Source organism: Girardinichthys multiradiatus, chromosome 13 (genome assembly GCF_021462225.1).
Source record: "Girardinichthys multiradiatus isolate DD_20200921_A chromosome 13, DD_fGirMul_XY1, whole genome shotgun sequence".
NCBI lineage: Eukaryota > Metazoa > Chordata > Actinopteri > Cyprinodontiformes > Goodeidae > Girardinichthys > Girardinichthys multiradiatus.
The window spans coordinates 19,574,905-20,102,510 of record NC_061806.1 but is presented as its reverse complement, the minus strand read 5'-3'; the positions used below and the strand labels follow the sequence as shown (position 1 = coordinate 20,102,510).

General features: G+C 39.9%; 13 protein-coding genes and 4 long non-coding RNA genes across 49 annotated transcripts; 9 read left to right on the top strand and 8 right to left on the bottom strand.

The window, feature by feature from the left end:
• Nucleotides 1-6,887: 6,887 nt before the first annotated feature.
• Nucleotides 6,888-8,876, bottom strand: LOC124879730. The gene is made up of 2 exons (XR_007041100.1): nt 8,509-8,876; nt 6,888-7,791 (listed from the first exon to the last, which is right to left on the bottom strand). It is a non-coding gene; the product is annotated as an uncharacterized LOC124879730 (long non-coding RNA).
• A 15,535-nt stretch (nt 8,877-24,411) lies between these two features.
• On the bottom strand, nt 24,412-145,036 carry calcr (calcitonin receptor). 3 transcript variants are annotated; one of them, XM_047384533.1, is made up of 22 exons: nt 144,596-145,036; nt 93,186-93,253; nt 85,319-85,469; nt 83,841-83,948; nt 75,968-76,050; nt 75,722-75,857; nt 75,524-75,634; nt 75,336-75,448; nt 74,383-74,455; nt 74,180-74,290; nt 73,930-74,042; nt 69,613-69,778; nt 69,416-69,526; nt 69,221-69,333; nt 65,573-65,664; nt 61,648-61,774; nt 44,473-44,626; nt 42,070-42,130; nt 41,824-41,890; nt 41,502-41,720; nt 40,625-40,666; nt 24,412-25,595 (listed from the first exon to the last, which is right to left on the bottom strand). In XM_047384533.1, exons 2-22 carry the CDS (start codon nt 93,228-93,230, stop codon nt 25,374-25,376), a joined length of 2,418 nt encoding a protein of 805 aa, XP_047240489.1. In that variant the 5' UTR covers nt 93,231-93,253; nt 144,596-145,036; the 3' UTR covers nt 24,412-25,373. The 3 variants fall into 3 exon arrangements, with proteins under 3 accessions (XP_047240489.1, XP_047240491.1, XP_047240490.1); XM_047384535.1 differs by lacking the exon at nt 144,596-145,036 and adding an exon at nt 132,326-132,373; XM_047384534.1 differs by lacking the exon at nt 144,596-145,036 and adding an exon at nt 103,768-103,797.
• Nucleotides 113,985-115,153, top strand: LOC124879389 (E3 SUMO-protein ligase ZBED1-like). The gene is made up of 2 exons (XM_047383934.1): nt 113,985-114,081; nt 114,359-115,153. The coding sequence occupies exon 2, from the start codon at nt 114,392-114,394 to the stop codon at nt 115,151-115,153; it is 762 nt and encodes a 253-aa protein (XP_047239890.1). The 5' UTR covers nt 113,985-114,081; nt 114,359-114,391.
• Nucleotides 145,037-167,273: 22,237 nt separating the features above from the next.
• Nucleotides 167,274-169,855, bottom strand: tfpi2 (tissue factor pathway inhibitor 2). Its single transcript, XM_047382929.1, has 5 exons — nt 169,696-169,855; nt 169,384-169,554; nt 168,684-168,863; nt 168,421-168,594; nt 167,274-168,050 (listed from the first exon to the last, which is right to left on the bottom strand). The coding sequence occupies exons 1-5, from the start codon at nt 169,769-169,771 to the stop codon at nt 167,968-167,970; spliced, it is 684 nt and encodes a 227-aa protein (XP_047238885.1). The 5' UTR covers nt 169,772-169,855; the 3' UTR covers nt 167,274-167,967.
• Nucleotides 169,856-172,166: 2,311 nt separating this feature from the next.
• On the top strand, nt 172,167-173,113 carry gngt1 (guanine nucleotide binding protein (G protein), gamma transducing activity polypeptide 1). The gene is made up of 3 exons (XM_047384425.1): nt 172,167-172,297; nt 172,420-172,518; nt 172,633-173,113. Exons 2-3 carry the CDS (start codon nt 172,423-172,425, stop codon nt 172,756-172,758), a joined length of 222 nt encoding a protein of 73 aa, XP_047240381.1. The 5' UTR covers nt 172,167-172,297; nt 172,420-172,422; the 3' UTR covers nt 172,759-173,113.
• Nucleotides 173,114-173,759: 646 nt separating this feature from the next.
• On the top strand, nt 173,760-213,987 carry zgc:85777 (uncharacterized protein LOC405871 homolog). The gene is made up of 9 exons (XM_047384399.1): nt 173,760-173,997; nt 179,284-179,404; nt 193,347-193,476; nt 194,740-194,846; nt 199,699-199,866; nt 200,086-200,259; nt 211,299-211,460; nt 212,651-212,801; nt 213,402-213,987. Exons 1-9 carry the CDS (start codon nt 173,797-173,799, stop codon nt 213,490-213,492), a joined length of 1,305 nt encoding a protein of 434 aa, XP_047240355.1. The 5' UTR covers nt 173,760-173,796; the 3' UTR covers nt 213,493-213,987.
• bet1 (Bet1 golgi vesicular membrane trafficking protein) lies at nt 213,815-217,117 on the bottom strand. Its single transcript, XM_047384400.1, has 4 exons — nt 216,817-217,117; nt 216,548-216,654; nt 216,379-216,435; nt 213,815-214,447 (listed from the first exon to the last, which is right to left on the bottom strand). The coding sequence occupies exons 1-4, from the start codon at nt 216,833-216,835 to the stop codon at nt 214,292-214,294; spliced, it is 339 nt and encodes a 112-aa protein (XP_047240356.1). The 5' UTR covers nt 216,836-217,117; the 3' UTR covers nt 213,815-214,291.
• A 31,750-nt stretch (nt 217,118-248,867) lies between these two features.
• LOC124879837 lies at nt 248,868-266,845 on the top strand. Its single transcript, XR_007041132.1, has 3 exons — nt 248,868-248,940; nt 265,420-265,495; nt 265,665-266,845. It is a non-coding gene; the product is annotated as an uncharacterized LOC124879837 (long non-coding RNA).
• An 8,110-nt stretch (nt 266,846-274,955) lies between these two features.
• Nucleotides 274,956-287,729, bottom strand: LOC124879893. 2 transcript variants are annotated; one of them, XR_007041153.1, is made up of 4 exons: nt 286,658-287,729; nt 285,681-285,815; nt 275,857-275,934; nt 274,956-275,690 (listed from the first exon to the last, which is right to left on the bottom strand). It is a non-coding gene; the product is annotated as an uncharacterized LOC124879893 (long non-coding RNA). The 2 variants fall into 2 exon arrangements; XR_007041152.1 differs by having other exon boundaries at nt 274,956-275,934.
• On the top strand, nt 284,772-303,886 carry col1a2 (collagen, type I, alpha 2). 2 transcript variants are annotated; one of them, XM_047384713.1, is made up of 50 exons: nt 284,772-284,970; nt 286,577-286,581; nt 287,737-287,772; nt 288,180-288,263; nt 288,656-288,712; nt 288,856-288,900; nt 289,082-289,135; nt 289,225-289,278; nt 289,390-289,443; nt 289,530-289,583; nt 290,029-290,082; nt 290,219-290,263; nt 290,392-290,490; nt 290,582-290,635; nt 290,889-290,987; nt 291,595-291,639; nt 292,180-292,278; nt 292,619-292,672; nt 292,761-292,868; nt 292,952-293,005; nt 293,093-293,191; nt 293,320-293,373; nt 293,480-293,578; nt 293,674-293,727; nt 293,822-293,875; nt 293,994-294,047; nt 294,428-294,481; nt 294,577-294,621; nt 294,703-294,801; nt 294,908-295,015; nt 295,098-295,151; nt 295,249-295,302; nt 295,953-296,006; nt 296,117-296,170; nt 296,299-296,406; nt 296,505-296,558; nt 296,937-296,990; nt 297,085-297,246; nt 297,340-297,447; nt 297,598-297,705; nt 300,259-300,312; nt 300,406-300,513; nt 300,610-300,663; nt 300,754-300,861; nt 301,006-301,059; nt 301,629-301,736; nt 301,868-302,111; nt 302,217-302,401; nt 302,499-302,741; nt 302,832-303,886. In XM_047384713.1, exons 1-50 carry the CDS (start codon nt 284,901-284,903, stop codon nt 302,976-302,978), a joined length of 4,059 nt encoding a protein of 1,352 aa, XP_047240669.1. In that variant the 5' UTR covers nt 284,772-284,900; the 3' UTR covers nt 302,979-303,886. The 2 variants fall into 2 exon arrangements, with proteins under 2 accessions (XP_047240669.1, XP_047240670.1); XM_047384714.1 differs by lacking the exon at nt 294,703-294,801.
• Nucleotides 303,887-315,596: 11,710 nt separating this feature from the next.
• casd1 (CAS1 domain containing 1) lies at nt 315,597-332,206 on the top strand. 3 transcript variants are annotated; one of them, XM_047383531.1, is made up of 18 exons: nt 315,597-316,158; nt 317,495-317,591; nt 318,564-318,684; nt 319,160-319,204; nt 319,305-319,367; nt 320,406-320,450; nt 320,562-320,685; nt 321,822-322,036; nt 322,110-322,529; nt 323,895-323,984; nt 324,085-324,204; nt 324,333-324,489; nt 325,721-325,800; nt 325,974-326,075; nt 326,159-326,299; nt 326,510-326,587; nt 328,373-328,465; nt 330,056-332,206. In XM_047383531.1, exons 1-18 carry the CDS (start codon nt 315,918-315,920, stop codon nt 330,323-330,325), a joined length of 2,502 nt encoding a protein of 833 aa, XP_047239487.1. In that variant the 5' UTR covers nt 315,597-315,917; the 3' UTR covers nt 330,326-332,206. The 3 variants fall into 3 exon arrangements, with proteins under 3 accessions (XP_047239487.1, XP_047239489.1, XP_047239488.1); XM_047383533.1 differs by lacking the exon at nt 315,597-316,158 and adding an exon at nt 316,201-316,317; XM_047383532.1 differs by lacking the exon at nt 315,597-316,158 and adding an exon at nt 317,265-317,401.
• On the bottom strand, nt 332,128-353,837 carry sgce (sarcoglycan, epsilon). 11 transcript variants are annotated; one of them, XM_047383539.1, is made up of 13 exons: nt 353,615-353,835; nt 350,867-350,977; nt 347,551-347,673; nt 341,305-341,474; nt 340,063-340,135; nt 337,125-337,323; nt 336,572-336,734; nt 335,906-336,120; nt 335,437-335,463; nt 334,889-335,077; nt 333,867-333,910; nt 333,275-333,312; nt 332,128-332,871 (listed from the first exon to the last, which is right to left on the bottom strand). In XM_047383539.1, the coding sequence occupies exons 1-13, from the start codon at nt 353,649-353,651 to the stop codon at nt 332,821-332,823; spliced, it is 1,440 nt and encodes a 479-aa protein (XP_047239495.1). In that variant the 5' UTR covers nt 353,652-353,835; the 3' UTR covers nt 332,128-332,820. The 11 variants fall into 11 exon arrangements, with proteins under 11 accessions (XP_047239495.1, XP_047239496.1, XP_047239497.1 ...); XM_047383540.1 differs by having other exon boundaries at nt 350,867-350,974; XM_047383541.1 differs by having other exon boundaries at nt 341,305-341,462; nt 353,615-353,827.
• Nucleotides 350,394-413,882, top strand: ppp1r9a (protein phosphatase 1, regulatory subunit 9A). Of its 6 annotated transcripts, XM_047383526.1 has the most exons (21): nt 350,394-350,543; nt 352,034-352,092; nt 360,945-362,437; nt 371,677-371,760; nt 380,394-380,526; nt 381,155-381,275; nt 385,635-385,739; nt 391,797-391,932; nt 395,291-395,440; nt 396,585-396,638; nt 399,395-399,624; nt 401,015-401,111; nt 402,124-402,259; nt 404,443-404,522; nt 405,155-405,248; nt 405,364-405,433; nt 406,761-406,806; nt 408,818-408,940; nt 409,478-409,501; nt 409,804-409,986; nt 410,632-413,882. In XM_047383526.1, exons 3-21 carry the CDS (start codon nt 361,046-361,048, stop codon nt 410,815-410,817), a joined length of 3,444 nt encoding a protein of 1,147 aa, XP_047239482.1. In that variant the 5' UTR covers nt 350,394-350,543; nt 352,034-352,092; nt 360,945-361,045; the 3' UTR covers nt 410,818-413,882. The 6 variants fall into 6 exon arrangements, with proteins under 6 accessions (XP_047239482.1, XP_047239483.1, XP_047239481.1 ...); XM_047383527.1 differs by lacking the exon at nt 352,034-352,092 and having other exon boundaries at nt 350,482-350,543; XM_047383525.1 differs by lacking the exons at nt 350,394-350,543; nt 352,034-352,092 and adding an exon at nt 358,001-358,825.
• Nucleotides 413,883-414,023: 141 nt separating this feature from the next.
• asb4 (ankyrin repeat and SOCS box containing 4) lies at nt 414,024-417,870 on the top strand. 4 transcript variants are annotated; one of them, XM_047383536.1, is made up of 6 exons: nt 414,024-415,005; nt 415,287-415,586; nt 415,670-415,912; nt 416,004-416,251; nt 416,570-416,683; nt 416,857-417,870. In XM_047383536.1, exons 1-6 carry the CDS (start codon nt 414,504-414,506, stop codon nt 417,046-417,048), a joined length of 1,599 nt encoding a protein of 532 aa, XP_047239492.1. In that variant the 5' UTR covers nt 414,024-414,503; the 3' UTR covers nt 417,049-417,870. The 4 variants fall into 4 exon arrangements, with proteins under 4 accessions (XP_047239492.1, XP_047239490.1, XP_047239494.1 ...); XM_047383534.1 differs by having other exon boundaries at nt 416,570-416,698; XM_047383538.1 differs by lacking the exon at nt 416,570-416,683 and having other exon boundaries at nt 416,004-416,142.
• A 3,394-nt stretch (nt 417,871-421,264) lies between these two features.
• pdk4 (pyruvate dehydrogenase kinase, isozyme 4) lies at nt 421,265-434,242 on the bottom strand. 2 transcript variants are annotated; one of them, XM_047384148.1, is made up of 11 exons: nt 433,813-434,193; nt 433,393-433,534; nt 432,356-432,427; nt 431,133-431,317; nt 428,930-429,019; nt 428,544-428,621; nt 427,173-427,249; nt 426,984-427,082; nt 426,765-426,878; nt 426,285-426,398; nt 421,265-424,908 (listed from the first exon to the last, which is right to left on the bottom strand). In XM_047384148.1, the coding sequence occupies exons 1-11, from the start codon at nt 433,928-433,930 to the stop codon at nt 424,765-424,767; spliced, it is 1,233 nt and encodes a 410-aa protein (XP_047240104.1). In that variant the 5' UTR covers nt 433,931-434,193; the 3' UTR covers nt 421,265-424,764. The 2 variants fall into 2 exon arrangements, 1 of the variants encoding a protein (XP_047240104.1); XR_007041046.1 differs by lacking the exons at nt 421,265-424,908; nt 426,285-426,398; nt 426,765-426,878; nt 426,984-427,082; nt 427,173-427,249 and having other exon boundaries at nt 428,577-428,621; nt 431,108-431,317; nt 433,813-434,242.
• A 1,627-nt stretch (nt 434,243-435,869) lies between these two features.
• On the top strand, nt 435,870-517,319 carry LOC124879170 (cytoplasmic dynein 1 intermediate chain 1). Of its 8 annotated transcripts, none has more exons than XM_047383562.1 (19): nt 435,870-436,242; nt 436,921-437,042; nt 437,224-437,341; nt 437,852-437,939; nt 438,205-438,210; nt 440,491-440,532; nt 442,448-442,507; nt 442,639-442,754; nt 466,732-466,821; nt 472,976-473,147; nt 475,053-475,152; nt 476,321-476,446; nt 493,577-493,723; nt 495,043-495,156; nt 495,397-495,530; nt 498,001-498,145; nt 505,163-505,303; nt 510,395-510,520; nt 516,614-517,319. In XM_047383562.1, the coding sequence occupies exons 2-19, from the start codon at nt 436,935-436,937 to the stop codon at nt 516,722-516,724; spliced, it is 1,944 nt and encodes a 647-aa protein (XP_047239518.1). In that variant the 5' UTR covers nt 435,870-436,242; nt 436,921-436,934; the 3' UTR covers nt 516,725-517,319. The 8 variants fall into 8 exon arrangements, with proteins under 8 accessions (XP_047239518.1, XP_047239519.1, XP_047239524.1 ...); XM_047383563.1 differs by having other exon boundaries at nt 435,871-436,242; nt 437,227-437,341; nt 466,729-466,821; XM_047383561.1 differs by having other exon boundaries at nt 435,873-436,242; nt 466,729-466,821.
• A 9,450-nt stretch (nt 517,320-526,769) lies between these two features.
• LOC124879937 lies at nt 526,770-527,377 on the bottom strand. The gene is made up of 3 exons (XR_007041176.1): nt 527,317-527,377; nt 526,924-527,241; nt 526,770-526,826 (listed from the first exon to the last, which is right to left on the bottom strand). It is a non-coding gene; the product is annotated as an uncharacterized LOC124879937 (long non-coding RNA).
• Between the last annotated feature and the right edge of the window lie 229 nt (nt 527,378-527,606).

Sequence of the window (527,606 nt, the reverse complement as noted above, 5' to 3'; positions counted from 1 at the left end):
TTTTACATTAACATTACATTAACATTTACATTAACATTATTTATTAACACTTTTTTTTACCATTCTTCTTTTAGTTGCGAATGGTGTTTTGTCTGTGTTGTGTGATGGGGAGTTTTCTTATTGCATTTTATTAGGCAACGACAACAAATTATTGTGATTCTGATGAGATGGCAGCTAGATAAGTGGAGATATTTTCATGCTAGGTTTCACATAAGTAATAAAATCTCTTAAATGACACTTGTGCTTAAACAATAATCCTAATAAGATTGATTGATGTTCCTTAATGACTTCACACCCTTTCTTTTATTCCTATCAGTAGAAGATGGTTGTTTGTTCTCTGTAGTTCATGGTTGTATTTATGTTAGTTCAGTTTATTACTCATATTTCTAATCAGTGGATACATGTAAATATATTTTAATTTGTTAATAACTTTACACTTAATTTGTAGTTCATTGTTATTTGTCCACTTGACTTTCCATGATGTGTTGTTATCTCTGGTTAATCAGAATCAGCTTTATTGCCAAGTTTGTACAGGATTTCATGACCACAGAGGTTGGTGACACAGGCTTGTAATAATTTAATCCTGTGATGGTGGGTTTCAACACCTGGTTTTAGACCACAATAATTTATTAGTATGGTGTAGGGCCTCCTTTTGCGGCCAATACAGCGTCAATTCGTCTTGGGAATGACATACAAGTCCTGCACACTGGTCAGAGGGATTTTAAGCCATTCTTCTTGCAGGATAGTGGCTTCTCCACACCGTAACTCTCCCGGATGTGGGGAAAACTGTAAAGGTGGACTCATTAGAGAACAATACATGTTTCACATTATCCACAGCCCAAGATTTGCGCTCCTTGCACCATTGAGACCGACGTTTGGCATTCGCATGAGTGACCAAAGGTTTGGCTATAGCAGCCCGGCCGTGTATATTGACCCAGTGGAGCTCCCGACGGACAGTTCTGGTGGAAACAGGAGAGTTGAGGTGATACGTGATACTGGTGGAGGAAAACGTTTCCTGACTCGCTCCTCCAAAACACCCCAAAGTGGCTCAATAATATTTAGATCTGGTGACTGTGCAGGCCATGGGAGATGTTCAACTTCACTTTCATTTGCACTACAAAATTTTACTGAGACATTAATAAGGTAACCAAGACATCTATATCTATCTATCTATAAAAAATTATTTTGGTTACAAAAAATTATTTCATGGCTTTTGCCTCACATATTTATTATTACTAAAGGTGCAAACAGAGTGATAACTTTGTAACAAGAAAGAAACAGGCCATCACAAATTAATTCTGTTATTCATAACACACAAATGTTTTAATGAGCATCTTTAGGTGAAGCAAAATATATTGCAGGCTCCGACATTAATCAAAAATCTGTGAAGCCAACGTCCAAATATGTATAATTTTATTATCACAGTCCTTTTACATCGGTTAAACCAGACTTTACAGCAATGGGTGAAAAAAAACCAAAAACTGAACACTCACTCTCAAAATAAGATAAACATTTGTACCAAACTGTGCTGAACTCAGCTCAGGATAAAAGAAATTAAAATGTTAAACGGTGCATATTAGAGTCATATTTTAACCTTCACCATTTCAGACAGGATCCAGCTCAGCATAATTCCTCCAAAGGTAAATTTCATGGTGTACTCATTCTTTTTCTAAAATAATCATGTGATTTTAATGGTGAGATGGCTGGAATAAAATCCTAACCTTCATGGTATTTATCAAACATTAAATTACTGAAGAAAAAGAACAGGAACACTTTATCCTCATTGATACAAAAACAAGCAGCAAATGTTATGTTTATTTCATTGAAAAATATTATGAAATGAAACTGTGTATCTTTTGACTGGAGGATATTCATAAAGCAATACCTTTCTTGGGAAAGGAGACATTACCTAAAGTATAAGCACCAAACTGAAATTTATCTTATTGAGTTAAATCTATGATTTAATGTTTGGTTTATTTGTCATTATTCGCTACAAAAAATGTATTTAAACATTGGTCAGAAAGTTCATTTTGTAATGGTTAAAAATAAATCAAACAAATGGTATTTGTCATCAATGTATTTTATGTACAGTGTTATATTGTATATATATAGTGTTATTTAGTGTCATATATCTATGACACAGCTACATTCTCACGTAAACAATTGTTAATTTTGTTTTACAAAAAGCCTATATATACAACTTTAATCACAGCTTTTCTGTCTCCTCCACCATTGCTACTTCCGTTTGAACGATCCGCTTCGACCCGCAATGAATCATGTCATTGGCCTACAAATGCGGCCTGCGATGGATGCAGCCCTTGAGTCTCCCTAGTCCTCAACATGGCAGTGTTTGCATTTCCGGTTGGCACATACCTACTGAGTCTGGAGGAGGCAGCGCCCTCTGGTGTACGGCCATACAAATTATCACCAAGTCACAGACTGTGCACTTGTACTTACGAAACTGGAGATGTGTAACTCTTGTCTTGTATTTGTGAAAAAAGAAAACATTCTTCAATTACAAAACTCATAGCATTTCTCTCAGTGACTTCAAATTCACAGTTACAATGCACCAATAGTTTTGGAACAACTGGAACAAAACTGTGAATGTAAGAGGTTTTCGATGTGTAACTCAAAGAATACAATTTGTGCACTTGTACTTAAGAAACTGAATTTGTGTTACTCCTGTTTTGTACTTGTGAAAGACAGAAAGCATTCTACAATAACAAACTCCACAGGTACATTGCACAAATAGTTTTGTTCCAATCGTTCTGAAACAATTGGAGCAAAACTGTGAATGTGTGAGGTTTTGATGTGTAGCTCAAAGAATACAATTTGTGCACCTGTACTTAAGAAACTGAAGAGGTGTAACTCTTGTTTTGTATTAGGAAAAAACTGAAAATAATTCTTCAATTACAAAACTCCTATAGCTTTCGCTCTGACTTCAAATTCACAGTTACAATGCACAAACAGTTTTGCCCCAAAATTACCTTCATATAAATTCATCGCCCTGTGATGGACTGGCGACCTGTCCAGGGTGTACTCTGCCTTTCGCCCATAGACTGCTGGAGATAGGCACCAGCTCCCCCGTGACCCACTATGGAATAAGCGGTAGAAAATGACTGACTGACTGACTGACTAAATTAAAACTTACTGCATTGCGTTGAGATAGGTATAGTTTCAGCTGCAAAGCAGAGACACCCACCCCTATTTAAGACTAACAGAGGAATGATTGAGTGTTTTTAAATACTAAAAAACATAACAATATAGCAAGGGAATAAGTGCAGGTCTGTTTTTAGTGTTATGCTGAAAAGGCAGAAGACATACTCACGATTACCTAACAGAGCAACATTTCACACACAGACCTTTGAAATGACACGGTGATCTCCTCTTGACTTTGAGTGTTTCTCATTACTCAGAGCAAAATAGTCTTCTGATTGGGAATGGTGTTAACTGAGTCTCTGTGAGGGTGAAGCTAAATAAAGGTTTAACAGGACCTGTGTGAAACTCAAACTGTGGCAGCTTTCCTTTTGATGCCAATTAAACATTGTCCCATGTGTGTCACAGTGGAAGGAATGCAAATGTGTTAAATAAAGGTACTGTATTAAATAATAGTGTGGGCAATATGATGAGAATAACAATGTATCAAATCTCTGGGCCCACCTACCTAGTTTTCAGAGGTTAACATTAACATGTCATTTATATTAATAACAGTTCAGCCTCAATTTTTTTGAGTGGTTTAATTAAATTTATAGAATCTGGAAATTATGCACTTTAGCTGCAAGAGATCCAGCTCAATCTCATGCCTAAACATGAAACTGACTCAAATTAAGAAGCTTATTTATTTAGGCAGATGAGTTAATTTAGTTTTTTTTTTTTTTTTTTTACTTACAACACAGCATAATAAAGTAGTATGTTAATGCATGTGTGTTACCTGTGTGAAATATTGTTTGTGTATTAAGAGGGAGTCACAGATAATCTGAAGGTAAACGAAGGTAAATAAAAATACCCTGACTAGGCTTTTTTTTTTTTTGCTTTGCTTGAAACAGCAACTAAGCTGTGGTTCAAAGGGCAAGGAGCCAAAATATTTTTAATGAAGAACACCTCAGTTTAAATAATGATTCAAATGCATTTATTCTGACAGTCATGAGTAGAGCCACCATTCGAACACTGCAACATTTAAAAAGGCTATATAAAGCCTGCCACATGTAAGAGTCAGGGCAAGAAACTGCACAGAGGTTTGATCTCTTAAGTCACCTTTAGTGCAGACATTTCATCTTGGCATATACAGTGCCTTGTGAAAGTATTCGGCCCCCTTGAACTTTTCAACCTCTTGCCACATTTCAGGCTTCAAACATTAAGATATAAAATTCAAATTTTTTGTGAAGAATCAACAAGTGGGACACAATCGTGAAGTGGAATGAAATTTATTGGATGTGTCAAACCTTTTTAACAAATTAATAACTGAAAAGTGGGGCGTGCAATATTATGCGGTCCCTTTAATTTCAGTGCAGCAAACTCACTCCAGAAGTTCAGTGAGGATCTCTGAATGATCCAATGTTGTCCCAAATGACTGATGATGATAAATAGAATTCACCTGTGTGTAATCAAGTCTCCGTATAAATGCATCTGTCTGTGATAGTCTCAGGGTTTTATTCAAAGCGCAGAGAGCAGCATGAAGACCAAGGAACACACCAGGCAGGTCCGAGATACTGTTGTGGAGACGTTTAAAGCCGGATTTGGATACAAAAAGATTTCCCAAGTTTTAAACATCCCAAGGAGCACTGTGCAAGCAATCATATTGAAATGGAAGGAGTATCAGACCACTGCAAATGTTTGGCGTAAAAGCAACACAGCTCATCACCCTGAACACACCATCCCCACTGTCAAACATGGTGGTGGCAGCATCATGGTTTGGGCCTGCTTTTTGTCAGCAGAGACAGGGAAGATGGTCAAAATTGATGGGAAGATGGATGGGGCCAAATACAGGACCATTCTGGAAGAAAACCTGTTGGAGTCTGCAAGAGACCTGAGACTGGGACGGAGATTTATCTTCCAACAAGACAATGATCCAAAACATAAAGCCAAATCTACAATGGAATGGTTCACAAATAAACGTATCCAGGTGTTGGAATGGCCAAGTCAAAGTCCAGACCTGAATCCAATCAAGAATCTGTGGAAAGAGCTGAAGACTGCTGTTCATGAACGCTCTCCATCCAACCTCACTGAGCTCGAGCTGTTTTGCAAGGAAGAAGAAGAATGGGCAAGAATTTCAGTCTCTCGATGTGCAAAACTGATAGAGACATACCCCAAGCGACTTGCAGCTGTAATTGCAGCAAAGGGTGGCGCTACAAAGTATTAACGCAAGGGGGCCGAATAATATTGCACGCCCCACTTTTCAGTTTTTTATTTGTTAAAAACGTTTGACACATCCAATAAATTTCATTCCACTTCACGATTGTGTCCCGCTTGTTGTTGATTCTTCACAAAAAATTTGAATTTTATATCTTTATGTTTGAAGCCTGAAATGTGGCAAGAGGTTGACCAGTTCAAGGGGGCCGAATACTTTCCCAAGGCACTGTACCTGAGCTCCAGAAATCCTACAGCCAGTAGCTTCTGTTCTGATTTCCAGATCATCATTGAGTGTACCAGGAGGCAGTCACAAGCGTACAAAGAGTAGATCCCATGTGGTTTTTTACTTTATGCATATACTATATCTTTTAATATGCTTCTACTAAGACTGTAGTTAAATATTTTGATATGTAAGGTAAGTTTATTTATATAGCGCTTTTCAGTAACGAGACACTCAAAGCGCTGTACATACAATTACAATACAATCACAAAGAAAATAAACACAGATATAGACACAGATCAAATGATACTACAATCCTTCTAAGAAATCTAAAAATCTATGAATCCTTCTGAGAAATCTAGTAGTTTCATCATCCACTGAGTTCTAACTAGGGAAGCTGAGTCACTGGTACAAAACAGCTTTAATCCACATTTTCAGGTGCTAATAATATATTGCTTTTACGGATACTGAAGTTGAACTAAGTGATAACAGTCCATTGTAGTCTAATTAAGACCTTCATTCTCACTGACAAAGAAAATGGTGTCCGATCAGCTTAATAACTCCAAAATCCAACTCCAAAAGTGAGGTTTGAATATTCATAAGGTGGACAAGCTGTATACAGTCACACAAATCCATAAAAAGCTGCAAAGATGTGCGTTATTGTGGGACGATGGCAGCTTTGGCACAGCAGGAGGACATCACCGATGGAAGAAGTAGGACGGGGCGTTTTTTTTTCAGATATCTGAGATACTGATCTGCTGGTGCACGTTGATGCATGGCTTATTAGCCGGTTTAGTTGCCCAGGGCAATTATTTTGGAGCTCTGCACTGAGCTGGCCCTAGTGTTACAGAGGGAAACCAGGAGGAACCGTGCGTCCCAGTTCAAATTCTCATACGCTGTGGTGTTTTCAACCGGAGCTTTTCAGAGGAAGCTGACTGACAGGTTGGGTATTTAAAAGTCATCCCTGAACCATGCCATGCCAGCCATATGGGACGGCCTCATCCGTATGTTGCTCAGATATGTAAAGTTCCCCTAAACCAATTTACAGAGAGGAGCCGATTTCCGAATGTAATCAGAGCTATGGACTACACTTATACTGCTATAAGGGCCCCATTTGCAAGTGAATATGCTTTTGTGAATAGAAAGCATTTTCATTCAGATATTTGCAACCTATTTGTGATGCGCAATGTTTCTCACTAATGCAATGGCCCGTTGGCCTCCCCAATTAATGATTCCTTTATACTATAATAATTATGATTATTCCAATTATAATAGTTGTGTTAGGAACAAGCCTCAAGCAGGCTCTGTGCACAATGGCTGGTTGGTAATTTTCTACTTTTATTTATGTGACATCCTGAATGAATGAATTCTAAAATAGTGCAGCTCAAGGTGGCAGCAGGTTGGAGTAGACCTGGGATGAAGGGTCTCCATGACTTCTTCACTCAAGCAGCTGATGGGAAACTTGTTTTGCCCATACAGAACAATACTGCTCAGGTTCCAAGGTAGCCCCAGCCCCAGCCACTTCCACAAAAACCAGCTGGCCCTTCCCTCAAAGCCTTCCACCGTAGAGATGGGAACTACATAAACCAAGAGGGGCCAGAGGATCCATGGTAGAGTCCCGTGTTAGTAAATCCAAGCCTTGATTTTACCAGGACGGCTGGACGTGTCCATTGCAGCTAACCAGGGTTCTTGGTTAGTTACTTGTGTGGAGGCAGCATCCTTCAGACTGCAGTGGAATAACTTTTCCAAGCTCTTCACACATTTCTCTGTACGTGATGGTATCTTGGCATTGCTAATTAAGAAACTGAACTTGTCAATAACCTTCCTTCTCTTCAGCAACATGGTCCCTGACTTTTCAGGCTGAAATCTCATATGAGCCTAAGAGATAAGCTTCTAGAGGCTGCTCAGGATCCATCTGCAACCTGGGGCAGATGTAGTAGTCACCGTCAGGTCACCAATAAAGGCTCGGATGGCGGCTGTCGGACTTGATGAGGGGCCCTCTGCACTGCCACTGAGCAGACTATTGGCATGTTCATGGCATCTTCTTCAGAATGCGATACCGGATCAGTGCCTCTTCCACCAGCGTCTGAGGTATGGAACCATAGGTGTTTGGGAAGTCTAGCCTCAATACAGCCAAGTTGCTCTTGTTGTCCCTAGCTTCCTCACAGATCTGGGTGACCAGAGCTGTATGTTCTAGATATCCCGATAGTGTACATCCAGAACTACAATGGAATAGTTAGATCAAAACATGTGTGTTAGAGTAGTTCAGGCCATGTCCAGAGCTTTAATCCAAATGATAACATGTGGCAGGAGTTGAAAATTAATTGGATAAAGAGTTGACAGTTTTCATCCAATTTGACTAAGCTTGAGATATTTTGCAAAGAGGAATGGGCAAAAAGGTCAATGTTGGATATATGTAGCTAAGAGAAAAATCCCAAAAAACTTGCAGCAAAAGGTAGTTCTAAAAGAATATTACCTCAATGAAGCTGAATGCAAAATCATGACAGTTTTGATTTTTGTCTGTGACGGTAAAAACAGAATGTGTCATTTTCCATCTACTTACAATTATGTACTGCTTTGTGTTGGTGTGTCATATAAAAAACATTCAAGATTTTGGCTTTAATGAGAAAAAAATATTTATAAAAAGAAATAGCGATGAATAATCTTGCAATGCATTGTAATTGGACAAAGGATTAACATCTACATTTAAATCCTGTCATGGTTTGGTTTAGTTTCCTGACTCACATGAGAACCACTCAAATGGCACGCAATATTTAAAGGATTTATTTACAAAGTTCTTCAGATATTTAATGTGACAATATATACAAGGTGGACCTCTGCTGCTTTGTCTTGCTAGAGTCTGGAAGGGGAGAGGAGTAATTAGAAAAGAAGGTGAAAGAATATTGTTGGGAGATATAACAAAAATAGAAACGGCTTACTTCTGGTGGACGGCTGGAGAAACGGAGAGGGGCAACGAGTGATCCTGGTGGTGGATTTGAATTGGAGATCCTTTTGAATTGTGGGTGTTCCACAAAGGCGTAAGCAAGGCTGAACAGAGACTGATGCTGAGAGGAGCAACCAGTGGAGAGCAGGCAGGCAGGTGAGATCTGGAGAAGCGGTGGAGCTTGCTGCAGCAAGTGGTTGGGAGGAGGTTCTGAAGGAAATCTATTATAGAATGGATTGCAGAGGAAGTCCCTGTTTGGCAAGGGCACCAACACAATGAAAAAACCTTGAGACACAAGGAGCGCAGAGGTAAGTGGCTGGAAAACCAAGACTTCAAAGACTTGAAGAGAACTTCACCACATGGGTTGACCATCAGGCAAAGAATAGTTGTCCTGTGTCTCCTTAAATCTCCAGCAATCTGATCAGGGAAATTTGGAGCAGGTGTGTAACCTGCCATAGCTCAGCCACGCCTACCAGCAGAGATCTTCTGTTCAGAACAGCACTCACAACAGACAGGATCACAACACACATCAAGACAAATCCTAATGTAAAATGATTCAATTTATGACTGTTTGCTTATTCTGATATCCTCACTGGTCTCACGAATTATGACATCATATCAGACAAAAGGCAGCTGTTGTTGATAGATGCCACTTAACTGAGCAGCTCCATTTAAATAAACATCAGGTGCAAGATACCTAAAATAATGGCTGTGAGCCATTACATTGAATCTGTATTGATTCAGAACTGAATGGGAATCGATCAGTGTGGCTAGGGATGTTATACATTTACTGATAAAATAAGACTGTTTTATATCAAAGCTCCTCTCATTAAATTGTTTTAACTTTATAATTTACATAAATTTAATTGATTTTTTGTTTCTTCACGTTTTTAAAATCTAAACATTTCTATTTGCTAATTTCTTTTAACTCTTGATTTTTTTTTTTTTTACCAGCTTCGTATTCTGTTGTGCAACAGTGCATTCACAGCTTCACCTTCACCCAGAGGAGCCTTTTCAGTCAGAAAATAACTTTGCCAGCTACTTGGTATATATTACAGATTTCTAAATGATACTGCACAAGCCTTAAAAAATAAGTTAATGAACGTTTATATGATTTTGTTAAGCAGTCTGTTGAAAAAAACTTCCTGCCAGAGTTGGACACTTTTGAAGGTTCCACTTTGTCCTTATTTCATTCTTTCTTTTCCTCGTTGCTCCTCACTTAGAGGAAGATAATTGTCATACCTTTTAAAAATACCCTTTTTCTTCTAACATTCAGGATTTGCTTGATTTTGATCTTGATGTTTTTAATCAGTAGGATTTAAGAGTGCACCTTGGGAATCAGGTTTATATTCTGACTGCTGGATGAGCTCATTGTTGCCTAACATAAAGCCAACAGGTTTTTATAGGATTCCCCTTGAGAAACTGCAGACGGAGGACTCACAGACTTGCTTCAGAGAAATCCTCCGTTGCAGTCATATTTGGATGTAAGCCAGAATTATTTACATATTTTAATTATCCCCAGAATTGACTTGTTAGGAAGTAGTGCAGTACATATCTGTCTTGTGCAGGTGGCTGTGTGCTGAATCTTTAAATGTAAATTGCAAAAACTGTGGCCACATTTATCCTTTGGCCAAAGAAAAACAAAAACATTTAAAAAAAACAATTTTTTCTTACATTTTTAGGATTTTTTCTTCATGCCATGAAAACATACCTGGTGTGCAAATAATTTTAAAATAATTCAAGTAAAATACAGAGAAAGATTTGAATACATAGATTATGTCCAACCCTAAAATGGTTTCAGGATGCCTTGGTCCCTCCTCTTTACCACTCACCTTTTATGGTTGAGTACGTTCGTGCATGGTTGTTGCTGATGTTAATCTTCCACATCAGCAGATACACTCAAGTGTTTATAGTGACACAGGCTATTCCTTGCTGGGACTTGATTGAAGCTTGATAGGCTGACATTGGTTCTTGTGTGCCACAAACAGATTTGACTGACAGTAAACATTTCCTCCTCTTGTGCTCAACATGGTTTTCTGTTTGTTCCTTCTAACCTCAGGCGACATGCTGGGTCGAACTGTTTTTAAGAACGAGACTGTCTGCCAGAATAAGTGAAGTGCCTGGAGTGTGTGGGTTTATTTTGATGTGATACAGCACACTCAGACCCACATATAAAATAAATACTGAGAAAACACAGTTATTAGCTGTGGAGCAGACAACACATTCAGAAGGCCTGGGTTGGAGTTAATATTTTAATCCATGTTGGTTAGGTGTCTAATTCTTATCAAACAGCTACTGAAGAAGTGAGAACTGTCCAAATAAAAATTGGTTGAGAAGTCAAGCTAACAGCTACTGAACGCCGGAAGCGGAACTTGGAGTGAACCCAAATGCAGTCAGGCAGGAGCAAATCGGTGAAACTAAAAAGGTTTAATAAATAAAGAAAAACCTACAGACAGGCAGGTGGAAACTGACACCAAACCCAAAACCAAAACCTAAACACCCTCAAACTATGACAAATAGCCCTTTACTGTATCACCTAATAGGAGTTTGGAATCAGATAGAAGCTACCAATTTTGCTGTTAGTTTGTTATGGTGCCTATATTGTGCACAATGCATGGGGGGCCACTCATTAGAACAACATAAGCAAAACTTGCTGAGGATGCTACTGACAGATAACTCCATTGTTCCCCTGTGCACTCCTGCCACTCATTGACAAGGTTGTGCCCTGGTCAAAGAGCCACATCACCCATATGAAGTCACTATTGTATGAGACGTTCACCACCATGCTTGACACAAATGCTCAGCAGCCATGGTTTGTTCAAAACTTATTCAGAGATGGCCATAAAAACTTGGCGTGGCGCTGATGGTGTAGGGGTTAAGCACGCGACCATATGCAGAGGCTGCAGTCCTTGAAGTGGCTGTCCTGGGTTCGAGTCCTGGACCCGGTGACATTTGCTGAATGTCTCCCCCTCTTTCCTGTTGCCTACTGTCAAAAAAATATATAAATAATTAAGGGCCACTAGTGCTAAAAAAATATCTTAAAAACTCTAACATGCTTTTATTTTTGCCACCAATTAAATAAATTATGTTCTTAAACATTACTTTGTGAATTACGTTTTATAAACTGTCAAGAGACTTTATGGGTCAAATAATATACAACCTTTACGACAAAGGCAGTCACAAGTCACTTATTTGCAGACATTTATAAAAGCAGTAAAACCTGCTCCTTGTAACCATGCTCTGCAGGGGTAGTAAAACAGAAATAAGTTAGTGCTGTTCCCGCTGTGCTGGGAACCCTCATAAAACGTGCTGAGTACCATGAAAAACCCAAAAGTGTAGCCTGCTCTTGGAAATGGACGGTTGGCTGCTGAAACTGCGTTTAACGAGGCTCTGCGGTCCCTTAACTTTAAGCACTTCTTATTGTTTGGCTGGTTTTGTGTCAGAGATTTACAACAAAGGAGTATATCTGTATTTACATGCTGCAGATGTTGAAATAGGTGACTCAGATTTTAGTTTTGTTGAGTGGGATTAGGCAAGCTTAAAGAAAGAACCGAAAGAAGGCTTCATCCATACACCTGCATGAAGACCTGTGAATTATTTGAGGCTGTTGAAGCCTGTTTCATTTAGCCGTAATATGACTGAATCTAGATGACAACATGGCCTGAAGGAATAAATGACCTTCCTGGATGAACCCAGCAGGAGGGGAGATCAAAGCCAACAATGTCCTTCACTACATGTCTGCATCAAACCTATTTTTATGGCTCTACTTATGTTCTCCTTTTAAAAAATATCCTAAAATGTTCTGTTTTTGTGTAATTTCACACTGGATGTTCAGACTGGCCAGACATTCCACATGACTGAGTAACAACCCCTGCATTTTAAGACCATTTGAGGGTGGAGTGAAATATTTGTACAAATCAGTCCCTTAGAGATGTCAGCACAGAATAAATTCATTTGTGCAACACTTTCCAGAACACAAGGATACAAGGGAAACAGTTCCTTCGCTGAAGGAGAGTTGCATTATATGAATATTTTTAATAATTTTGACATAGAATTAACAAGTTACTTTTTTGCTATGAAGAACTGTAAAATACTGTGCCTTGCTAACACATCCCCGCCCCTTAAACCTATTTACATTTTGTCATGTTACTACTATAAAGGGAAATGCTGAATTATTCTCATAAAGAAAAACATAAAACTATGTATAGTGTGGCGTTTAAATGCATTCAGCCCCCTTTACTCAGATAGCCCTAATTAAATTCCAGTGCAACAAATTGCCTTCACAAGTCACGTATTTTCGTAACTGAGTCCACCGGTGTGTAATTTAATATCAAAAACAGCTGTTCTGTGAATTGAAAGCTGTGTTCTGTGAATAACTCAGAAGATTGTTAGGGATAAAGCTGTGGAGAAGTTTAAAGCAGGGTTAGGTTGAGCACTGATCAATCCATCAACTGGAAACATGTGAAACATCTAAAGATATTTTTGAAACATCTAAATATCATGGTGCACCTAAACTGACAGGATGGACAAGTAGAGCATTGATATGAGGTGTGTCCCATGGCAAGCTGTATATCTCCGCAGCTTATGTTCGAGAATCTAATTAGAAGTCAACTATTAGTCTCCAAATGTGGCTTTTATGAAATCATGGCAAAAATTAAGCCATTGTTGAAAGAATGTCTTAACCTTCAGGCCTGATTTTTTTCTGCTGAGCAAAATGTTTTATTTAACAAATTTTTTACTATACTCTTCAGCATATAAATAAAGTGGAAAAAAAGATATTTTTGCTAACTCATGTTTTTATTTGTGTTTTTTTTTATGTCCATTGCAATTGACACTGTGACTAAATGAGCATACAATGCCATGAAAACTTAGGTACAAAAGGTCATATTTTTACATAGATTTGATAACCAATAATAATAATAGTAATAACCAAATAGGCATGACCTCAACATTTATAACTGGATTTTTGCATATTTGTGTATCTGTGTACAGGTCTGAAAAAATATATATATGACATGAAACTGTATGATTGTGGTTAATGTAATTTAAAAGTATCTGGTCCCCTTAAGTAATGTATCATGTAACCAAATGCATTGTCTTGCTTTTGATTATAGCTGAACCTAAAAACTGTGGCATGTTTCTAAACAAACTCATCTGATCATCAACAGCCACCAGAGATCAGAAAAAGGGACATTGAAGGAGCAGGGGGGCTTTTCCAGGTTTTATGATTAAATCTTTTATCTTTAGCTTTAATTATTTTTATCTTTTTAAACCTTTTAAAAAATGACAATATTTCTTCTTTGTTTCTTTACTTGTTAATATTATTACCTTCAACTCCATGTCTTCGAACTTCATTTTCTTATACGTCCACTCTGCCATCCCGAACTGTCCATATCACAGCCAGTAGCGGACGCAAAATTCTCATTCAAATAGGCACCACTTTTACACCTGTAATCCATTGCGCACGCAATCTTTGTAGATTACCCGCCACGCAACCACTTATTGTAATCTATGTGTGGTTAAACACTGAAACTGCACATTACCCTGAACACAGTTTCTCATTGGGAAACATGGTGGAGGCAAAATCAGGCCGTGGGAATGCGTTCCTTGAAAATTAGGATGCAAAATATACGTATGCAGTTTTAAGTACAGTACAACATACAGTATTTGCCCTATAAAATACAGTATGGCAGCCATTGTAGAACTAGTGAATGGGGCAGAAGTTCACCTTCCAGCAGGACAAAACCCTAAACATGGACCTAGAGCTATGAAATATCAAGAGTGTTCCACTCCAGTCCTCAAGAGCCACGGTCCTGCAGCTGTAATTGCAGCAAAACCTGTGGGTGGCTCAATACAAATGCACACCACACTTTTCACATTTTTAATTATAATACGTGATTTTGAAAACCATGTAACATTTTGTTTTAAGATAGAATAACAGTAAGATATATTAAAGCTTGTGGTTGTGACGTGGCAAAATGTGGAACAGTTCAAGGGGTATGAATACTTATGCAAGGCACCGCATCTGCAAATACACATCAGCAGAAAACAAATGTTCAGTTAAAAACCTTTCCAGTGTTACAGCTTGTGCTCTGTCAGGTGCCCTGATAATTAATGATTTGCCTCACAAATCTCATCAGTGCATAATGAGGTAACAAGTGCTATTAGAAAGATGTAACTGAGATGCTTATCTTTGAAGATGCATTGGGAGGCACAGGCACACTGGCAGGCTCAACCTTGCTTTTAGGACAGCCAAGATGCAAGCGGAAATCATTGTTTTATCATGTTGAATGGAGCCAGGAGGAGATATTAGCTCCACTTCATGATGTTTTTGGCTTTTGTGACAGAACACATATCCGCTGGTTCCTTCTAAACTTCGTTTGGAGGCATCATGACTCAGTTTTTGGGTAAAGTCAGAAGCAAATATGAGCAGCAGCGATGAGCAAGCACCTGTGTACCCTCCTTTAGCTTTGCAAGAATAGACAAATATATTTAAGCAGATCCCTCTCTTTCTCTCTCTGTTTCATTTTTCTGCAACTCTACCAATTTCAGCCACAACACTGCCTGTGGCCTCTCAATCTGACAAAAATAATATAATAAGATGGATGCATACGAGTGGATCAGCGAGCAGCTGCAGGGGAAGACTTTGGCACTTGTGCTCTCAATATCGGGTTTAAATCGAGAGATAATTGCAGTATTACACGGCAAGCATTGTCTCCCCATAATACATCATAGGATCTGAAAACACAGAGCTAATTTAAGACTAGAATTTCTAAGTGCTGCAGTGTTATCTTGAAGGAGAAGTTATTTCATTAGCAAGTCTCAGCTCCCCTCTCTGAGGACATCTGGGGGATGCTTATTTCCCAAGAAGGCAAACTTCATCAAGTGGAATTTAGAAATCCAATAAAAATCCTGATTGTTCTCTGCTTTGTAAAGAAATTGAGTTGCCCTTAAAGAACTTGTAACAATTCTGTAAACACATTATGCTGAGGAATAAAAAAATAGTTAGATGATTAAAATGAAATTAAAATTAGATGATTCTTCTTCGAGGGATCTGTCAATCATTAACTAATTCTTTGAAAACATACATTTACCTCCTGAAAAATTAGCATGAATTTTGCAGTGAGTACAACATACAGTGTCAGTCATAGGGGTAAATCTCATATTGGTTTTGGGTTTTTAATTTTTTATTTAAAGGGTTCCTTTTACAATGGTGGAATGATCTTACAACAAGCAACTTCAATGAGTTTTAAAAACAAGCACACGTTTGAATTTATTACGGCTTTTTTTTCAATCCTCACATGATTAAAATTATACAAACAGGCTCAATATTTACATACATACACTCTAATATCTATTTGAGGTCCTTAACTAGTTGCACCTCTGTCACACCTTCTGTAGCCACCAAGAAACTCCTGGCATAATTCTGCCAAAACATTTGATCACTTTTCATTTCAAGTGGCAGAGTTCATTTGTATCGTTTCTTTACTTGGGACGGACCCAGCTTTTTAGCAGAGTCCATACATTTATTTCTAAAAATGCTTAATGTTACTTTCCTTTGGCTATTCTAAAACCAGTTTTTATGTGTTATGACCTGCACCTATTTGTTTCTGTTAAATGCACACTTTTCAGTGTGGAATTTGTTACCTAGGGAAGAAGATTGAAAGTTTACTACTTTCAGTATCAGTGAGGTGATAAAAAATAAAGTCAGAAGAAGCACAAAGCTTTTTTATCCACTTGAGCTTTTAAGAGGCTGTATGTTGAAATGTGGCTTGGCAGAACTTTACATTCTCTAGGGAATAAACATAAATACTAACGCTTATCGTGCCACTTTCTTAGTAGTTTGTTTTTATTTTAATATAGTAGTAAAATCTTGTTCTACAGTACCTCCCCTCTCTAAATAATTAATGACCACTCACAGCAAGAGGGCTAAAAAGTATTTTAAATGTTGTTTATAATATTTTATAATATATATTTCATCTCATTTATTTTTATCATTACTGAAAGGTCCAGGCTTTACTAAAATCGAAGCTCTAAAATCAGCCACATAACTGATCGGCGTATCAGAACAAGCTTGAAACAATGCTGCATGGCTGTGATATTTACATCCAAACAGTTTTGCATCTTCCAGCATAAAGAGGAAAAAAAAGCCTTTCAGTCGATAAGCAGACCATTAAAACTCCAGCATCTGTGATGGTGTGAGGAAACATTAATACACAAACCAAGGGTAATTTTGCATTAACATTGTTACCATCGATACCAAGTGTTTACGAGCAGACTTGTTTTCTCATTGTGTGTTTTCCATTTTGAAGAAAAAATGTGGACAGTGATCTCAGTGATCTTTGCACTCTGTGGGCTCCAGACATGACTGCTCATGGACTGTGACCGCGAGTTTGGTTGATGCTCACAGCAGGGGCGGGAGCTGATGAAAATCATGGGGAAAAAAAGTCCTTTATTGCGTTGTAAAATGGCAAGATTAATGTTAATAATCTACCCCTATAGCTCCATCATACTATGCATTACTATACATAGGATGATGTTTAGATTAGATTTTTATAGCTTTTGTTTATTTTAACATATTTAGTTGTATTTGATCATCGTTTACTCTTCCTTATTTCACTTTAACAGACTTTGTGCTTTATAACTTTGTTCTCCAAAGCAACATACAATGATTTTTATGCGATTAAGAATTGTTGACCACAAAGCTGAAAACAGGCAAATATTTTGACATGAAACTCTGCCATATTTCAACACCGCTGACCTCAAATTGCACACACTGTCACCTTCACAGGCAATTTCCAAGCTCTCAAGGCAAGGAGTGATTTGGGTTCGGTCCAGTGTGCTGTGACATCGGTGCTGTTAGGAGGCCTTCTGAAATGCCAAAAATAGACAGCAGATTTTTTTTTAAAGGCACTTCCTAGACCAACATGCTTCCAAGATGGAAACTTTTCAAAGTGTTTTACAGCTTCTTTTTCTTCTAGTTGCATTTTTCCACTGATCTCTGCAGAAAAATCCACGCTAATAGGTTTCAATTCAACTTCTTCCCGGCATAACATTTCTATTTCTTATCATATATGCACTATGGTTTGCATATAAGTTCAGGAATCTGCATTGAGCACATTGAGGCATTCAGTTCTTTTGATTAAGTGAGTGTTGAGCTGATGAAGGAACAGTATTCATTGAGGTGAGGACAGTACGTCTTCTTCTCATCGCTGTCCCAGATTCAGCAGAGCCTGAAATGATCAACTATGGAGCAGGTGGTTGCATAAAAGTTGAAATATACCCCAATGAAAAGGAGAACTTTTCCTTTTTAAAATAATGGCTTTTATCCATCAGTCAGCGAGCATACATCCATCTCATCTCCAGGATGATCTGCATCAGTCGATTTTGTCCTGTTGCAAACATTTTGATGCAGAATCTTTTTGAAAAAAAAAGCATGGCTGTAAATCACTGCCAAGTTTATGGGATCACACAACAAGACACCACATGGTGTAGGCTGTCTTTGTTTTTCCCGCTCACTCATTATACAAAATCTGTCAACCCTGAAATATTGACAAGAATAGTGTTGGCCGGGAACAGGCAGCTAAATAATCAGAGAATGTTGCTGGAGAGCTGGAACAAAGTTTGTGCCTTATTTCATAATGAGATTAAAAAGAATTGAACAAACCTTTTAATTAGGGTTTAATGAAGTGCATGTTTTATTTTTAACTTACTTCTGTAATAGTATGTGTTTTAAGCTTCCCTTCGAGCACCAGTATCTGCTCGACTCAGACTGCTGCTGCCTCATGCGTCAGTTCCTGAGGTCTCAGATGAGGGTCCCCAGGTAGAGCCACCTTGTGTTCCTGTCCCTGAGGTCTCCAACGACAGTGTCCGGGTGAACCCGTCTTGTGTTTCGGTCCCTAAGTTCTCAGATGGGGGTGTCCAGGTGGACCTGCCCCAAGTTCCAAACTTCAGAGCTCCTCTGTGTGTCCCAGACTTCCTAGTTCCTTAGTGGGTCCCAGCCAGCCTCCAAGTTTCCAGCATTGCTGCCGCTGGCCTCCAGAACTCTGAGCCTCTGAGGGACAACCTCCAGGTTATCCCCCTGAACTTTAGGTTTTGTTTTGTTTTCTTGCCCTCCCTCCTAGGTCCCCTCCTACGACTCAATGCGGGTTGTTTTTTTGTTTTCTTTTTCATGGACTCATGAAGGCAACTGGTATCTGCCCTTGAGGGAGACGTATATCATGATCCACACCTGTTTGTGTTCTGTTAATTGCACCCACTTGTTTTCCATGTAGTTCATTTCAACCCAGTTGTATTTAAGTTCCTGTTTTCTGTCCCTTCATTGTTGGGTTCTCTGTTGCTATCTCGTTGGTTCATGCGTTTCCTTCATGTCATTATTCCTTTCAGTGAAATATATCCATCTACCATGCGTCCGCAGAAGGCCTGTTGTCACTTTGGTCCTCAACCAACACAAAACGTGACATAACTCTGAGATCACTAAAAGGTTCCATAACAGACAGAGGTTAAAAGACCAAAACAGTACAACAGCCCAACCTTTCTGCACTTCTTTTAGCCTTCATGTTATGTGCTGGAACTCTCACTCACTGTCAGCTTAAATAACCTATAGACATGCCTTGACATGTCACAGGAAATATAGTTTCCTTATTGAAACCTTTACAAATCTCTATGATGCCTTTGACTTTATTCACACCATAATAGTCTCTGTAATAGCATGCAATACCTAGTTATGGGTCGCTCACTGATCAGAAAAAAATTTGATTCTTGAGTTTCGAGCAATCAGGGCTAATCAGGCTGATAATCTGCTGACTTAACAACTGATTTCCCTTTGCTTCTTTAGCAGAATAATTTTATGGTTTATTTTCCTCAAAGAATAAAGAACAACCTCAGGATCTTTTGGTGAATATGCGCATTCTTGTGCTTAAGGGAATTATAAACAAAAAATAGTCTTTCTGACAAACTGGAGTTATCATATTTTTAAGATGACTAAAATTTTTGCTCAAAGGGATAAAGAACACTTGTGCAGAAAAAGTGGAAAGGTAAAAAAAATTGCATTTCACAGAACAACAAAATCCACTGTGTGCCCAGTCAGGCTGAGTTTATAATAGTATTTCAACCTGTAAAGACTCACATAACGGAGAAACAACCAGAAGACGGTTAAAAAATTTATTAATGAAAGATTATTTATTTGGCGCTCGGACCCCTGAGGAAGACGTAAACGCTGAGGATGAAGTAGAATTGAATAAACATCTTATGATTATGATTAGGTACGTCTTCCCCCCTGGGATCTGATCCTGGTGGTGGCGTAGGCTCAGCAGAAGAGCGGTGTTTACCATGCAGAGGGTCTTTAAAAGTGATGCCCTGGGAGATGATTGGCTGAGGAAGAGTGCGGACCTGCCGTTGAATGGAGCAGCCAGTGAGGAGTGATTGGACAAGGCGGAGTGGTGAGTCTTTCATGTTGAATTTTTGTTTAAACTCCATGACCACACACATTGTAATAGACCCCAGAAACTCTCAGATGTCTTTCAAGCATGCACCAGATGAAAGACAGATATCAGACAGTGAAGAGGAGGATGAATTTAATATTAAAATAGAACATGTACATTTTTTAGGATGTGAGACATTTATTGTAAAACCAGTTCTCTGTCATGATTGTCACTCTCCTTATCTCATTGGCAAAGGGCTGATAAAAAACTCACTGACATACAGGTCCTTCTCAAAATATTAGCATATTGTGATAAAGTTCATTATTTTCCATAATGTAATGATGAAAATTTAACATTCATATATTTTAGATTCATTGCATACTAACTGAAATATTTCAGGTCTTTTATTGTCTTAATACGGATGATTTTGGCATACAGCTCATGAAAACCCAAAATTCCTATCTCACAAAATTAGCATATTTCATCCGACCAATAAAAGAAAAGTGTTTTTAATACAAAAAACGTCAACCTTCAAATAATCATGTACAGTTATGCACTCAATACTTGGTCGGGAATCCTTTTGCAGAAATGACTGCTTCAATGCGGCGTGGCATGGAGGCAATCAGCCTGTGGCACTGCTGAGGTCTTATGGAGGCCCAGGATGCTTCGATAGCAGCCTTTAACTCATCCAGTGTGTTGGGTCTTGAGTCTCTCAATGTTCTCATCACAATATCCCACAGATTCTCTATGAGGTTCAGGTCAGGAGAGTTGGCAGGCCAATTGAGCACAGTGATACCATGGTCAGTAAACCATTTACCAGTGGTTTTGGCACTGTGAGCAGGTGCCAGGTCGTGCTGAAAAATGAAATCTTCATCTCCATAAAGCTTTTTAGCAGATGGAAGCATGAAGTGCTCCAAAATCTCCTGATATCTAGCTGCATTGACCCTGCCCTTGATAAAACACAGTGGACCAACACCAGCAGCTGACACGGCACCCCAGACCATCACTGACTATGGGTACTTGACACTGGACTTCTGGCATTTTGGCATTTCCTTCTCCCCAGTCTTCCTCCAGACTCTGGCACCTTGATTTCCGAATGACATGCAGAATTTGCTTTCATACGAAAAAAGTACTTTGGACCACTGAGCAACAGTCCAGTGCTGCTTCTCTGTAGCCCAGGTCAGGCGCTTCTGCCGCTGTTTCTGGTTCAAAAGTGGCTTGACCTGGGGAATGGGGCACCTGTAGCCCATTTCCTGCACACGCCTGTGCACGGTGGCTCTGGATGTTTCTACTCCAGACTCAGTCCACTGCTTCCGCAGGTCCCCCAAGGTCTGGAATTGGCCCTTCTCCACAATCTTCCTCAGGGTCCGGTCACCTCTTCTCGTTGTGCAGCGTTTTCTGCCACACTTTTTCCTTCCCAGACTTCCCACTGAGGTGCCTTGATACAGCACTCTGGGAACAGCCTATTCGTTCAGAAATGTCTTTCTGTGTCTTACCCTCTTGCTTGAGGGTGTCAATAGTGGCCTTCTGGACAGCAGTCAGGTCGGCAGTCTTACCCATGATATGGGTTTTGAGTGATGAACCAGGCTGGGAGTTTTAAAGGCCTCAGGAATCTTTTGCAGGTGTTTAGAGTTAACTTGTTGATTCAGATGATTAGGTTCATAGCTCGTTTAGAGACCTTTTTAATGATATGCTAATTTTGTGAGATAGGAATTTTGGGTTTTCATGAGCTGTATGCCAAAATCATCCGTATTAAGACAATAAAAGACCTGAAATATTTCAGTTAGTGTGCAATGAATCTAAAATATATGAATGTTAAATTTTCATCATGACATTATGGAAAATAATGAACTTCATCACAATGTGCTAATATTTTGAGAAGGACCTGTATAGTACTTACCGGTACATTATTTTTAGGTTATCCAAAGAAGCCTGAATTTCTTGGAATCTTTTAATGTGATTTTGAGCAATAGCTCTCCAGGCTTTCTGACGGTTATTTAAAATTTTACAGAAACCATTTTATTCTTTTTAGGTCAAGTTCTGATTACCATTTAGAGTCATTTTGGTGTTATTTTTGTTAAGTCATGTAAGCTAAGTAGAACCATCCAAAGACACTGACCTATGATCAGGCAGTCCTGATTATTAAACAAAAAACCCTTTTCTGGCATACCCTCTGATGGTTCCTTAAACATTGCTTGCTGCCTTTGTGCAAGAGTCCAAGGGTGTTATGTAGCAATTACAGTGATTTCATGCTCTTCAGTTCTTGCCATTGACATACAATGAATGCATCCAGATACAGCATGGATCCCAGGACTTCAGCCATAGAAAGTTTATTCCTTAGCAGTGAGGCTTGAAGAGAATCAAACTGAGAAGGGTACTTTGTTGTGGAGAGATGCTCGAAATTGTTATAATTAAATATCAAGGAGGCAGGTTTTTGACAAGCAGCACATTGTTTTATCCTTTAAAACAGGAGACGTCTGACACACATTTTATACATAACACTCTACATTGATCCAACCAAGTTCCTTTCCATGTCTTCTGTGGTTTAATGAGTCCATCTCTATTTATGAGAGGTCACATGGCTGTCTTAATGAGGCAGTGTAACAAAGGGTTTATCAGGGTGGGAAGGTGAATAGCTTCTGAAAGAGGTAAATTAAGTTGCCCTTGAGGGTGGAGACCACGGAGAAGCCACCAGGCAGTCAGTCCAAAATAAATACCAACAAACGGTAATAAAGGTTAGCATCAAAGCCACCGTACTGGGTCCTCACACTCACTATTGCATATTTTTATGGAGAAGCCTTGTATGCACATGCACGCTCACACCCAGACTCACAGGTGTTTAGATTCGGGTGTTAACAGATACACAAATGTTCTGTATTGAGAGGCATTTACCACTAAATACAACGTGCACCTTTCGGTAAAATGGCTGGTAATACGAACATTTCTGCAGGTGTAGAAGCAAGCAGGGTGTTCTCTTCATCCTTCTTTCTTTCCTCCATTCTATTCTCCTTCTCTCCCCTTTTCATTTTTGCCCCCCTTTCTCTCTTTCGTGCTCCTTTTTTTTTCCTTTCCATTTCTGTCTCCGTGTCTGTAACAACTGAAATATTCCCAATGCAGTTTCTAATAAAGTTTCTTTTTATGAATATCAAGCAGAGCTTTAAAGCGTTAGCTGTAATGCTCCACTTGTGTAAATCTGTTGGGCTTTTTCTTGGCACTCAGACAACGATTCTGAGTGCTTTCCCGCCGGACAGGACACGGGAAAAAAAAGAAAAAGCCACCGTACTGAATGAAACAGCAGAGATTTTGGAGGACATCAATGCGATGGCCCCTGATCGTGGACTGCTAAGTGAATGTCTCTGGAGACAAAAATCCAAGAAGAAGAGGACAACTAGGATCCGATATGAAAGGTTGAGCATTTATCACATGCTGTCTAAATGGCTAAATGGCGTATTTAGAAATCCAACCAATAAGGAGATAAGGCTGGATTGAAGGATAGTATGAGGTTCTACTCACATCAGCACTTAGCAGAATAGCAAGAAAGCCGGGGTCAACCACATCAGAAAGTCCCAAGATGCAGGCAAGGCAAATATGCCCCTTGAGACAGTTCAGCACTTAATGGGAGGTATAAGATGCAGGTAGGCAAAACATGCACCAAATTCCATAGTGAAATTGCTAGAGTGGTGCGTAGAAACATCTTTACTAACTTTGGGTTGGACATCCAACAATCATAGTGGGATCCACATCAGGGTTGATGAAGAACGAGAGGGTTAGGTTTCTGTAACCAACGCAAAGAGAGGGGCAGTAAAGAGTAAAGACCCAACTTTAAAATAGGAAAGATCTTATACTTTAAAACATTACCTGAAACCCTTTTTACTTTTTAAATTTATCTGTATGTATATGTTGGCAACAATTCTACACATAGAAAATTTTTTGAAAATACATACCTGACTTAGTGTGTATAATCTAGAAACAGGAATATAAAGAAAAGCAGCAACCTTATCAGCTGTTTCTTGAAAAGATTTGATTTTAAATTGAAGCTCTTAAGCTGTTGATGCCAATATAAAAGCATACATTTTCAATTTTGGAGTCAAAACAATTTATGATTACATAAGCAGCTAGAAAAATGTCTTACTACAGGAAACATGAAAAGATAGTTGGCCAAAAAGACCACACTAGAGTCAATAATCAATGTTTGTGCCCTCTTTTGTAAAAGATGCAACTTCAGTAGGTTCTCTTCTGTGTCTGCATTGTGAATTGCACCCACCCAGATTTTATCCTTTCTTTCCCTCTTGGTCAGTCTCACAAAGGGTTATGAAAAGAATCTTTATATATGAACAGAGGATGGAGAATTACTGTTGTGATGACTGAGGACGAATCATAAAGCGGTGCAAGAATGACTGATAAAATCTTTATCAGGTCTCTTGGCTAAGCTGATGGTGCACTCTACTTAACTAAGCAATAGGAACTCTAGTGACTTATAAAACCTTAATATATTTTTATTTTTCTGTCTACAATATGCATCTTTGCCTCTCAGCCCTGTGATATTCAGCATCAGCACAGATACAGCAACTTTGAAACAACAAAGCCGTCAGGAATGCAGCATCACAGGACACACAGGTAGCAGAGTTAGGAATTAACAAGTAAAACACAAACAGAAAATGAGAAAAAGTCATTTGAAAACATTTAAACACTTTTTTTCAAATCAAACAAATTGAACATACATTATGTACACAATTCCAGAGTTGTAAGCACAAAAGAGTGTCTAGAAATTTTACTTCTGTCATTTCATATTAACTTAATGTATGTGGGAGAGCTTAATTTCTGCTTCTGTGCTCCAAGAGACACACTGTATGCTCCTCATAGCTGTGATGGACAAACAGTGCCCTTTGGTATAGGTGAGGCCAGGAATGATTCAGACCCCCTGCTTGATAGTAATAATAATAATGATCCTCATCATTCCATCATTGTAGGTCAACATCATGTAGTTAGAACTGCTACTCTCAATACTGTCACATTCATCACCATCATCACCATCTTCGAGAACAGAAAGCACCCCAGTTGCAGTCATTTATTTCCTCTCCGTCTCCATGAGCTGGCTCTCACACAGAATAGCAGCTTTAGGAAGTCGGCAGACATCATGAGCAGTTCTTCTCTCATGCTGTAGATTCTCGACATCAAAGTTCTTAAAAAAGAGAAAGCAGCTGCTGTTGCCGCTGCCGCAGCAGCAACGTAAGAGTAAAGTGTAAATAAAATGTTTCAGTCTCGTAGCTAATCCTCTGTCCTGATGAGCTCTCTGTCTCCAGACCCGTATATTCACCCCATGCTGAACAAACCAGCCTCTGAGATTTATTCGCTGAGATGAGACAGCTAGACCAGAATAGTTTTCTTTTTCTGACTTGGTGTGTGTCTGGTGTTATGTTCCGGATTGAAGTGTAATCTAAGCGTACGTGTCACCCGATTTTAGCGCCACCAGCTCTGAGTCCTTCGTGTGGCACCCGTTCAGGTGCTCAGCTTGGCACTCGTGGTGGTACATAAAGGCCGGCACCTCGGTGATGGAGGTGGCAGTGTAGGACGTGGAGCGCATTGAGCAGTGATCCTTCCGACGCTGACCCCACTGGGTTTTGTACTGCATCCACTGTCTCTTTAGAGCTGCCTGCACCTGAACCATACAGAAAGAAGAAAAAAAATAAAAAGATTTATACCTTTGCATCAAAAATCCCCCAAATTCAACATCTTTAATATTTTTCATCCGGTCTGCTGTGCTTGAACCAAATTATTCCACCAGACTTCCAGCTTTAATACACAAACCATCATGTGGTTTTAGAGTGAGTTTAGAGAGCAGACACTACATAACCAACATTATGTGAGAATATTAATCAAACGGACACTGATCCTAACTGATGCTGCACATACAGAGCCTTGCAAACATATTCAAACCACTTTTCTAAACTTTTGCCACGTTACAACCACAGATGTCAGTGTATTTTATTGAGATTTTATGCAACCAACAGATTGTGTGATTGTGAAGGGGAAGGGAAAGAATAAATGTTTTTTTACCAATAATCTACCCCGAGTCAGTGCTTTGACAAACCCTCTGCAGTTGCAGTATTTTAAGCAACAAGTCTTCTGGTTTTGTCTCTACTAGCACTGCACATCTAGAGACTGAAAATGCCCCAAAGTATTTGCAAAACAGCTCAAGTTCAGTCACACTGGATGCATAGTTTCAGTTGACAGCAAGTTTCAAGTCTTGAAACTGATTTTCAACTTGATGTATGACATGGCTTTGACTGGGCCATTTTAATACATAAATATGAACAGATTTTTTTGTAGCTCTGCCTGAACCTTTAGGGTGTCTGTTCTGCTGAAATGACAGAGACCAGGCTAAAACCAGGATTGTTCTGTTCTTAACTACATCTTCCTAAACATTCTGACCAGCTTCCCTGTCCTTGCTAAACAACCATTGTCACAGCATGATGCTGCCACCACTATGTTTCATTGTAGGTACAGTGGGTTCAGGGTGATGTGCAGAGTTTTTTTTGCTTCACTCAACATCTTGCACGTAAGCCGAAAAGTAATATTTTGGTCAAACCTAACCTGTCACGCCTTGTGTAGTGGAGGACCCCGGAATGCAGCATGACTGTAAGTACAAGGTTTTAATCATAAGAAAAACACAAACTCACTTGTAAGAGGAGACAGGCATAGCATGATCTAGAGACAAAAACCAAAATACAAAGTTCAGGTTGGCGACCAGGACGTCTCCCCGCGCAGGCACAAAGGTCAGGCGGGCGCCAGGACCTGCAACACAGAGCCCTGGGCGGTTGGCAGCGAAGGCATGGAGGCCGACAGAGGCGTAGGTCGGCCGAGCAGAGGACCCTCGGTCTGGGGGACCCTCCAGAAACTCGGTGGAACTCCGGAGGCTTGACCTTTGCGGTGCCTGGCGAACCTTCAGAGGCTGAAGCAGAGCCTGGCGAACCCTCAGAGGCTGAAGAAGAGCCTGGCGAACCCTCAAAGGCTGAAGCAGAGCCTGGTGAACCCTCAGAGGCTGAAGCAGAGCCTGGGGGACCCTCAGAGGCCAGAACGAGGACAAGCTGCTCCTTGAACCCCTCAGAGACAGGATCTGGCGGTGCTTCCTTCTCGAACCCCTCGTCTCTGGGTTCAGAGGCCAAGACGAGGATGAGTTCCTTCTAGAACCGCTCAGGAACACGCTCAGGCAGCGGTTCGTCTTCGAACCCTTCATTGCAGGGTTCAGGAACAGGACGAGGACCAGTCTCCCAATGACTTGAGCCAGGGCTGAGGCGTCGCCGGGACCCCCGATGACTTGAGCCGGGGCTGCGGCGTCGCCGGGACCCCCGATGAATTGAGCCGGGGCTGAGGCGTCGCCGGGAACCCCGATGACTTGAGCCGGGGCTGAGGCGTCGCCGGGATCCCCGATGGCTTGAGCCGGGGCTGAGGCGTCGCCGGGAACCCCAATGATTTGGGCCGAGGCATCCCACTTCCGACATCCTCTGCGGCATGTGGAGGAGGTGGAGGCAGACTGTACAATGGCGGCGCTCTGGAGACATGATGTGGACTGAGCTGCAGCGGCGCTCGGACGACCTGCGTGGTCAGCTCAGTAGGAGCTTCCTGGAGACCTGGCGTGGACTGCTCAGTAACCGCTTCCTGGAGACCTGGCGTGGGCTGCTTGGCAGCACCTCTCTGGAGACCTGGCTTGGACTCAGCTGCAGCACTGCTCTGAAGAGTTGATGAAGATGGAGGTGGGCGGCAGTAAAACTGCCTTACTGCTGTCTCGTAATCCTCCTCCATCTGCCTGATTCTCTCCCTAAGCTGAGGAGAGGAATACAGGAGACTGGTCCTCCTGAAGCTCTTGATTTGGCGAGCAAAAAACCTTAACTGCTCCTCCAGCTCGTCTGGTGTTCCCTTAGAACACCGGGCAGGAGTGAGCGAAGACGGCATATGCGGACCTGCAGCGAGCCTGGGAGACGGTGCTGTGGCAAACGAAGACGCGGGATTACTCGCTGCAGCCTTTACGTCAGCTGGCAGGGAAACCACCGCTCCGACGCAGCAGCGGCCATAGAGTCCTCCTCGCCGGCTGAAAGGCAGGGAAAGGCTCCACGTCGGCGTTTTCTGCGGCGGGTGGAAGACCAGCAGCCATATTAGGGTGCGCAACCAGGGACGCAGGCGGAGAACGGCACTGAACCGCCTCATGCTCCATCTGCTCCAGCAGTAGTGGAACGGGCAGAACCTCCAGATTGGCTGGCAGATGTCTCATTTCCTCCTCCATCTGCTGCTGAACCCAGCAATCCCTGGCGCTTTCCTGCCTACCGTCCGCGAGGTCCATGTTTGGCGGAAACATTCTGTCAAGTGCGGTGTAACGGAGGACCCCGGAATGCAGACGAGCAGGCAGCATGGTAAGTGAAAGGATTTAATAACTGAACCCAAAAACACCTACAAATCATGACATAACCAAAGCTGCTTATTCCACAGAAGAGTTAAGATGAGCCTTGTGGCTGCTTTGCTAATGCTCTATTGGACCGTCAGTTTAGGTGAATGGCTTAAAGTTATCAGTAAATGTGCTTCCAGCTGTTGTCTAACAGTCTAAAACAATCAGTAGATACACAACAACATATCTTCAGTCATTTCAGTGTCAGAGAAGAACTTGAGATTCTAGTTCATTAATGTCATCTTGCTGTGAGAATATGACACAGAAACCACTTTAGTAAGCAAATGAATCCAATTTATTTTGTACCACCTAAAAATCCATAAGTATCAATGTATCTCTTAGGTTTTTAATGTGATAATAATCTCACAAAAAAGATTCAGCAGGAATAGTAAACAAAAAGATTCAAGGCTTTGTTGGATAGATGGACCAATAAAACCAGAGACGGATTCTTGTGGATTCACCATGCTAAACAGAAAACATGCACTGCCTTATGGAAAATTACTGTAGTGATTAAAATACTTAAGGATGCAACAAATTATTTAAACCTAATTAGGGCACTCAGCAGCTTCTGACTGGTCATGAGTTAACAAGAGACAGAGTGCAAATGTTAGTCTGTCAAAACAAGAACAATATCTCACTGAATCAGATTTAAATGTAAGGAAATTTAAGAATGGTATTTCTGAATCCATAATGTATAGCAAAATATTTATTCTTTTTTGGTCATTCACATGTAATGAGAAGAACTGGTTACAGATGAAAATAGATGTGCAGATAACTCGGATGATTTTCAGCTTAATCAGCACTGAGTCTTGACAAGCTGGTTGTAAAGTTAAAAAGTAACTCTTTTTCTCAGTAAATGCACAATGCATGAATGCTACCAGGTCTGCTGACAACAACACTCTTCAACGTTGAAGTTATTGCTTAGTGAATAAGACCCAGTGTTAGCTTTTTCCAATATCAGTAAGGTGAGCTGAAGCGTGAAAATATAAGTAGCTATTTTATAGAAAGCTGAATTTCTAGGATTTTAAGACATCTCTGCAGTTCATTCAGGCTCTGAGAGAATGAGAGAGAGAAAGACTTAAAGCAGGAAACAGGAAGGCAGAACGTTGCTCTGTTTTAACATTTTGAGCGTTTCGCATCTGACACATGCTGAATTTAAAGATGTTGGCAGCCTTTTAGAAACCTGTGAGTTAAACTAAGGGACCAACCTCATGTTTTAGCACATAAATTAACAAACTTTTTTAATATTGATAGTGATTTTATTTCTTGGCTAAGTGAATGGTGGTTTATCTTAGCCCCTGTTTTCTTCTAATGGGTCCCCCCAGGGCTGTGTCCTCTCACCTCTTTTATTTGTTGTATACACTAATGACTGCCAGAGTCATCAGAGTGGATTAGAACAAAAGAAATGTGCATAGACTTTGGGAAAATCTCCACACCGATCTCAGTTGTGATCAATGACCAAACAGTGGAGCTGGTGCCGCAGTATAAATACCTGGGAGTAGTGATGAAGACCTGAGCTTTGAGACGAAGGTAGAATGTGTTGTAAAGAAAGCACACGAGCGTATGCACTTTTATCGTAAGCTTTGTATTTTTAATGTCAGCTATGTTTTTATGAAGATGTTTTATTCTCGTTTTATTGAATCTGTTCTTACCTTTACTTTTGTCACTTTCCATGAAAAATAAGGTTTTCAATAAAATCGCTGGCATATTTTTTTAATGATCTGATTGACCATCATTCCAGGTCCTTAAAGAAATCTAGGATTCTCCCTTTTACCATCAGATCAGGGATACAAAATGCCATATTGTAAGACAAAGAGACTGAAAAAATCCTGTATCACCCTGATACTAGCCTGATCAATTCCAGGTCAACATTGTAAAAACTGAGAAAAAAGAAACCAATTGTGGTTTCTTCACCAACATTGCTTATTTTCACTTAGTGGTGCTTGCTGCTTATTCTTTCCCATCTACAGAGAGGAACTGGCAATTGGGTCAGACTGTACACAGTGCGTGAAATATAAGGGTTCAGGATGTGTGGTCTGAAACAGACCTGAGCCCTGGAGAGTTTAATGCACGGACTTGAGAATTTAAACAAATGACAAAACTAGGTCACCCGACCTAAACAGACCTTTGCAAAGAGGCAGAGGCAGGGAGGATGAAGTGAGTGTTAGCCCTATGTTGGGACAATCTGTCAAGTTATATTCATGACCCATATGGTCCACTTAGCGATGATCCATGCTATCCAGCATTAGCAGTAACATTTATTTTTACCTCCTAGAAAGGGATTCCACGGACTCATCCATGGCATAAACTTTTTTTAAAATACTAGATAAATAAATTGGTAATTCCTTTTATAAACACATTGCATCCTTGTAATTTATGTAATAACCAAACCAGTTGGGCAATTCAAATTGATATGTTGCACTAAAATCTGCCTGTATTCAACAAGTGGTAGCAAAAGAAGCATCTGGAGGAAGTACAATCTTCATGTACAAGTTATACTTTTTGGCATTTTTAGGTTTATATAACATTTTGCTATAAATATTCCTTCTGTCATTATATTCAGTCGTGCATATACATATACTATTTGCCACAGGGTCTATACTGCAGTGTTCGTAACTAAAAGCTGTTTGTTGGGACAACAGCGAAAAAAATCAAACATTAACCTTCTGAGTTGGCAATGGAGGTGATTAAAGAGATGGGTTGGAGAGTAGGTGTGAAAGGAGAGGCAGCATGAGGAGAGCGATGAATGTTTTGTTCGGTAAATGCTCATGGTACATTCCATTAACCTCGGAATAAAGACCTGGGAAGTTGGAGTTTATGTCATCTCCCATTTATAGTGCTCCAGTTTCCTGCTTTTTTTTATGTGTGTTGCTAGTATGTTGCAATGACAATAACACTGTACTACACAGTATTTCATGCATATAAACAGTGTTGAAACATCTTATCTTGTAAATACTGAAAAGTAGTACGTCCGACTAAATGTTACATAAATAATAAAGAACGTTTCACTACAGGTGATGTGAGTGGCAGCCATCTTGAATGTGGACGCCTAGATGGTAGTGTTGCGCCGACTCCTATTCATAATTCTGACTTTCAGTGGAGTCCCAGTTGAAATTTCCTACTCTGAGGTTGGAAATTTCAACTTCCAAGTACAAATGGAATGCACCAACATTATAATGGTAAGTAGAGGATTGGATTATGGGATTTAAGGGCGACTCATCTTTGAGGTCTATATTATAGAACCATTTAGCTGCATTTTTCAACCTGTAAAACAGCCAGTTGTTTAGGAAAAAACACACATTGACTTGACACTAATTGTTCAACACCAATACTATGATCCCAGTTTGAATTGTATGGTTTGGAAGAATGGTAATGTTATATTTGACTCTCCGTGTATGACTAGCAGTTTTTGGCACATGATTATGACTAAAAAACAAAACCATTGTGCTACTGTAGTAAAACAAATATTCCTAGTTCTTGGTATTTTTTTTATACCAGAACAATTTTATGTTGCCTCAAAAGTCTTAGCCCTGCTACGTTTGCAGGGCTGCACTTTTAGTGTGGAACAGACACGTCCCTTTGTAAAGATGTGTTTAATGAAAGGCATCTGTGCAAATATGTCATTCACGCTCATGTCATGTTTTGTGGGGACATGTTCACACTAATTAGACTCCATACCAGAGCAGAATCATACCAGAAGCTCAATGGTAACCAATTTGTTCTGAACCACACACCAATACTAGTATGATTACTGTGGGTACATTACCACACAGCGATGTAATGATATTAATGGAGTTACTAATTGTCATAATGAGACAAAAGAACAGCTGAGGCTTAAAGCTTCCATGTAGGACGTCTTGGTTGATGACACAAACACAACTTTGGAGCTGTTTGTCTCATTGCCCTTACTTCACAATGGAGCCATTGATGAAACAAGGCAGGTCTGTGTAGTTTGGCCTTGAATTAAAAAAAACTGAATTGAACCCAGCCCCAGAAATCCTTGTCCTGATTAAGGGAGCATGAATTGGTCATTATGCGGGTGAAAAAAAAAACAAACCCTGCTGGTTCCCTTGTGACAGTTTGTGTGCTTGCCCTTTAATCATATGCACCACACATTGTTTTTACTCGACAAATCATTAACGTTGTTTCAGATGACTCTCCTGGCTGCTCATGTATGAGCTATTAGCTCATACATGTTGATTTAGCTATTAGCTATGTTACAGAATGAAGGCACAACACCTTCCTATTGAGTGCTTAACTGTTTTAGCTTTTCTTTTTATGCACTTGTGCCCTCTGCTTCGCAAGCAGCTAAATATCTACAAACAATATATCACCATCAGTTTGATAGACAAACTGTCAACAGGACATCTTTTTATTCCACAAAAAAAAAAAATCACAGAGACAGCTGAGCTCAGTTCACATTGCAGTATTCCTACCTTTTGAACAACCACATCATTTACTGCATAATTGTAAAAGGGTTAAGAAAAGGCAACATGATTTTCAATTTCTCTTTTGTATTATAAATAAAAAATCCAATGGATGACTGTATAAACAAACATGCTTTTGTCAGCTGATCAAAAATTGTCACTGCCAGGACCACCTGATGGCAAAGCCAAAAAGCTTGCTGTCTTTGATTCTTGATTACAATAAGCAAGGCCTCCCACAACGTGTCAACACTGCTGAGGTTGGACACAGTAAGAAACTCATTTTGAATTTCTTAAAAGATTCTGAGGGTTATAGAACAAAACAATCTAGTGAAAGCCCCAAAAATCGTCAGGATTCGATTGGCTGTCTTTCAAAACACGGGACGATCCTCGACCCAAATTAAGGCCACTGGTAGTTCTGCAGCCCAATAACTATCAGACAGAATCTTTGAGGGAAGGGTTTCCAAAACAAAAAACATCTTCAAAGGCCACTTCTCCTTTAATGCCACAAAAGTGCCCATTTGGACTTTGTAAGGGAGCACAAAACATGGGACATAATATGGTGGAAGAAAGTTTTATTCTCTGATGAGAAAAAATTTAACCTTGATGGAGCTGATGGCATGACAGTGAGCATGACTGAGGGCTCTAATCTGTGTGGTGATGACTGGCTTTTTCAACAGAAATGCTGCCGTTTACAATGACCACCTGACAAGAGACTTCTTCCAGGAGAATTACATCACTCTTTCGGACCATCCTGCGTGTTCCCCTGATCTCAAGACAATTGAGAACATTTGGGGATGGATGGCAAGGAAAGTTTAGAAAAATTGAAATCAGTTCCCGACAGTGAATGCCCTTCGTAAAGCCATGTTCAACGCACTGTTCCCACTGGACTCCTGGAAACACTTGCATCAAGCATGCTTAAATGACAGTTTGAAGTGATAAACAAGAATGATGAAGCTACTAATTACTTATTCCTTTTCTGACACTTTGATTTCTGTTTTGAGGGAGTTTTCAGGTTTTTTTGAGCTATGGTCTTCAACTTTTGATCAGCTGATGAACAGCCTATTTAAGTAATTTTTTTTATTTTCAATAAACTGCCTGCTCAAAATTTTTTGTCTCTTGTTTCCATGTCTTCATTTAGCATTGTGACATTGCGACATTCGATGTTGAGATCAGCGCTCTGTGGGGTCCATACCATCACTTCCAGTAAGTCTTGTTCTTCTTTACGCTGAAGATAGTTCTAAATAAGCAATTTGTAAATTGATAAAAATAAACAATAATCATTTATATTTTTGAAAGCATTCTTTTTTACAGCATTGTTTCACACCTGCCTAAAACTTTGCACAGTATTACAGGGGTTGGACAATGAAACTGAAACACCTGGTTTTAGACCACACTAATTTATTAGTATGGTGTAGGGCCTCCATTTGCGGCCAATACAGCATCAATTTGTCTTGGGAATGACATATACAAGTCCTGCACAGTGGTCTGAGGGATTTCAAGCCATTCTTCTTGCAGGATAGTGGCCAGGTCACTACGTGATACTGGTGGAGGAACGCGTTTCCTGACTCGCTCCTCCAAAACACCCCAAAGTGGCTCAATAATATTTAGATCTGGTGACTGTGCAGGCCATGGGAGATGTTCAACTTCACTTTCATGTTCATCAAACCAATCTTTCACCAGTCTTGCTGTGTGTATTGGTGCATTGTCATCCTGATATACGGCACCGCCTTCAGGATACAATGTTTAAACCATTGGATGCACATGGTCCTCAAGAATGGTTCGGTAGTCCTTGGCAGTGACGCACCCATCTAGCACAAGTATTGGGCCAAGGGAATGCCATGATATGGCAGCTCAAACCATCACTGATTCACCCCCATGCTTTACTCTGGGCATGCAACAGTCTGGGTGGTACGCTTCTTTGGGGCTTCTCCACACCGTAACTCTCCCGGATGTGGGGAAAACATTAAAGGTGGACTCATCAGAGAACAATACATGTTTCACATTGTCCACAGCCCAAAATTTGCGCTTCTTGCACCATTGAAACCGACGTTTGGCATTGACATGAGTGACCAAAGGTTTGGCTATAGCAGTCCGGCCGTGTATATTGACCCTGTGGAGCTCACGATGGACAGTTCTGGTGGAAACAGGAGAGTTGAGGTGCACATTTAATTCTGCCGTGATTTGGGCAACTGTGGTTTTATGTTTTTTGGATACAATCCAGGTTAGCACCCGAACATCCCTTTCAGACAGCTTCCTCTTGCGTCCACAGTTAATCCTGTTGGATGTGGTTCGTCCTTCTTGGTGGTATGCTGACATTACCTTGGATACCGTGGCTCTTGATACATCACAATGACTTGCTGTCTTGGTCACAGATGCGCCAGCAAGACGTGCACCAACAATTTGTCCTCTTTTGAACTCTGGTATGTTACCATAATGTTGTGTACATTTCAATATTTTGAGCTAAACTGTGCTCTTACCCTGCTAATTGAACCTTCACACTCTGCTATTACCGGTGCAATGAGCAATCAATGAAGACTGGCTACCAGGCTGGTCCAATTTAGCCATGAAACCTCCCACACTAAAATGACAGGTGTTTCAGTTTCATTGTCCAACTCCTATATATATATATATATATATATATATATATATATATATATATATATGCTTTTGAATGTTTTGAATGATGGGACCCCAGCCATGTGTTAGAACATAGATGAACATGGACTCTGAACTTTACAATAAAAGGCCGGCATGAACTTTTCTGGAACTTTCAAAATAAATCACATTAACCTACTTCCAGTTCAGGCCAGGAAGAGGAGTCAGAGGTGAATCTCTGGACAAAAACACCAACATGTCGTCCTATACCACATGGATCTCCAGAAAAACAAGATGGAGAGACATAACGTGTGAACGTCTCCTTGCGGCTGAAGGTCTTAAACTTCTGGCCACGTATAAGACTACTACCTTCAAGAAATCTTTGGACCCAACGTGACTATGATCCGGCGGCCAAGTCCCCGCCGATCCTGTACAACAATGGTGAGTAATGATCTGCTGTTCGAGTACCCAGCATTCATTCATAAAAAGGGGGTAATTAAGACAAGTGTGACTTCTTTCTTAAGTCACAGAAGCAACCAAAATGCCCCAGCAGCTCTAATTGAAGTGGTTTTCCCCACGACCTGGAGCAAAGGTATCGGGACCGCAGTTCGGCTGGTTGAATACAACCACCCTTCCACAGCTACGAAGAGTAGCTGCAACGCTAGTCCCTTGTTAATGACCACATGAGGCTGGATGACTGGGATGACTTCGCTCCTCAACTCATCGCCCCAGGAAACCTTTTCTTTAGCAAGGTTGTGTTTTGGGCAGAGAAATAAGTTTAGGGTGAAATAATATGAATAATGTTAATGAAGTTTGTTTTTTGTTTGTTTTGAGAAACTCAGTTATCTAACTGCTAGCTGACTAGCTGCTCAGCTAATCTGGACAGTTCATTGAAGCTAATTATGTATTCTGTGTTGCGTTTTTAAAGTTAAGACAAACTTAATTTAACACTAGAACTCCCAGAATTCAAATTCTACTAGAACTCCCAAGCCCGTCAATTTGACGGCGAGCATTCTGGATGTGAGGCGGTGATGACGTCAGAATGCTACAGGTTTTCTTACACGCTATAAAATTATGGTTTTGACAAGAATTAATAATAGTATTTGATCAAAACCTTTTATGTTTTATTATTATTTATAAATTGTACTGAAAAATAATACAGAGTAGTGGGTACATTTTTAAAAAAAAGCTTTACTAATCTGACCAAAAGCTGGACAGCTCCATGTTACGCCCCCCTTTCACTTCGCGGACATAAACTAGTGCTAAAAATGCCTTCAGCTCATCCACACTCATGTCCGAGGAGGAATCATCTCCTAAAACTCTGCGGGCCTCAGCCACCTGTAGCCCTGAACATGGATGAGCAATTCGGGGTCCTCCAAGCAGGTCTGGGCATCTTGGATGTGGAGCTCTGTCAACGCGTTCTGGCTCTGACGCCTCCCTCTACTTTCTTCCTCCCCTACCACTTTCCATACAGTCCCATCCTTTCCTACCTCCTCCTCCTTCCCAGGTATGCGCTCGTCTTGTGATGAAAACGCTGTAAAGCGCAGAATAGATTGTTGTTACTGGGCAACTATATCTATGACCTAACTTATTGTTTATTTCTTTTTCCATTATTAGTACCTTGTTTTTTAGTTTCCCTCCTGCCAGTGAGCTGGTTTGCTGTGTTTATAGCTGGGCATTGGGCACCTGGCTCGTCTCCCTGTCTCTGAACCTGCGCTGATGGTGGCATTGTTGCTGTAGTTCATATACTATTAGTTTACTAATCTATAAACTATAGCCTAAAATGCTAGTCTTTTACTTCCTTGAAATAATGCGCCACAACCTCCTGCTAATGGGACGACTCGTGTTTTTTAGCCGGGGGAGGCTCACTCTCTGACCCGAATTGAATGCTGACCAAGAACCGTCAGAATCCCTCTTGACCCCAGAATCACAGTCATGTAATTTTTTAAGCATTTCCAATGCCTCTTGAGCAGAAAATATCCTTCTGGAAGCCATTTGTAGGATGCCAACAATCTCCTTCTCAGACTGCGTTCTAGAGTGGCGGTTGCTAGGCAACACTCGCGCGTATACTCAGCCGCGGGAAAAAAATATCAATGTTAATAATAGGGTCGTCAAAATAGCGGCTGTGGTAGTTAGAGGTACTTTATTAACTTTGTTGTTTTTTAAAAATAGAGACATAGGAATACACAAGACAGGTTTAGAAAAAGTCAGGATGCCAGGAAGATAAGAGTTTTAATAAACCAGAGTTATGGCATGTCAAACTTTCAAAACCGTCAAATTGACGGCCCTGGGAGTTCTAGTGTTAAAGGGTGGTTTTTTTAAAAACAGATCAGCCATATTGTGCCATCAACGCTCATGCATTTTAATCCTGTTATTAATGGTATTTCAAAGGTACGTGTTTGACTTTAAAGGAGTGGTAACAAGCTATAAGTTTCCTTTGTTAGCTCCAACTGCTAACGGCAAATATTGCCTTAAATATTATTTTAATATTGCCTTGATAATGGTTCCTTAAATATTACTGTATTAAATAAAGAAAGGTAATTAAACACCATTGGGAATTAGTCATCAAGAAAGTTAGTTTTATTCAGCAAATCATATTTTGAAACAATATTTTACTAAAATAATGTTTTATCTGATGTTGCCATGATTGGTGATTTGAAGGTATACCAATTATTGTCTAAGTTAGTTCTAAGACAAACTTAACTTCATTTCCAGATTCTTTAAGATAATCCATGGTTCTCAAACATAAATAACATTGAATGGTAATGTTGCATCACTCTTTTGGTCATGGTTTTCAACCATCTTTGATTCACTTATATTCATATTGTACATAGTCCTTGGTCCTCCTTATTCTTTCATGTTGCTTGGTAGTTTAGTGAGATTGTTCCAGTATAGTAAAGAGTTTGTTGATTGAAATATGTTTGACTTTGAGTGGAGTTATTTTTGTTAATACATTCTTGTATTTTAAGAAATTGTGTGAATTATATATGTATAATTAATATTCCATGTGTGTGCAGAGTTTTGCTGTTCAGTAATACCAAGGCTCGTTTAACCCTTTTCTCCATGCCACTCTGATACCTCTGATACCACCTCCATATTGGGCTGGTATTCACAGCACCAAATTATTATTTAATGAAATATTAAATAATATGATCATAATAATTATAATTATTTAAAAAAATAAAGTGACTGGTAAAAATAGATTATGACAGTAATTTTTTGACCCTGTCAGTCAACATATATATACCCTGTTAGTCAAAACATAAAAAATTGGTTGTCTGACTTATGTGTCTCTCTATATATATATTCACACATTCAAGAGCTGTGACCCAAAAAAAAATCTGAACATGTCTCAGTTGATTAAGCCAGATGTCCCAAAGAATGCCACAAGCCCTGAGCAGCTTTATAGCTCAATGACTGAGCAGGCCTTAGGATAATACGTTGATGTTGACCTTTACAAAAGGGCAATTGCTCCGTTCAAAAAGACAGCAATGTCACGTCAAACATGGCACCAGATTACAAGAATTGTAAGGAAAAAGCTTGACATTTTGTCCATTGAAAACGTATGTATCTTTTAATTTTATACATATACATATATATATATATATATATATATATATATATATATATATATATATATATATATATATATATATATATATATATACCCCGTCATCAAAGCTGAGTTTAATGCCAAGTAAGCTTCAAATGCTATTTTGAAGCTCAGTGTCAGTTTAGTGTCACAAAATGAAATAGAAAAATAAGTAAGAAATTTGTATTTGTCCCGCTATGTCACAATCTTTTCAAATAAGATTTTAAAATCTTTTAGAACTACAGAAATTGTCCATCATACAGCTGAAAGTTTATGTTTCAGAGAAAGCTGAGTTTTGCCAGTTGTATGGAGGGGTCTCAATCTGATGTTGCCCCTGCCTCATCTGTTTCAGTGCACTACTATGACATGTGGCTTTTGTTCACAATAAAGATAATTAGCTGTTTGGAATTTCATTGTGTGAAAACTGAAGGACCTCTGTCCATTACTTCTATTAAGATAATTCTTTTTTTAAAAGTAAAGTTGGGATGCTTGTTAAGCTGTAGAGTGCAGGCTAGTGATTCAAGTCAATTGGCATGCTTGTTAGCCAGCTAATATTAGCATGTTAGTCTCAGTGTTACCTCGTAGGGAAAAAAGAGACAGTATTCTGCAAAAAAGGAACGATTTGCTTGCTTTTCAATTTAATGGATGTTTAGTCTTTCACCACCACCAAATTTCTTTAAAAGGACCTACTATTTAAAGGTAGAGATTTTCATCTTTATCTTATCATTTAAGTAAAATGTAATTGCTGTTTTTTGTCTAAATATCTTTAATTAAAAATATTTTTTCTAAATCATTGTCATGAGTATATGAAATAGCTAATATGTTTTAAACAGGAAGACAGTCAGAAGTCAGAATACTGGCCAGTGTCCTCTCACTCCCCATATATGTCTGTGTAATAAAGTCAAATGACCACAAATAAATTATTATAGTAGTAATACTCAACATATTATTTTAGCAAGGGCAATAACAACTCTGCCTTTCAGCTTTAGATGAAAGTGATAACATTATTTCACAGATTTTGGTTTTAGATTTTGGTGTAAATCCCAGATATGGTGGTATTTTTTCTCAGGCTTATTAGAATGTGAGAATCTCAAACCACTTATTTGCCTATTTGCCCCCCATGCAGATAGATGTCTTCTATTTTTGCTGTTTCTTTCAATTAAATGTTAAATGAGTGAAGGGAAATCTGTCAACTTTCAAATCTTTTTCAGAGTGATGCATAAAATTTCCTCAAAAGGTGTACTTTTCCCCATTTGTCAAAGTTTCCTTACATGTTTGCCCCAGGACATAAATAAATAAAAAGGTTTTTGTCATTTTTTTGTTGTTGTTTATTGAGCCTTTTTTCCTTGAGCATTACCCTTTTTTTCTTGCTATTTTTAGACTCTTTTATCTCCCTGCAATTTCAAATACAATTAGTAACTTTCTGTTTTAGTTTTTCTTTCAGGCACATGAAGACTTGCCTTTTAAACCCCCATCTGCCTTTCTGTCTGTGGTTGTGTTTTGCATTTGGGTCCTCCCCCTGAATTTCCCTTACATCTATCTACATTTTTAGATGATAGCCATGGGAAAAGCACGAGCATTTACATTTAAAGTCTTTTTAACACTGTATGTCTGAAAGTAGAAGCATTCCTCACCTCTCCATTGAAGAAGCAGAATATTGTTGCCACCAGCAAACCCTTAAGGAAAAGGGAAAAACAATTATTAAATTGATTTTTTTCATGCAAGTAGGCCCTGTGCTAAAATTGACACATTCAGGCTTAATTTAAATTCCAACAGGGATAAGCCAAATGCATTCTGTAGAGGTTTTCACCTAAAGAGGTGCCAGTGTTTAGGGGTAGAGCTAGTTCCAAACTGGTTCAATAAAAGACCCGATTTGGGTTTCTACAACCAGAGAACTAGCTTAAAAACATGTCACTAATTTTCTACAAATTTCCCATCCAGTAAATATTTGACCTTGATTAAAAGTTTTGTGGAGGAATTGTAGAGTAGAGACAGCTGATTAATGCTGTGCTTAAACATAATGCAGTATAGTACAGTAGCGGCAGCATCATGCTGTGAGGTTACTTTGAAGTTGTATATTACCATCATTTCACTTTGAAAAAAGAACCGATATAAATCCTGAAAAAGCCCCGAACCTATTAGACACACACGTGTATGTAAACATCTGACCCCAAAGGCAACAACAAAAATACTATGTGAAAAGCGAGTATGCTGCGTTTTCTATTCAAAATTTCTACAACAACAACGAAGAGAATGGTTTTACTCTGAATGCATACTGAGGATGTGGCTCCATATTAAAAGTAATATTTTATTATTACAAGCACACTGCATTGTTTTGAGTATTTTTCACTACCAAGATATTTTATGAGACCTGACTGAAATGATCTTGCTTCATAGAGCAATATAGCAGTTCTATTGTGATTCATCATGCTCTGCTGAAATACCTATGGGCTGAGATACTATCCGGTACTTTACTGGGAATTTAGATTAATGTTGTAGCTCAATACCCACCTGGTAGTGCATGAGTATGTGCATGATGTACTCATAGACCTCCCCGGCCAGGCGGTTCTCTGGCCTCCAAGGAAAAATTACGAACTGTATTCCAAGAAGAGGCACCAGGATCAGGGTGGCTCTCACTGCCTTCATGTACATGTTGGACTCTGCCCGGTGAGTGTCTCTCAACTTTGTCACCAACACTCTTATAATGTTCAGCAGGAAGAAGAGATTAACCTGAGGAAAACTTTAGAATCAAGTATCCTGTATTCAAACTTATCTCACTCTATGTCAAAAGCTGTGAATAATGACAAAGATTAAATACAAGCAGCAGACTTACAAGAAGGGCTGCCACTATAGGTCCATGTACTGCATAGAGCAGATGGGTCTCAACGCTCATCCAACAGCTACAGAAAGTAAAACATCTCAGTCAGTACTGTTTGCAGCCCAAGGTACACACGAACACACACATTATGAAAACACATATGTGTACAGATCAGCACACTCTCACTTCTCCACGCACAGCGCTGCACATGTGTAAACCTCTCTTTGTTTATTTGCACAGGTTTTATGGAACATTACTTACTTGTCATCAAAATACTTTTTCCTCGCTACAGCGTGGATGGACACCGGGACCAGAGGAAAGCCTGGAAGGGAAAAAGACAACCATATGAGGCAACATTCCTTCATCATCATGCTTCAATTAGCTTCATTAAGCTTATTTAGAAGATAAGGTGTTGCTTTATAAATATCTCTGAAACTTTTGCTTAGTTCCACTGGTAACAAATGCTAACCACAGAGTGTAAATCTGTCTAACTTGAAAATGTTCCAGTGGAGACTGGGCTCAGATTTGTTAAACTTTTTTTCTGAACACAAACACAAAAATCCATGCACAGTTTATTTTCACACACCAACTGTGCTCTGCAACAGATCAGCTACAGATGGACATGACGAAATGACTTTCCTTTACCCACACTCACAAAGACACACATGCAGGGGCTTGAAAAAGTATTGAAATCCCTTGAATTCTTTCCCATTGTGTTGCACTGAAACCACAAACCTTAATGTATTTTTTGTGATGGACCAATGCAAAGTAGTGCATAATTGTGAAGTGGAAAAAAGTATGAAATAAAGATCTGTATAGGGACTATCAAGTCAATACTACTATAATTAGAGCTGCAACTCTTATGGCCTATTTCTCTACCAGCTTTCCACATCTAGAGACACATTTTTGCCATTCACATTGCCAACACATCTAGATATTTTGATGTAACCATTTCATCCTAGCCCCGGCTGTATGTTTAAAGTTGTTGTCCTGCTGGAAGGTAAATCTTCACCCCTTTTGCAGCCTTTAACAGTTTCTCCTCTAGAATTCTTATGTATTTAAGTTGATCCATTTTCCAGTCACCCTGCCTCCCACCCAAAGACTGCTGGAGATAGCCATTAGCTTCCCAAAGACCCACTATGGAAGAAGTGGTAGAAAAGGACTGACTGACTGACATTTTCCAGTTAACTCCAACAAGCTTCCCTGTTCATGCTGAAGAAAAACCTCCCCGCAGCATGTTGCTGCCATCACTATGTTTCACCAGAACAACCACTTTCACACATTAGTTGTGCACGTGGCTTGTAGCACAATGGACTCATTTTCTTCAGTTTATTTACTAACCAGGTGACTTTGAAAGGAAGGTGTTTGCACTGGAGTGTATTTAGGGTTATCAGAGTAAATAGATCATGATTGAGAAGAGAATATGCATTCACTCCACAATGTTCAGATTTTTATTTGGTAGGAAGTTTGAAAACCATGCATGGACACTTTTGTAAGGCACCGTACGCACATTTGAGAAAAACTGGCCTCAAGGCTTTGAATATTTGAAAATGGTGACAATTGTTTGCTCCTTTCACACATTGCGCCTAACATTTCTGGTTCAAAAAAGGGAAGGAAAAACAACTTGAGTCAAATTAACCTAAAGAAGGGCTTATAAAGCTATCAGCATGTCCGCATTGTGACAAAACCTAGTAGCTGAAGTTATATTTCTAGATCCTGTCCATTTTATATTCATTATATATTTCCATCCGTCGATTTTCTATACCCGCTTCTTCCATACTGGGTTGCAGGGGAGCCGGTGCCTATCTCCAGTGGTCTACGGGTGAGAGGGGGGGTACACCCTGGAAAGGTTGCCAGTCCATGAGAGAATCTACACATGCATAGGGAGAACATGCAAACTCTCTACAGAAAGACCCCTAGCTGGGAGTTGAACCAAGGACCTTCTTGCTGCAAGGCAACAGTGCTACCAACTGCACCAACGTGCAGCCTATATGTATATTTCCATCATGGGAGAAGATGTGGAGGTGGTGGAGGAATATAAATACCTCTGTGTTCACCTGGACAACAGACTAGAGTGAAAATGTAACAGTGAAGCCATCTACAAGAAGGGAGAGACCAGACTGTACTTCTTGACAAAGCTTAGATCCTTCTGTGTTTCTAGCAAGATGCTGAATGAGTGTGGTCTCTTCTGCCATCATCTGCAGGGGAAGCAGCATCAGAGCCAGGGACTTAAAAAAGCTCAACAAGCTGATGAAGAAGGCTGGCTCTGTTCTGGGGACTCCTCTGGAACCTCTGGAGATCATTGTACAAAGAAGAATTCTTCATAAAACAAAGAAAATTATGGAGAACCTTGAGCATCCTCTTCATCACTGTTGTACAACAACAGAGTGTCTTCAGTCAGAGGCTTCTTCAGATCTGCTGTAAGACAGACCGCCACAGGAGATCCTTCCTGCCCATAGGCATCAGCATCTACAACAGCTCTTTGAGGAAACCTGCTAAACCTAATATGAGCTACAACAACATTTAATCTCCCTTTGGGATGAATAAAGTATTTTTGAATTGATTTGAATTGAATTTTCCTTAAACAGCATTATGGCAGTTTGTAGTCTGGTTTTAGCTTAACACAACAATAAACTTTATACAACATAATAAAAGATAACTCACCCCAGCCCAGCAGGTAGTACCAGTGCAGGTGCTGCTCCTCTGCAAACACAGCCACCACGATGAGTGTGTGCAGGTAGATGCCCTCACAGAGCATCCAGAAATAGTTGCAGCCCAACATGTACATGTGGAAGAAGTGCAAAACCTTACAGCTAACCTGCAGGGAAGGTATACAAATATGAGAACTGATTATTTGCTGTGTTGGTGTTGCACTCCTGCCTTGCAAAAGTATCAACACCCACTGAACATTTTCACATTTTGTCATTTTACACCCTCAAACTTAGAAGTATTTTATAGGGATTTCTCCTGAAAGACAAACACAAAGTATCATTGTGAAGTGGAAGGAAAATAATAAATGGCTTTCACAATTTTTTTGCAGATATGCAATTTTATTTGGCCTTCTTTACTCTGACACCCCTAAGTAAAACTCTGACTTAGTAAATAGAGTCCAGCTGTGTGTAATTTAATCTCAGTAAAAACACAGCTGTTCTTTGAAGTCCTGAGAGGCTTCTTAGAGAACATCAATTATCAAAAAGCATCATGAAGTCTAAGAAACACAGCAGACAGGTCAGGGATAAATTCTATGAAGAGGTTTAAAGGATTCGTTATAAAACAATATCCCAAGCTTTGAACATCCTGCCTGTGTAATGTTCATCAAAATCATAAAAAAAAAAAAAATAAGAGCATGGCACAACTGCAAACTTAAACTTACAGGCTGACCTAGGAGAGCATCATTCAGCTAAGTAGCCAAGTGACCGATAGCAACTCTGGAGGAGCTACAGAGATCCACAGCTCAGGTGAGATAATCTACAACTATTTGTTGTGAACTCCACAAATCTTGACTTTGCAGAAGAGTAAAAAAAAAGAAAGCAATTGCTGAAACCAAGCCAAAAAACTTTAGATTTGCACTGGACCTGTAAACATGTGGAAGAAGGTGCTCTGGTCAGACAGGACCAAACCTTAACTGTTTGGCCTACATGTGAAACATTATGTGGCAGCATCATAGTGGGGAGATGTTTTCTTAAGCAGGGACAAGGCAGCTGTCAGAGTTGTTCAGAAGAACCTTCCAGCAGAACTGCAACTCTAAACATACAGCTACAATGGAAACATTTAGATCAAGGCATATTCATTTGTCAGAATGGCTCGGTCAAAGTCCAGGCTAAATCAGACCAAGTCTGTGACACTAAAAAACTTATGTTTACACACTCTTCATTCGATGTGAATGGGTTTGAGCTATTTTGCACAGTCTGTCATTGTGGTATACACATACCCCAAGAGACTTGGACCTTTAATTGATGCGAAAGGCAGTTTTCCAGATTTCCAACTTGGGGGGGACTTTTTCTTTTTTTCATTTTCTATTACTTCATTATGCAATACTTTGTGTTCATCTGTCACATAAAAAGTACATTTCATTTTAGCTTGACACAGACCCGTTGCCTTGGGACAGGCCTGGGGTGCCGGGCCCCCACATTCAGGTATCTGGGCCCAGCCAAGACAGATTACAACAAGTGTAAATTAAGTCTCAAATATGCTATGTATTCACCCAAGACAACAAGTAGAGGGCGCTGTAGGCTATTAAATGGGACTTAGGAAGCGGTAAAGAAGACACTTAGACACGATTGTATGCCTAAATGGGCTTTGGGTTAGGGGGCTGCATCCTTCGAAGACAGCAGTTTACGCCGATTATGTTATAGTAAGGCGGCACATGCATTCCAAATTTCAAGGCTCCACCAAATGCATCTTGCTTTTTCCCAGATTTGAAGGATGGATCTGGTGTATCCTTTATGGCCCACTCTATCCCATGCAGGTCGTACTGGATTGTTCAAACGGAAGTAGTAATGGCAGAGGAGAGAGAAGCTGTAAAAGAAGTTGGATATACAGTGCTTTGCGAAAGTATTCGGCCTCCTTGAACTGGTCAACCTCTTGCCACATTTCAGGCTTCAAACATAACTATATAAAATTCAAATTTTTTGTGAAGAATCAACAAGTGGGACACAATCGTGAAGTGGAATGAAATTTATTGAATGTGTCAAACCTTTTTAACAAATAAAAAACTGAAAAGTGAGGCATGCAATATTATTCGGCCCCCTTGCGTTAATACTTTGTAGCGCCACCCTTTACTGCAATTACAGCTGCAAGTCACTTGGGGTATGTCTCTATCAGTTTTGCACATTGAGAGACTGAAATTCTTGCCCATTCTTCCTTGCAAAACAGCTCGAGCTCAGTGAGGTTGGATGGAGAGCGTTTGTGAACAGCAGTCTTCAGCTCTTTCCACAGATTCTCGAGTGGATTCAGGTCTGGACTTTGACTTGGCCATTACAACACCTGGATACGTTTATTTGTGAACCATTCCATTGTAGATTTGGCTTTATGTTTTGGATCATTGTCTTGTTGGAAGATAAATCTCCATCCTAGTCTCAGGTCTCTTGCAGACTCCAACAGGTTTTATTCCAGAATGGTCCTGTATTTGGCGCCTGCCATCTCCCCATCATTTTACATTGTGGCCAAACAGTTCGATTTTGGTTTCATTTGACCAGAGCACCTTCTTCCACATGTTTGGTGTGTCTCCCAGGTGGCTTGTGGCAAACTTTAAATGAAACTTTTTATGGATATCTTTGAGAAATGGCTTTCTTCTTGCCAATCTTCCATAAAGGCCAGATTTGTGCAGTGTACGACTGATAGTTGTCCTATGGACAGACTCTCCCACCTCAGCTGTAGATCTCTGCAGTTCATCCAGAGTGATCATGGGCCTCTTGGCTGCATCTCTGATCAGTCTTCTCCTTGTTTGAGAGGAAGGTTTAGAGGGACTGCCGGGTCTTGGTAGATTTGCAGTGGTCTGATACTCTTTCCATTTCAATATGATCGCTTGCACAGTGCTCCTGCTTAGGAAATCTTTTTGTATCCAAATCCGGCTTTAAACTTCTCCACAACAGTATCTCAGACCTGCCTGGTGTGTTCCTTGGTCTTCATGATGCTCTCTGCACTTTGAACAGAACCGTGAGACTATCACAGAGCAGGTGCATTTATACGGAGACTTGATTACACACAGGTGGATTCTATTTATCATCATCAGTCATTTGGGACAACATTGGATTATTCAGAGATCCTCACTGAACTTTTGGAGTGAGTTTGCTGCACTGAAAGTAAAGGGGCCAAATAATATTGCACGCCCCACTTTTCAGTTTTATATTTGTTAAAAAGGTTTGACACGTCCAATAAATTTCATTCGACTTCACGATTGTGTCCCACTTGTTGATTCTTCACAAAAAATTAGAATTTTATATCTTTATGTTTGAAGCCTGAAATGTGGCAAGAGGTTGAAAAGTTCAAGGGGGCCGAATACTGTAGCAAGGCACTGTATTAACTATTACAATGTTTTTTGACATGAATGTAGCGGAGTTAAACTGAAATATCTGTTCAGTTTACCAAAATATCACTAAATTGCAAAAGTGCTTGACAGGTTCGGAGATGTCCGCTCCCACTGCGCTAACAGCCGCATCGCCTCGCCAGCTGTCAGCAGAGTAGGCAGTCGAGGCTTGGTAGACGCCTGTCTCCCGGCCCATCGTTTTCATACTCCCGCTGGTTTTCACAGATGGGTAGAAGTTAAACACAGATATAATTCAGTTTGATTATATCTGATGTTGATGTTTGGCTTATTTGTTATTAAGCTCTACAAATACAAATACGATTTAAACTTGGTTCAGAAATTATGTTAGTGTTAAAAGTTGTTTTACCAATAAATTAAGTGGTATTTGTCATATTTGTCATACTTTTTTTAGTAGTATGTTTTTCAATGTATGAACATAAAAGTTATTTCAACCTGGAAAGACTCACATAATGGAGAAACAACAAGATGACGGTGTTGGTATTATGATTATTGATTAATTAATATTTATCAATAATTATAATTAAAAATCATAATTTGAGAAAATGTCTTAACCAAAAATCCTCATTTATGAATCGAAACCAGAGATGTTTTCTGGTGTTGTAATTGTGGCTCAATGCCTTTGATAATTACAACCGTTAAATACTCAGTAATAATTGATAACTACTACCAGAGATGTCACTGTTTAATCAACCATTTCTGCCGAAACGTGGGGAACTTTAACCTTATTTTGACTGACAAATCACTCTTGCACAAAATAAACACAACGATTTCTCTTTATCTACGTGAATCTTTATTGAATCAACCGCCTGATCCACCTCGCTATTCAATAATCTTCACCTAATCAAACATGCAAAGTTCTACACAGAAGGGTAAAATATCTAACTAAACAAAATAAAGCAAAACAGCAGTGGGTGTGTATGGAATCAACCAGCAGTTATGGCAAAAGTGATAATGTGACAATGGAATATGGTGTTGAACGAAGCTTTGGGAGCGTAGCCCGCCTGAAAGTGTAGCTCAGTTAGATGCAGGCAGTCATAAACCTTCCCCCCAGCAAGGTTGTAAACCCAGAGGACAAAGGATAATAAAACTTTTGGTGGCAAACCAGTAAGCAGGAAAGTTGAAGACAAAGAAAATGGTTGATTTTCACCATAAGGTTATTATAGCAGTCCAGTTTCACAGGACACCTGCTCTCAGGTGTTCGCACAGTAAAAGCACAATCTTGCGAGACTCGGCGGCCTCAGAAAACAACAGTAATCACGTTTCAAAAGAACAATGGCATGCACATACAATTCAGAACACATTACACTCTAAGGGGCGATTCTACATCGCACTAAAACCTCATCTATCCTGCCCAAGCTATTCCTAATAAAGAAATAAAAATAAAAGGTGGATTTTACTTGTTGTTGTTTCCTCTGAGCGGTGGGGGGGGGGTTGAAGCAGTCCGTTTTCTTCCTTGGTGGCCTCCATGGCAGAAAGGTAGAAAAAGTATGATGGACCGTCACTAGTCGACTGGTACAAAACAAGGAGGGAAAGTTGCGTCTCCTTGAAACTCTGCGGTTTTTTGGTTACGTGTTAAACTCACGTCTTCGATCGGCAAAGTTAAATTTCTGGCCTTCTTATTCCAGAAACCTCTTTCATGAATTTTTCGTTAGCCAACGAAGGAGAATAATTGAAGAATCCATGTGGGACCTCTTCTTCTCCAGAGAGATGCTTCAGTTGCGTGGTAACCATGTCGAGGTCCCAAGCTGAAGGCAATGGATTAAAGCGTTCACCTTCTTATATTACCTTCTGTGACGTCAGACTTGGGACGGCCAAAAAGAAATTTATGCCGGCTAATAAACTCTTGATGTATGGGAGTTTGAAATGCCAGACATAGAAGCAATAAGAAATAAATGCTAAGATGGTAGGAATGCGGGCGGGGTAAAGAGGAGTATTATGAGCAAGGCAAAATTTTAAAAACGTTTGCCAAGAAAAGGGATAATACCTGAGAGTGGGGGGAGCTAAGCCTGAATTACAATAATAATTGGCTGATTGGAGTAAAGGAATGAGGGATGAGTTTAGTCGAGTATCAAGTCTTTGAGAGGTGGTATCTGTGTTGGATGAACATTAGCTGAAGGGCATAGACGACGGAAGACCTAAAATTTTGAACGAGAAAGAGCATCAGTAAGTAAGTTATGATGACCGGAAATAAGGCGGGCAGTAATGATAAAATTGTGAGTTACGGCTTGCCAGGTGATGCGGCGCATGAAGGGCATGGTGGACTTAGAAGAGGAGCGGCCTTTATAAATTACTTCGACTATGCGACATTGTCGCATAAAGCGGCAATGCGTTTTCTTTTCCATGGGTTGCCCCAGACGCAGCAAGCAATAGTGATGGGGATTATTTCGTAAAAGGCTGATGATTTGGATTGGGGAAAAGAAGGTGGCCAGATGCCAGCGAACTATGCACCCTGAAGAAATCCCCAAAATCCGCGAACGGAGCTGCGACGTCATCGTAAAAGAAAGAGATACCATTCCAGTTCTGCAGGAGAGAGGATCAGAAAGACAGGTCAGAGGGGCAACCTTCATCTAAAGAAACTGAATCGAGCAGAGAGGGGACGGAATTAGCTAGATCCAGAAGCCAAGAAATAAAGGAGCGACCTTTGGGGAATTATGCGCATTGCGAAATTCAGATGACCCAGTAGGGACAGGAGTGGATGCTTGGAGATGACTGGGGAGGAGAGAAAGGACTGAGAAACTTTGCGAATGCGGGACAGCTTATCTTCTGGCAGAGAAGCAACCATGGCGTCTGAATCTAGGGAGCCTAGGAACTTGATTTTCTTGGCTGGACCTGCTGTTTTCTCTTCAGACAGGGGAACACCGACTTGCTGAAATAACTGGATCAGCTTAGGGAGACAGGGGCTGGGGTGAGGGGAGGGGGATCGATAAGAAGAAAGTCATCTAGCAGATGGAGAACGAAAGGGAGTTTGCAAACATTTTGGAGAATCCAACAGAGAGCCTCAGACAGCTTGTTGAAGAGGCAGGGGCTATTCCTGCAGCCGAAATTGAGCCTGACTGGAAAAAAGAAACGGCGGTCCAATTGACGCCGAGGAGGTGCCATTGAGAAGGGTGCACCGGCATGATTTTAAACGCGTCGGTAATGTCTGCTTTAGCAAGCCAGGCTCCATGCCCCGCAGTTTTAATAAGCAATATGGCGCGATCTACCGTAGAATAATACAAGGAAAATGGGGGCTTGGGAATAATGGAATTAATACTGAAATGAGGACCGGAGAGAGGAGCTGAAAGATCGATAATAAGGCGCTTTTTTCCTGAATACTTTCTGGTAGCTACTCCTAAGGGGCTAATGCAGAAAAAAGGGAAAGGAGGGGATTTAAAAGGACCTATGATATAGCCTTTGGAAATCTCCTTTTTAAGAAGCTGAGCTACAAATTCTGGCTCACAGAGAGCTGACTGCAGGTTTGCGCAAATGAACGAGGAAGTGGGGAGGAGAGGAACGCCAATGAAAAAGCCTTGAGTGAGACCAGTGATGAGGAAATTGACAAAAGGACGGTCTGGGCAGGACTGAGGGAGAGCAGCTAGTTCGGGAATAATGACAGGAGTGGAAAGGTAACGTAAAATTAACGCCTGGAACCATGACGAGTTCTGCTGAGGGATGAACGGCAGGGGCAAATGGACTTCGGGTGGGCGTCTTTGCAGAAGCTGCAAATGTGAAGAAAAGAGCATGATTGGAACGAACAAACACCTTCATTGAAGTTATTGCAAATAGGATAATTATTGAAAACCTAGATTTTTCCCCCTTTGCAATCATGGTCTTGAAAGGATGAGGAAGGGGGAGGAAGAGGATGAGTAACTGAGCCGGAGGAGAACAGGAGTGTAGGGCAGAGGGAGCTTTGATGGCCGATTGCGCCGCAGGAGAAGCATGAGGAAGCTTGTGTGAGCATGATTAGGATGTCCGTGTCGAGCACGGACCAGTCTAGACGAGTTCCTCACTGAGCCAGGATGGAAGCGGGTTTAGCAGAAAAGGTTTTATGGTACTGATAGAAGAGAGAACGTCCGTATTTAAGGTGCAGATCTGTGATGAGGGCCAAGTATGTGTCCAGCTCGATTTTTCTATCTGGGAATACAGAACAAATAAAGCGGGGACAGCTGTAGTTGAAGAGGATGAGGCAGCAGGAGTTTCAGAGAGAGAGGCGAGTGCGGCTGAAGATGGGCCGGGAAGAGACATAGCCGAAGCTAGAGTGGATGAGGAACAGCCTCGGCGTTTCTTGGCAGGGGGGTCGGGAGTCTTGCTGCGGCGTTTTCCCGAGGAAGGAGGCGGAGGAGGTGGAAGCAGAGGGGAGTTGTGGGATAGAAAATCAGCGAGCTGAGAAGCGTCTTGGTCGGACCCGGGATTTATTCCACTCGCCCTGAGCGAGGAAGGAGAGGGACCCGATCTTGACCCGGTCTTGCGAGGAACCAGCAGGATCGTCAGATTCATAATCAGACATGCTGATCGAAGCTCAGCAGAAGAGCGGTGTCTTCCATGCAGAGGTTCTTTAAAAGTGATGCCCTGGGAGATAATTGGCCGAGGAGAAGGGCTTGCCTGCTGTTGATTGGAGCAGCCAGTGAGGAGTGATTGGACGTGGCGAGGTGGTGAGTCTTCCATGTTGAATTTTCGTTTAAACTCCATTTTACACTTTAAATGGCTGATTATTAAGCGAGACTAAAATTAAAAGACAATAAAACAAGAATATTTTGAAGAAAGCAAGCTTATAAGCCATCCGGAATATATAAAGAAGTAAATACCATGTGCCGTTATTTACAGTGGAGATGTTAAGCTTTGGGCTTAATTTTTAGAACTTCAAAGCTCTGTGCTTCATGCTGTCATGGTTGTTAGGCGACAGAAGGTATGCTGAGGTAAGGGCGGGAACAGCTGGGTCAGGCTAGACTGTCCAAATTCACAGCCGATCACTATCGGCCTACGTAGACCAGTACCTCAAAGGATGCAGCCCCTGAATTTGGACACCACACTCAAACACTCGACCAATGGATGGCATTTAAGGTTTGTACAAAAAAGAAGAATGCAAGTGTTTAACATGTTCAGTATTTTTTTATAAACATTTCCACGTGTCTTCAGGAGACATTCTTGTACAGTTGCCTTCAGGTTTCTGGAGTTAATGTTATTATAATGCAGTTCCTAAGATTTCCGCAACAAATGAACTAAAGTTTATGCAAACCTGATCATAATTACTCGCTATTTTCTGGTGACTGAGGCACACTTACATGTCACTGTTTAAGTCATTATCCTTTATTTTGTATTAAAAATCAACATGGTTATTTCATTTGAAAGGCTACATTAATGTTTATATACATATTTATATTAAATAAAAATACTGTTTACTGCCCCCCAAAAAATTTGCCACAGCCTCCCAGCTGGAATGGTCTGGCTTGACAAAACATCAAGAGATATGAATGTTTTTGCAGTATCTACAAAATTGATTCAGTTTAAACACCCCTAACATCATCTCAGCATGATATCAAAAAAAAAAACGATCTAACGGGATGTTTCGATGCTTTTGGCAGACAATGATTAGGAGCCGGTATGCTTCCCAGGCTGAAAAGATGTTTAATCATTTACCCCCTTTGGAGGTGAGTTGAGCTGAGTTGAAATCAGTGATTTTTGTTAAAACATCAGAGGCCTTTGTGATTGTGTTTGTCAAACAACACAAAAAGAAGTGAGAAAGTAGTTTATAGGAACTATGTGGTTATATAGTTATAAAACCGCTGCAATGCAACAAGATGACGGCATATCTCATTATGGTTTCTGTTCCCTGATTAAGTCATTACAATAAGAAGTGATGACTTTAATGATATATTATTATCATGTCAATCTCATCAAACCACAGTCTGCTAATGTTATAATTATCAACACATTTGTGGATGTGCTACAAGTCTTCTACTGACTGTCAAAAACAGCAAAATTACTGAATGTGCTGAAAATCTAACTCACTCTTTCATTTTCTGAAATCACCTAATCCTGCTCAGGGTTGTGGGGGACTGGAGCTGATCTCAGCTGATCTCAGTCGAGAGGCGAAGTGCACGCAGAACAGCTCACCAGTCTATGTCACGGCCATCACACAAAATAAGCAACCATGCACACTGTCACTTACTCCTAAGAGCACATTTGAATCAACAGTCAGTCTAACTTGCATGTTTTTTGGACAAAAAGCTGCAAAAAACACACCAGTTTCCAGGAAAAACTTTCGTTATTGAAAATCTTCTATTTAAAAGTAGAGAACCCTTAAAAATGTATTTATATTAATCATATTTTTGCCTTAAACTTGCTGATGATATAAGGTCTCATAAAGGCAGATTGCACAAGTTTATACATCCTAAGGACTAGATCACACCAATTAAAACGGAATTCATCCATGTTCACTGGCCACTGCTGGAAAATTGTGAGCTAAATTCAATCACTTATCATTTATTTGCAGTTCTGTTACATGCTGGTAATTAATACCATACAACCTTTAGCAATTTAGCTTTTTTACATATTATTTTTATGTTTATCTGGTTTTCTATGGCCTCTAATATACATATAATTGCCCTCGACAATTATTGGCATTATTGATAAAGATTTGTAAACAACCTCAAAACAGATTCATTTTTGCAATAGCATAATCTCACACTGAAAAATGTCAGTAGTGCTAGAAATACTGGCTCCCATCAGCTTTTTAAAAATATATTTTAGTCATTTAATCAATTAATTAATGTGCCACAGAGGCCTGTTTTGTCTTAGCCACTCTTAAAATTGGAAAGACAAGAGAACATGTCGTTAAAGACACTTATGTGTTGAGTTGCGTGGCACAGTATAGCACACGTGTGATCAACGAAAGGACTTCTCACAGTTGACTTAAATGTCTTTCTAAAACTGGTGTAGTTTCAAAGTTTGTCATTGCCTGTACATTTTAGAATTTATTTTAAGATTGTAATTTTGGCTCTGAAGCGTTTAAACAGTCAGGGACCTCATTACCTAACAGAGCTTCTGCACAAGGACGTTCCAATGAGAAGTTTGAGGTCAGAACCTCTGTTGCTTTTAGATGTTCCTGGGACTCGTTTTGTGACCCGAGGAGCAGGAGCCTTCTCTGTTGTTGCTCTCAAACACTGGAACAATCTTCCTCTTGCCTTAAATACCTTAAAGGATTTAAGTCCCCTTTAAAAAATCTTTTTTTTTTTACTTAGTTTTTAATTCCAGTTGAGCAGAAATATCAGGCTGTTTTAATGATTAGTCTTTTTTTTAATTATTATTTACTGTTTTTATTATATTTAGTTGTTCTTTCTTTTTGGTTATTAGTGGTATTGTTGGTGTTTATGTCTTTTGGTCGTTTTTTATTTTTATTTTTGGACCTGTGCAGCGCTTTGGTCACTTGGGTGTATAAAGCACTCAATAAATAAAGATTGATTGATTGATTGATTGATTGATTGATTGATTGATTGACTGATTGATTGATTGATCGATTGATCGATCGGTTGGTTGATGATAATAATGTACTCTGTCCCCTTCATAGAAATTATTGATGTCCATCTAGTACACTACAGTTGATCATCATACTGCACTTCATTAAGCTAATGATAGAAGAGGAAAATTAAAAAGAACTGCTTGAATAAATCCCATTCACCTATGATTTTCCTTTTTAAAGTTTTCATCAAAAACAGATAAGGGCTTGATTCATCATCTTATCTTTATCTAAGGGTTAAAACTCCAACCCCTTTTGGAGGACAGCTGCATACCAAGGTCTGCAAGGTTCTGGTTAAACAAAACCCAGCTATAGATTTTCTAGATGACTTATGTATTCAATCTCCTCCCTGGGTTTAACAGAAGCTTTGGGGCTCAAGTTCCCCACACCGCTGGCAGGCCAAACCAGACTCTGCATCACCACACCACAGAGAATAGTAACAGCCTGTTTTCTTGGTAACAGCAAATCTTTCCTACAATCCCTGTTCCTAAATCACAATCCCCGAAAGCAAGGTCATGTGCCTCACACTGGTAGCGATTAATTTCAAAATGTTTCCCCAAAAGGCGCATTTGACTGCAAACTGTTGTTGCTCCTGATTTCTTTTTGGGATGATTTAGAGCAGCAAAGCCACGGTGACTAATTTCATTTTTGACATGCAGCAGCAACCAAGCAAAACTTGACCATCCTACATCGGAGAGTAACAGACTCAACGCAAACCTATTTTGACAAATGGCGACAGCAAGGGATTTAAAAAGCGGTTCCACTACACACAGTACCTATCATTATCATGAAGAAACACTGATGATGAGGGTTGTCAGTTTTTTCTGTCTGTTGGATCCATTTATGAAGTGTATTATCTAGGGAGATTTGGTGAAAGCAAGCAGCAGCAGGCTTCAGAAACCTACTCAGTTCCAGCTGCAGCCTCTGCAGTCTCCACAGTGTTTCCAATTGTGGAAGCTTTAGCTGAAAGCAGGAAGGAGCTGATGGGATTGGGAGGAATGTGAGCCAAATTCTATGTTTCTTTCTTTTGTTTGCGAATCACTTTGCTCGTCTGAACTACCTTTTTGAATACATTAAAGTTTACATCCATATTGGAAGGGCACATGTTTGTTTTTGGTCTTTACCAAGGGTTTTTATAACATATTTTGTCAGCTTTCATTAACTTGGAGAGTCTGATTGCATTCAGTTTTATTTGGGCCAACAAGCAAAGTCGATGTAGTTCTTTTTTGTATTTGGAGAAAATCTGCAACACCTTTTGAGAAGCAGACACAGAAGGCACTTGGCTAAAGGGGCTTCTGTTGTTTTGATTTCCAAAGACGAACAGACAAATTTATGATCAACCCTGATAGCGAGACATTCCTACATGACAGATTTATTGCCTCTGCCTAAGCAGACCTTGGTTCCAAAGACTTCATGTCAGCTTTCAGTGAAGCTGCGGAACTCCAAGAGGAGAATGAGAGGAATGTAAAAAACATATTGGTGTACAACTGCTGAGGGATTATATTTAGCTTGTTAGTGTGGCACATTAAATACATAAATACTGTTATGTATAATTTTGAAAGGTTGCATTTCATTTAGCATGGTATAATTATGTTTTAATTCAGGAAAGTGTTAGAGATCCCAATTTAAATGCTGCCCTGTCTCATGGGAAGGATTCAGTATTTTTACAAGCTGAATGGACATTTAGGCCACTAATGTGTTATAAAAGCAAATCCTTTAGGGAAAACCATCTAATAGCATTTTTTAAATATAGAAAATCTATAATATGTTGTTTAAAAATATTAGTTTAGATTAGGTAAATTTACATTTATTTATATTTCAGTCTGAGCTGAAACCTGATGATCATGTGTAAAAACACACATTGTTTCCTCACTGTCTGACATGAAATCAGACTAAATCTTTTCATGTTTTAGTGAGTTAGGATTACCAAAATTACTCCAGTTTGCTAAATGCCAGAATAATGACAAAGAAAATATTTTAGAGATGTTTTAGACTTTCATAAAATTCAGAAGTTTGCATACATTTTTGTAGTACTTGGTAGAAATTCCCTTTAAACTTTACATGTTTTAAAGGCCAACATGTTGGTTATCCTTCAAAAAGCTCCTCACAACAGTTTGTGCAAATTTTGGCCCTTTCCTCCTGACAGAACTGGTGAAATTGACCCAGGGTTATAGGCCACCTTGCTCACACACACACTGTTTCAGCTCTGAAGAAGACTCTTCTATGGGATTGAGATCAAGGCTTTGTGATGACCCCTACAGAACATGAGCCACTTTGTAACCAATCTGACAGTATGCTTAGGCTCATTGCCCATATGGAAGACCTATGTTGTGTTAAATTTCAACTTCCTGGCTAATGTTTTGAGATGTTGCTTCAATATTTCCACATTATGCTCTTTACTCATGATACCATCTATTTTGTTAAGTGCACCAGGACCTCCTGTAGCAAATCAGTAATACAACATGATTCTAAGCAGGTAAATTCTAAATACAGCTTCATTACAACAACAAAAATTAGGTTAAAGCCAAGCATTAGGTCTACCAAAGATAGGGTTGAAAAGAATAACCAATCACCTGGTTTAATAAATACGCAATCTAATCCAATCTTTCTAATAGAGGTAATTAATTAATTAAGTCCTCTGTGGTAAGGAATTCATCCTGTGCTAGAAGAAAAATTATAATATTAATCCTTGAGGTTGCTGGTATGAGGCAGCTGTGGTCCCATCATTCAAATAGTAGCAGTCATGGGCACTCACTGAAGTCCAATTAGAGGAGCTGGGTCACTGGTAGCTCCAAACTTTTTAAATATTAATAACGTTTGGCTTTCACTGGTATGAAATTGTTGTAATACAACCCTTCTAAGAAATCTAAAAATCTCTGGTCATTGGTGTACAGGTCCTTCTCAAAATATTAGCATATTGTGATAAAGTTCATTATTTTCCATAATGTAATGATGAAAATTTAACATTCATATATTTTAGATTCATTGCACACTAACTGAAATATTTCAGGTCTTTTATTGTCTTATTACGGAGGATTTTGGCATACAGCTCATGAAAACCCAAAATTCCTATCTCACAAAATTAGCATATCATTAAAAGGGTCTCTAAACGAGCTATGAACCTAATCATCTGAATCAACAAGTTAACTCTAAACACCTGCAAAAGATTCCTGAGGCCTTTAAAACTCCCAGCCTGGTTCATCACTCAAAACCCCAATCATGGGTAAGACTGCCGACCTGACTGCTGTCCAGAAGGCCACTATTGACACCCTCAAGCAAGAGGTTAAGACACAGAAATAAATTTCTGAACGAATAGGCTGTTCCCAGAGTGCTGTATCAAGGCACCTCAGTGGGAAGTCTGTGGGAAGGAAAAAGTGTGGCAGAAAACGCTGCACAACGAGAAGAGGTGACCGGACCCTGAGGAAGATTGTGGAGAAGGGCCGATTCCAGACCTTGGGGGACCTGCGGAAGCAGTGGACTGAGTCTGGAGTAGAAACATCCAGAGCCACCGTGCACAGGTGTGTGCAGGAAATGGGCTACAGGTGCCGCATTCCCCAGGTCAAGCCACTTTTGAACCAGAAACAGCGGCAGAAGCGCCTGACCTGGGCTACAGAGAAGCAGCACTGGACTGTTGCTCAGTGGTCCAAAGTACTTTTTTCGGATGAAAGCAAATTCTGCATGTCATTCGGAAATCAAGGTCCCAGAGTCTGGAGGAAGACTGGGGAGAAGGAAATGCCAAAATGCCAGAAGTCCAGTGTCAAGTACCCACAGTCAGTGATGGTCTGGGGTGCCGTGTCAGCTGCTGGTGTTGGTCCACTGTGTTTTATCAAGGGCAGGGTCAATGCAGCTAGCTATCAGGAGATTTTGGAGCACTTCATGCTTCCATCTGCTGGAAAGCTTTATGGAGATGAAGATTTCATTTTTTCAGCACGACCTGGCACCTGCTCACAGTGCCAAAACCACTGGTAAATGGTTTACTGACCATGGTATCACTGTGCTCAATTGGCCTGCCAACTCTCCTGACCGGAACCCCATAGAGAATCTGTGGGATATTGTGAAGAGAACGTTGAGAGACTCAAGACCCAACACTCTGGATGAGCTAAAGGCCGCTATCGAAGCATCCTGGGCCTCCATAAGACCTCAGCAGTGCCACAGGCTGATTGCCTCCATGCCACGCCGCATTGAAGCAGTCATTTCTGCCAAAGGATTCCCGACCAAGTATTGAGTGCATAACTGTACATGATTATTTGAAGGTTGACGTTTTTTGTATTAAAAACAGTTTTCTTTTATTGGTCGGATGAAATATGCTAATTTTGTGAGATAGGAATTTTGGGTTTTCATGAGCTGTATGCCACAATCATCCGTATTAAGACAATAAAAGACCTGAAATATTTCAGTTAGTGTGCAATGAATCTAAAATATATGAATGTTAAATTTTCATCATGACATTATGGAAAATAATGAACTTTATCACAATATGCTAATATTTTGAGAAGGACCTGTAGTAAGCCGTTCAAACTGTTACTTCTTGTTTATTCCGCATTATAGTTCTTGTATTCACCAGTTCTCTTCCCCCTCTTTTCATACAGTTGTACCGTTCACGTTCCAGTTTCACTTCTTGTAAATACAACACCTTTTACTGATTCAGTTGTTGTTCTGAGTGTTCTTCTGTATGTGGGTCAGATCTATCTTGAAGAAAATGCCAGAACACTGGCCAACAAGACCCAGCAGAAGCACTCCGAAGAACATTATCTGAACGCTAAGCAGATTCATTTTCATGACACCTCTCTTCGTTCCCTCTCAGAGCAACAGCGCCATACACATCAACAGTTAGAACAGATTACTTTCATGCTTCAGCAGACCTTGAGTTCTCAGTTCTCCGCTCATGCAGATGGCGCTGCTGCACCACCATCATCCCAACAACTTCCTCATTCATGTGACGTCACCTCACCTAACCCAGAGAAATTCTCTGGCGAGCTTAGTAACTGTAGAGGATTTTTGCTTCAATGTACTTTAGTTTTCAACCATTCTCCACGTTCCACGATGTCATGGGGGGGGGGTTTGGTGGACCACTTACAGAATTTCAAAGCCCCCAGATTCAGCCTACCAGCTACTATCATATTTAATCAACATACTTTGACTTTGTCTGCCATGTTGGATTCAGGCAGCGAACCGAACTTAATAGATTCTGAGTTAGTCATCAGTGCAGGCATTGAGGTGGAAGAGCTTGCATCTCCTCGTTCCGTTAAAGCCTTGGATGGAAAGAGATTGCCGCAGATAACCCAATGAGCTAAACCTCTAGAACTCTTACTGTCAGGTAACCATAGGGAAGAAATATCTTTCTTCGTGTTTCCAGTGTCTCAGGGTTCCATAGTTCTAGGCTTCCCTTGGTTACACAAACATAACCCTCATTTAGATTGGTCTGAGTGTGGCATTGAGTCCTGGTCCACTAGTTGTCATTCATCTTGTCTACAGTCAGCTTTCTCCCCGAGTTTCCCCGAGCAGGTTAACAGGGAGGACGAGGTTATTGATTTGTCTCATGTGCCCACTGAATACCATGATTTGAAAAGAGTCTTTACAAAAGAGAGGGCCCTGTCTTGGGGAAGAGCGTTGTGTTAATATAACATCCAGGAGATGACTAATGTACACATGGTAATTAATATGCACTGTACTTTTATTAAATAAACATAAACATATGTATATAAAAGAAATCTTTGTTGTGCACCTGTTCATCTACCTATCTAAAAACAAACTTCACAAATTACCAAACCTATGAGTAAAAATCAAATCCAGTCATCCAATATATATAGTAATTTACTCCCTCTGCTCTTTTTCATGTACAATGTTCTTCCCTCTGTTTAAAAAACAACTACAAATTAAGTTACCTTTTGTTTAATTTGGCCATTCAGTTGTCTACCTACAGTCATATTAAGTAAATTACACTATTATTAAAAAGTTTTAACACATTATATAGATTAATTACACGGGGACTGTGTTTAAGCCTTTGCTTCTGCTAATTATGATAATTTTTTTCACTTAGAGCTAATGACATTTAAGACTAAATATTACATCAGACCAATAAGAGAACTATTTTTAATACAGAAATGTGGGCTTAATGAAAAGTATGTTTAATACCTGCTTAAAGATGATTTTTAAAAGGTACTTTTAATCCAACAAATGAGCCTCATCAGAATGCCAATTCAAATTTATTGCATATGATCGTATATGAGGATGTTTGACAATACAACCAGTGTATTCTGATAAAAACAGAGCCCATACGTAAATATCTACTCACTGGGTTACTTGCCACCACTTTGGGATTGTTGACCACAGTGACAAGGTAGATGATGGTGAGGGCAGAGTTCAGCACATAGGAGCAGAAGAGGTTCTTGTGGAGGGTGATCCTTTGACAGCTCAGACTCCTGCAACATGCATTAAAATGTTTGATGTAAAGTTATTATAATAATAATATAAAAATAACACAATATCAAACAAGAAAACAGTAACAGTTTTGCTCATTTAAAAATAAATTTCTTGCATTAATTGAAAAACTCCTTGTCCCTGATCTTAAAAGGTTTGCGTGTACAAAACCACATGCAAACTTGTTTGCGTCCGCAAAGCTGATCTACAAACAAGGTGCTAATTCAATTGCATGTGTAAAACCAGAAGAACAGCGGGTGCAAACCTTTTAGCGTGTTTGCCTTCATGAATGTGCAAAACACGTGATAACGTCCCAACCGTGCAAATTAATGGGAGGGGGACATGCAAATGTAATCCCTTACCACCCGCAATGCGATTCGTCAGACCCGAAACAGATTGCAGGTGCTGTTTTTGCCTCTAGATTTAGCACGTTTGAAATGTAGGTACTAACTGGGACGCAAAAATGTCTGCTGTCACTTTGACGAGAAGGAGGTATAGACAGATTACAGATGATGGAGAGAAATAATCTTCTGTACATATGTTAACAGATTTGGATTGTCAAAATAAATATATTAAAATAGACAATCAAGTATTCTATGTCTAAGGTCTGATTTGGAGCCAATCACAAAAAAAGCCATTACATATCTCCTATGATAAAACTCCTTGCAACACCTTTTTGTCTTGTGTCTTGATAGTGAGTCAAGCGCCCACAAACCTGATCATGGTGAAGTGCACACATAACTGATCACATAAAAAATATTTTAAAATAAGCCAAGCTATTACATACAGATATCCAACTCCTACAACAAACTGTTTTTATATTTCTAATCTTACATTCAGGCTTAAATATTGCAGCTGTTTATGTTAAACTCCAAACTCGTCACACAAATACTCTCAAAAAAAAAAGAACAAGGTGCATCACCGGGAAAAAAGAAAAGTTCAAGTGAGGAAAACCTCTATTAAATTATTTGACAGACATGTTTGTCTTTTTTATTGTTGATATTAATTGTCCAGTTTGTTGCAAGTTACGTCGAGCAACACAGTTAACATGTTGTGCACGCTCCTGTGTTGCAGACGCAGCCCTGACTAGCTGCCCTGTGTGCGCACCGATGGGTGAGGCGCGCGGCACGCTGAACACAGCTCTGCCCTCCTGCGCAATAGACTGTAATCCAATATTTTGAGTAAAGGCGAAGCAGAATGGTGTCCTTGCTTCAATAAGGCCAACGGAACCCCAAACATAAAGCATCTGCTTGCAGAACAATTTCAAAATCAGCCTTTTGCATGCGCAATTATGCACTCAGAAGCGCCCTGCACGAATGAACAGACACAGGAAGTAACCTCGTCAGGGCAGAGGCTGAGATGACAAACCTGCTGCTGTGAATAACAATGACAAAAGTTAGCAAACTGTAACAGTCCAGAAAAGCAGGAGCAGAAACGAACAGTAGGGAAAAAATCGGCAACAGGATCATTTATAATGATACGACACAACAACCCCTGTATGTTTCAACTAACACAGCAGACAGGATCTGTTTGCTTTTCCTCTAGTTCCGCTGGAGGCAGTAGCAGCCAGCCAGTAGCACACACAGTTTCCTCATTTAAATAAGGCGGTCTACACCTCTTTTGTACCTGTCATCCACACAGCATGCGCAATGTTGAAAATCGCATGCAACATGTCCATCTATCGCACATGCAATTTTTTTTTTTTTGGCACAAGCAATTTAGTGCTCCCTATTTTGGATCTTTGAAGATCAAGTCCCATGTGTACTATTGAGCTGGATCATCCAAGTATTTTCTGCAGCAAATAGAAGTGAATTATAACTTAGCGAAAGCATCTATGAAAATGCACCAAAATGTTTTGTAAATATTGTTGCCAACGATTATGTGTGTTAATTGAAAAAAACAACTAAAATGCTGCAGAGAAAAGTTAAACCTGAATGTAAACCAGTCAGAATATGGAGTCTTATAAATATAGTCCTTGTGGTCGATGTGTTTGGAAACATTTATATCCTTTACATGGCTAGTTTAATGCTCTTTAAATAAATAAAAGCACAACATTTCTCTGATGAGGTTACAATAACAGAAGCCTCCACTATATTTTTGTTTTGTCATACTAAATTATAATAGCTTTTTCTAGGTGAAACCAAATTTTCTGGTTTCTGACATTTTCTGGAGTATTCAGCGCCAAGCTGCTGCAGTTTTTAACATATTACAATATTTTATTCCAACCCATTAATCCAGAAAGAACATTCTTCAGTGAATGAAAGTGGAGGCTGTTAGTTAAAAATAGGAATTTTTTAATTTATGCATTTACTAAAAACAAAAAAATGCCTATTTTTCAGTATTTGTTGAGGCACATATGAGAGCAAATCAAGAACAATTTAGAAGATGTCCTTCTCTTAGCCATTGATTCCTGCATCTCTGCAAAAAGTTACAAATGCAGATACACCAGCATATGTATGTTTCTTTATCTAGGGAGTAAAAACCTTTTTGACACAGCTCTGTCACCTGTCTTGAAGTGTTAGGATCTCACTCCCAACTAACCTGTGTCTCCACAGCAAACCTGAATACCTTTATCTGAGAAATGTGACAGCCATGTCTTAAAAGTTGTAAATAACCGAGCTGTGCAGTGATACACCATCACATACCACACTGTAGACTTAACATCTGGATCTTATAAGACAAGATGAAGACTTCTGGATTTGAAGGGCTTTGGCAGCAAATGTACAGTTTTGGGTTAAAAGAAACACTTTTCTTAGGGACTTTGATGTTTGTTGCAGATTTTTGAGTTTTTCAATTAGACACCATCTTTAAATGAAGCCTACTGATTTGTGCTGTGTATAAACTGGAGCTGGCTCCAATATTGAATGGTCTCTTGCAAGACCGGATGACTGTATGGCTGTATTTAGTGGAACTGAATTTATAGCTCCAGAGATCACCAATTACACAGCGAAAAAAAAAAAAAAGAATTCAAAATAGTATAGAAAAAACTGAGGTAACTGAGGTTTTCTCCTTATTCAGATTTTATTATACATTTCTCTTTCAAACTAAAAGTTTTAAAGTGCCTTTGGATAAATTCAGATAATTTCCTAATAGAATAAAGTGCAGACAAAAAACTAAATCCTAAACCTACTTTCTTTAACATTATATATGTCTTCCAGGAATCTGATTTGTTATTCTGAACTACAAATATGGAATAATCTAAATTAATTGCAGACGTTTCCCCTCTGGGAAAAAAAAAAGCTGTTCATGTCTGTGAACATTTATAATGAGGAATGTGTTCAGGTGCATATGTTTCAAATAAGAGGCGATCCACCAATTTATTCAGTAGACATCGCAACTCCTTTACAGCTGTAGATTTATACACAAGCACTAATTAAATCTGCTGCATGAGAAAATCCACCAATTTCAGACCAATGAACACCTATAGACTTTTCCTAAAGCATTTGCATATGAAATGCTTGCTCCAGTTTAAAAAAAAGATATTTATTGAAATAGTTATCTTAATCATAATCAAAAACACACAGAACTGTAAAACCTTCTGCATATGGCTCTGAGGTGAGCATTTAAATTCACAATGCTACTTTGGTCAGAAGCACAGAAGACATTATGCTGATTGCATAAACCAGAATATTGCTTTCGCTGACTAAGTCACAACACCACCTGTGTACCACTTGTGTATCTGTCAGATCTACTTTCGATGATGAAAACAATTGACCTTTAGGAGGTGGAACCATTGGTAATTAATCCTAATTGACTCATATATACCGGACAGGAACACAAAATTGATTTGAATCAATTACCTGAAGTAGAAGAAGATGGCCAGAGAGATAAGCAGGGAGGCTATGGATAAAGCATGGCCCACAATTGCCATGTAAAACAGGATGTACGCAGACTGTAAGGACAAAACACAAACATTTTGTCAGATAATGGAACGGCTAGAGAAGTAAATACAGTAAAACCATTTTATAACGTTATGTCTTTCATTGCAAAGAGGTAGTGTAAGCAAAAATCAAATGTCTGTATTTGCCACTAAAACATTTGTTTGTTGCCCTGTGATGGACTGGCATCTTGTCCAGGGTGTACCCCGCCTCTGCTGGAGATAGGCACCAGCTTCCCCGTGACCCACTATAGAAGAAGCAGTATAGAAAATGACCAACTGACATTTGTTTGTGAGGAATTTTACATTATCACGTTTTTATATCCTCAAAAGGATGAAAAATCTATATAATTTGAAAGTATTTTATTGCAAATGGTTGTAATTTTGGCACATGATGTAAATAGATAATAAAACAACCAAAGAATAAATGTGAACACGTTGCTAAACATTGTAATGGGGACATTTTTCCTGACTTTTTCTTTCATCGCGGTGTCCTAATCAATTTTTATGAGCTTTAGGGTCACAGCCACTGCAAAATAACATACAGATTTGGCATTGAGGACATTAAAAACCCATCCAAAATGTCAGATATATTATTGGCTTAATAGCATTTGTACATATAGCATTTGGTAATTATTGTATCCAAGCAGTCCTCTGTGATTGTGACAGTGCAAAGGCTGATATTGTAATGATGATTACAACTACTTTTTAACTCTAGTGAGCAATGCTAAACAAAAATACAGGGGTCGGACAATGAATGTGAAACACCTGGTTTTAGACCACAATAATTTATTAGTATGGTGTAGGGCCTCTTTTTGCGGCCAATACAGCGTCAATTCGTCTTGCGAATGACATATACAAGTCCTGCACAGTGGTCAGAGGGATTTTAAGCCATTCTTCTTGCAGGATAGTGGCCAGGTCACTAAGTGATACTGGTGGAGGAAAACGTTTCCTGACTCGCTCCTCCAAAATACCCCAAAGTGGCTCAATAATATTTAGATCTGGTGACTGTGCAGGCCATGGGAGATGTTCAACTTCACTTTCATGTTCATCAAACCAATCTTTCACCAGTCTTGCTGTGTGTATTGGTGCATTGTCATCCTGATACATGGCACCGCCTTCAGGATACATTGTTTGAACCATTGGATGCACATGGTCCTCAAGAATGGTTCGGTAGTCCTTGGCAGTGACGACCCCATTTAGCACACGTATTGGGCCAAGGGAATACCATGATATGGCAGCCCAAACCATCACGGATCCACCCCCATGCTTCACTCTGGGCATGCAACAGTCTGGGTGGTACGCTTCTTTGGGGCTTCTCCACACCATAATGCTCCCAGATGTGGGGAAAACAGTAAAGGTGGACTCATCAGAGAACAATACATGTTTCACATTGTCCACAGCCCAAGATTTGCGCTCCTTGCACCATTGAAACCGACGTTTGGCATTGGCATAAGTGACCAAAGGTTTGGCTATAGCAGCCCGGCCGTGTATATTGACCCTGTGGAGCTCCCGACAGACAGTTCTGGTGGAAACAGGAGAGTTGAGGTGCACATTTAATTTTGCCGTGATTTGGGCAGCCGTGGTTGTAGGTTTTTTGGATACAATCCGGGTTAGCACCCGAACATCCCTTTCAGACAGCTTCCTCTTGCGTCCACAGTTAATCCTGTTGGATGTGGTTCGTCCTTCTTGGTGGTATGCTGACATTACCCTGGATACTGTGGCTCTTGATACATCACAAAGACTTGCTGTCTTGGTCACAGATGCGCCAGCAAGATGTGCACCAACAATTTGTCCTCTTTTGAACTCTGGTATGTCACCCATAATGTTGTGTGCATTTCGATATTTTAAGCAAAACTGTGCTCTTACCCTGCTAATTGAACCTTCACACTCTGCTCTTACTGGTGCAATGTGCAATCAATGAAGACTGGCTACCAGGCTGGTTCAATTTAGCCATGAAACCTCCCACACTAAAATGACAGGTGTGTCAAGTTCATTGTCCAACCCCTGAACATACAAAGAAATTGATTGGACCATTGCTATCACTAGTTTTCATCTTTTTTTCCTCAATAGGTACTCATGGACCAGTGCTTCTGTGTTTAGATGTCTCCTTCCTATCCTCTCCAACCCCAGCTGGTTTCAGCAAATGGACCCTATGGACCCAAGCCTGGTTCTGCTGTAGCTTTCCTCCCGTTGAAAGAGTACTTCCTCTCTACTGTCACCACATGCTTGCCCAGGATGACGAATTCCTGCAAAGTCACCGTCTCAACAAAATCGGATATCTTCATTGGATAGAAAACTCTTTTCTTATTGTATGGTATTGACTGAACTTGACTGTTATTAATTTATTATTAGAATAGACCTCAGTTATATGCAGTTTGATCTGAATTTGAAATGTTGGTTGCAATAAACTGAATAAATCAGCTGAATCTGGACAGATCTGTATTGGACGTAACTGGAAACTAATTGAACCTGTTTGATTTCAGCATGAGCATGTCTTTCATTTGATTTATAGAATATAACAATTATTTGAAAGTTAAAACTAATGAAACACCTTCCCTGTAAAATACAAAGCTTAGTTTTGTACCATAAGACCCATTTTATGCATATTTAATAATGTTTTCTTATTTTCTTTTTTGTTATTTCAGGTCACCTCCTGTTTGATGTCAGACTAACCTGATTTGTCAGACACATTGGTACCTGTTTTTTCATGTCTCCAGCTGTCCTGATTACCTGTCTTACCTTAATATGTTTCAACTGTACTGGTCTGCTATGTACAATCATCTGTAACTTGTGTTGTCCTAACCCAATTATTATGTGGACATTTCAGTTGTACCTGTTTTCTGAACAACAATTTGTGTAATATGCTTTTTCTCAACCATAAAAGGCAAATTTAGTCTTTTATTCCAACTTAGAAATATGTATGTGAATACTGTGTCTGTTTGAGCTTGGTCTCCAAATGTACATGTTTGGAAAAAAACACTAGAAGTATGGTTATGTAAAAGACATCTGGCAATGTATTGTACAGAGCTATGTGGCATCTGGGTCCAGTTTTTTGAGAGATATGGTGTTTGCAGTATGTGGCTGCAGCCAGGTGCTGCTCCTGATAAAAAACACTCAACTGTCTTTTTTTTCATGGCAGTGCCTACACTGGGGTGTTAGCTAGGAGCTTCTGTCTTTACAGCCAGAGAGGAAGAAAGCTGTGAAAAATTGGGATTGCTTTGTTGCAATAAAGGCAAAGTTTGTTTGCCCAGACAAACAGAACCTGCCTCACCTAATTGCCTGTCTATGAGATAAGGAGAGAGTTGAATACAAACAGGCAATCAGGAGCATTTAAACAATTTGTATTTTAATATTTGTTCTCCTGTAAACGGTGCTGTAACAGTGTCACATTAATTTAACAGAGCGATGCATCTCAGCAACTATGTGTGCCATAAAAATTTTATTTCTTCCAAACTACCCACATTCATATTTCCCACAGAACAAAAAAACAGACAAAAACAAAACAATTAATTCCTGCTTCCTGGTTGCTTCCATGCAGTAAATTAATAACAGTGATCTCATAATTTACCTTTAGCTTTGCCTTAGTGTTTTCATTGCAGAGTGTGTAGTTGGACCAGGTTCTATTGGTATCTGGGTGGCGAAACCATTGCCGATCCTCCCCACAGTACTTAGTTGCCTTCTCTGAAAACAAGCAGTTGAGCAAATAAATCGGTTTGATCAAATCAGCAGATCTTTAAAAACAGATCCTAGTCTCGTGCCACACCTGTAGGGTCAAAGTCGTCAAAATAGTTGGGACAGTTTTGGGATGTGTATGTTCCAACTGGAGTATCTTCCCAGCACAACCAGCCATCCCAGTTCCGACTGCAGTACAATCCTGTTGCATCAACCAAACAACAGCTCTCAGGATTCACAGAGAAAAACCAGAAGAAGATACAACTAGTGTCAGGTGTTGCTCTCTACCTGATTTGTTGTACAGTGGATCTCTGTTCATTTTCTCAAAGCATTTGTATTGGTTGTCAAGGATCTTTTTCCGTACAATTTCCTGATCCTTTTGTTGGACCTCTGAACTCTCTGTGGCCTCACTAAAGAGCTCCACCTCAGCGTCTCTTGAAAACTGTGCAGTTGCCTAAATATGAGAATTCACATCATTAATACGTCACAAAAAAAGAGTCATGATCAACCAAATTTAACAACATGGTATGTGGTTATTAAACAGTACAATTTCACATTGTGAAAATAACTTTCTAAAACAATATTGTAATAAAATAAGTAACAGGTCAACACGCGTCAGTTACAGCTATCAGGGTATAACAAGGTTTGTTATACCACTTATGACTTATTTTTGATACGGGAGATATGGCTTACTGCCCAGGGCTGCTTTTTGTCATGGGGTGGCATTATTACTCCGAATAAAGAAATAAAAAAGAAAAAGGTTCAGTCAGTTGATCCCCAAATGTTCATTTACTTATCTTTTGGAAGCCCATTCAACAGAGATTAGGTGCCTTCTGTATTGTGCACAGTTTACAGACAGCAAGAAAATGCGAAGGATGCAGGATAGTTGGTTGATAGAGTTAAAGATAATGGCTGCTAAAGTAAATGGCCATTTTTTTTTTTTCAAGGAATATTGAATCTATGATCATCTACAGTTCAAAGTCTCATAAACCTAAACCAGTCTAACTTGAACAGCATTGTTCTACACTGGATGAAGATGATTTGAAATGCAGTTTGAGCTTCATGAAACCTGCATTTGTGAAAAAACTAAATGGGAGAATTTTTTGCTCTTTGGAAATGGGGACAACCTTAGAATGAGATAAACATGAAAATCACAAAATTTACACAGGTCAAACCAGAAAAGAAATATTCTACATTGAGTACAGATTCTTTAAAACACAGCCTTCATATCATATAGTGTTGTTGAGGAGCAGGGCCCAGGCGCTGACTGGAACATTGGATGAACATGATAATTTATTGAATGATGATGAGAAAACTTGCAAGGAACACAAGGTAACAGGATGAGAAAAAACGGCAGAGTCACAGGCAAATACAAAGGCACAGCAATAGGAAAACTAGGCGTGAAACCAGGTAGAGTAACGGGTGGATCCATTGAAGGACGAGGTGAATAAAGGAACTTGTATACTGTGAGAGATATAGGGGAAGACATGGTAAGCAGGTGTGTGGCAACCAAGAGATGTGTGATACAGCTGAGGAATCAATAAAACTCTAGAAAAAACAAACAGAGAAAATCAAAATGTACAAAAAACACAAGAATAAGCTAAGAAATTAATAAACAAAGGTATGAACTAAAATGGCAACAACTAGAGAACATGAACAACAGAGAAATGGAGATAACATAGATAAAAAAGAAACCCAAAACTCAAGCACCTAAGGATGACACTGCAATTGTGAAATGTATGTTTGAAAGACAAAATAAACCACAAAATGGGGTTCTCAGCTTCTGAAAAATATAGTAAAAATCTCTTATCTTATATTTTAATATTGAAATCACTTGGTACATAGTGATCACCCACTTCAAATCCTCATTTCACTAAGATTTTCTCCTGAAACGTCTTACCTGAAGAGTGGACTCCTAGTATTCATTCTCCTAGAACTTTTCCACATTTTGTCATATTTCAACCACAAACATAAAACTAATTTTATTGGTGAAATGTTATGTGAAAGACCAACACAAAGTGGTATAAAATTGTGAAGTGTACAGAAAATTATACACGATTTAAAACATTTTTTACAAATAAAAAACTGAAAGGGGAGGTGTGCAAAAGTACTGTAAACCTACCAAGACAAGGCGGTCCACCTAAACTTACAGGCTGAACAAGGAGAGCACTAAACACAGATGCAGCCAAGAGGCCCATGGTGACTCTGGATGAACTGCAGAGATCCACAGCTCAGGTGGGGTAATCTGTCCACCGGACAACTATTAGTTGTGCAATGCACAAATGTGGTCTTTATGGAAGAGTGGCAAGAAGAAAGCCATTGCTAAAAGAAAACCATAAGAAGTCCTGTTTGCAGTTTGCCAGAAGCCATGTTGGGACACAGCACATGTGGAAGAAGGTGCCTTGGTCAGACTAGAGCAAAATTTAACTTTTTGGCCAAAATGAAATGTGTTAGAATGGCCCAGTCAAAGTCCAGTCCTAAACCCAATCGAGAATCTGTAGCAAGATCTAAAAACTGCTGTTCACAAACGCTCTCCATCTAATCTGATTGAGCTTGAGCTGTTTTGCAAAGAAGAATCGGTAAAAATTTCAGTCACTAGATGTACAAAGCTGGTAGAGACATACTTTAAAAGACTTGCAGCTGTAATTGCAGCAAAAGGGGGTTCCACAAAGTATTGACTCAGGGGGGCTGAATACTATCGCACACTGCCCTTTTCATCATGAAATCATTGTGAAATTATGTATAATTTTCTTTCCACTTCACAATTGTATAACACTTTGTGTTGGTCTTTTACATAAAATTCCAATAAAATATATTTATGTTTGTGGATGTAATGTGACAATATGTGGTAAAGTTGAAGGGGTATGAATACTTTTACAAGCCACTGTATATGTTACAGTGATGCTTCTTTCAAGAGGCGTTTCTTAGACAATAAGAGGCGCTCCACTTCCTTACTTTGGATTCTTATTTAGAAATCCAACAACTAATTTAATGATAGGTGGCTGATGGGTACTCTTCTTGTTTAATGAAAGAGAAAACCAGCAGAAGTTTGTTTTCACAAATTTGCTTGGTAACTTGAAAACTGTTAGTAATTTTCTAAAAGGCTTACAGAAACGCAATTTCCAAATTAATCTGCCTTTAATAAATTTCTTCCTCCTAATTAACAAGTCTAGATTTTAGCAATATGATCGCTGAGAGAGCTCGGTCATTATGACACTACATTTCTAAAAATGTAACACAGGACTGCTAGAGTGCATTGCATGTCCTTTTTACATCATTAATAAATGAAAAGAGTGAAAATAAATGATTTTATGAACACATCCATAGTTATCCAGGGTTTACATTTAAGAGATTCTTCTGCGCTCAGTGGTGGCCATGGCACATTGTAAGACACTTTATAGTTTATATAACTCAGATCAAGCAAAGTAGCAAACTTACGCAATTCTACTAATTCCCTTAAAGGCATAGTCTAAGTCCATCCTCACACCAGAAAACATCAAAATGTGCCCAATGACTTTATTTCCTGCAACCAGCCATGGTTCTGTATTGTTTTGTCTTGTTAAAAACACATTTCACTACCACAGGGAGATGGAGACTAAAAAAAATACAATTACATTACAACAGTCATGTATAAGTTAACTATCTGGCAGTAAAGTTGGAGAATGTGAATGTATGTGTGTGATATATGCTGGTCTTTCAGTCTTTTTTACCATGTCCCGGTTTTTGCAATTTGGACACGATCCACACCTTATTTTTAGCTGAGCTAAGATGAAACCGACAGCAGTGTGGGAGGGACCTTACTGTAGTGTCACATGTGACTTCAACACTAAACATTTAATATTGAATGTTCAAACCAAATGTCTTAGTTTGTGAAGCAGAAGAAATCTCCTTCTGTAAGTTCTGGCCAAGTATGAATTCCAGCCAAATCAAATTAACAAGTTATATCAAAACGGAGAGAAGCGAGCCAACTTTAGCCTAGCATCGCCACGAGCATCTCCCTGTGCGAAGATCCACAGTGTGAGGTGGGCATCTATGTGTGCTGAGTCTGATAGTCCGTTAGAAATAAATAATCAAGTACCAACGCTAAGGTGAAGTGGTGTTACGACATTATAGCAGCTTTATAACATCAATACTAGCGAGAACATTAGGTAGTGCACAATCGCAACACCAGGTAATATTGAAGCAGTATGCATTTTAAGTTTATATCTGGAGAGTTTCTTTTCATTTGATATTAAATATAAGTGCTGCTTTTTTATTGCAAAAACACGCAACTGACTGGTAAAGTTTAAGAGCTTTACAAAATCATTAAATTAGTTTTAAAAATAAAAAAAACATTCTATTTAATTACTGAACTGACATTTTATACATTAGGTATCTGACTACATGCTTCTTTAGGCTAAGTGCAAATAATGTAAAAAAAAAAAAAATTCTGAAATTTCTGAAAATTTTAAATGAAAAAAATCGGAATTTGAGAAAAAAATAATTTCACAGCTCTTTAAGTGGATATCTGGGTAAATTTTACATCAGTTTGGAATTTCAGCTTTTTTATTTTGCTTAATCTAGGGTTTAAAGAAAGTCGCTCTAAAAATTAAAAGAGGAACTTACCGTCAATATCTCCCGGTTGTTACCAACACACAGTGTATAATTAGTCCAAGTCATGTTGCTCTCTGGATGGTGAAACCACTGTCCATCTTCTGCACAGTACTTTGTAGCCATTTCTAGGAATTACATAACAAATATACCACTTTGTTATTATGCAGCACATCTATATGGTTTCTAGCTGTAGAATATAATTCTCTGTAATGACTGATAGGGTATGAACAGATTTTAGGTGAGTAAAATGAATTTCCCTTACCTGTGGGGTTGAGGTCAGAAAAATAATCGGGGCAGCTCTGAGAGGCATAGGTACCTGCTGGCGTGTCATCCCAGCACAGCCAACCATCCCAGTTGCGACCACAGTATGGACCTTGAACAAACAAACAATAACATTAAAGAAAGATCTTAAAAGGATGCCTGCTGATACAGTTGAACGCTTTTTGAGAATGAGACTAAATATACCTGCTTTGTCAAATGCTGCGTTTTGTTTCATTTTTCGGTAGCATTTCTGTTTGTTTTCATGTATTTTGAGTTTCTGTGGGGAAAACACATTTTAACATGACTTGATAAATTGTAGACAAATATGTTGACTATTACTAGAAGAATAAACAAATAAATATAAGAGATGCACTGTGAAATCGTCTGCTGACCAAAATAATCAGATTTTCAGCTCAACTGGTGACCAGCTGGTCTGAGAGTACCTTTCTCAAACCAGTGAACGGGAACAAAACTCGAAGTTAGCTATTTGTAGAATCAGTGAGGTATTTAAAATGAAGTCAAATAATGCAGAGATGTAAGACCTTATTTAAAAGGAAATATTTTCACCTACATGTCAAAACATGTCTAAAATTCATTCCAGCTGCAAAAAAGCGAGAGAAAGAAAGGCTTTCAGCGAGTAACAGGAAGCTGCAATGTTGCTGGTTTAGTCTTTTGAGCTTTCAACATCTGCTATACAACATGATGGATTTAGAAATGTTGGCAGCTTTTTGGAAATTTAATGGTTAAGGTAAATATCTCCTGTACTATCTGTGGGAAAACACAGAGCTTTTTTCTAATGCTAGCCAGACATGCTAATCGCATTAATTGCCTTAACTGCTAATATAACATTCTAAAGACAATAAAACTTAAATTTGACAACTCCATATTCTTTAATCTCTTTTTTTAAATAATTGGAAAACCACATTTTACAGGGACTGCTGTACCATCCCTTGGGCTTGATGTTGCCCCTGGTCTTAACATAAATAATGATTGCTCATGGCAAGCAGGCAGCAAAAAACATTTTGAACAGTGTTTTATGTCTTCTAACATGAAACATCTTAAAGCAAATCAGTCAAATCCAGCATCAGCAGGTCAAAGCTCTACAAAAATCGGCCACAAAATCAGTGATCAGTGCATCTCTTATAAATAGACATTACCCTCAGCTTCTTGTCATCGGTAGTCAAGCAGAGTGTGTAGTTGGTCCACATTTTATTGCTCTCTGGATGATGAAACCAGTGTCCATCTGCTCCACAGTACTTTGTTGCCTTTTCTATAAAGTAGATTGAAGTAATTTTAAGCTATTTCTTTTAAATACTAGTAAAACCTCTTGAGCTTTGCCTCTTACCTGCGTGCTCAAAATTTACAAAGTAATCAGGACAGTTTTGTGAGGCGTAGTTTCCTGCTGGAGTATCATCCCAGCACAGCCAACCATCCCAGTTCCTACTGCAATGCAGTCCTTCCACACCACCGTCACAAAAATGATAAAAATATATTTAAACCTATTGAAAATGTAAGATTAAAAAAATAATAGTAAAGTCAGTACCTGATTTATTATAAGGAGGGTCATTCTTCATTTTCTCCAGACATTTATTTTCATTTTCAAGAATACTTTTTTCTGTTCTGACCCATATGGCTTCCATGGTTGGCTCTCCTGCCGCATCCTCTAAAAAATCAATTTCCTTTTGGAAGCAAAAATGACAAACAGCTGGTTTGTTTACATGTAAAGTGACACAAGCTGCCTCATCTTTATATTACTGTTCTTGTAGGCAAAAATTCAATACACAATTACCTTTTTGCCTTTTAAAGCTGGTTGACAAGTTGAGCCTATCTGGACCCAGTTACCTGATTTGTCACAATATTTGGTCACTTTTTCTGCACAGGGGGAAACAACAAAGAAGTGGCATCACAGTATAACCAACCAGTAACTGTCTCAAACGATTTATTTGGAGGCACTTTTTTTGTGTTTTAGCGAGACATTTAATGGAGAATGTTTGTATGCTTTGGATGTCCCTTCTGCTATATTTCACCAGTAGCATCTTGGCAAGACCCTAACACAGTGAATCTTGGCACTACCAGATAACTATGATTAATTCACCTTGGCGTGCAGAATCAAACAGAATATTTTCCACCTTTGGAGTAATTTTCTGGCAAATTCTCAAATGTCAGACTTAAAAACAGACATGTACCAGAGATCCATGACGGGCCTACAAGAATGAGATCACATTGTTCCTGACAGCGGCAGCAACACAACAGCCTAGTTCTAGCTGACAGCTCATCAACTGTTCATAAAATACATCGAAATGTTCAACCACAATCCCTCTCTTAGGCATCAGATCAACAGTATGAACTTTAAAAGAGCCATTGGGGAACTCTTAGAGTCACAGGCATTTCAGGACATTCCCTCATGAGCCAGCTCGGACAAAAACAACCAATCGAGCCGACTCAAGGAGCTTCTCATTCATATTCTGTCTCCCCATCCATCTCTCTGGCTCCAGCTTTCCTGCATTTATTCCTCTTCTCTTTTTCCCTCCACCTACTCCTCATTCATCTCTCTGTCCTCTACCTCACCTCCCCTCTCTTTTTCAAATTGCATCTCCTAAATCATGACATGACCTGACTCTGGATCCCTTCAAGCTAGACACTATTGAGTCTTGAATTATCCACAATGTAAAAATGGCACATTCTGTGGAAACCGACCGTCCCGCAAATCAAACATTAACCTTCCTTACATAATCAAAGCACACGGTCTATTTCAGCTTAAATGAATGCCCATCTTTATTCAGCCTGACTGATCTGATAATGATTTACTTTTTATCTGATGTACAAATCTTTTATACTGGCTGTCATTTAAATTGTCTGTTGGGAAAATGTAACACAAAGACGTACCTGTGATATTATTTTTTTTGCTTTTGATGCCAAGCCAAGCTTTTTGCAGAAGTGCTAAAGTTTTATTTGAATTACAGTAATTTTGTCTGGAATACTTGTAAAAATACATATTTATTCATTTATCAATAAGAAATACTTGTTTATACAAAATCACTAGTCGCAATTATAGGCACCCCTTAAAATGCCTTTAAAATCATTGTGAACTGAAAGATTTTTCTAATCAATAACTTACTTTCTTAAAGTTTGTATAGGTGCATCTCAGTAAATTGGAATATGTGTTCCAACAAGGCAGACAGAATGAAGTTGTGCAAAGGCAGCTCATGCCTAATAAGGTGGAGTAAGGAGGAGGATGAATGATTCTGGGGGCCTGTTATGCTTCCAAAATTACTGAGAACCCTTCATATCTCCATGAACTGTTTGAAATATGATATTTTTAATAATAATCTACTGGACTCTGTTTTAAATTGGTTGTTTGATATGATAATGATTCAAAACATATGGCCAAATCAACACAGAAATGGTTCACCAGTCATAAAATCAACCTTCTTCTAAAAATGGTTCACCAGTCATAAAATAAATCTTCTTCTAAGTAATTGTTGTTGTGACTATGAATCTGAAAATATTATTTAATATTTAATTTTAATAATTTAATATTTTATCAAATAATATTTCGGTCTGTTAAGGGTTGTCCTGTGAATACCAGCCCAGTAAGGTGATCGTATTAGGACAAAATCAAAAGGATGAGCCAAGCTCTGACATTATTGAACAGCAAAACTCTGTACACACATGGAATGAATTCACACAATTTCTTAAAATACAAGAATTTATTAACAAAAATAAGTGAACTCAAAGTCAAACATATTTCAATCAACAAACTCTACCATGCTAAAACAATCCAACTAAACTACTAATCAGAATTAAAGAATAACGAAGACTAATGGGCTATGTACAATATAAACAAATTGATTAAAGATGTTTGAAAATCATGACCGAAAGAGTGATGTAACATTACCATGCAATGTTTATGTTTGAGAACCAAGGATTATCTTGAAGAATCTGGAAGTGAAGTTAAGTTAGTCTTGGAACTAACTTAGACAATAATCAGCAAACGTTTAGGCAACCACTCACAATGCAAGATCAGATAAAATATTATTTTAATAAAATACTGTTTTAAAGAATGATCTGCTGAATAAAACCAACCTTCTGGATGACTAATTCTCAACGGTGTCTCATTAGCTGCCTTTATTTTTTTAAAATAATATTTAAAGAAATATTATTAAGGAAATATTTTGGAAAAGAGCCAAATCTTTCTGGAGAAATGGAGCTTAATGATGTTTCATTAGCTGTTAGCACTTAAAGCTAACAAAAGAAGCTGATAGCTTAGCACCAGAATCAAACACACACCTTTAAAATACCGTTAATAAAAAAGGGTTAAAATGCATAAGCGCGGATGGCACATTATGATCAATCTTCTGTGTTTAAAATCACCCTTCAAGTAAAGTTTGTCTTAACTTTAAAAACACACAAACGCAGAACAGAAACTGAGCACGTGTGCTGCAGATAAGTCTGCTAGCACTAAGGTAGCTGAGTTCACCACAAACAAAACCAAACTTTATAAAATGAAAAACGTTCAGATCACTTCACCCTAAATCTTTCTCTGCCCACACCCTAGCCTCATGAACCGTGGTGAGGAAACGTTGTCCGGGGTGTCGAGGTTTGAAGAACATCCACTGTGAACAAACTGTTAGCTTCGGCTAACCTCCGTAGCTGTGGATGAAAGACGGCTCATTCTGTCCGCCAATCAACTGCACAGTTACTGTAACCATGGTGATGCGGTCTCGGTTGTCGTCCTTTCAGACCGGGAAAAACTGCTCCACTCGGCTTCGTAGAGACCACGTCTCTGCAGGGAATTCTCTGGAACAAAGTTTGCTTCTGCAGGCCTCAGAGAGAATGTAAAGCAATGCTTACACCTTAGTTTCCCCTTTTTATGAATGAATAGCGGGTACACAAACAGTAATTCATCCGTACTTAACTCAGTGCATATGATCGATGATCGTATCACACCCTTGGATCCAGTGTGAAGAGTTTATGTCTGCTTGCCAGCAAAGAAACATTAGCGCGCTGCCTCTCTGGCCAGCCTCGCACGGATTCCGGGTGGAAGAGAAAGGACCATTGGAAAGGGGGTGCTTTTATACAGCCAGTGGCATCATGCACACCCCCTCCCCCCCCATGTTGGAAGTAGGTTAAATGCAATTTATTTTGAAAGTTCCAGAAAAGTTTGTACCACATCTTTCATGTCGTTTCCATGGATGTGTGTCCCAAAATTGTGCTCCCTTAATCAAAATGTTGTAGAGAGTCTGTAGAGCAAGCTGAAGAGAAGAAAACATAAACCACAACCCAGAACTCTGGATGACCTAGAGAGATTGTTCAAATGGATAAACATTCCTATATAACTTGTGAAATGTGGTGATAGAAGACTAAATTATGTTGAATTGGCAAACAAGGGGTTGTTATTGTTAGCAATGGTTTCAATAAATAAAGTAAAAGGTGAGATTATGCTACTACAATAAAATAAACATTCATTCTAAGGTTTTTACATCTCTTGACCAAAGATGCCATTAATTGTGGAAGGTTTGTAACGTTAGCTCGAGGCTTAAGCACTAGATGTGAATGCTCTGAACTATACCACTTTGTCCGGTTTTCTGTGAGTTTTTCATCTCTGCAGTTAGTTATGGCGCAACAGGCTAGGGTAAGTTCATTTTCTCCTCCTTTTTGACGAGCAAAGTGAGACACGCAAACAGAACGTTACACTATTTATACAAGTACACTGCTCAAAAAAATAAAGGGAACACTCAAATAACACATCCTAGATCTGAATGAATGATATATTCTCATGAAACACTTTGTTCTGTAAAAAGTTGAATGTACTGACAACAAAATCACACAAAAATCATCAACGGAAATCAAATTTATTAACCAGTGGAGGCCTGGATTTGGAGTCACACACAAAATTAAAGTGGAAAAACACACTACAGGCTGATCCAACTTTGATGTAATGTCCTTAAAACAAATCAAAATGAGGCTCAGTATTGTGTGTGGGTTGTAGAGTCCGTCTCATGCTACCACGAGTGTGAAAGTACCACCAACATTCAAAAGTGACCAAAACATCAGCCAGAAAGCATAGGTACTGAGAAGTGGTCTGTGGTCCCCACCTGCAGAACCACTCCTTTATTGAGTGTGTCTTGCTAATCGCCAAAGATTTCCCTCTGCTATTCCATTTGCACAACAGCTGTGAAATTGATTGTCAATCAGTGTTGCTTCCTAAGTGGACAGTTTGATTTCACAGAAGTTTGATTTACTTGGAGTTATATTGTGTTGTTTAAGTGTTCCCTTTATTTTTTTGAGCAGTGTACAAAACAAGAATGTAGTCTATCCCATAAATCTCAATAAAATACAGGTCCTTCTCAAAATATTAGCATATTGTGATAAAATTCATTATTTTCCATAATGTCATGATGAAAATTTAACATTCATATATTTTAGATTCATTGCACACTAACTGAAATATTTCAGGTCTTTTATTGTCTTAATACGGATGATTTTGGCATACAGCTCATGAAAACCCAAAATTCCTATCTCACAAAATTAGCATATCATTAAAAGGGTCTCTAAACGAGCTATGAACCTAATCATCTGAATCAACGAGTTAACTCTAAACACCTGCAAAAGATTCCTGAGGCCTTTAAAACTCCCAACCTGGTTCATCACTCAAAACCCCAATCATGGGTAAGACTGCCAACCTGACTGCTGTCCAGAAGGCCACTATTGACACCCTCAAGCAAGAGGGTAAGACACAGAAAGAAATTTCTGAACGAATAGGCTGTTCCCAGAGTGCTGTATCAAGGCACCTCAGTGGGAAGTCTGTGGGAAGGAAAAAGTGTGGCAGAAAACGCTGCACAACGAGAAGAGGTGACCGGACCCTGAGGAAGATTTTGGAGAAGGGCTGATTCCAGACCTTGGGGGACCTGCGGAAGCAGTGGACTGAGTCTGGAGTAGAAACATCCAGAGCCACCGTGCACAGGCGTGTGCAGGAAATGGGCTACAGGTTCCGCATTCCCCAGACCTGGGCTACAGAGAAGCAGCACTGGACAGTTGCTCAGTGGTCCAAAGTACTTTTTTCGGATGAAAGCAAATTCTGCATGTCATTCGGAAATCAAGGTGCCAGAGTCTGGAGGAAGACTGGGGAGAAGGAAATGCCAAAATGCCAGAAGTCCAGTGTCAAGTACCCACAGTCAGTGATGGTCTGGGGTGCCGTGTCAGCTGCTGGTGTTGGTCCACTGTGTTTTATCAAGGGCAGGGTCAATGCAGCTAGCTATCAGGAGATTTTGGAGCACTTCATGCTTCCATCTGCTGAAAAGCTTTATGGAGATGAAGATTTCATTTTTCAGCACGACCTGGCACCTGCTCACAGTGCCAAAACCACTGGTAAATGGTTTACTGACCATGGTATCACTGTGCTCAATTGGCCTGCCAACTCTCCTGACCTGAACCCCATGGAGAATCTGTGGGATATTGTGAAGAGAACGTTGAGAGACTCAAGACCCAACACTCTGGATGAGCTAAAGGCCGCTATCGAAGCATCCTGGGCCTCCATAAGACCTCAGCAGTGCCACAGGCTGATTGCCTCCATGCCACGCCGCATTGAAGCAGTCATTTCTGCCAAAGGATTTCCGACCAAGTATTGAGTGCATAACTGTACATGATTATTTGAAGGTTGACGTTTTTTGTATTAAAAACACTTTTCTTTTATTGGTCGGATGAAATATGCTAATTTTGTGAGATAGGAATTTTGGGTTTTCATGAGCTGTATGCCAAAATCATCCGTATTAAGACAATAAAAGACCTGAAATATTTCAGTTAGTGTGCAATGAATCTAAAATATATGAATGTTAAATTTTCATCATGACATTATGGAAAATAATGAACTTTATCATAATATGCTAATATTTTGAGAAGGACCTGTACATTGAAATTGGTGGTTGTAACATGACAAAATGTGAAAAAGTGGAATGAATAATTTTTTTGAGCAGTGTATTATGGCATTGATATAAGATTATAGTACAAATGAATGATCTGGCTAACATTTATGTACACCACCTGCTTTGCTAGGCTTTCTTAAATACAGCCACCTGCTATACAGAAAGCAGAGACAGAATGCTATCAGGGTTGCCTAACATGATAGCAAAAATTGAGGCGAATCTTGTTTTTTACACGTCTGCAACCGGCTTCTGTGATTCTATTTATTATATGTCTTTATTCTGACAAAGCCTTGTCTGACAATAAAATGTTATGAAGTACCAGCTAAACAGCTCCCGCTTTGGTTCAAACTAACTGCTATGCTCAGTCGTGAATGCAGTTGTTTCCTAATAGACACCAGCAGCAAAGAAACGTTACTGAGCTCATTAAGAACAGCAGCAGGAGGAAAGCTGCTGCATCAATCTTCCTCTGTAGAGAAGGACATGAGAAGGTTTTACATAAATATCATCTACTGAGTTTTCAATTGTGACCTTTCTGTAAAAACCTTAAACAGTGGGCTCATATGTCATGACTTTGTCAAGAGATTGTTGACTAGCAGTCCCTTCACCACAATCAAGACAATCCAGACTGTTTTCATGTGTTATTCCACAATTGTAAAATGACTTACCGAGCGCTACCAGAAGAGGTGCCTATCTTCAAAAAACTCTTGAAGAGCCATCCTAGCACCTACCCTGTACTTCCCTACCTACTTTACTGCACTGTCTCCTTCTGCCCTTCCCTCTATGCCTGCACTCTATTGCCACCACTGTCACCTTTGGCAGAACCTGAGTAGTGGCCATTCATCTAAGTAGCCTATTGTGAGCTTTGATAGCAGTTGCATTGTTATATCCTCAATTGTACGTCACTTTGAATGAGAATGTCTGCCAAATGCATAAACATATAAGAAAACGATTATAAAGGCCATTTATTAATTTAGTTTTTTTCCTCAGGGCCTAGGTGTGTCACTAAACAAATTACATCTTGCTGGAGCTGCTTGTAAGATGAACTATGACCAGTGAACTTTAAGGAATAAACCTCTAAAAAGATACAAAACAGTGGAAAAATCCCTGATGGTGTAGAAAAGCAGATGGGGTGTAAACCTAAAAGAAGAAGAATTTCCTTCCTAGAATATGAGATGGTATAATCAGTATTTAGACACATGAAAGCACAATGGCCTAGACACAATATTAGTGTTCAACATCATGGAATGTGTAGAAAATAGCTGTAAAATTAGATCTGATAGTCTACAAGCATGATGAGGAAAGAAATAAGGTGAACAACAATGCTCACATTACAAACTCTAAATCAGAAAACAACCATCTTTTAATAGCAACTGAAGTGGTGGAGGATTTCTGTTTATCTCTGCGTCACTCACACACATTCACACTTACAAACCCACAAAGCGCGCACACACACACACACACACACACACACACACACACACACACACCGTCTTGTCTTACTAAATACTGTAAAGACCTTGCATTGACTTCCATTGATTTCCATTAATTTTCAACCGTTTCTATGGCCTAACCGTGACACTACCACTAAGCCAAACCATTACAGTACATATCTCACCCTAAACTAAACTAAATTCACACCAATAATATAAATAGTTCAACAGGAACCAATTTCCAGTTGGTCTCAGTTTAGCCAGCTGGTTGTTCTACTCTATTGAGAAAAGCAAAAAACTGCCTTACCAGTTGCACTAAGGTCAGGGTGATCTGGACACGTTTGCGTTACGGATTCCCCAGCTGGCGTCTTGTTCCAGCACATAAAACCATCCCACATTGGGCTGCAGAACAGACCTCAAGAGCGAAGAAATGCGTATAATTACAATCACATACATAATGCCTGTGTTTTCGGCTGTGTGTGCTGACAACTATCATAAATTCTGAAAAACATACCAACCCAAAAAGACTTTTCAGATCATTTGTGCTTAAACTGTTGACATCACCACCCACATTCTTATAAAACCGTATACTCTCACTACGTTCACAGTACCTTGCACATTTTTTTCACATTAAAACCAAAAACATCTATATATTTCACTGGATTTTATGTGACTCAGCAATAGTAAATGATGAATAACTATGAAATAGAAAACAAATGCACCTTAGAGGTTTGTTAGAGAACATTAGGGAACAAACTGCATCATGAAGATCAAGGGACACACCAGATGGGTCAGGGGTAAAGTTGTGGAAAACTTTAAAGCAGGGTTTGATCCTGGGCATTAATCAGAGAAAGAAACAAGAGGCCAATAGTAACTCTAGAGGAGCCCCAGAGATTCACAACTCATGTGATGGAATTTGTAGACATGAGGATTGTTAGTATGCTCGACAAATCTAACCTTATCGGAGAAGTGGCAAGAAGAAATCCATTTTTGAAAGAAAGGCAACAATAATAAGTCTTGCTTGCTGCATTTGACATCAAAGGGGGGGGGGGGGGGGGGGGGGGGTGACACTGTAATTATCCTAAACAAACCAACCCATAGTGGAGCATGGTGGTGGCAGCATCATCCTGTGGGTGTACATTTCTTAGCAGGGACAGAGGGCTGGATGGTGATGCAGTTCATATCACTGTTATCTTGCAGCAGAGAGATCCTGGGTTTAATTTTATTGCATGGAGCTGGTATGTGTAGGTTTTTCAAGGTAATCCTGCTTCCTCCAAATGTCCCAAAGTTAGCTCAACTGGCAACTCTAAAGAGTCCTCAGGTGTGAGTTAGCGAGTGTATGGTTGTCTATCCTGTTTGCCTCTGTGCTGCCTTGTGATGAATTGGTGACCTGCCCAGGATGAACCCTGGCTTTCGCCCCTTGACTGTTGGAGATAGGTATCCGCCTCCCTTTGACCAAAGCTAAAGAGGAAAGGTGTGGATCAAAGTTAATTTCTTAGAATGCCCTATTCAAAGTCTAGACCTAAACTTATTCAAGAATCTATGGCAGACCTAACAGACATTTTTCGTCCAATCTTATTGAGCTTGAGATATTTTTGCAGGGAAGAATGTCAAAAAATGTATTCTGTAGGTGGTCAAAGCTGGTAGGTAAAACCCCAGTGAAATACATTGAAGTTTGTGGTTGTAATGCGCCAAATTTAGAAAAAAATCCAAGGAGTATAAATAATTTTGCAAAGCACTGTATATCTGTCACAGTCTCTGAGTGGTTTGATTTTTGCCTCTCACCGGTTCTGTTTTCTTGGGCATCTCTTCTGGATGGCTCGACACATCTGTATTGACCTTGGCTCAGCGCCTTCTCACTCTGTCCCGTCACAGTGCTGAGTCCAGGACTGAGTGATGTTTCTGAGATTGTTTCAGCGCCTGCCACCTCCTTGAGCTGTGGAGAAACGAAATCAGATGTGTTTTCATTTACGTTCCCTTCACAGGCAGGAATACGGTAAAGGATAAATATCAGCTTTAATGATAATGAGATCTTAAAACATTTCATTTCTCAGTAAAACAAGCTGGGATAAAGATGCACATCTTTCCATATAATAATGACATATTAAATGGAGGAATGAACATGAAAAGTTCTTGAACATCTTCAAAGCTGTTCTGATAGCAATTTCTCTCTGATTTAAAATTTTAGTCTCTCTCCAAGTGTGTGACTCATTAAAATGTGTTTCAGATCACAAAAGAAGTTAAGCAGCCGATTTTCTTCCAAATGAATCATATCTCATATGCCCTATTGTTTGTATCTTGAGGTAGCAGTAAAATGAAAAGGCTTGCTGTGTGAAATGCTGATTCGATCGTGTTGCTCACTGAAGGATAAAGAACTTATATTGGTGTGACTTATCTTAGTCTCACTTTTCTTGGGGTTGAATCTAAGCCTCTGCGAGTAACAGGCTTATGCATTTGCATTTCATGAATTATTTGAAGCATTTAAATACTTTGCCAGGATTGTGTCCAGCTCTTATCACAACTGTGGAGCTTAGCTTCATTAGCCCGGTTCTTTTCATAGGATCCGAGTGATGTTCTTACCTCTCCTGTCTCATAAAAGCTTGCAAAAGACAAAAAAACAAGACACAAGTAACACAACATTTGTCAAAAAAACGATGTCCCATGTAGCAGTTTAGCAGCCGTACATATGATGTCACTCCAAGCATTGAAGTAAATGACGTCATACATACGACCACCAGGCCACCACCAATATCAGAAAAAACATTGTCTTTTGTTCCCAAAAATATCATGCCAGGCATTTGTTCATTTATTACAGCATCTTAATCTTTCTGAATTAAAGGACGGCAACATTTAGAACAATATAAAATTCCAGTGGATCAGCCATAAAACACTTGAAATGTCCCAATATTTTTTTTCCCCTTATGTTAAACCACAAAGATAATCAAAACATAAAAATAAAAAAAAAATAAAATAAAACATGTGCCCCGTCAGTCTCTTTACAGTTCAAGCAGCCCTAGACCTCCTCAAATCCTCTCTGTTTAATGAATAAAATGAAAGGTTTCCAGATATTTTCAAAAATGTGCCCTTTGCTCTTCTGCATGTATGTAATTCTTTCCAGTGGAAGAGCTGATGTCATTTGCCGTAGCCACTGATCCAATGTTGGTCTGTGCGACTCCAAGATAAAGATATACATCGTTTAGCATTGAGCAAACCTAGATCCATAAGTGTCCGTTCATAATTAGTATAGTTATGCCCCTTTGTGTAAAGGCCAAAAAGAAACAACTTGGGTCTGTTTTTACACTTTTGGAAATCATCTTTTCAAAGACATTGTTAATCTCTTCCAAAACTTGCATTATTTTCTTGCAGTATCACATACAATGTATCAAAGTACCTTTTTGATCTATGCATTTTGGACACACATCAGGTATATCACCATTATATCTATTTAATTTTACCGGTGTTACATACACTCGCATTAACCATTTAAACTGTATCATTGTAAGGTGCGCGTTTATAGATCTGGTATGAGCCAGAGTACATGCTCTATGCTTTTTTTTGGTTTTGTTTGTGGGTTTTTTTTATGTGTTATTTCATTATCCTGCATGTAACTCCGTTTTTTTGTGTATTCTATATTGGACAAGTAAAATAAAAACAATTATGGAAAATTATAAATTAATAAATCAGATTAAAATCTCATTTATAGAGATGGAGATACATCCAGATGTACATCTCATGTAATATAATTGACAACTAAATTTATTTCAGTCATTAAATTTAAAAAAGGAAAATTTCATTACACACAGAGGTATATATTTCAAAATTTTCTTTCTCTTCATTTGGATTATTGTTCCTTATAGCCAATGGAAATCCAATACTCAGTTTCACAGAAAGTTGCAGTGTGACAGTTGTAGCCCATGTCCTGGGTATGTGTGTGGTGACTCTTAAAACACTGACTCTAGCTGTTTTTCTACAACACTTTTTCCTTCCACTCAACTTTCCATTCATAAGCATGGAAAAAGCACACTGTTAACACATTATCTTTGTCAATGACCGTTTGTGGCTAACCCTCCCTGTGAAGGGTGTCAATGACTGTCAGCTGGACAACTGTGAATTCAGCAATACGCCCTATTAATTAGTAAGCCATAGCACAACATGTCTTTCTTTGTTACAAAGCATATTTTCTAACTTTCTGAGAAACTTCATTTTTGGTTTTCACTAGGTGCCAGCTGTAATCATTAAAATTACCAGAAAACACTTAAAATATATTACTGTGTGTATGATGTTTTCCAAATGAAGTTTTTCATCTATATCATAATCTTTTGGGATGCATTTGTATTTTTTTCTGTGAAAGCTCAAAATTCAAGACAGGTTTTAACAAAGATAATAATTCAGCTTTTAAAAGCTGAACATTATTTTCTCTGTATAAAACAACCTTCCGCATCTGATTGTTTAACCAGTAAAGATACCCTAACAACGTTTGATTGTATTACACCAATCAAGTAAATTGTTACATTTTTTAATGACAAAGCACAGCAGAGTCAACCCTACATGATTTGCAGTTCTTCTGTGTGTTATGCTGGGATGTTTGACTGATGATTAGAAAAAGGTCCATTAAGCTAATTAATGCCATTTTTCAAAGTGAGCACATTGTGACTCATTCCCATAGCTGCGATGAAGGCTGAGCTAATAGATCTCAAGATCTGAGTACTTATTTAGAAAAGAACTCTTAAACCAAAAAAAAAAAACAGCTTCATTTATTAATTATATTTTATTTAGATTTTAACAAAAATTGAAATATCAAAAGATATAAAAATATTCATTTCTCAATAATCATTGGAAAAGCCTTTATTTCTATGGCAGCAATCAAACCCTGCTATTAACTGCTGACAAGCTTTTTGCATGTTTCCACTGGCTAATTTGACGGTGAGCTTCAAGGCTTAGACTGTTAAAGGCCTACTTACCATCAGCATAATTTTTAGCCCCCTCAGATTTTCTATCAGATTCAAGTTAGAATTCAAAAAATATTACTACCGATTATAAGAAATATGCTGGTCAAATTAAAAATATACCTTAAACCTAAATCTTCCAGAGAGATACATAATTTTGGTATTCATTAAAACCTTGTGTTGTTTTGAAAAGAATAACAGTATTATCCTTATTTTCCTGTTTTCTTTTTATTGCACATTATTAACACACAGTCAAATTTTCAATTTTACCCAATAAATGTGTCTGGTCAATTATAGGTCTTAGAAAAAAAGGGCAGTCTTTGACATGAATAACATGGCTCACAGTCCTGAGCAGCATGACCTGGGAGGGATGCCATGTGTATTCAGGGAAAGAGAAAAAAGTCAGTAATTTGCACCCATGCTTTTTTGCATATCTATTTGAAACAAAATTGTCAACCCTCTGCATTTTCCACAGTGTAAGCTAATGAGGTTGAAGTTGGTTAATAAGATTTTGTGCTAAACTGAGGGGTTATTTCATAATATTTTTAAGGAACTCAGATTGCATTTAATAATCTCTGGACTGGTTCAAAATCTTTGATACTTATTTGATTATTTGACACAAAATACAGAATCTTTTAAGTTTGAGATTTATGAAAACATTGTTCATTTGTAAAAACATTAAAAAAGAGCATTTCCAATGCATAATGTAAGACACAAAATAAAATTAGAATCTTCCAGTGTAAGAGTTGGCAGGTCTTAGGTTTATAGAAATCATAATTGGTCCAGAAATCTGTGATTGGTGCATCTCTTTTTTTTTAATTCACAATAATAAAGGTTGAAAATCACCCAAACACTGGCAACAGTAATACACTGCACATTTCTTAAAATGTTCATGAGATAAAATGAACAAATGGAAATAAATTAGTATTCTGCTGCATCTTATAGGTCAGTGTGTTTTCATGAGAACATTTGGGCATGCATCCCCCAGTGGGCCCACCACCTGCAGGGGGAACCGTGAGGGACCAGTGCAAAGAGGATTGGGTGGCGGACGAAGGTGGAGACCTCAGCGGCCCGATCCCCGGATGCTTAGGCTGGCTCTAGGGACGTGGAATGTCACCTCGCTGGGGAGGAAGGAGCCTGAGCTTGTGCGAGAGGTCGAGAGATATCGACTAGAAATAGTCGGGCTCGCCTCCACGCACAGCGTGGGCTCTGGAACCCATCTCCTTGAGAGGGGTTGGACTCTCTTCTACTCTGGAGTGGCCCACGGGGAGAGGCGGCGGGCTGGTGTGGGTTTGCTTGTTGCCCCCCAGCTCAGCCGTCTCGTGTTGGGGTTTACCCCAGTGGATGAGAGGGTCGTATCCCTACGCCTTCGGGTTGGGGAGAGGTCTCTGACTATCATTTCAGCCTACGGGCCGAGTGGTAGTGCAGAGTACCCGGCCTTCTTAGCGTCCCTGTCGGGGGTGCTGGATAGTGCCCCTCCCGAGGACTCCATTATTCTGCTGGGGGACTTCAACGCCCATGTGGGGAACGGCAGTGACACCTGGAGAGGCGTGATCGGGAGGAATGGCCGCCCCGATCTGAATCCGAGTGGTGTTTTGTTTTTGGACTTCTCTGCTAGTCACGGATTGTCCATAACGAACACCATGTTCAGACATAAGGGTGTCCATCAGTGCACTTGGCACCAGGACACCCTAGGCAGGAGGTCGATGATCGACTTTGTTGTTGTATCATCAGACCTTCGGCCGCATGTTTTGGACACTCGGGTGAAGAGAGGGGCTGAGCTGTCCACTGATCACCACCTGGTGGTGAGTTGGATCCGCTGGAGGAGGAGAAAGCCGGACAGACTTGGCAGGCCCAAGCGCATAGTGAGGGTCTGCTGGGAACGCCTGGCGGAGCCCTCGGCCAGGGATGTATTCAACTCCCACCTCCGGGAGAGCTTCGACCAGATCCCGGGGGATGTTGGAGACATAGAGTCCGAGTGGACCATATTCTCCGCATCTATTGTCGATGCTGCTGCCCGTAGCTGCGGCCGTAAGGTCTGCGGTGCCTGTCGCGGCGGCAATCCCAGAACCCGGTGGTGGACACCGGCAGTAAGGGATGCTGTCAAGCTGCAGAAGGAGTCCTATCGGCTGTGGTTGGCTTGTGGGACTCCTGAGGCGGCTGACGGGTACCGTGAGGCCAAGCGTGCTGCGGCCCGGGCTGTGGCACAGGCAAAAACTCGGGCCTGGGAGGAGTTCAGTGAGGCCATGGAGAAGGACTACCAGTTGACCTCGTAGCGATTCAGGCAAACCGTCCGGCGCCTCAGGAGGGGGAAGCAGTGCTTCGCCAACACTGTTTATAGTGGGGGCGGGAGACTGCTGACCTCGACTGAGGACATTATCGGGCGGTGGAAGGAGTACTTCGAGGATCTCCTCAATCCTGCCATCACGCATTCTGTGGTGGAAACAGAGGCTGGGGACTCGGGGTTGGACTCTTTCATCACCCAGGCTGAAGTCACCGAGGTGGTTAAAAAGCTCCGCGGTGGCAAGGCTTCGGGGGTGGATGAGATCCGCCCTGAGTACCTCAAGTCTCTGGATGTTGTAGGGCTGTCATGGTTGACACGCCTCTTCAACATTGCGTGGCGGTTGGGGACAGTGCCTCTGGACTGGCAGACTGGGGTGGTGGTCCCCCTTCATAAGAAGGGGGACCGAAGGGTGTGTTCCAACTACAGGGGGATCACACTCCTCAGCCTCCCTGGTAAGGCCTACGCCAGGGTATTGGAGAGGAGAGTCCGACCGATAGTCAAACCTCGGCTTCAGGAGGAGCAGTGTGGTTTTCGTCCCGGCCGTGGAACACTGGACCAGCTCTATACCCTCTACAGGGTGCTCGAGGGTTCATGGGAGTTTGCCCAACCGGTTCACATGTGTTTTGTGGACCTGGAGAAGGCATTCGACTGTGACCCTCGTGATGCCCTGTAGGGGGTGCTCCAGGAGTATGGAATCGGGGGCCCTTTATTAGGGGCCATCCGGTCCCTGTACGAGCGGAGCAGGAGTTTGGTCCGCATTGCCGGCACTAAGTCGGACCTGTTCCCGGTGCATGTTGGACTCCGGCAGAGCTGCCCTTTGTCACCGGTCCTGTTCATAACTTTTATGGACAGGATTTCTAGACGCAGCCAATGGCCGGAGGGGGTCTGGTTTGGGGACCAGTGGATTTCGTCTCTTCTTTTTGCGGATGAAGTGGTCCTGCTGGCCCCCTCTAGCCAAGACCTACAGCATGCGCTGTGGCAGTTCGCAGCCGAGTGTGAAGCAGCTGGGATGAGGATCAACTCCTCCATGGTACTCGACCGGAAAAGGGTGGCTTGTCCTCTTCAGGTTGGAGGGGAGTTCCTGCCTCAAGTGGAGGAGTTTAAGTATCTCGGGGTCTTGTTCACGAGTGAGGGAAGAATGGAGCGGGAGATCGACAGACGGATCGGTGCGGCTGCCACAGTAATGGGGGCGCTGTGCCGGTCCGTTGTGGTGAAGAGAGAGCTGAGCCGAAAAGCAAAGCTCTCAATTTACCGGACGGTCTACGTTCCTACCCTCACCTATGGCCATGAACTTTGGGTCATGACCGAAAGAACGAGATCCCGGATACAAGCGGCTGAAATGAGCTTCCTCCGTAGGGTGGCCGGGCACTCCCTTAGAGATAGGGTGAGGAGCTCGGCCATCTGGGAGGGGCTCGGAGTAGAGCCGCTGCTCCTCCACATCGAGAGGAGCCAGTTGAGGTGGCTCGGGCATCTATACTGGATGCCTCCTGGGCGCCTTCCTCGGGAGGTGTTCCAGGCACGTCCCACCGGGAGGAGGCCCAGGGGACGGCCCAGGACACGCTGGAGGGACTATGTCTCTCGGCTGGCCTGGGAACGCCTTGGGCTCCCCCTGGAGGAACTGGAGGAGGTGTCTAGAGAGAGGGACGTCTGGGGGTCTCTGCTGAGTCTGCTGCCCCGCAACCCGGTCCCGGATAAGCGGAAGACGACGAGTACGAGTACGAGCACGAGTACATTTGGGCATGCAGATAAATGATAAGGTGTTTCAAATCCCCCCCATGCCTACTAATTAAATAAATAGATCAGCATTAAATTAATAATTATGTAGGTCTCATTTACTTAAAAGGTGATACTATTATCCATTTTTTGTCATTTTAAAGCAAAGCATCTTATGCAACAAAACATATTATTATAGATTTTACAAAAAAGAAATCAAACATTTAATTAAAAGTATAGAAAAAACCTTACTTATGGTTTCTCTTTGGTAACTGTAGGATTCTATGGTAACGATGACTTGGCTGCAATTACGTGTTCCAAAATGTAACATTTGTCCACAATGTGAAAACAACTGAACTCACTGCAACAGCACAATGACATCAGAGGACTTTCTTTTCATTCTGTGTCATTATCAGAACCTTTACACCCTGGCGCCACTCCCACAAAGAAACAAATGCACACATGCGTCATTCATCTTTTAGTTTCTCCAGCCAAGCTGAGCTAATTAAATAGCCCAAATCATAACGGTTAGTGGAAAGCAATCATGAGATTTTGAGATTCTTGCTGATAAATGAAACCACTCGACCAAAACATATTACATGTCCCTTTAATAGAAATTGAATCCTTAGCACATGTGTACGGGATATAAAATAAGAAGGGCTTTGATCACTTTGCAAAGTTAAACTGTGAAAGCCAAATGAGAGCTTACCATCAGAAGAGACCAAACAGTCCACAAGGAGCCTGCAAACCTCATATCTTCCACACACAGGTAAATCTCTGGAGAGGGACAAAGAAGAACAACACGTTAAACCTATTAGAGAAATAATTTGTCTACCATGAAGGTGACTGACAGTACAAACAGTTATTGTTTTTTTTTTATTATTCATTTCAGATCAAGTTTTGAACAGCCCAGGAGAAAACAACCGCAGCAATCAATCATCAGAAATGCGAAACTCTGCAGCAGAAGCAATGCATATTGGGACATTTAACACTTCTCCGTGTGTGTCTATAAAGCAGATACACACATATGACATGTCAATCCATACTTGAAAAGATAGCATGAAAAAGTAAATTGTGGCTTTGGAAGAATGAAGAAAAACAGAGATGGAGTCAGACTAGAATAGTTAAGGCCCATTAATCAGCATGTGCAGAACAGCAAAGGCATGTGGGCTGAGAATTCACCTCAGGGCTTTTACTTTGGCTTACAGACAACCTGCTGGAAGCCCTGCACTCCACAATCTGAACTCTAAGAATTGCCCACTCTCTCCATACACCCTCACAGCGACTCGGGGCGCAGACTGTTCAGCAGACAGACATGGATGAGCAAGTCACAGAGTTATTGATAGTACTTCTTTTGGCAGCAGTGGCACAGTGCTGGTAGGTTACTTAGCTTTAAAATGACAAATAAACCTGGAACGGTATCTGCCAAGAATTCAAGGCTGAGGGTTTTCATCTGCAGCCAACGTTTCTGTAAATCTTACAATTCTTTCCATATTGTGGATGTTGATGTAAAAATTGTATCTAATATGTATGAGATGTTTTACCTCTCAGGAAAAACTGAATAAAATGTCCCACATCCGTTGTCTTGTTTATCTCTCCTAGATATAATTTTAATTATTATTTACATTAACAAAATAGCATTTTGGCAATTTAAATCCTTTCAACCCAGTATTGCTTTTGCAAATTACATGGTAGGTAAAATAATCAGTAATATTCTGGGTAAAAAGAAAAAAAACAAGTAAAAAATTTGGAAATCTGTCTTTCAAAGATACCAACAGTGAAATCTGTATTTGCGCACCATAATGATCTTAAAATGACACAATAACAAAGCTTGTTTTCATCAAATAATGATTATCATCTTGACAAAGCTACAGACCAATTTCTTCAGGTAACTACATAAAAATAGCATGGTTATTTTGAGATTACAGATGAATGAATTAATGATCTGAGAAAATCACATAAAAATTAATGACTGTAGAACCATTTTCTGGTTCTACAGATATCGATGACAGAATGTAAAATGTTAATATAAAAGATTAATACTAAGATTTCTGGAAGAACGGGTGTGGTGGGTGGCGTAGTGGCTAAGTCTGATCAATAGCATAGCGCCCTCTGTATTTTTGGCATCCTTGGTGAAAATTTATAAAACAAAAAACAAAAATTTAATCTCACACTGAAACAATTAGAAATATCCAAGTTTAAATACAGTATCAGTACATTTATTTGACATTTTTATGTTGATCAGAGTTATGTGACACCTTTATTAAATTTTTTGTGAGTCAGTGTTTGCCAAGACAATCAATATGAATTAACTCAGAAGGCCAATTCTCTTAGTCACTCTTCAAAATGGGAAAGACATGAAAACATGCCACATAGGCTGAGAGACTATAGAAAGTAGCTATTCACTGTAACAAGCCCACGTCTGCAATCAGAGCAGCTATTAGAACTGAAAATGTGACAAACAAGTCTGGAAAAGACTCAAGTCTATCTTTGTACCATGCAGAGTGAGCTGAACAGTTAGGAAGGTAAAAGAAAGAGAAGTCTCCAAAGCTCACTATTAGACAACTGCAGATATTTTCTTCAGTGATTATGACCCAGCAATAAAAAAATAATTATGTTAGTAATTTATTTATGTTTAGTAGTGGTGCCAATAAATCTATAAATTGTTTGCCATTTGTTTCTTACATATGACTGGACCCGGTTTGGCCCAAATTCTAAGGCACTAGCATTGCATATTTGTTAACAAGTTCCACTAAGTTCTTAAAAAGACTAATAGCAATTTAAGCCACAATCAGGTTTTAAGAATGGATTTAAACTAATCTCTATCCATTCCAACATTGCACACAACTTTTAATCTGCTACACAGAAATTGCAAACAGGCAGGGTTCCTTCTGGCTGTGATGGACTGGTGTTAGTGATGAATCAGAGAGGGATACATAATAGGCTTGTTTACATGAGTATTATCGCCACATAACCAATAAATAGGGCTCCCAGCAAAACAAATGATGCTTAAATTTGTGTTGGACTTTTTCTGGAGTTACGCAGATGTCTTTGAAGACTAAGTTATCATGAGTTCATAACAGAGAGCTGCAGGACGTGCTCTGTTTGGCTTAGTGCATGATGGGAAACGTGTCCTTTAACCTGATCAAGCAGCTTTTTGCTGCCTGTCTTCACCAGCATTTACACCAAGAACTGCTTTATGGGAGGCATTTTAAAAATATCAATGGACCTCTCCCTATAGTAACTGTGGGAACTATGAAATTGTTTCTAGTTTGTATTCAGGGTCATTTTTATGCCTGTGACTATACACCTAAACCATAAGACCTAAAACCAAATAGTGAGTTGGTGTATTTAAAAGCTTAGAGAAAGTCACAGAGAAGAAATGCTTTACACAGATAAGTTATCACCAACAATATATTGCTTTAGCTTTTTTTATATTTTGTATTCAGGAGAATGCTAGCCAAGCTAACCTCATTCCTGGACAATCTCTCATTCAGATGAGAGTAGAAAGCCTCTTCAGTGAAAGGTTTCTGCACACTAAATGCACCAAAGACTATTATTACTCCTTCCTCCTTGCAGCTGGCACTTCTCCCAGCACGCTTTTCAGTTGCAGCCATCAGGAAATGATATCAGTACCTCCTCTATCTGCGTGCAGTCACCTTTAACGTTAATTTGCTGTTTGGACTCAATGCAATAAATATTTGTTTATATTTATAGATGTTCTCCATCAATTGACTTAAATATATCTCTGGTTTTGTCACCTTTTTTGTCCTCTGTGTTTATTCTTATATTTTTGCTGCATTCATGCAAATTTTCCCACAGGGGAGCAAACAATATGTTCTACTGTAGAAGGCAGGGAAGATGAAAGAATCATTAAAACTGATGAGGGATAAAAGATTTCCTAAAAAATATTTTTTTAAATTCACCTCACATTAGTTTTATTAGTCAATCGTTAGCTCTGGCTAGGCATATGAGTAAAATATTTTGTGTAAAAGTGAGTTACTTGGCCTTTTCAGATACAGATATATGCTAGAAACCTCATATAGTCCATATAACTGAATGCAAGTGACAAATTTTGTTCAGTTTGGTCTCAGAGAAAGATCAAAATTATCATACGGTTCAATTATAGAGCTAAGTGTAATAATGGGTTGCCATTATAATAATGTACATGCAAGAGGTGAAAAGTCCTGCACTTGGCAACAGTGAAAACTATGCCTTCTTCATACTTTGAGTAACAAGTTATTATCTAAAGGTGTCCTTTTAAATCTCATCTTTTATTTATTGGAGTTACAGGGGTTGGACAATGAAACTGAAACACCTGGTTTTAGACCACAATAATTTATTATATGGTGTAGGGCCTCCTTTTGCGGCCAATACAGCGTCAATTCATCTTGGGAATGACATATACAAGTCCTGCACAGTGGTCAGAGAGATTTTAAGCCATTCTTCTTGCAGGATAGTGGCCAGGTCACTACGTGATACTGGTGGAGGAAACGTTTCCTGACTCGCTCCTCCAAAACACCCCAAAGTGGCTCAATAATATTTAGATCTGGTGACTGTGCAGGCCATGGGAGATGTTCAACTTCACTTTCATGTTCATCAAACCAATCTTTCACCAGTCTTGTTGTGTATATTGTCATCCTGATACATAGCTCCGCCTTCAGGATACAATGTTTGAACCATTGGATGCACATGGTCCTCAAGAATGGTTCGGTAGTCCTTGGCAATGACACGCCTGTTGGATGTGGTTCGTCCTTCTTGGTGGTATGCTGACATTACCCTGGATACCGTGGCTCTTTAAACATCACAAAGACTTGCTGTCTTGGTCACAGATGCGCCACCAAGACGTGCACCAACAATTTGTCCTTTTTTGAACTCTGGTATGTCACCTATAATGTTGTGTGCATTTCAGTATTTTGAGCAAAATTGTGCTCTTACCCTGCTAATTGAACCTTCACACTCTGCTCTTACTGGTGCAATGTGCAATCAATGAAGACTGGCTACCAGGCTGGTCCAATTTAGCCATGAAACCTCCCACACTAAAATGACAGGTGTTTCAGTTTCATTGTCCAACCCCTGTACATTTTCTTAATTTATTGGTTTTTATTGTACTGATTATAAATATTGAAAACTTGTTTTAATCTTTTTAATAAGGTTGCTGCTAATTACAACTATATTGACATCACCCCCCATCCTTAAAATGTCTGTTATTCAGCCATAAGATAACAACAAAGGCTTCTAACTCAACAAGGGGAACATTTGGTATTAAAAAAATGGTTGCGGTGGCAACCAGAGCACCCACTGGTGAAAGCAGCTGACAGCTATTTGGTTTTAGGTCTCAAGGCGGGCCAGAAGGACTGGGGCGTCTGTGGTTGCAAAAGCAAAAACTTCACTGGGGGGAATTCAGAGAGGCAATGGAGAGAAACCTTTGGTTGGCCTCAAGTAAATTCTGGAAAACCGTTCACCGACTCATAAACGGGAAACAGGAACCTTCCCAAACTGTGTACACGTTGGGGGAGAGGACTCCAGATTAAAGACATTGTTTGCCGTCGGAGGAGCACTTTGAGGATCTCCTCAATCCAGTCACAATGTCCTCCGTGGAGGAAGACGTGGGAGAATGTGATTCCATGACTATGGCAGAGGTCACTGAGGTAGTTAAAAATCTCCCCAGCGGCAGGCCACCAGGTGTGCCTAAGACTGGGCCTGAGATTCTGAAGGCTCTGGACATTGTGGGGATATCATGGTTAACATGCTTCTGGTCTACATGTGTTTTGTGGGTCTGGAGAAGGGCTGTCCGAAGGGGTGCTGCTGGAGTATGGGGTATCTGGTGGCTTTTAAAGGCTATCCAATCCTTGTATGCCCAAAGCAGGAGCTTTGTCCTCATTCTTGGCACAAAATCGAGCCTGTCAGGTTGGATGGGCTGTCCTTTGTCTGCAATTCAGTATGTGGTATTCATGGATAGGATCTCAAGGCATAGCCAATTACCTAAATGTTCCAGTTAATTCCCACAATTTCTCATTAATTCCAATAATTACCATGGAAAGTTTTTCAAATGGAACATTTCAGAAAATTGGCCTCCTAATTTGCTATGGAACGTATTTGGAAATTTACCAGAACATTCTCAGCACTGTGCAACTCTATGTTAAGAAATACATATCTTTCAGTATCATTGGGCAAAAACATGAAATAACAAAGAGGCCTATTATCCTTTTCACTCTTCAAAACAGGTAATAGAGCAGAACATGGCAATGAATTAAGGCTTCTGTGTGTTAATCTGCATAAATCAGGAAATGGCATTATAACATATACTTGCCAAACATTGTCCAATCTGCACTCAGAGCAATAATTACAAATTTCAAACAACTACAACTGTACCAAACAAGGGTGGTGAAAGAAAAACATTAACTTGGCAGTATTGTTGTAGAACAAAAGCAAAGAGTGGCATCTTGAGGTCAACATGTCCCCCATAATAACTATGTATTATAAGGATTTTTAACAAACTACGGCTTGACCTTTTCATAAAGCCATATTTTGCATTTGGCCCATAATTTTTAGCTTTTGACTTTATCTATTTCTTTCATCCACCAATACTTCTATAGTATGTAGACATCAGACAGCTGCTTGTCTGCCTTTTATCATTTAGATATTGGTCACATGTGCCAGAGACACAACAAATTGTGCTGACATCACATCAGTGATGGAGGATGTGTCAGCTCAATCTGATTTTCTGTGGATTTCCCACTGATTCAACACACACTAGCTCCGGCTCAGCAGACATAGATTTGGTGTCCCATTCCCTCACAGCCACAAATGAGTTGCACTACCATTCCCAGATCATGGGGATTAGTTTGACAAATGGACACATTTTGGATGTTAACCACAGAAAGCTGGTATATAAATCTTGCCTAAAGAGCAACACATTTGCACTATTCTCCAAACTACATGACAAAGCAACACACTGAAGCAACTCATGGGCCTATGTTCTTATTAAATGATATTTCATGTCCAACCTATTGAAGCCTCTTGACACTGCTACAGAGTATTGATATTTGATATTGCCCAAAATTCTTATATCAAAACTCACATTGAACAAATGCAAAGAGAGCAAAAAAAAAGCAATCTACAGCACAGAAATACAATTTTTATTTATACAACCTATTTATTAACTTCTCATTTTTTAAAACTTAAGGTGCTACTATGCATAATCCACATGAACAAATCTTTTGTTTTGTGCATTGAATTATAGATAACAAACCAATATCAGTAGAGGCGGGACTAAGTCATTGTTTTACAAGTCACTAGTCTAGTCTCAAGTAAAGGCAAGGAAGGCTAAAGTCGAGTCCAAAGTCCTAAACGTTTAATTTCAAGTCTTAAGTCATTTGACTAATTAAGTAATTTAATAATTTTGAGACTTATAAATTTCAAAATGTGGTTTTATCCACCAGAACAACCGGTAAGAGGAAGTGAAGTTCTGAGAATCAGTGCTGACGTTGCTTTTTACAGGAAATACTAAACATCATGATCCAAACATCCGGTAAATTTAGAAAATGAGCAAAAAGGTATCCATAATGCAATAATTTCTATTAAAAACCTTTTACAATACTACATGGGTGTAACGGGTTGTTCGAAAGACCCAAAATGTTTGTCGGACACAAGTGGTACGTTTTAGAAGATTTATTGATCTTTCTGGAAGGCGTTTGGCAGGAAACCACCAGCGGTAGGCACAGAACCTCTGGAGACTGACAGACTGGTTAGTGGCTGAGCGAAGAACTGAGAATATAGCAAAACTGAGAAATAAAGCCACCAACCTTTTCAGAATCCGTGAGAGGATAAGGAAACTAAATTTTGTCTCCTCAGGGTGATCATCAGGAGGCAGCAGCGCAGTGTCACACTGGCTGTCAGGTTTGCAAACCCAGTGACTGAGCATGAGGCGGTGGTCAGGGGACAGAAACAGAGTCAAAGCCGGGTGGACAGAATCAGGCGACAGGATCCGAGGGAGAGGCTTGAAGCCTGCTCTTTCTCCTAAGCTCCCTGCTTGCTTGCATTCTTTTACTCCTAACTTTTTATCTCTTAGCCAAAATTACGGAAATTTTGGACTAAAACTATTTTTTACCAGCGACTCAAGGATTATTATTATTATTTTTTTTTTAAAGGATTTTGACGTTTTTATAATCGAACTCGAAAGAAGGACAAGTTGACGCCAGCTAATCAGCACAAAATGCCTCCATTCACTACAGAGGACTTCGACAAACCTTTACAGAAATTGTCTCTTTTGGAGATGAAAATCCATCGACTAGAAGTGAATGTGGAGGTGAATATGGGGTACATCGATGATTCAACTCTGCCTTTGATCCCAAACAGTGACAGCCAGCTCAACGACTCAGCAGCATTTTGAATCAGCTGAAGGCTTTTAACTGCATTTTGTGGACATCCTGATAGTAAAGAATTACAATAGTCCAGCCTTGAAGTAACAAATGCATGGACTAGTTTTTCAGCGTCACTCCTGGACAAGATATTTCTAATTTTGGCAATGTTCCGGAGGTGAAAGAAGGAAGTCCTAGAAACCTGTTTAATATGGGATTTAAATTACAGGTCCTGGTCAAAAATAACACCAAGGTTTTTTACTTTATTACCGGAGGTCAATTTATTGCCATCCAGGTTAAGTGATTGACTAAGCAGTTTCTTTTTTAAAGACTCCGGTCCAAAGACGACAACTTCTGTCTTGTCTGAATTTAGAAGCAAAACATTTAAATTCATCCAAGTTTTTATATCTTCAAGACATGCTTGTAGTCTATCTAACTGGTTGGGCTCATCAGGATTTATGGATAAGTAAAGCTGAGTATCATCAGCGTAACAGTGAAAATGTATGCTATGCTGCCTGATAATTTGACCTATTGGATGTGTAGCACAATTTAATGTACTAAGGGACTAGATAGCATATGATATCAGAAGACTACATTCATATACTGGAGCTGTTGTCAGTAATCAATAAAAACAATGCAAAAGAATAACTGCTCTCAATACCATGTATTTTATAGAAGGGAAAATTAAAGTAAACACCACAAGACACAAAACATACATAGAACTAAACAATAAATACAATATGTATATACACAGTACTGCAGTAGATCTTCCATATGAATGTGCACAAAAATCCTAAATTTCCCCTCCGGTCAGCACAATGTCTGACACACATTTAAATAGTTTATGGTCTGATTATCCAGATATTTAAGATGAAAATGTCCAAGCGCAATTTGTTCCCAATGAAGAAGAGATGAATAATGGATTGTGTGTCGGTATAGTGAGAAGGAGGGGGAAATACTACGGACCATCAGCCTCCTACCAGACCAGCATGGAGTGAATTTCAAGTTCTCCTGGCCCAGCCAGTTGTCAGAAGCTCGCCATCCTTTAACCCTAAAAAGGGTCACCTGGCCTGTATTGAAATAAACAGGACCAGTAAATTACCAGCCTGCTAGTTAGCTAGACGTTTTTCAAATTATATACAGAAATAAATGCAATTATATCCACAATCAAATCTTTAAGACAAAATAGACAAATCAGCATTTATCTCATTATCTTAAATACATATATTGAATTTAAGAAGTTACATCATGTAACAATTTATGATCAAACAATTAGCATTGGCTACCACCACCAACATGCTAAACAAACAGAACAACATTTTGTTCACTACTCACCAATTCCATATATAGTTCAGCGCATGACAGCTTCATGGCTCCAAGCTCACTGGGTATTCAGATTGTTGGGGCCATCCATTTTGGTCGCACATTTTGAGATGCGCAGCTCAACAGACGTCGCAGCTCTGACGTCACTGGGAGCATAAACCAGCTGAGATGCCGAGTTTCGTTGCCATTTCCTGCATGTCTCACAGGACAGCGCATCGGAGGCACATATTTGGAGAGACAAAAACTCACAGGCGAACTTTTGCTCCACAAGGCCAGGAAGAGCTTGAAAGCTGGAAATCTGTCTGATACGAGAAGATCAGAGAATTTATTCACCGATCGAAGACCGCGCCGACACCCGGCGCAGGTGGAAACCAACACAGGTTCTATGTCCAAGGAGATGAGTTTTCCTCCTTGTGTAATGCAGTCGACTAACGGTTCATCTTTTCCCCTCCTGGACGGATGAGAAATTACCGTTTTTTTTTCTTTAATTTGATCACGGATCTTCAGACCTGATCCCTCCTTGGCCGGTGGGGAGCAGAAATCAACGTCGAAGTAATTTAGTTCTTTTCAAATTAAACCGGATACGTGCATTTAGAGGTCTGTGCAGGATGAGGCAGTTAAGGTGATGTAGAATCACCAGTAGTTAATCTCAGGTATTAACTTGTTGCATGCAATACTGATTGAATTATGTTATGCTGAGCTGTGTTTTGATTTGCTGCGCAAGAGCTGCTGAATTGTGCGTGGTTAATGTTTTGTCCGGCTGATCCCAAATCAGCCAGGAGTTAGAAGTTGGACTTTTAAAAGTTTTTCATTCAAAGCAACTGCGGTCTAGGCCTCGCCCGACCACTCTTTGTTCCAGTTTTATAGCCAGAGATTTTCCACTGAGTTCCTGCCTCAGAGTTTATGACCCTTTGTCAAGATTTGGAGCGATCAGCTGGTTGTGGCTAAAGGGGCGTGGCCCCATCATTATATCAGCTGATTGCTGCGATCGAGACATCAGCACCAGGAGGATCTCTTTCCATGTAACCCAAATTACACATTTTGTCCATAAAACTACTGGTTTGATCTTCATAGACACCAAATGCGCATATATGTTTTTCTTTTATTATTATTGTTAGGTAGTCATTTTTATTTCCTTTGTGTAGAATAGTGCTTGTTAGTTAGGTGAAGGTTTTTGGACCAGAATAATGGTATATCAGGATTATTTGGCTTCAATAAATCTTCATATATATTATTAAGAGAAGCGTTTGTGTTTATTTCGTGCAAGAGTGATTTATCTGTCAAAACAAGGTCGAAGTTCCCCCACCTTCGGTGAAGCGGTTGAAAAAACAGTGACAGTTTGTGGTTTGGTTAATAATTTGTAATAATTAAAGAGCTTTGAGCCCATAATCACAACACCAGAGGACATCTCTGATTTCTATTCGTAAGTAATGATTTTTGGTTAAGAAATTAATTTTTTTTAAATTATGATTTTAAATTAGAATTCTTGATGAATATTAATTAATCAGTAATCATAATCCTTACAAGATCTACATGATTTTTATATTGTGAGTTTAAAAGTGCATAATAAACAAAGAGATGAACTAATTGTTTGGAAGCACAAACCTGTAGCTCCTTTGTCTCCAGCTCTCCCCCTCACACCTGATTGGGAAAGCTGGGGCAGGCCTGATTAACCACTTCAAGTGCAGTGATTGGCTGAATGCATTGTGTGACTAACTGTCATTCCAACCAATGGAGCAGTAAAGGCGGGATTAAGGGCAGTTTTTTCTGAGTTTCTTTCTGGGTTACAGAAGCATATATATAGTAAAGAGAATTGGACCCTGTGGTACTCCACAATTAACCCTGGAGTTTAAAGATGATTTATCATTTACAGGAACAACTGGAATCTGTCAGACAAATAAGATTTAAACCAGCCTAGCGCTGTTCCCCTGATCCCAACAGCATATTCCAGCCTTTCTAAGAGAATATTATGATCGACTATCAAATGCAGCACTGAGATCTAACAGGACAAGTACAGACACAAGATAAAAGGTCTGAAAACTGATCTAAAAATTGAGAGTAAGGGCCTGGTGGACGGTACAAGACAACAAACAGAAGTGGTTTTAGTGCTTTGCAATTTGGATGAGGAAAACTAAGGATTAAATATTCAAAAGAGTTGTAGCTATTGATTGGTCTGGGGCTAGTCAATAAATCGGACTGAAAGATGGTTGCTACTCCTCCTCACCCAGTATTTTGAGGAATGTGAAAATTTAAATAATTAGTAGGAGTTCACTCATTTATAGTAACATAATCCTCTTGCTGCACCCGTTTTCTGTGAGGCAAAATAAATCAATCTGATTGTCACAAATCAGGTCACTAACTAACAAAGTCTTTCAAGAGAGAGATCATATGTTCAGTAAGCCACATTTAATTGATTTATTTTTCTTTTTTGTCTGAGTTGTGTTTATTTCTATGAGATTTTCCTGATTTCCTCCTTTTAGATTATTTTTTAATCTATTCAATTTTGGCCATGGGCGAGACACTGTCTTAATAATCAATGACTTCATTACTGACCACGATCTTGATGTTATGTTTTTAACAGAAACATGGCTACATGAAATTAATGAAGCTCCCATTCTGATGGAGTCGACACCTACGATCTACAATTTTCTTTGTGAGAGCAGACAGCAAAGAAAAGGTGGAGGGGTGGCCACTTTGTTAAAAAATTTACTAAAGTGTAAAAAAGTATTTCCGTGGAAATTTGACTCTTTTGAATATTTGGCTCTCCAGGTAAAGAGGTTGGTCTGAACCATGTTGTTGAATATTTACAGGCCTCCTAAGTCCAAAACAAACCTTTTCAGTGATTTTAATGAGCTTTTATCTGTGATATGTGTTGATTATGACTGTTTAATTATTGTGGGAGACTTCAACATTCACATGGACAATCCTGAAGACAGAAGTGCAATAGATCTATGTGACACTCTTAGAAAGTTTGGTTTGACTCAGCATGTTAAACAGCAAACGCACAAACAGGGACATATTTTGGACTTGATCATCACTAAGGGTCTAAACATTTCCAAGGTGTCTGTAACTGATGTTTCCTTATATGACCACTTTTCGGTTATTTTTGAAAGCATCATCTGCAATGGCTCAGTTTGCCAAAGAGACATGATAAGAAAACGCATCTTTAAGGACGGTGCTGCTGAAACCTTTAACCAGATTTACTCTTCTACCTTCACTTTGCCTTACAACACTGTAGATGAGCTGGTAGAAAACTGTCTTTCTAAAATCACGGACATCATTGATTCAATTGCTCCAATTAAAGTGAAAGTCGTTTCTGGGAACAAAATGTCTCCATGGAGAAATGCTCCACCAGTCAGAAGTGAAAAAAAGGAGTGTCGAAAAGCTGAACGCAGGTAGCGAAAGACTGGACTCCAGGTTCACTATATTATCTATAAAGAGAGACTATACAGATATAACCTACAACTGAAAAATGGAAGGGAATCTTTCTTTTCTGAGATCCTCAGCAAAAACATTAACAATGCTTGTGCATTATTTGCCACGGTCGACCGGTTAACAAACCCTCCTGTAACTGTAGCATCTGAACTCCACTCTACCAGGGCCTGCAATGAATTTGCTTCTTCACTGAACAAACCCAAAAGATCAGAGGGGCAGTCAGCACATCCACATCAACTCTAGTACCAATGTTGTCTCCAACTAGAACTGATTTTGACAAAATTTCCCAATTTCACCAAATAAACTACAAAAAGTTAGAAGAAATCATACGCCAACTAAGCTCTTGTTCCTGCTCTCTTGATGTTTTACCCAAATCTTTCCTTAAGAAAGCTTTGCCCATAATAACATCTGATTTAACACAAATAATAAACGCATCCCTTTTGTCAGGTGTTTTCCCCAAGGTCTTGAAAACAGCAATTATCAAACCTCTATTGAAAAAGAGCAACTTGGACAAGCTGCTACTACAGAACAACAGGCCTATATCAAACCTCCCCTTCATCAGCAGGATTATTGAAAAAGCTGTGTTTCAGCAGTTAAAAAACTTCCTAACAATGACCAACTGCTTCGATGTCTTCCAGTCAGGTTTCCGTGCTCACCACAGTACAGAGACTGCTCTTGTCAAGGTGTTCAATGACATCCGATAAATGCAGACTGTGGAAGAACCACAGTGCTGGTATTTTTGGACATTAGTGCAGCATTCGACACTGTTGATCACTCCATTTTATTAGAGCACCTGGAAAACTGGGTCGGCCTTTCTGGTACAGCATTACCTCCCCCGGCTGAAAAACACGAGTCGTCCCATTAACAGGAGGTTGTGGCGCATTATTTCAAGGAAGTAAAAGCCTAGCCTATGTAACGATTTTATCATTTTAGGCTATAGTTTATAGATTAGTAAACTAATAATATATAAACTACAGCAACAGTGCAACAATCAGCGCAGGTCCAGAGACAGGGAGACGAGCCAAGTGCCCAGTGCCCAGCTATAAACCCAGCAAAACCAGCTCCCTGGCAGGAGAGAAGCTAAAAAACAAGGTACTAATAATGGAAATAGAAATAAACAATAAGTTAGGTCATAGATATAGTAGCCCAGTAACAATAATCTATTCTGCGCTTTACAGCGTTTTCATTGCAAGACGAGCGCACACCTGGGAAGGCGGAGGAGATAGGAAAGGATGGTACTGTGTGGACAGTGGTAGGGGAGGAAGAAATTAGAGGGAGGCGTCAGAGCCTGAACGCGTTGACAGAGCGCCAGATCCAAGATGCCCAGACCGCGTTCCTCTGCTTGGAGGATGCCGAAATGCTCATCCACGTTCAGGGCTGCGCCGTGGCTGAGGCCCGCAGGGTTTTAGGAGATGATTCCTCCTCAGACATAAGTGTGGATGAGATGAAGGCATTTTTAGCACTAGTTTATGTCCACGGAGTGAAAGGTGGGCGTAACATGGAGCTGTCCAGCTTTTGGTCAGATTAGTAAAGCTTTTTTTTAAAATGTACCCACTACTCTGTATTATTTTTCTGTATTATTTATAAATAGTAATAAAATTTAATAGGTTTTGATCAGATACTATTATTAATTCTTGTCAGAATCATAATTTTATAGTGTGCAAGAAAACCTTTAGCATTCTGATCAATGTAATGCGATGACGTCATCACCGCCTCGCATCCAGAATGCTTGCCGTCAAATTGACGGGCTTGGGAGTTCTAGTAGTGTTAGAATTCTGGGAGTCCTAGTGTTAAAAGTTAGCACACAGCTTCAGTTAATACAGCTAGAAACCACCAGTCACGCTCGAAACGTGACTACGACCTGAACCTTCAGAAGTACATAAAGACAGTAACAAGGTCGGCCTTCTATCACCTAAAGAACATCTCCAGGATTAAAGGACTAATGTCTCAGCAGGACCTTGAAAAACTAATTCATGCGTTCATCTTTAGTAGAATTGATTACTGCAACGGTGTCTTCACAGGTCTGCCTAAAAAGTCGATCAGACAGCTGCAGTTGATCCAGAACGCTGCTGCCCGTGTCCTCACTAGAACTAAGAAAGTGGAGCACATCACCCGGTTCTAAAGTCCTTACACTGACTCCCTGTAGCTCAGAGAATAGACTTTAAAATACTTATGTTAGTCTATAAATCACTGAATGACTTAGCACCAAAATACATTACAGACTTGTAGTCAGTGTATCAACCACCCAGACCTCTCAGGTCTTCTGGACCAGAACCAAACATGGAGAAGCAGCTTTTAGTTCTTATGCTCCACTAATCTGGAATAAACTCCCAGAAAACTGTAAAAGCGCCAAAACCCTAAGTTGCTTTAAATCAAGAATAAAAACTTATTTGTTTAGAGTGGTCTTTGGATGTGTTATCTAAACATTATTAGTTAAGTTTTTAGGCCAATTTTCCTTTTGTTTTCTTATCCATCATTCTATTCTCTTTATTTTTTTTAATTGCCTCTGTTGTTTGATTTTTTGTATCATTGTAATGTTTTTCCTTATATACAGCGCCTTGAATGCCTTGTTGCTGAAAAGCGCTATATAAATAAATTTGACCTGACTTGACTACAGATCCAAGGGTTAGGCAGAGAGGGTTGGTGAGGAGGCAGAAGCAAGGTCGTTTGTCCAGAAAGGAGAAGCCAATGAAGTATCCGACATGGGCAAGGCAGAGCAGGAAATCCGTGAATCAAAACGAGATCCGATCAGGCAGACAGGCAAGGAAGGACTGGATACTAATCACACAAAGGCTATCGATAATCTGGCACTGGTTATCTGTCAGAGAGCTCCTTATAAAAGCAGAAGCACAGGTGGAGCAGATGAGGAGTAATTAGGGAGCTGGCTAGGAAGGAGCAGGTGAAACCAATCCTCCTAAAAGCTGCAGCCCAGGCAGACAAAGGTGATGCAGACAACCAGTGCAGAATCACATGGGTAACATTTGACCTTAACAGCTAAGATTATTAGTACAAATAAACGATTAGGGTGCTGCTATCTGCCAGCTTGGATGCATTTACTTTGTGGTTCCGTCTCAATGCACAGACACTTGCTGTTTACAAATAATAATAATAATAATAATAATTAATTTAATTGAAAAAGGGGAAATACTGAGAATGTTAGGTGGTAACATTCTAGTGCAACAAACTATAGTAACCATCTGAATTAAAGGTCTATCACAAGGTGAGCACGCTGCACATATAACCATCTGATTTAAATGTCAATCTGTAATCTTTTATCGTTTTACCAAGCTCCATAGTTAAATTAGTGAGCACAAAAGAACGTAGTTGTTTTGTAGATATGCTGACATTAGCATACATTGGTCTCTTTATTTGCTTTTATTCATCAGTCTTTGTGTAACTTTAAACATTAGAAGGAAGTCAGATATTGTTGTCTCTCTTGTTTTCGGCCCATATGTTTTCCTAACTCAATTTTATTTATTTTAGATCGCCTTGTAGTCTGTGCAAGCGAATAAAACTAAATAGAATTTTCTGTATTGCATTACATGTATGGATTCTGAGAATGTACTAAAAACTGGCTGGTAATCAATACATACAGTACAGACCAAAAGTTTGGACACACCTTCTCATTCAAAGAGTTTTCTTTATTTTCATGACTATGAATATTGTAGCTTCACATTGAAGGCATCAAAACTATGAATTAACACATGTGGAATTATATACTGAACAAAAAAGTGTGAAACAACTGAAAATATGTCTTATATTCTAGGTTCTTCAAAGTAGCCACTTTTTGCTTTGATTACTGCTCCGCACACTCTTGGCATTCTGTTGATGAGCTTCAAGAGGTAGTCACTGAAATGGTTTTCTAACAGTCTTGAAGGAGTTCCCAGAGATGTTTAGCACTTGTTGGCCCTTTTGCCTTCACTCTGCGGTCCAGCTCACCCCAAACCAGAGGTGAGCAGAAAGCAGGCTAACTTGTATTTTTGTAAGATCAAGGTGCTTAAATTATTTGTTTCATCCATAAACAACAAATTTTGGTGGCTTAATAAGCATAGTTTTTTTTCCTCTTAAACCTAAATAATCTGAGGCTTGAAGTGATTACTGGTATTCTTTACAATTTATTATGTAAAATGGGTTGTTTGCTCTCTTTTCTTCTGACTAGTAGGTTTTGTTCTTTACATTTTTCCCATTGACTAAGATATTTCCAACAATCCAGAAAGATAAATGGCATGATTCCATAATTAATCTGCTACTTTCCTAATGAGGATTAATTAAATGGGGCAAGTATTTTCAACCTATTTGTCGCCCTTATGTAATGTGTTGTAATGAGATTTTTTCATGCGTTTCTGTGAAATCCAGTGGGATAAAAACTTCACATGCCAAGCTTGACTTTTTCAAGAGATCATGCTTACTTGAAGCCGGAACAATAAACGAAGAAAGCAGTAGAAAGTTTGCATTTTGACCTGATCTTTTTATTTTCTGTGTAAAAAAAACCGAAATACTGTTCTTTCCAATTAAGGTAAAAAAGAAGGAGCTTGTGTTATTTTCTCTCTGCTTCTCTTCAACCAAACCTAGTTTTTCTCTGCATTCTCATTTCCTCTCTGGTCTATTTTTACCTCCGTATATCTTTTACTGCTATAATCTATTTCCCCTATCACCTCATTTTTCTGTATCTCGCTCATCCATTCCCTTCTGTTTTCACTCCAGCTCCCTCTTGTCCTTGCATTCCCTCCCTTTTTCTACAATCTCCCCATCTAAAAGCTCTGTATTCTTTCAAAATACATTTGCTTTTTTCCTCTAATTTTCAGCAGCATTTTCTAGGCTCTACTTCTATTTGAGACAACATTGGAAGATCCAAACAATTGAGCAGTGAGCACATTCTTTGAATAGGCTCTTGTTATGGTGACCTGTAAAATTTTCAGCCCTTCTTTTTGGGTTATCCTTTTCAATATTTTCCATCCTGCTGTTTATATAACACGGAATACCAAGAAAGCACAGTATCAAATGTGGTTTTCACTGAAGTGATTTTTCACTATACTTGGATAACATCCAATATGATTGTAATGTTAATATACATTATTTGGCTTTCATATTTTTGTACATTTTTGGCACACCATATTTAAATACAAAAAAAGCTATATCCCTGCTTATTGTCTATCTGGAATAATCCCTCACTTTCCAAAAAGGCATAGTCAACAAACCTTTATTTAATCCTCAATTTTTTATTGACATTAAAAAAATTTACATTTTAATGTGTTGGTGAGGTTTTATAGCACCCTGCTTACCTATTGGCACCATGTGTAAAAAGCCTAAATGTGTTTTACCTTGGTCAAAATGGGAAAGAGGAGCTTTACTTGCCACGATAGATGATGGTAAAGTAGGTAAAACAATCTCCAAAGCTCACTGTTAGACAACTGCACAGAAGAATGGTATACTGGGGTTGCTAAGTCACCATAACAATCGTTAGGCACAGCATTTGCAAGCCGTTTGGAAGGCATGTCAGCAAACAAAAGTGTGGCATTTGTGAAAATGCTACTGAGATTTTATCTGGAGCTGTGTGCTTTGGTCAGATTAGATTAAAGTTTACCTTGTGGGCAACAAGCACTTTAGGTGGGTTTGGTGTGAAACAAGATCAATGTGGGGAAAGGCACCTCCTGCCTCTGTTAGGTATGGTGGAGGATCTATGATACTGAGGGCTTGTTTTTCTTCCAATGTTCATGGGAACCTTGATGTTGATTCTATTGGTGGAATTACCTTCTCAGCATGTCACCAAGTTCTGCAGAGGATTGGTAATTAACTACTGATTTGATTCAGGTGTTGAACCAGGTTAAACCTCTAAAATATGAAAGACACTAGTCCTGGTGTACTGAAATATTTCTAAGTCTAGGTTTCCATGAAAGCCTGCTCTGTAATGAAATATTTATTTTATCTTTACGTCTGCCTACCAAAGTTTCAAAATTTTTACAACTGCTGTGATTTAATGTGTTGGGTCGGGTGTCTTTTTAATAAAGAAAATAAAAGTTAAAAGTTAAAATCATGAATCAGCTCTTACTTAGATATAGTCAGATCTAAATGAAAGTATCCATACAATCAATGTTGCAACGCTGCTAATTAGCTTGGATAATATGTGTGATGTCTGCAGAGTGATTCTTTCTAAACACATCATCTCTTCGTAGCTAATTCCTTTAGCAGATTGTGTCCAGGTGAAGACACATCATTACCAATGACAGTCGTGTTGCAGTGAGGAACGACTGAGCAGTCATTTTTTGTCTGTATGCCTGACAACCAAAGAATGTGGATAAATTTAACCAGTGGAAACCAAACAGGTTATGACAGTGAAACTCAGTTTCATGATGAGTAAACAAATTAAGATGCAACTGAATACACAAACATTGTTTGCACTGTCTGACTTGATTAGACTGTCATCATGTTGCACATAATGTGATCTGTCTTAAAGAGTTTGCAACTTGTCATTGGTTTCAAAAATGTGTTATTATTATTATTGTTGTCGTTGTTTTTGTTATCAATTTAGTTATTTATTTAGTCTCAAAAGTAATGATGCATGGGAACCTTGTGTGCTCCGGTGTAACCGCATTTCATGATGTAACTCCTTCTATTAGACAGACTCTCCCAGGCTCTATGTAAAGCAGTGATTTATATGTGATCTCTAATGCCTTGACATCCCACACACTTCCCCTGCTAGGCCAGAAAGAAATTAAATGAGCAGACAGGACAGGGAGGAGGAATTATGAAGGCAGATTAATAATGGAAACAATTCCCTTTCGGGTTTCTTTCCAACGGTTGTGGTTCAGTGGAAAGTGGCCATCTTGCATTCAGAGGATTGGTGGTTTGAGCCTCAGCCCCACCACATGTAGATATGTCCTTGGGTAAGACTATTAACTCCCACTTAGGTCTTAAAATAATTATGGGTGTGTATCCGTGCAAAAGAAAGTGCTGCATTCATTCAATTGCCACTTTATTAGGTATACCTGTACAATTGCGTGATGACTAAAACAGCAAAACAGGCAATTACATAGTGGCATCTTAATACGTTTAAGCATTAGGGTGAAGCTTTTTCAGTACAAGCATTAGAATGGGGAATATAGGGGATTTAAGTGACACTGAACGTGATGTTGTTGTTGGTGCCAATCAGGCTGGTACTTCAGAAAACTGCTGATCTGTTAGGATTGTTATGGACAACCATGAGGAATTGACAAATATGCAATAACAGAGAAATGTCAGAAAAAGAGAAAATATCCAGTAAGTGCAACTTGTGTGGAAAAGTGAATATTTTATGATTTGTGGATGTTTTTGGGTTTTCTTATTATTTTTCTTGTAAGGTTTTAGTCAGAGTCTGAGTTAGGGATGGGAAATCACCCTATTTTCTGATCGTAAGATCGAGGTCACTGGCTATCGCCGATAGACGATCCAATCGGCTGATGGGGCGGGCGCAATTATGTCATCAAAAAAAAAAATCTTGGTGCCGAAAACATGGCGGACTCAGACAGCAATTTGGTGCCCAAAAAGAATGCTAAGTCGGTTATTTGGGCATATTTTAGGTTCTATCCAAATGCTAACGGTGAGCCTCAAGACCTAACACAGCCTATTTGCACATTATGCAAATTATGTGTGCCTGCGAAGGATAGGCAAACCACAAATTTATTCGCGCACATTCGAGTCCATCACCCCGCCGAGGCCGCAAAACTGCCTCCAACCAGCAGCGCTGCAGGTGCTTCTGGGGGACAGCCACGGGGGCAGCCCACAATATCAGCAGCTTTTGCTAAATCAACTAAATACAGGCCAGGCAGCGAAAGATGGACCAAGTGTACAACAGCTGTTGCAAGATTTCTGGCGAAGGAGTGTGTCCCATTTCAGGCGGTTGAAAGAGAAAGTTTAAAAAAAATGTTGACTACACTGGATGCGCAGTATGAACCGCCTGGGAGGAAATATTTCTCGGAGACTGCTGTGCCAAAACTGTATGAACAGCTGAGAGGGGAAATAGTTGATGAATTAAAAGAGGCCAACTTCATTACTTTGACTACGGATATGTGGTCAAGCATTAACATGTCTCCTTATATGTCCATAACTGCGCACTATGTCTCAAAAGACTGGACATTAAAATCCAAATGTCTCGAGACAGCTTTTACCCCAGAGAGTCACACCGCGGCGGTGCTAGCTGAAGCACTCCAGGATGGGTTGCAAGCATGGGGAATAGGAGAAGAGAAAGTCATCTGCATTACAAGCAACAACGGAGCCAACATTGTTGCAGCTGTTCGTGATCTTGAGTGGCCATGGATCAGTTGTTTCGGGCATAATTTGAACTTAGCCGTCAACAATGCCTTGAATAAAGAAAAAAACAAAATGGACCGGGCTTTCGGAGTTTGTCGCCAAATAAATGGAGCCTTTTCACACAGTTGGCAAAGGCGACAGCAACTCAGGAAAGAGCAAGAGCAACAGGGGATAAAGAAACCGCTTTCTTTAATAACTGTAAGTATTAACATATAGCCGTTATCCCACCAAGCGATAACAAACTCAGTTTCAATCATATGTTTTCTGTTAAAAATGTACAATTTCATCACTAGCTTAGTGTTGCCACTGTATTATTACCAATAATAACATAACATAGATTGGAGGATAGTTTTATCGGTGTCTGCATACAAACATACACACAGAAGACAGCGCATTTAGAAAGTAACAATACGCACATTGCTTTTAGTCAGCCTATAACTGCCCTTTGCCCATTATATTTTCTCTTATAAAACAGGATTGTGCAACGCGCTGGGGCAGCAAATATGCCATGACAGAGAGGATCCTCACCCTGCTGCCTCACATCAGAAGGGTTTTTGCTGATGACAGGAGTCGGCGCACACTACCAACCATTAGCTGGCAAGATGTAAGCGTGCTGGAGGCTGTCACAGAAGGCCTGAAGTCTGTATCTGAATTTACAGACATCTTGTCAAGTGAGCGTGACGTCACCATCTCATCGCTGCTGCCTCTGCTTCATTTGCTTAAAGATACTCTCAAGAAAAAAGAGAGCGATGCCAAACTGACTGCAGCCATTAAACAAACGATCCTGGAGCAACTTGACAGTAGATATGACAACGACAAGATCATCCAGTTAATGCGCACAGCTGCCCTCCTTGACCCGCGGTACAAAGCTACTCACGTGGGCAGTATTGACCTGGACTACATCAGAACCCAGCTGGAGGATGAGATGGTGCTGTTCTGGAAGCAGACTACTTCTGGACCACCTGTGACTGTGCGGGACTCTACGGATGACGACGATGCACCTCCTTTCTCCCAGTCTCAGCCAAGCAAAAAGAAGAAAACACTTGGCAGTCTCCTTGGCACAATAAGACCTGCTTCTGTTGCAACTCCTGAGCAGCGAGCGCAGGCGGAAATGGCGAATTACCTCCAAGAAGAGGTAGTTGATGGAGAAACCAACGCTCTTGAATGGTGGAAAAGGAACGAAAGCCGCTTACCCTTAATGGCAAAAATTGCACAGAAATATTTGTGCATTCCTGCGACCAGCACGCCATCGGAGCGCATATTCAGTTAAGCAGGGAATGTTGTAACCCGGTACCGCAGTCTGCTAAAGCCAGATAAAGTTAACATGCTTGTTTTTTTGTCAAATAATTTGTAAAAGTAGGTCATATATTTATTTTCATTTGTTTATCATACGCAGGCTGCAATGTTCTATTTTTTTATGTTTTAAGCTTTAAGTTCATTCGAAATAATTTCTTATGAAAGGCAAACCTAAGTAGGCGTCATATTTGAAGTGATTTTATTTTGTGGTAACATTCACATTTTCTAAGAAATTCTACCGTTTAAGCTTTTTTGTTTGTACACATTATTTATTAAAGCCAGTTTATTTCACACTGTAACTCTCGATTTGTAATAAAGTTACTTGTTCAAATGTATGCCTGTCATGGTTTATTCGTTTTGTGACTATATGTGTATACAGCACTATCGGCACCACTTGTGGCGCACAGAGTATAGCGCAAGAAGATGACGAGCGGAGATACGAAGAGGAGCCGCGTTGGCGCTTACTCCGAGAAAAGTGAAAGGAAAAAAGAGAAAGACGCATTTTATTCCCTCTATTGCACAGATCACGGGGATGATGATTAAAACATTTTAAATTACAGAGAAGCGCGCATATAACATTGATTTTACATCCCCAGCACGGCATTAAATTAATTAATAAAGATCGCCCTTTGAAAAAATAAATCATGATCCAACCCTTCAATCGCCGATAGACGATCCAACCGATAATCACGCCATCCCTAGTCTGAGTCTGTGTGTGTTGGTGTATGTGCTGGTGTGTGTGTGTGTGTGTATGTGCTGGTGTGTGTGTGTGTGTGGTGTACTTGTCTGGATAACCATTCAGTGTTTCACAGTTGATGCTGGAGTTCTCAGGTGCGCTGGATGACAGGTGTTTCCTATCTGCTGATTGCATGGAGGAGTACTTAAGCGGGAGGCTGCCAGCATTTTGACGCCAGAGTGTTTGCCTTAGTGGTAACAAGCTCAGACTCTACTGATTTTTCCGGCTTCGTTCATGTGCTTCTAGTAACTTTGTATTTTGCTCCCTCGCAGGTTTTTACCTGAGGCTTTGTTTACCTTGCAGCAAATTACACATCAGATTAAACCCATTGACCTTTTGTTATCAGGTAATCATAGAGAGAAGATATAACAACAAGTATCCTCTTCCACTACTTTCCTCAGCTTTTGAACCGGTTCATGGTGCTACAGTAGTTTCTAAACTAGATCTGAGAAATGCTTACCATCTTGTTGGAATCAGCCAGGTGGTCTTTGATCTTTTCACGTTTTGATCTTTGTATTTCTTTCAGACCTGGACCTAAGAACACTAAACCTGATGCACTCTCCAGACAGTTTGCAGTATATGATTCAATAAAGGAGCCAGCTCCCATTTTACCAACCCTATCCCAATTAGAGTTTCCTTCGGGTGTTTGTCGCCTGCTTGAGAATAATGTTTTAAAACAGGCCAATTGGAAGTACTTTCTGTCATGATAAAAACAGTCATGGTGCACATTTATTAAGGTAGCTTCAGTTCGCAAGATGAGAGCGACATGTTTGTAAAGCCGATGGCGTCTGGCTGGTTGCCTGAGCAGATAGCCTTACTGATTAACCAACTAATCTAAACTTGGTATCTGTGTGTTTCTTTATAAAACGCAAAATAAAGGGAAATATTCTGAACATTAGGCACTTTAATGTTTAATGTTATAGATCCCATTATTATATCTGGAATGAACAATATTTTATGTTTTCAGCAGCAGTTGGGAAAACTATTTCTTTTCCATTTTAAATAAAATGTATAATGACCTTTAAAATTGACCCATGAAAGTGACATCTTTTTATTCAAAGTTATCATATTGTGAATATCTCAAACTGCTTAGAATGGATGATTAGCACATTATGAAACTGCTGTTTAGGACCCAAATAAGATCAAAATGGGTTAAATCGGCTGTATGTGTGGATTATTCAGCAAATTCTTAGACACATAAATTTAATCCACTGCCCACTTTGCTGCTCTAAAGCATGTTCCCACCCTTCTACTTGTCTCCCGCCTGGCATAAACGTCTTACTAGCACTAGAAGCATATATAATATATTTTATGGAGTTGTCTAGTGTTGGCCAAACAGACTGATTGGAGCCATCTTACCATTTCCTTCCCTGGGCTTAGTTGTGACAACATGGAACAAATTGTAACCCTTCTAAATCAAATCACAACCCCAACATCTTCAGCACTGGCAGACAGCTGTGGAGAGCAGCATTAGGAGTGCCATGCATCTGAAACATGTTGGAGTCAGCATCTCAAAGATATATATTTTTTTCGCAACCTTTGTTTCCGTACAGGCCATTTTCTGTGGAAAATCAACTTAATACCGCCAGAGACATGCTCTTTACTGTTACAGATCAAACAGGATGTTGGGACAGAAGGTTGGGGATTAAAAGTAACCATGAAGATGGACTTGCTGGCTCATTCCTGGACAGCTGGAAACTGCTTGTGGGAATCTAAACCAATGCCACCTGTAGCTACACTAACCTCATTCCAGGGCAAAACACCAATGTTGTTACCTGATATGAAAATAGTTATAAATACCCAAATAAAGAGAATACAAAAAAGGAATTTAGTAATCCGACGTAAAACATTGCCAGTCAGGCAAACACTCAGGTTAACAAAATAACAACACTAATGATGTTAGGAGGTTACAAAGCCCCAACTGATTTGCATGCAGGTTATTCATTTACACTAAAATCTGCACGTCTCGAGGGTTCCTGCTGACAGGACGCTTTCTCAAAGGCCTCAAAGGTTCACTGGTTTGTGAAGTACATCTGAGTGATCCTGAAATCTCCCACAGACTCTCTGCCCCGTGGGGGAAGCTGCAGAAATAAGATAAGTTTCTACGGCCTTGCAAAAGTATTTGAGCCCTTGAACTTTTCAAGTTTAATTTGAAAATTCCTGAAAAATCTAAATATTTCTCAAACACCACACATGAAAGCAGTTTTACAGTCAAAAACATGGGTCAAAAACAAATGACACAGAACAAAACCATTTTGTTCTTGAAGCCCTGGGATGGAGAACAAATTTCTGTTCTTGCAGAGTATATATAGGCCTTTGATGCAGCAGTTCTGCAAGATTTAAACTTCCCCTGGAGCACTTTTTAACCTAACAATTGAAAGAGTATAGCACAACTGTGGATGGCACACAAGGCATGGCTGTCTAAATAACCTAACTGGCCTGGCAAGAGAACATTTTGAAGAGACGCTACTCTGGAGGAGCTGCAGAGATCCACTGACAACTATCAGTTTCTCTCCACAATTCTGGCCTTTACAAAAGAGCAACAAGAAGAAATAGATTGCTCAAAAGAAAGATATGAGTACCGAAAAAATTTGTGTTGGTCTATCACATACAGTTCTTATAAAAAACACTGAATATTTGGCTGTAATGTAAATACATTTTAAAAATGTTCAGGGATATCAATGTTTGCAGGGTTTTATAGACTTCTTGTTCATATTATGCTCATTTATGACAGAATACACCTTCATTTCAAGTTGCCACTTAAGATTTTGTCATTTCCAATGAGAAAAAAGGCCCCTCAGCTGTGTTTGCTGAACTTTCAAACATATTATAGAATTCACTGATTAGTAATCTACCCCAGTGATATCAGTAAACAAAAAGACTTTGTTTATGAGCTTTGTTCGGATAAATGAGCTGTTCCTTCTGTGGTAATAACATCTTTCCTCTATTTTTCTGTTTACTCCCCGATACAATTAACTGTCACTTTATACTAAGAGTCTGTCAGCAGTAGAACGACCAGACTCAGGTGCTTACAGTCATCTGGGAGTGAAGAGAAGGTATTTTCAGGCGATAAAAGACCTTTCAATTGTCAACCTCTCCCTTCCTCACCCTTTTCATTTCCTCTCAACTTTCACCGACTGCGTATTACATCTGTCACCCAACCCAGAGGCTTTTGTTTCTCTCATTTCCTAAAATGAAACTGCAGAGGACAGATGGTAAATGTCAGATGACCTCTGCAGTTTCATTTTATGACCTCTGCCAGCTTTGGGTTTAGTGTCACAGAGCAAGGAAAGCTCATTTTATCTCAAACACACCGTCAAAGAAAAAAAATTATATATATATATATATATATATATATATATATATATATATATATATATATATATGTATATATATATATTGAAGAAATTGTTTCAGAGTTTTCAGGTTGTCTTTTTTTGTCATAAAAAGTAAAACAAAAACTGTACGATTCTGAGGTGGCGAGTAAAAATGTAATCACCCCTTGTAGCATGGTCAGATTACAGAGATCATGTAAAAGGAAGGTTTTTTGTTATCTGACCAGGTTGAAGAACATTATGTTAATATGTCCTGTCCAGCTGCCAGATGTGGTTGGCTGGACCGCAGCCCCAACCTAACCCTGAACTTTCTCAGTTTATCAGGGATAACACAGTCTCCTATAGATTGTCACTCTGCAAAACCAAAGGTGAGGGCTAGTGCACTGTGACTATCTTATTATAGCTAAAATGTTGTAACCAATATGACTACGCGCTGCTTTTTGCTGCCATTTGGATATTGATCTCCTAAGTAGTTGTACATGCCTCTGACCTTTTTACTCTTTGTTGCAATAATTTTGGTAAAAGTGGCCAGTAATAAAACTGTCATCACATCCAATGACCTCTGTTGTTAGTTGGCATTCTGATGAAGCCTTGAAGAAACTGTCCTGCATTGCAAGAAGCCGCTATACCAACTAGAATCCTGGGTCTCCATACACTTTGATAAGGATCCCTTTACTTGCCCCCCACACAGTTCCTTGCAGAGTATTTATACTCCTTGAACTTTCAACATTTTGTGACATAACCACATTTTTACGGGGTTTTTGTGATGGACCAACACAAAGCACTGACTGGTGAAGTGGAAGGAAAATGAAACAGGGTATTTAAGAATATTACAAATCAAATCTGAAAAGTGTGGATGATGTTTTTTCATCAGTACTTTGTAGAAAGCTTTGCTGCAATTACAGCTGCAGGTCAGTTGGGGTACGTTTCGATCAGCTCTTTATATCTAGAGACTGTATTTTTGTCCCTTTTTCTTTGAAAATTAGCAGTGAGAGGTCTTGTCACTTATTCTCAATTGGATTTAGGTCTGGATTTGGATCAGGCCATTCAACATACTTTGATCTAAACCATTTTATTGTAGGTCTGGCTGTATGTTGGTCACTGTCCTGCTAGACGGTGAACCTCCACCCTGGCCTCAATGTTTTTTGCAGCCTCCAACAGGTTTTTTAACATGATTGCCCTGTGTTTACCACCATCATCCTTCCATTACCTCTTACTAGCCTTCTTGTCTCTGCTGCAAAAAAGCTTCCCTGCTGCATGATGCTGCTGCCACCATGTTTCACCATAGGCATTAGGCCTGATGTGCAATATTGGTTTTCTGGTCTTCTGCATGTAGGGCAAAGAGTTCAATTTTGGTCTCACCCAAGCAACTTTTTTTAAATGTTTGCTGCACCTCCTACATGGCTTGTACCAAGCTGTAAACAGGACTTCTAGTGATTTTTTTTCAACAATGGCTTTCTTCTGCCCACTCCAGATTTGTGGAGTGAAAAGTGTTGACAGATTCTCCCACATGAAATCTGTATCTGTGCAACTCCTCCACTTAGAGTTACTGAAGGCCACTTGGTTACTTCTTTGATTGATGCTCTCCTTGTTCAACCACTCACTTTAGGTGAACAAACATTTCTTGGTAGTTTTGCTGTTGGGAAACTCTCTACTCACAGGAATATTAGAATAAAGGAGAATGAATATGAATGCACAACACACATTTCAGATTTTATCCTATTTCTTCATGACATTCTTGTGAACACATATATTTTACACTTTTCATTAAAATTTAAATTACAGATAACTAGTGAGTTTTGGATTTGCTATTCAGCAGATTTAAATTTCTAAAATCTACCGCACAGAAGAGATTGTTAGTCTTACAAATTTCCATGAAAAAATAACAGTCCTCCGTCTATCACTTACCAGGAGGATTTGGTGAGTTCTGGTTCACAGTATCCCTTTCCTCATACTGGTATTAGAGGCTTTGCCTTGCATGCCTACCATGTCTTGATAGAAGACTATCTTTACCCACCACATTGAAGGCATCACAAAATGAAAAGGAGAGATTTTGAAAATGTTAGCTGGAAGTACTCTGGACAAACAGGCACAATACGGCAGCAAAAATCAGCTTGGAGAAGTATTTGCACAGAAGAGGTGCTACAAATCAAAGACAAAAGATAACCACATCTCTAGATCAAGGATTGCAATTAAAGATAATTGATCTCCCTGGATGAGATCAGGAGCCCAGAGGGCAGACATCCATCCTCCACTATTTCTAAATCATACCCTCAAACAAGACAGTTTAAAGATCATCGGTGAGTAAGGGGTTTTTCTGATGGAAAATGAAGGTGCTTATTGGAACAACTAATAGCTTCTGGATGTACACTGGTATAGTGGAACAAACACTGCAAAATAATACAAAATCCAGCTGGGTGGGAGGGGAAAACAAGAGGTGGTTGACAGAAATATCGCTGTTACAGCAGCCACGGCTAAAACACAATGGAGAAACAGCACAGTAATTTCGGCTGAGAGGGCACTGGCAGCCCTGCATGATCCAACAAGACTTCAAAACAGTAACAGGCTGACACCTATTTAATAATACAAAAAACCCTCACTGTTCTGTTTCTAACTTCTCTACCATCATCCTTTTCTAATAGGATTATAGTAAGCCGATATGGAAACACATTTTCCTAGAAAGCAATCATGCAAACACAGCTTCTCCAGACATACAACCTATACTGTACGATCCTAACATTGCTGACATTTTTTGCCACCAGGGAACAAGTAAATTAACATTTGAAATGGTCTCACAGTGGAGGAAATGTGGAAAATATGAATGTGCATGCAGTTTAAGATGCTGACAGAAAATGGCTAATGGCAATCCTCCTGTCTGAAGCAGACCAAGTAACAATAAACAGGTTTTGCTAAATCCCTTTCTCCAAAATAAGCTAAATGCAAATAATCTTGAGTGGCACAAAAGCATCACCAACATAGAGCATGAGGACTGAGGGTTAGAAAGCATTCAGTCTACATGAGAAATGAGAGGGATTACAGCTTCACTTGCTTTTTCATTTATTTGTGTAGGTCGAAAGTTTCACCATCTACATCCTATGCTAATTTGCATTCTGCACATACAGATGGGCTTTGTTTATACATCTCTGTGTTGGGGTATGGGTGTGAATATGCAACATGAGAAGCTCTATAAATAAGCTGCAAAATGTATAAAACGTGTCACAAAGGAGCGAAAACATGTTCTACATTCAATCTTTTAAAACAATCTTATATTTTGACATGCAGGCAATTATATACACCAAGGGAGGCTTTAACATCAGTGCTTAATAGTGAATATATGAACAAATCCAACAATGTTGAAGAATAATTTTGCCATACATTCACCAGTATTGAATGTCATAGCTTACTCCATCTTTTCCTCTATTCCAGCAAATGGGTATATCAGCACATGAACATATAATATCATAGATATGATTCTTGCTCTTAAACTCAATGAGGCTAGGAAATGATGGGGAAGGAGTTTATTTCCACCCAAAACTATGTTCTTTTAAAATCCAAATATGCAAATGAAAACTGTCAAAAAATATATTCCAGGCTTAATCTAATTGTTAACTAATATAATTAATTAACCACCAGATAATATCTAAATAATCAATGAAAATAATGTCTTATTTCTAGAGATGTACCAATCAAGTCTTTCCTACCTAAAATAGCTTTCCAATTTTCCTTAAAGTCTGAGTTTGTCAAAGTATAATTACACAAAAAACAGGAAGAAAAAAAAAAAACGTGTGCTGCAGGCTGTTTGATAAAGGATGTAATTTTGACTGGAAGGAACAAATAAGTAATTATAATACTACCTCATTCAGGCACCAAAGAATATGTCTTTATCCTTAATCTTATTTTTACTACACTCAAAAAGCGGTTAAAATACTTGCTGGTGGGAGTAATTACTTTGATTCATTTATTGATTAGGGGAAAAACATATTTATAAGTATTCAACCTTCCAATCCCCAATCAGAACCAATAAAGGAAAAATCGTCTCCTTCCACACTCTGGCTGATTAATTGGTGCATTTTTACTTATTTCATAACACTACTTCTTGATGTCAATAAATGATACATGGTATGGTGAATTGATGAAGAATGGCGAAAGGGAAAGCCACCGGTTGTACAAGGTAACAACTGAGCAGCATATGTTAATGATGCAGGTCTGCTGTAGCATAAACAAAAATAGCTTAACATGGAAAGTGAAAGAAATACAAGGTAAAAACTTTTGTTGCATTTTTTGGGGTGGCCAAAACATTTGTTTTGGTTTTGCAACATAGATACTTTTCTAAACGAAATGTCAGGATTTTAAGATACAAGTTTGGATTGTTTTTGCAAATGTTAAGATTTAGAGCCCTGCTCCGTTGTCCCTGCTGAATGAAAGCATCCCCACAGCATGGTGCTGCCACCACCATGTTTCACTGTGGAGAAGATGTGCTCAGACTGATTTGCATTAGATTAGATTAAAGCGGTTTACGTCCAGTACGCAACAGATTTTTGTTTCTAAAAACTCTCCCTTTAACTTCACAATTGTGTGCTACTTTGTGTTTGTAACATGACAAAAGATTAAAAAGTTCAAGGGAATTGAAGGCACTCTGCATCTCTCTGTAAGCAAAACTTACCTTGTGTGCAAAAATGTATTCTGCATGTTATCCAATATTCAGTAGTGGAACATCAGTGTACCAAACTTAATTTGTTAAGCAGTAGATGTATGTTTTTTCTTAAAAGCATTTTATTTAGGCTTGCATTTGTACTTTACATCTGTCCATCCACTTAATTTATGTAACTGCTTTTCCACCATGCTTGTCTCTTGTACATTTGGCACAGACTGAACAAAGCATATCACCAAAAGAACACAATAAACACTGGGAAATATGGCATGGGTAGCATCATGATGGGGGAAATCATGAAAAAGTCTGAACACCGGTCTGTTTGGACCCCAAACCTTCAAGTTAGAAAGCTTAAGATTAAGAGGTATATTATTTTTCAGTATTTTTTACATTAGTCTTATATTGTTGGCCTAAATGCCTAATTGCCTAACAACACTGTACATTCACAGCTTCACTGTGAGTCCAAGTATACGTCAAAATCAACAAAAGTATGAAAACAAAGACTTCAGACGAATGTTCAACTTTTAGAACGGCATTGCCACAGTTCATACCAAAATCTGACATAAAATATTTGGGGTCACAATAAGAGAACTGTGAACAAGAGATTCCCTCACAGTCAGACAATTTGGAGAAATTTTGCAAGGCAGAGAGAGCAAATTTCACCAAGTCAAGATATTGAATACGAATAGACTTACACACAAGGAGACTGATTGCTAAAATTAAATGCTGTAGAGCACTGATTACATTACAAACACACAATGTGAAAATGGAAATCATCCAGGCTGAAACCAGTGTTAAACTACTTTTTTAAGCTAAAGACAAATACTCAGTGGAAGATCTACGTGGATTTTCAAAATGATCTCCCTTGGCGTATTGTTCAGCACAAGCAGAGCAGTCTCTCATAGAACCACAGAGAACAAACCCAACTGCTTCAGTGACTCCGGGCAGCTGTTCCACTTAATGTGAATGCCTACAATAATTACAACCATTTCTCAAGCATATGCTAAGGGAGAAAAATGCTTCAAAAAGTTTAGAAAAAACAATGCTGAAAGTTTGGACATTTCCCAAAAAATCTAACCTTGGTAGAAAACAGCAGAGGATGTCAGACCTGAGAGCTGCTGCCTACGCAGTATTACTTGCAATGAGACCAAATCCACGCTGAGATTCCCAAATCGTTAACAGAAATGAGATGATTTGTATTGTCTCTGAAGAAAAAGCTCTAATTCCATCACAGAGGATGGAGTGGTTGCTGTCCTACACAAGAATTCACATTTCCAAGCTACAATGCTTTATCAGATACTGGCTTCTGTCAGCATTTACTCAAAACATATTCCCGCAACTTGAGAGGTGTTGGCTCTATTTACACAACAATAAAATATCTTGGAATATTTTCTACAGTCCATTGACTCCACAGTCATTAAAGGTGTACAGACCTCTAAGATGAGCCTCATTTTCTGTCTAGTGCTTTAATACTTTCCCACATCATTTGTAAGGCCAATTCCCCAGTGGCTGCTGTTAAACGTGATGTCAAACGGGGATAAGGTTCTCAGCACTCCATTGGTCATGGCCTGCCAGTAACACCACATTAAGACGGCTTGGGAAGAGCAGGGATTTTTAACTACAGTTCAGAGGAGCGATTATAGCAATAATAAAATACGTTTCATGTGCAAGCAGTCGGGTCCGCTTATCTTATCCTTTCCAAATGTTTTCATTAAAGGGCGTAGTATTTGCACAAAGACAAAGTCATTAAAGTTCTAATAAAATCCTCCCTTGACTGTGTTCCTCTAACATGCCTACACACACATATGTGTCTATTGCTGTCTATAGGTAAATTCACCAGATCCAAAAGAGAACCATGACTTTGGAAATTGTAATTTAAAAACAAAGAATAAATCTGACTACTGTGGCTGTGAGGTGTTCAACAGAGATGTTAGCTGCCTTTTTTCTGACCTTAGCCTGGTACAAGTCCTGGATGGAGGGAATGTCAGCCCTGATGATCTTCTTTGCTAACCTAATTCTTTTTTGCAGTCTGGACCTGTCCTGCTTGCCGATGAGGCAAACTACACAGAGATGGATGAGCAGAGGAAAGACTGAATGATGGCACTGTAGAAGATGATCAGCAGCTTATGAGGAATGTTGTACTTCCTGAGTTGCCACAGGTACAGTCTCTGTTAAGTCTATGTCTATGTGCGAGGACAACCACAAGTCCTAAGGAAGGTTTAGATTAAGGCATATTTGTGTGTTAGAGTCGCCCAGTCATAGTCCAGACCTACAGGGGTTGGACAATGAAACTGAAACACCTGGTTTTAGACCACAATAATTTATTAGTATGGTGTAGGGCCTCCTTTTGCGGCCAATACAACGTCAATTCGTCTTGGGAATGACATATACAAGTCCTGCACAGTGGTCAGAGGGATTTTAAGCCATTCTTCTTGCAGGGTAGTGGCCAGGTCACTACGTGATACTGGTGGAGGAAAACGTTTCCAGACTCGCTCCTCCAAAACACCCCAAAGTGGCTCAATAATATTTAGATCTGGTGACTGTGCAGGCCATGGGAGATGTTCAACTTCACTTTCATGTTCATCAAACCAATCTTTCACCAGTCTTGCTGTGTGTATTGGTGCATTGTCATCCTGATACACGGCACCGCCTTCAGGATACATTGTTTGAACCATTGGATGCACATGGTCCTCAAGAATGGTTCGGTAGTCCTTGGCAGTGACGCGCATATCTAGCACAAGTATGCAACAGTCTGGGTGGTACGTTTCTTTGGGGCTTCTCCACACCGTAACTCTCTCGGATGTGGGGAAAACAGTAAAGGTGGACTCATCAGAGAACAATACATGTTTCACAGCTCAAGATTTGCGCTCCTTGCACCATTGAAACCGACGTTTGGCATTGGCATGAGTGACCAAAGGTTTGGCTATAGCAGCCCGGCCGTGTATATTGACCCTGTGGAGCTCCCGACGGACAGTTCTGGTGGAAACAGGAGAGTTAAGGTGCATATTTAATTCTGCCGTGATTTGGGCAGCCGTGGTTTTATGTTTTTTGGATACAATCTGGGTTAGCACCCGAACATCCCTTTCAGACAGCTTCCTCTTGCGTCCACAGTTAATCCTGTTGGATGTGGTTCGTCCTTCTTGGTGGTATGTTGACATTACCCTGGATACCGTGGCTCTTGATACATCACAAAGACTTGCTGTCTTGGTCACAGATGCGCCAGCAAGACGTGCACCAACAAATTGTCCTCTTTTGAACTCTGGTATGTCACCCATAATGTTGTGTGCATTTCAATATTTTGAGCAAAACTGTGCTCTTACCCTGCTAATTGAACCTTCACACTCTGCTCTTACTGGTGCAATGTGCAATCAATGAAGACTGGCTACCAGGCTGGTCCAATTTAGCCATGAAACCTCCCACACTAAAATGACAGGTGTTTCAGTTTCATAGTCCAACCCCTGTAAATCTAACTGAGAACAAGTTAAAAAAGTCAAAACTTACAAAGACGAACAGGCAAAACTTCACTAAATACAAATCAGTGGCAGATGCTGGTCTTTCAAGGAGTGGAAGCTCAATTTCAAGATCACTGATTCGCTAATTCGCTCATTTTGTTGTCAATCAAAAAGGGATTCAGCCTCAGACAGATCATCCAATCATCATGCAGATGCTGAGCTTCCAGGCCTGCCGAGGCCAGCCCACTGCCCCATAGACCCCCAGAGACGCTGAGCATCCGATGGGCGGGACAAAGCCCAGCATTTTTGCTTCGTTATTGAACTCCCTGTTTAAAGCACTGTGAAGCTGTGGGAATGAGTGAGAGGAAAGCCACGTCGTTACCAGTGATAAGAAGCTGATTCTGAACAAACGTTGGGCACGTTATAGCACATAATTAGTCAATAACATGTACACACAACAGTATATATTTGATCACTTATTTTCTGACATTTTAGGGGAAGCTGAGCTTCCCTTGCAGTCTTAGAGCAATTGCCACTGATGCATGCCACACCTTTCAGATTTAAGTGCGTAAAAATGGTCAAAAATCCTATTTCAATTTGTTTTCACAAGTATGCACTTTTGGTCTATCACGAACTAATCCCAATAAAAAGATTGACATTTGTGGTTGTAATCTGACAAAATGTGGAGAGATAAAGACATATGAATAATTTTTCAAAGCAGTGTACTCTGCGTACTCACAAATTATATAACTTCAGGGCATTTTGTCAGTTCTCCACAGTGCTGCCAACTTTCCTACTTTAACAAACACACACACATGTCCTGACACACACCAAACCTTGCATACATTCTCAGAGGTGAGTGTCTCTGTCTCCAATTTCCTCTCATATCCAATGTTAGATACCATTATCTGCGCCATGCTGATGGGCAACGATTTTCAGCGCAGAAACAGTATGGCCAGCAAAGTACGCTGCAAATTGCAGCCACTATTAACTAATCAGCAGATGAGTGTGCATTGATGTGCCTGATGTGCACTATCACTATTACAGTGGGCCTCATAATAGTAAACCATTAGCACTGTGGGGAATAGGTTTCAGCATAAAGAGCTGTTTCCACCACACAAGTTAATCTTTAGAATTTTCACAGTAAATAAAATAAAACTGAATGCGTATTTATTAGTTTAGTAAAACAGCTAAAAAAGTGTCTCCATAAGTAAGTCTACATTTTTTGTTATATATTTTGTTATGAGAAACATGTTTATGATTTTTATTGGGCAGGTGATTGCTAAAGTCTAAGACTTTTTATTACAACCCTTTTTATGACAACAGAAATATACAGAACAGGCTTTTATAAGGAGGAGGCGGCGGGTGAAAAGGAGAGAGACAAGCCACTACAAGTAAACAAGCTGGACAGGTGAGAAAATGAGTGGCCACAGGGAAGACAGTAAATATGGATGAGTTTCAGCTTTTCAAAGGGAGAATATAGAGTATCCAAGGTTAAAATCTGTCATGGGACAGGCTCTACAAATAACCAACACTTAAACATTAGTAATCTTTATAAAAAATGACTGACTGACTGAAAATATATTTTTCTTAGGATTTTCTGAGTAAATGTGTTTTTTGTACAATAGCAATAGTAGTTTTTACTTTATTGTTACTAACAAAAGACAAACCTGAGTAGCCATTTCTTTTTAATGAGCAGAGCAATTAGATCTTTTAAAAGAGACACAATTAGTACTGGTCATGCCAATTGCTAATTTAAGATAAAAAATACATTTTAAAATGTCAAAGGTTATCATTTTGAATTTGTTTTTAAATATAAGTAAAATCCTATTTTACTGCACAGGTGAGTAACTGACTGCTCTCTGTCTCACACTCACATGCTATGACATTGTCTTTGCCTATAATATTAGTTAGAATCTTGTTTTTGGTAACTGCGTGGATGCAAAATATTGTTGCATCTTTGTGTGATCTGAAATTTGTAATAATATTGCATTGTAATACTGCTGTATAGACCACCGAGAAAAACAGGGCCACAGAAATAGAAGCAAACACGGCTCATGTTAAACAAGCAATTCTAAAATAATTAGCATAGATTATTTAACAGAAATGTTATACAGAGCATTGCAAAAGTATACATGTATTTGTATTCAGTCACCTCTTCTCTGACACACCTAAATAAAACCTCATGCAAAGGTCAAATAAATATTAAATGGAGTCCACCTGTGTGTGGTTTAATTAATATAAAGGTTTTGTAAAGGTGCAACACCCTACATGTGGCAGAAAACTAACAGCACCCCCATAGTGATACATGTTATTGGCAACATCATGTCGTGGGAAAGCTTTTCTTCAATGGAGTCTATGGTCAGAGTCTACGGGTAGATTAATGAAGCTAAATACAGTAAATGCAGAGAAGAGTGAGTGTACAAATTATTGATTGAATTTGTACTCAGTGCTTAGTACAATTTGATTTGACACCTTTCAGGTTTTTATTTGTAAGAAAAATCATGTACCAGTTTCTTTCCCCTTTGCAATTATATACTGGTTGTATTGGTCTATCATGTAAATCCTTAGTACAACATATCAGGGTATAACAAAAACAAAATGTGTAAATGTAGGAGTGGGGATGTTTTTTGCAAGGCTCTCTCTAAAACTTGCATTTTTAAAGAGATAAACTCGCCAGTTTATCTCTTTAAAAATACATTTGTTATAATAAGTGGTTATTTTGTCATTTCTGATCATACAGAAAGACAAAATATATAGCACTGAAAAAAATACTTCTCTACTTCTGGTACTGGTTTTGTTAATCCTTTCTCCTTTTTACATTACCACTTAGGACCATATTTTAAATATACAGAAACAACTGGCACAAAAAAACAGACACAAGATCTCTAGAGCCGGTTCAGAGAGAGGAAAGATGGTGACAGATGGGCTGAGGCCAAGCCTGTCATCTATGTGACTGACTAAACAGCGCTCGCTACTCCCTTGTTCCATCTGCAGATCATAATTCTTCAAAATTCCCATTCCCCTTTAAGTTTCACTGAAATCCCGATAATTCTACCATGGCATTATATCTCTCAGACTTTTCTCCTCTTTTCAGATTCAATTTATTTTTCTAAAGAATCTCCATAATTTCTTCACTCAATGCAACAGTCTGGCAGAAAAATCTACACAAACAAGGGCAGCTGGCACAAACATATGAAAACACACAAACTACATAAGCAACAGAAATCTGTTTTTATTATTATTTTTCACCCCATACTGAAAATATTCTACTTATACTTATCATGAAATAATATTATATGTAAATTATTACAGAGAGATCTTAGACAATACGTTTAGAACACATATTTTAACAGCAGAACACAAACTAAGACAAATAAAGTCTTAAAATGTTTTTTACGTGTATCTCAAATATAATTAAAATAAGTATTTTTTACTTACTAACTTCTACCTGCATCCATTTATACTTGTAGTGAATGCAGACTCAAGCTGACAGCTATGAGAAAAGCAATTAAATTAGTTTTTCGCTTCACTTGAAAGGCTTTAACAACAGTTTTCCTTTGAAGCAAGGAGAGAGAACCTTATATGCGCTACTGGGTCAAGGGGCAGGCAGTATTTGGGTTCTAACAAGCTGTAAACATACTGAGAGAAACAGGCCAAGTGAGAGGTACAAGTACTATCAAAGATATGCGCGATGGTGAGAAGAAAAGCTAAATGGAAGCACAAGTTCTCAAACAGCTCTTTAATTTTCCAACCTGAAGGTAAAAATAGAAACACATAAAATGAGGACACATAAATTGACCTATAAGGGAAAGCAAGGAAGGGAAAATGAGCAAACATTACATTACAAATGTAATTAACACAAGCAGCAGTCATGCAAATTGAGAGAGCAGAGACAATAAGAAAAAGCCACAGAAAAACAGAAGGATTAAAGCATTGTGACCAGACAGCCTCTAAAGAACACAGTCATTATGATGCAAATAAAAAAAAATCCTTAATTGGAGGCACAATGAAAAAGTAAAGAGCTCTACAGCACAGTCAATATTCAGTCTTTAAGAGTAATGTGAAAGAGTACAAATACGATGCATTTGATTTGTTCTCTGAGGTCAACATCCAAAAATTAAATAGAGCATCAGTATATGGAAAAACTGAGGTCCCAGGCCAACCCAGGGTTAATATCCAATATGGCTACTGCTCTCACAAAATGTCAGATTTGCTGGACTATTGCACAACTATTGGCTATTATCACATAAACATGAGCATGTTCTTTTAATGTTTTAATGCAAAACATTGAGAAATATGTTATTATTTTGTATTGCTAAAAGGCTGATCACTAACCAGAACAATTAGCAAAAATCACAGGTTTTTCCTCTTGCCACTACAACCTGTGGAGATTTTAAAATCGTTCCTCAACCAGTGCACCCTTCTACGAGGCAGTGCCAAAAAGAGAAGAAAAAAAGTAAAGTAATCTGTCAGTCATTGGAAATTGTGTTTTTGCAAAGTGTGGGCATTTTATAAAAATAGGGCTGTGCGTGATAACTTAGCACAAAACTACAGGCCTGTTTCACAGTTTTTTTTTCAGAAATCTGGAATCTCTGTTCAGAACCTGAAATATATGAACTGCTTCAATCTGAACTAGATTATTCTAAACTGAAAAAAAACATTAAAAACAAAAAAACTTGACAAAATTAGCAAATTCTGTGCCTTTTTGGCAGCAGAAAAACCTAAGATTAAGACTACTGTGCAAATCAAAATAAAAACATATTGTCACTGTGGGGTTTAGGGAAGGACCAACGTGCAGGTAAGAGCTGGACAGCAGCATGTTAAAGGAAAACTTCTTCTTTATTCCAAAGTCCTTTACAAAATGTAGCAAAAACGTAGCATAATCGAAATCCTTAACGTTTACAAAAAACAAAGCAAAACGTAGCAAAATCACTGCAGGTGTACAAAGTTACTAAGCCCAAAAACTTACAGGAAGCCACTGTGCAGGAGCGAAGCATAAACAAAGTCTAGAAGTGGTAGGGAATGGGGTAGTAAAGGAAGGAACCAGCGAAGAACAATCAAAACCACAGAGCTTCTAAACAGAGGGGAGTGAGGTATGAACCAATGAGACACACAGGCAGGTAATCAGAGGAGAATGAAATTCAGGTGTGGACCAGGCTGTAGAGAACTGAGGGAATGTGAATAGTTGCTAAGGTGACAAGGCTAGAACAAAACACGAGAACTAAACCATAACATAAATCCAGAGGGGAAACATAACAAAAACAATAAGGACTGAAAAACAAACAAACAAGAATCAGGAAACCAGGACAAAGATAAATAACCAGAGAAACAATAATGATTAGCTAAAGTAAACAGAGAAACTAAAGGGAACAGAAGAAACACCAGAACCTAATAATTAACAAAGAACCCATAAAGAAACTCTGACCGAAAATAAACAAAACCTAAACCACAGAAAGGGAACCAGGACGAGAAGGAACAGAGAAAAATAAACTAGTAAACAAAGGACGCAGATGAACAACTATTAAAACATTAATGAGCACAGATATACTAAAAGGGAAACTAAACTAAAGAATCCAGGGAGACAAAGAACTCTAATAATAATAATACCCTAACAAGAAATAGGAAAGCAACCACAAAAGGAACAAGAAGCGAGGGGAGAGAAAACAACAAACACTAGGAGGCAGTAGAAGGAAATAAACAAAACAACCATGACAACACAACCAAACTAAAGTCAAAACACAAACCGCAACAAAGTCCAAAAAGTTGCACCACGACACATATAGCAATAAAACATATTTGAAAACAAATTAATAAATGCAACAAGAGATGGATTGTTAGGTAAAAACTCTTAGTCTTAATTTAATTCACATGAACATCAAACGCAGCATTAAATCTTCCATCTTTTAAGCCAAAATCTGTCATTACTATATTACTGATATTCTGCCATATCCAAAAGTTATTGCTGTATATTTTTTCCTTAAAATGTGGTAATTAATTCTTGAACATAAGATTAGTCAACCAGACAACAATTTATGTTGATGCTGCAACATAAATTTCCCTTTCCAAAGAAACACCCTTAAGGCCCCTCTTTAAAGTCATCTCAGATCCTTAGAATGACTCTGCGGACCCTCTCTAGCTCCTCTAATCCTCTGCTGCTGTTTGTGTACAGACAAAAATGACTAAGACAGCAGACACTTCATACAAAAAATGTATAAACTTCAAAAGCGACCCTAAAAAAACAAGATGTAAAGTGGTTTTATTGCCCTGTCCCCTTGTGTGATCACACATAAATAACTTCCTGCTTTTGAATACCAACACGGTTGTATTCAATTTGAAACTGGGCCACCAGATTTTGCCAAAGACCTGAATGAAATCATTTTACACGTAAAGGTACAAAATACAACCCCAACAACAAGAATCTACATAATAGGTCTCCCTAGATGCAACCAATCAATCACTTAATAGGGGTGATTACGCCCAGTCTTACAGCAGACCCTGTGAGTCATAAAGAGTATGAGTCAAAATAAAAAGAGCTGAACAATAAAGGAAATCATTCAGTCAGTCATTTTCTACCGCTTATTCCATAGTGGGTCGTGGGGGAGCTGGTGCCTATCTCCAGCAGTCTATGGGCAAGAGGCAGGGTACACCCTGGACAGGTCGCCAGTCCATCGCAGGGCAACACACAAACAACCATGCACACACTCATTCATACACCTAAGGGCAATTTAGAGTTACCAATTAACCTAACAGGCATGTCTTTGGACTGTGGGAGGAAGCCAGAGTACCCAGTGAAAACCCACGCATGCACGGGGAGAACATGCAAACTCCATGCAGAAAGACCCCCGGCCGGGAATCAAACCCAGGACCTTCTTGCTGCAAGGCAACAGTGCTACCAACTGCACCACCGTGCAGCCTCATTCAATAGTCATTCAATCGTCTTATAGTCAAGGGATATTGTAATAAGTCAGAATTAGCAGCCTCCAATGGAGCACACAGAGCTACCCTTGGAGGGGAAAAAATACACTACCGATCCATTTCGTACTCCAAACTATACTAGGCTGTTCTTTCAAGGCACATGGGACTTCAATGCTTTACCACAGGAGTCTTCAAGACAGCCTGATGTGTCACTAATCCTCTTGCTAGACATTTCTTTGAGCCCTGATATGATTTCCTAATAATTTATAATCTAAATAATCTTTTGTTCACAATGACTGGTTTTTTTTTTCATTGTCATAGCTTTTTCTAAGCTTTGTGCTTCCGTCTCATAATGTGGTGCTTTTATCCGTTAACTGCCACCTCATTACTTTCAAAGAATGATTGAGTGATCTTGCCCTCTTTGCCTTTGCAGTTATAAATGGACAAAAATAAATGTTTGAACGTGATAATTGAGCAGATAGCTTGGTTAAAACTATCAGTACCAACAAAAATCTTCATTTCTTTTGTGTGATTAGTTAAGAAAATTGAAGAGTAAACGTGACGATGGTGCAGATATGTGACGGCCTTTAGATGAATTTCTGATAAAAGTAATGGTTACATCACAATACTGTAAAACTCATTCATTACTAATGTAATACAATGGGTATGTTCTGTGTTGAACCCTGGCAAGCCTCAAGGTCAAAGTTGAATTTGGTTGAACTTTGCCCACATTGTGCTGTGACCTACACCTGTGCAGCCAACAGACATAAGACATTTATCAGCTGATAATATATTCATCATCCACTTGTTCATTTGAAAATTATGCTTATTTTGCAGTGACACATAAACACTGTTGTGGAGTAATACGTTTACCTCTGAATCAACCAGTGAGCTCAGCCCAGGACATATTTTAGACACTAGTGGCCTTTATTTTTCTAAGTTTTTTGAACTGACAGGAAATGGGTGGAGAGAGGGAGAAGACATGTAGCCAACATCCACTGACCAGAACTCGAACCCGTGACAGCTGCCATCGAGGACCAAGACCTCCATACACAGGTTGGGCGCTTAACCCCTGCCCCACAGTGCCCAGCCCAGAACATTTTTGTCTGAGAACAATATGGCAATATTTGTATTGAGTCAAATTTGACTCAGTATGCTATATGATTTGATATGATCTGATACAAATCAACAACAAGTGATAAATTATGAAGTGATGCAATGTGATATGATATGATACAATAAAGTAGGGTACAGTACAACACAGAATGATATACATGATATGATTCAGTATGGTATGATACAACACATTATCATGATATGCAATGCGAGACGATGCCATATAATACACTGCTCAAAACAATAAAGGGAACCCTCAAATAACACATCCTAGATCTGAATGAATGAAATATTCTCATTGAATACTTTGTTCTGTACAAAGTTGAATGTACTGACAACAAAATCACACAAACATCATCAATGGAAATCAAATTTATTAACCAATGGAGGCCTGGATTTGCAGTCACACACAAAATTAAAGTGGAAAAACACACTACAGGCTGAGTCTGTGGTACAACGTGACGTTGGTGGATGGAGCGAGACATGATGTCCCAGATGTGCTCAATCGGATTCAGGTCTGGGGAACGGGCGGGCCAGTTCATACCTTCAATGTCTTCGTCTTGCAGGAACTGCTGACACACTCCAGCCACATGAGGTCTAGCATTGTCCTGCATTAGGAGGAACCCAGGGCCAACCGCACCAGCATATGGTCTCACAAGGGGTCTGAGGATCTCATCTCGCTACCTAATGGCAGTCAGGCTGCCCCTGGCGAGCACATGGAGGGCTGTGCGGCCCTCCAAAGAAATGCCATCCCACACCAACACTGACCCACTGCCAAACCCGTCATGCTGAAGGATGTTGCAGGCAGCAGATCTCTCTCCACGGTGTCTCCAGACTCTGTCACGTCTGTCACATGTACTCAGTGTGAACCTGCTTTCATCTGTGAAGAGCACAGAGCACCAGTGGTGAATTTGCCAATCCTGGTGTTCTCTGGCAAATGCCAAGTGTCCTGCATGGTGTTGGGCTGTGAGCACAACCCCCATTTGTGGACGTCGGGCCCTCATACCATCCTCATGGAGTCGGTTTCTAACCGTTTGTGCAGACACATGCACATTTGTGGCCTGCTGGAGGTCATTTTGCAGGGCTCTGGCAGTGCTCCTCCTATTCCTCCTTGCACAAAGGCAGAGGTAGAGGTCCTGCTGCTGGGTTGTTGCCCTCCTACGGCCTCCTCCACGTCTCCTGGTGTACTGGCCTGTCTCCTGGTAGCACCTTCAGGCTCTGGACACTACGCTGACAGACACAGCAAACCTTCTTGCCACAGCTTGTATTGATGTGCCATCCTGGATGAGCTGCACTACCTGAGCCACTTGTGTGGGTTGTAGAGTCCGTCTCATGCTACCACGAGTGTGAAAGGACCACCAACATTCAAAAGTGACCAAAACATCAGCCAGAAAGCATAGGTACTGAGAAGTGGTCTGTGGTCCCCACCTGCAGAACCACTCCTTTATTGAGAGTCTTGCTAATCACCAAAGATTTCCCCCTGTTGTCTATTTCATTTGCACAACAGCTGTGAAATTGATTGTCAATCAGTGTTGCTTCCTAAGTGGACAGTTTGATTTCACAGAAGTTTGATTTACTTGGAGTTATATTGTGTTGTTTAAGTGTTCCCTTTATTTTTTTGAGCAGTGTACAAAACAATAATGTAGTCTATCCCATAAATCTCAATAAAATACATTGAAATTGGTGGTTGTAACATGACAATATGTGAAAAAGTGGAATTAATAATTTTGCAAGGCACTACACTTCTTCTATACTTCTGCAAAATGTGTCCATCTATTCTTTCAGTGTTGCATGATATATCATCATTAACATGCCGATTTGTTTCTGCATTGGTCCAATTAATAAGATCAGGACGAGATTAGCATTCAATGTTTATTTCCATCTTGCTGTTGATTGAGTGTGTTTTGGGAGGGTGTTTGCCATGTTATATTTGTTTGGGTATGTAACAGTGATGGTGATACAGCACATGATTGTGGGGTGTACTTCCCTAATGATTTCATGTGTTCTCTAATGTGATGTACTTTCACAATAGCATAAAAGATCATCATTTGTTGCTGGAATAATTTCAGGTATGTGCATTTATAGACAGCTTAGTACTGAATTTCAAGACTGAGTCAAAATTTTATTTAATTAATTCCAACAATAGGTCCATAAACATCCACCTGGACATCTACCTGGTTTAAAAACTAAAGAACAAAAGCAGAACATTAAAAATTGTAAAAATGTACTTTTATTCAACTTAAAAACTCTAACTTTAGTTTTTGACCAACTTTTTGAAATAAGAAGAATAAAATGTGCTTTTGATTTCAAAAAGAGACTTTTCCAGACAAGCCATGAGTGTCAGTAACCCCAGGTTATGCCCATCCTTGACGGCATGACAGATGGCTGCCACAGAGGTTGACATTAAGACACAAAAAAACCTCTCGCAGAGTATTTTCCAATCAGACAAGAGCGAGAAGGTGAGAGAATTTAGAGGAAAAGAGGAAGGATGGAGAGGGAATCAAGAGATAGAGGTATTTCTCAAAGCAATCAAAAGATGCAAAAAGAGATGAAAAGGAAATGAAACTAACACAAAACACGTATTCATATTTTTTTTTACCATTTTCACGTTTTATCCTGTTAAAATCACGGACTTCATTTATCTTGATTTGATTTAATGAAAACAACACAATGTGATGCATGACTGTGAAGAGAATGGGAAAGCATGCATGCTTTGCAAAGTGATTTAGAAATAAAAATCATAAAAGTATGGTTTACGTCTGTATCAGGTGACTTCAGAAGTCAGATAAATAGGTTGGCTCACATCCTTTCTGTCTAAATAAGTATATTGATCTTACATTTTTTCCATACTGAAATAAGGATAACAGTAATTAGAATAGTTGATAATAGTTGGGTTTTTTTTGTCTGTGTGCTAGAGCATGACCAGACAATTTGCTGTGTTTAGGAGGGTCAACATATTTTATTAGTCTGCAGAAAATTAGAAAATCAAATAGAGAACTGAATTTGTTTGCTAAAAGGATGGTTAAATCAATTGTTTGCACAGACCTTGAGCCATTCAATAATGAGCTCCTCCAGCATCTTTTAGTCACACCACACCCCAGGGAAGGCTTTGAATTTGACAAATTGTGTTTTAAGTCTTTAAACCTGTAATATGATTTGTTTTTGTATTTCCCTTGTAATAAATATGTGTAATGACTTGTGTACAATAAAATAATTGAAAGGTTATGTGAAAGTGCACACCCGCTGGCATGGCTAATAAATCTTCATGATTTCAGATTGGGAACATTCAATAAATCCGGCCAGCGGGGAAGCACGTTTTATCACCAGCTGTGCAGCTGCAGTGAATTCAATCGGCAGCTTGAATTCAGGTATTATTGAAGGAGAAGGTATAACAAGCCGGAGGAGGCACACAGACATGTTAATGATAATATTGAACTATGAGAAATCATTCTGTGAGTGTGTCTGTCTTTTTCACAGATACATTCTCTCCTTCATCTGTCTGCACAGGCCTCTGTTTACCAAGGCTTCAGTTATCTGTTCTATTCTAGCACCACCTATTGATAACACTTCAGCTGCTCAATATCAGAAGTGTTGTGGATTCAGCACTATTTCAGATTGCATGTGTAGCAGCATTAAACACACGGTTTCACTTGTATTACACGAAAAGTGATGCTCGGATAATTACATTCTCCTCTCATTAATTTCATGGGTTCCTCTTCTCTGAGTTCCAGCCTCAAATCATATTTAAAGACTGCAAGCTCCTTCAACGCTAAATCCAGCCACCTGCTCTTGGCAAACAGCTTAACAGGGCGGATATAACTGAAACAGATGTGAAATTAAAGCAGATCCTCTTTTATGCTTGGAGGACCATCCACAAGAGCCTGAATGCAAGAATAAAGTTATCTGACTCATACCGGACAAACAAGAGAAGAGTATCAGACTGCAGCTTTTTGCGGTACATAGCAGCCTATTTTTTGTTGCTATCAAATGAACATTAACAATAAATACACAGCTGGGTAATGAATTTTAAATTTCCGCTGCATGATTATATAAACGGCTAATTCTCATTCATGTTTATCTGGGTCAGTGACATCACAAGAAGCACAAAAATGGCAGTGGAGCAACTTTGCACAGATTTCAACATTGCTAAAGTTTTCAAGTCGCATTTAGCTTACAAGGCTGCAGTCTTAGGTGTTTCCTACCAAGCCATGAGGAGATGATGACTGCCTTCATTCTTTCAGTATTATTGATTTGTTTATATTTCTTCTTGTTAAACAGTTGCGCACTTTGCCAGTAAAGTGGCACTGCATGCCGTCTGAGCTCACACTACTTTAGCCTACCCAAACAAACTCTCTCTTTCTAAATGCAGAGGGAAGTGAATTCTTTCTTGCTTCCTCCCTCTACTGTCGACTGGAAAGATGACGACGGTGTAGGCTGTGCTCCATGTGCATGCATGGTGGGGCTAGTAACATTTTGCATCAGTTGTGCAATTGTTCAATGCTCTTGAAGCATATGGTTGATTCAAAACATGAGTGAAGAACAAAATAACCAAAGGAAAAATGTGTACTCAAAAGAACCATTGCCTGAACAGGTCCTTAATGCCTTATGTGATGTCACCAGAGGAATGTATATTACAATTTACAACATAATAGCAAAACTAAAAGAAAAGCTGACAGTAGCATTTTGTTCAATAGGTGACACTATATCTTAAAATGTGTTTAATTTTACAGAACAGTCTGCATGGTAGCTTTAACTAAACTTTAATACTACCAGTCCAGCTTGCTCAATATTTGAATTTATTTTCCTTTTAGTGTCTCTAAAAGTGTGTTCATCACTTCACACAGGCTCAGCCATTTGCTGCCAAATGATACATCAATAGTAGCATAAATAGATCTATCTTTGATTTTAACACTACTGGCACATATAATCGAAAAGGTTAAACCACCCTCTTGGGTCTGTCGTAGCCTAAAACATGGCTTGCTAACAAAGGGAACTCCAGATCAGATGGGGGCCTTTCATTCGCCTGAATGAGAAAGGAGTTGAATGCAACCAATGGGAAAATTTATGTTTAGTTTCTTTAGCAAAACAAATCATATTAATTTATACAAATATCATACCTATATCAGTAAAACATTGAATAACTGTAGAAAAAAAGCATACAAAGTCCAGCAATGTCATGCCAAATCGCAATTATCTAGTCTATACAAAACACATCAGAAGAAGTTATAAAAACCAAAAAGAAAAAATGTTTTACTGTACATGTCCATTTTTCAAACCAGCTAATATAAACACATATTTAGACAAAACCAGCACATCAAGACAAAACAAAAAGTATACCAAGTATTTCATGAAGACAGTTACAGCATACTATTAAAATAGTATGCTGTAATGCATAGTTTACTGCTTCTATATCTGAAGGAAATCTGTTCTGTAACTTACAGTGTGAACATTAACATTATGACAAATTAGGAATGGGTGTAAGAGATCATTGTTAAGACAACACTGAAATGTTCAGGAATATTCCCTTTATTGGAATGTATATTATAAATTAAAACAACTATCTCTAATCAGTGGTAGTTTTTGATATGGCTCACCACCCAGGGCAGTGCAGCCTGGGGTTGCAGCACGAACAATGACCAGAAAATGAGAAAATGTTTTTATAAATGAGTTTTTGATTCTCCTTTGGTAAATAAATGCACAGTGTAATCTATGTAGGTAAAATAAAGCTTTACTCTGCAGGTGGCTAATGACACTGAAATGTGTAGCTGATTCTCAGCTTTAGGGCTGGATGCTAAATTGAAGGCCTATTTTCACATTTCTTTTTATTAGTGTGGACAATTTTGATTAGTTCAAATCTAGAACACATTTAGGACTGGGGAAGGCGCAGGTATCATATTTGTTTAGAATCTGGAGTTTCTGATAAAATATATAATCCAACTGGCTGCTTCTGCTTTATCAGCATTTTTACCTCTTGGATCTAATCACACTAATTCAAATGATGTTCTTATGATATCTTTTACTAAGGAGGTGTTAGGCAGTGTGAGAAGTGTCAACTGCCCTTCACAGTTAATTGACTTCTTCATCATATCAATAATTATGAGGCTCAGATACAGGGAAGGAGTGACATATAGGGCTACTGCATGCATCTATGAATAAAACATGAACCATTAGCCTTATTAATACCAAGGACTAACAACGGGCAGTGCACATTAGCTAAACTTCCCTGAGTGATAGGAGTCAATTAGATGACTTTGTGCATGTGTACGTATTAGAGGGTCATGGAAGAACACAGAATTTGAGTTTGTGTGGCTGTGCCTTTACGTTTGGGAAGTGTGTAAATCATGTTTGTTCAAGCAAACTAATCTACATGCCACATAATGACAGTGGGACCATTGCCCAAAACCAAACACCACAGCACAAAACAATTGGCATTTGCAGAAAGCTTTAATGGGATAGTTCGGGATATTTGTGGAAAGGGTATAAGAAGGTGATATGTTGCCTTAAGTAGGTAACTAATGTTTTTTTTACAGATTAGTTAATGGATGCTAGACCGATAGAGATAGATTTGTGTGAATGCATTTTATGAACCTTTAAGCCGTTGTCCTGTTTATTTATACACAAGCCTATGCTTATTTACACAACAAACAAAGGTAGGATATGTTGAACCACCAGTTATTTGCCTGTAAAATAAGTACTGAGCATGGAATGGGCATTTCTGGCCAAAGAACCTACCTAATAGAAATAAAAGACAGTGTAAAAACATTAAACATTTTTGCTTTTTAAACCTCTTCACTTTATTACAGGCAGGTACTCTGAAAACACTATACGTGCTCCGTTTGTCACAATCCTCAGGAGTTAGGCTTTTGATTTTCGGTTGTGTGTGTATTTGGCCATTCCTTTCTTGTTATTTCTCTGTGCTAATCTTTGTTAGGAGTTTTATTCTTATTAGTTATTTTGTGGTTTAGTCTTCTTTAACATCTAGAGACATCTAGAGTTATTCCCTGTGTTTCTGCTCTGGATAATTAGTCTGCTTCCTTCAGCTACTCTACCTTCTCTCTGCCTCAGCTGCTTCTCATTTCATTTGATTAGCTCTTCTGGTTCATGTGTCATTTTCCTCCCCTTCCTCAGTAAATATGCTCACTAGTTGTCTTTGTTCATCGCCTGTTTTTACTGTTGACTTCCTTTATCATGTCTGTTCCTATCCCGGTCATTTCTTCTGAAGTTCCATGACCTGTTCCTCCCTAGAATACATTTGAAAATTACCTTATTTTTTCCTTATTAAAATTTCATTTTTGCCACAGCCTTGCTTTGCACTTAGGTCCTTTTGCATCCACAAACATGATACCATTCTCAGTACCCACCTCCACCTCCAACCTCCATTTCCTGTGTAAATAATTATGAACTTCTGTGCAAATAACCATCTAATAAAACAGTGTTTACACATAAGGCTTCAATGATTTTGAGATTGGAGTTTCTTGAGGACAGTAGAAATCTACTTTGGTGTGGAACCCCTCTGATTGACCATTAGAATTAGCCTGGACTAACTAATCTGGATTTACAGTATACAAACACACAATCTCAAGAGTTTTCTACTGCAGATAAGATGGCTAATGAGGGTAAAACTGTTTATAACATTTTAAGAAAACCTCACTTAAAATAATCTTGAACTTTTTCTTATAAGTTCAAATCAATAATAAAATTAAAAACATCTCCCGCTAGCCTTCATAAGATCCATTTTTATCTTCATGCAGCTCTCTAGACTCCCATCTCCACTACGCCTGCCCATTCAGATATTTCTGATCTTGTGGCCAGGTCGACCCACACCCAGACGGAACGCTCACTCACAGCTTGATGAATGACAGTTATCTCTGAGCCACCAGAAAACAGATGAACACGCTGCCAGTCAAGTCCAGCTCCCTGCATGGCACGTTGCATATCTGAGCATGCCTGCCTGTACAGATCTCCACTTATGGCTGTCCCTTTCTCCCTCCTGTCCCTTCACTGACAGCCTGATTGTGTTTGCTGCTATTCCTGTCCTCCTCTGTGTTGCACTGCTGGTGCGTATCAGAGATTCCATATTTTCTGCTCCCTGATGCTGATTAAGCCTCTAATAAAACTCCTGATGGCACAGGCTGTTGCACTAAACATGGCGGTATATACCAAAGGAATATCCCTGATATAGCTACAGACATCTTCCTGAATTTAAACACTATTTTCTGACTTGACTGGAGACTGAAATGGGGCAGCATTTGGGAAGAATTTGGTCTTATTTTGTTTGTGGATTGTGGGCGGTGCATCCATGAAGGAATGCCTATTTCCCCCCTTATGTGACTTAGTTAATCAATATGGAGCAACAGGCATGAAGCTTGATTTAAAAACCTGCACACCGAAGTGGTGAAGGAGGTTTAGGGTTATTGTAAATCATGAATGTCACACTTTCTGAGTGCAAATAAGAAAGGAGGTTCCTTCCTTTAAACACAGACTTTGTGTTATTTTCTTGTCTTTAATAACAGTAGGCACAGAAAGGTTGCATGCATTAACCTTTAATCAGTGTGGTTCTTCATCTTGGCTCTAATTATTTATCACCGAAGATCCAGGAGCGGGCTGTGTGAGAATTGAACAGCACCACACATGTTTCTTGCATGTTTGCACTTGTGCCTGACAGATGAAGGAAATCACCTTCACTTTCTCTCTGACTTTGTGCAGCAGGGGCATGATTGGAATATCTCTAGACTTCTTTTTTACCATAGTTATTGAAAGTTTCTCCAGAAATGTGTCTCCATTACCAGTGGAAAATCAGAGTGTGGTATTCCTGAACATTAACCTCAATTACAGACCAAGTCAATCAGCATTCCTATAGAAGAGGTCCCTTAAAAAATTGCTTAATTTCTTTGATAGAGCCATAAAGCAACATTGAATGATTACAACCTATTTTTACTGCTTGCAAGCTATACAAGCAACTCTTATAAATCCAGCTGCAACATAAATATGAGAAAATATCCAAGTGGTTCGTTTTGCATCAGCAGCTTCAATCTACTTCTGCAAATCCATCCAGCATCTCCTCCATGTGCACGGAAATTCAAAATATGTCTTTTGAATTATTAAGCTTAGCCATATTACTAGCTCATAAATCTTTTTTTATGTTTTCAAGAAAACACGTAAATACAAAAAAAAAAAGTTAGAGAAGAAAAAATCTCTGTTGACTTACAGACTTCAGAGGATGCAGCTCCGGGGAGAGAATTATAGAGGCGAAAGGAGAAGTCCTCCTCGACCGACGGCTCAAGGATTCTGCGCTATTTCAAGTAGCGTAGGTGAAACATGAGTTTTATTTCATTTTATCCAGGGAAAAACACAGGAAAAAATCACATAAACCTCGCTACTGCAGCAGTTTTGCGCTGATTTCCAGATTTATTTATTTCTTCTCATAAGATGAGTTAATGAACTGCAGTGCCCGGCAGAGAGCAGCGGAGAGGAGAGGTGTGCTGTCGCTGTTCAGAGCTTTGACAGTTCACCGCCCGGTATATTCCAAGCGCATGACCTGCCTCCCATTTAAACGGATGGTCCTGTGGAGCTGCAGCTCCTCCTCGCCTTACCTCTGTCTGTCTGCCTGCCTGCCTGCCTGCGTGTGTCTGAGACACGCAGCGAGGAGAAGCCTCGGTTCGCAGCAGCTGTGCGCACGGTTTGGACCCTCCTCTGGACACTGGTAGCCTATTAAAACAAACACAGGAGAAACAGAAAAAAAGTGAATTTTGCTCTTTGCGTTTGGTCTGTGGTTGTCGAGTGTGAACAATAGGTGCATCTCTTTAAACTGGAATGTCGTCCAAAAGTTAATTTATCACAGCAAATCCATTAAAGAAGTGAAACTCATACATATTAAAAAGGGGAAAGGGAAAAATATGACCCAAATCTAATAAAATACGAGATTCAAAGCAGAATTATGTTATGCGCTACAGTCATGAAGGAGACTGCTATGCAGCAGAGATTTGCGTTCTCCACAAGGAGGATAAGCCACAAAAAGGTCATATCTAAAGAAGTTGGGTGTTCACAGAGTGCCGTAGTCAAGCATTTTAATGGAAAGTTTAGTGGAAGGAAATATGTGGTAGAAAAATGTGCACAAGCAACAGGGATAACTGTAACCTTGACAAGATATTGAACCAAACTGCAGTCAAGAACCTGGAGGACATCCAAGCAGTATTACTGAGTCAAGAGCCACCACACACATTTGTATCCAGGACATGGGTTACAACTGTCAGATTCCCTGTCCTAAGAAACTACTGAACCAGACAATGTCAGAGGTGCAAAAATGACTGCAGAGTTATTCAGTTGTTTCAGATGAAAGACAATTTTGAAAAGTCTGGAGAAAGAGGGTGGAAGCACAAAATCCAAGCTGTTTGAGGTCCAGTGTAATGTCAGTGATGATTTGAGGAGCCATGTCTTATGCTGGTGTCCATTTTCGATTTGAGTGTTCTACTTTTCCTCCAGACTTCCCTGTGCAGCCCATATTGGTAACTTACCAGATTATTTTTACAGTCTAGTTTTATATACTGTTAAAACCAAAAATTATCCGTACACCTGGCAGATTTAGTCCTAAAGTAATATTTTTATTTGATCAACATGTTTCTTTGACTGGAAGTAATATTATTTTGGAATGGTGCAGTCAGAGTCTTGGCCTGAACCTAATCTATTGAGAGTGCTAAAGATTCGAGTTATGCCAAGAAGGCCTTCCAAGCTCAGAGACTTGGAGCTCATCGTAAAAAATAAATTGTCAAAGCCATAGAAAATGGATCAAACAACAATGCAGCAGGCGAATCGAAAAATTTGGTAATGTGTCAGAGAAGTACCCCAGATCTCATCAAAAATAATAATAATGAAAAGAAAAATTTATAATTACAAGACTGAGAAGAAACATCACATCTTGAGGCTGATGAATGAGGGAGGGAGGGGCAGCTGTCTTCCATATCAAAAATATTGCACACCGGTTTGGGTGACAAGTACTGTCCAATTATCTAGGCGAGAAATATGAAAATGTAAACTAGAATAAAATAAAATAGATAGGAATACAACATAATAAACCAAATATATAGTCAATAATACTAAAATATACACAATAATAAAGATTTAGTCACATTGTTTTTAGTTAATATGTTTTTCATCTTCATGTACTGTGCCAAAGAGTAAGAAAATAAAGGGTTATGGGTCAATTCAGGCCAACAACAGGATGTAAAAACTTACTTCCCTATAGAACATTTGAAGCAGAGCATGTAAAACCAAATGGATTATAGTGACCCCATCATCACTGCCACAGTTGTCACAGTGAGAATCCAGACCTATGTAGATCTGCAGTATCGTTTTTTTACCATTAGTACACTGTGTGGCCAAATTGTCCAGCCCCGACAAATCCCTTAGTGCACATGCATTACAAATATTTTCAAGTTTCCCAGTAATGTCGTTCCAATATTCTGTTTTAGTATGATCAAAGATGATGACCCCAATAACTGCCTTTTTGACATTTTAAAGCTTGAGGCAATGAGCACTGCTAAAAATCGGCTCTGCTTTATGTTAACATGAGAAAATATTGACAGAAGCTATCTCTACAAAGCCATATTTGCTCTGAATCTGAATTCTTATCAGAGATCAAAGTTAGGAATGTTTGACACCTGAAAGAAGATGAAACAATAAATGATCCAATAAAGGAAGATGTCTGAGGGAGCTGAAGGTGCAACTTTCAGTAATGATGACTTCTCTTTGACACGTGGTGCAGTGTCCCTATCCCCTGAGACAGTCTCCAACTAATTCCAAGGGATCCCAAGGCCTTCCCAGGCCAGTAGGGATATAAAGACCGTTTAGCAAGTTCTGTGTTAGCCCAGGGCGTCCACCCTGTGAGACATGCCTGGAAATCTTTCAAAGGGAGGTACCTACAAGGAATCCTGGTCAGATGCCCATCCAACCTCAGCTGACTCGTTTCGCTGTGAATGAGTGATGGGTCTACTCCAAGCTCCCCAGAGCTCCCCAAGTTTATTCCTGCAGTCCCAATCTAGGATCTTTTTCATGCATGATCTACATCTCATGACAATAGGTAAGGATTGGGAAATAGACAGAATGTTCAACTCTGTTTTACCAAAACAGATCCAGCACCATCACTACTGTAGAGATTGCCCCTATCCATCTGTCCATCTTCTCTTCTCAAGTGAAAAGGCCAACGTGATCACATCATTTGCAGAGCAATAATGAGACCCTGAGGTTTCCAAATGAGAATCCTTTCCCCACATCACTTCACCTTCAAATCCTGTTCATGAAATGCCAAACAGAATCACATGACATGGGGCAGTCTGGAATATCTGGATGGTGGAAGATTTTGTTTTTGCCAGTTTGATATAAGAACCAAAATTCCCAAATAGTAAGAGAGCAAAGCCAACCATAGTCAGTAGGAGTATATTTCTGGCTGTCTTCTACTTCCACCTCCAGATAAGAAGGCTCTTGTTATGGCACCTCTCCAAAGTTTTTATGATGCTGATAACCTGGTCTCTGGCCAGTGAAAGGTGCCCAGTTTATTTCAGAGAAACAAAAGCAGGCAAAACAAAAACCAAACAAAGAGTCAAATCACAACACTTGCATTGCCAAAGGTTATTGCAGTGGGCAGGATGGCCCTCTGTGCTGGTTCTTCTTGCAGCAGATTGGAGGAAGCCTCTATTAGACAGCACTCTGTTAGTATATTGATGTTTCGTCAAGAAGGTAAATACGGTTTTCAATTAAAAAAGGCAAAAAAAATAAATAAAAGGACTTTTTTTTTTTGCTTTTTACCCTCAAAATTGTTAGTGTCTAATGCTTTTTTTATGATTTTTTTTTTTATCTTATTCTATAATTTCGCTTTTCAATTTATGTAGGTTTTTTCCCCTCTTTAGTGATTTAGGAAGATGCTGAAAAAAGCTAGCTAAAAAGTTAAGGTGAGGAACCTATCATCTGGAGAAGCTCCAAAAAGAGCTATTTCTCCATCACAAGGAAAGGACATCTGATCAGGACGCCAAAGGAGGAGTTTTCTCTGGAAGTTTTTGGAAATGTTCCACTGAGAGGAGATTTAAAATGGATTGATGGATGGATGGCATTAGTTAATCCTTTTAAACTGGTAAAAATAAATATCTCTTTCTCCTTGTTGCTGCTTTTTTCAGTTTCCAGATTTGTTAATTTTGTGCTCCCTGCCTTGTGCTCAGCTTACTCTTTAATTGGGCTTTCAGTGGATTTAGGCCACACAACTTCTTGAACATTTCAGCTGCTTCTTAGTGGTGGCATCACTTCAACATCCATGCCATTTAAGTAATTTTCCTAAAAGAGTAATTTTCCAAACACCGTTTTTTTTTTTTTAATCATACATCGACAAAGCAGTTGGTCTCTCTATTAAAGCCACCATCATTTGCTGTTTGGTATTGACAGCCGCTGATGTCAATACCAAACAGTTTGGCATTTAGCTGATGTATAAAACAGAAAAACATCTCTGAAACCAACTCCACAGGGAGCTCCTTAAAATAGAGGAAGTCTTTTCATTTTGTTATCTCCTTGTTCTTCATCTCTCTCTTTGCATGGCTGCTAATTACAATACAAGCAGCTGTTTTCCTGCAGTTCCTGTCATCACACATTCAACATTCATCTCTCTGTGTGTCGCCCACGTATACGTACGCATGGACACGTTCACACACATGGAGGCAGAGCGGCGCCGAACATGTTGCTGCATATTTATAACACATTAAAGCATTGAGAGGCATGATGAGCTTGTCATTTTTAAAGCTGTGCAATCGGCAAACAAACAGTGCTGCGTTTAAACCAGTACAACAGACAGAGCTTCCACCTGGGAGAAGAAGAGGAGTGGACAAACACAATCTACTTGGGAATGTTAGCAATCTCCCAGCCCCGAAAAACCATTTCCCTTTGTCAGCGCCATTTACATGGCTGTCTGCATGTACATTGTAACTGGGAATGGGGATGCATCAGATGATTTTAACAATGCTCTGCAATCAGCCCATTAGTTTCTTAACTATGCTATAAAGATAAAACAGGAACAAAAAGAAGTATTTGATGTTTTCTCCGTGAGTAACTCGTTTGCCTTTTATGTCATACCTCTTTACGCTTTTTCACAGCTTGCAGTAAAAAACCAGAATGATAGAAAGCACCACTCCTGGCAGGAGGCCTTTTTTTTTTCTCTGTTACACATTTTAAGTCTATGATTGTACTGCGGTCAGAGGACACTTCCATAAAAAGGCAAGTCCTGTTCAGAGAATCCCCTCATTATGGTCAGTTTGGGTGATGATGGACAGTGGAGGATGGATGAAACAGAGAAACTGAGCAGAAGAGGGGTCTGTTTTATGGGAATAAGGAAGACATTTACTGCAAGAATGAAGGAGATAAGGATTCAGTGCCAAAATGTCGGTTTCTTTCAAAGGTATTCATACACCTTAAACTTTTTCACATTTTGTCACTTTACAGCCACAAACTTTAATGTATTTTATTGTATTTTTGTGTTGTTTGGGAAGTGAAAAATTGTTTTAAAAAATGTCTTACTAATAAATTTTTTAAATGATTTTAATTTATCCTTTGTTACTCTGATGCCCTTAAATAAAATCCAGGACAACCAATTGCTTTCAGAGATCACATAATTAGCAAATAGACTCAACATATGTGTTTTTTAATCTCAGGATAAATTCTGGTGCTTTTGCGAAGCTTCAGAGGTTCATTAGAGAACATTAGTGAACAAACAGCATCTTAAAGACCAAGGACAAAAGCAGACAGGTCAGTGTTAAGGTTGTGGAGAAGTTTAAAGCAAGGTTAGGCTTTAAAACAATATCCCAAGAATTGAATATCTCACTGAGCTCTGTTCAAGCCATCATCTGAACATGGGAAGTGTATTGCACAACTGAACACCTACACAGACATGGCTTCCCACCTTAACTGATTGTTGTTTCATTGTTAAAGAAAGTCATAAGTGTTATTTGCAGCTTGCCACAAGCCGTGTATGGGACACAGCAGACATGTGGAAGAAGGTAATTTAGTGAAATAAAAATTAAATGTTTAGTTTTATGTTGGAGAAAACTACCACTGCACATATCCCTGAGCACATCGTTCCCACAGAGACAAATGTCAGTTACAGTGTCATGATGTGCAGATTATTTTCTTTAGCAGGGACAGCAAAGCTGTAGATGGGAAGATGGCTGTAGCTAAATACACAGTAACCCTGGAAGAAACAAATTAGAAACTACAAAAGACTTGACACTGGGGTTCACCTTCCAGCTGGGCAGTAGCCCTAACCATACAACCAAAATGAAATGGTTTAAATCAAAGCTTATTCAGGTGTTGGAATGGCCCAGTCAAAGTCCAGACATAATTCCATTTGAGAATCTGAAGCAAGACTTAAAATTTCATTTTCACAGAAGCTCTCCACCTGGCCTGACTGAGCTTGAGTTATTCTAAAAAAAAAGAATAAGTAAAAAATTCAAAGTGCAAAACTGGTTGACACATACTCCAAAACACTTACAACTTCACTTGCAATGAAAGCTGGTTCTACAAAATATTGACACCAAGTGAGGTGCATAAAAATGCATGTCACACTTTTCTGATTCTGGGTTGTAAAATGACAAAATATAAAAAACATCAGTTGCTAAGCTCACTTTTGCAAGGCACTGGATGTGTTCATTTTAATATTATTCTAACGTCACTGCATCACTTTCTTCGTGAAGGAATTTGTGTATGACTGTATCTTGGAAACACTTCAGAAAACAGTAGAGCAAGCTGCAAAGATTGAGAGTGGTGCACATTTACCACTGTGGGGGTGTGAGTCTTATTATGCACAACATAAAAAAAGGAAGCGCGTTTGATTTTCTCAGTGTGTTACAATATCACTTCCTAAATAAGCCATCTTGAGATTCGTTTTTAATTAATTTCTTTTTTATTAATATAAAGCATGAGTCATCCCCAGACACCTTGGATTAGCTCAGTTATAATTGAACATATTTAAAGTTCCTTCTTGAAGAAGCACTTTGGAACAGAAGAAAACAAAGACAGCCATTTTTAAAAGGTCGACATCTCAGACACAGCACAATAAATGCTTTTTTTGAGTTGTTAATATTAATTTACATTTACTGTTGTATTTTAGTCACCAATATTTGATTTTGATGTTTGTATCTGAGTGTAAATATAAAGATGCACCAATGCAGACAAAAACTCCAGGATTTCTCACTGCATGATACGATCACTTGTTCTTGTTGTTTGAGGTTTAGGACCATATTTCTGAAACAACACATTAAAGCTACTAACATCCCTATTCATGCATTAAGAATATATTTAATGACTATTCATGTGCCTTTCACCCAGCATGCTCACAAATGTAATTACACTGGAACACTTCACGTGACAAGTATCAATTGTCTCTCTGGAGAGGCAGCAAACAGGGACTGAATTGGTAATCCAAGAGTTGAAGGATGAGTGTGCTGCTGAATTAAAGCTGTAAAACCACAAGTGTTTTTTGTTTTTTGTATGTTATCTCATTGCACCAATAAGATGGTTTTAAAAAGTGGATAAAAAGTAAAAAGGTTGAAAAACAATCTTTTCATGGCTGGTCAGTGATGCACAAACAGCCTGGGGATAATGCTGAGATTTTCAAAGTGCAGCAAAATTAAAACCAGCTTGCCCTCAAAAAATGCTAATCAAATGAGAATGTAAATTATCTTCTCACTGTGGCTCCATCTGCTTTTTCTAATTTAGAGTGGAAAATATGAAATGTACAGGTAATCTTTACTACCTTCATAGTTTGGATTTACTACAAACAGTAAAATCCCAGCATAAATCCAAGGAGTACAGTTAATATAATAGGACAAAAGATTTTTAAAACATTTGAAGGGGTGTTATATTGGCAGCTCGTTTCTAGTGACCCCTGGTGGATAAAAGTCCAACAGCGCATCCTTCGAGTTTTACATTTTAATCAATTTAATAATCTGACTAATCAGTGCAGTGTTAATGTTACTCTTAAAATATGTTTGTTAGCATGATTGCTTAAGAACTAATAAATAAATAGATTAAGACCCTGATCCTTAAAGATTAAAATGGGGAGATAGGGATTTTATTCTGGCTTGTAGGGCTGGAGGCTCTCTGTAGCTTTAAATGATTACACTTAGCTTTAGTCTTTCTTCTTTTGTAATTTCTAGATAATTTTCCTTTAGATGATGACAACTGAATATGCTAAACAAAAGCTAATTAATGAATTCCAGCTTAATCAGCCAACTTACTTATAACTGGGACTAACATTTCCTGTAACATGAATGTATTTATAAAACTTCAACATTTTTCATGTTAACAACAAACTTCCAATAGAAATGTATTCTATTGGATATGATGTGATAAACCAACATAAAGTAGTAGGGAAGTGAAAGGAAAATTATACATTGTTATCAAAACCTTTACAGACTATAATTCGAAACTTGTGGATTGCAAATTCAATTCAAATCAGTTTTATTTATATAGCGCCAATTCACAACACATGTCGTCTCAAGGCACTTCACAAAAGTTAGGTACTTACATTCCAATTAGTCCTAACCATTGAACAGTGCAGTCAGAGTTAGTTATTTATTCAAATTGGATAACGTTTTTCTGTCTAAGGAAACCCAGCAGATTGCATCCAGTCAGTGACTTGCCGCATTCACTCCTCCTGGATGAGCATGTAGACAGTGGACAGTCACTGGGCTTGACTTTGCAGCAATCCCTCATCCTGAGCATGCATGTAGCGACAGTGGAGAGGAAAAACTCCCTTTTAACAGGAAGAAACCTCCATTAGAACCAGGCTCACCTGAGTTGATGCTTTGCAAAACAATCTTTCACTGTAATTACAGCTACCTATCTTTTGGTTTATGAGTCTGTCAGAGACAGATATTTTTGCCTATTCTTCTTTACAAAATACCACAAGCTCAATCAGACAGGAGCTAGAACATCTATGGACATCAGTTTTCTTTAGGGTGTTTTCCAGCTGGAAGCTGAAATTCCACTCTGGTCTCAAGTCTTTTGCCCTTAAAAGACTTTCTGCTAGGATTGGCCTAGGTTCAGCTCCATCCATCTTCAAACCAACTCCAACCACTGATTCTCCCTGCTGATGAACACCATCCCTGCAAAATGATGTTGCCACTGCCATCACTGTGGGGATTGTGTGTTGAAGGTAATGTGCAGTGTTCATTTTCTGCCACCCAAATCCTTTTGCATATATAAACGAACAGTTAAACGTTGGTCTCATGTGATGAGAGCATCTACTCTGATGTCTCCAGGATCCCCGAAATATCTTTTAGCAAACTGGAGTTTTTCTGGCTTTCTTTCAAATAAAGGCTTTCCTCTTGCCACTCTTTGATGAAGACTACATTTGAATGACAAATAATTGTCCCTTCAACAGATTCTGCCACCTGAGTCATGGATGTCTACAGCTCTTTCAGAGTTACCATGGATCTCAACGGCCTTCTTGGTCAAGTTATGTGCTTCTTTGTTTTGGTCTGTTAAATCAAAGGAAAATACATTAAATGTGAGATTTTAATATGACAAAATGTGCAAAATAACAGTGACTCACTGTCCGGACTTGAATTTGAAACGATATCTGAAGATATCCTCCAAAACTAACATAGTTGGAACACCTCAGCTTTTCAAGTTGTGCCATTTCCACATGAACTGCAGTGCAGCCCTCACCTCTTTCCATCATCTACAGTATACAGGGAAAAATAACTGGCCCATCCACCCTCTTTACCAGCCAGTCCATTTTGTTTCAGTCTGAACGTTCCAGCCTTCCTGTTTGTCTTGAGGTGCCAACCTCCTGCTGAACCCATCTCCTCCTTCATTCCAGTGCACATCTCAGTGGTAGGATCGCTAACAGCTCTGACTCAGAAAACAGCCTATGGTGTCTATATGGTGATAAGCTTACTGTCACATTGTCACACTGAAACTATGATATTGGCAGTGGCAACTTTTGCTCCTGTGTCTGAAAGCCTTTAATGTCACACTCCCTTTGACGCTTTGAGATAAATGTGAGCTTTTAATGGCCTAAATGTCTGTCTTCTGTAGTTATATCATTTGTAGTTACCTTTATGTGAAGCACTTTGGTCAACATTAAGTGTTGTTAAAAGTGCCATACAAATAAAATTGACATTGACATAAATAACAAACCATCAACTTCCCACTGTTCATAATTATTGATGATAATACCCTTTAGAGGTTTGTTCATTTTTTTATATATATTGACCTTAAGGAAGAGAGACAAAAGAAAGAGTGTAACACAGTTGGATTATTTAATGACCCTGTGCTTACCTGTTTGAACCTTCTCTGAGCAGTCGGCAGGTCATCTTTTAATAATCCAATATATATTTAAGAAATGCATTATTAAGCATGAAATTCAATTGTGCCACTGTGTTGAGCTGCTGAGTCTGCAGAGAACTGCAGCACAGCTCAATTTAAAGTCTTTGACCTCCAGGAATTTGGTAATTGAAGCACACAGGCGAAGAGGAAGAGGACGCACCTGCGTAGATTGAAATCTCATTATTTTTATTTATTTCATTTAACTCTGTTCAACTATGCTGGAAAAGAACAAAAAATAAAACACACCCTGACTTGAGGGGAGGAAAAAAGGCATCTGTATTTATTCGTTCTGCTGAAATAATTTTTAATCTTCCAAACCTTGCTGAAAACCGATTGTGGCATGTTTGCAGCAGAGAGGAAGAGTGGATTTATTTTCGGCAGTGAGTCATCTGCTGCAAAAGAGACGTTATTCTCAGACAACAAAAGCCTGGTTGTTACCGCAAAGTTCTGCAGATAACCATTTATATCCATTAGAATAATCTTTAACTTCCAAAGCAGGTCAGAATTTCTCCTTTAACAAAACTCAGATTTGTCATGCAGACTGTGTCAGTCAGAGTTCCACCTCACAAATTAATTACTGTACCTTTGCTCACCCACAGCAGGATGACTTCAATAACATGAGAACAGGGTAAGCCTCCTTCCTATGCACTTGAACACTCATCTCTCCTCCATCTTTTTTCCTGTGCTGGCATTTCTCTGAGAACCAACTTGTTTTCAGCTTAACAGCATCTCAGAAGTTAAGCACGTGACATCTTCCTACATTTGACGGCCAAATGGACAGTGAGGAACAGCCTAGACCCTCATCACCAGACACATCAATCTTCTGCCTGTGAGGGGGGACAGAGACATTCCACTTCATGGCAGAGGGTGATGGATGTCAGGAAAACTCTGATGCCATGTCGGGCCAGCTAACATGTTTTGTCTACATTTTAAACAGACCAAACTGAGGGCAAAGAAATGGTGGCTCTTAAAATAGACATTCTGTATGTTCTGTGCTACTCCTGAAACAACACTCTTTGTTTTACTGCAAATAAAAAAGAAACCTTACGTCTGACCTAAAACAAAAAGGCATTCTGAGATTGATCCAAACATTTCCGAACTACAATACAGTGCCTTGTAAAAGTATTTTTACCCTTTGAACTTTTCCACATTTTATCACATCGAAACTACAAACTTAAGTGTATTTTATCTGATAACCTCTCACAAAGTAGCACATAATTGTGAATTCAAAGGAAAATTATCCTAGGTTTTCAACTTTTTTCTAAATAAAACTCTGATGTCCAACGCAGTTGTATCCAGATCCTGTTACAACCAATAACTTTGAGAGCTAACTACTATTAGCAGAGTTACTTGTGTATAATTTAATCTCAGTATAATTGGACTGTTAGGCGGCACCAGTGAATCTAAATGCAAAACATTATCTGTGGCAGAAAATGAGGACTGCACATTGTTCTTATGTTGAAACATGGTGGTTGCAGCGTCATGCTGTGGGAAGGCTTTTCTTCCACAAGGGCATGAAAGATGGTATCAGAGTTAATAGGATGGCTAACAAGATACCCTTAAAGAAAAGGACAACCAGCTTCCTTCGGGAGTTACCTAATCAATCAAGAATTTGATATCAGAATAAATTCTAATGCTCAATAAAGGCCTCGGGGTTTTGTAAGTGAAAATTAATTAACAAACTGTGTCATGAAACTCAAGAAAACGCAGCAGATAGGGTCAGGGCTAAAGTTATTGAGAGGTTTATAGCAGGATTAGGTTATAAAACAATATCTCAAACGTCAAACATCTCAGTGAGCTCTATAACTCAGGCAAGACCATCCACCTGTAGCTCAATATAGAACATTTGTGTATCTGTTAACACCTGAATCTAAACACCTGTGGCTCTGACTGTGAGCGTGCTTGTGTATACAAGGTTTCTCTATAAAGAATATGCAATAGCGAGTGTGAGGAGCCACAGACCTTCCCCTCCTGGACCTGGGACAGATACGGAGGAGATCTGAACCATAGACATCCAAAGGCCCCCCAGAGCACAGGAACCCCAGGAGCACCATCGCTGGGACTACCGCAACCCCCCCAGAGAAGAGCAGGGGAGAGCCCCAGGGGAACCACCCAGCAGCCACAGTGCAGAAGCCCCAGGAAGCTGCAGCGACAAGCCCACAGGCCCTGCTGGCAGCCGTCTACGCCCGAGCAGATACAGCCATGGACCCAGAGACCCAAGACCCCGGGACATATCACTCCCCAAGCATAGGCCCGACAGAGCCCAGGGGTCCAGGCCTCGGCAAGCAGCCACCAGGAGTGAGCCAGCACACACCAAAACACCCAGCCCCGGACACCAAGAACCACAAGTACACCAACGTGCAGAGACACCAACCACCGGCAGGTAGTGTGGCAGGGAGGAAATAGGCCCCACATTTGATGGGGGGCCTAAAGTGATCCAGGAGAGGGAGCAGTCCAAGACCCAACCAGACAAAACAAACAGGCACACGCAGTCACAATCACACATTTCCACCCTCATGCGTACACATAAAAACACTCACTCCCATGCACCCCACGTAAAGACAAACAACAATGGACGTCGTACACTCACTCACACTCTATACATACTCTATACTCCCAGGTCCAGGTGCCGAAACCCCATAGGAGCAACCAGCCCCCGAACCCAGGAGGTGATCCCCTTCCCTCCGGTGGTGGAGACAAGCAGACCACCACAGCACCTGAACCTGGGTTTGGCTAGCCTGGGCTGGTGACTGAGCCTGAGCAACCCCGACCCCCCGCCCCGATCTATGGCCCCCATCCTCATCCGGAGAGAGGGCCATGTACATGAAATCCACACATACAAGCCACACATAAAAAGATATCAAAACAGGTTAGTGTTCAAATGTAGCTATGGGTTAAAAAATTGGAGTGACACAGGAAAAAAAAAGTATCAAAAACATAAAGAAAAGGATAAACAACAAGGCATACAAAGACAAGTAGCAGGTTAAAATCTGTCAGTATTTAGATACCATCCCTTCTGCTATGTGCAAATCGATATCAGATGGTTTAATATTAACCGATGGCCCCATAAAAAGGTTTCTCATTACCAAATTATTGCACAAAGTGGTAAAAATCATAAAGCAAAGAGACCATCACAAAACGTCTTACTGTTGTGAAAAATACTAATAGCAGTGATTAGAGCTGCATTTCTAAACTTCCTAATGGCCCATTGAAGCCATAATCTGTAAGTTGTAAGAGCATCATTTCACCGTAAACCAGCCGTCGCCAGGTTCCCTTCATAATATTTCTGACTAAGGAGTCAAATTAATAATAAAAAGATTTGTCCATGAGCCACAGATGACTTGCAGAGAGCTCCAGAAAGATCTGGAGGTATAACATACAGTTTTTTCCCTATGAAAAAAACTGTAACACACTCAGTAGCAATGGCCTCTATGCACCCTCACTGCACTATACTCCACAGCCGAAGAAAAGCACGTTGAAGCTTGTTAAAAGGTAGCTGCAGAGGATTTGGACAACCAAGTGAAATACTGGGTGAGTATAATCTGGTCAGACAAGGCCAGAGATGAATTATATGGATTTCATTGCCCACACCATTATTGAAAGAAGAATGATTCTGCACATTACCCCATGTCAAAAGAAAAGATGGAAGTGGAAACATCATGGTGTGGGTTGCCTTACACCATATGGTTATGTTAGACTTCATACAATTGAAGGAAAGATGAATAAAAAAATTATCCAGGAATAATTTTTATGAGAATCTGCAGATGAAATGAGTGTGGCTTTCCAAGTAAGACAATAGTCCCAAACACACACAAATATACACCAACAAACTCTTAAATGGTGATTGTTTGTCCTGTGTTTCTCTGTCTTGCCCTGCAATAGACTGGCAACCTATCCAGGGTGTACACCGTCACTTGCTCATAGACCATTGGAGATAGGCACCAGCTCCCCGGAGATCTTGTACAGCAAAAACGGGAAAATAAAATGGTTGGGTTCCAGAGAAGGAAAGTAAATATGCTAGAATAAAAATGTTTGGAAATAACTGAACATCAGAGCACATAGAAAGACTCTCACCAGAACCATTAAGGTTTAAAAACAGTTTTGGTGGAAAAATGGGACAAAATTATGACCAAGCAATGCATGTGACGTCAAGGGACGTCTTGAACTTGTCCTTGTTTTGTAAATGTGTTCAATACTATTCCCCTGTGGAATCTTTTTTTAACCTATAGCTTCAATTGTGGAGTAACATTTACAGGTCCTTCTTAAAATATTATCATGTTGTGATGAAGTTAATTATTTTCCATAATGTCATGATGAAAATTTAACATTCATATATTTTAGATTCATTGCACACTAACTGAAATATTTCAGGTCTTTTATTGTCTTAATACGGATGATTTTGGCATACAGCTCATGAAAACCCAAAATTCCTATCTCACAAAATTAGCATATCATTAAAAGGGTCTCTAAACGAGCTATGAACCTAATCATCTGAATCAACGAGTTAACTCTAAACACCTGCAAAAGATTCCTGAGGCCTTTAAAACTCCCAGCCTGGTTCATCACTCAAAACCCCAATCATGGGTAAGACTGCCGACCTGACTGCTGTCCAGAAGGCCACTATTGACACCCTCAAGCAAGAGGGTAAGACACAGAAAGAAATTTCTGAACGAATAGGCTGTTCCCAGAGTGCTGTATCAAGGCACCTCAGTGGGAAGTCTGTGGGAAGGAAAAAGTGTGGCAGAAAACGCTGCACAACGAGAAGAGGTGACTGGACCTTGAGGAAGATAGTGGAGAAGGGCCGATTCCAGACCTTGGGGGACCTGCGGAAGCAGTGGACTGAGTCTGGAGTAGAAACATCCAGAGCCACCGTGCACAGGCGTGTGCAGGAAATGGGCTACAGGTGCCACATTCCCAAGACCTGGGCTACAGAGAAGCAGCACTGGACTGTTGCTCAGTGGTCCAAAGTACTTTTTTCGGATGAAAGCAAATTCTGCATGTCATTCGGAAATCAAGGTCCCAGAGTCTGGAGGAAGACTGGGGAGAAGGAAATGCCAAAATGCCAGAAGTCCAGTGTCAAGTACCCACAGTCAGTGATGGTCTGGGGTGCCGTGTCAGCTGCTGGTGTTGGTCCACTGTGTTTTATCAAGGGCAGGGTCAATGCAGCTAGCTATCAGGAGATTTTGGAGCACTTCATGCTTCCATCTGCTGAAAAGCTTTATGGAGATGAAGATTTCATTTTTCAGCACGACCTGGCACCTGCTCACAGTGCCAAAACCACTGGTAAATGGTTTACTGACCATGGTATCACTGTGCTCAATTGGCCTGCCAACTCTCCTGACCTGAACCCCATAGAGAATCTGTGGGATATTGTGAAGAGAACGTTGAGAGACTCAAGACCCAACACTCTGGATGAGCTAAAGCCGCTATCGAAGCATCCTGGGCCTCCATAAGACCTCAGCAGTGCCACAGGCTGATTGCCTCCATGCCACGCCGCATTGAAGCAGTCATTTCTGCCAAAGGATTCCCGACCAAGTATTGAGTGCATAACTGTACATGATTATTTGAAGGTTGACGTTTTTTGTATTAAAAACACTTTTCTTTTATTGGTCAGATGAAATATGCTAATTTTGTGAGATAGGAATTTTGGGTTTTCATGAGCTGTATGCCAAAATCATCCGTATTAAGACAATAAAAGACCTGAAATATTTCAGTTAGTGTGCAATGAATCTAAAATATATGAATGTTAAATTTTCATCATGACATTATGGAAAATAATTAACTTTATTACAATAAGCTAATATTTTGAGAAGGACCTGTAGATTACTCTGGTTGTAACTGACATCTGGTCTGAATTTTATGTCAACAGCAAATTTTAGAGTGACCAATTAACCTAACAGTAATTTTTTTTTAACTGTGGGAGGAAGCCTGAGTACCGGGTGAGAACCCTGCATGCATGGGGAGAACATGCAAACTCCATGCAGAAAGACCCCTGGCCGGGAGTCGAACCCAGGACCTTCTTGCTGCAAGGGAACAGTGCTACCAACTGTTCCATCGTGCAGCCCTAGATTTTTTCCAACACTTTTTATAATAGACGTGAACATTTGTTTTCATTACTCTACTATTGTAATAAAAGCATAGGAAAACATGATTATTTACATTTATATCTTTATTAATCAATGCAAATTTTGAATACAATTTTAAATTCAAATTTTTCTTTTGCATATTTGCACCCTGAAACAGAGGTGTCCAAGTATGGAAGCAAATCGTTACCATATTTCAAATGAAAAAGCATTTTCAGAAATGCTTTTTCATTTTAAGAATGTGGCTGCATTGTTTGACTCATAAATGAAATTAGTTATCAATAATCCTATTTGCATTTTAATTTTCTTCTTCAAGACTGCTCATTCTTTCACTTAATTAAAATGAAAAAGAAAAAGACATTTGAGATTTATTTTTCAAAATATGCCCCAGCAAATAGATACCAAAATTCAATTTGAAATGTAAAATTTTAAAATGAAAAAGCATTTCCAGAAATGCTTTTTCATTTTAAGAATGCGGCTGCGTTATTTGACCCATAAATAAAATTAATAATCAATCATCCTATTTGCATTTGCATTTTCTTCTTCACGACTGTACATTTTATGCCATAATGAAAAAGAAAACAAAGCAGACATTGCTTTTTCGTTTTCGTGGTCTGCCCGCAAAATACTGCCCAGAACTCGAAAACGAAAAAGCATTCCGAGCTGCGGGCGCAGAAGAGTGACGTCAGCAGCCGCTCTTCCTCAGCTCCCTGCTGACCGAGCTACCCATCTTGCTCGGTGGGAGGCGCTGTGCACGTCTGCATTGCATTACATTGCAATCGTGCCGAGAAATTGATTGAATTGCAGCAGGGCCGAGCTCAATTTGTGGCAGTGACAGGCAGAACTGGTAGTTCCGGTGGCATCCTTATGGCCTGGGACATCCAGCGTGTTTTTAAGCATTTATTTATATTTTTCTGTGAGTGACGATTCAGAATAGCCGCTCGTGCTCTATAATAAACCGGCTGTTTGTGCAATAAATCGTCATCCTTTCAACACGTCACACATACACATAGTGCTATTTATTTTCCATGTCAAGTAAATACAATCACCTTATGTTATGGGTCTAAAGCTGTTTATTAAATAATAATCAATAATGAAATCATTATGTAAAGGTAACAGGCTATAACAACAATGACAACCCATTTGCCGATAATCAGCATCAGCTTCCACAAAAACAGCGGCAACCGCATTGGCAAGCTTTTACGGCCGGTCTGGCATCTTCTGGCATCCTCGTGGAATCCCGTGCCACCGTGCGGCAAGCTGTGGCAGTTCCGGTGGCAGGCTGTGGCAGTTCCGCCACAACCTGCCACCGGAACTACCAGTTTTCTGCCTGCCACTGCCACAAATTGAGCTCGACCCTGCTGCAATTTAATCAATTTCTTGGCACGTTTGCAATGTAATGCACTGCAGACGTGCACAGCACTTCCCACCGAACAAGATGGGTAGCTCGGTCAGCAGGGAGCTGAGGAAGAGCGGCTGCTGACGTCACTCTTCTGCGCCCGCAGCTCGGAATGCTTTTTCGTTTTCGAGTTCTGGGCAGTATTTTGCGGGCAGACCATGAAAACGAAAAGGCAATGTCTGCTTTGTTTTCTTTTTGATTATGGCATAAAATGTGCAGGCGTGAAGAAGAAAATGCAAATGCAAATAGGATTATTGATTACTAATTTTATTTATGAGTCACAAAATGCAGCCACATTCTTAAAATGAAAAAGCATTTCTGGAAATGCTTTTTCATTTTCAAATTTTACATTTCAAATTGAATTTTGGTATCTATTTGCTGGGGTACATTTTGAAAAATAAATCTCAAATGTCTTTTTCTTTTTCATTTTAATTAAGTGAAAGAATGAGCAGTCTTGAAGAAGAAAATTAAAATGCAAATAGGATTATTGATAGCTAATTTCATTTATGAGTCAAACAATGCAGCCACATTCTTAAAATGAAAAAGCATTTCTGAAAATGCTTTTTCATTTGAAATATGGTAACGATTTGCTTCCATATCCAAGTGCCACTGTATTTCACTTTGGCAGTTGTTTGTAAATCTACCACCAGGGGGCATGTAAGTTATTATCCCCTACTTATATCCAACCCATCTGATTTTTGAAGTGCGTCAAGAACTAAAACCTAATATCTGCACCTGATTATGGCGACTGTCTGACAAGCTCTGAGAAGACTCTGTGTGTACAATAAGCACGCAAGTTTGAGCATACATAACCATTTCTAATCAATGAAAAAGTCAAAATTTTATGAATTTGTCTGATGTCCATAAAAAATGATCCAGACAAGATCCCTAACTACTGCAAATGTTTTATTTGGCTATGACATTAACACTTACTTAAGGGTAAAGACAGCAATTTGTTCTGATTAAAGGTTAACTGCTAAGTCTAAACAGATTATTCATGAGGTCATTAGAATCCTTTTCAAGGACAGGAGATGTAAAACAAGCAATAGCTGGTCCAAGAGATAAAGTGAAGTTCATACAAGCTGCTGTATTATTAACAGTTTCTACTGAACAGCTTTAATGGTTTTGGGATTATGTCACTTTTGAGAAAAAGCATAGGCACTAGTACAAACTCTGCCTCTATCATAAGCCTGTCTAACAGATGATTTAGCTTTGGTCCTTCCAGGCGCAGCCAAGCACACTTGCTTCTCTTTGTTATTTATAGTCAAGTGGTCGAGGTGTTTATTCAGCTTTCTGCCATAAATATCTATTATCAGAGAAATCAAAGGGTTTTATTGTTTTATTCGCAGACAAAACAAAGTACAAATTCAGTTTTACAGATTTGTTTGAATTTTTGTTGTTACCCTTTGAAGCACTCATTTGAGAAAACTGAATTGTCACAGACCAAAAAGACCTTGAAACATTTCATATTTTGGTGTCTAGCAGGACATTTGAATTTGCCTGTGTAGGCGCATTTGACTCTGGGGTTGTTATTTTTTTTATTATTCTGTGATTGCATTATAATTGCTAAATAATAATTTCTAAAACCTCATTACGCACATTCTGAAAATCTGCAGCTTCCTGTCGCCTGAATATTCAAAGATTTTCTAATGACCCTGTTACAACAGCAGTGTTTACTGCCTCATGATTGCTTCCTTCCTGATTTAAGGCCATGCACAAGCAGGCAGAGATTGGCTCTAGTGCATTGCACAGTATTACCTGATAAGGAAGGGAGACAGAACCATTAGTGGAGGAAATAAGTGAAAGTGACTGAGAGAAAGGGAAGAAACCAGCCAAGCCAGTTTTTTCCCCCACTCAAATAAGACACTATTTATGATTATAATCTTGCAGCACTGCATGACATAGCATGACTTTTAGGCTTAAATTCCCATGCTTTAATTTTGTTTATTATTCAAGCGCCACATTCATAGAATGCTTTGCGTAAAAAAACTGAATTCTTCAACATAATCTTTACATTTTATAAAAAAAATATGAAAGAAATGTCTTTACAATAAAGTGTTACTTACATAAAACCCAGTTATCTTACATAATGCAACAAAATACAAAAGTAGGAACAGTGGTGCACTATCATCAGAGCCGGCCCACAATTGTATGGTGTCATGGAGTGACATTTTGGACTTTGTGGGTTCTTGTGATGGTTTATTTTGTCATTTAGATTCTCCTTATGGCTCTTTGTTTATTTCTTAGGTTGTTGTTTCTATGTTCTCCTCTAGTTTCTTTGTTTACTTTAGTTCATAGTTATTCTAGTTCTTTGTTTCTTCCTCTGATTTATTCTCTTGCTTAGTTTGTTTTCTGTTGTTTGTTTAGTCCTTTCACTCTTCTTCAGCCTTTGTATTTGTTTCACCTGTTCCTTGTCCCACCTGTTCCCTGTTTCTTTGATTACCTGCCTTTTGTTCCCTTCTATGTGCTCGGTGTATATTAGTTGTTCTGTGTGCTTAGTTCCTGGCTGGTTCCTTCTGTTACTATCCCGTTCCCTACCACGTCTATGCTTTGTTTATGCTTCGCTTTGATCTTATGCTACGTTTTGCCATTAGTACCTGCAGAGTTTTGTATTTTGGACTCTGATTCATATCTGCAGTGTTTTTGTTACGTTTTTGCCTTTGAGGAATAAACTATGATGCGGCTACCGAGCTCTTGTCTGCACTTTGGTCCGACCCAAGATCCTCCTCCGACATTAGGAACCAGCCATGAGGACCAAGAGGACAAAGTCACAGAGCTGAAGCTATGGGTAAAGCAGCAAGTGGAGACGCTGAGGACTATGTACGGTGAGGAGGTGGAACTTTCGCCCTCACCTTTATTGCTGGAGGAGATGGAAGAATGCTTCGGTGAGGCCGACTGGGCTGATGTGGATTTTGAGCCAGGTCGGAACCGCTGCTCACCAGCACGATCCTCCTCCAAGCAACGTCGTTCTCGCCGCAAGCGTTCCACGTCTGCAGCAGCTCCAGCCGAGCTGCCCCCATTGCCGCCTGCCGCTGCAGAGTTTTCGGCTGGGTTTTCGTCCTGTCCTGGACGACGTCATCGTCGGTGGGCAGTCGTCACCGAGAAGGTACGGGTGGGCACCTCTAACTATTCTATGGAGGGTCCATCCGCCATGACCTCCTCGCGGCTGTTTTCCCCGGAGTTGGTGGGCACGCTCCAGCTCCACTCTCCGCTGGAGGTCCCTTCGACCCTCTTCTCTTGGCCATTAAGGCAGCCAAGCCTCTGGACTCACAGTATGCAGCCAAGCCGCGGGACTCACAGCATGCAGCCAAGCCGCCAGAGCCTCAACCGGCCGCCGCCGGGTCTACAGAGCCTCAGCTGGCCGCCGCCGGGTCTACAGAGCCTCAGCCGGCCGCCGCCGGGTCTACAGAGCCTCAGCCGGCCGCCGCTGGGTCTACAGAGCCACGTCACCCGTGGGGGGGCTGCCTCCACTTCCACACCATGCTTCGGAGGAGCCCGTGGTCGGGTTACCTTCACGACCTGGTCCAGAGCACCTGCTCAGTTCCCTCTGGGGGGTGCTACTGGAAATACTGACTGACTATGTTCCAGGCACCACTGACTCTTTGCCTGACGCACGGCAGCCTGACTCTTTGCCTGACGCACGGCAGCCTGACTCTTTGCCTGACGCACGGCAGCCTGACTCTTTGCCTGACACTCACCATGACACACCAGAGCCTGACACACCACTGCTATGTGACGACTGACTTTTTGACTGACCGTACTCCTGACTACTCTAGGCCTGGGTCCGAACCGGACGCCAGGTTTAAGTCTCTGAGGACCTCGCCACGTCATACACTGCCTGACTCCTCGCTTCGTGGGTTTGCCTGGCATCTCCACTGCCGGACTCAAGGCTGCCTGCATCCTCGCTGCAGACCTCCAAAACATCGGATCCTTCATCGCTGGCTTCATCGTCGCAGTCCCCCTGATCATCGGCCTCCTGGATTTTTGTTCTCACCTCTGGAGATTATGGACTCTGTTTTGTTTATTGGGAGTTACTTTTGTTTTGGACTCTGGCCCACCTCCCAAGGCCTCCCTCCGCCCACCCTGGGTGGGTTGTTTTGCTTTTAACTTTTGTTAGTTCCCAGAGGTCGTCTGGAATCCGACCTTGAGGGGGGGGTTATGTCATGGAGTGACATTTTGGACTTTGTGGGTTCTTGTGATGGTTTATTTTGTAATTTAGATTCTCCTTATGGCTCTTTGTTTATTTCTTAGGTTGTTGTTTCTATGTTCTCCTCTAGTTTCTTTGTTTACTTTAGTTCATAGTTATTCTAGTTCTTTGTTTCCTCCTCTGATTTATTCTCTTGCTTAGTTTGTTTTCTGTTGTTTGTTTAGTCCTTTCACTCTTCTTCAGCCTTTGTATTTGTGTCACCTGTTCCTTGTCCCACCTGTTCCCTGTTTCTGTGATTACCTGCCTTTTGTTCCCTTCTATGTGCTCGGTGTATATTAGTTGTTCTGTGTGCTTAGTTCCTGGCTGGTTCCTTCTGTTACTATCCCGTTCCCTACCACGTCTATGCTTTGTTTATGCTTCGCTTTGATCTTATGCTACGTTTTGCCATTAGTACCTGCAGAGTTTTGTATTTTGGACTCTGATTCATATCTGCAGTGTTTTTGTTACGTTTTTGCCTTTGAGGAATAAACTATGATGCGGCTACCGAGCTCTTGTCTGCACTTTGGTCCGACCCAAGATCCTCCTCCGACATATGGGCCCCAAAGAAGAATTTGATTTGGGGCCCATTTGCATTTTACATTATTTATAAAATAAATAACAGTAAATAAATTGTGGAGACAAGGTTACTTCTCTGACTTATTCATTTGGCCGGCAGTTGTGTCCAGAGTAAAATGTTTCAATGTAGAGTCAGGATAAGGGGCATATTTTCATCTGTTTAGCTACTAATTAGTTTTCCTTATATTGTGCATGAAATGTGACTCCTGCCACAGACACAGGCAGCAAGCTTGTATTTTTTTCAATAATAAATATACCCTTACAATAAAAACAGAGATGGGTCATAAAGTATTTATTTTCGCTGCAGGATGTCACACAATACAATATTTTTAAAAGGGCACTCGAGAAAAAAAAACTGTTCTTTCTACTTCGTGTGTGTTGGGCTTATGACATCATTAAAGGCCCAATAATCAAGCTTTGGTAAACACAATGAACAGAAGACAAGAAAACACCTTTGTGATGTCACAACAAATGTGTGGGTGAATGCTTGTTTTTGAAGAAGGTATATTTTATCTTGACAAATTATCATTTTTACAGCAAAATACCAAAACAATCAGACAAACTAACCATGACATGTTCTATAGGTGACAGACCTGGTTGATTCACTGAAAGGTTTGGAGAAAAGCTTTTAAGTATACTTTGAATATTTTCGTCTATAATAGGTAGATAATAAAAAAATTTGTCAATTACTTATAATCCTACATAAATTTGAATTTAAATTTCAAAGAATTAAAATTTTAATGCTAGCCTAAAAACCTTATGTAGCAGCTTAGTCACTTATGCTTCAGGCTGACTGAGTATCATTAACAACATTCGTTAAAAATCACATTGGGAAGTCAAAAAATGTACATAAGGCAGTCATATTGTGTGTATGAGCTTTATACCAACAAACACGACCTTGTCATTATGTTAGTTCTAACAAACGTTGAGGACTTGCCCAAGTCAGAACTCCTGAGTACAGCATCAGGCCTTTAGGCCTGCAAAAATTGGATACGATTGTTTCTATTTTGCTTCAAGCGCCGAATTTTCCCATGGCTTGTGCGTTTTTTCACTCCTGAAACAAAAAAGAAAATATGCAGGATCTGGTTAGTGTAGCTCATACGTCTGATGGCAGCTGACTTTCCAAAGCTCAGGATTAGAATAGCAGGACCTCTCAGAGATAGGTTTTGTCTAGTGTTCTCTAGGTCGTATGATAACGACTGGCTGTGCGATTTGATTTGGAGGTCAAAAGAGAATTTATTCAGATAACGAGCATTTTTTAAACCCTACTGATAGTGAAATCATCTGAGCTCAATTTGCACTTTTTTCCTCTGACTTAATTAAAACCAGAGCATGGGTCTGAGAGGCTGCTCTGACACTGCCTAAAATTGCACTGTGGACAGTGAAACGTCTAGCACACGTATCACCGATTCACACTTTCGCACCTTGAACACACACATCCATACAGCTCTGCAGTGACACAAAGTTGTTGTTGCTTCCTCCGCAGCCCGAGTAGACAAACTCCTCACACATCTTGGTGGCCACGTTGAAGTAGTACCGAGTTATTGAGGCTGAACAACTCCCTTTGTCCAGAGGGTCCCGACAGAGCACAGGAACAGCTGCGAAACACAAAAGAAAGTAATTGAGGCTATCAATTGCAGTTTCCTTTTTTTATTTTATTTTTAATAATCTGGGAAATCTTACTAACTTTTTTTTGGACGGCAGTACTCCATGCAAGAGGTGAGACTTAGAAAGCGGTTAGAGTTGCCCCCGCAGCCCCCATAATAAAAGGACTCACACTGCATGGTGGTCATGTTGAAGAAGTAGCGAGGAAAGAGGCCACGACAGTGACCATCCTCTCTGGGATACCTGCAGTTTTGAGGAATCTCTGAAGAGAAAAGTTTTAAAAAATTTTTAGGATTTAAATCTCACAAAATAAGCACAGCTTTATCAGATATTGGGCTAAAAGTATAATCTGATGATCTTTTCAGGTCTTGCTTCTATAGACTTAAGGAGTGTACGTTTTCCACCACGCCTAATGCTTTTCATGTAGGCTAAAAAGTTCAGTTTTGCTCTCATCTGACCCACATACCTTCTTCCACGTTTGCTGTGGCCCTACAAAACACACTTTGTAATTTATTACTTGACCTCAGAAGGCAGTTGGCTCAACTGGAATTTATTTAGGGTTATCAAAGTAAAGAGGACCAACTAGAAATGCACACTTTCTACATTTTTACTTAAAAAACAAAACAATTATTTGCTTCTTGGTGTGGATGAATTACATCAAATCTACAAACATATCTGTAGTCTTTGATTTTGCAGAGAACTGTTCATATAGAACAGTTTCTCATAAGTAATAATAATATAAAGTTAAGCTTTTGCTCTACTTAAATAAGAAGAAATCTTACTTGGAATTCTGAAGCATGTCTTGCGGCACTCTTGATAGTTGTTAAAGTTGTTGTCATTTCCCTCGCAGCCCCCATAATAAAACACCTCGCACTTCTGGGTGATGGTGTTGTAGTAATAGCGCTCGATATCTCCTTTGCAGGGACCCTCTTCCACTGGAAGCAGACATGCGTCTAGAATAAAAGAGGCAACATTGTTACATTATTATTGCTCCAATACAAAATAAAAGACGTAATCTTTCGTTGTTACATAAGCCACGAGACACTTTATTTACAAACGTTAACGTTTAGGTTAGGGGGGGGTGGTCATGTTACCTTTATTACGTGAGAACGCCAAACTGCTGGAAAGCGAGGTAAATAATGTAAAGAACGCAAATAAGGCAAACTCCATTGTGCGCGCTGGTATTCTCTCGGTGCCGACCACCCCGCTCAGTTCAGGCTTTATAACCCTGAAACGCTTCCCAGGGGGTGGAATTCTGGGGCGGGGAAGTAGTGACTCATTTCAGTACAAAGGAAAGCATAAATCTATGACATAAGATACATTTTTGCAATACTTGTGTATAGTGAGGTTAAAGTTGTGACTAAGCCTGCATTCAACTAAACTCAAAAAGAAAATAATAAATTCTCTCTGCTTGATTGGGTTGTGTAATATTCTTATCTTAAGTCCCTGGTGATGATAAGGTTCCCTGTAAATGTTCCACAGAACCGTGAAAACGAGATTTGGTATGAGGAAAAGAAACTGTTGGGAAAGGTTGATTTACTCAGAGAAGTCAAGTTCACAGATTTCAGGTACTATGAAGTATTATCATGTATTCTGAGATAAATAGCCTTTAGATGTTTAAATCTCTCATAATTTACCTGTATATTATTTGAAACAATAACTGTATCGCTGGTCAACTCTTACAAATATGAGAAACCCCAGATTAAATGAGAATAACACTGAGTAATCTCCTGTTGGTAGATATTATTTATTAGAGTCACAGATTACATTTCATTACAACAATTTATGAATAGAATATAAGAGAATACTTTCAACCATACACTGTCAAAGTACAACTACAAAAATATGAAATAGTGATAGGGCACAATGACCAGACCTATACTGCTGGTAGAAGGAGCACTTTGAAGATCCCCTCAGTTTTTTTTACCATGTCTGCCATGGTGGAGGTTAAAGACTCAAGGCAAGGTAAGTTCATCACCATGGCAGAGATTGCTGAGATAGCTAAAAAGCTTCCTAGGTGCAGGTTGCAAAGAATTTATGAGACATGCCAAGAACCCTGAATCCTACAAATTATGGGAAATCATGGTTGACCTGTGTAATGTCTTAGGAAAGTCTAGGATAACACCTGGGAAGTGGTAGACCAGTTTGGTGGTCCCATTGTTTAAGAAAGGGGAATGGCAGGATCACATTTCTTAACATCCCTGGAAAAGTATATAAGATGCTAGACAGGAGGCTCCTACCAACTGATAAAACTTAACAGGATTTAGCAGGAGACCAGTGTGGCTTTGGTCCAGGCAATGGACCAACAGTGGACCAGACCTTTCCCCTTTGAAAAGTTACCATGGGTGTCATGTGAGCTTGGTTGTCTGGTCCGTGTTTTGTAAAACCAAAGAAGGCCTTGAACCATGTCCATTAAGGCATTTTGTCAGTGGTAGTAGGGAGTAACTGGGCTGCCTTAATTTAGCTATTTGGCGCTTATAACTGGTAAAAATAAAGGAACAACTCCTTAGTCTCCTTATTCTGGGCACCTAGTTGAGCTTGTTCCTGGTTGGACTCCACCATGGATGCCTGCTGTCACTGATCCTGTTTGTAGAGTTTATGGATATTATCTGCAAGGTGTAGTTGTGGAGAAGAATATAGCAGGGTCCTGTCTTTGCTTTTTGCAAATGATATGGTTCTGTTGGCATCTTCAGGGCATGAGTCTCGGCATGTACTGGAGCAGTTGACCGCTGAATGCAAAGCAGCTGGGATGAGTTAGTCCCTCTAAGTCTGAGGCTGGAGAAAAAGTGAATTGCTCTCTCCGGGTCGAAGACGCAAGTATTTTGTTGTCCTGTCCAAGAGCGATGATTGGATGGAGCAGGAGATGGATCGAAATATTTGGGCTTCATCTGCAATAATGCTGGTGATATTCTGGTCTGTCATGCTAAAGTAAAAACTGGGATAAAAGAGAAGCTATTAATTTACCAGGCTACATTCTGGCCCATACATGTGGTTATAAGATATGGATCAAGACCAAAACAATCAGATCCTAGATACAAATAATTGAAATGAGCGTCCTCTGTAGCATGGCAGAACTTCTAAGAGATTCCTAAGCGAGGAGCTCTGCCATCTGAAGTAGAGTTACCGTATTTCTATTCAAACCAAGTCGGTAGAGGTGGTTCGGGCATCAGACCTATGACTAAATCATAAAAAAATGGAAAACAATAGATGGATGAATTAATTTTACATTACTTCTTTGTTGTAGCCTAGCTGTTACTAGATGTGACTCAGAAAAAGTGTCGTGCCCTCATGTTCAGATCAATGATGTGCCTCCACCTTGACAGGTAAGGCTAAATACAGATAAGCCGACTTATCAAAATGACCTAATACCTAAAACGCCACCCACTACCCCATATATCTTACTCTGAGAAAGCCCTCCTTCAAAATAGCTCAAATTATAATTCAATGTGTAATAAACAGGAACCATATGTTGATGTTTTTGCATAAATACTACCCAAAAAGACAGCTGTGAGGTACCCTCTCCTCCTTTGATGCTGTTCCAGAATAAATGGCGTAATCATTCAGTGGGGCCTTGATTTAATCAGATTAGCAGATTAGAAATGTTGGTGCAGATTACTTTATAACCCAGATTGAGGGAGAGGAGAGGGATTCTGCAACAGGATTTTGGTGGTGAAGGACTGCTACCTGTGAGCATTCGTAAGTACCTTCCTATTATATAGGTGGAGTTAGGTGAAAATTTATTTAGAATCCTTAAATCAAGATCATGTGTTTGTCATGTTGAGTATTATATCATCTAAACATTTAATTTTCTTTGACAGAGAATGCCGGTCATAAATGTGGAAGACCTGACAGACAAGGACAAGGCTGTGATGGAAGTAAACCAACTCAAAATTGAAATAAAGCTTGAGAGGTGGTTGGTAAGTTTATCATTTCTAAATGACAATCTTATTCTAAACATTCAAGCTTGCAATTCACTTTTAAGGAATAATATTATAAACTAACATCTCCACACATCTGTCTGATCATTTTAGACATCTAAATGCTGTGAGGAAATCAAGGAGTACATTCAGGCTGGAGTGGAGGAGGACACCCTTGTCAAAGGCATTTCAGAGGAGAAGAACCCCTTCAAGGAAAAAGGTGGCTGTGTCATCTGCTGAAATGGACCTGAGGAGCTTTTCCTATCTCAGATTAGTACCCAAGGACATTCTCCCTCCCATTGCAAAGTGGATTTGCAGACTGAGAAGACTAGAAGGACACAATAAAGACAGAAGTTATACAACGGCACAAGCTACCCTGTAAATGAACCTACCATTTTTCGGGGGCAGATTTGTATCATCCTTGGAGCAGATGCGTTAAATAAGAGTTTTGTTTTTTTTTCTGCATGAGTTCTAATAATAATAATAATAATAATGCTTCCCTGTCATGTGACATATATAGTCTGAGTAAACGGGCCTGCGTGTTGTTTTCATACACTGAAGCAACTGTCATTAAACGTGCATGTTTATAACTCAACCTGTCTCTGTTTGGGATTTTAAAGATAGTATACAGTAACAGTTGCATTTTCCCAATGTTTGCATACATTTAGAGGTTTTATCATTAAGGAATCAGCATTTTTAACATCACAGAAAGGTATTTTTTATTGTATAGCTGTAGATGAAAAAAACGTTTTATGGTCATTGAAACATGAAGCAGCTCAGTAAATACTTTTTCCACATCCCGTCAGATTACAGCCTCAACAGAGTTTACATGATAACCCAACATTAAAATGGTGCGTAACTAGAAAGTGGAAGAGGAATTATACATGGCAAGTTTAATTGAAAATCTGAAAAATGTGATGTTCTTCTATATATATATATATATATATATATATATATATGTATATATATATATATATATATGCACATCACAGAAGTGTGTGTGTGTGTGTGTGTGTGTGTAATAATTTCAAAAGAACAAAATGTTATTCACAACATTCTACAGAGTAAATGCCAGATACTACTAGATATTACTGAGATGAGTATTTTATTTTAAATGAACATTTCTTTAAATGATTAAATGCGGCAACAAGGCAGATATTATTAAAACTTTACTACTACTATTATGAAAACGTCCATTGAACTCTATCGCTGCTTCCTTCGAACGTCAGGGTAAACAAAAACCAACACGCATGCGCAAACAGCTGAGCGTAAACAGTCATGGCGCTACCTGAAGGAGCTGTGGGGGTAAAGATGCTGCTCTGCAGCCGCACTTTGTACAAATTCGCCTCGTTTTCAGGTGCCCGCTCGCTGTCTGAGAATGTGTCATCTCAGTCTGTAACGACCAAGCCTCCAGAGATCGCAAAGGACCATTTAATCTACACACAAGAGCACTTTGCGTTGAAGGAGGCCCTCAGGAAGGTATGCAGGAGTGCTAATATATTAGTTTTATCACAGCTACCTAAAGAGCAGGTAACAAATCAGGGCTCGGAGACTAGTGTAATTGTTTTAGATGTGAGCTTGGAGTATTTTATTAGCTAAATAGTTGTCATTCCTTATAATAAAATCAAAGAAGACTAAAGCGTTCAAATAAAACTGGGTGAGAGGTCGCAGTGTTAGCTTGTGTTGATTCCTCCAGTGCATGTGTTAGTATTTGCTGCCTGTCCTTCACTGCAGAGATACAAGGCTCCCTCAGCTAAACACTTACTCCCTGCTCGCTGAAAGTAGTCATGATAAGTATGTGTATAAATGTTTGAGATCTACATGGAGGCTACACAGATCCACAACCCTAAATACAGTCTTGACAGCTGCCTTCACGAGCCACCTCTCAGTTTTAGCCGTGCTGCTGCTGACTTGCACAGCATCAGACCTCTAACTCCCACATGATTAATCCTGCGTCTTTATATTTCCAGAACTAATTTGTAACATCACATGCATCATGCATGCAATTGTGAGAATGACTGAGGTCTGCATGTGTTGAGGGTGTCATGTATATGTCAAATAGCATATCCATTGATATTCAGCACACTTCAATTAGTGATAATTGTAAGGACCCAAATAAAGTCTTTTAACTCCTGTTTTTGAAATAATATTCTTGCTGTTGAAAAGACCAAGAGACATGACACGTCTGGGGAAAGGTGCAGGTTGTTTGCTTGTAAGGTAGTTGATGTTATTAAGGTAGTTGTAGGTCACCTTAATGAGTGGTTTTAGTTGAACTATTAATCGTAATTGTTCATATTTATTAAGAATCGATGGACCCAAACAGGGTTTGGAACCACACACAATTAAATTAATTTAATATCAACATTTTGTGAATTTTATATATTTTCTGAATGTTCAACTACCAAGAGAAAGCATTTTATTATTTATTCATATTTTTTTCTGATTGATGGACATTTAAAATAGCTGAAATCTCAAGTATACTTTATATGAATTGTACATAATTTTGCTAAGAATGAATATTACAGTATCTACAGTCCGTGGTTCTGATGCCCATTTGGGCTAGTCGACTATTAAGACACTTGAAAAATTATCATCCCAGAGGAAATCAAAATAACTCAGAGCGGCCTCCTGCTGGTATATAATATTAATTTGAGATGTTTTTAACCAAAATTCTTTACAGTAGATTGATGTTTAAGTCATTGTTAATGAAAGTGGGAAAGTAACATCCTCGCAGCATCAGTTAACGCCTGGTCGTGACAAAACACTTGACTCCGTTTCGTACCCAAAAAAGTCAGGTAAGAAAGGCACCAAAACTACGGAAGAATGAAATGGTGAAGGGGCGGATCGACCAGGACCCAAATAAATAAATTGCTACACTATGGTTAGATATATGGATGAAAAACGTTTGTTGGCATGGATGAAATGGCAGTGTGTGGGTTGAAAGTGGGACAGGAGTGGAGCGAATTGATCTAAAGCCACCTGAGTCTCATGTTTCCTTTTTACACGTCATTAACTATGTTATCTGTAGTAGCACTGCTGAACTGGTAATAACTCTTTGCTGTTTAAGTCTTCACATTTATATGGGTTACTGAAGTGAAAATAAAATTACTGGTTACAGATTGCTTTCTTAATTTTCTAAAAGTGCTTTATCTCAGTTATCAAAAGTGAAAGGCCAGTGGGGCTGTGTGTTGTTCCTTTTAAGCCAGGATAACCCACTATGATTTGTTCCTGTGTTTAAGTAATGTTAAGTGTCAGACTATCTGACTTAAGAAAAAACTAAAATAAAGTTCAACCCACTTCTGAAAATGCCTTTTTTAAGACCTTGTTACCCTAGAGAAATAAGTTTCACATTTTTGTCTTAGCGTGTCATAGCCATTTTAAGATGCACTTATACTATCTGACACACCTGGCTGGCATAGCTAATTGTTCCACTAAAGAATTAGGTCAATAATTAGTAATCAAAGTGATTCATTCAAAATTTTTCTTACCACACAAAGAAATGGAAACAGGCTTCAGTAATAGCAACAGGAACCCCAAGAGAAAGAAAATCAAGGGAAGCTTTTTTTCAGACTAAATGTTTTTTTAAAGAATGCCAGGAGGTTGAAAATAATCTAGCACTGGGAATTCAGGGAAGGATGAACATGTGAAAAGGAAATCCAGACCAAATGGTGGCATTGAAGAAAGGGGAACTTGAGTAATAATGTATTAAAATAATTCACTATATGGTAGTGTGTGTTTATAAATTACTGACAGTTAGGGTTGTAGGAAGTCCCTCAGCCAATACTCAAGGTTATAGTCACAGAGTGACAATAATTCTAAAATTATCTTTTAATCATAGGCTTTCATAGTCTGTACATGGTCAGAAACTGGCCAGAGCAGGTATTCATACCATAGCAACTGTTGTGAATAAAGAGGAGCAACAACAGATTTCCCTGACGTTATTAAGAAGCAGTTAGTCATGTCTTACCTTGCTTGGGTTCACCTCAGGATTTCCTGCAGCTAATTCATAAGTTAACTATCATCTGAAGAGGTAGCACCAACCATCTCTTCTGTGGTAACACCGTTTTAAAACTGAAGTTGGTAAGCTACACTTTAAAGCAGTGGGCTGCAGGCTAAATACTCTTCACAGAGTAAAATGGTATATTCTGCTAATTAAACCAATGAAAACTACTACCACATTTACTGCGTATTCGTAGTTTTGCTGAAGTCTATGTTGCAAGTACAAGTACCTTAAGATCACATTATACAATTTTCTATTAATCTTTTAAAAAGATTTGTAATCTTAGTCATCATCTTATACCAGTTCATGCTTACTAATTAGTTATACCAAAATGAGTAATAAAAGCTATCTGACTATGCTATCTTAATATGCATGGTATTTGGGATAAAAGATGTATTCATAAGATATATATGATATATATTCGTCAGTTTATTCTCACTCAGTTTACTCCTCCTGAATTATTTTGTAATTACTATCCTCCAAAATCTCAAAACACCCAGCAATAGTGTAAAATATTTTTATAATGGGAAATTCCTGCCTAATTTTGTCTTATCCAAAATACCTTGTCCAGTGCAAAGCGTCGGTGTTTGCGTAATGCAATTTTTTGACCCTGTGTTGCTAAAAGACAGCTCAATAATGTGAAACCTCTCAGCTATGTTGCACAAGTTGAGCAAAATAACTTTTTTGAGCATACTTAGGATTACTCCCTGATGACCTTTATGTTTTGCTTTCCAGCACTAGCTGTCCATCCCATTTGTTTTTTTTAAGTCTCTCAAAATTAGTTTTTTTTTTTCTTTTGGCCTGGTTAGCTGGCTTGGTGTTTCTGTGTTTTGGCAGGAGTAAATGAAGTTTAGCAATTTTGTCTGACTCTTATTTGGAACCATTCATAAGGATTTAATAACACATTAACACATTTTTAATTTGGCTTAATTTTCACAGTTTGAGCTTCTGTTTATGGGATAGTTCATGGCTTAAAAGGTAAAGAATAAGAATTATGTGTAATATTTTCATAAAACACCTCCTGTATTTGAAACAAAAAAAAACAACAACTTGTATTTAGAGCGTATTACATCAAGCTGCTAAACAAAGTTGAGTAGATGCTCTGGTCTTTTTTAAAAGCATCCCACTGCAAAAAACTCAATAATGAAAGGAAGCCAGTAAAATGGAAGAATGCATTTTTTGATGGGTATTTTAAATATAAACAGGAATTTTGTTTGATTTATTTTTCTCTATTTTGTAAATCCACTTTTTTAGTCATTCTAGTCATTGAATGAAAGAGGTCAGAGTTTTAAAAAGAGACAGGGTGACAACAATTTGCTACATGAATTCCCACTAAAAATGTAGATATACGGTTGCAACACCACATCAACAACACCAGTTACTAAGCATCTCATAAGAGCTTCTCCAACTGAATCCCACTTCAAGGTGCTTGGAAGAAATAGCGGCCTCAACAGTTAGAGGCCTTTACTATTATAGACGTTTCTCATACATAGAGTATCTTTATGTGATCTAAAAATGAACTTACTAGGCAATCGAAACTTCTCTTTATAGAGTTACACAAGTAAAACAAGCAAAAATTAGGAGGTTAATTCCTCGATCTGCTCAGAAAGGCAAGCCAGCAGTCATAACAGAAATGGTAGGCAGATGTAGCTTTAAAACAGTGCTACCTTTATAAGAGCGACAGGTGGTCCTCCTTTAGTTTCTATGCCGTAACTGTCCACGATTTTTGTGATTGGAGATATTTCAGAATAGCCAATTCTGTCTTTCTTTTAAGCCATGGTGAAGTATAGAAGCCTTCTTTCAGCTAGCTGACCAACAGTGTGCAGCAATCGGAAGGGGAGGGGGAGCATGGTATAACTATTTGCTCCTTGTAGAAAACTGTGGTCATTCTGACACATCTCTACCATCTCATTACGATATAAGCAAAAATATTTGTGGTTTTGAAACTGTTGCTTTAAAAAAATGTTTATATAACTTCATACTGGTTTTCGGACCATGCCTGTCATCAACACAATAATTTTATTATGTAATATTATTCTTATTAAATAATGGTTTATTTTTGATGCAGATTAGCTGGAACCTTTAGTTTTGCTAAAGTAAAATGTTAAGATGAAAATAAGAAAAGTAGGCATCAAGTAAACACTGTTCAGCTTCTCACTGTAAAATGACAGCTTCTCCGTGCTGGTTTAAGTTGCTCCACTTTAAAAATATCCATTAAAAAAAGCTCTTTTTTTCTAGCAGCTGCAGCCCATGCTTTGGGTTTCAGCACATTCAGTGTCGATCAAGATGAAAATTCACAAATATGATAATCAGCTATTTTTAAGTTTGGACGTTGTTCTGGATCATTACTTAAGAATAAAATTGTGCCTTTTTAAAGGAAAGAATCTGTTTAAAAAAAAAAAAAAACAGAAGTATTGCTCATGTAACTGGTTAAATTCAGATGTGTTGAACATCAAGAAAACTCTTGGCCTCAGACACCATGAGTCCTGAAGTGCAAGTATTACCCTTCAACGTCCCCATTTTTAAATGCCATGACATCTTCACTGTCCCAGTACTTATTATGTTTGAAGACTCCCACGTAACATTTTCTGCATGCAATGTTCTCTGGTATGCAATGACCTGTCTCTGTCAGTGTTAAAAGACATAGACTGAGAACAGAAAAATGCCACACATCAAGCTTGATCATTGTATGTTTTTAATAATGTAAAACAGAGGAATGCACATGTCCAAGGTCATACTTCTGGACTGTTATCTTTGTGCTGCAGATCATCGACCAGGAGATTAACCCATATGTAGATCAGTGGGAAGCAGAAGGGACATTTCCAGCCCACAAAATCTTCAAGATACTGGGAAATGCAGGCTTTCTTGGAGTGAACAAACCAGTTGGTAAGTTGATAAACTTGCATTAGCTGCCACACTGAGAAGTTGGTGTTCTCAAATAAGTTATCCTTCAAATTAGATGGCCATACTTACCTTTTGATTACTTTGAGGATGAGGAATACACAGGCATGAATTAACTGTAAAACTGAGAACATTGAGAATTTTGTGGATGTGAGCAAAGCAATGTGTGTTTCCGTATAGAGTTTTTTCAGTCTTTACAATGACATTCGTAATGAAAGATTTGATAGAGACTATATTGGTCGCTGCAGCCTATGGTCAATCTTGTGTTTTATGTGAAGCGCTCAACCAACCCTCTAAACTCAATTGTACAGAGAGCTGCAGACTGCAGAGCTGAACGCTAGCTCTTAAAAATAACAACATTTGAAGCAAAGCCCGAAATTCATGTAGCAGGAGAAACACCTTTCTCTAAGTTTAGTGTGAACTCAGTTCACTATAAACCCTGAAAGCAATGTTAGAAGGGGAATTATCAAAGTCATATCAATACAGAAAAGGTGTGAGCTAAATGGGTATGCTACATCAGCAAACCCCTCCCTCTGCAAAGATTTTGTTATGTTGGTGCCAAATCCTTGTTATTCCTTAACAAATAAAGGATGAAGTCAAACGTGTTTAAGGTAAAGTGTTGGCCTAGAACTTTTTCCACTGACTTATTCTGAACTTAAGCGATATCAGATTGTCACCAATGAAAGGTAATACCTACGTCACAATGCTATAGAAGATAATGCTCTGGCTTTACATCACTATGTATCTGACACTGTAGAGTTCACAATTTGATCACCAGAAAGTCAGGCTGCCATAAATCATTTTGATTTGTCAAAAAATGCTTCCACATGGACATGGTTCCCATATGACATGTAGACTGAACATGTGCACCACTGCCACAGAAATGATGCAACTGCGACTCAAATATATCAACAATGACCAAATAATATTACTGAGCTCATACCACACTATCCTGTCTGCCCTGAGGAAGATGAACTTATTTGGGCGGCGGACGTAGGTGGAGACCACAGCGTCTTATCTCCGGATGCTTAGGGTGGCTCTGGGGACGTGGAATGTCACCTCGCTGGGGGGAGAGGAGTGTGAGCTTGTGCGGGAGGTCGAGAGATCTCGACTAGAAATAGTCGGGCTCGCCTCCACGCACAGCATGGGCTCTGGAACCCATCTCCTCGAGAAGGGCTGGACTCTCTTCTACTCTGGAGTGGCCCGCGGGGAGAGGTGGCGAGCTGGGGTGGGTTTGCTTGTTTCCCCCCCAGCTCAGCCGTCTCCTATTGGGGTTTACCCCAGTGGATGAGAGGGTCTCATCCTGGCGCCTTCGGGTTGGGGACAGGTCTCTGACTGTCGTTACAGCCTACAGGCCGAGTGGTAGTGCGGAGTATCCGGCCTTCTTGGTGTCCCTGTAGGGGTCCCTGCATAGTGCCCCTCCTAGGGACTCCATTATTCTGCTGGGGGACTTCAACGCCCACGTGGGAAATGACAGTGACACCTGGAGAGGCGTGATATAGAGGAATGGCCTCCCCGATCTGAATCCGAGTGGTGTTTTGTTATTGGACTTCTGTGCTACTCACCGATTGTCCATAATGAACACCATGTTCAAGCATAAGGGTGTTCATCAATTCGCTTGGCACCAGGACACCCTAGGCAGGAGGTCGAGGATCGACTTTGTTGTTGTGTCTTCAGACCTTTTGGACTTGGGTGAAGAGAAGGGCTGAGTTGTCCACTGATCAAAACCTGGTGGTGAGTTGGATCTGCTGGTAGAGGAGAAAGACGGACAGACTTGGCAGGCCCAAGCGCATAGTGAGGGTCTGCTGAGAACATCTGGCGGAGCCCTTGACCAGGGATGTATTCAACTCCCACCTCCAGGAGAGCTTTGACCAGATTTGACCAGGGAGGTTGGAGACATAGAGTCTGAGTGGACCATGTTCTCCGCATCTATTGTCAATGCCAAAAGGTGGCCAAAAGGTCTGCGGTGCCTGTCGTGGCGGCAATCCCCGAACCCTGTGGTGGACACCGGTAGTAAGGGACGCTGTCAAGCTGAAGAAGGAGTCCTATCAGTTGTGGTTGGCTTGTGGGACTCCTGAGGTGGCTTATGGGTACCGTGAGACCAAGCGTGCTGTGGCAGAGGCAAAAACACGGGCTTGGGAGGAGTTCGGTGAGGGCATGGAGAAGGACTACCGGTTGGCCTTGAAGCGATTCTGGCAAACCATCCGGCACCTCAGGAGTGGGAAGCAGTGCTTCGCCAACACTGTTTACAGTAGGGGTGGGAGGCTGCTGATCTCGACTGGGGACATTATCAGGCGGTGGAAGGAGTACTTCGAGGATCTCCTCAATCCTGCCGTCATGCATTCCCTGGTGGAAGCAGAGGCTGGGGACTCGGTGTTGGACTCTTTCATCACCAAGGCTGAAGTTACCGAGGTGGTTAAAAAGCTCCACGGTGGCAGGGCTTTGGGGGTGGATGAGCTCTGCCCTGAGTACCTCAAGTCTCTGGATGTTGTGGGGCTGTCATGGTTGACACGCCTCTTCAACATTGAGTGGCGCTCGGGGACAGTGCCTCTGGACTGGCAGACTGAGGTGGTGGTCCCCCTTCATAAGAAGGGGAACTGGCAGACTGGGGTGGTGGTCCCCTTCATAAGAAGGGTGATCGGAGGGTGTGTTCCAACTATAGGGGGATCACACACCTCAGCCTCTCTGGTAAGGCCTATGCCAGGGTATTGGAGAGGAGAGTCCGGCTGATAGTTGAACCTCAGCTTCAGGAGGAGCAGTGTTGTTTTCGGATGAAGCAGAAGACGACGACGATGTCACCAGACATGGCAAGATAAGAAACTTTGTGAAACAGCATTATTATCAAGATGGATATTGTGAGTCACGATAAATCCCAAATATGTTTCAGGATTATTTTAAGGTTACGTCACCAAGCCGTAATACAAACCATAGTATTAGACTGTTTTAAGTGCCAAAAAATTGGCTTCACAAATATTCAACAAAGATAAAACACTTTTAAACTCAACAAATGCAGTCTGTTTCAAAATCGCCAAAATAGTAGTGATTTTGTTGTTGTTGCTGTAATAGAGCTGACCTATCAGCATTAAAGTGCTGCAAAAAGTTTCTTGTATAAAACAGGAAACAACATTTTTGTAGAATGTAGTTGGAAATTGCGAAAACAGAGGAGTTTGTATGTGGATGTGGGTTTTTATATCACTAATATGCCCGTGTACAAGCCTTGCGAGCTGATGTTGGGCCGGAGCCAATTAGCATCCTTGCTGTTGAAAGCAAACATTTTTAGGGTTGATAACATTTTTCATCTATTTCATGACAGGTATATGAAAGGAATTTTTGACACAGAACTCAATCCATTTGTATCCCTGTGAATTTCATTTGATGAGCTATAAAAACATGAAACCGGATTAATCATCTATGCCTCAGTCGACCTGGTAAATGTTCTGTAAGCACTCTGTGATTCCGTTTCAGAAACTGACATGACAATCTGTAACACATCTGAAGCCTGAAAAATCCTGGTCAAAGCTCAAATGTCACTTTGAATGATGACATGTTGAACATAAAAAGACAGACCTGAAAACCCATCACTCCAAAAAATAATTTAGCTGCAGTTCCTTCATTCACACGATGTTAATGTCTAAAAGTACTTGTTACGATTTAAAACAGTTGCTAAAGCATACTTCATAAGTCCTTTCCGCTTGTGTACCCTGCATGCTTATATCTGAGGTGGAGAAGCGAGTGGGATTAAGGCCGTAGGAGACCACTAGTGTTTGTGATTTAGATGAATCATCACTTCTACATTTGTGACTAGAAAACAAGACTTTTGATGTTTCAAGAGATTCTGTGTTCCCACCATAACAGAGTGGTGTTTTAATTAAAAAATTTTATAGCTTAATTATTTTGACCATTCTTATCTTTACATTTGGGAGAAAATGACAAGCTTAAGCCATGGCCTTTGATGCAGAGAACAACAAAGTATGTGAATGACAGTGTTGGATAGTGGGTCCTGAAGGGAAGATTTCACCGCAAGCCTGTAAGTCGGAGGGGAGGAAGGGTGAAGGAATTAAAATTTGCTGAACAAACAAGCATTAGGCATTAGTTGATAAGATTAGAAAGGACGATCTGCCCAGAGGTAGACTATGGGAATGATGCACTGCAGTAACAATATGTTGTACATGCTTTAGTGTAGAAATGAAATATAAAATACCTCACATACAACTTTACTCTGCCAATCAGTTCAGTTAAGATTACCAGAATTATCTCTTTGTGCTAAATGCCAAAAAAAGAGAGATTTAAAAAAATATATATACTATTTTATTATTTTCTACAACGTCAGAAATTGGCACACGTTTCTTTAAAATGTGGAAGCATTGCCTTTAAACTTTATGACTTGGGTCAAATAGGAAGCCCGCAAGCTTTTCACAAGAGTTTGCTGGAATGTTGGCTGATTCTTGCTGACAGAATTGGTGGAACCGAGTCAGATTTGTATGCTGCCTTGCCGCCTTTGCTCTAACCACATATTTTCCATGGGACCCCAGAACATTGACTTTGCTGTCAATATTTATAATTATTGTCCATTTGGTCCCTAAGACCCATTTGTGTCCAAGCTTTAACTTCCAGGCTGAACTCTTGAAATGTTGCTTCAATATTTCCACTTAAAGTTATTTTCTCGTGAACACCATCTCTCTTGTGATATGGACCACAGCCTGCTGCAACAAAACACAACATAATGCTGCCACCCCTGTACTTCACGGTTGACAGGATGTTCTTAGACTTGCAAGCTTCCTCCTTTTTCCTCCATAATGATGGTCATTACAGTCAAATGCTTAGGTTTCATCAAGCCACAGAACATGTCTTTTCATGTTGCTTTTGGAGTAATGGCTTCTTCCTCTTTCTTTCTGCTCTCGGTGGAGGAGGACGTTTTTTCTCTGTCTCCCACCCCCTCCCATATCTTATGCAAAAGTTGCATATAAATATAGTATCAACAAAAACAGGTATGAAAGCTGTAGTGGAAGTAGGGGCCCTAGTCCTAAATGAACTCTCACAGCCGCATTATTACTGGTCCCTCAATCTAGGCCCCACACCAACAGCTCGAGAACTGAACCAGAGAAAAACAAACCTCCCAGGAGGCACAGTACATGCCAGATACTGAGCTCCATGTGACCATGGCATACTCCCAAACATGATTACTTTATCCTCAGTAAGTGAGACAACATTGGAAGTAACTGTAGAATGTGATCTGTGTTTGGACTGTTGTGGAGCTTCCTGAGTTACCAAGTCTTTTCCTGCTCTCGGTGGAGGTGGACGCTTTTTCTCTGTGTTAGGGTTTCTATAACGTCTGTATTGTTTATCACTCATGTCTGCTCTAAGTGCTTTTCCCTCCTTACATGTTACAGGAAGGGAGATGGTCACAAGAATGAGTTATGTTTTTATTCTTTTATGCTTTTATTAGCAGACTCTGGGGTCTATTCACCAGGTCCCCACTTCCCACTTCCTCTGTTTGTTTATAATCAAGACAAATGAACCCTAACCTTTTTGACCCCACACACACACACACACACACACACACACACACCCACCCTGAATGTTGTTTGAACTGTGTGTGACCAAGCATGTATAAATAAAGAGGGAGGAGTGTTAATACTTCATAGTTTGTATTGCACAGCTACCCTTGCCGCAAGTAAAACTGACTCTGTGTTGTTCCTTACCTCTGAGTTGATTAAATAATACCTAACACTCTGTCTCCCGCACCCCTCCCATATCTGCCCTGTTTCAGCTCTGTGTCTTGTCTTTTTTGGAGCCTCTTTTTGCACATCTTCCAAATTCTTCCAAAATATGGATTTGGTCAGCTGGTCTCTCAATGCAATTGATCAAATTTTCCCGACGAGAGGACGGGTCGGGAGAGCCCACTTGACGGACGGTACATTTTTCTCCGGATACAAGATGGACTCCTGCCAGAAGTGGAGGATTGTGTGTCTGTCGATAATGTCAGTCAAGGATGTGGAAGATGTGTATATAATTGGATGTTTGATATCAGGATTTCTGCTTTTTGGAGTCAGCGGTTACCTGGCATATCGAGAAATTCGGAGAATGTCAGCAGCTGTTCTGGCCATTGTAAGGCTGCCTGGCATGTGTGATGGGATCTTCAGAGCGATTAACACTCAGACTGAGATGTTACGTGAGCTGAATCGCAGACTGGATGTGATCCTTACACAGGATCGCAGGCAGGTTGCGGTTCCTGGACTCAGGGGTGAAATGGGATAAATCTTGGAGAAAGTTGTTCGCTCGGATCTGGCAGAAAGACCAGGAATTTGGCTGTTTGGATTCGCCTTTGAGAAGCACCAGCAAGACTCTCAAGGCTGACGGAAAATTAAGAGTCAGCCTAACCCAAATAATTGTTGTTTTTCTGAATCTGGCTCCCCTGCACGGCCTTGATGGCTGGCTATTGTCAACTTCTCCTGGAAGTTATGTAAACATGACGCTCTGCTCTCTCTGCACCCTCCCTTCCTTGAGGACATCTGTGGACCTGCTCAGAACTGTCTGACCGGTTGATGAACATTCCAACGTACCATCAAGGACAATGGCCTCTGTGACAGAGCTTCATGGACTTACTTGCACACACTCACTTGCACACACACACTTGCTCAAGATAAACATATGCACCCCTCACACCACCTTCACCGTTCCCGGCATGATGTTGTTTTGTCAACTTGTTGCTTCTTTGTGCTGAGGTTTTTTGCAATCTCAAACTGTATCCTGCTAAGGATAAAGTGTGAAATATGATTTTTTTCCCTCTACTTACCTAATGTGGCCTCTTTTTTCATCTAGCAAGGGCAGCGCCTGTGAGTGAGCAGTAAAGTCTCGGTGACCCGTCCCCCCTTGTCTTGTGTCATGATGTATGTTTGGATGGGTTGTACTGGAATTCTAATTTCCCCTCGGGGATCAATAAAGTATCTTTGAATTGAATTGAATTTGAACTCCTCTCTGAGTGGCCTTTCAGTAGGGATGGGCAATATGGACTTTAAGTGTTATCACGATATTTTGTGGTATTTATCGTACCATTTAAGTGACCATGAAGGAGTATTTATAATGTCTTTGCAGGCTTTTTTTAGGTATCTACAGTCACCGGCCACTTTATTAAGTACACCTATCCAACTGCTCGTTAACGCAAATTTCTAATCAGCCAATCACATGACAGCAACTAAATGCATTTAGGTATGTAGACGTGGTCAAGACTATCTGCTGCAGTTCAAACCGCGTATCAGAATGAGGAAGAAAGGTGATTTAAGTGACTTTGAACGTGGCATGGTTGTTGGTGCCAGACTGGCTGGTCTGAGTATTTCAGAAACTGCTGATCTACTGGGATTTTCACACACTACCATCTCTAGGGTTTACAGAGAATGGTCTGAAAAAGAAAAAATATTCAGTGAGCGGCAGTTCTGTGGGCGCAAATGCCTTGTTGATGCCAGAGGTGAGAGGAGAATGGCCAGACTGGTTCGAGCTGAGAGACAGGAAACAGTAACTCAAATAACCACTCGTTACAACCAAGGCATGCAAAAGAGCATCTCTGAACGCACAACACGTCGAACCTTGAGGCGGATTGGCTACAGCAGGAGAAGACTACACCGGGTGCCACTCCTGTCAGCTAAGAACAGGAAACTGAGGCTACAATTTGCACAGGCTCACCAAAATTAGACAATAGAAGATTGGAAAAATGTTGCCTGGTCTGATGAGTCTCAATTTCTGCTGCGATATTCGGATGGTAGGGTCAGAATTTGGCGTCAACAACTTGAAAGCATGGATCCATCCTGCCTTGTATCAACGGGTCAGGATGGTGGTGGTGGTGTAATGGTGTGGGGGATATTTTCTTGTCACATTTTGGGCCCCTTAGTACTAGTTGAGCATCGTGTCAACGCCACAGCCTACCTGAGTGTTGTTGCTGACCATGTCCATCCCTTTATGACCACAGTGTACCCATCTTCTGATGGTTACTTCCAGCAGGATAACGTGCCATGTCATAAAGCACGAATCATCTCAGACTGGATTCTTGAACACGACAATGAGTTCACTGGACTCAAATGGCCTCCACAGTCACCAGATCTCAATCCAAGAGAGCACCTTTGGGATGTGGTGGAACAAGAGATTCGCATCATAGATGTGCAGCCGACAAATCTGCAGCATCTGTGTGATGCTATCATGTCAATATGGACCAAACTCTGAGGAATGTTTCCAGTACCTTGTTGAATTTATGCCACGAAGGATTAAGGCAGTTCTGAAGGCAAAGGGGGTCCAACCCGGTACTAGCAAGGTGTACCTAATAAAGTGGCCGGTGAGTGTATATGGCTTGGACTGCATGTCACTGCAGTCCAAGCCCCACAAACACAAATACTTGTATTAAAACCATACCCGTTGCAAAATGGGCTTCTTCAGGACACCAGTTACTTTAAGAAGTGTGTTTTTTATCACTAAACTGCACACAGTCACTGGAACCAACAGTGGTGAAAATAGTATAAGTAACAACCCTGACAATAATTTCATTAGAACAGGCATGTAATGTCACGATAAATCAAAATTCTTACCACGATAAGAAATATGTCACAATAACAATAAACAGCATGATAATCGCCCATCCCTGCCTTTCAGACCGTCTTTTACTGGACTCGTTTCAATGTGGATAGTGACATTCTTCACAAGGTCTTTTGGCTTGTTCTTCTGTGGTTGACATACAAGTGTTGCACCAAAACACCTTCCTCTCTCCTCCATGAACTGCATGATAGCTGGTCATTCCCATGGTATTTTTACTTCATATGATTGTTTAAACAGATGAATGAGGCAGTTTTTGGGATCTGGGGATTTTAATCAAGGGTGAACTAGACTTCTGGAGGTCCAAGGTTCTCGTCCTGATATCTTGGTTTATGTCTGCCATTGCAAAATAACTGTTAAAACAATCTACAGTTTGAGTAACCTTAACATGTTGTGTATTATAGCTGCAGAGTGTAGTGCTGATGAATAATCAATCACATTTAAGGAATGCTACAGTAAACACATAGATTTCCAAGGCTGGGTTAAATGAGTGGGAGTAGGGATTTATGAGCAGGTTTAATAGAGAAATGTTTCATAAAAAAGAATCAGAGAACTGAATGGCCTTGACCCAATATACAAAACTTCATAAAATGATGTATTTTATTTAAAAGCATGCTGTTTCAATGAATGGTAAACTCACTGAACCTACACAAACCAGTCAAAAGGCTTTTACACTAACTTACGTAGATTCATAGCTGCTCCAAAATTAATATCTTAAAATTCAAAAATGAATTTCAAGATAAAATGAAATTCAAATTTGACTAGTAACTTTATGAATATTCAAAACATGCTGCAAAAGCTTTCCGTTAAAACTACATTTTTACTGAAAGCAGTCATTTTATCCACAAAAGCCTAGAAAGTTGTTTATTGTTCCATTGGTGTCATTAAAGATATGAACATAAAATTTGATGGTTTCTTACCTTACCTAGTGTCTACCTTTTTCTAATAAATTTATATAAATAGTTTGTCATTGGTTGTCAGCCGGGTCTGCTCAGGCGAGGCTGGTGGCAGGTATAAAATTAAAGTAAAAAGCAAACATCAGCACAATTTGTCAGTAGATCGATGGATTAACATATCTGCTTCATTCAGCCCGAGCCATTGGGCATTATACAAAAAAACAATCAACAATTGTTAATTGAAATGGGTTAGATAAGATGGAAAACCAATAATTCACAAAGAACAGTACATATTTTGTGGATTATGAGGTATTCATTATTAAGCTTAAGATAGATGAAGGTTAAAAATGAAATATATAAATAAATAAATATGCTTGATGCTTTTTTTATTTTTTTTATTTTATTTTTTTTTACTTCACACCTACGAGGAATGTTATATTAGTAAAGCTGGAATTCAGTGCAGTCATATTTATGTATTTTCAAGTTGCATGTTTTTCCTTTAACAATCAGATATATAATATACTTTACTATACTTTAAATAGAGAAATATAACAATTGATCATAGGGGAAAATGTGGGGAAAAAAAGAGTAAAGGAAATGTGGCCTAATTGCTCATCTATATTGTCATTGTAATATTCAACAATCGTACTATGTTTTCCTAATTTTACAGAACCTCTTTTTAAACAGCTTTAAGGCACATGTTTACAAGTTTCAGAGTCATCCAATGTGCCTTTTTGTGTGGTTCAGTATTAAAGCTCAGCACTTAACTTTCCACTCAACACTACCTTTCAAAACATGAGGACAGGAAGTTTTTCCCTGCACTGCCACATTGAGGGAGAAGCCAAAGATGACCCTTGGCTCTCTGCCTGTTTTCCTCTGCTTTGACAGCAAGGAATCTGCAGATTATAACATGGAAATGGCCATGTCCTCCTTTTGGCAGATACACCTTGGCAGCTTCCACATTTTCCCATTGAGTGAGTTATTTAAAATGCAAATGTTTAAATAAGTACCTTCAATTTAAGTTTAAGTGTTTAGGCTGTTTCTTTTCTTGTAACTTTTCTAGGCTATGGCTTTAGCGAACTAAAATTAGTAGCAATTGCTAGATTGCTTTGCAGTGTCTTCTAAAAGAATGCATACCGCTTAAACTTTGCCACATTTTGTCATACTTCCGCTTCAAACTTCAATGTATTCTATTGAGATATTGCAACAGCAGAGAGGGAGAGGAAGGTGCTCTAGTCAGTATTGAATGTTCTGGCCTAAATGCAATGTGTTGGTGTCTGTGGCTAAAACCAACATCAACCTAAAATCATCCTGGACACACCCTACCAATGGTGGCGGCAGCATTACGCAATGGGGATGATTACCTGAAGCTAAATCCAGGACAACGGCCAAGACAGCGGGACAAGGACCGTAGACATACAGCCAGAACTACAATGGAATGCTTTAGATCAAAGCATGCTCATGTGTTAGAATGGCCTAGTCAAAGTCAAGACCTAACCAGAAAAATAGAGAATTTGCTGCAACACTTGATATTGATGTTCAAAGACTCTGTATATGCTCTTAGCTGCCTATCATTACCAGCTATATCCTAAGAAACATCGGTATATTGTCCTCATCATCACTGCAGTTGACTTCCCTCTCCCTCAGGCGCCCATTTGGATCTCCACCCTATGTGAACCTATGCTGAGGAACATCTGCTTCTCCAAAGAGACATATGCGTTTTGGGGTCGACTTTGCAACAGAACTGTGTTTGTTTTCCTTCTGCTTGCTTGTTCAACCAGACAGCCTGCTGTTTTGTTTAAAGCGGGGTAAACCTAGTGCCACCTCTGCTCACATCAACCACTGCAGGGCTTCCAGTGCTCAGAGACCTAGCACCGCACAGCTGCACCTGTTTCCTCTTATTTTTGGCTACACCCAGCTCTTCCTTGTTTACTTATCCCACTTTATCTTCATTTTTTTCTGTCTCCATTTGTTTGGCTGTATTTCTTTTATTCCATGTCCTTGGCAGTTCACATGACTGCTTTGTCTATTTTTCTGATTACCAGTCTGACAGGTAATCAGGCCAGTAAATTCCCTTTAAATTATTCATAGGTAATTAGCCCTTGCTTCTATCATTCAGTTGTTTGTATTTAGTTGGTGAAAAACTAGTGGGAACCTCGTTCCTTTCTACCAAATGAATGTTATCAAGAGATCTATCCATAATCAGTACCTGTCAGTTCTCATTTGCTTGACCAGGAATAAAACGGGGATATTCACTTTCTGTGTTGGTGACAGCTGTGGACAGAGACATGTTTGAGTTCAGAGTGAAAGATAAAGGGATTTCGTCAGTCTGTTTGATTATTTTATATAACAAAATCTTCTAGAAAGCCACTCCTCAGACGTTTCCACAGATTAAGGTGACAATGAGAAATTTTATATTCATCCATCTTCTTAGCTGCATACAGTCAGAGCACCTCAAACTCGAAGGCTGCTTGAAAGACAAAACTTGCCCATTATCAAATAGGCTACTTCAGCTCAGCTGCGTAGTTGTAAGGTGCACTCACCAGCAGTGGAAAAATAGGTCAAACAGGAAATGTAACAATCCCAATCATATTGGCAGTTTTAGGTGTTCGCAAATAGCATCAGAGTTTACTGTTAGATCACAATTCTCATAAGTTCTTTTTTTTTCTAGTAATAATAAACAATATAACTTCCTATCAATATTCAACACATCAATTAATATTTATTTTGTTTTTTTGTTTTAAACCTAGATTTTCAGAATGTTCACAATTTAGATTGAGAGAAATCCTGCATGAAATCATAGGTAAACTTGCTCGTTTCTGGTTCAAGAAGGACTGCAATAGCCTCTCTTTCTGCATGAAAACTTGTATTTCTTTGGCTTCATGTCATGCAGGAAGAATAACCTTCAAGGATTTATGGAGGATGGTGGAAACCTTTGTGTGATGAAGAGGCTGCATTGTACTGCTGAGGAGAGAAATTGGCTGGCCAAATAAGAGTACACAGTGCAGGGTGTGCTTGGAGACAAAGGCTGGCCTGCAGAACCGTTAACCCGAGTCCGTCCTAAGGCTCCCACAGAGTCGGGCGTACTTGACTCCGTGGATGTCCAGGCATACTTGAGGCAGACTCAAAGCGTATGTCCATGTCACTCAATAAACTGCTCGGTGGCAAAAAGTCTCCACATCGAATAGTTTTATTTGTGACACACTTCTCTGAGCAAACAGTTGCGAGGACGGGCAGTGTCGCTCTCTGTGTCACACTATATTCCCTAGTCTGGTTTAATGGCCTTACATTCCACCTATTTTTCTATTGTTTTTCCAAAGCAAGGCGGTTCATTTTCAGCTGCAAGTAAAGTTGCGACATGTACCCTCCCCAGGTAGGGAACTGTTTTTTTTTTGTTTTTCATGGCATCGTGTCTGAATCCAGCTGAATTTACTAAGTGCTGTTGCTGTCAGCTAGAACCCTTCTCTCCAGGTGACAAAGCAGTGGATTTGCTGGGAGATTTCCTGATGCTGTGGTGAATGTTTGATTTAAAACCTGAGGTAGCAATAAAACAAATGGATACTACCACCATGCCATGGTTTGTACAACACTTGGTTATCATGGAGACTGAACATGGACTGGTGGACACACGTTGCTGACTTCTTAGGCAACTCCTTATGATGCATGGGCTGCTGCAGCTCATACTAAGGATGACACTACTTCATCAATATTCTCTGGACAAGTAATTTGGACAACTGGCTTCAGGCATTAAATGTGCAGGTGTAAGGTACCTTATTGTGCAATAAGTGTTGCAACAGATGATGAAAGGCAAACAAAAGGAAAAGTAAACAGATGAGTTTTGAATTACTGACATATTTGGGTTTAAAAACAACTGCTCGACTCCATTAAGGACCTGAGGTCTTCATAAATGTCTCTGTTGTCAAAATGGAGGATGTAGACACCAGTTTTCTTTTAGGATTTTATCGCAAATAGGTCTTCTAATGGATCAAATCAGGTTTCATATACCAAGTACAACAGATGAAATGAGACAGAAATTACAGTGACCCTTATCCACAGTGTGCTGCTGATCTCCCAGAAGCACGCTTAAATTACACGTAATTACAGAGAACAGAATTAAAGATAACATCCTGTTATTAATCTGAGTGCATGCTCCTACGCTAACAGTTCACTTCACAATGGTTATGTACAGAGACATGAGCGTGTTTTGTGTCTGTGTGGTGGCTTTATTACAGGGAAAACTGAAAACATTAAAGGCAGACATGGAATTTGATTTCAACTTTAAGGTGATAAAAAAAAATCATTGGCACATAATATCAAAGCAGCCACTCTTCTTTGTTTTTGTTAACAGCAAGATTTTGCACCCATTTAGTTTTCATACATAACAAAAAGGCAACAGTCACACACATTATGACAAACATTGATCACTGATTTTGTTTGGTTGCTGCTTTGTGCAGAGTACGGAGGCTTGGGACTCGACTTCAGCTACAGCATTGCTATAGCAGAGGAGCTGGGCAACATTCACTGCGGTGGCATTCCCATGGCCATTGGTGTACAAAGTGACATGGCTACACCAGCTCTGGCCAGGTAGTACTCTTATAAACTAATTTACATAGTCTGATTGTTAATTTATTATTACAAAGTGATATCTAATCCGTACCAATAGCTGTTCCCTTTGCTCCCCCTCTCCAACAAACATGTTATTGCTGAGACACAATCATCTTTTACAAACCCATCGCAAGAAATTTTTTTATATTCCTTGTTTTTCTTCATTTAGGTGGAACATTACTGACTTATTAAGGGAGTTCATGACATCATAGTTATACAACATTAAGACTCCTACCACCCTTAAATATTTGTGACAGTTTCACACTGCAGTGAAAAGCACAAGCTGTTCAGTTGTGCTGATTATACTTATCACACGTTTACAGTTTAAATATCACAGAAAAGCCACATTGAAAGGTATGCACATGCAGGTGATTCATGCACCATCGATTTCCCTGTCATTTTTTAATAAAGGATCTATTTTAGAAGCTTTACTGTTTTTATTAGCATGGAAATTTGTAGCATGCCGATTGGTCTGTACAAAAAGGTTTTAGTATACACAAATTGGCCAAAAGAGGTCATCTTCTCCTTCTACAATAATAACTTTGTCCAAAGAATATCTTGGGATATTCTTTGGACAAAGGTCCTTTGCATTTTGGAATATGCATTGTTGACGATTGGCTTTCAAGACAATCCTTTTGATTAATATCTGAAAGGTTTGAAGGCAGGGTAAAATTCTCAGATATTTGTGTGGGATTGGTTTGCAGAAATATTCACATCTTTGCAAGTGTAAGGTTGCAAGGGTCTTCGGCATGACATTGAAGTGTAAATAAACAAAAAGAGCTTATGTTATCTATGTCAGTAGTCACAGTGTTGTGTCTGATAGTTGTATCTGGTATCAGTCTCCCAACCATGTAGTCTTGCTGTGTGAATTGTTCCTGCTAAGAAGTAGCTGCTGTTGACACATTTCAGAATTGTGGAAGGTAGACAATTGAAGTCTCAGGAGTTTAATTAGGACATGGAATACATCTCTGCCTGAAACAGGGTTTATGTATGAAGAGTACTGCTTAAACTGGGGGAAGTGGTACCTCAGGAGACCCAATTTATGTCCCTTAGGGACCTGCAATTGCTTAAAACTGTGTAGGCAGTCTTGTAACTGTAGCTGCGTCTTACCACAGATACGCAACAGTTTGAAACAATTTTTTTCACTTGTCTGACCATCATATTTAATGTGAAATACTAATTTAACTGTATCATGTTGTGCAGTTTCTTTATGCACTTCTGTATGTGTTTGTGACCTCACAGGTTTGGTTCAGATGAGCTCAAGAAAGAGTTCCTGGTACCCTCCATCATGGGGGACAAAGTGGCCTGTCTCGGTGTGAGTGAGGTTGGAGCTGGCTCTGATGTATCAAGTACGTATTCATTCTTCAACGTGTTATTCATTTATAGGAATGTCGGGATCAGAACATGTTTTCTACTATACCTTTTTGAGTAACAAGTAAGAATAGGCATTTGGCAAAACAGAGTCCTAGTTCAATTCTTCTATAAAATCAATGTTATGTATATGCTTGAAAAATCACAAGCTTTAAACTGTAGTAAAATAAACGCCCTACATATCATCAGTGTTATAAAGTCTACATTAGCATTGTGATTGTGCAGTTTCTACCATCCATTTGTCGTGGGAGCAACGGATATTTTATCCCAACAGGAGTTTCTGCTGGACAATCTTTTGTTTTTAGTGGTATTCGTGGCGCAGTTTTTAAGTCAAGTCTTGCTCTTGCTGTTGATTTTCCTCATGTGAAAAAGTTAGTTGAAGTGCTAGGCCTACTCTTGATATAACTTGTCGATAATTCAGCTTGTGACATATTTCAATGAGGTTATTGTGTGCAGAGAAATCTTGCAGAAACGTTCTCCTGCTTCATATACTTTGCGCTTTGCTTTAAAAATTACGAAATATAATAGCGAGTGTCTCAGCTGTTTACACCCCGCCACACACACACATCTGTCTGGGGAGCACACAGTTGTGATTATTATTATGATTATATTTTTCAATATTTAACTAAATAATAATCTGGTCTGTTAAGTGTTGTCCTGGGAATACCAGCCCAATAAGGTCGTGGTATTAAGATAACAGAGAAAAGGGTGAATCCCCCAGTGGGCCCACGACCTGCAGGGAGAACCGTGAGGGACCGGTGCAAAGAGGATTGGGCGGCGGACGAAGGTGTAGACTTCGGCGGCCCGATCCCCGGATGCTTAGGCTGGCTCTAGGGACGTGGAATGTCACCTCACTGGGGGGGAAGGAGCCTGAGCTTGTGCGGGAGGTTGAGAGATACCAACTAGAAATAGTCGGGCTCGCCTCCACGCACGGCGTGGGCTCTGGAACCCATCTCCTCAAGAGGGGCTGGACTCTCTTCTACTCTGGAGTGGCCCACAGGGAGAGGCGGCAGGCTGGGGTGGGTTTGCTTGTTGCCCCCCAGCTCAGCTGTCTCGTGTTGGGGTTTACTCCAGTGGATAAGAGGGTTGCATCCCTGCGCCTTCAGGTTGGGGACAGGTCTCTGACTGTCGTTTCGGCCTACGGGCCGAGCGGTAGTGCGGAGTACCCGGCCTTCTTGGCGTCCCTGCCGGGGGTGCTGGATAGTGCCCCTCCCAGGGACTCCATTATTCTGCTGGGTAAATTCAACGCCCACGTGGGAAACGACAATGACACCTAGAGAGGCGTGATCGGGAGGAATGGCGTCACGGATCTGAATCCGATTGGTGTTTTGTTATTGGACTTCTGTGCTAGTCACGGATTGTCCATAATGAACACCATGTTCAAACATAAGGATGGCCATCAGTGCACTTGGCACCGGGACACCCTAGGCAGGAGGTCAATGATCGACTTTGTTGTCCTATCATCAGACCTTCAGCCGCATGTTTTGGAAACTAGGGTGAAGAGAGGGGCTGAGGTGTCCACTGATCACCACCTGGTGGTGAGTTGGATCCACTGGAAGAGGAGAAAGACGGACAGACTTGGCAGGCCCAAGTGCATAGTGAGGGTCTGCTGGTAACGTCTGGCGGAGCCCGTGGCCAGGGATGTATTCAACTCTCACCTCCGGGAGAGCTTTGACCAGATTCCGGGGGATGTTGGAGACATAGAGTCTGGGTGGACCATGTTCTCCGCATCTATTGTCGATGCTGCTGCCCGTATCCAAAAGGTCTGCGGTGCCTGTCGCGGTGGCAATCCCCGAACCCGGTGGTGGACACCGGCAGTAAGGGACGCTATCAAGCTGAAGAAGGAGTCCTATCGGCTGATTGGCTTGTGGGACTCCTGAGGTGGCTGACGGGTACCGTGAGGCCGGGTGTGCTGTGGCAGAGGCAAAAACTCTGCAAAACGTTCGGTGAGGCCATGGAGAAGAACTATCGGTTGGCCTCGAAGCGATTCTAGCAAACCGTCGGCACCTCAGGAGTGGGAAGCAGTGCTTCGCCAACACTGTTTACAGTGGGGGTGGGAGGCTGCTGACCTCGACTGGGGACATTATCGGGCGGTGGAAGGAGTACTTCGATGATCTCCTCAATCCTGCCATCACGCATTCCCTGGTGGAAACAGAGGCTGGGGGCTCGGGGTTAGACTCTTTCATCGCCCAGGCTGATGTCACCGAGGTGGTTAAAAAGCTCCACGGTGGCATGGCTTCGGGGGTGGATGAGATCCGCCTTGAGTACCTCAAGTCTCTAGATGTTGTGGGGCTGTCATGGTTGACACGCCTCTTCAACATTGCGTGGTGGTCAGGGACAGTGCCTCTGGACTGGCAGACTGGGGTGGTGGTCCCCCTTCATAAGAATGGTGACCGGAGGGTGTGTTACAACTACAGGGGATCACACTTCTCATCCTCCCTGGTAAGGCCTACGCCAGGGTATTGGAGAGGAGAGTCCGGCCGATAGTCGAACCTTGGCTTCAGGAGGAGCAGTGTGGTTTTCGTCCCGGCCGTGGAACACTGGACCAGCTCTATACCCTCTACAGGGTGCTCGAGGGTTCATGGGAGTTTGCCCAACCGATCCACATGTGTTTTGTGGACCTGGAGAAAGCATTCGACTCTGTACCACATGATGCCCTGTGGAGGGTGCTCCAGGAGTATGGAATCGGAGGCCCTTTATTAGCGGCCATGCGGTGTCTGTACAAGCTGTACAAGTGGAGCAGGAGTTTGGTCTACCTTCCTACGCTCACCTATGGCCATGAACTTTGGGTCATGACCGAAAGAACGAGATCCCGGTTACAAGCGGCTGAAATGAGCTTCCTTCGTAGGGTGGCCGGGCACTCACTTAGAGATAGGGTGAGGAGCTCGGCCATCCGGGAGGGGCTCGGAGTAGAGCCGCTGCTCCTCCACATCGAGAGGAGCCATTTGAGGTAGCTCGGGCATCTATACCAGATGCCTCCTAGACGTCTTCCTCGGGAGGTGTTTCAGGCAGGTCCCACTGGGAGGAGGCCCAGGGGACGGCCCAGGACACGCTGGAGGGACTATGTCTCTCGGCTGGCCTAGGAATGCCTTGGGCTCCCCCCGGAGGAGCTGGAGGAGGTGTCTGGAGAGAGGGACGTCTGGGTGTCTTTGCTGAGTCTGCTGCCCCCGCGACCCGGTCCCGGATAAAGCGGAAGACGACGAGTACGAGAAAAGGGTGAAACGAGGGCTGGCATTACTAAACAGCAAAACTGCTCACACATGGAATAAATTCACACAATGTAACAATGTCTTTACCATACTAGAACAATTCAACTAAAACTACCAAGTAAAATGAAAGAATAAGACAGACCAATGAACTATGTACAATATGAACAAGGGAATCAAAGATGGATAAAAACCATGACCAAAAGAGTGATGCAGCATTACCATTCAATGTTATTTTTGTTTGAGAACCAAGGATTATCTAGAGAAATCTGGAAATGACTTTAAGTTAGTATTAGAACTAACTTAACCAATAATTGGCATGCCTTCAAACCACCAATCACAATGCAAGATCAGATAAAATATTATTTTAATAAAAAATATTTCAAAGAATGCTTTGCTGAATAAAACCCAACCTTCGGGATAACCTCTTAATGTTGTTTAAGTAACTGTCTTTATTTTGTAAAATAAGATTTAAGGATATATTACTTTGAATGGAAACCAGCAACCTTTCATGATGCTTAACTAGCTATCCTGACCTGAGTCACATGCCTAGCCTTGGCCATTAGCGGTTGGAGCTAACAAAGGAAACTCATAGCTTGTTACTACTCCTTTAAATCAAACATGTACCTTTGAAAAATACCATTAATTCAAGGATTAAAATGCATGAGCATTGACAGCACCTTATGGCCGATCTGTGTTTAAAACCACCCTGTGAAAAAAGTAAACACAAAACAAATAACTAACCTCAATGTCTAGTCTTAACCACTCCCTTTCCAATGAATGTTGGATTATCTGAGCAGCAGATCAATACCAAAACTTTGTAGTTGCTTCCGGTCGGCAGGGACTCGACCGTCGGATTGTTGCCACTTTGGATCCAAGTTGAAGAGTTATGCCTTCTCGCCTGCAGGGAGACATTTGCGCGTGGTCTCCTGTCCGGCTCTCGCTGGAGATCCATGTGGTAGAGATTGAATGGAAGTTGGGATAGGTTTTTTGTTAAGAGATTTATCTCTGACTCATCCTCTTCCTGAGCTGAGCTAGAATTAGGTCAATGTGATTTATTTTAAAAGTTTCAGAAATGTTCATAAAGCCCTTTGATTATGTACAGTTCAGAGGCTATGTTTCAACCTCTGGCTGGGATCCCAACAACACCATGCAGAGTAAGTCACATGACCCGAAACTACACCAGCCAATACAGTCCCTCTTTCAATGTGAATGGCATTGTAAGACTTTAAAACCACCAGGATTGTTGGGGAAACCAGATTTGTTAGATCGACAGAGTAACATGCAAGGTATATGCTAGTTTTTTCAAGTTGTGCTCACAAACATACAGCGCTTCCAAAAAGTATTCACACCTTATAGATTTCTTCTGTTTTTGCTTTTAACCATGAGCAGATGCTTAGGATTGGACCAGGATATCCTTAATAATTTGTCTTCTTTAATTACTTCTCTGGTGTAGTTGGTGCCCTATTAGGCTTGTTTCACAGTATCCTCTCCTCTCCTTAGATTTAGTAATGTTCCAAGCTTGGGATTGCTTTGCTTTTTTCTTTACATTGAAGTTGATCATCTTTTTATCCTATGTATAAGTTTTGCAACATGACACATGCTCAACTGCTCTTTAATCCAGGTATTAAGACCAAGGCAGTGAAAAAAGGGGATGAATATGTGATAAATGGAGGAAAGATGTGGACAACCAATGGTACCCAGGCTGACTGGATGTGTCTACTTGCCAACACCAGCGATGGACCCCCACACAGGAACAAATCTCTCATCTGTTTACCCATGAACTTGCCAGGTGGGGGCAGAGATGTCATATATATATTCATTTTAGGAATTTTGCAAATATAGATAACTTGTAGAGGTGTTTAATATAGCTTGGTAATGATATACATCAAGAACAAATCCTGAAACTGAAGTTTGGCTTAATTATTATTTTTTTAATAGCATTAAATATTTCCTAATATTTTGTTTTTGAGTACATATTAATTCAGTTTTCATTTTTTTCCCCCCAAAGGAGTGCATGTTGCCCGGAAGATTAATAAAATAGGGATGTGGTCATCAGATACAGCGGAAGTCTTTTTCGATGATGTCCACGTGCCCTGCAAGAACATCATCGGCCAGGAAGGCATGGGTTTCACCTATCAGATGCTTCAGTTCCAGGAAGAGAGGCTCTGGGCCGTGGCCAATAGTGAGTATTCCTAATCACTCTCACTTTCCAAGTAAAATAAAATCACAAAATTAAATCTCTCTGATGTTTTCTTTACTGTTTCTCCTGTTTTCTTTCATTAAATAGTCCTCTTTGCTATTTTGTTTGTTTAGCTTTGACAAATAGGGAGTTTTGGTCATGCGGTTTAACCTCTTATTCTTTTGTAAAATAGTTTTAGATTTTGTGAAACAAGTCTGACTTGTTTTCTTGGCAGGGTGAGAAGCTTTTTCGAAATGAAGCAAACCAAAATGCCTTTCCAAAAATGGATGATTGCACATCCGTCTATCTTACAACTTGCTCAACTTGCAGTGCTGCAGATTAGTAGATCAGCAGAGTTTCCTCACCCTAAGCATGAATGTCATTATATATTTGGGTTGTAATAATTTTTTTCAACCATTTTCAAGGTGCACTCAAAATAAAGGACACAACTTAAGTGCTCTATTAGGAATATATGGAACAATCAGATCTCTGATGTATGATGGAGCTAGATCATTAAGGGCTCTTTGAGAAGGAGAATTTTAAATTCTATTCTGGATTTAACATGGAGACAATGAAGGGAAGCTAAAATAGGAGAGAGAAATATAATCTCTCTTTTTAATTTTCATCAGAACTCTTGCTGCAGCATTTTGAATCAGCTGAAGGCTTTTAACTGCATTTTGTGGACATCCTGATAGTAAAGAATTACAATAGTCCAGCCTTGAAGTAACAAATGCATGGACCAGTTTTTCAGCGTCACTCCTGGACGGGATATTTCTAATTTTGGCAATGTTCCGGAGATGAAAGAAGGAAATCCTAGAAACCTGTTTAATATGGGATTTAAATGACATGTCCTGGTCAAAAATAACACCAAGGTTTTTTACTTTATTACCGGAGGTCAATTTAATACCATCCAGGTTAAGTGATTGACTAAGCAGTTTCTTTTTTAAAGACTCCGGTCCAAAGACAACAACTTCTGTCTTGTCTGAATTTAGAAACAGAAAATGTATCCCGTGCTGCCTGATAATTTTATCCATTGGAAGCATATATATAGAAAAGAGAATTGGCCCAAGCACTGAACCCCGTGGTACTCCACAAGTAACCCTAGAGTTTAAAGATGATTTTTTGTTAACATAAATAATTTGGTTGGGATATTGTCTAACATACAAGTTGAAGGTTTAGATTAAGCTAATATTTTCAATTCAAATTCAAAGATACTTTATTGATCCCCGAGGGGAAATTAGAATTCCAGTACAACCCATCCAAACATACATCATGACACAAGACAAGGGGGGGACGGGTCACCGAGACTTTGCTGCCCACTCACAGGCGCTGCCCTTGCTAGATGAGAAAAGAGACCACATTAGGTAAGTAGAGGGAAAAAATCATATTTCACACTTTATCCTTAGCAGGATACAGTTTGAGATTGCAGAAAACCTCAGCACAAAGAAGCAACAAGTTTACAAAACAACATCATGCCGGGAACGGTGAAGGTGGTGTGAGGGGTGCATATGTTTATCTTGAGCATGTGTGTGTGTGCAAGTGAGTGTGTGCAAGTAAGTCCATGAAGCTCTGTCACAGAGGCCATTGTCCTTGATGGTACGTTGGAATGTTCATCAACCGGCCAGACAGTTCTGAGCAGGTCCACAGATGTCCTCAAGGAAGGGAGGGAGCAGAGCGTCATGTTTACATAACTTCCAGGAGAAGTTGACAATAGCCAGCCATCAAGGCCGTGCAGGGGAGCCAGATTCAGAAAAACAACAATTATTTGGGTTAGGCTGACTCTTAATTTTCCGTCAGCCTTGAGAGTCTCGCTGGTGCTTCTCAAAGGCGAATCCAAACAGCCAAATTCCTGGTCTTTCTGCCAGATCCGAGCGAACAACTTTCTCCAAGATTTATCCCAGTTCACCCCTGAGTCCAGGAACCGCAACCTGCCTGCGATCCTGTGTAAGGATCACATCCAGTCTGCGATTCAGCTCACGTAACATCTCAGTCTGAGTGTTGATCGCTCTGAAGATCCCATCACACATGCCAGGCAGCCTTACAATGGCCAGAACAGCTGCTGACATTCTCCGAATTTCTCGATATGCCAGGTAACCGCTGACTCCAAAAAGCAGAAATCCTGATATCAAACATCCAATTATATACACATTTTCCACATCCTTGACTGACATTATCGACAGACACACAATCCTCCACTTCTGGCAGGAGTCCATCTTGTATCCGGAGAAAAATGTCCCGTCCGGGCAAGTGGGCTCTCCCAACCCCTGTCTTCTCGTCGAGAAAATTGGATCAATTGCATTGAGAGACCAGCTGACCAAATCCATATTTTGGAAGAATTTGGAAGATGTGCAAAAAGAGGCTCCAAAAAAGACAAGACACAGAGCTGAAAAAGGGCAGATATGGGAGGGGTGCGGGAGACAGAGTGTTAGGTATTATTTAATCAACTCAGAGGTAAGGAACGACACAGAGTCAGTTTTACTTGCGGCAAGGGTAGCTGTGCAATACAAACTATGAAGTATTAACACTCCTCCCTCTTTATTTATACATGCTTGGTCACACACAGTTCAAACAACATTCAGGGTGTGTGTGTGTGTGTGTGGGGTCAAAAAGGTTAGGGTTCATTTGTCTTGATTATAAACAAACGTGGGAAGTGGGGACCTGGTGAATAGCCCCCAGAGTCTGCTAATAAAAGCATAAAAGCATAAAAGAATAAAAGCATAACTCATTCTTGTGACCATCTCCCTTCCTGTAACATGTAAGGAGGGAAAAGCACTTAGAGCAGACATGAGTGATAAACAATACAAAAGTTATAGAAACCCTAACACAGAGAAAAAGCGTCCACCTCCACCGAGAGCAGGAAAAGACTTGGTAACTCAGGAAGCTTCACAACAGTCCAAACACAGATCAGGTTCTACAGTTACTTCTAATGTTGTTTCACTTACTGAGGATAAAGTAATCATGTTCGGGAGTATGCCATGGTCACATGGAGCTCAGTATCTGGCATGTACTGTGCCTCCTGGGAGGTTTGTTTTTCTCTGGTTCTCCTCAGCAGTTCTCGAGCTGTTGGTGTGGGGCCTAGATCGAGGGACCAGTAATAATGCGGCTGCGAGAGTTCATTTAGGACTAGGGCATCTTCTTCCACTATAGCTTTCATACCTGTTTTTGTTGATACTATATTTATATGGAACTTTTGCATAAGATCTCTTCCCAACAGGTTTACTGGGCATTTTTGACTTATCAGAACAGGAGCCTGACGAGTAAGTTTTGTCTTAGGTTCTGTTATTGTTACTGGTGCACTTAGGTAATGTACCTCTGATGTGCCAGCTGCTGATCTAACATGCACTGCGGTGTTAGAATATTTTACTACGGGTGGAGGTTTAGTTAGCACAGTTCTACATGCCCCTGTATCACACAAACAGCTATATGCTTTGCCATTTATTATTATGTTTTTATATGGCAAATCTTGTGTCCTACTTAGTGCTATAAGTTCCAAGGCTGCTTGTGTGTCAACTTCCTCTATTTCACTACTGTTTCTCTCTGCTAGTGGGGGAGGAGGTGGGGGCTGTGGCTCTAATCGTCAATTCTGGGTAGAGTTGGGGTTATACACCCGCTTTTCATTACATTCTCTTGCAAAATGTCCTGGCTCATTGCAGATCCAGCAGTTGTCATCTCTTGCGCCAGGGTTTTGTAAAATTGTCCTACATTCTCTAGCATAATGCCCTATTTTTCCACACCTCAGACACGCATTGCTCTGTGTGTAGGTGTGTCGTGGCCCTCCTCCTCCTCCTCTGTGACCTCTAAATCCCCTCTGTCCTCTTTGCCCGCTTGCCCCTGAGCGATGCAAAGCCATTAAACTGTCTTGCATTCCAAACGTATCTGTCTTCCTATCTTGCTGTGTTTTATGAGCGTGCTGCGCATATTCTAAAGCTTGTGTAACAATTCCTGTACTCTGATGAACCCAGTGTTTATCTATATACCGTCTGAGTTCAATTTTAAGGCCTTGCAAAAAGGCTCTCTTCAACTGTTGCTGATAGGCTCCTACCTCTGCTTCATCATATGGTATAGCAGTTTGCTCTAAAAACACATCTCATCCTATCCAAAAAATCTTGTGGTCTTCTTCGTCCTTCTGTTTGCATTGTGAGATTTTACCATAATCTGCTGTCTGTATATAAACTCTTCGAATTCTTTCAATGAGTAAGCGTAAGGCGTCCCTTAAATCTAGTGAATTATGTGCTAATGTGTCACCATTGTCATCGCATCCAGTGAAACCTCCTGCTACTCTACACCAGCGATGACCAAACAGCTGGGTAAAACACTGGAGCATTTCTATGCCATTAAGATGGAAGCTTCCTCTGAGTTCTGTAATAGCTGCTAGGAACTCCTCTACGCCTTCTTGTATCGATAGGATACCTTTTAAAGCAGCAGTTCTGTCTTCCTGTGTCCATGGTCTATATACTAGAATAGTTGGCGGTTGTGGGTGATTAGCGTCACCTATGTTTGGATTGGCTACCTCAACTAGAGGGAATGTGTCTCCCTCTAAATTTATTTCAGATGGATGAAATTTCTGTTCGTGAGCCATTAAGGCTTTGCCTGGGTACATGCTAGGAATTGTTTTCTTGTCTTTACTCCTAGTTGTCACACACCGGGACTTTCAGCCACCAGGCCTAGGTGCGGCTGTGCGGCAGCGCTTAACTCGACGTCAGGCTATTCCCGGAGATCCGCCAGTCACTGCAAAGAAAGATAAAATCAGTTTAGTTCTTATAATATCCAGCTCGAAGGACCAAATTATTGTTAGGTATTATTTAATCAACTCAGAGGTAAGGAACGACACAAGGTCAGTTTTACTTGCGGCAAGGGTAGCTGTGCAATACAAACTAGGAAGTATTAACACTCCTCCCTCTTTATTTATACATGCTTGGTCACACACAGTTCAAACAACATTCAGGGTGTGTGTGTGTGTGTGTGTGTGTGGGGTCAAAAAGGTTAGGGTTCATTTGTCTTGATTATAAACAAACAGAGGAAGTGGGAAGTGGGGACCTGGTGAATAGCCCCCAGATGCTGCTAATAAAAGCATAAAAGAATAAAAGCATAAAAGCATAACTCATTCTTGTGACCATCTCCCTTCCTGTAATATGTAAGGAGGGAAAAGCACTTAGAGCAGACATGAGTGATAAACAATACAAAAGTTATAGAAGCCCTAACACAGAGAAAAAGCGTCCACCTCCACCGAGAGCAGGAAAATACTTGGTAACTCAGGAAGCTCCACAACAGTCCAAACACAGATCAGGTTCTACAGTTACTTCCAATGTTGTCTCACTTACTGAGGATAAAGTAATCATGTTCGGGAGTATGCCAATGATTTTATTTTTAATAGAATACATTTTCTTTAAGAAGAATCCCATAAAGTCATGACTGCTGATAGCTAAGGGAATGGATGGGTCAACAGAGCTATGACTCTGTGTAAGTTTAGCAACTGTACTAAAGAGAAACCTAGGATTATTCTTGTTCTCTTCTATTAATGATGAGAAATAAACTGTTCTAGATTGGCGAAGTGTCTTTTTACACTACAGTAGACTATTTTTCCAGATTACGTAGGAGTCATCTAGATGTGTAAAGTGCCATTTTCTCTCCAATTTTCTATCAGTGTGCTTTAAAGTACGCAGCCCAGAATTAAACCAGGGATCTAGTCTCCTATGAACAATGACCTTCTATTTCAGGGGGCTGTATTGTCTAATGCACCACGCATTGAGGAAGTAAGTCTATGAACAAGAGAATTTATTTGTGAAGGTGAAGAAACAAAATGATTGCCCTCATTTGTGTGTTTCTGTGATAATGGGGAAATTAAAATGGAACAGATTCTTTAAAGGTTGTTACAGCATTGTCTTATAATGATCTACTATAACAAAAATGTTTCAGGTGTGGAGTACTCATTTAAATTAAACTCAAAGATTATTAAAACATTTTCAGACAGAACAGGGTTATGAGACCAGGTTTTCCCCAAAATGTTTGCCAATTATCAATGTAGCCCACATCGTTTTCTGGACACCACCTAGACAGTCAGCGGTTGAATGACAGCATGCGGCTAAACATGTCGTCACTGGTCAGATCGAGGAGGGGACCAGAGAAAATTACGGAGTCCGACATTGTTTTGGCAAACTTACACACCGAAGCAACACTAACTTTGGTGACCTCCGATTGACGTAACCGGATGTCATTACCGCCAGCGTGAATAACAATCTTACTGTATTTACGCTTATCCTTAGCCAGCAGTTTCAGGTAGGATTTGATGTCGCTCATTCTGGCCCCTGGCAGACATTTGACTATGGTCGCTGGTGTCTCTAGTGCCACATTTCTGACGATGGAGCTGCCAATTACCAGAGTTGGCTTTTCAGCGGGTGTGTCGCTCAGCGACAAAATCTGTTAGAATAGCCCCCAGATGCTGCTAATAGACGGGTTGGTGGTGACCCGTGGGCTGGGATCTAGGACTATGCTTTGTTTGTACCATTACCCAACCAACCTCTACTGAAGGACTGCCCTCGGTGGCTTCCAAAGCTACAAAATTGCTACATTTATTACATGTACCACTATCACTAAAGGAGGCAGAGGAGTAATTGAACATCTGAAACAGAAAGCAGGAAAGAGGAGACTTAGTGATAGACTGAGAAACAAGAGGATGGGTAGCCGTGGTGGAGCAGAGCTAACGCTAAGCTAGTGACCCCTTATCACTACGAGAAAAACCGTGTGAAACAAGGAGGGTCCCCAAACGCTAAATGCAGCAACAGAAAATGTGTTTTAACGTGCTTATGTGTTAGAATAAGTCAGGGATGTCACAGTAAAGAGAAATCGGATCAAATCAAGAGAGCCTTCACACACCAAACAATCCACCCAAACAGGAAGTGATGCAATACTCCTTACCTGGTTTGTAATGTAAAAAACCCAAATGAGGCACACCAGTTTAAGTTCATTGTGGATTTTCTCAGATCTACACCGTATCATAAATTTACATAAAAGCTACATTTTCTACAAAAACCCTCACTAATATTTGGAGAACTACACTCTTCTGTACCCTCAACATTAGTGGCTGGATGTGTGACGCAAACGGTCACCTGCAGCCGGTTGGGGTTTTAAGAAACAACCCAGGTACCACCAAGGCCCAGGCCTAAGATAAACTGAAAGCTGCTGGATGACAAGAGGTATGATTCAAAGGGTCAAGGTGAGGTTTTCAAACTTTTGTTGTCCAATGAGCTAACCCCTCCCTCCTACTTCCCTTTTCTTGAGTAGATTGCTTAATCCAGCTCTCTATCCAACAGGTCTGGACATCCCTAAACCTAAGAGGTCTTATTAAGCAGGTTTACTGAAAAATCTGTTTAAGCTCGTATCAGGAAATTACACCCCTAACCTCTAAAAGCCTTCATCCAGAAGTCTCACCCTTCAACCGGTGGTTTGGACAACCAACTAGCCCAAAGAGGTCAACAGTTGCTTCTGTTAACGACTACTCATTCACTAATTTTACAACTTGCACTTGGTATATGGGTTAAGTTAATTTTATTGACTCGGCATGAGCCTCGAAGGTGTTGTTTTAACATGTTTGGCCTAAAGTAACCTATAAAAACCTCCTATAAACATCTTAGAAACACAAGACTTTTACCTCCAATGAAAAAACAGACTCAAATAATTAACTGTCCACGATTTATCTAGAATTTTATGTTTCCTTTAATTAGTAATGCATTTGCATGGACCAGTACAAGCATAAACTTCAGCAACACAAAATAATCACATGATAGAAACTAATTAATCAACTTAACCTATCTTTGCCGATGCTGAAACTGATTAGATTGAAGAGGAGGCTTTGAAGACGGAGGATCATCCATGCACCCGATGGAGATAAATTCTTCAGGAGGCAACGAGTTGGGTGGAAGGCAACCAAAGTTGGCAGTTTTCTTCCTCTGGGCAGACAGACACTGATGCCCCAGGTTTCAATGGTCTGTCACAGAAGTCTTAGGTCAAGTTATATTAGAAACACTGAGGCCATAGGTCTCAATAGTCAGTGACTTCCTGAGGATGAAGAGTTTAAGCAAACCCTTAAGGTACAAAGGGGATTGGTTCTGGACTTCCAGAAGTCTGAAACTTGGAGCAATCAGTTGGTCACTGACCAAGTTCACTCAGTTGTCTGGGTAAAATGCAACAGCTGGAATCAGATATTCAATATTGAGCCACAGTCCATTAGGGTACACAAATTGATCCTCTTTTCAATGCAGATTATCAGATGGGCTGTGTTTCGGGTCCTCTGATTCATCCGTAGCGTCTTTCTTTGTCCGATCTTGCTTGCTGGTCTTCTGCAAGGAAACAACCACCTAGTTCCTTTATTATTGTCCATTTTATAGAGCCGTATCGCCATACTCTTTGTGCTTACTGGACAGTGGTTGTTGCAATGGCGGTTATATTGGTTACCCATCGCATAAGCTAATCTTTTCCTTGGGATTCCCCTGAGTCATGTACTTCACATCAGACATGCCGTCATCAACTCTGTCCTGAGCCGTCTGCTGACCTCTCCTCTGACCTGCACCCTCGCCTCAGTCAGCCTTGTACTGTAAACTACGGCTCTCACTTCCCCAATTCCCCAACATCTGCTCTATTTCGTTCGTTCGTCGTCTTCCGCTTATCCAGGACCGGGTCGCGGGGGCAGCAGACTCAGCAGAGACGCCCAGACGTCCCTCTCTCCAGACACCTCCTCCAGTTCCTCCAGGGGGAGCCCAAGGCGTTCCCAGGCCAGCCGAGAGACATAGTCCCTCCAGCGTGTCCTGGGCCGTCCCCTGGGCCTCCTCCCGGTGGGACGTGCCTGGAACACCTCCCGAGGAAGGCGTCCAGGAGGCATCCGGTATAGATGCCCGAGCCACCTCAACTGGCTCCTCTCGATGTGGAGGAGCAGCGGCTCTACTCCGAGCTCCTCCCGGATGGCCGAGCTCCTCACCCTATCTCTAAGGGAGTGCCCGGCCACCCTACGGAGGAAGCTCATTTCAGCCGCTTGTATCCGTGATCTCGTTCTTTCGGTCATGACCCAAAGTTCATGGCCATAGGTGAGGGTAGGAACGTAGACCGACCAGTAAATTGAGAGCTTTGCTTTTCGGCTCAGCTCTCTCTTCACCACAATGGACCGGCACAGCGCCCCCATTACTGTGGCAGCTGCACCGATCCGTCTGTCGATCTCCCGCTCCATTCTTCCCTCACTCGTGAACAAAACCCCGAGATACTTAAACTCCTCCACTTGAGGCAGGAACTCCCCTCCAACCTGAAGAGGACAAGCCACCCTTTTCCGGTCGAGTACCATGGCCTCGGACTTGGAGGAGCTGATCCTCATCCCAGCCGATTCACACTCGGCTGCGAACCGCCACAGCGCATGCTGTAGGTCTTGGCTAGAGGGGGCCAGCAGGACCACATCATCCGCAAAAAGAAGAGACGAAATCCACTGGTCCCCAAACCAGACCCCCTCCGGCCCTTGGCTGCATCTAGAAATCCTGTCCATAAAAGTTATGAACAGGACCGGCGACAAAGGGCAGCTCTGCCGGAGTCCAACATGCACTGGGAACAGGTCCGACTTAGTGCCGGCAATGCGGACCAAACTCCTGCTCCGCTCGTACAGGGACCGGATGGCCCCTAATAAAGGGCCCCCGATTCCATACTCCTGGAGCACCCCCCACAGGGCATCACGAGGAACACAGTCGAATGCCTTCTCCAGGTCCACAAAACACATGTGAACCGGTTGGGCAAACTCCCATGAACCCTCGAGCACCCTGTAGAGGGTATAGAGCTGGTCCAGTGTTCCACGGCTGGGACGAAAACCACACTGTTCCTCCTGAAGCCGAGGTTCGACTATCGGTCGAACTCTCCTCTCCAATACCTCTATTTCTGTCTCACTAAACATTACTCTTATAAAAAAAAAAACATTACACTTTCTCTTAAACAGTGGCTTTAATTCTTACATCATTCCTGCTCAAGCCTTTAGTTCCAGCATTTGCTTCACTTACAGTTTAATACCATTACTTCAACTTCATTCTTTCTTGTTCATACATCACAAGTGATTGACATTATATCTCTTTCACATATAGCTTATTAATCATTTCTAATCCTTAATGCTTTTCATTCACTGCTTTAATCATCAGTACACAATCCTATTTCAATTGTATTATCTTAATTATGTTTTAACTTGATAATCAAAGAGCACTTATCACATTTAATACTGTAGGAAATCACATACATCATTTTTTTTGGTTACACTTATAGTTCTACTTCTGCAAAAGATAAAAAGGTTAGTTCATGACTATATAAGCCTCTTCATTCTTTCAGATCCAGAATGTGAATATCTACTCATTTTACTTTTTATTGATTTAACTGTGAGCATTTAATAATTGTTGCATGAATTACATGGAAAGATCTCACCTGATTTTGACAAAACGTAAGAAAATTGTTTCGACTGTCAAGTACGGTGGCAGTGCTAACAGGCTGAGGGTCTGGTTTGCTGCCAGTAGTACTGCTGCATTGCACATGTTGGGGGAAATCTTAAAGGAGGAGGACCACCTTCAACTTCCAGTCAGCAGCTAGCTGGTTGCAACTGGGACACAGTTGGTTAATCAAAACTGGTTTCGGAATTGAAAACACAGGCAAACGTCAAGCTTCTGGATCGGCCCAGATCTAAACTGTCTAAAAATGGATATTTGATGCTGGTTGCTACAAAAAGGGTGCTTCTTTGCAAGTTGCTAAGGAACATTTACCCAGAAAATACTGGAAATCTATACATATTTCAGTATGAATGTATAATTTTAACCTTAGAGAAAATTAGAGAAAATTCAAAAGAAATTAAAAGGTGTGAATCCAGATTTTGTTTTTAAAAATCCTTGAAGTTGCTTGTTGTATAATCATTTCAAATAAATCAATAAAGGCCGGAAATGAACGTGACACTCATGCCGAAGATGAGAAAACTAAGGATTGCAACTCCACATCACTTTTTTTTTTAATTTCAATTATGTCTTTTTAATTGTCTCCAGTTGTGACCACGATGGACAACATCATTCAGGAAACCATAGATTACACGCGGCAGAGGAAGATCTTCAAGCAGCCTGTCCTCTATCACCAGGCAGTTCACTTCAGGTTGGCTGAGCTTCAGACGGAGGTTGAGCTGCTCCGCTCCCTCCTATACCGCGCTTCAGGTAGAGCCGCTTTATAAAGAGGAAAAAACGTAAAGGTTAATGTCAGCTGGAAGTTTTTTTTTCTGCAGAGAAGAAGCTTCTGTCCTGATTTCCTTGTTTTTTAATACCTTGCTGAACCAGATCTTTTATTTTGCCTCGGTTTTGAAAGATTATGGAAGCATTATCAAATAGATAATGTATTTCACTTACTCAGTTCAACAACTGAAATTATTTTATAGATTCTTCTTAGACACACAGTTTCATATTTTAAGCATTCATTTCGGTTATTGTTTTGGCTTACAGCTCATGAAAACCCAAATTCCATGTACTGCTCTAGAAATTTTAATATTATGAGGAAAAAAGGATTTTAAAACAGAATCACTGAAAGTACATTTTTCATACAGTGAAAAGTATGTCCATGCACTACACAGTATTCGCACTAAGTACTTAGAGATAAGGTTCGGACTTGTACAGTTAATTGTACCAACCACAACCTAACATTATACATTTCTGTATTAAAATCCTTACTTTTAGATTTCATATCTTATATTAAATTGGAGAAACTACATTTTGGATTTTCGATAGCTGCAAACCAAAATGATCAAAATTGGCAGAAGTCATTTTTTGATTATATTTTTACTTGTAGAGATGCACCTGACATGTAAACCAGACTGTTTTCACAGTCATGCAGATTAAGATGTAAATGCAAGTGACAGATTTCTCCAGTATTCTCAAAATGAGGACTAATTTGGAGATTGGTGCCCCTTCTTCAGAAGTGCTGCAGTATGTCAATGAATATGCGGCACCTGTCGCATATTCACATCTGTAGCTTAGACACCTGCCAGGCAGGAGTCCAACACTTGGCTCTAAAGTCTTAGTCTACCAGTGGTCTGAAGCGTAGAATTAATTCATCACATAGGTACCAGTTTACAACCTGCGTTCAATGAATCAAGCTTCTGCACCTGTTTGGCAAAAGTTGCATAATTATAGACCTACCAAACAAACACTGAAAGAGTAAAGAATGCAGCTCATTCACAGCCTTTTGGAGGTTTCCTATGATAAAGGCATCAGTCGGTTGCTCAGCAAATTAGCTGAATGGGGGGGGGATCAGTGAGTCAGAGCCAGCCGTTGTTGACTGATTTTAAAGCATGTTTGTTTAATGTCTCTTCCACACTTTTGTATTTGACTCTAAACCCTTTTTTCCCCTGCAGCAATGTACATTAAAGGGAATGATGTGACAAAGTTGGCTTCTATGGCCAAGTTAAAGGGCGGCCGCCTTGCAAGAGAACTGAGCGACAGCTGTCTGCAGTACTGGGGAGGGATGGGCTACACCAGTGAAGTGCCAGTCAGCAGATTCTACAGGTTAGATTGAAACAGCTAATGCACCAATGATGTTTTCTCCTCCAAGTTTCAGTTTCTGTTTGCTTCATCTGCTTTGCTCTGTCTGAAAAACTGAGCAGATGTAAACTGAAGAAGACATCTACAAGTTCTCAGGTAAATTGATGCATATTAATTTATTCTGCTGCTGTGTGCATACACTGCAGCCTATACGAACACTGGCGCCTCTGGTAAAGATGTACAAATAGCCTAAAATGATTTTTTCATTTATTGCTGTATCAATAACAATAACTCGTACAAGAAAAGTTAGAAAAATGTGTTTATAAATAGAAATTAAGAAATCTATTCCTCTTTTTCTTACGCTCTCTGCAGCTTACCTCATGGGTCATCTGTAGGTCTAGAGACTGAGGTGAACGTTTGTAATACATCGATTTTTTGTTTACAGATCCAATGACAGCCCGTTTTCACTTTATTGAAGAAAGTCCACGTAACGCCATGCACTTTAACAATTCCCCTGACATTTTACAGCATCCTCGCATACAAGGATGCAAAAACTTTCTTTTAAAAATGCCTAACTTTAAGTTTAAATCATCACCTTTCTTGTTGAAAATGTGTTTTCTGCAGGGATTCCAGGTTGATGTCGATTGGTGCAGGAGCTGATGAGGTCATGCTGGGAATTATCTGCAGATACATGGACACACTGCCCAAGAAGTGATCTTATCAAAGGGATCTTCCGGACTGATGTCACATCCGTCCTAAAAGCGTGCCAATCGTATCACCAAAGTGCAATTCTGACATGTTTAAGTGTTCAATAGTTGGGACTTACTTTTAATTTTATTCATAGTTACTAGCTTGTTCTCATGAGATAAACACTAAAGTTTTCTCATTTTAATATAAGTGATCCTTTTGTAAAGACTTTATTTTTGTAGAATAAAGCTAAATGACATGTTTTAAACTGTCTTTTTACACATTGACAAATTTATGCAGATCTCCATGACATCCACTATGTGCTAATAGAACACAATTATGCAGACTTGTTTAGAACGTAAAATTTGTTTATTTACAATAACACTTTTACATCAATTACGAAACAAAGATATCGCTGTCATGAATCTGATGACTGTATATTCATTTATTCTTTAGCATAAACACCTATAGTAAATTGCATCTGTAGGGTGTTATTGCTTACAATTAAAATAACTTAACACAACATATGCTGTGTTGTTACCTGTTCTATCACTATAGGCAGTTCTGAACCACAAACAAATACTAACACAACTCCATGTATACAAACTGTACAAAATATATCATGTCATTTTAGGTCTTTTTCACTTTAATAAACCATTTTTTAGTTTATCCAGGAATGGGGGGGGAGACAGATTCTGGAGCTCAGACACTGAGCAGAAAACGTCGAATCACATTTATTTCATATTCCAGCTGGTCTAGTTTAGAGATGCATCAGACAGGAACTAAATATGTGGAACTAAAGGTCCAAGTCCAAATGGCAGCCCTTATCACCTCAACTTGATAAACCAGTAAAGAACAAAGAAGACAAAAAAGCAGAAGAGCAGCATGTAGCACAGCAGTTTGGTCTGACTGCCTCTGGACAGCCGTTTTACTCTGCCGATAGTGGCCCCGAGCAGTCCGCCTGTCGAGTCAAAGTCTGAGTCCTGCAGAAGGGAAAAAAGGGATTAAAGAGTCAAACGATAGCACAGCAGGAGCATCAGCATACCTGGAGCTATTTAGTACAACTTTGAGTTTATTTAAAAGGCACTTAAAAAAATTTGCCATTATATATAATATGTACATAAAATTGTAGTTGGCAAAATACCATAAAAGAAAACAAGGTGGTTAAGTCAACAGGTAAACTTTTAAAAAGATTTATAAACTATATTAAAATGGGAATAAAATAGCCTACTCATAATTAAAAGCCAGTGAATACAAAGAAGTTTTTAAGATATTTAAAAACAGTAATAGTTGGAGTCTCTCCAATAGGCAGAGAGAGTTTAACAACTTTGGAGGCCTGAACACCTCTGTTTACCAACCAAGACCTTGGGACAACAACTAGAACCAGGTGATCATTAAGATATACAGAAGCCTGTCCATGAAATGCCTTATGGGTAAAGAATAACAATATTTAATCAATTCTACAACAAACGGAGAGCCGGTGAAGACGAGCATGCACTAGGGAAATAGAAGATGAGATGCTGTATTCTGGCCCAGCTGTAGCTGGGAAAGACGGACCTGATGAACAACAATGTGCAAACAGGTACGATATTCAAACTGGTATAAAATGTGTGGATCAACATTTTAAAATCCTAGAAAGATAATTAAAAAAAACCTGTTCCATCTTAGACAAAACCTCAGTTTAAATCTGTTCTTCAGAATTAAAATCAATTATTTTCAGTTTTTTACATCAACTTATAAAGGGTTCAAAGGTACCCAGATCTATATGAGGGGTGCTGAAATTACAACTGGATCCAAATTATATCAGTTTTTTCCTCATAACAAATTGGGAAAGTTTAAAGCTTCTAAGATTTCATGTTTGCACATCAGTCCAATAGTTTTTTTTTTTAAGTAGATGTACACTTCATATGCAAACACATCTGGGTATTATCTGCATAGCTATAAAAGGAAATGTTTTATTGTTTTTAAAATGGGTCCAGGGAAAACATGTAACCAGAAAATAAAATTGGCCCAAGAATGGAACCTCAGGGAACCCCACAAAGGTTGGTGTACTGAGGGGGCGAAAAAAATGCAACCAGGATTGCAGAAAAAACACAGTTGGAAAGGTAAAGACCTAAATTGTTCTTGTTCAGTGCATGCTGGGCCTGTGCAATTTTGGAAAAAGCATGCAGCAGAAATATGTTATTTGCAAATATTGCAATGACATAATCATTGCTGATATATCCACATTTTCTTCCCTCATCTCTTATGTGTGCTTTAGACACTTTAACATCTTGGGCACTCATTCATATTCAGATGTGGGCCTCTACTATTGTAAGACTCCAACTTGCTGAATATTGCATTGGCATGCTAAGTTTGAGGTCATCACACTAATCAGTCGACAATGAATACATTTGAAACACTCCTTTACAATATTAATATGTTATTCAAGACATACTATGCTGTCCTAGTGCATGTGATGTGACACAGATATGGATACTGTGGATAACAATTTCAAATAAGGTCAAAGGGCAACAGAATGGCAATCTTCTAAATCAGTGGCTTCAAGATCATTGGTTTAAAAGTGCGGTTTCTGTGCTATGAAGGGCTTTCAAACCAGACTGAATCCTCTTATTAATCTGTTAATCAAAACAGGATCCAAGTTGCGCATACACTGCTCTTTCCAATACAATTGCAAGAAGTTGATGGTTGAAATGGGGCTAAAATTTGATAGGATGGAAGAATAAAGGTTTAGTTTTATCAAGCAATGTGTGGCATATATATATATATATATTAACATCTCAGAGCTGAACATTATAGTTTCTCGTGTTGCTTCTCTTTATCAAAATTTGTAATTGAAAAGTCCATTTTGACCTACTTATTCTGGCTTTTGAATTTAGTGGAAATGTAAACAAAATGACCAAGTGAAACTCACCATTTCGTTCAACATTTTATTCTGGTACTTCACTTCGGTTCCGATGTCAATTGACAGCTGTTAAACAAATAGTATCCATATTATTTGCGACATATGAAGATAAAAATAATTCTCCTACTACTCATTTCAACTTCGGAATTGTGTTAAAACAATTATCGTAGATAGTTACACTCTTCAGGGCGCCGACCTTAGCCCTCAGTCCCTCCTGAAGATGTTCATTTTCCTCCTCATAAACACTGTAGCCGCTGGCTACATAATGTCCAGAGCCTCCTTCAGCTGCAGGAAACAAATCTACCATTAATGAGGTTCTAGTCCCGTTAGGAAGAAAAACAGCAACCTAAAACAGGAGTACACAACAGCACGACCCTCACAGATGGTAAACACGTTAACTAACTAGCAAGGAAGCTAAACATGAACCATCAGTTTAACAGTTTTTACCTAATCCGGCGCGCCTCATCTCGATCCACTGAAATTAACTCTTCCCAATATGTTTATAAAGTCTGAAGGAAAATTCTAGAGGCTAAATGGGAGCCCGGTCGGTGTAACACTGACTTCCGTTACGGTAGGAAACGCCACGACATCATACGGTGGCCGACGAGGACGAATCTTCCTTAGTGAAGAGGCGCTTCGAAGAAACATGAAATACAATCATTATTACTACTTCTGCTAAAATAATTAGAATAATCACTCTCCCGCTGTTCTGTTTATCCCTTTATATTATTTTTTATTATCCCCATATATTAGTTTAAAGTGGCATTGCCCATTTGAAGCAACACGTTTAGCACTCAATAAAAAGGCAGGGATTTATCAGCAATACTCGGTGTCCAACTGCGTTCTTCTTATAAGCATTGCAGGATGGTGCTTCCTGTTTTCATCCCAGGTATGTTTCTTCCATAAGTCTTCACACCCTTTGAACTTTTTAAGCTTTTGTCACAGTACAACCATGAATCTCACTGCATTATATCTGGATTGTTTTGGTGTTTTTTTTTTTTGTTTTTTTTTTTTTGTGACAGACCCACACAATGTAGTGCAAAATTGTGAAGTGAAAGGAAAAGTATGAAAAAAAAAAGGAAAATGATATTATGACTTTGTATTAAGACCCCTTTACTCTGAAGCCAATAAATAAAATCATGTGTTCCTTCAGAGGTCATCTGTTTAGTATACAGTGCACCTCAATGTAGTTTAATTTCAGAATAAATACCGATGTTCTCTGAAGGCATTTTCAGAAAACATAGGTAAAAATAGTTTTAAAACATAAAATGAACTAAACATGAATGTGTTTGTCAGCTACTCTGCTCTGTGTGTTCAGGTATACCTAAACCAGAAAATCCATTTTAATTTCATACAAATCATAGGAGCTGTCTAAATGAGAAGGTGTCAACACCAATAACAAAGACAAAGCGCATCCATCAGAAAAGTCATCATCATCTATCTTTATTGACTTTGTTTCATATGCATTTTGGACTTACGTTTTTCCAGGACAAAATATGAGATAAGAGGTCATCATTTTATTGGGCAACAGTAAACAATACATTGTGCTGTCCAGTTTGTATGTAACTTCTTTTTAATGTTTAGCTTTCGCAGGCAATTTATTTTACATTATTTGTGCCATAATGGGGAGTCTGAACATTAAGATTTCCACTTAGTTAAGTTAAAATTATCCTGATTTAAATGTGCTTATGCTCTTTGTTGTGTTTGCATGTCAAGGGGTTCAGTGAAAAATTCTAACATTTCATTTCTAACTACAGGTTAGAAATGATAAATTATGCAGGAATCCTTTAAGTGTGTAAGCTTTAAAAGTTGCTCAGTGAAACACAAATTACCAGCAAATAAAATTTATTTTTAACTGTATAGATCCCAACGTGGGAAACATCTAAAGCTTAATCTCCCTTTGGCAGCAGATCATGTGATAAGAAGATTTCTAAATGATCCTTTCCTATGTAGGCAGATTGTTTTTTTTGAACGTTTTGAAATGCAATCACCATAAAATGCGGACTGATGTTCTTTCTGGGTTCAATTCCAGGGCACACTGACACATCCGTCTGTGCTGCATGGGTTGGAAAATATTTTCTCAACACTTCCTAAAATCCTGTAGGTGCTTTTTAGCCATGGTTGGCATCATTTCATTCCCTCATACATCATCCATCACTTAGCTTTATGCCAATACTGCAGGAGGCAACTAATCTGGTTTGAAAGATTAAAATGACTTTTATAGCGGTAATTTATCACAGACTGAAATTTGAAGTAAATACACATTTAAATCCAATCTGCTGTATCACATTTCAAGGCTTTTTCTGCCGTCTCTTTATATTTGAATGAAACGTTTTGCTGTATATGTAACCTTGACACGAGGGTTGAAGGTACAGATGAAATTTATTGAAATGTGTGCAAGCGTCTTGGCTTGCTTTGTGGATCCAAGAGGATTTTATTTATCGAGAGGGCACATAGAGTGGAAAAAGGCACTTGGGTGTATAAAGCTTGGCATAAAACCTTGTATATATATATTACGTTTAGCATGTGTTCCACTCTGAAATAAATTAATAATACTGCTTTAAGTATCAGCTTCAAACTGAAGTCTTATGTTAAGTGCCAACATATTTTTAAAGTGGTAACAATTACACAGAAACAATGTGTTGTACATTTGTTTTCAGTCTCCCCTGAGCGAATAGTTTAGAACACTGAATTTTCTGCCAGTTCTTTGGAAAATTGCTCAAGTCAGGCTGGATGGAGAGAATCTGTGAACATAAATGTTCAAGTCCCTTAAAGTTAAGTCTGGAGTTTGCTTGAGTCCTTCGAACACATGGATTCACTTTATTAGTCACACAGCTGATCTTTGCTAATGAGGCAATGTCTGAAGGCCACTGGTTGCACTTGATTTTATTTAGGGGTATTATAGTAAAAGGGGATAAATACAAATATCATGCCACACTTTTTAGAGTTTCACTTTGTGTTGGTCTATCACATAAAAGCCCAATAAAGGTTTGTGATTGTAATGTGACAAAATATAATAAAGATCATGGAGTATTAAAACTTTTGCAAGGTGCTGAGTTGCAGGTTTTGCAGAAAAGTATTTAAAGCCTTTTATATTATTCAGCAAAAAATGCAGCTATAGAGAAACAAATGTACTTTTAGTAGAGTTACTTTTACGGTCTGAATTTAACAACAACAACAAAAAATGTGAAAGCTGAATATTTTTGTTACCAGCTTTCATTTCAGGTTTTGTAGACAGCCTGCTCATCCAACTCCAACAAATTAGACTAACAGTGGCCCTCCCATTACATTGCTGAATAAAAATAGTTTGATTAGCTGTTTGGAAGATAAATATCCTTAAAAAAATATATCCTTGTTGAACATGCACCAACAGTTCACATAATGTTTGGGGGGATAACTCCTACAACTTCTCAATAAGAAGTGCATGATTACAAAATATCACCAGAGTTCATGTGCTACTACTTGAGGATCATAATTAGTGTAAAATGAGAAAACAGCTCAGCTATATCTGTGCTAAATCCAGGCTGATACAACATTTCACTGATCCTGATTAACATGATTCTTCCAGAGATTGCGGTAATAAATGAGTCACACAACGCATTAGAAGAAGGAAAAGCATGACAAATAGAAGATCAGACGATGCAGTGTTTCCTACTGCTAAAGCTCTCTGGTTTGTAAATTAGTTGTCAATAGAGAATAAACATCTTTATTAATAAGTGCATGATGCAATTTAATGTAATGTGACTAAAAGTATGATATTTAGAAGATGTTAGGGGACACAGGGCAGAAATGAGAGCTATTTAAATCACATAATTATCTGAATAATAGGGAATAAGGTCAAAATAACAAGATAAATCTGAAAGCACTTTCATCAAAGCTTCTCCAATCCTAACATCAGGAGAACCACAAAACTAAAAGTATTCATTATTTAAACATTTACAGAAATTACCTTCTTCTTTTTAGTAATTTCAATCTGGAATTTAGCTCCTTCTGTTGTATTCACTGATCTACAACAGACTGTTTCAATATAAAACTACTGAACAGTGAAACTTAGCTATATCTGGTTTGTTGTTACCATTCAATGTTTGGTGTTCCCACATGCTTGGAATCGACTGCAAATTATTATACAATGAATACTGTCAGTGTAGCGTTTGAAAATAGATGCAGCATAATCCTCAAACTTTTGCCACCTTTTCATAAAGATAACCTTTATATCTGTTTTTAGGAGATATGTGCAGTTTCGAAACACCCACGGATTAGTTTATCATTATAAATATTGAACCTTTGTATGAATAAAACATGCAGAGCCTGCAGAGCAAAAGGACTCAGAAGTCCCTGAGCTAAGATAGGAAATTATTGCCGGTGCCTATCTCCACTATCTCCAGCGGTCATTGGATGAGAGGCAGGGTACACCTTGGACCTGTCACCAGCCCATCTCATTCATACCTATAGGGGCAATTTAGTAAGACAAATGAACCTAACACGCATATTTTTGGACTGTTCGAGGAGAACCTGGAGAGAACCCATGCATGCATGACGAGGAAATGCAAACTCCATGCAGGAACAACCCAAGCCGGGCTTCATACCCAGGATTAAATTTTGCGAGGCAACAGTGCTGACAACTTTGTCACAATGCAACTCCACCTCCATATACACAAATAATTTCTTGAAAGCTTGGTGGGTTGACAAGTACAAAAAAAAAACCACTGTCATTGTTCTACTTATTATTGTCAATTATGTGCTTATACTGACAAAAGCAATGATGAAGGATACATTCATGAATTCAAGTGTAGGTCTATTAAAATAAACATTCAATTACCAATCAAGTTGTATTACTACCACTAACAATACATTGTAAGAAACAGCTTTGATGGCTGTCTACCTTTTTACATTTATTTATTAATTCAAAACACAAACAGTTACAGTAGTAATGTGTCTTTGTTAATGATGTGCTCCATGCATACAAAAACTAGGCTATGAATAAAAATTGACAATATAGAATATCACTTATGAAGAATATTACATCGTTGCATGTTTTACTAATTCATTTATGGACCACAAGAAAACCCTGATGTCTACGACTACTACAAAATTTTCCAGGATTTGAATAACCGGTGGCCCTTTTGTTGTAAAACAAATAATTTTAGTAAAATATTTGCAATCATGAATTCTGATATTTTGCAACCTTTAACATGTAGTTACAGGTTGCAGATTTAAAAACTGAGACAATATTTATATTTAAACATGCAGCCACATATTATTTCTGCAATAAGATTTGCGGTTTGTGTGACGCAGTACATATATGCAGATGGAGAAAGGGCTTCTAATAATCTGCATATCTGCGTTAACAGTGCATTTTTTCCTTAATTTTTAAATGGGTTTGCAACCTGTGAAAAATGCCTTATAATCACACAAGTTTGTTTTGTCATAGTTTCTGATCCTGATGCTATACATAAGTAAAAAACTAATATTAGCAGATTAAATCTCGATGGAAAGATGAAGGTCAGGGCTTTTTTTAAGGTCAGTGCTCTGAAATCTTCCATTAAAGCTGGATGGTTTCCCACTTGGTTGAGTTCATTCATTGAATCCCCGTCTCTCCTAAAGGAAAACGACTATAACTCATAGTAAAGTAAGTTGTCACTCTGACCCTAACTACTATACACCCGTCTCATGTGTGTGTCGGGGTGTATGTACATGACAGCATGTTTATAGCTGCAGTCTTGAGACCCCAATGAATTCGACAAAAATAAAGGGAAGTCCATCAGAAACTGGAATGACTTTTTTCCCTCCTTTTCTTGTAGAAGTAAAGCCTAACATCAAACTTGATATTCGAAAGCACAATTTACTGCTGAATTACAGTATTATTTCCCCACAATATTGCAAATCCCAATCTCAGGTCTAATTATGATGTACACAGGACTTCCATTTTCTGTCCTTCCTTGTGACCTCTAATCAATAAATGCCATTGGAAGTGCCTCTAATTGTAAATTACTTCCTTTCAATGTTACTGTTAGAAAACCCTTTAATTTCAATCAATGGAAACAGCCAGGCTAGCCCTAAGAATGTTAATGTCACTAGACATTAACATTAATAGAGTTGGTATTTTCCCACTGAAATTTCCAGTCTAAAAATCTTTTGACAAAAGCCATTCTTTAGTAATGCAGCAGATGATGTCAGTCTTTCTGTTCTTTGCCTAATATGGATTCAAGTTCAAATGCAGGATCTGTTGTTAATAGATCCTGCATTGTCAAATTCTGCAACTTTAAGTGTATTTATCAGAAATCCTTATTAATCTACCCAATCAACCCAAGTCCATAAAACTTTTAATTCTCTTATGACTCATTCAGGTTTTGACCAGAGAAAAGTTAAAACACATGGCTGTGTTCAAGATAGTTCGTTCGTTCGTCGTCTTCCGCTTATCCAGGACCGGGTCGCGGGGGCAGCAGACTCAGCAGAGACGCCCAGACGTCCCTCTCTCCAGACACCTCCTCCAGTTCCTCCAGGGGGAGCCCAAGGCGTTCCCAGGCCAGCCGAGAGACATAGTCCCTCCAGCGTGTCCTGGGCCGTCCCCTGGGCCTCCTCCCGGTGGGACGTGCCTGGAACACCTCCCGAGGAAGGCGTCCAGGAGGCATCCGGTATAGATGCCCGAGCCACCTCAACTGGCTCCTCTCGATGTGGAGGAGCAGCGGCTCTACTCCGAGCCCCTCCTGGATGGCCGAGCTCCTCACCCTATCTCTAAGGGAGTGCTCGGCCACCCTACGGAGGAAGCTCATTTCAGCCGCTTGTATCCGTGATCTCGTTCTTTCGGTCATGACCCAAAGTTCATGGCCATAGGTGAGGGTAGGAACGTAGACCGACCAGTAAATTGAGAGCTTTGCTTTTCGGCTCAGCTCTCTCTTCACCACAATGGACCGGCACAGCGCCCCCATTACTGTGGCAGCCGCACCGATCCATCTGTCGATCTCCCGCTCCATTCTTCCCTCACTCGTGTTCAAGATAGTATAGTTAAAAAATAATGAATAAATATATTGGTCTATATGATATTTACTTAGTTGTGCTGCAAAAAGTAGATTTACTGATTTCTTCTGTTTTTGTACATTTGTAACACCTAAATGTATCAGATTATCAAACAAACTTATTATCAGATGAAGATACCCTTAGAAAATAAAAAAAAAATATTATTAAGGGAAAAAAGCTTTTCTGAACCAACCTGGTCCAATGAAAAAATGTTACTGCCCTCCTATTTAAATCATAAATGAACTGTGATTGGTTCACTTTCACTAGCCACACCCAGGCCTAAATACTGCCCGACCTGCAAAATTAATAAATCACTTAAATAGTACCTGTCAGACAACATGAGGACTGAGAGATCTCAAAAAAAAAAAAAAAACACCTTCTGCCTCTATGTACAGAAATTCAAGAACTGAAGAAAGAACAAAGTCAATGACATCTACTAGTACGCAAACATTACAAAGCAGTTTCTAAGGCTTTGGGTCTCCAGTAACTCACTTTCTGTGTGACATTAACTGTCTCAGGGCTAGCTGGCTGACCAAAATTTCTGTAAGAGCTATAACTGACTCTTCCAGGAGTTAATAAAGACAAATCACATCTCGCATTACTTTTAATCCTGGCGCATTTTAGTTATGCAGCAGGATGATGATCTCAAGCACACCAGCTAGCCCGTCTCTGGATGGCTCAAATAAACAAAAATTAAGATTTTGTTCAGACTTAAATCTGCATGGCCTTAAAAAGTTGTTTGTGGCTTGGAATAGGTGCCCGAGCCACCAATCGAGAGCTTGGTCTACATTCACTTTTCAGCTCAGCTCTCTCTTCACCACAATGGACCAGCAACAAAGGGCAGCCCTGCCAGAGTGCAACATGCACCGGGAACAGGTCCGACTTAGTGCCAGCAATGCAGACCAAACTCCTGATCCACTTGTACAAAGACCAGATGGCCCCTAATAAAGGGCCCCCGACTTTATGCTTCTGGAGCAGCCTCCACAGGGCACCATGAGGGACACAGCTGAATGCCTTCTCCAGGTCCACAAAACACATGTGGACCGGTTGGGCGAACAACCATGAACCCTCGAGTACCCTGCAGAGGGTGTAGAGTCCATTGTTTTACGGCCGGGACAAAAACCACACTGGTCCTCCTGAAGCTGAGGTTCAACTATCGGCGGGACTCTCTTCTCCAATACCCCGGCGTAGGCCTTACCAGGGAGGCTGAGGAGTGTGATCCCCCTGTAGTTGGAACACACCCTCCGGTCACCCTTCTTATGAAGGGGGACCACCACCTCAGTCTGCCAGTCCAGAGGCACTGTCCCCGACCGCCACGCAATGTTGATACTCAGGGCAGATCTAATCCACTCCCGAAGTCCTGCTACCATGGAGCTTTTTAACCACCTCGGTGACTTCAGCCTGGGTGATGAAAGAGTCCAGCTCCGAGTCCCCAAGGCCCTGCTTCCACCAGGGAATGCGTGACGGCAGGATTGAGGAGATCCTCGAAGTACTCCTTCCACCGCCCAATAATGTCCCCAGTCGAGGTCAGCAGTTCCCCACCCTTACTGTAAACAGGGCGAAGCACTGCTTCCCCCTCCTGAGGCGACGGACAGTTTGCCAGAATCGCTTCGAGGCCAACCAGTAGTCCTTCTCCATGGCTTCACCGAACTCCTCCCAGGCCCGCGTTTTTGCCTCTGCCACCGCCCGGGCCACGGCACGCTTGGCCTCACGGTACCCATCAGCCACCTCAAGAGTCACACAAGCCAACCACAGCCGATAGGACTCCTTCAGCTTGACGGCATCCCTTTCTGGCGGTGTCCACCTCCGGGTTCCGGGATTGCTGCCCCGACAGGCACGGCAGACCTTACGGCCGTAGCTATGAGCGGCAGTATCGACAATAAACACAGAGAACATGGTCCACTCAGACTCCATGTCTCCAACCTCCCCCGGAATCTGGTCAAAGCTCTTCCGGAGGTAGGAGTTGAAAACATTCCTGGCTACAGGCTCCGCCAGACGTTCCCACCAGACTAGCACTATACACTTTCCAGACATAACAAAATGTCCAAAAAGGAATGTGGTCAGCTGTCCAAAACAAAGAGGGAGAAAAGCACCGAGACCATAAATGTGTTATTAAATGGTCCAAAAAGCCAGACATCTACCTATCTTTAGTGTGTTTTAAAAAATCTCCAGAATAAAAACATAATTTGGAGGCCTCATTTGAAAAATGCATGTTTTGGTTATTAAATTAGCATGTGCTGAGAGATTTGTGTTTCTCAAGGGCTGTAAATATTTGATTCCTCTTTCCTTGTTGCATTTTCTTGAAACCTAGAACCAAATTTGTCTTCTTAATTCCTTTGTTTTTCACATTAGCCATATGTAACCCTCCAACCAACTATTATTATTTCTCATTCACAAGCAACAAGTTTATAAGCTACGACTTTAATAAGCGGTGTCAGGAGAACATTCAGCTCTATGAGCCGGTGTGTTCAGATGCATGCCATGTCTGTTTCTTCTGCTGAGCCCACGTATTTCATTTGGAGCCGCTGCACAAAGCACAATATGTAACTCACAGCTGCATGGCCACAGTGTGGCATCAGCTTTTAGGCAGTTGCTGTAGAGCTTTAAATCATCCTTATATTTGGTATAAAGGATCCGTTGAAGCTACAGGGGATATATAAATTTCACACACTCCATTTAAAATGGAAATTTTGCCTAATATTAAAAACAAGACCAAGAGAAATTGTTCCTGAACTTTTTTCAGCTTTAATGTCAGCTTTTTACTGTACAACACAATTACAAAGTTTACTCAAATCATACATAGGGGAGAAATATGAAAATCAAAAAAGTTAAATAATAAGTGCAAGAGTGTGCACACACCTAAGTAATTAAGTTGGCCCGATTTGACTAGATTTGCATATAACAACCAAAAACTGGTTTAATGGTTCTCTTATAGTGTTTTGGATGTCATAATGTGGGTTTTGCGGTAGGACCAATGTGCAAGAAGATGCCAGGAGCTAGACGAATAAAAGTAAGTTGAGATTTAATTGCTCTCACTCACAGACCAGGCAGGGAAACCAAGAACATAGGGATCCAGAACCAGACCAGTACACAAAGTAGCCGGACCAGGCATAACGGTAAAAATAACGGTGCGACACAGGATATTAATGAAAACGACACGACAAGGTACCAGCGGGAAACTAAGAAACATATATACAAACAGGAATGCAGGGTGAACCAATGAACAACGAAACCAGACAATCAGGGAAACTAGGAACAGGTGTGGAACAGGCTGTAGGGAGACAGAGGGAAACCAATGACCAGACCAGGTTTAAATTAACCAAAGCACAAACACAAAACACAGACATAGGCTGGGCATGACATTGGGAGATTTTAGCCAGGCCTGGATTTTTTCTTTAAAAGAAAAGAACTCTTCTCTTGTAACCCTTTTTCTTTGTCCAGACATATGGAAAATACAGCAGATTGTTGTCACATGTAAAACACAACGAGCAGTTGTTGAAAAATTCCTGTAACATCTTGAGTCTTTTCAGCCTCTCAACAGCTTCCTGAACCAGTTTTAGTCTCATCTTTTCATTCTTTGGAAAAACAGCCTATTGTTGTCACTGTCATCTTCTATTTTCTCTAATTATTAATGAATGATTTTACTACACCATTGGTATGCCATAGTGAACATATAAAGGAATCTTTTGTACCATTCTTCCAACTGCTACATTATAATGAGATCCTTTTGATCTTCTGTCCTTCTCTTTCTGCTCATTTCCTATCTGATTATTGTGAATATGGCCACCAGTGTCAGAAAAAGAAAAGCTTCTGTCGTGCCACTCTTGCCCTCAGCCCACATGAAGAATATATGAGATTCCTGTCACATGTACTGTACAGGCAGAACTTCACAGCCAGTAATTCATAAATCTAATTTAATTGGTGCGGTAGGTATCTCAGCAGATTTCCTAACTAACTTTTCTCCTATCTCTTCATTAGTTTTAGTTTTAGATGGTCATCTAGGTTTTGGCAATGCCACGTATGAACCTTATTTTCTCCTCTTCATGATGACTGTTTCATTGTGTTCCATGGCATATTTAGTACCTTGTATATTCTTAAGTACTCTTCTCCTGACCGATATCTTGCAATGATCCAAGTTCTCCAACGCTTTACAAGCTCTCTGCACATTGTGGCCTTTTCTCTAATATGTGAGTAGGAAAACGTCAGGAAAAGCCTGCTAGAAGAGCTGAACTTCATTTGGGGTTTATCAGAGGCATTCTAAATGCTTGCAGGGCCGAGCTGACTGCTATTTATGAGTATATGAGTTTGAATGTGGTGGTTAATTTTGTGGTTATTTTTCTTCCTAAAAGATTTCAGTTGTAACAGGGTATGGGTTGTATTAAAAGGTGGAAAAAGTTTTGATATCATTTGTCATAGCTCATTTTTTTAGCATCACAGATCTTGGCATTTTAACAGAGATGGGTAGATTGTTTATTTCCACCGTATATGGTTGCATCAAAATATAATGAAAATTTTGTAAGATAATAGTAACTTGCCATAATTAGTTATTACAGTGTAACTACTTGAAGGAGAAATGTTTGCAAGTCAGGAAGACACAATTTAGCTAAATGAGTCATAAATCAACTGGGAGCAGATTGAACATGCTGCCTTTGATCACACACATAAAAACATGTTTGTCGCCTCTTTGAATTCCTGCAGTCAACTTGGTTACTTTCATATCAAGGCAGTCAGACAAGGGCATTCAAGTGCAAGCTGGATTTGTTCTTTTCTCATTTTATTAGGAGTCTCACACTTGAAATTTAGATACACTGCTCAATTATTTTCAGCTTTAACAGGCCTGAAAGCTCTAATAATCCTTATTTATTCTAGCAAAAACAGTCAGCAAGAAAACGTTGATGTGTATTCCATTTGAATAGCTTAAACAAGCTGGGTCTCCATGTTATGCATTGTTGTCTCATTTATAACAAAGATTTGGTTCATTGCACATTTGTCCTTAAACATTATATCACTGCAGCTCATGACTCTGACACACTACAGGTCCTTCTCAAACAATTAGCATATTGTGATAAAGTTCATTATTTTCCATAATGTCATGATGAAAATTTAACATTCATATATTTTAGATTCATTGCACACTAACTGAAATATTTCAGGTCTTTTATTGTCTTAATACGGATAATTGTGGCATACAGCTCATGAAAACCCAAAATTCCTATCTCACAAAATTAGCATATTTCATCCGACCAATAAAAGAAAAGTGTTTTTAATACAAAAAACGTCAACCTTCAAATAATCATGTACAGTTATGCACTCAATACTTGGTCGGGAATCCTTTGGCAGAAATGACTGCTTCAATGCGGCGTGGCATGGAGGCAATCAGCCTGTGGCACTGCTGAGGTCTTATGGAGGCCCAGGAGGCTTCGATAGCGGCCTTTAGCTCATCCAGAGTGTTGGGTCTTGAGTCTCTCAACGTTCTCTTCACAATATCCCACAGATTCTCTATGGGGTTCAGGTCAGGAGAGTTGGCAGGCCAATTGAGCACAGTGATACCATGGTCAGTAAACCATTTACCAGTGGTTTTGGCACTGTGAGCAGGTGCCAGGTCGTGCTGAAAAATGAAATCTTCATCTCCATAAAGCTTTTCAGCAGATGGAAGCATGAAGTGCTCCAAAATCTCCTGATAGCTAGCTGCATTGACCCTGCCCTTGATAAAACACAGTGGACCAACACCAGCAGCTGACACGGCACCCCAGACCATCACTGACTGTGGGTACTTGACACTGGACTTCTGGCATTTTGGCATTTCCTTCTCCCCAGCCTTCCTCCAGACTCTGGCACCTTGATTTCCGAATGACATGCAGAATTTGCTTTCATCCGAAAAAAGTACTTTGGACCACTGAGCAACAGTCCAGTGCTGCTTCTCTGTAGCCCAGGTCAGGCGCTTCTGCCGCTGTTTCTGGTTCAAAAGTGGCTTGACCTGGGGAATGCGGCACCTGTAGCCCATTTCGTGCACACGCCTGTGCACAGTGGCTCTGGATGTTTCTACTCCAGACTCAGTCCACTGCTTCCGCAGGTCCCCCAAGGTCTGGAATCGGCCCTTCTCCACAATCTTCCTCAGGGTCCGGCCACCTCTTCTCGTTGTGCAGCGTTTTCTGCCACACTTTTTCCTTCCCACAGACTTCCCACTGAGGTGCCTTGATACAGCACTCTGGGAACAGCCTATTCGTTCAGAAATTTCTTTCTGTGTCTTACCCTCTTGCTTGAGGGTGTCAATAGTGGCCTTTTGGACAGCAGTCAGGTTGGCAGTCTTACCCATGATTGGGGTTTTGAGTGATGAACCAGGCTGGGAGTTTTAAAGGCCTCAGGAATCTTTTGCAGGTGTTTAGAGTTAACTCGTTGATTCAGATGATTAGGTTCATAGCTCGTTTAGAGACCCTTTTAATGATATGCTAATTTTGTGAGATAAGAATTTTGGGTTTCCATGAGCTGTATGCCAAAATCATCCGTATTAAGACAATAAAAGACCTGAAATATTTCAGTTAGTGTGCAATGAATCTAAAATATATGAATGTTAAATTTTCATCATGACATTATGGAAAATAATGAACTTTATCACAATATGCTAATTTTTTGAGAAGGACCTGTATAATTTGGTATCACATGGTATCACATGGTATCACCCAGCAACCTCAGATTTCTGCTGCATAGCAAGCTTTGATAAGTAATTCATTGTTTCCTGAGTTGTGTGATGACTTGTGTTACAATGACACCCTGGTGGTTGTGTCAGCTGAATACTCATTGTGTATGAAAGATGACTTGATCATTGATGTATTCATGTCCAGGCAGCAGAGGTTTTGGGTGATATTTGGAGAGTGAATTCCCACTGAAGTTGTGCAGTGTCAGACACATTCTGTGTGACATTAAAAAAGGCCATTTGGTCGACATAGGGAGGGTTATTTAAGTATGTAATTCTGGAACAATGTAGGTTTTTTTTTCATTTAATGGAATGAGATCTTGGTCCAGATTTTTGGGGATATTCCAGAACTTTGCTCTTGCTTTATCTTTTTTCAACGCTGGCAATCTTACTGCCATCAACAAACTCCTAGCATAATTCTGGCAGGATATTTGACCACTCCTCTTGGTGGAATTGATCAAATTCATTTTAATGTATTGGTTTCCTGGCAGGGACCTAGTTAAGCATATTCCACAAACATTTCTATGAGGTTGAGGTTGGGGCCTTTCAGAAGCTTAATGTTAACCTAATGTGTTGGGAAACATTGTACTGTTGGAAAATTCCAACTCTGACCAATTTGTAATCATCTAGCATTCGATCTGAGGGTGAAAAATGTGGAGGCAGTATTCCTCCTTTATTATTTCAACTTTGTGCAATTCATCGTCACCACCAGCATCAAAACAGATCCTCAGCATGATGTTACTTCGACCATGCTTCACAGTTGGTCCAGTGTTCTTAGGTTAAGAAGCCGCACATTGACTTCCAACAAACATACTTTCTTGTTGTTTCGGCCAAATTGGTCAGTCTGATTCTCGTCTAAAAGTGAAACATTTCTTCAGAAGTGCTTTGGCTTGTTTATGTGGGTAGCTACAAAAATCAGACAAGCTTCAAGGTGTTGATTTTGGCACTCTCGCCAAATGGTGTCCTCTACATCCATCACTACTTAGGGGACAGTGGCGCTCGTGTAGCAGCAGCAGCCTATCTCAATCCTGTGTTGTTTTGATAATCCTAACCAATCTCCTTTAATCTTAGGGTGACAGTTTGGGTCAGACAATTCACACTTGGACTCAATTTGGTGTCTCAACAGGACACGGTTCCCAAACACAAATCAGAACTGCTTTTGCAAAGCTTACTGTAAGGTTCTTGAATGGTGTCCTCTAAGTCCTGACCTTAACTTTCTAAAAAAACAGACTTTTGAAACATAGGTTCATACCAGGAAATCAATTAATTTAAATGAACCAACTTTGCCATGAAACTTGGTCAAATATCCAACCAGAATTTACCAGAAGCCTCTAAACTTCACATAAATCATGTGGTTGAGGTGGAACTGACCATGGAACATTCAATCACATATCAATGACCATGTATGTATCTATTTGAATTTATATTTGTAATTCCAAAAATTCCAGCCTGAACACACTACACACACCACACTTTAGCTAAACAAATACAGTTAAAAGTTCTAAATGTATTGGGTTGTTTGCCAGCTTAAATGTTTGCACTGAAATACACTATAATGCCAAATGTGTTGGGTCAGCGCTCCAGATTACTAAATTCAGGTATTAAATTACGTCTATGGCCACATGTGTATAAAATCTGTCCATCTATAGATACAAACTGCTTCTACAAACATTTGTGAAAGAATGGGTCAATGTCAGCAGCTCATTGAATGCAGTTTGGTACCTTGACAGGATGTCAGTTTGGGAATGTGTCCAGTTGTGAAATGTCACTGTCGACTGTTGGTGGTTTTACAGGAAACTGGATCCAGTTAGGAATGACAGCAACTTAGCAGGATGTGGTATGCTGTATAAGATCACAGAGTGGGATCTTTGGATGCTGAGGGATATATTGGGCAGAGCTCACCAAATTTCTGTAGAGTCAATAGCTGCAGTGTGTAGAGCGCTTCCTAGAAAGGGTTTCCATGGCTGAGTAGCTGGATCAAAGCCTTGCATCAGCAACAGGCAAAGCAAAGCATCAGATACAGTGGTGTTTTCTAGAGCAGTGGAAATGTGTTTTTTAGAGTGATGAATCATGCCTTTCAGTTTTGCAATCCTGTAGACGAGTCTGTGTTATGTATTTGCCTGACTGCATTGTGTCAAGTATAAGGTTTGGTGCTCTTCTGGTGTGTTCCAGCGGTTGGGCTCAGAGGCTAAGTTCCAGTGATAGGAGCTCTAAATGTTTCAGCACGCTAAGACATTTTGGACATTTCCTGCTCTCAAATTTGTGGAAACAGTTTCTGGGTGGTCCCTTTATGTTCCAACATCACTGTGCCCCAGTGCACAAAAGAGGTCCATTAAAAAAAAGGATGAGTTTGGTTTGGAAGGACTTGCACAGAGTTCTGCCCTCAACCCAACAGAAAAATGACCGAATACACACCAGCTTTGTTCTACGTTTTATTTCAAAGCTTCACGAAACAAGTTGCAGCTGTTGGTAAGCATAGTTTCTGTTTTCTAAAGTTTCACAAATATTAAAATATGATACTGTTATCCCATCTTCCTTTGAAAATGTAATTTACTCAACAAAATACAATCTCATTTGAGTTGAGCAGTCGGCCCCAGTTCTGCTTTTACTATCCTATACCATCCTGACCCACTTTTCTATCTTGGAAAGTAAAGTTTGACTGTATGGATCCTAATCAGATCATAAAATCCTATACAGGTACAAAAGCTGATGTATTTTCCACAATATGTGGGAGTGAATAACTGACATTTGCCATACAGCTCATGCAGAAGGAGAAGCCAGAGGCAGAGTTTCGAATGGAATAAGTGAATCCTGACTGTAACATAGCTCTTTTTAAACAGCACTGTATCAGATCACATTTTTTACTTTGTATTGGGGAGGAATTACATTTTCCATACTATTAAATCTTCATTAGTATTTACATATGAACACCTTGACCACGCTGGCATTTTTGATCTTTTTAATTGTTATTTAGTCAAGATCAAATAAATCTGAGGGATGATGAATACATATCAACATTTTCTCTCTTGAACTTCACAGTAAAACTGGAAGCAGAGCAACAGTGCCACCTAGTTCTGTGAACCGTAAAGAACATTCCTCTGTCTCAGAGAGCAACCCTCCTCTTTGTCTGGGGGAACATTTACTCTTAGTGGGAAGCCTTATGATCAAATAGTCTATATACTCAGACCAATTGGCATAATCAGTGTGATTGACAGAGTCTGGCTCTTTCTGGTGTGATAGTATAATAAGAAAACAAATATATAGTGCTGACAGGAATGTACAATGATGTATATAGAAGTAAGCAATTGATATTTTATTTAATTAGGGATACTTTTAGTATTTTGTAGTGCAAAATCTGTTTTCCTTGATCCCTTGTGTGACTCAAACAATGACTCACAGTAATAGTATCAGGAGAGGCTATGAAGGAACTAAAACTCTGTACATTTGGTCCTTTTTAAAACATTACTCAAGTAAATAAAAATAGACCCCCTTTTGTTTGCTTAAGAAAGTCTCTAAGTCAATCCTGTTTTATTTTAGCAAACTCCCAAGTCTTTCTTAAAGCTTAGATCAGATGGATAAGTTCTAATTCAAAGTCAAGTCCAGAATCTAAACCAACAATTCTGGTGACAACTGAATAAAAGGAGCCTATAGAAATACACAATTAAAAAAAACCAAAATCTGTACCTTGGTGTAGATTCTCAGTTACGGCAATAAACTGAACGCAAATAAACTTTGCTTTTTTGTTTCTTAAAGACTTTAAATGTCTCATTCAAAAGTTGTTCAATTTTCAACATGTGTCTAAAAAATATCAGGCTGCTAAAATGCAGACAAACCAATCATATTAAAAGCACAGTTAGGGTCACTAATGGTGAAGTCACATGGCCCCAGTGACTCATGTTTGTGCTGTTGTCACTTACATGCAATGTGTGTGTTGTTTTAGTCATGTCTTAATGTGTAGGTGGTTGTGTATGGATCCATAGTTGTAAAGCCGCCTGAAAAGATTAAACCTGAGGCCATCTCCTCCACTTAGTATTGTGGTGATTTTTTACCTAGAGATCTTGCTTCTTTCACTTCTCTCTCAAACTACTTGTCTTTCCTACTGAAAGGAGCACATTTCTATCCTCAAAGCACAGGGGAGAGCACATACAATGCAGCCTTGATTCCGTTACCAATGCTTTATATTCTTGAGACATGTGACCAAAAAACTCACATGTTGCATAGTTAGGTAATATTTATGCCCCTTTTGCACTGGCTCTGCACCACTCGGTTTTGCACTACTCAGTACGGTACCTGTTGTATTTCCACTGACCTGTCGACGGCTGAAGCTATGGTGGCTGAAGCCCCGCCTCCAGCCAAGAGTGTAGTGCGCTGTGCTGCTATTAATGTTACTGTGCTACATTGTCCCATTAAAGTAATCTGTGTGAAATGATAATAAACAGAAGTAGAAATACCAGAAATAGAAAACAAAAACATAAATAAGCTAAATACTAATAAAGTTTGTATTAATATACATGCAAGAATGTCTTATTTATGTTTTTATGTCTAAAATTATGCTAATTATCTGGATCACAGCCGAGCCAGAACTTATAAAATAAGATTCAGGGTTTCTGATGTGAGGGGGGTGTGGCAGGAGAAGCAGGAGAGATGCTCCACTGGGAGATGCTGTCTGGATGGCGAAGCTCCGAAGTTTGCCTGAAAAAGTTACAATTTTGGGCTTTATGAAGAAGTTTTTGTCTTATCCATGGCAATAATGGGGACAAGGTCTTAAAAGAGCAAAACCATGGACTTTTGACCTTTGAAGTTAGTTTTAGATTAGATATTGCATGTTTGTGCTCCACAGATTCATCAGGCTCGTCCTCCATTTGGTCCGATGAAGGCAGTCTGATTATGGGCAGCTGCTCTCTGCCTGCTCCCTCCTCCTGCAGACACTGGTTCGCTAAAAGGCCGTCAATAAATGTCCGAACAAAACACGTTTCATATTGTTTTGGGGGAAATGTTTGTGCCTCTAAACAGCTGATTTTATGTGTGATCAGCTGGTTTAGGACGTTATTAAATACAGCACTCTGCGTGCGTGTAATTCAGAAAGCCGATGTACTTTATTGATGCTAGAATTGGGAAATGATTGCAATTTAACTGAAATAGAGAATATCTTGGTGTGTTACTTTTTTAGTGAGTAGTGCTCATAATTGTTGTCTGAGTGCCAAGAAAAAGCCCAAGTGGAGCATTGCAGGCTTTAAAGCTCTGCTTGATATTTATTAAAGAAACTTTATTAGAAACTGCTTTGGGATTATTTCAATTGTTATGGACACAGAGACAGAAACGAAAAGAAAAAAAATAAGAAGCACCAAAGAGAGAGAGGTGGGGAGGAAAAAGGGAGAGAAGGAGAAAAGAATGGAGGAGACAAAGAAGGATGAAGAGAATACAAGATAACATAGTGCTTGCTTCTTCACCTGCAGAAACATTCATATTAACAGCTTTTACCAAAACGAGCACGGTACTTGTGAATGCAAGATGTATTTAAAGGTAAATGCAGCTCAATATATATGTGTATCTGTTAACACCTGAATCTAAACACTACTTTTACCATTACTTTTATTGTTATGTTAGTGCTAATTTAATTCTTATTATTAACTTGATTTGTATTACTTATTTCATATTTACCTATTTGTATCCAGGATGCCGTAACTATTGTGCACCACTTTGTTCAGCTGAGTTTGTTTTAAATGTGCTATATAAACAAATTTGAATTTGAACTGAATTTGAACATTTATGAAATGTGGAGGGACAACAGAACTGTTCAACAGACTGGAAAGTAAGGCCAGTAAATCAATTTATAAGCCATGACAACTAAATAACAAAATAAGACATGTCAAGATCAGCAATTTCCAAATTTAAATTTTAAAATACAATAATCTTAGTCATTTGAATGCATAAGTACATTTATTTGGAAAAGAAGACAATTACACCAAGCCTCTGTTATACATCTGTTGCAAACTGTGGCATCTTTGGGTCTTCAAGTCTCCAAAACAATCATTAGATGCTATCCACATGCCAATGGGTTGTTTGGAAATGATGACATGAAAAGGCTTTTTTCTGTCCTAAACAAAGGTAAGAGTTAATTTTTCGGGATGGGTAAGGCACCAAACAAAGAACAAATATGCTAAAAACACCTCATGGCCACTGTAAAGTATGGTGGAGGATATGTAATGCTGTGGACCTATTTCTCTTCCAAAGGCCCTGGGAGCCTTGTTAGGTTGCATAGCATCATGACCTGATGTATTGATATGTTAATGGTAATTTACATGTATTATCACGTTTTTATAAACTGAACTGAACTCTGGTAGGCTCTACCAGTAAACTGAAAATTGGTCGCCATTGGATCTTTCAGCAGCATATTGACTCATATAATAGGGCTTTACGAGACATGAAATCAACCTACCCCCATCACCGTCACAGTCCCCAGATATACAGTTCCAACGTGAACCGGGAGGGGCGGAGGGGGCCTCAGAGGGAGGGCAAGAAAGCAGAATAAAACTCAAAGTTCAGGTGGACGACCTAGAGGTTATCCCGCAGAGTTTGGAGACTGACGGTGCAAATGCAGAAATTCTGGAGGACGGTGAAGAAGGTGAATGGAGAACCCATGAAGAACCTTGCCAGGAGGTCAGCTGAGGGGCTCTGGAGTATGGAACCCAAAGTGGAGCTATGCGAAGTGGGACCCATGAAGAACCTCTGAAGATTGGGACCCACGGATGAGCACAGGAACAGGAACACGAAGGAGCTTTGGAGCACAAACATGGTGGATGGATATATACAAAAAAATAAAGGGAACCCTTAAACAACACAATATAACTCCAAGTAAATCAAACTTCTGTGAAATCATACTGACCGCTTAGGAAGCAACACTGATTGACAATCAATTTCACATCCTGTTGTGCAAATGAAATAGGCAACAGGGGGAAATCTTTGGCGATTAGCAAGACACACTCAATAAAGGAGTGGTTCTGCAGGTGGGGACCACAGACCACTTCTCAGTACCTATGCTTTCTGGCTGATGTTTTGGTCACTTTTGAATGTTGGTGGTGCTTTCACACTCGTGGTAGCATGAGACGGACTCTACAACCCACACAAGTGGCTCAGGTAGTGCAGCTCATCCAGGATGGCACATCAATGCGAGCTGTGGCAAGAAGGTTTGCTGTGTCTGTCAGCGTAGTGTCCAGAGCCTGGAGGCGCTACCAGGAGACAGGCCAGTACACCATGAGATGTGGAGGAGGCCGTAGGAGGGCAACAACCCAGCAGCAGGACCACTACCTCCACCTTTGTGCAAGGAGGAACAGGAGGAGCACTGCCAGAGCCCTGCAAAAAGACCTCCAGCAGGCCACAAATGTGCAGGTGTCTGCACAAACGGTTAGAAACCGACTCCATGAGGATGGTATGAGGGCCCAACGTCCACAAATGGGGGTTGTGCTCACAGCCCAACACCGGTGCAGGACGCTTGCCATTTTCCAAAGAACACCAGGATTGGCAAATTTGCCAATGGCGCCCTGTGCTCTTCACAGATGAAAGCAGGTTCACACTGAGTACATGTGACAGACATGACAGAGTCTGGAGACACCGTGGAGAGCGATCTGCTGCCTGCAACATCCTTCAGCATGACTGGTTTGGCAGTGGGTCAGTAATGGTGTGGGGTGGCATTTCTTTGGAGGGCCGCATGGCTCACCAGAGGTAGCCTGACTGCCATTAGGTACCGAGATGAGACCCTCAGACCCCTTGTGAGACCATATGCTGGTGTGGTTGGCCCTGGGTTCCTCCTAATGCAGGACAATGCTAGACCTCATGTGACTGGAGTGTGTCAGCAGTTCCTGCAAGACGAAGACACCACAGACTGTCCAGGAGTTGGTGGATGCTTTAGTCCAGGTCTGAGAGGAGATCCCTCAGGAGACCATCCACCGTCTCATCAGGAACATGCCCAGGCGTTGTAAGGAGGTCATACAGGCACGTGGAGGCCACACACAATACTGAGCCTCATTTTGACTTGTTTTAAGGACATTACATCAAAGTTGGATCAGCCTGTAGTGTGTTTTTCCACTTTAATTTTGTAGATGTGTTATTTGAGTGTTCCCTTTATTTTTTTGAGCAGTATATTTAAACGGAAAGGATGATAACCTACAGGCACAAATGAAACCCAGGAACCAGAGAGACAGCAACATCTGAGAACACAGCAACAAAGGGACAGAAAACAGGAACTTTAATACAACTGAGATGTGACAGGCTACATAATTAACAAAACACAAACTGGTGTGGATCATGACATCATCTCTCTAGTTGCTCCAATCTTGGGAAATATAAGAGGCGACTAAGTGTTGTCCTGTTGGCAAAAGACAGTTGTAAAAAAGAATCTATAGCAAGGGCATCAATAGTAGCACCACTGAGTCAAAATCAGCTTTATTTGCCAATTTTTTGCACTCAAATAGAAAGGGTGGTTCATAGGGACCAGAAGTGATCCACACCACACACAGTGTTGTTAAGGATGGTGAGGGGAGGCAGTGTGTTTGATGTTCTCTGGAAGTCCACCATAATCTCCACTGTCTTGTGTGAGTTAAGTTCCAGGTGGTTCTGACCGCCCAAGTAGACCAGCCAATCCAACTCCTGTCTGTATGCAGCCTCATCACTGTTATTGGATCAGACTAATAACAGTGGTGTCATCTGCAAACTTCAAATTTTTCACAGAAGGGTCCACTGAGGTGCAGCCATTTGTGTACAGAGAGAGGAGGAGTGGGGAGAGAAAACACCCCTGGAGTGCAACGGTGCTGATGGTTCTTGTGCAGGAGAAGACGCTTCCTGTCGGCTGCTGCTGGTCAGTCAGGAAGCTGGTGATCCACTGACAGGTAGAGGTCAGCAATGTGAGCTGGGCGAGCTTCTGGAAATGATGTCTGGGTTGTTGATGTTGAAGGCTAAGCAGCCTCTAAATAAATATATTAAACTTAAATGCCCGTATTTTTCAGTGTGGCTTTCCACTATACGTTACAATTTTTACCATTACACACCATGTCTCATCTTCATTTTTTTACATTCCTTATTAAGATACTAAATCTCAGCGCTATCATAAATTAATCCACTCCACAGGATGTCTAAGATAAAATAAAAAATGATTAAAATCAAACCTATTTTATAAATGACCCTCACTGTCAAAGCAGTCCCTTTCATTTCTGCACAAAAAATATCTGAATATTTGAAAAGTTTCTGTAGAAAGAGGTTTTTAAAGTGGCTCTGAGAGAATATATAAAAAGATAATATCTCAAATACACATGTACAACATCCATTTACTGTGTTGGGAGGCTTTTACAAACGGCAGGGAGGACATTTTTCTGAGGTGTTATTTTAGCTAAGGACCATTATCTTTTATCATTATGCTTAATGTTTTTTGTCCCTTCCTCTCCTTTGGATTTGCTTTCTTCTGCCTGTCTTGGAACACATCATATATGCAGATTGGAGAGCTCTCTAGGTAAACACTGCTTACCCAGATAAAAGTAAAACCCAAAGACAAATCCACAACTCTTTTTTTTCTGTCAATTTTGCAAATGTTTCTCAGTTTGAAACTTAACAATTCCACTATAATCTTTCAGTGCAACAAAAGAAGTCAGTTACTGATTAATGCTTTTCTGTCATTCAGATTCTCTTATCTCCCTATGTAGAAAATGAGCCTTAAGAATATTAAGAATAACTTACAGAAAGCTGTGCTGTAAGAAAAACTTAAATGATGAAAATGTGTTGCATGCAGCAGCAAGATTTACACAGTCATCGTTATTCAATCATTGCAGTCAATGGAGATTTAGTGTTCCCTTATAATAAAATGTTGCCCCACACTGGTGCCCCCCACTCACTGCTAAAATTAAGGTCAACCACCCATGCAAGAAACACCTCTGGTTGCAATAAATGATTGCGTTAAGACAGGAAATCCCTGCTTTCTTCTTTCCTTTTGCCACTGATGTCATCCTCAATATTCTCTACTGACGTAAAAAATAACCCGACAGCTATAGATGTTCGGACTCAGGGAACATGTATGTTTTAATGTAGAGGAACAGATACAACATTTTAGGCAGATCTGTAGTGGTTCAAGTCATTATAAGGACTCTCTATCTCTATCTCTATCCCTCTCTGAATAAACGTTCCAATGAAGTTTATCAGATTAAGAGAACCTTTTGAAATTAACAATCTTTGAGCAACTTTTAAACATACTGTTAGGGTTTTATGACTTTTTATATTGTTTATCACTTGTGTCTGCTCTAAGTGCTTTCTTCCCCCACATGTCATAGACAAAGAGATAGGAGAGAAGGGTGAGTTATGCTATTATCAGCAACATCTAGGGACTGGTACCAATCCCCACTCCTTTCTCTGAAATCAAGACACATGAACCCTAACCTTTCTGACCCCACACACACACACACACACACACCTTGAATGTTGTTTGAACTGTGTGTGACCAAGCATGTATAAATAAAGAGGGAGGAGTGTTAATACTTTGTAGTTTTGCACTGCAAAGTGTGAGCTACCCTTGCCGCAAGTATAACTGACTGTGTTGTTTCCTTACCTCTGAGTTGACTAAATAATACCTATCACATACTTTTCATTAAGCCCATATTTCTGTATTAAAATGTTTTTTTATTGGTCTGATGTAATATTCTAATCTTTAATTGTCACAGTGTGGAGTTGAGCAGGACCAAAGTGGCAACTGGACATTGGCAGGCGCATGGTTGATACAAATATTTTAATGGAAAGGAATGATGAACCAAGGAGACAGCAACAGAAACGACAAAAGATGACCCGACAATGAAGGGACAGAAAACAGGAACCTAAATATAACTGAGGTGAAAAGAACTACATGGAAAACAGGATGGTGCAATTAACAGATACACAAACAGGTGCCAATCATGACATAAATGTTGTGTTTTCATCACAGCATATATGTGTGTGTGTGTGTTTGTGTGTTTGTGTGTGTGTGGGTGTGTGTGTGTGTGTGTGTGTGTGTGTGTGTGTGTGTGTGTGTGTGTATATGTGTGTGTGTATTAATGTGTGTGTACATATATATATATACACTGCTCAAAAAAATAAAGGGAACCCTTAAACAACGCAATATAACTCCAAGTAAATCAAACTTCTGTGAAATCAAACTGTCCACTTAGGAAGCAATACTGATTGTCAATCAATTTCACAGCTGTTGTGCAAATGAAATAGGCAACAGGGGGAAATCTTTGGCGATTAGCAAGACACACTCAATAAAGGAGTGGTTCTGCAGGTGGGGACCACTTCTCAGTACCTATGCTTTCTGGCTGATGTTTTGGTCACTTTTGAATGTTGGTGGTGCTTTCACACTCGTGGTAGCATGAGACGGACTCTACAACCCACACAAGTGGCTCAGGTAGTGCAGCTCATCCAGGATGGCACATCAATGTGAGCTGTGGCAAGAAGGCTTGCTGTGTCTGTCAGCGTAGTGTCCAGAGCCTGGAGGCGCTACCAGGAGACAGGCCAGTACACCAGGAGATGTGGAGGAGACCGTAGGAGGGCAACAACCCATCAGCAGGACCGCTATCTACACCTTTGTGCAAGGAGGAACAGGAGGAGCACTGCCAGAGCCCTGCAAAATGACCTCCAGCAGGCCACAAATGTGCATGTGTCTGCACAAACGGTTAGAAACCGACTCCATGAGGATGGTATAAGGGCCCGACGTCCACAAATGGAGGTTGTGCTCACAGCCCAACACCGTGCAGGACGCTTGGCATTTGCCAGAGAACACCAGGATTGGCAAATTCGCCACTGGTGCCCTGTGCTCTTCACAGATGAAAGCAGGTTCACACTGAGCACATGTGACAGATGTGACAGAGTCTGGAGACGCAGTGGAGAGCGATCTGCTGCCTGCAACATCCTTCAGCATGACCGGTTTGGCAGTGGGTCAGTAATGGTGTGGGGTGGCATTTCTTTGGAGGGCCACATGGCCCTCCATGTGCTCGCCAGAGGTAGTCTGACTGCCATTAGGTACCGAGATGAGATCCTCAGACCCCTTGTGAGACCATATGCTGGTGCGGTTGGCCCTGGGTTCCTCCTAATGCAGGACAATGCTAGACCTCATGTGGCTGGAGTGTGTCAGCAGTTCCTGCAAGATGAAGACATTGAAGCTATGGACTGACCCGCCCATTCCCCAGACCTGAATCCGATTGAGCACATCTGGGACATCATGTCTCGCTCCATCCACCAATGTCACGTTGCACAACAGACTGTCCAGGAGTTGGCGGATGCTTTAGTCCAGGTCTGGGAGGAGATCCCTCAGGAGACCATCCACCGTCTCATCAGGAGCATGCCCAGGCATTGTAGGGAGGTCATACAGGCACGTGGAGGCCACACACAATACTGAGCCTCATTTTGACTTGTTTTAAGGACATTACATCAAAGTTGGATCAGCCTCTAGTGTGTTTTTCCACTTTAATTTTGTGTGTGACTGCAAATCCAGGCCTCCATTGGTTAATAAATTTGATTTCCATTGATGATTTTTGTGTAATTTTGTTGTCAGCACATTCAACTTTGTACAGAACAAAGTATTCAATGAGAATATTTCATTCATATATACTGCACGGTGGCGCAGTTGGTAGCACTGTTGCCTTGCAGCAAGAAGGTCCTGGGTTTGATTCCCGGCCGGGGGTCTTTCTGTATGGAGTTTGCATGTTCTCCTCATGCATGCGTGGGTTCTCACCGGGTACTCCGGCTTCCTCCCACAGTCCAAAGACATGCCAGTTAGGTTAATTGGTCACTCTAAATTGCCCTTAGGTGTATGAATGAGTTTTTGTATGGTTGTATGTGTGTTGCCCTGCGATGGACTGGCGACATGTCCAGGGTGTACCCCGCCTCTCGCCCATAGACTGCTGGAGATAGGCACCAGCTTCCCCGCGACCCACTATGGAATAAGCGGTAGAAAATGACTGATGACTATATATATATATATATATATATAAAGTGAGAGAGAGAGTAAGAGATGTAAGGGAAAGGGAAAATTCACAATCAGTCTCTATCTCTGCAGCCAATTATTAATTGTTGTATAATTCATTTTCTTTCTAGTAAATTAAAAAGGGTATAAAAGTCCACAATATACCAGTTTCTGTGCTTAATGACACTAAATTCTGATAAAGTGACCTGTGTCCCTGCTTGTAATTATACACTCCAAGCCGACCATTATTCAGCACTTCAAATTAAATCTAAAAACACTTTCGTTCTCCTGAAGGGCACATTTCAGCTAACTAAGCAAAGTATCTAATGCATAATTATCTGTGTCCTAGTGGTCCATCTGGCTTCAGTCCCCTGACTTGTCTCCACCTTAGAAGCGTCACTGTGGAGCTCTGACACTCTTTTAAAACTAATCTTTATGGATGGCTGCTCTGTTGTGAGCATCTGATGCGATTTACAATTCTAATCTATGCAGATCAAGCTTTCCTTTTTTCCTCAGCGAGACTCTCTGTGACTCCCAAACAACTCAATGGGACCTTTGGTAAATACAGCGCAGAGAGGAGAAGAAAACATCACATTAAATGTTAAACTTCTCAGGGGAGGATCACTTAAAGAGAAATGAATTAGAAGGGGATTATCTGACATGGCTCATCTTGGTTTTGAGAGGGATGTAACATTAAATTACATGTGACATCTTTTGTATATCAGTATCAATAAAGGAAATGCCTTTGCTCTTGCATTTGTCATGTTTCAAGAGCCAAAAGAAGATCAGAAAGAGTCTAGGAGGTCACTGGAGAAAACAGAAGGAGCATGTTGTTACTTTTAATGGAAAAGCTCTTAGAAACAGTAATGCATTCTGAGAAAAGCCACTCGGGTATAGCTACAGTGAAAACACCATTGTAACAGAGGTAGTCAATGTCATGTCATGAAATAAAATGGGATTAAAGAAGAAAAGATGAGCAAAACATTAAGACCTTTAGAAAGACATGGGTCGTTATATCAAGGATCCTGACCCATATTTTTATGTTTGCCTTTTTTGTATAACTTATACAAAGTGAATATATTTAGAAAAAAGCTGAAAAGCAATGTCAAAGTGCATGTTTTACTTGTAAGGCATAACTACACCCCCTTAACAATTTATGGAGGCGCTCTTGCTTTCGTGCGTTGTGAAGCTTGATGAAGAAAGAGAGTGTTTTTCACATATTTCATAAACAATAAAAACTCAGTTCAACTACAGTTCACGAGCAAAAAGCATTTGTTAGTTTATGAAAATTCAGGTTAATAATATTAGCTGTGTGCTCAGCTTGGCCCACTGTTCGTTAATTTAAGGCTGGAGTAAAGAGATTAGCCCAGAAATCTACTGCGAAGGTTCAGTAAAAAAAAAAAGGACAGTTGATATTTTACCAAACTCAGAAACCCTTCATTAGCACTCTATAATAGAGAATGTGGTTTTAAATTCTTCTTGCATATAAAGATCCAAATAATCAAGCTCCATCTTATGATAAAAAGTCTGATTGTTAAATATATTTAACCAGAGCACTTTGCTACCAGACCGTAGGTTTGCTGGTGGCTCCTAGAGTTTATGTCAGTAGGACAGGAGGCAGATCTTTTAGATATTAGGCAACTCTAGTCTGGAACCAACTCTCAGTTCATGTCCATGAGACCAACATGCTGTCTACTTTAGAGATTAAGTTTTAAACTTTCTTTGTGAGCTTTTCCTCAACTGCAGTTAGGTTAACATATGCTTAGGCCATTAACCATGTTTAAGTATCTAACTTTACCATTATTAATCTTTGATAAACATATTACCTTTTAATGTTGGTTACAGAAGAAGCCAGTTCATATCCAAAACACCTGGTTTATAAAGAAATACAGTTTCAAGTAGAGTGTCATGTGTATATTTTATTGAGCATACTTGTAAAATTGTTTCCTAAATAAGCAGACACATTTCAAACCCCCGTAAATGACATTCCCATATCAGCCTCCAGAGGTTCATTTCAAGGTAGGGTATGAAGAACAGAAGTCAATGAATCAATGCTGTCGGCTAGCCTCTATATACATTAAAGATTTAAACAAGTGACACTATTATATGGTAACTAGGATGGGACAGGAATGTATATGAGTGAATTTGAATTTGTCCAATAGGTAGCAGGGATGGGTGATTATCATGCTGTTTATTGTTATTGTAAAATATTTCTTATTTTGATAAGAATTTTTATTTATCATGACAACAATACGTTCCTGTTCATGATGAAATTATTGTCGGGGTTGTTACTTATACTATTTTCACCACTGTTGGTTCCAGTTACTGTGTGCAGTTTAGTGATAAAAATGCTTTAGTAAATCATGCAACTACTTTAGACCATTCTACAATGAGAAGCTTTCAGTAATACATGTTAAACTACAAATTACTTGAATCTATGAAGTTACGCCCTTTAATTTTGTATTTGGTAATTGCCCCATCATTCCACATCTTTAGTCAATTTAAAGTAATTTTTATTTTTATTTTCAGGAGGAAATTAAGGAGGAAAAATTAACTGTCCTGACATGACAGCCTAATCATAGTGTTCTGAAAACCTTTATTCATCCAATTGAGTGCTTTTAAGAGCTCTTGATGCTATTAGAGGAATATTTGGAAAGGACATTCAATGGGCACTTAAACTAAATATTGTCCATTAGGCCAGTAAATACAGGAAAAAGGGGACAGATACATGTCAACAGACCAACAAACGAGAAAGGGAGAAATCTCTTTAATTAAAGCTGCAAGCAGCATTGAAGGCCCTCGCAGATCAGCGCCGTTTCATTCCATGTGTCGCCACTAGGTGGCATTGTGAGCGACATGTCATATGATCTTCGGTCATGCAGAGTTCTCGCCTGGCGAGAACCATTTAAAATTCGGGGGAAATCCGACCTTCCAGATGGAAGCTGCACTAAGTTGTTTATTAGTGGGCGGAGCTGAAGTGATGTCATCATTTGAGTGTGGCAACATGTTCCGCATTGATCCATTACAATGAAAACTACATTTGAAGTGGATTTGATGATGTATGAGTGAGATATAGACCTTGAAATGTCCTAGGGGATGCTGTTGGTCCAAATTACAATGTAATCCTATAGAGCTGTTTGGGAGTTGACAAAGATCAACCATATTCAGTTTGGAACAAATTGGACCTTCCAGATGGAAGCTGCACTCACTTGTTTATAAGTGGGCGGGGCTAAAATCATGTCATCAATTGATTGTGACAAAGATCAGCTATCTTCAGTTAAAAATAAATCGCACCATGCATGTGTAATATAGAGCCAAACGTATGGCTGTGGCATGACATCAGAATTCGCCATGCAATCACAGCCACACCACCCAGCTAAACCAGTCAGTACTGGCGACTGTCTTAGACCATCATGTTATCTGTTACTTGGGACAGTTTCACACTGATAAGTTGAAGGACACCAAATATGGACCATCAAAAGGAAAACATGACATGATGTCAGCATCTGATCTGTGAATATTGTTCAGGGCCAGAGGCAGATCAATCTCAGAAGGTTTCAGGTCTCTGTGACTTTCCTAGTAGGAGCTATATGAATTTTGGGTTTTACGGCGAGAAGTCATATTTTGAGGCGTGGCCACGCCCAGTCGCTTTTACGTATCAAAAAGCTTTTGATAACCTTTGATCCCCAGTGCCTTGAGAGTATACTGAGTGATTTTCAAGTCTCTAAGTCAAAAGCTGTAGGAGGAGTTTGCTCAGATATGTGGGCTAGAAAGGGCAAAACCAGGGTCAAAATACTAACTTCAATTCAAAATGGCCAACTTCTTGTGGGGTTTGGACCAATGCTCCAAGAGACTCTTTTGTAGGTCCCAAGAAGTTACATATGTGTACCAAATTTCATAATCCTCAGTTAAAGCATGGTTTGGGGCTATTTTTTTTTTTATTTTCTAGGGGGTGTTGTCATCAAATCTCGTTTGGGGACTAGGCAAGGATCAATCATCTTGAATTTGGTACAGATCAGATGATATATGTGGAAATTAGAGCCAAACGTATTGCCATGTCGTGACGTCTCACTTCGCCACAGCGTCATGGCCACACCCGCTTGCGAAAACTATCAGTGCTCCAAACGAAGTTAGACCAACTTGTTTTCTGATATCTGACACACTTTCAAGTTGATTGAGTCAAGTCGGCCACAGAGGGACCTTTCCAAGCGAAAAAAGTGACTTCCTGTTCTCAGGGGGCGTGGCTTTGATGATGTCATCGTTTGACCACAAACGATTGTTGGTCACCTGACAGGTATTAATCATTTCAGGTTTGGTGAAATTCAGCCTATTTATGTGAAAGTTATAGGTGTTCGAAATTTGTGGCGAGAAGGCTAACTTTGAGGCCTGGCCCCGCCCCTTCAACATGCTCTAAAAATCAAAATTTTGACAACTTTTAATCCTCAATGCCTTAACTACAGACTGACCAAATATGAAGCCGGTAGCTCAAAATCCCTAGGAGGAGTTTGTTAAAGTTCGACATGTATGAAAAGGGAAAAATGGCCAAAAATGACCCTTTGACCCAAAATGGCCAACTTCCTGTTGGTTATATGGCATACCCCCAAAATATTTTTTTTTCATGATTTGGGGAGATCTACCTATGTACCAAATTTCAACTCTCTAGGACTTACCAGTTGGCCTTTCTCACTTTAGGGGGCGTGGCTAATAGGTGTGGTCACACCCATTTTCAATTCCATTAAAAACCTTACATTTCCCTAGGGGGACAATTTTCGTTTAAGTTTGGTGAGTTTTTGAATATGCTTAGGCCCCCATAAAAGCAATTTATTTGCCTGGAGAAAGATAATAAACATTTAAATTACAATAGGTCTTCGTAGCGTTTAGTTACAATAGGTCTTCGCAGCGTTTAGCTGCTCGGGCCTAATAAATGAGGTTATAGAGTTGTTGGAGTCACGTTGTCCTTCGGAACAGCCCAAAGCAGAGCCAGGAATACCAATAAAACATGGATAAATGCCTCACAGTTTAAATAACAAAGTTAGGCACAAGGACGACATCAATTTGCACAGCAGCAGACAGTAATTTTCTCCTTCAAGGGGGGGATAATGCTTCCCAAGAGGTCACTAGATCCGAAAAACCTCAGAGACAAGATTAAGTGAGCTGTTTAGGATAAGACTTTTCAATGCATTATGCATTCCAGAAAAGACAGCTTTTAATGACATCAGCGGGTAAATTTAGGTTAAGTCGAATTAAAACAAGCTTGTTGTTTAAGAAATAAACTTTTAGCACAGACCTTAATGTAATATTAAAGACAATCAATCTCTGGATGTGAGGAGTCATTCTAAATTCATGCACTACACTGCTTTGCTACAGGCTTTAAATGCAAACACACGTGCAAAACAAGGTATGGGTTTACACTGACAAATTACATGAGATGTACATTTATTTGATTAAACAAAGCTTGAGACACCAGGCTTTACTGGGGCATTTGCAAACCAGGAGTTAGCTGCTAATGGCACACTGTGGTGCACTGGCTTCCCCTGGTGGAAAACACAGTTATCTCAAATGTTTCCAACTAAAGTTTGATATGACTTATTCCTAATAGAGTATGTTGATTTATTGGAAAAATGAAAAACAAAATGAGTGTAATGTTGTGTAAAGATAGGTGTGAGCAGGATTTTTGAGAATATTGCAAAAAGGAAAACAGGGAGGGAAACCAGAGTTGAAGAGTGAACCTCCCACCTCTTTGGAGTTGTTTGCTGAGCAGTTTTACCAGAAGAGGTTGCTGCTCTCTTAAACATGAGAGCAAACTAGAACTGGTCTCAAGTCAAGACCAGAAAGAAGAAAGCACAGTATATTTTGTTGGAAACTGGATGGGAAAAAAAAGTTAGTTGTGAGTAACTCTTCTCTTGTATCAAAGACAAGGAATTCTTATTCCTTTTAACACACTTCTATGAAAATAATAATCCAATAATCTTAAGATTTATTGTACAATAAGATGAGTGCTTTAAGTTTTTCATTGTTTTATTTCTACTATTCTCTTGCTTTTATTTTGGGAGAAACCATTAGCTGTTTTCTTCTCCTTTTGTCAGCAGATGGTCAGGGCGGGCCTGGAAAGGTCTGTGGGTGGTTTTTTGACCTATCACAATTTTCTCTTTGCAGCCATACGTGCTTCAGTTAAAATGGTGCTCATGTATGCAACTCTCTCAGATTGGAAAAATTTTGCATGAAATGGGCAGAAGGTTGAATGCGTGGTGTTGGAAGTGCTATGACTATGCAAGTATGACAGAAAACCCAGAAGTTCACAGAGCTTTAAAATCTGCATGGGACAAAACAAGTTTGAAACGAAATTATTCATTTTCTGATATATAACAGCTGCACATTTAGCTGGATCCTAAAGAGTTTGTATGTGATATGATATATTTATTCATCCATATAATTTTCTAATTACTTTTGCCTTTTTACATGCAAATGTTTTTACAAATGCACTTATTTCTATTTTTCTCTTTGTTCAATCAGAAAAAATACTTTTTCATTTGAGATATGCACCATATTAGAAGTGCTGAGTTTTTTGCTAATTATAAGGTAAACGTCTCTGGAGACCGATGCATTAGTTGTGATAAGTGTGATATTTGTTAAATCACAGAAGCATTTTTTGCCTAATATTTCAACTGAGTAAGTCTTCTAAACACCTAGAGATGCACCAATCAACTGACCAAAGATCAGAATGGTGATTTGTTTGTTATTCAATAAATGCATCCAACCTATAAATGCACCAATCAACAGCAGGTCAAATTATGTCTTGTAATTTCTTCAGTTTTCTGTTTAATTAAAAACTACTCTCTATCAAAGAACCTGTAGCATATTTGTACTCTATTTTGTGGTTTAGCAATTACCGTAAAAAAGTAATTAATCGAATCAGTTAAAATAAGAAGTTGAAATTCAGAAAATTGGAAATATGTGTCAGTCAGGAAACACCCTGATTGGTGCATCTTGATTTACAACCAATCAATTTGCTAGAACATACACCACCTTGGCTTGGTAGTGGTTTGCATTAAATTCGTAACAGTATTTCTACAAGGGCTAAGTAACTTTTTTTATACTTTTGTCAAAGTTGTTTTTCCCTGTTTCCCCCTACCCCTTTACTTTGTCCCTCTGTATCTTTGTCATCTTTGTATCTTTATAATTGTTGTGGCCTCTCCAATTTTCTGCCTAAACCAAAAATATGTGTATGCCAATAATTTAATAAGGTCAATTGTGCGAAAGGGGGAATATCGCATTTTCTCTCTTTTGTGGAGCAAATCTGCCATTGACACTGCACAGTAATCAGTCCCACCTTGCTATTAACTTATGTTGCCAGGACAGGAGACATAAGAAAAAGGAAGAATAGGACTGTAGGATTTTGAAATTCCCAAACTAAAAATAGATTTTAGCTGTTGTAATTTCCTTGCACTAAGCTAATAACATCATGCAGATTGTCCAAGTACTGGAAACTGGACATTACATACAATAGCTGATAGCTAGTTTTCCAAGATACTGTTTTTAAAAAGCCATGTCAACCTGGTATTGGAAGACTTATAGGATATAATGGTGTCTCTGTCTCAGAGTTAATACAAAATGAGAGACTTCAGCTAAGTGAAAAAGGGCCTGGGACTGAAGCAGAACAGCTGAACCAACTCTGAGCTCTGCTGTGTGGTTAGCAAGGTGGCATTTAGTAAGCGCAGGAAGCAAGCTGACTGCACTGACCCTCCCTTCCTCTCTGCTGCAACCAGAGAAAGAATTCAAGAAAGCAAGAAAGAAAGAAAGAAAGTCTCAAAAAAGAAATAAAAAAAGCAGAGCAAAGGAATAAGGAAGAGTCAAAACGTTTGACAGAGATGAGAAGGAGGGCTGACCGTAGTCTACAGCACAGACAACGTGGCAGGAGGCTTCCTCTGATGGGATGATTGGAGCCTGGGATCATCTGAGGATGATCTCTGTGCAGCTCTTCATGAAGGTGTTGCAACTAAACACTAATTAACTTTCAGACTTTTCTAACTGCTGTTTGCGCTTATTCTCAGTCTTATAATTTAGATTTCACTGTTCATATAATCTCCAATAAAAGGCATTTTCCCATTAATAAAATATCAAATTAACACAGACCTTATGTCCATTCTAAGTCTCAAAAGTCCTCTCTCTCTCTCTCTCTCTCTCTCTATATATATATATATATATATATATATATATATATATATAAATATATATATCAATGGAGCTTTCTGTTTACCTCCAACTAAGAACAGTTTGACCTCTGAATAAATCAGCAGCTTCTTTAAGGTCAGAGAAAATTGGTGAATTCATCAAACTTAATATAATGGTGGAGAACAGCTCAAATAATGTAGTGTGGCCTTTGTTCTATGACTAAGAGCTGATTCTTGTTTTTAATCTTAGCTGACCTTACATCAAGGAGAAAACTCACATTTTGATCAAAAAGAGGACCAACGTGAAAAAACAGTACATGTTTTTTATGGATGATGAGTTGTAGTATTCAAAAACTTTAAAATATATTATGTAAGTTATGTAGTGATATTGCTACACACTTCAGCAAAATGAACTCAGTATTTTTCACAGAGGTTTGAAGAGCAGACAGCACATAATTGCAGGATTCACTTCTCCCAGGCACACCTTTCATTTTTCTCATTATTGCCTCGGAAATGAGGGGGGATTCACTCAACGTGCAATCACAGACCATATGTCAGTAACAAGCAGGTATGACTGGCACCCTTGTGCACTTTTTACAAAGCAGACATCAGATCTACAGCTTTATTTTCTTGTCCTTTCCCTAAAAGTGCAATGAAATCTTTTTGCATTTGCAATGTAACTGAGCTTTTGGTTTTGCAGTTGTGCAAGAATTATTGCTGAACATATAAAAGAATCCAGAATAAAAACATATCCGTGAGCTTAAAGTAAGAACTTTAATTTTAAAATCTCCCCCTAAACATTTAACATTGTTCAACAAAGTAAAAATTTTCCTGTTACACTCTTCAACATAACAGGTTAACCTTACTAACTCCATTTTACCAAACCTTAATTTGGTGGCATTAACACTGGAAGAAAGGGGTAGCAACCACACCTATTAATTAAAGTCAGCAGAAACTACATGAGCAGCTGTAAAGCTGCTGACACATTGTTATTTTGCCATATATACTGGCACATCTTTAAAAAAAAAACTGCTACATTGGTCGTAACACAAACAAATGTAGCAGATTTTATGACAGTCCTGTCATGTCTCCTAAAATTGACTCTGATGCATCTCCATTTTGTGTGGTTCATGTGTATTGAGATAAGGATCCAAAATTTACAGCGGGCTTCGGGACAGAATATTATAAAATTTTCTGTTTAGTCACTGTTGGTTTTTTTTCTATAATTAATGATTGTCTAACCATCTTTGGCTGAAAGTACAATGCTCTATTTATAATGTATCAGTGGCCCCAGTTGGTTGGATTATTATTAGCAGAGTAAATCAGAAATGAAGTTGGACTGCCCTACCCTGCCACTTCCAGCATTTAGCATGCTGAGGTGAGTGAATCGTTATCAGTGCAGACGAAGCACTTGCATAATGTAGTATACGGTAAACCACTGTTATTATTAGATCATTTTTTAAGTACTACTACATTCCACTACATTCTATGGTAGTACACATGTGTACATTTGACATCTCTATGTTGCAAATCTCATACTACAAAATGTTTTAACTTGTTCAAAAAATCCATGGCAGTCCTGGATCTGGAGAATCAGTTTGTGCTCTATGGTAACAGATGCAAAGAAAGGTGATTTAGTAGCATTATTTACTTAAAACTGTGTATCTTCTTGCACCATACAAATGCAAGGCAGATATGTGTGGATGTAAGTAATGACAGCAGAACAAGACCTTAATGAAGCTTTGACACTTTATTCAAAAATGGATCATTACTTGATTCTTCAGTGACACTGTTTATTAAATTAGGTAACGAGACATCTAGTGGTCAATGAAATAAAGTGCAATCCAGACATATTAATCCTTCATCAACTCCCAGCAGTTCGACATTTGTTTGATATTTGAAGAACTCACGTGACCAAACCAGTCATGGTCACAGTGGTTCCAAATGTTTGTTTCATTAGCTACAGCATGTGTTGGGTGTCAGAAGACCATCACTACAAATGATAAAATAATGTTTGTATTTTTGCAAGTTGCTAATAGCAGTAGGACTATAACAGAGAAGCACAGAAACAATTAGCACATCTGAAACCAAATCTCCACATGTTACTGTTTATAGACCAGCTAATGTTAGCACAGAAGCACAGCCAGCTGCTGCAAGAAGTTAGAAAAGCTACCATTTAAAACCTACAACAATGACCATTTTATAGGTTGTGTGGCTGTTTGGGACATGTTTTGTTAATTTTTGCTATGCGGCAACCATTTAAAGTTAATAAATATCATAACAAGTTTGTTTGGTTTGTTCCCTTGTTAATTTTAAATGTTAACACAGATGTACGCTGCACGGTGGCACAGTTGGTAGCACTGTTGCCTTGCAGCAAGAAGGTCCTGGGTTCGACTGGGTTCGGCCAGGGATCTTTCTGCATGTAGTTTACATGTTCTTCCCGTGCATGCGTGGGTTCTCACCGGGTACTCCGACTTCCTCCCACAGTCCAAAGACATGCCTGTTATGTTAATTGGTCTCTCTAAATTGCCCTTAGGTGTGTGAATGAGTGTGTGCAGGGTTGTTTGTGTGTTGACCCGTGATGGATTGGTGACTTGTCCAGGGTGTACCCCGCCTCCTGCCCATAGACTGCTGGAGATAGGCACCAGCTTCCCCACGACCCACTATGGAAGAAGCGGTAGAAAATGACTGACTGACCGATGTACGTGGACAAAATCTACCAGAAGGCTGTTCCGATGTGCTGAGTTCGCAACTAAGGCCTCCATAGAGAATTTCCACCAAGAAACTGATGTCTGCCGATGATAATGGTCCCCCATTGTTGAGCTTTTAAAATGTTTAGTACTTCTTTGTTTTTATGTCAGTTTGATATTAAAAGCTGCTTTCCCTGTACCTTTATGGAGAATGGTGACTAAATTATTGTTTAAAAAAAAGACAATTTTACAATTTAGCTAAAAGATCAGCAAAAACCTAATATCTTCTAACTGCTCCATATGACAACTCAGGGAATATTTTGCAAGAATGGTAAACTCTACTGCATTGTCACTCAAAATACAATGCAAACTGGTAAGCCAATCAGAATCCAGTCAGCAAATGAAAAAAATAACAGTGGAAAAATGGTGGTGATGTTAGCAAGTGAAGAGGAGTCATGGGGAAGTGTGAGAATATGGTGGCAGCAAAGCGAGGGTTCAACAAGGGAGGAGGATGAGGAGTGGCTGTAAATGCAGGTTTCTTTGTCTCCTCCCTATTTCCCCTCCTTTTAGTGAAAGTAATGGAGCTTATAAGAGAAGCCAACCTGTCTTCTCTCCTGCCTGAAGGTGTGTTTTCTTCTCTGAATATGACGCATCCACCGGTACTTAAGATTCACCTGAGAAGCCTCTTCCCATCTCTTACCTTTGACCCCCAGATCAGCAGAGAAAGACAGTAATGATCCACACCCACTAGCTGATTGGCTACACATGTCCAACATAAGCTTCATTCCTTCCAAGTGTTTTGTTCCACTCTTACTGACAAACTGCAGGCTAAGACAATCCAGCAGTAGGAGCCTTAGCACAAGAAACCGGGTGGAAAGAGAGAAGGAAAAACTGAAAGGGGGGGAAGGGAGAAGTTTGGACCTTTTAAGTGTCTGTGGAAAATGAATCATGGGGGCCGGCACAAGGGGAGATCCAGAGTAGAAACACATCTGGTTAGGAAGAAAAACGAAACAAGAATAGGTCTGAGAATTCAACAGAAAATACTTTTATTTTATGGTTCCAATGTTAAATTTGTGACTTTCTGCAAAAAGTATTTAAACATCAAAGTGTCTTTACTAAAAAAGTATGGCGAAGAAGAAAGGAGACATATCAACAAAGCATAGAGATTATAAAGAAAGCAGATGGTTTACAGAGTAAGATGGTTTGAAGAAGACAAAATGGCGACTTTGAATTGTTATCTTTGAGGTTAATTCCATGTTATTCTGAAGTGTATATGCCCCACCTTAAACACAGACTTGTCTCCATCATAGACGGGCAGAGGCAGGGAAATGCGAGTCAGGCTGCCAGCTCTCTGCTCTCTCTGACTGCGAGGGCTCGTCATTATGATTTTTTTTTTCTCTTTCTCTCTTGGACAAGGGAAAACGCCAAAAGTAGCAGAAAGTCTGAGTCAGCCACGTCACCTAAACAAAAAACAATGTGTATGAAATTATTCTTAAAAACAGAACTTCATGTGAAATGTATGTAGTTGTATGCTTTTGAAATGCAGTTGTTCACTTTTCCTTCTCTTTAAAGTAGCCTTAAGAAAGCTTTTTACAGTCCCATTGTGAGAAAGGAAAATTTCTTAAAGAATTCTACCCAACCAAAATATTCATGATTACCCTAAAATAAAGTCAAAAACACAATAATCTATCTTAGAAGTTCTCACCATAAACATTTCTAATACATAGGCACCCACTTGGCCCATAATATGTAATGGATAATGCATTTTAAAGATCAAAAGTACTTATTGGTGCAACACATATGATTAAAAGACATAGAAGAGGAAAAGGAGAAGGAGAAGAAAAAAAGAAGATCATGTTGGATTCCAGACATGTTGGAAAAAGACCAGATCTCAGAGGCTGCAGGTTGCAGAGTTCAGACTGCAATGCAACAAGCAGTCCATGTCCTCTTTAAACTTTTTAACAAAACTGAAAGACAACCCTTCAACAAACTATTAAAAAACTACATCAAATTTAGGAGTTATATTTGGAAGTTCAAATGAGGACAAAGTTACTGTTTTTATACACTGTCAAATGCCCTGTTAATATTTTACCGCACAACATAATACAGTCCAAATTTTAATGGGACGTAAAGGTCACTTTCCTAAGCTTTAATTGAACCGAATGAACTAGTAAGTTCTAAGTAAATTCTAAATATATATAGGCAGGTGTGAAAAAATGCTGTAAACAAAGAATGCTTTCAAAATTGGAAGTGTTAATTTAACACTTTGCCCTTTGCCTTCAAAACAGCATCAATTCTTCAAGGTACACTTGCACACAGTTTTTTAAGGAACTCGGCTGGTAGGTTGCTCCAAACATCTTGGAGAACTAACCACAGATCTTCTGTGGACGTAGGCTTTCTCACATCCTTCTGTCTCTCGTAATCCCAGACACACTTAATGATGTTGAGATCAGGGCTCTGTGAGATCAGTAATTCTTGTTCTTCTTTACGCTGAAGATAAAAATTTATAAAAATAAATTGATAAAAATAAACAATCATCATTTATATTTCTGAAAGCATTCTTTGCTTACAGCATTTTATATATGTATATATATATATATATATATATATGGAACTTAGAGATCATTTTCCAGAACTTACCTGGTACTTCCTGGAACTTAATGGTTACTTCTGTAACTTCCCATATGCCTCCTAGAACATGAAGGTTACTTACCAAAACTTTCATGGGATTTACCAGATACCAAATTGTGGTAATGTACCTGGTAAGTTCTGGAACGTAATCTACAAATTTTGGGAAAGTATGGGATATACATAGTGTTACCAGCATTTTTAGTTTTTGGTAGAGCTACATAATCAATCAAATTTCACCAGAGACACCAGTGATTTAAAAGGACAAGGACAAATGATAAATTCCAAAAATGAAAGTACCAGGATGCCAAACTCCTACAGTAAAATAACCACACAACATAACTTGGTAGCAAGTATGGTAAGAGTGGTCATTCCCCAACTGGATTCCACACACACACACACACACACACACACACGTCTGCTCTTTGGGAGGTGTGTGTGTGTGTGTGTGTGTGTGTGTGTGTGCGTGCACGTGTGTGTGTGTGTGTGTGTGTGTGTGTGTGTGTGTGTGTGCACGTGTGTGTGTGTCTGTGTGTGTGCACGTGTGTGTGAAGCTGAGGCTGTGTATTAGCAGGACAAACCTCATGGGATCAGTAACAGGAAACACCACTGAGTCCTGCTCCTTGTGGTCTCCCTGTCTGACACAGACTGAAAAAACACAGTAATAGGACCGCCTGAGTGCTCACCTGTGATTGTGTGTGTGTGTGTGTGTGTGGATCTGTTCTTGTGTGAAAAAAAGAAAACTGAACCGAGTTTAGTTTAGTTTAGTTTAGTTTAGTTTAGTTTAGTTTAGTTTAGTTTAGTTTAGTTTAGTTTAGTTTAGTTTAGTTTAGTTTAGTCAGTTGACACCCTAAGTGAAAAAGTATGGAAGCAAATCGTTACCATATTTCAAATGAAAAAGCATTTTCGAAATGCTTTTTCATTTTAAGAATGTGGCTGCATTGTTTGACTCATAAATGAAATTAGTAATCAATAATCCTATTTGCATTTTAATTTTCTTCTTCAAGACTACTCATTCCTTCAATAAATTAAAATGAAAAAGAAAAAGACATTTGAGATTTATTTTTCAAAATGTACCCCAGCAAATAGATACCAAAATTCAATTTGAAATGTAAAATTTTAAAATGAAAAAGCATTTCCAGAAATGCTTTTTCATTTTAAGAATGTGGCTGCATTATTTGACCCATAAATGAAATTAGTAATCAATCATCCCATTTACATTTGCATTTTCTTCTTCACGACTGCACATTTTATGCCATAATCAAAAAGAAAACAAAGCAGACATTGCTTTTTCGTTTTCGTGGTCTGCCCGCAAAATACTGCCCAGAACTCGAAAACGAAAAAGCATTCCGAGCAGCGGGCACAGAAGAGTGACGTCAGCAGCCGCTCTTCCTCAGCTCTCTGCTGACCGAGCTACCCATCTTGTTCAGTAGGGGGCGCTGTGCACGTCTGCATTGCATTACATTGCAAACGTGCCGAGAAATTGATTGAATTGCAGCAGGGCCGAGCTCAATTTGTGGCAGTGGCAGGCAGAACTGGTAGTTTCGGTGGCAGGCTGTGGCAGTTCTGCCACAGCCTGCCACCGAAACTGCCACAGCTTGCCGCACGGTGGCAAGGGATTCCGCGAGGATTCCAGAAGATGCCAGACCGGCCGTAAAATCTTGCCAATGCGGTTGCCGCTGTTTTTGTGGAAGCTAATGCTGATTATCGGCAAACGGGATGTCATTGTTGTTATAGCCTGTTACCTTTACATAATGATTTCATTATTGATTATTATTTAATAAACAGCTTTAGACCCATAACATAAGGTGATTGTATTTACTTGACATGGAAAATAAATAGCACTATGTGTATGTGTGAAGTGTTGAAAGGATGATGAAGATTTATTGCACAAACAGCCGGTTTATTATAGAGCACGAGCGGCTATTCTGAATTGTCACTCACAGAAAATTATAAATAAATGCTTAAAAACACGCTGGATGTCCCAGGCCATAAGGATGCCACAAGGATGCCACAGCCTGCCACCGGAACTACCAGTTCTGCCTGCCACTGCCACAAATTGAGCTCGGCCCTGCTGCAATTCAATCAATTTCTCGGCACGTTTGCAATGTAATGTAATGCAGACGTGCCCTACCGAACAAGATGGGTAGCTCGGTCAGCAGGGAGCTGAGGAAGAGCGGCTGCTGACGTCACTCTGCTGCGCCCGCCGCTTGGAATGCTTATTCATTTTCGAGTTCTGGGCAGTACTTTGCGGGGAGACCACGAAAACAAAAAAGCAATATCTGCTTTGTTTTCTTTTTGATTATGGCATAAAATGTGCAGTCATGAAGAAGAAAATGCAAATAGGATGATTGATTACTAATTTTATTTATGGGTCAAATAATGCAGCCACATTCTTAAAATGAAAAAGCATTTCTGGAAATGCTTTTTCATTTTCAAAGTTTACATTTCAAATTGAATTTTGGTATTTATTTGCTGGGGTACATTTGGAAAATAAATCTCAAATGTCTTTAATTAAGTGAAAGAATGAGCAGTCTTGAAGAAGAAAATTAAAATGCAAATTGGATGATTGATTACTAATTTCAGTGGGCCCACCACCTGCAGGGGGAACCGTGAGGGACCGGTGCAAAGAGGATTGGGTGGCGGACGAAGGTGGAGACCTCAACGGCCCGATCCCCGGATGCTTAGGCTGGCTCTAGGGACGTGGAATGTCACCTCGCTGGGGGGGAAGGAGCCTGAGCTTGTGCGGGAGGTCGAGAGATATCGACTAGAAATAGTCGGGCTCGCCTCCACGCACAGCGTGGGCTCTGGAACCCGTCTCCTTGAGAGGGGTTGGACTCTCTTCTACTCTGGAGTGGCCCACGGGGAGAGGCGGCGGGCTGGTGTGGGTTTGCTTGTTGCCCCCCAGCTCAGCCGTCTCGTGTTGGGGTTTACCCCAGTGGATGAGAGGGTTGTATCCCTGCGCCTTCGGGTTGGGGAGAGGTCTCTGACTATCATTTCAGCCTACGGGCCGAGTGGTGGTGCAGAGTACCCTGACTTCTTGGCGTCCCTGTCGGGGGTGCTGGATAGTGCCCCTCCCGGGGACTCCATTATTCTGCTGGGGGACTTCAACGCCCACGTGGGGAACGACAGTGACACCTGGAGAGGCGTGATCGGGAGGAATGGCCTCCCCGATCTGAATCCGAGTGGTGTTTTGTTATTGGACTTCTGTGCTAGTCACGGATTGTCCATAACGAACACCATGTTCAAACATAAGGGTGTCCATCAGTGCACTTGGCACCAGGACACCCTGGGCAGGAGGTCGATGATCGACTTTGTTGTCGTATCATCAGACCTTCGGCCGCATGTTTTGGATACTCGGGTGAAGAGAGGGGCTGAGCTGTCCACTGATCATCACCTGGTGGTGAGTTGGATCCGCTGGAGGAGGAGAAAGCCGGACAGACTTGGCAGGCCCAAGCGCATAGTGAGGGTCTGCTGGGAACGCCTGGCGGAGCCCTCGGCCAGGGATGTATTCAACTCCCACCTCCGGGAGAGCTTCGACCAGATCCCGGGGGATGTTGGAGACATAGAGTCCGAGTGGACCATGTTCTCTGCATCTATTGTCGATGCTGCTGCCCATAGCTGCGGCCGTAAGGTCTGCGGTGCCTGTCGTGGCGGCAATCCCAGAACCCGGTGGTGGACACCGGCAGTAAGGGATGCAGTTAAGCTGAAGAAGGAGTCCTATCGGCTGTGGTTGGCTTGTGGGACTCCTGAGGCGGCTGACGGGTACCGTGAGGCCAAGCGTGCTGCGGCCCGGGCTGTGGCAGAGGCAAAAACTCGGGCCTGGGAAGAGTTCGGGGAAGCCATGGAGAAGGACTACCGGTTGGCCTCGAAGCGATTCTGGCAAACCGTCCGGCGCCTCAGGAGGGGGAAGCAGTGCTTTGCCAACACTGTTTATAGTGGGGGCGGGAGACTGCTGACCTCGACTGAGGACATTATCGGGCGGTGGAAGGAGTACTTCGAGGATCTCCTCAATCCTGCCATCACGCATTCCGTGGTGGAAACAGAGGCTGGGGACTCGGGGTTGGACTCTTTCATCACCCAGGCTGAAGTCACCGAGGTGGTTAAAAAGCTCCGCGGTGGAAAGGCTTCGGGGGTGGATGAGATCCGCCCTGAGTACCTCAAGTGTCTGGATGTTGTAGGGCTGTCATGGTTGACACGCCTCTTCAACATTGCGTGGCGGTCGGGGACAGTGCCTCTGGACTGGCAGACTGGGGTGGTAGTCCCCCTTTATAAGAAGGGGGACCGGAGGGTGTGTTCCAACTACAGGGGGATCACACTCCTCAGCCTCCCTGGTAAGGCCTACGCCAGGGTATTGGAGAGGAGAGTCCGACCGATAGTCGAACCTCGGCTTCAGGAGGAACAGTGTGGTTTTCGTCCCAGCCGTGGAACACTGGACCAGCTCTATACCCTCTACAGGGTGCTTGAGGGTTCATGGGAGTTTGCCCAACCGGTTCACATGTGTTTTGTGGACCTGGAGAAGGCATTCGACTGTGTCCCTCGTGATGCCCTGTGGGGGGTGCTCCAGGAGTATGGAATCGGGGGCCCTTTATTAGGGGCCATCCGGTCCTTGTACGGGCGGAGCAGGAGTTTGGTCCGCATTGCCGGCACTAAGTCGGACCTGTTCCCAGTGCATGTTGGACTCCGGCAGGGCTGCCCTTTGTCGCCGGTCCTGTTCATAACTTTTATGGACAGGATTTCTAGACGCAGCCAAGGGCCGGAGGGGGTCTGGTTTGGGGACCAGTGGATTTCGTCTCTTCTTTTTGCGGATGACGTGGTCCTGCTGGCCCCCTCTAGCCAAGACCTACAGCATGCGCTGTGGCGGTTCGCAGCCGAGTGTGAAGCGGCTGGGATGAGGATCAGCTCCTCCAAGTCCGAGGCCATGGTACTCGACCGGAAAATGGTGGCTTGTCCTCTTCAGGTTGGAGGGGAGTTCCTGCCTCAAGTGGAGGAGTTTAAGTATCTCGGGGTCTTGTTCACGAGTGAGGGAAGAATGGAGCGGGAGATCGACAGACGGATCGGTGCAGCTGCCACAGTAATGGGGGCGCTGTGCCGGTCCATTGTGGTGAAGAGAGAGCTGAGCCGAAAAGCAAAGCTCTCAATTTACTGGTCGGTCTACGTTCCTACCCTCACCTATGGCCATGAACTTTGGGTCATGACCGAAAGAACGAGATCACGGATACAAGCGGCTGAAATGAGCTTCCTCCGTAGGGTGGCCGGGCACTCCCTTAGAGATAGGGTGAGGAGCTCGGCCATCCGGGAGGAGCTCGGAGTAGAGCCGCTGCTCCTCCACATTGAGAGGAGCCAGTTGAGGTGGCTCGGGCATCTATACCGGATGCCTCCTGGACGCCTTCCTCGGGAGGTGTTCCAGGCACGTCCCACCGGGAGGAGGCCCAGGGGACGGCCCAGGACATGCTGGAGGGACTATGTCTCTCGGCTGGCCTGGGAACGCCTTGGGCTCCCCCTGGAGGAGCTGGAGGAGGTGTCTGGAGAGAGGGACGTCTGGGCGTCTCTGCTGAGTCTGCTGCCCCCGCGACCCGGTCCTGGATAAGCGGAAGACGACGAACGAACGAACGATTACTAATTTCATTTATGAGTCAAACAATGCAGCCACATTCTTAAAATGAAAAAGCATTTCTGAAAATGCTTTTTCATTTGAAATATGGTAACAATTTGCTTCCATAAAAAAGTGGGTTAAATACGAATGAATGAATAATAACAGGTGCCACTGATGATAATGGCTTCACCTGTTTACAGGAAAATTATTGGGCTATAAATCCATGTTTATATTAATCTGTCTTGCATTCAGAGAACAGTTGTCTTCTTATTTTCAGGACTGTTTTCTTTTTTTTATAGAAATACATTTTAACCACCTATTGCTTGCCATCCATGATATCCACCATAAGGAAAATTTAAATTTACCCAGAATGCATTTATCTAAACAAGTGAATACATTAAGCTTGTGAACGGATAGAAATTGAACTGAATGTGTACAACCTGAAATGGAAATGTATTATTGTCCCAGCCCACCATCAGTGTAAGGGTCGGAAAGATCTTACAGCTTACATCACAGTGCCATCCATGACAGCATCAAAGTGACAACCTTTCACTTGACAAGAACAGACTAAATCAGAGCCTCGGGACATTTGTGATTACATGCAGACAGGAACGCTTTGATGAATCAAAGGGAGATCTTTTTTTCAGAGGTTGGTTCTGTCTTCTGTTTTCATTTTTACCTTTTTCTTACTAAAATAAACCTCATAGTGTGGACCTCCATCCATTCGGCTACCATGTTTTTGAAGTATATATTGAAATATTGAATATAGGTCTGTATTATATGCTATTTAGCAGGAGGTCCATGAACTGTTGTGGACCTTTTCTTTTATGAACCTTTGTGCAATAATCCCATTATTTCTGATGTTGGGTAAAATGATATGATACTCTTGACAGTTTGGCCACACCTATTTACATCACTGCTTGAATTTTCACTGTCGCTCTTTTATAAAAGTTCAACAAATCATCTTTTAAATCCATATTCATTGAGCTTGTGCCAGAAATGGACCCAGCAGCCCTGGCCCTACTGAAAAAAAAACATCCCCACTGCATGACGATGCCACCACTATGGTTTAACAGTGGAGTCAGTCATTTTGTATACCGCTTTTTCCATAGTGGGTCGAGGGGAAGCTGGTGGGGAAGCTGGTGCCTATCCCCAGCAGTCTATGGGCAGGAGGCGGGGTACACCCTGGACAGGTCGCCAGTCCATCTCAGGGCAACACAGATGGTGGAGATGGTGTGTTGTTGTTAATTTTACACCACATGTAGCAGTTTACCTGAAGGCCACAGAGTTTCTTTTTAGCTAAATCTAACCAGAACAACTTCTTCCACAGGTTGGCTGTGTCCCCATCATGTGGCAAACAGAACTTCTAATGGCTTTCTTTCAACAGTGGCTATCTTCTTGACACTTTACCATAAACGTCAGATTGTGGAGTGCCTGGCTCTTAGGTGTCCAGTTGAAGAATCTCCAATCTAAGCTGTGGGTCTCTGCACCCTAATTATCTTGCCTACTTCTTCGCCGGGCCTGTCATTATTGTTATTTTATAATCGAACCCTACTTTAAACTTTGCTACAACTTTCTCTCTGACACGTGTTCCTTGGTCTTTATGTTGCCGTTTGTTCTCTAATGTTCCCTAACAAACCTCTGAACCCTTCACAGAAAAGCTAGATTTACACTGGGTATTAAAGCAAAGGGAGCTGTATAGAAATGCATAACACACCTTTCAGATTTTTATCCGTAATGTATTTTTCTTTGTATGACTTTGTGCCTCATCCCCTATTATGATATGATACATTAACGATACATAATGTATTCTAGATCTTAAGCTTGTGAAGATGTCTCCCTCCAGGAAGGTGCCACAGCTAAATCCAGAGCCAGGCCAGATGTAGCTTCTAAGAAGAGAAAAAAACTGAAAGAGAGCATAAAGTTAAAAGCTGAAATAACCGCAAAAAAGGCAAAATTGGAGAGTAGAATGAGAATGTAGCAGAGTGAGAAAAAGTGGTCATTATGTCCTCTAGTTGTCTAAGCCCATAGCAGCATAACTACAGAGATAGCTCAGGATAACCTAAACCACTCTGACTATAAGCTTTATCAAAAAGGAAAGTTTTAAGCCTAGCCTTAAAAGTAGATGAGGTGCACCATCCACGCTTATGCATTTCAACTCTTTTGTTAGTGGTAGTTTGAAGGTATGTGTTTGATTCTGGTAACCAGCTATAAGCTTCTTTTGTTAGCTTCAACCACTAATGGCTAAGAACATGTGCTCGCCCACTTTATGAGTCAGCTGAAGATCATTTACCCAGAAAAGTTGTTAGTTTCCAATCTAGGACATAATATTTACCTAAATATTATTTTGCTAAACGTGATAACTAATTAAACACCACTAAAGATCATTTATCCAGAAAGGTTGTTGGTCCTCATTGAACATTTTTTCTCAACAATTATTTTAACATTTCCTTAATAATATTTCTTTAAATATTATTTTAATAAATAAAGGCAGCTAATTAAACACCGTTGAGAATTAGTCATCCAGAAGGTTGGTTTTATTCACCAATTCATTCTTTAAAATTGTATTGTATTAAAATGTTTTATCTGATCTTGCATTGTGAATTGTTATTTAAAGGTATACCAATTATTGCCTCAGTTAGACTAACTAGACTAACTTAACTTCATTTCCAGATCCTTCAAGATAATCCTTGGTTCTCAGACATAAATAACATTGCATGGTAATGTTGCATGTTGCATCACTCTTTCAGTCATGGTTTTCAACCTTCTTTGTTTCACTTGTTTATATTGTACGTAGCCTATTAGTCTTCCTTATTCTTTCATTTTGCTTGGTAGGTTAGTTGGGTTGTTTTAGTATAGTAAATAGTTTGTTGATTTAAGTTTGACTTTGAGTTGACTTATTTTTATTAATAAATTCTTGTATTTAAAGAAATTGTGTGAATTAATTCTGTGTGTGTACATAGTTTTTCTGTTCAATAATGTCAGAGCTTGGCTCATACCTTTCAATTTTGTCCTAATACCATCGCCTTATTGGCCTGGTATTCACTGGACAACCCTTAACAGACCAAAATATTATTTAATAAAATATTAAAGTATTAATATTAAAGAATATATTCATATTCATAATCACAACAAGGCAGTAGTGAGGTTAAGCTTGTAGATTTCCATGTATAACTGAGATAACTAGGGTAGATAAACATCAGGAGGCTAAATAGACTCAGATATATGGGATAAGCAAACTGTGGGACCTGCCTGACACTCTTGGACTAATGTACCAACAGGCAAAAAAACAAGAAACAATGAAAAATGGAAATGAAGAAATGGATGGCCAATGTTTGGACAGCGACAAAGCTGACTGTAGGTAGATTTTTGTATATGCATGTATTTTATTTATTTATTTTTATTATTTATCAACAGCTGCTTACTTCAAACTCAGTAAACCACATTGTCTGATTACATTTCTCATTTTTAACATGTCATTTTAGGTAAAATTAATATTTTCCCATTAATCCCCTGCATCTTGCAGGGTTTCACTTGGAGCACAGAGCACTTTTCTTCCCTCCATCATCCAGTTCTTGCAGAGGACACGTGGAAGAATTTTTCAGTCGACATGAAGTTTTTGAGTCCTGCAGGGAGTGTGAAAGAAAAGACAAAAAGTCAAGCTCTGCCTCAGCATTATGACTGGCTGCAAGAGATCGTCTGGTCAATATACTGAACTGCAACAATAACCAACATTCCCTGAAGCAATGAAAACAAGCCACAATATGTGTGTTGATACTACAGAAAGAGAACAGACAGTCAGAATCTGACTGACTAAAACAAGACAAATTCAGCAGCTAAAAAAAAACTAAATGCTTTTCCTTTTTAATGGGAAGTATTCTTATTTTATTCAAAAATATGTCAGTAAGTCTTTATTCTTTGAATCCATGGAAACTGCATGTAAAGAAGATTTAAAGTAAAGTGTGGGTCTGTCAGTTTAAAGGTGAATAAAACCTGGATTAATAAGGTGGGACCATCATTATTGTAGCACGTTGAGCTGCCCAACTAAACACTTTCTGGTATATGCAATAAGTGCAGTACAAATGTTGATTTAACATCATCAGACACAGGGGCATATGGTTTACCTGCAGGGATCTGAGAATTTGCATTTCTTTAGGTCACCATCTGGAGGCTGAAATGCAAACCGTTCTGCTGAGCTGTGCAGAAATGGTTCATTATTGTGAATTAGGACAGCTTTGGGCTTTAATTTAATTAAACTGTGTTATACTGACACCACTGCCAAGCTAATTTAGTAAAACACCACACTGCAGGAATAAAGTTCACACTTGTTTAGTCAGCAGTCAAGGAAGTTGGTTTCTAAGGCAAAGCGAACTAGAAACACAGTAAAAATCTGTGTTTTAGCCATCTGTCTGCAATAATTTATCTCTTCTAAGATACCCATCTCCAAAATGTTTTTTTTTTTATTTCATACACTGACATGGGGTTCTGTATTTTCTACTGCAGAGCCATCAGAGACAATATAAAGCAATAGCAAAAATGTGTAAAAATTCTTAAATTTAATAAACGTTTTATTGCAGTTTCCTTATCTAGCACTGAAATTTGTAAAAACAATATCCAGCCTTTAATATAAGTACATTACTCAAATAAAAACAAAAACTCCAATGTTAAGAAATTCTTATAATTACAAATTATACTTTAAATTTATCAAAGGAACTTTTGCATGACGTGACACAGAGGCCTATTTCTATGAACCACTGTTCAAAATGGGTAAGACAAATGAAAGAACATTCAAATAAATCAGATATGCAATACTGTGACCTTCAAACATCTTGTTTTTGTTGAAAATTTTACTACGATTTTATGCTATTGTAATAAGAGACTGGTTTATTTTGAGGATTTCTACTCATCTCTACGAGGCTCATCTCCATCATTGTAAAATTCACTTCTGCAACTCTAGATGAACAGTAGGAGTGTGAGAAAAACTTCCCTTTAGTCCTTTATAACCTGTTGTAAATTAAGTTGCAGAAATACAGGCAACGAAAACACCCCTTGGTTGAATACAATGTTTTGAGAAATTATATTTCCTTTTAACTTTAGTTAATTTAAATCTAAAGTGTGACGTGGAGACAAACAGCCACTATATTCAGTCCAACTGTGAATATTGCCCTACGTTCAGGATTTAATCCAAATACATTGACTTTAGGTTCACCATAAATGGCACTGTGCAAAAAGCCTTGGGCAACCTATAATTACTTGATAATTAGGCTTAAAGGATTTTGTATTAAGTATTGTGTAAATGTGTGATGTGTTCCTTAATAGTCATTTTTCATTCATTCATTTAAAAGAAGAGAAAGAAAAATGATTAACCATATACCCAAAGATCCTGATAAGGTGTCGGTTGAATCAGCGCACATTTCAAATACCCTTTTTTATTATCCTCTTTTAAATAGATCCTGTACACCATGTGCTGACAGAGCAAAAACTAAAAGTGATTTGGCCAACAAAGTAATTTAATAAAATGACGAACAAATAGAACATCAACAATTGATATTTAAGCCTCACTCTTTCCATTTCTACGTTGTTTGCTCTGGAAAAAACATATTTATATATTTACATTACAAATGCCGTAGATGTATAAAATAAACAATGTTGGCCCAAGTATGGAACCTTGTGGGATCCCACATGTGATTTTCAACAAATCTTATTTCTCATTCATTAGCTGGAATAAATTAATAATTCATTTTTAAGCTTCCTGATTGGTTTTTAATGTTTTTTTAAACACTTGCTATTCTCTATTTCTGACCTTGTATGTGTCCAGTATCAGTTTATTTTTGCTGTCATGTCATTCAACTCTGAACTTTGAATAATTTAAGCATAAAAAGGTTTCTAACTCACAGGATGAAGCAGTGCTGTGTTGACAAAATAGTTTCAGACTTGGAGTTTATCAATAAACAAAAACAAGCTTCTTACCACAAATTGTTTCACTGGCTTTAAAGGGATAGTTCAGAAATTTTTTAGTTGGCAAACATAGCTTAGGTTCTGTTTAAACGCTATTTCCAGTCAATATTTCACCTGCAGTTGATAACGATCTTGGCATTTTAAAGTTACATGAATCCAGATTAGTGGGTTCCAGAGACAGAAGCTAACAGCTTGTCCAACATTGAAAAGAAGTAAAAGCATTTTTCATTAACAGCGCTCCAAGTTAAAAAATGCCTTTAAACCATTTTGTCTGCAGTGGTTATTTACAGGGGGACTAATTCAATTCAAATTCAATTCAAAAATACTTTATTCATCCCAAACGGAGATTAAATGTTGTTGTAGCTCATATTATGAAGGTTTCCTCAAAGAGCCGTTGTAGATGCTGATGGCTGTGGGCAGGAAGGATCTCCTGTAGTGCTCCGTCTTACAGCAGATCTGAAGAAGCCTCTGACTGAAGATGTTGTTGTAGGACAGTCTCATGAAGAGGATGGTCAGGGTTCTCCATAATGTTCTTCATTTTATGAAGAATCCATCTTTCCACAATGATCTCCAGAGGTTCCAGAGGAGTCCCCAGAACAGAACCAGCCTTTTTTATCAGCTTGTTGAGCTTTTTAAAGTCCCTGGCTCTGATGCTGCTTCCCCAGCAGATGATGGCAGAAGAGATCACACTCTCCACAACAGACTTCTAGAAGATATGCAGCATCTTGCTGCAAACACCAAAGGACCTAAGCTTCCTCAAGAAGTACAGTCTGCTCTGTCCCTTCTTGTAGATGGCTTCACAGTTGCATCTCCACTCTAGTCTATTGTCCAGGTGAACACTGAGATATTTATACTCCTCCACCACCTCCACCTCTTCTCCCATGATGGAAATAGTTTTTGACTTGTTCCTGCTTCTCTTAAAATCTACAATCATCTCCTTTGTTTTATTCATGTTCAAAATGAGATAATTGTTTCCACACCATGCCACAAAGCGGTCCACCACCTTCCTGTACTCAGCTTCTTGTCCATCTCTGATCCACCCCACAGCTGCAGAATCATCCGAGTATTTCTGCAGATGACAGGAGTCTGTCTTGTACTGGAAGTCTGAGGTGTACAGAGTGAAAAGGAAGGGTGAGAGTACAGTCCCCTGTGGTGCTCCTGTGCTGCTGACTACCTGGTTAGACTCACAACCCTTCAGTCTCACAAACTGTGGTCTGTTTGTCAGGTAGTCTTTGATCCAGGAGATTGTTGAGGCCTCCACCTGAGTCTTCTGGAGTTTCTGACAAAGCAAATCAGGTTGGATTGTATTAAATGCACTGAAGAAATCAAAGAACATGATCCTCACAGTGCTGCTGGCTTTGTCCAGATGACAGTGGGTTTGTTGAAGCAGATGTATGATGGCATCTTCAATTCCAACTCCACAGCGATAAGCAAATTGAAGGGGGTCCTGATAGTTTATTGTTTGCTTAGTCAGGTGGGCCAACAGGAGTCTCTCTAGGACCTTCATGATGTGAGATGTCAGGGCAACAGGTCTATAGTCATTGAGGACTGATGGGTGAGTTTTCTTTGGTACCGGAACAAGACAGGAGATCTTCCACAACACTGGAACTTTCTTCTGGGCCAGGCTAAGGTTGAAGAGGTGCTGCAGAATCCCACAGAGCTGCTCTGCAAAGGCCTTCAGGACTCTAAGGCTGACACCATCTGGACCTGCAGCCGTATTCTGGTTCAGTCTTTCCAGTTGTGTCTTCACCTGACTTCTTGAGACACACAGGTGGAAACTATCTCTAATATATATTCAGGCTTTTAAAATTGTAGTGTGGCTATAAAGACATTTTTTTTGTTTTCAACATCCATTCTTTTTTCCCTGTCAAAACTGAAATCAATCCATCTTGGTCTCAAACAAAAGACAAGCAAAATCACCATTTACCAAATAATTACCATAGTTTTTATTTTATTGTGTTAATCGTCAATTCACCTCTGATTCTCACTTTTATCTGAGAGGTAAAACAGAGCTGCCCAACTGCAAAAGGGCAAAATGTGTGCTTCTCTTGAAACTACTAAAGTGTTTCTTGTTCCATCTGTAACTGTGAACAGAGAAACGTACAATTAGGCAAAGCATGACAGATCAGCAATGAAATCAGTGTCAAAATACAAATATATTGACGTAAGTTAGCAGAAAAGGATGGATGACAATGCAACTAAAGAGGAATCAGAGAAGTGAGCTGGATGAAAGCAGAAACAGTTACCAGATGCAGAAATCTCACAGTGGACGTCAGCCAACAGGCATGTACTAATGCTTCAGCTATGTCATGGGCTGCCTCTTCTGCCTCCTCCCTTCTCTCACTACCCTTTCCTTTTTTTAACCTTCCTCTTTGATTTACCCACCCCCTCTCTGAGCTGAATCTTATCTCGATTTTCATCACTTTCTTCCATGACTGTCATTCAAGCAGCTTCTGACTACATCTAAACAGTTGTCTGGGACATGTCTGTTATGTGCAACTTCATCATAAACAAAAGTTGTTTATATGTGAAACTTCTAATCTAAAAGCTTCAGGATAAAGGTACTGCTCTAAAATCATTTAACTACTGTACAGAAGTTAGCTTTTGTCTAAGTCTCAGCAGAAATACAAGCTAGCAAAGGCTATGATGGTGATTTTCCATTAAAGCCCAGAGAAGCCAGTGAGAGAGTGGGAGGAGCCAGACAAAAGAAGCTGGAAAAAATAATAAAAGAGTCTATAATTCTCAGAAGGAATTTCTTCCTTCATCAGCCAGACCTTTAAATGCAAGCAGCAGATGAGACGTTAACTCTCCTACCTACTTACTGAAGATGAGCCACTCTCATTTGCGAATTTGTAAGAAAAAAATGGCATTACAACATTCTGGAGATTAGTTTTATTCATGCCGACTGCACAACCAAGCAAAGTAATGCAATGAATTCAATATTTTTACTTGTGCTTTCACTAGTACATTTTTTCCACAGTGTTTCTAAATAAAATATTTGTTAGTGGGTGCAGTTGATTAAGTTAAAACAGCTTTTGTGTAATAGAAAAACACATTAGGGTCAGCCTCCTCACGCAGCATGGGATGGTATCATCAGGTCACCGAAAACGGCCAGGTCAGAAGGGGGTGCAGACTTTACTAATGAGCGTAATGTGGGAGCAACAGCCCCTGCAACTTTAAGACTCATGTGCCAGCCACATATCCCCACCAGGATGTAATGAGTTCCAGGTGCTCGCTGAAGCTTTTTTTTTTTTTTTTATGCTGGCAACATATAAACAAATGGTAATACACAGAAGCACAAATTGCACATGTGTGTGTAATATGTAGCACAGAAATTTCCGTATCATGTTCAGTTTGATCAAAGTTTTGTGCAAAGATGAAACCTTATTAACACAACTATGCAAAGCATTGGTTTTCATGGAGTATACAGAAAACATAAGCCCTTTAAGCTGAGCTACAAGCTCATAAGAAAATTAAATATGAGAAAAATAATAAATTAACCCAGACATTGTTATTATTATTGCACAGGAAAATTATTACTACCTATAATATTATTAAATTTACTAAATTATAACCATAATTATGTGGACTAAATTATAGCTATAATTATGTGGTACCACTTTACAATAAAGCTGCCCTTATAGATCACTAATAGTTTGCAGATATGTTATTAATTCATCTGTAAACCCATTACAAATCATTAATAAGTGTTGTTTATGCATTAATGGGGTGTGGAGAAAGAAACCAAACTGACCGGTTTCTTGCTAAATAGTGACTCAAATCTGTTCACCTGTATATTAAATGTAGAGTTGCTATTCTAAACATTAGAGACTAAGTACACTTATTAATTATTTGTAATGTGTTTACAGATGAATTAATAACATGTTTGTGAGCTATTTATTAGCAATCTATAAGGGGAGCCTTATTGTAATGTGGTAACAATTATCTTTCACTTTGGCTTTTTAGAGTCACCAGTATCTGGCCCTGGTATTCTCTACACAGCAGTGATGAACAGCAGCTCTCAGCTGCACAAAGCACACATCATCCTGAGGCCTGGATGTCTTTGAGAACTCTTATAAACACTTTAACTTCTAAACAAACTACTTGCATGTGGTTAAAGTTGCCCAACAGGGTCTCACCTGGGGTTTTCCTACAGTAAACGGCATATTTACCTATTAGTGTACTTGACACTGCTAATTAAGTACCTAAACCCATTGCTCTAAATGGATTGCTACCCAAGAACACACATCTGTTAAAGATTATATCCTCATAATTAGAAGGGGAAGATTGAGAACAAACATTAATCTTATAATTGAAAACTATTTGTTGTGGCAATGTATGTATATATCCAGAAATGGGCAAATTTGTTACCCTCCTATTAAGGCTGTCTAGGAAGAATTAAAATTAATGAATCTTTTATAGCAGTTGCATGACTTAACAGAGATAAATTTAGAAAACTTCAACCAATAATTTGAGTATATCAGTGAAGATAAATTTTACAGTCACACTAAAATAAATGTAACTGATGCTTTTGTTTAATTCATGCTTTACCTTTTAACTTGATATGACTTTTTAGGAACTTCAAATAAGTGTGTTTTGTAGGGTATCAATATGATGGGACACAAAGCAGCAAGTTTTATTCTTCAAAATGTGAAAGACATGCTAACATGCCATTCATATAAAGCAGATGTGAGTTAATTTGAACTGCAGAATAAAACGAATCACAATCTAAATCCCAAAGTTTAGAATGTGCAATATTGCAACTGAATAATTGGTACATTGCAGGTGCAACTCATTCATGTTGTGTATCCCAGTATAGCGCTGGTGTTGATCTTCCAACTGCAATTAGATCTCAAAAAAAGAAAATGAATAGATTTAGTGCATCCCATTTTTTTTCTAAAGGATTGATGCCTCAGAGCTTACATGCTATGAAAAAATTTTACCTTCTGTCTCTGTTAATTTGGCCGTGTGTTTCGGATTTATCCCTTTCAAAGACACAGTAATTTACTATTTATATATATAATTTATATATTTATATTTTCAGATTTCTATTTCAAATTTCCTGGTATTTTACAACTCTGACATGGTTCCCAGTTTCTTTGAAAGAGAAACAAGCCCACAGCATCACAGACCTTCCACCATACTTACTAGAGGTGTTTTTCCACATATTCAACTTTTATAAGTCGTTGGTCGTTGAAAAGGTTCAGTCTCTCATTTGACCAAACCACACGGTTACAGTAAAGGTAGCAATGAAGTTGTGCAAACTCATCATATTTATATTTGTGATGGTAAGATGGAGACATAATTTTACTTGCATCCCTCTCAAGCATCTGCTTGGCATGTAGGTTGCATCAAATGGACGTGAGGGAGACTTGATGATCCTAAGATGCAACTCTTTGGAGCAGTGCTCCAACATTAAGCTTTAGAGATTTCTTTGTTTTTACTTTTCTTAACATCCTCCTTCTTGCACATGGCAGCAAGATCCACATGGGTCCCCATCCAGCTTTGTTTGTCAAAGTTTTTTTTTGTTGTTTTTTTTTCATCTCTGGTCTGAGTGTAGACATGGGTAAATTTAGGTCAGTAGCTATTTTCCTCTTACAGTTTCTAAGTGTGTGATCTGGATGTTATAGCATGCAAACATTGTGGTTTATCTCCAAAAGCATCCTGGTCACATACAAGAATCTAGATTAATGTACAGTAAGGTGCGTGTCAGGGTGATGATGGTGATATTTGTTTCAGATAAATGCTGGTTAAAGACACAGCAGACACTTTGAACCAGAGACCTAATTGCCATGCCCACCCCTACACTAACACTCCAATATCCAGTTAAAACTTAGGACACCTTAAACCTGTCGGAGCACGAAAATAGCATTTTTAAAATATGTCACAGGATATGAATGCTTCATGAATGAGTTTTATTTTCCCTTTTGAGGTACAAAGCATGTGTTTTCTCTGGACAGCTACCCTGGACTTTGTATACAGATAAACTGCAACATAGGCAGGGAGGAGCAGACAAATTGAAGAAAATCAGCGATGAGAGACAGAAGGAAGAGGAGGAGCTGTGGGGAAGTAGATTTTGATGTGAAGAAAATAGAATATAAGCTGAGCAAAGGCAACCTTTGGGAAAGGAGATACAACTTTTATTTGGATTATTGCAGGAAGGAAAAGGCCAAGTAAAAAGTAAAATCACTTCATCAATATATACCATACCAAGTCTGCTGACAATGGCTTTATCTTAAGCTGGTCTCTCTTCTGCCATTGCAATGTATTTCCCTCTCAGATGAGGCTTTCCCTTGCAGCCTTGCAGCCACATCCCCTTAAAGCTTTGCAGATGGAAAAAGTGACACTGCTACTGACTGAATTGAAAGAGATAAAGCTGCTCCTAGGCAGAGCAATCAAACGCAGACAAAAGAGAAGATTTCAGAATCTGGGCTACATTTAAGCTGTGGGATATATTGAATAAAATACAGTCCCCTGAAAAGGTTTTGTCCCTTTATCAAACAAGCTAAATATTAGAAAAATATTATCTAAGCAAATACAAAATGCAAAATGTGATATTGCTTATTAGGAGAAATAGACACTCTAACTCACTTGGCCTTATTTGAAAAAGGAACTGCCCCTTCAACAACTGCTATCAAGCAATAAATAGCAATGCGTTTTTTACATCGCTGTGGAGAAAACTTGACCTATTCTTCTTTGCAGAATTGTTTTAGTTCAGCCACATTGCAGGGTTTTAAAGCATCAGCTACCTTTTTGAGGTCCCACCACAACAGCTCAACTAGATTTAAGTTCAGACTTTGAATTTGAATTTGTTTTAAGGCACCATACATAAAATACCAGTAAAGAGACTTTGAGAATATATAATTTAATGAGACAAAAAGGAAACACACAGACACAAACACTTTTACTTGCATAAAGAAGAAAAATACATTTATTATTGGCTTCAAATTCGCTAAAATCACATTGCAACATAAAACTCAACACCTGTTAAACCATAACTGGGAATAGGTTTAAAGGAATAGGTGGGGTCTGTTTGTCCAGCTACAGATCAGTGGTTGGGTTTCACTTTAAACTGCAGATACATTGTTTGAGGGCTGCCTAAGGTGCTTGAGTTTTAAATGTGACCAACATCAGTGTTGAGTTTGCATGCACGTTCTCCCTCTCACTGCATGAATGGATGGATGGGGTGTCTTCCTGTAATCCAGTAAAAGCATCCCCCTCCGGCTGTTTTCTTCCTTCCCATCTGAGATCATTTGGGCCTGGAGGAGGTCTGGAGGAGTCGCTTTACTTCCTTATTGTCACACCAACTGTAGCAGCCAGTGAAGCCAGGCGCTGAGATCCTCCTTGACAAAAACTTACAGGCTTTGGCAACCGATTTAAAGCAGGCAATTGTACATCATTATTGCTAAGCACATTTCTATCCATAAAAGCTTGTCGGGAGAGGTACTTCCAATATTATGTATCCTTGAAACATGATTAGCTACAAAAAAAAATAAATGCTAAATGTTCCACTTCCATTAATGTTGAAACTCACTGATTTTAGAAGAAACAACAGGCATTAAGATACTGATCACAGATACGTTTTGGGAAATACCTGTGGAAGAAGAAGAAAATGTTAGTTTTCATGGTGGCATTTCTATAAATACTTCCAATTCCTTTGGTGGGAGATGGTTCATTTGAAGTCAGGCAAAAAGAGGCTGGCATATGTTGATCTTCAATTGCTCTCAGAAAGTTGTTATCCCCTCCCCTCTAACTTTGACCTCTATTCTGCAGCTTAGAGGTGTCATCCATCATTCTTCCTGTTGGAGCCCCTCTGCCTTTCTGTGTGGCTGGCTTATCTGGACAGAATCAGAGAGGAAGATATTTGCAAAAGAAAATGTAAGGAAAAAAGAAGAGAAAGTATATAAAATAGTATCTTTCATTTATTGGTATCAGACAGTGTCCATCAAAGCTAGCTGAAATAAAGCAGACTGTAACATTAGGGCATATGGAGCTAGAACTGAGTGGAAATAACACTTTCCATACTGAAAAGAAAGAAGAACAGGGTTTTGCCCTCTTTCTGCTGTTCGACATCCATTAAACAAAACTTAAAGTGCAGGAACCAGAGTAATCTGGAAGAGGTGGAGCTAAAGTAGCGAAGTAATAGGAGGAGCAATAAAACTCACACAGCTGTACTTATTAACATATTTTTTCCTTATTGGACACACTTCTACAACTCCGATGTTTGCTTTGCTGTAGGGTATGTCTTTGTTAATTATAAGGAATATGTATGTTTTATTTTAGTTATGGGTGAAGTCCATTGTCTCTTCTAACTCTGGTGTGTCATCCAGCATTTTTCCCCCTAGATGTGTAATGATCTACAGCTGTGTTGAACTTATCCCAAACCAACCAGAGAGAGAGAGAGAGAGAAAGGTTGTCCAGACAGCTGAACTCATTTCATGTGTGCTGTAATGTGGAAACGATTTCTGCGTTCTCCTCTCTCACCATATCTGAGCTCAGCTTTAACCCCTGAAGAACCAAAAAACACTAGACTCACTGAACACGATCAAGGCTGCATGTTGCTTCCCTCCCATCACAGCTTCACGGCTGATCATATTTACGTTGTAATACAATCTAAATACGCGTCTGTTCTTCTCGTTTGAGTTTTTTTTTTAAACACTGGCAACCATCAGGACCATCTTAATCTAAGAGCTGACATTTGTGGAGCCACTATATTTTATTTTATATTTAATAAAATTTTGAGAGGCACAATGTTTAAAAGGTGGTAAAAAGACATGGATAAGATAACTTAGCCTGAAAAGGCAACCAAACATTACAACCACAAACTTTAATTTATTTTATTGGGAATATATGTTTTACTTAATAAACAACAACAAAGTAGAACCTGTTTATAACATGGTGGAAAAAAGGATATGTTTTTTTTTTTTTTACTTTTCAGCAATTAAAGGATTCCATGTATTTGTACTCAGCTCGCTTTTACTCTGATAACCCAAAATAAAATCCAGACAGACCTATTGCCTTTAGAAGTCAAGCAATTAGTAAATAAGATCCTGTGTGTATTTCAATCTCAGAATAAACACAGTTGTTCTTTGACGGCCTGTTTGTTAGAGTGAAAACCAAGAAGGTTATCTGCTCCAATGAGAAAAATCTGACATTGCACATCACACCGATAGTACCATCCCTCACCATAAGAACATCATGCTGGGAATGCTTTTCTTATGCAGGAACAGCGCCATAAAGACCAAGGAACTAAGCATAAAGTTGTAGCGCAGTTTAAAGCAGCATTAGATTATATAACAACATCCCAAGACTTGAACATTGGATGGAGAACTGTTAAATCCATCATCTGAAAATGGAAAGGGCAAACCTACCATAACATGGTTGTCCACTTAAACTGACAGTCCAAGTGAAGAGAGCAATAATCATATAAAAAGCTCATAGGTTCATGGTAACTTTGAAGGAGCTGCAGAGATCCACAGCTCAAGTGCAAGAAGAAAGCCATTTTTAAAAGAAAAACATGATAAGTCCTCTTGGCAGTTTAACAAAAGCCATGTAGGCAAAACAGCAAAACGCTAAGTATGCTAGAAAACTAACATTGCACATTGCCTAGAAAACTGTGAAACACAGGGGTGGCAGTATCATGCTGTGGAAATGCAAGTTTTCAGCAGGAACAGTGTCAACTGCTTTCCTGTATTTTTTTTTTTTTCTTTTATCTGCTAGCAAATATTTGCCCTCCCACTACATCACTGAAAGTCCTTGGAGTGAACGCACACAACGATAGAATGAGGCTGACTTTTACAACATGAAACGAGATGGAACCTATTCTTTTCACTCATTATTTCTCAAGTGGGCATTTCTGCTTCAAACCTAGCCCCACACAACGGTAAACGCAAAGGTTAGCAAAGTTAACTATTCATGCATCACTTATTTTTTAGGCTACGACAAAGTCCACCACAGAAATCCTATAAGGAATGTAAAGAAAGATTTTTGCAGTCTGAAGATATTTTTTCATCCGGGTGACATTTTTAGTACACTTTATTTGTGCTCTTACCAACTACATCCTCCAAACATTACCCTGTGCTATGAGGATCAATCTTTCCCTCTTTACACATTCATGTAGTGTTTCAAACCGAAGAAAAACTACATGCGGATATTCACTCATTTTAAAAGATGGACTTTTTCCTTCTCTCTTAAACCACGGCCCAGCTCTATCTAGCAATTAACTCTGGTGACATTGTGTGGGGATATTTCAGTCACATTTATTATGCGTTTGCTGACCAGACTCTGAGTCATTTAGACATAGAAGCAAATCTACCCAGGCACGGCTTCCCTTTAAGGGAGGTGGCTTACTTTGACTTCTATCTTCTTCCTTTTATTTTAGAAGATTTTGCTTCTTCCAATCTATTCAGCTTACATACAGACAAGAAGATTTTTAGGAGGTCCCAAATGACTTTGAAAAGATGTTAGTTTTAATGTAAAACTTTGTAATGTATTTAGTCAGAGAAATGGGTTTTCAACACTCCAACTTGCATTCCCTGATAGAAAAATCTTTTAGGAGAGGGAGCATACATACAATAATATGTCACAAACTTGACTGAGATGTTGTATAATTTCAGGTTCTTAGACCGAATATATGTTTCTTAAAATTCAAGCCAGTCTTTAACTGGTTCCCCTAATGTCTTCCACTTTGGATGCTCCAGACAGACGGCGGGGTTAACTCCACCAAAGGTCTCAGCATGCTGATATGCGCTCAGGCCTGTCTAGCCAACCAGTAATCTGAATTCTTTAACCCGGCCTGCGTTTTCCATCACACATAAACAGTGCCAGGAGCCTCATGTAGATGCAGAGACGAAAGCCACTGCACACATGAAAAAGAACAAAACAAAGTGTTACATTTCTAACAGAATCTGTTTCCAATACTAATGGTGTTTAAAAACAAGGGATTAGACCTCCTGAGAAGACACATTTCCTTGATAAACACCACCTGTACTTAGAACATTTGAGATATTTGAGCAAAACCATGGCTAAATTAGGGTACCAGTATTTGCTAGTGGCTAATAGCTAATATTGGCATACTTAAGGGATTTAATTCTGGTTTTTACTTCCTTCATTAGTAGCAGAAAAAGATATTATCCCTCCTCAGAATATTGTGATGATACAGTCAGATACATGGAGATCCCCATCCCTGTTTTTGCTGATGTTAGTGATTTAAAACAACCCAAAATAAAATGTTCACATGAGCTACATTAGCAGATAGCAAATGTCAACATTTTTCCAAGAGGCAGTTGTTGAGCTTGTCTTTTTCTTAACAATGTCTGTGTTACTACATGAAATCATGTTGGTTGAGGCTGGTGATTACGTCCATCCATCCATCCATCCATCCATCCATCCATCCATCCATCCATCCATCCATCCATTCATCCATCCATCCATCCATCCATTCATCCATCCATCCATCCATTCATCCATCCACTGCCTATCTCGGCAAGAGAAAGGACTGTAAGAGGAAGCCTTACCATCTGGAAAGAACCTAGACACGCACAGGGAGATCATGCATGAGGGAGATCATGCATGTCATCACAGATGACATGTTGCTGTGCTTTTTGAGGTCTTGTAGTTGTTTTGAAAATATCCTGGAGGACTGACAATCAGCTGATCTGTCCAAACAACTGATTTGCAGATTTATATAGCCTGCAGGATGAACCAACATAAATCAGTGTCATACAAAACAATGGGATGTTGTGGAAGTTTAGACAGTTAATATTCATATTTACAGCTTTAATGGTTTTAAGCCAAGACTGGGAGGGTAGGGTTCCATATGAATAGCTGTGGCATCAGACATAAACCAAAACTTACATTTAAAGGAATGATTGTTAAACTTAGCCACTTTCTTCTCATGTTTCATGCTGTGAAGGACCCTTGAAGGATCTGGGGCAGCCAGGTGGCTGTCTGACAGATAATGCTATGATGGCTGTCTACATTTTCTAACAGTCTCCAGTGTTTATATTAGTTACATTTTTATGGTGGAGAGACAGAATGCAAAGCAAAAAACACATTTCATGAAATAAGTATTTGACCCCTCCTACAACATGTACAAATTCTGCTTCTTACAGACTGGTTCTCCTGATCTCAACCTTTCAAGTCTTTAAAGCACACCTGTCTTCAGCATCAATTTCTTCCATTCTATGCCTCATGGGCAACACCAAGAGGTTAAACAATCGTAGATCTGCACGAGGTTGGAATGAGCTCCAAGACCTTTAGCAAGAACATAATGTATCTGTTGATCACTGAGCAAAAAAAATAAATAAAATGATCATCAACTGCACTCAGTTTTGAGGTCTTTGCAAGAGTGAAGATAATCATGAGAAACATGAGAGATTAACACACAACCACACTGGGAGAGTTAAGGATCTGAAGGCAGCTGTGAGATTAAGCATACAAGATGATTAGGAACAAACTAGACTGTATCTGAACATGGCTTTATTATTGCATTGTATTTATATAAATGGACCTGGCTGCATGGTGGCTCAGTTGGTAGCACTGCTGCCTTGCATCAGGTAGGCCCTCGGTTCAACTACCAGCCGGGGGTCTTTCTGCATGGAGTTTGCATGTTCTCTCCAGGTACTCTGGCTTCCTCCCACAGTCTCAAAACATAACTGTTAGGATAATTGGTCCCTCTTAATTGCCCTTAGGTGTGAATAAGTGTGTGCAGGGTTGTTTCTCCTGTATGTCTCTGTGTTGCCCTGTGATGGACTGGCGACCTGTCCAGGTTGTACCCTGCCTCTAGACTGCTGGCACCAGCTCCCACTATGGAAGAAGCGGGTATAGAAAATGAATGGATATGGACCTATTTGTGTTTTCAAGTGTCTTGAGATAAATTGAACTGAAATGGATTGAGCTTGGGAACTACTTACAATCTAATTCAGTTGTTACAGCCACTAGCTAAGTCCCACTCATTCTCTGTGATTGTTTTGTCCTATTCAGGGTCATTGAGTCCCCATACAAACACATAAAAGACAACCAAACCACACACCGACATAAACTCACACTCAGACACAGATCCCTGAGTTTGGGTTGTGACTTTCGTTTTCTAACACATTTTTAAAAAGACAACATGAAGAAAAGTTATCAGACAATTACTGGTACTTTCGAGTTGGCGAGGCAAACAGATTATTTTCACTCTAGATGATATTTACATTCATGCATCATTTCAGGAAGTAGTGCACAGGCAACAGACATAAACAAGAGGGCAACATTTGTCAGACTTGGTGTAATGTTCAAAACAAGAACTCTAAGTATTAGGGTTTTATCAGAACAAAGCATTACTTTTTCTTTTCCTTTTTAAATAAACGTTGTTTTCAGGTAAAGAGTTGCCGTGATTTTAAAAACCACCTTGACAAAATATAAACTGGCAAATGGAGTTTCAATACAACATCAATGACCTCATAATGTGGAAAATGACTTATTTTAGCATTAAACATCAGAACAAATGCACGTCTCTTTGAATTGAAATCACTTTGTAAAATGGACAGAGTTACATTTTCTCTCCTATGAAGAAAGTTGGTTTGAAGTTTTCATGAAGGAGATTGAATTGAAAGAAGCGCCTGGAACATAGGCTGTAATTTAAAAACCTCATCCGCCCCTGCATGTCTGCCACTGTGTGCACATGCAGTGCCCTGTTTAATTAGTGCCTGTCTCAGTATGAGGGAGGGTAGCTTTTTATCTCACAATATAAACACTCTATATATCTTTAAAATTATCTTTCCTCCTCTCCATATTGATTTTCTTTTTTTCTTCCTGCGTCAGCTCCAAACAGCACATGAATTGGAGAACCCAGTGGAAGATGGATAATGGGTTCTGCTTATTCAGACTCCCATGATGTGGTTTTCAGTGCTGTGTTGCAATGGCGCCTCACTTGTTCTATTCAATTTAATATTTCAGTTTTCCTCCAAAAAAACAAAAAGTGTGGCATTGCATTTGCATCCAGCCCCCTTTACAGTGACACCCCTAAATAAAACCTAGTGGGACTAATTGTCTTCAGAAGTCACCTGATTAGTAAATAGTCTCTACCTCTGTGCTTTAAACTAATTAGAATTGCAGATATTCTGATGAGGGCTCAGAGCTTTGTCCACACTAGTGAACAAAAAGCATCATCAAGACCAAATAATTTTAATTCTGAGCCTTTTTGGACTGAATGACCTAAATGTAAAACGCTATGACTGGCAGAAAGCAAACGCTGCACAGCACAATGATAGCAACTTCCTCACAGTGAAACATGGTGGTGACAGGAGCATGCTGCGGGAACGCTTTTCTTCTGCAGGGACAGAGACGCTGGTCAGTTGATGAGAAGATAAATGGAGTTAAATACCAGGCTGAATACAAATGCGTAAAGTTTTTAGATTTAACTTTGCATTGGTCTGTCATATAACACTAATAAAATACATTCAAGTTTGTGGATGTGATGTGATAATTTTCAGAATCTAGAAAAGCTTTCGTATTAGCGAGGAAATCTTCAACCGATAGGAATACTTTTGCAGAGAATATTAGAATCATTTCTTCTACTCTGTTTTTCAGTTGTTTTCAAGTGTGTCTACCAAAACATTGCATCTCTCCAAAGCAACAGGCTGACAAGATAACATCAGACATTCGTTTTTAATCCGAGATGAAACTGCACGTGTACATTTGATCTTATCATTCCATTTGATTTTTAAGTTGTTGTTCCTTGTCAGAGGAATGATGTGTAGTGAATGTGCTCCATCTATAATTATTAGAGCTCACCTCTGCATCACAGCTAAAATGTGGGACACACAGAGAGATGGAGGTGGGTGAGGATGGAGCCTAAAGAGCAAATGTTCAGGGATATGTATGCAGGTCCAGCATGCAGCACTGTGAAAGATAGCAGTGCAGGAGATCTGAACATCGTAGATAAAAAAGTTTTCAATTTCTGGTGGAAAGTTGCATGTCAAAACTTGACTAAATCAAATTCTTGCATGCACTGTTGCATCAAATGTAAACATTTTTACATATTACTACTTGAAACAGTTTTAACAGCAAATAATGTATTTTAATAATTTCTAAATTACAATTACTTTAAACAGTGTGGCAGTTTTTTTTCTCCTGGAATCACACTGTAAAGAGTTCTGAAGGCTGATGATGTGGAGCTTTTCAGCCATCTTTAATTCTTTGTGCTGCTTGTCTTTTCTCTTCCACCCTCTTCAGGGCTTCAGAGGAGCTCTGCAGCAAGTGGGAGTTCTGCCATTTTAAAACACATTTCATTTCACTTGCTCCACCTCTTTTTTTTTTTTTTTTACTCTGCTGCATTACTCAGGTAAAATGTCTAGGTGATAATCTTGTAGGGGGAGTACCTCAGTGACTTTGTTTGTGGTGCAAAGGTGGAGGGCATAAGGTGAAACAAACTGGCTTATATCAGATGGATGCGCAAGGTGTAACAGAACCAGGTCTAAGACCAGACCTCTGGGTAATTTTCACTTGTAGCTCTAAAACTTGTGCTAGCAAGAATTTCTTGCTCAGAAAGAAATTCTTAGAATGAAATAGCATAATTTGCAAAGCATTCTTAAGACGCACTGATGCTCAGTAAAGTAAGAAAGTTTCAGGCAGTAAAATCCTCTCTGTGAGGTGCAGGGGAGCTTGCAAAACTGACAATAATCATGAAACTTTCATATTTTTGGCTGCAAAAAAAGGGTTAAAGGTGTAACCAAATCATGCATCATTTGAGTTATTGATTTCAATCTAATTCGTATAGTAGTCTATGGTCTGGAATGAGCTGTGACTGTTTGATAAAATGCCGGAAGAGGCCCTGGCTGGATATTGTTGAAGTTGTGGCGGAGCAAATGACATGTCTGGTCATGTGGGCAGGTAAGAGCTGCACAAAGAGAGAGCAAAGGGAGGAGGAAAGTCGGTCTTCACATCTGCCTTTTGACAGTCTGAAGGTTCCCTCAGAGAGAGGTTTTTACAGAGAGGATGTTGTAGTGGTTCTGACTAGTTTTTAATTTCAGCCTCTCAAACAGTAAACGTGCGTTCATGGGGGACTTGATTGAAAGTGGCGTGGTGGATGAGTTCTACAGATGTCTAAAATAAAATATAACGTGGGGGGAAAAAAACGATGTTTTAAAGTCAATCAAATCAACGGAACAAATTAGACTCCAAGTTCTTGCGTAAAGCATTGGCGCAAATGTATAGGTCAAACATTAATAAATAGATAACGCTGAATCTCAACAAAAGTCAGGTCGCCTAAAATCCAAAAAGAGATGGGCTCAGATATTCCCGGTGGTAAAATATCCCCTCAAAAAAGTACCAGTGCGCAAGACCAGACGTCCAGGGCCTTGCGTACTGACCTGATCTGCACCGACGCTCTGTAAAAAGAAAGTAGAGTTAGGCCTTCATCTGCCTTATAAACCTCGACGCTGTCCACGTCCTCAAAAAGAATGGATCTAATTAAAACGTTGCACTCGTCATCATCGCCAAAGCCTCAGCCAAACTGTTTCTGGAGGAGAGGAAAAAGGCAGGGAGATGCGGGACCACATGACTGCCTCTAAGCTGCAGAGGGATGGGAGTCAGTTTGGGTTTCTCCTCTCCCATTGGCTGACAGGCCGACTTTTGACACGCAGACCAGGGACCCTCCTGCCGTATAAATAGGCCTGATAGATCTTTATTATTCTAGCATCACGGCAGCAGGCTTCTGCTAACTTTGGAGTTACTCGTGTCACCACAACTGTATGCCTGCTTGAAGGTGGTTTAAAAACAGGGGCTCTGCGGCACAAGGAGTCTGCATGTCTGCTTAGACATGCTCAGCTTTGTGGATACTCGGATTCTGTTGCTGCTTGCAGTAACGTTATACCTAACGTCATGCCAATGTAAGTTTTGATTGTCTGCTCTTTCTCTGTGATGGATCTATCCTTTTTTCCCTCTGGTTCCCTACTGCTTCAGGATGTTTTTGCTTGGCTTTTGTTTGGGACTTACATGATGATGGTCATCCTGAACTCAATGGACTGAGCTCATGCAGAGGATTCTTCACTTTATCAAAGGATACAATTATGATGTGATTAGTTGTTGTTTTTTTCAAAGGATAAGTAAAAAGAAGTTCTGTGGGTGAGATCTTCATAATAAAGTCTTCCCCCCCATATTTTAGTGCATGTTGAACTAAATAGGCGACTTTTGCACTATGCTTAAGAAAAATAGGATGAAAAGCTTTTGTGGGGCGTTGGACACATTGTTCCATCCACACGGCCAAGAAATGCAGCTTTGCGTCTTCACGTTGCAATGTCGCCCCCTAGTGGCCATATGGGGCGACAGCAATTTGGCACGACTTTAGACTTTCTTCTTAATTAAATCAACAAGCCAGAATCTGCGTAGTAAGACATAACATAGTTAGATAGAGCTAAAGTGGGAAATAAAATTAAGTTACTCATTTCTCTCTGTAAAGCTATTGCTTCTACGTCTGAAAATTGCCCAAAGAAATGCCTAAAATTTCAAATAAAATACCAAAAACTATTCACTTAACTTTAGGTTGTGGTGTGACTTTTAGATTATAAGATTAAAGTGAAAAGGAAGTAAGCAGTCTCACATTAGCGCTGTAGCACGCCACCTGGTGGAATATATTGGACATGATATGCCAGAGCTCACAGGGGAGGTCCCAGCTGTTCCAATCCCAGCCATGACCACCTTATCCAAAGCCATCCAGGAAGGAGCTGATGTTCACCTGTTTCAGAGAACAAACAAGAGAAGCAAACTGTCAATTTGCCAGACTAAATACCACATTTTGTGTCATACAGCCCAGCAACAGAATCAAAGCACATTATATACTAGAAATTGTATATTTCATAGGAAATTACACACATATTGCTTTGTTTTTATTGGCAGGCAAAATATTCCTGTCCAGAGGGCATACACTGCTAGTTCAGACCTGTTAGCAAGCTTCAGCTTTAATATCTGGAATGCTGCAGCTTCCCAGAGATGCACATCTATAACACAGTTAGAGCACCTCAAAGTGGATACAGTGATTCACTGGGATTGTTGGAGCACAGGTAGCCTCCCGCTCCTAACTTAGGCTGGGCTGAGACATGTTAGACCACATGAAGGTTCAGAGGAGGTAAATATGAGGGGCCTTACTTGTCTTACTACCTACATAATATATGTTTTGGCATGTTAAGGAGGGTATGAGTGCAAGGTAAACAATCCCAAATTCAGGCAACACAGAAAGCCATGTTTTATGTTTCACAAGGTACAAAATATCCTAGTATGTCTTTAATTTAATATCTTCACTCAGCACATCATGTTTCTGCTTTTTGTTAAACGAATAATATACTATCCAATTAAAATGAAGTCGAATACATTATGCAAGAGTAAAGATTGCTTGTTTGCTCTGTACGTTTTGAAATGTTCTAACAGAGTATTCACTTTTCTCCCCCTGCCCTCTTCTTTTCCTACCTCATCCGCATCATCATCTCTACAATGCCACAGCGTCGGTTAGTATGCATGCATGCTTGCATCAAAACAATATAACTTAAAGACAGCTTTACCTTGTCAAGTCCACCTACTTACCTCTTCCAAATCCACTCAAACATCTCAGGAAAAAGTTACTGTCACCCACTGTTGACCAGCCTGTGCTATCTCAGTCACAGCGGAGCATTTTCTTTTCGGCTGAGCTGAGCCGTTTCTCTCAGCTTTTTCTATTTCTTCCTGTCCATGGTTAGGTGAGGGTCCTATTGGCTCAAGATTGTGTCAGTGAAAGCTAAAACCACGTTGCTGAGGCACCCGTGAGAGCCTGGCACAAAGGATCCTTTCTGAGGACAGCAGAGAGGGGGCCAAAGGAAAGTTTGTCACGACTAGCTGACTTTGGGTCAGTTTGGAGTCTACCTCTGCTTCTCATTTGAGATAGATGCAAAGATGAAGGTCTGATCTCAGGCCTGTGAGTTGGAGAAAAGAAAGAACATAGATTTTCTGTTTGAATCACTCTGCTTTGATGAAGATTGCCTAGACTGAACTTTGGCATTTGGAGATTTAGCAGCAGCAGCATCTCTAGGTGCACCTTGCACTGTCAGGTTTACGTATCATTTTCAAATATCATTTGTTTATTGGGCATCCTCTTGATCTTGTAAAGAAAATGTTGAGCTGTTGCTCAGCAGTAATGTGCTCCATGTTAAACACTCATCTCAAATACTCATTGCACTATCCAGGCCTTATGTAATTCTCCTTTTATTGTATACAGTATTAGTTTTTGTCCTTCATTGGCTTATAATAATCATAGGTTCTCATGAAGTAAGGCAATAACATGTACTTAAATGTAATTATTTCTCATTTTTCAGGATAGAGTTTAGGTATGCCCACAGTATGAGATGGATTTATTTGCCTACAATGTGGAATGTTGGATGCATAAGGCACAGGTTTAATTGGAAAAGGGGTGTGCAGTTTAGGATCATTTAGGGTGTATTTTAGCTTGTGTCTATTCCCACCGAATAATCAAACCTGCAGACATGCTCATTGTTTTGAAAGTTTTGCTTGCACTCATTCAATGAGGTTTATAGTCTTTGGCTTGGTGATAGGAATACCTGCATGTTAAAGCAGTAAACTGAGCCATCTAATCTGTGTTGCGGTCTGATCAAGTGATTTCTACGCTGCAGGGTCCCAGAGGAGACAAAGGACCTCGAGGTGACAGGGTAAGCTGAACTAAAACTTTGCTTCCTTCGATGTGTATCTGTAAGTGTATTTATAAATACAGTATTTAATGAGGGCATTCTTCATAAAACATTATTGGTGAAGAGTTACTTGGTGCCGTCTGACCTGTTAACCTCAGTTTGCCATTCCCCTTTGTTTACAAGTCATTTGATTATTGGAGCCCTTAATGGGAATTTTAAAACAAATGCTTACAAAACACAAATTTTGTGTTTTTGCCTTTATTAAATCTCCATTACTCCAAAACAGTTTACTACTGGAAGCATTTATGTTTATTCTGATAAATTTGCAACGTGTCTTTCAGTTTTGTAATGGTTTCATCTGATTACAAATACTCCTTATTCAGAAAATCAGTAACACGTCGTCACTCGGGTTGTCTTAATTTTTCCAGGGTCCTCGTGGCCCAAATGGAAAAGATGGCAAACCTGGACTCCCTGGCCCCCCTGGCCCCCCAGGCCCCCCTGGACTCGGAGGAGTAAGTCTGCTTTTTACACTCGAGAATTTCAGTAGCAATGTGTCTTAGAAATTGGCTCAAGAAATGTTTGCAATCCCACGCAAAATAGTGTCACTTCATTTGACCCGCAATAACAAACATGCATGATGCCCAATTAGGGCATTGGTGGGCAACTTGAGTGTAAATCAGGTTTACAAAAGCTAAAAATTGTTGCTGTCAGTATCGTTTTTGGTCAAAACTGGTATCATTGTTATTTTCACAAAATTTCTTTATAAAATATATGTGAATTTTTATGTGGGGGCTGGAATTACTATGGCTAACCTTAACCCTGGCACCTTATAATAGTATTGCATAGTTTACTGAGGTATCAAATTGAATTAATTATATGTTGTTTTATTTTAACTGCTCAACAGAACTTTGCTGCTCAATATGATGGTGCGAAGGCCCCTGATCCTGGCCCTGGACCCCAAGTACGTCCTCTACCCTACCACCCTACTTTCTATTTTCTCTCAACACAATAACGGCACATAAGCAAACAAAATTTATCTGAATTGCTTTTAACATAAATCCATCACAGCATGACGTGGAATTAATAATTATTTCTCCTTATCAGGGATTAATGGGACCCAGAGGTCTCCCAGGAATGCCTGGACCCCAGGTAAGTGCAAAGCACAAAATCTAATTTAAAATTTAAATTCTATTCAAATCCAAAAAGACTTTATTAATCTCACAAGGAAATTAAAAAGTTAATATAATTAAAGACCCCAGAGGCATGAAGCAATCTGTAGAATATTTTGACATCATTACTTAGCTCATTACTTAGCACTGTTGTTCTACAGGGACCTCAAGGACAGACAGGACACTCTGGTGAACCCGGACAGCCTGGACATGATGTAAGGAAATACCCAGAATCCCCATCTTCCCCTAGTTTCAGTGGCCATGACGATCTTTGATATTTTAATGGTTGGCTTCTATTTTTCAGGGTCCTGTTGGTGCCCGTGGTCCCCCTGGACCACCTGGCAAAAGCGGAGAAGATGTGCGTTCATGTCCTTTTTTCTCTACTTCTTTCCATCTATTTTGAGTTGCTTTTGTAGATTTTTTTTGTCCTTAAACATCCCAAGGTGAGTTCTTTTCTATTGATTTGTAGGGAAATAACGGCAGGCCTGGCAAGCCCGGAGACAGAGGTGTCACAGGCCCTCAGGTAAGACATGGAGTTATGAGGTATAGTTTTGTATCGAGATTCAGCTCCTTTTTTGCTTCCTAACTTTCTATACTTTTGAATTGTAGGGTGCTCGTGGATTCCCAGGAACCCCTGGACTTCCAGGAATGAAGGGACACAGAGTGAGTGCTTTACCCTTATTTGACCTTCTCAATTATGGCCTTTTTGCTGGAACTGGAATTTGGAAATGGAAAGTTAGATTTATTGTAACAGGCCTCACCTCTTTTCTCCAGCAAATTTTATTTGAAGCCTGTCTTTTTACCGAAAGAAATTCCTGGATAATCGGAAATGCACACATTTCAGTGCTGGTACCTTTCATATGGACTACAGTCAGACAGAAAGGCTTCCTGTAAACCGGATGAAATTGAGTCTTTTCTTTTTGGCCATTAGAGGGACAGAGAAATAACCACATTATTTTTCATTCTCATTATATCTAGCTTTGAGAACTTCTCAATAATATAGAACCTGTAAAAACAAAACTAGTCTATGGGGTTTTTCCTTAAGTTTTGACCTAAGTTTGACTTCTTTGTATACAGCTTTTATCTTCTCTACTTTTCTGTGTTGTAGGGTTACACTGGTATTGATGGACGCAAGGGAGAACCTGGTTCTGCTGGCATGAAGGTTAGGCACCATCTAACATCAAGATAACTCTTTCACTTTACATTTCCCGTTTTATTTTTGTTGCAAATCTGCCTCTTTATTTATGTTTATCTACTTCAACTGTTAAAATATAAATTGATTTTTTTCTATCCTATAGGGTGAGTCTGGTGCCTCTGGATCTTCTGGAAGTCCTGGACTGGCTGTAAGTTTATGATAAAACTCAAAATACATAACTTTATATTCCTATAAGTGTTTCCATCAATTGTGGATTAGTGTAAACACAGCAGAGCGTATAAATGACGCAGTTTCTATTGGACGTTCTATCCTCAGGGACAACGCGGTCAACCTGGTGAGAGGGGTCGTCCCGGCCCTGCTGGGCCTTCTGGTGCTCGTGGTGCTGATGGCAATGTTGGACCTGCTGGTCCAGCTGTGAGTAAACCCTTTTTATTTTCATTAAATTGAAAAAGGAGACACTGCTGATGTCAGAGAAATCTTTACACCGTTATTCTTCTCTTGTCAGGGTCCTTTGGGTGCTGCCGGTCCCCCAGGCTTCCCAGGTGGTCCCGGCCCCAAGGTATGTGTTTTGTCACTTCCTGTTGCATATGTGAGTTCTTTATAATTACATGTAGAAGTCAACATAGTCACAACATAAATAGATTTTAGATTCTTCTTTTGTACTACATTTCCAAATAAAAAGGACCATATTTGTATTTTCCATCTATATATTTTTTTGGACACTGACATTTTCAAATAAGATTTAATTCCTTACCACTGCCTTCCCTCTATCAACAGTAAAAGCAAAATAATTTAAATGTTGTCATTAACAGGGAGAGACTGGAGCCGCTGGAAGCACTGGCCCATCTGGACCTCAGGGGAGTAGAGGAGAGCCCGGATCCAACGGTGCTGTTGGCCCAGTTGGTCCCACTGTAAGTAATTACAAAGATGGTCAAAGTGCACATTTTTAAAACTAAAATTAGTCTGAGAGTTGAATATGAGAAAGGCTTGTTTTGTACAGAATAAATGTAGAATTTCACTTTTTCAAACAATGGGTAACTTATATTAAGTGTCAATTTTTTTTTTTTTTATTTTGGCCTGTTTTGTACTTCTGTGAAAGATTGCTATGATGCACTTAATGTAAGAAACCGTTATACTATCATCTCTAAACAGAGGAACAGTGTTTTCATATTGTTATTATATTCCACTTTTTGTGGATTAACACACTTGTGTAAAAATTCCATTTGAAAATATTTAGACACCATAAATATTTCTTAGATTTTTAGAATATTTTCATGTAAATGTGTAGTAATTAGGACTGGACTGCACTGTACGCAATTGGATTGAATCTGACTATGTGACCACGTTGTGCTGGCTTGAAATGCATTTAGCAGAATTATATTAGGACCTCAGTGGCTTCTATCTAACTGGATTTGAACTGAACCTGTTTGTATGTTGTCTTTAGATAACATTTGGTGTAATTTGGAAGATAAATACCCATAATTGAATTGAATAGATCATTGTGTGTTCCTCCCACAGGGCAACCCTGGTACTAATGGTCTGAATGGAGCCAAGGGAGCTGCTGTAAGTATCCACACTGCTACAGAAGTAACTTCTAGTGTACTCTGTGGTGTAAATAGCACACATATATATAAATAATGCTGCAGTATGTTCACATCTCTACCTTTACTAAGGATGTGGAAAGGTTTAAACACCAGATACTCACAGTGTATATATAAAATGTAGACATGCAGAATTCCTCAAAAGAAAAATGTGAGTTTTCTATAGTTTACCTGGATTGTACCTTCAATTATATTTAAGCTGCACATCTGTCAACGTCTGTCACTGTATCTTTAAAAAATTTAAAACCCTGACAAAACAAGCTAGTGCCAAACACCTGCCATAATGCTTTAAACATCTGTTAAATTGGCAATGATTAGTCTACAGAAGTAGACTTTACTACTGTCACCTACCCTAATAAACATTTTTATATTTCTGTTGGTTATCAGTTTGATTTAAAAGCCAGCAGACAGGCTGTTTTTTTGTTTTGTTTTTTTTTTTATCACTGTGGTTTACAGATTTAACAAGCTGCAATGCTGACCTGTCTCCATTCCTATTGTAAAGGGAACCCCTGGCATTGCTGGAGCTCCCGGTTTCCCCGGACCAAGAGGAGGACCTGGACCTCAGGGCCCTCAGGGTGCTGCTGGACCAAGAGGACTTTCTGTGAGTAACACTGATTATGTATAAATGTATGTATAAAATTTGGTATTCAAATTTTGAATAATACAGGTCACAGATTGCAGAAATATTGAATACTTACTCCTTTAACACATTGCTATGGTGATAAGGAATAGAAACGATGTATGCCCTGCAGAAGCTTTACAAAAGAAAGCCTGTTGCTTTGTAGGCCCAAATGCAAACACAATGCTGCTGTTTAGCAAAGCACACTTAACACGCATGATGCATTACTAGTAAATGACAGGAAAATAGTGAAAACACCAAATGGAAATAGATATATGATTGCTCTTTGGTTGAAGTGCATCTATTTCTCTGTATGTTTTAGGGTGATCCTGGTCTTCAGGGTATTAAGGGAGACACTGGTCCCAAAGGAGAGCCTGTAAGTTCATGTAATTAATAGTTTTAAAATGTAAAACAATGGCCCTAAATCTGTTTAAGATGCAACATTTCTTTGCTGCCTTCCTCAGGGCAACAGTGGTCCTCAGGGACCTCCTGGAACTCAAGGTGAGGAGGGCAAGAGAGGACCCACTGGTGAGATTGGTGCTAATGGACCTGCTGGCAACCGTGGTGCTAGAGTAAGAGTCCTAACATCATCCGTAATGGAAATATTTTTCCTTTGACATAGCTTCAACTCCTAACACCTGTGTGTCACCTTCAGGGTACTCCTGGAAGCCGTGGATTGCCTGGTGCTGATGGAAGAACTGGCCCAATTGTGAGCATTACATCCAAATGCACTCATAGGTCTATGCATTCAGTGAAATGACCCGCTCCTAATTTTGACTGATCCTTAACTATACAGGGCATGCCTGGTGCCCGTGGTGCCACTGGTTCCTTTGGACCTCGTGGACCCCCTGGAGATGCTGGTCGTGCGGGCGAGCCTGGTCCTGCCGGTCTCAGAGTGAGTGTTTTTACTAATTTCTAGGAGAAAATGCCACCTTAGAGAGGTAAAGTTGATATGGTAGACCTATCTATAGGGGCATCTAAAACAATACATCTTAATAATCTTTACATATTTGTTTCCTGAAGGGTTTCCCAGGAAGCCCTGGAAGCTCCGGACCCCCAGGAAAGGAGGGACCTTCAGTGAGTAAACCTGAGTTTTACTTTCTTTAGAGTTTTGCTGCCGGTCTCATGGCCTAAAGCGACATTTTTGTCGTATGGATCGAGGTAACACTTCTTCTTCTTCTAGGGTCTTGCTGGACAAGATGGCCGTTCTGGACCTCCTGGCCCAAGTGGACCTAGAGGCCAGCCCGGAAACATTGGTTTCCCTGGACCCAAAGGACCCTCTGTGAGTGGACATTATGCCCCCTGCAAAAATGAGCAGTTGGATTTATACACATTTGTTTCAGCTGCTTCTAATGTTCAAATCCTCTTTTCCATCAGGGAGAGTCTGGCAAACCTGGAGAGAAGGGACCTACTGGGCCCACTGGACTGAGAGTATGTCAGAAAATATAACGCTATGAAAACATTTGCATAATTGTTTATGTTGTTTGTTGTTACATTGCACTAAGCTGCTTCCTTATGTCATTAGGGAGCCCCTGGACCTGATGGCAACAACGGAGTCACAGGCGCCATGGGAGCAGCTGTAAGCGTTTTTACATACATGGGTTACTCCATAATACGTCCTATCAATTTAACCAAGTATGATCGGATTTTAGCATCAATTTTAAACATAGGTAACTGTTTTCTCCTTCTTGGTGTAGGGCGGTCCTGGAGAGAAGGGAGAGCAGGGACCAGCAGGAGCTCCTGGCTTCCAGGTTTGAACCGTCATTTCTTTTATCTGCTTACTGATTTGGAGGCAATACACAGTAATAAAAGCATTTCTAGTGTCCTCCTACCCTAGACATCAAAAAATGGCTTTACTAGCCTTTACTACTCCAAATTTAGCAAATACATTGAAACTTAGACTTGTTTATCCCATTTGACCTGTCTTTTAATCACATTTATAAACCAGAAGATGTTTTATGTGGACCTTTTTCTACCTTTATGTCGTTCACATCCAGGGCAGCATCAACTTTTCCGCCCGCTTAATGAAAAATAGCTCGAGGGTTTAAGTCTGAGGCAATTAATACCAATTTCTATGTTGGCTTTCAAAATTAAAATCAAGTGACTTCCTGGTAATACTTGATGTTTTCAGGGTCTGCCTGGACCTGCTGGACCTTCTGGTGAGGCTGGCAAGCCTGGAGAAAGAGTAAGCAAATGAACACAAAGCATGTTTTATAGCAGCTGCAATACAAATGTTAGTGTAGTCTAACCAAATCTAACCAAACTGATGTGGTTTTGTAGGGCATGCCAGGAGAGCAGGGAGCAGCTGGACCAGCTGGTGGCAAGGTGAGATCCCTTTGTTTTCACATGCATGTTCAAGAACCAGTAGATATGTGATTAAAGAATATGCACATATGAATTCTGCAGGGAGAGCGTGGTAACCCAGGTTCTGCTGGAGCCTCTGGGGCTCAGGGACCACTTGGACCCCGTGGACCAGCTGGAGCCCCTGGATCTGATGGTGGCAAGGTAATGCAAGGGAATTAAATTGTCAAAAACATGTTATGGTTAAAAAGTGAAGGAAATGAAAAAAAGCAAGTAGATAGAAGAATACATCTTTCTTTTGTGCTGCCAGGGAGAGCCTGGAGCTGCCGGAGCTGCCGGCAGTCCTGGACATCAAGGACCTGGTGGCATGCCCGGTGAGCGTGGTGTAGCTGGTGGTCCAGGAGCCAAGGGAGAGAAGGTAAATTTAAGCAAATAAAAAAAAAAAACTACCACCTGCACATTTTTCCCTATACCTGTCTAACTATTGCTTTCATTTTCAGGGAGAGAATGGACACAGAGGCCCTGATGGAAATTCTGGCAGAGATGGTTCCCGTGTAGGTTAACTTCTCATGTTCTTTCAATATATACAACTTAAAAATAATACTTGTAACCAGTGCGCTGTACTTACTATCCCATCTGATCTGCTACTAGGGCATGGCTGGACCTCCTGGTCCTCCTGGACCCACTGGAGCCAATGGTGATAAGGTCAGTTGGTGTATTAGTTACAAAAAACGAATAACCAACTTATTTTGGCAAATGACATTAGTACAGAACTTTTTTGACCGAATAAACAAATATCAGGAAAATGTATGAATCTTACAAATGACTTCTGCCAACGCTTCTTAAGATAGGCTCCTTAAACCAGAGCTACAACAATAAAATATCAGGAGAAGCAGTTGGAATTAAATTTTTGTAAAAATATAAATTTGGAACAAACTCACGTCTCATTTTCAAACCCGTGACTCTTCTCTGCAGCAAAATCCAAATTAAACTCGTAGCATAATGTCATATTTAAATCAAAATCCTTGCAGCCATCTAGTGGTTCTTTTATGAACTGCAGGAACAATCTAGCTACAATTTACCAAAAGATGGCAGTGAATATGACTCAAAATTAAAAAGCATTAATAAGTAATACATTTTTATTCCATTTCTCTACTTATTTTAATCCATTTTCTTTGGCTTTTGTTTGAAATAAAAAGCATGAACAGTTTTACATGTACAAATCGCTATTTGCATTAAATAACCAGATGGGAGTGGACATATTTTCTGGTTGGTATTAATGTATATGAAAAGGATTATGCAGTTGATAAATCATTATATGGATCAACTCTTAGCCTGTCTTTTCTCTCTTTTAGGGTGAGATTGGTTCCTTTGGACCCAGTGGCCCTGCTGGAGCTCGTGGAGCCTCTGTTAGTATTGCAAATAGTTTTTTTTTCATTATATTCATAACCTAAATTCTTGTGTTATCATAAAACAAGGTCTTAGGGAGCCATTTTGACCGAGTACTTGTTATCTACAGGGTGAGCGTGGAGAGGTTGGACCTTCCGGAGCTCCTGGATTTGCTGGCCCCCCTGTAAGCCTGATGCTATAATAGATTTAAATCAGAAAAAAATTGGGATTTACACATAAATCTGCAGATTTGTTTAACATACACACAAGCTTGATTAGACATTCATGTCGCTTTCCTTGGTTCTTCCATAGGGTCTAGATGGTCAGGCTGGAGCCAGAGGAGAGCGTGGACCTGCTGGAGTTAAGGGGGAAGCTGGATCCGCTGGCGCTGCTGGACCCGCTGGACAGTCTGGACCTGCTGTAAGCTGACACACACCATAGTTTTAGTTTAGGATTACAATTTAAATTGTGTTATAGGCTATGAATAAAGGAGATTGTTCTTCTTTTTCTCTATCCAGGGTCCTTCTGGTCCTGCTGGAGCTCCTGGTGCTCGTGGAGACTCTGGCCCTCCAGTGAGTATTCAAACAGAAGCCCAAATACGGTACCATTTTTTTTACATGCACCTGCCATACAATTGCTTTCAATCATCACATTTCAAGTCGGTTTTGAGCCATACGGCCACAATTTTAATAATTATTGGTATCTTGTGAACAACAGCATATCTGCTAAATTCAGGGATACAACATCCTTTCAGCCTTTTGTAAATGTCCCACTCTTTAACCAAAAAATATATATGGCCTAAAGACACCTACACATCAAAAAACACATATTTTTTAATATTTGTGGTTTGTTTGCGTTTTATTGGAGGAACGATTTAAATACAAACACATGCACACCTTTTAGATTTTGTTTCTGACCTCTGTTTAACCTTTGTGTGTGTTTCTGCTCAGGGTCTGACTGGTTTACCTGGTGCTGCTGGCAGAGTTGGTGCTCCTGGTCCTGCTGTGAGTACTTATTTTACATTGTGCAATTCTTTATAAAAACACACAAACCACACACATGTACCCAACATTATAACCCTCTCTCCTTCCTACCCAGGGTATTGTGGGACCATCTGGCCCCACTGGTTCCGCTGGCAAAGATGGACCTCGTGGTCTCCGTGGTGACCCTGGCCCTGCTGGTCCTTCTGGTGAGCAGGGAATGGTTGGACCACCTGGTGCTCCTGGAGAGAAGGGACCTTCTGGAGAATCTGGCCCTGTTGTAAGTATTACACAATCACATTGAAGAAATGTGGAAAATCATTTTTAGCTGAATTTCACTAAATTAATCATGAGTGTTTGTGCATGTCTTCAGGGACCTCCTGGTACTCCTGGAAGCTCTGGACCTCTTGGACTTCAGGGATTCGTGGGTCTGCCTGGTACTAGAGGAGATCGTGGTACACCTGGCGGTGCTGGTGCTTTGGTAAGTGCAAGTTAATACCACTCACACATTATATCTTAAATGTTTAAAAATTAAATCAAACTGTCCAAACAGACAATTATAGTGTTTAAACATTTGCTTCAGCATTCACTTTTGTCCATGTTTCACAAAATGTTCTGTTTAATATTACAGGGAGAGCCTGGAAGAGTTGGACCCCCTGGTCCCAGTGGAGCCCGTGGTCCCCCTGGCAACATTGGCATGCCTGGTATGACCGGACCTCAAGGAGAGGCTGGACGTGAGGTAACCTTACTCAGAAAGTAGTTAGTTCTTGTTCCAAATCTAGGAAGGACCAATTGTTTTTTTAATAGGACCACCAAGTCATAATGTAGTTCTTTTAATATATATTATAGAATCAACAAAAGATTTTCTCAACCAATGCCGACTTATCCTACAACAAGCAACAAAACTAGAGTAAATCAAACAGGAATAATGCCTAAAAGTTGGATTCTCATCAGAACTGCAAGCAGTCTAAAGCTGAATCAGGTTCCTTACAGCAAAATAATGACAACAGAAAGATGGATCCATCAAGTTTTCTTCTTTATTGTGTAAACAGGAGTGAAGTACATTCCTAAACTGATTGTGTCTTCATCAGAGTCAAAAGTGAACACCAGATTCAGTCAAGTAATTGTAACCAACCGAAAACGGTGTGTAAAGGTCGCTGGAGAGAAGACTGAGTTAAACTCCATGCCAGTTTGTTTGGTGGAGCATCCTATAATGTTTAACTTCCACACAACACCATTTTTCCCTAGGACATGCACTTATGTTAAAAAAAAACAACAACACTTTATTCGAAAAACTGACAGGACAATGTAGGCAAAGGTTTAAAAGGTTCAACATCCACAACAATTTAAGCCCAGAGTTTCAATGGAAATAGACTAATTATTTCACCTTCTTCACAGGGGTAGGTGACATTTTATTCAATTTTTGAGAACTTCACCAATGCTGCAGAGCCATAGATAGCCTCCCCATGACGCTATGCTAGTTCCTAGTCCTTATTCTGAGTTTGCATTCCTGTCTTGTGCACAGATAAAACCTTGTTTTGTTTCTCTTGTATAAACCAAATCATAAGTACATTTTAGCATAAATAATAATTGAAATTGTTTTTACCTCTAGTTCAGTATTTATTGAATTGGAGTGCTGAGCATCGGTGAGCCAGGAACAAGTCGGTGATGGTTATTTAGTAACAGAATGTTTCTCAAATAATAAGCTTGTCTAAATGTAATCAAAAAGCTCAAGGCTTATATTATTTCAAGGTAGAAAACTCCTTAAAAGATTACAGGATTTAAGAAAATTATCTTTATCCCTACCTGCCATTTGTGGGCAATCTGTAGAAAACTGAAAGTAGATGCAAGTCATTTAACAGGCTCAGCCAATGACAGATAACCTCTCTTAAAAATGCCTTTCTATTTTTTGCAGCTGGTACCTAACATCCATAATTGAGCTGTAGTTTCTTCTTTTAAAAGTTTTATTAACACTACTATTATGTACTGTGAGAATAAGGAACAGGGATAAAGGTCTCATAATGCCCCATTATATAGATTCTAATTTGTGCAATTGGTATATATATATATCTGAAAATAAGACATATGGAGTTGTTAACAAAAATTCAACATGGAAGACTCACCTTCACCACCTCCGCTCCGCCTGGTTATTCCTCCATAACACTCCAATCAGAGACTGGTCCGCTCTTGTCCTCGTCCAATCATCTCCCAAGACATTATATTTAAAGACCTTCATCATGGAAGACACTGCACGTTGCTGAGTCTCCTCCCCTTTGTCCACCATCTGGCTCCCATATTCCTTATATTCCTTACAAACTTTTTCAGGCCACTACACCACCAGGATCAGATTCCCGGGGGGGGGGACGTATCTAATCCTAAAATGGCCTTTCTAGCTCACGTCATCCTCAGACTACATGTTTTCCTCCAGGGTCCAAGCGTCATTTTCATTAATAAACCTGCTAATCAGTATCTCGTTGTTTCTCCCTTTTTGAGTGTTTCCAGGTTGAATTCACTTTTGTACTATCCCTCCATCCAATCATGGATGTAATCTATATCTTGTTTCCACAAAACAAGTTTAAAAAGAAATGTGTTACAAATTGGCCTAAATAGGACTTCTTTCTATTAGGCTATAATGTAACAAGCTTAGATGAGGGCAACACAGCTAGTAACGCCATCTGGCTAAGCTAAGGATTTGGAGCATCAAACTGCTGAATGATAAATGTTCTGTGCATCAAGAGATACAAGCATGTCCCTTTCTTTGTATTTAAACCCTTTGATTGCATTAAGTATGTCAATGGTGTTTCCAAGATAGGAACTTGGGGGAAAGAGACGATTATCAACAAGGGAAACAACAACTTGAACTGTTTTTTGAATTGGTCATGCCTGGCTCTGATGGAGACCAAGCCATTGTTGAAACATTGGAGATAAGACTGTTGCAACACAACCGTGCATCAGATTCTTTTAAGATTTCTCCAAGTTTGCAAGACCCATTGTTGCACAATTGTTGCTACTTTAGGGTAAAAAACATTCAAAAGCAACTATGTGATTGTGTTTTCTCTTTTTATACTCAGTCATTTTGGATGTACCTAGGATTTAATTAATTTTCTAACAGTGATGAACAACAGAAATAATTATATTTGTATTGGCTTTGCTTTTTATACTGTAAAACAGTAGAATTGATTATTGCAGTATCACTGGCTTTAGTATTATCAATATTTATTATTTATCACATAAGGCTTGTTAGTGAAAATTTGTATGACTTGCTTATATCTCCACCCTTTGTCCAAACCAGGGTAGCCCTGGCAACGATGGACCCCCTGGTCGTCCCGGTGCCTCTGGATTCAAGGTGAGGTCCTGAGGATACCTTTAAACATGTTTACTTGCAGGAGAAAAACATACTATGCTATGGGCTTCATGTTCCTTTGTTTATCATGCTTAGGGAGACCGTGGTGAGCCTGGATCTCCTGGTGCCTTGGGACTCGCTGGAACTCCTGGACCTGCTGGACCAACTGGAGGTGCTGGCAGACCAGGAAACCGTGGAGAGGCTGTAATTATTGTTCTTCTTTGTCTATTCACATTAATTACCTTTAGATTCATCATCTTGTTCCAATCATATTTTTCTCTTAAATGTATGTGTCCCTAGGGTCCACAAGGCTCCTCTGGAGCCGTTGGCCCCGCTGGAGCTAGAGGCGCCCCTGTAAGTACAAAAAATATACCACATAATTAGGTTCTATCAATAAAAGCAACAAAACATGTGCTTGACAAGGCTAATACTTGTGTGTTGTAGGGACCTGCTGGACCCCGTGGTGAGAAGGGAGTTGCTGGAGAAAAGGGAGACAGAGGCATGAAGGGTCTTCGTGGACATCCTGGTCTTCAGGGAATGCCTGGACCTTCTGTGAGTATCTGCAAACAATAATTAAACTAAAATTAAATATACATCCACATTGTTGACAAACATATACCCAGAATCTGGTATTAGTTTTGCAAGCAGGACGACATTCAGAAAAGTCCCTAATCTGCAGTTTTACTTTTCTTCCAGGGACCTGCTGGTGAGAACGGACCTGCTGGAGCACTTGGACTCGCCGGACCCAGAGTGAGTTTCATGCTGAATCAGAACCTATTTTTTATTTCTTCTCCAGGTGATTATACAGGTTGAGGTGAAGCTACTGCCTTACACGCAACTAAATTAGAAGTTATCAGACATACTGGTGCATTTTATTTGTACTTTTTTTGAACTATTTGCCTTCTCCAACTTCCCAGTCAGAATCACAGCAGCTGCAGCATGGCCGTTGTGCATATGAATTATAAATGTCTGACAGACTGCATCTCATTAAACCAGGGGTACAGATGGTGCTGTATATAAATATCTGTTATCAACATGTGCTGCTACTAGAAGTTAGCATCAGAACAATCAACAAATCCCACTGATTTTCCCGCTTGCAACTTGAAGGAGCTCATTTGGGATATTGACTTCGTTCCCAGGACTGAGCTCTTACTTTCTAGACAAATCAAAGCAGAAATGTTAGCCATGTTAGCATAATTCTTTCACATTACATGTTAAAAGACTCCTTTGAGACTTGGGCCCCACATTCTGAGCATGCTATAATTGTTCGGTCTACGTTATTTTAGGTTACTATAAACAGACAATTCTCTCGTCTTTAGGGACCTTCTGGACCTAATGGACCCCCTGGTAAAGATGGTCGATCTGGCACACATGGTCCTATGGGTCCTCCTGGTTCCCGTGGACCTCCTGGATATGTTGGACCAGTTGTAAGTTTGACTTTACATAGCCTATGTATCCCTATTTTTTAATTGTTTGAATTCCTCTGTGCTATGTCCTCAGTAGAAGATCCAATTGCTATTGCTTACAGCCTAATGATCAACTGCCATACGCATTGTAGGGTCCTCCTGGAGCTCCTGGTCTGGCTGGACCTCCTGGCCCCTCTGGTGGTGGCTACGATGTCTCTGGATACGATGAGTACAGAGCTGATCAGCCAGCTCTCAGAGCCAAGGACTATGAAGTCGATGCCACCATCAAGTCTCTCAACACTCAGATTGAGAACCTCCTTACCCCCGAGGGATCCAGAAAGAACCCTGCTCGCACCTGCCGTGACATCAGGCTCGGTCATCCCGACTGGAGCAGTGGTAGGCAGCTTATAGACCGATTTAGGAAGGTGCTTTCATGTTAGTGTGCCACCCTCTTCTGAACCCGAAACATTGTACTCATTCCCTTTATCTTCTTCTTCTCAGGATTCTACTGGATTGACCCCAACCAGGGCTGCATCAACGATGCCATCAAGGTCTTCTGTGAGTTTACAACCCGTGAGACCTGCATCTATGCCCACCCTGAGAGCATCGCACGCAAGAACTGGTACAGAACCACAGAGAATAGGAAGCATGTGTGGTTCGGAGAGACCATCAACGGTGATACCGAGGTGCGAGGGGGATGCAGTCAATTAATAACCAAAAATTCATCCCTTAATTTGGTCTTCCTTTGAAATCCTGACTTTTCTAATTGGTTCTGTCCTGCAGTTTACCTACAATGACGAGACCCTCAGCCCACAGAGCATGGCCACCCAGCTGGCTTTCATGCGCCTGCTTTCCAACCAAGCTAGCCAGAACATCACCTACCACTGCAAGAACAGCATTGCCTACATGGACAGTGAGAGCGGCAACCTGAAGAAGGCCGTGGTTCTCCAGGGATCCAACGACGTGGAGCTCAGAGCCGAGGGCAACAGCCGCTTTACCTTCTCTGTGCTGGAGGATGGCTGCACTGTAAGTACAGCTTTTTTGGGTGTTTTGTAGACATTGAACCCAACTGTTTTCCAATGTCTAATCTCAATTTTCTTCCTTCACCTTTTGCAGAGACACACTGGTGAGTGGAGCAAGACAGTGATTGAGTACAGAACAAATAAACCAACCCGCCTCCCCATCCTCGACATTGCACCTTTGGACATTGGTGGACCTGATCAGGAGTTTGGTTTGGACATTGGCCCAGTCTGTTTCAAATAAATAGACTCATGATAAATTAACACCAAAAAGAGAGAAAGAACAAAAAAAAAATCTCTGCCCTTCTTCTGTGTTTTTTTTTGTACTGAATGCTGACTTCTCACTGCACATCCACTTGCTTAAGATGGGCAACTATCGGAGAGGACTATACGGACTGAAAGGAAGTTTTGTGCAATGCAAATTAATACAGACAAACCCAAAGGGACGTGGGAAAACACCTTGTTGTGGGACATCATGGCATCTTTTTTTGTAAAAAATAAAAGAAGTGTAATAAAAATGCTGAAAGTACACATCACTTTTTTGTGGTCTTTGTATATCTTCCAAAGAGGAGGTTTAAAACCACAATTTCCAAGAACAAAAAAGGTTTGAACTACCTCATGCCTGTACGCAAAGAAAATAGTATTGACTAAAACCTGAGTCCACTGCCGAGATGTTAAGACTTCTAATGCTTCAAGCTTTGTCCTGCCTGGAAGGTGCTCAGAAGCAGAGACCTATGGTGCTAAAATGCAGCTGTGGAACAAACCACTTTTCACTGTATTACTTTGTATTGACTTGTGAGGGCTCTTACATTAATCCCACTGATACTCCCCCACTTTAAGCAGGTGGACTGTTCCCAAACCTTAATGTCTGTTTTCTGTTTTTCTTTTTTTTTCTTTTGTTCCCTTTCTGAATTTTTTTTGTCCTAAAAAAGTATTTTCAGGCTTTTATTTTTTATTCTCCCAGTTCCACTCTCTGTGTTCATATTCACAGCACATTTTTTCTCCAGTCCCAAACCGTTTTCAGACAGCCTTTCTCTCTTTCTCTGAAATAATGACACCACAAAGTCTATTGTACCTATTTTGTATATGTGAGATGTTTAAATAAATTGTGAAAAGTTCTGAAATAAAGCATGTCCAATGTTCCAAAACCCACAAAGTATGCAGTGACTTTTATGTTTTAATGGCATCATTGAAGATGTGTCACTGTATTTTTTATTTTATTTCATTATTTTATCTGGTCTTAGTTTTGCTGATGATTTATGTATCAGCATTGACTTGAACTTCTTCCTATTGTGGAAGCAGACCAATATCATGAGTCACCCCCCCCCCCCAACCCTGCCAATGCTGCCTCTCATCAGAACATCCAACTTCAGTGTATAGTAAACTTCTGTTTACAGTCTCCATGTCATTGTGTGATTTCTAATGTGCATTTTTTCTTGTAAATATGCATCCTCCAATGTTGCATTTTTCTTGCATAAAGCAGCTTTTGCATCCAAATAAATTTCTGAGTTTGGATCAAGGCTTAAACTGCATTGATGCATGAATACAGTGATTAGTTTCTTTATAGGACCCAGCATTGCAGACATTTTAATTTGATGTTTAATTTGAGTAATTTGAAGCACTGGTGACAGATATTTGCAGATATTTGCAGTGCACCTTGTCTCCTTTCAGAGACTGTTGTTATAGGCTTCAGCATCATAAAGAGTACAGGAAGCAGGTCTAGGAAAAAAGATACATGGAAAATAGGGTACAAAGGAATGGAAAGCTGCAACTTACACCACTGCCAAATGTAGACCTCTTTCTTGTTTAGTAAAGTCAGTTTCAATTACTATTACAACCAGTAGCTGGCAGTACGTCAAGATTAAATTCAACTGCTGCAATACCAAATACAACCACGAGATGGCAGTGAAGTTTATATTTATCTGTACATTACTGACATTGTAATGTTTACTTAGTGCCAAAAAAACACAAATTTTTTTGCACTGAATTTAAATACTATTGACGTGAGATTTATAAGTGTCAGTAAATTGGAATAAAACCAAAAGTGTATTTGGAAATTTGAAAATACCAGGTTATACAAAAATGTGGTTAACTATTAATAATATAAAAATGTTATGAGCATACGAAAACACATTTCTGGTGTAATACAACAAAATCAGCTTTAAACCTCAAGCAAGACAGGTAAAAATGAAAATAGCAAAAGGTATTGATGTTTTGGTGAATTTCAGACATATACCGGATCATAAATCAATGAATATTATGTATAATTCCCTTGTAGTACCACTTCTTACTTACTTTGTGAACGTCTGGGGTAACACCAACTCAACAAACCCAAAACCACTATACATATTACAAAAAATAGCTATCAGGATTGTTAATAATGTGGGAAAGGGGGAACACACAAATGCACTGCATTTAAAGTCACAAACATTAAAACTGACCGATTGGATCAAATTCAAAGCAACAAAATAATGTTCAAGGCAAGAAACAATTTACTTCAAGGCAATATCCCAAAAATGTTTACTGACAGAGATGGAAGTTATAATTTAAAAGGCAAAGAAATTTTAAAAAAACAGTGTGTTGGAACAAAAAGAAGTTTGGGTGATGGCTTGAAACAAAGCCAAAATACAAATAAAATGTAAAAACCTATATATTTTTATATAGGTTTTTAAATTTTATTTGTATATATACAATATATATATATATATATATATATATATATATATATAAATAGCTGAGAATGGGTAGTAGGGAGGTTTGCTCCTTATACTTTTTCTGTCACATGGGATTCAAACATTGGTTGGTATTATTATAAATCTTTACTGTGTTGTATTAGAAGTTGGACATTTCAGTGTTTATGTTTTATTTTGCATGTAAATATTTAGGAAAGTGATGTAATCAAAAGGGGGTAGGGAATAATATGTTTTTATTTCTACTTTTTAATTCTGTTTTGCATGTGAGTTTTGTTCCTACTTTTTTTTTACTTGTTTGTTCGATATAAACCAATAAGCTAAACTAAGTATAAGTATAGTCAGTTATATTTTAATCACAGAGTGTGTAGCATTTCTGCATTCAGCTGCTCTAAAAAGTAGAAATTACCATATCTTTTAAAATGTTTTTATTAGTCATGTATAAGAATTGGTATCAAGCATCAATAATTGAAATTAATTAATAAAAAGTACTAATTGCCATGAAAGCAAAGCCCTGATGACATGCCTGCCAAAGTTGAGGTAATACTGATAAAATCGACAGCCTGTTTTCTGGTTTAAACTGGTCTTCTGCCCATGACTGCTTCCTTTTCCCTGGGTCTTGTGCTGATGAACATTGTGACTGTTTTCTCCCATCTCTTCTCCAGCTTTCGTTCTATTAAACTCTGATGGTATAGAATGCCTATCTCAGAAGGTCTTAATTTGGAATGCATGGAGATGGGTTAAATATGATGACTTAATTTACATGGAGCTAGGGCCAGTGATGGCATAATGAGTGGAGAGCAGTATTGTTGAAGACAGTTGCAGGAGTATGTCAGACAAAAGAGTGAATACAGTGTACCAAACTGTTTTGCCAGCCCTTTGCCAGTTTAACTAAATTGGACTAAGTGTCTCATGGTCATTCCATGATAATGGTCAAATTGTGCAATTCATTGGTATCTTGGGTTGGGGCACACAGATCTTCTATTGGGTCTAGAAGGAGACGAATACATGTCGTGAAGGTTTCAGTCAACAAAAATAGGCCATATCAAAGAAAGATCACTGTACTGGGCACCAGGCCTTTAGGAACTCCATGACATTGTCCATCTGCATTAGTCTTCACAAGCACAATGTGCCATTCCATGTCTCCAGGATTAATAGCCAGAATTTGGGTTCACCTTCCTATGTGTAAGCTAACACCACAGAAGAGACGACTGCATTTAGAGAGATGCTGTAATCCAGAGAAATGGACTGATAATGAATGATGTTCAACAATGAATCTCGGATCTCCATTGCCACAGACTACTGTTATGGCTTGCGAGATATAGGACCCCAGAATGCAGATGAGCAGGCAGCGTGATGGTAAGTGAAAAAGGTTTAATAACAAAAACTCACTCACAGCAGGAGGCAGGAACAAAACAACAAACGGGCAGGCGAGACAGGCATGGCATGATAAAAAAACAAGACTTGGTTTAACAACAAGACATGATATGAGAAATGTTTCCGCAATGACTAACTGAACAGGTGTGTATATATGGAGTGAAAACCAGGTGGAGCAAGGAGACAGATTAACTTTGAGCAGGTGAACCAAATAAACTTAACTGACAGACAGAACAAAACGTGGCTGCGGCAAAAACAGAGACTCTAATATACAAACAAAACCAAACTTGACAAAACATGAACAAGACTAAAACATGAACAGAAAAATAATAAACAGAAGCATGATTCAAAATCTAAGAAGAATAATAATAAATAATAATAATAAACAAAAGAACGAGTCAAAACCTTAACTGTGAAAAACATAAGAAAAAACCGGAAACCAAAAACCAAACAACCCTAAATCATAACAGACTACCACCATGTGTACTTAGTTGGATACTGAAGGGACAGTAATAATTCTGCCAATATTGTGAGGTGACACACCAGGTTTACTCCCAGCAACATAGTGAGGGGAGTCATAGGTTATGACTTCAGGTCACCTCTTGTCAGGATTTCTGGGTTCTTGAAGGCACAGCAGTATTTTCAACTGTGGGTATTGTCTTTCAACAAGAAATTGCCCATCTACATACAGCATGTGCCCATAAGGTGCCTCTGTCATATTAAGGTCCTCCTATGTTGAGTCAAGTCCCCAAGTCTTTCTCCAGTAGAACCTGTGTGGGATCAGCTTTAATGTTATTGTATATACCACCCAGTGCTGATCAGACAGATCTTAAGGCCCAGTTTCTATATTTTTGGACAGACTTTTTGCAGATCTGGCTTAGTTGATCTGATTTAGAATCAGAATCAGAATCAGCTTTATTGCCAAGTTCGTACATACAAACAAGGAATTTGCCTCTGGTATATACTTTGCTCTTTTGTTCTGTTTTTGCATTACAGAATATACAAAATTACAATGTACAATATACAATGTACAATGCAATATTCTGCATTACAGAATATACAAATTTACAATTTACAATGTACAATAGGGGCTGCACGGTGGCGCAGTTGGTAGCACTGTTGCCTTGCAGCAAGAAGGTCCTGGGTTCAATTCCCAGCCAGGGGTCTTTCTGCATGGAGTTTGCATGTTCTCCCCATGCATGTGTGGGTTCTCACTGGGTACTCTGGCTTCCTTCCAAAGACATGCCTGTTGGGTTAATTGGTCACTCTAAATTGCCATTAGGTGTATGAATGAGTTTGTGCATGGTTGTTTGTGTGTTGCCCTGTGATGGACTGGCAACCTGTCCAGGGTGTACCCAGCCTCTTTCCCATAGACTGCTGGAGATAGTCACCAGCTCCCCCACAAACCACTATGGAATAAGCGGTAGAAAGTGACTGACTGACAATGTACAATGTACACATATCTAATAAAAAAGGTGCATTTGCAACATCTGTATGCTGTTGTTTTGTACTCTATTGAATGTTCAACAGAGAAACAGCCTGGGGGAAGAAATTGTCTCTGTGGCAGCTGGTTTTAGTGAACAGTGCTCTGTAGCGGCGGCCTGAAGGTAAAGCTCTAAACAGTTTATGTGCAGGGTGTGTGGGGTCTGCAGAGATTTTAGCAGCTCTTTTCCTGACCCTAGACCTGTATAAGTCCTGGATGGAGGGAAGGTCAGCCCTGATTATTCTCTCTGCAGTCCTGATTATTCGTTGCAGTCTGGACCTGTCCTGTTTTGTGGATGAGCCAAACCACACTGAGATGGATGAAGACAGGACAGATTGAATGATGGCAGTGTAGAAGATGACCAGCAGCTCCTGTGGAAGGTTGAACTTCTTGAGTTGCCTCAGGAAGTACAGTCTCTGCTGGGCCTTCTTTCGAACAGTGTCTATGTGTGAAGACCATCTCAGGTCCTCAGAGATGGTGGTTCCTAAGAACCTGAAGTGGTCCACGGCCGATACAGTGTTGTTGAGGATGGTGAGGGAGGTGTATGGGGGTGGTGTTCTCCGAAAGTCCACCACCATTTCCACAGTCTTGAGTGGGTTCAGTTAAAGGTAGTTCTGACCGCACCAGTGTACCAGCCGATCCACCTGCTGTCTGTATGCAGACTCATCACCATCCTGGATCAGACCAATGACAGTGGTGTCGTCTGCAAACTTAAGGAGTTTCACGGACGAGTCCGATGAGGTGCAGTCATTTGTGTACAGAGAGGAGTGGGGATAGAACACACCCCTGGGGGGCACCAGTACTTATTGATCTGGATCTGGAGAAGATGCTCCCCAGTCTCACCTGCTGCTGTCGGTCCGTCAGGAAGCTGTTGATCCACTGACAGGTGGAGGCTGGGACGTTGAGCTGGTTGAGCTTCTGGTGGAGGATGTCTGGTATGATGGTGTTGAAGACCGAGCTGAAGTCTACAAACAGGATCCTGGCGTACGTCCCTGGACGGTCGAGGTGTTGCAGGATGAAGTGTAGACCTAAGTTGACAGCATCATCTGCCGACCTGTTTGCTCGGTAAGTACATTGCAGGGGGTCCAGCAGGGGTCCTGTGATGTCTTTCAGGTGCTTCAACACCAGCTGCTCAAAGGATTTCATGACCACAGACGTCAGGGCTACAGGCCTGTAGTCATTTAATCCTACGATGGTGGGTTTCTTGGGCACCGGGATGATGGTGGATCGTTTGAGGCAGGAGGGGACCTCACATTTCTCCAGTGATTTGTTGAAGATCCTTGTGAAGATCGGAGCGAGTTGATGTGCGCAGGCTTTCAGGCATGATGGGGAGACATTATCAGATCCTCCAGCTTTCTTTGTTTCCATGCGCTGAAAGAGCCTGTTTACATCTTCCTCGGAGATCTTTAGTGCAGGCAGAGGATCTGATGGTGGGGGGTTGGTTGCTTTATGGGAGGAATTTGTTCCTGAATGGGATGTAGAGGGGATGATTTGAGGTGTGAATGGCTTCTTGTCATGTCTGCAGTAGAAACCATTCAGACGGTTGGCCAGGAGACGACTCTGTTCAGGATGGGTGGAGGGGCTCTTGTAGGCAGTCAGGTTTCTCAGACCGGTCCATACAGCTGAAGTGTCACCAGTAGAAAGGCTGTTCTTAAGCTTCTCACTGTAGCTTCTCTTAGCTGCTTTGATCTCTTCTGTTAGTTTGTTCCTGGCCTGCCTGTACCGCGCCCAATCTCCACTGCTGTGAGATTCTTCCTTTTCCCTGCGCAGATTCCTGAGGTGTGGAGTAAACCATGGCTTATTGTTCCCAAAGGTGCAGAAGGTCTTGGTCTGCACACACATGTCCTCACAGAAACTGATGTATGATGTCACCACATCAGTTAGTTAGTTTAAGTCAGTAGCTGAAGTTTCAAAAACAGTCCAGTCTGTGCATTCAAAGCAGGCCTGTAGCATCTGCTTTGATTCCTCAGTCCACTTCTTAACAGTGTGAACCTTGGGTTTGGAAGCTCTTAGTCTCTATCTGTAGGTTGGTATAACACCAAATTAACCCTTGTAAATTGATCCAAAAGGATGTCACACCCTACTGAATCTAGAATGTGTGACAGTTTGTACAGCAGTCTACGGCCAGAGAAAAACAGAAAGCCGCACCTGTGCAGGATTCCTTTAGAATCCTGACTTTGCAGAGCAGATTACATGGTAACATTCTTATTTTGCTTTGTCAAGTCAACCCTGCGTGTTTTGTTCCTTTATAATGTGCATTAGTGTTGACAGTTGTACCATGGGTTTGTACAGACTTTGACCTTCATTTTTAGAATTTGAATATGTGGTCAGGCTAGTATTTCCTGCTTTGCTGCACATGCATATGGGGTGTAGTCTTTTCCCAGTACAGCTTTCTTTTAAATTGTCTCAAAAAAGGAGAAAACGGGTAAAATTGTTTTTACCTTAAAGCTACTACACTGCTGTCTAGCTTAATAGATCCTAAACAAAAACATAACATCATTAGTTTAGATTTCCTGTTGATACTTTTTGCATTATAATATGGTGTTTTCACCTAATTGCCAATAGTTTGACTGCATATGAAAAGTTGTGGTGAGGAGTATGGAATATTATACATTATACTTGATGACAATCGAGTGTAGAAGTTTGAATTTATCTTACTATTTTTTCTTACATATAAATAAACACAAAAGTAATATCTTGACCATGCACTTTTTGCAGCCATCAAGGAGGTCTGGCATAATTCTAAAAAAAACCTGGCCTCTCTTCTTGACAATAAATGTGTTTAATTATGTTTGCAGATCCGGCATTTAAGCATGGGTGATGCATTGTTAATAGAGCTAAGGTCTGGAAAGGCAATTCAAGAAGCGTGAGCTTTCATGTGGGTTTGGGATCAGCGTCTTGTCAGAACGCCTAATCGTGTTCAAGTTTCTACTATTCAGCTGTTGATTTGAGGTGAAGTTGACCAATTTGGTAGTAGTCTTCCTTTGCTGTTCCATCTGCTTCATGTAACACATCAGTACCATTGGCAGGGGAACAGCCCCGCAGCATGACACAACACCACCATGCTTCACACATAAGGCTTGAAACTCTCCTGTCATTGTGGCTAAATGGCTCAGCCGTTGTCTCATCTGAAAATAAAACCTTTCTCCAGAAGGAATTGCCATTTATCCATTGACAGCAGAGCATTTCTGTTTATAGAAATCTGGCTGACACCCTCTCATCCCATCATGGTGCAATCCTCACTTTCCTTTTTCAGTTGAGCCTTGATGGTTCCTGGAGTGCTGTGAAGATTACAGCGTAGTTTTCCAGACTTTAGTAAAGTGGTGACACATCGTTCTTTTACTCTACAGAATGTTTGTACTCTTTAATGCACAGAATTTATGCCGTGCAGAGCTGCATGGGGTTGGCCAATTACCTTGAGTCATTGGGTGAGAGGCAAGATAGCTCTGTCAGGAACCAACTCCCTGAAAATATGAATGCGCAGAAATTAATGCCTCCTTTTAATCACGACTGGAAACGTTTTTGTTTTGCTTAAATGTATTTTTTTTCATCAGTATAATTTTATCTTTTAACTATTTTCATTTTTTTTCTTTAAAGCCCTTTGAAACACATTGTGTACAAATGGTGTACATTGTGTACAATTTTCTTGTCTTCTTTTTTCCAAATGCAACAGATCATTTTTTTCTGAAACAGGTATTCTGCTTGGAGCTGAGCTCTCCTCCCCTTCATCTGACAGCCTTTCTAGTTGAACAGGAACAACTTGCAGGTACAGGTATCCACCTATGAGCAATTTGCATAAAATCAGGATAAATATTTCTTTATTTGTCCTTGATGTAAACTTTTTGGTACAGATGGCTTGGCTTCAGTATTTTATACAGCATATAGATTGACAAACAAATCAAGGCTGTAGACAGGCTTAAACCCAGTTGTGTTCATAACTGCTACCTGAATTTGATCAGTTCTTGTGAAGTTGGATGACTTTGACAATGTTTACATAGCTTGCATGAGTAGCTGGCAAAGGCAGTACAAAATGAAAGCGCTATGTAAGTTTTAACCAAAGGGCATCTAGAAGACTATTTACAAAATCTGAGATAGCAAATGTGCTTATTTCTGCAATGGCTAACAGTGAAAATTGATAACAGAGCCTTGCAAATATACACATATACTTTAATGCCATTACCCTGAAAGTATTTTAGGGATTTTTTGTGATAGACCAATACGTTATTGTGCATAGCTGTTAAAAGGGAAGGGAATACATCCATCAAACTATACCAACTTATCCCTTGCATGGGGTCTGGTAGCTATTTCCAGCAGTCATTGGGCGAGCAGCATGGTACACCATGGACAGGTCACCAGTCCATCACAAGGCAATAGAGGGACCCAGGACAAACAACCATGCACACACACACACTTGTATCTAAGGTTAATTTTAGAGTAATCAATAAAATTAACAGTCATGTTTTTGGACTGCAGGGGGAAGCCAGAGTATCTAGGCAGAACCCAGACAAGAACGGGGAAAACATGCACACCTAATGCAAAAAGACCCCAGCCTGGGATTTGAACCCAGCACCTTCTTGTTCCAAGGCAACACTACCAACAACTACTCTACTGTGCAGCACTATGGAAAAGGAAACATGTTTTTCAAAATCCTTTTTAAAATGAAAAAAGTTGTAGTTGTTGATAAGTTCAAAGCAGGGTTAGGGTATAAAACAATATCTCAAGCTTAGAATATGTCACAGAGCACTGTTAAATTCATTATTTGAAATGGAAAAAGTGTGGAATGACTGCAGATATATGCAGCCCTAAACACACCATCCACATAGTAAAATTTGGTGGTGGTGGCATTGTGGTGTGGGGATTATTTTCTTCACCAGGGACAGGAAAACTAGTAAGAACTGGTGGAAAGATGGATGGAGCTAAATACAGGGCAATCCTGGAAGAAAACTTGTTAGAGGCTGCAGAAGACTGCAGGATGGGGTGGAGGTTCACATTCTACCAAGACAACGAGCGTATACATACAGCCAGATCTAAAATGCAATGGTTTAGATCAAAGAATATTAATCTGTTAGAGTGGTCAAATCCAGGAACAACAATCTCTATCTCAGAGACATGACTGTTGTAGTGTGTCATTTTAGGCAAAGTTCCACTAGTCCTTGTTGTCTTCTTGTCCGTATGGGTGCTCGCAGCTGATACAACCCTACCCCGTTTGAGACTCTCTCTCGTGACCAGATAAACTGAAAAAGAGGCAATTAGACCTAAGGTGTGGTGTGCTGAGAAAGATACTCCCGGGCAAAGCAAAGAACAAAGGTATAACTAATATGACGTCTGTTTGTTGAAGGCATTTACATAAGCACATCATAAACACATCACTGTTCGTAAGTACACAGAAACATACTCAGATATATCCTTCTATTCTTATTTAATCAGGTTGGTGTGTTTTTATCAGGTGTGATCACTGTGGTCTATAATTTGACATGTAGTAGTAGACTAATAAAACAACTAGAGTTTACCATTTCAAATCATTAAGCTATAAACACACCTATGCCACAGCAGCTGTCTCGTTGCCTGACATAGGCTATAAGGCATAAACTCTGATTTTGCTTTTCTTGCTTTTTTCTAGGAGGCATGTCACAGGCTGAGAGAAAAGCTGGGTTGTAGGAATGCCACATTCACCTAAACAGGCAGGCCAAGGACAGCACTAATTACGAAAGTATTCAAGAAGTCCATAACTGTAGGAGCTGCAGAGCGCCACAGCTCAAGTGGGATAATCTCTTGACATAATAACTATTCTTTGTGCACTCCATAAATCTGGCTTTTATGGTAGAGTGTCAAAAAGAAACCCATTTATATGGCCAAAAGCTATTTAGGGAACACAGGACACGTGTTGAAGAAGGCGCTCTGGACAGGTATTTGCAAAACAGACCTTTTTGACCTACATGTAAAACTTTCTGTGCAGTGGAAAAGCAGTACATCACCCTGAACACGCCACCCTCAATGTGAAACATGGTGGTGGCAGCATCATGCTGTGGGGATGCTCCTCTTCATCAGGGGCCTCTTGTCAGAGTTTTATGGAAAGACCAGTAGACCGAAAGATTGGGCACTTCTGGAAGGAACAGTTAGAGGGTGCAATAGACAGGCGTGCAGATTCAGATTCCAGCAGGACAGCAACGTACAACCAGGGCGACACTAGAACGGTAGCAGAGATTCTGGGTTGTAGCCTAGGGTCGGCAAAAAGAGCATTAATCAGCAGGGCAGCCAAGAGGCTCATTATAACTATAGAGGACACTCAGGTTACAAAATCTGTCGACACTGTAACTAATATTCATTCACTCCACTTACCTGCTGCTCATTCAAGATTGGCATTAGGAAAGAAATTGTTGATAGAAAGCCATAAGAAATCCCATTTATAGTTTGCCACAAGCCATTTTGGGAATACAGTAAACCTTTGAAAGAAGGATCTCTGTTTAGATAAAAAAATGTTTTTTAATTACTGGCCTATAATACATAAAACACTATGGTTAGTGGAAAACTAACACATTGAACTGAACACACAATAGCCAAGGTAAAACATGATAGTGGGACCATCATACTGTGGGAATGTTTTTCTTCAGCAGAAAGACTGAAGCTGGTCAGTTGATGGGAAGATTGATGGAGCTGAATACATGTAATTTCTGGAAGGGAACTGGGTGGAGGCTCTCCTAGCAGGATTAGACCAAAGCATATCAATGTGTTAAAAATACCCAGTCAACGTTTACACATATATCCAAATTAAGAATCTGTGGCAAAACTTGAAAACTGATTTTCATAGCTACTCAACATCCAATCGACTAAGCTTCAGCTAATTGCAGCTGTAATTGCACTGAAAGGCATTGATTCACTTAACGAGTATTTATCAGATTTGTATGTGTAAAAACAAAAATATGAACAGTATGTATCAATTTTCCTCAGTTTCACAATTATGCACTACTTTAGGCTAACCTATTATATAAAACGCAAATAAAATATGCTCTTTGTGGTTCTGACACAGCAAAATGTAGAGATATGAAAACCTTTCCAAAGGCACCCTATCCAGACTATATCATGATAAAAACGTGACAGTGATCACTTGACTGATAACTTGCCAGTGTAAGAGGTACATTATTTTACCTAGACTCCACCTCTCCTGTTTTAGTATTGGACTTTGCCCAGCAGTTTGTGCATGATTTGTAACAGACAAACAGGGGGGCTCCACCCAAAATATCATTTTCATAAACTGGAACAATATTACTTGAGCTACTAACAATGGGATAAGTCGGCCTTGCATTATGGAGTGCACTAGCTCCACTCTCTGTAGTTTTAAACCTTTAACTAAGGTTTGAAGCTCTATTGCTCACGGTTCAGGGCAATCCGGTCATCCCGGTTGGGACTTTTGAAATTACACTCACAGTATTATAAATGCCTCTGTCCGCAAAACAAGAAAGACGCGCTACTTTTGCAGAGAAAAGCATGGGAAACAATGGAGTTTTAAAAACTGTATTCTAGGCATTTTAAAACGTCTCTTGTTCTCTAAAGTTGCACAGCTTTGCAGCAGAAAAACTTTGGAAAAAAGTCGACCATTAGGGCTAAACATCCAGCGATCTCTGCTGTGGCGGTGATGGAAACCGAGGAGGAGGTAGTGCCGCATGAGCCGAAGCGGACAGGTGGTGCTGCGCTGCCGCTGCTGCTGGACTACACAGCTGCCTGTTGTCATGGAGGAGCAAAGATGGCGGTCCTGGCCTATAGCCTGGGCAAACGCGAAATAAATCAACATTTTACCATCAAAAATGCCAAACTGATATCGCTGGCGGCGGTTCTTTTGCTGCTCTGTTTCCACACGGCTTTGCGGCATTACGGAGGTAAGCGGAGCGCCGCTATTTGAACTGACTGTTGATGCTCCCAACACTTGCTAACAGCAGCTAGCTCACCGTTTGTGTCTGGGGGCACTCCGGCTCGCCGGTACAGTGCAGTGTTTGCTTCATAAATGTGAATAGATAAAAGTGGAAATCGCAGAAAAGGTATGTAATGTTTAATCTAAACGGGGCAAGGCTAGCAGCGGAAGGGTAGATGTTTGTACAGCGGCTAGCTTAATATGAAGCTAACATACTGTAGCTATTTAATTGCTTCGGTCAAAACCCGCTTTAATGGTCGTAAAATAGCAATATTCATGAAGCAAACGCCAGACTAATAAATTCACCGTCTGGTTAAGCAGCTTTCGTGTTTGCTATGTTTCTTGGGTTTGGTGTTGCTGGGAAATAATTTCCTAGCTGGTAAAACACAGAAAACTATCATTACAAATGTAGAACTGTGAAGAAACATTTCCACTGGAAATAAACGGAAAAAAAAGAATTAAAGTTCATTCATTTTGTTAGTTAAAGCAGGTGACTATTTAAAAAAATCAAAACAGAAATACCAAAATTGTTTTTGTTTCTCAGCAAATATCTGGCTTTAAACCTAGAACTTGAAAGACAGGGAAACAATATAAAAACCTGAGAGTATCCTGATGGTGTAAAACGAACACCATCTGGATAACTGCTACCAGCCTAAAGAAACATTTAGTCAGTCAGTCATTTTCTACCGCTTATTCCATAGTGGGTCACGGGGGAGCTGGTGCCTATCTCCAGCAGTATATGGGTGAGAGGCAGGGTACAGGGTATTTAATTCAATTCAATTCAAAAATACTGTATTAATCCCAAAGGGAAATTAAATGTTGTTATAGCTCATATTATGTAGGTTTCTTCAAAGAGCCGTTGTAGATGCTGATGGCTGTGGGCAGGAAGGATCTCCTGTAGCGTTCTGTCTTACAGCAGATCTGAAGAAGCCTCTGACTGAAGACACTCTGTTGTTGTAGGACAGTCTCATTTATGTGCACACTGAGCAGCTGCTTTGACCGGGTGGGGACACTAAATGACCATGTCTGTCGCAAAGCTTGCTTCCTTCATGTTTTCTCAGTTTCTGCAGGCAGGTTCAGTTGCAGATGGCTGCATTCATTTTGCACACACATGAAAAGCCGGAGTGAATTACACTGGACCTAAATTGCCCCTGGCCTAAGCTGTATATTGTGTAGCCCTGTGGCAGCACGGTGCTGAATGAAATGCCAGGGTACTGTCTTCTTTAAATCAGGAATGAACATGACTTAAAAAAATAAGTTATTTGTCGTTGGTACTTACTGCTAGGTTCTCTGTGTGCCTCTAGGCGGAGACTCGTGTGAATGGCTGCTGTCCAGAGGACGCTACCTGGGGGACAATGTATGGCAGCCTTATGGCTGTATGATGCACAAATACAAAAGCATGTGAGTCATAACAAATAGCTGTTCCTTGGTGTGTTTGGAAGTAAGCTCTGTGGGTGTGTGTCTGCATCGGTGGATAGAGTTTCCTCACATTCAGTGAATCTAGCAGAAATGTTTGTAAAGAGGGTGAATGAAACGCAAAGTAATGTTCCAACATTGCATAATTTAATTCGAGTATTTGGTGTGAGCCCCTTGCTGATCAATTTTTAACTAAGTAAAATATATTGCTAGTACTTCTAATGATTCTTACACAGTAAACGTAAAGAAATCAGCACCTCTTATTATTTTTGTGTAGAATATTTTATTGTAATTTTAAGAGTTTACTGGTATGAGCCATTTGTTTTAAAAATGTGTACAAGATTCGTTAACCAAATCAAACTCAGACTTTTAACTTTGCCATCCTAAAAAAAAAACGAACTTTGTCACCTTTTATTGAATTGTTTTCATGCAGCACATTCTCTTTAATTTTACTTCAGATTTCATTGGTATGTTTCAGCACTGATTGCAAGATGTTCTGGTCCAAATGATTCTACGTCCAACTTATGTCACACTAGCTTTACAGTTACCATGTAATGCAGTGGGGGTTTTTTTTGTGTTTTGTTTTCGCTTTGGAAGTTATTTTTCACTGTTTGACCAGTTTGATCAGAGCGGTCCAAGCTCACGATGCTCCGAATTTTTTCCTCACATTTGATCAGATTTTTTGGTGTGTTTGTGTAATGATAAATCAAACATGTTACATAGATCAGACTTTGATAAATGTTGTTTACATAGAAACTGTATGCTCAGCCACTCCTGATTGTCAAAACAAAGCCTTGGCTCTGATTTGATGCTTTAAATGTAGTTACTGTACTTAAAACATTCGCATAGTTTTTCCACTTACAGCTAATTTAGTAAAATCTAGTCATCCACAAAGAGTACAAATATTCTTTGTCTCTCCTGGTCTTCGCATTCCTCAGCGGTGTTTTTGTCTTGCAGTGAAGCCAAAACTTGCCTTTCCAAGAAACGTGTGGTCTTTGCCGGTGACTCACGAATCAGGCAGCTCTTTTACTCCTTTGTCAAAATTATCAACCCTGAGCGGACAGAAGATGGAAACAAGGTATAATCACAAGGAACAACATGTTTTAAGCTCAGGGCTAACCTTTGAAATCTTTACATTACCTCCCACAGGGAATACATTTTGATTGTGTTGGTCTAAAATCCTGTAATTAGACCTCAGACTCTTCCTGAAAGGTAAAAAGAGTTCCCTACTATGATTAAATCACTCTGATCATTTCGCACGTTCTACAAAGTCAAGCCATCACTACTATAATTTAAAACCAATCACATTTTAACCTCCTACTTGTTAAGATTGAGATTTTTATGAGCTGTTTTAGCCTAAATGGTGAAAAATTACCATCCTTATGTACTTTTGGTAAACAGCTCAAACTCCAGAGATCTGCAGCTGAGACCCACAGTTTAGCTAAGTGACAGACTAGTTTTGTTTGGAGCTGAAGCAAGCTGGTGAGGGTGGGAGGATAAAAGTCATTTTCCAACAGACCTCCTCTCTGTCTGCTTGCATGTAATGTCTGGAGCACGAGGACATCTTCTTTCAAGTTGAGAAGTCTTCTCTTAATGTGGTGAGCTTTCTTAAGATTCGTTGTTATCTTTCTCTCCGTAAACAAGAGCCAGTGATAAAAGTGAATAAAATTAACGTGGTGGTTTTTCTTGTACTTCCAGGACTTTCTTTGGTATCCAGAGGCAAATAACTCAATGAAGGAACGCCTGATGTCATGGACACATGTGAGCATTGATTCAGTATAAAGTTCTATTTTTAATTTGCTATCCTGAAAGTGGATCTTACTGTCTGCCTGTGTTGATACCTCGGTGCAGTTTTTCTCAGTACTCCTCACATGTCATGCAACATCATGCTGTGTCATATCTGAATGTAGACATTACTGCACATGCTGGTGGTTTTCGCTACATTCAAGCCATGTGGTGGACACAGCCAATGTGGAAGAAGTTGCTAAGATGAGAGCATAATTAAACTTTTTGGCCAACATGTAACCATCATCCTGAAAACCCCATCCTCATGGGGAAACAAGGTGGTGGCTGATCTATGCTGTGGGAATGTTTCTCTGCGTCGGGGCGGGAAAGCTGGTTAGAATGGATGGAGAAGATGGATGGAGATAAATACAGGGGAGTACTGGTGGGGAAAAAACATTAGAGGAGCAAAGCACGTAAGACTGTGGCTGTAAATTAATTTTGCAGCAGACCTCAACACTAATCATAAAGCCAGATCTATAATGGAGTGGTTTAGATCAAAACATCATAAAGGTGAAGTCTTAAATGGTCCAGTCCAAGTCTCCTTTGGCAAGATGGGATTATTGGTGTTTGCAGTCATTCTCCATTGAATCTGAGCTTGAGCCATTTTGCAACAAAAACCTGGCTGAATTTTCAGTCTGTGTGTGAAGAGCTGGTAAAAAAAAAACCTCCAAACTGATACAGGGGAGATGAATATAAATGCCTGCCACACATTCTTCTTCTATTTGTGGAAGAAAATTAAAAGAACATGTATGAAACCTTTGCTGCTTTGTCTGGGTCTAGCACATACAATTCAATTAAAATGCATTGAAGTTTGTAGTTGTATGAAGACAAAAGGTTAAAGGGTTATGAATACGTTTCCAAGGAACTGGGTCACCACCTTGATACTCTTTGGATTCATGGTTGCTTCTGCAATTGGGAATTTCCTTTTGTTGTTGATAAAGAAAATAACAAAAAGTTAAGTTGTTTTTTATTTTTTATGTAAACCTGTCAAAATTCTTCATCTTTATGTTGCAGGAAGCTTCAGCGAGGCCTGATGTGGTTATCCTTGGGGCTGCAACAGTAAGTTGTCTAAAATAATGCTCGTCAACATTTACACATCATGCACTGCACAAAGCAATGTTGGCTGAATATTGTCCGTCTTGATCTCACCTGTTTCTTCACTTACCACAGTGGTCTATCAAGTTGCACAGTGGCAGCAGCGAAGCCCTGCAGCAGTACAAGGTCAACCTGACAGCCATCGCCGTGCATCTGGATAGACTGGCTGAGCATGCAGAGGTCTACTGGGTCCTGCAAGGTGAGCTCATCTCCAAGCAGAGTACTAATTTAGATGCATCTTGATGATGATATTTTATGTCAGCCAGAGTGGTCGAGTATTACTGCTAGTCGACTACCCTGCAGAAATACATTTCTGATGTGCATTCTTGTAAAATGGGATTACCATGAGGGTGACTTCATTCTCAATGTTTGTGAGTACAATGGCGAACGTCTGTCCCTGAATCTATTGTATTTGATGCATTGCGCCTGAAATATTACAGGCTACTAAATATTTCCCCTAAGCCAGCGGTGTCCAAACGTTTCTCTACAAAACTGTCAAGTTGAAAGAAATTGAGGGTCACAAAATTTAGATTTGTTTTCCTTTTTATTTCAAAATATTTTTTTGTTTTTTGCAATATGTTTTATTTTTACCTGCACAGCTATAGACAAAAACATAATATCTTAATGAAACAAATAAAGTCTGGTTTCTGTAGAAAAGGGAGCTGTAAATCATTGTTGATCTGAAGCATAGCATCTCACAGGTTTTCCTTGTTTAAAAGAGAAACTTTTAAATTAGAAGTTGGAATCTGGGTCTTAATTTTCAAGGAAAGGTACCTGAACCCTGTAAAACGTATCACCGGAGCTGGTCACTGATTGGTGGATCTTTTCGAGGCTTAAATAGGATCTGAGATCCCTGAGAGGTCATGTCCTTCCACTTTGACAGAACTTCACTCCTAACCAGAACAGGAGCCAATGTTTTAGAGGACAAATTAGTATGAGTCTATCCAGTGGTTCAAAAGATGGCAAGTGGGTTGGGTTTTAGGAGGTACTTTAAAAATGGAAAATAAGATTTTTAAAAAGTGCCTCCAGCATCTTTGAAGACCAGGGTGTCCTGAAGATGAGTAAAGGATGCTTTTCTTTCAGTTCTTTGGATTAATAAAGCTTTCAATGCTTGAGTCAACTTCACTAATAACGTACCAGAGCTGCATGATTTGGGGACAATATGACATTGCAATATTATTGCTGAATATTGCATTGAGGATTCTGATTGACCCAGATTCTGCTTTTCTATCATCAACGGCCGTCTTCTGTCCCTGAACCATGCGGTCGCTAATACCTGTTTTGGCTGTAATGCCATTTGACAGCTCTACATACAACCATACCTCTGTTTTGCAGATCCGGTAAACGAGAACATGTTGAGTGATAACAGGAAGATGATCACCAACCAACAACTTGACCTGTACAATGAAGTGGCGTTGGAGGTGCTTAAGAGCAGCAAGTATAGCAGGAGGTCTCGGGTCAAGCTGCTGGCAGCGGCCCGTCAGGCTGCTCTGGAAACGATCATAAACTCAGACGATGGTTTACACCTGCCAGAGAGCACCAGGAATGTGGTAGGCAGGATTTTCTTTTTACAAGATCCTTTACAAGATTCTTGAGTATTTCTCACATTCACATTCATTTCAGGGAGCTATGGTTCTCATGAACTCCCTTTGCAACAAGCAGCTGAGGCCCATTGATGGCTCCTGCTGCCAGACGATCCCACCCCCAAACCTCTTCCAGAAACTGTCAGCCTGTCTCTTCCTGGGCGCAGCCGTCGTCTTCGTGGTCCTCCATGTCCTCGGCTACAACCGTCATCGCCGACCCATCCCCCCCGACGTGGAGAGCCTCGAGGAGAAGAAGCCCGCCGCTGCGGCCGCCCCCCTCGGGCCAAAAGACCCTTTCCAGGCTCTCTGCAGGATGGGCGTTATAATGTTGTACTTCTACCTGTGTGACCGAGCAGATGTGTTCATGAAGGAGCAGAAGTTCTACACACACTCGACGTTCTTCATCCCCCTCATCTATATACTTGTGCTGGGAGTGTTTTACAGTGAGAACAGCAAAGAGGTGAGGCGATGCTTCACTCTACAGGTTTTTTAAAGATTTTAAAAGAAGAAACTGGGCTCCTACTGTCTGTAAAACTATGGAAAAGAACATTGAGTATAGAAAAATGTTTGAGCTTCCAGACGTTTGGCCTTCTATGATCGAAAAGGATAAAATCTGAATGTCAAAAAAAAATCTTTATTTTTTTATTGATTTTAGATTTAGATGACATCCTTTATCTTTGATTTATCATAATAGACTCATAAACTCATGGATAGAGAAACCACAGATTGATGCACACTGATTCAAAAATCCAGAAGCGCTGTTTCAGTTTTTTTTTTGTTTTTTTTCAGGCCCCTGGACCCTCATAGAGGGACACATTTATGAAGAATCAGTTGCTGTAAAACTGGAGTTGACTTTTTTTTAAAACTAGGAAAAAATGATTACATCCAAACTTTTCTATCGCTTGTTGTTTCCCTGTGTTTCCTCTGTCTTCATTTGTAAACACCTTGCTGATACTGAGACCGAATGAGTTTAAATATTCTTCCTGCAGAGTTGCACAGCAGAAAGTGTTCAACCGGGTTGCACCTAACAGATGTTTTCACTGACCGTACCAAAAATTAGATTTTTTTTTTAAAGTTTGCCACTAGCTGGTCACTGATCAGGGCCATTCAAGGTGATAATCATCAGATTCCAGTCAAAGGAAGATTTTTCGGTGCATTTCTTCTTGTTGAGCTACTGCTGTTGCCCTCTGGCAATTTACAACCACTAAACAAAGGCAGGCTTATTGGTATCAGTGTGTGCTAGCAAACTAGTATTAGAGAATCCCGGAGTGTATTCTGATTTTCCTTTAAACACACAGGTTGTTTTGGCTCTGCACACACTAGATGTGGCACAGCAGAGCCTGAACTTCAACCTGCATATTTCAACTCATTACTTACAGATACAGTAGGAGGGCCGCCGTGTGGCTCAGTGGTAGATTGGGCGCACCATATGTGGACTCCAAAGTTCTCAATGAATGATTCCCTGGCCCATTTACTGCATCCGGGTCGTCTTCCACCTCTCTGTCTGCCGTTTTCCCATCCAGCTACTAATAATTAAATGCGCGTAGCGAAAATCATACAGGACAATGATGCGGCAAAAAGGTCCATCAGTCCCATGTAATGTTGAAAGGGAGTGTAGAATTATAAAACCAAAAATATGGGTTAAACATTACCACATAGTACTCCTTGTGCTGTTCAATAATATGATACTGATTACTGATCTCTCAAGAGTTGAACTATAAACTTGCTTAACAGCATGATGCAAGTACTTTGCTTTCAGGTTTAGTTTTACATCTGATTCTCAAATCTAGTTTTTCTTTTCTTGTGCAATCATCGCATTTTTCAGGCCAAGTTGCTCAACCGAGAGCAAACAGATGAATGGAAAGGCTGGATGCAGCTCGTCATCCTTATCTATCACATTTCTGGAGCCAGTGCCGTGAGTCCCAAGCATGTTCTGTTTACATGCATTAGAAGGTGTTCTGCCTTGAGCACGCAGGTGCTGATATGTAAACACAATTGTTTGTCTTGTCTTATAGTTTGTTCCTGTGTACATGCATGTGCGAGTATTGGTGGCGGCATACTTGTTTCAGACTGGTTATGGACACTTTTCCTTTTTCTGGCTCAAAGGAGACTTTGGACTTTATAGAGTTTGTCAGGTAAGGTCACATTTAGTTATTCTTTAACTTTTTTAGGAATCTTTGATTTACTGTCAGCTGACAGTAAATCAAAGCAGCTGAACTTGAATGATATGTGTTTGATTCTGTGTTTTTATGTACATTTACAGGTGTTGTTCCGGCTCAACTTTCTTGTGGTGGTACTTTGTGTTGTAATGGACAGACCATACCAGTTCTACTACTTCGTCCCCTTGGTGACGGTCTGGTTTGTCATCATCTACGCCACAATGGCTATGTGGCCTCAGATCCTTCAAAAGAGGACTAACAGTAGGTGTCAAATATGAGATTATTATTATTATCGGTGTCGTTATATAATCCTGTAATTTAAAAATTAAAAACTTCCCCTGAAAAGTGTTTACATAGACCCAGTATGGGCATAAATGGCATTCATTTAAGGATTTTAAATTAGGGTTTGAGACATTTACAATGATAATACAAAACAAACAACTTCAATGAATTTCAAAAACAAAACTGGGTTCCCTAGTTTTAATTTAGTGCAGATTGTTTCTGATCTACACAGGGCTACATTTATACATACAAGCTTAAATTGTCTTACTTCCCTGCTAATATAAGGTTAAATGCCCATTAGCTGGTTGCAGAGAAACTACAGACTTTTTGTAGCCATCAGGCTTCTGTAATAATCCTGGTTGGATAGTTGACCACTTGTGATATCAAGTAGCATTTATTCAAATCAGTTAGTTTTCTGAGATGGACCCAGCAAATCCACAGTGTTTAAAATGCTTAAGATCAAACCATTCTAGAAGCTTGATGTTAGCTGATTCTATCCAATCAAATCATGAACATCAAATCCTGCATATTCGTCGACAGTTTGGAAGCTCAAAAGGATAAAAGAGAGCTGCATTTGCTGTACTCCATTTAGCCTTCCTGTTATCTCTTCAGTTTCCTTTCAAATAGCATCTCAACATCTGTGTGCTTTCTGTTGAGTTTTTTTTAAAAACCACACTGGCTAACCTTGAGTATTTCTCCCACAGTAATGACTTCTGGCTTGACCCAGTAGAGCTTAAACGTGGTGCTTTCACCGACGAGAAAAAGATTGGGTTTCTGACTATATGACCAGCCGAGCTGTCACACCCGAAGCTTAACGTCATCTTGCTTTATCCATTCTAACAGTTTTGCTGCAAGTTTGGGGTGATTGTCCTGTTGGAACACCACCTCCTTTATTATTACACCATATTGGAGCAATGCACAAGAACCACTGGTATATGTAAATGTTAGCCCGTATGTATAATTGTGACCCTCTGTGTAATAGAGGAAACCTATACAAACATGTGCACTCGATCATTCAACCCTGCTAAAAAATGGTTCAAATTTATTCATAAAAATCTAAAAGGAATGACATTCTCGCCCATGATGAGTGCATGTAAACATTTCAGTAAATCTGAATTTGTGTTTAGCAAAGTAAAACTATTGCAAGTCTGTGGCTTTAGAGACAGAGGTGTCTTTAAATAAATCATGAGGGCTCCTCTTGTCTGGACAGGTAGCGGTATCTGGCATCTCGGGGTTCTGGCGAAGTTACTGGGCCTGTTGCTGTTTATCTGCTTCTTTGCCTTCTCACAGGTGGGTTCATTTACTCAGCCTTACTACATTTCAGTAGGTTTAGTGGTATTTTAGTCATAAACGGGTACGTGTCTGCTGTACCTAAAATTATGCTTTAGAAGGGTTTTTGGTTTGTTCTTTGTCGGAAATCTTGCCCATATTGAGTTCAACTCTTGTTTGGTTTCTGACTCCAGAGGTTTTTTGAGAGCGTCTTCTCAGTGTGGCCCATCTCCAAGCTTTTTGAGCTAGACGGAAGCATCCACGAGTGGTGGTTCAGATGGAAGCTGGACCGGTTTGTAAGTCAAATGAGGCCACCACCATACTTTTAATCTGTTTTTGGTTGCTGAGAAGGCTTTCATTCGTTGACCTTGTTTTGCAGGCTGTGATTCATGGTATGATGTTTGCCTTCATCTACCTGGTACTGCAGAAGCGTCAGGTGTTGTCAGAGGGCAAAGGAGAGGCTCTCTTCCCTGCAAAGATTTCCAACCTGCTCCTGTTCCTGTCTGTTGTTTCCTTCATAGTAAGACCTTTTACCATTTCGCTTCTCAGGTCATACTACTACTTATACCTGCAGAAATGTTTGATATTGGTTAAACAAAATTTCCTACAGAAGGTAGTTTTGGAATATAATGCAGGTAAAGGCTAACCAAAATGAAAGTAGGGATGTTTAACTCTTTAGTCGACCCCTGCTTTGCAGAGACGTACCTAACTTCTCCTTCCCCTTTTCTAGACTTACTCAATATGGGCGAGCAACTGCAAAACCAAAACGGAGTGCAACGAGATGCACCCTTACATCTCTGTGGTCCAGGTACAATTTAACATTTGTTCTCATTTGTTTCTCTTTCTTAAAACTAGATACAGATGTATCGATGCAGCATGGCACCCTGGTACATCATGAGAAACACTTTGTTCAGGAAGAAGACCATTATGTGCTACTTAAGCTTCTGTTAAGAGCATCAGAATAACTATTTATGCAGCGCCTCTGTGATCTAATGCATCCGGGACATCTCCAGGGGTGGGCAGGTACTTCATGTGACTTTCTCACATTGCGAGAGTTGTCTTGCAGTTTACTCTTGTAAGACAGTCTACATGCTTTTTATAGCCATCGACTAGATTATGGTGTCTTATCTGGCTGGATATGTGACCACCGTTCTTGACTGGTTTCCTGGCGTGGACCTGACCTTTAAGTGTGATCTCTAAAGTCGATGGTTATGATGAACTTTGGGAAAGCCACCCTAAAAACGTACTGTTTGTCACATTTGTCCAATGCTACACCTGCTATGCAACAGCTAATCAGACCCATAACCTAATATTACCACCACCGTAGTTGACTTCACCCAAACATTATTTGTCATTATTGCCAAATGGTTCGTTTCTCGTTTGAACATAACGGTTTTCTCCAGAAGCCTCAGCTTGTGGGCATCTGCAAATTTCAGTCAAGCCGTTTTGGAGTAGGGGGGTTCTTCTTAATCGGCGTCCTCTTATGCTCCTTTTCCACTAGTCCCTACTCAGCGAGCTTTGGTACGGCTCTACTTGATTTTTCCATTAGTAACAGTTATGTGGAGCCGTTACTATTTTGGTTGGATTCCAAGCGAGCCGACCCGAGACTGTCGGTCACTGATCGGTTAGGGGGCGGAGTCACTTGTCACAGCATATTGTGCTGTGAAGATAACTAATATTTTCAACCATTAAATCGTTGTGCGCTGGGCTTGTTGTGTATATGACCACTAGAGCAAGCTAGCATTAGGTAGAGCTAGCTTACTCTCACAAGTCTTCTATCTCATACCCTTCGGTTTGAGACCGCTCCATTGCTTCCCGCTCTCTCCTGTACTATCCAGAGTGTCTCGCCTTGCCACCCGCAGCGTTCTCTGGCTCTCCTCTTTCACTCTGAGTTTGACAACAGCCATAGACTGACCAGCAGGTCCTCCATTGTTGTGTTTGTGTCACTACAAATCACTGCACAACACTTTTTTGGGCTGAGATGGTTCTCAGCTGTAATAGAAAATGAACCAAACCCTGTAGAGCCAACCCGACCCAAGTAGAGTAGGCAGTAGTGGAAAAGGGGCATTAGTCCGTGATAATTGAAACAATTTTTCACTTTAAACTGTGACACTGGTGTGCAAGCTGCTTCCTCTTTATAGCGCCCTTGAACCTTGGTGGTGCTATTTCCAGACCTTGTGGTGTTGTGAGAAGATGAGAAGGATCTCTGAGAAAGTACCTGCTGCTAACAGTCTTGATCAGTGAGAACTTTTCAGGCCTTGGCCTCATCAAGTTAAGACTGTCTGTTACTTTCGGCACCGCTCTTGTTTTGTTTTTGCACCAGTGGCCTTTGTGCATTAGCAGCTTGACAGGAAGAAGGGCAGTAAGAGGGAAGACGTGCGCTAAATGGCCCGGGGTTGGGAACGGAACCCGGGTCAGCTGCATCAAGGGCTATAGCCATATTTTTTTTCTGTAATGACTAAAATGAACAAAGTTCATGTACATGATGAAAGTTCCTTAAGTTGAAACTTGAGCATCACGATACAAATCTTATAACACAGCTGGGTTGTCTTATGGTTTGACTCAGAAATGTTTCTGTCTTGTGTGTTGACAGATTTTGGCCTTCATCCTAATCAGGAACATTCCTGGCTATGCCCGCTCTGTATACAGCTCATTTTTCTCATGGTTTGGAAAGATCTCCCTGGAGGTAAGATGGGCCTGTCTGCAGAGGCAGGTACATGTACTAATCTGGAATGGCATAATACTTTGTAAATGGCTTATTAAAACAGTAAGTGGTTACAATCTATCGGTGCATCTCAAAATGTAGTTTAAAGTTATTAGCAGTAATTTAACATAAAAAAAATAGAATTTTGTGTAGATTCGTGAGGCTCAGTTATATTTCTTCTGTTTATTTTGATTGTGGCTTACAGCTAATGAAAACTGAAATTGTTTATCAGAATATTATCATTATGCATAAATAAATGCTTGACCAACATGACCTGGTGCGGTTCAGCTTGTGTCTCTCCTGAGATGTTAAGCAAGTCCAGATTGCTTTAGTGGCGGCCTTCAGCTCATCTGGATTGTTTGTTCTGGTGTCTCATCTTCCTGTTGACAAGTCTTCATAGAGTCTCAATGGGGCTTAATTCAAACAAGTTTCCCGACCAATCGAGCACAGTAATCCCATGGTCATCAAAGCAAGTGTTGGTACTTTGGGCAGTGTGGACAAGACCTGCTAGAAAATTAAAGCAGCATCTCCATAAAGCTAGTCAGCAGAGTTAAAGATATGAAGTGCTCTAAAATGTTCTGGTAGAAAACTGCACCGACTTTGGACCTGAGAAAATGCAGTGGACGAACGCCAGTAGAGGATCTGGAGCCCCAAATTATCAGCAACTGTTGAAACTACATTAGACCTCAAGCAACATGGATTCTGTGTCTCCCAACTATTCATCCAGTCTCTGTTCATTGTCAATTGAAATGCAGACCATGCTTTAATCTAAAAATAGGACTCTGGACCACTTAGCATTAGTCCAGTCCTTTTTTCCTCCAGTTGTCCTGAATCCTAATTTCAAATGAGGATACCGGAAGCCTCTCCTGAACTAGTGACAACTGGTTCAGGAGAGGCTTAACCCAAAGAAATGCCACACTTTTAGCCGTTGTCCTGAATATGTCTGTATGGTGAAGCAGCGGTGAATCTCCCCCAAACCCTAGAAAGGGCTTTGCTTCACAATCCTGTCAAGACCATGGCTCTCCTTGTTGGTTCTGCGGATTTTTCTATCACACTTTTTCCTTCCGCTCAACTTTTCATGAATATCCTTGAGTTTGAACTCTTTAGCATAAAGTGACCTTTTGTGGTATACCCTCCATGTGAAGGATGTGGATGACGGTCTGCTGGACAGCTGTCAAGTTAGTCTTCCCTGGGATTGTGTAGGCCATAACAACAGTCAGCTTTTATTTATTATATCATTTATATATAAAGACAACACAAAGTGCTTTACATAAGATACAAGGATGAGGCAAAATGGCCATAACATATCATGTCTGTATTTAAAATCCTTTATATTGTCTTACATTTCAGAGAAACCTAATTTTTGGTTTTCATTACCTGCATGCCATAACTAATAAAATGAAGTTGGAGGCTCTGTCTTCCTTTTTTATTTTAAATAAAATAATCTTTTATTGTTATTCAAATTTGAACTAAATACTTCGACTAATAAAGCAGGACTGCGCCGGGTATAAAAATGTGGAAACTTTCTAAAGATGCATTGGAACAAATGTGCTTTGACTCTGTCGCCCCCAGCTGTTCATATGTCAGTATCACATTTGGCTTGCGGCAGACACCAAGGGAATCTTGGTCCTGATCCCGGGGAGCCCAACACTCAACATCTTGGTCAGCACCTTCATCTTTGTTTGTGTCGCCCATGAGGTTTCTCTCATCACCAACGACCTGGCTCAGGTGGTCATCCCCAAAGATAGCATGGCCCTGCTGAGGAGACTGGGGGCCGTGGCGGTCTTCAGTCTAATTTTACTGCTGTTGAGCAGCGGTAACCGGCTCACACCTGGAACCTGAAGGAAACTTTATGATGGGAGGACTGGGCTGTGGTCTGGGCTCCTGCTGTGAAAACAACTAGTCAAACTCTAGATTTTATTTTCTATTTCACGCTACTGTTGGCCACATGAAGGAGTACTTCAGTCAGATTGTTGGTGTTCTTGATTGCTGTAAAATAATGCTCGGCAAGAAGGATATTTAAAAAGGAGGAAAAACTCTGAAATGTTTACATTACCTGCATTCTAGATTTGGAGACCTAAAACCACTTTCTCTAGGCTCAGGACGTCATGCTCGCTGTGAACTTTGTAGCAGTTCTTCTGCTCATGTTTAAGATAAAGTTTGTTTAATGATTATGCCCTTGTTCCTCTGAGGATCTCTCCGTCCACACGGCACCAAACATCACTAGCCTATTTGGGGTCTTCTGCTTTATTACAAATATTCTGAACATCTTGTCACTGACACTTAAAGGTGTCGCTTGACTGCTCAAAAAGCTATCGAGGCTTAAATGAAAAGTTGTTGTGCAATTGTATAAAGTTTTGGGGATATACTGCCTCATTGTTTTTTCTATTGAAGCAATGTTTGAGATTATTACGTTTGCAGAAAGGCGCTGTGGTCACCTGCTGTAGCTCAGAAACGACATGCGACATGTACAGTATTTAATGACTTTAAGCTTCTATTTTATAGTTTGGGCTTTGTTTTGTTCTTTGCGTCCATAACTGCTGTTTGTGAATTATCGCAGAGAATTTTGTACCCATCCTACTTTCTCCTAGACGAGGTTGAGCCTTTCAGTCTAATTACTGTGCGACCTATTAGTGGCACACGTGTAAATATATGTATATTTGTACGATAGGACAGATTTATTTTGTACAGTCGTGTGTCTCTGTTCTTACATTTAAAACATGCCTCATAATAGCTGTGGTGGAAAACCTCACCATGTTGCACATATTGTTCTACTATAGAACAGAAACGTCTCTCCCTCAGCCTGTGACCTAGAAGACCAGAAGGTGAGGTGATTTAATATATTTGTTAAATGTTTAGGGGAAGGCTTTTTTGAGAAATGTTCCTTTTTCCTCCATGGAGTTCTGCATATAGTAGATGTTCAACTGTGTTAATGTTTGGGCACTTAAAATCAAGACCACTTGAGCATTAAAAAACCACTTTGTGATGCACTGAGAGAACTACTCTTACTGTTGCAGCAATGAAAATATTGTTCTACATGTCTGTTGCCAAGTGGGTCATTGTCTCTATGCCTGTTTTACTCATTTGAGAGGGAGCACTTTTATTTTAAGCCATCGTTTTCTTTCCTATTTTCATCTCTAAGATGAAATCTAGAGTTTAGCAGATTGTTTTGCTCATAAGAAACTGATTATATTAAAGTCGGTGTTGTGTCCAAATTTTTGAGCTGCTTACCTTTTGGTTGTAAAACATTGCGTGGCAATCATTTTCTATTTATGTAGTTTTCCTTTTTGGAGGAAAATGAGGACATTTTGTTTTTGTTAAAACACAATCTACAGTTTTTGAGGCTGTGTTTTAGTTTATACTCAAGGCCAACCTGCAATTGCTACCTGCAGTCGGAACCTCGTATAACTCGGAATGGTATTTACATGCTACCATTTCCCTTTGATACACGTATAAAGTTTACTGACCTCTTTTCTTTTATTGACCAACAGCAAAGTGGTTAATCTGGCCGTTGTTTCACGCCTTAATTGATCTGTTTGATCGTGTGAAAGCAACAAATGTTACAACCTTTTTAAAGGGCCTCCTCAAATATTACATGTTTTTTTTGTGTTTGTGCGTGGTGTCTGACAAAGTGTGGATGTGTCTTCATATTTATAAATGCCTTTATTCTGTTGTACATTGTTTTAAAAAAAGCCATCTTGATTAAAAAAATGTTTTGGGTTTTTTCTTTGATAAGTGTCTTGTTTATCGGTCAAAACATCTTGTAAAGAATTTATTACCAACTCAAATATTACATAAATTTGACACATTACAGACTCCCTTTGTCCATTGTGCAAACATGAATAGCAACATGTACCCAACTCTTTTTTTTTTTTTATCATTTAGACGCCATTCTTACTGTACATACTCTTAAGTAGCCTTTAAGTACATATGGATGAGTAAAACCTTCCATTTGGGACATGCAGATTGGCTCCAACGATGCAAAATATATTAATAAATACTGTGATATTGCTCTTTGCAATATTATCACAATGGAGTGTTTTAAGTGCGGTTAGATCCCATGTGTCATGAATTAGTTTGCATGCCAGTAATATCTTCCTCCTTTTGGAGCCAGTTTGGCTGCAGTCGATGTCGACACCCAACACAGGACACAAAGGTTACACAGACCTGGAAGCATCGTAGTGAGTGGAGAAAATGTGGATTTATCACCACTGACATCACTGCAGTATTCAACATTAAAATGGCAATCACATGATATGCTTCCCTAATTTGGCACAAATGTTAGAAAACACAAGAGAGAGACGGGAGGAAGGCAGTTCCTTCACTGCTGCTTCTGGTCATAGGTTAAGTGCTTCTGCCACCTTCCTTTCCTCAGGGATACCATTTACCTATGACGAATAGAGAAATGTCGTCACATCCTGTTGTGTTCAGAAGAAATCAGTGAAATTAGGCATGGGTGGGTTCCTGATTTCACGGTATGCCAAGGTTTAAAGTTATAAAGCCACTAAAACACTGTCTTAAAATTAGATTTGTCACAGGCACGTCTAACTGAAGCAGATTGAAATTAAAACAGCTAATGTCTGATTGGACTATAAAGAGCAGAATGGCCCACTTCTGCACAATAAGCACTACTACATCTACTAAATGTAGTACATTTAGTTTTAAATATTCACGGTAATATAAGGTTATATCATGAAAATCTCATACCTGCCCATGCCTAGGTGAAAAACATTTCATACAATGCCAGAAACATATTAAAATGACACATAAATCATCTCAACATCAACCTACCTCCAGTCTTCGAAATGTTGACATGACATAATTATCTCCTTTGTTAGCAGTGAACAGAGAGAGCAGTTGGTTAGTGCTTCATGCAGCTGACTGTCATGCTCACAAGAGGGCGCTCACACACCAAGAATCATAATGGGGACACTTGGGCTTCTTTTCTAGGAAGCAGATAAAACGTGATTGTTTAAATTCTGTAAAGCAAAAAGGGGTGAAATGAAGTGGCTTTTGTTTTCTTTAAAGCAAAGTTAAGCTCACACCTCTAACATTTCATATCTCACCTTTTTAACAATGTTTATATGAAATGTTACAGAAGGCTTTTGCCAGAGATGTTTGGTAAAAACCTCATTTTAGGACATTAGTTGTTTGCAAGACATTAAAGGTTTCTTGTAGAGTGTTGTCGCTTTGTGACATTTTCAATCAAGGTTAAAGTGTTCAGACATGCTACGGTTAGGGATAAGAAATCAGCACGGAAGCAAAAACACGACAAACATGCAGCTGTAAGAGGAAACTGCCGTGCATGGTTTGCTGTTATTTTTTGTTTGACGTCTGTCTGCTTCATCACACGGCAACATCTTCATTTTGTGAGAGAACTAACCTGATGGCCTCTGCTGTGGTATTGTGATCTGATTCTGCAGATTCCTGAAATAAACAAAAACACAATCGTTTTAAAGTAAACATGCTTTTTCTGTAAATGCCTTTATGAACCCATTAGAAAAAATTATGGGATAAATTCTTATGTTTTGAAAACATATAGCGCAACATTATTGTCATTCAGCTTTTTCACATTTTGTATCATTACAACCACAAAATTAAAGGTATTTGGTTGGAATTGTATGTGAAACAAAGTCGTGCAGAAATATGAAGTGAAGAAAAAAAAAGGATACATGGTTTTGAACTTTTTTTTCACAAATACTGAAAAGTGTGCAGTGCATTCGTATTGAGCCCACCAACTACCATCAGAAGTCACCTGTGTGTACTTTATTTGTATAAATCCAGCTGTTCTCAGAGGTTTGTTAATGACCATTCAAGAACCAACAGCAGACAGGTCTGGGATAAAGCAGGGCTAGGTTATAAAATGGCATCCCTAGCTACAAAACATTTCACAGTGGACACCTCAGTCCGGGGTGGGGGTGCCCATCTCCGCCCATGCAGAGGCAGAGCATCCAAAAATGCAATGGAATTCCCCAGGCTGGGAGTTGAACCCAGGACCTTCTTGCTGCAAGGCAACAGTGCTACCAACTCCACTACCGTGCAGCCCACAGCTCAATCCATTTTCTGACAATCTAACATAGTATGGCACAGCTGCATATTTACAAAGATGTGGCCATCCACGTAAAAGGCCCGGCAAACATTAACCCAATGGGTGAACATGGTGATGGCACAGTCATGCTGTGGGGAGAGTTTTTCCAGTGGAACAGAGAAGCTGGTCAGAGTTGATAGAAGATGGATGGGGCTAAATACCTGGTGATTACACAAGGTACTGAACTTTCCATAGTGACTCCTATAGATCTGTATGACTAATGAGTGTCATGTTTCCTGAATAAATACAAGCATGGCAAAGGGCTAATATTCAATGTTATCCATTCATATCTACTCCAACCACATCCCTTCACTTACGCCTGTGTCTGCATGAGAGGCATGCTGGTGGTCTCGTAGTTGTCGGGGTGTATGGGTGGCACCACCTCTCCGCTGACTGGGTTGAAGACGGGCAGGGTGGAGAGAGGCCAGGAGATCTCGCGGTTCTTGGACATGCCCCGTAGCTCCTTGGTAGACTTCTGGATGGCGCTGTGATGAACCAGCTGGATGCTAGAGAACAGAGAAGCGGTGAGTATTTGTTGCAGCATGTTGTTCTGTCAAGGTGAAAGTTTTCTCATCCTGCGAGGAGCTCTGCACTTAGTTTGTTCATGCACAAAACAAATGTAACTCCTACAGTGATATAGAGGATGCAGAGGACTACTTTTATTCATCTTTAAAGTGTTTTATTATGCGTAACTCCCTACAGCTAGTCATTAAAATTTAGCAGCCCATTAAGTGAATGGATGAACTTATGAATGAAAATGAACAGCCATCAGTGACAACAAAAATGACCAAACTGCAACTAAAAAGAGGGAATGGAAACAGCTGAAAGAAAAGGAAAACAAACACATGAGAGGCAAGAGACTTACTCTGGTGTTTGCATGTTTCTTTTTTCCCTAGAAACAAAACAAAATGGATGAATTAAATTCTAATATTAATAGTTGAAGCAACATCTCAACATAAGTGTATGAAGTGGTGAACTAAGTCAGAGCGGAGGTGCAAATGGAGCGGAACGTTGAGTGAACAAAAGGGGGCCCTTCTCTCCCAGCCTGAAAATGATGAAACAGTGTAAATAAATGACCTTTAATGGTTTGAGAAGCAACAAACAAAAAAAAAGACGTAAATTGATGAAGAACTCAATATAAATGGATAACACCAGATGGTGATGACAAGCTGCAGTTTTTTATCTCTTTACCCTGCTCCTAACTCGACCCTTCACTGCTATTTCATTTGATTCTAAGATTTTTCAGTAACCCAATCACTACTTTTCATGAATGTCAATGGGAGTCTTGTGAACAATATTAGGGCAGAAAGAAATGCTAGACCATGCACACTTACACCCCTTCCCGTCTGCAGCACATAGTGTAGCCGAGGATGAAGAAGAGGACAACTGCCACAGCAGAGGGAACAGCCAGCGTCACGAGGAAGTCGGAAAAGTAGTCCCGGCTCTTCAGAAACTCTGACGGAGGATTGTACTCCCCAAATTCAGGGAGTATTCCGGTACCTGGATCGGGGCGGGCAACGTACACGGGGACCAACTTGTTGATATCAACCTAGAGCAGAAACTTAGCGTTAATTTTCAGTGTGCAGATGCTACAGTGTGACTGATATGATGAACAGCAGCCCTAATAACTTGTTTCAGTTAATTAAACTATTTTCTCAACATTGAAGATAAAAAAATAAACCTTTTATTTGAGCACATTTATTCAGTGGGGAGGAAAATATCCTAATAAATCTTAGGAAACATTTTTTACATTTCAAGTGCAAAGATCACCCCCCCCCCCCCTCCCAAAAAAAAAGATGGCAAAAAGATGTGTTTCACACTATCAACAGCAGGTGGGGCAATAGTTGTGTTAGAGTGAGACTGTGTTCCTGCTATATAAGGCTATGGTTAAAGCTTTTAACACATCCTTACCTGGGATGCAAATAAGTGTGGCAGATGCCAGAACTGTTATTGTTTTGATCTTTATAAGGCTGGATTTTTGAGTCATGGCAGATTCTCACCAGGGAGATCTTACACCAGTCGATGTCAAACTGAGCTCTGAATTTCTTGTCACAGCTGATGACAGGCTCCATCTCCTGACTGCAGCGCAGCTGGTTATGTGGGTTCTCCACCTCCCGCAGGCATGACGAGAAGGGAACGTCAGCACCAACCATCACATACACACTGAAGAGGAGAGAGGAGAATTGTTTTATATGTTTATAGAGAAGCTTGTACTAGAGCATATCTGTTCATCTGAGATTTCTCCTATATGCTTTCATTTTCTGAAATATTAGCATCAATCTTTGACGCGCAGCTCGTAGCAGGTCATGTGGGCTTCACTTCAAACGTAACAAGCTGAGTGTCTTGTCAGTGCAGATGGTGAGGTGTTTTTATCTGATTCATAGGAAACTGAGGAGCCTCAAAGCCCCAATTAAATAAAATGTCAAAGAGGGGGTGAGTGGGCTGAAAATACTGGTAATTTGTTGGTTTAGACAGGATGAGATGTTGCTTGGGGATAGTTTCTTTAAAAGAACATTTTAAAATTAATTGTGCAATCCAAGTCCAGCTCCTCACCCTTCTTTGAGGTTGTTGATAGGCAGGGGGACACGACCCCCACGGTCCAGCGCTGAGGTAATGTTGATCGCATTGAGCCGCTCAGGCTGCCACACGTTCTTCACCGCGCCCAGAAAGTCTCCCAGCACCTCGCTAGCCAGCATCTCCTCCACGTTCATGTTTTTGATATAAAACTCAGCCTGGTAAGGCAGTGGGAACTCTAGGCAAAAACACAGAGAGGGGACAATCGAAGGTGGGGTCAATGTAAACGGCTGATTGGTTGGAAAAAGGTGAGCTAATAGAAAGGCTGCCTGTAAATCTGAGGGGACAAGAACGACACATTCGTTCCGTCCAGGGATTGTTATGACTCCACTATATCTGTAGATGATGCAGATTTACCCTGAGGGATGATGATATGTGTGTGTGTGAGTGTGTTCTGCGTTTTTAGGTTTTAAACTCCTGGCGCCAGGTGGCTTCGCTTGAAACCTAATATCAGCTAATTCCTTTGTGTCATCAGCTGCGCAGTAAGAAGCAAATTCCAACATTTTTGCAGCCTTTTTTGGACTGAAAACCATCCCCTCAACACAGTCACAAAAGTATTCCTGCAAATAACCAGTATTCACCAATAATAAAATGATCACTACAAAGATGTAAGACAACAGTTCATTTGAAAGTTTAACTTATAAAAAATAATAAGAAAATATATCTAATTAGTTTCAGAAATTCAGAAATATCCAATTGAACTGTCAGATAAAACAGAACAGGATTTTTAAAAGAAGTTCATTTCATATGAGACCCACAAGTTTTTTTTTTATCCACTAAATAAAACACCACAGTTAGAAAGTGCAGAAAATGAGCAATTTAGCCAAAATGTTGTAAAAGACAAAATATATAAAAAACCTTGTTTCTTAAGTAGAGAAATTTAAAAAATAAGCATGTTTTAGCTTGGGACCAATGACTGTTCACATCCTGTCACAAAGTCCATTTAGTTTATTTTCCAGAGCTGCTCGTGTCATCTAATCCTAAGCAGGAGGTGGAGGTTGCAGAAGTTCTGGAAATGTACAGGTCTTTCTCAAAATATTAGCATATTGTGATACAGTTAATTATTTTCCATAATGTAATGATGAAAATTTAACATTCATATATTTTACATTCATTGCACACTAACTGAAATATTTCAGGTCTTTTATTGTCTTAATACGGATGATTTTGGCATACAGCTCATGAAAACCCAAAATTCTTATCTCACAAAATTAGCATATCATTAAAAGGGTCTCTAAACGAGCTATGAACCTAATCATCTGAATCAACGAGTTAACTCTAAACACCTGCAAAAGATTCCTGAGGCCTTTAAAACTCCCAGCCTGGTTCATCACTCAAAACCCCAATCATGGGTAAGACTGCCGACCTGACTGCTGTCCAGACGGCCACTATTGACACCCTCAAGCAAGAGGGTAAGACACAGAAAGAAATTTCTGAATGAATAGGCTGTTCTCAGAGTGCTGTATCAAGGCACCTCAGTGGGAAGTCTGTGGGAAGGAAAAAGTGTGGCAGAAAACGCTGCACAACGAGAAGAGGTGACCGGACCCTGAGGAAGATTGTGGAGAAGGGCCGATTCCAGACCTTGGGGGACCTGCGGAAGCAGTGGACTGAGTCTGGAGTAGAAACATCCAGAGCCACCGTGCACAGGCGTGTGCAGGAAATGGGCTACAGGTGCCGCATTCCCCAGGTCAAGCCACTTTTGAACCAGAAACAGCGGCAGAAGCGCCTGACCTGGGCTACAGAGAAGCAGCAATGGACTGTTGCTCAGTGGTCCAAAGTACTTTTTTCGGATGAAAGCAAATTCTGCATGTCATTCGGAAATCAAGGTGCCAGAGTCTGGAGGAAGACTGGGGAGAAGGAAATGCCAAAATGCCAGAAGTCCAGTGTCAAGTACCCACAGTCAGTGATGGTCTGGGGTGCCGTGTCAGCTGCTGGTGTTGGTCCACTGTGTTTTATCAAGGGCAGGGTCAATGCAGCTAGCTATCAGGAGATTTTGGAGCACTTCATGCTTCCATCTGCTGAAAAGCTTTATGGAGATGAAGATTTCATTTTTCAGCATGACCTGGCACCTGCTCACAGTGCCAAAACCACTGGTAAATGGTTTACTGACCATGGTATCACTGTGCTCAATTGGCCTGCCAACTCTCCTGACCTGAACCCCATAGAGAATCTGTGGGATATTGTGAAGAGAACGTTGAGAGACTCAAGACCCAACACTCTGGATGAGCTAAAGGCCGCTATCGAAGCATCCTGGGCCTCCATAAGACCTCAGCAGTGCCACAAGCTGATTGCCTCCATGCCACGCCGCATTGAAGCAGTCATTTCTGCCAAAGGATTCCCGACCAAGTATTGAGTGCATAACTGTACATGATTATTTGAAGGTTGATGTTTTTTGTATTAAAAACACTTTTCTTTTATTGGTCGGATGAAATATGCTAATTTTGTGAGATAGGAATTTTGGGTTTTCATGAGCTGTATGCCAAAATCATCCGTATTAAGACAATAAAAGACCTGAAATATTTCAGTTAGTGTGCAATGAATCTAAAATATATGAATGTTAAATTTTCATCATGACATTATGGAAAATAATGAACTTTATTACAATATTCTAATATTTTGAGAAGGACCTGTAGATCCTTGCTTTTTCTTGTGTTTTTGTTAATTCCAGGAAAATCCATCAGCTGATGAGTATCATTATATAATAAATTGATATGGAGGCATTTTAATCAAAAGCAATCAGTGAACTTTAAAAATGACATTTTCATTCTGTTGACAGAGATTAATCATCTGTGGGTGGCGAAAGTAATCAAAGGCGTCCTTTCTCTTCCCATTTGACAATACCAAATGTACAGGTAATCAGCGAAGCTCCTAAGTCTGATCTCTATTGGCTCTAATTGTTCATTCTGGCGCCTCTTACCTTCTGTTGCCATGATGTTAATGACCAAGTTGTGCCGTGCCGTCTCAAATGTGCGTCTGTTATAGGCGGTAATCTGCAACACAGAGTGGTGAAAGTTTAAGCCCAGATCAGTATAACTTGTACGGCTGCAGCTCCCAGGACAGAGCTGAGCTCGATGCAGGATGTAAGGCTCTGTACCCATCTGGGGCACCTTATAGAGGCACATGAGCCATGCTCAACATGCTAAAAGCCTATAGGGAAAGACATTTTGCCAGCAGCTTATGGGGCCACTGAGAGATCCGAAAATACATACAAGAATTCATGCCTGAAAACTACGGGCATAATATGGAGCTGCTCTGTGAGGCTTCAGAAAATATTATCCTTATGGCAAGCTTTATGATATTCTATTCTATTTACCATGCCATGCAAAAATAATCATCGTTTTTGTTTTTTTTGCCATGTTGCAACCAGAACCTTTGGAGTTATACGATGGATCAACACAAAATTGTGCATTATTGTGAGTTGGGAAGAAAATCATTCTTGGTTTTAAATTTTTCAAAAATCTGAAAATTTCACCATGCTTTTAAATTCAGTCACCCTGAGCCATGTCAATTAAAGCTGCAAGCTGGACTTGTCTCTAACAGCCTTGAACATTTTGCCCATTCTTTTATGCTAAATAGCTGAAGCTCAGATGGGACAGGAAGGGTCTCTGAACATCGATTTTCAAGTCATGTTGTGGGTTCTCTATTGTACTTAGGTCTGGATTTTCTAGCTTATGAATATGCTTTGGTCTAAACAATTCCATTGTAGCTCTGGCTGTATGTTTAGGGTTGTTATCCTACAGGAAGGAGAACCTCCACCCCAGCTTCAGACCTTCAGCAGCGTTTAACAGGTATTCTTCCAGTGTTGCCCTGTATTATAGTCCATTGTGCCATCAACTCTGTCTAGTTTTCCTGTCCCTGTTGAAGAAAAGCATCCCAACAGCATGATGCTGCTACCACCATACTTCAACCTGGGCATGACGTGTTCAGGGCAATATTCAGTGTTAGTTTTTCACCATGTACTGCATTTTCTATGTAGAATAAAGTTCAGTTTGGTCTTATCTGACCAGAGTGTCTTTCCATAGGTTTGCTGTGTCCCCTACATGGATTGTGACAAACTGCAAACTGGACTTCATGTTGCATTCTGTTAACAATATTGTTCTTCTTCCACACTCTTCCACCTTTTCCTTCCTTCCTGTAAAAATGAGTGAGTTTTGCTCACCTCTATCACAGTGGGCTTGCCAACATATTCTGCAGTGGGAGAACCATAGAGCACGCCATCACCATGAGGAGTCCTCTGGATGTAGCGCAACCAGCCTGGTCTGTCGGGGTAGCCCTTCAGATTGGTGTTGAAGGTGATCGGATCATTGCTGGCATCACCTGGGGAGAGGCCTGTTTAACAATGGCTACTGCTGGGATTTGCTATGGGTCAGAGCCAATTCCAGAACGAGCCTTTAGACCTATTAGCTGAATAGCAGATGTGTGGCTGATGCCAGCAGAGTACCGTTTCTCTAGTAAAATAGAATGCACTGCCCTTACTCCACACATTTTAGTTTTAATCAGGTGATGAAATTAGAGATGCACCAAATTTTTAATCGCCAGTTTTTGCAAAACTTTGATCTCTTCAAGAACTTTAATATAAAAAAGTAGCTGTAATTAAACCTTTACTCAAGAAACCTTCGCTTGATCGAGATGACTTGAAAAATTACAGACCTATATCCAATCTTCCATTCTTATCTAAAATTCTTGAGAAAATAGTTGCTAATCAAATGTGTGAGCATTTATACAGCAATGACCTGTTTGAAGAGTTTCAGTCAGGCTTCAGAGCTCATCATAGCACTGAAACAGTTCTGCTGAAAGTCACTAATGATATTTTTATGGCCTCAGATAATGGACTTGTGTCTGTACTTGTTCTGTTAGATCTCAGTGCTGCATTTGATACATCGATCATAATATTCTCTTAAAAAGGCTGAAATATCCTGTAGGGATCAGGAGAACAGCGCTAGGCTGGTTTCAATCTTATCTGTCTGACAGATTCCAGTTTGTTCATGTAAATGATAAATCATCTTTAAACTCCAGGGTTAATTGTGGAGTACCACAGGGTTCAGTACTTGGGCCTATTCTCTTTACTATATATATGCTTCCAATAGGTCAAATTATCAGGCAGCATAGGATACATTTTCACAATTATGCTGATGACACTCAGCTTTACTTATCCATAAATCCTGATGAGCCCAACCAGTTAGATAGACTACAAGCATGTCTTGAAAATATAAAAACTTGGATGACTTAAAATGTTTTGCTTCTAAATTCAGACAAGACAGAAGTTGTCGTCTTTGGACCGGAGTCTTTAAAAAAGAAACTGCTTAGTCAATCACTTAACCTGGATGGCATTAAATTGACCTCTGATAATAAAGTAAAAAACCTTGGTGTTATTTTTGACCAGGACATGTCATTTAAATCCCATATTAAACAGGTTTCTAGGATTTCCTTCTTTCATCTCCGGAACATTGCCAAAATTGAAATATCCTATCCAGGAGTGACGCTGAAAAACTAGTCCGTGCATTTGTTACTTCAAGGCAGGACTATTGTAATTTTTTACTATGAGGATGTCCACAAAATGCAGTTAAAAGCCTTCAGCTGATTCAAAATGCTGCAGCAAGAGGTCTGATGAAAATTAAAAAGAGAGATCATATTTCTCCTATTTTAGCTTCCCTTCATTGGCTCCCTGTTAAATCCAGAATAGAATTTAAAATTCTCCTCCTCACATATAAAGGCCTTAATGTTCTAGCTCCATCATACATCAGAGATCTGATTGTTCCATATGTTCCTAACAGAGCACTTCGTTCTCAGACTGCAGGTTTACTGGTGGTTCCTAGAGTCTCTAGAAGTAGAATGGGAGGCAGATCCTTTAGTTATCAGGTTCCTCTCCTGTGGAATCAGCCAGTTTTACTCTGTGAGGCAGACACCCTGTCTACTTTTAAGGCTAGGCTTAAAACTTTCCTTTTTGATAAAGCTTATAGTTAGAGTGGCTTAGGCTATCTTCCTTATTTTTTACCTCCATCTTCTTCCCTCCCTGTTGGATGGAGTAAGGGGGAGTCAGGTTTAAACCGGCTCAGTTATGGTTGAGGTGCAACACACCCTCCATTTCTGCTACCTGTAACACCCCTTCTCTTTTCCAATGGTTATAGTCAGACAGAGAGAGGTATCCCAATTCTTGTGGTTTTTAGTATAACAATGGCCATCAGTGGGCTCTAGATGGGCAAACTTTATCAGTTCATTATTTTACTTAGTGCCCCTACACGTGGCCCGTTCTGGGGTTGCCAGGTTCTGGCACTCGGTGGTTTGGTCTGGCCTTCCCAGCGGCCCCGCGCCGTTCCGGACCCTTTGTGGGGTGCCTTGAGACGACATTATTGTAAATAAGCGCATATGAATAAATAAGCTGAAACTATCTCTGTAGTTATGCTGCTATAGGCTTAGGCTGCTGGAGGACATAACGACCACTTTCACTCTCTTCGCTACATTCTCACACTACTCTCCAATTTTGCATTATTTGCTGTTATTTCAGCTTTTTAACCTTGTTCTCTCTATTCTCTTCCTAGAAGCTACACCTGGCCTGACTCTGTGTCTACCTGTGACACCTTTCTGGAGAGGGGCATCGTCCGAGCTTCTGCTGGCAACAACTTAATGCTCACCCTCTACCGATGATCCACATAGCCCTGTCTTTTAGTGTTTAACCCTTTCTCTCTCCTAGATATAGCAATTAACTGATCTTAACTGTAACTAATTATATGTGCTCTCTTTCAGACTCTAACCTTGAAAACTGGCTCAGAGTTTATCTGTTCTTTCTTTCTAGATGAAACGACTAAAGGAGCTACATCCATTAACATTTACTTTTCCTTCCCATAGAAAGGACTCCTGGATCAGTGCTTCTTTGTTCTCTTTGTGTCTCTGCTCTGTTCTCTCAAACCCCCAGTCGGTCGTGGCAGATGGCCGCTCACACTGAGCCTGGTTCTGCTGGAGGTTTCTTCCTGTTAAAAGGGTATTTTTCCTCTCCACTGTCGCTACATGCATGCTCAGTATGAGGGATTGCTGCAAAGTCAACACCAGTGACTGTCCACTGACTCTACATGCTCATCCGGGAGGTAGAGGCTGACATTTTTTCGGGAGTCCCACGGGTCACGGGATTCCCACGGGAAACCCGCGGGACGGGAGACAGCATCAGTAAAGATCCCGTGATTGGGACGGTACAAGATAAAAAATGAACGGGAGCAGACGGGAGCGGGAGCTAACCAATAGGAGGCAAAATAAACTAGGATCAATTGTCCTTGGAAATGTAAACTGATACTTTGTTACAAACTTTAAGAAAAAAAAACTTGGATCGACGCCGCCATTGTGTAGTCTTTTTCCAAGAAGCCTATACTATAATGTGAGTCAAACGAACTACACAACCCACAAGCCAACAGTGCTTCTGATCGATGTTTTCCACCTGCGTTCAGAATGGATGGAACAAACGCAGGTGGAGAACTGGACGTGGTAAAATTGGATTTGTAACGTAAAGTCAGAAATAAGGACTTATCTATTAAACTCATAGAGCTGACAGGAAAGTCACAAATATTACAGAACTTCAGGAGAGTTGAATGTAGCGTCGTTAACACGCAGTCTGCTGCTTGTAAAACGTGTTTAGTTGTAATCAAGTTCACCAGTGATTGAGGGACACTTGTAAAACAGATTCTAGATTAAATCAGTCCTGCTTCTCTTCATTCATCAAACCAAAAGTACCATCATGTGTCAAGTCTCATCTGACCAACAAAATTGCTGCATGTGCTCTAAAGATTTAAGAGGTAAGGTACGGAAGCCCGTGAGGGGACATGGGGAAATTTATTACTTTTGCGTCTCCACGCAATACTTTTGCGTTCGGCATTTTGGAGCAACAGCACAGATGACAAACTGCTCATAAAACAAACACTGATATGTGATTGATATGGTTTATTTGTCATATGCAGGTTAACACGCAGTAAACAATTAATTAAATGCTTAGGATAAGAAGAACCGTTTAAATCACGATAAAAACAAAAACACTAATGGCGTGCAAAAAAAAGTACACATCATGCAGCAGTAATAAGCAAACAAAGTGTCACAGATGTGGTTTCGTGCAGTTTTATTGTTCAGTAGTTTGTTTGACAGCTTGTGGATAAAAACTGTCTTTTAGTCTGATTGAAGATAATTTTATTTAATGCTGATTTCAAAATAAAACTCAATAAATCTCAAAACGGGTGTAGTGTTTGTTTCAATTTTGCAGTTATCTGGTTTGGAAACTATCCCACAAAGTATTGCGAAATAACGCGTGAGAACGCAAAAAAGAAAAAATTCCCCTTGTCCCCTCGCGGACCTCGTAGAAAGGCTTCATCAAGGGAAGATATTAAATAAATATGTTGTGAAATAGAAAAAAAATTGAATGTACCATTAAATGTACAATTTATTTAATACATCATTAAATATTAAGTGTACCACTAATTACGTCATGTTGTCTTTAAAATTATACTTAATTATTCAGTGGCACATTTAATTGCATAATAGTCCATTTCATGATATAATGGTACATTTATTGTTTCTAATGATGTATTAAATAAATAAATGGTACCTTTAATTTAATGGCACATTTAATGTTACATTTCTTTCATGTTACATTTACTTCACTTATGGGACATTCACAACATTCATTTATTTAATGATGATTTTATTGTATTAATTTTGTCCAGTTTGACCCTCCATTCTTGATGCCTGTATAGGAGGTCATGTCAGAATTTAAATCAAGTGTTCTGGAGCAGACACACATTTAAAACTTGCAGGGAAGGGTCCCTGAGGACCAGGGCTGTGAACCATTGAGGTACAGTTTCTAAATTGTGAAGGTAATGCCTTTTTGGCCTTTTGTTCAACAAGTACATTTCTCTTGCTAGGTGCATTTTTCTTTCGTTTTAGCAACTTGAAACATAAAAGTAATGTCATTGTTCAAAGGAAACAGTCACTTAATAAATAAGTAAAATACAACTATGTACATTTTGTTTATTCAACTAAGATAGGCATGGTCTGTTTCCTTGTTTAATATTTTATTATTTCTTCATTATTATTCTTTTTACTTTAACTGGCCTTTACTACAGCTAAAAACAGGGACCTAACTGGTCCTTCAAAGAAAGAAATTGCCAAAAGACTAAATGAAGAAAACAAAAATGGGAGTGGCACAGGAGTGGGAGTCGTTCTGAATGGGAGCGGGACGGGAGTGGGAGTCAATTTACCAGGAGTGGGACGGGACAGGATTTTTTTCATTATGCTGGCCTGGGATTGGGATGGGACAAGACATTTTTCTGTGGGAGCGGGATGGGACAGGAGAGAAAATCCACTCCCGTGTCACCCTCTACCGGGAGGAGTGAATGCTGCAAGTCACTGACTGGATGCAATCTGCTGGGTTTCCTTAGATAGAAAAACTTTTTATCCAATTTGAATAAATAACTGAATCTGACTGCACTGTTCAATGGTTACGATTAATTGGAATGTATGTAAGTGACTTTTGTGAAGTGCCTTGAGACGACATGTGTTATGAATTGGCGCTATATAAATAAACTGAATTGAAAAGGCATTAGAACAGCACTGAAATTTTTTTTTTCAGCCTATATGTCGTGAGCGGTCATTAGAAACATCTGTGTCTGGGTGAGGTGTCACTATAAAACAAGGTTTTGCTAATATATTAAAGCAATGGCAAACATTCTTGTATTTCGTATCTTATATTAGCAATAATCCCAGCTAGCATTACAAAAAACATAATTCTTGTGTGTATGCTCTAAAAAATGTAGACTCTTACTTTAACTGTGAGATTTACAAAAAGACATTAATCCAGCATTTTTCATGACAAATAAAGGTTAACGGTCCAAATAATGAAACAGAGCAACATTGCTATGTTACTTTTAGCCTTTCTGTTATGTACAGCAAGTCTTTTGCTTTTCTTGTAGCCTGAACGATCCACACAAATGTCAACATGTCACATTTCATTTTCCCTTGGACATAACTTTAAACACGCCACAGATAAAGTTACTAACCTTGAGTCTTCCTCACGTAGTAACAGCATCTACATCAAAGAGTGTTGTCAGTGCAATCTTGTAGTATTTAGTGTTTTTTCACTGATCGGAAAAAAGTCAGATATTTGGCCTGGCGAGTGGAGAAGGCATTAGAGAGGGCTCCCTATACACGTGGATATTAGCCCTCGACACAGCCTGGGGTTTGATTCCTGACCGTGGGTTTGTTGCAGCATGCCTTCCATCCTTTTCTCTCATGCCCATGTGCTGTCTGATTACTGCGTTCCCAACCGTCTGGTCCCCGGTCAGGGCCGATAAAGCTGAAAATTGCCTACCTCTGGCTGATAATTTTGGTGCATCTCTAGATTGGACAGACCATGAATGTGTTTGTGTTGTACCTGATTTGGGATAAGGAGGAAACTCTCCTTTGAAATGCTCTCGCTCCAGAACATGGACAAACAGCACTCCAGCTGATGGGTAAACATTACGGTCTGCGTGGGATCTTGACAAGATGGTGACGACTGAAACACACATTTAAAAAGAACATGGAGCTTAGTTCCTTAAAGCTGAACAGCTTATGTTCTTTGTCATTTAACACCAGCCTAGTACATTTGTACTTCCCTATATGCATGCCTGGCTATACATAGAAAAACAGAAGTAAGTGAAGAAAACTACTGAAAAGCAGTACTAGGAAGTCCTCTAGAGTGTTCTGGGTTCTTTTGAAGCTTTCAGATTAGGTCCACAGCATTTAAAACAACATTTAGTCTTTATTAGTAAGCACACTGAAGAAAGGATTACATCTAAAGAATTTCTGAGTATGCCAATTATTTTCTTTCAGCTTAGTAGTCTCTTTTTTTGGCTCAACTTTCAACCAGGCACCTTCCTGCACATGATTTTTATAATCTCGCTTTTTTTTTTAACCACTGGAAGTGGGAACTCAATTTTAGTCACCAAGGGAGACTGAGTGTAGAGGTAAGATGAGGAAGAGGAGAGGAAGGAGCTGGGGCACAGGAGATATGTGCTATGAACGGAAAGGGAGGGAGAGAAAGTAGATTTGAGCTGCTCCAAGCCTGCAGACCAACAAATTCAAGATACATTACGCAGTTGGAATACAGCTAGAAAGACAGTGTTCATTCCCATTGGTGAAATGCTGCATATTTCAGTTTTTAAGCTTTTGTAAAAAGCACTTTGCAGATTCAACCCGCAACCTGCTACGTCGATATCATCTGCATAATGAAAAAATGCCTTGTTCTACCTCTGAGAGGGTTCTTCTTGAATTGGATGACATTTCCACAGAGAACCAAGTAAACAGAGTAACGTTTATGTTAAACTGGACAAGTACCGGCACCCTTGGTAAGGATGAGTTAAAATCTTCACTCAAATCCATCTTTTCTTGCAACAACATTATCTCACACTAAAAAAAAAAAGGCCCTTTTCTTCTCTCGTTTCTTCAGCTTACACGATATCTTTTTTAAAGCTCAATCTTAGTTTCATCTGACCAACATACATGTTTAAGTCCCAGCAGAGTTTATCAAACTCAACATGTTGAGGTTTGTGATGGGAGAACAGACTTGTTTTTATTTCCTGAATTGCCTTCCAAGCAAAATTGCCTTGACTAGTTGATCAACTTTAATGAGTAATGTATAAATTGCCAAAATAAAGTTATGTTTTTTTGAAGGAATTGTTACAGAATTATTTACAGTAATTCTGGCACTGCTAATTTGTAAAAACAATTGTTCGTCAACACAATTCCTCAATTAATAAATGTACTCAAATTAAAGTTTGACTTTTTTTTTTTCATCTAAAAGAAATCAATAAAAAAAGCCTTCAAAAATGACTTTTTACACACATCTTTACCAAGCATCCCATTAATGTTAAAGGGTGCTGTACATTTTATCCTGTGTGTATTAAGAAAAACTAAGTCAGCATGAAAATACTCTTTAGTCCAAAAAAAAAAAAAAAAAAGGGTTTGCTCATTATAATTCCACATTTACAATTCAAAACCGCCTAATTGCTGCCAGCAACAAAGACGCTGACCCAGCCATATGTCTGGTGCCCCAAAGGACCCAGTCACAGCTTGATACAATCAATAGCATTTAGCAGCCACTAAATCTGGTGTCGCTGCAACCTGAGGTTCTGTCCAAAACATCTTTCGATGCAATCACCTGAGCATGACTAATCCACACAATAGCTCATCTGGCTGCAGCTACTGCACTTACAACATCAGGATCTGGGTTAGTTGAAGACCAAAAATAAAGCGTTTAATTTCATCTGACCAGTTCCTAAGGATCCAGTCTGCACTCCAATTCTATTATCTGACCCTTTAGGCTTTAGCAACTCTCCAGCAAGCAAAGGACCCCTTTTTCTATACTCTGCTAGGGCTAACGGATGTGGTGTAAACATATCGGACAGGTAAAGAGATGGGATATGCGTAAACATTTAGCAAGCCCAGGTGATCTCTGAATAGGATTACAGAGTAACCAAGGATCCCAGCAAGCATAAATCTTTCATTGTACATCAATGATTTATGAGAGAACACACCCCTACTAAACCCATGGTAACGGGTCTAGCGTATAGTCTCCTTTGGCTTGTGTCTCACCTCCACCATTGTAAGGCAGCATAAATAAAGATAAGTGACTTAGCTTCACAAGGGATCCGCTTATAGGCCTCAATCTGCTTATTTGTGGCTGGGTGACTCTGCCAATCTTTCTCGAGATGATGAATCTCAGTGCTCCATCCAGGTGTATAATACATCACCAATTAAAGGTTAATGCTAAACTCTACACTGAAATCTGCTTCTGCTGGCTTCCATTCTGGGAAAAAATGACAGACAGGACAAGTCTGATAGTACTTTTAATATACTACACGCTCTAAAAAAAAAATAAATCAGTTCCCAAAATAATAATTGAAAACTTTCAATAAATTTCTCCAGATTGTTTTGAAACTGACAGATATGGCAGTAATATAACGTGGTAGTTCACTCACAGACCTTGAGGTGGTGGCGGTGGAAATGGGTAACCAGATTTATGCATTTCTCAGCTGACCTTGGACCAGCTCATAGGATGCCTTGCAGAAACTGAGCTACCATAACGGTTTCAGCCAACTGAGATCTTTAACTAGCTGAGGGCTGAGGCAGAGCCTTCTTCCCTGCTGACTGAGCCTCATATGCACATTTCGTCCAGGTCAGGAGGAATTCATGTGCTTCTTTGTTGCTTAGCAAGAAAGCAGAAACAAGGATTGAACCACGGTCACCCTGGCATTCTGCTCCTGATGAGTTTTGAAGTCACACATGGAAGTGAAAGTAGCTGCTGTCGCAAGAAGCAGAAGAAGGGGGCTAAGGACAACAGCAGACACGAAGCGACAAGGACAGTCCTCTAGAACTCTAAAAAAGGTAAAAAGGAATTTTTCTAAAATGAATCAAAGGTTCTGTATCACTTAAGCAATGAGTAAAGGTTGAAGGTATAACTATTGTGAAAAACACAATTAGGATGAAACGTGCTTCCAGCAAGAACAAGGTTTAGGCAAGATTTTAATTTAGTCAACTGCTGTTACAGCAAAATAATAAAGGCTGAGTCTAAGAAAAAGTAAGCAGGTAAAAATAATAACGCTACGATTAAAAGGGAGCCAGCTGAACTTGTGTCACTGTGTTATGACAGGGAGAGAGGAGACAGCAGGTCAAAAATATGAAATGCACCACCGCACAACCCCACTCACCGTCTTTGAACAAGGTTCTTCTTTGCAGCAAAGCCATGGCCTGCTCCGAATGGATATTTCCCTCATGAAAATCCCTGAGTGTGGCTTCTTGGGTATGCACAATGTAAACTACTGGATCAATGAATAGAAGCATGCATAAAACAAAGGGGCTTTTCAGCACATTTTGGGATAATGTCCTTCCCACCTACTCATGACAGCTAGTAAAATACAGAAAGAAAAAGCAGTTGTACAAGAAAACCTAAATTTGGGCTTCGGTTATTGTTTTTCCTGCTTAACTAATGGTTAGTTTATGGAAATTGTAGAATGTGCACAGCTTAACTGTCGCTGCATTTACATTTCTAGATACTTATGTAAATCAAATGGACCAAATTAAAAAGTCATTTCATAAGAGCAGCAAAAAGCTTCTAAATCACAGCAGTTTACATCTAAGCACTGTTTTCACACAGAAGTTCAACTTTATTGTTTCTGCGCCTTTATAAATTCTAAGAGGTGTCAGCATGGACAGAGCCAATGTTTACACTCGGTGGCTTAGCCTCTCATGAAACATAATCCTCTTTTTAATAAACCTTGTGCTTGACAGGCCATATGTTAGTTTTTACTTTAAGTTTCTGCTTTAGATTTTGGAGACTTTGCTGCTCTGTGCAGGAACCAGTGGACTATTATATTCAAATTGGACCTTTATGAACTGGACAAATGTGAACCAGGAACAGATGCTGGTGGCAACCATATTGGATTTTGTGGTCATTGGTGGTGGGAAACTGCTGACTTCTCCACTAGAAACTGTGTCTTTTAGGGCCTTTATTGTAATTTTGCAACTTCAGGTTGGAAACCTTCGACTCCTGAACACGTTTTAACACTGCATGCTTCAACCAATCATGCAGTTAAAATGTTGAAATGTATTTCCTAACATTAAGAATTAGCACTGAGTAAAAGCCAAACAGTAAACTGATATTAGCCTATTTCACAGCACACATTCTGACCCAAGTGAGCAAGGAAGATGCAGGTCTGTTAATAAGGACACACACCTGCTTCCCCTACTGGGTTGAGTCAAAACGCTGCCCATAAAATAGGCTACTTATTTCCCCACACAGATGTATTGTAAGGATGCATTATGTTTTATAAAATGCAATAAATAAACTCATTATTTTGTGTTTGTTTTTGTGCCAGTTGTGTTTCATCTTCCTCTTGACAATACCCCCCAGATTCTTCATGCAGTTTAAGTCGAAGTGAGTTTGGTATCCAATCAACCACAGTAAAAAAAAAAAAGAAAAATCATTAAAGCAGGTATTGGTACCTTCGGCAGTGTGGGCAGGTGCAAAGTCCTGCTGGAAAATGAAATCAGCATCTCTATGAAGCTTGTCATTATAAGGAAGCATGATGTGCTCTAAAACTTCCTGGTAGGAGGCTGCACTGTTTTTGGCCTCGATAAAACACAGTGGACCAGCACCAGACTGAGAAACAGTACAGGCTTTTATCTCCTTAGCCCAGATAATAAGCTTTTGATTTTCTCTTGTTCAGGTGTGTCGTTAAGACAAGAAATGTGAGTCTTATGCTGCGTTCCATTAACCTTGGAAGTCAGAGTTTACGTAATCTCTGAGTTCCAGTAGCGTTCCAGCTTCCTGCTTGCTTTTGTTTGTATTGCTGGCAACTGTAACAGCAGTCTTAAAACAATAACAACAACAATAACACTGTTCTACATGGTATTTCACGCATATGAACAACGCTGAAACATCTCATCATAAATGCTGAAAACTAGTACGTGTACGACTGACTAAAAGTTACATAAATAGTAAAGAACTGCTGAAAAGAGTCAAAGTAAGAAAATGTTACTACCGCTGATGCGAGTAGCAGCCATCTTGAATGCAGAAGTTGGGTATGGTCCTGTGCACTGACTTTCCAACTCATAGTTCCGACTCTGGGGGGCATTCCAGTTGAAATGTCCTACTTGAAAGTCGGAAAATCCAACTTCCGAGTACAAATGGAATGCGCCATTAGGCCATGTCCTGAATATGTGGTGTGGTGGCTGTTGAAGCACTGACTCCAGCTGCAGTCTGCAGTTCTTTCAATACTTTGATTACATCTTTGGTTGTTTGTACAGCTTTTTCCAACAGAAATTTTCCTTCCACTTAACTTTCCATTAAAATGCATGGGTAGAGCACTCAATGAGCTGCCACCTTCTTTAGCAATTACCTTTTGTGGCTCACCCTCCAATTACTTTCTGCTGGACAACCATATTAGTCAGCAGTTTTCCCTATAATTGTGTAGGGCTTAAAACGTTTGCAAATACGCTTGAAATATATCACACTGTGTGTAAGGACTCCATACAATAAATATGGGTGTCACATTTTCATTTGATTTAAAAAATCATTTATCTTTTCAATGATGATGATGATGATGATGAAGAGGCACCTAAGTATAACTAGAGGAGCTGCACAGTTAGAAATTAATGTAAAACACCTGGTGTACATTTAAAAAAAAAAATAGATGTTCGTCTGAAACAAGGTGACTTGATAAAATTGTCCTGCACATTATTTCATTTATTTTGGTCCTAGTAGTGTTGTGAAACATTGAGCCCTGCTTTAACGGTCCAGCTGTCAGCTGGTAGCCATTTTTCCACGTCTCCTCCTCAGCCGTTTGGAAAAGAAATGACCGAAGCAGCTAAAACAGCAGCGGGCTAACTAGCTAGCTAACTAGCATCGACGACAGAACACAAATGACAAATGACTGTCGGGTTAAATCGATACCTACCCGTTCCGAGCCACACCGCGACGGCTGCGGCGGACATGGTGTAAATCCTCCAAGTCAACCTCGGTCAAAACAAACGTGTTTTTTTTTTTTTTTTTATCCCGTCGTCACTGGGGTTTGACAGCCATAATAATGAGCATCCTGCTGCATTCCTCCTCCCCACCTCCTTTCTTCGCTGGACTCAGCGCCGCTTCCCATTGGCTGAACATCTGGATGGAAAAAGATGGTTGTCGCGTTCATAAGAGAGTAAAACGTGTTGTGCATTGAAAAAGGAACGCCACGCCTTGACGTAAAGGTCTTTGGGGAAGTTTAATTTTCTCCGAGCTGCTGCTGTATGTCTGTTCTTTCTACTGTGCATCTATTCTAAAGCATATTTTAGCATACACATCATCACATTAAAAATGTCTTGAATTTGCCTTCACAGAAGATCATTTGAAGGCAGAATCAGCCTCTGTCACCTCCTTCACACAGCTTGACCTCCCGCGCACAGCTGTCGATGGCAAAGGCTTATTTTGAAATTCTTCTCCAATCTGTCCAAACCTCCAGCAGTCATCGCCTTAGCAGACAGATGGTCATGTTTGGGCCCTGCTGGCTCTGTCATGGTTTCCTAAAGTGCTTTGGGACCCTTAATTTACCCCACATGCTCCCCTGTGCTCATCCATCACTAGGGTTGGCCTTTGAAAGCAGTGATCACTGTAACATTTTTTGTTTGATAAATTCTTATCTGATACAAAACCCATGGCTTTTTTCACAGTGATGAACACCATGCTATGGATCCCTTCTGCTCTGCACTGCTTGACTGTTTTCTCCCATCTATCCCCTTAAGATTATTTTTAGGTTGCTTAGCAACATCTTACATTGTCCATGTTTGTACAAGTATGAATGCATCACAAGAATCATTGTATCTGTAGAGGCAGTGTGACACAGACATTAAATCAACGACACTGCATGTTTGTCCAGGAAGAAATTCTGATTTGGTAGATTTTTGCTTAAATTTGGTCTATTCTCGGATGTTTGTGCTAAATTATAGCTTCAAATGTACATTTCCACTGCTATGCTGATGATACTCAGCTGTATTTATCCATTAATCCTGAGGAATCAAATCAGTTAGGTAGTCTACAGGCAGTTCTAAAAAACATAGAAACCCACATGACCTTTAATTTTGTGCTTTTAAAATCTGTCAAGACAGCCATTTTCATCTTTGGATTAGAATCTTTGAAGAAGCAACTGTTTAGTCAATCAATCAATCACTCTGGGAGGCATTAAATTGCCCTCCAGTAAGAAAGCAAAGGACATTGCCTCCTCTCCTGTGGAACGAGCTCCCAGTCCTTGCCCAGCAGACCAGCACTCTATCTACTTTAAAGACAGACTTAATATAGTCAGAGTGGCTTTTGTTATACTGAGTCTCTGTAATTATGCTACTATAGGCTTAGGTGGCTGAAAGACATACTGACCGTTTTTCCTCACTCTGCTACATTCGCCTACTACTCTCCAACATAACACTTCTCTGCAGTTTTCAAAATCTTTTAAAATAAAAACCTAAAAAGGGTGATATGCACTTGTATTCAGTCCCCATGAATTAACACATTGTCTTTCCGCCTTTCACAAATCTTTTGGAGTATGTCCCTACTAGTTTTGCACGTCTATGTACTAATATTTTTGTCCATCCTTCTTTGCAACATACCTCAAGCTCAGTCAGATTGGATGAAAAGTCCCACTGAACGTCAATTTTCAATTTGATTTTGGTCTAGACTTTGGGTCATTCTAACACATGTACATGTTTTTATCCAATGCATTCAATAGTTATATCTGTACATTTAAAGTTGACCTCCTGATGTCTTTAGTAGCCTCTAACAACCTAACCCTGCTTTAAATTCATAACTAAATTTAGTCAGAGTAAACAGGGCTAAAATTAATAGTTATTTTTTTCATTTTTTTGATTTAAAAATTATTTATTTTAGCATAATATTAACACCTTAACCAGACATGTTTTTTTTTTACTGAAAACGTGATGATTAGATTTAAGATCAATCAATTTGTTCATAATAATTAGGAATCTACATGTTTTTTTTGTTTTTTTTTGCTACATTGTTATTTTGGGGTAGTTTTTTATTCATCTTATTTAACATTAAACTTACCTGTCATGTTTTTCCCCCCATAATAGTATAACTTATCTATATTCTTTCTTCTTTACATGGTGTTATCTTTTCTCTACATGTGAAAATGACAGTGGTCTCTATTTTAGCGCAACAGAATCGCTGAAATAACTCAATGTTGTTTTTAAATATAATAGCACACATTTCAAGGTTGACAAAGCTTCCTTGTTTCCTTGTAATTTATCACATGATTTTGTGCTTTAGGTGGTTTGTCTGTGAACTGTTGCGTGACCCAACCAGTTGCGTCTTACACAGATTATGTTTAGCATGAATCTTAAATCTTCACACTCTTCGAGTTTGAATCTGAAAACAAATACAAATATTAACTGAGGATTGATTTATTCTCTTTTAATATGATCGTCCAACTGATGAAAAAAATAAAATAGGTAAATGCTCATGTTGGATGGGGCTGCTTTGTTCTATACACTAAAGCACTGATATTTTCATGTTTTATTAGTTAATTTTAAAGATTTCTTTCCTTTTGAGTTCAAATAATGTATATTCCAAAGGACCCTTAAAGACCTTGTCATACTGAACAAATTTTAGCATGTTTTAAATATATTAACTATAAAAACATCTGGTTGCAAATGTTTTTCCTGATTAACTAGATTAGTTTTTAATTTGATTTTGATTACTTATTGGGTACACAGTCAAATGCCTCTCAATTTTGCTATGGTTTAAGTTTTAAAGTTTCCATAGATGTTTTCATGTGTGATATTAACTTTTATCCCACTTTTTTTTTTTTCCTATCACTGTTTTAAGTTGCTGTTTTTCTTGACTAGGACACTCAAAAAACCGATTTGAAATTACAATAGTTTAAAGTCATGGTTCAATAAAAGATCAAATAAAAACAAAAAATATTGAACATTTTATGTGTATATTAATATGTAACAACTACTAAAGGAGAAACTGACAAGCAGCTATAGCTTTAGTTTTAAAACTAAATAGTGTGTCTCTAAAACATGAAGTCGGAGTGGCAGAAAGTAGTAGGCCTAATGTGACGTAAATATGTAACAGTTTTGAGTTGTTCTATTTTTAGGCGTTGCCATTTCTGCTAAAACTTTCTATGGCTGATTCAGTGATGTGTGTAATCTCAGAGGACTTTAATGTGTCGCTTCCTGTGTATGTTAAAGCTGTCAAATTATTTGCATCATTTGGCACACTGCGCCATCACCAAGGTTAAAGAACTCTCTAACCTGCAGGATTGCTGATTGTTGAATTTCACTTACAATGATGAAAAACAAGCAAGCCTGCTCATATTCAGCCTGTGTGAAATAAATTACTGTGACATTAATGTGAGCTTATAAAAATTATAAAAACACTCAAATTTAATGGAAAATGTTGAGATGTGAGTGAGAAAATGAGTTTTGCTTTAGACTGGTTTAACATACTATTCTCATCTATATAAAACATTTTGCAAAACAAAATTGTGTTAATTCCAAATGGGCAGAAAAAACATAAATCTGATTTAAAAGTTCTGAAGCGTAAGATTTAATTAAAATCATTTTCGCTTGAACCACAACGAAGTTTTTGGGACAAGAGTTGTTTTAAGATGGCAGAAAACTGATCCAATCTGGTTGACAAGCAAAGCTGAAAACTTCTCTCTGTTTCTTCAAACTGAGAGAACCCACACTAACATCTACTGCAGATGAGATCCTGAATACTGAAAACAACTCCATAAGAAGCTCCTTCTAGCAACCCACACCGGAGTTTAACTTCTCAGTATCAATTGCTGGTCCTCGCACCACCGTTTGGGAACCCTAATATGAACCGAGACCATCCAGCATCAGTGTGGTTCTCAGGGGCGGAGCCAGAAGGTGGCCAGGGGTGGCCATGGTCACCATAAGTGAATCTTTGGCCACCCTTGTGGCCACCCCAAGTGATTTGTTGTTCACAGGGTGACATAATTCACCAGGAGACCGCACCTCCGGAACAAGACGTACCCCTCCAAAAGAGATAGTGCAGCAGTAATGCTAACACAATTATAATAGAAGAAGTGGTTTTGGTTCATGTTCACAAGATCATTAAAGGCAGCAAAAGAAGGATTTTGTGGAGCACAGCACAATTTCTTTCTCATTTTCCTCTGCTGCAGAAGAGGTCAGACTCTGAGTTAAGTTAAAAAGGCAACATTTATTTACTTTGAAAAGTTTCCTATATTCAATTAAAATAAAATTAAAATAAAAATGGCTGGTTTCCTGTGAAAGAGAAATAAATAAACAATGTTCACTAAAGTGTTATGTGCACTGCACATAACTGCAATTGTGAAAGGGCAATGTGGCATGTGTGTTTGCTTGTTCACTCATAAACAGCCTCTGAACTAACATAAGTAGAAGAGAACTCATTTCATGTCTTCCCCCTCTCTTTACCCTACTTTTATATAACATTAAAAACAAGGACCACTAGTGCCAAGAGAAGAAACCTAAAATCAGTTTTTGGCCACCCCTCAGTGAGCAATATTGTCAGTCTGGGCACCCCAATTATATGTTCTGGGTCCGCCACTGGTGGTCCTTGACCCCAAACCACCCAGAGCCCTCTACTGAAAGACCTCATCCTCCAGCGAAGTCACAGTCGCTGTGTGTTGGTATTTATGCCAGACTGCAGGCTCACCGAAACCCCCTCCGCGGCGCAGCTTATCGGACCGAACCATTACCGCAGTTTAGGTTTGAGCACCTGTCACATGACGCTTTATATTTCCACACAGCTGAAAATCATCGCGGCAAGTGCGTGCACTTGGACACAGCGTGGACGTGGATCGGACGCTCCCCTCTGGCGAACGCTCCCAGAGTACAGCTCTCTGTGAGAAGGGCTGCCAAACTGCACCGACACCCCTATTGTGCAACTGGCAGCATCACCCACTGCCTGCAATGGCGTTGAAGCGGGTTCAGTGTGTCTAAGCGTTTCTATAGTGGTGATTCCGTCCTGGACTACTCACAAGCGAGGGAGAGTAATGTTATGTTGGGAAGCTTTTCCAGCGAGATCTTCCATTTTTCCCCTCACGTTTCCCCTCTGGATTACATTTCTTGCCTGTAAATCCTCCAACGAAGCTGGATCACTGAATGTAAGTCTTTTGTTTTTCTTGCAGTGGAACCCACATCGCAGTGGTTTTATGGTTAACAGTCAACTTCGCCTTCGTGAAAACACGAACAGTTGAACAGAAAGAACAGTTGATCCCACGTGTTCCACCTATTTCCAGAAAGATACCAAAGGAGATACATGTAAATAAATGCACGTTAAAGGGCTCCGGAGAGGAGGGAGAGCCTGAGCTGTCATGTTCTGCGCGGTGTGGCTGATGTGCGCTTGTTTGTCGGATTCAGTGTTAAAGCCTCAGGTATTTCTTCTCTCAGCAACATTATGATCTGGTTTTCCTCAGTGTTATTGGAGATCAAGGCAATCGAGTTCTTGCATAGGGGTTTCACATAGGTGACCCACAAGAGTCCAGCGTGGTGAATACTGAATAGTGAACCAGGAGATTTAGGTTTCAGCCACTGCTGCTGTTACACTTACATCTATACCATGCAGGCTGTGGGTTACGGAACAACTCAGGTTAATGGGTTTTTCATGTACGGGATGGTTGTACCTGTGTTCTTTTTTTATCCCAGTGTTTCCTGATGTTTTACCCTTCACTGTGTGCTATGCATTTCCAAACCAGATTAAATATTAATGGAAATGGATATGGAATATTCAGCTGCCTTAACCTAGTATTAGGTTTTGTGTACGCAAATTAATGTTATTAAAAGTGCCCTATGTCTGTAGCAAAGCATTAAAACTTAAAGTAAAGGTTTGTACATTCTATGAGTGATGGCTGACATTTTGTAAGAAACACCATAATGTCCGTGATGGTTTGTAGAGATGAAATGTGTCACAGTTTCTAATACTAACCAGTTAGGAGGAGGGCTATCAACTGGAAGCAAAGACTAAAACAAGCATATTTCTTATAGGTTTTAAATACAAATATACGAGTCTTAACATTTAGTATATATTTGTGAATGTTCAGCATAATCAGAGGTGACCTATTGGCACGGGCCCCCACTGCCAGTCACCTGGCTGAAACAAGGCTACTGCACATAACGCTGTCTTATTAGAGAAACAAAATCGCCTGGTTGGTAATAATTCTGGTCAAAATAAGAATAAATAAATTAACTAGATGACACCATTAAACCTGTAATAATCATTAAGTTATATTAGCGGCAGTAGGAATACGGGAATAAAATGGTAATATGCAGGAATAAAGTGGTAATATTACGAGAATAAAGTCGTACTTTTTATGACAACTCTTACAAAAAGTGCAGTCTTCCATGCATTGAAATGAGGAATGCTGAGCATCCTGTGAAGTTATTCTTTAGTATCGGTTTCACAAATAAGGACATTCTTAAGCTTTTAGCATATCAGTATCAAATTATTACCAGTATCATTTTACCAGTGCATTTGACTGTGTCTGTTTTGAAGAACGAACCACACGGAAGAAATTGCTTGTTTTGTGGATGATAAGCTGTCATTACTTTATGACTTTATTCTCGTAATATTACAACTTTGCTCTTGTAATAAAAAAATAAAAAAAATCTCTTAGCCCGGCCCTAATACTTCTTTATCGCAGGAATGATGGTTGCTTATCTGTTTTAAATAAAAGCAGCTGGCTCATGTTATACATTTTTGTTTTAATTTTTTGTATATATACAATGAATCTGTGGTATTTTAACTCATGGTTATCACACCCTAAGAATCTTGTACCTGCTTATGGCTAGTGAGCAATACCATAAAGCAGCATCTGCATTCCACTTGGCTTTTGAAGAGTGTAATAATAACATAAACAATATTTTGTAGCTTTTTATAATTATCCCATTTGCTTCTTGACTTAGGTTTCCTAAAAATGAGCAGCATTATTTTTATGTTACATTATTGTGTGGATGTATGAGTATTTGTGTGTTGTTAACTACATCATGAAGTGTCAAGAGGATGATTAAGTTGGCCAGTTATTAGAAAGGTCCAATGCCTGCTTTACCATTCAATGTCCCCAGGCTGGACTCGGCATCCCAAGGTTATATCTGGTGCTTTTACTGATGTGTGTTTATGTCTCACAAAATACTGTGGTTAGAATAAAGAAGTGCTGTGTGGATTGTCTGAGACCAGAATGGTGCAATAAAAATACAGTCTACTTATATCTCTTTTCATCTCTGCAGGTGTGACTAAGCTTGAAGCACTGGAATAGGCCCAAATAGACTTCGGACTCTAATGAGGTCACAGCAATGCTGACATTGCCTCTAAATCCAAAGACATCATCATGCTGAAGACGGAGGCTTCAGGGGAGAGGACCAGCCTCCGCAGTGCCTCCCCCCACCGTAATGCCTACCGTGCTGAGTTTCAGGCACTCAAGAGGGCCTTTGATCAGCCTCGGGTTGATGGAGACTCGAAACCCAAAGACCTCGAGCGGGTGAAACAACCGAGGGGTCGCCAGTATGGTGCTCATGTCAGTCGCATTAAGGACATGTTCATGCAGATGGGCTCAGAAACAACAACCAATAAAGCCAGGGGTCGTGATGAATCCTCGCCCCAAAAGCTGGTGAAGCCCACCAACTTCATCAACAAAGCTGATGGATCAGTCATCAAACTTCAACATTCTTCATCTGCTGAGAGAGTTGGGGGTGCAGGGGCAAAGTTTTCAGAAACTAGAAAACTATTTGAACAACAGTCACGTGACCAATCCCAGTCACCGGTATTTCCCTATGGACGTGAGAAAAGGGGCTCTTATGAGCACCTTGACGACTGGAGAGGAGCTAGGTCCAACAGAGGCAGCACAGATTCCCTGGACTCTCTGTGCTCCAGAACTGAGGCATCATCACCAACTGTTAGTCAGCTCAGTGCTGTTTTTGAAAATGCTGACCAACACAATCAGGAGGGGTCCTATAGAGGCGCCAGTAGGCGAGCCGTCTACTCACCCGATGGATCATACCGCCAAGGAGGGGATCTCAACGAGGATGATTCACGACAATCTCCGATTCGTGGAAACTACCGGAACAAGATAGGGGGCAAGCTTCCTGTGTCTTCATCAACTGAGGACCTCCTAAACCCCAGTCCTGGAGCAGATACTTCGGAAGCCAAAAGAGAGAGTTCACAAGATAAAGAGACCCAGGAAAAAACTGGGGAAGCTTCTAGAAGAGACAGGCGAAATATGTACAGTGCCACCACCAATGGAAGCCAAGTAAATGGCTCTTGGGAAGAAGAGGACAAACCCTCAGACTCACTGACACTTATTGAGGACCAAGAAGTCACCAAAGATTCAAAATCTACGCGTGATGCTGTAAATACCAACAAAGGTATTGAAGATGTTACTCATGAGCCACGTCCCACCACTACCCTACACACTGAAGAAAGCAAAGATGACATGGATGCTTTAAAGCAGGAAACATCCTCTGAACCTCCCAAGGACCAAATTGAAGAACCTGAGGAGGAATATGCAGGAAATGAGCAGGTCATTTTTAATGCAGATGGAGACGCCTGTTACCAGGGTTGGGGGGAGAGCTGCACGGATCCCGATGATGACCTGTATGGCGATGACGAGGATATTGTCTACGACCCCGGCTCCGATGTGACAGAGATCCCTGGTCTGGCAGAAGAAAACAAGGAGGACATCCCACCAAAGAGGAAGATTCGCTTCAGCACTTCTCCCATTACAGTAAGCAGGATGCAGAACAGAAATATTGTGTTAATGCAATGCATTCCATCTGCAGCCCTGATCAATCAAAAAGTAGATTAAAACAACAATGAACTAATATTACATTCAAGAGGTTTTTTTTGTAATCTGTTATTTCTAAGTAAAACCTGAAGCAAAAAACATTATTGTAAGTCATTGGTTCTGTTTATTTTTACATTTATTATTCTTTATTGCTGATATGGTAGCAGATAAAACATTGCTCTCGGATAGCATGACTAACACATGCACAGATGTGCATGTGTTAGTCATGCTGGTTCAAAGCCCACGCATTTATAACACAAGACACTGTGTTTGTGTTTTCTCCTGCAGTGTTTTGTTTCATTTATTCAAATGGCAAATTCATCATGACATTGTGCACATCACACAGGCAGACGCCATGCAAACCTCTGCATTTTAGCATATAGGGCCCCCCTAATGCAAGTGTTCAATAGACTCTGAGACTGATACCAATGTGGAAAAGGTGGTACTTACAACATAGTGGTATTTGTTGCATCTGTCTCTTTTTTATTTTAATGTTGTTTTAGTGCTAAGCTTCACACAATGGAGCCAGTGTTCTTTAAAGAGATGGATTTGGAAGATTATGGAAAATATTTGCTTGCATTTGGCCTCAAATACTCAGCTTAACATTTGTAGGAGCAAACAACATGGCCTTTTCTTTTCTATATTTGGTTGTGTGGTCTGTTGGTAAAATCTAGTTTCTCTGCATGAGATGTTCAACCTGTGCTTGTGTATGGGGTGAGATACTGCTTATGATGAGAACCAAGATTTTGAGAAATTCAGGTTATTGAACAAGAGCTGTAACTGGAACTATAACAAATGACCAGTGTGGTTGTGACCAAATCCTTTTAGCACATGGTATTGAAGCAGAACAATTAGGCCAGTTATTCTGAGGGAAAAACCTTCATGTTGGCCAAGTAATTACCCTGAGCTATCTCTGCAAAGTGTGTCATTTTGCGCTTTTGTCTTCTCGTGATGAAGACCCAACACACATAAATGAAAACAGAAACAAATACACATACTGTATATGTACACAAATGCCGACTAGAGAATGACCCATACATACTTTTTATTATTATTATAACGATATATGAACTAAAAATAATAGAACACGCCGTTAGGTATTCAGTTCTTTTTAAAGAAAAGTTCGCATATCAATGTTTTCTATTTACCTATGGAAAAATGTAACTTTAATTACAGGTTAAAACCAAACATTACCCTTGTTTTACTTATTACCCACAAAAGATAAAGAAATGTGTAGTCTGACTGATGGAAATGTGAGGATCCCTAAGCTCTTACTAGATAGTTTTAACCCCCCTTGGCTAAAACAAGTTTGGCGAGATGCTTCTAATAGCCATTTACCGTTCTTTGACATCAGTCTAAGGAAAGTTTGCCGCACTCCTCACTTTCAGCTGTGAGATGTATTAAGGATTTTCTTACATGTTTAGGATGTTTCAAGCCACCCCACAGCACCTCATAAAGATCAAGATTTGGGCTCGGCTCAAGATTTTCTATTTCTCAGTTCTCATCCAGGGCTTGGTGGATTTACTGGAATATTTTGGGTCATACACATGTTGCCAGGTCCAGTTCTGGTTGACCTTGAATTTTTGTTAAAGGTGGTTTCACAGTTTGATCAAGCACCCTCTGATACACAATATAATTCATGGTGGATTCTGTGACGGTGAGCTGGTGAGATCCTGCTAAAGCAAAGCATCCCTAAGCCATGCTTCATAGTTTTTATGAGGTTATTTTCCTGGAATGCTGTATTTAATTCATGACAAATATGTCAGCTGTTCTGGTGTCTAAATAATTCCTTTTTAGACTCATCTGTCCAAAGACCATTATTAGAGAAGCCCTGGTCTTTGTCTATGTCCTCTCTGGCAACCCTCCTGCCTTCACATTTTTCTTGCAGATCAAAGGATTGTTTCTTCTTCACCTCCAGCTAAAGTTAAACGTGTACATTCTCTTTCTGATTGTAGAAGCATATGCTTTTATATCAAACCACAGCAAGAACCTCTTGTTGGTAATGCAATGACATTTTAGGATTTTTGGATTTTTCATTTAGCATCTTGCAGTCTGCTTTCAGGGTGAACATGCTTTGATGGCCAGACCTGGGCATTTTGGCAGTGGTTTTAAATGTCCCTGACTAGTAGACTATTTTCTTTGTTGTGGAATGACTGAAATCAAATTATTTATAGACTATTTTAAATCTCTTACTAGGTTCATAAGATGCTACAGTCTTCTTTCTGAAGGCCACAGACAGCTCTTTCACCATGGTGTTCACTCTGACTTTAACAGTCAGGAGCACATTGCACTAAATGTCTAAGGATTAAGCAGTGCAATCCTCCTTCAGAATGCTGAGTAGCAATGTTCAGCACATGATGTGTGATTTTACACTTTTTTTTACACTTACTTGAATTTTTCTGTATTGTTGACATACTATCTATCCATCCATCCAAATATGTTACAAAAGACACAGACTGTGCCTTTTGTAAGAGTTTTGCAATGAGTACTAACACAGTGGATTTAAATACTACAGACCTCGTTGCCCCAATTAGGTTAAGCGCGTAGCGCATGCTCTTCTGTTGTTGTCGGTTATTTCTAGGTTTCAATTTTCTATGAAAAGCCCTGACGCTCATTCATCATTTTGAATATTCAATAGTTCTGCTGCCCCCACACTGCACACAAGCTTACAAACAATTAGACATGCAGCCCTCCCACCTTTTCATTATACCCCCCCTCTACTCTCAGCACATGAGGAACAAACAGAGTTCTGTCTTTTGTTCGTCTTTATGGTGAAAGACACAAAGCTATTTTCTCAGCCCTCAGCACGGGTCCAACTTGACCCCAGTGGGAAAAGACTGTAGATGATTTACAAATTCTGTTTTATAATACTGAAAAATTCCCAGCCCTTGTGCAATGTGATTTATTTTTTCCTCCTTTGTAAAATGATTACATTTTTGGAAACTTGATTAATCACAAAGCTTTTAAGTTAGATGCAGGAAGAGGATAATACAACCACATTTGGATTCTTTTTTCTAAGTTTACTTACTATGCCAGATAACCATAAAGTTACTAGCAAGTTTTTTTTCTTAATGAGTGTGGCAACCCTGTTTAAATCAAGGGTGTCCATACGTTTTGACATGTGGGCCAATGTCATCAAGTCAAAATTTCTTGCGGGCCTCAAAAATATAATAAAAAAAGAAACTAAAATCACAAAAAAGTAACTATTTCTGCATATAATATCATAAAAGCATGCAATATTTAAACAAATATATATGTTTTTTTGTATGAAAGGTATGTGTAAATTATTGTAGATCCGAAACCTAAAAAAGGGTTCCATGGAAAAAAAAAAAAATTCTCAGCAACAAAAACAGGATTTTGGTCACTCTTGTATTTAGCCAAATTTAATAAAAAATTAAAAGTAGATATGGATAAACCACTGTCTGCTTCTGAGTAAAAGTCACTGGATAGATGTGGTCCTGTTTACTATGTAATTAAAGTTCAAAACGTGGAGTTATTAAAAGACAAACACTCTGTGTTGTACCTAACATGTTTGCGTATAAAAAGAGTTTAATTGGTTGGTAATAATATTTCCCTTATTACAATTAAAACATCTCCATCTGCATCAAACCACCAGTGCAAACAAGCCAAATTTGTGTCATTCTTGAATTGGAGCCGGTGGAAACACAAGATCAGTCCACGTACCACAAATGGCTCCCGGGCCACACTTTGAACACCCCTGGTTTAAATGGAGGCCGAGTCTGTTAACTGAGTAAAATATCACAACAACTATTGGATGTTGCAGTAAAACTGGTTTCAGCTGTTCAGATATTCCTTTGACTAAACTCCCCATCGGGTCAAATCCTGTCCAGATGCTTCAACATCTGATTTTCTGAACTCTTGACAGGCACCAATGTTTACAAGTCACTTCGAACATGAGAAATACCATATCTGCTAAACGTCAGAATATTTGCAACATCTGGGTCAAAGTTGGCCTCGTTCTCAGTAAATACAGGCTTGCTGAGCTGCTTCGTTGGCTGTAAATCACAGCTTTTACCGTTCTCACTGACCCACTAAGAGGTGATTGCTGTGAACTAGCAGATGTGGTTGCCCGCCTACCAGGGGGCACCAACCAATAGAGGAGAGTCAGGTCTCATACTAATTGAAACTGCAGGGTTTATCCCTAACATCCGTTTACTTGTTCAGTGTGTGGCCAACAGATTAAAGCGGAGGCATTAAAGTCGATTTGGTCCTCTATCACACATTTGATGTGCTGTTGTCAAAGTGTGTTGTGTCCTGCTTATCTGACGCACAGAATCTCATGTGTGATCTGAATTTATCACGCACATCTCTCCCAGTTTGAATTTGCCAACCTTGAATGTATTTGCAAGCTAAAAGATGCAACTTTCACTTGTTGCTGCCTGCATCTTGGCCGGACATCTTGTGTCTCTGCTCCTCTGCTGTGTCAATCAGCTCTCGGTTTTTTCTTCCTTCTGCATGAATTGTTTTCACCTTTTTTAATAACAGTTGTGCTTGTAGAGCCACTCGGTTTTCATTAGTTGCGATACTGCATTATCTTAATAGAATTAAATAGATGTGATGAGTGGAGCACAAGTTAAATGGCCACTGTTGTGGCTGTGTAATTTCCCCCTACACTCTGATCACAATGATCATAGACACTGAGGCTGTGTTCACTAGATTCTGCTGCTGCATCATCATAACAACCCTGAGTTGCATGGATCGGAGGTCAGAGCTGTGAGCTGTCACTCCTTTATGTAGCAATGGTTCCCTGAATGCCGGCAGATGTTTGTACTGCCGACTTGCTCTGTTGCATACAAGGGAAGTTATTGACTTCATATTTTCATATTTATCTTTAATCTTCTGCTTATCTATCATGTAACAGTGGCAGAAGGGAAGCCTAGGTAAACCAGTGTCCCTCTGCAACTTATTCCCAAGGTGTACCCTGGCCAGTAGGAATATATAATTCCCAATAGCAAGTTCTGAGTCTGTCTCTGGATCTCCTTCTAGAGGAACATGCTTGGAAACCCTCCAACTGACCATGTCAAACGACTTATTTTGATGAAGAGGAGCTGTGGACCTTCTCTCAGCTCCTCCCTGACAACAAAGCTCTTCGTGCTAACTGTTGTCATACAAAGAGGGTATAGCTTTTATATATCTTCTTGGGACCCATACTCCTGCATCATCCCAGGGGACATGGTTATTGTCCTTCAGCAGATCCAGATCCATGCTCAATAGTTGGAAGCAGGGCCAGTTCTAGGCATGCATATATGAGGGGGCAAGCAGAAATGTGAAGGGGGCATCATCATGGGTACACATTATGCATATGCGCATGTTTATTGTTGTTGTTGATTAGTGTTTTCTTTATGGGATTGGGGTAAATTGTGTAGTACTGTGCCATTTGCCAGACTGCACTGGTTTCCTCTCAGTTGGGCTTCTTTTGAACATGTTGGGCTGGAAAACAATAGCTATTGGCAGGTTGTTAACATTTGGGCTGCTTTTCACAACATTTGGAATGTTTTTAGTGATTATTCATATCTAAATATTGGTCATTGGTGGCAGAAAAGTAAAAACCTGCACATCTCAAAATGTTGTCTTTTTACTCATTAATAGCGCATTTATTTTGAAAAAAAGAATCTGTTGAACATGACATTATCAATCAGGGATGGTCATTGACTAATCAACTGTCACTGTGAAATTATATTGGTCAATTGTAAACGTCCAAAACGCTGTTAAGAGTTAATCTAATATACACTGAGGTGCAGCCTTCACTTTGTTAAGCTTTAACTTGATGTTGAGAGACAGCATCATGCGGAAGAGGAAAATACAAAAGATTTCCAGAAAGCTAAAACCAGACCAGAACATGCAAAGCCATTTTTGGAGGCAGGTGCTTAAGCCAAAAAAGGACATCCTTTGCCAAAATTTATTTATAAAATTAAAATAAAAAACAGGATCTATTTATGCTTTTATAGCCTCCCTTTTCTTGGAATTAACATTAAATATTAAGAAAATGCTAGAGAACTCCCTGTTTAAATAGAAAACATTAAACATTATTTGATTGTTTTCTGACAGAGTTGAAACATTACACTAATAATAAACTAATAAAGCATTACCAACATCAATATAAGTCACCACACCTTTATATTGCTCAACTTAAGAACCACCTTTCATTTCAGATCACAAACCTACTTTAGGTAGTTAATGTTAACATTGGGTCTATTATTATGCTAATAAAATCAAACAGACAGCTAAGCAACATTTTCCTATTTATTCATCATTTTGTGTTTGCTGTTCTGTATCATAGAACATTATATTTAGCCTTCGGCATATATTAGCCTGTATTGTTAACTATTTACAGATTCCTCAACTGTTGGAGTAGAAATGCTTGCATGAAATGAGCTCCTTTAGTTAAAATGACTTACCTAGGCAAGGCGGGGGGTTGTGCTTGTGTAATTGAGAATTGATTTGAGGGGGCCAGGCATTTGTTTGAGGGGGCATTGCCCCATCTTGCCCCTGCGTAAAGTCAGCCTCGGTTGGAAGGCACTCTTTGGTCCCCTTTCTTAAAAATTGGGACCACCAAACTGTATTCATCGTCAATGCTGTAGTAAAATCGGGACATTTGGGGTTTATGTTCTATAACGTTTGCACAGGCTGATGAGGTCTGTGACTTTGAGCTTCAGCTGACACATTAATACTTTTACATTTCATCCAACAGCAAACAACCACTTTGGAAACAACCTACATTTAAGATTTCTCTGGCTTTCTGGGTCGTCTCTCAGGCAGGAGCACAACAGTTCAAATTGCTGCATTTGGTAGAGGATGAAAGAGAATTAAGTCAAAATTGCCAAAACAACAGACACAATCCCAGCTCACATTCTCACTCAGTCCCTCTACTCAGACTTGTCAGGCATTAAGAGGCTGTTATTTCTCTTCAGGATTTGAAAGCTCCTTTATCTTCCTTTGGTTCCGGACATGGCAGAGGAGGCCTCTGGCTAAACCAGTGTCTACTCTTGCTCTGTCACTGTAGGATAAACTGCGCAACGGTTTATCATACAGTTTTGTCATGTACACGGATCAGCTAACGTGGGATGCCAAAGCTTCCTTATCTGGAGTGGTACCCTATACAGTCATGTAAAGTCTAACTCAGATTAGGTTGCCAGGAACTCTGCCCTTCGACCTTGTTTTCTGGTGGACAGATTTACTCCACTTTAGGGCCGTCTGCAGTTCTGTGTGCGGATTTACAGTTTTGCACACAATGTAGATTGCAAACTATAAAAACTGAACTGTATTTTAAATATTTTACATAGATGTAGGTATGTATATATATATATTTTTTTTATTTTTTTTTATTTTATTTTATTTTTTGCCTTTTGAAAAACAAATCATGTACCAAATGAACCCTTAGCTGGTCGGGGGGTTTATGGGGCCAGTCAGAACTGTCCTTTCTGTTAGCAGTCTGCATGTTTTCCCTGTGCCTGTGGGGGTTTCTCAATTTTCTTTCCTTTTATAGTCCAAAGATCCATCCATCATCTATATCGTCTATACATTATAGTAATTTATGTCTTATGTGTTTTTTCTAAATCTACAGTTATATAGTGTTATCCTAAAACACTGAAAACAATTAAAATTAATAAAATCACTGAGGAGTTTCAGTTAAATGGAAGCATGCAGTTTCACCCAGGGTAAAAATATAAAAACAAACAAAAGATAGATAGACTAGAGACTTTACAGTAAGGGCAGATTTACAAGACAAGAAAATAATATTGTAGTTATTAAAAATAGCATGCTTAGATTAAAAGAATTGTGCAACTGCGTAGGGTGATTTATTACGATTTACAAGAAACAACAAGCAGTGATGGTTATAAAGTCTAATGGCTGCTGGGAGAAAGGATCTGCTATAATACTCCTTCGTGCACCTAGGATGAAGCAGTCTGTCATGGAAGGAACTCAGCTACAGCAACAGCTTGCATGGCGTGAAGGACATTTACCAACAGTGATGTATTTTTTGACAGATCAGCTGGTGTGTGTAAACAGCTGGTTATTTTCCATTAATTTAAAGCAATAATATACCGCGGTGGGCTTACTCCTGCCCATTGGGTTGGGGGTTCTTAGGGGGGTCTCCCCTGCTCTGTGCTGGGCAATCTTCTGCAGGGGTTGGTGGGGGCCCTGGGCTGCCAGGCAGACTGGGTCATGGGCTTTGCTATGCGTTGGGGGACGGTGGTGTGGCTGGATTGCTGGGGCTCGGTGCCCCGCATCCCTCCCTGTGGCTCTTTGGCCTGGGGGCTGCTTCGCCGATGACCTAACTCGGAGCGGGGCATATGGCTGCCCTGGGGTGACGACCTGTGTAAGTCTGCCTGGGGCTGCTGCAGCCTTCTGAAGCTGAATCTGCCTGTCTGCTTTTGGGTGCTGAATATTGCAGGCCCTCTACTGTAATTTGTCACTCTAACAGTTGTGCACCTCCAGGTGACAAACCTGCTTACATACATCTGCTCAACACAAACTCTGATTTCTACACATGCGCTCATCCACACACGCAACCGACACACAAATATACAAAATGGTAAAAGGTCAGATTAATTTTACATCATGCGGCCTGCCTACTTTGATGCTGGATACAGTCTTGATTTATTAAGGTAATCATGCATTGAGTATTACGCCTTGATATAACCTTTTTTGGCCAGGGCAAATCTGCACCTGTAGGCAGCCAGCTTCTCACCATGGTATGCCTGAAATGCAAAGACAGGAGACGTAAAAAAAAAAAAAAAAAGTAAAGCAAGCAATACTTTTTGAAGTGTAATACTTTGCTTTCAATCATCACTTTTGTGAATTTTGTCCCTCTTAAACATGACCATCACCTTTCTCATTACAAAATTAGCAAGCAGACTTTTCTTTAAGCTGCTAAGGTGAAAAACTCTAAAGGTTTGTCATATCCGTTTTCATTATCTAGCAGTAAAACTGATCACTGGTGATCAAATTTTTACCAAAAACTGTCTTTTCTGTAACACTCATGCTGTCAGAAGTATGGAGATCATTAGCAGGAATTACATCTCAAAGGAATATTTGTTTTCCTTTTTTATCTCTGATGGATACAACCTTTGACTCATATATTAGTGTATGTATTTGTACATGTAACCTTCTCACTCTAATATTAATGCAGCTGTGTTTTTGTTTTCTTGTTTCAGTGCCACCCAATCCTCCCTGGGGCATGCATTTTTAATCATCCAGGAAAGATGAGATGCACCTTGTGCTTTTTTGCAGCTGGTCAGGTTTTGTACAGCAGCCTCTGTCATGATAAATGCCCCAGTGCCCACCTACCCAACCCAAGCATTAAGATCTTACCTGTGTCAGTTATACTGTGGTAAATAACAACAAAATATGTTATCTAACTGCTGTACTTTCCATCTTTACAGTGAGTCAGAAACAAATTAATTTCTTTTTTCTTGGTTTAACAATTAGATATAAGAAAAATTTTATAACAAAATCTATTCTAAAACATAGCAATGTTTTTAGTAATAGTACTAATCAGACAAAGTTTTTGTTTTTATGCTTTGCAAAATAATGTTTGGTCAAAATTTCTAGAGATACTAAATCATTATTTTGGCCCTATCAAGGTGTTAAATAACACCTTGCAGGAAGAATTATAGTGCTTGAACTCTTTTACATTATGCCGTGTTACAAACACAAGCCTTGGTGTACTTCATTGGGATTTTATGTGATAGAACAACACTATTAGTAGTAGTGCATGAGTGTGACGTGGAAGGAAAGTGATATAAGGCTGTTATTTTTACAAAAAAAACCCTGAAATGTATACCGTCCATTTGTATTCAGCCCGTCAAAGTTAAGACATTGCTTTAACCCCCTGCCTCTGCCAGGCAGCATTGCACATGTAGAGCCTGAAATCTTTGCCCATTCTTAGTAAAAAACAGCTCAAGCTTTGTCTGATTGGATTGAAAATATCTGTGTACAGCAATTTTTAATTCTTGCCACATATTCTCAGTTCTATGGCCTTTGACTGGTCCATTCTAGCACACGAATATCCTTGGATCTAAACCATTCCCTTGTATCTCTGAATGTAACCTCTAACCCAGTCTTGAGAAGCCTCTCACATGTCTCCATCCATGTACTATATTTAGCTTTATCCATCTTCCTATCAACTCTACTGAACTTTCTTGCCCCCGATTAACAAAGAAGGTGCCCACAGCATGATGCTGCCACTACCATGTTTAATACGGGGGATGGCGTTTTTAGGGTGATGTGCCCTGTTAAATTTCCTCAACATATTGCATTTTTTTGCAGTCCAAATTTGCAAACATATTAATTATTGTCTCATTTGATCAGAGCACTCTCTACCACATGTTTGCTGTGCCCCCTACTTGGCTTGCGGTGAAAAGGACATCTTCTTATGGCTTTCTTTCAGCACCAGTTTTATTTCCTCCAACATTCCATAAAGGCCAGATTTGTGGAATACACAACAAATGCCTTGTTGATAGAATCCCTGCAGCAGCGGCTAAATACAAATGTATGCCACACTTTTCAGACGTTTATTAATAAGAAACTAATCCTAGCTCCTAACTCTTGATTTAGGATAGCCAGTGTCTCTATTTCTCTTTCCTGCTGTAGTTGACCAGTAGGTTTGTTGTTAATGGGAGTCATGGCACCCAGTTGGATTGTGCAATTGCCAGAAATGAGCTGTTTAGGCAAAATAAATAAATAAAAATAAGTCTATCACAAAAGCACCAGTTGAAAAAAAATAAAAAGTCTAATTTTTAGATAAAACACACCAGAGACATAAACAATTACATTAACACCAGCACTTCGACAAACATCGACTTGCATAAATGTGTCTGTCTATTCTGCATGCAGGAAATGGATCCAACATGTAAAAAAAACATCACCTCCTCTCAGATGAGGATTGAGATGATGTGTCTCAACATGACACACAAGCTGACCTTGATGAGGCTTTAAATTCCTCTGTTCTCACATTTATCCCGATACAGAGCTGTAGAGTGGACGTTTCGCTTGCTTTCTCTTTTTTCTCACTTTCTTCCCCTCCCATCTGAGCATCTCCAGAGCTGTCAATCTCTGTATGTTTTTGCCATCAAAAGCAAATGCCTCCTTTTCTCAGAATTCAGACACTTTCTTCAGCACCTGTCAGCTCCCAAGCCTGTGTGTGTGTGTGTGTGTGTGTGTGTGTGTGTGTGTGTGTGTGTGTGTGTGTGTGTTTGGTCACAGGTAGGGGTAATGAAATGATAATGTGCTGAGCTGTTGCAGAAGAATGGACCGTGTTTGTGTGAGTGTGTGGAAAGGTAGTTAATACACTGTGAGCTATGTTGGGCTCATCCCACAGCAGCATTAGGAGCAACTCCCCTTGGTCTTCCTGCCTCCTATTTCCCTGGGCAGCGTCCACGTTCTGGAAGGCGATAGCACTGGCACCAATACAGCAAAGACCCAGTTTAATACCATCAGAGGCTACTCCCTGGGAATGGGTGCCATGCCATGTCTTCTTAGGTAGGGACTCGGACAACCCTGGAGCAAATTACTCCTGGTCTCTCCCTGTCATGAGCTCCTGTCTCTGTTATTTTTTTTCATTATCTTTATTTCTTTCTTATTACTTGTTTCACTCTTCGATAGCCTCACTGTCTCCTGCTCCTGCAGTTCACGAGTCGAATAAGTCATTTTGTTTCTCTGCCTGTCCCTGTGGATATTGCCCTTCCTTTATTTACTGCCGTTCTGTTTTTTTCTTCATAGTCCACCTTCTCTTCATCTCATCTTTTATCTTATTCTCTCATCTCTTTTGTTTATTTGTTTCTTTTAACTTTTTTTCTCCCCCGGTGTCTTATCCTTCAAGCTTATCATTGTCCATCGAAAGGGACCCAGCAGCATCACTTCATGGCTGAGCAGCGTTGTTCATCAGTACTAAACAGTTAGAAACCATGTCATTTGGGTCAGAGCAAAATATATCCAGTTCTTTTGTTGTAATGTGACAACATGTGGAAAACATCAAGGTGTATAAATGCTTTTGCAGTCCTGTCTATACATGTACACAAACGCAAGGACAGAGGGAGACTCCTAACTACAATTCTAGGTTTCTAGACATCTGCTGTGTCACAATAACTCCAGTAACAAGCCGGTCTGTTCAAGTGGAACTGCTGAACCCAGCTGCCGTTTTTGCAGTTGAAGCTTTTCAAAACTATAAATACCATGTGGATTTCCGAGGTTTTGGAGTTAGGAGCATTGATCCATGTGATGTGTATGAAATCAATAAAAACCTTGTCAAACAGTGAGGGGAGGTAGCAGTGAAAATTGTGGGTAAAATATTTTAATTAATAACAAAAATAAGCTTTTTGCTGTTTTATTCATGGAATTGAAACATGAAAACAAAACTCCAATCATACAATGCAAAACTACACAGGACGTTCATGTTACATTCAAAATGGCAACACTTAAAATATAAACCCTAGGAGAGGAGAGACTTTAAAATTGATGTTCATAGACCCTCAACAAACAATCAAAGAAGTTTAAAGAAGAATGGGCAAAGTTTCAGTCACTAGATATGCAAAATTAGTTGAGACATACTATCTTACAGCTGTAATTGCAAACGTACTGATCCAAGTGCTGAAAGCAAATGCACTCCGCCCTTTTCAGAATTTCATGTTTAAAACATTTAGCTCCATTATAAGCTGTTCCTTCTACTTATTAATTATCCACTACTTTGTGTCGGTCTATCATATAAAAACCCAACAAAATACCTTGAAGTTTGTGGTTAATGTGGTACAAAATGTGGAAAAGTTGGAGGGACATGAAGGTTTTTGCAGGGAGCTGTATATCAATCTCCGGGTAGTTATAAAAGCTAAGCTGAGCAAGAAATATTCAAACTATACTGTTCAAATAATTACCTTGTAAAAATAGGATATTAGGCAGTTTGTAAAGCTTGAAGGACTGCAGCAGGAAGAGACAAATACATTAGCATGTAAATGATGGCGTGTTGTGTTAAACCCTCCAAGAGGCCTTTCAGTTCAGTGGCAGAGCGGCATCTTTTGTTGTCTAAAGCCTATTAGGTAGAAACTAGATTACAGTCGTATATTGCACCAACTGTAAATAAAATTGAAGCTGTGTAGATGTTTGTGGTCGTTTTTCACAGTTATCAACAGATACTTTTGCTGGGTCCATTTTATTGGATTATATACTGTAGGTCAACTTATTGTTACATGCAACATAGTGTCCGGTGGACCAGTCAGTTTTTGGTCCAAAAACAAAGAGAGGAAATGTTGGGCTGGGTTTGGCATAATGTATGTTTTTGAAATATGTGCATGATGTCAAAAAATTTAGTTATTATATGGGGAGTGTCCACAGTGTGGTGTATTTACTACCTAGTATATGCAGGTAATTTATTGAAACTTAAAATGTTTCTGCTTTTAAGTATAGTCATTAGTAGCCAGCAAAGGCCTTAACAGTCTGCCTCACAGCTGTCGGACAAAAAGTTGCCAACTACATGTCTGGAGTGGCTCTCATTTCTCACCTCCCTGTGGTAATAAAAGCAGCAGGCAGTAGCATCCTCTTATACCGCCAAGGTTAAGTACCGTCTCACTCAAACGTCTCCCAAGACAAGGATTACTTCCTACGATGGCTTCCAGAATCTCATGCTATATTATTTCTGAGAAGAAATCACTCCTTTGCTAAATTTATTTATTGTCATAGTATTACATTTGCTCATCTTGATGGATGGATGTCATTGTAAAATATACAAAAAATTCTATTTGGAGCAATCCAGCTGCTTTCCCTTTTCCTGTTTGTTAATGTGTTGGGGGTTCTTAGTCTATCTGAGGAGAATGTTATGAAGAAGGGGTTCCCAGAACGTGAAGGGTGCTGCAGGATTCTTGTAACCGATAAGAGGTGGTGGCTCTAGTGTGTGTTGCCCATTTCTGAGAGAGCAGAGATAAGGATCTTCTCAGTAGTCCTCGCACCCTGTGTCAGGTCATTTTTTCCCCCACACCAGTGCAGCCAGAGTACAGAAGTAGGTTAACATGCTTTCAGTGGTGCAGCTTCCAGAGTAGCCTAAGACGCTTTAGGGCTCTCAAGAAAAGAGCTGGACTGAGGACACAGCCTTGGGGGACAATGTTACTGATTGTTATGGTGGAGGACTGGTGGCTGATTTTGATGTGCTGAGAAAATCCCTGATCTAATGGGAGGAAAGGGGACCTAAATCCTAATCCTAAATGTTTGTAATTTGTTAAGATTTTCTTGGGTTAACACAGTTGAATGCAGAACTACAATCCAGAAAAAAAACAATCCTAGCAGTGTTGTTGCATGTTTCCAGATGTGTAAGGCCTGTTTTCAGTGTAATGCAAATGGGGTGATCAGTGGTTCTGTGAAACCTCTGTGTTAATCAGTCCAGCGCAGGGTCAGGAGGGACGTGTCCTTTAATACAAGGTAGTACCAGTCCCTCGAAACTTTTCATGATCACTGAGGTGAGAGCAACCAGCCGGTACTTATTCGTGCTGGTGAGAGCTGAGGTTTTTGGTACAGGGATTATGGTTGCAGTTATCAGACAGGGGGACAGTGGCTTCGTTTTTAAGCAAGCCTTTTATATCTCATCTTAGATATTTTTGGAGTTGGGATTTTTGCTTCAGGACCTGTAATGTTTACCACACTGACCATGTGTTCATCTCCTTCATATAAACTGAATTGTGTTGGGCAGGGTGGAGAGGTGCTCCAGTAGTTTCACTATTAGGTGTCATTATCTCTTGGGTAAATACTTCCTATTTGGTGGTGCGGTCCGAGTCCCTCTCCACTTTTCGACTCTTTATTTCCCTTGTGTGTCCTGTTTCATTTATCTTGTCACTCCCACTCTCTGTCACCTGCACTCCTCCTCCTATCCTTTTGCCTTTTCTCCACATGTCTCCCGGATTTGTTAAATGCATTGCCCGGCCTTTTTATCTATTTTTCTCCATCGCTGAACCCCAAACCACTTCGTCTCCACCTGCCTTCCCTCACAGATTCACCCTTGTATGTCCTCATCTTCCTGCATGACCTTCTCTTCTTTCTCAAGTGGGCTATCCACAAGGTAATGTGCTTGCAGATAGCACACAGTGACTTACGGAGGCCATTAGGGAATGCTCTGCCTGCCAATAGTGGCATTGTGCTGATGTTAGCATTTGTCAGCAGCCTGCCTAAAATGACACATTCAGGCTCAAATATATACAGAAATCCTCACAAATTTTTGGTAAATGACCTTGATCAAGTTTCATCTCGGACACATGCTTCCAGCATGATTCTGGCTGGATATCTGACCTCTCTTTTTACAGAACTGTTCTTTTGAACTGGTTGGTTTCCTGGCAGGGACTTGACTTTTAAGTAAAGAACATACATTTTCAATAGTGTTGAAGTCGAGGTCTTTCCAAAAGCTTAATGTTATCCTGCTTTATCAATTCAAAATTCAGTTTTCATGTGTTTTTGATCATCAAAATCTATCCGATTTTTTTGGAGGTTTTAACAATCTAGGTGTTGATTTGAGGTAAAGTTGAAGAATTTGGAGAATTTATTCACTTTGTAGGGACTGGTGATTTTTACGCGGTTCCTGAACATGTTAACCCAATTAAAGGTGCCAGTTTGAGTTGGTTGGTTAAAACCCGATCCCATCAGAACTGTTTCCCCAGCCTTAGCCATATTAAAAAGCTGTGGATTAATTTTGGTAAATAACCAGTTTATATATGCTCTACCAATCATAATTGTCATGTGTGAGATAGTGTTGGTGACAGTGTGTGAGACTTTACATGCATGCATCTTGTGTGCATGGAAGTGTTGTGAATGCAGGGCTGTTGATCCCATTGAATTACTGATGACAGAGAGGTCAGGGATATCACTTGCTAAGGATCACACAGCGAACAGAATAGAAACCAACCCTGGCAGCGTCACGCTAGGCCACCCTGCCCACTGGCTGCATGCACAACTGGCCCTCCGTCTCACAAACAGGGACCCATTTATAGATGCAGTAGTTTGTTGTGTTTTTGCTTTTAAGTAAGATATTGGTCATACATCTGCTAAAGTAAAGATGTCTCATAATGTTTTGAACAAGCCAAGCATGTTTTGCACTTCATAGACTTGTTTTGCCAAGCTCGTGCTCCATCTTTGCACACCCATCCCAAGTAGCTAACTTAAATTTGGCCTTCGGGTTTATTCAATGCATGTGCTGCAACATGATGCCTTATTGATCCCCTCAGCAGCGTTCTAAATAACTCCTAATGACTGACGCCATAAACACCTGAATGGTTGGTTAGCTCTTTGTTAAATCCTTGTTTACAGGAGACAGCTCCATAGGGCAGTCACCACCAATTTTGATAAAAGTGGCCGCAGTCAGTGTGGGTTGGCTGGGATTTGTGTGATGAACAAAATCAATGACAGTGGTGATGACATACAAACATTATTTGGCACTTGCGTGCATGTGTGAATGTCTGCTTGAATAATTTGCACAGCCATTTCCTTCAATCTTCAGAATTAACAGCCAGCTTTCTGCAAAGCACAATGGCACATTTGAGTCAGCTTGTGCATGGCTTTGCCCCCTATGCATCTCTTCCTGCTTGTTGCACAGTGCGTGGTTACAGTCAGATGTGAAGTGACAGCTGACTCGGGGAGAAGGAGAGACAGTTATCCTACATCGCCATGTGATGTTTCTCTGCACTATAACTTGTTTTGGTGTTTTTTTCTGGTTTATTGACTAATTAATGGTTGTAATATTTCAGTGTGATAAAACCATAAATTATTGCAACTTAAATATAGGGTTCCTATAAAGTGTGGGAAAAGTTTGCAACTTAATCCTTTTTAAGGTGGGGATAAATTGGGGAACGAATTTAGCAAAATTCCCTATCCTATTCAAAGTTCTGACCGTCCATCCATCCATTCATCCATCCATCTACCCATCCACATATAGAGGCTATAGTCCTCGAAGCGGCCGTCCCGGGTTCGAGTCCCGGACCTGGCGACCTTTGCCGAATGTCCCCCCCTCTCTTTGCCCCTCCTTCCTGTCTGCCTACTATCAAAAATAGAGGCCTCTAGGGCAGAAAAAAATCTTTACAAAAAAAGAAAACACTGTGTCTGCTGTTTACCACTTCCGGTTCCTAGGAACCACCATTTCTTGAAACCTGAGATGATCCTCACACATAGACAATGTGTGGAAGAAGGCCCAGCAGAGACTGTACTTTCTAAGCAACTCAAGAAGTACAACCTTCCGCAGGAGCTGCTGGTCATCTTCTACACTTCCATACTTCAGGTCCAGACAGGTCCAGACTGCAATGAACAATCAGGTCTGCAGAGAGAATCATCTGGGCTGACCTTCCCTCTATCAAGGATTTATAGAAGTCTAGGGTCGGGAAAAGGGCAGCTGAAATCTCTGCAGACCCCTCACACCCTGAACACAAACTGTTTAAGATTTTACCTTCAGGTCAGCGCTACAGAGCGCTCTGCTAAAACCAGTTGCCACAGAGACAGTTTCTTCCCCCAGGCTGTTTCTCTGATGAACACTTAACAGTCCAGAGCAACACCATGCATACTTGGACTCATCTCATGTTATATTACATTGTAAAGTCAATTGTGTATATATGTACATTTAAAAAATATATTCTTTATTATTGAAAGCAAAGTGTACCGGAGTCAAATTCCTTGTTTGTCTGTACAAACTTGGCAAAAAACCTGATTCGGATTCTGTAACTGTTGCCAGCTGTTACGCTGGAAACACTGCAATCACAAAATTTGCATAAGTTTCTTTTTAACATTTTTAGCGTTTTATGTCTCCTTTATAAAAGTTAAATGAGTTCAGAAAAATAACGTTCCCAAACTTCTTTATTTCTGTAATAGAATCTCTTACATTTAATCCATAACTTGCTCCTCCTTTTTCTTTTTTTAGGTGTTCAACACCTACTCCAACGAGGACTATGACCGCCGTAACGAGGAAGTGGATCCTGTGGCCTCCTCGGCGGAGTATGAGCTGGAGAAGAGGGTGGAGAAACTAGAACTCTTCCCTGTGGAACTGGAGAAAGGTGGGAAAGAACGTCTTAATGAGAAAACTGTTCTGTCAGTTACTCATTACACCTGAGAGACAGAATCACCCACACATGAATTGTCATTGGGATGCCATGTATTATTAAACATGTTCCTGCTGTCTGCCTCGTATTCGCATTGGTTTTTTCAGTTATTTCTGTTCTGAGCAATTTCCCAGAAAGTCTCCTAGCTTACAGGAAAAGCAAAGAAATGTCCCACTATGCTTTTGTGAAGCTTCTTTTCCACTTGTCTTGTTCTATTGAGATATTTTCCCATGATGAAGATCATAACTGCCAAGAACTCAGAATGTGGTAGGTTTCTCTCATCGACTAACTATTAGGCAACATGAACAGCTTGTAAATGATTAAAGAGGGGGGTGGGTGAAGGAAAGTTCTCATCCAGCCTATTTCTTGTTTTCTATGAAAACTTTTAAGTGTAGATGTCTCCTTCTCCTCCTTAAATTATTTATGTCTAAATTTATTCATCTAGCGCTATTTTCACATATCTTGCTTTACAATTAATTGATGGATCAGTTCCAAGCAGACTGGAAAGATAAGAGCAAGAAAGCTGTTGCTGAATTACAGCTGAATACATATGGACGTGAACATGTGTTCACTGTGTTTCCAGATGAAGACGGCCTTGGGATCAGTATCATTGGGATGGGTGTTGGTGCTGATGCTGGCTTGGAGAAACTGGGAATCTTTGTAAAGACTGTCATCGAGGGTGGAGCTGCTGAGAGAGACGGCAGGTGAGAGCTGCATTGCAAAAGTATTCATACCCCTTCAACATGTTCGGATTTTGTTCACATTACAAACGCACATTTTAATATTTTGTTTTGGGTCTTTTTATGATAGACAAGTAGAAATAGTTATTATGAAGTGCAAGGAGAATGATAGATGTTTTACAAATACAAAACTGAGAAGTTGGATTTCATTTGAATTCAGTTATGGTGAGTTTCTGTGAAGGACAATTTTAAACTCTTGCAGAGATTCTCAGTTGGATTAAGGTCTGTGCTTTGACTGGGCCAATCTAAATGATATATATGCTTTGTGCTAGACCATTACATTGTAGGTCTGGGTACATTTAAAGTTGATGTCCCACCTCAGTTTAATGTCTTTTGCAGCCTCTGACAGGTTTTCATCCGTGATTGCCTTGCATTTAGCACCCCCCTCCCTGCTAAAGTAAAGCATTCCCAATGGTGGCAGCATGATGCTGCCACCATTGTGTTTTGTTGTGGGATATGATGAGCAGTAATAGTCTAGATTTTTGCATGTTGCCCTAAATGTTCAATTCTGGTCCCTCCTAACCAGAGCACCTTCTTCCACATGTTTGCTGTGTTCCCTATGTGGCTTGTGGGAAACTTAAAACTGGACTTCTTATGGCATTTGTTCAACAATGGCTGTGTTTCTGCCACTCTTCCATAAAGACCATATCCACACCTCTGAAGCCTTTCAGAAAGCAGCTATACTGAGATTAAATCAAGCACAGGCTGACTGTGGGTGAATTTAAAAGGCAATTGACTTTATTCATGAATATCAAAATATAGTGCGTCAAATAAAAATGCTGGAAAACCAATTTTGAATACTAAGCATTCTCTTCATCTCACTTAACAATCATGCATTACTTTTACTTGGCCTATCGCAGAAATTATTGATAAAATACACAACATCTTGTGGTTGTAATGTGACAAAATGTGAAATTTGTGGGAATACATTTTCAAGGCCCTGCATGTTTTTGAGCAAATAGTGGATTGAAGATGTAATTGTTGTAAAAAAAAAAAAGAAAATATCCCAGCTGTGGAGGAGCTTTTTTTTTATGCCATCCCACCTCCACACTTGGTCTCACTCTCTCCTGCGCACTCGGTCACGCTCTATCCTAGTAAGATTTAACAGCAGGGGTTCAGATTAGATCTGCTGGGACATGAGGTCTTACGCAGGCATGTTTGTGCTGCAGATAGATCATTTCATGGAGATACTACATTAGGGTTTGGCGCTCCTCTTCATGTGATTTAAACAGAATTCTCATTTTCCCTTCTTCAGTGTGTTTCTGTTTCTGTCTCTGGATGGTACATCTGAGCATGAACAGTGCAGAGTAAGCACTGAGCCAGGGATACAGGATATGACAGCTCCTCAGCAGGGAGCCCGTGATTTTTGCCTCTAAACCACAAGCTTCTACCCATCCGCGTGTTGATGTGGTTCCCATTCCCTCTAAACTGATTAAAACATTGATAGGCTGCACGGAGCACTCTGATGCAGATCTAATTCTGATGCACAAAAGGTGTTAGTGGTAGTTGTGTTTTCTTCTGGGATTAATTTATACCTTTAAGCAGCAGCCACAGTTGCAGTTTTTCAGAACATGACAGTGAGATTAGTTTTAAATGCAACAACCAAAAAGAGAGAAACTGAACAGAAGAGGAGAAATGAAGCTGCTTTTCTCAGGGAGAAAAATGTGTTCTGCCTCTAAGATGACAGTTCAGCTGACCTTAAGATGTTAGGAGTAAGAAAAGTGGAAAAGACAACAGGAAGGCTGTGTTCATGCATGATTTCATTTTTGTGTTCTTGTAGATTTGATCCTTCATATAAACTTGTTAACAATGAAATCAGAAGTTCTCACTTTGAAGCTCCTCTCTTTATTCCGTTTAGATAATTTGTTAATGTGTAGGCTACTGGAAATAACTGGAACAGTTGCACTTACTTATGTTTTTTCATTGTAGCTGCATTGTTCATTGCTCATCCATACTTACCCATTTGCAATTATAAAATACTCTACTCTCAAAATGTGCTTAGAAATGTTCTTAGAAAAACTGACAATTCTGTTGACATGCTCTTACAACCAGCAGATAACAGATAATAAATAAACTGGCCATGTTTTTTTTACATGTCACTATTTCTGGCATGAAAACAATCTTCGTCTTGCATGCATTTTTACCAAATTACCAAAAAGTTTCTGATACCAAGAAAAGGTGTTCTTTGCCTACAGATTTTTTATTCTTTTTTACGCCAGATGGTTAGTTGATAGTTTAATATGGGGGAAAAAAAACTGAGAGAGTTGTTGATGTTACAGAAAAGTAACACACCCAGTGATGACACAGGAGAACACTGTGAATTCCAACACTACTGACTGCAGTATACATGCATCAGCAGGATAGGAGGTCTTGTAAATGAACACATATATATTAAACACATTGAAAGGAAGTAATGTTCCACAAAATCCTCAAATTGTTTCTGTGTTTGCCCCCATTTAAGATGTGTTTTTGACTACTGCAGCCAGCATAGTAAACAGTGTGGCAGCAGTTTTATATTCATAAATACTCACTATATAAACTGTTACATTCAAACTCACTGCATCCTTAACTAATACAATAAATATTCTAAATGATGTTTGCATGCTTACGGAGGGTTTTCACTGACAGTGTCAACATGTCACAATACCAGTTAAGGCCTTTAGTGCATTTTAGTCCATATACGTTTACAAGCTTTCTATTAAAATAGAATATTTAAGTTGAATTTGAAGATTAAATAATTTAAAGTATGTGATCGCAATCAGTTACTGTCTTCTTAAAATATATTTATACTTTTAAAGCATTTAAAGCATTCACAGAATAGTTCTTTAATATGCTTTGTTTGATTATTTAATTTTGATTTATTATATCAAAAATAATAGATAGGACATCATTTTAGCCTCTACGCATAAAGAAGGATGTTTCTCAATTTTGCTCTCTCCTACTTTATCTCTTCCTTGCTTGGTGAAGTGAGCCTAAGAGTTTGAAGCACTAACATGCTCCCATCCAAGCAGACAGATTGATGGGTCTGTCTGAAGCTCACTGCGTCCTCTGTGATGGGGGTAAATGAGTTTTAGAACCCTGAATGCATGAACTTGCTCTCATCAGCATTAACTGACACCTTCCTTTATTGTCCCTTTGCTTCCTGTTTTGTTTTGTTTTTTCTCACTGCTGTATTTTGTTGGCGGTTCAATACAAACCAGCCTCAGCTGCACAAGGTCAGAAGCTGCTGGGTTTCCATACCTCCATATGACACGGCTCAGCTGGACACTGTAGCTGTCACAGTCACACTAAATCCCTTTCATTAGCTGCTGTATCCTCTGTGGACGTATGTGGCAGACTTGGAAATGAACTGAAAGCCCACTGGTTACAGTAGTTGACATATGCCAAAGAAAATATTTCTTCGTGTTTATTCTATTATTTCAGGAACTTGCAGTAAAAATTTGAGTGGTGTTTCAGTAGCTGCTGAGACAGGAATTGTTGAGAAGTTAGTTTGAAGATACATCTTATGGTCTTCTGCATTACTTTTGATTACTCTTTGATTTAATCTTCTTTTACTTTATAACCACTATAATTCTTTCCATAAGAATGGGCACAATAATTGGTTAAAATGTACCTTACAGTGTTAGATTTGTGTTGGTTAAGAGGCTGTTTGACTCAATTTCTTTGTCCTTCTGTAGGTAAATAAAATCAAAATCAAATGGAGAAGCCCTTAGTGACTATTTTACAAAACAAAAATGTAAAAACTTGGATTAATATGACAATAAGGACCCATTCCGTACAAGTTAAAGTGGTTTGTTACAAGACAATAAATAGGTGCTACAATTTTAAGGCAACCAGGATTTAGAATAATTTTCTGTTTTTGAATTTGCTAACAAGATCCATTTTCAAATACTTTCAATTTAAGCTGAATAGTTATCAAGAAAGTGCATTTAAAGAGGTTTCCTTGCAATTTCTCTGCCACCAAATACTTGTTCATCTTGAGTTCAGTTTCAGGTCAAGACGTTTTCTCATGTTTTGTTGTTTTCGGATCACAGCAGAAATCCCAGATGTGCCGTAGCCCGAAGCAAAAGGCTATCTCGCCTCTGCGTCCTTGTTAGCCCTTAAAGTTTGCTTTTTAGCCTCATCTGTTCTGTCTCCTGATTAGGCAGCAGTTAGATCTGGTTAAGCAAGAAGGCACAGCTCTGTTGTACTTCAGAAAGTTATTTAGCCATGAATGACATAAATTAATAAATGTGAAAATTATGACAGAAAATGAGATAAATTTGTTCCAGTTCATTTCATCATATTCAGGTGCTGACTGATCCTTCTGCTTGTGTCTATCAGGATTATGGTGAATGACCAGATTGTGGAAGTGGATGGGACCAGTCTGGTGGGTGTGACCCAGAGCTTTGCTGCTTCAGTCCTGAGGAACACATCAGGAGTGGTTCGGTAAGAAAAACCCACAGCCGAATAAAATTGGTTGCTGTGAATTCATCTTACACCACCCAAAAATGTGTTAGGTGGAGAAAACCTCTATGTAAATTTAACAAAGCTGCTTTTTTTTAGAATAAGATAAAAGGAGCAGGGATTTAACTCATTTTATGGCACTAAATTATGACCTTCTGTCTATGGTTTATGTATATCGATGTCATGATATAACGTATTGTGGTCATCCTTCATTTGTTTCCAGCATCAAACATTTACCATTTGAAAATTCTGGAAAAAGGAATGCAACATATAAACTCAAAATAGTAATTTCTTTATGGCAGGCCTTAGGACCCCTGAAAATAAGTGTAAGCCAATCAAGAAACATAGATGAAGCTCTTTTTACAAACTATAATGGGGTGCACAAATTTTAATTTATTGTTCACTTTCTCTTATCAAAACAGTCAAAATTATACTCGCAGGCTCATGAACACGCCTTACACCCTCACTGATATTCGGTTAAATGTCATGTTGCAAGTTAAAGAGAGACCACAGTTTTCATAACGAGAGTAATGTCCTGGACTAATTCTGGCTGGATATTTGACCACGTTTACTGGTGGAGCTTATTAAACTGATTGGTTTCCTGGCACAAACCAAGCTTTTAGGCATATTCTAGAAATGTTCAAATCAGTTGAGGTCAAGGCTTTTCCAAAATTTTTTAGGCCTGCCTTCTTCATCCTTTTAAAATAAATATTTAGACGTGTTTGCGATCGTTGTCTAGCTAGGACACCATGTTGTATCCCAGCTTCAACCATTTAGCTTTAGCTTTAGGAAGTTGAGGTAGTCCTTTATCTTCATTATTCTATCTCCTTTGTGCAGTGCACCAATACCACTGGTACTTAGGCAGGCTTACATTAAGCTTCTGGAACTGCCTCAGCAAAGCCTAACTGATTAAAAATTAATGGGCCGTGTTCAAAGGTTGGGTCTCTCCCAAGAAACCAACCAATATAAAGAAACTAAATCTACAAAAAGTCAAATATCCAGCCCAAATCATGCCAGACGCTCAGAGATGGCTATAAAAAGCTTTTAGTCAAGGTGCAACTTACAAAAGGACATTTAACCAAACAGTAGTATAAATTATATATTATAGTATGTATATATTTGAGTCTCTGTGTATAAGTTGCATCATTATCGATCATAGTTTTAGATCTCCAACTGTAAAAACTCTTTACCAAAGCTCTAGAAAGGTTTTTCTGTCTGGGAATTTGGGCAATTATTTGCAAAAAGCGTATTTATTGGTAACCAAAATAGCAATTTTTTTTAAAATTTCTAAGTCTTTAGATAAAAAAAAAAAGTTTTATATGACTAGCTTTCAAAGTATATTTAATGTAGCATTACTTAAATATTTGGAAGCCCCACATTTAAAACAGTTACCTTGGCAATCTCTAAAGGGAAAAGTTAGTTTTAGAAAGTTACTTTGCAGAGAAGACAAATTTTTGTCTTCACTGCAACAGCCTCTCTCTGTCTGACTCAGAACTTCATTTAAATACCATTAAAGCAATTTATTGTATTTTAAGCATAAACAATGCAACTGAAGCATTATTCCATTATGTTTCTTTACGTTATGTTTTATTCACTGTGCAGCATCATGGTTACGTTTTCTATATGCATGCATATATTTTATGTGCTTTTGCTCATTAGGTACATGCCTTAAAACCCTTACTCATCATTGTACGGGTTGCCACTCCTCCAGAATCAGCCACATCTGTTTTAGAAACTTGTGTCCTTAGGCGGCGTAAGAAAATACCCAAAATCTATTGCTGTCAATCCTAAAAGTTTGAATTGAAACTTGAAAAAAAGGAAAGGATTTTTTTTTGTTGGAGAAGAAAAATTTAATGTTGAAGAATGTACAGAAAAACTCAGTGATAGCTGTTTTATTATGTATCTGTTACTAAAGTTCATTTTCATGTTTAATAAAACAAAAAGGCAGGCTGCTTTTAGATATATATTTGTTCGATAGAACAAATATATATCTAAAAATATATATACATTTAGGTTGGAAATGTTTTAAAATCCCCCATGATCAACATGCATCTAATCGCTGCATTCCTTTCTTTTCCTTTTCTGTAGTCCTGCTGTCATGGTGCAAAAATCACATAGCCGCCCCTCAAGTCACCATACTCGCTGTGAAAAACACACACAAAAACACACGCACACACGAACTAACACTCAAAGCATGGCAGGAAGGCTTTGATTCGAAAAGCTCAAGCTGTCCTTGGCAACAGCCTGCCTTACCAGCCTCCAACTGATTCCTGTCTTTTCTTCTCCTTTGGTTTGTTTAGTGTTTCTTCAACATTCACTGTGGTTTCCGACCTCCTCATATTTCTGTTTACCATTTTTTGACTCAAACATCCAAAGAGAAGTCGGACACATTGTTCTTGTGTCAGATTTTTCTCAATTAAACGACATAGAGGCACAAAAAAGTGAAGACCTGTCTGCGTTGTTGTTCAGATTTTCACCCTCATACATATTCTGATAAGGCTGCGATGTAAAATGATGCATGTGTTGTGGAAATGGAGCACTGGGAGAAAACCTGAAGACATGTCCACCAGTGTCACAACAGACCGCTGGCCCAGCAGCTGCTGTTTGCTGATCTAATATTGACAGTGAAGGCTTTCCACACACCAGGGTGTGTCTGTGTCAGTGAGGCAGCCTTAAAAAGGTTAACATCTATCATCTGCCCATCTATCCTGGCTGCAAGTATAGAGTAGTAAGAGAAGAAATAAAAAGCATACAAACTACTCCCATTTTCAAACTGTAACTCTGAGTTTCTTCCATTATGTAGTAAATCTTGGTATTTAAACCCAGAATATGAACGTTACATTTACAAGTTACAGCAAGTTATGTATGTTTCTCACTCCTCTGTGTTATTTCTGACCAGTTTCAACTCTTGCTTCCACCTCCTCACTCTCACTCAATATTCAGTCTTCCTCTATCACATCTCACTCACTCCTCCTCCTCATCCTCCACGGTAAATCCTTCCCTCACTCTGTCTGATCACCAGAGGATTCATGGCCAAATGTCCTAGATTTGCCTTTTTAGCTATATTTAACCCCGACTTTCAGCAGCGAATCATCCAGGTTTTAGTCAGAGGCTCTTCTTGCTTCTTTCACTGTAAGTAAAACGTAGTTTAACGCAAAGTAGATTGAGTTATTAACAGAGAGTACTTGTAATACAATGCACTGTAGGGGAAAACAATTGTCTTGGAGGGATTTGTTATCACAACCCTGATTTCTCACAAACACATTGGAGGGATTTTCTTTTCAGATTTAGCTCAAGTATTTGTCACTATTACCTCATGACCTACTTGTTGACAAGTTGACATCTTAGAAACCCTTTGGAGAAAATGGATTGACAGATTTTTACTGCCTTTTGTACAATATTTTGAAGGAGTTTAGAAACCCAAAGACATGAATTTAGCACAGAGCTTTTTTGTGGGATGCATTTCCTCAGCAATGACTTGGAAGCTCGTCAGGGTTGATGGGAAAGTAGATGGGGCTGAATATAAGACAATCCTGGAAGACTGGTGTGGAGGTTCACCTTTCAGTAGAAAAACACCAAACATACAGACAGAGCTACAATCTAATAGATTATCATATATTTATGTGTTAAAATTCACCATGTTATGTTTTCCTTCTAGCAACAGATATTTTGTCTGAATAGGAGTTTCTGCAGCGCAGCTTTCAGTTTTTAAATATGGTGACTTTGGGCACATTGGTGGCGCAGGGGTACGGACGCTACAGTCCTTGACACGCCCATCACGGGTTGGAATCCCATGTCTTCCCCTGTCACTCTCCACCCCATTTCCTGTCAGTCAGCTAAAAAAATAAAGGCCACACGTACAGCTACAGTATTTGATGAGCTCATGCTTCGCTCCTGCTTCGCTCCTGCTGATGTGCTGGGTTAATGTTTGCATGATTACTCTTCTTTTATAAGACTTTTTACCTGCACACAGTTGCCTCCAGTTAATTGTGTGCAGATAAAACTTGTTGTTCTCCTGCCTTATTTGAAATTCAATGATTGGTGTTTCAGATGCACTCTGCACAGCTTTCTGTCTTTCACTGAAAGCTGTCCGAGGATATCCAACGGGTCACATCTTACCGGAGAGTCTCTTTTTTACTGTCAACATCATTGTAAAGGGTAAAAAATGCTTAGACTGTTAAGGAAATCCCAGATTTGTTAGATTAAAGAAACAACGTGCATACCTTCAAAATACAGTCCTATTTAATAAATTAGGATAGGCATTCTGATGAGGCTTGTTTATCAGATTAAAGGTTTCTTTTAAAATTAACAACCTTTAAGCAGGTATTAAACATAGTTTTCATTACTTATATATGCTGTAATTTTAAACAGTTCACCTGCTGGGGGGGGCAGAAGACATAAAGTCACAGACAGTGAACATTCATCATTTATAAAATGCTGTGATCGAAGCCCAGATCTGGTCCCAAGTATCCACAGTAAAATATATTTCAAGAACTACCTTTGGAGGCACTGCAAATTCTGCACAACTGTTTAACTAATGGATGTGATCTATATAAGACCCTGAATATGAAGACATATCCTTAACATGATTGATTTCTATGGTATATAAACCAAAACTGGCTCACTCCAATGGTAAAAATACATGTCAACGTACACAAGGATTTCCTAAAATCTATTCTGCCAGTTCAGTGTTATTCTGTATATTAGAGCCATCCTTTTATTAATTGGAGTGCAGAAATAAATCAGTTCTGACAATTTGTGCAGTTCAACTGACCCAGCACCCTCAGAGCAGTGGGAGACAGCCATAAACCAAGACAAACTCCCCTTACATGTGGAGATAGGCTGTTTCCAGGTCATCTACTCCTCAGACGTCCCCCGCTGTCCATAGGCTTAGTGTAGTAAAATACCTCGCTACTCCAGTGCCCTTTCTATCACTCTGTAGATTTTTTTCCCTTTCTTCTCAATGCCCTCTCCTTCAGTTGTTCCTTTACATGTAGATCAAGTATGCCTCTCTGCTGGCGTGTAAGCCCTTTCCTACTGGCCTTTAGAAATATCTGAAAGAGCTCAGAGGGAAATGATTTCACTTGATTGGATCCTATCTTGAATTCACTTTCAGGCGCTTTTTCTTTCTCCCTCTCTCTCAATCATAGATTGACCTCACTCACACATGCACACAGATTGGACCCTGCTGGCTTTAAGATTTACTTTAATTATTGGCCTACTATGTTAAGCTGTAAGGAGAAATACATTGGATTATGCTTTGATTTGCAGAAACAATGCATGTAGTGAATCTAAACGTTTGAGCTGAGGAACATGTTTGTTTTATAATCTTAAAGCTACGTGCAAAAGTTTGGAAAGGTTTCATTTATCTCTGATAAATGGCCGTCATTTTTCTCACTTAACATTTAAATATTTCTCTGTGTTCCTACAGAGGTACGGTCTGTTTTTTTCTTGGTTTAATTCCATGCCAGGCTAATAGCTGGCTGCCCTGCTGTGCTGACTGGCTTATTATGCACAACCCGTCTCCAAGCCCAGCCCCTGATAAGTCAGCAAATATCCATCCATCCAGCAATATGCCATTGCTCTGTGGCTGTGTTTCTCTCTCTCTCTCTCTCATTGACTACGGTTGTTGCCTCCATGTACAAAAACACAACATCAACCAGTACACTGACACTCAACATGGGTGTCTCCGTATAGATATTCATGGAAAACAGCATCAGAAATTGTCAAGTCTTTCTCCAGTGTTTCATTGTATTGCTAAAAGGCAATATAACAAGTTCACATTTTCTATTTGTTTTCCGTTTTGGTCTAAATTCTTACTTAAGATAAAATCTACCCTTCCAAAATCAAGCATCCATACTTGCTTATTGTGATGTCACATGGGGTATTTGGGAACTTTTAACTTCAACTTTTATTTAAACATAGTATTTAATGTTTAAGCGTGCTTATCTTTGGCTATTAGTATGCTGCCCATGGTGTCTGACTCTATGCCTGTGCCGTCAGAAGTGTCTTTGATGTGAACATTGCTTGTCCCTGCAGCTTTGTGATTGGCCGAGAGCGCCCAGGTCAGCAGAGCGAGGTGGCCACGCTCATCCAGCAGACCCTGGAGCAGGAGAGGAGGCAGAGAGAACTTCTGGAGCAGCAGTACGCCCACTATGACGCTGATGACGACGAGGTAATTACACACATCCTGTCTTTCCAGGATGCTCTAGTTTTAGTATCAAATACATATAAGAATGTGAATCATGGTTTGGTTACTGAAAGGGCATTTATTTTAGGTTCACATGCTCCCATAATTCATGCAAGTGACAATGTAATGGAAAACGAGGCTTCTAGCTGTCACTTAATACTAATCAGCTTCTTTTCTATGACAGCTGACTTGAAGTATCAGCTTATTAAGGCAATAAAACTGAGTGACAGTAGGCTTTTGATGCTAACATAGAAAACACGCTCTCTTACAGCCATGCAGAATGAGATGATGCTCTCAGAGCTGCATCACTAAGCATTTCCCTCTCTGGTTCTGATGCTGAGTCACGGCACATTTTAATCCACCAGACACTGAGCTCCTGGCCTTGCAACTCATGTTAACTTTGGTTTTGAGCTATATAGACACAGTTACACTTTGCATCTGCATGGAACATAGTACTGGAGGAACATGGATCTGTGCTAGGGGAAAATGCATACAGTGGAACGACTGTAGTCATGAATAGGGTTAGTCTCATTCAGCCAAGTTTCTTTGTAGTGTTTTACCCATGCATATAAAATGGGTTTGCTTTAAAAAATCTCCTCTTCAGGCTGTTGATGCTGATTCTAGCACTTCTTTAATTATAGTAAGGCATAAATACACTGCCAAGTGTCATTAAAGCTTCAATGGCTCTAATTTGGCTATTACCAGAAGGCTTAGCAAGCTGTGCAGAGTCAAACATTTACACTTTACACTTTATTTCTCTTTGTATGTATTTTCCTCGCTCAACATTTCATAATGCACATGCGTAAAGGTTCTTAAACCAAACCCCACAGTCGTATTAAAGATTTGGCACCAAACTGTCTCTCCATAAGATTCCAACATAAAAAATATCAAGTGCCTTGGAAAAGCATTCTTGGTGAATTTTGTTTGTCACCTTTAAACGACAAACCAAAATGTATTTTATTGGGATGTTGTGTGATAGAGAAGGGCACAGTGGCCAATAATTGTTCAATAGAAGGAAAAAATAATATGTGGTTTTTATAATGTTTTATATATAAAAATCTGAAAAGTGAGATGTGCAGTTCTATTTAGTACCTGTTTAATTTGATACCACTAAAAAAAATCCAGTCTAACCGGTTGCTCTCAGATGTCACCCAACTAATGACGGCCTTAGGTGTTTGTTAGGGAACTTTGGTGAACATATAGCATGACGGAAACCAAGGAACACGGCGGACAGGTCAGGGGTACAACAATATCCCACCTTTAAACATTTCACAGAGCTCATGGTAACTCAAGAGAAGCTGCAGAGATCTACAGCTCAGGTGGGAGAATGTGGTGACTGGACTAAGCCATTTTTAGATGTGTGGTGCTGGTAGAAACATTCCCCAACAGACCTTCAGTTGTGATTGCAGCAACAGCTGGTTCTACAAGGTAATGACTCAGGCAGGTGGAAGACAAATTCATGCCACGCAGATTTCTATTCGTAAAATAATTTCAAAACTAAAATCATTTTCCTTCCACTTCAGCATTGTGCACTACTTTATGTTACGTCAATCACATAAAATCTTTATAAATGACATTGAAGTTTATGGCTGTAATGTGAATACGTTTAAACAGGTGTAATGAAGGCTGTAAAGGGTCCATATTAACTCAAAATGTGATCTTTTCTTATAACAAATGAAACTTTTTTGAACATTTAAATGAAACAAAACTGCATCAGGAAAGAAATATATAATAAAATGAAGCAAAACTATTAAAGATAACAAAACACCTTCTGATGTCATATTGGTACTAGACAAGAGGCATAAAGCTCTGCCTGACTCTTTAGCAAACATATAGATATTCTCTGTGCCTATAAAGAAGGTAACTTGATTGATTTAATCACTTTTATTGCAATCTGAATTGGTACAAAGTGTTATGTAGGGGAAAGTATAAAACTGCAAGAAGCAAAACAGGACACCTTAAAGGATTAAAATGAACTGTGTTGTACTCTTTACTGTAAATTTAAAAATGTGAAATAAAACCTAAACAAAAATACATCCTCAGAGTCAGAACCAGTGCAAAAACCCAGCAAATCACAGTTCACTAACTTTTTTCCAGCTCTCCCACTCAAACATGGTGAATAAGATTAAATGTTGAATATTTTCAAAACTCTAGCAACAAAATGTTCTGTTACTGGAATAGGCACGTATGCATGCAAACAAATTAGACCCGAGCTCTGGCAAGGAGACGAGGAGACAACGTAGGCCAACATAATGAGACCAGAGACCATGAATGATGTATGTGCAAGAAAGGTGAAGGAAAATTTAGCCTACTGTTTACTATGGAGTGTAGTATGTAAGGGTTTTTGAAGGTTTAGAGTAACATCACCGGAAAGATCAGTCTCTGTTGGTCATCAGCCAAAAACTGAATCGACCACTCCATTTGGGTTTAATGCATGATGATCAATGTCAACATTCATTAGGCTACAGGGTATTTTTGTTGAGAGGGACATGAAGAAATACAGTAATGGCTTACATAAATGTCAAACCCAGAGATGCATTTTAGCCATTAGAAAATAAGCCACCACAGACCTCACTGGTTTTAACTTCAACATATTTGCATTAGATATAGTCTAAAAACATAACATTTATATATGTTAAAAGCCTTTTGCACTATTTGTCAAGCTTTTTGCATCAAAGGGCACTGCTGAATCCTTATGTAGCAGGCAGCAGCATTACAAGCATAGCTTGTGTGAAACTGAAACAGAGTCGAGTGTGATTTTGGGAAAAGACTTTTCTATCAGAGCGTAATAGAAAAAAAAAGAAAAACGCTGAATGTGCCACTGTAATGTGATTTGCTTTGCTATAGCCTTAAGGAGTGATGGGAAGGAAAAAATACCCAGACTTTGCAGCTAGCCTTATGCATTCTTATGATTGCAGTTTGATGATGATGGCACATTTAACCTGCAGCTGTCAATTCAGGCTATGGCTCATATTGTTTAGTATGCTAGCCATAGGTTATCAGTGGTCCTAATCCATCCACCCCTTAAAAACTTTCCACTGTCACCCCTGAAAATATTTATGTTCTCTTCTAAAGCCTGAATATAAATGATTGCTTTGTTTTATTCAGTAGGAGGATGGAGATCACATATGACTCTTTGACTTGTGAAGGTTGCTAACCCTTCATTTAGGCCAAACTTGACTTCCTCAGATGGTTGAAAACCAGGAGACTGGTCTCCAACTAGATCTTTAATTAAAGTTCAGTCAAACTGTGGCAGCAGTGACAAAGAGAAAATAAGTAATATTCACATTTATGCTGTTTGTTGTGTGTAGACTACTTGAGTGATTTTTTATTTCTCTTAAAGCGGACAGGGGAGTATGCCACAGATGACGAGGAAACGGGAACAACGGCGGATGGCGAGAAGAGCATAGAGGTGTTTGATCTGCCCGAGACTGAAGACATCTTGTCTCCTTCAGAGTTAGATGCCACTAAACTCTACCAGAAGTTCAGAGAGGTAAAGCATCTTTCTTTACGTATTGTTATACAGATAAATAAAGATCTCTTAAGGTAGATTAAAGAAGTGAGAGGACCCAATCAATTTTATTCTCTGTTATTGCTTGGGAGAAGATCTGTTAAACAGAATTGAGTTGGATATGGGAAGATGTAATTAAGTTAAGCAACAAAAGATACCAATATAATGATATTCAGCACCTCTGCTTGACTTAGCGATGATGGACTCTTGCCAAGGGAAGCAATCTACTTACCTTCTCTAATTCCTAAGTGGCTCATGAGTGATTATAGGTGTGAATACGGATGTGATCATTCCTAATGAGGATGTTTAGCTGGATCTCCTAGACAAGAAAAGTATTTCTACTCTACAAATTATCTGTCCAAGATCTGAAGTCACTCTAGCTGAATCTTTGAGACTTGTTCCAAAATATAAGCTTAACTCAAAAACTGCAGTGATAAGATGGAACATTAATTTACTGTCAGGTAACGCGGCTGCAGTCTTAAGGCTGCTGAGCGGCTGGTAATATTGACTGATCACTCCACTGCTGTGGCACATTTTCCCTTTGTGGAGTTCCACAGTCGCTGTATAGTAACACATTTAACAAATGGCTTCAACTGCACAGTAGGCACTACTGAAGAAATCAAGAGAAATTAAAATAAAAACCTACTCTCAGGGTTTTATACACTTGTTCTTTTGCCTTATTTTACTATATCCTTACCCAACTCCTGCAGTGGTAATTACTTCAATCCTTTTCTGTTAAGCTTGCAACACTTTTATCACAACCTGTTATATATTGTGTGCTTGCTCCCAATACTGATTTACCCATGCTGCATCATTGCATAACTCCCAATCTTGTTTTTACTTAAATCTGTAACTCTGTGCCCATTAAATGTGTTAAACATTCATATTTTATGAATTTGAAAGACTTTTAACATCTCTCGGCTTTTAATATATCACTAGCTTTTTCCTGAGGGAGTAAATGTCAGAGTGAGAGCTGGGAGGCAGCAGAGAGAAGGACAGGGTCGGTCGCCTCTGCCACTCACACTGGATCGACAGCAGAGAGCCTGCCCAGCCATGCACTTGATTATCTGAGCGCCATCACTGCTCTCTGTCGTTCTCACTTTTGCCCTGTTTGGACTCTCTGCAGCTCCAGATCAAGCACACAGTGACCGAGGCCGAGATCCAGAAGCTCAAAAACAAGGTAAGAGACTGAAACTTTTGTTGGTTTTGTTGTGGCCATAAAACGCTGGGGTTTGTCAGTTATTTGAGTTGTTTAGCTGTGTGAGCGACAGCTACGGTTCACAATGTGCTTTCCAGAGCAGTTCTTAGGACTACCTGGATACATTCACTTATTTTACACTTTGTTTTTTATTCTTATTTTTTCATACATCATCCCTTTAGGTCCTTCTCCCAAGCCTCCCTTTAGCAAAAGTGTGAAAACACAACAGTTATCTTGGATTTACTTCTTTCTCTCTAAATGCTCTAGTGTAGATTTATTTCCACTTTTGCTACTCATCTGAAGGTTTTATCCTGTGCATGTATATAAATTAATTTAAGTAATTCCTGAATTAATGAGGTGGAAGCTCAAGTGACGCTTGAAAACACTATTAGAGTCTAATGATGATTCCATTTTACCAGTAAAAAATAAGGTGGTGATAGTTATAGCCTTCTAGTCAGATTTTCTTGTAAAGACAAGTTGTGATACATTTGTGCTTTTGTCATCATCTTTAGTAATATTCTACACATTTTATATAGTCTTTTTTATAAATTATCCTTTTCAGTTGTTTTTAGGCTTGTAGCTCATGATAGGTCTTCTAATTACCATGTTCAAAGTCATGAAATATCTAAAAAAGGGTGAAATGAAGAAAGTGAGCACAAGGCAACAGTAAATTGCTGAAGAGGAAGGATGTTACATAAGGATCATTGGACTTAGGCATCACTGCAGACGGGAAGGCAGCAGAAAGTTACTCGAGAAGAAAGTAGTGATAATGAAGTCTTCATCTTCAACTTGAATTGGAGTTCATATGGTCAAAGAATAAAGATTTATGTGGCAATATATTCAGTGAAGAGGAGAAAGTCAAGAGAAATGTTGTCTGAGACTAGTAGTTCAGAGACGTAACAAACTGGTCCACTGCGCAGAAACTTAAAAGCACCTACTGGTTAGTCCAGCATGCCTGCAATTTACTACACTGCAAAATGAGCCTCTGTGAAAAAACTAGTAATCTAATAGTAATCTAACATTCTTGCAGTATTCAGCTAGACGCTATAATTTCTGCTCCAGTTCTGACTGTCATTGTTTCAGCATTCCCTTTTCTCTGAACAATGTTAGCAAGGCTTTCAGTGAATGGAAGCGGCTCACTTTTCTAGTCATAATCAGTCAGTACTTTACTTGTAAGAATTTAACTCCACTACAGTAATATACAGTAGCTGTTGAAATGTTTGTTGTCCCACATGAACTCTATGAGTTTATCTCCATGTTGTTTAGCTGTAAAAAGTCAATTCTTAAACTGTTGTTCATTCGACTCAGACGATGAGAAAAATCGATTTCCTGCTGCAGTCAGTTATCTAAGACATGCAGAGACAACACTTAGAGAGAGCGGTTATAGATTTCCTATAATAAAGAGATCTGTTAACATAGAATATATCCACTCACCGGCCAATTTATTAGGTACACCCTGCTTGTACTGGGTTGGATCCTCTTTTGCCTTCAGAACTGCCTTAATCCTTCATGGCATATATTCAACAAGGTACTGGAAACATTCCTCATGACTCATTGTCATGTTCAAGAATCCAGTCTGAGATTATTTGTGCTTTATGACATGGCGCGTTATCCTGCTGGAAGTAACCATAAGAAGATGGGTACACTGTGGTCATAAAGGGATGGACATGGTCAGCAACAATACTCAGGTAGGCCGTGGCATTGACACGATGCTCAATTGGTACTAAGGGGCCCACAGTGTGCCAAGAAAATATCCCCCACACCATTACACCACCACCAACCTGAACCGTTGATGCAAGGCAGGATGGATCCATGCTTTCATGTTGTTGACGCCAAATTCTGACCCTACCATCCGAATGTTGCAGCAGAAATCGAGACTCATCAGACCAGGCAACGTTTTTCCAATCTTCTATTGTTCAATTTTGGTGAGCCTGTGTGAATTGTAGCCTCAGTTTCCTGTTCTTAGCTGACAGGAGTGGCACCCGGTGTGGTCTTCTGCTGCTGTAGCCCATCCGCCTCAAGGTTCGACGTGTTGTGTGTTCAGAGATGCTCTTCTGCATGCCTTGGTTGTAACGATTGGTTATTTGAGTTACTGTTGCTTTTCTATCAGCTCGAACCAGTCTGGCCATTCTCTTCTGATCTCTGGCATCAACAAGGCATTTGCGCCCACAGAACTGCTGCTCACTGGGTATTTTCTCTTTTTCGGACCATTCTCTGTAAACCCTAGAGATGGTGGTGCGTGAAAATCCCAGTAGATCAGCAGTTTCTGAAATACTCAGACCAGCCCGTCTGGCACCAACAACCATGCCACGTTCAAAGTCACTTAAATCACCTTTCTTCTCCATTCTGATGCTCTGTTTGAACTGCAGCAGATCGTCTTGACCATGTCTACATGCCTAAATGCATTGAGTTGCTGCCATGTGATTGGCTGATTAGAAATTTGCGTTAAGGAGCAGTTGAACAGTTGTACCTAATAAAGTGGCCGGTGAGTGTATGTATGTGGCTTACTTTGAAGAGTTTTGTGTTTTCTTACTCTAAAATATGTTATGTGCCCTATAATATATTATAATTTTGCATGATTTTCTTTCATCTCAGGGACACACTTATAAGATCTCATGAAATATGAAAGCAATCATTGCAGCACAGTTTTCATAGTTTTCCCCCAAAAAATCTTACAAAATAATGTTAAAACATTTGGTTCATATTTTGTAAATGACGCTATTTTTGCCCGCTAACAGTTGGCATCAGTTGAGAAGGAGAAGCAGCGCTGGGAGAAGGAGAAGAGCCAGCTGAAGGCCAGCATAGAGGAGAACAAGGAGAGGATGTTGAAGCTGGAGAGCTACTGGATCGAGGCGCAGACCCTCTGCCACACCGTCAACGAGCATCTGAAGGAGGCCCAGGCCCAGTACCAGGTTCTGGAGAAGAAATACAACAAGGCCAAGAAACTCATTAAGGACTTCCAGCAGAAGTGAGTGAACATGGAGGAGTCTGTCCTGGATTTAAACTGCACTATTTACATTGTCTTTTGAGTCATAATTACTGTAGTAAAATCAAAGATCATGTGGAGTGAGAAGCTAATATTAGTGTTACTAAAACAAAATTACCTTTATAAGATAAATATAAAAAAAAACAAATAAAGTGACAAGTAAAAACACAATGAATGTATACAGGCTTTTTTCTCTTTGACTTTTATTTAAATTGTATCATTTATCTTTCAGCAACTTGACTTTAACATTTTAGCCAGTAGTATTTATCTCACTGAGTTTGTGGATGTAAAGCCAGATATAAATGCACAATCCTTTAAAAATGGACAAACTCGAGAGGGAGATTAGTTGCTGTTTTTTATTTTTGGCCTTTTCAAGGTTTTGAACTCAACCGGTGGTTCATAAACTGAGCACTATCTGATGTTGTTCAGATCCCAAACAAAGCTTTTAAACTATTGTTTTAATCCTTTCAAACAGAATCAAGGCACCACAGTCAACTGTTCTGGTAAAAATCCATCCTCATGTCTCTGAAGTCGAATATTTAAAGAATTTGAAATGCTACTGGTCTTAGTAAACTCAGATGCCAAAGAAAGCATTGTGTTAATTCATGCTCAAACAGAAATTAAATCATGACTACCATTTAAGCATTTTCCAGGTAGTTATCTACTACTCAAATATCCAAAACTCTCTAAAACAATCTAGATATTGGAGTCCGAAACATTATGGAATTATAAAATAGAAAAGAGAAGAATACAGAAAAAAAAAACATGAATATAAGAAATACGACTGCTTGTTTTATGATTACTAAAACTGCTGATGGTTTTGTTAGTATAAAAGAGTTTTAGGATAGGTTCACTCTGAGTTTAAATAAACAGTGTGTTTAAAATGAGCAACTTCAGACTTTAAAGCTGCACAGTGAATTCGTAGTTGCATCTGCAGTAATAACCACGTTTGGAGTCTAATGCACTCAGCCTTCCTGTGCTTCTGTCTTGTAATTCTTTCGGTCAGTCCCATCAGAACCTCTACTGCTCAGAGCCACTCTGATGGACTCTAATTGGCTCAGCCCCTGCAGGCCCAATGGAAACAAATTGATGAAACAAACCCTCCATGCTCATCGGTGGCAGAAGAAAGAGCTGCAGAGCATAGGCACAGAGTTCTCAGGCAAAAGGCAAAGTAAATATGGGAGAAAGGCGCCATTCTGCTTTCAGAGGTGCATCTCATCTGTTGTGCATGGTTGTAAACGGCAGCATCATCACATTCCTGGTTGCATGTTAAACCTGTGAAAGAATAACTTGTGTAAAAGGTTCCTGTTTTCACATGTTAATACACAACCACTGGGCACTCTACCATCTGCACTGCATCTTGTTCCTCCAGAGAGGTGGAGTTCATCCAGAAGGAGGATGCAGAGAGGAGGCGGCTGGAAGAGGCTGAGAAAGCTCATCTGGCTGAGATCCAGGGACTGCAAGTTAGGGTAACATGACTATCCTGTGTCCATCTCTCATCTCTGTCAGCGAAGCTCCGCTTGTTTTACCTCAGAGAGAACAGCCGTTCTTAATTTTAATACAACAAACCATGCAGCATGGCCTTTTGTGTACATAAATAATTAAAAAGTGATGAGACACAGCATATTTTCATCATCACTTTGTGGGTATTAAAACGTTATGTGCACAGCTGATGGAAGGTTCTGTAGTCTGAATTGTTCTCAAACTCACTATTACTTTTACCAAAGGATCTGATTAGGTTTTTACACCATGTAACAACTTTACAGTAAAAAAAACTCCTGCTATGTCTATTATGTGCTCCCCCTTTCCTCCTCTTGTTTTCTGTCTCTTTTGTTTCCTCCACAGCTGAATGAACAGTCACCCTAAATGCTCCCTGTCATTACTCTTCTCACTGAATACATGTCCCTACTGTCCTGCTGTAGGGCATTGTAAACTATAAATATGAAGGAGTTCCAACAGTCTGGAAAAGTCGGGAATTGAAAAAAATTGTTTTTCAGGTCTTGAGTGTGGAAAAATACATACATTGCATTTCCAGAAAATGTTTCCCATCCATCTATCCATCCATCCATCCATCCATCCATCCATCCATCCATTGAACCAAATCCATGTATTTTCCACCGATCTTTGTATCCAGTCTCTGTGTCCATTTATCCACGCTGGTTTTCTTTTACAGGTTCCATATTTAACGGCTGACTACTTTACAGACACATCATCAATAAATCCAGAGTGAACTCTTTTATTCATACTAAGAAAACTGGCTGAAAATATAAAGAGAACAGTGGAATCTACAAAAATACATAACGACCTTGTGTTGTAAATGTTTTCCATTTAAGATAAGGTGCAATCTCAGTTTAACCTCTGCAATAGTTTTCAAACATCTGAGTAATGATCCTCTCTTTGCACCGTTTATTTCAGACCCTTTTTTTACCCAAAGTAAATGCCCACAGATCATTAACATCGATTTGTGCCTCTCTCCGACAGATTGCAGCATTGGAGTCCGAGTTAATGCAGCTGATGAAGCAGAATGGCATCCAGGTCAACAACAACAACAGCAACAGTTCTGAGAGGCTCAGCGCTCAGCAGAACATCCCAAGCAGAGCTGCAGCTCAACCTAGAGGTCTTTTTGGGAGGGCACTGGTTTCTGCAATATTTTACAGCTCTTTTTTTTCACAAATCATTTGCATTTGTACCACTTCTGTCTGTGAGTGCGCAACATAAACATTTTAAACAAGGCCTCACAAGTTCTAAGAACCGTGTTTTGCCGTGGGGCCAGATTTTCTTGCGATCTTTGTCAGTGGTTCTCAGGGATTTTAGTGGGGATTTTAGAAAGGGATGTTTCTGATGAAGTTTTTGTTTTTGTCCTAAATGTGATCATCTAAGATGACACATTTTCTGTGAAAGTGTAAATGAAAGTATACTGCAGTCTTGGATCCGTTTTTGTTTTCTGCCAGCAAGATACTTTTTCCAAAGTTGAAGCTTCTGCATGACATCCTTAAAATGCAGCTCCAACAGGAGTTAGCTGGGTTGACTAAAAAGGCATACATTTTCTGATGAGACACCTAAAAAAGTCACATTTCAATCATTTGTTAGGTAAAAAGTATCTGATTCAACACAAATAGCTACAGTATTCTGTAAATCCACTTCTTTCCCCGTCTTATGATGTTTTCATGCAGAGCAGTTAGCTGAAGGGTTATGGTCTGTAAACAACCCTGTCAAAACACCAGGTTTGTAAAAAAATTGTACCATGATTGATCATTTCCTAACATTTTCCACCTTTAGTGTTACAGTTAGGCTCAAAGGATTCATTCTCCTGGCAGATTAAGATTTAACATAGTTTACATTTAACCATGAAGTCGGTTTCTAACAGGGAATGAGACACGTATCTCTCCAAAAGATATGACTAAAAGGAATATTAAAGAAAATCTGATTTTCTTACATTCTGATTAAAATGGCATGTCCAAAATGATTTATACCCTTCTCAATAATCAGTGGAAAAATACAGAAATCAAATCTTTGCCATCACTCTAATCTTTAGCTCCCTTCACAGACTCTGTCAGATTAAATTCAGGACTCCAAAACGTTAATGTTACTTCCAGTCAGAAGAAACACGTTGGTAAAATTAATAGATTACTTTTATTTTATTATTTAAATATGCCTTGTGTATGAATACTTTTAGGTTTAACTGTATATTATGTACAGTTCAACTGAGAAAACTGCAATAAACTGTTTGCATAACTGTGCACACCATTTACAGAAATACTTTGTTTTGTGCACTTTTTCCATCCACTTCAACATTTAGTGTTCTTGGCTGCACACCCAATAGCAGTTAAAATGAATCTGGTTGAGATTACATGTGACAACAATCTCCTATTTCTCAATGTCTGGACAAAGAAGGGTTGAAGACAGATCCTTTTATTTTTAAGGCCTGGCTAAAAACTTCTAAAGCCGTGTTGGAGAATATCATGATCTGATGAGACCAAACTTATATGTAAAGGTAAATTTGTAGAGGTAAACTTGCAATTGGCGAAACTGGTCAACCAGCGGGGGTTTGTGGCCAAGTGATTTCTTCACAGTCTGAAAGATTTGAAAAAAAACCTGTGCAAGGCAGAGTGGGCAAATATTGCCGAGTCAAGATGTGGTATGCTGATAGACTCCTACCCAGGGGGACTAAATGTCCGATTTTTTTGTTAAACTGTAACTGAAACACTGTAACTTTAGTGTAGCGACTCCTCTTACATGTTTTAGTAGATTTAAAACACAAATATCCACCCTCAGTGCTCAGCCTGCACACTCCAGCCATATGGAGCATTTGGCATTGGTCTTAAACAAAACACTGACACACTTGCACCCCTGTCCTAAATCTCTCTTTAAAACTTCTCCAAACCAAAACAAACATGTATTCCGTGTTTAAGCACATCTGTCAAGCTTTGTTCTCCTCGAGTCTTTTTAAGCTTGGCTAGCTTTGTTTCAGTGGTTACATCTGTCAGAACAGAGCCGGCTCAAAGAAGTTTGCGTCTGATGGTGTTAGAGTGATTGGATCTGAGCCGATAAGAACCATACAGCTGGAATACAATACAAAGGAAAAGAAGGCCTCTGTTTTAACGTGCCTATTAGCACTTAGGGAATTATTAGGCTAGAGAATAATTGCAATCCTAGTTTAACAGTTCTTTAATAAAGACAAGCAGAGTCAGGTTTTTCCACAACTGCAGCTTCCACAACACATCAACCTGATAGACTGGAGGTTTTCATAGGGAAATAACTGTGTTTTTACATTGTTTTCTATTTTTGTTGTTACTTTAGAAGTTAAGGAGGGATCCCCTCGCTCGTCCAGCATTAAGACCGACTGCGCAGGAGACAGCATCAGTTTTCCAGAGGGACAGGTTCGTATCAATAAACAAACTGATATTTGGCTTTATCATTGTCATTTAAACCAGCAGGAGTTTTATCCAACGGCATCTGCTGAACCATCCACCAAAAGGTGTTGAATTAGTGCACACCTTTGTCCATTTTGCTGGTCTTTAACCTCTGTCAATTCCACTTTATTCTTTTATTAGAATAATTGCTGTGTGTAAATTTGTTGCTCTAATGATGCTGTCCCAACTTACTGCCCTGCCCAGCGTGATAATAACATCAGCAGTGGGTTTTTTGTCTGGACGCTAGGCTCTTTTGTGGCTGAAGCTGTCACTTAGCTCTGCTAGAGCAGGAAGGAGTCCAGATTAGAGGGACAAATGGAGATGAGGACTGGCAGGAACACAGTAGCAAAAGCGCCTACATGGAGAAAATAAAAAAAGAACATGGAATTGGAAATGGGGGAAAAGTATGTCAAGGGACTTCTGTCAGATTAGTGTGCAGTTCTAGTTATTCAGATCCGATGGTACTTATTTCCTCTTTCCCATTTTTTTTTTTTTTTTTTACCATCACTATTTTCTCCATGTATCACTTATCCCTTCACACCTTTATTCTAATTTAAAGGACCTACTTTTGTCTTTGTTGGTGTGACGTAATCTCCCAGGCACATGGAAGCCCAGCCCACAGTTGCTCTGGATCGGTTTGCAGTGATTGGGCCCCTGGCAGTGCAGAGGGCTCCCCCAGAAAAACACGTCATGGTAGTTACACCTGCACTCTGACAATTAAACAAAAACTGCAGTAGATCTACTGATATACTCTTTTCTGGTAGCTTAATATTTACAATTTTCTTGTTTTCTCATTTTCTTTTTGCAGGCTCTCAGGCAGTTGCAAGGTCAAGCCCATCTCATGGCCTGGAGGAACACAGAAAGGCTCTAGAATCTGGGTAAAATTAGGCAATAAGGCTGCATCATTAGGTTCTTGTTATCATTTACCATCACAGCAAAGGAATGAAATAAGTTAGTATTTTGTACAAAAGACAAAGCAAGCAAAAGGGACGGATGGAAAAACTCGGGTTCAGAAGAGGGGTTGGGAGAACCGGGAAGAGGTGCTGATCACCAGCTGACACCTGGAACTACATGAAAACTGGTGAAGAATCCAGAGACAATATGGCCGTACAGGATGGAGCATAGAGAAGGACTAAGAAATTAACTAATAACAAACAGCTGCTGCGAGGCAACGGAAAACTAAACAAAAAGCAAAAGTAGAGACTGAGCAAAGTAAAAAAAAAAAACATTTTTTAAAATAAAAACTGAAGGAATTTTCATCAAATGTTCTTACATCTTGTAGCATGAATATTGCCAAACCTTGCTGACATGATTGTGTAATCATGTTAAAAGGAAATTGTGAAGTCTCCTTATCAGCTGTTCAGTATAATGTAAATGCATCTAATGTTGTTTATTGTTAGGCACAGAGCAGCATTTTAATAAATCAGTCTTTAGCGCCGCCTCATGATTATATGAGAGCTACCTTAAACTCCTACTTTAAAATGGAAACAAACCTGATGCTTATTTTGAATTTAGTTGTGTTTGCAAGATAGAGAAACAACTCATGATCCTGAGGTTATGTGGAAAACTGAGGAGTGTTTGGAATAATCTGTGTCGACCGTAAAAATATCTAATATGGTTTGCAATTTGGAAGGCCATTGGTTGGTTGGGGACTAGCTGTACCCTATTTAAATACACATAGATCACCACTGGATAAATAATTGTTTAGTGAAGATTTAATAATTATTTTCAATTCAATTGGGTTTATTTATTTATCACAATGCAGTTCATAAGACAAACATGCCTATTGTATGTCAAAATGTATAAAATATATATTAAAATCAGTCCAATCCAATACAATCCTGTATACATTCATATTCCATTACCATCATTTCAGCTCAATGCTGATTCTAATGCAATACGTTTTCTAGAATTTGTGAAAATCCTAACTTACTTCTCTTTTCAATTTTGCCATTTAATTTGGCTGTGAAACAGCAACTAATGACAAAAAATAAAACCAAAAAACAAACGTAATTGCATCATGTTCTGCTTTCTGCTTCACTATAACAAGCTGCCAAGGGTTAGTATAGTGTTCTGTAGCAAATCTGTTTTACTTTCTACTAACACAAATTATCATCAATTGACTGATCTTTGTGTGAAAGTATGAATGTGTGTCAGATGGTGATAATCCCATCCTAATTTCTGAAAATTTTCTTCCTCCCCCAGTTCTACACAGCCGCCAGATGGCAGCGCAGAGACACCAAAGGCTAAGGTAAATGAGCTTTCCCGTTTTGCAACGAAAATTATAAACCACTTTCATGCTGCTGTACAAAAAGGAGATTACAAAACTATTTTCATTCATGTAATTATAAGTTTTAAAAGAAGAGGCTTCTTTAGGGGTCTAAAATCACCATTATGTCTGTTTTTAAACTCAAATTACAGCAACTCTGCACGCTTTTGGTTAAAAAAACGAAAGAAAAATATAATGCACAAAAGAATTTATTTTTTCTGCATTGATGCATTGTTTTATTTCTGTTATACAGAGCTCAATTACTTCGCCCCAGTTTTTCTCTTATTTATATTATGTGGTATTGTATTTTTTATTGCTTTGTTATTTATCACCCAATCCACTAAAAGGGATTAAGAAAAATGCTTCTCTGTTAAGTACCTGAGCGATTAATCATTCTATTAAACCACAAATGCAAAGAAAATCAATTATTATTTCTTAAATTTTGCCGAGTGGGTCTTACGGCAAAACTGTTTCTATCAGATGTGATAATATTAAAAAGAAGATTACTTTTTGATCCTGAACGAGCCTTGTCCTTCTCTCTCTCTCTCTCTCTCTGAGAACAAGCTTATCTGAAGATGAGTGCACATCAGAAGATAAATCACAGCAGAACTTATGTGCATATGATGAGCTTTTAGGTGAAAATTCAACTTACTGAGCCTGAGAGTCTGAGCCTGGGAGATTAGTCTGACTTTTAGCTCAAACACTGCCAAGGCTCAAATAATCCCTCTAAGCTGCTGAAGACAAAATCTTTTATTACATTTAGTCATGACAGACTTTGAAATCTGCTCTCCGTTCAGGAGTGACATCAATCCCAGGATGGGGAAAAAAAAAAACCCTGACCTTAATATAAGCTCCAAACAAATCTTCAGGCTCCATCTAATGAGGATGCTTTAAGCTGTGTACACATTTTTCTATTTAATAGTCTTTATTTCTCAGCAGCTTTTGGCTCTAAGAGTTAAAGTAGAGTTATTGGAATCTAAAGGTATAATTTTCTTCATTTGCATTTGCAGGGCCTTGCAAATTAATCCGTACTTCTTGAGCTTTTCCACATTTTTTTATGTTACAACCGCAAACTCAATGTATTTCATTTGAATTGTACGAGCCAAAATAATTTCTAGAGATTCAAAGTTCTGCCATGTCTTTGAAAAACAGCTCAAGCCGAGTCAGATAGGATGGAGAAAGCCTGTGAACAGCATTTTCAATGTTTTGCCACACAGTTTCAATTGGATTTAGGTCTGGACTTTGACTGGGCCATTCTAAAAGTTGAATATGTTCTGGTTGTCCGGGTGGAACAGGCATCATCCTATTATCTGGCATTTGTAACATGTAAGAATAAAGTCCCTACATAAATAAACTAATAAAAAAAGATTTTTTTTTATCAGAAAGAATGTTTAAAAACATCATCAAAGCATCAAATCATTTTCCATCTACTTTCTAATTAATCTAATTAATCAGTGTAATCAGTATAATGAATCAGTATAATCAAAAATATACTGATGTTTGTGCTTGTGATGTGACTAAATGTACAAAAGTTCAAGGGGTGTGAATAGTTTAGCAAGGCACTGCAGTGAGGCCTGTAGTAGTTGGAAACCATCCAGCTTTATCCAATCTAATTACATTTACTATTTGTGTTTTGATTCAGCATCTGAGCATTTGAAATATGAGCCCAATTCTACGTTCGGTTCATGAAGCAACTTTTTAATGGATTAAAATCATCAGAAGAAGCACATTGATACACAGTCAGAGATATGCCTTCGTTACACTGATTTATTCACTCCTCTTTTCCTCTCTTTGCTCAAGAAATATACCCAACTACTCACCCTTGATTCGACTATCCACTCACTGGACATGTTGTAGAAAATATCCATAAAACAATAACACTGCACAGAAACATCAGTAAGGCTAAAGTACTCCAGTTAATCAGCTAAATTCTGTCTCAAAGCCAGCTGGCTCCCATTGCAAGCTTTTACAAAGTGCAATTCTGATTCTTTAGGCACCAACCCTGGGCGAAGACCTGAGCGCCAGCAGCAGCAGCAGCTCAGTGGAGATCAGTGGTCTGCTCGGCACAGCCAAGATGTCAGGACGCTCCAACACCCCGGTGCTGTCCTCAGACGAGGTACAAAATGCTCTAATAAAATCTCTTCCTCTTTGGAGGAGTCGCCACCATGATCATTGTTTTTAGACTTGCGATTTCACTATTAAAAAACACGTTTGAGAAAAATATATGTGCACTCCAGATAATTGAAGGTACTCAGAGTGAATTATTTACTTTTGATGATTTTCTATATATATACCAATAGTAAACAGTCAGTCATTTTCAACCGCTTCTTCCATAGTGGGTCACAGGGAAGCTGGTGGCTATCTCCAGCAGTCTATAGGCGGGAGGCGGGGTACCCCCTGGACAGGTTGCCAGTCCATTGCAGGGCAACACAGACACACACAGGACAAACCACACACACACACTCATTCACACTTAAGGGCATTTTAGAGGGATCAGTTAACCTCCAATAGTAAATATTTTACATCAAATAGCATTTGCCTGAGTTCAAATTTAATGCCTTGAGATATTTTAGGCTTTTGTAGCTGAACCCAAGTCATTTCTGCTCTGTTAACAAACCCAGTCCTTCTCTTTTGTTCATGCTGCAATGTTCAGAGTCTGGATATGATAGGTGATGAGGTGAGAGCACATGTGTTACTCTGCATTTGTGTTTTTGTGTCCATGTTGTGCTTGAACTATTCTTTTTTGTGTCTCGCTATCATTGGAGATGAAGGAGCGTTTATGCACGTGTCTGACAGATATTTCACATGAAAGAAATCCTATTTTTTTTAAATGCATACTTTTTAAAAGCATGTCAGCAAAACAATCTATTCAATGTTAATTTAGCTGCTGCTTATTTCATCTGGACTCATTTTTGATCCTGTTTTGGCTAAGCTTTCTGTCTGACTTCTAATGTGCTTCTATATCTTGTGAAATGTTAGATCTTAGACGAAGTACAGTCTTTGAAGCAGCATCAGTGGCAGCACCGCAGCATTACGGAGTGGACGTCACAGCAAGTGGCACGTTGGCTCACAGGCCTCAATTTAGATCAGCATATCCCAGAATTCACTGCCAAAAACATAGATGGGGAGCAGCTGCTGCAGTTGGATGGTGATAAACTCAAGGTGACTTTGTGCTTATGGTGTAAAAGAAATTTTTGATTGGAAAGGTAAATGAATTAGTAGTATAAGAACAATAAAATATCAATTGTATTGTAAGTAACTACTCCATCATGATACCACCTGCCAGTATTTGCAATCTGTAGGGATGAAAAACTTGCTTTGCTGGACACAGTGACACTGGTGCTCCATCATCTTCCACTTTATGATCACCATAAACCAATTTATTTTATCTGAGGGTTACAGTTTGAGTCGAAAAGTGTAAACTTGTAAACATTTGGACTTTTGTATTGTATTGCACCGACTATGCCAAAACAAATTCCTTGTATGTCCAAAAACGTACTTGGCAATAAAGCTTTTCTGATTCTGATTTTCAACAAAACAATCCACATCAGAACTCTTTTTTGGAATAGACAAAATATGCTAAAAGGTTTCTGGAAAGGCCTATCCAAAGCCCCAAAATTAACATTACTGAAAATGTATGTACCATGCATTAAAGCTGGGTCTGGGCCTGGAACCAACTACTTTAAATGAGCTCTACTAATTCTGTCAAGAAAAGTAATCAAATATCCAGCAAAGATTATGCCTAAGCTTAATTTATTCTGGCAATTCTGGCAAAGAAATAAGACATTGCTTGGTTATTTTTTTCAGACCCTCGGTGTCACTTCTTCCCAGGACCGTTCGCTGATCAAGAAAAAGATCAAAGACCTTAAAGTTCTAATGGAGAAGGCCAGGCGCAACCAGGAGAAAGTGGAGAAAAAACGCGAGAAGCTGCGGAAGAGAGAGCTGGAGCAGCAGCAGAAGAAGGATGCATGCAAAGAAAGTTCCACAGAGTGAAAAGAACCATACCTCCTGTTGTTGTCCTACTGTAGCGCCACGTGGAGTAGCATCCCATGGAGCAAAAGGTCAGCAGGTCCCTTGCTGAAACCCAGAGGGACGTCTGCTCTGTAGTTCTCAACATTGGAGCTCCACAGCTGACCGTCAGAAGGGGCTGAGTGACCCATTGACTCGACAAACCAAAACAAGCTTTTGGTTGATGGAATCCTGCCCTTCATTTTCCCTGTTTTTTCCCCACCCTGTAATTTGACACTTTTTGAGAAGTTACTGAGTTCTATTTATTTTGCTGTTTATAGCTGTAAAATGGGTTTATTTATTCATATCAAGAGTAAGTGTGTGATGAAGTTCATCTCATCCTCATCCCATCACAGATGAAAACCCATGCTCATGTACAGTGATAAATACAGATCCAAATAAGTGAAATGTGCCATTTCAATAGACCTATGTAAATCTAAATCTGCGGTTGTAGTAAAGCAGGTCAGGTCTGTGAGATAGATCTGTGAGGCCATGGTCATCTCCCACAACTGGGTGTCTCTATGCTGCTTATGTTCTTCAAAAAAGGACGCAAATTAGGGAGGAAGATCTGTTGGAGAACACTGGAAGTGCAAACACTGTAAATGTTAACATTATACATCAAAAAGCAGCTATCAGACTATGACTCACAAAAGATGTACTGTATTCACTGGACTGGGTTTGTAAGTGATTTCCAAGTTCTGTGCAAGCAGTGAATTTGTAACCCAATCTAATCCTCAAGAAGCTTATTTACTGCTTAAATGCATAACATTGCTCTGACTTCACTAATAACCTGCTTTTGACCTCTTTTTGTAAGTCGGTAATAAGGTTAAACCCCACTGTTGCCTTTAGACATGCTAGAGTAGTTGAATACTTCCTGAATTCCACCTGCTTCTGTGTGCGTGTCGAAACAAATGCTAAGCTAATTCACTTATATTCTTTATTGTTGTGCTTTTTGATGATTCACATGCAAATATCATGCTTGACACTGTATTGTTACACTGGAAATCTGCATCAATTAGAGATGTACCGATAATACTTTTTGGGCCAATTTCTGATAGACTGATACCGATTTTAGCTCTTTTTAATTTTTAAAATATAAGAACAGCATAAAAAAGTTTTTAAAGCTTTGCTGCTGTTAGTGGTCATTAAGGTTGTACTAATATTTTAAAACAGGGACAAGATGGTTACAGAGTTAACATTTTAAACGCTCCTTGGTGTAATTTTTAAGTGATTAGCACGACTAGCATTACTAGCATTACAAAAATAGCAGTGTCCTTGTGAAGTCTTATCAAGATGTACAAAAACACTTTTCCAAATTCATAAATGTTCTATTACAGACATGGATTGAAAGCTTAAAAGGATAACACAGAGCAGCTTTGCAGTACGCTCAGCCTTCCTGTTACCTGCTGAAAGTTTTGCTCTCTCTCACTCTCTCGTTTCTTGAACAAACTGTAGATTTATCTCGACATGTGGTAGAAAATATCCTTTCCAGAATTTCTTCAGGATCTTAAAAATGATTTTCATTTAACAAGATTTTACTTGAATATACGGATTTCAGTGGTTGAATAAAACCCATCAATAATAGGTGGTAAGAAGCGTACTATATTTTGAAGCTCTTAAAGGTAGATAACCTATTGGTGATAAACGACCGTAGCCACATGTCAGAGCTAAAAACACCAAATTTAGTAGCTTAAGATATATTAAACTTACCAAAATTTTTAAATAAGTAAAATCTAACTTTTTGGGTAAGTTAAGTTGACTTACTTACAGTTTCGTTGTATAGTTCATACAGGTCCAAAACTGAATCCATAATGGTCTTAAAATTATCCTAAAAGTCATGAATTTACCTTCTTGAAACTTGCAAAAGGAAATCTTTACTCAGATTCCACATCGCAGAGTGTTGCTGTTATCGCAAACTGATAGCACTTGAATATGATGCATTCACCGACTGGAAAAGGATCTGATTTTCGAGTTTCCGACTGGCCAGAAAGCGTTTCTGGCTGATCAAGCTGAAAATTGTCTGATTCCGGTCACTAGATGATCTCTCGGTTCATCTCTAGCATTAATGTCTTATCCAATTCAGTAACTGATACCGCTAAGACCTAAAGCATTATTTGTTAGATTGCTTTGAAGTTTTTTGAGCTAATGTTTTTTAATATTATGAAAGCCTGTTTCTCATCCCCAAGAGAAAACTTTGAAGGATGCACACCACACGATTGGAGTAAGCCCATTCTGTTCTAGAAACCTTATTGATTTGCTGCTAACAGGTTTGGAACAGGCATTACCACATCACCAATCACTATTATTTATCTGTTCATATATTTTACTAAGTATATATATATATTTGTTGTTTTTTTAACTTATAAAAATAAAGAGTTTTATTAACAAAATAGTGATGTATCCAGAGTTGTACAACTACCAAATCATGACTGAATCCTCCCATTAAAACTGAATCAGAAGGAAAAATGGCAAGTTTATCCAAAGAGAGAAGGAAACACAGCAGTAATTTCCTGTTGTGCTCTCTCCCAACCACAATGCTGCTCCAGTGCTACTGCAAACAGTTTATTCTTATGTAATATTTTGTAACCCTCTGTGAATATCCAGCAAACTGGACTCTTTTGACCCTATTTGTACAGGTAAACACGAAAAGCAATATGGTGTGAGAATCCTGCAGAAGCCTTGTTTTATATTGTGTCAGAATGTTTGCGCAGTTCATTAGAGGCTTGAGGAGACCTGAGCTACCAACGTGACGCCGCGGTGAATCTTTTCTATGTCTTTGACTGAGCTTCCCTGGGCTGACTTATCCCATGTATGGATGAGACCCTGGTGGACCTGGCAGGCAAAGAGATACAGATAGTTTGATTTAAATCTTGAAGCGTTTGTCTTTTATGTACATTGAGAATGAAAGAAATTTGCCACCAACAATAAGTAATGCTTTTACCCTTTTGAAGTTCCCCCCTTCTGTCTTTACCTTTATGTTTTTTAGCATTCTGCAGAGTTTGAAAGGTCAGCAACCCGTCACGCTAAATAAAATGTGCAGTCATTGTCCACGGTTTGCCTCGGTTATGTCTTTATTTCTTGTTTTTATTATCCAGTAAATGTTTTTCTTTGTACATAGACATGTTCATTAGTTATAAATTACCTACTTGTACACCTCAGTTCATCGCAAAGTTCCAATTTGTTCCCTAAAAATACCAAACATACCACAGTTTAATATACATTGTATTTTAACACCAACAAGCAGAGTCCATAAAGAGATGAAAGCTTTCACACTATAGTTCATCTACTCCAGGATGCGTCTCTTATATTTTTTTGTAGGTGCAAATTCTATTTTTTGTGTTCTGTTTTTCAACCTTCCACACTTTTTACCAGCATATCACACACCTGGTGAGACAAGCCATCTAGGACATTTTTAAGAATTGCTTTTTTGGTGGATAAACATGATTTAATTTGTATCAAACTGGTATTGCTGCCATTTTTAACTGATTAAAAAATAATAATTTAGAAAAATAGCTGTGCTCAAGGCCTCCAAACAACAGTTGAACAGAGAATAAATTCTAGTTCATTGGACACAAAATCCAAACTCAGGTAAATATATGTATTAAGTACATCTTTTTGGTTCCTGTCATACTCAGAAAGATAGTTATATATACCACGTGACCTTACACTAAATGACAGACATCTCAGCAGAACAGCTGTCCTACAGTGATCTGGCAGTGACCTCTATGCTTTCTATTTATACTTGCTTCAGGAGTGCATTAGTATTTTCTCCCTCTGACGACATGCTCCTGCCGCTTGCTTCCCGTCTTCTTCGACTTCATTTCCGTCCTCCTTCCTTAAACAACTCCTATGGCTATATTCTAATGGTGGATATTCTCGATTCCTTGTTTGCTACAGTTTGTATGATCATTTTCAACCTCGTACATGCTTTGCATGCAATAATAGACCCTGATCCTGCTGATTTGGGAACACGAAGCGCCCTTCTGCAGGAATACATGGAGGAGTTCAGGCCCAGGCAGCTGGAAGTCAAACAACTAAAGAAGAAGTTCCTGAAGGCCCTGCAGGAAAACAATGCTGAGGAGGTGCTGCAGATTCTGCACTGTGGCAAACTTGACATTGACACAGTCCTAGAGGTGGACGATCCCAACATGGTCTTGGCCTCATATAAACAGGGCAAGTACACATAACATTTTTCATATTTATTTCCCTGCATAACTAGAAGATACGTCTTTAACGTTAACCACTAGGTGGTGCTAAACTTCCACAAACCTATAAACTGTTTACAAGCACTGCTGTAGTACTAGATAATAACATTGTCAAATTCAGGAGTATATTCAATAATTTACAGAAGTTTTAATCAGTCCAAAACATGTTTTACTCCCCCAAAATTTAAACAAGCACTACTTAAAATGTAAGCTCTACTGTTACTTTTAAACATATCTGATCTCTTCCAGGATATTGGTTGCCAGGCTACAAGCTGGAGAAATCCTGGGCAATGGGTATTCATGTATGTGTGATGTACAACGCTGTGGAAACAGCAATGGTGCTCCTCCAAAATGGTGCGGCCCTCAACCAGATGCCCAATGGGAAGACACCCCTGCATGTGGCCTGCGAGGTCTCCAACAGCGACTGTGTGGCCCTACTCCTGGCTTATGGAGCAAAGGTCAACAGCCTGTCACTGAGTGGGCACACTCCTCTGCACTACTGCATCACAAGGGAGTCTGTGGAGTGTGCCAAGCAGCTCATCCTCAAAGGTAGAACTGTGAGGATGCATGTCTGTAAGCCTGCATAGTTGTGAATAAAAATGTTAATTCAATAATAATCATTACTTACAAAGGTGCAACGGTCAACACAGCTGGCCACAACTATGAGGAGGACACACCTTTGCACACAGCTGCCAGATTTGGGGTTCCAGAATTGGTGCCGTTGTTTTTGGCCCATGGAGCATCTGTGAATGCCCTCAACGCTCTCCGGGAGACCCCTTTAATGACTGCAGCCTTTTGGTCTTTCGACTCCAAGGAGCAGGTCTACAGCCAAGATCACCATTTTGTTTGTCGTCTTCTGCTGGACCACAAAGCAGGTTCTGGATCCACTTCAAGCATGTAATGTATTAGAAACATTGTTTTCTGTAAAAAAAAACAAAAAACAACAAAAACCTATTTGTGTCGCAGATCCCAACCTGAAGGAAGAGGACAATAAAACGGCTCTTCACAAGGCCGCCTGGAACTGTGATCATGTCCTGATGCAGATGCTGCTGGAGGCCGGAGCAGATGCACGAGCCATGGACATCAACGGTTGTGCTCCCATTCAGTACGTCCTCAAAGTAACAGGAGTCAGGCCTATGGCTATTCTTGAGGTCTGCTATCAGCTGCTGCTGAACTTTAACGCAGCTCGGATCTACCCATCGCAGTTCCACAAGGTACCGAAGTGTGCAGCTGATGGGTTGTTGCTGTTAAGTAGATGTTGCGATTACCAGTGGTAAATTGTACTGTGCCTTTCAAAAGTATTGATGTTCCTTTAACATTTTTACGTGTTGCCATGTTATCACGACAAATTTTAATGTGTTTTATTTGGGATTTTCTTCCAACAAAGTGAAGTGGAAAGGAATACAAGGTCTTAAAACGTTTTACTAATAAAAATGTTGAAATTTGTGGTTCTAGCATGACAAAATGTGAAAAGGTTTAGGGGGGTTTATATACTTTTTAAGGCACTGGATGATATGTAATGTTTTTGGCAGGTATTGCAGTCCTGTTATGACTACCCCAGAGTTGTAGAAATTCTGGTGAACTCTTATGAACATGTAAAGCCTACAAGAAAGTGGACAGCAGCTATTCCCGATGACTGCTATGAGGTAGTATCTACAAAGGTTGTTCTTTCTTTGGTTCATATTCTTAGTTCCGCAGAAACCCATTTGATCCACATAAACAAATCTGGAGCCCTTGCTTCTGTTTGGAAAGTAACTTCTGCTGTCTTCTCCTTAAATTTCCCAGCAGATTTTGATTTTGGGTTTCTTTGTCTTTGCAGCGACATAAAGACTTCTATGACTCCCTGTTTGCTGTTTGCACCAACACTCCACGCAGCCTGCTTCACCTCACCAGATGTGCCATCAGAGCCAGTCTGCGAGGGTTTTGTCACAGAGGAGTCGATCAGCTGCCTCTGCCATCAGCTATGAAAAAATATTTGCTACTAGAACCTGAGGGGATTCTGTACGGATGAAGAAACTTTTTTATAATATTTAGCTATGCTCTTGCAATGATTTTAGTTTAAGAAGGTGGGACATTAAGATGAAGAATGTATGTAAATCACATTTTTTGTCTGCAACTGCAGCTATAATGACCAATCAGGAAATCATCCTTCTCCATTCATTCTTTAATCCATCTACTATATACCACCTGTTTTAGCCGTTTCTGTATCAGTTTTTGGTTTTTCTCCATACTTATTTTTCTGCACTGTTAACCAATGTGACTTCAGGCCAAAAGTGCCGGATCACGCTAAAGAGGATCCAAAGCTACCTAGCAACCAGCCTGGCTTAATACTCACTCTCCAACTCATGATATTCCTATTTTAGCCAGCAACACTCTTGACTGATCACTTCACAACAAGTGCTGGTTTTTCCACTGGACTGCATGCAGTCGTACCCAAGTTTATTTTCTTCCCAGCTCCTTCACAACAAAAGGTAATCTGTTAAAACCCACATTGGAAGATATTTTTCAAAAAAACAAAGCACAACTTTTGCTGTTGCATGATCCTAAACATTGGACTAAATTATTAGGTTATTAGGTTTAGGGGACAATTATATCTCTTAATAGGATATGTTGGGTTGGATAGCTTGTTTCAACTTAGGAATGAAACCATCACAAAACATAAAGTGTGAGAAAAAAGCAAAAACAATGAAATCTGTATGGGTGAAAATATGTTATCCCAGCACTTTAAATGGTTTTCACAACTTTTTATGTATAAATATCTGAACAATGTGGAGAACATTTGTATTCAGCCCCCATCACTATTATACCCCTAAATAAAATCGAGTAAAACCAATTTCATGTCAGAAGTTCCATAATTAGTTAATAGTGGTTTGGCATGTACGAAAACAAAGCTCAGATTTTGGCTGCAGTGGTAAACCACGCAAATAGCCCACAGGATGAAGAGCTCAAAACACCACACAATATAATTAATGTAAACAGGTCTGATTAGTTGTTTATTTCGCTTAAACTGTCTTCTACAAGTTTGGTTTATATTAACCTAACAACAGGAATGCAAGTGATGAAGCACAGCAGACAGGGATGGGGAGGGATTTGTGAGCTATTCTTTTTTTTAAAGCCCACAGTTTAACCCAATGTCACATTACTCTTAAACTGCTTTCCATTCATCCATATCCTTCTTCAAGAACACCTTAATGTAGCTTCTCAATTGACCTCCAACTACTCTGGTCTACACAAGTCTGTGCATGTAGAACTGGTGTAAACCAGTTTTATCCTGTCAAATTTATTTATTTACATTACAAAAAAAAGTAGCTATTCTATCAAACTTTTTTTACCTTGTTTTTCCAACGCATACATTAAAGCATACATAGACATCTGTATTTCTCTATGCATGAATGAACTGTACACCGCTTAACATAAGTTGTTTATCACCAATAATGTTTATACTGTTATGGACCTTCTACCCGTCCACAGGTCATGCCCAATGATTGGCGTGTATTTGACTTCTATTTTTACCGTTAATCCAACCCTGATTTGTGTTTGTTCATTACAGAACCAGGCGAGTTACCTGAAATGAGCTCCAACATTGTAAATTTGAAAGCACAGCTGTTTCGGTTCCGCTATTTCGACAGGCTAAAAGCAAACATGTCTCAGCCTGTTTAGCAAACACACAAAAGATCAGTAGCAAAAAGTCATGAACTCATACGGCATGCTGTCTTGTTGTTTGTGAATCAGAGTGAAAGCTGCAACTTTAAACAGAGCAGGAGAACGGTGTATTGTGACAGTAGTTCTGTCAAGATGAGCTTAGTCATCTGCAATCTTAGGACAAAGCAGAGATCCAAAGGAAAGGCCTGTTGCAGCTCTCAGAGAACATTGTCTGGATGACTAAAGTGTCAGACCTAAAATAAACCAATGACAGTCAGCCACACACAGACACTCCTTCTAAAAATGATAAGGGGAAATAGGAGTCATGCATTTGCAGTCAGAAGCTTAGGGTAGAAACATTAAACTTAAATTAATTCAAAAACAAGAATTAGATGCACATCTTTGCATTTATTGTAGCTTTAATGGCTAATCTGAATCATAGTGTCACTCAAAAGAAAGAAGAGTGGATGTTCTGTGTTGTGACTGTGAATCTGAAAATATTATTTAATATTAATATTTTATCAAATAATATTTCGGTCTGTTAAGGGTTGTCCTGTGAATACCAGCCCAGTAAGGCGATGGTATTAGCACAAAATAGAAAGGTGTGAGCCAAGCTGTGACATTATTGAACAGCATAAACTCTGCACATATATAGAATGAATTCACACAATTTCTTAAAATACAAGAATTTATTAACAAAAATAAGTCAACTCAAAGTCAAACATTTCAATCAACAAACTCTTTACTAAGCTAAAATAATCCAACTAAACTACCAAGCAGAATTAAAGAATAATAAAGACTAATGGACTATGTACAATATAAACAAGTTGATTAAAGATGATTGAAAATCATGACAAAAAGAGTGATGCAGTCGATGGCTCGCTGTCGGGCCGACCAAGCTGCGCGTTACCTCGGTGATGCGGTCTCTGTTGTCCTCCTTTCAGACTGGGAAAAAACGCTCCACTCGGCTTCGTAGAGACAGCGTCTCTGCAGGGAACTTCTCTGGAACACAGTTTTCTTCTGCAGGCCTCAAAGAGAAAGTCAAGCCAGGCTCATACCTTAATTTCTCTGTTTTATGAATGAATACCGGGGTACACAAACAGTGATTCATTTGTACTTAACTTAGTGCATATGATGATCGTATGACACCCTTGGATCCAGTTTGAAGAGTTTATGTCTGTTTGCCAGCAAAGACACATTAGTGCGCTGTTCCTCTCTGGTCATGCCTCGCACGGAGTCCGGGTGGAAGAGAAAGGACCATTGGAAAGGGGGTGCTTTTATACAGCCAGTGGCATCATGGAAAGTCCCCCCCTTTTTTTTTTTTTTTCCAAATGTTGGAAGTGGGTTAAATCCAATTTATTTTGAAAGTTCCAGAAAAGTTGGAACCACATCTTTCATGTTGTAATCCATGGCTGTGGGGTCCCAACATCTGGAACAACCCAGGAACTTCTAATGCTCAAGCAATCCTCACCTTGCAGGTACTGGAACACCTGTGATCTACAGTGAAGTGAGTGCTGAGCAAAGCAGTGCTGCTTGGAATGTGCAGCTACCCTCATAAACAAGCCAAATACTTTTTTAAGAAAGGTTTTATGATCAGACAAGACTGAGCTATTGGGGGAGAAGTATGTCTTGAGGAGTCAAGGTGAGGTTCAGATATGATACTGTACCCCCACTGTAAAGCATGGTGGTGGGAGCACCATGGCGAGGGATTGTTTTGCTGCTTGGCACATTGCACAAAGTGGAATAATGAAGGAGGAATACCTCTGAATTCTTCAACACAACCTCAAATGGGCGTTCCAACAGGACAATGATCTCAAACACACATTTATCATGTGGATTCTGTAGTATTGACCAGGTTTAAATCCTGGGTCCACCACACGGATAGACATGAGGTCTACCGTTACTGATCAGAACAGCGGTGAAATTTTCTGCTAGAACGGTGCCAGAAGCTCCCTGATGTGACCGAAGTGGAACTTTCTAAGGGACCTTGAAGCAAACTTTAGCAAGTGTGTATATACACTATATTGCCAAACGTATTGGGTCCCACCACCAAATCAATGAATTCCGGTTCCAATCACTTCTGTGGCTGCAGGTGTAATAAAGTTGGTGTGGAGAAGCCTGACTGGCCTGCACAGAGTCCTGACCTCAACCTGCTTGAACACCTTTGGGATGATTTAGAGTGGAGGGTTGCAGTTCTGGTTTTCTATTTTGAATTATGAACACACTCCTAAACCTTGAGGAAGATGTTTACAGAATAGTTAGAGCTGCTATTGCTGGCAACGGTGGGTGCATCAACAAATTGGACCTTATAGATTAAGAACAGGATATCATCACAGTCCATGTACATGTAAAAGTAGAGAAAGCAGAGATATTGGTTTAAGTCTTTATGTATAATTTTATACATGTGTGTAGATTCAAAAACTTTTGCACCCAATTTTCGTTTTAAAAATTCCTTGAGGTTGTTTATTGTATCATCTTTGCACCCTGGAAAAGAAACAGTCCAAATGCACCATTTAAAACTGAAAATGATGGATGTATGTAAATGTCTGACTGACAAAATCTATTTAAAATGAATACCAAAGGGATTTAAGGGTACTTTACTTTTTTAATGCTCTTTAACTATCTTGTAATAATCCAGTTTTAATACTGCATTCATCCAAATAATTTGTAATGAAAAGGTGAAAAAACAGAGCAGAAACAGGCAAACTGAAAGGTGACAGAAACACAGCACAAAATCACCAGGCACGCTAATGAAGCTGTTCAAAAACCAGAACAGTCTGTTCCCAGCTCCTGATGGCAGCCGGCCATGAAAAACCACTAGACTGTGTCTGCTATGGTCACTGACAAACCGACCAAAGTTTCCAAAAACAAGATAGAGGAAGAGGAGGAGGTGGAGGGAGACAACAGTTCCACCAGTTATTACAGAGGAGCAGAGGCACACAGAAGTGTTTACACACCAGAAACACATTTATTGATTAAGTTCTTTTAAAATGGAACCAGATTTTTAGTTTCAAGCAAACACTTCGGAGATCACATGTTAACATTATGTCAGGTGGTGGCAACGTTTACAATTCAATAACATTTTGAAAGCTGCAAATATGAAATCAAACAAAATGACATAATGGGAGGTAATATGAAACAATCCGTTTTGTGACGAACCACACGCTGAGCTCAGCGGTAACACTTGGCCTTTAAGTCATTCTTGTAAAAACTGGACATGCAATAATCAATGAAGTAATACTGGAAGTTTTAAACAAAGCGTAGGCAGAATGGACAACTGAAAAAAACCGAAATGAGTCTGGTATATGACTGGTAATATGTTATCCCAGCGTGTAAGGCCATATCAGTTAGATCAATACAGCTTTCCTCTTAGCTGCTCCTACAGGTCAACTGCAACGAAGTCTCTGTGTGTTTTTGTAATCTTGTCAGTTAACGATAACAAGGCGATGGCTCACCGTGTGTCATATCACAGGGCAGAAGGGCAGTTTTCTTTAATTAATCATGAACCACGGCCATCAAACTTTCAAAATAAGCTATTTAAATAATCAACCCCGCTTCCAAAGAAAAGCTAAGAGTTGTAAAGTCATCACAAAACAAAATAAAAAAAAATGAATCTGCAAATCACTGAGGAGAGAAGATTCAATTTTTTCACGAGGTCAAACTATTCATAACCCTAAACTTTTCTACAGTTTGTTCTGTCACAACTAAACACTTCCATGTATTTTAAAGGGATTTTATAAAATAGACTGACACAAAGTAGTGAATAATTAGGGGTTAACTGATAGGCAGAAGCAGCCAAGAGGCCATTGGTAACTCTGGAGGGGCTGCAGAGATCCACAGTTCAAATAGAAGAATCAGCTGACAGGACAACTATTAGTCGTGCACTCCACAAATTCAGTGCTTATGGAGGAGCGTGAATAAGGAAGCCATTGTTCAAAGAAGATGATATGACGTTCTGTTTCCACAGGGGGATACAGCGAGGATGTAGAAGAAGCTCCTCTGGTCAGCTCAGACAAAAGTGAACTTTGTGTGGAGGAAAACTAACACTGCGCATCACCCTGAACACACCATCCCCACTTTGAAATTGGGTGGTGGCAGCATCATGCTGTGGGGAAGGTTTATGTACAGCACTGAGAGAAGTTGGACAAAGTTGATAAGAAAGTAGATGGTGAAAAACACACAGCAAACCTGGAAAGAAAACTGTTAAATGCTGCAGCCTTCCGACTGGGCTGGATCTTCACCTTTCAGAAGGAAACTGCAATAGAATACCTCAAATCAAAGTATAATCATGTGTTAGAATGGTCCAGTCAAAGACCCTGAATCTAAGTGACAATCAGTGTCAAATCTTTAAAACTGCTGTCCACAAACACTCTCCATCCAATCTGGCTAAGCTTAAGATATTTTTACAAAGACAAATGGTTTCAGTGTCTAGTCTTGAAGAGCTGGTATAGGCATACCCCTAAAGACTCACACTCCGACTCAGGAGGGGCTAAATACAAATGTGTGCCACACTTTTCAGATATTTATTTGTAAAACATTTCTGAAAACGATGTACCATTTTCTCCCTCTTTACAATCACGCACTACTTTGTGTTGGTCTTTCACATAAAATGGCCAAAGACTTTCACAGAGCACTGTGTCAGACCTCATTAGTGGTTTTTCTTACTGAAATATTTTCTCCGTCTTACTCTAGGAGCGAAATATTGGGTGGTAAGGCACCAAATGTTTTCAGTGGGTTACTGCTAATGGTCAACTTAGCAACAAGACTCTTTGTCCAAATACCTGTGTTATTACTATATGTGGAGAGTGGCTGCTATTGTCTATCCCAGACAAGAAAACACATGTGTTTGGCAGCAATTGTTGTTCCTTAGATCTGTAAGCTGCACATGATGCATCTGCCATGTGGACTAAAGCTGTCCCATGCTGGCCTATCTAGTTTGTTTTAACCTTTAAAAAAATGGATCACTAGCAGAAAAATAAAAATAAAGGAACATTAATTGCCTTCTCTTCTACATGCTTTGCATTGCATTCCTACGCAGCATTTTAAAATGAAAACTGAATGACAAAAACACATGAATCATTACAAAACACTTAATCTGCTATGCAAGTTTTGACAGTTACTTTAGGAAATACTGAAAAACTGTTTGTTTAGTTCTGTCCAAACCAAACCAAACCCGGCAGCCGTTAGCCATTTTAGGTTTTAGGAAATTCAGCATTTATGGATTCGATGCTACAGTAAGTAAGAAAATCTTTCACAATTTTTTAGCAAAAAAAAAAAAAAAAATCAGATTTAGATTCCATCTCACTTTTAAAATCACAAAATACAGAACAAATTATTGCCTATGTTTTTTAGTAGTGGAGGCTGCGTAAATTAAGCAATGCTGACTTTGCTCCCTTTGTGATGCTGCGCTCATCATATTTAACCTGAGTGATCCCGCGCCGGCTGCTTTCAGCTGGGCTTTCCAAGCCATGGACACAAACACCTTACATAGGACTGTTAGTAACCGAGGATTGTTTGTCCGTCTTTTCACACACGCACCTCAGCATTAAAATGTTAGAGAAATGTTAAAGGAGTGACATTTGCAAAAAAAAAAAAACCTTTCTACAAACACTAAAGAAAAACACCTGGAAGACCAGTGGGTGAGGCTGTCTGTGGATGTGGAATCTGGAGCAATGATTGCAAGTGACAGTAAAAGTTACAGTGGGAATACATGTGTACATATTCTCCAAACTTTTTTAATGTTTGCATGTGAAGACGCTTCTCAAAAGAGAAAAGTTAAATAGTTGTGCCTGAGCGTGATGATTGAGGAGAAAAAAAAAACAAAAAACGAAATTAGCAGCACAAACTTATATGTGGTGAATGAGGTTTTGTGAAACTTTTCAGAAGCTGGTCTGAAATAAGTTTATCATTTTCTTTGAAAGCAAGTTTTTCATCACAAGCTTCTTAAAACTTTCTCGTCTGAGAGAACATCCTAGATGTCACACAGACAAATCCAAGTTCAACAACATGCTGATAACGTCCTTCATTTTTTACACTTTCATTTATTCTATTTTAGAGTCTCTTCCATTTTCTCTTCGGTCCACTTTCACTGGGTCCTGTCATACTTGCCCAGTTTCTTAGGCTCCTTGCTGGGCATGCACCAGTCGTCCGCCTCTGTGCTGGTCTGGTAATGCCGCAGGGCAGACTTGTTGAAAACAGGAAGTCTCTCCACTGACTCTGAGGACAGGGCCTGGTTTGAAACGTCAGAAAGAAAATAATTACTCTCAGAATCCCACTTCACGCAGACATATCTCTGTGAATGACCATGAGATCCTAGGTGCAAACTAATTTGCTACAGAGTTATGTTAAATCTGTTTATTATAAGATATCTTGTCCATTATTTTATTTGTAACATTTGTTAGTCATACCCCATACCGGAGAGACGTTCGTCAGATGTACATTACTTTATAAAAGTATTAATTCCCCTTGACATTTGTCTTGTTACAGCCATAAACATTCAAGTGTTTTATTGGAATTTTATGTGTGCGTGTGATAGATCTGCACAAAGTAGATCATAACTGTGAAGTGGACGGCAAGAGATGCATCACAATCAGAAAAGTGTGGAGCGTTTTCTTTCATCCTCTTTTAATCTGATACCACTAAATAAAAGCAAAATAAGTCATCGCATTAGTAAATAGTCCACTTGTGTGTGATTTAATCTCAGTGTAAATACAGGCTTCCTTTTACCGCTGAAGAAAAGCATCCCACAGCATGATGGTGCCACCACTATGTTCCAGCGCTGGGGGCAGTGTGTTGAGAGCAATGTGCAGTGCTTCATGCATGGCATTTTACACGTAGGGTTAAAAGTTTCATTTTGGTCTCATCTGGTCACTGGCGTCTGATAGCTGCATTCAAGACTTGTTCTGGCTTTCTTCTAGAAACTCTCCCATATTCACCACAAACAGATGGAGTGCACAACTAATAGTTGTCATATCAACAGATTCTTCCACTTGAGCTGTGGAGCTCCTCCAGAGTTATCCAGGGCCTCTTGGCTGCTTCTGCAATTGAAGCTCTCTTTGCTCGGTCTTTCAGTTTAGCTGGACAGCCATCTTTCGGTAAGTCAGCAGTTGTGCCATGCTCCTTTAGTTTCCTCATGATTGACTGAACAGTGTTCATTGAGATGTACAAACAATATTTATTTATTTAAACTTCTCCACAACTTTCTCTCTGACCTGTCTGCCATGTTCCTCTGTCTCCAGGGTTCTGTTTGCTCACTAATGTTCTCCGCCAAACCTTTGAGGCCTTCAGAGAAAAGCTAGTTAGGTGACCAATGAAGGCAATCGGCTGCAGTGGATTTGGTTTAGGGGTATCTGAGTGACGGGGTCAAATGCCAATGCATGTTACTCCTTTTCAAATTTTGTTTGTGGTTGTGCCGTGGCAAAATGTGGTAAAGTTCAAGCAGTGAGAGTAGTTTTGCATGGGACTGTGGATTGTATTACAGAACTAACTCCACATCTGCCACCATTCAGAAAATCTACTATATGTTTTAGTAGTTTATTGAATTAAGTCGATTCCTTGAAATTATTGTTGGACCCCCCGCCAGAGCAGAAAAAGCTTCGTTCTCACCTTCAAATATATGACAGCTGAGGTGCCGTAGCCCTCCATGGAGTAGAGCTGCAGGTCTCCCTGGAAATACTTAGCGTAAAGGCGAGAGATGGGCAGGCCATAACCGAAACCAGCCTGAAAGTAGGAGGCAGATAAAAAAAAACAAAAGTCTTCATCATGTGGCCAGTAAACTGTTAAACATAAACTACACTTTGAAAAAGCTTTGATTATCCCTGATTACAGATTAAACCAACAACATGTTGCTGAGTGCATTCGTTCACTGTGTAATCAGCTGACTTACAGCTCTGTTCGATTATGTAAGACTCCGTTCAGGTTATCGAGCTCTACCATTCATTTCACTTTTATCCTGAGCTTAAAACACTAATGTAGATTTCATAAAAAAAAAAAAAAAAAAAGAAATTCTTCAAAATGCAACTTTAAACTTTAATTTTAAGATTATAAACAAATATTTAAAAGCACGAGTGGTGCATTTATCCTTACCAGAGGAGCGTTTCTGGACATGTCTACATGGACGGGACTGGGAGCCGTGGTGTACATGTAGCTGAAGAGACGTTCAATCTTCCTCAAGGGGACGCCACCACCTTTGTCCGACATCTACTCAACAAAGGCATGAATAATTTACATTTGGAACTATATTTAGTGTCATAAATAATTCATGTGAGCACTAATGCCTTTCAAACAACAAGGTGTGTTCGATACCTTGATAGTAAGGTCCTCAATGCCCAGGGAAACGCGGACTTTAATTGGGGGCAGCGTCGGGCTTGTCTCATGTGTCTCTACGGTGGCTCTCATCGCATTCTGAAAGAGGAAAACGATGAGAAACTAGTGAAAACCTCAGGGGAGAAAAATAGTCTGCACCTTAATTTAAAAGTTGGCTGGGTGCTGTACCTTGAAGAGCTCAAACAGCATGTGGTACAGATGTGATGGAACATATACGATGTGGATGGGCTGGCCGGGGCTTTTAGCTGTGAAACAAATTATAGTAAACAGTGTTACATAAAGAACAGGTCAAATTCATATCCAGTTCTATCTTATCTTGTATTGGATCTGAGTGTACTGTGTTATAAATTATATTATATTATATTCAAATTTAGTCAAAATACAAATACAATATTCAATTCAGTCCAATTCATTCAACTACAATTCAGCCTAATACAGTCACATTGAAATGCCACACAGTTTAATTGCATGTAATTATAGTACAGAAGAGTCAGATTTTAAAATGTCAATTAGTAAAAAATCTCCATGGAAACCAGGACTCATGTGAACAGCACCAACTTTAATGGCATACATTCTCGTTCTCATTCTTTCTTAAATTACACCAATCAGGCATAACATTATGACCACCAGCCTAATCGTGTGTTGGTGCCTGTCTTCCTGTCAAAACCGCCTTGGCCTTTCGAGGCATGGACCCCAATAGTTTCCTGAAGGTGTGCTGTGCTATCTGACATAGATTGGACTCCAGCACATCCCACAGATGCTCAACTGGATTGAGATCTGGGGAATTTGTAGGTCAGGTCAACACCTTAAATTCCTCTTTCTGCTCCTTGTTCCTGCTTTTACCATCAGCTTTAAGGATAACGTGCTCACCTGCTGCCAAATATATCCCCCCACAAACAGATACCATCATTACTGGTGTTCTTCAAATCAGCTGTCAGTGGTCATAATGTAATGTCTAATTGGTGCAAGTGTTTTTCTGTTCTGTTCTTTTGTGTCAGGTTTTGCAGATCTGAAGGGACATACATTGTACTCAACACTTGCAGAGCATTACTAAAACCTGCAAACAGTGCCAGATTGAGATTCACAAGTGTAGTTTTCTCTTATATTACTTGTTGGACTCTATGGTTTTTAGCACAAATGACTAAAGCAAATGAACACAACCCTAACATTAAATCTTCCTAAAACCTTCCTTTAACCAATATTATTAAAAATGCTAGAACATGCGTATGCTGATTTATACTTCTTAGTAGTACTACTAGGTAATACAAGTCCAGCAAAAGTAAGCATTAACAAATGTAACAAGAGTAATCTGTAAGGTTCAAATGAAGTTATTTTTGATGCTGACTATGGGTTTTTGTCAGGGTCAGCTGACAGGAAACAGACATCCTGACTCTAAGTTACATCAGAAAAGATGAGAACCTGCAGATTGCAAAAAAATGCAGAAAAACTAACACCTCAAGAGAGATGTCTGAAGAAAAAAATCTGACTATAACAAAACTGCACACTGAAAATTGAAAGCATGTGTTGCCTTTGACTTACAGTTGACTTCCTTGATCTCCATATCAGGAGAGGTGAGGTAATACTGCTCACACAGCATTTTTGAGGTCTCATAGGCATCTGCAAAGTAACACAACACAAAACATTGTTGCTTCTTTACAAGACTTTTTAACAACAAAGAACATGGTGACTTGGACAAAATGGTGAGCATCAGATCTTGTTTTTATGGCTCATGGATGACAAGATTACACAAAACCCTGAACAGTTCCCACACTATTTATTATGATAACACAACTTCCTCTTTGAGTAAGCCCTCTCTCCCAGTAGTATATAATAAGGTCAAAAAAGGTGCAGTAGTGAAAAGAGACAGTGGTGGAAACTAGGTATCAGACTGTGTGTACAGACAGTAGGTCAAGATCACTTATTACCTTTTACGACCTCCACCACGTCACAGCTGGGGTCAATGCTGCCAATATGTTTGGGATGGGCCGGATTTACGCTGCCGTCAAAGATTAATGCTATGGGAAACACAAAAACAAGCAATATATAGGACATAAAATATGCTAATATGCTGTATAGGCACTCCTGATTATGTGTGGCGTGCTGATGATTAAAACTAAACCATCTGAGGTGCATGTAAGGGAATTAAACTTATTTGTTGACATACAGTACTTTGCAAAAGTGTTTCTACACTGTCAACATTTTCACATTTTTTTTCCACATTTTGTCACATTAAAAGTTCAAACTTCAGTTATTCTACACAGTACTGTCAGGATGTGACATTTTGGACTTTGTGTTTTGTTTTGTTTACTAATTATCATATTTCTCCAGCCGCTCTGGTTAGGTTGTGTTTACTTATTGTTTACATTTTGTTTGTTTACATCCTAGTCCTTGTGTTCTCTGCTTCCCTTCCTGTCAGTTCAGTCTGTGTGGTGTTAGGTTTCATTACTCTGTAATCTGGTTTGCTTTATGGGTTCCTTGTTCATTCTTAGATTTGGTGTTTCTTATGTTCCCTTCAGTTTCTCAGTTTCCTTCAGTTCATGTTTATCCCTGATTCTTATGCTTTATTTTTATCTTTGTTTATAGTTTTGTTTTAGGTCTGCTCGGTGTCTTGTTAATTACTTGTATTAGGTTCACCTGTTCCCTCTGCCTTCCTGCCTCCTTGCCTCACCTGTCCTTAGTTCCTTTGATTACCTGCCTTTGTTTTCTCTCTGCATATTAGTTGGTTTGTTTCATTATGTTTTTGTGGGTTCCTTGCGTTACAACTCGACCCTTTATCCTCGTCTCTGCCTTGAGTCTCCATGTTCCTGCAGTGTCTGTAATGTAAGTGTTTGGATCTTGACCCTGTTCAGTACCTGCAGCGTTTTTGTTACGTTTTGACTTTTTTGGTTAAAGCTGAGACTGCTTTTTGAAATGCTGCTTCCAAGCTCTTGTCTGCGTGTAATTTAGGTATACATATAGAAGTTCTGAAGGCCTCAAAGGTTTTTTAGTGAACAAACAACATCAATAGAACCAAGTAAAACACCAGACAAGCCAGTCATGAAGTTGTGACACCGTTCACAGCACGGTTAGGTTCTGAAATAATATCCAAAGGTACAGAACTGTTCAATCTATCATCCAAAATTAGTAAAAGTATGGCAGAACTGCGGATCTACCAAGACATGACCATCCACCCGAACTGACAGACCCAGATCGTTCATCAGGGAACCAGATGAGAGCCCCATTGTAACTCTGGAGGATCTGCGAAGATCCACAGCACAGGTGGGAGATTCAGTCTACACAACTATCTGTTTTGGATTCCACAAATCTGACCTTCATGGATGTGAAACAAGAAGAAAGCCACTGCAGAAAAGAGCAAATAAGAAGTCCCATCATGCTTTTTTTTAGTAGGGAAAGGGAAGCTGGTTGGCTCAGAGTTGATGGAAGGATGAATGGAGGTAAATGCAGAGCAATCCTAGAGGAATACCTATTAGAGTCCACCCAGTCTGGCTGAACTTATGGTATTCTGCAAGAAATGACAGGCTAAAATGTTGCCCTCTATAGCTGCTAGAGACATAATCCCAATGGACCTGCAGATGTAATGGCACTAAAACGTGCTTCTACAGAGTAGTGACTTGAAGGCTGTCTCTAAACGTACCTCACACTTTTATGGTTTCTATCTGTCAAAAGTATTTTGATTTTTAAACCCTGTGCTACGTTGTTAGTCTATCACATATAACAGAAATAAAATACAGACGTTTGTGGTTGTAATGTTGCAAAATCTGAAAAGGTTTCTGGGTTATGAATACTTTACTGCATATAGAAACAGTGCTGACATTCAGCCAGATGCAATAATTGTTTCCTGTGTTGCATTGCTGTAAAACTCTCAAGCAAAGCTTGAAGGTAACTTTAAGACAATTATAGAAATTAAATCTTAAATATGTTTGGAATCAATATTTAACTTTGCTGTAACCTGAAATTAAACAACAGAGAATTAAAATACATATTTCCTGAATGCTCGTAATGGATTTTGAGATGTAAAACATATTCCGATCATAGCTTATATTGGCTGACCAGAACCCCATTACTGACATGAGTTGTGTTAGGATCTGTGTTGATTAACTCACAGTTATTACAGAGTGCTATACTGACTGTGCTGGTTCATGAGCATGCGTGTGGAGATTCGGCTCATGTAGAAGCGGTCCAGGAAGTACTGGACATTCTGGTTGGTGACGGGGTCCACGCCGAACGCCTCCTTGAACTCCAGCACACCCTGAGCCATGGTGGGCACCACGTTGTTGTGCCGGTTCCGGACATTCACGAGAGTCTGTGTGAAGCTACGGGTTATAGCAAGGAGGCGTGAGTAAGTGGGGGAAGATGCTTCATTGGGTTCAGATCACATGTATTTTTTTTTTTTTTTGGTACTAGCTAATTAATTACTGATTAGAAAGGTTTCTTTATTTTTTTAAAGGTATCTGTGGCACTTTTGTACAAACGTTCACTATGATTCAATAGTACATATACCTTCAGTCTGGGGGGTAATTTTCTTACAGTTTATCTTTATCGTGATGTTTGCACACCCCAAAAACTAAAAGTATTGTTGGGATTGTTATTATTTATCTTCTTTTTTTTTCCACTGTTGGAAAATAAAACATATAATTAATTATACCATTAGATGTGATTTCTGTGCGTTGTTCTTTGTTGGGTTCTTTTGTTTGTTTTGCTTTTTTTCAAGTGTAGTTTTTACGTTTGTATGGCTGTGACTGCACATCACTGAAGTCACAGCCATACAAACTATGGGCAAAAAATACAGCATCTTTTAAATTGGTCATAATAAATACCAGAACATATCATGATAAACTCTTAAGTCTGTATCACCCATCCCTAATTCAGTCTGTGCATTTGGAAACTGAATGGACAGATGTATGGAAGTTGCATAATCAAAATGGATGGATGAATGTAACATTCAAAGGCCCTGTTTTTCATCCATCCATCCATCCGTCCAAACTAAAAGGCTTAAAATAAATCCCATCCTGGAGTTACTCTGTCCTATAGTTACAAACAGAAGAGCAAAATATGAACTCTAATATGTTGATGAAACTGCATCCAGAACCATTTAATAAGTTACAACGAAAAAGAAAATTCTGTAACTGAATGCCAAATAAAAGAGAGTTTAAATATGTTACCATAGTAGTTAACGCTTCAAAACATATCTATTTTTAGGTTAAGACCTTATTTTTTTGAAGTCATTGTGGAGTCACTGTTAATATATATTATATGTTAGACGTTTGTAGGTAAATTCCCTGAGTGATGACTACAGAAAACCTACACCATGATAAGGAGCATGTAATGAAATGTCTGTTAAGGTTACTTACTTTTTTAGGACATCTTTATCATCCGGATCTCTTTCTAAAAAGTCAACCAGCTCCATCAAACTCTGTGAATACCTGGCAGACAGGTAAAGAAAAGGAAAACAACTGATGACCTTCAAAATAGCTGAAGAATCGCTGATCTTATTTTAACCTTCGTACATTAATTACACTTAACGGACATTGCCACTTCCTCTTTAATAATAGCTGCTTGTCATGTGTGGAACTTCTTGTCCAGGCCAGAGGATCAAGAGAACCTGAGTGCTGAGCTCACACTCTCTTACACTCTGTTAACATAAAATAAAACTGGGTGAAAGGTCACTGGCTTTGTGACGGTGCTTTCTATGCACTGAGCGTGTCCCTCAAGTCATGTTCAGGTTGTAAAATATGTATTCATGTCCCACCATGCAAGCAGGCAGATGTGTCCGCCTCTCTGCTGATATGGACTATCCTCACAGGTTTAACATGAAACCTCATGCCGAAACAAATAACTATACTGAGCATTCAAAAGTTTATATCTGTGACACTTATTCTGTTATGTAAACAGGAAAAACCGAGAGGCAGAGGAGAGCTGCTCCCAGCTAATGTTTCACAGCGTCAAGTACAAACCGAAAACATTGTATTTATTCCACAGTAGGACTGATGAACATGTAATTAAAGTTTGAAGAAAATCATATATATGAAAACAACTCTTTATCAGTATTTAACAGGTGTGCTACAGTTTGTATTTAATGTACTCCTTATATGTAATTAAACGTAAGATCATTAAGCATAATGATGGTAATAGTTTTTTTTTTTTACTATAAAAAGACTAAACATAATGGAGATTTTCCTCAAGGTGTTATCATTAGAGGATTTTGGTACTGTTTGCCAACACTCTTGACCTGAATGAGATTCATTCTGTTCTGCAACTCATAGTTTGAAAAGGAAAGTGCTACAACCACCCATCTGGATGAACACAGTAAGATATTTAAGGCCTTTTATGCTTGGTGACATGTTTTCTATTTAACACAGCAAATCTGAAGGGAGTCCAGGTATCCTACCAGCTCGTCAGGAGCTTTACAGATGGAGTCCCAAGAAGCTTGTCAGGGAGGTAATCAATTTCTTTCATGATATTGGCCAGTCTGACAGGAAGCTCCTGTCGGAGGAACACAAAGGACGTCTTCTCACACGCATTGGCAGAGCCTGCGGTCACATAAGCGTCAAACAAAATTACAGCAACGTTATGACCGCAGCAAAAACAAGTAAATGTTACAGGCAATTCTAAACCATCACACATATTTGTACAGATATGTTTTTTTTTTTTTTAACCTGGAATAATCTGTGCAGATGAAATACTCGTAGCTGAACAATAATGCAGTTATATGTGCATGACCCGTACTTTTGCTAAAGTGACGCTAGTGGCGTAATGTAAATGTATTCTGTATGTGACATATAGCCCAACATCAACCACCAGCACTCACCGAAGTCAATAAACTGCTTCATGGATAACGGGGATGGAGAGAACTTGGAAAACCTCTCCACTTGTTTCGGTATTCCAGCCAACGAGCCGTTTTTCAACAAAAACTGGGCGAACCTCATTTTTTTTCCAGTAGACCCTAAACCGCTAGCAGAGTATCGGGGACAAGCCGTCCTTTCTGACTCCAGGACAATCCAGTTTAACGCTAGTTTTTCCAGCTAGCAGGACAATACCATCATACCATCCTTCACAGGCCTGCTTATTAGTTCCCCAAGAGTGTTTTCACTGGTAGTTTCTTCTCATATTAGCGCCCTCGGAATTCAACTTCTAACACTGAGCAGGGGTATGTTGTTGTCTGGAAGGGGAATGCGTAAGACTGACGTAGAAAGCAACCAATCAGCGCTTAGATTCGCTTCATTATGGGCGGAGCTCAGTCCTCCTGGCTGGAACCGAACAGACTGAGCATCAGAGTGACGGGCCTCTTTATGATAGCATCACCTACCGATCACTTATCACAAATTTCTGCGTTTTATAGTTTTGAGCGGCTGCCACAATTACTGTAGCATCAAATGGATGTTTATGGCTGCTCCACGAGTTGTTATTGAAGAACAGACGAAAAAAAAAACAAAAACGACGTTGCTATTTTGCACGGTAAACAATAATTCAGTTTAACACACCAACCCTAAGGTGCATCTGCATTGTTTGAAAACACACTTATAAGAGGATAACTTCTTATTTCAGACAGGTATCACTGTAAAGGCCTACACGATGATGTTACGTTGACATACGCACGTAGTAGTTACCCACTACCCGGCATTCCACACGGGGGCTTTTTCTCATGCAGCAGCCATGGCAAAAATGAACATTTGTTTAACAAGTTAATGCATTATACAAAAACCTTATGTTACCATTAAGCGTATTTACCAAGATTTGCAGGTACAACTACTTTCCTCACTGATATATTTCTTGTGAGATACAAACATTCTGTATTTATTAAACAGTTTTTATACATGAGGGCAGTAGAATCAATGTATTAGTACCTAATAATAAAGTTTATTTATTTCAGTAATTCAATTCAAAAAGTAAAACTCGTATGGGTTAATTACATGCAGGGCTATATATTTGTTTCTGTTAATATTTCTGAATATGACATACAGCGAATGAAAACCCAGAATTCTATTTCTCAGAAAATTTTAATATTATGTGAAAGCAATATCTAAGCATATTAACGGAAAGTTGACACTGAGTTCTAGGAGAACCCATTTGTGGTAACGATAGTGAGGGATACACCAGATATAGAAAATCTAAGCAGAGATCTTGAAATGCTGTAATAAATGCATACAATTTAGTTAAATGGAAATTTACAATAAAAACTAGTATAAAAGTTAAACAATCTAAACAACACAAACACAATAATCCAAGCACACGGTGACTTAATAGTGTCCACTACCCCAAGGCCTTAAGGAAGGCTGCTCCACAGGGGAAACCTTTTTCAGAAAACCTGAATGGCTTTTGCAATAAAAGCAGATATGTGCCATTAAAAACACATCATTTCCAAGTCTAAAGGCTAATACATACAGACAAAATAGAGACATTATGTTCTTCAGAGTGGCAAGGGCAAAGTTCCTTCTGGCCAGGACATTTCACACTCCACAAGATCTCTAGGTCCTTAACACTGGAGCATTTGTATACAGTAATGGTAATATATGACTGTAGTGATAATAACAGCCGTGAGACAACATGCAAGAAAAAAAGTTATTTCCACAATATATGTCAAAAACGACAGCTTGCAGCTTCGGGAGAAAGAATACATTTCTCTCTTCTTGCGGAGTGTGTATAGGCCTTGATATAGGCCTTAAAACGTACAACTCCATTAGCAATTAAAGCAAACGGTCACCATGGCAACAGCCGGCGTGATTTGCTTGAGCAGAAAATGTAACCATTTTTCCTTAGCCAAGAAAGATAGAATCGCTTAGTATCTGCTAGCTTGTCCTCTTTTGTGTCATATATGATTTAAATAAACAAATAAATAAATAAAGCAGCTCTACATCCTCCCAGTGTTGTAATGGTTCTTCTTTAGACGGCCTCAAGATGGCGGCGTTGCTAATGACAGCGCGTCCCCTGGAGGAGGAGGAGGTGGGATTTCCTCTCCTCTTCAACATCATTCCCTCTTCGCGCTTTCCACAGGATGTATCGGCGTGCTGTGCACCTGCTCCCAGCCTCCCATTACTATACTCCACGGCTGCAATAACCCGTTTAAACTAACTCGTTAACCAAGACCTAAACGAACCGTCCTCTGGTACCAGAAAGGCCTTGATACAGAGAGGCTGGAAACAACGTAACAGAGGATGCGTTATTTATTTTTTTAATCGAGATTCAGCAGTGAGACAGCATCTTTGCCGGTGACACATCGTTAGCCCTACAAGTGGAGAAGGTATGACACCATGATATGGCCATTTACGCGACGGTTGTCCTCATATTTTGGAGCAATTTGTTTATGAAATTCAGTGTTGGATGTTTTTGTGTGTCGACATCACTATAAACGCTCTCATATTAACAGGCGATATGTATTTATATGCGAATGCACTCATTTCTAGCTAACATCGGTTATTGACAAAGCACACAAAGGGTCTCATATCCTTTCATATTGTCCCAGTGTATTTGTGCAAGTCATGGTTTTTGTTATAAAAGCATGGGATAACAAATATAATTACATTTATACCAGTCTTCCTTAATAAAGATCCAATAATATTGAGTTAATATTGTTTTTGTCTTGATTGAGCTCCCTATTGACCTTTCTGTGTCCCATGTTTTGGGCAGTTTTTGACATTATGATAATAAATTGTGGTTGCACATAATGGAGCTTTAGGGACTAAGCTCTGTTTAAATATATTTAGCTCAAGATGTTTTTTGTTATTGTTTGAAATAATTTTAATCAAGGCAAACTCTCAGTTTGTTTTTTTTTGCAAGGAAATGTGTCTGACACACCCAATTGATTCTGTGAACAGATGTTTTTTGAGACTTGCAGGCTGTCATTTGTTAGGGAGCGACATATAAAACAATTGTATATTGTTTCAGTGCCATCTGTGGTTTATTGATCTTCTATTCAAAGCCCTCCAGGTCACCATGTCGGACAAAAGTGACCTAAAAGCAGAGCTTGAGCGTAAGAAGCAGCGCCTCGCCCAGATCAGGGAGGAGAAGAAAAGAAAGGAGGAGGAGAGGAAGAAGAAAGAGGTAAAAGAAAAAGTGCACAAATTTATGTCAGGTTGTAACATATGAAAAAGTGAAAGCATTGAAGCATTGAAAAAAACAAAAACAAAACACATTTGTATTTGTTCTTCAAATCATTTATGTTGTAAATATTTTGACAAAACCTCTGAGTTTGGCCCATATGTGTCTCCCTGGGTTTCTGGAGAAGTCAGACAGCCAAAAGAAAACAGAGGTGACCCCTGAAGATTCAGACTTGGACCGCAAGCGCAGAGAGACTGAGGCCCTGCTCCAGAGCATTGGTATCTCCCCAGAACCTCCGCTAGGTACATCAAAACCTGTTTTATAAACAAAATAAACAAGTTACCTTTTAAATGACTTACATCAGCTCCTATTATTTGATTTAACTGCTAATGATAAATTAAATAAAACACGTCCATGCTTCTACATTGTTGCTCATCACATTTCTCCCTTTTCCTTTTCCACTGATAAAAAGAAGGCTTTGAAGTGTCTTTCTGCTCCTTAAGGAGTACTGCTCTCTAGTGGTCCAAGATAGTCATAACACCTTAACCACCTCTGAAGTGGGTCGTTATTTTTTTTGTTGGTCTAGTTATTTATAAGTCGTGTAAAACAGCAGAATACAGATTGGTGAGAAGCAAAGCAGAAATTCCCCACCTCATCTGAGATCTCCATTCGTATCCTCCACATATTTGAGTATTTATTTATTTTTATTTGTCTATCATTGGCTATATGTTGTTGCTTCTACAAAACCATCTACTTTTGCCTCTCCAGCTTTAAAAAGAAGAATGCTTTTTAATATTTTGGTTTTTTTTTAGTCCCGACACCCGTGTCTCCCTCTAAATCAGTGAGCACGCCCAGTGAGACGGGGAGCCAGGACTCAGCCGAGGGAGGGGCAGTGGGCAGGTAGGCCGACATCAAACACATCTCACCCAACGCTCAGATGTCCTTCCTTCTGTCTCTAGTAAATTTAAAGATGAATACAGAAATTTATGTTTGGTGGCTTGATATTTCGATTAACGATTCATTTGTTATTAATTTGTGGCATTTGAAGGCAAATAAATATTTGTGATGCTTTTGTAAGGAAATGGTGATCATTTCAAGAAGTTATTGTTGATTAAAGGTACATCCTTTACAGAACTTTTCTGTTTTTTTCCTCTTGGCACAACAGGTTTAGGTAAGGATGGCTTCCACCAATGGTGAGGTTGCGTCATTAGGTTTACATGCGTTATTAGTATCATTTTCATTGTACTCTCATTGTGTTTTGATGACTGCTGTCCAGCATTTGGTTCACATACTGTAGGTAATTCTGAGAAGTGTGTTTTTGAAGAAACACTCGACATAGTGCCTTGCAAAAGTATTCATTTCCTAGTGAGTATTTTCCCCAGTTTTGTTGCGTAACAGTCATAAACCTTAATTTGTTTTACTAGGACTTTATGTGACAGGCCAACACAAAGTACCCTAAAATAGTGAAAATAAAGAAAATGATGTATGGATTTATTATTTGTTTTTATAAAATCAACTACTGTTTGCTTACATATGCAAGTGTTTTGGGGTTTCTCTGAAACACTTTTGCAAATCCAAAAACTGCCATTTTGCCTTCTTTGGATAGCAGTTCAAGCTCAGTCTGTGCTACAGATTCTCATTTGGATATAGGTCGGGAATCTGTCTGAGCTGTTCTTACATATGAATATTCTCAGATGTAAACTCATCCATGTTGAATTTCTTGTGATCGTTGCCCTGCCTCAAGGTGAGCTTCCAGGTTAGCCTCACTCTTGACTGATTTTCTTTCAGAATTTGCCCCATGTTTTTAGGGGTCCAAACGAATCCCCAGGTCATGATTCTGCAAACTCAATGTTTCACTGTGGAGTTTATGTGTTTAGGGTGGTTAGTGGTGTTAGTTATTTTCCACACAAAGCATTCTGCATATAGGCCGAAAAGTGGCATTTTCGCCTCATCTGATCACCTTTCTCCAAACATGGCTTTTGGAAAACTATAAATGGTTCCGTCTTTCTTTTAACAATGGCTTTCTTCTTGGTATTCCTCTATGAAGGCCAGATTTGGGAACTGCTTGAATAATAGATGTCCTTTCTGTGTAACTCCTCACAGGCCTCTTGACTGCTTCTCTGATTATTGCGCTCCTCGGCCTGTCAGATTAGGTGGAATATCCTCTCTTTGTAGGTTTTGTAGGAGTTGTGCTATACTTTTTCCATTTTCGGATGATTAATTGCTCTGTGAAATGTTCAAAGGCTGAGATAATACTGCTTTAGCCTTCTGCCCAACCTTCTCTCTGACCTGTTAGTTGTGTTTCTTGGTCTTCATGATGCCGTCTATTCACTTATGTTTCCTAACAAACTTTGAGGCCTTCAAAGTTCAGCTATATTTATATTTTGATTATTCATTTTAGGGTGTCAGATTAAAGTGGCTAAATATATATCTGCACGTCACACTTTTTAGACAGTTTTTGGTAAAAAACTTTGAAAACCATGTGTCATTTTTCATAATTATGCGCTATTTTGTGTTAGACTATCACAGTGCTGCGCTTTATTAAATCACTTCCGACAGTCTCTGACTTTTAACATCTGTGTCAGTTTTGAGCAGCTTTGTTGGGATATAGATCATGAACTTCTGACACTTGAAAAATAACAGGCAACGAATTTTGCACAGTTCTTTGTGAGATTAACATTACACACACAGACACACACACACACACACACACACACAGACACACACACACACAAATTAGCGATATATTGTGCAGCCCTAGTCCATTACACAACATTTCTATAACTACGCCCTTCTAGGTTGTAACTTGACCAAATATGAATGTGTGCAGGAGGTATAAATGCGTTTGTAAGGCACTGTGTCTGTTTGTTAAAATAACATGCTAGTGAACCTTTAGAAAGTTATCTTTGGATTCATTGTGCCGCACTGGGCTTGAGCTTTGTTTGTTAAAGGCAAAGAAATGTACGATTTTTTTTTTTTTTTTTTGTCCCCCGTTTCGCTCCTGTCCTGAAGGCTGCACACAGTTACCTATGTTTCATATGTGCTCCAGACACTGCAGCATGTTACATATGGTAACCCATTCACTGCTTCGTAGAGAAGTGGTGCAGCCGTTAACCCTCACGTCAGAGCAGAGTATTCTGGTGAATTCGGCTAAGAAGAGTGTGGTCATCAAGCGCTTCCCATTTGCCTTTTATTGGCAGCCAGCTGTGAGCTAAATGTGTGAGTGGCGCCTTCAGGATCATTAGTGATTCGTTGCTTGGTATGGCCAGGGGTGGAATTGGGGCTGAAGAATCTGTGAAAGTCAGCTTAAGTTTCTAGCAAAAAGGAATGCTTTTTTGGTGGATTATTCATTTGATTTTAGCTTTTATCCCCCAAATCCACCTTGGATGACGACATGCCAATTTGAGCTTCTCCATTTGTGGTTGTGTATGTGTGTGTGTGTCCTTCATAGGTCAGGTTTCTCTAAAAACAAGCCCCAAGCACAGAGCTCAAGGTAAGCATTTTCATGTCATACCCAGGAAACCCCTTCCTTACCTTCCTGTTGCTGAGGCTCTGCTCAGCACAGAAAGGCTTCCACAGTGTTGTCCCTCGACTTATAGAAGTGTTCCCGTTCTTGATTTAAAGATCAAAAGAGTGCTGTGTCCTGCCCTTCGTCTCCCCACACCTCTCTCGTTCAGTCTTAAGCCCTGCTGCCGCCTCTGACCGCAGCTCGAAGCATCTCTGCTCGCACGGGCTGAGCCACAGAGGTCGTTTCAGTCTTCACAGAGGTGACAGCGTTGTTTAAAGTGTCATCCATGTTACATTAAAACAGCCAGCCTGTCAAGCTGAAGAAATCCCTTGGCACTCCGTTCCAGCGCTGTGTGACACATGCTGAATGTGTAGCGGGCCGTTTGCTGTTCTGAAATGTATCATCAAGAGGTCTAGTGTTATCCTTTTACAGCTGGTATGTTTCAGTTGGGAAACGCTTTGATTTTCTCATAAGTGATTGATTTCTACCTGCCAAAACAGCAGAGGAATGCAGCCAGTGAGCTCAGCACTTTTCCTCGATGTTTGTCGAATTCATTGATTGTGCAAGGCAGTTACAAATGCCTAGTTTAGCTCTTAAATATTTGCCCATATTGGCCATACTAGGTCTATTACACGCAGCGCTTCGCAAAATCCTTCATAACCCGTTTACCTTTTCACATGTTTAAGTTGCGGCCACAAACTGTAATTGATTTTATTGTGATTTTGTGTGATAGACAAACACAAAAATAAGCACAAAGTGGAATATAAATGCAAGTCGAACTATTTTGCCACATGCCAAATGCTGTTTGCGGGGAAGAAACTAACAGTGCATTTCTCTGAACACACTATCGCTATGGTGAAACGTGGTACTGGCAGCATCATGCTGTGAGGATGCTTGACGTATTAGCAGGGACAGAGATTCAACCAAATACAGGACACTCATTGAAGAAAACCTGTTACAGGCTGCAAAATATTTTGCATTAAAGCATATTCATGTGTTGGAATGGCCCAGTCAAACTCCAGACCTCAATCCAATTGGGAATATTTGGTAAGACTTGAATGATCCTAAACACGGATCTTATCACACTGAGTTTGAGCCTTTTCTGCAAAGAACAATGAGCAAAAGCTGGTAGAGATCCACCCTATAAGACCTGCAGCTGTAAATGTAGCGACAGGTGGTTCTACAAAGCACTGAGGCGGAGGGACTGACTACAAACACACACACAAACACACACCACCCGTTCACAAAAAAGTGGTGAAAGCCTGCATTCTCGTTACCATTTAACAATTATGCACTGCTTTGTGTTGGTCTGTCACATACAATCCTAACATAATATTTTGTGGTTGTAACATGATAAAATGGGAAAACGTTGAAAGGATATGGGATCTTCTGCAAGGTGCTGTGTAGTTTTGCTTTTTAAAATATTTGTATTACCTGTTTTAAAAGAAACAAATCAAAAACAGTGCAGTAACAGGAGCGAAAGGTGAGAGCTCTCAGTAATGTGTGTGTGTGTGTTCTCATAATTGGAACAAAAAAGGTGGACATGAACATTTTCTAAACATTTCTTCTTTACGGCTTCGTTTCAGGAGCCTCTAACAGTAAATATTGTTTATTTTCTGTCTAGATGAATAAACGGTTCGATAAAATACAAGAATGTCCATCTTTTTACACCACAGAAAACCTTTATTAAATAAGAGCAGAGACCTTTAATCAAATGTATGTTGATGCATAATGAAAGACAGTATAATGTCTCAGTACTGGAGACATTATACTCCTATATGCAGTGTGTGTGTATGTGTGTTCGTATACGTGGTGTAAATCTTTGTTGGCCTTTCAGAAATGTGTAATGGCATTTGTAACCATTCATGTCCTCTCTTGCTCCCTCTGTTGGTGACATTAGGACACTGCAATGGGACACAGACCCCTCTGTGCTGCAGCTGCAGGCGGATTCTGAGCTTGGGTACATCTTTCTCCTCTCACTCGTTTAAAAAAAAAAAGGGCTTTGAAATCACTTTTTCCCTACTTAGAAGACAGTTTTGGATTTGTTTACAACACAATTACAGTAATGAAAATGTCTTTGCTCTCATGCAGACGCAGGATGCATAGGCTTGGCGCCTCTAAGATCACACAGGTAGACTTCCTTCCCAAAGAGGTGGTCTCTTACAGCAAGGAGACGCAAACACCAATCAACGCCCACCTTTCTGAAGGTATTTATTTATATATGTGTCTAAATATCAATTCTGTATTCAATATTGTTCAAAAACTAGAACATCAGAATGGTTACTAAGAAACTAAATTGGTGTTCAGAAACGAAACTTTCTGCTTTTGACTTCTCCTTCTAAGTGGAAACTGGCAGTCCGATGCATCTCACCTAGGTGTTTTTTTATGTATGACGTCTACATAATACACTGCTCAAAAAAATAAAGGGAACCCTTAAACAACACAATATAACTCCAAGTGAATCAAACGTCTGTGAAATCAAACTGTCCACTTAGGAAGCAACACTGATTGACAATCAATTTCACATCCTGTTGTCCAAATGAAATAGACAACAGGGGGAAATCTTTGGTGATTAGCAAGACTCTCAATAAAGGAGTGGTTCTGCAGGTGGGGACCACAGACCACTTCTCAGTATCTATGCTTTCTGGCTGATGTTTTGGTCTCTTTTGAATATTGGTGGTGCTTTCACACTCGTGGTAGCATGAGACGGACTCTACAACCCACACAAGAAGGTTTGCTGTGTCTGTCAGCGTAGTGTCCAGAGCCTGGAGGCGCTACCAGGAGACAGACCAGTACACCAGGAGACATGGAGGAGGCCCTAGGAGGGCAACAACCCAGAAGCAGGACCACTACCTCCACCTTTGTGCAAGGAGGAACAGGAGGAGCACTGCCAGAGCCCTGAAAAATGACCTCCAGCAGGCCACAAATGTGCATGTGTCTGCACAAACGGTTAGAAACCGACTCCATGAGGATGGTATGAGGGCCCGACGTCCACAAATGGAGGTTGTGCTCACAGCCCAACACCGTGCAGGACGCTTGGCATTTGCCAGAGAACACCAGGATTGTCAAATTCGCCACTGGTGCTCTGTGCTCTTCACAGATGAAAGCAGGTTCACACTGAGCACATGTGACAGACGTGACAGAGTCTGGAGACGCAGTGGAGAGCGATCTGCTGCCTGCAACATCCTTCAGCATGACCGGTTTGGCAGTGGGTCAGTAATGGTGTGGGGTGGCATTTCTTTGGAGGGCTGTATGGCCCTCCATGTGCTCGCCAGAGGTAGCCTGACTGCCATTAGGTACCGAGATGAGATCCTCAGACCACTTGTGAGACCATATGCTGGTGCGGTTGGCCCTGGGTTCCTCCTAATGCAGGACAATGCTAGACCTCATGTGACTGGAGTGTGTCAGCAGTTCCTGCAAGACGAAGACACCACAGACTGTCCAGGAGTTGGTGGATGCTTTAGTCCAGGTCTGAGAGGAGATCCCTCAGGAGACCATCCGCCGTCTCATCAGGAGCATGCCCAGCCGTTGTAGGGAGGTCACACAGGCACGTGGAGGCCACACACAATACTGAGCCTCATTTTGATTTGTTTCAAGGACATTACATCAAAGTTGGATCAGCCTCTAGTGTGTTTTTCCACTTTAATTTTGTGTGTGACTCCAAATCCAGGCCTCCATTGGTTAATAAATTTGATTTCCATTGATGATTTTTGTGTGATTTTGTTGTCAGCACATTCAACTTTGTACAGAACAAAGTATTCAATGAGAATATTTCATTCATTCAGATCTAGGATGTGTTATTTGAGTGTTCCCTTTTTTGAGCAGTGTATATATACCTAAAGATTATGATCTATACATTTAACTTAAAATATATGTCAGATCATCAAGTATTTTGGAATACACTAATTATACGTATTAAACAGAAATTAGCTGCAAAGGCCATTGTGATTTTATTGGAACTGATGTCAGTAAAAAACTTTTTTTCTGTTTTGTGTGCATGCTCTGTGTCTGCAGAAAACATAAGACCACATCCATGCATCTGTGTGAAACTGTGCATATTTGGGTCTCTGCAAGTGGGCGTTCGCATGTGTGCTGAGCTGCGGCTACTAAACACATCCATATGGCCAAATCCGAGCTTTATTCCAACTTTGGAACAGGAAGAACATCAGTGGTTTAAGGCGTAAATGTTGAAGCATTTTTCTTTTGGACTTTACTGGATATTTTGGTAGAGGACGGCTCGAGTTGTTCCATAAAATTAAACGTTTTGTTTGTTTGCCAATAGCTAATGCAGATATAATGTTTAGAAATGCTCTCTTAACGTGCTGGAATGCCAAATCTTCACAGACACACACACAGACTATCGTTTTCTCTATCTCCCCTCCTCTTGCTGCCAAGACAGCTGGCAGCCATGTGACTGTAAAGGGGTTGTACTTCCTGCTTCCTGTCATTATAATAGATGGTCTGCAGTTGATTCCTCTGCGCCCCCCCCACCCCTACCGCCCTAACCGGCAACCACCGAGCACATACACACGTCTGTCCTGATCTGAATCCTAATGGCCTGCTGCAGCTCCCCTCATTTCCTCGGCAGCCCCAGGAATAGATCACGTATTCAACAAGTGCACACGCACTCATGCTTACCCATGTGTTCACATAGATCCACAACAGCATCACAATCTTTTGGTCTTGGTCATGTTTGCTTACACATACGAGAACTAGGCAAACTAATATACCTGACAGTTACATCAAGACTAACAAGCTGCTTTATCTGGGTCAGGTAGTCAGTGTTAACATAGAAACAAACACGCTCTGTGACTGGTTAACGCCCACAGCAATGCTTTGTGCCTGGTTATTTAGATTCATTTGTCATCACCTCCTGTGAGGTTCAGGAGGTCTGAGCGTGTCTGTGTGCATGCAAGCCTGCATGCATTAGAACATCTGGGAACCAGAGCAGAGTTGTGGTGGTCTTTTGGGAGGTGACCCTGGTCTCAGAAGCCCCTTTCTTTGCAGACTACCACAACACTTGTGTGTCTAGAGTAAAGAATAAAAAAAGAGGGAGACGGTAGCACCTGCTTGCCTCTCTGGCTGTGTGTTTGTTCAGGTCTGAACCCAGCTTACAAAGCACATCTTAGTTTAAGGTTACGGATGCATTTTTTTTTGGTGGTTGAATTTCTTATGTTAGTTTCAATTTTCATTTGGCTAAATATAAAAATTGTGAATTTAGGTTTTTATGCTTGACCGGTTCTGATCAGTGATTAAAAACGTGACATATTTCTGATCAGTAAACGCATCACAACAATACTGTAGAGCGTTGAAGGTGTTAGTGGCATTTTCAGCCTCAGTGAGGTGTTCAAGACAGGTGTGTGAAGCTTCGAGATCAGAGGTGTCCAAATGTTTTGCTTTGCGGTCGCGGGCCAAAATATCAAGTTAAACGTGCTAGTGGGCCACAGACATTTAAAAAAAATTAAAAATTATTAATTTAATTAATCATGATTTTTCTTTTACTTGCCTAACATTTATTTTTTTGTTAGAAAAGGGATCTGTAAATCACTTTGGATCAGAAAACTTGAAAGGGTCCCAAATGTTTGTTGTTTTAAAAGAAAGGCAAATAGTTTTCTAAATTTTTTGGGTTGATTGTTTTCTATTTTTCTTACTCTGGAAATTCTTTTCTTAGCAATTGGTCGGGATATATGTGGCTTAATGAATTGGTACGGCCAAGTTCGGTTTTGAGTAAAAGTCGCTAGATGTTTGTCCACCTATTCAATGTAAAGTTAAAACTGACGCAAAAAAAAAAGAACATGGTTGAAGGAGGCATGGTTCATGTGTGTTACCTAACATAGGTTTTAATTTATTAGTGAAAATCAACATCAGCTTCCTGTGCTTGCAAGGCAAACCTTCTTGCTGCATGGCAACAGGCCTGCCAATTGTGCCAGCAAGCAGCCCCCAGAAGCTGAACATGTTACAGCAAAGCGGATCCGTTTTTGCTCTGGAAGAGTCCAGTTCTGTAGGTCACGGAACATGCTGGACAAGGAAGTGTCAGTGTTTTGGAAATCTTACAGGTAAGACAAGGGGCTGGAAGTTCACACAGAGAATGCTATTAGTAATAGCAAACACACTAATCATATTAATCATTAGCAGAAGGTGCTGAAGACAGTTGAAAAAAGTTTGTACCCATGCTGTCTTTGGTTTGAAATAGTTGTGATATTTTGGGTAACTGCGGAGCTGTGTAACATCAACTGCTCTCTCTCACACACAGGATGTGACCTCACCTGGACCTAATGTAGATAATTAATATTTGGTCACAGGAAGGCTCCTGTTGTTACTGCTGTACATATGAAAGACATAAAAGGTGTAGGAAAAAATAAAAACAGGAAGAAATTCACTTTTAGAGTTATAAAATATAGAGTTCAATAAAAAATAGATGATTTGAAAATTAGTGGTTGAAATATAGATAGTGGACTCAAATAGAAATTTATATTAATATCTAATTAAGTGATCAATTATTGAATAAATCTCTTCGTTTTATTATTTTGTTGCATTTAATGGCGTTCTAATTTATATTTCTAGCTATGTTTTGGGCCAGTAATTATTTTATTGAGTCATTTATTTATTTCTGTATCTATTAGTCGTCCACAGTTAAGGTCCCTTTATTGTTACAAAAAATGAATGAATGATTTAACAATGTAACACATAACAGTAAATCTGAGCTTCTTTCTGTCAATTATTAGGTTGGACACATATGTAATATATTTTCAAACGATTGTGTTGAAAAAAACAGACTAGCTTGGGATAAGGTGTTTTTTACATTTTCAGCTGGACAAAAACTAATTCTGTATAAATCCCTTTTTCCCACAATGTTGACAACTCTTATTCTAGATGTAAAGAGACAGCTCTGTAACTATGGGCTGGTTTGGGGTCTATTTTGAGTTCTTTTTTTTATCCCTAGTTCTACTTTTTGTTTTTGTCGTGTTCTTTTGTCAAACAAATTGAGAAAAAGGTTTGGACATTTTATGATAAGAATAAAACAGCCTTGTCTCAGCTTGGACTTTTGAACTCTGACCCTCCAGAATGAAAAGGGTCAATCCCCAAAAGAATTATAATTTTATTCTTAGATTTTACCACAGTTTAAACTAACAAAGAAAATTAGTGAAAGGTTTCTCCTTCTTGAACTTCTACCCTCTTGCGCTCTCATATTTGCCCTCATGCTGGGTGGCTGGTTCTTGTTTGTGTTATTATGAAAGAGTGCGGGTGGAACCCCGGATCCAGTGGCATTAGGTTTGATTTAATCTGCCTTTTCATTGCTGTTTTCTTACACAGTGCTTTGTGTTTTAAAGCTCCTATAAAATTTGAAAGATAGACTCAAAGCTTAACAAGTTAATGATGAGGCTTTATATTGCTGTCATCTGTCTGGTTATTGTGATGGGTTGCAGTAATTCCTTGTTTCCTTTTGGATGTCCTCTGATTTGTCTGTAACCAGTTTATATTGTGCAATGCAATCAGATTAAGTCCAGTCAGGGTTGGCTCCTACTTTTTACTTCATGAATGGACATGATTGTTGTGAGACATGGATAAGTTGGATGAGTAGAAAGTGGAGAAATCAGTAAAAGGGTAGTGTTGTATGTTGCGGTAACTCAGCTAGGTCAATCTAAGTTTGTTGGGCGGGGGACATTTTGTTTTGTTAGTTCAAACTATTTTGACCTCATTCTTACGAAAAACCAAAGAAAACAGCTTTTTTGTGTCCAGCAACAAGAAAACGTAACAATTTTTATGCTTTAGAAGCTGACGGTCCCTCCTGGCCACTTCTTGAAATGCTAGAACGTATAGATAAAATCAGGTTATTGTCCGAAAGTGTTATTATATATTGTTCACTTAAAAATAAAGTTTAAATCATTGTTGTAGATTTTAGTTTGTTTCTCCTGATTGGAAACCATGATGTTTGTGTACCATTATATAGAGGCTGCACAATATATTGCCATCACGATATAATTGTGTACCATATTCATATGGCAAAGGACTGTTTGGTGTGCAAGAATTGTTGGCTAATATATTCCAAGTGTTATGAACCTGCATTTTACATGATAATGTAATGTTTAGCCATTTGGACAGAGTCTCACAGCAGCAGATTCTCACACCGGACTCAAGTGAGATTACCCAAAATGCTAAAAGTCACAGAATGACATAGGCATAAATGAGAAAGAGAGAAAAGACGACAAAAAGGGATTTATTGAATCTGATATCGTCATCACAAGATTTTCTAATATTGTGCAGCCCAATCATTATATACACATATAACAGTCTTATATAGACTTGTAAGATTAGTGTTCTTCCCCCTGTTTTGCTTGTGTTTTTGAATGAAGCGTGTAATTTTCAGCGTTCTACTGCAGTAGTGAGTTTTGCTATGTTTTTACCATATCTTTTTTTATTTATAGTTTTTTACATAAATATTGGTCTAGGGGTGAAAGTTTAGGGCCAAAGACACAGGGAATGACTGCTTCCAAGTGGTCAGTTATTGAAGCTGCTCTGACCATTCAGCAGCCTCAGCTGAGTGAATTTTCATCTTTGCTGACAGAGTGTCTGCATAGTGTAAAAAAAAACTAAGTAAGATTATTAAAGGGTTATTGCTGCGACATTTGCAACATTATTTCTTGATATTTCCAAAACAATCTGTGGCAGCCTGGTTTAGCTGCGAATCAGTTAGTGTATGCTGCATTCATGTGGATTAGAAGGCAATGCTGGTGCATTTTTCACTGAAAGTTGCATGTCTTCCTAGACCATATAAATGCAAGTCAGATATGCATTAGTGTTAAACAGGGTAAGAGTGAAAAGGAATTTACTATGACTGCAGCAGAGCTTCTCCAGCGCTTACCAAAACTTTGAAATGAACCTCTCCTGACTGGGCTAGGGTTGGGGATCACTAACCTTAAACCTTTAAAGAGTAAAAAAACAGCCTGGCACTCTTCCCCACAGGTCCCAATCTGATAATAGCTACCAGTTTGTGTGCATTTATCAGATGTGAGTAAAATAATGAGGTGTCCAGGGATTTGAAGAGTTTTTTTTATGTGAGTTTACACACAAGTTTACATGGAAGTAGTGGTAATTTGACGGTGGAAATCTTCAAAGATGCCTTAAAGCTCCTAGAAAAATAAGGTAGCGAAAATGAAAGAAAATGATGAAAATGAACAAAAGACTGGAATGTTAATAAACTGTGAAGATAAATGTTTAGTTATTAGAGAATAGACAGAAAACTGGAAATAAGAAAATAATACAGGACCTGTGGTAGAGACTAAAATGAAAAAAGTAGCTCTGATACTACAGCAGTAATTGTTAGCAGTGAACCAGAAAGGGGGCCCTTACTTAAAACTCTTTGTGTACATGTGTATAATTAAATAATGCAATGTCGGAAAACCCCTTCTTGGGGTTAAAAGTTGAAGAGTTCAACAGTGTATGTAATGCTGCGCATCTGTTTTTAAAAGTGTGTGTCTGCGACTTTTCTTAGCTTCAGCGTGCAATATTTTCTGGGCCATTGGTTTTTCAGGCTCCGTACAGCTCAAGTGTAACATTAATCAGAACTTCACCCCTTAAATATGTTTCCTACCAAAGGGGGCTTTCTTCCTAAGTTTAGTGGGGCGCACATTTTAAAAAACAAACATCATATCCTGGCACTAGACTGAAAAGAAACACTTAATGTTCATCCAGACAGTCACAGACTAATACGTAAGCATTCAAACAGATGTAAACACTTAAACCTTGCTAAAGCAGACTGGAATAAATAAGCATAAACAACCCAACAAAAATGTACACATATATATATTGGCCGTTCAAAAGTTTTACATTTTCTCTTAATAGGGCAGTTATAAAACTCTAACTATGGTTATTATAAGATCTTGATCACTGGCTGTACTGCTGTCAAAATAGAGTCAAGTATATTAATATTGTTAAATAGGCTGTGAACTTTAGATGGGTTATCAACAACTTTAAACATTTGTCCCTTGGGGTAAATTTCAAAAGGATTTTAAATAGACTATGTCTGGTAGTCGTTAATGGAGGGGTTGAATAGTTTATGGGTTTTCATAACGTTAATTTTTGGAAGTTCTTTCATTACAAATTTGAAATTGCCTGATGTAAAACACAACTGTGGAACCAAGTTCAATTCTGCCTTAAGGAGGAGTCAGATTTAATGCAGGAACTACAGAGAGCAGTGAATAACAAATTAAATATAACACCAAATGAATGATCAGATATTGACTGATTTTCTTTTTCAAAATGCTACATGTAATAAGAACAAAACCACAGTGTTCCAGGCAGGAACAACCCATCAGCTGCAGGATAGAACCGTCTAATACTCATTCTGCAGCTTGTAACCTACCTGTGAGTAAGTCTGTATACAAATGTTTTAATTACTGATGTATCAATCAATGGACCAGTGTTTAGAATTGGCTCTTTTTCTTCGTTTGACAGAATAGTTATCAGCGGGTCAAATATAGAAAACGATATATTTTGTTTTTAAATGCATCAAAGGTAAATAGCTCCCTTATTTTCCTGGCTCTAAGCTCAAACGGCATGTTATTTGATGTGCTTTATTTTGAGTTTAGTAAAAAATCGTCCAAACTGCTGACCAGACTTTGCTTAAAACCAAAAGACATCACGTTACTTTTAGTTCTCTTGATATGAAACAAAATGCTACAGCGTTTTTTTGTTTTTTTTAGTTTAGCGGTTTAGTTTGGCTTGTTTTTTGTTAATAATTATTTTGATGGATATAGTTCACACTTCTAAGCCAAGTTCCACATTCTGTAGGATCAAATCTGAAAACATATAATTAAACGCTCTATCTGATTATGTACTCTTCTGATTTTTTTAATGTTTGTTAGATTAGATATGTATCATTTGTGAGTTGCAAAATGCATAAATCTGTGGAATAGAAAACGTAATATTTGCACCAGAGTTCTGAAGGCAGTCATTGTCCTCATCAGGCTTCAGCCTGAGCATCCATCATGGATTGTGGATCGTCAGAGTCAGCTTGAATGTTCCCTCTTTCTGATCTTTGTTGTTATAATCTCCATTCGACTTAGTATTTCTCTGCAAAAACCCTGTTCAGACTGGAGGAATTATTTTCACAATCCAAATCGCAATCTGTGCAAAGTCACTCATTTAACATAGAGGGTGCTAAAGCCTCAAATCCCCTTGAAAATTGTTTATTTGAGTCAGACCTAGTTGTTTGCTCCTATTCTCAACATTTAAGTAGGTGATTGCAATGTTGATTATATGGACATATTTTTTTTTAAATGCTTTTTTAACATTTTTAGGAATTTTGTGAAATCCTGGTGTGAAAATTCATGTTTTTTCATGTCTTAATTCATGTATTAATTTTGTACAGTTGTTAAAAAGAAAATGCCTGTTTGGGAGAGCATATGTTTTCATGCGTTAATGAGGTTAATCTTGTAAGCACAATGTTTACAATCAATGTTTGCTTCATGTAAATGTTAAATAAATCAAAGTTTACAGGAATCAATCGGAATGTAAAAAGGCTTAGACAGATAATCAGAATTCGCCAAAAATAAAAATCAGCAGTTCAGACCTGAAAGAAAACTGAAGAAAAATTGGTATCAACTGATCAGTGCATTTTTCTATTTTTGTGTACTTTTGCACAATATTTCATTTACACTTTAATATATGACATAAGAGTCGTAAAAATGAAATTTCTACAAACCATATAAACTAATCATTCAAATAGAAACACATTTTATTTAACTTGCTAACTTTCTCTGAAACTGACGCTACCAACTGGTTTACAGTCCATTACAGAGGAATATGGTCTATAGGAGTGTGTATTCCACATAGTCGGCCACATGCATGTCTGTGTGTGTTTCGTTCTGTACGCATGTGTGACCTGCCGCATATGGAAGTACTTGTCTCATACCTCTTGATGTTGTCGCAGTCAGACAACAGACTGAACAGACCAGAAGGTGTGTGGGTGTCTCTGAAGTGATAACGCATCCAGAAAAAAAGCAACAATAAGCTTGAAAAACAAAAGCCGAACAAGATGTTTTCTTACACGAACTGGAAGAATGTGTCTTTCTCTGATTGGTGTCTTTTTATAGACCTATTTGAGGTAGCCTTTTCTTGTAATTCTACTGGGGTGGGTGTATGTATATTTATTGTGTGTATATTCATTCTCACATTCCCACTTCTCAGATCAGAGTGCATTACAGTGGATATAAAGCTTTTCCCCTGCAGAGACACGTAATTGTCTCTTGTAGGGTTTGGTTTCGTCTCTGCTGTTCTCCATAGGGCACAGACTTCACTCCTGTTTCACTTGCAAAATTGATCTGGAGTCCAAAGCGGTTTGAGTCAAAAGGATCAAGGCTGATAAAACACAGAAAAATCCTGCATAATGGAGAGAAAAGAAGCCTTTTCAGCGCCTAAGGTATTGCAAAGAAGTCACAGATGATTGCAATTTTCCACTATGACCGCTGTATAATGAGGTACATGAACCCTCTCTATACTCCCTACCTACTGCTTTCTCTCTCTTCAGGACCATGGCTATCATCTGAAATAGTATTTGTCATCTGATGAGTGCTTGAAATGCAGTTTTAGGTTTCCATTTTTTTTTTTCAAGGCTCTAATGTTCTTGGTTTGCAGTTTGCTAATCTTGACTTTTCGACATGCATGCCCCACCCTCTCCTCCTTGTACTGTCTTTTTCCACACGTATAAAACAACTGTGGGTCTCTAACATTTCCCTGGGTGGTCTGTCTTATACTAGAAGATCGCCTCGGTTCCCCAAGGGTTTTCATTTGACACGGTTCAGTGCTGCAGCTAGCCCTCGGATTATGGCTCGGCTTTAATCGGTTCTTTTGTTTGATGCTTGCAAGTACTTTATGGACAGTTTGAGCCCTTATAAGATTTACTTTCTGCATTTTGTATTTTAACCAACAAATATAAAACAAATCACTTTCCATGTCTAAATAGCTCAATCTGTATCCATTAGATTTTTTGTCAAAAACTGTTCTTTTTTTTAAATAAATAGCCATTGCACTTATAGCTATAAATCACTTATTTTAACATTATATTCAGAGTTTACACCCTCGTTAGGTTCAACACTACTTCATTTGTTTGAAGTAGTGTTGCAGTTCTTCAGCTCACCAGCAGGGATCACTCTTGACACATGTAGTTCTTTCTTCAAGTTTCACCAATCAAAAATGACAGCGTTTTAATGATACCTTTGTTTTGTAAGAAATTCAATGAAATAATCCTATTCTAACTCATACAGTAATAAACCCATAATATTGTTTAAAAATGAACTTAATTTGATTTCTGTAACATAGTTGCTTTATGTATCATATACTCTGTATAAGCATCTGTAAATACTTTTGTCTATTTTAGCAAAACCTGGAAAAACTTGACCTTTAGCCAACTTATAAAAATACTTTTGTCTCATAACCGTAAAACTAAATGAAACACCATTGTCATCAGAATAAGGAAGCATGGACCACCTGTTGGCATCTGAGCCACACACACACACACACACACACACACACACACACACACACACACGCACAGATGCAGACGGCCTTGTGTCTGAGTGACACAAATACCGGCTCGGATGACGTGTTGAGAAGTTAGTTGGTGCCACATATTTAATTTTTTTCATAAGAAAATGTCTGTCTGATGATTCGTCCCCTTAACTCTCTCCCCCTGACTGGGGATTTTGACAGTTTGGAAAGTTTGAAGTCATGGGTTTTAATCAGGTCCCTGCGGTGGGACTCGGAGCATTGCATGGCACGGCCATGATGGCTCATTTTAAAGATGTGGGTCTGGGTCGTGGCCAAGCCTGGGTGGCACTGCTAGAAGGAGCGGGGCAGCCTGGACAGACAGAAAGAAAGAGAAGGAGAGGGAATCACCAGCCCACAGCACTCAGCAAAAGTTACCCACAGACCCCTTAAAGGGCTGTATGAGCTGCATTAATGAAGGTGGGTTATGGTTGGAGTGGCATGTGTGTTTATGGTGTATGCAGACTCAAACACACATATACAAAGTCTGATCAGTGTGGGGAAGTGAGGCGGAGACATGCATTAATCTAAATCCTGCTGTGGGTTTTAGCTTTGCCAGTTTTGCATCAGGTCCTGCTGCTAATGTGTTGGTATTTGGCGAATACTTTTACCCCTACTGTGGCAATCATGCCTCAGTGAACCATGCTGAATTTTAAACATGGTTTGTATTAGAATAAATAATAAGGAACAATTAAGGAAAAATAACAAAATGGCTTTAAAAGATTATAAGGTGTCCAACCTTTTTTGTTTTTTGCATCTCAGCTTTTTCTTGTAAATGAGTAAAATATGATCCCACTTCATTTTTTTTTTTACAGTTACTCAACAAATGTCCCCACTTCATAGGTGGTTTTAGTGTTGCGCCCTCACGGTATGATGTCTTTTTAAGAAGTTGCGACTGTGATGTCTGTCTGTGCAACGATCAGCAAGATTCCTGAGCAGGTTGGACTGGCCTCTCACCTCTCAGAAAAAGATCTGCTCGGCTTTACGAATGGGTAGCTCCAAACCAGCAATTTTCCATCCTAACGGACAACTTGGGTCTCTAAAATGGTAGCAGTTTTTCTCTGTGCTCAGATGAAGAATATAGATGGTTTTAACTGTCAAACATAAAACAAGTAATGTGGGGACTTGTTCTAGGTCTTGAGAATACATACAACAGAAAAAAGGACCCATAAAAGACACATATAGAAATAAAAATGTGTAAGTGTGGCATACATTAGTAGTTCCTAGATCTAATCCAGTGCAACCCAACCACCTTTTGCTGCAATTACAACTGCAGATCTTTCAGAATATGTCCAGCTTTTTACATCTGGAGACATTACTTGCAAAATAGCTTAAAATCAGTCAGATTGGACTGATCATCAATCTTTTCAGATTTTCTGGATTGAGGTCTTGACTTTGACTGGGCCGGTCTAACAAATAATTGTGTTCGGATCAAAACCATGCATTGTAGGTCTGCCTGTGTGTTTGGGGTTTTTTTGTGCTGGAAGGTGAACCTCTGCTCCAGTCCCAATTCTTTTGCAGTTTTTAGTTGGTTTTCTTGTAGTATTGTTCTATACTTAGGTCCATCAATCTTGCCATCTACTCTGACCTTCTGACAATCTTAGCAGTTAGTTTGTTTGCCATCTACTTTTTAATTTTCACATGGTGTTTTGCATCTAGACCAAAATGTTCAATTTTATCTCATCTTCTGTGCTTAGATTCAATTTCACTCAGGTGGACTGTTTTTGTTCCGTGAAGGACTTCTCTATAGGCAGTGTGTTGTCCTTGAGTTTATTTAAGAGTATTATATGACAGAGGGATGAATAAATATGCAGACTAGAATTTTTTTTTTTTAATTATCAATAAAGGAAAACCATGTGTACCTTTATTCACTTGCACAATATTTTGTGGTGGTCTACCACTTAAATTCCCAACAAAATACATAGAAGTTCATCGTTACAACATGGCAAATCTGTGGCAAATATGAAAATGTTTCAAGGGTATTAATACTTTTGCAAAGACCTGTTAGTAGGGGTTCCTAATACTTTTTGCTGGAGTTGGGAAGATAAATTTGCAGTCATGTAAAGCCTCTTATTTAAAAAAAACCAGTTAGGATTAGGAGTTACTCTTTTTTAGACCTAGTGTGGTTGTGTCAGGGCCACTACCTCCTACGCCTCTGTGTCATGGTCCTAAAACTAGAAGTTAAGCAGTGCAGAAGTTAGTGTTCTCATATTAATCCTTTCTGATTTCTGTGGAGGTCTTCCTAAATCCCCCCAGCCTTTTTTTTTTTTTTTGCAATGCTCCCCGTACATCCGCAGTGTCCTAATTGTAATTCAATACAATGAGGGATCTTTTAAAATGAGGAGTCCTGTTAACTTAAAATGTGTGTGACTCGGTTCAGTAGTCACCTCCACGCTGCCATGATAAGTCAGCAGCTCTGCCCCCTCTCCGTATTTCACGACAAACGGTGTTCAGTCTCATCTTCCCTTTTACACAAACACCCGCAGCTCTCTAAGTGCTCCAAGAGTGCACTAGCACATTTCAACACCAACACCCGACTGTGGATTGGGTTCAGAATCAAGGTTTAGCTTGATCCCTACTGAACAGAACACATGCCAACACTTTAATGCTCTGACGCATCATGCCATTGTGCTTCATATACTAGCCGAAGAGGAGCAGAAGACGGTGTACGTCTTTTATATTCTGCCAATATCTTTCTCCTCACACGCTCTGAGGTAACCTCCAACTGAGAAATAATACAACATGTTTAAGCTAATGAAACTCCCAGCAGTTGATCGGTCTTCATTAAGACTGTTTTACTTTATTTCACAAACAGATCAGCCCATCACTCTCAGCTGCATTATTTCAATCATCAGCTTATAAGTTAAATTCACCATATGTACGGTTAATCACTCTCAGCAGGGTAGCTGAAAACATCATATCACTATAGTAGTTTTTGTTTTGATTAGGTAAACATTTGTGCTGGCTGGGTTTCGATAAGGTTTTATAGTTTCACAAGATTTCTTTCTGCCCAGAAATATTGAGAGTCAGATTACAGATTAAAGAGATTTTCCCTCTGTGGTTTTCGACCCTGAACTATTCTCTTTGGGCCTGACAAATCTTAGGATTGTTTGTTTAAAATGTGTCTGTCAAGAAAAAAATAACTTGTGGAAAAAGCTTCTCAGTGAGTAAGATATTTGTTGCCTGCTCGTCTAATATTTTGTCACAAACTCCTGTTGAACCTACTGTATCCACTAAGTTGAAATCTTGTTTTACAACTTTTTAATTCTTCTTCAAGAAGGCTTGCTTATTGTCCACTCAGCCAGTTAACTACAACCGATGAATCATTCAGGTATAAAAAGGCTGGTGAGGGATGAGCCAGTCTACACACAATAGATAATTTGGCAATTATCACAAATTAATTTAGATCATTTGTGACTAGCAGCCTGTCACAAAGTTAGTTTACAAATCGTATGTTAAAATACCAGAGATGATAAATAATTGTCAAATCAGACAACTTAATCGGTTTTACATGACTCCAAAATCCAATATCTATGCTTGCTAGAATTCAAGGCAGGGTGGTGGAAATCCCACATTAGTGATTTTATCATTGAGCAAAAAAAAAAAGCTGCTACTTTAAACATTTTTACTTCTATTTTTTATTTTAAATTTCTGATTTTCAAATACCAAACTGATCACATTTAAAATCATTTTCCATTTGTATACCAGACCTCATTGTTCCTTGGAAGATAATGGTTCACCATCGTCCTTTAAGGTTTTTGTAATTGAGCATCTTTTACCTACATTTAGTAGTTCTATCGATATCCTGAGTTGTTTTATTCGATCGGTACTCATCGTACTCGTCGTACTTGTCGTCGTCCGCTTATCCGGGACCGGGTCGCGGGGGCAGCAGACTCAGCAGAAACACCCAGACGTCCCTCTCCCCAGACACCTCCTCTAGCTCCTCCGGGGGGAGCCCGAGGCGTTCCCAGGCCAGCCGAGAGACATAGTCCCTCCAGCGTGTCCTGGGCCGTCCCCTGGGCCTCCTCCCGGTGGGACGTGCCTGGAACACCTCCCGAGGAAGGCGTCCAGGAGGCATCCGGTATAGATGCCCGAGCCACCCCTTCTTGAACCACCACCTTAACGTGGTGGAGGGGTTTGAGTGCTCGAATGATCCTAGAGGCTATGTTGTCTGGGGCTTAAAAGCCCCTGGTAGGGTCTCCCAGGGCAAACAGCCTGTAGGTGACGGGTCAGACAAAGAGCGGTTCAAGAATCCTTCATGAGGACTACTAGAGGCACGTGATGTCGCCCCGGTACGGCGGAGCCGGGGTCCCACCCTGGAGCCAGTCCTGGGGTCGGGACTTGTCGGAGAGCGCCTGGTGGCTGGATTGCTCCTCGCGGGACCTGGCCGGGCCAAGCCCGAACGGGGAACGCGAGGCCATCCCCCAGTGGGCCCACCACCTGCAGGGGGAACCGTGAGGGACCGGTGCAAAGAGGATTGGGCGGCGGACGAAGGTTGAGACCTCAGCTGCCCTATCTCTGGATGCTTAGGCTGGCTCTTATTCGATTGGTGTCAGACAAAAATTGGACCCATCAGAAACATTAGATCTAACACAACTACCAGATTTGATTCTTACACCACTGTGTGAAGAATAAGAAAATACTTGCTACATCATTTAGAGTTAAATAACTTGTTGTCAACTAAAATATATAAATCCCAGCAGTATGTTTGTAATAGAAAGATTTTTCCTCTTTGCTTTGTTTTCCATCCAATTGGTGACTTTCTTATGGTCAGGCAATGCATATCGTGATTGTACGAATGTTAGCTCTGGATGAGGGCAGGAAAAGATACAATAAAAAAAAATACCCAAACAGTAAAACATTTCGTATTACTTTTAAATACTTTCTCCAAAGCAAAAAAAATACTAATGATAATACACGTTTACTGTACTGTTTTCTACCACAGTCCCAAAACATGATTATAGGCTCCCACAGAACACGGTGTACTGTACATGTGCTGTGAGGGGCAAGGACTCTACGCGCACCGTTGCGGACGGTTGAGATTTCATGGTTAAGCGTTCTAATTTCCTACATTTCCCACACTTTCTGCCATGGCTTTATCGGACGAGAAGGTAGAGCTAATTTGCCTTGTAGCTTTGGAAAACAAAAGAAAAGAAGGTGGTACATAAGGCCTTTAAACCACACTAAGAAGGAGAATACACCTGTCAGTGAGGCGCAGAGAGTGGCAGTGGCAACCAGTCGCATACATGTAACTGGTTGCTCGGAGCAGTGTGTCACATATAAAATAGTTCAATGTAAAGACTTTTTCAGGCCGAGCAGTTTATTGTTTGACAACAAGTACGAGTACACATATGCTGAAGTAAAAATTGAGCTCTATGCGAACATGCCTGGCGGACATCCGCTTTGAGTCCACATTGAGTCCATATTAAGCCCACATCGAGAACGCGTGGATATCCGTGAAGTCAAGTACGCCCGACTGTTGAGTGACGCCCGACTCCTTAGGTATGAGTGTGTGTGTGTGTGCATGGTTGTTTGTCCTGTGTGTCCCGCGACAATGCAAGGGCAAGCATTTCTAGACAACGCATGGATGTTGAAGGCTACAGGTATACACAGTAAAGAAAAGTTACGATTGGTCATTACGTTAACTCTAAAACATGATCACTACAAGTGAACAAACACAACCTAATATGCTACACTTAAGTTAGCTGCGTCTGTGTGTTCCCTCGGTTCGTACAGAGTTAGGAAAAACAGTTTGCACCTTCAACCTGGAATCATTGTCAACAGGAACTGAAGCTGTCGGATCAAATTTTTCTCTGTGATTTTATTACTCATTTAAACAATCTTACAACAATGTCAGAAAGTTGTTGTTCTTCTCAAATTTTTATTTTTTCTTAATTATTTTGTATTTTAAACATTGTACTGTTCAGTATTTTGTAAAAGTTCTTTAAAATGAGCCATCATGGCTGTTTTATTGTTATTATAAATTTTTTTAAAGTTTTTACATATGCTCTAACAGGTCTCTCTTATAAATGACAACTTGTGTCTCAATGAGACTGTATGTATAAATGCATGTATAAAGTTTTAATAATATTAAAAATTGGAAATACAAAAGCCCCTAGACATTTCCAATTAGAGAGTGCTTTGCAAAACAGCAGTCATTGGAAATGCATTTGGATTACCTCATTATGTCTGTAAAAGCCATTTGTTCATCAATAACATGAACAAAGCGGATGCAAAGTAATTGTTATGGTTTATAATTATATAATTTTGTTTTGCTGTCAGTGCTTTCCTTGCCAGATTGTTCGAGCCGTAATAACAAACATTTTAAAGAACTTTCTTGTTTTCTGACAATACAGCCTGGTTATTTTGGATACATAATTCATTACATATTGGTTAAAACAGACCTAATCAACAAGGCCCGTCCCTACTGGCTTCCGGAAAGTTTTTGGACATTGTCATATCACGCAAAAGTGAAAAAAGAAATTCTGTTAGGCCATACAAGACTAGATAGGAGGTACAGCGCCTTGCGAAAGTATTCGGCCCCCTTGAACTTTTCAACATCTTGTCACATTTCAGGCTTCAAACATAAAGATATTAAATTCTAATTTTTTGTGAAGAATCAACAAGTGGGACACAATCGTGAAGTGGAATGAAATTTATTGAATGTGTCAAACGTTTTTAACAAATAAAAAACTGAAAAGTGGGGTGTGCAATATTATCCGGCCCCCTTGCGTTAATACTTTGTAGCGCCACCCTTTGCTGCAATTACAGCTGCAAGTCTCTTGGGGTATGTCTCTATCAGTTTTGCACATCGAGAGACTGAAATTCTTGCCCATTCTTCCTTGCAAAACAGCTCGAGCTCAGTGAGGTTGGATGGAGAGCGTTCGTGAACAGTAGTCTTCAGCTCTTTCCACAGATTCTCGATTGGATTCAGGTCTGGACTTTGACTTGGCCATTCCAACACCTGGATACGTTTATTTGTGAACCATTCCATTGTAGATTTGACTTTATGTTTTGGATCATTGTCTTGTTGGAAGATAAATCTCCATCCCAGTCTCAGGTCTCTTGCAGACTCCAACAGGTTTTCTTCCAGAATGGTCCTGTATTTGGCCCCATCCATCTTCCCATCAATTTTGACCATCTTCCCTGTCCCTGCTGATGAAAAGCAGGCCCAAACCATGATGCTGCCACCACCCTGTTTGATAGTGGGGATGATGTGTTCAGGGTGATGAGCTGTGTTGCTTTTACGCCAAACATATCGTTTTGCATTGTGGCCAAACTGTTAAATTTTGGTTTCATCTGACCAGAGCACCTTCTTCCACATGTTTGGTGTGTCTCCCAGGTGGCTTGTGGCAAACTTTAAATGAGACTTTTTATGGATATCTTTGAGAAATGGCTTTCTTCTTGCCACTCTTCCATAAAGGCCAGATTTATGCAGTGTACGACTGATTGTTGTCCTATGGACAGACTCTCCCACCTCAGTAGATCTGTAGATCTCTGAAGTTCATCCAGAGTGATCATGGGCCTCTTGGCTGCATCTCTGATCAGTTTTCTCCTTGTTTGAGATGAACGTTTAGAGGGACGGCTGGGTCTTGGTAGATTTGAAGTGGTCTGATACTCCTTCCATTTCAATATGACTGCTTGCACAGTGCTCCTTGGGATGTTTAAAGCTTGGGAAAATCCGGCCTTAAACTTCTCCACAACAGTATCTCGGACATGCCTGGTGTGTTCCTTGGTCTTCATGATGCTCTCTGCACTTTGAACAGAACCCTGAGACTATCACAGAGCAGGTGCATTTATACGGAGACTTGATTACACACAGGTGGATTCTATTTATCATCATCAGTCATTTGGGACAACATTGGATCATTCAGAGATCCTCACTGAACTTCTGGAGTGAGTTTGCTGCACTGAAAGTAAAGGGGCCGAATAATATTGCACGCCCCACTTTTCAGTTTTTTATTTGTTAAAAACGTTTGACACATCCAATAAATTTCATTCCACTTCATGATTGTGTCCCACTTGTTGTTGATTCTTCACAAACAATTAGAATTTTATATCTTTTTGTTTGAAGCCTGAAATGTGGCAAGAGGTTGACCAGTTCAAGGGGGCCGAATACTTTCGCAAGGCACTGTAGATGGATACAAAAATGCACTTTTAGTAACTGAAACAGAACCTAAAGAAAAACAAAAACCAGTACTGCAAAACAGCATAGGAAGACAAGTCCAAACTCAAACCAGTCACGAACATGAAAACACAAGGAGTAAAAGCAGGAACTGACGGAGGATTAGGGAATCAGGGAGGAGTTTATGCTGGGGAGATGATTACTGGAACAAGAGACAGGTGAGTGACTGCAGATTGTTAACAGCTGTGAGCGTAAAATGGACACAGGGTAACACGGGATGCATAAAGCTGTACCTAAACATAAGAGGAAATAAAGAAATAGAAAGTTAAATTAAAACAGTAATAACTCCGAACATAAGAAGAGAAAACGAACTCTGACAAAACTAAACTACAGACCATGACAGAGCTGTGTTCAAAACTCTCTTACGCTAATTCTTCTTTCTCAAACCACAGCTTCTGTAGGTATTGTTTTCTCCGACATTTGTCCAGTTATTTAGTTTTCTCAATTTATTTCAACTTTTACCCGTGTTAGAACAAAACCTCATTTCTCAATGCAGCTCTCATTTACTGGCTCAACCCTGTTATTTTAAAAGCCTTCACTCAAACTAAAATAAGTTCATATTTTTGTTGTGTGGTAGTAATCTGAGTACATTTAGAACAATTTCTATAAATTAAATTTGAATTTTTTTTTAATTTACTTTTTGCTTTTGCAGGTTGCTGAGAGTATCCTTTGGTTCCCTGGATTATAAATATGTACTGATACTGAAGCCCATTTCTCTTATCTGCTGTTCAACATGGGAAAGACATTCAGACATACAATTTAAATAAGGCAGATATGTGTTGATCTTCATAAATCAAGAAAACAACTATTTACCTTGCTCATATCTACACTTATACCAAAAATAAAAAAGCTTAAATCAACTGGAACCTTGACCAGTAGGACTGGGCAAGCACCCAAGTTTATCTTCCTCCAACTCAAAGTGAGCAGGATTGGAAGAGAGATAACATTGAAACAAAGCTCACTGTTAGAATAATGCAGTATTTTTCTTTTACGTTAGATTGGAATTAAGCATTCATTTATTTCAAGGCTTTTTGAATTTTTTGTACAAAAGATGCAAATAATCATGGAGGTTAGTCAGAAGTGGCTGTTTAATACAAACAGTTTTACCAACAGCAAAAACACGTGCTTCTAGTTGGTGGAACATGTAAAGGGGCTCTTATATTATTTTATCTGTAGTACACGTCATTTCAGTTCACCTTTAACACTTTTCATTCAACCTGCAAAAATAATGTGACCTCACCCATTTCCAACCACCTCAATATGTGGTGCAGTTGGATCTCAGTATGTCCTGGAGGCTTTTAATCTCTTACTTAAGACCATTAACTGGTGGTGAGGCTACCTGTGATCAAGGCTGGTTAAATAGCACAAGTTACTTGTGTGTGAGATATTTTAAGCGTTAAATAACAAGAGGCACAATTTTTTATTTTAACTTGTAGTAATTAAATGAGAAAGTTCTAAACAATCCTAGATATGTGCATGGTGCATAGTTGTATCAGTATCTACACTTCCCTCTATGTGTGCGTGCATGTGTGTGTATGTAGTATATATCTCCTTCATACCTGCTGGGCTGCTCTGAAGTGACTGGGCCCGGTCAGCATGAGTAAGTAGCTGGGAAAAGATTGAAGCAGCCAGATGCAGACACTCGGGCCGCGGAGGATATCATTAGCCCGGCCGTGTAGCCGGCCAAAATGGGAGGCCCCAAGTGGAGTTTCATCAAGGTGGACCCCCCCCGTCTGCGTTGAGGGGGCAGGATACCAGTTAAACGGCCGTCCCGCCGTGAGGATAGGTATTATACAGCAGGTGGAAAGAGGAAAGTGTCTCGTGACTAGAATAAGGTGGAAACAGGAAGATGTGCTGATACTTAGAGAATAGCGGGCAGACACATTCACACTGTGAGGCTGTCTCTTATAATTTCCTTTCACTGCTTCTTTTACAATGCAATAAGGAACCATGTGGATCCTCTCTTTGTGTTTGCTCAAACATTTTACATAAAGTTATATTTATCGTTCCTTTCTCCTCATTTGCCAAAGGCCATTTTTGCTCTACTTTCTGAATGCATGTAAAAAAAACAAACAAAACAAAAAAACATTTCTGAAAACATCCACTGAAGAGAAATAGTCGGGATATTTTTGGTGCGGGACTGTGACAGAACTTCTTGATGCATGGCCATTGGCAGAGACATCAGCAGTATCTTCATACAGGAATTGGACCTTCTCCTCTCTGTGAGGTAACCCATAGGCCATGAATCAAGCTCCTTTGCTCCAGACTCCTGTGGTCCCAAGGACTGACAGTTTGACCGCTCCTCAATGTGGTCTCCCTTCTCTCCTCATGCTCCTCCCATCCCCATCACCACACATTCCAACCACTGTACAAGTCACTTAAGGTCAAGAAAATAGCGAAGAATAGTAGCTGTGTGTAATGTATCTTCCTGCTTTCCTTTTTTCACATCCTGAAGCTTTTCAGATTAATAACCGCAGTTTGTTAAGAAGAAAATGATTGACAGATGCAAAAAGACTCCACACCAGAGAGTAATAACGTTTTTTTTTAAATGAAGCACAGGCAAAAAAACAAAAAACAGCTGAAAATAGTAGTGTTGCTGTGTGCTCTGTTAGAATCAGGCCTGTTCGAGCTGCTCAGACATGAAGCTAGTCTGGCAGTCTGCCTGTCTGTATTTCCCTGGCCTCTCCTCCCCATTGGTTGGTCACTGGTGTTTGGATCAGGAATACTGGCTGTTAACCACCAACTTGGATCCAGGCTGAACACCATATATTTGATTTAGCTTAGTAATTTATTATGTACACATAGAATGAAAATTAATGTCATATATCAAGCCTGTTTTAGTGGGAGAAGTAATGGGGAAAAAACAGACAGGGAAGGAAGGATGTGCTCTGAAGGCTAATATAATTAAATCAAGGATTTATTACACTGATAACCAAGCTACTGGGTTGGACACATGAGGCAGTAACAACTTCCTTTGGGTTCTGGAAAAAGTGTGGAAAAGAGTTGAATTTTAGTATTTTGTGGATAAGTATGGGAAACGAAAACAGTATGGAAAATGTTTGTATGTCCAGATTGTGTCCACCCACCCATCCGTCCGTCCGTCCATTACGTTTTCATCCCTTCCTTCTCTCTTCCTTCAAGTCCGCTGTTTCTGCAAGCTCCATATATATAAAATCTGATCTCATAAGCATCTGCTCTAATTTTATAATTAACTTTTGTTTTATCCTTTAAAAATGGTCCAAAAAGAGGACAGCAAAAGGTCAACATTGTATTCTTTAAACATTTGAATTTAACTGGAAAAATGTGTAGAAACTCTGAATTAAATCAGAGCTGGGAGTTTATCAAAAGCTTAGCCCAGTGCAAGTGAATGGACAGTTCATCCGGTGCAAAAGTAGCCCTTCAGCGAGTGGCTTTAACAGTGCCCTAGGCCACACTCCAGCTGAGTTAAACACACTCTGACATGTTTGCGTGTGCGTGTGTCTGTGCGCAACATTTCTGAGGGTGTGATGTAGTCATTTCCTCCCGCTGGACTGAGCAACTGTTGTCAGCTCGACCCTGCTTGTTAACCCCTCGCCACCCCTGGCGCCGCAGGCGAGGGCCCCGCTTGCGTGTGTTTGAGAGGGAGAGAAGGACAGACTGTATGTGTGTCTAGTGTGCGCGGCGGCGGACCACAGGTGCCTGGTCATGGTGTCAGGGTGTTAAGCGGTCTTTGGAGAGGGCCCCCCGACTCTCTGCATCTGTTTCAGAGGGAGGGTGCAGCCGAAACGAGGAGAGGTTGGCGAAGGTTACCTACACAGACCCTGAGGGGTGGCGGGGGCAGTAGCTGACAAGCAGGTGCCTGTGTTGACAGTAACCCTTCATAGTTGAACCCGAAACACACACACACATACACACACACTGCACTGACTTCAGTATAAATCCTGGAGAGTCAAACATAATTGCGGAGCCTGATTAGAGTAAATGCAGAGGGAATCCCCTCTTACACACACACACATACATCGCAGGATCTCTATTCTAAGGGGTCAAAGGTGAAGAGTGGAAGAGGAAAGCGCTCAGGACTTACATTTCCTGTGGACTGTGTGTGCTTGTGATTTGGATTCTCATTGACCGATATGCTCACTAATGTAGACCTTTTAAGACCATTGTAACATTCAAAAGCAGGTTTGGTCGGAAATATTTGTGCCCACGACAAAGCCCCTAACCTTACACATGTAACTAACTGAAATTCAGCAGCATTCATGCTTCAAGTACAAGGACCTCTCTGTTTGTAAATGCAACCTATTTGGAGTGAATGCCAGTCAGGTGTACCGGCGCATGTCTGGGAACGATTATTTTGTTAAGAAGCAGCAGGAGGAGGCACCCAGAGGGAGGTCGAGGAAAATTGGAACAGCTGTTGATTAACATGAGTGCTCTCTCACTTGTTTTTCTTTTTTGTTTTTCCTGTCTTTCAGTAGAGGAGGAAGAGGAGGATGAAGAGGTGTTGGAGGCAAAGCCTGGCCCAGAGGCCGAGCTGCGGGATGAAGACGACAAGGAGACCAAAGATGGTACGAAAAGTATCTGAATAATGCAAAATGCTGTTATTTTGTTAATTATTGATCCCTTTATTAACTCAAATAATGGTTACGAAAATGCAGGCAAATTGTATTTTCTTGCTGCATATGCTGGTGATCAGTTTGGCTTGTTAATAGGCCATTTCACAAAAAGGTTGAATCTTTGGTATTGGTTACTGATAGCTGCACATGTAACATCACTGTCCCCAAGCAGACACAAACTCTTGCATAAATGCCCGACACACAAAAAACGACTCAACAAATGAGAGCCTTTTCTGTCATTGTGTGGTTTACATGCAACAAAATAACTATTTCTCAAGGAAAACTTCCTCTCTCTCTGATCTCGTTCTCTCTCACAAATACATAAAGGTTGTTAATGATATCAGAAAAAATATATATAGAAAATAAGTAAAAAAAGAAATATATAAAGTGCCCAAATAGGAGGAAAAAGAAAAGAATAGAAGGGGTAGCAGTGTACCAAATATTTCCAATCAGTTTATCTAAGTAACATAATGGATCTGGTCTGTCTAGATCTATAATTATTTGACTTATACCACCAATTCCAACATATCCGTATTATTTAAACAAAAAAGGAAGGCCAAATGAAAACATTTCTGAAAAACCTCTAGATATGTACAAAACCCACTCAAAAAGCTGATGTGCTTTCTTCTTATCTACATTGTACATATCTTTAGCTGTAAGGGCGAAGGAGCCATTACTGCGGTGACATTTTCTCCTATTGCTTTTAAACATTTTTTAATAAGCTCAAATGATGCGATCGTTTTTCATAACGCTTAGCATTTTTTTATATAAATAAAATGTAAAACATGAAGTTAAGTTTAAACATAAAGTTACGTTTGATTTGACGTTGTATACTTAAGATAAATCTATATTTGTGTAACTCTATGAGGAATTGTGGTCATATATCGGGTAGAGAAGCACTTCCGCCTCCCCAGCGCTGCTGAGAATCAGTCAGCTCAATAAGTTGTTTAAATGGAGGGGATTTCCCACTACATTTTTCACTTCTTTGAACGAAGACAAAGTAGACCGGTTTTTTTTTTGGGTTTTTTTTTGCCAGAGGAGCATGAACATCACTCTTTTCAAACAACCGCTGTATTCAAACAAGTGTATGCAGCATTTCACTAGGGTTAGCATGTCCGTTAGTATTATATTTAGCCTACTGCTGGTAGGTAACCTGATAACGTCTGCTCTTCAGGCTCTCAGCTCTAATTTTCTGTGCAATACATTTAGTAATATAACTATATTTAGCTATTTATTGTTGTTTAGGTACCCCACCACTGTGTACATCACGAAATTTCAAAGTGCCTGCTGCTTTTCTAGGGTTCACCCTCACACCGAAATTAGATCTCATTGCAATACCTATTAACTAATGATGATAAATATACTGAACTTATAGAGCTTCCTAGGCAAACTGATCACTCAGGGTGCTTTTTCAACCCTACAGATGTCATTCACCCATGCTCAAACACTGATATGCAGATTGGTAGGCAACAAGCAGAGGGGATGGTGGAATCAAACCCATCTTTCCGGTTTTAAGACAGTTATTCTTTCCACTGAATCACAGCTACCATTACCTAATTATGTTGCGATTTAAATGATTATTACTATAAATGGACTCTGTTTCAGCACCCTTCAATGATTTAAGAATTTAAACTTCATTTTCCACATTTCTGCAAATTTTAGGATTTGAAATCAGTCTCATGAATACATGAAAAAGCTGACGGTGGTTTTAAGAGGGTGATTATCAACATACTCAGCTGTGTTCTCTCACTTTCCTTATTTGTACTTCTGTAACAAATTCCGAATGATTAAAAGTAATACTTATTTCTACAAATAGTAATAATTATTGTCATCTTCATGATCATTATTTTACTGATGCATGATATTTTAGGTCTAGCAGTAACAGAAATTGCAGTTCTGTTTTTTAAATAAATTAACTTAGATCATGTATACATTCTAATATTATGATTTTTATAGCAGCTTTAGTACCATTATACCATGAATCTGTGGTACTTTTGGCAGAGATACAGATCGGAGAGTCAGCCAAGACTAAATATAATACCAGCCAGACCAGTACAGTATCGGAATAACAAAGGACTGTTTGGATGCAGCATTTGGTAGAATATTAAGTACCATGCTTTACATTCTGCATACCAGTAACACAGTTGGCCCGTTGCAGAGTCTTCCTGACCTTGACGTCCACTTTTGATATAGATAGGCCGAGATGCAGAAGCTCACAGAGAGTGGAGAGAACTATGTGATGATGGAAAAGACAGAGAACAGTGAGGAAAATGTATGTTAATTATTTTGCAATAAATAACAATATCATAACTGCATGTTTTGTTAATATCATGAAATTCTACAGTGCAGGAGAAGATATTTTTTTCTTATTTATATTAATATTATCAACAGGCAAACAACATTTTATTTTGTTTTCTGACTTGTAAATAGAACAAAATTGAAAATAGAAAAATGAAAAAGACTGAAAGTAGGCCAACAACAAAAATCAGGAATTGGGTGGAGTCCATAAAATATTTGTTTAGCGGGACTCCAATCTATTATTTAAAGGATTAGTGCAGATTCCCTTACCTGTAAAAGAGCCTGTTAAAAAAGTTAGAACACCCTTGGAGTGGGTAACAGCCACACCTTGGGATGCTGCTGTTCAACTAACACAAAATCTAAAAGTTTACTTTCATGGTGGAGCCAGAGTGGACTGACAAGTCGCAGCATATCTGGGAGTTTGAAACATCTGGCCATCTTGAACAACGTAACTCCACGTCGGAACGTGAACATTGGTTGAACAAAGTAGCATCAAATGTAACATCGGTCTCTTGTAAAATGTACACAGTTAATATCCACAAACAGACGGTTGTGTCCCTCTGACTTGAACAACTAAGCTAAGCTTAAACATCCGACGGTCTTTACAACAATCCCGGGGTAATATGATTCCTTCCACTAGAGGTAAGGGAACTATTACTAATAATAACAGAAGATCAGCTCAAAAACATCAGAACATCACAACTAACCTTTGACAATCAGATCAGGTTACGCCTTTTTGACGATGAGACTCTTATACCAACTCATGCCTCATGTCAGCTTTTTTCAGGTTCATATTTTTACGAGTCCATTTACAATATGAATGCCATTGCATGTTCAAGCTGTCAGATTTCCATGACATAATTACATTAAGAAAAAAATAATAATTAATTGATATTTAGTCAGGGCATTCTTTAGATTGTTCCTTTTGTAGAGATTTATAGTGTTATAACTGTCAATATATAAATTATAGGTTATAAAATCTGTGCAAGTCTTTACAACATTATGTCAGGAAAGGTTTTTTCCTAGTTTTTAAATTGCAGTATGTTTAAATTCTTATCTTTTGTGCAAAAATAGTACTTTTTGCTCAATTTCTTTTAAATGAGAGTACAACAGATAAAAAAAAAGTGAGATACAAACTATTTTCTAGTTTTGTTTGTATTCCTTAGGTTTTTTTTGTGTACATGTTTGACACCATTTCATATTTTTGTGGGGGATTTTCTTTTTATAACATTGCTATTACAGATTACAGTAAAGACAAAAGCTCTCATTCTTTATCCATTCAGTCTTTCTCACTCAGCTTCTTGCAAGTTGCTGGTGAGTCTGTGATGAAACGCGACCACTCGTGTGTGACACTTTCAGCCCAGTCAATGGCTGTATCTGATTGGAGGGAGGGGGTAGGTTACAGTTGGGGTTAAGGAGGGTCCACCATATCAGCTCCATGGCATTTGGGGGTCAGCGCTGATTAAAAACCTGTCACTTGACCCTCTGGCCACATTTCAAAGAAAAGAGAAGTGTGTTTGTGTGCATGACCATGTGAAAAGTTCATGTAGTTTATAATAAAAAAAAAAAGACACCAGGTCTTTGGGGTGTATTAAAATACCACGAATAACAAAGACTTGGATGGATGGAAATCTCCATATTCAGCTGCATAAAGTACACATTTTTGGCTGTAGCGAGTAGAAGACAAACACATACACACACTTGTAAACACACAATTACCCGTCTCATCCTGGCCTATTAGAAGGCCTGGCCTTTGATCTGTGCCACTCGATTCACTGGGTCTTTTCTGACAACTTGTAAGAACATACAAAGGGATGAGGGGATCAAAGTCAAGAGGCAGGGTAAAGGTCGCTACATGTGTGCCTGCATGCATGCGTGTTTGTGTGTAAAATGCCGTGTGCGCTTTGGGACAGTGACTTCAAAAACTGGACGCCTTGCTGTGCAGCCATTACGTTCAAAGGGAGGCGGGCCGCTCAGAGGGCTTTGTTTTTCTCTTGTTTATTAAGTTCTCGCTGAAGGATTTTACTTGGAAACATCCATTAAAACTGTCTGTAGTTTATGATGTCCTGGATCTGACTCTGGTTTTCATTGAGATGAAGAGAATGCTAATCTGTTGGAAGAAGCGGAGAGGACTGTGCCTTTGTTTTTTGTAAAAGTGCTAACAATAGCATTTTAATTATAGCGGTAAAGCGATCAATTTTTTTTTTTTTTCGATTTTTAAAGTAAGAAGCCTTCATGTGACACAGTTGTCTTTTTTCTGTGTCTTATAACTAGGAGCGTGACAATATATTCACCTTCCAGGTTGAGAGATATTGGGTACACAAGACAAGATTTTAATAATATTCCAAGGAAAACTAAGAATCCCCCTTTTTCGCAATTAGAGTAAATGTTTCAAATAACAAACCCAGTTTTAAAAACTCCATGATTAGTCTTCAGTTCAGGTTGGGCCAGTCCATATGTTGAGAATTGAAAATGAACTGAAACATTTCTTTTTTATGTTTTTCAAATTAGAATAAAGGTTTCATGAATCCCAAACTGTGTAATAGCGTTGTTCAGTGTCTACTAAACCAGTATATGTTAAACCAGTTTATGTATTTTGGATCTTAAGCTAAGGGTGATCAAATGCAGTTCAGATTCATTAAAAGACCTTTAAGAAAGTGAAAAGACCGTCTTCTTTTTTTTTGCCGTCAGAAAGTTATTTTAACTTCAGTGTTTTGAGCTAGCTGCATTACCCACATTTTCTACAGTTTGCTACATTTTCTTTCATTACGAAGATATTTTTCCTGTTATGTTTGTCACTCTGTCATTATTTTCTTTCAGTGTTACCACACAAAAAGTTTAAATATCATAGAGGTTTCTTCTGCATTTAGCCAGCCTGATGCAGTGTTCTCAGTAAATCCTATGAACAAAACAGAGCAACTCAAGAACTACTTCCTCTTTTACATCAAAATAAGAGTCCCAGGCATAGATACAGTGTCAGAATTAAAGCAGTAAACCTTCACAGCTTACAATGACTTTACCAGCGAGGTTGTGACACAGCAACAATAGTACTTTGTGAAACAGACTTCACTCTGATGAGAATATTGTTTTTTAATATGGAAAGATGTTCTTACACTTCAACTTGTAACTCATTAGACAATAGCTGATTGGTTAATAGATTGGTTGTCTGGCAACATCTCCTTCAGTCTCCACTGTGTTTTTAACAATGCTGAATGAAGCAAAATCTGTTAAACTGAAGTAGTAAACATACTGACTTCCTGCATAACAAACAGACAATGAAATATGTATTTGATAAAAAGTATAACTTAATATTAAAAAAGTATTTTGAATAAGACCAGCGCTTGACTTTTACAAGATTTGGTTGCTTAAAGATCCATTACACATAACCAGGTCACATTTTCAACCCATTTAAAATCTTTGTTTGTTTAATTAAAACAGTAAAAAATAAAATCTACTTAATAGCACTTGTAATTCTTTTTATAAAAACAGTCGTAACATCAAACAAACTTGCTGTTTTTTGTGGAATGGTTATGTTTTGTGATTTAATCTCGGGGTCATGCTTAAGGTGCTGTTGATGGAGGACTTCAACAAGAGTCTGCGTGGTTGGGGGCAATGCAGAAGCAGAAGATCATGCAGGCTACCATTTTAGCAAGAACCTCCACTGAATCCAATATCTCATGTGTAGGAGTTAAGAAAGCATTATGGGTAGTTTTTGAGAGAAGATTCTGTGTGAAATATGTACAATATACTGTATGAGTCAAACGTGTTTCCTGTCATGACGTTGTTTTATTTTATTATTTTATAATAGGTTCTTTTCCTATGCTGCGGGAACTGACAGAAGAGGAGAGGCAACAGATTCTGCACTCCTCTGAGTTTCAAAGCTTTTTCGACTGTAGCATTCGGGTGATGGAGAGAGCGCTTGCTGAGGACAGCGACATCTTCTTCGACTACAGCGGCCGTGACCTTGAGGACAAAGAGGGGTGAGGATCTGAGATACATCCTGCAGAAGTTCTAATAAAGTTTGAGTCCCATTGTTCAAAATAATAATTTTTTAATATTGTAATAAGTGATGTGGATACGATCTTGCTCAAAATGGATTTGGTCTGCATATGCATCTATTGATACTTTTCCAAATTGCTAAATGTGCTAAGAGTGACTCAAACCCACCGTGTCCCTCTTGGGGCCTAGGAACTGCTTTGTTCTTTGAAAAGCATGTCTTCATAGTGAGGTCATACTCAGACGGTTAAAGATTCCTGTGAAGTGACATCTATCGCTTCTTACACAGTGTTCTCTCGCAATCTGAGCGACTGCTTTCAAAATAGAGGTTATCAAAGCGTTGGTTGAAGTTTTTCTAACCAGAAGTGGAAAGCTGTTTTAGGTTACTGCTCTGCTATTATGGAAGAATTGCTTTTACTGATTTACTTCAACTTTGACCGCTGTAGCCACAGCGAAGTATAAAACCTGTGGTCAAATAAAGATTATGTCTAAAACAGGCCGTAACCCATTGCTCAAGTTCAGACCTGTTATTTTTTGCTTCCCAACAATGTGCTTTTAAGAGCATAAGTACATAACCCACGTTCCACTGCCTTGTTTCATTACCTACAGTCTCACCCAACATGGTAAGAATGGTGCGTTTATATTTTGTTTATAAGCACTCCCAAAGAGTGTGTAGTCCAGTCACTTTGTCTTCTCAGTGTTGACATGGATCGCTTAGGCCAACAAATAACTTGTTGTACAGCTTGCTGCTGTGGACAGTGACATAACAGAATAACATGTAGTTTGACCCCGGGGAATATTCTCATCGCTGGCTTAAATTACAGACTCTGTAAGATGAAAAGCAAGGCACACTGTTTTCTTACAGCTCTTTAGGAGATGTAAAACAGTTTTAGTTTGTTTGGGTCCTATGGAAGGATTTAGACAATACCAGTGAGACTACACATTTGGTCTCCGTTATGAATATGTAAGGAAAGAATGAATGCATCTATGATTTGATTGGTCAACAGTAAGAATGCTTACAGTGCATGTGGAAATTATTTTAATGGGGTTTTATGTAATAGAGTAACACAAATGTTGTGTGCAATTGTGAAGTGGTAAAGGACAGATGGGTTTCTGCATTATTTTTTAAATATTTCAAAAATCTCTCAACCTACCTAAACATCAGGTGGAAGGATCTGTCATCAGGATAACTTATAATCATGCACTTTGGAAGCTTAACAAGAAGAAAGAAAGCCAAAAAAAGTCCCATTGTGGCGAAGATATGTAGGGGACAGAGTAAACATGTGGAAGAAGGTGCTCTAGGCAGGTCAGACCAGCATTAAACATTTTAGCTTACATGCAATTAGCGTTTTTGGATAAATCTAACACTGCACATAAACTTGAACACACCATCTCTGCTGCAGATGGATGGAACTAAGTACAAAGCAATCGTGGAAGAAAGCCTGTAAGAGGTTTAAAAAGACTTTAAACGGGACCGGACGTTCTAGCAGGAAACCAACCGTAAACATGCAGCCAAAGCAACAATGTTGTTATATAATATTTTATGGTATAAAACAAAGCATATTTATGTGTTAGAATGACCCAGACAAAGTTCAGAACTAAATCAAGTTCAAGCTAATTCTGGACTTAAACATTGATGTTCACAGATGCTCTCCATTTGATTTAACTGAGCTTCTGGTATAATGCAAATATGAATAGGCAAAGCCTTTAACTTTTAAAGGCCTAATTACATTATTCGGGTTGATGTGTTTTGCTTCATTCTCTTCTCCATCTTTAGCCACTAGCAGGTACATTTTTTTCAAATGTATGTTTTTGGAATAGGTTGCAGATCTGGACTTCAGTTTGGATTATTACATCACCTCAGATTTTATCATCTTGTCTGGTTTCAGAGACTTGGGAAGCGGCTCTAGTTTGTCCTTCAGCAGACTCTTTTATGATGAGCACTGGTCCAAACACCGTGTTATTACCTGTCTTGACTGGTCCCCTCAGGTGAGGCCGGAAATTGTTTGTGTTTCAATATAAATCCCATCTAATAACGCCACATAACATTGTTAATTATTCAATAAGAAATCAGTAGTTCAGCAGGCTGCAAACCTTCACGTTTAATTTCCTTTCTTTTTGTGTTTAGTATCCCCATCACACTACTGCGCGTCTGCCTTAAGTTTTAGTAGCAAAGGAAGACATGATGACATGTTAAAAAATTTCATCACATGCCCGCTGCAACTCTCACATGCCATTTATGCTCACATGTGCACTGCACCACTGCTGCAATATCGACGCAAGTAGCAACAGTGACCTATTAATACAGTCACATTAAATAAATTAGAAAATCATTGAAAAGTTATTTTACTTCAGTAACTCAATTCATTGACAGCTAATGAATGACATTTAAGATTAGAATATTAAATCAGACCAATTAACAAAAAATTAAAAGCTTTGTTTATTGGTTTGTATAGTATCTCCTTAAAGGTTATTTTCAAAAGGTACTTTTAATTTGACAAGCCTCATCTTAACATATATTCTATTTTATTGAATATGACTGTATTACTCAGTCTTACACTAATCTCTGCAGATACTTTACTCACCTCTGAATGCTGAATGGTGGAAACTGCAAGTAAAGATGGCAATAGGGCTTACTGTCTGACTAATTTGGCTGATAATTATCTGACCACTTGGGGGCACTCATACAGTATTGACCTTTCAATTTCAGCTGGTCAGTTGATACATTTTTTATTTTATTTTTTGGTTTACCATCATTATTATTTTTGGTATATACCGGTTATTTATACATTTGAAGCACATGACAGATGGTGATGTCATGGAAAAGTAATGTACCCTGTCATGATGCAGCACCACAGTGTGAATTCCACGACACTGATCCCAGTATGTATGCACTTTTCAGAACAGGAGAAAATTAAGAGCTACATTTATAGTTAAAGGACATGACAGGACTCGATGTTTCACAAAATCCTCTTCATTTCCTCATGTTTAGATACACCTCCACGTGTTTTTCTATACGTCAACATTATTGAAAGATAGGAAACAGTTTGACAGCAGTTTAAAGAAGGATATGGAAGAAATGTTTTTTTAATTTAAACATATGCCTCTCTGTCTTCCTTTTTCTAACCCTGATGGTTAATTCCATTCTCTCTTTCAGTATCCCGAATTACTGGTTGCCTCTTACAATAACAACGAAGATGCTCCCCACGAGCCAGATGGTGTTGCCCTTGTGTGGAACATCAAGTTTAAGAAGGCTACACCAGAGTATATATTTCACTGTCAGGTACTGTACCTTTAAAACATCACACACTTCCATTAGTGTACAGTGTAATAGCACCGATAATGGGATTGTTTGTAGGGAAAATGTGAGGTGTGTGCAAAATCTGTTTTCTTAGTACATTCTTTAGAGTAAACTAAAGAAAATGTAGCACCACATGCATTCATCTGACATTTTAAATGGAAAAAGGACCAGTGGAGGACAGTTTTAAAAGAAACTGTGGTTTAAGTGAAATAGAAAGCTCATGGACGGGTGTGACGCTAATCGCAAATGACACAAAGAAACTTGATGGAAGGCGCAGAGAGGGAGCAGAATGATTGAGGGGGAGGACCGTCAAAGGTCCCATCAAACAGGCTGGGCCATGTAGAGATGTCTCAGTCGTAAAAAGATGTGGTGTACCGCTTTCTAATCCAGCACTTCATGTGTGCCCGTTAGCCCACCCATGCCGATCCTCCTACAGAGACTCTGTAATAAGTCTTCCTCATACAAAACTGTGAAAATCACTTGTACTAATGATCTACTTTGCTGTCTAAGTGATGTTTGAAGCAAGCACACACTCTACCTTTCAAGGTTCATCCACATATACTTATGACTGCGTATATGGAAACATTTCCAGCTCCACAGTGAAATTTCTAGAGCACCCAATTCTTTTGCAGCACCATCATTTAGGCTGCTGCTGAAATTCATGTGGTTGCACGGACAGGTTATAGCTATGCATTATGTCGCTGCAGCATTTTTAGAGTTTCCATGTGGTTCTCTGATAAGGGCACTCCTTTAGAGATAGGGTGAAGAGCTCGGCCATCTGGGAGGGGCTCGGAGTAGAGGTGCTGCTCCTCCACATCGAGAGGAGCCAGTTGAGGTGGCTCGGGCATCTATACCGGATGCCTCCTGGACGCCTTCCTCGGGAGGTGTTCCAGGCACGTCCCACCGGGAGGAGGCCCAGGGGACGGCCCAGGACACGTTGGAGGGACTATGTCTCTCAGCTGGCCTGGGAACGCCTAGGGCTCTCCCCAGAGGAGCTCTGGGGAGGGAGACGTCTGGTCGTCTCTGCTGAGTCTGCTGCCCCCGCGACCCGGTCCCGGATAAAGCGGAAGACGACGAGTACGAGTACGAGTATTTAAAAACCATGTGTCCTTTTCCTTCTGTTATACTATAATACACTTTTTGTTGGTTTATTACAAAAGGATCGCAATCAGTGCTTATACTGTGATAAAACTGAGCAGTTTACTTTTCTACATACTTGTTTCTATTTAGGACTGATGCTGAGAGGGAAGAAAGGTCCTGACCATGGGTCAACTAAATGTTCAACGTAACCTATCCTGTCAGTTATTGTGGTCAGTAAAAAAAATGTGATTCCTAAAAACATCAAAAATTCAAGGACGAAAAGTGGACTTTCAAATTTAAGATTAAGTAAATAAAGAAAGAGGGATTATGGAAAGTGGGAGAAAAGTTTTTTCTTGTCCAAACAGAATGGAGGCTCTAGTTAGCTGTGGATCAGATGGCTCTAAATGTGCAAGCATATTCTGCTGCTTAACCCCCCAAAACCACAGGGCCTAGTACCCCCTCCTAACGTTTTTTCTAAATTTCCTTTTTGACTTCCACTTCTTGTGTGTAGCAAGAGTAACAAAGTCTAGCCATATGCTTTTTCCCATGCATCTGTAATTCTACAAGCTATTGGCGAAACCCTTACAACACACTCACACAAGCATATATTGTACACTGCGTAGCACCACCTTGCTGCGATTGGCAAATTGTCACGATTAGTGCAACGGAGGACCCCAGAATGCAGACAAGCAGGTAGCATGACGGTAGGTGAAAATATTTAATCTTTAGAAAAAACAAAAACCCACTCATAAGAGGAGGCAGGAACAAAACAATAAACGGGGAGGCAAGACAGGCATGGTTCGAAAAACAATATGACATTATCTGAAAATGTTTCCACAATGAGTAACAGAACAGGTGAGTATTTATGGAGCGTGAACCAGGTGAAGCAAGAAGACCGATTAGCTAGGTGCAGGTGAACTGAATAAAGTTGATTGACAGGAGAAAACAAAACATAGCTGGAGCAGAACGGAAATCCAAGGATACAAACTAATAGAAATATAACTAGAAAATCATGAAACTAAAGCATAACCAGATCCAAAAACCTAACTTGACAAATATGAACTAGAAGACAAAAACTAAAGCATGACCAGGAAAATAATAAACAGCAGCATGATTCAATACCTTAACTGTGAGAAACATATGAGGAAAAACCAAAAACCAAACAACCCCAAATCATAACAGCAAATACTACTTAGCCCCCAGATTTTTGTTTACCTTATGGATGGGTAGATAGATCTCTGAACTCTGTATATATGTACGAATGTGTAAAGTTTGGTGTGTGTCCTAAAGAATACCAGGGCAGCTTGAAATGGACAAGTTTTTCGATGAAGTTGGATTTAGCATCAGGGTTTATTGTTTGAGACTATGATTTATTGAAGATTAGATTTTTTGGGCTAAAGTCAAGCTTCTTTATGTCTTTCTTGGCAACGTGTGTCTTAGGAACAGACATAGTTAGGCAAAGCCTGAGCTTTTCAGTAAGCTTTAAAGTTTTTTAAAATACGATTAATTGGCTCACCGAGGATGGGAGGACTTAGCTGAGGGATGTATACACAGAAATTGAATAGAACAAGATTCTCTGTGGCTTGTAAATGTTTTACAGAGCTCCACGGTATACAGAGCTGTTTTCTGAAAACACAAAAAGCAGAAATCTAAACCAATCAGGTACTGTTGGCAGATGTCTCTGAAATGCTGATGTGATTGAAAGTAACGGGGAGGTTTGTGTTTTGGCAGAGTGTCATCATTGTTTGGGCTGGTGCACTGTGGGAACCGAGCACAAATGTTTTAGCTATATTCACTGGTGCTTTGGTGTTGCACTTTGATACACCACCTACTGAAAAAGAGTGTGGTTTGCTCATTCTTCTCAGCTCAAATGAAAAGACGCAGCAGAACTTAAACTTAATGTTTAATTCTCATTGTTCTGTATTTCTGTCTGTCACTGCAGCTGCTATACCTGCTTTCTTTCACACCTTTTTATTCTAAAAATAATTCACTTCTTTATTTGTGAAGTATTCTTATTTTTTTCTGTGTACTTGTTGCTGAAACGTGGCCGCTCTGTTATGAAAGACATTAAAATCACAATTATTATGGGCAAAGTTAAACCACAATTATTTAAAACTGTTAAAACTGGTATTCATTCAGTTTGGAAAAATAATACTTTTTTTGAACCTGAAAAACAGTAAATTGTCCTTAAAACATGATGTTATCTTGGCACTTTCTTGTTGAGCCTTCCCTAAAATCAGCTGACATAGTATTTATGTAAATGTATGATATTATGATAGAATTAATCAAATGAAACAAAAAATTTAGTCCCTTCAACAAACTGGAGAAATAATTCTTAACTGGAATTAAAAAAATATGAAAAGAAATAAGGCCAGGTTATTTCAACTAAGCTAATTTCTCACATTTTAGTACACGAAGCTACTGAAAGATTGTATTCATATATTTAATTTTTGGCAAACTATATATCATAAATTCCAGTGACTTTCTGTATTAGTTGCTCATAGATCACTCTGTAACACTGTTTCTGTTTGTCGTTTTGCAGTATGGAGCAAACACCACCAGACAGCAAATCTGGCAGATCCTGTTTTTTGACCCATGCCTGTGTCTTTGAATTTGAACCGTTCTAACACATTTTAATTGACATCACTTTTTTTTAACCAAATGCTGCAGTTGCTCCTGCTTTCACTTCTGACAATGGTTGACTTTTTCCCTCCATTTTCAGTTTGGGTTGCTTTGTTCCCATTTTTCTCTGATGTGAAATTGCGCCATCTACACAGGGGATCATTCATATCGATAGCACTTCAATTCATACTTGTTAAGGTGAGGCTGCTGCCACTCCTATTTCTGCCATCTGTGCTTCTCCTAACTTCAAAACACAACCGAATAAAGCAAGTAGAATCAAGCTTTAAAAGGTGCAGAAGCACCAGTTAATACTGGTATTAACGTTTTTTTTGTTGGTATTAGTTGTTTGAACTTTCTGTTCCATTACTGAATTCATTTTTATTTCAATGGGAGTTTTTAGCTTTGTTTCATAATATCAACACACAGCACCCTCCACATGTGAACGAATCTTGAAATAAATAAATCTTTTATTTTTTCCGTTAGCTTACAGCGAGAGAACCCTTGGAATATTCATGTTTGCTCAACCTCTCAAGATCTTCCAGGCCCCTCACATTCTCTTTTCCTTTCAGCTCACCCAACATATTTCCTGTTTAATTATTTCTTGGATGATTTGGATATATACCTAATAGCATTATTTTCACGGAATGCTAACCAATTCCATTTTTAAATAATTTATGACACCATGCGATGTATAAAGGTTCTCTGGAGCTTTGGAAAAGAAACAGGCCAGCTTCACAGATCCTTCACCATACATAATTGTGGTCTGAGGAGTTTTTCCATATATCTATCCTTTGTTTTATGCCATACCCACCTGGAGCGTTTGTTGCTGAAAGGTTGTGCTTAGCAAACTCTATGCATTGATGACTGTGATGTTGGCACGTGGATAGCATCTAATGGTTGCTATGGGGACTGCAGTTCTTATGGAGTTTCGTGGATTGTTAGGTCCCTTACTCTCCTCTTCACTGTAATTGGTGAAAAGATAAAATTGAGTCCTCATTCAGCTTTAAAATATATTTGTAACAAAAAAACATGAGCTTGCTTTTACATTATAAAAACATGTAAAAGTGAAGCCCAAATGCTTGTATAAATTCTGAAAACCAAGGAAATACATTTGCCAACAAATGCAGTGTATAGAACGAGCTTGGAGATGTTTTCATAGATGATGCCAATCTAGCATAGTTATTGTTTAAGTAGCGGTATCATGCTAAGTGAGACCTAACTGTGCCATCGGTCAGTGATTTACAAGCAGAAAAATCTCTGAACTCAAGATCGATTATTGTTTAACATGTATATGTTTTACATGCATAGTGATGGTAGTGTGTGGGGAGGGTTTGTACTGCATAAAAAGGTTTGCATCTGCTGTGTATTCTGGTACCAGCGTGGCTCCGCTCATTACAGCCCTCTTGACAGTGGGACCCATCATCACCTCGTCCCAGTTGGGTCCAATCTTGTAACTTCACACCAGCCTCTCAAGTGGGCAGAGTTCCACCACATGAAAGGGGCCTGTTTGACTCGAAACCTCTGTCTCAACTCCCCCAACCACGCGCCTCCCTTTGACAACCCCCACTGCTACTGTCAGATCCCATTGGTCTTGGTCATATTTTTATCAATATCCTCTGCATTTCTCACTGAGTCTCTGGCACTTCCAGAATGTTGCAGTACGAGAACTGCAGCTTGCATAAAGGAGAATGGAAAGAATTGTTGGAAAAGATGTGTCATACCAATATTCATACATGCAATTTAAATGAAATTATTATTGTCATTTGATTGTATACTAAATTGGGCATAGCAAAACAAAACAAAACAGCATTTCTCTGTGTTCTTTAAAGCATTAGTGTGAAACATCATTAAATAGATAATAGAAAACACAAACAGATAACACGTAAAATAAGTTAAATAATGTAAAACATTTTAAGAGCTTGAGGCAAAAGGCTGTGTAGCAGTTTATTGGTCCTCGCTTTAATGCCATGGTGCCATTTACCTGATTTAACTTATGGTAATTAGAATGGTGTGAAGAGTCTCAGATGATTTTTAGATCCTTGTTTCCTCAGCGATTTTGAAATAGATTATGAACAAAGTGTAACGACACTTGCCCTTTTAGTCCTATCACTATCCTCACACAATGAGCTCACTTTCAGCTCCCCTCACTGTCTTTTGCAGGGCTTTGTGAACCAGGAATGTGAACTAATGTGCAGAATTGATCTGGAATTCTCTGACAAACCTTGGCAGGGAAGTGTTTTTTCCCCTTTTCACAGATTTCAATATCTGATTTTATTATTTTTCTCAAAAGTTTCTAATACTAACTTTGCTGGTTGTGTTTTATTGTTAAACCTCGTATCAGATTATTCTTTCAATGGCACTGGAAGACATGATGAAAACATTGCTCCCACATCACCTTGCTACACATCTGACATACTAGCATACGCAATTTGATCCCTAGGTTAGCCAAGCTGCTTCAAATTCACATATCCACCACTGCTACAGAATCAACACAATTTTGACTCAAATGTAGCATCAGTGAACCTGACTTTACTGACTTCCATGTTATCCTATCCGAAACTCCCTTCAGGATGCTGGATGCTTGAAACTAAAATCCTATGGCATCATTTATTTTTTGATTAACTCAAATAATACAGGTCCTTCTCAAAAAATTTGCATATTGTGATAAAGTTCATTATTTTCCATAATGTAATGATGAAAATTTAACATTCATATATTTTAGATTCATTGCACACTAACTGAAATATTTCAGGTCTTTTATTGTCTTAATACGGATGATTTTGGCATACAGCTCATGAAAACCCAAAATTCCTATCTCACAAAATTAGCATATTTCATCCGACCAATAAAAGAAAAGTGTTTTTAATACAAAAAACGTCAACCTTCAAATAATCATGTACAGTTATGCACTCAATACTTGGTCGGGAATCCTTTGGCAGAAATGACTGCTTCAATGCGGCGTGGCATGGAGGCAATCAGCCTGTGGCACTGCTGAGGTCTTATGGAGGCCCAGGATGCTTTGATAGCGGCCTTTAGCTCATCCAGAGTGTTGGGTCTTGAGTCTCTCAACGTTCTCTTCACAATATCCCACAGATTCTCTATGGGGTTCAGGTCAGGAGAGTTGGCAAGCCAATTGAGCACAGTGATACCATGGTCAGTAAACCATTTACCAGTGGTTTTGGCACTGTGAGCAGGTGCCAGGTCGTGCTGAAAAATGAAATCTTCATCTCCATAAAGCTTTTCAGCAGATGGAAGCATGAAGTGCTCCAAAATCTCCTGATAGCTAGCTGCATTGACCCTGCCCTTGATAAAACACAGTGGACCCACACCAGCAGCTGACACGGCACCCCAGACCATCACTGACTGTGGGTACTTGACACTGGACTTCTGGCATTTTGGCATTTCCTTCTCCCCAGTCTTCCTCCAGACTCTGGCACCTTGATTTCCGAATGACATGCAGAATTTGCTTTCATCCGAAAAAAGTACTTTGGACCACTGACCAACAGTCCAGTGCTGCTTCTCTGTAGCCCAGGTCTGGGGAATGCGGCACCTGTAGCCCATTTCCTGCACACGCCTGTGCACGGTGGCTCTGGATGTTTCTACTCCAGACTCAGTCCACTGCTTCCACAGGTCCCCCAAGGTCTGGAATCGGCCCTTCTCCACAATCTTCCTCAGGGTCCGGTCACCTCTTCTCGTTGTGCAGCGTTTTCTGCCACACTTTTTCCTTCCCACAGACTTCCCACTGAGGTGCCTTGATACAGCACTCTGGGAACAGCCTATTCGTTCAGAAATTTCTTTCTGTGTCTTACCCTCTTGCTTGAGGGTGTCAATAGTGGCCTTCTGGACAGCAGTCAGGTCGGCAGTCTTACCCATGATTGGGGTTTTGAGTGATGAACCAGGCTGGGAGTTTTAAAGGCCTCAGGAATCTTTTGCAGGTGTTTAGAGTTAACTCGTTGATTCAGATGATTAGGTTCATAGCTCGTTTAGAGACCCTTTTAATGATATGCTAATTTTGTGAGATAGGAATTTTGGGTTTTCATGAGCTGTATGCCAAAATCATCCGTATTAAGACAATAAAAGACCTGAAATATTTCAGTTAGTGTGCAATGAATCTAAAATATATGAATGTTAAATTTTCATCATTACATTATGGAAAATAATGAACTTTATCACAATATGCTAATATTTTGAGAAGGACCTGTAGTTATGTGACCTATTGGGGGCACTTAGACAGTATTGACATGTTATTCTCAGATGGTAGGTTGTGTCATAGAAATGTAACGTACTCGGTTATGATAAAGCAAAACATTTTGAATTTCAAACCATTAACTTCACTATACATGTACTATTCAGAATGTGAGTGCATTAAAAGAGACACACTTCAAAGAATTGACAGGCCTTGATTTTTCATGTTTTGATTACCGTTGTTTTTCTAAATACCAGCATATATAGCAAGATAGTCAACAGTGTGACAGTAGTTTTAAGATGAACAGCATGGAAAAAGAAGGAAATATCCACACTCATTTATCCCTGTTGCTGTAATACATCTGTACGAATCATTAAGCCTAGAAACAGGAGCCCACATGTGATCTATCCTGAGCCGTTTCTTCCAGTTTTCTGCCTTTGCTGTCACTGTAACATTGCCAAGTAATCAGTGATGTCTGTAGAAAAGCAGTCAGTGTATATAACAAAATGTCATTTATTTAAATTCTCAGTTAGACAAACCATGTCTAGTATCAACAAAAATATTGTTTTGTAACGAATACACAAACCTGAATCATGCAACTGTGCTGCAGTTTGTATTTTTGAGATAGTGACTTTTTACTTAGATTTCTTTCAAACATTCTTCCGTTACAACTGAAGCAAATTGACACTATCTTGTAAATTTTTTGCGGTAATCTAGAAAACACACTTTAAAATAAGCATGCATGTTTGTATGATTGAATTGTATTAAAATAAAAAGAACATTTCACCACATTTTTTTCCTTTAATTACAGAAAAGAAATCCAAGCAAACATGCTGGAAAATAACGGAAAACCAGTTCCAGGAGAGAGGTACAGAGGCTCTTCCTCGTACTTATGCCCCATTGTTTGCTCGGTGAAATGGAGACTCTGGCTGGGTAATTCTCTGTCCGTGCCAGAAACCACAGAGTGACAAAATCTGTGGGGTGTCATAAATGAGCAAAGCCAGGGGAAGAAAGGTGGTCGGGAGAGAGGCGAGGTTGCGTAGCCTTGATGCAGGGAGAGACAGTGGGATCCATCTGGTCCTGATAAGGCAGAGTTGAAAACAGATGAGTGCGGTAAGGGAGATAGAGGGGCGGAGGCCAGAGCGAGAAGAGGGATATGGCATGGAGATTCAGAAGACATACTATCTAGCATTCTCTACTATAGCACTTTGAGTTAATTTCTGTCTTTTTGAATTGACTTTTACCATTTTAGTGCTTTAACAGACAACAAATGACCAGTCTCCAGCTTTCTTTCTCTATATGTAGTTTCTTTAAATAGCTCTAATCCCTTGTTGGGTGCCACCTTAATCAGAGTGCCCTGTTTGTGTATTTTCCTTTACAGAACAATTCCCCTTAATATAATACAGGCTGTCAAAACTGCCAAATCCTTGTATTCAGTATGAATAGAGGACGATACTTGAGGGAGTTTCTTCGTCAGACATATAAATACAGCAGACTTTGCCTGAAGACAGAAATAAAACCCACTGTTCTGACAGCAGGAGTGTCGCCCTGTATGCCACAGGATTCTTTTTTTAGTCCTTACATCCTCTCTTTCGGTCTAACAGGAGATGACCTAGCAGGTGTCTAACCTACTCTGCATGTGAGATAACAACTATCCACAGAGCCACTTTGAGTTTGGAAAGGAAATGTCCAGTCTGTGCTGATATGAAGATGCAATCACACTTTTTAGACAGATGTTCTTGTGTGACTGCTATGTCCAGAGAAATAAATAATGAGAAACTCACTATTGGTTTCAGAAATTCAAGAAACATAGCTGTATCTAATTCTGTGGTGAAAAAAAATGACATTTAAGAAAATTGGTTTAATTGCCATCTTACTGTGAGCTGAATTACAAGATTGACAGTGTCTTTTTCCTTGAGTGTGAAAGTCTAAACAGCAAGCTGTTTTGCTACTGCTAACCAGACTGTACTGCTGAGTAGACTTGGGCGGGCTTGAGATTCCCACCATAAGTAAAAATACCACAGTTTCACAGAATCATTGTATTTTCACAAAGATTTAAAACAAAATGTCAAATTCAATGTAATTGCATCTATTAAAACAAAACAATCATTAATCTAGTAGTGGTTTTCAATTAAACTTGCTTGATCTGCAGAAGAGTATACCTATTTGTCCTTCTGCTTACTGAAGTATAACACTAGGAGTATTAGAAGAACTCCTTAAGTTTACACAAAATGACTGTATACATATTTAGAGCGCCCCCTCTACCACTACATAACACAATGTCCCACGCGACAGTAAATATGCCCAAACATGCAAATTTGTCTAACTTGTGAGGAAAAATTGTACTTGCTTTCTACCAGGAGGCTAACCAGAAGGCCACAGCAACTAGTGTGGGAGGGACTGACTTGAGCCTTTATTCTCAGTGCAGCTGAAGAGATCTCTGGTGCTTTTTCTGGTTTTCTCATTAAAACTACTTTAAACAGATGGTCCCCTCCTTGAACTGCCACCTTAATGTGGTGGAGGGGTTTGAGTACTCGAATGATCCTAGAGGGAGCCGGGGTCCCACCCTGGAGCCAGGCCTGGGGTCGGGACTCGTCGGAGAGCGCCTGGTGGCCGGGTTGCTCCTCGCGGGACCCGGCCTGGCCAAGCCCGAACGAGAGACGCGAGACCATCCCCAAGTGGGCCCACCACCTGCAGGGGGAACCGTGAGGGACCGGTGCAAAGAGGATTGGGCGGCGGACGAAGGTGGAGACCTCGGCGGCCCGATCCCCGGATGCTTAGGCTGGCTCTAGGGACGTGGAATGTCACCTCGCTGGGGGGGAAGGAGCCTGAGATGGTGCGGGAGGTCGAGAGATATCGACTAGAAATAGTCGGGCTCGCCTCCACGCACAGTGTGGGCTCTGGAACCCATCTCCTTGAGAGGGGCTGGATTCTCTTCTACTCTGGAGTGGCCCGTGAGGAGAGGCGGCGGGCTGGTGTGGGTTTGCTTGTTACCCCCCAGCTCAGCCGTCTCGTGTTGGGGTTTACCCCAGTGGATGAGAGGGTCGCATCCCTGCACCTGCGGGTTGGGGATAGGTCTCTGACTATCATTTCGGCCTACGGGCCGAGTGGTAGTGCGGAGTACTCGGCCTTCTTGGCGTCCCTGTCGGGGGTGCTGGATAGTGCCCCTCCTGGTGACTCCATTATTCTGCTTGGGGACTTCAACGGCCACGTGGGAAACGACAGTGACACCTGGAGAGGCGTGATTGGGAGGAATGGCCTCCCCGATCTGAATCCAAGTGGTGTTTTGTTATTGGACTTCTGTGCTAGTCACGGATTGTCCATAATGAACACCATGTTCAAACATAAGGGTGTCCATCAGTGCACTTGGCACCAGGATACCCTAGGCAGGAGGTCAATGATCGACTTTCATCATCAGACCTTCAGCCGCATGTTTTGGACACTCGGGTGAAGAGAGGGGCTGAGCTGTCCACTGATCACAACCTGGTGGTGAGTTGGATCCGCTGGAGGAGGAAAAAGCCGGACAGACTTGGCAGGCCCAAGCGCATAGTGAGGGTCTGCTGGGAACGCCTGGCGGAGCCCTCGGCCAGGGATGTATTCAACTCTCACCTCCGGGAGAGCTTTGACCAGATTCCGAGGGATGTTGGAGACATAGAGTCCGAATGGACCATGTTCTCCACATCTATTGTCGATACTGCTGCCCGTAGCTGTGGCCGTAAGGTCTGCGGGGCCTGTCGCGGCGGCAATCCCCAAACCCGGTGGTGGACACCGGCAGTAAGGGACGCTGTCAAGTTGAAGAAGGAGTCCTATCGGCTGTGGTTGGCTTGTGGGACTCCTGAGGCGGCTGACGGGTACCATGGGGCCAAGCGTGCCGCGGCCCGGGTGGTAGCAGAGGCAAAAACCCGGACCTGGGAGGAGTTCGGTGAGGCCATGGAGAAGGGCTACCGGTTGGCCCCGAAGCGATTCTGGCAAACCGTCCGGCGCCTCAGGAGGGGGAAGCTCTGCTTCGCCAACACTGTTTACAGTGGGGGTGGGGAGCTGCTGACCTTGACTGGGGACATTATCGGCCGGTGGAAGGAGTCTCAAGGATCTCCTCAATCCTGCCATCACGCATTCCCTGTTGGAAACAGAGGCTGGGGACTCGGGGTTGGACTCTTTCATCACCCAGGCTGAAGTCACCGAGGTGGTTAAAAAGCTCCGCGGTGACAAGGCTTCGGGGTTGGATGAGATCCGCCCTGAGTACCTCAAGTCTTTGGATGTTGTGGGGCTGTCATGGTTGACACGCCTCTTCAACATTGTGTGGCGGATGGGGACAGTGCCTTTGGATTGGCAGACTGGGGTGGTGGTCCCCCTTCATAAGAAGGGTGACCGGAGGGTGTGTTCGAACTACAGGGGGATCATACTCCTCAGCTTCCCTGGTAAGGCCTACGCCAGGGTATTGGAGAGGAGAGTCCGGCCGATAGTCGAACCCCGGCTTCAGGAGGAGCAGTGTGGTTTTCGTCCCGGCTGTGGGACGCTGGACCAGCTCTATACCCTCTACAGGGTACTCGAGGGTTCATGGGAGTTTGCCCAACCGGTCCACATGTGTTTTGTGGACCCGGAGAAAGCATTCGACTGTGTCCCTCGTGATGCCCTGTGGGGGGTGCTCCAGGAGTATGGAATCGGGGGCCCTTTATTAGGGGCCATCCGGTCCCTGTACGAGCGGAGCAGGAGTTTGGTTCGCATTGCCGGCACTAAGTCGGACCTGTTCCCGGTGCATGTTGGACTCCAGCAGGGCTACCCTTTGTCACCGGTCCTGTTCATAACTTTTATGGACAGGATTTCTAGGCGCAGCCAAGAGCCGGAGGGGGTCTGGTTTGGGGACCAGAGGATTTCGTCTCTTCTTTTTGTAGATGACGTTGTCCTGCTGGCCCCATCTAGCCAAGACCTACAGCATGCACTGGGGCGGTTCGCAGCCGAGTGTGAAGCGGCTGGGATGAAGATCAGCTCATCCAAGTCCGAGGCCATGGTTCTCGCCTGGAAAAGGGTGGCTTATCCTCTTCAGGTTGGAGGGGAACTCCTGCCTCAAGTGGAGGAGTTTAAGTATCTCGGGGTCTTGTTCACGAGTGAGGGAAGAATGGAGCGGGAGATCGACAGACGGATCGGTGCGGCTGCCACAGTAAGGGGGGCACTGTGCCGGTCCGTTGTGGTGAAGAGAGAGCTGAGCCGAAAAGCGAAGCTCTCGATTTACCGGTCGGTCTACGTTCCTACCCTCACCTATGGCCATGAACTTTGGGTCATGACCGAAAGAACGAGATCCCGGATGATACAAGTGGCTGAAATGAGCTTCCTCCGTAGGGTGGCCGGGCACTCCCTTAGAGATAGAGTGAGGAGCTCGGCCATCCGGGAGGAGCTCGGAGTAGAGCCGCTGCTCCTCCACATCGAGAGGAGCCAGTTGAGGTGGCTTGGGCATCTATACCGGATGCCTCTTGGACGTCTTCCTCAGGAGGTGTTCCAGGCACGTCCCACTGGGAGGAGGCCCAGGGGACGGCCCAGGACACGTTGGAGGGACTGGGAACGCCTTGGGCTCCCCCCGGAGGAGCTGGAAGAGGTGTCTGGGGAGAGGGACGTCTGGGCGTCTTTGCTGAGTCTGCTGCCCCCGCGACCCGTTCCCGGATAAAGCGGAAGGCGACGAGTACGAGTACGAGTAAACAGATGGTGTGATATTTTGCTGTTCAAACTGTAGCTTTTAAAAAAGTAAAGTGATAAATGAAAAATTCAGCTTCATTTATCGCACTGGAATTGTTTGTCTTGTTAGAAATGGCAATGGGGATTTTGTGGGGGGAAAAAAAACAACAATTATTACTTAATGTGGAATTGGCCCCACCAATGAAAGATGGTTTTTTTCAAAATTATTCTGTATGAAATTTTACTGCCGCAGTTAATTGTGAATTTGTTACCCGGTTTTGTAAACATAATGCTTTTAAATATGGATGGTGCTATTCCAAAATATAGTTTGCATCGAGTATGTCACAAGGTCATATGTGACAGGTAATATTTTCCCTGCGACTGATGCAGTGATGACATTTAAATAACTGATGCCAGAGGCTTGCAATTTATTAAAAACTAGATAAAAAGAGTATACACATTTAGCTGAATTATAACAAATATTTTGACTCCAGACTTCAAGTCAGTAGCTAGTTGACATTTTGAGAATTTGTAAATGCTTGCCTTCTTAGTTTGCAATATTAAACCCTATTTCTGGGACTAATTTCATAACATTAAAAAAACCCACGTTGCTGCTGCAGATTGCCTCAAATTGCAGTTTTGGGACAAACTCAGTCTAATTTTCAGTAGCACCTTCACTAAGTCTCACTGTACATGAGGGGAATGGTGGCATGACCTGCGGTTTTTCAAAGAGGGTATTCAGAGTTTATTTGGGAATTTTCTTCTTAAGATGGCGACACTGATAGGGCTTTTGAGTTAAGCTAACATATGGAGCAAATTGTGGGGTCTCTTGATTTGATTTAGCTTTTCTCTGTCATTACTCATGTGGGGTAGAGATGTTTATGTAGGGTGGTGACTGGTGGAGGAAAACAGAGTGAACAGAGGACACGGATATTCTGTGTTTGTGTTTGTTTATTCCAGCAGATTCACGTGTTTATTTTCAAGTTTTGATGGTGTTAATAGTACAATTCAGATTGTGTTGTTTTTGTGATACTCCAGATTGTTCCACTTTGATAAAAACACCACGGACATGGGTGCAGGAAATATTTACACACACATTTATGAATTTAAAGCACAAGTAACGTAGTGCCAATGGGAGGAATTTTATACCTTCTGACAGAGGTCAGGTTATCAGTTGCTTCACTTTTCATGTGGCCAGTGTGTTTACAGTAGCCTTTAATTTAAAACACATGTCAAACCTTACTTCATACCCCAGAAGAGGAAATCAGAAACAGGACAGAATTTGGGTCTTTCTCACACTTTTCTGTCCTTGGAGGGCTCACGGCAGCTGTGGCTCTTCAGTTATGTCCCAACTGGAAGATTGGGGTCAATCCTCACCATCAGCACATGTCCTCAGACCCATAAGAATTTATTTCTACATCAGTTTTTAAATCCAAATGGAACAAAGTGCCTCTTAAGGATCAGATCTAGATATTTCCATAGATAGTCTTACATATACATGAAGCATTAAATTGTTAATATCCCTGAGCCATCTTCCCATTATGTAGTGGTATGCAGTATAAATATCTGCTGAAAAAATTATTTTTCATTATTTTACCAAGATAGATATTATAGATGTTACATCATCATAAAAAAAACCAAAAACAGCTAAATTTAGCAAATAATGAATAAATATTGGACTGAACAAAAAGGTTCATAGTATTACCAAATCAGTATGTCATGTTTAAGTATATTTTGTTAGAAATAGACCTTAAGCATAATAGACCCTTATCTGAAGCTGTGGTCACATCCTTTCTTCAGTCACTGGTGTTCTATAAGAAAGAGCTCTGCTTCTGCTCGTTTATTCATGGTGTGACCATCCCCTCAACATGTCTACTGCACCCATTTGTTATTGCAAGAAACCGATGTTGACTTTATTTAAATGGTTTATTTTATTGGGTTTAACTCATCAAGACAGGGCATTTGCACTTTTTATTTTCAATTTACTTCACAATTAACGTTGAAAAAGTTCAAGGCATATTAATACGTTTCTAATGCGCTGTAATTGTCTACAAATCTAACAGCTTCTTGGCCATATCCTCAAATCTGGTAAAGCCTAAAACCTCAATTCTCTTTAAAGAAAGAACGCTCAGGCAGCTGATGAGTGGCTTTACTTTTATCGTCAAAGTTAAATTTATTTTGAGTTTCGACATCTGAAGCAACTACAAAGCCATTCCTCTGAACTCGGTGATGCCTCTGGAGTAACAAAAACGAGAAATAAAGACTGCGCAGTGTTTTCTTTCCTTCTGGTTGGTTTTCCAGTCACCCTTTAAAATGAAGTGGGGTTTTGGCTGCTTTGCACATGGGGTGCTGGCAGGGATGGACGGAGGACAGTGAAGGAAAAGAAGCACAGACTGAAAGGAATATTAGAACTACAGTGTGCATTTCGCCTTGGTCATAGTTTTGCCTGCCACTACAGCACTTAATGTCTGTGGTAAAAAATGGTCGGTGGTCATAATGTTGTGGCTGGAGCTTTTGTTTTGTGTTTTCAGTTAGCGTCTATTTCACTGATGCATCGTTCTTTTAAACTGGAGCTGTTCAAATAGTAAATCCCAAATGTTATGAATATGTAATTACATTAATGACTTCTTTGTTAATACAGTGATTAAGAGCAGGATTCTGGTAATTATTCACAAATTTAGCCTCCAAGCACACTAAGCTGATTTTTTAACTGCCAAATATCTGGCATCCAATTTTCAAGACCAATAAAACTGTCAGCTGAGCTCCTAATAAATCTACGATCGTATTAGGCAACAACCCTGTTCCAGAAAGCAGCCTGCATCTTGTAGTTTGTCTGTTTTTAATTGTGATTTGTGTCTGAGAGCTTCACTTGGCCCTGTTGTGCTGGTAAATTATTTCTCCTCTCAATTTGTTAGAGGATTACACCACTTTCCCTCCTGTTGCGCTAAGCAATGGGATGAAACGTTTTCTCATAACTGAGACGCAGAGATCCTTAGGTGACCCCGGGGTCAGGAGCACTTGGCTCTTCCAAGCAGAAGCCAATATGGAACGGGCACCGAAGAGGAACCAAAACTCAATAAGCACGGCAATGAGGGGTGGGGGGAGTTCAAGGGTGTGCTCGTCGTGATGGAGGCTACGGTGAGCGCTTCAGTGGCTGCTGGAGTTTTGATGCTGTAATGTGAAACGGCTGGGGGGAACGGGGTCTACAATTCCCCTCTTTGTCTGGTCTCCACCCCAGCGTCACCCCTCTCTCCTCCCTTCAGCAGACCCTCTCAGTGGCCAAGCTCATCATCTCCGTCTCTGTCTGTTTCCCCACGTCTGCCACCCATCTCGTTGTCTCGATGACTGGTTTTAACTCCCACCCAGTCTAGCATAACCGCTTTAAATTCATATCTTTCTCACCACCTAATGTGTTGTCTTATAATTTCACCAATTGAAAGCATTTCGACATTCATATCTTTTCGGTATTATTTAACACATCTTTTGCAAAAACCCACTCACAAGCACTCACAAAAAGCAACCTCTCCCAAAAACTCTCTCCCCGTTTCTCTCCTCAGTCTCCGGTGGTATCTGTTGGTTTTGCCAAGTTTCATCCCAACTTGGTGGTAGGAGGAACTTACTCGGGACAGATTGTTCTGTGGGACAACCGCAGCCACCGTCGGACCCCTGTCCAGAGGACCCCCCTCTCTGCTGCAGCGCACACTGTAAGGCCCTTTTCACACAACATACTGTTAAAGACAAGTGAGATCCCACTCTGTCAACGGAGATCACTTTCATATCAGGATGTTACCAGTGTTAGGATGAACATATTGAGTTGCTTAGAGTTTAAGATGCTCGGGTAGGGAAACAGCATTGGTAAGTAAAAAAGTAAAAAAGGAACTGGAAATATTAACATGTTGATTTGTATATGCTCCTGTACATTACTGGTTGCAGGAAAATAGAACGTTCAACCTTCAGCCACAAAACTCAAAAATTTTACAAAGCAAGCAAAAAACATTTAGGAAAGCATAGAAACCAATTACATCACTAACAAAACTCAATATTTTAGAAAGAGTAAGAAACATACAGCAATAGTTGTAAGACATGGAGCAGAGTAAAATATTGTACAAAACAATATTTTATGATCTTAGCAAAACCAAATTTATGGAAACACAGTATAAAACATTATTTTCTTTTACTAAAATGTTTTCTTCTATAAAACGTGTTTCCAGATTTTTGTAATAACAAATCTTCAGATTTGTAAATATCATATTTTGCATTTCAGGGTCTGAAAATAAGAAAACACATTAAAAGTTTAACTCCAGTGAACTCGCCGACCCATCAACAAATTACCAATGCATGTACACAAGCCACGTCTTTAATCTCAAGTCCTTTTATAAGCTCAACTACAGGAGACATGTAGCCCCTTACACTGCTACATGCCATCTGTACTGTAGATTTGAAGAGACCACCGCTCTAGCCCTCTCCAGTTAGTGAAGTCTAGCTTGCTAGCATGGTGCTGATTGCTGAATGGACTCTTTGTGCAGCCCAGCAGACAAATCAATTACTGCCCAGTAATGATATAATGGCTTCACACACTTGTGGATTTGAACAGCAGCACATGTTCCAAGCGTGAAGGGATTGAAAAGGACCACTGCACTCTGGCATGCGAGGTGCCTGTCAGCTTTTAGTCCTTAAAGTATCTCATTATGTCACATGTTTCATGGTTGAATTATATAATAAGAATAGGACTGTTTTAACAAATTTAATATTAATACCAACATTTTAAGGCTGTAGAAAATGATCATGGTTCTGTCAGCCTTTTGCAATCAGGAATTGTCTGAATATTTAACGCACATGATGCCACATTTTCAGACATCCTTAAATGCTTCTATTCAAAAAGGAAAATAACTGGCTTTTCCTGTTTGCTTAGTTTTTTCACTTTTAACTGTAGCACATTTTCGGTCACTGAAGTTCTACTGGAAGCATGTTATTTCACGTCTCTGTTTTGTTTCTGTGCGTTATTGGGTGTTTACTTCTACAGCACCCAGTATACTGCGTAAACGTGGTCGGCACCCAGAATGCCAACAACCTGATCACTGTATCTACAGATGGGAAGATGTGTTCGTGGAGCCTCGACATGCTCTCTCAGCCTCAGGTACAGAAAAATGTCACTCAGCAGTTCCCACAACCTGCCAGAAGAATTTAATTTGAAGAGATTTACTGGAAAAAGCTTTTGTAGCTCAGGGGTTCTGCGTTGTTAAAATGAAGCACACTAAATCCAAAAATCTGAAAATTGAATTTTAAAGGTCGGTTTTGTATATAAATCATGATTTTATGTGTATATAAAGTCTTTAGAGTGCATAATTGACCAAATCCATGAAACTCCTGTGTGTAGGAGACCATGGAACTTGTGTACAGCAAATCCAAGCCTGTGGCAGTGACGGGTATGGCTTTCCCAACGGGAGATGTCAACAACTACGTGGTGGGGAGCGAGGAGGGCATCGTGTATACTGCATCCAGACATGGCAGGTGGGTGAAATGTTTTGCGTCCTTGTGCAAAGCTGTGCTCAGTCCACCAGCTAACTAAATGGGGAGATAAAACATTTAGAGATGAAGCAATAATTTAAGCTGGTGAGCTGAGTTGAATGCTTGATCTCTGCTGACCAGTTTGAATTCAGAAGGTCAAAACTCACATCTTTTTCTGGTCAGTGAACGCACCATACATAAGTGCTGACAAGTCCCGCTAATCACAGCACTCTTCAGTGTGAAAGAAGAGAGAAGACTCAGTATCAGCAGGTCAACAGTATAGTACAAGGAAAGAACCAGGGGCGTTTTTAGGGTCTCAAAACATTGGGGGCTTTAGCCCAAATCCAAAACATTTATATTTCAATAAGACAATTTATAGGTAATTTAAAATTAAAATAATATAGGACATATTGTACCAGTTCTCTTTGTCGGCTGGTTTTAGACTGAATGTAAATTATTGTGAATCAAACAAAAAAAGTTTGCAATAATGTTACTTTTTATTTTTGTTAGAAGCTGAATGAAGGACAAGGAGAAACAGTTTAGGTCTGATGAAAAACCATTTTGCTGAAGCAAATAATGACACATGTTGAGGTATTTAGAAAAGAACTTAATTGGACTTTTTGCTGACAAAGGTTTTTCTTAAACTCAGAAATGTTTACTTTGGGCCAAATAAATGTGCTTCTTCTGTACTCTACATAAATTACCTTTTAAACGTTACATTCTCATTAAAGTGTTCCACTCCTGAGACTCCATTGTTTTTATTCTTATATTTCAAAAAAGGAAAATGGTATGAAGTTGATTTTCCTAAATCTTAGTTCTATTTTATCGCCATCTTTTCAGCCCTTCATTCCACTTCTGAAGAAATCTGGCCTGTCAAAAATAATAAATGAAACATTTTTCAACACAGTCTTTTGTTCTGCACTGAGCATGTGAGACATTAGTGCAGTTCTTACTAATAAACACTTTGAGAGGAAAGGGTGTTAAGTTGAGGTGTTTAAAATATAGCTTAGAGCCTCATTCTGGACCTTATCAGTACTAATATTACAGTTATTAATAACTGTATACATATGGTATGTATGTCTCACCTTCAGTAAAACTGTATCCTTGTTTAATTAGTTTAGTTTCTATAATATTACATGTGTAATTCAGAAAAATAAAATAGTTACCTAATCAATGGTCCACCTGTGATTAATTGCTATGATTTATTTCTTAATTATTCTGCATCTTTAAAGCCGGAGCTGCATGTTTAGAATCAACACAGAAGATATGAAAGAGAACAGGGAGGCTTACTTTTGCTCTTTCTACTACGTCTTACTGGCACCAGGAGATATTTTCCTGGTTTATTGAGCCACACTTTTTCCTGTCTACATGTAGAACTGGACTATAAGACTGGCTACAGCCATGAGATCAATGTGTTGATCTGAAGGACCTTTAAATGTGTTTAGCTACGTTAGGATTAAATGCTTTTATTTTGACTGAAGTAAAGGACCAGATATTTTCACATTATGATGCAGATCCAGCCAGAAGCTCACAGAGAAGGTTGCTGCTGTTTTCTGTCACAGCCACATCATTTAACTTCACCTGTAGCTCAGGTGAAAGTCCCTCATCATGACCCTGAAGATGCTCATTAGAGTGAACCTCCATCTCATGTCTTGCTGGGTGAATCAGTGATTAGCTGTAACTTACAATTAGCCCATTCCGAGTCAGCATTCAGGTTTTACCGCTATCTTCTCCTGGGTTATACCGCTCTGCTTCCACCGTTTCCTGAACACACCCACCCACCAGGCTCTCTCTCTTCGGTTGGCTCCGCGGTTGCTCTTAAGTAAGCCCTGTTTCAGTGTAAGTTTTCTGGTAATGAAGGAGGCAGGTCGACCTGGAGTAAACTGCTGTTCTGGACTTCTTCAGAATGGAGTCCGTCTCTGGTTGTGCGAGTAGTTGCGCATTTGTGGTGCTGCGAGTGCGCAAATAACTATTTTTTGTCTTCTCCTTTTAACTCATTGTCAGGTTAGGTGGAGCGGGACATGATTATATGGAACACAATTGAAAAAATCAGATTGTTTTTAAATAAAAATGTGAAGTCCAATACCATTTTGTGGCTGCATCTTTTTAATACTTCTAAATTTCTTCTATCAAGAAGTCCGGGGCTATTCAGAAAACATCCGGGGCTTCCGCTCCGGAAGCCCAGGTCTAACTACGCGCCTGGAAAGAACCAAAATAAAGGAAAATAAAGTGGTTTAATATGTAATTATTTTCTCAAATTAGATACATTTAGGCTTGTTTTCCATATTTAGCATGTTTTATAAATATTTTATGGGTCTGTGTAAAGAGAAACTTTCAGGTTTAGGCATCCTTACTGTTAGTGCTTCATATTTTGACCACTCTCTTAGAAAGATGATCCTAAACTCTTAGTATTTAAATAAATGCTATTAAATATCAAAACTTAATTCTCAATGTTTTTTTTAATCATCTCCAGTAAAGCGGGCATCTGCGAAATCTTCGAGGGCCACCAGGGGCCGGTTACGGGCATCAGCTGTCACAGTGCAGTGGGCACTGTGGACTTCTCCCACCTCTTTATTACATCTTCCTTCGATTGGACTGTCAAACTCTGGAGCACCAAGGTACACAGTGTGTGAGAACGTGTGTGTGTGTGTGTGCGTGTGTGGGTGCGTGTGTGTGTGTGTGCGTGTGTTGTTGTACTTGTTGTTGAGTGAGAACCATTTTTCGTATTTTTATTGCAAAGTGAGGACATTTTTCTGGTCCTCACTTTTTCAAATTCCGTTCTTGGGACAGGGGTTAGGTTTAGGACTAGGGTATGAATTGAGTTATTGTTAGGGTTAGGGTTAGGTATTAACTGGTTAGGGTCAGGGTTAGGCACTAAAAATCAAGGAAAATGAATGGAAGTCAATGGAAGTAACTGAAAAGTCCTCATAAAGATAGTAAAACATGGATGTGTGTGGGTTTGTGTGTGTGTGTGTGTGTGTGTGTGGAGGGAGGGAAAGAGAGCGAAAAAGAAACAGAAGGAACTGATGTGTGGGGGGTTGATTGTGGCCTCTGAAAGGTTATATAGAGGGACTCCTGAGAGAATGAGGGGAGGGAGTTGAGTACATTGGATGAACAACTATTTGAAAAACAGTCTTTCTTTACTATTTGTGTGTCTCCACATGTATGTGTGTGTTGGAGTAAGCTCTTTACAATGTGTTGTTGCATACATTTACTGTGTGAGTGTACTGTGAAATTAATCAGCAGAAGCCGGAACTCTGATGACTGTGACCTGAATTCATCCTCTCAAGCGTCGTTCTGCTCTAAGGCTCTGTGCTGTCCCCAGAAACCCTGATGTGACATTTTATCTTAATAACAGATGTTGCGTTTATGTTTCACAAATGTTAAACGGATACCCCTAATTCCATTACAGTAGTACTTCTTTTTCTTGTTCTGTGAAAGTCGTTCATCAGAAGGATCTCTGATTGTTCTGACAGATCATTAGAAACAGAAACAAACGTTTTGTCCTTTATGTTCGCGACCATCAACGTCATAAAAAAAGGTAAGCACATATAAAGATACACCAAATATACAACTTAGAGTAATAGGAAAAATCCTCAAAAAAAAAAGAAAATGATAAATTATATTGGGATTTTATGACAGGCAAGTTGAACAGAAGTATCTATCACTTGCACAACTTTTTTCAAATAGAAATCTGAAAAGTGTGGTGTAGATTTTATATTCAGTCCTACTGAGTTAATAATTTTGCTGAAATTACAGCTGCAAATCTTTTAGGGTAGGTCTCTAGCAGCTTTGCCCATCTAGCAACTGGAATTTCTGCCTTTTTTCGAGCCCAGTCAGAATGGATGAAGTGTAGGTAAACAATCATTTTCTGTTGTTGCTACAGAATCTCAGTTGGAATTAAGTCTGGACTTTGACTGGGCCATTTCAACACATAAATATGCTTTGATCTAAACCATTCCATTGTAGCGCTGGCTGTATATTTTGGGATTGTTGTCCTGCTTGGAGGTGAACCTCCAACAGAAAATTGTTTTCCAACCTAATTTCTAACATAACTTCTCCATAATGTCCAATGATTTTCTTGGTCTTCAGCTATATTTACACTGAGATTCAATCACGCCCAGGTGGACTGATTAGATGACGTCTAAGGTCAGCTGCTTGTTATGGATTTTATTTAGCGTCAACAGGGTAAGTAGGGTTGAATCCAAATGCACACCACACTTTTCAGGTTTTAATCTGTAAAACTATTTTAAAACCATGTATCATTTTCATTTTATTACTTTTTGTTGGTACATTGCATTCAATCCAAATAAAATATGCTCATATTTGTGCTTGTGAAAAAAAATTCAAAGAGCATGAATACTTTTGCAAAGCACTGTAAGTCAGCTGGAGTCTACACCTGCAGTAGAAATATATACATACCGTGCATCTTGGTCTTTGTCGCTTCTTTTCACACTTAATATGACAAGCACTCAGAAACCCTTTACCTCTGTGTTCCCTGATGTGTGTCAAAGTCCCTGCAAAACCCCAAAAGCACTGACAGGATGGCGCAGGCGGCCACATTCAGAGAATCAAAGTCGGACAGGCTCAAGAGGTAGTCGCTCCTCCTCTTGGCTCTTTTTGAGTGACCTCGTCCACTCAGGGCATTTGCTCTCCCTTCAAACTAACATGATGAGTTCCATTTGGCAGCATTTCAGTGGCAGTAAAATCCAAACAGTCACTGGTGCTGTCAGAGTACACCTGGATAAGGGAAAAGTTGGTTAAAACACTTACAGGACATTTTTGTGGGACTGAGACTGAAGTTCTAGTTTTGGGTTGTTTTACATGTTGCACAAAAGACTTTTTGAGAAATAAAAGGAACAACAGATGCTGATTGCAGAAGTCAGCAAGAGGAAGTAAAACAGAGATTTTAAGTGAAATTATTGGTTTAAAAAAGCTGATGTATACTATAAAAAAGAGTGTTGAGCAAATAATCCTAGAAGAAACATCCAAAGTCTAAAAACGGCCTGCTGAAAATAATAAAAAGCATAATGAATTTACCATTATACCTACAGCCTGAGTCGGGATCTTATTTCAGTTTTCATACTTGGCTGAGACAGGCCATAAAGCATTATGATGAATTCTGGCTCGTGTTTGCAAGCAGCCAGTTCATAAAGCTTGTGCAAAAGCCCTGTGCCACATATTAAAACATTTCGGCAGATTTTCATCAGGAGAACGTGTTATTTTTTTTCAGGATTTGGGAATTCCCTTTCCTTTGAGGGCCACCACAGGAATGTGTGTCTGTCTCTCCTCCAACATAACCCATGTTTGTGTGTGGACAGGCACTTACCTGGAGGTGTGAAGGTGTGTGACTACAGACACACTGCACATGCCTCACATTCATCTTGTGAAGGCGGTCTTTGCAGTCGCTCACACACATATAAACAGGTCTGTTGCAAATTGTTTTTGTATTCACTCACACGTTTGCCCTCACAGTTGTACAGAAGCCTGCTAATGTTTTTACTCTCAGCGGTGCAAATATTGTGGTTAGCGAAACCGTTCTGAGCCGGGCCAGAGTTTGAAGATGTCGCGACAGCTGGGAGTGAGTTTATGATTGTGCATAACTTGAACCGTCTTGCTCTCTTGACCCCAAAACCAGCATCTACTAAGTGATTGGATGATGTATAATAATTCCACTTCTGCTCCCTGAAGAAGTTAATTAAAGGCCTGCATCACTGTCAGTTCAGGTGATTGTTGAAGAGTGTGGATAAAGTCTTAGCTGAGCATCAGTAGGTGTCTTTGAAAATGAGATTATAGCAGGGGCTTGTCCTGGTGTGCTCTCACAGCACAGAACATGAAAGATTGTAATTAGATGATAGTGTCTCAGTGTGGCCATAAAAAATTGAATTAGTTTAAATTTGGATGTGCACCGTCAACCGGGGCTACAGTAATGAATAGTAGGATTGTTGGTTGTTGGATCTCTGTGATGGGTGAGTGAAAACAGTATTCAGTTTAACAGCTATTAGACATGGACTGCTATGAGGTTTTCACGGTATAAAAAACGTGAGTGAAAACACCACAGTTTCACAAACATTTTAAGCAAACATTTCTAATTGAATTTATTAAAAGTAGAAGAGCAACAATTAACCCTACATATTCCCACCAAATACTATATACTGATTATGACAGGTACATTACAGTTATTTCTAAGTTTTATCTGTTGTTTTTTTTATTTGGATATGTAGAGTTTTCTAAAATAAAGTAGTAGTTTTCAAGCTCCTAAACTGATTTTAGCTGGTGAATTAGTCAGGCTATCTGCAGTCATCTTCTTGACAGATATGCCACTCCTAGTTTGCTAACTTGAGAGTTAAAACAGCATCACTTTAATAAGAGTTATAGCTGGCACTTTCTATTTTTTGTTTTGTTTTCTGCCATCAGAAAAAAACAAAGATGTCTGTCTAATAAACCAGAGAAAAGTGTGGCAGCCTTCTTTCAGCCAGCTGACCAACAGTGTACACTAACAAGTGTGGACATTGCTGCATGATTCTGTTTACCGCCGACGTTTTCTGGCATTAAAGAAAAATGCTAGACCTGCAACAACGCTTTATAAGCCGATAGATTTTCAGTTCTCACCATTACTGCAGCATCAACACGCAATTAAAATCACTTAAATATAATCTGCAAAAAGTTAAGTAGGCATTATTTTTATGCTTGTTTAATGAGGTCAATTGGAAACATTAGGCTAGATATTGAGCTAGATATATTATGTTTTAATGGCTGTTGTGACAGTAAAATCTATTTAACAGAGAAATGCAACACTTTTTCCACCATTTTTACAATGATATCCAACAAGACACGCTGATACACATCAAGCTCATCGTTCCAACATTTTTAGCAAAGGAAATTCAAACACTCTCTGGGAGTGTTTTTGCAAGCAGAATTGACCAGTTTCAAATTGTACAGTGCAAGCAGCATTAAATGAAGTTGAAGGCTTTTAGATTATGATCTTTTTTCTGGTAAATGCAATGGAAACACAATGGAGGGCTAAGAATGGTCTCAGAAAACTATCCTGGTTGCTGGAAATTGTTCCTGTACTGAAAACGTGCCTTATGTTGCTTCTTATTTACCTTGTAAATACATGTTACCAAGATTTCCTCTCTGTACCACACTTGCAGTCCACACTTGTACTGATAGGACATAATTAATTTTCGGTGTGGTGCTTCAGTCTGAGGACTGCAGTAAAAGTCTCATTCCTATCTTTTATGCTGGTGCATTTTGATCTGAAGTGTCAATTTTCATTCTACTGCAATAAGTGCTATGCATTGCACAATCTGAAATTATGTTTTGTTTCTGCTTCTTGTTCAGTTCAAACAACACAGTTCAGGTCTTGCAGTAATACTTTATCACACTCTATTCAGGTATGGTTTTCTAGCTCAGACGTGCAAGAAGCTTCATAGCCTACCATCACTGGAAAGATAATGACTACCAGGTACTTTCTGTATGGCGCCACTTGGATTAAACTATGTTTTGAGATTAGTTTTGAAACTTTTCACATTCTTTAGAAATAGTGGATATGGCCAAAACAGTAGCTTAAACCAGAATCAGTTCTGTTGGTTTATTTAAGTTATGTATAATTTTGAGTTTATAACTAAATTAGGTGGCGGAGAGATTTTATGGCCAATTAAAAAGAAAAAAAGAAAGTTATTGTTGAAAGATGAGTTGCGATAAAAGAGTTAGGATTGTCAGTAGAGAAAAAACTTATTGAGTACAAACACTGTGAGGCAGAGAAAAATAAATGACTTATTCTGTTGCTGGCCGACAGGAAAACCATTTCAATGGGAGCTTGAAATTAACTCGGCCGTTTGTTTAGCTATGTCGATGTGTTGATCCCAGAAACTTCGGAGCAAGAAGTTAACGGGTAATGGGTTTGTATGGGGGTAAGAATGAGGAAGAGAGACAGAATACTGTATATTCTTTTATTTCACTCCTCCAGCCAACCTATCTCCTCTCCACGACCCCTCCCACTCTTCTTCTCAGGAACACAGTTTTGTTTCTTAAACCCCTGGAAGCCCAGCTGTCAGTCTGAAAAATGGGGATTACACACACAGTGGCACACACACTCAAGCCGAGTCTTTTAAATTTTTAAACCTATAGGTACGCTTCTTTATGAATGACTGCTACTTGGGGGAGCACAGTGTCAGTTTGGTCCAACAGGCTCATCATCAAGGCCACAGCCTGTTGCGTTGTTTGAAATATTTCCCTCTATAAGGGAGGATGTATTCAGAATCTTTCCTTAAATAAATTTACAAAAACAACCGATAAGATACGACATATAAAGTAGAAGTCTTACCAACAAAAAAAAAAAGCTCTTTGGTAAAAATGTAATTAAAAACAAGATATGGTTTATGTATTCCTATAAAAGCGCTGGTTTAGTGCTCTGACTGATACATTGTTTGGGAAATGTGATTTCGTTATTGAGCTTGTTAGTGCCGTAGACCAATGACAAATTTTGATTTGGTAAATTCAGTTTTCTTACAGTTTTTTCTTTGATCTTCTCATTTTTGGAGATTTACACCCCCAACAACATTTGACTCGCACAGAGTAAATAAATCTCAAAAACTCCAACTTGATTGAAAAGTGACATTTATTTAGGATTTTAAAGATGTGACAGATGTAATTATTATGTAATTATGCAGATGAAATGTTGATAGTGTATATTTAGAGTTATTGTTTATTGAATAGTTTATTTGTGCTTGTGTCTGTGCTGAAGTTACAAATCAAATTCTGCTTTGGGCTCCACGTGATCTGGCTGGCTCTGGTCAGTCTTTCAGGGTTGCAACTACAGGTTAATGAGGTTGCCAAAATATTGTGGAGTGAAAAGTTAAATACTTTCTTTGATTCTGTGATCACTGGGTGTTCTGCGGTCAATGGGTGGGAGACAGGGTGCACCCTGGACAGGTCATGAAAGTTATAAGTAACATTAAATCTCCTTTCCAACACAGTGTAGTGTAAATAACGGCATATTACGGTAATTTATAATTTGTCCACTAGAGAGCACTGACAAGTTTTCCATGCAAAGGTAAAACATCTTCCACAGCACCAGATATAAATCTTTAACATCAGTTCATGTTAAAAGTGATTATCAACAGATATGATTGCTGAGATTATGATTATTCCACTGAACAAAACAAATAACTTCATAATTAATTAACCTGTTGATGCCTGAAAGCTGCTCATCCTACTTGAAGCACCTCTTGCTCCCCTCCACTGTCCGCCCCCTCCCTCTCGTTGCATTCTCTATCTCTTCGCATCTCTCCGACAGCTGTTGTGTTAAGGATACAGTACACCTTGTGGAGGGGCCTTCCCTTTCATCTCTCCCAGTGGTTTTATGGCGCTGTGTGAATGTGCAAGGCTTTTTAATTAGGCTCTGCACCCAGACAGGCCCCAAGGCTGAGGCAGCGCCACTCTGTCTGAAGCTCACACACTCCCTCTCTCCGTTCCTTTTCACTCTGTGTCTCTCTTTCTCTATTTTCCGTCCATATCCAGTGTGTCATCTCCTGTAATCTCTCTGTTTTCCTGTACAGTGCTATTTTACACCATGCCATCAAAAATCGTCCACGGATATCTTCTTATTTGTGTCGCTCCCTCTCTTTCAGCACAACAAACCCCTGTACTCTTTTGAGGACAATGCCGACTACGTGTACGACGTCATGTGGTCGCCAGTGCATCCCGCCATGTTTGCCGCCGTGGATGGCATGGGCCGCCTGGACCTGTGGAACCTCAACAACGACACCGAGGTGTGTGGGTTTAGGTCACAGAGGGCGTGTTTTCTGGCTTGCCTTGTTCCCTGTCAGTGTGCGTGCGTCTTTAGTGTCTCGGGGTCTGTTGCTGGGGCTCAGCCCGAACCGCACAACCCAACACCCAAAGCTCCCTTCTTCTTCACACACACACACACACGATTCAAGATTCCCCTGTAGGCGTTTCCCACAGCTCTCGCTTTAAGTCTGACTGGGTGACATCTTCTCCTCCTGGCTCCCACCCAGCCACCCCGCTAACATTTCTACAACCTCTGCCTAATGTTCAGACAACCTCAGAGACCATCTTCCTCCCACATTGTGTCCCATCAGAGGAGTGCACAGATGTGTCGGAGACCGCAAGCAGAGAGCCCCAGCCCTCAGTCCACAGTCCCATGCAAATAATCATTAAAAAAAGAATGTTAAGGCCAATGGTTGAGTTTTGAAATGCTGCGGTGTGACAGTTATTTTGAGATGAGTGCATTTAAGGCCGTTTGAGTGCTGGAATTTAGTATAATCATGTGCAATGTTAAACATACAGAAAGGTAAGAAGAAGAATAATGTCTAAAGTTCTTGGACACATACTTTTCAATTGTAATTGGGTGATTTTAGTTTTTTTACTCCAGACCCATTTCACATTCATAGAATGCATGAGTTGACACCCCTAGTAAAGATGTATTGTAAAATCCTTAAAGAAATCAATCATTATTGCATCAACCACAGAAAAAATGAGAGAAATCCAGATCTGTATTTAAGTACATTGATTCAATAAGGAAAACACTTATCTCATATGAAGAAATAATTGTCAGTCAGTCAGTCATTTTCTACCTCTTATTCCATAGTGGGTCGCGGGGGAGCTGGTGCCTATCCCCAGCACTCTATAGGCGAGAGGCGGGGTTCACCCTGGACAGGTCGCCAGAAATAATTGTTTTCAACAAAAATATTACTGGCAGAATTATTTAAAATAAAGGTATTTCATTCTAATTTATACAGTTTTAAGTATGTAGGTTGAACTGAGTTTCCAGATATCCCATTAGCAATCCAGGACTTTTCAAACATTAGACTATCTACAGGCTGTCAGTTGTTTAAAATGCATGCCTTTAAAAAGCTTTTGTGTCCTACCCCCACAAAAGTAAAAATGTGGAATTTTCTCCACGGGGAGTTTTACAGAACTATGTCCTTTGTCCATTTCAGACTAACGTTGAGCTTTCCAGCAACAACTAAATCAGCTGGGTTTGTCAGGACACAAAGAATTGAAATGTGGGAAAGCACCCCATGCACACAGTTAAGTACGCTGGATATGATGCTGTGGGCCCGGCCTTGTTACAACGCACTCCATCATATCATTCAAACACCAGGGCATTTTAAATAAAGAAATCTGTAACTCTCACCCAGAAAACCGAAGACGTGTTGTCATTGGGTCTTTTCAGCAAGATAGTGGCCTAAAACATATGCAATAATAGTTCACGAGACACAAAATCGACCTTGCTCCATGGTCATCTAAATCCTTAGACTCTTCTCGGAAACCTGTAGCTGAAGATAAGAGTAATGGGAGAGGAGCCAGGACTCTGAATGATCTAGACTCAAAGATTCCTCTGTTTCAACCTTGGTAAAAGTTATGGAAGAAGTCTAAATGCAGATATATCCCTAAAAGAGGGCCGGGTAGGAAATAATTGGCCTTTGTCTTAACATTTAGATTTCACCCCACTGAATAAATATACTCAGAAAAGTTTTTTTTTTTTTAAGTTTCTGTTTTAAAATCTTCTGCAATAAGGGATTAATTTGTATTAAGGCTTTCTGCATAGTTTTATCCCAAGTGCCAATAAATGTGGCCAGCACTGTTTGTACTTATATATAGTACATATGTTCTAAGTTTTGCTATGAGGACAAGTGAAGCTCTAGTTTACAGCTTCTGCTCTTCACACCGTTAGGACGTGTTAGGGAGTGAACTTCAACAGAGCTTTGACTCCTTTAGAAAAAAACTGGGAAATACTTTGTTTTTCGCTTGTCTCCTTGCTGAAGCTATATGCTTTGTGGACTGGTGAGAATACTACAGCTATTTTCTTCACATTTTCTATAAAGCAAAAATGTAACTGCAACCATGATTCTGTAAAAACCTTTCTTTCCTTCAACCCAGTCAGCAGACAACCTTTGATCATTCAGGTAAAAGTCCAGATAAAATGATCCTTCGCTCTCCTTCCTCCTTGGTTTCCATGGACACAGCAGTGACTTCAACCTTAATGCATGTCTTCGTCAAGACAGATGCTCTCACTCCTCTCAGATAATAAGCTCTCCCTCTTTTCTCATTTTCTCTACCATATAAGAGTCCCATGTCTTCTCACTTCAGCTCCCATCTCTGTGCATCTTCTTGCTTTAATGCCACTTCTGTGGGAGCAGCAGTTCCTCTGTCTGCAGCACATATTCCCATGGTTCCCTCAACAGCAGGCTTTTCACAGACAGAGGAAGAGTTCATTATCGGGGACTTAACTCGCCTAACAATGTGCTTTATGAGAAACATTTGCACAGACGAGCACTCGCGCCAACGGATGTGTTGAACGCGTGCACGCTCACTCACTCACACACTAGTCAGTCTGATAGCAACAGGCTTTCGTTGTTGCCATCATATTAAAAACACAGAGTCATAACAGCATTAACAGAGCAGCGCAGCGCGCCTGGTTCTCATTTCCAGCACACACACGTGCGCAGACACACGCAGGGCAAATTTTAAAGTTCTCCATTCAGATTCGTTGCGGAGCAAGAGAAGCTAGTGGGCTAATGGCAGTCAGTCTGTGGTTAGCTCTGCTTAAAATGTGCAGGAGCTCGGTGTGCAAGGAGAAGCGGTGCCAAGGCCTCTGTCTCCACTGGTGACATGTGTCAGACTCGCCTGCCACATGTCAGGAACAGTTTATGGAAACACTGCAGATGGTTTTGGGTTTTTGAAGGTGCCACATGAGCACTAAAGACAGAAATCAAGATTCAGCTCAGGCCACGCTAGCAAACATGTACAAGTCATTTTCGCATAAATAGCCCCTCATGTGTCCAGTTAAATAAAAAGCTGTAAATCTGACAGCTTTTTATTCGTAACCTCCAGTACATTTAGATGAAGCCACCCTGTTCTTGTGGTAAGTTTTCACTGTAATCACATAATGTAATCCTCCAATTTTTCAATAAACAATAGGGCAAGTTGCAATTAGGGTCACTAAACAAAATGTGGTTTATTTAAGGCTTGTCATAAGTGGATATTTATTACTCCATTTTATTTCAGAATAAAAGAAATTTACTGCAGATAATCTTGTTCTTTTAGGGAATCCTTGCACTGCTTCTGAGGTCATAAACAACCTCACTTAGTCAGTGTTAGTAAGCCTACTTTTTTAGTAGATAAAACATTATTTACTTTGTGTTTGGTATTGGCAGAATGTTGTTTATTATTCTTTTTGCTGCACACAGGTGGCATCTTTTGTTATTGGGATTTCTACTTTTTTGCTGTTTGAACTATTATTTTGTGGATGGTTCCATGAGATTCTGAATAATTGCTGAAATTGCTTGAAATTTAGACTGAATGCATTTATTGTAGCACAGTTGAACTCCTTAGTGCAACTGTTGTAATGAAGTGCAGCGACTTGCACCAAAACGACTGATGCATTTTTAGATACTTACTTACTCATCATTTCTCTTGACCTTCCTTATCTCCTTCCTTCTTCTTTGTGTCCTCCCTCCCTCATGTTCTTCCTTCTTTCCTTCTTGTCTTTATGCCTTTATTTCTTATGTCTTTACTCCACTTGTTCCTTGTGTTGCTCCTTTTTTTTCGTATACTCATACTGGTACTCTTTGCCTTCTGCTTATCAGCGACCGGGTCGCTGGGGCAGCAGCCTAAGCAGAGACGCCCAGACCTCCTCCAGCTTTTCTGGGGGTAGCCCGAGGCATTCCCAGGCCAGCTCAGAGACGTAGTTCCTCCAGCATGTCCTGGGCCGTCCCCTGGGCCTCATCCTGCAGGAGATGTTCTAGGGTCAGCAGACTCCTCTATGAAGGAGCAGTGGCTCTACTCCAACGTCCTCTTGGATGGCTGAGCTCCTCATCCTTTTTTCTTAAATCATTCTTTATTTCCCTGTTTCCTCTCTGGCTTCCTTCCTTCCTTCTTTCCCTCCCTCTATTTGAAGGATGCCCACTGCAGAAATGTCATAATTGAGACTAATTATTTCATATTTGTAAGGGGGCATAAAGGAGTCACAACTATAGAAAGTGGAGTCTGGACAAGTGTGGAACTTTTACGTAGAGACATGTAGGAACCCTCAATCTGTCACAGCATTGCATATCTGCCTTGTGTAAGGAAGTACCTTTACATCTTCACCTTTCTCTATGGCTGGCACTAGAATATTAGAATATTCAGTTTGATCTTCAGCTAAATTAGAGAGCCATAGATTTTTTTTGGCATGTTGAAAAATCGAGCGTACTCTTTGTGACTTTTTTTGTAATGGTATGCAATTTTTGCAGCAGTGTCATAATAATAACATGAGCTAATTTCATGCTACAACATGCAGACCCTTTGTCAGCACTGATGAAGACTCCTTCACCTCAGCATGTCGGATGCTTAAATTGGGTCAAACATACAGCAGTCTGACCTATGTTCTGATTTATTCAGCTAAATATTTGATCACTTAGAGAAGTAAACTCTGTATGGAGCAGAGCTTCAGCCGAAAATGGTCAATCCATTACAAAGTATGAAAATAAGTTAATCTGTCCTGGCGCAGCTGTACCTTTTAGACCATTCATCTTAATACACTCACACTATAAAAAAAATGGAGGCACGTCTTAAGGAACACATATACTTTATAGGTCTGACACAAAGTACTCTTTATTTCTTTACAATTAGACCTATGTGTTTAGATGTGCAAAGATATGTTGCCAGATTAAAAAACTGTACAACAGCAATTTAAAAGAAGGCATGTCAGAATAGTGTCTTTTGTTGGAATGAAAATCTCTTTGTTGTGGAGTTGTTTTACCTAAAGGGAGAATATACCTGCACTGGAAACTGGAAGATCAGAAAAATATAATCAGTCTTCTTCATGTATTTATTGTCATTTTTTTACTCCCTAGGTGCCAACTGCCAGTGTGACTATTGAGGGAGCTTCGGCTCTGAACAGGGTCCGCTGGTCATCAGGAGGGAAGGAGGTGGCTGTGGGTGACTCAGAGGGCAGAGTTTGGATCTACGATACAGGAGAGGTACATTGAATAACCACGTAAAGGTTCTGATGATTACAATTTGATTCAAACATATGTCCCAAAAAGGTCTTGCTGAGGTATTCCCTTTGCTGTTATGAACAAAATTATATCCTTAAACACTCTTGTTTAAATATGTTAATAATTAGTCAGCTTTTTTGCTGAAAAAACATCTCCTGAGGGCACGCATGGTAGTTTCACATTGACTGCTGTGATCCATGGAGCAGCAGGCTCTCGTGGGTTTCGTTTTCAAACAATCACGGCCTAATTACAGCATAGGTGCGAAAAGCATGAGGAATGTAGGACAACAACAACAACAAAAACTGCTGCACTGTGTTTGTACAGCTGAACAGGAGCAGATTGAGAGGTTTTTACTATCTGTAATTTGACCGATTGGTAATGGTGAAAGAAACATCGGGTCTCTGTTAATCAGGGATGTCTCAGTCTGTGTTATTTTACTAAAACTCACAAAACATGTGTAACTAAATCATAATCTCACAGTTACAGTTGCTCTGACTTTCTGCCAGGTTTGTACGGACCAAAACAGCAGAAATATGGCTGTGTTTACAAAACTTTTTCAGCTCTAACATTGCTGTACAATAGCTTTTATTTCCCATTTTATTTCACGTTCCTTGAAAGTGCTACCACCATAAAGCAGCCAACCAATTACTCCGCTCTGGCCAGCATGTTTCTTAAAGCCTGAAGATTTTTTTAGCCTAGCTGCTTGGCTAAGTTTAGCAGCTTTTTTGTGTGGTGAACTGGAGGGGAGTTAAGCAGAGTTGGTGGCCACAGTGCTGGGTTGATGGTAACGAAGAGGCATCAATAAAACTGAGTGAAGCTGAAAGATTTTATGGGTCTTGTAAGCAGGGTGTTGTGTATGTGTGTGTGTATATATGTGTGTGTGTGGTAATGGGGGTATTTACTTTACTGTAAACTTGCCCATGTAGCTAAAACTGGGAAGGGAACAAAAAAAAGTATCTCTGGGAATAACAGCAAGTCTGGAGACTTTTACAGGAAGGAAAATATACCAGCAATTTCCATTTCAGTTTTGTTTTACTCTAAACATTTTATTTTAGGGATATTTACCATCAGGGTTATCTATTAAAACTTTACAAGAGTTGTCCTGTGTGGAAAATCAAAATCACCACAGGATAAAACTCAGTCCCCATTGTCTTCTACAACTCAGAGCCATGAAACTGTTTTAGGATCTCTTAATTTTTTTACCTAGGTATCATTAAGTCCAAACCGCTCATAGTGATGCTGCTATTGCTTACGTCACTCATCAGCACCATGTAGCCCCCCACCCACCAGCTGTGGCCGGGTTTCTGATTAATTACAGTCTAGCCATGCAAAGGGCTTGCAAACATCTTGGGTGGCGGCTGTGGCTTTTGTCCCACTCCCTCTGAGTCCAACTCTGCTCAGCTATAGAGAGGAACATCGTTCTGTTTGACCCCGATGGTCTGTGCAGCGCATGTGAAGGATTTTCCATTCTGACAGTGTGGCTCATTGGGCTCTAATACTTGACAGATCAATGCAAGGGGATCTGAATTGCTATTAGAGTCTAACACAAGATAATAATAATTAGACATTTCTGTTTTTTGAAAACTGAGCTGTTAATTTGGATGCCTTGAAATAAACAAACCTTTTGACCCTAAACATCCCCTCTAATGTAACATTAAGCATTACTGGGCAAGTATTTCCTAATTAAAAATGTATTCCTTAAAAAAGTATATTTGACATTAAACATCTTTAAAAAACATTAAACAGCTTTAAAAAACTATTTTACAAAAAACATTTCTATGCATTTTTTCAAATGCATTTAACAATATGTGCACTTTACTTAAAAGGTGATCATAGGTGCTGTGATTTGTTTTATCTACAGGCATACTAACATATTTTTAATGTTTGCTTTTCTTGAAAAAACAAAAAGTAGATTTTTGTCTTTGTTTAGATAAAGGTTCAATGTGCATTTCACATAGTCATCATATGAGACAGCTTAATTAGTGCTGGTGTTTATTACTGTTTTCTTGTGTTGTAAAATAATAATGCCATCTTCTCTCATACCAAGAGGCACAGCAATGGATTCTCTTATACAGCGGAAACCAGATGTTAACATAGACTCAACGTATCCCATTTTAGGTCATTTATTATTATTTAAAAGATTGTTTCTTTTTGCTAAATGCCAGAATAATGACATACAGCTTTCTTTATTACTTTTTTCAAAGTCCAAAGTGCATATAAACCAAGATAACTGTGCCTTTAAACAGTATAGACAAAACCAGATGATGATGTCATAGCTTTGTAATCTTCTGATAGTCAAGTTCACAACGTTTGAGTGAAATGCAGTCACACATTGATGTATTTTAGGGCACATCTCAAACACACTGCTTCCTTATGTGACATCTCTAATAATTTCACTTAAATAAATGTAACTTTTATTTTAAAATCCAGGCCAATTTCTTTTGAACCATTCTTCAAAATGGGAAAGAGAAAAAAAACTCTCCATTTAAGTATTAATGTTAATAGATCATGAAAATTACAGCAAAATCACTCCCTCTATTGTCAAAGCAATAACCAGCAGGTTTACAACAACTGAAACTGTGACAAAAAAGACTGAATAAAGACCCGAGTTAGTTGTTGCCACCAAGCACAGAGTGAAGGACGGTAAGGGAGCTAAAAAAAATTATTCATAGCTTATTGTTCTAGGACAGCAGCAATTGTTTTCAGTTTTGAGATTTTGCAATGAAGATACATTTATCTCAAGGTTTTTGACACATGTTCACAAGAGTTCCCAATAATTGTAAAGGGCACTGTTTTAAAAATTAGCTAATGATAGCCGCGCCTTTACAACCTCCTGCCGTGGCAAAGCCAGGTTCATATGATACTAATATGCTTATAAAATGTCTTTATCTTCATTAGGCTGTGTGCAACTATGTAATATTACCTAGACTCACTCTAAGTGTGTTTACAGTTTACCCTTCTATTTACTCCTTAGGCTATTTGTGAGTTTTCTCACCCCTGAGCTGGCTGAGCTATATACAATCAAAACAGAGCTGACATTAAATTTGATAAGACTTTTTTTAAAGGTAGGGTTTTCACAGTTAGATTATTTATTTTCTCTCTGCTGGAAACACTCTGCAGCGACAGATAGACAGCATGGGAGCAGTACATCGAGCAAACACAAGAAGCCTCTGAGCTTTTATTAATGATGTTTTAAAAGGATATCAGTGCTGCTTGCAGAGATCTACAGGATCAGTGCAAAGATTGGAAATGTATTACGAGGCTGGGAGAAAGGCAGCACGTGTCGTCGGAGCAGCAGTCACACGGAGCACTCCAGACAGTTACCTGCTGTGTCCATGTGGACATTTTCCAGACTTTATACGAGGCGGCTGGCTGGGTAAGCTCTGCAGATATTGTCACTCCAACAGTCAGCTCAGCTGGACAGTGTCAGGGTGAAAACTGCTTCATATCCAGCAGTTTTTACGTTTTTTTATTTTCTTTTTTGATTCTTGGTGCTGTCATACGTTAAGCACAGAGATGTGCTGACATTGTTACAAAGTAATTCACCAGAAATTATGCTTGCATTATATAAAGTTCAGTTTGTTTAATTATGCCTGATTCACTTTTTTTCTGATCAGTTTTGCTAGTTTGTGTCCTACCTGCAATCACAAAGAAACAAGGAAGGTTTGTGTCACGTAGAGATACAAATCCGAATGATGGTGCATTTAGTAACACTGTTGAATGCAGCAAAAAGGTCCTGGGTTTGACTCCCAGTCGAGGGTCTTTCTGCATGTAGTTTGCATGTTCTCCTCCTGCATGGGTGGGTTCTCTCCGGATACTATGGCTTCCTCCCACAGTCCAAAATGATGACTGTTAGGTTAATTGGCCTCAATTGCCCTTAGATATGAATGGGTGTGTGCATGGTTGTTTGCCCTGCGATGGACTGGCGACCTGTCCAGGGTGTACCCCATCTCTAACCCGTAGACCGCTGGAGATAGGCACCAACCCCTGTACAGGAGAAGCGGGTATAGAAAATGGATGGTGGATGGATGGAGTTAGTAATGCGTAAATGAATCATCTCATGCACAGACGTATCTAAATCAATTAGAATAGCATTAAAAGTTTGGTGCTGGGACCCACAGCCATGAGTTACAACAGGAAATGCGGTACGGACTTTTCTGGAACTTTCAAAATAAATTGCATTAACCTACCTCCGGCATAACTCAGGAATTGGGGGTAACAGCGAACTTCCCATGATGCCACTGTCCACATAAAACCCCCACTTCCCCCACAAGTCTTTCTCTACCACCCGGGACTCTGCTGAGAGACTGGCCGGAGAGGAACAGCACGCTAATGTCTCTTTGCTGGCAAAAAGACATAAACTCTTCAAACTGGATCCAAGGGTGTCATACGATCATCGATCACATGCGCTAAGTTAAGTACTGATGAATTACTGTTGAAAGAATCCGGTATTCATTCATAAAAAGGGATAAATTAAGGTATAAGCATTGCTTACTTTCTCTCTGAGGCCTGCAGAAGCAAACTGTCCCAGAGAAGTCCCCAGTAGAGACGCTGTCTCTACAAGCCGAGTGAAGCGGTTTTCCCTGCTTGAGAGAAGGACAATTGGAGCCGCATCACCATGGTTACGGTAACGTGTAGTTTGGCCGGCCGACAGAACAGCCGCCACTCCCCACAGCTAAGGAGGTTAGGCTAACCGTTTAAAGACTTTGGACATTTCTTCAAACTTCGCCGCCTTGGACGTTCCTCACCACAGTTCTTGAGGTTAAGTGTTTGGGCAGAATAATATAGAAGTGATTTAGATTGAAATGATCTAAACGTTTTCCATTTTATGAAGTTTGGTTTTGTGTTCTTTGTTTGTATGTTTTAAAGTTAAGACAAACTTTATTTAAAGGGTGATTTTAAACACAGAAGATTGATCATAACGCGCCGTCCGCACTTATGTATGTTAACCCTTTTATTGACAGTATTTTTAAAAGTGTGTGTTTGATTCTGGTGCTAAGCTATCAGCTTCTTTGTTAGCTTCAACTGCTAACAGCTAAGGACACGTGCTTACTGCCAAATAATATTTAACAGAAAGGTTAGTTTTCAATCCAGTAAATAATGTGTCCCTAACATAATTTTAATAAATTTGATAACTAAGTAAACACCATTAAGCCCCATTTCTCCAGAAAGATTTGGCTCTTTTCCAAAATATTCCCTTAATATTTCTTTAAAAATTATTTCAATAAATAAAGGCATCTAATGAGACCCCATTGAGAATTAGTCATCCAGAAGGTTGGTTTTATTCAGCAGATCATTCTTAAAACATTATTTTATTAAAATAATATTTTATCTGATCTTGCATTGTGATTGGTTGTCTAAGTTAGTTCCAAGACTAACTTAACTTCATTTCCAGATTCTTCAAAATAATCATTGGTTCTCAAACATAAACATTGCATGGTAATGTTGCATCACTTTTTTGGTCATGATTTCCAATCATCTTTAATCAACTTGTTTATATTGTACATAGTCCATTAGTCTTCGTTTTTCTTTAATTCTGCTTAGTAGTTTAGTTGAATTGTTTTAGCATAGTAAAGAGTTTGTTGATTGAAATATGTTTGACTTTGATTTGACTTATTTTTGTTAATAAATTATTGTATTTTAAGAAATTGTGTGAATTCATTCCATGTGTGTGCAGAGTTTATGCTGTTCAATAATGTCAGAGCTCATCTCACACCTTTCTATTTTGTCCTAATACCATCGCCTTACTGGGCTGGTATTCACAGGACAATCCTTAACAGACTGAAATATTATTTGATAAAATATTAAAATATTAATATTAAATAATATTCTCAGATTCATAATCCCAACATTGGAAGCCACCACGCAAAGCCATATGAAGGACTGCTGCATTGGTTGTTTTAGGTCGCTCCTGAAACAAAGACAACAAAAGTAAAGAAAATTTAAGAAAAACTGAATTTCCTTTTTAAAATAGATGACTTGTTATATAGAATCACTGAAATGCAGAACTTTTACATACAGATCCGTTCTCCCAGCATTAATTACCTCATCACTTTGTGCCTGTGACCTTTCCAGCTTTCCGTGGCCCACCCTGAAGACTGGGCGCGCTTTGCTCGCACGCTCATAGAGATTCGTGCTAACCGGGCAGATGGCGAGGAGGAGGGCCCTATGGAGCTGGCTTCATAGAAAAGGACTCCAAAACCAAAGTGACTGGAGATCAGAGAGCCGGTGTGATTCAGCTGGTGTCACTGTAGCATGTGATCCTCACTCAGTTTTTCTTTCTCCACCTTCAAGAACATCTTCATGTCTGTACAGAACAAGGCAGAGCCTTTATTGTAATTTTGCTCTCAGTAAGTGACTTCAAATTATTTGTCTGTCTTTATTTGTTTATTGACTTCAGGTGTTGTGTTGCTTGCATCTTGAGAGCCTACAGTATATATAGAGTGGCAGTATTATAGCCGTATGAAGATGTGTGTACTGTAACAGAGCTTTGCACAGCATTAACAATAAAGCAGGGTCATAGAGGTTGTCATGTATTGTTTACAAATATAACGATCACTTTATGTTCAGCTTTTTCACCCCTTGTGTAAAATCTGCACGATGCACATGCCTGAGTTTTCCAGATGCAGGAACCTCACTGTAGCTCCTTTATTTCAGTCAGTGTGTCCAGATAAGGAACAAGTGTGCTTTTTCTCTGCTGAATGATTGTAGCAGGTATATTGTAACTCAGAGTGATTGCTGTGAAACTTGCTATGTTTGCTATTAAAGCATAACTAACAAACTGCGGTCTTGGTTTTTTTGCAGCGTCTGGTCAGGCAATAATACAACCAGGGTGCAGTCAGTTTAGTAATGTAGTTTTATTTATTTGCAACAGAGACATAGCTGTGGAGGACCTTCAGAAAGTATTCATATCTGTTGAAGACATTTCGTCACGTCACAGCCAAACATTTTAATGTATTTTAGTGCTATTTTGTGTTTTAGACCAAGACAAAGTAGTGCATAATTGTGAAAACATTTTATTTAAAAATCTGAAAGAAAGTGTTGAATTGATTTACACACTGCACCCCTGAGGCGATACTTTGTAGAACCTCCTTCTTGCAGAATTACAACTACAAGCCTTCTGTTGTGTGTCTCTACCGGTTTTGTGCATCTAGAGACTGAAATGTTTGCCAGAGTTTTCTTTGCAAAATAGCTCAAGCTCAGTCAGGCTGGATCTGTAAACATCAGTTTTCAAGTCTCATTTCATTGTAGCTCTGGATGTGTCTTTAGGGCTGCTGTTTTGCTGAAAGGTGAATCTCACTGCCTCCTCATGGTTTTCTTCCTGTATTTAGCCCCACTCAGCTTTCTGTCAACTTTGACCAGCCTCCCTGTCCCTGCTAAATAAAAGCTTCCCCACACCATTAAACTGACAGAACCAGAAAGTTTAGTTTTCATCTTATCTGACCAGAACACCTTCATCCACATGTAGCTGTGACCATACATAGCTTTTGGCAAATAAACAGGACTTCATCCAGATTTGTGCAGTCCTTGAAGTTGTCCAGTCAACAGATTTTTCTACCTCAGTGGTGAATCTCTCCATCTTTTCCAGAGTTACCATGGGCCTCTTGGCTGATTTCCCAGTTATTGCCCTAACTTGTTCGAACTGTCACACGAAAAATGAAGAAGATGTGTCTCGATGCATAAAACCTATTACATCCAGGAGGCCCATAGTGGTTGCAGAAAATATTGCAACCTTTTGAAAAGAATTTAAACCAAAAGCTTTGAAACGTTTCAAAGCAAGCATTACACATAGTCTTGATATAGACTGAATGAAAAAAAAATCCCTTAGCATATTCAAACCAATGGCACAAAAATAAACCATTAGTTGGTGTCTCTTGCATTTAAATGTTTCAGTCCTCCCGTCCTTTCCTTAGAGGTTTATGCACAGCTTCCGATAGATTAAAATGCTGCTATCACCACAGTGTAGCATCGGAGATGGAGTCCAAACCTACTCTCTAGGCCAACAAATGGGGCCACAACCAACCTGAAGCCTACGATGTGGTCATGGTCTGGAGCCTGCAGGCAGATCCAAGACTTAGGGGTGGGCTTGGAGCCAGTCACCTCTCTGCAGCGAGAGGGAGATGAGGAGGAAGCTGGGAAGGACAGTGAGATGGAGGGAGGAACGTGGTAATGGGAAAAAGTAGACCAAAATGGGAAGTAGACCAAGTGTGAACAGACAGCAGTTTTGTTATCATTATTTTTTATTTTGTCAGATTTAAAACTCCCTGCCCACAGAAATAAACATCGTAGGATTATTAACTGCCACCACATTATAGAAGAAAATAAAAAGCGCAACAGTTTAACATATCTGGCTGAGAGCAGAACTAAATCAAATTCCTCACAGATTTTAGCTTTCACGCTGAGCTCTCAGATTGGTTGCCAACCCCAGACTACAGAAGAGCACATCAAAACTCTGTCCAGACCACACTGGACAGCAGCTGGACTGGCAACTGATTTTATGTGAAAGTAATGTGTGATCTGATGAATGCTGTTCAGCACCATGTGAGCTATCCATTAAAAGGAGCATCTCTGCTGGACCTTTTAAACTTTACAGGAGGAAATTACTTCTGACATTGGCCTCTTCTGACCAAAGAAAATGTGCTTGTTCCAGTCACTTGGGTTCTGTCTGGCACGATGACACGCGGTGTAACTCTTCAGTTTGAGAAAATGGTCCCATCCAGTGCTCTGACATAGAGCTTTAGTGTGTCAGCTAATGTGCTCAGAACTTAGTTTTGGTCCTGTAACATTTAGGTCACTGTAAACCCGTTTGTGGTGCAATTCTGTTGATTGTTCGGGTCGGGGTGATGAAACTGGCAGTACAGCTTGTCTAAGTGAACTTAATAAAAGACCTCATGTTACCTGAAGTCAAAGTAGAATCTGCACTGCGGGATCTCAGAGGTCAGTGGGGTCACTCCAAACAAGCTGAGGAGACAGCTTAAATCAGGTCATTTACTCCATGTTAATTTGTAACTGTACAACTGTCACCAGATCAGATGTAAGCATTTTTAATAGCAAAAAACTACAGACTTTCACTGCTTGGGATGCTTTTGATATTTATATTGTACTTATACTGTATAGTGCTGTGAAAAGAGTTTGCAACCTTACATCTGTTTTTGCTATCTTTCACATTTCAATGTTTCAGAAAATAAAATTTCATTACCAAACAAAGATACCTAGGGTATAAAAAATTGCCAGCAGAGTGCGATAAACAAGCCTGATCTGTCTTTGGCGTGGTTCATAAACGTTACGTGAGGATGAACAAAACTAGAACCTCATCAGCTCCTGCGATGCTGAGATTATTCAAAGTAACATCAGAAAGTTGAAATGTAAGAATTTCTATTTCCATGACTTGCCATTAATATAAAGATTTTACTATTTTACTTTTATAATTAAATGATGGCTTAAAATGCAGCTGTTTTTGCATCTTTATGGAGACAATAACTGAAAGAAAAATGCTGATTAGACATTCCTTCTGGTGTCACCTGCAGATATCCACTTAGGCTGCAGAGTCTTCCAGCACTAGTTCCAGTGCAGCTTAATGGTGTCGATGACCTTTTCCCTGCAGTACTCATGTAGTTCCAGCTCCTCTCTAGAAAGGCCCTCTTCTCTGACAGAAGCACTCTACCAGGCTGCTCGCACTCCCGCCTGGAGCCTTGTTGCAATCCCATCGGGGTCTCCAGCGAGACCACCGGGATGCCTACAAGAAAAGTCCAAGAGCTTTTCTTTCTCAGAGCTGAATGTGTTTGATCCTAAATACAGGCAAAATTTTAACTCCTTCCAACACAAATGGGATGATTTGTAGAGATCGACTTCAGCAATTGATTGAAGACGCATATAGGATGGTAACTGCATCCTGATCGAGTGGTTTTAGCGCTCTTTGTTCCCCCGTTTTAACGTGGGTCGTATTGAATCTTAAACCATCTTGCGTTGAGGCTGCCACATACACAGACTGTACACAACAAGGGGCCAGTTTCTATCACTTCACCATCAACCAATCGAGGCCATTATTTAATCTCTGCCTTTTTTCTGGCGTTCCTCTCTCACCCCCTCACTCTTCTCAGAAGGCTCTAAAAGGATCCAGACAATGGACGATAATGAGAGCAGTGCACACTGTGCCCCGCATGCTGGCAAAAGTGTGACTGCGAGGCCCCCAGACCAGCCACTTCAGCCATGAATGGGCCCAATCATCGATTGCTCGGTCATTACCATCAACTGCCCTCTTCACGATTTAACTCCGACTTCTTGGTTTCCGCGGTGGCCAAACGAGCTATTCAGCTATTCAACTCACTGTTAGGTAGACTGACCACCTGCGCCGCTCCGAGGACAGGAGAACCGGTCCACTCCGAGTGCTTGGATACATTTCTGGCTCTTTTAACAGTAATGTGTCTGATGTGAGCTGGAGAAGGCCAGCACTACGTTCCTCACAGACCAGAATAATGTCCGGCTTAATATAGCTCCAGAAACCGAGCAAGTAATTCCATTTCCTGTGCTGGCTGTAAAACATTAATTGTAAATGTAAGAGAACGTGGGATGATAAATCTGTTTCATGAAAAAGTAGGGGGATCAGTAGGGGGATTTCAGTCCGTGAGCCACGGCTGCCAGCTTTGTGTGGAGAAAGCATGGGCAAAAAGCAGAGGAAGGATGTATGATTTTTCCAAGTTGTGCTGTGTCCTCTACATCAAAGAGAAAGCACTGATGACACATCTCTGAAGATTCAAAACAAACAAGAGGTTTAAAAGCTTTTTAACTTGGCAGGGCTGTTAATACGGCTTTTCTTTCAAAATAAATGTAGTATTAAACACCCTGGCTCTGAAGAAATCACTTTTCATACCATGAACAGAGTGGTCTGGACATCAGTGATGCTTACTGGTATAACTAAAACAACAGAGCACTGTAAAACAAAATGTAATGTATGTTCATGCTACTTTTTTAACTTGTACTGCTGTGCACATGTTGCATGTGTATGTACAGTATATAAAAGGGATTGGAAACCCTTTCCCTCTGGCCTGTTTGGCAGGCATCTGAGGCGATTCCCTGCTGCAGAGCTCAAAAAACCCCAGACCCCAATCACTGAGCAGCGCTCTCATTAGCAGCTACCGCCATGGAGCCTGCGGTCACAGCGCAAGCCTAGCTTCCAAACTCCAAGCTTTGCTACTGTCGCTGCAGAGAGGAGAGGCAAGAGCAGAGATCTGATCATATACTCAGCAAAAAGGTCCTAAAGACTTCATGTCACAATCAGATCGAGCAGTAAAGGAATCATAGGAGACTAACTTTCATGGGATCTACTGATAGATGGATCTAATGAAATCAGTGGCGGTAGGTGATGATAATAATGGGGGGGATAATTTTAACACTGCTGTTTATAAACTCTGGGATTGATTTAATAGTTTTAAAGGATCTTGAAAATTTGGGATTAATCTCCGTACCGTGATCAGTTTTTCTAATGTTTTCCAAATGCATTCATACCCTTAAACGTTTTCACATTTAAACATAAAACCAGTGAATATTGATGGGATTTTATGTAATAGGCAAACACGAAGTTGATCATAATTGTGGAGCAAGAAGAGAAGGCAGTTTGCAGGAAGTTTGCAAAGGAAAATCTGAAAAGTGTTGCATGGATTTGTATTCAGCTCCCCTTACTCAAACACTCCCTCAATAAAATCGAATTCAACCAGTTGTCTTTAGATGTCTGGTTAGTAAAAAGATTCCAGATCTTTGTGATTTATTGCGGTTTGTTAGAAAATAAACATCATAAAAACCAAGGAAATTAGCAGACAGATAAGGGCTAACGTTGCGGAGAATTTCGAGCCGGGTTACGTATGAAACTGAATCCCAGCTTTGAATGTCTAACTGTTCCATCCATTAACTGAAGATGGTAATAGTAAGGAACAACTGCAAACCACCTAAAACATGGCAATCCATGGTAACTCTGGAGGAGCTGCACAAGTTAGGAGATTTTTGATACGAGATCAACTCTTAGCAATGCGCTCCACAAATGTGACCTTTAAAGAGTTGAAATAAGAAATCCCCTTTTGTAAGAAAGCAAAAACATGTCCCGTCTACAGTTTGCATCAAGGCATACAGGAGACATAGTGAACATACAGAAGTAGTTCTGGGCAGATAACATCAAAACTAACACTGCACATCAGCCCAACTGTAAAAACATAGTAGTGGCAGCATCATGCTGTAGGATTGCTTTTCTTCAGCAAAAACAGGTATTATGTCCAAAGTTGAAGGCAAGATGGATGTTTTGTCAGTAAAATACACCAAAATTTGGGGTCTTAATGTGACAAAATGTAAAGAAGCTCAATAGATATAAAAGTCAGTGCCTTGCAGCAATGCAGCCTACAAAAATGCTGAATGTTTTAGACAAATTACCCTTTACAGTATACTATTTTGAATATTTAAACAGCCAGTAAAAACAAGTTATCCACTGAGACATGAAGGGTAAAACATAAGACAAGCTGAAATAGTCAAAATACCTCAAGAGGAAAGCCCTTTTTTCAGAAGAATATAATAATACCTGCACATGTTACCTGACTGTTCTACTGTGTTACAGTGGTAAGGTAATCATATGTAGACACGCTATTTTGTGGCACATATCATGAAAATAAATGTTTGAACCCTTGTTTTAGTCTCCTCTTCTCAATTTACAAGTTTCAATCTCTTTGAAATACCCAGTGTTGCATTTAGAAGCATTAAGGGGCTTAGTACAATTTGATTATAAAGCACTTACTTAATGAAAAGTATATCTCATCTCAAAGAGAAACTGCTCTTTGTTGACAAATCTTGGTGTGACATACTGAGAGTTAAATATGAAGAGAAAACAAAGAAGAAAAGAAAAAAACCTCAGCGAGTTGGTCAATTTTAATCCAAGATGTAGCCAGAAAAGCTTTTTCAGCTCTAATAATATTCTATTGAGAGGTTTTACTCCTTACACTGAGCCAAACATCTTAGCTTCTTAGGTCCAATTCCAGCCTTCGAGGGGTATTGTGGTGCAACTTTTAGATGAATCATTGCTCCAACACATCTGAATCAAAGGAAAGGCTCATTACCAGGTCTCTACAGACCTGAGTGACATGCTGATGAGGGAATTCAGCCATTTGTTTCAGGTGTGTTGGACATGGGATGCATCTAAAAATAGCAGGATAGTAGCTCTCGAGGACTGGAGTTGGACACCTTTGGTCTAATTCATCAAAATACTGATTTAGCACCTGAACTGCATAGTGTGTACTGCATAAATACATACTTCTTTCAAAGGGTTTTGCTGACACAGGTAAAGCAAAATATTACAGTATATCTGTTATATAAATATATATTAATAATTTCTTCCTCTTGGTGTTGTTCCCAATGTTTGCACAACCGATTATAAAGTTTAGGGAGCAATTACTTTATATCATTTAGACAAGTAGGTTTGGCCAGACTTTTTCCCTTAATAAATGAAATCAGCATTTAAAAACTACTTTTTGAATTTATTCAGGTTTTTCTTTGACTGATACTTAAATTTGCTTGAAGATCTGAAACATTCATGTGTGACAAAAAAGCAAAAACATGAAGAAATCTGTAAATTGTAGCCCAAGGGATTTAAACTTGATTTATGGCTGTGGTTTCCAAAGATGGCTTTGATAATTCTAGCCACAAAATTAATCTTTTGATATTAAGCATTAGCTGCAATTAAGACTACTTCCAAAGTGCTCCAGGGACTTATAAAGCAAAGTCAAATATCAAACAACAACATGGCCCACAAATCATGTTTCACCACACGCAATCGTATCCTCAGCAGCAGGTAGAAGGGGTGGCTCAAAGAGAGGGAAAAGTCGAGGAAGACAGACTGGCTGACAAAGATGGCTCCCTGTCTGCCACTGTAAACAACATTAAATCATCAAGCCTATCCAGTTTCCTGCTGTACTTCAGCCTGTTCAACCTACCTGTTGGCAAACTGCCACCTTTTTGACACGGCGACTACAGTCAACAGAAGGCGTTTAAAGAGGCTGGGAAGAGTCTCCTTGTTTTGGACAGGCTTCATTTAACTCCTGTGGGATAATCCTTTGGTTCACACACACACACACACAGAGGATTGGCAGATACCTTGACTATCTCTTTCCCTCTCTTTCCTGTGACACTTCTTGTCTTCCCTGTCTCTCCTGGCTGGGACTGGATTGGAAGTTTCTATCAAGGCTGGACAGACATCAACGAGACAGCCAATTATGGCCGAAGTAAACACTCAAGCACCATTAGAAGCATATTTTAAATTAAGTTTAACTTATTCATGAAACATCTTTTGACTACAGTTACAGTTTCACTGCAGCAATGAATGGTGTCGCTAGAGTCTTGGCCACCCTGCTGAACAGTAGATCCACCAGAAGAGGCTGAGACTCTGGATAATTACCCTGACAAAGGCGGCTCTGTGCCTGGGTGCAGCCCCTCCGGAGCCAGCCCGTCTGGGGCTTGCAGGCTGTAGCTCGTCTCCTCCCCACCTCGCCTCCACCGCTCTCTTTCTCAATGCACTTTGTCTCGTCTCTGTACATCAGCAGACGAATGCAATAAAGCTTGAGCACCGAAACATTCTCATGCACTCGTATTGCATGATGGAGACCACAGCAATGTGTACGTGCACTCCAACAAAAGCCATAAAGCACTGCGCAAACACATCAACAGGTAGATAGGCAGACGGAGAGAACAGGAGGCTCCACGTACTTTTTATAGCCTAAAGATTTAAGTGGATGTTGTCTGTTCTGACAGGGGGTCAGGTCAGCACGCAGACACTGCCTTGCAAAAGTATTTTGTTACGTCACAACCACAAACTTTATTGTGTTTTATTTTAAGTAGTGTAAAAGAATGAAGCTGAATGGAAATAATACATCAGTTTCACAAAGTTTTACTAATAAAGATCTAAATCAATTCCTTGTACTGTTACCTTTCATTGCAGTTGTACCTTCAAGTCTTTTGAGGTATGTTGCTAGCTCTGCACATCTAAACACTGGGATTGTTTGCATATTATTTGCAAAATAGCTCAAGCTCAGACTGGATGGAGACAGACTATGAACATACATTTTGAAGTCTTGCCACAAGTTCTCAACTGGACTTTGCCACTTAAACACATTATCTAAACCAGTGTTTTTTAACCCTGGTCCTTAAGGCACACTGCCCTGAATGTTATAGATGTCCCTCTGCTTCAGCATACCTGATTTCCATTGATGGCTGATTAACAGGCTTTTGCTCAACTGCAATCATTTGACTCAGGTGTGTTGAAGCAGGGAAACATCTAAAACATGCAGGGCAGTGTGCCTTGAGGACCAAGGTTGAAAAACACTGATCTAAACCACTCCATTGTAGCTCTGGCTGTATATTTGGGTGACCGTCTGACTGTCTCAAGTCTCGCAGCATCTAACAGGTTTACTTCAAGGATTGTCCTGAATTTCTCCATACATTTTATATCAAATCTGACTAGCTTGCTTGTCCATGGTAAAGGAAAGCATCCCCACAGCATGATCTCACCACTACCAAGTTTCACAGAGGCAATGGTTTTTTCAGGTAGATGTGTATGGTGAGTTTTTCACAAGTATAGCCTTTTGAATGTTAGTCAAAGAAACTTTTATTTGTTTTAATCTTATCTAACCAGAGCTGTAATGATCCTATGGACTTTGTGATTTAATGCTGTCAGGATTCTGTATTTTGGGTCATTTCTGTAATTACTATATTTAGGTCTGTACTTAGTTTTCACTGTTCTTCTAATCTTCTCAGTTCCTTTCCTTGCTCCCCAATCAGCAGCTATTCATTCTGTTTATTGTACTCACCTGGTAGCCATGACACCATTACCTGTCCACAATATATCTTTCACTGCTGAATTCTATTGTTGGTATTTTCCCAGGTCCTGTGTGTTCTCCTTGTTTATTGTGAGTTTTCCCATTATTAAATCCTTTGTTCCACTCTCCGTTTGGGTCCTCAACAAACCGCTAACATAACAAGAGCACTTTCTGCCACATGTTCACTGTGTCCCATTTATGGCTTGAGGCAAACTACTTCTTAAGACTTTCTACCATTAAAAGCTTTCATTCTGCCACCCTTCCATGAAGGCTAGATTTGTGGAGTGCATTGCTTATAGTTGTCCTTTCAAAAACTTATCCCTGTCATTATTTTTGTCATAGATCTGACCCACATACAAAAGACCACTGAGGAAACAACTGAATCAGTGAAAGGTGTTTATGTACAGCAAGTGAGTCTGGAATGTGAACAGGTGAATCGCCAACTGTATGGAAAGAGGGGGAAGAGAACTGGTGAAACAGGGAACTATTATGTTGCAAAAATAACGAAAGGCAACTATTGTAATCAGGAGAATGGCTTACTAAACGAGTGCAGTCAGGTCGCCAGGGGTAGAGGGAGTCGGGGTCCAGGTGTGCGAAGCGGAGAAATCCAGATGGTTTCACTTGAGCTGTAGAGTGAGTTCTGGTGAGTTCAGGACTTAGTTCAATGTTCAGGTACTTGCGTTGGAGGGTGGACAGGGTACGCTTCTGCCTTAGTTCAGGAGACGGAGGAAAACAGGAAGCTGCCAGCTTGGTCCTTGGAAACGAAATCCACCAAACGTAGGTAATCTTGATCGTCCAGAAACTTCTGGAACCGAAGTCAGTGTCCAACGAAGATAATCAAAAGATTCAGGTTTCTGCCTGCGAAGGAACATACACAAAGTCAGCTTAGAGACAAGGAACAAAGCATAGCTTAGACGTGGCTGAGCTTGTTACCAGTGAAGGCAAACACTTAGGCATCGAAGTGCTGGCAGCCTCCTGCTTAAATACTCCTCCATGCAATCAGCAGATCAGTTGCACCTGTCACCCAGCACACTTGAGAAACTCCAGCACCATCTGGAAACTGAAAACAAAGTTGCACACAAAACACAAACACACACTAACCCAGACCCCGACAATCCCACCTGAGCTTTGGTTTTCTGGTGCTCCTTCAGTGCTATCATGAAACTCTGGACCGCTTCTGTGATTAACCCTTGTCTTGACGTTGAGTTAGGCCTGCACGACAT

What these genes read in the sequence shown, in the direction of transcription:
- LOC124879389 (XM_047383934.1), top strand. Translation starts at nt 114,392, where the DNA reads ATGACAGAGAGGATCCTCACCCTGCTGCCTCACATCAGAAGGGTTTTT.
- col1a2 (XM_047384713.1), top strand. Translation starts at nt 284,901, where the DNA reads ATGCTCAGCTTTGTGGATACTCGGATTCTGTTGCTGCTTGCAGTAACG. An exon ending in CTGGCGGTGCTGGTGCTTTG is followed by an intron (nt 297,448 to 297,597) that starts GTAAGTGCAAGT and finishes TTAATATTACAG; the next exon opens with GGAGAGCCTGGAAGAGTTGG. An exon ending in CTGGAGCTAGAGGCGCCCCT is followed by an intron (nt 300,664 to 300,753) that starts GTAAGTACAAAA and finishes TGTGTGTTGTAG; the next exon opens with GGACCTGCTGGACCCCGTGG.
- asb4 (XM_047383534.1), top strand. Translation starts at nt 414,504, where the DNA reads ATGACAGACATCTCAGCAGAACAGCTGTCCTACAGTGATCTGGCAGTG. An exon ending in TCTGCTGGACCACAAAGCAG is followed by an intron (nt 415,913 to 416,003) that starts GTTCTGGATCCA and finishes TTTGTGTCGCAG; the next exon opens with ATCCCAACCTGAAGGAAGAG. An exon ending in ATGAGGTAGTATCTACAAAG is followed by an intron (nt 416,699 to 416,856) that starts GTTGTTCTTTCT and finishes TTGTCTTTGCAG; the next exon opens with CGACATAAAGACTTCTATGA.
- pdk4 (XM_047384148.1), bottom strand. Translation starts at nt 433,930, where the DNA reads ATGAGGTTCGCCCAGTTTTTGTTGAAAAACGGCTCGTTGGCTGGAATA. An exon ending in TTGAGGACCTTACTATCAAG is followed by an intron (nt 426,879 to 426,983) that starts GTATCGAACACA and finishes TTTGTTGAGTAG; the next exon opens with ATGTCGGACAAAGGTGGTGG. An exon ending in CAGCTGTCATATATTTGAAG is followed by an intron (nt 424,909 to 426,284) that starts GTGAGAACGAAG and finishes GTTTCAAACCAG; the next exon opens with GCCCTGTCCTCAGAGTCAGT.
- gngt1 (XM_047384425.1), top strand. Translation starts at nt 172,423, where the DNA reads ATGCCGGTCATAAATGTGGAAGACCTGACAGACAAGGACAAGGCTGTG. An exon ending in TAAAGCTTGAGAGGTGGTTG is followed by an intron (nt 172,519 to 172,632) that starts GTAAGTTTATCA and finishes TGATCATTTTAG; the next exon opens with ACATCTAAATGCTGTGAGGA.
- bet1 (XM_047384400.1), bottom strand. An exon ending in AGGTCGGCGCCCTGAAGAGT is followed by an intron (nt 216,436 to 216,547) that starts GTAACTATCTAC and finishes TTTGTTTAACAG; the next exon opens with CTGTCAATTGACATCGGAAC. An exon ending in ATAAAATGTTGAACGAAATG is followed by an intron (nt 214,448 to 216,378) that starts GTGAGTTTCACT and finishes TCCCTTCTGCAG; the next exon opens with GACTCAGACTTTGACTCGAC.
- tfpi2 (XM_047382929.1), bottom strand. Translation starts at nt 169,771, where the DNA reads ATGGAGTTTGCCTTATTTGCGTTCTTTACATTATTTACCTCGCTTTCC. An exon ending in GGCGTTCTCACGTAATAAAG is followed by an intron (nt 169,555 to 169,695) that starts GTAACATGACCA and finishes CTTTTATTCTAG; the next exon opens with ACGCATGTCTGCTTCCAGTG. An exon ending in GTACTGCCGTCCAAAAAAAA is followed by an intron (nt 168,595 to 168,683) that starts GTTAGTAAGATT and finishes TGTGTTTCGCAG; the next exon opens with CTGTTCCTGTGCTCTGTCGG.
- LOC124879170 (XM_047383561.1), top strand. Translation starts at nt 436,935, where the DNA reads ATGTCGGACAAAAGTGACCTAAAAGCAGAGCTTGAGCGTAAGAAGCAG. An exon ending in CGACAAGGAGACCAAAGATG is followed by an intron (nt 466,822 to 472,975) that starts GTACGAAAAGTA and finishes ATTTTATAATAG; the next exon opens with GTTCTTTTCCTATGCTGCGG. An exon ending in AGTATATATTTCACTGTCAG is followed by an intron (nt 476,447 to 493,576) that starts GTACTGTACCTT and finishes TTCTCTCCTCAG; the next exon opens with TCTCCGGTGGTATCTGTTGG.
- ppp1r9a (XM_047383526.1), top strand. Translation starts at nt 361,046, where the DNA reads ATGCTGAAGACGGAGGCTTCAGGGGAGAGGACCAGCCTCCGCAGTGCC. An exon ending in TCAGCACTTCTCCCATTACA is followed by an intron (nt 362,438 to 371,676) that starts GTAAGCAGGATG and finishes TTCTTGTTTCAG; the next exon opens with TGCCACCCAATCCTCCCTGG. An exon ending in TCTACCAGAAGTTCAGAGAG is followed by an intron (nt 395,441 to 396,584) that starts GTAAAGCATCTT and finishes GACTCTCTGCAG; the next exon opens with CTCCAGATCAAGCACACAGT.
- zgc:85777 (XM_047384399.1), top strand. Translation starts at nt 173,797, where the DNA reads ATGGCGCTACCTGAAGGAGCTGTGGGGGTAAAGATGCTGCTCTGCAGC. An exon ending in TGAAGGAGGCCCTCAGGAAG is followed by an intron (nt 173,998 to 179,283) that starts GTATGCAGGAGT and finishes TTTGTGCTGCAG; the next exon opens with ATCATCGACCAGGAGATTAA. An exon ending in GCTCTGGGCCGTGGCCAATA is followed by an intron (nt 200,260 to 211,298) that starts GTGAGTATTCCT and finishes AATTGTCTCCAG; the next exon opens with TTGTGACCACGATGGACAAC.
- casd1 (XM_047383531.1), top strand. Translation starts at nt 315,918, where the DNA reads ATGGAAACCGAGGAGGAGGTAGTGCCGCATGAGCCGAAGCGGACAGGT. An exon ending in ATGCACAAATACAAAAGCAT is followed by an intron (nt 317,592 to 318,563) that starts GTGAGTCATAAC and finishes TTTGTCTTGCAG; the next exon opens with TGAAGCCAAAACTTGCCTTT. An exon ending in GACTTTATAGAGTTTGTCAG is followed by an intron (nt 324,205 to 324,332) that starts GTAAGGTCACAT and finishes GTACATTTACAG; the next exon opens with GTGTTGTTCCGGCTCAACTT.
- sgce (XM_047383539.1), bottom strand. Translation starts at nt 353,651, where the DNA reads ATGTCCGCCGCAGCCGTCGCGGTGTGGCTCGGAACGG. An exon ending in CGCGGTGTGGCTCGGAACGG is followed by an intron (nt 350,978 to 353,614) that starts GTAGGTATCGAT and finishes TCATTGATCCAG; the next exon opens with TAGTTTACATTGTGCATACC. An exon ending in ACTGGTGTAAGATCTCCCTG is followed by an intron (nt 336,121 to 336,571) that starts GTGAGAATCTGC and finishes TTTCTGCTCTAG; the next exon opens with GTTGATATCAACAAGTTGGT.
- calcr (XM_047384533.1), bottom strand. Translation starts at nt 93,230, where the DNA reads ATGAGGTTTGCAGGCTCCTTGTGGACTGTTTGGTCTCTTCTGATG. An exon ending in GTACTACCTGCTGGGCTGGG is followed by an intron (nt 42,131 to 44,472) that starts GTGAGTTATCTT and finishes TTTCCCTTCCAG; the next exon opens with GCTTTCCTCTGGTCCCGGTG. An exon ending in AAAAAGTATTTTGATGACAA is followed by an intron (nt 41,891 to 42,069) that starts GTAAGTAATGTT and finishes TACTTTCTGTAG; the next exon opens with CTGTTGGATGAGCGTTGAGA.